Genomic DNA, 573,008 nt, shown 5'->3' on the forward strand with positions numbered 1-573,008 from the left:
TGACATCTGTTCAGGTGTCCTCTCCCTCTTCCTCGGAGCCATCAATCCTGATTCTGAGGCCTTGGCAGGATCACCCCCTGGGGTGGTGGGGTCAGGCCTTGGTCCCCAAAGGACAGCTGGAAAGAAGGGCTTTCAACCCTGGCAGCCAGAAGAGGTAGTGAATTCAAAGCTAAAAAGGAAGGCTTGTGGTCCTGCAGCTGAAGAGCAAGTGGTGGACAATCTCTGATAAGAATCGTCTCCACGCTGCTTCCAGGGCTACAAAGAACATTCTGTCCACGTGATGGTATCTTTCACTCAACATCGTTTCCTCTCCAACTAGAGCAAATTATTCACTTTGAAAATACAAAACAAAGTTTGAGGCAACAGGAGAGATGTTATACTCCTTCATCCCTAACTAAGGCAGGCATCTACTTGTGGTGGCCCCCATGTCCCCTGCCCCTTGGCCAATCCTGTATAAGCTGGCAATCGCACAACCCATTTCTGTTTTGTCTCCAGAGACACTAGACTCTGATTTTTCTCATGTGCCATGGCCACAGCTGCTGTGTTGCCATGCCGTCATCCGGTTGCTATGACTTGTGAGGTTGTAGTTGTGCCAGAACGTGAATCTATTAATTTAACAGGAACTAGGCTCAGCACATATATTCCTTGTTAGGTCATTTGCTTTGCTACCTAAACCACAACCAATGTATTCAGCAATGGGAACATTTCCTAGAGTCTGGCTTTGCAAAAACGCCAAATGCCCTGGTTTTGTGTCCGCACAGTCAATTTGACAGCATTCAACTACTGTGGAGGAGGACATAAAGGCATTCTGGCATGGGAATGCAAACAGGTCAGTATAGAAAAAAAAAAAAAAATCAAAGGAGGGAAAATAAAGTCTCTGGTCTTTATTCTTTGCACATTAAGGTCCATTCTGCAGGAGGCATATGAACTAACTTCCACAGGAATCCTGCCCTGATTCCTGGTCTCTCACTGACAAGGTCCAAGCTCTCCAAATGCAGAAGTAGGTGAGTGTGTTATGAAAAGAGAAACCACTGGCTTTTGTCATTCACCCCTTCGATTAATACTTACTAAATGTCTGCTGGTAGCTGTACTAGGGATACCAGGATGAAACAGACAAAGTCTCTCCCTAGTGGGTGTGAATTACAATGTGATATGAGAAATTCTACAATGGAGCTTCCCATAGGACACTGTGAAATCCCAGAGAAGGAAGCAAGTAAGTCTGCCTGGGAATAGGAGTGATGGGTCACTACCTGTGTTTTTTTTTTTTTCTTTTCTTTTCTTTTCTTTTCTTTTCTTTTCTTTTCTTTTCTTTTCTTTTCTTTTCTTTTCTTTTCTTCCTCTTCTTCTTCTTCTTCTTCTTCTTCTTCTTCTTCTCCTCCTCCTCCTCCTCCTCCTCCTTCTCCTTCTTCTTCTTCTTCTTCTTTTTAAGATTTTCTATATTTATTTGAGAGCGAGTGAGAGCATGAGAAAGAGAAAGCATGAGCAGAAGGGAGGGGTAGAGGGAGAGGGAAAAGCAGACTCCTCGCTGAGCAGGGAGCCCGATGTGGAACTCGATCCCAGGACTCTGGGATCATGACCTGAGCAGAAGGCAGATGCTTAACTGACTGAGCCACCTAGGAGTCCTGTTTTTCTTTTTCTTAAAAAAAAGAATACATTAAAATGATCAGATGCATTCCATTAAGTAATGTATTATTTGTGTAGCTTTTAGTTTAGTTGTTGATAATATATATGTGTATATTTGTATGAGTCACAGCATAAAACATATTTCCTACATGCAGGCAAAGAAGTGTGAAAGTTCTAGGTTTAGAGAGTAAATAAATACCCCCTCTACACTGGGGGCTTATAATGGGCTTGGCTCACAGTGTTGTTCCATTATGTGGTTGAAGAAACTAGCTGTAACTTAAGAGATTTTCCAAATCCTTCCAAATTCTCCTCCCTTAGTAAATCAAGGCCAAGCCTGAAGGATCAGCTACTTAGTCCTCTCTGAACAGAGCACAGGGCCTTTACCAGTTCTAAGGCAATGAAAGAGTAGCCAACCCTTTTCTGGCCAGCCAGATGATGAGAAGGAGAAAGAGGAGAGAGAGGAGGGTCAGAAGTGCATCATGCTTTTTCCTCCTCTCTAGATCTTAAATGATAGCAGGAAAGGTACATTACCTTATGAGTGTTGCTGAAAGCATGAGAGGGGTCTTCACCCAGCTTCCTACTGGGATTCTGAAAAGAATCTGCCCCCAAGGTGTATTTTTTAAAAAGATTTTCTTTATTTATTAAGAGAGAGAGAGAGAATAGGGAGGAGCAGAGAAAGAGAGAGAGAGAGAGAGAGAGAGAGAGAAGCAGACTTCCCACTGAGCAGGAAGCCTGAGAACCAGGATGCAGGGCTCATTCCCAGGACCCTCAGATCATGACCTGAGCTGAAGTCAGATACTTAACCAACTGAGCCACCCAGGTGCCCCTCGAAGGTGGTTTTATACCAAACTAGAGGCACCCATGTCAGAGTGACCCTGGTGATCAAGCCTAGATAAGCAGAGAGGCTTTGAGGTTCAGTTTCCGGAGTCCCCGTGGTTCCCACATGGCATGGATATCTGGTTGAGAGCAAGCAGCCTGCTATGTGACTGCCCTAGTGGGGCAAGGTGACCTGTGGCAAGCCCAGGGGAGGATCAGGGGTCTGACCACTGAGAACAGAGGGGTAAAAAGAGCACCCCGTTGCAAAGGGGAGAAGCCAGGCTGGAATGTGGGCGGGGTATTGCTTAGGAATGTACCACCAGTTCATCTACCACCACTGGTAGCGGTGGCCTCTGGCCTAGAGACAGGCAGAAACTAAGAGCACAAGGCAGCTCAGCATGGTGGTCGGGAACAAGGGTTCTGGACTGTCCACACACTGCCTGGCTTCAAGTCCCACCTCTGCCACATACTACCTGTCTGACCTTGCACAAGTTACTTAGCCTCAGTTTCCTTATCTGTAAAATGAGGATGATGATAACAATTTAATGTACTTGATAAGGTGATTCTAAGAATTAAATTAGTTTGTGAGATGCCTGGGTGGCTCAGCAATTGAGCATCTGCCTTTGGCTTGGGGTGTGACCCTGGGGTCTAGGTTCAAGTTCTGCACTGGGCTCCCTGTGAGAAGTCTGCTTCTCCCTCTGCCTGTGTCTCTGCCTCTCTCTCTCTCTCTGTGTCTCTCATGAATAAATAAATAAAATCTTTTAAAATATATATAATTTTTTGGGATCCCTGGGTGGCACAGCGGTTTAGCGCCTGCCTTTGGCCCAGGGCGCGATCCTGGAGACCCGGGATCGAGTCCCATGTCGGGCTCCTGGTGCATGGAGCCTGCTTCTCCCTCTGCCTATGTCTCTGCCTCTCTCTCTCTCTCTCTCTCTCTGTGACTATCATAAATAAATAAAAAAAATTAAAATATATATGTATATAATTTTTTAAAATAAAGTAGTTTGTAAAGCTCTGATATATGGGTTCTTTAAGTGTCAGTTAAATAAGTAAATCACTCACCAACAAAAAGGATTCTATATGGATATCACATGCCTCCAAGACCCCCAAACTGGACTTTCTATTAAAAATCGCCCCCTCCCGCCATCAGCTCATGGGGAGAATCAAATCAGCTATAGATCATACATTTAAGATATAGTACAAGTGAAAAGATTTGACCCCTCTATACAGGCCAGCTGGGAAGATAAGACTTGAGCGAGTCTTTACATTTACTCATCTCTGACTGTTCAATATAACTCAGGAAGGGGCTTGGTATGCAGAATAGCAATTGTCCTCAGAATGCCCATGTCCACATCCCCAGAATCTGCGGTTATATTAGGTTACATGACAAAGAGGAATTAAGGTTGAAATAGAAATAAGTTTCCTAATTAGCTGATCTGAATATAAGGAGATTATTCTGGATGGTAAGGATGGGCCAATGTGATCACAGAGATCCTTAGAAGTAGAAGACGAGGGAGGCAGAAGAGGAGTCAGTCACAGGAACATATGACTAGTGAAGAATGACCAGAGAGAGGCAATGGTGTTGGCTTTGAAGATGGAGAATGAAGAAAAGAGGTCATGAGCCAATAAATGTGGGTGGCTTCTGGAAGCTGGAGAAGGCAAGGAAACAGATTCTCTCCTAGAAGCTCAAGAGAGGAATGCAGCCCTATGGACACCTAGATTTCAAGGTGTAAGATAAAAGCCTGTATGGTTTTAGCTGCCAATTTTGTGGTAATTTGTTACAATAGCCATAGAAAACCACTGCAGTGGCATTTCCTAAATATGGTATTTTCTGGGAAGCTTTTGCTTCAGGTATTAGATGCATGTGCTACATGGTGCATGGGGAGCCCCAGTTTCCAGACTATGATTGAGAAGGAAGGCTGGCTGGCTGGGCCAGGTAAAGTCCTATGATAAGTAACGGCCACTAGAAACTCTAAGACAGGACCCTGAAAGTTCAATTTGTATGCAGTCCTCCAGCTTAGACATGAACGCTAATTCACAAACCATTTCTTGGAGCTTCTTCTCAGACTTGCTAACTGTTGGGGATAGCAGGCCATGATGAGGAGGCCATGTGTAGAAGTGGCTAATAAAAGTAAACCGGAGTTAATTGTTAAAAGCTGTTGTGGAAATTCTGTGCATTTGATGACCGCAGTTTCCCAGCAAGGCTATACCACCCCCCGGAGTTTGTAAATGAATTTTTCTTTTCACAACGAAGAGAAAAACACAAACCCAAGAGTCAAGGCAATGTGCAGAGCATTCCTGGGATCCAGGTTGGCTAGCAATGCCAGAGTTCAATCACCCTGCAGAGGTTGCTTTTTCCTGTTTGAGACAGGTGACTATATATTGGTGTGCACAGCTCAAAGGTTGAGCTTACTGCACCGTGGGGAGGAAGCCCTTACACAATCATCTGCCAGTAATATATATTGGCCCTGGGACATCAGTCCCAGCATTTACATGGGTGGTGTCTTTTGAGTTGTCAGGCCAAGAAGTTGCTAGACATTCATGAGATTACTTTGGGTCTCATGACTTCTTACGGTAAGAAGGAAGTCCTCCTTTCCTGGGTGGGGTAATATCTAGAGATTACAATAGGGACCATATATTGTGGCAGTATATAGAGTCCAAAAGGAGCTGCAGCTCTCTGGGGCTCTTCATGAACTAAAATTCTTCAGAGTAGCTCCAAGAAACTGTGTAAAAGCTGTAGTTTGTGGATTTCTTGAACAGTGCAAAAGATCCCGTGGACCCTCTAGTTTATCTCTTAGTTCTTAATTTTTTAAAAAGAGTTTATTTATTTATTTATTTTTTTGAGAGAGAGACTGAGAGAGTATGAGCAGGGGGTGGGGCAGAAGGAGAGGGAGAAGGATAAGCAGACTCCCCACTGAACGGGGAGCCTGACATGGAACTCCACATGGGGCTCCATTCTAGGACACCAGGATCATGACCTGGCATGAAGTCAGATGCTTAACTGATTAAGCCACCCAGATGACCTTAATTCCTAAATTCTAAATAGAGTTCTCTAAGATGGAAGGGCCACTCTGGATGGCCAGGTCTAAATTATATTTATATTACATTTATATTTAGAACAGCCCACCACCTTAGCTGAATCACCTGTGGTCCCTCTATCACCCTTTTAGAATCACTGTCTAAGCCTAACCCACTTTAATGGCCTTTGCCCTGTATTGGGCAGTGTTGGGCTTTGCTTAGTTTCTTGACATAATTTTTGCCCTTTGCCCCTAGATAGAGGGTGTGGTCAGTGACTCACCTGCTAGGTTCTCACTGCCTGATTCCAGTTGATTGGTTAACTCCCATCTGATGTGGTTGCAAAGAGCTTGAGGACCAGTGGAATGCCACAGAATCCCTCTGTGGACCATATCCCAGGTCCTGATGTGGTTCTGGCAATGTCTATGAGCTCCTGTTCTGAGCTACATTGTTCTTCCTTCAGCTGAGGAATTTATCCTTCTCTAGGGCAAAGGAACAAAACTAACAGCCTTGAGGCCTGTTAGCCAGAGGCCTGGATTCTGGGTCTTGGTTATAGATACAAAATAGCTGCCTCAGATATGGAGTACACATAACAAATAAAGCCTGACTCATGGCCCATCTAGCCCTGGTTTCAAAAGAGAGGCTAGACCAGGTCAGGTGTCTTGTGGACTGTATCATGGTGGTGAGCAAATCTTACCACATTTTTTATAAGTATCAATGGATATGATACAAAAGATAGGTCCAAATCCCCCCCTCAACTTCAGTGTGGCCACCACGGGTTCTCCCAGCATACACTATCTCCAGGAAACGGATAATGTTTGGAAGGCTGCATTCTTCTCTCCTCTGTGGAGTTTTGGAGCTTCTAGACTTTTCTAACAGCTATGCAAAGAATTATTTGAATGGTCTAAACCCTGTCAAGGCAGTGAATTGAGGGCTACATACATCAAAACAGGAGACATATGGCAAACTCTCCAAACGAGCCTCTACATGTTCTTGCCATAACTGACACCAGTAAGAATGGATACAGAAAGGACAGGATTGATTAGCCTACACTTCCACTTCCCCATCCTTTGTCCTCTGATGCAGCTGGAGGACTGTGAGCTCACTTTCCATATTTGTATTTAACACTTGTTGGGAGACAATTCTTGATGGGTCTATCACATTTCTGCATGCCTTATGAGCAGAGTCATTGAATGCCCTTTGTTTCAAACTAACTGTTTAAGATAGTATCTTTCTCAGAGCAAAGTATAGGTATGCTTACTGCCCATTGTTTAATATCTGGTTCCCTGAGCTTTTGGGTTTCTCCCTTGCAATGGACCTCACTGGGTATACGAGAATTCATTGGCCCTCTTTGCATTGCCTTTGGGAATTGGGAATCAGGAAACCAGCACAAGAAAATGCCAATACTCAAAAAAAAAAAAAAAAAAAAAAGAAAAAAGAAAAATGCCAATACTCTTGCGTCTGCCACTGCTGTGAGTTGAGAAGTCCTTTGTTTCTGACCCGGAAGTCTTAGGTGTTCTCCAGCTTCCACAAAACTGTGGCAGGCTCACTTGTTAGACGGCAAGTAGGGTTAAATTTCAGAACCTTCATAGTTCTTTTTTTTTTTTATTCATGAGAGACACACAGAGAAAGAGGCAGAGACACAGGCAGAGGGAGAAGCAGGCTCCATGCAGGGAGCCCGACAACGACGTGGGACCTGATTCCCCGTCTCCAGGATCATGCCCTGGGCTAAAGGTGGCGCTAAACCAACCACTGAGCCACCCAGGCTGCCCACCTTCATAGTTCTTGACCGCCTCTCATTTCTTTCTCATACCCCTCTTGACCCACCAACTAATTCCCCTCATGCCTATGATCCTTAAAGCCATCTGGTAGTTTGGGCCAAGTGGAAGCTACTCATACAGAGTTCAGGACAGACCAAAGGATCAAATTAAAGAGCAAGATTGAAGCTAGGGCAGGACTGAGATATCAGGAAGTTTGGTTTAAGCCTGAAACTAGAGAATTATTGCATTTGTGGACTATTTATAGCTACATTTTTGGTTATATGTTCTACTGACTGGCAGGCAATTCTAAACATGCTTAGGTGAACAATCTCATCGGCTTTCTCATATATGAAATGAGTTGGCTCACATTATCTCTGAGGTTCCTTCTTAGCTATAAAATATGTGCTTTATGAATTTGTAACATGTCTGTCTAGCACACAAATTAGGCACTTGATTTAATTTAAAATAATGATTTCAAAGAAGACTGTGATGTTAGTTGAAAAAAGATAGTATTACAAGTTAAGAAGCCTGGGAGGCAGAGAGTCTGCTTTACCCCCCCTCCAGCCCCTCTCCCTGCTTACACACACACACTCTCTCTGAAATTAACAAATAAATGTTAAAAAAAAAAAAAAAAAGGCTAAGAAGCCTGAATTCTAGACCAGTCCTCTACCACCTTGCTGTGTGACATTGGACAAGTCACTCTCCTTGCCTGGAAGAGGCAAGTGTGGGAAGCGCACGCAAGATGATTTTCAGCACCCCAGGGATGTGGCATGAAATTACACAGTGAGAAAGTAAGTTTCCTTTCAATTATCTTGTTATTTTCCTGATTATGCCAAAGAAAGGGTCTCAGCTTTTTGGCAAAAAGAAAGGAGTCTGAAGCTTAGACACTGCTTAGGCAGCATGGGCTAGAGAGCATTCAATAACGCTGCCCCTCTGCCTCCACTGCCCATTGTTGCTTTACTTATGTTTGTTTTGCCTTCCATTTATGGTAAATAATACAAGTTTTCCATTTATGGGAATGATACAGAGTGTCCTTTAAATTAATTATGAAAATGTTCTAAAATTGATGGTGGTATTGTTTGCACAACTTTGTGAATATACTAAAATACATTAAATTGTACACTTTAGATGGTTGAATTGAATGGCATATGAATTAATATCTCAGAGACCTTTTTAAATTACATTAACTAAAGTAAAAAAGGAGACTGATTTAAATAAATTAGTAAGCCAAAAATAGTATAGGTGGGGAGTTGATATAGAAAAAGTTGTGCAGAGGATGTCAGCTAAAGTTTGGGAAAACACTGGTGGGCTTTGGTGAAAAATATACTTGCTAGCAATGTGATCCTGGACAAGTTTCTTAATCTTTCTGAGCCTATTTCTCGGCCTATGAAATGGGAATAGGAATATCTCCTTTGATTTTTTTTTTAATTTATTCATGAGAGACACAGAGAGAATGAGAGGCAGAGACACAGGCAGGCTCCATGCAGGGAGCCCAATGAGGGATTCGATCCCGGGATCGGGATCATGCCCTGAACCAAAGGCAGATAGACGCTCAACCACTGAGCCACCCAGGCATCCTTGGATTTTCTTTTTTTAAAGATTATTATTTTTTAATCATTTTAAGTAATTTCTACACCCAACGTGGGGCTTGAACTCACAACCCTGAGATCAAGGGTCACATGTTCCACCGACTGAACCAGCCAGGTACCCCTCAACTTATTGTCTAGCATCCACTTGCCTGTTGGGACTTTGGGCAATTGCCTAACATTGGACCAATGTTAACCATTTACCCTCTGAGGCTCACCCTGCTGCCTTGGTCCCCTTCAATCTTCTGGTTTGACAGTGACCCCTCCTCCAGCAAAGTAATCGAGCCCAGGCTACTTCTCTCACATGCCACTGCCAATCCCCATATCAGGCCACACCATCTCTTGCCTGGACAACCAAAATGGCCTCCAGCCTTGCTTGACTCCATTCCTTCTCCAAAGTACAGTTAAAACTGAGCTAGTACAACCTGATTGTGAAACTCTCCTGCTTATCCTTTAGTATCTCTCTACTGTCATTTGGATAAAGTCATGACCCCTTAGCCTGGCTTTTAAAGACCTCTGTGAACTGGTGTCTACTGAACCCTTCAGCCTCTTTTTCCTCCAGTCTTCTCTCCACTTACAATGAAATGGTCACGTTGACACTAGTTACAGTCTCCGAATGTCTCTAGATATTCCTTACATACAGTCGGTGCTCACCAAACAGTAATTAGTGCACCATGGCCTCTTGCCTCCAGGCTTTGCTTGTGCTGTTCCCTCAGTCTGCAATGCACTCCCTACTCCCATTCTCCCAACTATTCTGACTGGTTCTTTTAGACTCTGCCTACCTGTCACCTCCTCAAAGAAGCCTTCCATGCCCTGTCAATGTTAGGTGCATCTTTATGTGTTCTGACAGTATCCTCTGCTTTCCTCTATCATGACGAGGCAAAACCATAGTAGAGGAACTATAGGAAGCATAGGCTGTGGAGTCAAACTACTTGGATTTAAGTCCTAGGTGTGCTACTCACTCCAGCTGTATGACCTTGCGCAAGTCACTTAACACCTCTGTGCTTCCATTTCCTCATTGATAAGACAGAAATAATAATGATACTTACTAACAGGATTCCAATGAGGAATGCCTGATTGCATAATTAATGGCGTAGTGCAGAGTCTGGCACATAGTGAGTACTCAATAAATATTAGCTATTATTATTTCAAGATGCATCATAATCTATTGTAAACACAAGTTCCCTGCTTTGTTTTTCTCACTGTAAGCATCTAGAGGGCATGGAATGTGTCTCATTCACCATTGAATCTCTGGGTACCTAGCTAGCATAGAACCTGACCCATATAGTACTCAATTCAGAGTGAATGAATGAATGAATACCTTGCTCCCTGGTTTGTCTCAGATGACTTTAACTGGTCCTAAAGCTCTCTGTGGATTCCTAAGACAGTTTTCTCTTCTCTGAATAGGCCAGAGCCCAAATCTTGTCTATGCTATTGCGATTCCAGATGGAAATAACTGGTGTCAGTACAAACCCAAACTACCCCCAGGTAGTATAGAAGGAAAATATCTCACACAGTTTGTTATCTTAGCACCTCCTCCTCCTTTTATTCTAGTTTTTCATGACTAGGTGTGGGCAGCACCCAAACAGAACAGGCCAGTCATCCCTTCAACAAAGGTTTGCTGGATCCTGCCCTGTTGGGTGTTGAGGAAGCCAGAAGTGTAGGGCATGAGCCTTGCTTCCAGGGAGCTTCCCCAGGGGTAGCCAGGTCAGGCCAGGAAACGAGCAGGTCCATTGCAAGGCACACTTAGCAGATGTCAGGATCTGACCTAGCCTCACCACTGGGAGCCAGGACATGAATGCAGGACCAGGGAATCTGGCTCCCAAGATCTGGAGCAAGTCCAAGGTTAGTGCAGAAGGTTAGCCACAGCCTCTAAGAGAAGGTAGACCTAAGACTGGCAAAGGTCGAGATCCAGCAGGTAAAGCCCAGCATCAGCGTGAGGGCTAGTGTCTGCTTGCTCTTTCTTCTTCTCTTGCCCCTCTATCTTCTTCCTCCTCTTCCTCCCCTTCTTCCTCCTCCTTCTTTTCCTTTTCCTTTTCCTTCTCCTTCTCCTTCTCTTTCTCTCCAGGGAGGAGAGAGAGAGGCACAGGCGATTTCCTGCTCCAGAAAGTAAGAGCAAGTAAAGGAGCAACAGCCACGAGCCAATATTTGAAAGCAGCTTTGGGTCTCCTGTCAAGACCTGCCTCAGAAAGGCAGTGGCTGTGGGGCTGGACAGCTGGGCCTGCTCCTGGGCCGGCTGTTGGCAGCATGACAGGGGGACACTGAGGATTGGCCCAAGAACAGAAGTCTACCACTAGACCAGCTCTGTGACGTTGCATAAGTCATTTCACCTCTTGGGCCTCCATTTAGAAAAGGAAGGTTGGGGGCAGGGGCACTTGGTTGACTCAGTCAGTGGAGTGTGTAATTCTTGATCTCAGAGTTGTAGGTGCAAGCCCCATGTTGGGTATAGAGATTGCCTAGAAATAAAATATTTAAGCGGACCCTGGCTGGGTCAGTCAGTTAAGTGTTGGACTCTTGATTTTGGCTCAGATCATGATCTCAGGGTTGTGAAATCCAGACCAGCATGAAGTCTGCTTGAGATTTTCTCTCTCCCTCTCTTCTGCCCCTCCTCACTCCTCAAATGCTCTTTCTGTCTCTCAAAATAAATAAAAAGAAAAAAAATAAAATCTTACAAAAGAAAAAAAAGAAAAGGAAAGTTGAGACAGTGCTAAGGGTTTCTCCAACCTTAAAATATGAAGACTTCTTTTTCAAAGCAAAAAATTTCAGACTCCACAGGATGGCAATGGTAATCTGGTACCCACTGATCAAAAAAATGCAAAATGATAAAAACAGCGATCATTTTTGAATTCTTTAAAGGAATCTGCATTTTGTTAATCACAGGAGCATCTACTGTCATTTATAAAAATTAGGGGTACAACATCCTTTGAGGCTCAGAATCACAACCTTTGTGAAAAGCTCCCACCCAAATCCAATCAGACCTTTTATCTTTCTTAGAACTTACCGAAATTGTCTCATATGCCTCCGGCTTGAAAAACACCAGAGCACTGGGCCAGTGTTTTTCAAACTTTTACCTATTATACAGTCCACCAATGATGCTAATATGATAAAACAAAATCTGAAAGCAGAAGTGATAGATGACATTTGTCATTTTTTGGCTGTCCAGCTTCAGAATCCCTTCCCAGGTGCATGGAAGACTCCACCTTATGAGTCTTAGTGGAAGGTGGCCTCTACTGCTCACTATCACGAGAGGCTTGCTTCCCAGTCTCCTTCATTGGCAGGACTCAGACATGTGAACCTGAACCTGGGCTTGGCCAATCAGGAGCACCACCTGGATTCTGAATCAGAGACCACAGAGAGAACCCGTTAGAGAACCTTCTCCTGTGGGGTGGCAGCAGCTGTGGCAGCCATGTCCAGATTTCAAGGTAGCAGCAGCCCAGTTATCATTAAGGCCCCAGCCCTGGTGGTGGCACAAGCTTCCCAGGATTCTGAGGCCAGGGCAGGGCTCTGGATAGCTTCTGTGCCACAGTTTTGGCTGTGCTCCTGGCTGCTTCCAAGCATTCTTTGTTCTCACTCGTGCCCTGTGCCTGGTTCTCCAGCCTTCCCAGAGATTCCACGGGCTATCCAACATCCTTTCCATAAATTCCTCTTCAGCTTTACTCATCCAGAGCCAGTTCCTGTTGTGCTTTTAAATCAAAGCCCTGGCTGATTCACAGTCGTAAGTCAGTGTCAGCAACCAACGTTTCTATTTTGCTTTGGTCACTCAGTTCTGAGAAAGTTCTGATCATATAAACAGGTGGTATTTCACTTTATTTGGGCTGTTATAACAAAATACTGAAGAGTGAGAGGCTTACAAACTACAGAAATTTGTTTCTCACAGTTCTGGAGACTGCAAGTCCTAGGTCACAGTACCAGCTTGGTCGGGTGGGGGCTTTCTTCTGAGGAGCAACTTCTCATCAGATCCTCACATGACAGAAAGGGCTAGAGAGATCTGTGGGGCCTCTTTCATGAGGGTGTTAATTCCTATCATTAGGGCTCTGTCCTCATGACCTAATCACCACCCAAAGGCCCCTACCTCCTAATACTATCACTTTGGGGATTAGGATTTCAACATATGGATTCTGGAGGAACACAAACATTCAAACCAGGGTGCCTCGGTGGCTCAGTCGGTTAAGCATCTGCCTTTCACTTAGGTCATAATCCCAGGGTCCTGGGATCAAGTCCTGTGTTGGGCTTCTGCTTAGTGGGGAGTCTGCTTCTCCTTCTCACTTTCTCTCTGTGCCCTTCCCCCACCCTTTCTCTCAAATAAATAAATAAGATCTTAAAAAAATCCAATCATAGCAGATGGTTATAAGTAATAATGATAGACACCATTACATGGCACCCCCTACATAGCAGGTCCTATTCCACACACTTTACATATATTAACTCACTTTTTAAAAAAATACATTTTTAATTTATTCGACAGAGAGAGAGTACAAGCAGGAGGAGCTGCAGGCAGAGGGAAAGGGAGAAGCAGGCTTTCCGATGAGCAGAGAGCCTGATGCAGGGCTCCTAACAACTGAGTCACTTAACAGACTTTTGAGGTAGATCTATCATTAACATTCCCCTGTTAAAGGTAGAAGACTGAGGTACAGAGGAATGGAATAATTTGCCCAAAGCCAAGAGTTTAAATCAAGACAGTCCTGTGCTAGGGTCTGGGCTCTTAACTCCTGCTAACAGTTTTTTTTTTTTTTTCTTTCCTATTTGGTCTTTGAGATTAGAATAGTCTTTAATTAAACCAATCTGGAAGCTAGAAAGAGTAGTATAGATTTTTGCTTCAAAGTTGAATGAGTAATTATCAAAATATGCAATAACTACTCTTTATTTTCATCATAAATGTAGAAGTCAGGCAATAAACAAGTAAAACTTACAACAAGTACTAAACAAACAAGACAGTTTTATCACTTCATATTCACTGGGATAAGCCCGGTGGTTTATGGAGCCCAGGGCACCTCATGCAGGAAGTACTCTGCTCTTCATAAGCAGACATGCCTAGGCTGGTGGGGCGCTGAACCTCACAAGGCACACCTACTATCTGTGCCAGCCTGGGCCAGAGATGTCAGAAGGAGCTTGTGCCAAAGTCAGCACAAAACTGAGTTTACAAAAAAAAAACCCAAAACCAAAACCAAAACAAAAAACACTATAATAATGAAGGCATGTCACAGGGGCATAGGAGTCAACTGAAAGACCTCTCAGTGGCCAAAGCTAGGACAATTTGAGGAGCAAAATAAAGTAGCATCAGATTATAGCCCAAAGTATAAATATCTGTGAGTCTGTACTCCTATACATTTTTAAAATTTATTTTTATTTTTTTTAAAGATTTTTATTTATTTATTCATTATATATATATATATATATATATATATATATATATATAGAGAGAGAGAGAGAGAGAGAGAGAGAGAGAGAGAGAGAGAAGCAGAGACACAGGCAGAGGGAGAAGCAGGCTCCATGCAGGGAGCCCGATGTGGGACTCGATACCAGGTCTGCAGGCTCACACCCCAGGCCAAAGGCAGGCACCAAACCGCTGAGCCACCCAGGGATCCCCTACATTTTTTAAAAAAGAAAACTTTACAGCAGCCCAGGTGGCTCAGTGATTTAGTGCCACCTTTAGCCTGGGGCCTGATCTGGGGACCTGGGATAGAGTCCCACGACGGGCTCCCTGCATGGAGCCTGCTTCTCCCTCTGCCTGTGTCTCTGCCTCTCTCTGTGTGTCTCTCGTGAATAAATAAGTAAAATAAAATAAAATAAAAAAGAAAACTTTAGGGGTGCCGGGGTAGCTCAGTCAGCTAAGTGTTTTGTTTGCCTTTGGCTTGGGTCATGATCCCAGGGTCCTGGGATCAAGCTTGGCATGGGGCTCTCTGATCAGTGGGGAGCCTGCTTCTCCCTCTCCCTCTGCCTGCCACTCTGCCTACTTGTGCTTTCTCTCTTTCTGTCAAATCAATAAATAAAATCTTAAAAAAAAAAAAAAACACCAAAAAAAAAAAAAAAGAAAACTTTACAGTGGGGAAATCTGACAACCACTACTTCAGCGAGGTGGTCATGATCTACATCAATATTCATAAATCATATTGATAATATGTATCTTTGTACACTTCGTATGATGTGATGAAAATGGTACTTTATATCTGTGATCTTCCTCCCTCAAACCAACAACCCCAGTCTACTTGTGAGAAAAGCATCAGACAACCCCAACAGAAAAGTATACTACAAAAATCCTACAAAACTCAACCAGTAGTCACAAGGTCATCAACAAGAAAAGTCTGAGAAATTGTCACAACCAAGAGGAGCCCAAGAAGGCATGGTGCTTTGTATAATGTGGTATACTACTTGGGAAACTGGAATAGAAAAAGGCCATTAGGTAAAAACTAAGGAAATTTGAATAAACTATGGACTTTAATTAATAATTATGTCTCAGTATTGATTCACCAATTGTGACTAATGTACCACACATTAATAATGTTAATGTTAATAATAGGAGAAAGTGAGTGCTGGGGAAGGAGAGGGTAATATGGGAATTCTGTACAAACTGCTTATAATTTCTTTCTAAATCTACATTTTTTTCTTAAAAAATAAATTCTATTAGAGTGCCTGGCTAGCTCAGTTAGTAGAGCATGGGACTCTTGATCTTGGGATCATGAGTTCAAGCCCCACCTTGGTCAGGGAGCCTACTTATAAAATGATAATAATAAACATAAAATTTATCGATAAAAGAAGAAGAATAAAATTGACTGCCCTCCCCTCAAAAAAAGTTAGTTTACCGGGCAGTGGGACTTAAACCAAAGAGGTCTTGGCAGACTAGAAGTGTATATTTAATGCATTTACATTGCTGCACACTAAGCACTCTTTAATAGCAGTTTTTTCTTTTCAGTTTTCATCTTTTATTTTTAAATATTTTATTTATTTATTCACGAGAGACACAGAGAAAGAGAGAGGCAGACGGAGAAGCAGGCTCCATGCAGGGAGCCTGACGTGGGACTCGATCCCAGGTCTCCAGGAACATACCCTGGGCTGAAGGTGGCGTTAAACCACTGAGCCACCCGGGCTGCCCAATAGCAGTTTTGAAAATACTGAAATATAGTTTCAAATGAAATTCTAAACTTCCCATTGCATCCCTGGATCACCTCTGAGTAGCTGAGCTCAGTTTGAGCTGCTCTGATGGAGAGAAAAATCACAGATAATATCCTTTGTCTCTGCCCCTAGAACTCTCTGGATCTCTAAAATGGGGGGCGGGGTGCACCTCAAGGCAAAGCAAAACAAAATCACTTCCCCTCCCCCACGGCACCCAAGCCACTGTGCAGCAACTGCTTGGAAGCCAGGCCACAGTTGTCCTCATGTTGCATTTGCCTGTCAGGCCCAGCTCCCTTCGGCAGCGGGAAGGGCAGGAGGCTGGTATGAAGTGGGGCGACAGATGGCTGGGACATGTCCTCTTGAAGCTCAGCTGCCCTGGCCAGCCTGCCAAGCTGTGTACATTTCTAAAGTTTGAGGTTCAACCAGAAGAGACGAGTAATGATTTTAAATCACTGGCTGAGACACATGGCTAATCCTTGGGTAGTCAGAGAAGAGCGCTTTAAAACTCACTTAAATCCTGTGCGGGGAAACGAGAAAACCCTGTGTGCTTTCTTGGCTTTGAACCCAGATCAAGCCGTCCTGGGGGGGCAGTTGGGCATTTGTCCAGGATCCCAGCGTGCATTCTGCTTTCTCTGCTTTTAGAAAGGGGGTGATGTTTCAGTTGGTGTGTTTATTTGGGGTGAGGAGGGGCAAGGCTGTTTAGCAGGCAGGTTTGGATCCTGACAAATTATGCACCCTGATATTTGCCTCTGGTCTGGAGTCGGGAGATCTCTAGTCAATCCACTTTGTAAGTTCAGTCTGTGCTGGTTCAGACTCTTATTTCTTGCCTGGATTATGCCAACAGTCTCCTACTATCCTGGCTTCTCAGTCCTATGTCATTAGAATATTCCATGATGTAAGGTCATCTCTGTTATTATACATTTCCCTTTTTTTTTTTAATTTATTTATTCATGAGAGACACAGAGAGAGGCAGAGACATAGGCAGAGGGAGAAGCAGACTCCTTGCTGGGAGCCCAATGCAGGACTCGCTCCCAGGATCACGGCCTGGGCCAAAGGCAGATGCTCAACCACTGAGCCATCCGGGTGTCCCATCTCCCATCTTGTATTATATCCTTTCCTTGCCCCTACATTTCTCTCCAGCTTCCATTTCTCCCCATTACCACAAAGCTTTTTGAACAATAGTCTGCCCTCCCTAGTTCTTTTTTTTTTTAAGATTTTATTTATTTTTATTTATTTATTTATTTATTTATTTATTTTATTATTTTTTTTTTAATTTTTATTTATTTATGATAGTCACACACAGAGAGAGAGAGAGAGAGGCAGAGACACAGGCAGAGGGAGAAGCAGGCTTGATGCACCGGGAGCCCGACGTGGGATTCGATCCCGGGTCTCCAGGATCGCGCCAAACCGCTGCGCCACCCAGGGATCCCCTATTTATTTATTTATTTATTTATTTATTTATTTATTTATTCTTTTTTAAAGATTTTATTTATTTATTCATGAGAGACATAGAGTGAGAGAGGCAGAGACACAGGCAGAGGGAGAAGCAGGCTCCATGCAGGGAGCCTGACATGGGACTTGATCCCAGGTCTCCAGGATCACGTCCTGGGCTGAAGGCAGGTGATAAACCGCTGAGCCACCCAGGCTGCCTTTAAGATTTTATTTTTAAGTAATCTCTACACCCAACGTGAGGCTTAAACTCAGGACCCCCAGATGGAGTGGCATGCACCCGAATGATACTTTTAAATGAAAGAACACAACTCATTGGTCACCTTTGGAGGATGCATTTTTGAAGCATCCTTTCTTGCCTGGATTACTCCCACAATCTCCTACAGCCCTGGCTTCTCTGCACTGTATCATTAGATTCTCCTGCTAAGAAGTCATTTCTGTTAGTACACACCATCTCCCATCTTGAACATACATTTCCTTGCCCCTACATCTCTCTCTAGCCATTGCTCTCATTTTTCCCCTGGAGGATGTTTTATTCTGAAAACTAGCAAATAAAAGTAAAGAATTAAGCATGTATCCTGCCTTTCCTATATGAAAATGACCAGGTAAACCAAATAGTTGATGAGGGAATATTTCCCTCTATAGACATATTCCAGCTAAGAAATGAAAGAAAAAAAAAAAAAAAGAGGCTGGGGGAGAGAATTAGAATAGCACAAGTTTACAACCTCTAGGGAAATAACCAATCTAGGCCATGATCACCAATAGCTGCTAACATCACAAAAATGAGAGAACGAGATATTATGTGCCTCCTGATGGATGGATACAATATCTCTTATGAAGTAGTTAGGATTGAATTCTAAATAAATAGCAAATAATGTTTAGGATAAGTATATATATCTCAAATATTCCATGAGACATACTAAAAACTATCTATTATTTATCTGAAATTCTAATATAACTGGGGATCTTATATTTTTATTTATCATACCTGGCAACCCTAGAAGTAGTCTAGCCAAAAAAAAAAAAAATCAGACTTAAATCTGATTCTTAAATATCTGATTCTTAAAAATCTGAGTCTTAAATATCTAACTACCAGGAAAATGGGAGACAGAAAAATATGTTAAAAACTATACCACCTCTGCAATGTCATCAGCAGTATGCAGAGAGTGAGGACAGACCACCCAATTTTTATAACAGACTGAGAGAGAGAGAGAGAGAGAGAGAGAAAGGGGGGAGGAGGGAGAGAAGCAGGGAGGTTTGTTTGGATTCTGGTTCAAAAGGTCAAGGGTAAGTGCGGCCACTACGAAAAATAGTCTGGCTTATGAGGGCCATGCGACTCTAGCTCCAGGCTTCCTCTCTGGTCTCCTGCCTCCTGCCTCTTACTTTACCAACCCGCAGACACATTGAATCAAGGCTCCCTAGAAGCAATATTGAGAGAGACGCTTGTGGTCAAGTCTTGTTTTACTAAGCCAATTTGCAAGCAGAGCAGTATTGTGGAGAGGAAAGAAAATGCTAAGATGCTGCTTTCAGAGTGGATGAGATAAGACTTGAGATGTGGCAAGTGCAAGGAGAGCAGCACTTTGGGAAAGGAACAAAAATGCTTTGAAAAGAGGGCGAGGGGCACCTGGCTGGCTCAGTAGATAGAGCATGAGACTCTTGATCCTCAAGGTTGTGAGTTCGAGCCCCACTTTGGGCATAGAGAATACTTAAAAGCAAACAGACAACAACAACCACAGAATAAATAAAAAGAGGGTGATTAGGAAGTGTTGTTGGTAATGAGTGGTGTGCGCTCCTCCTTTGCCTGCTCTGGGCATGCCTTTGGAGCAGGTGATTTGAATGCTGGGATAGGTCTCCAAGGCATAGCAGAGTGGCTCAAGATGCCCATCTCACACCTGAGTCTGTCTATATCTCTCTCCCCACCATGAGCCCCTCAAGGGTAGAGACTGCATTTCCAGCTTTAGATTTACTGTCACGTCATGCATATCTGGTGAATGAATGAGTGAATGAATCCTCCTCACCCTTTGCAGAGATGAGTCTTCTGATGTAACAAAATGTGATTATTAGATATATAATTGCTCCCTGAAACATTGACTTTAACCATTGGCATCTCAAGAAACCATAAAGGAATATTTCATTTTATTTTTAAAAAGATTTTATTTATTTACTTATTTAGTTAGTTACTAAATAATCTCTACACCCAATGTGAGGCTCAAACCCTCAACCCTGAGATCAAGTGTCTTATGCTCCATCCACTGAGCCAGCCAGGTGCCCCACTGTAAAGGAATATTTCAGACTTAGAAACAAAGGTCAGCTCACTGGGGCAGAAGATGGAGAATTATTTCCCCAGGCATGTGGAGACATTTCTGTCTGTGGTAGAAAGCCCGGTTTGCTTCTAGTTTTGATGTGCAGCTTCAGTTCTGAGTGTCTGCCATGTGCATGTCTTGTGACGTGTTATGGCAGCTGTGATGAGGCTTGCATCATAATTATATCACAACCTTGGAAGGAGATCCTTGGTCAAGTTGGGCAATCAAGAGTCTCACTCTGGGAAGCACTGGCTGTTTTTAAAGACCTGAGCCTGGCACCATGTATTTACTCAAGAGTAAGATCAAAAGAGAGAAAGAAGAGATAAAGATCCTGCTCCCTCAGCTGCCCTCCGATCTGGAGCAAAGGAAAAACAAAGAAAAAAAGATGAGGAAAGGCAACTGAGTAAGAACCGTGGTCTTGAGTTGAAGGGTCTCCTTACATGAATAAGACATTTATTTTTTTTAAAGATTTTATTTATTCATTCATGATAGACATAGAGAGAGAGAAAGAGAGAGAGAGAGAGAGGCAGAGACACAGGCAGAGGGAGAAGCAGGCTCCATGCCAGGAGCCCGATATGGAACTCTATCCCGGGACTCCAGGATGGCGCCCTGGGCCAAAGGCAGGCACCAAACCTCTGAGCCACCCAGGGATCCCCTGAATAAGACATTTAAAAAAATCTGAATAACATTATTCTTCTACATCATCATCTAATGAGTTATAAAAGTATCCCATTGATGGGGCACCTGGCTGGCTCAGTTGGTAGAACCTGTGACTCTTAATCTTTGGGGCTGTGGGTTCAAGCCCCACATTGGGTGTGGAACCTACTTTAAAAACAAAAAAGGATCCCATTGGTATTGCTATTAAAATATTTCAGGAATTTTTTTTTTTTTTTTTTTTTAGGTTTTTAGAGGAAAATCAAAGACCCAATTTTTTTTTTTTTTTCCAGCATAATCACACATCTTATTCCCCAGCATGGCTCTGAAGGATTCTGGGTAGTCCAAAAACTCATCTCTTCCTTCAATGATGGAGGTTTGTTACCACTGAGAATATGCCATAGTTAGGCCAGCATTACTCAGTGAAGAGGCCTGGGGAGGTGTAGAGGCAGGATCAACATGAGTGGAGTGGTGGAGTAGTGTGAGGCTGCCCCTTGGCTGAAGACCCAGTGAGGACAGGGGCCATGACTGTCCATCACTGACTGCCGTAGGTGTACAGTAGGGTTTGCTGAGTGAATGAGTGAATGACAAAGACTGTCAGTCTTGAAAGTTGCATATGAAAGTTAAGCCATGTGTGTTAAAAATTTATAAAAAAGGTAGGGGGCACCTGGGTGGCTCAGTGGTTGAGCGGACTCCAGTTGTGATCCCGGGGTCCTGGGATGGAGTCCCATATCAGGCTTCCCAAGGGGAGCCTGCTTCTCCCTCTGCCTATGTCTCTGCCTCTGTGTGTGTGTGTCTCATAAATAAATAAATAAAATCTTTAAAAAAATTTTTTTACAGTCCAATTTTCTCACAGAGAATCTGAAAATGTCATTTCCAGCTGCTTCTCTAGGGAGCTGAGCCCTCATCATTGGGGTAAGAGGGAAGAGAGATAACACGGGATTCCACCAGCACTCTTAAGAACAGCACCGGAGTCCCAGGAGATTTGAAAAATAATTTTTATGGAAACAAATGCCAAAATTCTGCCTTTCAGATAAATACTACAAGCTTTTTTGTGCACACCAACAAAACCTCAGCTTGGCAGGCTGTATGATTAGTTTCCTTGGACTGCTGGAACCAAGTATTGCAAATTTGGTGGCTTAGAACAACAGAAATTCATTGTCTCACAATTCTGAAAGCTGGAAATCCAAAATCATGGTGTGAGCAAAGCCATGCTCCCTCTAAAACCTGTAGGAGAGTCCTTCCTTGTCTTGCTTGTAGTGGTTTGTTGGCAATCAATCCCTAGCATTTCCTGGCCGACAGCTTCATCTCTCCTCCCATTTCTTGGCTTCCAGCCTTCACAGAGCCTTCGCCCCGTGTGTCTGTCTGCACTTGACCCTATTATTAAAACGACATTAGTCATATTGGGTTAGAGGGTCTTCTTACTCCCACTCCTGGATCACCTCATCTTAAATCATCACATCTGCAATGTCCTGTTTCTAAATAAAGTCAGATTTGGAGGGACTAGAGTTAAGATTCATGTAAATTTTGAGGGGACCATAATCTAATTCATATAACAGGGACATTTCGGGAACATGTTACAATTAGAACAGGATTCAGTGACTCAGTTGACTCAGAAAAGTAGATTGTTACCTGCATAGTTACTAACTTTGGAAAGTGGATAGGAAGTATCAGGCTCTAGTTGACCAAATTTCCCAACGTATTAGCCAAGACTGTATGGCCAAACCCTTCTGGCCTGCTGTTTTCTAGAACTCGAATCCAAGGGTCATGCTAACTGTGGGTAACTCGTTTTTGGGACACTTGTTTCCTGCCTTTTCTCCCAAAGCAGAAGCCCAACGATCATTAGATGCATCACCAGGACAGAAAAGTTGTTTACTCATCCGTGTCTGGCCCTTGATGAGCTCCATGGCTGGCAATGCCATTCCTGCTAAATCAATGCTCCTCACTCCTATTTCTTTTTTTTTTTCTCACTCCTATTTCTATCATGGTACACAGAGGGTGAAAAGAGAACATTTGGAAAGCACGAGGGAGAAGGCACAGGCCTCCTTTAGCTACTTTAGGCCCTTCCCAGCTTTTTTTTTTTTTTTTTAGGCCCTTCCCAGCTTTGTGAATGCTAAGAACATCACCATCTCAGAGGCCTCTAGACACCCACCTACTGGGCCCTGGGAGGGATGCCTAAGGCTAGACTTGTACCCAGGTGTCAATCTAGAGGTGGGACTCTGACTCTCCTACCTCAATTCCTCCCTTCAGTGGATCTCCACTTGGTGACTACAGACTTTTTCCTCATATACACCCAAGTCACCTATGTAAAAGGAAACAACCAGTCTAAATTGTATTATTTCCACAAATATAGCCACAGTTCTAATTCCATAGGAGAGGAAACTTTCCAGTTTAGATCTAGAATAGATCTTCGTGTCTCAGATCACGAAGCAGTCCAGCGCCTAGTCCAGGATCAGAGCGAGAACCCAGGATTACAGTCTTCTCTGGGTTGAAGTCCTTCCTCATGGAAGATGATGGTTTCCACATAAGGACAGATAGCTGGCTTGTGAGCAGGGAATGGGGTCTTGTCTGGCCTCTATCTTGGATTAACTGAGGAGATTTAGCCAGCTTCCCTAGGCCACAGTTTCCTGAAATGGTAGCATCTCCTCAAAGGCACAGATTCTTCTCAAGTACCTCTTCCTCCAGGCAGGCCCCCTTGATCATCTAGCCTGAATCTGGTGACCCATCTCTGTGCTCTAGGACCTACTTCCACCATTGTACCTATTGTACTGTAGGGTAATTTATTGTCTGTCTCATCAGGCTGCAAAGCTCCTGGCTGTTAAGTTTCCTTTTATTGCCCATGGCTAGCACCTGGTAGGCACACCAGCTTACTCACTTTGGGGACAATGGATGATTACTCCCATAAGTCACACACAGTTTCTGCTTGGTACCCTTACCATCTCCTTCTCTGTTCCAGGCAGCTATCAAATTGGCTGCATTCTTTAACTCAGAAAATATCCTGGCTGCTACTCCTCCCTTCCTGCCAATCCTTCTTGCTCAATTCTGGTTTCCTTAGTTTCCACGGGTTGCCTCCTACCGGGATTTTCTCACTGAGAAGAGACTAAAGAGGCACTGGTTACACTTCTGTCCGTGGGTGTCTCCTGATTGTTCTTCACTCCTTCCTTGGCAGCTCATGTGTGGGACAGGTCTGATCACCTGACTTAGGTTAATACCTAGAGCCCCAGGCTCCTGCTCATTATGGAGAAGGGATCTGGCTATCTGTGACCTTCTTTCATTCATTCATTCACTCATGCATGTCCCTCCTAATTTATTTATTTATTTATTTATTTATTTACCACAATGGCTTGATTGAGATACAATTCACACCATAACATCCACCCTTTTAAAGCATGCAATTCATTGGTTTTAGTATATTCACAGAATTGTGCAACCATCATCACTATCTGATTTCAGAACATTTCATTACCTCATTACCCCCCAAAACAAACCTCATACCCATCAGCTGTACCTTCTCAACCCCCTTCCCCCTAGGGTTTGTCAACCACAAATTTACTTTCTGTCTCCATGGATTTTCCTGTTCAAGACATGTCATATAAATGGAATCATACAATATGTGGCCTTTTGTATCTGGCCTCTTTCACTTAGTATAATGTTTTCAAGGTTCATCATATATCGGTTTACTCCTTTTTAGGGATGAATAATATTTCATCTTATAGGTATACCACATTCTACTTACCTATTCATCGTTGGTGGATATTTTGATTATTTCCACCTTTTGGCTATTTGAATAATGCTTCTATGAACATTTATGTACAAGTTTTTACGTAAAGATGTATTTTCAATTATCTTAGGTATATATATACCTTTATCTTTTAACTTTTTTGAAGACTGACTGGCCAACTGTTTTCAAAGAGGCTAGCACTGTATGAGGATCCAATTCCTCCATATCCTTGTCAATATTTGGGGTTATCCATCTTTTTTATTTTAACCATCCTAGTGAGTGTGATGTATCTCATTGTGGCTTTGATTTGCAATTCCCTGCTAGCCAATGATGTTGACTATCTTTTCAAGTGCTTATTGACCATCTGTATGTCTATTTAATTCCTTTGCCCAATTTAAAAATTAAATTATTTGTGTTTTTATTATTGAGTTGTAAGAATTTTTATATAATCTAGCTACAAGTCCTTTAACAGATACAGGATTTGCAAATATTTTCTTCCATTATGTGGGTGGTTTCTTCACTTTCTTTCTTTTTTTTAAGGATTTTATTTATTTATTCATGAGCGATGTAGAGAGAGAGGCAGAGACATAGGCAGAGGGAGAAGCAGGCTCCCTATGGGGAGCCTGATGCGGGACTTGATTCCAGGACCCCGGATCATGACCTGAGCCAAAGGTAGACTCTCAACCACTGAGCCATCCAGGTGTCCCTCTCTTCACTTTCTTAATGTTCTTAGAAGTGCAAAAGTCTAAATTTTGATGAAGTCCAATTTATCTATTTTTTTCTTTTATTTTTGGGCTTCTGATGTGATATCTAAGAAACTGTCATCTAATCCAAGGTCATGAAAATTTGCTCCTGTGTTTTCTTCTAAGAGATTTATAGTCTTTAGCTCTTACATTTAGATTGATGATCCTCTCTCTTATTTTTGGTTTATCATCTCCCAAGGTCAAATGCATTTCACAGCACTTTGTTTGGTACTATTCTCCGCATCATCTGTTTCCTTTACACTAGAAGGAGACACTTCCTTAGAGAGGTTGTTCATATTTAGTTGTTTTGTGAAACAGACATTTATACCTTCAGCAACCTTTGGCTTCCATCATGTCAAAAACAAAACACAAGTGTAATAAAATATGCTTTTTAGGCTTCAATCAGGCTGATATTCCAGGCATTGACAATTTTGGAAGTGGTTTGAAGTTTAGTAGATCCAATGATCTCCTGTGACCTCAATCCTTAGGAAGGAGGAATACAATTGCAGAACTTGTCAGTGGGGGACCTTGATGCTTGGCAAGCTGTCACCTCACCATGAGCTGGACCACCCAGGTCCTTTCTGCATCTGTGGCTTATTGTTCCTGTGGTTTCGATTATTCAATGCAGCCATTGTCTGAACCATTGTCTGCAGAGATGTTTGGGTTTGGAAATCCTTCATTATAACCTCAGAGCAAATGATACCACATTTTCTCTGAGTGCTGCATTCCTTGGTCTTTGAAAGTTGATGATAAAATTAATCTTAGTTTCCTTTTACATTGGTTTTGTATGGTTGTTGGTCCTCTCCAAATGATACTTTTTTTTCCTCCTATTTGTCAGCCAATCCTTCAACACTCTATTTATTTGAATCTCTTCCAAAACAAGAAATGAATTCATTTAAAAAATCAAACTCTATTTTTCATCTGGTTAAATTTCCTAGGGTTTAGATTTAGCACAACTGGAAGAAGAGTAACAGAAAGAAAGATAATTTAAATCTGATCTATCTTTACATATGAAGCTATTACTTTATCCTTTTTTGAACCAAACCTACCCAAGCAATATAATGAGCAAGGGCTACATTTATAACTTTCTACAATGAGGTAATCACCTTCCCTAGGGAGAAGGAGCTAGAATCTGGCCATCCAAAATTTTCACTTTCTAGTAAGCCAGCCCACACAATATGCAGATAGACAGCTCAGTCACTCTTCCAGCAGAGATTCTGAAGCTGATCTGTGATTATCTTTTGTTATCCAATAAATGGAAATCACATCCACGATCCAGGAATCCACTGTGTGGGGAAACCTACAAAAGACCACAGAGCATATAAGCTCTTGGCTGTCAAAACTCCATGCCATTTAGAGGTGTCAATCCAAGGATGGACTTGGCTTCCTCTGCTGCTGATTTGTCCTAGACATGCCAGGCTCTTGTGGTTAGGACAACATAACCAGATCCAAAGCCCAAATAATGGCATGGGATCTTGGCCCATCTCACTCACTGTCAGAATGCCTATTAATGGAAATAATTGGATTAGTAACATGTATGTAAAATCCATTTAAAATTGAGAGCTTAAAAGATGCCTATGAGACCTTGTTAATCTTGTTGAAAAGAAGCAACTATAAAGTGGTATGATGACCCTGTTGGTAAGCTGTTTATACATGTTTAAGTTTGGAAAAGAGATATGTTAAAGTGTTTCTCCAGAGAATAAAATTACAAGTCTTCCAGTTGATACTAAAAAAAATTAATAAATTAAATGAAGATAGATAAGTAAATAATTGTAATGAATATATTTTACTTCCATAATAAAAAAATAATTGGACAAATTCTATTTTGGGGAAAAAAAAGAATTATGTCTTACCCTGAATACAAATGCATGGTTTGAATTTTTGAAAAATGTAGCCAAGAGTACATATTTGAATCTGCTACTCCGCAGGGAAACTTAAAAATAATCAGCCTTTAATGGTGGAGAAGCAGGCCAAATGTCCGCTGCTGGAGAAGGCTGGCCCAGCCCTAAATGCCAGGTCTTAGGGCACCCGGCTCATGGTGCTTCTGCCCCCTGCTGGAAATCTCAGGAAAGTGCAGGCTCTGGCCTAGGTAGTTTTCTCCGGGGAAACCCTGAGAGATGAGGAACCCAGGGACATTTGGGAAAACTGGCCTTATTGCTCAAAACTATTTGGAAGGTCTCGCCATAGGGACACTACTCATGTAGTAATCCTTTTATGCTCCCTGCCCCCTCTTAAAACACATATATTTCGTTTTTAAATGTCCCAGACTTTGTTTCAGGCACATACATATGTATAGAATGTAGATAAAAACATAGATGTTTTTGTGCCACCCCTCCATTTTTTTTTTTTTTTTAATTTATTTATTTATTTATGATAGTCACAGAGAGAGAGAGAGGCAGAGATATAGGCAGAGGGAGAAGCAGGCTCCACGCACCGGGAGCCCGATGTGGGATTCGATCCCGGGTCTCCAGGATCGCGCCCTGGGCCAAAGGCAGGCGCCAAAGCGCTGCGCCACCCAGGGATCCCCACCCCTCCATTTTATACTATAAATTGTATCCTATTGCACTTTGTAAATTAATTCAATATTTGTATTCTCTGACTTTCTGTTTTCACCTATTGATATTTCCTGGCAAGGCCACTACCTGGGTGTGACAAGTGAGACCCACATGACATTAAGAATGGCTTCAAAAAAAAAAAAAAAAAAAAATGGCTTCCTACATTTTGTGGCCTTTGCCATTACATACAGGTCAGCCTCTTTCTTTTTGACCTCTGAACAGTGTTCTATGGTATGAACAGGTCACCATTTCCCCTCTCAATGAAACTATAAGTCATTTCCAGTTTTTCGCTGTTACTAAAATGCTTTGTCAAAATTCTTACAGTAAGATGCCTCTTTGTGCATATAGTCAAAGTTATAATTTCATACTTTTTAAAAAAGATTTTATTTATTTATTCATGAGAGACACAGAGAGAGAGAGGCAGAGACACAGGCAGAGGGAGAAGCAGGCTCCATGCAGGGAGCCTGATGTGGGACTCGATCCCAGGACTCTAGGATCACACGCTGGGCCAAAGGTAGGCACTCAACTGCTGAGCCACCTAGGCATTCCATTGACCATGTTTTTTGAACACTGAACTAGGCTTTGGGCAAGGCTTAGGTGTTTTGTTTTGTTTTGTTTGAATATCAGCTCCCAAATTTATGTTAAATGATAATAATATAACTTTGTTTGGGTTCCTCCTAAAGCAGAACTGAGGCAAGGACTTTGGTGACAATCATTTTTTTGAGAGTCCATCCCAAGAAGACAATGAAGAAGAACAGAGAGTGATACAGGGAAGAGGAGAAAGCCAACAAAAGATACACTACAGAGCTAGTTATCACTGTGGACAACTGACAATCTCCCTGGAGACCCTTTGAAAAAACATTTAAAAAACCTACCTAGAAATGCTCCTCTGGAAAAAAAAAGAAAAAAGAAAAAAAAAAGAAATGCTCCTCTGAAATACGGGAGTTTAGGACATTTATCCATCCATCTTCATCCTCCATTGGTCGAGAGTTGCCCCTGGGTGGCACCCCCACACCCACATGCACACATATTTTCCTTCTGTGGCTGCCTGCAAGTAGACTGAGAAGCTCCCAAGCCAGGAGAAACCCGGAGGCAAAGAAGCTGGGTGACTTGCTGGTGCTTGAGATGGAAGCCATCACAGGCACAGGAGCTATTGACTCTTGGTTGCCCTGTGAATACGCACATCTTCATCTTCCAGCTGCTGTCTGACCTCCCCACCCCCCTCACCCCCTGCCCCATACCTTCCTACTCATGGATTCACTCCAACTGACCTTTCTGTCCTGACCCATGGAGACCCGCTCAAACCTCTCCCCAGGTTGGCCGTGTTACAGCATTCCCTGTGCTGCTCTCACCCCAACCTCCACTCTACTCACCTCTCTGGCTGGCCCTTAGCAGCTCACCTCTGGGAACAGGGCCCTTTCCTCCTGCACAGCAGATGTACTCCTGTCACTTCTCTCTCTGGCCTCAGTGCTACTTTCTTTCCCTCTTTTCTCATATTTATGCTTTTATCAGATCCCCGACAGCATCAGTGAACCCTGCTCATATCATCTGTTTACCTGTTCTCACAGAAAGTGCCACACTCCACTTCAAATAATAAAAATAAGCAGAAAGATCCCAGGCACTGTGTGAGCACTTGCCAGGGGCAGGCACTATGTGAAATGTAGCTCAGTCATTTCCCTACTGTATCTTAACAACACTCTCATGAAATAAGTATTCTCATCATGTCAATTCACAGAGGAAACCAGATTTGAAAAGATGACTCTCTAGTTGATGGAACTGGGCCAAAAGCGTGGGTGTCTGGTCTTAAGGATTTCCTTTTGACCACTCCAGTTAGCTTAGCCATTAATTGCCAACTGACCCTTGGAGAAGGCATCACCTCCTGTGCCTGGTTTCTGACCTTCCAAATAGAACAGCCTTTATAGTTTTCCTTTTTTTTCCATAAAAGATTCTTGAGACTATGAAATAAGATTTTTTAAAAAAATACTAAATATAGTATCTTGGTTGTTTTTTTTTTTTTTTTTCTTGTTTGCTTTGTTGTGGTTTTGGTTTTCCGGGGTTTTGTTTTCCTGGTTCATGGTCTTACTGCTATGTGACACTTTTTACCCAGGGCCAACTCTGATGGATTTCTCCCTCTGCTTCCAGATACCTAAAATTCTACAATTAGAAATTAACTTATTTGGTGTCAGTTCACAATACGGGAGGGACTACATAGTACTTCTCAGTCATTCCTACCCTAAGATGAGGGAATTTATGATCTTCTCTGAGAACTAGTTTTGAAAGAGAAGCCAGGGGAAAAACATGAATGTACTAAGCCTAGATTAAAAGGAAGCCACGCTAGGTCATTGCTCTAGAAAAGCTCTTGCACATGTGCACCAGGATTTATGTACAAGAATGTTCTTGGCAGCATTGTTCATAATAGACTCAAACTGGAAACAACTCTATCAATCAAGAACAGAGTAGAAAAATGCATTGTGGTGTATTCATACAATGGAATACAATACAGCAATGAAAATGAGTGACTGACAGCTACAACCAGTGACTTGTCTGAATCTCACAAACATAGTGTTGAGGGAGATAATGTTGACACAGAAGAATGTATTCAATAGGAATCCATATACATGAAGTTTAGATAGATGGTAAAAGTACAAAGAATATAAAGAAAATTAGTATTCTGAATGACAGGATAATAGTATTTAATTCTAATGAGGAGGGAGAGGGTTGCAATTAGGGGACCCACCGGGGGCTTCTTGGATTCTGATATTACTTCTTGATCTGGGTATTGATTACACAGAGGGTGGCTTTGTAACTATGTGTTAAACTCTATAAACATATTTTATGTACTTTTACATATATATATTTTATCTTACTCCTTTGAAAAACTAAAAGGAAGGGGAGAAAGAAGGAAGAAAGGCCAGGGAAGCCAGTCCCTCAAACTAGACCTCATTTCTTTTTTTTTTTTTTTTTTTTTGACCTCATTTATTTTCATAGCTAATCCAGACCAGGTTCTAGGAGACCTGGAAGAGAAGGGGTCAAGTTTGGGACAGGTGGCAAAAGACCCAGTGTATAGCATCTGGGGATATTTAGAGCATCTCTACTAGATACTATCAAAGTTTTCCAAAGTGATTGAACCAATTTATTCTCCCACCAGAAGTATGTGATATAGAGTTCCCATTGTTTTACATGTTCACTATCATTTAATACTGTCGGATTTTTTTTTTTTTATGATAGTCACAGAGAGAGAGAGAGAGAGAGAGAGAGAGGCAGAGACACAGGCAGAGGGAGAAGCAGGCTCCATGCACCGGGAGCCCGACGTGGGATTCGATCCAGGGTCTCCAGGATCACGCCCTGGGCCAAAGACAGGCGCCAAACCGCTGCGCCACCCAGGGATCCCAATACTGTCGGATTTTTATTTTTTATTTTATTTTTTTAAAAGATTTTATTTGTTGATTCATGAGAGAGAGAGAGAGAGAGAGAAAGGCAGAGACACAGGCAGAGGGAGAAGCAGGCTTCATGCAGGAAGCCCCATGTGGGGCTCGATGCCGGGTCTCCAAGATAGGCCCTGGGCTGAAGGCGGCGCTAAACCGCTGAGCCCCCCGGGCTGCCCTATACTGTCGGATTTTTAAATTTTGCTGCTTTTGTAAGATGTGTAAAGTTACCTCATTATTATTTACATGATTCTAATAATTAATGAAATTGAGCATCTTTGTATGTTTTTTTTTTTTTTTTGTCTTGTGAAAGGTATATTTAAGTCTTTTGCCCATTTTTTCTACTGGGTTATTTGCCGTCTCCTTCTCCTTCTCCTTCTCCTTCTCCTTCTCCTTCTCCTTCTCCTTCTCTTCTCCTTCTCCTTCTCCTTCTCCTTCTCCTTCTCCTTTTCTTCTTCTTCTTCTTCCTTCTTCTTCTTCTCCTCCTCCTCCTCCTCCTCCTCCTCCTCCTCCTCCTCCTCCTCCTCCTCCTCCTCCTCCTCCTTCTTCTTCTTCTTCTTCTTCTTCTTCTTCTTCTTCTTCTTCTTCTTCTTCTTCTTCTTAGTAGGCTCCACTCCCAGCATGGAGCCCAACGTGAGGCTCAAACTCACAACTCTGAGATCAAGATCAAGACCTGAGCTGATGGGATCCCTGGGTGGCGCAGCGGTTTGGCGCCTGCCTTTGGCCCAGGGCGCGATCCTGGAGACCTGGGATCGAATCCCACATCGGGCTCCCGGTGCATGGAGCCTGCTTCTCCCTCTGCCTGTGTCTCTGCCTCTCTCTCTCTCTGTAACTATCATAAATAAATTAAAAAAAAAAATTAAGACCTGAGCTGAGATCAAGAGTTGGGCCAACTGAGCCACCCCGGTGCTCATCCTTGTCCTTTTCTTATTCATATACTGGAATATGTATACATTTGGGAAATTAGGGCTTTGCTAATTTGAATAAAGATATTTGAAAATATCTTTTCCTATCCTATGGCTTGTCACCTGTGTTTTTCCAGGTGAGAGGGACAGAGTTAGCAAGGGTTTGCCACCTCTGAATTTCTTTTCCTGCTGCTTGCTTGAGTGCCTCAGGGAGTTTACTTAGCCTTCATGGGTATTGGCTGCCCTCTCTGATCCAACTTGGAGCTCCTGGCCCCACCACCACCAGCCCTGCTCTCCTCTCCAGAGGCAAGCTGCCCAGGAAACAAATGAGCCTCCAGTAAGAATGATGATGTTAGCCCCATGAAAATGGAGGCTGTTTTGTGTTTTCTCTTCTGATCTCTTGCCATTAACAGAGAAAATGGAGCCTTGGCACTATCTCAACCACATAAACATCTACTTCATGCAACTGTGCCGAGAAGAATAAAATGGGAAAGGACGCAGAGGTGGGCCAATTTCTGAAACTCTTTGTACTGGGCTGGATTTTAATATCTGGACAAAAGTAGATGCTACCTGAGAACTGTGAGCATGTGGATGCCAGGGAACGATGTGTCACATTACCTGCATCCCCATTTGAAGCCAACATAAACCATGCAGCTAATGGGCTTGAAGGTCATTAGCAACCCTTCCTGCAATACTTATTTGAACTTGATACTAGCTTCCAGAGGAAGGGAGAAGAAATTGGGTTGTAGATATAGTGTTACTCTATGCTAATTCTCACCGGAGAGGAGGCCTCACTGGTGGGGTAACTCTTTTTTTGGGGGGGGGGTTGGATCTTGAATTATCGTCAATTTAAACTGTTCATTTTCACATGTGACCCAGACAAAAATTTTTGAAGTACAGTCTGTCTTCCCCACCCCCAACCCTACCTCTTCACTCACCCCAACCTCTTGAGGACAATCTTGCTCTATGTGACATGGCTGGTGGGCTGCTGCATACTGGGGTGAGGGCAGGGGAGTGGGGAACGGTGGGAGAGAGCCCACTGCAGCCTGAAGCCTTTGGAAAACTGAAGATGTAGGCAACTGCCTTGTGGGTGGAACTTTGTAAGCTGGAGAACTTGTTGGGTCTGTGAGATAATGTTACTCCTTCCTCACCTGACCTCTCCGGGAGATATTGTTTTGCTAAAGGCGTAGTGACTTTTGAGGCTGTCTGGAGTCAGACCTTGTGCTTCTTTTGACCAGGATGCAGTGCTAAGTCAGGCTTTAAGGAAGGAAATGGGAGCTCAAATGTGTCTGGGTTCCACTCATGTGTTTCCCTATCTGCACCAAAAGGATCCTATGCACAAACAACATGGATGCTACTGGTATAGCAGTATAAGATGCAAAAGTATTGAAAACCTGGGCCCCTGGGGACCCCCGGACTTTCCAGCAGGCAAGATTGACAGCTAGCTGCTCTGGTGGTGCCCATGCTGAAGCAGTAATTAGACACTGGGAGTATCTCCCACAAGCCATGTAGATGTGGTTTTTGAAAACTTAGGGACATCTTTACACTGAAACTTAATCGAGTTCAGTCTGTTTTTGCATCCAGTGAGGTCTGTTTTAGGTTGTGTTTTCTCAGAAGCCAATTGGGGGTGATTTGATTGCAAGTTACGTATTTAGGAAGCATCCCCGGAAGCTGAAGGGGAGGCTGGAGGAAATGTGGGACCAGCTACCGCCCCCTATCAACGGGGGACCCAGGAGGTGAGTGGTGGCAACCATGATGTGTGGAAGCCTGGTGGCACCCAGGGCCCTAAAGGACCTCCAGAGCCTCACAGCTGCCGCCTCACTTCTGCCTTCCAAATCTCTCGCGATCTTTCTCTTGTGGCCAAGCCCAACGTGTACAATACAGGGGAGGGAATTCTGGAAAATGTAGCTCCAGTGACACGGTAAAAATCCTCCACAATTCTCCCAATGAATGTGCAGAGAATACCATTCACCGACCGACTGGCAGCACAGCATTTTCTTTGTTTTCCACATCAATTGAGTGTCTGCCTCTGAGCCCCATTCTGACAGACAGTCATTTCTGGTGCTTCCCTTCAGGGATCTGGTGAAGATTTCACAGTCTTTCCCAATTCCCAGTTCCCTTCTGTCACTGGGTCATTCGTGACTCATTAAGTTTACAGTTTGGACAGACATTGTGTCTTCCCCAGGAGCACCTTCAAGTCCAGTGATACCTTTGTTTCCATGCCCCATTTGGGATGTGGGTTGTGTTTGCAAGGCCGAGGGCCCCAGGGCTTTTCTTCTCTAGAATTTTGTCACATCTCTGGGCTGATGCCAGAAAGCCAAGACTAAAGGGAATCTGTTTCCTTCAACTTTCTTAAAGACATTCCACTGTAAAACTCTTGAATCTTTTTCTTTTTCTCTTCATTCTACTTCTACCACAAACCAACATTCTTCAAACCGCTTGGTAAATGAGAAACCAAAATCTCTGCTTTCTGCCATTTCATATACTTTCTCTGTGGCAGTGAAGCATAAGAACTCCCCGCTTGGTGGGAAGAGACTATATAGGGAAAAGGGAAAAATAAAACATAAATTAATCTTTTAAAATACATACTGTCCATGCACCTGGAGGCTTGGTAGCTCTTACTCTGTGTTTAGGTGGACACTACGTGGTAACAGCAGCTAGAGTAAGAAGCCAGCATCCTTCTTGGCTGTCACCACACTCTCTGCCTTGCCCCCTGCCCAGGCTGCTTCTCCCAGTCGTGCTGAGGCAATGCAGGGAGGGAATGGCACCTGTGCGAGGCCTTCGGTCCACAAGAAACCTCTGGATACCCAGAGGGGTCCAGAGACATATGCTATTGAGGAAATGATGCATCTTGTTCCCAGCAGCGGTAGTCCAGACTTCTCCAGGCAAGGCTCCCTGCCTCAGTGACCATCACAACTGTGAGACCAGCTGATCACTTTATATTCCTCCCAGCAACGAAAATACAGCCACTCAGTCAGCCACAAACTCAAGGATTGACAGAGGCCAGACACACTAGATGAAACACATTTGCAGATTATATGTGACAGAAGCATAGAGCAAAAAGACGACTTAAAGGGAAAAACCCATCTCAGTGGATTTCATATCAGTGGATACCTGACCCACACAGGCCAACTCCTAGGAACCACCAAAGCAGCAATTCAAGACCAGTCTAGGCAGACCTTGCCTAAAGGTGAAGAATTAAACTCAGCACAGGGAGCCCTTCAGGAAAAAAAACAGCAAGCTTTCAGATGTTCCAATGATGCCCACATGCAATGAGCTGGATATTATGCTGTTTACAGTTAAGAGGTAATGCATTGTATTTCATACACATGTGATATGTGGAAACTGTATACATGGGTGTCTCAGAAATATCGCAACTATAGCATTGCATCCACCACAGAGCCTAGAAAGCAATATGGTATGGCTATATCACCTATTGACCCTTTTCAATTAGCAATAATCGCACCTTGGATAAACCTCATTGGCTACGATACTGCCACTGCGCAAAGCTCACCTATTGACCCTGAAAGAGATACTTAGTTTCTTCAAGGTGAGCCTTAAAATGGTATGTATGTATGTATTTATGCAATCTCTCAGGACCTGAGATCAAGAGTTGTGCACTCTTCCCATTAAGCCAGCCAGGCACTCCTAAAATATAAAATTCTTAATAGCTTACTCAGAATACTATAGCTCCAACAGACAAAAACGCTTACACCTTTATTTACATGTTCATCTATCTACTTTTACTACGTATCTGTCATCTAGCTGTTTCTCAGGATGATGTTCACTACTCTGCTATTTGGCAATCCTTTTCCAACTGGAGTCTGAAAATAGTGGCTTAATTGAATGTTCTCCCTGAGAGTAATTTCATCCCGTTGCCAAGGATCTGATTGCACATTGTGTTTTAGACTCATTGCACTTGACACTCCTTTCATGCTATTTTCACTCCTGATTTTATTATACATACTCCTTCCCCCTGCCCTTCCCTAGGTATGTCCTCCACCCCACATGCACCCCAGCGCATCTGGTCACTGGCATTGTGCTGTCAGAAGATAATCTTGAAGTGCTGGCTTACTGATATGATGCTCAGCTGATGAAATGCTGAAATCAACCACAGAAGGTAGGTTTATTAGTGATATCAGGAAAAATGGGGGACGGCTGTAGTTGTAAATTGATAACTCATGAAAAACTTGAGTTTGCTGCCCGTGTGATACATGTGCTGCCCACATGGGCACTAGTGAGCATCTCCTGGTTTCAGTTGCTTTTCCTTTGTGAATAATTATGAGCAGTTTGCTAAAGAGAAAGACGCTATGTGATAACTTGAATACAATCTTCAACTATATTTACTCTGTATAATCTCTACATCTTTTACAAAACCATCTCTTGCCATGAGAAACACCAAGGCAGGGTGTTCATGGCAGCATCATTGTGTCTGGTCCTGGTGCTGTAGAGAATGTGTGCTGACGTGTGGACTAGCAGCTGTTAACAGGAAAAGCCTTTACCTGCTATTTCTTCAGTAGCCAATGAGCTAGGAGGAATAGCCAGGGCCAGGTATTAGGAATTCTTTTCTGGGGTAGAAGTTCCCTAAGAAGAGCCTCATAGGATTTGTGGAGCAGGTGGGGGAGAAATGAGAGGCATTTAAAAGAAGTATCTGAGGGATGCCTGGGTTGCTCAGTTGGTTAAACAACTGCCTTCAGCTCAGGTCATAATCCTAGGGTCCTGGGATCCAGCCCCACATGGAGCTTCTTGCTTAGCAGAGAGCCTGCTTCTCTCTCTCCCCTGCCTGCCATTCTGCCTACTTGTGCTCTTTATCTCTCTCTGTCAAATAAAGAAATAAAATCTTTTTTTTTTTAAAGTAAAAAAAAAAAAATTGGGGCACCTGGATGGCTCAGTGGTTGAGTGTCTGCTTTTGGCTCAGGGCATGATCCTGGGCTCCTGGGATTGAGTCTCAAATCAAGCTCCCTGCAGGGAGCCTGTTTCTCCCTCTGCCTATGTCTCTGCCTCTTTCTGTGTGTCTCTCATGAATAAATAAAAAATAAATAAACAAAAATAAATTTAAAAAGAAAAGAAGTGTTTGAGGCTCTCTGACTCTGGGCCTCATCTTCTCCAGGCTTTTCACAATTGAATGTGGAAATAGAGAAGGGAAAAAGAATATGCAAGCTACAGCAGTTGAGGTTGTTCATAGAGCATATGCCTTTTCTCTGAAGGTCTTTCCTCTAAGCAATAATTCAGCTGAACTCCTGTTTTCAGATTCTTGTGAAAATGACAAGATCACAGTGAGGGTGTCATTACTGCAATAATGTATGCTTCATTTTTCCATTACTGAAGGAGAAAACTCTCTGGGGAGTGAAATTCAACACTCAATTTAACAGTAGCACTGCATACTAATTCATGTTGAAATGTAAAACCAATCCAGTTAAAAAAAAAATCCAGATAAAATGAAATGGGCCATGATAATGGTATGGGTTTTCAACTAGATGGGTCTCATGTAATAAAGATTACAAATTCTTTCCTAAATGTTAATTAAAGTTCTCAATGCCTCTGGTATTAAATATAAAGGTGGCCACTTCGTGGATGAGAAAATTAAGACGAGAGGCTCTATAACTGGCCCAGGGGTGAATGAGAATTTGCAGGGAGGATGCGGTTACTGGATCCCTGGTTTCAGTGCCTGTCCTCGAAAAGCGTTAGATTCTGACCACAGAGCTTGGAGGTTTGACTGAGAGACTGAAGACAACCTGAATTTGGGAGACAGCCTTTAGATCTTTTACTCAATCATAAATATAAATTGCACCCTTTATATATGTCAAAGACTGTTCTAGCTAGCCCCTGGGATTCTCAATCTGAATACGATACAATTCCTAGGTTTGAGAAGCTTAAGTCTAGTAGTAAGAAAGACATATAAATAATTGTTGAATGGGGCAACAATATGACTATATGGGATAGAGAGGCCACAAATACATTTTTCTGGTAATTACAAAACAAATGTAAAAAATAGTATCATAAATTTGCTCCATTACTGCAATAACCATTCACCAAGCCACTGAAATACTCTCACAAAGATCACTAGTGAGGTCCCTGTGGCTAAATGATCTATAAGGGAGGAGCATTAATTTTCCCTCTACTCTTCTGGCTCTCAGCTGAGAGGCCTATAAAAAGATTAACAAGAGAAAAACAAACAGAAGTATATTATCATGTATACCTCATGTACACACAAGAGATACCCAGGAAAAATGAGTAACTCTCCAAGATGGCATAGAATTTAGGATTATATATGTCTTTTTTTTTTTAATTTATTTATTCAGAGGCGGAGAGAGAGAGAGGCAGGCAGAGAGGCAGAGACATAGGCAGAGGGAGAAGCAGGCTCCATACAGGGATCCCTATGTGGGACTTGATCCCAGGTCTCCAGGATCACACCCCAGGCTGCAGGCGGCGCCCGCGGCGCCAAACCGCTGCGCCACCGGGGCTGCCCCTATATATGTCTTAATAGGGAAGGGAGAGGAGGGCTGTAGGTCTCTAAGGTTGGTGAAACTCCAGGGTAGGTCATCTATGACAAGTGAGTTCCTTTTAGAAGATCTGTTTTTAGGCCTATGGGGGAGTTCAGAGAAGGTCCCTCTCTGCATTTGCTGTTTTTCAAGTGCCTACAGTTCAGAATAACCCACAAACCAAAGGAGCATATTTTGCAGTGGCATGTCTTGAATTCCTACAGTCATATTTGGGGGTGACATATTCTGCTACCCTTCAGATCTGAAAGTCACAGCTTGGTTTTCATGTACTTGGCTTTTCTGCAGCCTTGGACACTGCTGATTTTGTCTTTGCTTTTGAAACTCTCTCTTCTCATGACCTTGGTGACATTCTGTTATCTTGCTTTTCATTTCACCTCTCTGCTTCTTTGCAGACTCTTTAAGTCCTCTTCAGGGCCTATAAGTAGGCTTTCTCCCTATATTGCTATTACTCCTTCTGAGCAATCTTATCTTGTCCTAGGAATCCTGACTGTCTACTACTCTAGTTCAGTTGTCTGTCTTAAACTCCAGGTGGACCTGTATATCTCTACATGTTGGCTATCTCCATTTCAATCTTCTGTCAAGTCCTGTTGATTCTAACTCCTAAAAGTCCCATAGTCTCCCATTTCCAGAACCATTACCTTTATTTAGGTCACCATTATCTTCTGCTTAGAATCCTGCCTCCAGTCCAGTGCCCCTACCTCCCACTCCCATTTAAAATCCATTCTCCTAATTCCAGCCTGGGCTGGCCCCTTTAAAATGGAAATACAATCAGGTCCAAATCTTTATTTTATTTATTTTTTTTTTAAGATTTTATTTATTTATTCATGATAGTCACAGAGAGAGAGAGAGAGAGAGAGAGAGAGAGGCAGAGACACAGGCAGAGGGAGAAGCAGGCTCCATGCACCGGGAGCCCGACGTGGGATCCGATCCCGGGTCTCCAGGATCGCGCCCTGGGCCAAAGGCAGGTGCCAAACCGCTGCGCCACCCAGGGATCCCAGGTCCAAATCTTTAGAGCAAAACAACAAATTTGTAATAGTTCCTCCATTGTTCTTAGTATAAAATAGAAATTCCTTAACAAAACTCACAAGGCTCCATGTAATCTGATGTTCCCTTTCCACTTCTCCTACCTCATTCCTTTCCATGCTCTCGCCTCAAACTCATTGTGTTAGTCATACTAAACTTCTTTAAGTTATCTGAAAATGCTTTGTTATCTCTTACCTCCACATTTTCTTAAAGACTTTATTTATTCATGAGAGACACAGAGAGAGAGGCAGAGACACAGGCAGAGGGAGAAGCAGGCTCTATGCACCGGGAGCCCAACGTGGGATTCGATCCCAGGTCACCAGGATCGCGCCCTGGGCCAAAGGCAGGCGCCAAACCGCTGCGCCACCCAGGGATCCCTACCTCCGCATTAAAAAAAAAAAGATTTTATTTGTTTATTTGGCAGAAGGAGAGAGAGAGAGACAGAGAGAGAGAGAGAGAGAGAGCGCCCGCGAGCGCGTGCCCTTGTGCACATGAGCACAAGCAGGGATCCCAGGACCCTGGAATCATGACCCAACCCGAAGGAAGATATTTAACAGGCTGAGCCACCCAGGCACCCCCTGACCTCCACATTTTAGTATGTAGTATTCCCACAGTTTGGATTTGATTCCCACCTACACCCTTTCTGCACCCCATACCCTTGTGGCCTAATTTGGCTTAAGATCTTTCCAATTTCAGTTTAGAGAGCTTTCCAGATCCCTCAAGTAAGGGATTAATTTTTCTTCTGTGTGCTGCACAACATCCTGCATTTCTCCACTGTAGCCCTGGCAATGCTGTATTGGAACTGCCCAATTTCTTGTCCTAGTCCCCTCTAGATGAGGCTTGGTGAAGGAAGGGTCTGTGCCAGTCTTTTTCACCATTGCATACCATAGCGCCTGCATGTAATGGGTAAGAAATAATTATTTACTCAATGGATGAAAGAATGAAGCATTTACTGCCAATTTCACTCCATCTGGTACTCAATCACATACTGCATATACCATTACTTCCCTGTCTTCCCAACTGGATTGTAAATTTCCGTGGGTCAGGGACTTGAACTTGCATATGATATGCCATTAGCACCTATGAAGTGTTAAGCACACAGTAGGCTTCCATTTCCTTGTTAATTAGTTTAACAAATATAAAGAGTGTGTTTACAATATTAAAGGCAAATGTGAAGTTTGGGAGGAGGGAGGTGGGTGAAAAGGAAGCTGGGAAATGAGTCTGATTTAAACCTGCTATCTATTGCAATTTTTTATATCATTTGGTAGTTGCAAATATGGTCTTAATCACAGAGAAAACCTTATATATTAGCAGCTTAGTAAAGGAAATTTATTTCCATTTGCCAAGGGAGCAAGGAATCAAGGTTTAAAAATAGATCTAAATTTTTTTTTCTTTAAGATTTATTTATTTATCTTAGCAAGAGAGAGGGAGCATGAGTGGGAGGGGCAGAGGGAGAAGGAGAGAGAATCCCAAGCAGACTCTACGCTGATCGCAGAGACCGATCTGGGGCTTGCTCCCATAAGACCAGTAGATCATGATCTGACCCCAAACCAAGTCCGACACTTAACAGACTGTGTCCCCCAGGCGCCCCAACAGATTTTTTTTAAAGTCCCTAACATGGAGGAGAAAAAAGAAGGGACCAAAAAAAAAAAATAATAGGACTCAGTAATAACCCAAAGGACCAGCATCTCCAGCCGGGAAGGAGCTGCCTTGGGTATTGTGCAATAGCTGTGGTTTGGCAGAAATTAGGTGACAAGATCCCTCTACCCTCCCGTTAAAGGATAATTATTTTTAAAACATCAAATCATGACTCATACAAATATAAAATTAACATATGTCTAAGATTTTATTTAACACATTAATTAATGAGGGGACCAGTGAGATATTACAACTGATTCAAAAGATAATCCAAAGAGCAGACACATATGTAGACAATCAGCAATGCTGAAATTAATGTGCTTGATAGACACAACACTGGTTTCTTGAGTGAAGGGGAGAGAGATCTGTTGTACTCTAGGAACACTTTGCATTTGCATTTTTATGGGCAAGAATCATCTGCACTGCTATCAGGTTTTTTTTGCAACTAAGAGTTGTATAATAGCTCAAAGATAATGAAAGGTGAAGACAATTTGCTAGACTGGGCACCTACTAATTTTTTTCACCCAGATCAAACTCTTTCATAATTTTTCCTGATACTAGAAGGACGGCTCTACTTGTCCTCCAACATAAAGCTTTGTTGTGTGAAGGCTTAGTGTTTTTCTAAAAAGAGTTAAGAAAAATAGTTTTTGAAAATCAACCACAGAAAAGTAAAGTCTCCAGTCTCCTCAGATAAGACATCGAGTGGAATATAAATCTCAGTTCTATTTAGATGCTTATATGCTCCAAAAGCCAAGTTGATCTTTTTCTCTGAAATGGAACTCTCATGTCCTTCTCAAAACAGTATGTCTGACATATTGTTTTTTAATTTAAAAAAAAATTAAAAAATTTTTTTAGTTTGTTTTCTTTTTTTTTTTTTTTAAGATTTTATTTATTTATTCATAGAGACACACACAGAGAGAGAAGCAGAGACACAGGCAGAGGGAGAAGCAGGCTCCATGCAGAGGGCCTGACGTGGGACTCGATCCATGGTCTCCAGGATCGCGCCCTGGGCTGCAGGAGGCGATAAACCGCTGCGCCACCGGGACTGCCCTGTTTTCTTTTTTTTTAAGATTTTATTTATTTATTCATGAGAGACACAGAGAGAGGCAGGAACATAGGCAGAGGGAGAAGCAGGCTCCTCAGAGGAAGCTTTATGTAGGACTTGATCCCTAACTGGGATCACGCCCTGAGCCAAAGGCAGACGCTCAACTGCTGAGCCACCCAGGTGTCCCAAAATTTTTTTGAATAAAACCAAATGGAAATTCTGAAACTCAAGAGAACAATAACTGAAAAATCACTAGAGGGCTCAACAGCAGATTTGAGGTGGTAGGAATGAACTGAAAGATCAATAGAAATCATCTTTTAAAGATGATTTAGGGGACGCCTGGGTGGCTCAGTGGTTGAGTGTCTATCTGCCTTTGGCTCAGGGTGTGATCCCGATCCCGGGACCGAGTCCCGCATCGGGCTCCCTGCATGGAGCCTGCTTCTTCCTCTGCCTGTGTCTCTGCCTCTCTCTCTCTCTCTCTGTCTCTCGTGAATAAATACATAAAATCTTAAAAAAAAAAAAAAGACGATTTAGGGCAGCCTGGCTGGCTCAGTTGGTGAGACATGCAGCTCTTGATCTTGGGGTTGCGGGTTCTGGCCCCATGTTGGGCATAGTGATTACTTAAAAAAAAAAAACACCCCAGACTCATGTCAATATCTAATACATATACTCTACATCTAATACAGTAATTTGTAGCATAGTTTGAAATATACTATAGTATACTTTAGTATATCTAGAGCCATTCAATATACATCTGTCCTTCACTAGTGATATGAATTTTGATTACCTGCTTATTTTTTGACTTTTCTACTTTATGATCACGCAAATATCTTGTCCCTCAACACAGTGTCCCTGTTATATTGTGATTTACAATAAGAAATATATATTTGGTCTTCCATTTCTGGCACAGAGTTCCTAAAACCCTTGGAACTTCCCAAGTGCTAAGAATGATCTAAGTGTCACCTGTCATGTTAATGAAGTAACTACTAGGGGCGCTTGGCTGGCTAAGTCAGTGGTGCTTAAAACTCTTGATCTCAGGGTGGTGACTTTGAGTACCACATTGGATGTAGAAATAACTAAAAATAAATAAACTTTAAAAAATGAGGTAACTTTTAGAAAGCCCGTAGGTAACCTAAAGATGGGGGCTGGTTGCCAGGGGAACCAATTAAGTGATTAGAGGGTTGGAACTGTTCAGTCCTCCCTCCACCCAACACATCCAGAGAGGGGAGAGTGGCTGGAGATTGAGTTCAATCAGCAATGGTCAATGATTTAATCAATCGTGACTTTTTTTTTTTTAAAGATTTTATTTATTTATTCATGAGAGAGAGATAGAGAGAGAGGCAGAGACACAGGCAGAGAGAGAGAAGCAGGCTCCATGCAGGGAGCCCGATGCAGAACTTGATCTCGGGTCTCCAGCATCACATCATACCCTGGGCCAAAGGCAGGCGCCAAACGGCCGAGCCACCCAGGTGTCCTCAATAGTGCCTTTGTAATGAAGCCTCCATAGATCCTGAAAAGGATGGGGGTTTGGAAAGCTTCTGGGTTGATAAAGATGTGGAGATACAGGGAGAGTGTGGAACTTGGAGAGGGCATGGACACTCCACATCCTTTTCCCATACTTTGCCCTATGTGCCTTTTTAATCTGACTGTTCCTGAGTTATATCATTTTATTTTATTAGTTTTTATTTTATTTTCAGTAGGTTCCACACACAGTATGGGGCTTAAACTCATGACCCTGAGATTAAGAGTTGCATGCTCCACTGGCTGAGCCAGGCAGGTGCCCCATGGGTTCTATCATTTTATAATAAACTGGTAATCTAGTAAGTAAAGTATCTTTCTGAGTTCTGTGAGCCAATCTAGCAAGTTAATTGAACCCAAAGTGGGGGGTATTAGAACCTCCAATCTATAGACATTTGGTTAGAAGCACAGGTAACAACTTGGACTTTCAATCGGTATCTGAAGTGTGTGTGTGTGTGTGTATGTACACGCGCGCATGGCGGGAAGGGGGGGCAGTCTTGTAGGATTGAGCCCTTAACCTGTGGTCTGATGCTATCTCCAGATAGATAGCATCAAAATGGAGTTGAACTCTAGGACAACCAGCTGGTGTTGGAAGATTGCTTGGTGGTGTGTGGGAAGTACCCAACCACCATTGGATTGAGTGCAGAATCTTAGTCCTCCTAGATTTACCATCCATTGATAATTCTCGTCTGATCCAATCTTTACTGTGAAAGCTATAAAATGATAATTTTCCAACTCTAGTATTCTCCTTTACATTTATTAGTTGGTCCTCAGCATTCTGCTGTAAGCAAGAACCCACCATTCTCTCTTTGTTATTGTTACAGCTTCACGAATTTCTATTTCTACAGTGTTCATAAATCATTAATGTACTTAATTATTTTGGTGCTCCAGTTTTCCCAGATTTGGCCAGTAGGATCCCCTTCAAGCTGGTTTCTGCATCTCTATGACATGCTTCACCATTTTTTTCAACACTTCCTTGATATCTAGCAAAAAAAGATGATGTAGGGTCATTTGGTACCTATCCTGCCCTAGCCCTAGAATCAGCCATTTCTCTAGGGGGCCCTAATTCTCTTTTAGCGGGCATATTAGTTATCGCGGCATGACCAGCTACTCCCAAACTTATAACACTAATTATTATCTCACACAATTTCTGAGGTTCAGAAACTTGGGAGAAGTTTAGCTAGGTAGATTCTAGATAAGTTTCTCTCCTTATGTGAGGTCATTATTTATTTATTTATTTATTTATTTATTTATTTTAAAAAAACATTTTATATTTGTTTATTTTAGAGAGAGAGAGTGAGGAGAAAAGCAGAGGGAGAGGGATAAGTAGACTCAGTGCTGAGCCTGGTGCCCACTGTGGGGCTAGATTCCACTACCCTAAGATCATGACCTGACCTGAAATCAAGAGTTGGACACTTAACCAACTGAGGCACCCAGGCATGCCTCATGAGGTCATAGTTAAGAATTTTGAGGGGTGCCTGGGTGGCTCAGTCAGTTAAGCATCTGTCTTTGGCTTGGTTGGTGATCCTAGGGTCCTGAGATCACAGGCTTCCTGGCTTCTTCCTTTGCCTGCCACTCCACCTGCTTGTGCTTTCTCTCTGTGTCAAATAAATGAAAAATCTTAAAAAAAAAAAAAAAAAAAGAATTTTGGGGAATGGGAACTCATTCTGGGGAAAGAAATCGCACTTATTACATGGAGTTCACAGGCCCTAGAATCAAGAGAGTAAAAACCAATTTGATATTGTAGGAGTTCTTTTCTACTTTGAAAGACTGTTTCCTGGGGCACCTGGGTGGCTCAGTCAGTTAACTGTCTACATTCAACTCAGGTCATGATTTCAGGGGTCCTGGGCCTCAGACTCCCTGCTCAGTGAGGAATCTGTCCTCCCTTGGCCCCTTCCCTTGCACCTGCTCCCCCCCTTAAATAAATAAATAGAATCTTAAAAAAAAAAAAAACTGTTTCTTTTAAGTTCAAGTTCTAGACTACATTTACTGTATGCTATTACTTTTGGTCTCTTAAAGCATTTTCTTTTTCAACAGTTGGTTCAAGTTAAAAAAAAAGTATGTTGTTGAAGGTTTACCTGTATAAGATGATAACAGATAAACTCCTGCCTGAAAGTTTGCAAAGTAGTATAAAGTTTCTAGTTCTTTCCTGAAGCTTTCTTAAAGAAGTAAGTAGCTTTCATCTTTCAGAGATGAAGCTACTAATCTGTTGAATGATTCTTACCCTCTTGCTCATTAACCCCAGTCATCATTCAGCTACTGAATACCATGATTCATTCTGAGCTATTAGCTCTGACATGAATACAATATAAATAGCAATTCCTTCACCTGCCTAATTCAGATGGTCTCTCTTAGGGTTTAACATCCCTGGGGTTCCAAGCTGTCTTAGTAATAAGCCTTGCTCAACCCAGTTCAACACAAAAGACAATTAATAATTAATGAAAAAAATTAATAATTAATGAAATTGAGAAATCAGTCCATAGTGTAGCCAGGGTGCAGGGGTGCAAGGGCATCTGACGGTGTGTGTGTGTGTGTCCAAAACAAACCAGATTTGGCCACTTGCCGCCAATAAAATCGAAAGGCAAAGAGACGAGGTGAAATGAGAAAAGCCTTTTATTTCAGTGAGGCCAATACTGGGAAGACAGTGGACTAGTGTCTCCAAGAGTGCCTCCAAAAACCTGAAAATACTTCCAGTTTTCTTTCTTTCTTTTTTTTTAATACTTCCAGGTTTCTACAATGAAAATGTGGGGCAAAGGTCATGGGTACACGCAGGTCAGGTCGAACATTGTCTTGGGGTCAGTCATTAGGGTTTTGATGGCTCAGGGCAGTCCTTATTGCTTGAGGGTACACTTCACCAGCAAGATCTTTTGCCTGAGTTAAGAGATAGGCTTGAAAGAATTTAATCAATTAGAACTCAGTGGTCAAGACCAACGATTTGCTTTTGGGTCAAGGCAGTACACCGGGGCCACAGGGTCAACTTATTAACACAGTCTGCCCAGGGGCGCCTCATAGGGCTCAGTTAAGGCACCCACTGCTTTTGGGCTCAGCTCATGATTCTCAGGATGCTGAGACCAAGTCCGGCCTAGGCGATGTGCCTGCTGAAGACAGGCTCTTTCCGCCTGCCCCTCCCCCACCAGCAACAACAAAAACCCACAACACGCTGCCCAGACAAGTGAGGATCCATTAAAACGCCGCGCCCTCCCCACCTCTCCCACGCGGGAACCCGTGCGTCCTGCCTGAACTGTAGAAGCCCGCCCCTAAGCGGAGAGGGCGGGGGCGAGGAGGCGAGGTCTAGCAGTGCGCCTGCGTACTGGGTTCGGAGGGCCGAGGTCGCGCGGCGGGCCCCCTCGCGAGCTCCACAAACCCCGCGAGATTTCCTCCGGAGCTGCGTGGCGGTGAGTGCCCGGAGCCGGGCGGCCCCGCGGTTGCTGGCGGGGGAGCCTTCCGCGTGTGGGAGGCTCTAGGAACCGGGGTGACCTCCGCTTTTTCTCCCTGAGCTGGGGTGACGCTGGCGTTATTGCCTAGGTCACTAGGTCAGGGAACGCTCGAGAAGAAATAGGGGCAGATTTTTTTTTTTTTTCTTTTGAAATTGTTGGGAGTAAGCAACCTCGAGTTTGGACGAGGTTGTGTGTAAGGTGCGTCGGGGACGTTCATTTAGCACATTTATTGAGCACCTTTCATAAGTGCCAGAGGGTGGACATAAATCATTGAACAAACGTCACAAATCCCGATCCCCTGGGGGCGCTGTCTGGGAAGCTAGTTTGAATTTGGGGGCTGTAGACGCAGATTTGGAGTAATTTCCATGTGAGTGGTGGGTTATGGGAGCCAGGGAGGAAGGGGAGGTCAGTGGGGGAGGGGAAGAGCCAGGCAGGAACCCCTAATATTAGACTGGGGCAGAAGGAGGAGGAAACTGAAGGCTCAAAGGAGAGGGAGCGACAAGCCAGCCAGAAAGTGTGGGAAATCCCAGAGATTTCCACCTTTTATAACAAGGTGGCGGTCAGCAGAGCCATTTATGTAGGATAATTGAACGAAATAAGGATAGGAAATGTTTCTTTAAAAAGATTTAGGAAGCTGGGCAGCCCGGGTGGCTCGGCGGTTTGGCACCTGCCAGGGCTGATCTTGGAGACCCGGGATCGAGTCCCGCGTCGGGATCCGGGATCCCTGCATGGAGCCTGCTTCTCTCTCTCTCTGCCCGCCCCCCCCCCCCGCCGTGTCTCTCATGAATAAATAAATAAAATCTAAAAAAAAAAAAAAAAAGATTTAGGAAGCTCATGTTGTGGAAATGGTATGTGTTGTGTTTGAGTGTGGGTTCCAGCGTCGTCATTACCAGTTGTGCAAGCATGGGCAAGTTCTTCAACCTACTCCCTTTTCTCATCTAGAAAATGAGGATAAATGATGGTACATCCTCAGAGAGTTGTTGGGTGGAGGGGTCAAGCGACACTGTGATTGTAAAAACGTTAGCCCAGCCCCTGGCATTTAGTAACATTCAGAAGACTGGCTGAGAGAAGAATCTCCTAAGGTCCCACGTGATTAGAACTGGGACAGGTACTCTGTATACCTAGTTCAGTGCCCTTTTCCTAATGATAGGTTACTAGTAGTTGCTCAAATAACCTGCTCTTTATGACTAGCACCGCAGGGAATTTTTCACTGGATCATTGACCTGGTGTTATTTGGGGGATATTACTTAGCATTAATTGGAAACCCACTTAATATACCGACCGAACATGGTATGCTTAATGCCAGTAAAGAGTTGACTGTCTTCTCCACTTCTCTGCTAGGGATGAATGTAACACCGCCTCCTTTCAGATCTATAACTAAGTGTGTCATATTTTGAGACTTTAGTTTTGTAACTAAGTCAAGTTCTTTATGTTTCATTTTTTAAAGATTTTACTTATTCGTGAGAGACACAGAGAGAGAGAGAGAGAGAGAGAGAGAGAGAGAGGCAGAGGGAGAAGCAGGCTCTCTGTGGGGAACCCCACGAGGGTCTTGATTCCAGGACCTTGGGATCGTGACCTGAGCCAAAGGCAGCCGCTCAACCACTAAGCCACCCAGGTGTCCCAATTTCTCTATGTTTTACTTATTTTATTTTATTTTTTTAAGATTTTATTTATTTATTCATGAGAGAGAGAGAGGCAGAGACACAGGCAGAGGGAGAAGCAGGCTCCATGCAGGGAGCCCGACGTGGGACTCGATCCTGGGACTCCAGGATCACGCCCTGGGCTGAAGGTGCACTAAACTGCTGAGCCACTCGGGCTGCCCATTCTTTATGTTTTAAATGTGTTGTTGTGCTATCAAGGGATATTGTGGAATTATCCTACCTTAGTTCTAGTATTTGACAGTTGAAAACTTTCTAATTTAATACAGAAGGAGAGGGGATCCCTGGGTGGCTCAGCGGTTTGGCGCCTGCCTTCAGCCCAGGGCATGATCCTGGGGTCCTAGGATGGAGTCCCTCCTTGAGCTCCCTGCATGGAGCCTGCTTCTCCCTCTGCCTGTGTCTCTCCCTATCTCTGTCTCTCATGAATAAATAAAATCTTTAAAAAAGGAGAATAATTTGATAGGGTGCTTTTCATGCTGATAAACCGTGATTGGACAAATCTACAGTGTGCATATTTTAAAGAAGACATACATTGAAAGTAATCAGAGAAGAGGACAAATAGGAAACTTCATTTGGGAAGACTTCTTTGATTGAAAATTATGGTGCTGTTAATAACCACTTCGGAGTAGTTATCTTTGGATCCAGCATCAGTTTGGAAAATTTTGCTTTTTAGTTCTTCTATAATTTACACATAGGGTAATTCAATAGAAAATTTCCTTTTGGGGATCCCTGGGTGGCTCAGCAGTTAAGCACCTGCCTTTGGCCCAGGGTGTGATTCTGGAGTTCCGGGATCAAGTCCCGCATTGGACTCCCTGCATGGAACCTGCTCCTCCCTCTGCCTGTATCTCTGCCTCTGTCTCTAATGAATAAATAAAATCTTAAAAAAAAAAAAAAAAAGAAAGACAAGTTCCTTTTAAAAATATGTTTAGCCCTACAAGACATTTTGGACTTTTTTATTTTTAAATATTTTATTTATTTATTCATGAGAGACACACATGGGGGCGGGGAGGGCAGAGACACAGGCAGAGGGAAAAGCAGGCTCCATGCAGGGAGCCCGACGTGGGACTTGATCTCAGGTCTCTAGGATCACGTGCTGGGGTGAGGGTGGCGCTAAACTGCTGAGCCACCCGGGCTGCCCATACATTAAATATTAATTGAATATTTAGCACTCAAAATAGTGCTTGGCACATAGTAACATTAAGGGCAGAGCTTTTTCCCCCAAATCAGATAATGCCAGCACTGGAACTTCATTTTGCTTCTTTTATTAGCTCAAGTTGAAAACCCAGAATAAACTGATCCTTTACTTACTTATTTGGCCATTCTGTACTATAGAATTTCCTATAAGGTGAAGATTTAAAAATGTTTTTATATTTTACTTTTCTTTAAGTTTATTTTAATTTTTTTTTTTAGTAATCTCTACACCCTGTGTGGGGCTCGGACTTATGAACCTGAGATCAAGAGTTATATGCTCTTCCAACTGACCCAACCAAGCGCCTCTGATGTTTTATTTATATTATAAACAAAATTGTTTATTTCCATTTTGATAGATGAATAAAATTTTTTTTGAAAATTTGGTTATATCTCAAGCAGCTAGTGTTTTTATTTTGCTATTAGATTAACTGTCTAACTCTGGATGAATAGATCATGTTTTCTTTTTAATCAAGCCACAGTGGGAGGCTTAATCATGATGGAATAAGGATGAATGTGCTTGAATTATGAGGCCAAAACCATTTTGTCTTACTCAGTCTTTTGAACTCGTTCTTATTACCCAAAAATTCTGATTAAATTTAGTCTTCACATATTTGCTTTAGGAGACAAACTCTGACACTCAACTGTATCTTTTATGGATCCTACAGATGTCTTTTCCTCTCCTTGTTCAGAAACGCAAACATGCTTTTTTAAAAAAATTGGTGAATATTTAAAAATTTTGTGATTTACAGACTTTTCTGTTTATAGGAGTTATTTTGTACAAGAATCTTGTGAGACCACTGTGGAGCGAGGTGATGATTGTGCAAAGAGTGGTTCTGAATTCCCGACCTGGTATGTATTTGTCTGTGATGAATGAACAGCTGTGGTCTTTGATAATTATTATTTTTTAAGATTTATTTATTAATGAGAGAGAGAGAGCAGGGGGAGGGGCAGATGGAGAGAGAGAGAGAAAGAGAGAGAGAGAGAGAATCTTAAGCAGACTCCCCACTGAGCACAGAGCCCTAGGTGGGGCTCCATCCCATGACCCTGAGATTATGACATGAGCTGAAATCAAGAGTCAGACACTCAACCAACTGAACCACCCAGATTCTCCAGTCTTTGATAATTATTAATGAAAATGAAGGAACAAAAGTAATAGTCAATGTGGTAAAATTAAGTGAGGAAGATATTAACCTTAGTAGAGATATTAGAAGAAACTCTTTAAGCAATGTAAGTGATTGCTTATCAAGGCTATTTGTTGAAGAAAAAAGGTATTTGAGAATTATTATATTTAAAAGGTTATATTACATATATATGGCTTTTGTTTTTTCTTTAAAATTTGTATTGTTGAATCTTAAAATTTGCCTTTCTGTTTTATGGAAAGCACTGACTTAAGTCTGTGCTGATGTCTAACTTGAATCATAAAAAATTAAGTATGGAAATAACCTGAGAAGTTTGGGCCCATGCTGCTTTGGTTTTACTGTTTACTGAAGTGTATGGCCTGGGGAAATCACTTTTCTTTCTCTCTCTCTTTTTTTTTTTTATCCCCCAGTTACTGATTTCAGGTTTAGTAAAGTGAGCTATTAGATTAAAATGTTTATATTCTATTCCCACTTTAGACATTCAATGACTCAATAGGAAATTTGCTTGTGTAAAACATAACTAAGAATACACTTTTAGTGATGGCATTTTCTGCTTATGAATTTTTCTTTCCATACTTCAAATTTTCTAAGTTTCAAGACTTTATTTATTTATTTAAAAGTAGGTTCCACACCCAATATGGACCTTGAACTCACAACCTTCAGATCAAGAGTTTCATGCTCCACCCACTGAGATAGCCAGGTGCCCCAAGACTTTACTTTTCTTTTTTTTTTTTTTTTTTAAAGATTTTATTTATTTATTCATGAGAGACACAGAGAGAGAGAGAGAGAGAGAGAGAGAGAGGCAGAGACATAGGCAGAGGGAGAAGCAGGCTCCATGCAGGGAGTCCGATGTGGGCCTCGATCCTTGGATCCCAGGATCACACTCTGAGCCAAATGAGGCACCCAAGCGTCCCAAGACTTTACTTTTTAAAAAAATTACATTAATTTCAGTTTCCATTTCTCTTAAAAGAAGGAAGGAAAGTTAACTATTTTTTTTGGCTGATACAATGTTTCTGCTACTTTGTAAATTTTGATTTTCACAAATTTTTTTGATTTTCATAATTTAAAACAATTGGCTATGAGTTTTCACTTTTGAAATCCTATAATTTTAAAACAGATTAGGTGATTTATCTGTAATTATCTTTAGTTATTTAAAAATATATATTTTTTTTAATTTGAGAAAGAGAGAGAGTGCATCCATGAGAAGGGTGAGGAGCCAGGGAGAAGCAAACTCCCTGCTGAGCAGGAAGCCTGATATGGGGCTCAGTCCCAGGACTCTGGAATCTGACCTGAGCCAAAAGCAGATGCTTAACAGACTGAGCTACCCCGGCGCCCCGTAATCATTTTTATTTTTTAATTTTTTTCCCGTAATCATCTTTAAAAAAAAAGAAATTTTGAGGTTGTTAGCAATATTCCATAGGGACTTCTTGGAGAAAATCAAGATCAATTAAAGCTTTTGAAGGATTTATATTGTGTTACAGAGAAATTACAAAACAATATAGATTTATTCATGTCTGTATTAAAAGGGACTTATCTGAATCCTAGAATCTAAAGAATAATAAAGAATTATATAGGAAAGTGACTTTTTGATTTTATATTTTCTTTAATATTATAGGAGTAAATGGTAATCCAGTGGCAGAAAATTTCCGAGTAGAAGAAGTAAATTTGCCAAATAATATCAATGAAGGACAAGTACAAGTGAGAACTCTTTATCTTTCTGTGGATCCTTACATGGTAAGAATCAGGATTTTGTGACTTGGTGAAAATTAATTTTATTTTAATATTTTTCATGTTGCACCTCAATTTTACTTTACAGTCTTTAAGATTTTTTTTAATTTTTTTTAATTTTTTTTATTATTTTTTTTTATGATAGTCACACACAGAGAGAGAGAGAGGCAGAGACATAGGCAGAGACATAGGCAGAGGGAGAAGCAGGCTCCATGCACCGGGAGCCCGACGTGGGATTCGATCCCGGGTCTCCAGGATCGCGCCCTGGGCCAAAGGCAGGCACTAAACCGCTGCGCCACCCAGGGATCCCTCTTTAAGATTAATAAATATTTGAGCAATTATACCTTTTTTTTGAGCGGTTATATATCGATACCTGGGAATTACAGATTGCATTTGTTTTTTTATTCACTAGTGTTATGAAAGGATACTGTAGAAGGAATGTTTTCATAAGGTTAATCAAGTTCTTTCAAATGTCCAGATCACTTCCCAGTAGTAAATGAAACTCGAAGATAGCAAATTAGGATTGGAAATTTTCTCAAATTGATCCAGTTTACAAGGTAGGCTCTATAAGACCTTTATTCTAGTTGGTCTCTCTTTTTTTAGAGACTTATGTATTTTAGAGAGAGAGAGGGAGAGAGAAACTCAAGTAGACTATCCACTGAGCCTGAGGTGGGGCTCAGTCTCAAGACCTGAGCCAAAACCAAGAGTTGGATGCTTAACCATTTGTACCACCCAGGTGCCCCTCTAGTTGGTCTCTTTTTGAAGGAACAGACTCACTTTTAGATAAAGGAGACTTATTGAAAGATACTGTTTAGGACTGACACCAAGAAGCCCTCAGATACATGGACTTAGACTCTATAAACAGAGATAGTTTTTGCTTCTCTTTTTTCTATACAAATACTTTTTATTTCATTTTCTTGCTGGATTAGAACCTCTAGTACAATCTTATATAGAAGTAGTGAGTGCGGACATCTTTATCTTGTTCCTAGATCTCAGGGGGAAAGCATTCAGCCTTTCACCATTAAGTATGATGTGAGATTTTTGAAGATGCCCTTTATCAAGTTGATGAGATTTCCTATTTCTGATTTGGTTCCTGCTTTGTTGAGTGTTTTTTATCTTAAAGGAGTGGTTTTTTTTTTTATTGTGATAAAATATATATAACAAAATATGCCATTTTAACCGTTTTTAAGTATATAATTCAGTGGCATTAAGAACATTCACACACACACACAAAAAGAACATTCACAATGTTGTATAGCCATTATCATTTTCCATTTCCAGAACTTTTTCATCATCCTAAACAAAAGTTCTGTGTCCATTAAATTATGAAGTATCCATTACTCCTCCCAGAGCAGTTTTAGATTTTGTCATTTGCATTTGCTGCTTCTCTTGAGATGACCATATGGTTTTTGTTTTGAATCTAATGATATGGTTTATTACATTAATTTTCAGATGTTAAACTAATCTTGCAGTCTTGGAATAAATGACACTTGTTCCTGGTATATAATTCCTTGATATGTTGTTGGATTTATTTTCTTTAAGCTTTTATCTACTTATTTGAGAGAGAGAGTACATGCACAAGTGGAAGGAGGAACAGAGGGAGAGGGACAAGCAGACTCCACTGTGAGTGCAGAGCCCAATGTGAGGCTTGATGTGGGTGACTGAGCCACCTAGGCACCCTAATATGTTGTTAGATTTAGTTTGATACTATTTTGGTAGAGTTTGTGAAAAATTGGTATTCTTGAAAAGACTGGTAGGTGAATTCTGGTGCTTCCCCATGTGGCCCTGTGTGGTACAGTGTGCTCCTCCTCTTAGCAATTGTTTAAGTAATAAACTCTTCCTTCAAGGCAGTTGTCTCTGTGTCTGTTATTTTACTATACCTGACTAAAAATCCTAAGTACAAATTAAAACAAGCCTTTGTACTTGCTGTCCCTCTGTCTTCCTCCCACCCCTTTCCCATTATCTGGCCAACTCCCGTTATTCCCTCAAAGCCTGCATTAAAAGGATTTGCTTTGGTAAATCACCTTGAGCCCTCAAACTAATCCTGTTACATTTTCTCAAAACAGGACCTTGATCTATAGCATTTATCCCACTTGTAACAAGGAATTATCTATGTAGTTATTAGATGTCAGTCTTTCCTTTTTTTTTAATGATTTTTTTTTTTTAATTTTTTTTTTATTTATTTACTTATGATAGTCACAGAGAGAGAGAGAGAGGCAGAGACACAGGCAGAGGGAGAAGCAGGCTCCATGCATCGGGAGCCTGATATGGGATTCGATCCCGGGTCTCCAGGATCGCGCCCTGGGCCAAAGGCAGGCGCCAAACCGCTGCGCCACCCAGGGATCCCGATGTCAGTCTTTCCTAATAAAGAGTAAACTTATGGAGGCAGAGGTCTTATTTATCACTATATTTCCAGGTACTAGTATGGTGCTTATTAAGTATTAATTAAAGGAAGGAGGGAAGAAAATTATTTTGGTTGCTTTTACTAGACATTGTTCTTAAGAATATATATCCAAATTTATAACTAATTTTAATCACCATGTATAGAGAATATTTTACATGGTTTTATTTAATGTATATATAATTTGATATTTAAGTGACTTTATGTATATATTTTCATTTGAAAAACTAGTCCAAATATAATTTTGGTGGTTATATAATCTATTGTGTTGACATCATTTGCTTACCTATGGAGAAGTACTTGTTCCTATTTTTCTCTGCTAGCCTTGTTTAGACTCAGGTCCTTGAGGGGCACCTGGCTGGCTCAGTCAGTAGGGCATTTCAGGGTTGTTAGTTTGGGCCCAATATTGGGTGTAGAGATTACTTTAAAAAATTACCTTAAAAGAAAAGAGAAAGAGAGGTCCTTGGTCTGGCAGTATTCAAAGGTTGTTATACATGCCTTGAAAAATACTTGGGAGGAGCACACTAGCAGAAGTGTAGTTAGTATATTGTCATAGAAGCTTCTGCCTCAATTCCCCATTTGGTCCTTTTCTGTGGTGAACTGAACTATACCACATGGGGCCCCCTAATCAAGTAGCAGCCTATTATTTCTATCTCCTGGACCAAGATGAAGGCCTCTACATCTTGGCCTTCATGAATGGGCAAGAGTGAGTCACATAAGAGAGCCTTGATTGCTTCCCAGAGAATTCTTTAGCCCTAGGCCTGTGGAAAGGTGTAGTACCATTGTGACATTTTGTCTTTGTAGAATAAAGAGAACATCCACCTGAGGTTGAGGGGTATAATGTTGGGCTAGGTCTAAAATGATGAACAAATGTATAAAAATTGTTTCATTTCTTTTTGGGTTATTTCCATTGAGGAAGCAGAATTGCTAAGCCAAAAGAAATAAGTAGCATTACAGTCTATATGTTGCCAGTTTGTTTTCTATGAAAAATGTACAGTTTTATAATAGCAACATTTAAGTGTAGATGATTTGCCACAATCCATTGAAACCATTGACATGGTATTTTGTATAATTTTGGTAGTGTAATGTAATAGTACTTAAATTTCTTTGTTTAAAAATTTTAACAGCTTTATTGAAATATAATTCACCTATCATACAATGTATACATTTGTAGTGTATAATTCAGGGGTGCCTGGCTGGCTCAGTCAGAAGAGCATGTGACTCTTGATTCTGGGGTCACGAGTTCAAGCCCCACGTTGGGTGGAGAGATTATTAAAAATAAGTAAATAGGGATCCCTGGGTGGCGCAGCGGTTTGGTGCCTGCCTTTGGCCCAGGGCGCGATCCTGGAGACCCGGGATCGAATCCCACGTCCGGCTCCCGGTGCATGGAGCCTGCTTCTCCCTCTGCCTGTGTCTCTGCCTCTCTCTCTCTCTCTGTGACTATCATAAATAAATAAAAAAAAATAAAAAAAATGAAAATAAAAATAATAAGTAAATAAATAAACTCAAAAAAATGTATAATTCAGTGGTTTTTAGTCTGTTCACAAAGTTGGGGACCTTTCTAATTGTCCTTTACTTCTTTATGTGTTAGAGAGGGGATATGTCTTTGTTTTGAGGATAAAAAATAACTAAAAGGAAATAGAATTTAAGATAAATATAATTTGTTTTACTAAGACTTTAATTAACATTACTGACTATATATCTTTCTTTTAGTCACGAGGTAAATCAGTAAACTGGCCAGTATTATCAGGGAGAATTATCCTAATCAACATTTTCCTTTTTTAGCGTTGCAGGATGAATGAAGACACTGGTACTGACTATATAACACCTTGGCAGCTGTCTCAAGTGGTTGATGGTGGAGGTATTGGAATTGTAGAAGAAAGCAAACACTTAAATTTTACCAAAGGCGATTTTGTGATTTCTTTCTATTGGCCCTGGCAAACCAAGGTGATTCTGGATGGAAATGGCCTTGAAAAGGTGATGTATAATATACAGTATTTGTTTTTTCTCCCCTCTGTAATTTTTACTTTGTGCATTTGGCGTTCAGTTTGTTATCAGGGAAAAAAATAAGAGTATATATTTTCTTTTAGATAGCTTCTAAAATGTGGAAAACTGTTGTTTCTTTTCCACTGTTGGCTGTAACTATAGATGGCAGTTATTAGGTTATTAGTGAATGGTGGTGTTTTCTGTATTTAATTTATTTCTCAAATTTTGCATATATAAAATAAAACCTGAATTGTAAGCATCAAAAAAAATATTTTATGCCAAGAACCAGAAGGCCTCTTAGAGTTGTATGCTTTAAAGTTTCCTGACAGGGTGCCTGGGTGGCTCAGTGGTTGAGCATCTGCCTTTGGCTCAGGTTGTGATCCTGGGGTCCTGGGATTGAGTCCTGCATAGGGCTTCCCGCAGGGAGCCTGCTTCTTCCTCTGCCTATCTCTCTGTGTCTCTCATGAATAAATAAAATCATTAAAAAAAACAAAGTTTCCTGAAAAATTGCCATTTGACTTAAGAAATTTGTTTGGTTTGTTCTTAAAATTCTATTTTGTATCAAAGTTCTGAGTTCAGTTTCTGCTGTTAGTTGAATTGTGTGAAATTACCACGATTTGTTTTGACCTATAAAACTGGGCGAAAAAAAAAAAAAAAACTGGGCGGCTTCATGTAATTCAACCTAATATATGTCATCACAGAAGTTACTTTATGACTCTGACCCTTAGTTTTCTCATGTGCAAGATGAAAATAGTAGCTGTCTCACAAATGAGTGTGGAAATCAGATGCTATGGGAAATATGACTAAGACTTTCTAAAAAGTTTTATAAAATTTTAGTATTTTTTTAAGATTAAGAACATCTGGGCAGCCCCGGTGGCCCAGTGGTTTAGTGCCGCCTTCTGCCCTGGGCCTGATCCTGGAGATCCGGGATCGAGTCCCACGTCGGGTTCCTTGCATGGAGCCTGCTCCTCCCTCTGCCTGTGTCTGTCTCTGTCTCTCTCTTTCTGTGTCTGTCATGAATAAATAAATAAAATATTTTTAAAAAGATTAAGAACATTTAAAAAAGTTTATTCGAGAGAGATAGCACAAGTCCGGGCAAAGGAAGGGCAGAGGGAGAGGAAAAAGCAGATTCCTTGCTGAGCAGAGAGCCCCATGCCGGGTTTGATCACAGGACCCTGGAACCAAGACCTGAGCTGAAGGCAGACACTTAACCCACTGAGCCACCCAGGTGCCCCTAGTACTTATTATTATTATTATTTTTTAAAGATTTTATTTATTTATTCATGAGAGATACAGAGAGAGAGAGAGAGAGGCAGAGATACAGGCAGAGGGAGAAGCAGGCTCTATGCAGGGAGCCCCATGTGGGACTTGATCCCTGGAACTCTGGGATCACACCCTGGGCGGAGGGCAGGCGCTGAACTGCTGAGCCACCCAGGGATCCCCAGTACTTCTTTTTATTAAAAATTCTTGTAATCAGTTAAAGGTGACTGTTAAGATACAAATGATATGTGGCAGACGTTATATAATAATTTTCAACCTAATGGTACTAGTAAAATATATTTAACTAGAAATTTCTTAGCAGGAAGTGAAAAAGAAATATTCAGCAGGTTCTGGTTTTCCTTGTCATTGTGCTCTGGTGGGAAATGGAACAGTTGGGGAAGCTTAAAACTTTAGGCATAGGTATTAAAAATGAAGAAGAGGAATTCAGAGGGTGTGGAGAAAGGATATATGCTAAACACAAACCTATCTTACAATGTTTTTATATTGATTTTACTAATAAATAACTATTAACCTACATGAAATATTTCTGTGTAGACCTTTCTAAGTATTGTTGACTTTAATATTTCCATTACCTTTATGTACACAGTAGGTTAACTAATAGCCATGTAAGGCTGCTGAATACAGGGGCACCTTGGTGGCTCAATGGTTGAGCGGCTGCCTTTGGCTCAGGTCATGATTCCAGGGTCCTGGGCTGGAGTCCCACATGAGGCTCCCCGCAGGGAGCCTGCTTCTCCCTCTGCCTAATGTCTCTGCCTCTCTTTGTGTCTTTCGTGAATAAATAAATAGAATCTTAAAAAAAAAAAAAGACTACTGAATACAAACTGCCATTTTATTTGTTTATAGTAGCTTAAGTACAAATCAAAGTAGTGAATCTTTATTGCATTTGGTGGTTTCTTAAATTTTTACCAAAATTATTCAATTCCTTACAAAATTATTATAAAATTTTTATAATAGGGAGTCTTTCCATATCATTTCTCTTTATCCAATTCCCCCTACTGTACAGATAAGAAAACAGACACAGGGAATGTAGAAGTACCTGGTAAACATATAAACATAAAATTCTAAAAAGTTAAGAGAGCCCTCATTTTATTCTGTAATTAAGTTGAAAGAAATTGTTTCACACTTTTCTTATATTTTTATGATACATTTTAAAGCATTATTAATGAGACAGAGTTTGAGCTGATTTTTTAAAAGATTTTAATTTGTATATTTGAGAGAACCAGAGTGAGAGAGAGAGAGAGAGAGAAAACACAAGCAGGGAGGGGCAGAGGGAGAGGGAGAAGCAGACTCCCCGCTGAGCAGGGAGTGCAACATGGGGCTTGATTCCGGGACTCCAGGATCATGACCTGAGCCAAAGGCAGATGCTCAACTGACTGAGCCACCTGGGTGCCCCTGAGTTGATTTTTATATAGATAAATGTTTACTTTAGAATTGCTCAGAGATTTTAAAACCTTCCAACCCTGCCTAGTGTTTTCCTCTTAAATATTTCTTCTCTTTTTGTATACTTGGGGCATTGGCAAGAAAGAATGGTTAGTGTCAGTGTCTTTCATGTGGGAATTCTTTCAAGTTTCTGTTTTTTTGCTATAAAGAAAAGCAATATTCATTTCCTTCTTAGTCTGTACAAATAAACTATAGAATTTTAGCAAGACTGAAGAATGGCTCACTGTTCTAGAAACCCTATTGGGTTATTTATTGGTCTGCTTGGCGTACCATTACAAAATACCAAAGACTGGGTGGCTTAAACGACAGAAACTTATTTTCTCGCAGTTCTGGAGGCTAAAAATCTGAGATCTAGGTGCTGGAAAATGTGGTTTGTAGTGAAACCTCTTTTCCTGGCTTATAGTTGGCTTCCTTTTTGCTGTGTTTTGATGGAGCATTCCACCTTTCATTTGTGCATGTACAGAGAAAAAGCTCTGGTGTCTCTTCCTCTTCTCATAAGGAAACAAGTCCTATTGGATTAGCGTCCCTTCCTTATGACTTTATTTAACCTCAATTATCTCCTTAAAGGCCCTGTCTCCAAATATAGTTACATTACGGGGTAGGTCATCAAAATAATAACTTGTGGGGGGAGCACAACTGTCCATAACAGGTTGTCTCTACCTTATGGACTTAAAACAGGACTTCCTAGTATTATTTTTAACGTTATATATTTTATTTTAGGTAGACCCACAGCTTGTGGATGGACACCTTTCATACTTTCTTGGAGCTATAGGTATGCCTGGTTTGACTTCCTTGATTGGGATACAGGAGAAAGGTCATATAACTGCTGGATCTAATCAGACAATGGTTGTCAGTGGGGCTGCTGGTGCTTGTGGATCTTTGGCCGGGCAGGTAAACTTTTTGAGAATTGTTTGATTTTCTTTTTTTTTTTTTTCTTTTTTTTTCTTTTTGGTTTTCTAAAAACATTGTCATAATCAAATTTCTGGATATATGTATGTCATTTAAAATATAAAATTGAACAAATTTATAATATTCTTTTACACATTTCTTGTAGAAAGATATTATTACATGCTTAGGCTCTCTTCATAACAGCATGAAAAACGTAGATGTATCTTGTTCATTATTAACCAAAACAGACATGATAAATGTTAGAACATTGTTCTAATCAGCGTAAGGAAGAAGCTCATAGATTTTCTTATCTGGAATTCATGAATTAATGAATTAAAGACAAACTCATATTTTTACAAAGAATCTTCAAATAAGAGAGTACTAACTGGGTTCTAGAAGTACAGTAAAGATTATAATAGAATTTTAAAGAAAACTTTTATGAATAACAGCCTTTATAGTGTGAAAACCATTGATACAAAACATTTTATCATAGTAGTGATTTTAGTTCCTCATAGGCCTGAAAAACACTAAATTGCAAGCTAGTGATTTTTTTTTTAAGATTTTATTTATTCATGAGAGACACAGAGAGAGAGAGGCAGAGACACAGGCAGAGGGAGAAGCAGGCTCCACACAGGGAGCGCAATGCGGGACTTGATCAAGGGCTGCAGGATCACAACCCTGGGCCAAAGGCAGATGCCCAACCGCTGAGCCACCCAGGTGTCCCACTAGTGATGTTTTGAGTCGAATTATTCCTTCAATGAAATCAGCTTTATTTTTTAAAATATTTTATTTATTTATTCATGAGAGACACACACACACACACACACACACACACACACACACAGAGGCAGAGACACAGGCAGAGGGAGAAGCAGGCTCCATGCAGGGAGACCGATGTGGGACTTGATCCCAGGTCTCCAGGATCAGGCCCTGGGCTGAAAGCGGCCCTAAACCACTGAGCCACCTGGGCTGCCCTGAAATTAGCTTTAAATTGTGTGATTTTAACATTAAAACTAAGTCCAATGTTTGTCAATACTCATTTTTTTTAGGAGTGACATTATATCTGGTCTCAATTCTTTTGGTTTCAAGTTACCAAGCCAAAAGCCCCCTAACCAAACTTGAATTGTGATGAACACTCTCCTATACTTGTAATAGTTTGTATACTTTGACGTTTTTATACTTAAATGTGGGAACAGAAAATTGTTTAATTTTTTAAAATTTCCCTCCTAGATTGGCCATTTGATGGGCTGTTCCAGAGTGGTGGGAATTTGTGGAACGCAAGAAAAGTGCCTCCTTCTGACCTCAGAACTGGGCTTTGATGCTGCAGTTAATTATAAAAAGGAGAAGGTGGCAGAAAAGCTCCGTGAATTATGCCCAGCTGGAGTGGATGTTTACTTTGACAATGTTGGTGGTGACATCAGTGACACAGTGATAAGTCAGGTTGTGTGCCGATTTATGTGTTAGAAATTTGAATACTACATTTTATTTAATGTGCTATCTTTTTACCTGATACTAAGGAAAAAACTATAAAATTCTATGGTTTATTGTGAGAAATAATGTAATGATCAGTACTGTAATTGAGTGATACCAAAAAGCTTGCTGATGACTACTTCCATTTGCTTGCAGATTTGCATATGATCATTAATTTCAGTTCTTTGGTAGCAATTATGTTTTCCACCTGCAATTTATTTTTGTTAAAAATTATAGTTGTGGGGATGCCTGGGTGGCTCAGTGGTTGAGCACCTGCCTTTGGCTCAGGGTGTGGTCTTGGAGTCCCAGGATTGAGTCCCACATCAGGCTCCCCATCAGGAACCTGCTTCTCCCTCTGCCTATGTCTCTGCCTCTCTCTGTGTGTGTCTCTCATAAATAAATAAATAAAATCTTAAAAAAAAATTATAGTTGTAGGGGTGCCTGGCTGGCTCGGTTAGTCAGGCATGCAATTCTTCATTTCAGGATTGTGAGTTCTAGCCCCACATTGGGTGTAGAGATAACTTAAAAATAAAACCTTAAAAAAAAATTACAGAGTTGCAAGCGAGTGAGCAGAAGGCAGTTCGGCCGCGAGAGTGGAGCAATGCCTAAATCAAAGGAACTTGTTTCTTCAAGCTCTTCTGGCAGCGATTCTGACAGTGAGGTTGACAAAAAGTTAAAGAGGAAAAAGCAAGTTACGCCGGAGAAACCTGTGAAGAAGCAAAAGACTGGCGAAACTTCAAGAGCCCTGTCATCCTCTAAGCAGAGCAGCAGCAGCAGAGATGATAACATGTTTCAGATTGGGAAAATGAGGTACATCAGTGTTCAGGACTTTAAAGGGAAAGTCCTAATTGATATTAGAGAATATTGGATGGATCCAGAAGGTGAAATGAAACCTGGAAGAAAAGGTATTTCTTTAAATCCTGAGCAATGGAGCCAGCTGAAGGAACAGATTTCTGACATTGATGATGCAGTAAGAAAACTGTAAAATCAGAGCCATATAAAACCTGTACTGTTCTAGTTGTTTTATTTATTTATTTATTTATTTATTTATTTATTTATTTATTTATTTAATTTTTATTTATTTATGATAGTCACAGAGAGAGAGAGAGAGGCAGAGACATAGGCAGAGGGAGAAGCAGGCTCCATGCACTGGGAGCCCGATGTGGGATTCGATTCCGGGTCTCCAGGATCGCGCCCTGGGCCAAAGGCAGGCGCCAAACCGCTGCGCCACCCAGGGATCCCTGTTCTAGTTGTTTTAATCTGTCTTTTTACATTGGCTTTTGTTTTCTAAACGTTGTTTTCCAAGCTATTGTATATTTGGGTTGCAGAACAATTTGTAAGATTGAATATTTTTTTTTTTATGTGCATTATTAAAAGTGTTCTGAGTGAAGGTAATTGTCAACTTGATTAAGGAGGATTGCTTTGTGCCCGCCACCTAGTGTAAAATAAAATCAAGTAATACAATCTTAACTGTTGTGGCCTTTCTTCAAAAGAATTGGTACTGTTTAAGGCCAAAAGTAACAGTTTATAGACCTGTTAGTTTCACCTTGGCTTTTACATTCAAAAGGATTTGTATTGCATTGAATTTATAAACTCTGACTTGTGAAAACCATAGTTGATCTATTTTCTTCCAGCCCAATGTCTAGACTTGTTGGTATTTCCAGTGATATTTCCCTTCCCCCCCTTTTTTCTTTACATTGTTTTCCTTTTTTTTTTTTTTTTTAATTTTTATTTATGATAGTCACAGAGAGAGAGAGAGAGGCAGAGACATAGGCAGAGGGAGAAGCAGGCTCCATGCACCGGGAGCCCGATGTGGGATTCGATCCCGGGTCTCCAGGATCGCGCCCTGGGCCAAAGGCAGGCGCCAAACCGCTGCGCCACTCAGGGATCCCTACATTGTTTTCCTTTTGTAACTTGTCATGTTCCGTTTTCATTTCACTTTTTGCTCTTTTTCTTGAATATATTATACTAATTTGGAAAGTCAGTGAAACTGTCAAAATGTTAGTTATCTCAATAAGGTACTTGTAATTAAAATATATGAGAACTACAATCACTAATTCTACTGTATTAACTATTAGGAGATATAGTTTGATAAACATGGCTTGTATGAAAACTGAGCAAGTAAGTGTATGTCGTTACCTGTAGTGTTCTGTGTAGTTACCTTATTGCTTAGTCTGCAGAGAATAATGACTTAGATGTCTGATTTGCTTTCACTTATTAAACTTGTTCACCATGGGAGATGTCTATAAAAAATCAGATACTGTTATATTAGATTAGGATTTAATAAAAATTGTGAAAGCTTAAAAAAAAAATTACAGCTGTATTGTTCCAATGGTGAAGTTTTGACCCTAACTCCCTATTAACTAAGAGCCATAGCCTCTGACTTTGGAAAGGAATTTCGTAGATCACAGGTATTTACATATTTTATTTTTAAGACTTTATTTATTCTTTTTTTTTCTTTTATGATAGTCACAGAGAGAGAGAGAGAGAGGCAGAGACATAGGCAGAGGGAGAAGCAGGCTCCATGCACCGGGAGCCCGACGTGGGATTCGATCCCAGGTTTCCAGGATCGCGCCCTGGGCCAAACGCAGGCGCTGAACCGCTGCGCCACCCAGGGATCCCAAGACTTTATTTATTCATTAAGAGAGAGAGAGAGTGGGATCCCTGGGTGGCGCAGCGGTTTAGCGCCGGCCTTTGGCCCAGGGCGCGATCCTGGAGACCCGGGATCGAATCCCACGTCGGGCTCCCGGTGCATGGAGCCTGCTTCTCCCTCTGCCTATGTCTCTGCCTCTCTCTCTCTCTGTGTGACTATCATAAATAAATAAAAATTAAAAAAAAAAAAAAGAGAGAGAGAGAGGCAGAGACACAGGCAGAGGGAGAAGCAGGCTCCATGCAGGGAGCCTGATGTGGGACTTGATCCTAGGATCCCAGGATCACGCCCTCAGTTGAAGGCAGATGCTCAACCACTGAGCTACCCAGGCATCCCTATTTACATGTTTTTATTGACAATGTTATAAAATGTCAACATTAGCTATTTACACTGCATTGTCCTTTACTGTATGTAAAATTATTTGCAGTTGAGGTTAAATTATTTAAATCTAAGAAAATACTGCTACTATTAACAGTAGCAACCGCAGTATCGATATCAGTATAATTCTTTTGCACATTACCAAACTCTCATTTACCTCTATGTTCCTTTGGAGGGAACTTATTTCCTAGCTAATTGAAACTCTTAAGTACATAGAAGGTGTAAATCTTCAAACAAAATCAATTAATTGGCATCAAATGATTAAATACAATAATCAAGGAGGCTTTCATTGAAGCAGCCATAAAATCAGTAAATATAGGAAAGGCATATATTTTAGGGTATAATCATCAATTTTCTCTGAACAGATGAATCGGAACAGCCGTGTCATCCTGTGTGGTCAAATTTCTCAGTACAACAAAGATGTGCCTTATCCTCCTCCACTACCCCCTGCTGTAGAAGCAATCCAAAAAGAAAGAAACATCACAAGGTATGGTCTGCCCTTTTCCCCTTGTTACCAGATTCATGGGTTTAAAGATCATAGATGTATATGTAATGTATCGTTCTTCATATATAATTTTTCCTTATTTTAAAAAAAGATTTATGTATTTCAGAGAGAGAAAGCATGCATGTGTGCATGTAGGGTTAGAGGCAGAGGGAGAGGGAGGAGAGAAGTAGACTTCCTGCTGAGCGTGGAGCATACTATGGGACTTGATCTCAGGGTTGTGAGATCACGACCTGAGCCAAAATCAGGAGTCAGAATCTCAACCGACTGAGCCACCTAGGCACCTCTATAATTTTTCCTTATTAAATAAAACTTGAAAATACACATTTTAAGTCACTTCAGTATTTTAGTTTATGTAGATTAGTGCCTTGGCAGAAAGCTTTTTAAAAAATGCATCTCTTCTATCAAACTTTTACAAGTCTTTTTTTCAACTCACATTGGCTTAAGTGCAAAGGAAATTTATTGGCTCATGTTTCTGAAAAGTCCAGTATTAATATTGACTTGGATTTGGCTAGACAAAAGGTTTGTGTAGTGGCATCACTACTCAGTTTCTCTTTTTCTGGGCTGTGCTTTGGGTTGTCTCTATTCTCATGCAGGCTCTCTTGCAGCATAGCAAGAGGATGACTCTTATCTCTAGTCTTATACCAGATTAACAACCCAAGCAAAAAGAGAACAGCTCTCTCCTCTCAATTTTATTAAATCCCAAAACTGATACTGGCTCAGACTGGACTGGCTTTGGTCATGGGAGGGTGGGGAAAGGATATTACCTACAAACTAAAATCATAGTGCTAATTACCAAACAGAGTTCTAGATGTTGGCCAGACAAAACAATAGAAGTCCACTATATTTAACACCTGTAACTACACCTAAAACTATATCTGACCAGACTCTGTGTGATTGAGTCCTAATGTTTGAAAGATTAACAGATATTAGAGTTCTGGAATGATTTAGTTTTGGACTATTTCACCTTCCATAGTCTCTGATCATTATCCTTTTCTTCCCCACTACAGAGAAAGATTTCTGGTGTTGAACTATAAGGACAAATTTGAGTCTGGCATTCTACAGCTGAGCCAATGGTTTAAAGAAGGAAAGCTAAAGGTAGAACTTGCTTCTGTTCTTTTATCAATATCATTTGTCCTGCTACTTAATATACTTTTAGGTTATTTGAATTTATGATAGCAAACATTAGCTTCATAATAAAAAATTCTTACAAAATTGTACTGAATATTGTAAATTAAGTTTACTCCCAGGTGTGTATAACCTCCTCATTGAGAAACCTTCACCTGTTAGTCCCTTTATCTAAGATGTGATTAACCTTTACTTTTCTTAAACTATATTACAAAAAAATAGGTGGTTTTTTTCCCCCCAAATTTAATATTCATTACTTTAACAAATATTTATGGAATGCTATTATATGCTAGAAACTCCACTTTCTCAAAAATCTTGTAGCCATACCCCTCCACCACCATACTTCTTTCCTTCCCTCCCTGATATTCTGCTATATCTTTTGGTTGTTGGCTGAAAATCAAGAGTTCTAAATTGGAGTCTAGAGCCCCTGACCTAGGATGTTTTTGAAACTTGCCAATGATAGGCAAAGTTATGTGTGTGTTTATGCTTATGTACTTTGTTTTTTGAAAAGAGGGTGTATAGTTTGTGATGTTACCAATTGAAGATCAGACAATGGGAAAAGATTTTTAAAAAAAAATATTTTTATTTTTTTTAAAGATTTATTTATTTATTTGTGATAGACATAGAGAGAGAAAGGCAGAGACACAGGAGAAGGGAGAAGCAGGACCCATGCTGGGAGCCCGACGCTGGTCCCAATCCCGGGTCCCCAGGATCAGGCCCTGGGCTGACGGGCAGTGCTAAACTGCTGAGCCACTCGGGCTGCCCTAAAAATATTTTTAAAAAGATTTATCTACCTATGAGAGAGAGAGAGAGAGAGAGAGCACACATATGACCCATGGGACGGGCAGAGGGAGAGAGAAGGAATCTCAAGTAAGACTCCCTCCAGAGTACAGAGCCTAGAGCCTAATGCTGGACTCAATCCCACAACCCTGAGATCATGACGTGAGCCAAAATCAAGAGTCAGACGCTTGACTGACTGAGTCCCAGGTGCCCCAAGAAGATTTTATTTTTAAAAATTATTTCATAAGAAACATACATTTCTATGCTACCTCCATGAAATGAAAGTTATCTATTTTAGACAGAAAGTGCTAAAGAGTATTGCTGCCCTTTGCAAAATTGAAGAATATTATAATTGACCCTGAGCACCACCGGGGTTAAAGGTGCTGACATCCCCCCCCCCCCATGCAGTTGAAAATCATGGTGTATCTTTTGACTCTCCCCAAACTAATAGCCCACTCCTGACTAGAAGCCTTACTGATGACATAAACTGTTGATTACCACATATTTTGTATCTTATGTGTAATTTATACTGTATTCTTTACAATAACCAAAAGAGTATGTTATTATTTAAAAAAGATTTTATTTATTTATTCATAAGAGACACATAGAGAGAGGCAGAGAAATAGGTAGAGGGAGAAGCAGATTTCCTTGTGGGGAGCCTGATGTGGGACTCGATCTTAGGACCCCAGGATCACAACCTGAGCTGAAGGCAGATACTCAACCACTGAGCTACCCAGGTGTTACCCAAGAAAAAAAATGTTATTAAGAAAATCACAAGGAAGAGAAAATACATATGTAGTACTATACTGTGTTTATCGAAAAAAATCTGTGTATGAATAGACCTGCACGATTCAAACCCATGTTGTTCAAGGTCAACTGCAAGTTGACACACTAAAGTCTAAAGAATACTTTATGTAGCTGTTTTGATTTACAGATCAAAGAGACTGTAATGAATGGACTGGAAAACATGGGAGGTAAGATGAATGTAGATTTATTTATTATATGTATGAGCTTAGCACAAAGATTCCCTTTTTTTTCCTTGAATTCTACTTCCCTGGTGTTTTTTTTTTTTTTTTTTTTTTAAATCACTTCTTTCTTTCCTTTAAAACCATCCTGCAGGTGTACTTACATATCTTCATCAAATTCTATTAAAGTTCAGCTTAGTGGTATTTAAGAAGTATTGTTTTCACATTTCAAATTATAAAATAAATTTTTTTTTTTTTTGGTTTTGCAACAAGTTGTGGAAAAAAGATAAAGAATCATGAGTCATTTAGCTTCCAGGTAACTTTTTCAGATTAAATGGTTTTATTTATTTGAGAGAGAGAGAGAGCGCACAAGCAAGCTTGAACAGGGGGGAAGAGCAGAGGGAGAGGGAGAAGCAGATTGCTCAGCAGGGCACTTCACATGGGCGATCCCAGGATCCTGAGATCATGACCTGAGCTGAAGGCAGACATTTAACCAACTGAGCCACCCAGGTGCCCCCAGGTTGAATGGTTCTAAGGCATCATAAAATTAAACTATTTTCAGTATTTAGGGTTTTTTTTTTAAAGATTTTATTTGGGGTGCCTGGGTGACTCAGCTAAATATTTAATACATTTGGTCAGTGTGTTTACTAAACAGAAATATAAATTTCACTCATTTTCCTGGCATAGCAGATGTGTATTTTACTTAATAAAACTTTATAATTAGATTTCTATTATTTTTTATTTTTTAGAGATAGCATGCAAGTGGGGACAGGATAGGTGGTGGTGGGGTGGTGGGCAGAGGGAGAGAATCCTAAGCAGGCTCCATGCCCAGCATAGAACCTGATGCAGGGCTTCACATCATGACCCAGAGGTTATGACCTGAGCTGAAATCAAGAGTTGGTTGCTGGCAGGTTCTCTTACATCGACTGCCTAAGAGTTGTGCTATAAGAAGCAACAACCTCTCCTCTTCTCCACCATCTGCCTGGCAGCCACAAAGCAGCAACCATGCATGAATGCATCTCCATCCATGTTGGCCAGGCTGGTGTCCGGATCGGCAGTGCCTGCTGGGAGCTCTATTGCCTAGAACACAGCATTCAGCCCAATGGCCAGATGCCAAGTGACAAGACCATTGGGGGAGGAGATGACTCCTTCAACACCTTCTTCAGTGAGACGGGCACTGGCAAACATGTGCCCAGGGTAGTGTTTGTAGACCTGGAACCCACAGTCATTGATGAAGTTCACACTAGCACCTACCGCCAGCTCTTCCACCCTGAGCAGCTCATCATAGGCAAGGAAGATGCTGCCAATAATTATGCCTGAGGGCACTACACCATTGGCAAGATCATTGACCTGGTCTTGGACTGAATTCGGAAACTGGCTGACCAGTGCATGGGTCTTCAGGGCTTAGTCTTCCATAGCTTTGGAGGGTGAACTGGTTCTGGGTTCACCTCCCTGCTGATGGAGTGTCTCTCTGTTGATTATGGCAAGAAGTCCAACCTAGACTTCTCCATCTACCCCACCCCCCAGGTGTCCACAGCTGTAGTAGAGCCCTACAATTCCATTCTCACCACCCACACCACCCTGGAGCACTCTGATTGTGCTTTCACGGTAGACAATGAAGTAATCTATGACATCTGTCGTAGTAACTTCGATATTGAATCCCCAACCTACACTAATCTAAATAGGTTGATAGGTCAAATTGTGTCCTCCCATCACTGCTTCCCTTAGATTTGATGGAGCCCTGAATGTGGAGCTGATGGAGTTCCAGACCAACCTGGTGTCCTATCCCTGCATCCACTTCCCTCTGGCCACATATGCCCCTGTCATCTCTGCTGAGAAAGCCTACCATGAACAGCTTTCTGTAGCAGAGATCACCAGTGCGTGCTTTGAGCCAGCCAACCAGATGGAGAAACGTGACCCTCGCCATGGTAAATACATGGCTTGCTGCCTGTTGTACCGTGGCGACGTGGTTCCCAAAGATGTCAATGCTGCCATTGCCACCATCAAGACCAAGCGTACCATCCAGTTTGTGGACTGGTGCCCCACTGGCTTTAAGGTGGGCATGTCACTGGTACCCAGTGGAGACCTGGCCAAAGTACAGCGATCTGTGTGCATGCTGAGCAACCCCATAGTCATTGCTGAGGCCTGGGCTTGCCTAGTCCACGAGTTTGACCTGATGTATGCCAAGCATGCCTTTGTTCACTGGTATGTGGGTGAGGGCATGGAGGACGGAGAGTTTTCTGAGACCCGCGAGGACATGGCTGCCCTGGAGAAGGATTATGAGGAGGTTGGTATGGATTCTGTTGAAGGAGAGGGTGAAGAAGGAGAGGAATACTAAAGTTAAAAATGTCACAAAGGTGCTGCTTTTACAGGGAAGCTTATTCTGTTTTGAACATTGAAAAGTTGTGCTGATCAGTTAATTTGTATGTAGCAGTGTATACTCTCATATACAGTTACTGACCTATGCTTTAAAACACAACGCTTTGTTACAGACCCAAGCTGTCCATTTCTCTGATGGGTTTGAATAAAGTATTCCCTGTCTTTAAAAAAAAAAAAAAAAAAAGAGTTGGTTGCTGAACCAGTTGAGCTACCCAGGTGCCCCAGATTTCTATTATTTTTTAATAGTCATTGAAAAAATTTTTTTTTTAAGATTTTATTTATTTATTCATGAGAGACACAGAGAAAGAGAGAGGCAGAGACACAGGCAAAGGGAGAAGCAGGCTCCTCACAGGGAGCCTGATGTGGGACTCAATCCTGGATCCTGGGATCCGGCCCTGAGCCGAAGGCAGAAGCTCAACTGCTGAGCCACTCAGGCGTCCTGAAAAATTGTTTTTTGCTGACATTTTATCCTCATACTTCTTTATTCTAGTCTTCAGACTCTGTAAACAGTGAATATTGAGGTGTAGATACAAACACTTCTAGTTTGGGTAAAAGCACAATTTTAAGATGTAAATTTAGTTAGTTTATCTTGTAACTTTGTCAGTGTTTCTCTTAAGGTTTCTTTTCATGACAGTTTCCTCCTAAACTTAAAATCATTGCAGAAATTATTCAAATTAATTGTATATGTTTCATGTACTGACAAACATACATGATAGTGATATTTATGTTTTCATATAAACTAGGTTTTTTTTTTTTTTTTTTTTTTTTTTTTTTTTTCCTTTCTAGCTGCATTCCAGTCCATGATGACAGGAGGTAACATTGGAAAGCAGATAGTTTGCATTTCAGAAGAAACCTCTGTGTAATGTGTATAAGCATCTTCATCAAGGAAATACACAGATTTTGCACAAAGATTTTAAAGATACATTAAAAAAATCTTGGAGTACAGATAGCTTTTTATTTAAGTGTGATCATTGGTAATATTTTCTAATTGCATAACATAATTTTTTCCTATATCTTCAATATCCTATATGTTCTCTATATCCAACATAAATATTTACAGTAATAGATTGAAGTTAACATGACCTATTTTTCTTTCTTTTACTAAAACTGGTATTATATATGATATTTGATCAGATATTTGGAAACCACTGGAGATTTGATATAACTGTTTAATGGATTATACAAAATAAATGGATTTTTACAGTTAATAACTTTTATTTAAAATAGAATGCTTGTGAAGACATGTAGTAAATGTATGTTGACCTGGAAATGCTTTATATAATTCTTGAACTGTAACTTGGTATAAGAATAGAATTGGGATGGCTTTTCTGTATTGTAGATAGAAAAGGGATTTAATAGCAGGGCACGTGTTAGAGTTTGGGGGGTGGAATTTAGAGCTTGTGGAGTTTTCAGGATAGGAGAGCAGAGACTTTGTGTTGAGAAGATAAATAACAGGTCAGTCAGGTTGATGAAGAAACTAGTTTACTACAGAGGATGATCTGTGTTTTGCTAACTAGTTTCCTCTATAGCATAAAAACTCAATATATATTGATAAAGCATGTTTGTTTTAAGTTAGCAGGCATATACTGTCAAATAGCATAAAGATTTTCCAGGGCAAATAGATATAAACATCACTTGAAGTTTCAGGTGATTAGAAATATTTAGGCAATCAAGACAGCTTTAGAAAATGACAGGACTAAGAAAATTAACAAATGTTTGAAACATGAACGTTCAAAATTAATGTGCCTTTAAATAAGAGGATCTGTTTCATTAATTATAATCAGCCCTTTACAACAATAAAATTGATTTTATTTTCCTAGGTGCTGTGTTGGTTTATGGTCACCTGTTTACACCCTGCTCTATACTTTTGCCTGCGACATTTGTGGAAAGTAGATTTACATTGTTAGTAAATCAGTCACTCTGGTTGACTTCAGTGTTCTCGTTTTATATACCTTTCCTGGACCATTTCATCTCCAGAGAGCACTTCATCTCTGGTTTATATGTTGATAACTCCCAAATCTTTTTTTTTTCCTTTCTTTCCTTTCTTTCTTTTCTTTTTTTTTATTTAAAGATTTTATTTATTCATGAGAAACAGAGAGGCAGAGTGAGAAGCAGGCTTCTCGCAGGACCCTCATGCGGGACTCCATCCCAGGACCCTGGATCATGGCCTGGGCCAAAGGCAGAGTACATTTCTATTTCTGACCTCTTACTCGAGCTTAAGACCTCCCAAGTAAAATATCCTGTTGACACCTGGGATAAACTGTTTATCCAAAAAGAAATTACCTTCCTCTTACGTGTTTCTACTTTGTTTTTAAATCACCATCCTTTGCACACCCAAACTACTACTCCCTCACTCATTCAGATGCCTATCATTAAGGCTTGTGTTTAACCTTGAAAATAAATACCTTTCTTAGAGAACGCCTTTAATTTCCATCACTGCCACTGCCTCAGTTGAGGTCCTCATCCTTTGGCACACAGCAGGTACTCACAAATGAGTAATTTCAAAAGTCTCAACCGCATAAAGCTCTAACAAGTTAGTTGTGGCATCCAGCCTGGAGCTCAAGTGTTTTAGTCCCCAGTGTGGATATCCGAGACCTCTTTGCATCCTAACACAGGGAACCCAGACTCTAGGGAGATCATGTTACAAGGAAAGTCGTACACTCGAGTCTCAACTCTTACCCTGTGCGAATGCAATGCTGAGCTAGATTCTGCAAGTTCCCTTCTCAAGCAGTGAAGCTTCGAAGTGTTCCTCTTCAGTGAGAACTCTGGTCGGTGTTTAAGGAGTGCTCTCCTTCTCGCTGGCCTCCATTGTAACTAGTTCCGATCTCAGCTGACAGGAAAAACTACCTCATCTGCCGCTGCGAGGAAGCGGCGACGTCACGGCTGGAATGCACTGACCCCGTTTTTCGGGTTTCGCAGACCTCGGGGCCCCGAGGCCTGGAATGACTAGGACGCCGGAGACCGCAGCCCTAGTCCCGGGGGCGGGGGTCCAGCCCTGCTCAGACAGCCGGGTCCCCGCGCGCCTCGCCCGCCTCAGGCTGCCCCCGGCGCGGGGCGGCCGCCGTCCGGCCCGGGGCGAGCGAGTGGGTGTGAGCGTTGGGGGCCGGCCAAACTTCCTGTCCCGCGCTCCTGCTGCTTCCGGCGGGAGCCGGAAGACGCTGTGTGTGGACGGAATTCGGGACCGCCTGACGGCCGGCCGGCTGCCCGGGACGGAAAGGTGAGCGCCGGGCCGGGCCACACCCGCGCGGCTAGGTGGTCCCCGGCAGGGAGGGAGCCGGTAGCGGCCTCTCGGGAGCTGGGGCCGAATTCGCTCCTCCTCCCCACCGCCCGGAGAGGACAGGGAAGCCGCCCCCCTTGGGCACCCCTCCCAGATCTGGCGGGCCCGGGAGCGGCCGGTCTAAAGCCCTGCGGCTTCGGCCCTGCCCCTCGCGGCGTAGTGGGGCGGAGGTTTCGGCTCCTTTGCTTGGTTTTGAGGGCGGGGGCTTGGGAACAAGACGGTCCCGAGAAAGCTGGAGTCAGCGAGTCCCCAGGGCGGGGGCTGCCGGACTGCACCCGCCGCCGGGCCTGCCCGCGGCCCTTGGGGCCTCACGCTAAGGCCGTTGCAGAGGGGGAACGAGGATGCCAAGGGACTCTGCCCTGGTTCTTTCGGCCCGGAGCTACCTTCTTCCTTCATACGTCCACTTACTTCCTGAGTCTAGGAGGAAGGCTGCCGGCTCTGAGGGGCTTGGCTGCTCGCTTCTCCTCCTGTCGTCTCCAGGCGAGGCTGTGGGCTGAATGCGTTCGCAGGTTAAATTTATCCTCTGAAGTTTCTTCAGAGACAAGAATGCAGTTAGTCGATTAAAGTTTATCCCACTTGCTCACGCATGTGGGATATGGGGCACCATTCGGAAGTTTAAATATTGCTAACTTGGGACTCAAGAATTTGTATTTCTTCACTTTGGCACGCGGGTCAATGCAACATACTTTCAATGAGAGTGAAAGAAACATTCTGAAATAAAGTCAGTGGCATTTTGTTGTTAGGGAGTGAGAAATTCCACTTTGGGTGATCTTAGCGTGGACAGAGTAAACTCAACTGAACAGAAGATTTAGGTTCTTCTTATTTTTTTTTTAAAAGATTTTATTTATTTATGAGAGACACACACAGAGAGAGAGGCAGAGACACAGGCAGAGGGAGAAGCAGGCTCCATGCAGGGAGCCCGACGTGGGACTCGATCCCAGGTCTCCAGGATCAGACCCTGGACTGAAGGCAGGTGCTAAACCGCTGGGCCACTGGGGCTGCCCTTAGGTTCTTATTTTTAAAAATTCTGCATCTAAGTAAATGTCTGAATTTTTGACAAGTTACTTAATCTCTAGCTCCCCCCTCCCCCCAGGGGAAGAGACTTACCTATTTATTCAACAGATACTTCCTGAATGCTTAATTTGTTCAAAGCATCATACTTGGTTAATGCAGAGTTAGAATGAATAAATTCAGCGGCCTTAACCAGTGAAAAAAATATGCATGTAGACAATTAACAACCAAGACAGAATGGAATAATTGCTAAAGAGAGGTGAAACAGTGTGTTGTGAGAACACCAAGGAAAAGAGAGATTTGTTCTTACTGGAGGGAAAGGATCAGAGTCTTACTGGAGGACGGCACTTGAGTTGGATTTTAAAGACTGGAAAGGATTTTAAAACATCGCAACTGGATTGGCAGTACTTATTACTGGTTGAAGAACTAGTCTAAGCAAAGACTTGAGCACTGATATAGGCTGGTGTGTTCATTCAAAAGCCAGTCCCTGTCGGCTGGAGTAAAGGGTTAATTGAGGAATATGGACAGTGCTGTAACTGGAACAGTAGTTGAGGATACATTGTAGAATATTTGAAATGCCATGCTGCCAGGCTTAGGAATTTTCTCAGGCCCTGAATTTTGAATGAGTAGAGTAACATAAGCATTTCTGTGTTTTAGAAAGATAACGCAAGTGGCTGCATAAAAAGGTGGACTGAGGGACGCCTGGGTGGTCAGCAGTTTAGCGCCTGCCTTCGGCCCAGGGCGTGATCCTGGAGTCCCGGGATTGAGTCCCACATGGGGCTCCCTGGATGGAGCCTGCTTCTCCCTCTGCCTGTATCTCTACCTCTCTCTCTCTGTGTCTCTCATGAATAAATTAAAAAAAAAAAAGGCAGATTGAAAAGGGAATTTTTAGGGCAGCTTGACCCCTTAGAAGCCTATTTTAATAGCGTAGTTGAAAGATAATGAGCCCTAAACAGAGTATTACAGGAGGAATAAATCTGAGGGAGTCAGAACTACTGGGGTTATTTATTTATTTTTTAAATAGTGGTTTTATTGGTTACATATATTTCAGCTATCTACTGGGGTTATTTAAATATGGAGGATGAGATATTGTTAAAGACCTAGAATTTGCAGCTGAGTGGGAAGAAGATTGGGCAATAATTTAAGTGGATAATATAGGAAGAAGAACAGGTTTGGTGGTGGAGATGATAATCTGGATTTTGGACATTGTTGGTTTGAGATGGATATCCAAGCAGTTAGAAATGAAATCTGGAGTTTATTTTTTTTATTTTTTATTTTTTAATTTTTATTTATTTATTTATGATAGTCACAGAGAGAGAGAGAGGCAGAGACACAGGCAGAGGGAGAAGCAGGCTCCATGCACCGGAAGCCCCATGCGGGATTCGATCCCGGGTCTCCAGGATCGCACCCTGGGTCAAAGGCAGGCGCCAAACCGCTGCGCCACCCAGGGATCCCGAAATCTGGAGTTTAGAAGAAAGGTCAGGAATAGAGACAAATTTTTGGTATTATTTGCATGTCATTCATTCATTGTACGGATACTTAGTGCCTACTAAGTGCTTGCAGGGAAGTTTATATGGAAGCCCTTTAATCTCATAGTAAATACAATCTTAGAGTGTCACAGTATCAGAAATGACTCTTGGAGATGTAACTTCCTTATGAATTACATATAGTACTTTGCCAGACACTGTGTTAGGTAGGGGAAAGTAAAGTTATGAACAAGACAGACTAGTTCCTGCCCTTATTTATGGAACTTAAAATTTAGGAGGTAGCCAGACAAAAAACAAATACTATATAAAACTAAAGGAATTAGAAATAGGAGAGTTAGAGACTAAAGATGGAAGTATTAGGAATATTCTTTGGGTAAGGTGGTCAGGCAGACAAAGCCTTTCTAAATGAGTTGATAGAGCCCAAAGGAGTGAAAAAGAGCTAACCAATGGAGAGAGGGGACAGTGTTCCAAGGTAGAGGAAATGACATGTGCACATCTCTAACATCAGAAAGAGCTTAATTTGTTCAAGGAACTAAGATGGCTAGAGCTTGGTGAGCAGAGAGTGACTCTGGAGTGTGGTTGGGGAACGAGGAGAGGATCACATAGGTTCTTATAGGCTAGGATAAAGAGTTTGGATTTTTTCTAGGTGCATTGGGATGCCAAGTAAAGAATTTCAAGCAGGTGAGTGAGATCACATTTTAAGATAATCCTTACTACTGTGAAGAGAATAGAGTGGAGGGAGACAAGAGCAGGGAGACCAGTTAGGTAGCACTAACAGTAGTTTTAGAGCAAGTGTTGATGCTGGCCTGAAAAAGGGAGGTGGCAGTAGAGATAGAAATAGGTGGATTTGCTGTCTCAATAGGACTTGCAGCTGGACTGGATATTGGGAGCAAAGGAAAGAAAGTAATAAAAATGACTCCTAAATGGGGTCAGTGGTGGTCCCAGCTTGAGTGGAGGGTTGTGGTGAATGAGACTGGCGTGGTGTGATGGCAGATAGGGTTGGGAGAGAATTCATTTTGGACATATTAAATTTGAGATATCGAGTTAAAACGTTAAGCAGAGACGTCAAGTAAGCAATTGTATATACAGGTCTGCAGCTCAGAGTATTAGAGCTATAGATAAAAATTTTGGTAGTGAGCACCAGGTGTTGTATGGAAGAAATGAATAACTGTTATATACCTGAAACTAATATTACACTGTATGTTAACTAATTGGAATTTAAATAAAAACTTAAAAAAATTGGCGACAGTATCATTTAAAGATACAAATTCACACTTGGAGGATATTGTAGCAAGAAGAGAGAGCCTGAATAGTATCCTGAGGAATATTAATATTTAGAGGCAGAGTGCAGGAAGAGTATAGGGATTACCAAAGGAAACTAGAAGAAGAAGAAAAAAAAAGGAAACTAGAAGAATGGCAATGATGAGAGAGTAAAATGAACATGTATCTTGGAAGCAGAGAGTGTAAGTAAAGTATTTGAGAAAGGAGGCAGTACTTCTAAGGGATAATACCAATTATGGCTCTGGTTACAAGTGACTAGTTTGCTTCAGAAGAGGAATTCATAACAAAGGTGTGGGCAGCTCTTGGGATTAAAGAGATGATGAAGGCCCTGGCTTTATGAAGGACAGGAATCCGAGCAGCCCCAGGGGAATCTGCTCGCATCATTACTGGCATGAATGGGCTGCTGCAGCAGTTTTCAACCCTTTGTTACTTCTTTTACAATTCACATTCTGAGGAAAAGTGTCTGTTTTGTTCAATGTGGGTCAAGTGTGCAACAGTTGGCCAATGAAGAAAAGAATACCTTAATCTATGATCTTACCAAGGGCATATCCAATGGGAGAGGCTTAGATCCCCAAACATAACACCGATTTATCACTCAAGCAGGGGAAATGAATGTGGGACAATTAAAAACAATAGTTGCTCATTGCAAAGGTCAAGTAAGATTAGGGCTCCAAAGTGTCTATCGAATTTGGTAACATGAAGATTTTTGGTAACCTTTACAAGAGAAGTTTTGGTGAAGTGATGGGATTGGATAGTGATTGGAGAGTTGAAAGTGGAGACCAGTCTCTTGATAAATTTGGCTCTAAAGAATTGGAGAGAAATGGGGAGGTGACTAGAATAAAAATGAGGGCTATGGGAATGGAACACCTCAGCAGATCCTGGAAAGGAAGACGGAAGGTCCAGGATGAACCTGATAGTTTCTAAAATTCATTCTGGCTTCACAGTTCTCCATTCCAAATTTCTTTCACTAGTACCTGTTATTTACTACTTTATTGTTAGAATTTAATCAACTTTCATAATATACTAGATATGACTATAAAAGGTTACTTGGTTTTTCTTTCCCCTAGGACTATTGTTTTATACCAAAATTTAAACTGCTTTTTAAATTTTACTTTAATTTTTGATCATGGTAATTCCCTACCATTAGTAGAATTTTTGTTTTAGTTTTTAATCTTTAGTGAAGCATTGTTTGGATCTATATTTGTGGTCAGCCGGAGGTAGATATGGAGGGAGAAGCAGATTGGTGACCAGCTGGGGGACCACGGTGTTTCTCAATTTCTTGCCTCTTTTTTCTCACTGCCCCACCCTTCTCCTTTCTGAAACTGGGTCAAGGCATTTTCTACCTCCCTCAAATAAGAGCAGTATTGATGTTCTAGACTTTGTTTTCCTAGGATGGAATTACATTGCTTATTAGAAGTCGACACAATGATACTGTTTGTTTCTTGAGATAGCAGTAAGAGCCCCTGGTCATCTTTCCCTTTGGAATACACTCCCTTCTGTATGGCAGTCAGGATTGAGACAAGATACCTGTATCAGCTCTGTTCCAATGCTGCGTGTTTAGTTTATTTTGGCTTGTTTTTTCCACCCAATATGTCTCCATGTAGCCTGTATTAGTTTTAGGCTATCTTTACCCTCCCAATATGGTGTTAACTACTAATTCCTGTCTTGTGTGAGGATTCAAGTAATTTCAGTTTCCCCAAGACTGATCAATAATTGCTGATTGTAATAAATATTTATAGCAGGTATATATTAATGGCTTTACATTTATGGCTGAATCTCTTTTTAATATATGTATTTTAGATTTTGAAGATACTTTATACTGTTTTTCAATCTTTGGGATGTAATCTATTAAGTAACTTGAGATAAATTTAGTGATTTTATTTTAAAAGTTTTTTTTTTTTTAATTTTTTTTTTTTTTAATTTATTTATGATAGGCACATAGTGAGAGAGAGAGAGAGGCAGAGACACAGGCAGAGGGAGAAGCAGGCTCCATGCATCGGGAGCCCGATGTGGGATTCGATCCCGGGTCTCCAGGATCGCGCCCTGGGCCAAAGGCAGGCGCTAAACCGCTGCGCCACCCAGGGATCCCTAGTGATTTTATTTTAAAAAATTCAGAGTGCATGAGATTAGCATAGGCTAGTACTGTTTCATGAAAATATATGGTTTGTATGTGTCTCAGTGTGTTTCATTCTCTGGGATTTGATGGAAAATGTATCTTATTGTGGGTTGCAGTTGAAATGTTTGAAAACAATTGTTTTATAGGAAATTTGGACTCCATAACAAAGACAGATTTCTTTTCTTTTCTTTTTTTTTTTTAAGATTTTATTTTAAGCTCTACATCCAGTATGAGGCTTGAACTCATGACTCGAGTCACTTGCTCTACCAACTGAGCCACTCAGGCACATTTCTTAACCTTTTATAGTGTACAAAGCATTTGATATATTTACCTGTTTCTTAAACACTTAGGCAGAACTTTGTTTCTGAAGAATTTTGTAATTATTTCTGTTGCCTGATACATAAATAATCCTAAGGTAGATTTGTTTCATCTATATTTCAGATGAGTTTCCCAGGGCCAAAAACATGAGTAGCTTGCCTAGGTCTCAACCAAAAAGTCAGAGGCAGATTAGATTTCTGTTTTAGAGACCTTGGATTTTTTTTGTTGTTGTTATTGTTGTTAATAAACGTATCTCAGCTTCTTTATTTAACTTGTTCAGCTCCTTAATGTTAATGCATAATTTGCTGAAGAAGAATACAGTTAATCAGACTTCAGTTCTCAGGATTTGTTTATTTGGCTAAAAACAGAAGAAGAATTGTTCTCAGGATGGTTTAGATCCTAGAGATTGCTATTGTCTTAAATCTGCTTTGCTTTTGTTATGAGTTTTCTCATTACCAATTTACAGAACTTTTCAGGGCTTCCTGTGTTCTTTGCTTTGGTTCATTGCAAAGGTTTGTATTTGTCTGCCTTCTTTTTAACCTTTAGGCTGATTGTAGGATAACATATTAACATATCTGCTATTATTAGCTATTAATATAATAGCATTGGCAGGGTCAGTGGATTTCTAAAAAATATAATTTATCCTGGACCAGGGTTGTTTTCTTCAAGCAGTCTAATGTGGCCATAGGGAACCATGCACACAGTAAAATTCATTTGTTGTCAAGGGTAGAGGGAGAAAGGGTTTGACTAGAACTACTTATTTTATATTTATTAGTAGTATTTATTAGACCAATCCCTGGGTATCTGAGATCACTTTATTTTGTGTGGACTCTTTATCAAGAGCCAAGGTGCCTTATTTACGATTTGTGGAAAATGTGATTTGATGGGCCTATTCTTGGTTGCTGATGGTTAAATGTCTATCTCTTTTGTTATTTATGGGGCTAATTTTTCTAATTTAAAAGGAAATAGGGCGGGATCCCTGGGTGGCGCAGTGGTTTAGCGCCTGCCTTTGGCCCAGGACGCCATCCTGGAGACCCGGGATTGAATCCCACGTAGGGCTCCCAGTGCATGGAGCCTGCTTCTCCCTCAGCCTATGTCTCTGCCTCTCTCTCTCTCTCTGTGACTATCATAAATAAATAAAATTAAAAAAAATAAAAGGAAATAGGTATGTAAATTTTGCCTGTCTACCAGGGAAAGATACCAACCCCCCCACCCCCATACACAAATATTTAGTGTTTACATTAATAAACTTGAGGTGACTACTCAGTATTGCATTCCTAGTCTCTTATCCTAATTAATAGCATAAGAAAGCCTGGGAAGAAATCTCCTTGAGACCCATAATTACCTTAAAAATAGCTTCCTGGGCGCCTGAGTGGCTCAATCAGTTGTGTCTGCCTTTGGCTCAAGTCATGAGTTTAAGGTCCTGGGATTGAGCCCTGCATCATCAGGTGCTCTGCACAGTGGGGGGTCTGCTTCTCCCTCTTCCTCCTCCCACTTTTGCTCTCTTTCTCTTTCAATAAATAAAATCTAAAAAAGAAAGAAAAGGGAGGAAAGAAAGCCTCAGTCTTAAAAAAAAAAAAAAAAGAAAAAGAAAAGAAAAATGGGCAGCCCCCGGTGGCGCAGCGGGTTTAGCAACCCTGCAGCCCGGGGTGTGATCCTGGAGACCAGGGATTGAGTCCCACATTGGGCTCCTTGCTTGGAGCCTGCTTCTCCCTCTGCCTGTGTTTCTGCCTCTCTCTCTTTGTCTCTCATGAATAAATAAATAAAATCTTAAAAAAAAAAAGAAAAGAAAAGAAAAGAAAATAGCTTCCTTTTGAGTAAGAGCAGTGCTTTCCACTCCAGTGTCATGCAAATTGCATTTAAAGGTAGAACTTTGCATTGGACACTATATTGGCCCCCATACTGGCAAATTATTTTTATTATGATTACTCTAAATATACTTTGACATAAAGCTAGGTAGTAATTCTTATCCTTCCTATGTTGAAGCCCCCAGTAGCTCTTAACTATAAAATTAAAACAAATTTACGAATAATTCAGTAACAGTGGTAGGGTCAGTGGATTTTTTAAAAAAATTAATATATGCTGAACCAAGATTGTTTTCTTTAAGCAATCTAATACATATTTATTTTTAAGTGATGAATAGTTGACATAAAATGTTAGTTTCAGGTATACAACATAGTGATTTGACAATTCAATACATTACCACAATTTGATATACTACTCAGTGCTCACCAAGATAAGGGTGGTTACCATATGTCATCAAACAAACTTGTTATAAAGATTTTATTTATTTATTCATGAGAGACAGAGAGAGAGAGGGGGGCAGAAACATTAGGAAGAGGGAGAAGCAGACTCCCTTTGGGGAGTCCGTTGAGGGACTCGATCCCAGGACTCTGGGACCACGACCCAAGCAGATGCTCAACCACTGAGCCACCCAGGTGCCCCAACAAACAAACTTATTACAATATCAGCAGTCTAATGTTTTGATGGCTCTAGGAACCATATAGGTAGTATAGTTTAGGTTATTAGGATTATATCAGTTGTTGCCATGATTTATATCTTTATGAATAAGTATATAATTGTAAACCACACCATAAAACAAAACTCAAAATAACATTCATATGATGTGGTAGAGATTTTTTTCTGAAATGCGGTACTTAATGTTGAACTTCATAGTGGAAAGGTTTAGCCTTGGATTCAATAACTTATTTTCTCTGTTTGTACATCTTAACTTTAGTAATACTAATGCAGAGAATATCAGACAAGGGAGTATTTACAATGTCAAGACATTGTTTTTTTTTTTATGTCAAGACATTGTTAAGCAGCTTGTGATAATGAGATCTCACATATAACGAAAACTAGAAGTCCTTGAATACCAGTTTTAATGAGGTATTGTTAAATAATCGCAGTTAGAGTTGCCTTGTTCAAGTGAAGATAAGATTTGTGTTGCAAATGAGAAGATAGCACACAGAATGGGAGAAAGTTTGTACAAATCATCTATCTGATAAGGGGCTTGTATCTAGAATATATAAAGAACTCTTACAACTCGATAATAAAAAGACAACTCAATTTTTAAAATGGGCCAGTAATCTGAATAAGTATTTTTTCTAGAAAGATGCACATGCAGAGATGTGCATATCTATAAGCACATGCAGGGATGCTCAACATCATTAGTCATCAGATAATACAACTCACAACCACAATGAGTTACCATTCATACCTAGAGGGCTATAATAATATGTTGGTGAGGATGTAGAGAAATCCACTGCTGATAAGATTATGAAATGGTATAGACACTTTGGGAAACAGCCTGGTAATTCCTCAAGAGGTTAAACATAGAGTTATCATATGACCTAGCAATTCCACTTCTAGGTATATATCCCAAAGAGTAAGAACGTATGTCCACTCAAAAACTTGTACATGATGTTCATAGCATTGTCCATAATAGCCAAATTGTAGAAATAATCCAATTCCTTTAACTGATACATGAATAAATAAAATATAATTCAATACAATAGAATAATAGAATATTACTTGGCAATAAAAAGAAATTAAGTACTGATACTACAACAGGGATGAACCTTGGGAGTGTTATGCTAAGTGATTGCAGCCAAGCATAAAAGATCACATGTATAATTCCATTTATATGAAATGTTTAGAAATTTTTATAAACAAATCTGTAGAGACAGGAATAGATTAATGGTTGTCTAGGTCTGGTCAGGGGGAGGGCTTGGGAGAAAATGGAGAGTGATTGCTGAGAGATACAGGGTTTCTTTTTGGGAATGATGAAATTGTAAAATTGATTGTGGTTGTGGTTGCAAAACTGTGAATATACTAAGAAACATTTAACTGTACTCTTTTTTTTTTTTTTAAGATTGTAATTATTTAAGAGAGAGCGTGAGAGAGAAAGAGCGCAAGCAGGGGAGAAGGGTAGAAGGAGAAGCAGACTCCCCACTGAGCAGGGAGCTGGTTGTGGTTGCGAGGATTGGCTCCCAGGACCCTGGGATTGTGACCTGAACTGAAGGCAGCCACTTAACTGACTGAGCCACCCAGGTGCCCTGACTGTACTCTTTAAATGAGTGAATTATATGGTATATGAATTATATCTCAGTAAAGATGTTATTTAAAAATTTGTGTTGCAGTTTTTGAAACCTGTTAATGAGAATTGAGGATAGAAACAAATTTAATTGCATATTTGCTATCACACTTCTGGCTAATATACATAGTAAGTTGCTGTGTTAAAGATGAGATTCACACAGTACACTTGATGAGGTACTGAGTGCTCCAGTACAGATTCTCTTGAGGTCATCCTGCCTTTTCTATGTATCCTACTGGTCTCTCTTTAGTTCATACTGTACACTACAAACCACACATGGGGGCACCATATTTGGGCAGAACTCAGTTATAGTATGGATATACACCCATTTGTTCCAGAAAATGCTTGCACTATTTATTTTTTAAAAGATTATCACTGAAGTGAAGACGCTAAAATAAAAAGATATCGTAGATAACCATGGACTCTTGAGAAATGGTGGTTTAGAGGTGGCTCTTTTTTTTTTTTTTTCAAAGGTTTTATTTATTTATTCATGAGAGACACAGACAGAGAAAGAGAGGCAGAGACACAGGCAGAGGGAGAAGCAGGCTCCATGCAGGGAGCCTGATGTGGGACTCGATCCCGGGACTCCAGGATAATGTCCTGGGCTGAAGGCAGGCACTAAACCACTGAGCCACCCAGGGATCCCCCAGAGGTGGCTCTTAAACTATGAGAGCTGGCAGCTTCCTTCTTTAAATTATTACAGCTTTGTAAAAATGTCTAAGAACTAGTATGTGATTTTTCCCTTGTCAGTGCACATTTTCATAAACTTTTTTTTCCATTTTTCATTAGGTAAGGATAATAGAAACACAGCCAGCATCATTGGTTTCTAAGAAAATTAATATAAAGGGCAGCAAATAGTTGTCTAGTTTCTTAGAGATTTTACTACAATCTCAGAAACTCAAAAGTTTGAAGAACCTTAAAAATAAATAAGTATTTTGTTATTTCTTGGCTTCTTGAGATGAACTGGAATTGGGGGAAAAGGAATTCTTAAACCCTGGTGTTTCAAGGTCTGACGTAGATAAGCATAAGTAGATATATGCCAGCCTGTTCTATGGGTGGGAGTCCTGGTTCTGCAGCTTAATAACTTGAGAAATGATGTACTGAGCCTTGGTTCCTTCCTCAGTGAAAAAGAAGGATGAATAAACTACTTTGTACTATTATGTATAGTGCTTGAATAAAAAAAAAAAACCTATGTGAAAGGAAAAGTCAGATTTATGATACTTGATTTTATGTAGGAAAGTTAAATAAAAGGACACTTCTACTTACATCTTGTGAATTGTTATTTTTTTATGATGAAAATGAAGATTTCTGGAAGCTAGCAAGGGGAAGAAGAAGGACTCAACAGGACAATAAACACTTATTCAGGTACTTCTAAATGCCCTTTTTGTAGAGTAAGTCTCTGCCTTATTCTAACTTTCTACTTAACCTTGGTATTAATTGAAAACTCCCATTCTGGGTATATTTTACCTTGTATAATTACTTTGTATATAGTAGTGCTCCCAATTTTAGCAAAAATTGCACAAACTAAAGTAGACTCTTTTGTCAAAAGTCTGAAAAAAAATTAAGCAATAAGAAAGAAATTATAAGAATAATCTCTTATTCAATAAGAAATTGAATAATTTTAATTATGAGGGAAAACAGCTGCACCAGGGTCCCAAGAGTACTACTTTTGGGAAACATGTTCAGATTTTGACTGTATAAGTACTTTTAGAAAGATGAGGAAATTGAGACAAGAAATCGTCATACCAGTTTGCGACCTAATCTAGCTACTATCATAGTTGTATTAATTTCCTTTTATTTTTTTCTTCTCATATCTTAACTAGTTTTATTAACTAGTTTTAATAGCAAGTATATAATTTTGCATTTTGTTTTAATTTAACGTGTCATTAGTACTTTTTGCTGTGGTTGCATTATTTTCAGAACTGTATTTTTAAGTGACAGTGCCATAATCTAATTAACCATTCCCTAAGTATTGGGTATATATGTGTATTTATATCTTGCTTGTAGTTGTTTATTATTACAGATGCTAACATGACATTTTTGAGGATATATTTTTTCTATTTTTAAGATCTTTTCTTAAAATAGATTCTTAGAAGTAGAGATTCTACAAAGTACAACTTTTAATGGATTTTGACACTTGTTGGGCTTATTCTATATTAAAACAAGTGTTTTGGGTGAATTCTTTATTTGCTTGCTTGTTGTGATTTTCGGATATGTAGAGAGGTGCCTTTGTTCATTTAGCTACATTTTTCCAATCCTCTAATTCTCATTCTCTTATCCTTTTTTAGGCTAAATTGATTACCCACCCAGCACAACATCTTACAGGAAAAACATAGCATTTCCTAGAGGAATATGAGCATTACTAGAAGGTGTTATTGACTCTGAATTAAATTTTTAACCGGTCCCTTGAACAGCTACAGGATTTGGAAGCTGAATCAATGTTATCAGATGAGTTAGAATCCAAACCAGAGGTGAGTTCAGGCAGTGCTTTTTATTTGTTTATTTATTTATATTTTTTTGTGGGCTATCTTCCAAGGTTTGTCCTTAGTGGAGTCAGTAAATTTCTGTAATGAACCAGATAGTAAAATTTTAGGTTTGTGGGCTGTATGGTTTTGGTCATAACTACTAGTTTATTATTTTTTCTATCATTAAGTACTTTCTCAAAGATTTAAAAACTCTATTTTTACCTATTTTTACATTTATTTAAGTAATTATAAGTTATTATACATCTAGGTAATTATACCATGACAAAATTTTTATATATATATGATATATATGTGAATGTGTATATGCATATATAAATATTTACTACCACAACCATTTTTTCAATTAATTTTGTATATATCTGAAAGTGTTCTCTTTCTAAGTATGATTAGAGGATTTAAACTTTATTTGTTTATTTATTTATTTATTATTTTTATTTATTTTTTAAGTAGGCTCCACGTCTAGTGTGGAGCCCAACACGGGGCTTGAACTCACGACCTTGAGATCAAGACCTGAGCTGAGATCAAGAGTTGGACGCTTAACTGACTGAGCCACCCAGGCGCCCCCCCCCCAAATTTTTTTTTTATTATTCATTTCTCTTGCTTTAATTTTAGTACATCTGTGTCGCATAGTGGAAAGGTCAATGAATTTGGAATCAGGTTACGTAAGTTTGAAGACTTACTTCTCCTAACTACTCATGTAACCTTAGATAAGTAAGTCATTTGATGTCTTCAACTTGATTCCTTATCTTTAAAATACATGTTCAGTCTTACTGCATTACGGTGAGGATTAAATGAACCAATACACAGAAAAGTGCTTTGTAAAATGTAATTAGTTAACTTTTTAATAGCCTTCGTTAAAACATATTATTTTTGTCTTTTCTGTTTGATAGAAGGTGATAGAGGTTTTCTTTAAAACAGAGGACTTGATAAAAATAACTTTGAATGTGTCTTGTAGTTAATCATTTTTCTGTGAATGTGGTTAAGACTAGTGAGCAATGAAGACTTAATTACACTATGAATTTTTGGTAAATTCAGAGGTTTAGATTCATTCCTAACAATTTGTATTTTTCAATATTGTCTCTTCCTCTTCCCCCTTCTTCCCCCCCGCCCCGCCCCCCAGCTCCTGGTACAGTTTGTTCAGAATACATCCATCCCATTGGGACAGGGGCTAGTAGAATCAGAAGCTAAAGACATAACTTGCTTGTCCCTCCTTCCAGTGACTGAGGCCTCAGAATGCAGTCGGCTGATGTTACCAGGTAAAAATTAAGATCACAAAAGATAAGACAAGCAAGTTTTAAGAGCTTAGCCTGCTTTATCAAACTGGTGGGATGGGATAAATGACTTTATAACTGACTGGTAGAAACTGTAAAAATTAGGAATCGTGGAGAATAAGCAACCATGGGAGTAACAAGCACATTGTTAATTTAAGTCATAGTAATTGATAGGATCCATCCATAGAATGTGAGAGTGAGAAGAAAAGACCAAGATGGAACTCCCTATTCAAGGTACAGGGTAAGCAAGAGAGCCTAGGAAAAAGGAAAGGCTAGAAGAGTAAAAGAAATACTGGTACAGAGTGCAGGCACAGAACTCAAGAGAGTAGTCAGTATGTCAGATGCTTCTTAGAGGCCCATGACATAAGGACTGTCCCAATGAGGTAGGGCCAAAAAAGCCATTGTTGACAGGATCTGTTCCATGGAAAGGGGTGGAAAGCCAGACTGTAGAGGGCTGAAGTAACAGTGCAAGATAAATATAGTTGAGGAAGTAACTCTACTTTCTGAAGGCTCTTCCTGCTATGGAAAGGAAAAAGTGGACATAAGGTAGATGGCAGAATTCTTTTTTTAAGATCTGAAATATTTGGCGACTTTAAAATCTTTTTCAATGTTTAAAGATTCAAGAAGGGCAAATATATTCAACCAACCAATGTTGACTAAAGGTTTCCTTGTCTAGTTCCTAGCTTTTCCACATCTTCTGTTGTTCAACTCCTGTTTTTCTACTGGTATGTTGGAGTTTTTCCAAATCCTGACAGATTTTCAATATATGTACATTTCTGTGTGCTAGTAAAATTTGATCTTCGTTAGGCTTAAACTTTTTTCCTCTCCCAATTTTAATTTGTTGAATAAATATTTTAACATTAATGAAGTGAGACAAAATCATCAATCTTAATCTTCTACATTAACTTGTTTTAGGGATCCCTGGGTGGCGCAGCGGTTTGGCGCCTGCCTTTGGCCCAGGGCGCGATCCTGGAGACCCAGGATCGAATCCCACATCGGGCTCCCGGTGCATGGAGCCTGCTTCTCCCCCTGCCTGTGTCTCTGCCTCTCTCTCTCTCTCTCTCTCTGTGACTATCATAAATAAATAAAAATTAAAAAAATTAAAAAAAAAATAACTTGTTTTAATTTTGATTAAAAATATTTTTTAAATATTTGTATTTATTTATTCATTTAAGTAATCTGTATACCCCAGTGTGGGGCTCAGACTCAACCCTGAGATCAAGAGTCTCATGCTCTTCTGATTGAGCCAGTCAGATGCCCTGATTAAAAATATTTTAGATAATCAATTGTCAATAATAGTAAATGAAAACCCAGGTACTCAGCTCCCAACTTATGAAACATAATATCTAACACAAATGTACCTGCACATACTTCCCTAACTTTATTCCCCTCCCTCTTAAATATGTATATATCATTCCATGCATGGCCTGTATATTTTCTATTTAGTTGGGATATGTGATAAATGCAGAAAAGTAGAAAACTATATGCTGATATGTTTTGAAGAATTATTATAGGGATCCCTGGGTGGCACAGCGGTTTAGCGCCTGCCTTTGGCCCAGGGTGCGATCCTGGAGACCCGGGATCGAATCCCACATCGGGCTCCCGGTGCATGGAGCCTGCTTCTCCCTCTGCCTATGTCTCTGCCTCTCTCTCTCTCTCTCTGTGACTATCATAAATAAATTTTAAAAAAATTATAAAAAAAATTATTATTATAAAGGAAATACCCACCACCCAATCAAGAAGCGGAACCTTGCCAGCTCCCAAGCCCCCATGGGTTCCTCCCTGATAAAGACAATCTCTGTTCTTCTGTAGGTCATCACTATCTTCAGTTATTTGACCAATATTTGTTTCCCAAGTTTAACCATCCAAATCTAAGCAATGCAGTTTAATGTTAGGTGTTTTTAGACCTTGGAATCATATTAATATATGTCCTTGTACCTTTCTTCTGTTACTCTGTAGTTGTGAGGTTCATCCTTGTATGTATAACTGTGGTTTGGTTAGTTTCATTGCTGTATAGTGTTTGATGAGTGTAACCATGGCTTCTTTCTCCATGATGCTGTTGAAGAATATTTATTTTCTAGCATTTTACTATGACAAACAGTGCTGCTATGAACTTTATTAAAATTTTTGTGTATGATAAAATATACATAACTAAAGAATTGCCATTTAAACCAGTTAACCATTTCAATCACATAAATTTACTATCTTATTGGTTCTGTGACGTTAAGTACATTCATATTGTGCTATTTCATTAGACTTTGAAACGGCAGTACTATCCCTAGGCTTCCATTTTCATTCCTGTAATCTTATTGGTTATCTTCCTTCAAGGAAAAAAAATTACCTGTCTTTTATAAAGATGACTGAAATCCCTGAAAACACTATATGCTTTAGCACTGTAGTGCAGTTTCTCATTTTATTGCAACCAAAACCTTTGGAAATTCATCCCATCCCTTAGAATAAAGTTCTAGAGAGCAAGTTTTCTGAGTTACTTCTTTACGTTTCAGTGTAAGCCCAGGAGTATAATGAAACATTTATGATTCTGTAAAATTTCAATGATATTTCAGGCTATGTTTTTTTCCCCCAATGACTCAACAGAACTGTCACATACATAGTATAAAAACTAAAGGGAGGAATCTCTTTCCAAGAAAAATAATTTAAAATTTAGATCCTATTCTTGCATAAGTTATTCATTGTATAACTAGATTTTTCAAAGGAAAAGTACTGATTCTGGCCTTGGAAAGACAAAGGTCTGTAATCCCCAAATGTGGATGGTTGGTTGGTCATTACTGCCAAGTGTCAGATGAGTCTGTTCCCCACATTTTGACTGATTCCCTTTACAACTTAGTTATCTCTCTGTCCTCTTCTGAGGGAAATTTTGTATTTGTAAAATAAAAATGCTGCTGCTCCTATAAGGGATGTTGTAGGGGTATTTGGTACTGTGTATCAGAATGGTGAGCTCTCTGTAGATAAGTGTTCCATAAATCTGTGATATTTTCCCTTTGCCAGATGATACTCCAAGTCATACAAACTCCTCCAAAGAGGTCCCTTCCTCAGCTGTTTTGAGAAGCCTTCAGGTGAATGTGGGCCCAGATGGAGAGGAGACGAGGGCTCAGACTGTACAGAAGTCCCCAGAGTTTTTGTCGACTCCAGAGTCTCCTAGCTTGTTGCAAGATCTACAGCCAAGTGATAGCACTTCTTTCATTCTTCTTAATCTAACAAGAGCAGGTATTCATTATCCTTTTCTGAACTCTGCTCCTGCTTAAAAAAAAAAACAAAAAACTGGGGGTGGGCCATATTTAACTCAGTCATATTTAAAATGGAAAGAAGCCTTATTATTTTATCATTTTATCATTTTAGAGAATTGGTATAGTCTGATGATCAGTTGAATAGATAGAGGGAGAAGGCAGATTCTAGGATGACTCAGAAGTTTCTTGCTTGGGAAATTAGGTTGTACCAGTCAGCAAGATAGTGAGCCCAAGAACAGGGTTCGGGGGAGGATGATAAGTTCCAGTTTATGCTTGTTGATGTTGAGATTTCAGAGGGACATTCATGAGGAGATGTCCTTTAGACAGAAACAGGAATCCAGGGTTCTAGAAATTTCTTGTGTAAAATAAGTTGTCTTGATGCTTACCAGCATTCAGGAAATGTAGAGAACAATGAACATGGATTCTTTGATTCAGAAAAGAAGGCAAATCTGGGACCCTGAAAAAAAAACACCCACATTTAAGAGGGTGACAGAAGAATGGGGAGGAGCTGCTAGAGAGGAATAAAGAAAACTTCAGAGGGAGATCATTGTAGGAGAAGCCCAGAGAGGGAAATTGTCTGAAAGAAGAAAAGGTAGTAAATCATGCCAGATACCACAGGATGGGCTAGTGAGATGAGGACTAGAAAGTCTATGGTGACCTGAGCAAGAGCAGTTGTTAACTGATGTAGTAGAGGTGAAAGCCAGGGTTCTAACCATGGTGGGGAGTGGATGGCAGGTGAGAAAGTGGATACAAAAGTTACAAGTTACATTTATAGGAAACTTACCCCTGAGACAGTGAGAAGTACTAGAGAAGTGCTTGGGATTTTCTCTTCTTTTTAAAAATAAAGATGGGTAAGACAGATTTAAAGGCTTTTTTTTTTTTTTTTTTAGATTTAAAGGCTTTAAAGAGAGGTTATAAGGTGGCCAGAAGAGAGGAATGGCTTGCAGATGGCAGAGAGATGACTGAAGGATAGGGTTAGGGTGCTAGTTTGCTTGCCCTTGGGCGGGGCCGGGGGGTGGGGATAACAGCTTTTGCCTTCTGAAAACTGGAGGAGGTAAGAAAGATAAGCCTGTCAGCTGGGAGTGGAAAGATGATAACCTATGTAGTAGGAGAACAGAAGCTTGAGGTGAGAGTTGAAAATCTGGAATAGCTGATTCAGGACATGAAGTATCTGAGCCAGGGCCGATAAAGGGATTACTTGATGGGTAACTTTCACATATCCTCTTGTTTCTTCCAGGTCTGGGCTCTTCAGCTGAGCACTTAGTATTTGTACAAGATGAGGCAGAGGATTCAGGGAATGATTTCCTCTCCAGTGAGAGCACGGACAGTAGCATTCCATGGTTCCTCCGGGTTCAGGAGTTGGCTCATGATAGTTTGATTGCTGCTACTCGTGCACAACTGGCAAAGAATGCAAAAACCAGCAGCAATGGTGAGACCTCTATGATGTTTTCGCTTCTAGTATTCTGTGTGGAGATTTTAGTAAAGCAATGGCTATCTTTTGAATTGACTATAATCCAAGTTATTTTATTGGTGAGAGCAAAAGGCTAGAAATGTGTCATTTGTCTTGTTTTCTTTCTTTCTTTTTTATTTTTTTAAAGATTTAATTTATTTTATTCATGAGAGACACAAAGAGAGAGAGGCAGAGACACAGGCAGAGGGAGAAGCAGGCTCCATGCAAGGAGCCCGATGTGGGACTCAATCCCAGGATCCCAGGATCACACCCTGAGCCAAAGGTAGATGCTCAACCACTGAGCCACCCAGGCGTCCCTTGTTTGTCATATTTTCTATAAAATAACCTAGCTATGCCAGATTCATGTGCAAAATCAATGACACGAGCATCCTCAATTGTCAGCCTTATGTACAGAGCTTTTTTAAAGGGAAAACATTTTCACAGATCTTGATGTTACCTTGAATTGTTTTTTTATTGTACTGTACCCTTTACTTAGAGCTTTTATAACATTATAAAATCAAAACAGTATTACCAATTAATAGAAATAAAACTATAAAACCAATGAAAATAAAGTTAATATTAAGTCAGTGTGGAAGATGATGGTGTTTTAGTGAAACTGAATTGCTACTCATAGCAATTTAGCAATTTTAGTAACCACCACTGACTTTTTCTTTTGGAAACCGTTCATATGACCTCTAAATATCCAAACAGGCTATATAGGGCTGTTTTTGTGTTTGGTTGGTTTTTTGTTTGTTTATTTATGAGTTCAGCATGCCTGTACTAACTCTGCCATTTTCCTCTATCCAGTGATTTTCAAATATAGTCCTTGAGTCATCAGCATCATCTGGGCTCTTAGAAGTAAATTCTCAGGCCTCATCCTACTGAATCAGAAACATGCAATCTTTTAGTAAGCCCTCTTGCGGGTTCCAGTGCATGTTAAAACTTGAGGACCATGACTCTATTTAAGCCACCCCTAAACCAGTGCACAACTTTTGCTTATGTAGCATGCCATAATACTTTTTGTTTTAGGCTGCTTCTGTATTTTCTCTTTAATCTGTGACAATTAAGGTACTACTAATTAAGTAGGTACCTATAATTAGGTACTACTAATTAAGGTAAGGTATAAGGTACACATTTACCATTATCACAAACCAGGCTGAAGCATGTTGGAGCTCATGTGGATGATCTAGAATATGCTTATGATTATTTTGTGATTACCATGCAAGTGAAAATTAAAAATTAAAAACTTTCTCAAGGATCCTTGAGAATATTTCAGAATATTCTGGCTTTAGAAACATTAACCTAAATCTTTTCTATAGAGAGAACTCCAAATGTCTTTTTTTATAAGTTTTTATTTAAATTCCAGTTAGTTAACATACAATGTAATATTAGTTTCAGGCGTATAATATACTGATGAATCACCTGGTGCTCATCACAACAAATGCACTCCTTAATCCTCAGCACCTATTTCTCTTTCCTCACCCATCTCCCCTCTGGCAACCATCAATTGTTTTCAGTCATTGAGAGTCTTTCTTGGTTTGCCTCTCTCTTTTTTTTTGCCCCTTTGCTCTTTTGTTTCTTAAATTCCACCTATGAGTAAAATCGTATGGTATTTGTCCTTCTTTGACTGACTTATTTCACTTAGCATAATAGTCTCTAGCTCCATCCATGTCACTGCAAAGAGAACTCCATACTTCTGTTGAGTTTCAGAATGATTAGTTCTGCTTGGATTACCATAATGCAGCTTAGAATGGCCCATTTAACCATTTTGGGAGACTCTACATACAGTTCAGATTCTTCTGAGATGGTTTTGCTAATCTCTGGATCCCGAAACCTCCACAATCTCCTCTTTGTATTAAGGAAATAGTGCTGTATGTGCCAGGAAGAAGCTGTGTATGGAGGGAACTTGGGGTTTGGCATCTGGAGACTTGGGATCCAGACCTGGTGCTGTCATTAACTTGTCTTCTGCCTGGGGGATTTAACTTCCTTAGCAACAGTTTTCTCATGTTCAGAACACAGATCAAGTAGCTTACCTGATAGGATTTTTTTTGAGATTTAAATAAGATTCTATCTGGGAAATGCTTTATAATCAGCAAAGCATTGTGTGGATGTTTTTATTACTCTCAAAATATGTGTCCTACCTAACGACTACCTTATATGCTTGAATATAAAGTGAGCCCAAATATATGACATTTTTCTATTTTATCAATGAGATGATTCCATAAAACCTTTTAAGGGGCTAACTTAGATATATAAACCTTTAGGCATATGGATAAACACTGTAAATGAAAATTTTAAATCATGAAATATATTAATTTATTTTATTAATTTATTTTTTAAAGATTTTCTTTATTAATGAGAAACAGAGAGAGAGACAGAGAGAGAGAGAGGCAGACACATAGGCAGAGGGAGAAATAGGCTCCATGCAGGAAGCCTGATGTGGGACTTGATCCCGGATCCCAGGATCATGCCCTGAGCCGAAGGCTGACAGTCAACTACTGAACCATCCAGGGATCCTGAAATATATTAATTTAATATTGCTTTTTACCCACTAACACATAATAAAATGATTTTATTCAATATTTAAATGCATCTTTAACATAAATATCTTTGTTGTTACTAAAGCCATTTTGTGCATCCTGTAGCAGTTTCTCAGAGCACATCTTCACTTCTATCTAAGTTGATCGAAATACAGAAATATTTAAATTTTGTATATGATGCTTTATATCAAGGGTTAGCAAAGGGCCAAATAACCACATTTTGTAAATAAAGTTTTATTGGTACACAGGCATGCCCATTCATTACAAATTGTCTGGCTGCTACAGTGGCAAAGTTGAATAGTTGTGACGGAGACCATATGGTCCTCCAGGCCAAAAATACTTAGTATCTGGCCCTTTATATAATAAATTTACTGATCCATGCTATATGTGATGCTCTCACTGGAAATTTTATCCCAAATGCAAAGACCTCACATAACTGTGGGATCTTTAAAGTGTTTATAGTGTTATCTAACATGTGCAATATAAGGTGTTGAATTTTTTTTCTTTTTTGGTGGGGGGAGCCAATTCATTAGATCTCTAAATATCCAAAACTATCATTGGTTGATGTCATTTTAATTTAATCCATCTTCTCCAAACAGTGCTGTGTGTGTGTGTGTGTTGTTGTTGTTGTTGTTGTTGTTTTTTAAAGATTTCGGGATCCCTGGGTGGCTCAGCGGTTTAGCGCCTGCCTTTGGCCCAGGGCGCGATCCTAGAGACCCAGGATTGAGTCCCACGTCCCTGCATGGAGCCTGCTTCTCCCTCTGCCTGTGTCTCTGCCTCTCTTCATTCATGAGAGACACAGAGAGAGAGAGAGAGAGAGAGAGAGAGAGGCAGAGACACAGGCAGAGGGAGAAGCAGGCTTCATGCAGGGAGCTCTACGTGGGACTTAGTCCTGGGTCCTCAGGATCAGGCCCTGGGCTGAAGGCGGCACTAAACCGCCGAGCCACCCAGGCTGCCGTAGTGCTTTGTGTTTTTAAGGGAATGGTTTCATAAGGACTCAAATACAAGGCAATTGACTATTTTCTGAGCAGTTTTTTAATTTCATGTTTCTGTCAGTGTTCTCATTGTATCTACAAATTGAATGCACAAAGCCTCAAATGTTACTAGTTTAAATTTCTGTATTATTAGTGTGGGATTTTTAGGTTTTTCATTAGAAATTAATTAGCTGCAGCTCTGGAGTGGGTGGGAAATTTCCTTTATATGTTTACAATTTTGTACTGTTTAAAATTTACCTAGGTGCAGCTATTTTCCTTTTTTCTTTTTTTTTTAAAGATTTTATTTATTTATTCATAGAGAAAGAGAGGCAGAGGGAGAAGCAGGCTCCATGCTGGGAGCCCGATGCAGGACTCGATCCCCGGTCTCCAGGATCACACCCCAGGCTGCAGGCAGCGCCAAACTGCTGGGGCTACCCTCTTTTTTTTTTTTTTTTTAAGATTTATTTATTTATGAGAGACACAGACTGAGAGACAGAGGCAGAGACACAGGCAGAGGGAGAAGTAGGCTCCTTGCAGGGAGCTCAGTGTGGGACTTGAACCTGGATCCTGGGATCACGACCTGAGCCAAAGACAGGCGCCCAACCCACTGAGCCACCCAGGCATCTCGCTATTTTTCAATTAAAATAAAAAACTAGGGATCCCTGGGTGGCGCAGCGGTTTAGCGCCTGCCTTTGGCCCAGGGCGCGATCCTGAAGACCCGGGATCGAATCCCACGTCAGGCTCCCGGTGCATGGAGCCTGCTTCTCCCTCTGCCTGTGTCTCTGCCTCTCTCTCTCTCTGTGACTATCATAAATAAATTAAAAAAAAAAATTTTATAAAAAAAAAAATAAATAAATAAAATAAAATAAAATAAAATAAAAAACTATGTGGGAGAAGAAAAAATATATATATTAGAAGTATATATGTATTAGAAGAAAAAAATATATATATTAGAAGAAAAATATATATATTAGAAGAAAAATATATATTAGAAATATATATTAGAAATATGTATATTAGAAATATATATATATATATATACACACACACACACACACACACACATATATGAATATATAGGGGATCCCTGGGTGGCTCAGCGGTTTGGCGCCAGCCTTTGGCCCAGGGCGCGATCCTGGAGTCCTGGGATCGAGTCCCGCGTCGGGATCCTGGCATGGAGCCTGCTTCTCCCTCTGCCTGTGTCTCTGCCTCTCTCTCTCTCTCTCTCTCTCTATCATAAATGAATAAATAAAAAATCTTTAAAAAAAAAAAGAAAAAAAAAGAATATATATATATATTAGACAGAGAGAGGCAGAGACACAGGCAGAGGGAGAAGCAAGCTCCATGCAGGGAGACCAATGTGGGACTTGATCCTGGGTCGCCAGGATCACTTCCTGGACCAAAGGCAGGCGCTCAACTGCTGAGTCACCCAGGCGTCCCAAGCAGGAGAATATTTAAAAAGAAAAAATTAATATTAACTAGCAATAGGCATCTTAGGTTCTCCTCGGACCTTGGAGCAATTAGTTTTATGATTAACATTTGGTTATGTGTATAGCAAGGAGAATGTAGGACAGGAAGAGAAGAAGTTTAATAGACGGGATGGAAACTATGATCTGTTGTCAGGTTCCAGGAAATGTGAGAGGTACAACATTTACTGTCCTTATTCTTGGCTCTCGAGAGGGAAATTTGGAAATACAAATTTTATTCCTGAGGTATATATAGTGGAAAGATAAACTAAATGCTTATAAGCATAATTGAGTAGTTATGCATATTTTTCACTGTTGATGTCCAACTATATCTTAAAAAAAAAAAGAAAAGGATTACTACCAGTGGATCTGGGATTTATATAAAGTTTTAATTAATTTCATTTAAATTTAAGAGAGGCAGTGCACTACATGCTCCTCTTCCTTTTATTCTATTGAACAAAAAACTTTAGTTGATGTTATCTTTAGCTTTTAAAAATGTGGTTAGAAATTATAAAATCAGATGAGTTTTTGCATCCTTAAAGATTTTATAACTAAAGAGAGGTAACACAGAAAATTGGAAGGTTATTCTCTAAAATGATGGAAATAGCCAAATTGACCTCAAAAGATAGAAATCTAAGAATGATCATTTACAAAAGAAATTACAACTGTAAACCCAAATTAAGCTGGGAGGGCAGCCCCTCTTAAAATAAATACGAGTTTTGTAATACCTAGAACAAGAAGTCATATTTAGCATCCTACTCCAGGTATTGACATACCTGCTTCCCTCCCAACTTTTGTGTAATGCGGAATAGGTTTAACTCTCCTTTTTTACATGAAACCATTGTGAACATTTCTTATATTTGCCAAATATAATATCTTTCTTGTGAAAGAAAGCATAATGGCTTTTGATAATTCTCTGGGGTAAGGGGATGGAAACAAATTGTGTGGTCACTTCTGTTGTTTAAATGGATATAAAGAGAGCAAGGGAAGGTGAAGGTAGATAACTGCTTATTGATCAGTAGGAGTAATAAAATATAGGAGCTTTATTGTTTGAACTAAATTACCTCATGAGGTTCCTTCCCCATATTACAAATATGTGACTCTATTACAGGAGAAAATGTCCACCTTGGTTCTGGTGATGGGCAGCCCAAAGATTCTGGGCCCCTTCCTCAAGTGGAAAAGAAGCTCAAATGTACAGTTGAAGGCTGTGACCGGACATTTGTGTGGCCAGCTCACTTCAAGTACCATCTCAAAACGCATCGGTGAGCCTATCTGAGGTTCCATACTTGGAGCTCAAGAACATTGGTGCTGCTGGAGGAGCTTGTCCCCCAATTGACAAATTAAAGGGAAGCAAGGGTTCCAGTTAGCTTTTGATTAAGATGACTTTTGTTCTTATTTTATTTTAGACAGTGAGCTGGAGCTGGGGGAGAGGCAGACTCCCTGCTAAGCAGGGAGCCCAATGTGGGGCTTGATCCCAGGACCCTGGGATCATGACCTGAGCCGAAGGCAGATGCTTAAATGACTGAGCTCCCCAGGCACCCTGTCTTTTGTTCTTTAATAGAAAGGTTTGCATTGTCTCATTTACCTCATTTTTCACAAATACTTAATAAGACATTTGGCACCTAAGCATCTTAGAGCAAGAGCTCTGGAATCTCATTATAAAATATAATTTCTTGGAAAACTTAATATATATATATAAGCATGGGTGTCACTCATAAACCTTTGAAATCAGTACTCAGGAAGTAAGGCGTGGGGCACCTGGCTGGCTTAGTTGGTAGAACAGGCAACTTTTGATCTTGGGGTTGTGAGTTTAAGCCCCATGCTGGGTATAGAGATTACTTAAAAAAAAAAAAGGAAGTAAGGCCTAGGGTTTTAATAAACAGATGTGGTTTTAACAAACTTCAGATGTGATTTTGGTATATTCATTCAGGTTTGGGATTTACTGTCTGCTTTGAGAGGCAATAGGAGCTTTGACTTATACTCTTTAGCAAAGAGCATTTTCAGGTATTGTTGCTTATGTGATTTTTTTTTTTTTTTTCCAGAAATGATCGCTCTTTCATCTGTCCTGCAGAAGGCTGTGGGAAAAGCTTCTATGTGCTGCAGAGGCTGAAGGTGCATATGAGGACCCATAATGGGGAGAAGCCCTTCATGTGCCCCGAGTCTAGCTGTGGTAAGCAGTTCACCACAGCTGGAAATCTGAAGAACCACTTGCGCATCCATACAGGTGTGTGCAACTCCAATATTCCTGTAGGCAATCTACTCCTTGTGTTCAGGGTTTGCTTGCCTATCCTTGGGAAAGGCTCTGAGGTGGGAAAAGAAATGAAGGTCTAGGATTGTTGCTAGGACTCTGAGGATGGAATTTCTTCTTTTCACATGCTTCATGGTACTTTTCAGTTAATGCAGTACCATTTATTGACCTTTCACCTGTGTGTGAGGAATGGACAGTGTTTATTTCTGACTGTAGGAGATTAGAGAATAGGAAAGGATATCAGGCTTTCTCTGATAACTAGGATATGATGAGATATGGACAAAATCAGTATTTCCAAATATCTTCGAACGTTACACAGTTGTAATTTTGGTCAGTAATATTTATTGAATGACACAGACCATACAGAGCCTCTTTTAGCCACTAACTGGGATAGAGTATGGGGGGAAATACAAAAGCTAAGATGAATCCCTGACTTTGAAGAGTTTGCTTTTTGGTAGAGAGAACCTCACAACGTGAGAAGCAGAATGAAAAGTGACTTGATCTGGAGCGAATAGCATGTTAATATCAAAGGAGCAAAATACAGATACCCTGACTCTCATTCTAAGAGTTTAAGAGTGACTTTCCAAGCCACTTGGCCTGAAATGTGCTAAGTCTCTTGTTAGAGCTTAATCACTGAACTGAGACCAGTCTCTTAGGATGTGTAACTGTTCTTCCTCACTTTCTTGCCACTTCTTTGTCTCTTCTTTCTTCTTACATTGCTAAAATGACAGTAGGTACAATTAAAGGGCATTGAAAAGTGAAATCCCAGCTGAAGCTCCAGGCATATCCCTGGGATTCCTGCTGGATTATGTTACGACTGGATATGTTTTAGGGCAGAATAGCTCTGTTCTCTGCTTTTTCTGTGAGAGTGAACTATGCTTGCTCCAAGAAGCACTTTGAACAAGGAACAAGAAAAACATCTAGCAAACTAGTTGGGGGAAGAAGTAGAATCCACCATGCCTTATTGTTGAATTCATTAACGCCTTCATCCTCGCGCTGCTCATTCTCTTTGTAGATTTGATAAAACTGAACATCTTAAAATGCTTTCTTTTACTGTGGATTATGACCTTATTTTCTCTCTTCATTCTAGTTCCTGCTAGCTTTCCCTTGTTAATCTCCCTAATTGCTCACCATTTCCAGAACTTCTCATCTCTCCCACCACAGTCTCATGGTGCATTGTCATTGTTTCTCCCTGGTTGCCTCACAGATCCCAGTTGCCAGAATTCATATAAAAATAAAAGTTAGGGGGCACCTGGGTGGCTCAGATGGTTAAGCGTCTGCCTTCATCTTAGGTCATGATCTCCAGGTCCTGGATTGAGCCCCATGAGGGACTCTTGGCTCAATAGGGAGTCTGCTTCTCTGTCTGCCTCTCCCTCTGCTCATGCTCTCTCTCTCTCTCTCTCTCTCTCTCTGTATCTCTCTGTCTCAAATAATAAACAAAATCTTTAAAAACAAAGAAGCATTTATTGAGGCAATTTAGTATGTGTCAAGTACATTGTCTCATTTAATTCTCACGGATACTTTACATAGTAGATACTGTATTCATTAATGAAGAAGTAGGAGATTAGAGAGTTAAACAACTTGCCCAATGTTACACAGCTAGGAAATGGCAGAGTTGGGATTTGAATTCCGATTAGACTCCAAAGCTTTTAAAAGGATTTTGTTTTCAAATGCTGACAACTCAGTTTATCTCAGATGTCAAAAGTGACGGCAGATCTTTATTTGTAGTAGCCATAGTAATTAAAGCTACCAATTTCGATGGTTTACCATGAGGGCTATATGCCAGACACTATGCTGAATATATTTAACTTGTAGTATCTCAGTTCTCAAAGTAATCTTTTGAGATTGTATTATGTTAACTTTATTTATTTATCTATCTATCTATTTATTTATTTATTTATTTATTTATTTATTTTTAACTTTATTTTTTAAGATTTATTTATTTCAAAGAGAGTTGGGGAGGGCAGAGGGAAAGAAGCAGACTTGCTGCTGAGCAGTGCATGGGCGGGACTGGGGGGGTGGGGGTGGGGGCTTGATCCCACCACCCTGAAATCATGATCTGAGCCAAAATCAAAAGTTGGACGCTCGGGATCCCTGGGTGGCGCAGCGGTTTGGCGCCTGCCTTTGGCCTAGGGCGCGATCCTGGAGACCCAGGATCGATTCCCACGTCGGGCTCCCGGTGCATGGAGCCTGCTTCTCTCTGCCTGTGTCTCTGCCTCTCTTTCTCTCTCTGTGACTATCATAAATAAATAAAAATTAAAAACAAAAAAAACAAAAAAAACAAAAGTTGGACGCTCAACCAAGCCACCCAGGTGCCCTAGAATTCTTCCCTTTCTCAAATACGTATAGCACTCTTTTGTACAGGAATTTATATTAAAATTATTTATAAATACATTTATCTCTGTCATACTAGTCTGTGACCTTCAGATAGGAACTGCATCTGATTTTTTTTTCACTTTTTATTTTGAAATAATTAACAGTTTCATGAGAAGTTGCAAAATTAGTACAGAGTTGTGTTGTGTGCCTTATGCAGCTTCCTCAAAAAGTGACATCTTCTGTAGCCACAGTACAATATCAAAACCAGAAAGTTAATAGTACTATCAGTCTGTGCACCTTATTTAGTTTTTACCATGCATCTTTGATTTTTAGAAGAACAATGTAATATTGTAGACAGCACAAATTACAGAGAAGCCCAAAGAAGAAAGGAAATCATCCATAATAGCACCATCCATCAGGATATAACTACCTTTAGCATATTGTCACAGATTTTACTTTGTACCTCTGACTGAATATCTGTTTTCATTTGTTTGCTTAATACAGTGGGACTATGTAAAATAGTAAAATATTTCATAACCTTTAAAAATCTGTACTTTTTAGTGGATTTAGAAACTGAATCATAAAGAGGATTGGTATAAGGTAAAAATCCTGACAGCATATTCGGTGTAATCTTGATACCATTAAAAGGGATAGGATCACTGAAGAAGGTAGATCATTGTAGCTGGTGCTCAGCCCTTGAGCCAGGAAGAAGGAAGTGTGATGCTCAGAGGTAGTCACTCTAAAGAAAAGGACAGGGCTGTCTGGTTGGCAGGCTTCTAGGAGACCACTGAGAGATGGCGCTTGCCGGATAGATAGCCCTGCTGAAGCTGCATTCATTGCCTGAATTCAAGAAAAGTCAAGCAAGTCACCGGAAACAGGATAAGGTTAATGCGAAAAGAGAGTAATGGATAGCCAGCTCATCAGAAGACTCTAACTCATTTTCTGTCTCTAGGAGAGAAGCCTTTCCTTTGTGAAGCCCAAGGATGTGGCCGTTCCTTTGCTGAGTATTCTAGCCTGCGGAAACATTTGGTGGTTCACTCAGGTACTAGACCTCTTTCAGTCATTGATTGCAGGGAAGGTAGAGAACCAAAAGGGTGAAAGGGTGGGAGGGGGGGTGGTATAAAGAAATCTAGAAAGAAACAAAGTGTCCAACATAAAGTTTGCTCCTCCTCATGACAGAATCAGAAGTCAAGGCTCTTAATAATTGTATTAAAAGGATTATATAATCAAGGGGGGGGAACCTAATGGCTTTATTTTCAGCAGAGCCATTGATTGAGTTGCTTTCTAATCCAGAGCTTTTCTGAAGAGATCAGCAAATTTATTTGGCATTATGTTGGGTGCTTTATAAGTTACATGGATATGGCCCATGGAGGTTACTCAAGAGCAGAGACTTGCCAAGACAGAATGAACTCAGAGTGGAGAGAGATTCTAGAATGGAATAAAGTAATTGTTCAAATAGTTAGCTATGGGAAGTATAGGGCAGCCAGAACAGGGGGAGTGAAGAGAAGGAACTGGAAATTATTTATGATGAGGACAGCAAAGCAATTCAGTGGGAGCAAGGGAGTTGGAGAGGTGTAATCAATCAGGGATGTGAATTTCAGAGTTGAGTTCTTACCTGATGACAATTTCTAAATAGAAAGTGGCAAACTGTTGTTAACCTGTGGGTTAGATGTAGACTTTCAGGTATGTTTTGCTTGGCTTGTAGAGTATTTTTATTTTATTTTAATTTTATTATATAAAATTATGTCAAACATATGTAAGAGTAGAGAAAATAAGGACATTTTCTTATATAACAACAGTGCTGTTACCATACCTTTCAGAATTAACAATTCCTTGGATTTATCTCATACCCAGTCCATGTTTCGTTTTTTTGCAGTTGTCTCAAAAATGTCTTTTAAAGTGGGTTTGTTTAGATCAGGATCCAATAAGGTTTAATGATTATTTTATTTTATTATTTTTTTAATTTTTATTTATTTATTTATGATAGTCACAGAGAGAGAGAGAGAGAGAGAGAGAGAGAGAGAGAGGGGCAGAGACATAGGCAGAGGGAGAAGCAGGCTCCATGCACCGGGAGCCTGACGTGGGATTCGATCCTGGGTCTCCAGGATCACGCCCTGGGCCAAAGGCAGGCGCTAAACCGCTGCGCCACCCAGGGATCCCTGATTATATTATTTTAATTATTATACTTAGTAAGTCATCTTTAAATCTGTCTATACTCACTTTTTTTTGTGCTGTAAACTTATTGCACAACATAGTTGGATTTTATAAAATGTCCCACATTCTAGATTTGCTGGTTTGCTTCCTTTTATATCATTTAACTTGTTCCCCTAGATTTCCTAAATGAAGGTAAGTCCTAAAAGCTTCAAATGTTCAAAGATTTTGCAAGGATGTTTTATAGATGGTCATATGTGTCTGATTTTGTATCATCAGGAGGGACACAGTGCTTGGCTATTGGAATTCATCAGTGGGTTCAGGTGGTTAACACTGTGATCTTCACATTGTAAAGATCCCTAGCACCTTTTGCTTTATGATTTCATTTCTGAGTGATGCTTGAATAGGTTATTTCATTAGGGTTGTAAAACAGTGGTTTTCTAATTCTTTAATTCTGTTCACATCAGCTGGAATTTTCTGTGTATAATAGGTCTCTTCTCTATCCCCTAGGGCTGTTTGGTAATTTGCACAGGAAAGGGAAGAAAAATGTGTGATCATTTTCTTTTCATTTCATTTAATTATTTTCAAAATAAGAAACCGGTGTTCTTGTTTCTTCTAGTGAATGCATGGGTTTCTATATAGTCACTGTATGTTAATCCATTATAGTTCTCTTTTAACAGCTTTTTTTTTTTAACAGCTTTTTTGATGTCTAATGCATATACCTTAAAAATTCATGCATTGTAAGCATACAAATTAGTGATAGAAAGTATATAGAATTGTACAGTCACTGCCACAATCAAGTTTTAAAACACCTCTCACACCAGAAAGTTCCTTTGTGCCCTCTGGTTGTCCGTTCCTACTCCTGACCCCAGATCCAGGTTACTACTGCTCAGCTCTCTCCAAATAGGGTTTGCCTATTCTGGACAGTTTCTGGCCATTTCACTTAACTTTGGCCACCTCCTAATCCCCTGTAGGCACCTGTTTCTGACCCCAGCTCTAAGTGTGGCTATCCGAGCAGGTGGAAGGCAGATTGAGTTTTGGACTTGAGGACACAGAGGCTTTATATCTCCTCTGTAAAACCTGGCTACAGGTTACTGTGTAGAAGAACTGCCGGATTAAAGGCTGACAACTGTGAGACTGGTGGCAGGATGTGTAATAAGCGGGTATTATGAACCCAGGATTGGAATCCTTGAGAATGGTACATGTTCTGGAGGTCCATGGAAAACTATATCTGGAAATGGAAGGAAATATTCTATGTGGCTGCTATGATCTGCTACCAAAGAGGTTGTGAAGACAGCAGCACAGTGGGTCTCGAAAGGATAGGGGTTGGGAGCAATGAGTGTGCTAAGCTATCCTTGTGAACTCTCCCTGCCTTCCCTGGTGGATGTAGGTTTTGAGGCTAGGGATCTCCAAGGCTGGGTAGAGAATAGGAGAAGGAAAAGCCTCTTCTCATTATCTGAGCTTCTCTGTCCAGGTCTTGAGTCCATTTTCTTGCTTTAGAATGTACCCTGTTTTTTTTGGCTATCCTCTCTTAACCTGCTCTCTGTTTCAGGAGAGAAGCCTCATCAGTGTCAGGTCTGTGGAAAGACCTTCTCTCAGAGTGGGAGTAGGAATGTGCACATGAGAAAGCATCACTTGCAGCTGGGAGCAGCTGGGAGTCAAGAGCAGGAGCAAACTGGTGAGGAGAGAGGGTGGAGTGGAGGGTTCTACCTTCTGGGCTCAAATAGCCAAATAACTGGCCTATCTGGTTATTTGGAAATTTTCAGATTCTGTGCTGGGGAGTGAGACCTGGTCTCATTTGATGGACTGGTGGTTTCCAAATGTAGCCATACAATAAAGTCTGTGAGCTTTTAAAAACATATATTTGTATTGTTTGTCCACCCCTTACCCCCAAATAAAACAAAACAGTAAGTCTGATAAATGAGATTATTTGGGAGTAAGATCCCAGAATCTGTAGTTTTGAAGCTTCCCTAGTGAGTTTGATGGTAACTAGTGCTGATCCATGAACCAGCATTTGAGTATTACTGTGATAAAGATTTCTATAAGACAAAAGTTTAAACATTTTTTTACCTATCAGTCATGATTCCCTTTTTACCTTCACTTAAATTTGGTAACTCATTTTTATTATTGTATTTCCATGTCTAACTTTAATCAGTTATTTCATTCCAAATACTCCTTTCCAAGGATGCATCTGTCCCATTGCCTATATTAATTCTCCACCTGTTGATCACAGGCAAGGATATTTATCTGTGAGGCTCCACTCTTCCCTTCTAGGTTTATTCTTGCTCCCTAAAAGTAGATAGCATCCAAGATACAAATTAACTTCCAGTTCTGAGAGGAAAGGCCAGCTTCCTGTGAAGGAAAACAGGAACCCGGCACAGCCTTGCCTGCTGCATGTCTCTCACATCCTGTTCTCTGTGCAGCTGAGCCACTCATGGGCACTAGTTTGCTTGAAGAGGCCTCAGTAACCAGTAAAAACCTGGTGCCTATGAATTCCCAGCCCAGCCTTGGTGGAGAGTCCTTGAATCTACCAAATACCAATTCTATCCTAGGAGTTGATGATGGTAAGACTTTCAACTCTCCTTTATTTGGGGAAAATGGGCTGCAACTAGGGACTAAGGAATGGGATTGTCTCCAAAATGGAGGTTTTCATTAATTTCATTTCTTGTGAGTAGCTGTGGTATGATTGAGTGGCATTTGTGTTCTTTGTCTCTGGGATGTATAAGTGAATCTGTTAAAAAAAAATATTTTTTATTTTGTTGAACAGATGATGTAACAAAAGAATAAAGAGAAAAAATTTTAAGAAAATTATCCATAATCCTAGCATCCTAGCCCAACTATTTCTATCTTTCCTGTTGCAGTTATGGAAGAACTTAACTTTTAAAACATTTAAACAGAACATAACCAGGTTTTACAGAGGAGATATAAAGCAATTTCTCCATACCTTCAAAAGCCATATCTTCTGGAGAAAAGAAAGGGCTCTCTAGGAAACAGTTGCTCCTCTCTGGTATAGAAATTTCACCCAAGTTACACAGGCCAGGCCCTCTTCTCTGAAAAACTTAACAGGTGAGGTCAGCATGCATTTATTCAGTGCCTACTGTGTGCCTGGCACCATGGGAAAGATAAAAGTAGAAAACAGGGACCTTAAAATGTAGTTGAGAAATCAAAACTTAAATATGGGAAATGACAGAGTGAATAGAAGATAGCATATAAGTAAATGTTAAATTGCACAGTATAGTCTGGAAGACCAGTATATGTTGAAAGCCCCATAAAAGAAACTTTGTAATTTATTAGAGGCCTAAGTAGTTTATGTATAAACTGTCCAGAAGATTTTGACGGTGATCCCACATGAAGTCCCAGATCTTGTGTTTGAGTTACTCGTATCCCACTCGGGCAGTTTTGTGTATCAGTGACCGTGTTTGTGTAACTTCTGTGTGGAGCCTACAAGGCCCCGAGTCTGCTTCCACAACAAGCCTCCTTGCTTTCGTCATGTGATACTAGCAGATAGTTGAAGCATGAGACACAGAAATTGCATGGAACTGCTTTGCCATTCTTAAGGAAGAAAGTCTCAAGGGAGGAAGGGACACCGGTTAGGAACTTTGAAGCCCGATTTAAATTCTTAACTTCTGTACAGTGTGCTGTTTATATCGTTGGTGGCCGCGTTAAGGGTTGGCTGTGCTCCCCTGATTTGCCTGCCCAAGCAGCTTTTGCCCTGTTCCATGCACGGCTAATCCAGCTAACAGTGCTAAAGCCACACTACTCCAAATTGGTATATTGAAAAACGGTCAACTCTTATATATCAAAATTTCTTGCCTTTTCTTCCTATTCCTCTTTTGTAGTACTTTCCAGATTCACTGGTAATGATTATCAGACAGGAATTAATTTGGAAGAAGTATAGGAATATGGGTTTTCCAGGGAACAGTTTTTAGTGTTCTTAATGAGAGACTTGATAATGCAGGTAGGAGTATCTGTGGATTCACTTTTAATTGAAGCATTTCTGCCATTTCAGAGGTGCTTGCTGAAGGATCCCCACGTCCTCTGTCTTCAGTGCCTGATGTGACACATCACTTGGTGGCCATGCAGTCAGGGAGGCAGTCATATGAAGTTTCTGTCTTAACTGCTGTAAATCCACAGGAGGTAAATCTATCTCTTGCCCTTACTTTGTTTCTGTGGAGACTAATGTGGACGGTGATTGGGAATCTAGTTTAGAAGATCTGAAAATTACTCCAATTTCCCTTTCCTGGAAACTTAGACTAGAATATCTTACTTTAAGCTAAGCATGGGTCCAGCTTAACTTAAGCTTGATTGTTAGGGTCTCCTGGATTGGGAGACTGGTCCCTCATCGGCTGGGTCTCAGCTTTAATTTCCTTTATATACATACCTTACTGAATGATATCTGCTCCTACTGTTCTCTGCCTATGACATGAGGATACTGCTTTTATTTTAGAAAGAACATAATATCCTGGACCAAGTGGTCCTTGAGCAAAAAAGATAGTGACAAAATCATTGAAAATAATCATTGTTCATTTTGTTAGGGTCGTATGTCTGGGAGATACCAGGCTGAACCAACTGGGTATATATAGGAATGTGTTCACTTGCTTATGGAATGAGAACCAGCATCTAAATCAGAGAAAGGTTTTAGGTTGACTCTAAGCATTCGCAACTCTACAGTCTTGGCTATAACCTAGAAAACAGAATGAAAGCCAGCTAGGCTTCTAGAATTTTAGGGTATTTTATTGACTTTTTGTCCTGGGAGTAGATAACTTCATGAGCTCTATGCATAAACTTTTGCCAAAACCCATTTATCCCAGATGCCTTTGTATTTTAGGATCTCTTACAGTGCTCTCCCGTCTTCTCCCGTCTTTTCATTATAACCTGAAACCACAAAATCAGCTCTTCCAGGATTCAGATGACTGCATCCTATGTTGAATATTCTGGATTATTCTGTAAGATCCCTGGGGATGCCCAGGATCTCAGGGCTCTGGACATGCATGTTAATGATTCTGCCAGAACCTTTCCTCATATTCATTGTTGTGACCCATTGTCTGAGTCTTGCTTATAGTATATTGAAGGTTTTGTTTTTGCTTTTGGTATCATTGGTTCTTTGCTAAGTCACCTTCTTCTGGCTACTGCTTTGGAACATACCTCACCAATGAAAGCTTCCTTTATTATTTCCTCTCTTTACTTACATATTTTAAAATATTTATTATGAAAGTTTTCCAGGCAGCCCAGGTGGCTCAACGGTTTAGTGCCTCCTTCCACCCAGGGCGTGATCCTGGAGACCCGGGATCGAGTCCCACATCGGGCTCCCGGCGTGGAGCCTGCTTCTCCCTCTGCCTGTGTCTCTGCCTCTCTCTCTCTCTGTCTCTCATGAATAAATGAATAAATCTTAAAAAAAAAAAAAAAAAAGTTTTCCAGCAGTGTAGTGAGAAAGAGTATAGTGTAATGAACTCCTGTACCTATCCCCCAACTTCAACAGTTAACTTTCTGCTCTTCTTAGTTTACCTCTTCCTGCCTTATTTTTTTTTTTTTTAAGATTTTATTTATTTATTCATGAGAGACAGAGAGAGGCAGAGACACAGGCAGAGGGAGAAGCAGGCTCCATGCAGGGAGCCTGACGTGGGACTCGATTCCAGGTCTCCAGGATCAGGCCCTGGACTGAAGGCGGTTCTAAACCCCTGAGCCACCTGGGCTGCCCTTTCCTGCTTACTTCTTGTTGCTGTTCTCTTTTTGCTGGAGTATTTAAAAGCAAATCACAGACATACCATTTCACTTGTAGATATTTCAGCATATACCTGTAACACATTTTTTCATAGCTATTGTATCTTTATCATACCCAACAAAATTAGCAATCATTTATTGATATCCTCGAATACTTATTAGCCTGTGTTCCTTTTTTTTCCTCAAAATGTCTTTTAATGGTTGATTGGTTTATTTGGGGGGGGGTTGATTGGTTTAAATTAGGATTCAAACAAGGCAGGTTCACTGTATTTGGTTAATAATTCTCTTAATTCTCTTTTATCTCTAATAGTCTTCCCCATCCCCTATTCCCCACTGCCGTTTTTTTCAGAATGACTATCTAAGGAACAAGAATTTCCCAGGTTCTAGTTTTGGCTGATTGATTCCTTTTTTTTTTTTTTTTTTTTAATCTATTTATTCATGAGAGAGACACACAGAGAAAGGCAGAGACACAGACAGAGGGAAAAGCAGGCTCCATGCAGGGAGCCTGATGTGGGACTCGATCTCGGGACCCCAGGATCACGCCCTGGGCTGAAGGTGGCGCTAAACCGCTGAGCCACCCAGGGATCCCTGATTCCTTTTTTTGTTTAATATATTTCTCTATCCACAGATTTCCTAAAAACTGGTAGTTAGGAGCTTAGAGTCATCTTTATGTTTTTTTGCCTTGGCAAGAATATTCTTTTTTTTTTTTTTTTTCTTAAGGATTTTATTTATTTATTCATGAGAGAGAGAGAGGCAGAGACACAGGCAGAGGGAGAAGCAGTCTCCATGCAGGGAGCCTGACTTGGGACTCGATCCTGGGTCTCCAGGATCACTTCCTGGACCGAAGGTGGCTCTAAACCCCTGAGCCACCTGGGCTGCCCTTGGCAAGAGTATTTTTTAGGTATACTCTTGCTTTCTGTTAACAGCTCACAGCAGACATGATGTTTAGTTATACCTCTCTTACTGAGCTTAATGATTGACCAGTGGGTTACATAAAATTTTGGCAAACATTACTGATCATGGTCTAGATCAAATTTTTTTTATTAAAGCTTGCAAAATGGTGATATCCTAATTCCTTTTCTTTCTGCTTTTATGAACTGTGATTCTTCTTTAAAACAAAACAAAACAACTTTCTTTCATCAACTATTGGATTACTCTGAAACAGTCCAGAAAAATCATCTCCTTTTTTACCTAGTGGAAATTATTATCCTGACATAACCAATCCACAACACTCAACCTTTTCCTTTTTATATTTGAAACCTTGGAGCTTTTTTTTTCCTGTGCTGCTAAATACCTTTCTTTATTGAGTGAAGCATTTCAGATTTCCTCAAATAAATGCCATGTAGTTAACAGATACTACATCCCTAATGTGTGCAAGGCCCTCTGTTGGGTACTAAACAGTAATAAACAAAGTACAGTCTTTGCTTCAAAGAGCCTACAGTCAGACTTTGGACCTCTGCCTTTTACAGCTGTGCAAAATGGTCCCCTGGAGTTGTGCCTTACAGAGAGAATGGAAAGGGTGACAGGTCAATAAACTGGCAATTTTTATACAGTGTAGTAAATGCTAGTCGTGGGGGAAGTCAGGGAATAAGTTTGAGAGTTTAAGTTGAGACCTGAGGGATGAGTGGCAATTATCTTGATGGATATGTGGGAGGGATTAGAAGAAAATAACAAGCATAAAAGTAGCAATGTATACAAGGGCAGAAGGTGAGGGAGCAGGGAACCACCATGGAACCACAGAATGTTGAGTAGAATAAGTTGGAATGTGAAATGGAAAGTGAGAGCAGGAAAGAAAAGCTGGTTTCTCTCTTGAAGGGCCTTCAAGGACATGATCGTATCCTGGGGGCAGGCAGTAGGGAGCCATGCATGGTTTAAGTTGCCTAACGACATGGTTAGATTTGTATGTGCGAAAAGTCCAGTAATGGCACATTTGTTCCCCTTGGACCTACGCATGTGGGTCTTGGAATTGGCTTCAGAGTGTCCTTGTTTGGGTGATGCTTACTCACAGGCTCAGACACACATGATACCGCTGACCACCTATAAAAAACAAAAGAAAACTCGACCTTCATCCCAGGAGGACACTAAGGGCATAAGCACCCAGTTTCATGATGGGAGCTCCAGACACTTAATAGAAAAATATTAACAACACAAAGGGGCAAGTGGTGTCAGTAGTGTAGCTGAAAATCTTAGACGATCACTTCTCCCTCATGGGTCGTCACATATTTACAAACACCTCTGAGCCTCACTTCTGTGTTTCCTTCACTATTAACTGTTATTTTCCTCTTATCACAGGCATTCCCACTACTCATCCCTCCTTTTCTTTATCACGGCAGGCCTACCACATCCTCTGATATCTTCATTTTTAAACCTACAAGCCCCTTAAGACTCCAGGTTTAGTCCTTTTCCTCATCTAAGCTCCTGGTTCTAACTGACCTTTCAATGACTGAGGAATGTTGATTCCTTAGGGATTCACAGATAGAAGGATGTTTGTAATCCTTAAACCAACACATATCCATTTCAAATTCTGTTTTTGGAGATAATCACACATTGTAGATCAAACCTGTAAGAATCTACTGGTGCACTTCTACTTGGGCTCCTGTAAATATGCTCTAAAATAAACTTACAAAGAATATCAGATAATAACCAAACACATATCAGAAATTATCATGGGAGGGGCTCCTGGCTGGCTTAGTCAGTAGAGTATGGGACTCTGATCTCGGGGTGGTAAGTTCAAGCCCCATGTTAGGCATGGATATTACTTAATAAATAAATGACTCACACTTAAAAAAAGACTATCCTCTTAAAAAATGAAAAGAAATTATCGTGGGAAATATATCAAAACTACATCTTATTCAGATGGTTCAGATTGGACAGTTTTTGTCTTCCCCTCAGTGTTACCCAGTCTCCTGCACAACAGACCAAGGACTCATCGTGTAGGGCCAGCTGGTAGCCCAGGGCTTTTGGACCTCTGCTGGCTAAAAGACATCCCAAGTGGGGGTCTGTAGTCACATTAAGCTCACATTGTTGAACTCAGGAACCAGTAGAAATGAGTGCCAGCTAGCCCTGAAGATACCAGAATTTGTCCTCAAAAAGAGGAAAGCAAATTGCAAAATTCTTGAAGATTTCTCATGAAATGCCATTGCTAAATTTGAATGCAAACATCTGAATCTTGATCTATATTAAAAAGACACCATTCTTGCATCCCCACCACAGCATCAGTTGAAATTTATGGTTTCTTTAAATTTCTTTATATTCCATATTATTAAGTTCCATATAAATTACCTTCATCCAAATTGAGATCACCACATAAATCTATTTTCAGCCTAAGACTTTATCTGGTTATATTTTACTAAGCCATTTTTTTTAATCCTGAACTTCACTGTTATTCCCATCTCATTCTCATAATAAAATGGAACCCGAGTTCATCAGTTATTATAGAACTGCCTTTCAACAGAAGTTGAGTGTGGAGTAGAAAGTCCACTTTTTCAGCTGCTACCCTCTCGGAGTCTCAAGCTTATCTCCCCTCATCATAGGAAAGGCATCCTTTTAAGCCCTGGGAATCCCTGGATTCCCTATAAGTGGCTTCTAGCCCTCATGCAGAACTCACTGGAAATAGCTGCCCACTCTTCTACTTGAGCATCCTACCTGTATTTGGACTAACACTGACTGACGTAAGGTTTTTGCTTCCACCATTTCTGATGTATCTGTAAGTTCTAGATGCCTCCGTCATTGGCTGGTGAGTACCTGACAAGACAATAATTTGGCTTATGGACTCAGGATATTTTATTGCCATAGTGAAAATGCCAGCATTATGAAGTGGCCAGAATGTTGTCCCAAGGCCAGGATATGAAAGAGATACATCTGTTTACGTGTCTTCTGCTTTGGAATTAGATCTACTTGACTCACCCCTGCTGTGCCTTCCCCATTCCCGCTCATAAACCTTTTCCTTTGTATGAATTATTTTTCCTGTTATTCAGTGGCAGCCTACTGCAGACTTGGTTTTAATCTTTTACAGTTACTAAACCAAGGAGAATTAACTGAAAGACGGACATGAGCATGGGTACCACCACCTGGAAGAGCAGCTCTATCTGATCCTGGAGTGCACATAGTGGGAACAAGACGCTTATGGCTCGTAATCTGCCAGAACCAAAATGAATCTGTGAAGGACAGGACCCCACTTTTGCCTCTGTTCATCTTCTCTGACACAGAAGATGAATGTAGGAGAGCTTCTCTTCAAACTACATCTGATCCAGACAAGGAAGAAAGCAGTGAATGTGGGCTGGGTAACTGTACCTACCTCTCTTCCCACTACAAAATTTTGGGATGGACTTCTCCCAAAAGGGAATTTGATTACGTGTTGGCTGAAATTTCTTCAGTGTGACTGTTGAGAAGGGATTTTCATTTGAAGAATTTGCATCCCAGACTCAGCTGGCTTTTCACCAGGATGAACTAAATCCTGCCACCAACCATAAAACTTCACCAAGAAGTTGAGCTTTCAAGATGCCTTGTTGCTTTGGAGAAGGGAGTGATGTCAATTCTATTGTGGCATTTTCCCTTTAGCAACCTGAGTAAGAGACTCTCTGCCACTGGGCTGCAAAAAAAATAAATTACTTGAATCCCTACTTGGCCCGGGCTGAGGTACTATCTTGTCATATCCACCTCTACTTGGTCATTTTGCTTTGTTTATGGAATATACAGTAGCATGTTAAAAGGATTTTGTTTTTTTGAAAGTTAAATATCACATGATTCAGACCTTCAGTTGTTTTCCCTTTAAATAAACAAGACAGCCCAGTCAGTTCTTTGACTCCTTGTTTTGGACAAAATTTGTTTTCTTAAAGAGGAGAGTAATAGTTAAGGCTTTCCCTTTAAGAGAGGGCACTGATTTACCCTTTGGATGCAGATAAAACTGAGGCTAGGAGTTTTGGGGAACAGGACAGGAGCATCTTTAACTAGCAAACCTAGAGTAGTTACTGTAGTACTGCTGTTATCACCAGAAAGGACCATGTCTGAGTCTGGAAAAATGGCAATAATAGATACTTTTGAATTTTTCCCAGAAAGTTAAAAAAAAAAAAAACCTATGAGAAATGTGCTTCTGTTAAGAGTAGGCACTCTTCCTATCATCCTGTCTCTACAGCTGATAAGGAGTATCTGATTATCATTGGTGAGAAGAAAAATGTTCCAAAGATCACTTACTAATAGAAAATCGTGTCTGTCAAGAGAATTTTCACTTTTATTTAAAATGAACCTCATGGGGATATATACATACCATGCACACAGTGGCATATTCTGAGCAGATAACAGGAAAGAATTAACTGCTGTTTTAAATAAATACAGTTCTTAATTTGTTAATGACATGTAATAATCATCCTCTGTTATGTAGATTGAGTTCATATCAATTTCTTGTATTCTTAAAATTGCCAGTTTTTATTTCCTATAGGCTTACTTTTATACTAGAGCAGTGGTTCTTTTTTTTTTTGAGAGCAGTGGTTCTTAATTGGGAACATTTTTGCCTGACCCATGCTCCACATGTAGCAATATCTAGAGACATTTTTTGTTTGTCACAACTGGAGAGAAGGAATTACTGGCATCTAGTGAGTAGAAGCCAGGGATGCTGCTAAACATCCTACATCCATGTACAGGATAGCTCCCTCTGCTAGCACCCACACAGACTAATCTGGCCCAAAATGTCAATAGTACTGAGGCTGAGAAACCATGTACTAGAAGCTGCAAGCTTGTCATCCTGCAGGTGTTTTGTTACTCCCACACAGTATTTCTAAGTAATTTTTAAATTAGTTGCCAGTATGCAAATTTCTGGCTTCTGTTGAAAACTTGGTTGATCTGGCAATTCTGGGCCTGTGTTGTAGCAGAGACTCCAGTCTCTACTGCCCAAGTGATCCATTTGTTTCCTCATTAGCCCCTTGTAGGTATTTGGGCTTGTGTCCTTTTTTTAAAAGTAGGCACAAAGCTAGAATGCTTAACTCAGCTCTGATCCCTCTGTCCTGAGGTTTTCTACTTTGATTTACTTAAACCATTCCTTGTTTGTTATCTGCTTTTAACCCCCCTAGAACTTCTCTTTTTCCCCCTTCTCCAAGAGTAGCCATTGACTCAGAAGCCAAGTTTTGCCTGCCCTGACTCAACCCCGAGTCAGCTGGTTAATATTGAAAACAGTAATTTTAAGTGTTAATGATTAAGCAAGTGATTTGAAATTATTTAGCAACTCATAAGACAGCTCTTCCAGTTCTTTCTTGGGGCTTGTAGGCTGTTGTAGAGATTCTTCTAAATCCTGCTGTAGATTTCTGGTGCTGAGTTTTGTAGTTTCATGGGTGCTACAGAATAAATTAAAGCATTATGAAATAAAATGTTTTTAATTAAAGCATTATGTAAGGCTTAAGGATGGTTTCAACATTTTCATTATTTTATATGTGTGTAAAGGGAAATTTCTAGGTGGAAAACTGGGATAGGAATTAAGAGAGGGACCATTAGGATTTAAGAAATAAAACAAAGTTGAGAATAATGGTGATAACTATGCTTTTCTCACCTTTACTTACATACCAGTGGAGGGGTGGTGCTATGAGTTAACTTTTTAAAAGAGTGCTAGATTTTAAAAACCATAGTGACCATGGCGGGGCGGGGGGGGGGGGGGGGGGAAGGCTTGGATTGTTTAGGAGTTTATAGCTTTTATTGTGGCTCTATAGAGATTTTTACCTTCAGTTTCCAAACAAAATAAAAAGTGCTAGAAAAATATTTTTATTTTATAGTAAATAAAAATACACATTGGGGCGCCTGGGTGGGTCAGTCAGTTAAGTATCTGACTATTAACCTTAGCTTGTGTCTCGGTCTCAGGGTCATGAGTTCAAGCCCCCCATTGGTTCCATGCTGGGTGTGGAGCCTACTTAAAAAAAATACATATGCATACACACATGCATGCGTGCACACACAAGTTTGTTTTTCAAAAGTGAAGTGGAAATATTCTTGACTGATGGCTCTAGAACTAGAATTAGAAAAATGATCAGTTTCAAATTGAAGGAATCTAAATATACAATGGTTAAATTTTATTCACAATTGCACTATTCTACCAATTTAAATGTGTTGGAAATCTCTGGATTAGTATTCTATAAATACAAAATTGTGATCTCAAAATATATGAGTGGCTGTCCTAAAGGTCCCTCCCAGTGGCATTACTAGGGATGGCAATTTGAGAGCTCCAGGATAACAAGGAGCATCTGAGATTACCTGGGACAGTCATGGACTTCTGATTGCTGCTTCCATTGTACATCCTGGGTGTCCTGACCCTTGTTCTTCACAAAGTCTTCATCCAGCCCAGCCTGCTTCAGGGTGTCTCGATACCGTTGTTCTGCTGCTTTCCTGGCAAGGTCCTGTGGAATGGAAATTAATCTGCTGTAGCTGTCTTGTGAATTACCAGGTAATTTTAAATCACTTGCTTAATCTGTAAATGTCTAAATTTGCCTCCTGCCCCAACCTCCCATTAGTGATGGGCACAGTTGTGCATGAAAATTTCTTAGAGCCTTTTTCAAAGCCTTAAAGTACATAGGTACTACCTGAAAATCTTGTTATTAATGTAATTCCCATTTGGTAGGTCTCAGATAAGGCTCACAAAGCTGTATATCAAACACTCCAGGAGATGCCAACTATTGATTTGGGAGCCACACCTTTGAGAAGGAAGGATTTAGATTTTTGGAAGACCAAGTAAGACTCAGATGAAAAAAAAATGGACTTAAAAACATTTTAAGATTTAAAAACAACCAGGAATGCCTGGGTGGTGCAGTTGGTTAAACATCCAACTCTGGGTTTTTGGCTCAGGTAGTGATCTAAGGGTCCTGGGACTGAGCCCTGAGTCTGGCACTGCATTTGGTGCATAGTCTGCTTGAGATTCTCTCCCTCCCACTGTCCCTCCTGCTTGTGCTCGCTCACTCTCTAAAATAAATACATCTTTAAAAAAAAAAAAAAAAAAGATTTAAACGGAACTATCATCAAGAACACTAAATTAGGGCAGCCCGGGTGGCTCAGCGGTTTAGCGCCACCTTCAGTCCAGGGCGTGATCCTGGAGACCCGGGATTGAGTCCCACGTCGGGCTCCCTGCATGGAGCCTACTTCTCCCTCTGCCTGTGTCTCTGCCTCTCTCTCTTTGTCTCTCATGAGTAAATAAATAAAATCTTAAAAAAAAAGAACACTAAAATATAACAGGAAATAAACTGCACTAGAACACTCTTAACAGAATAGATGGTCTGAATGTGGGCCAGAAAAAGTTATTTTTTTTTTGTTTGTTTTAAGCAAAATCACATAGAACACTGTATTTTTCCTAAAGTGGTCAAAGATCTGTTGAAATCTGAGAGTGAGCTTTGCTTGAAAAAACTAACATGAAGAAGAAAGGTCATTGTGAGATTTTGAATAATGCAAGTTGCTAACTAAATCCAAGACTGTGCAGTGCGTGCACATGTGTGTGAATGTGTGTGTGGTGTGGTATGTATGGGGGTGGGGAGGAGTGGACTCTTCCCAAATACCTAAATAACACACTGGCTGTAAAATGGAGATAATGTTTAGCAGTTGGAATCAGGTCACTAGGAAACGCCAACTTTTGTCTGAAACTGGAGAAAAGAGGGATCTACAGAGCCTGATACCACTCAGAAACTAGCGATGGTGGCCTTTCTAAGGCTGTTCAGATAGCTCCACAGCTTCTTTAGGGAAAGGATATCTCAACTGGGTCCAACTTCCCTAAATGCCTAGAGAACCTCTTAAAATGATTCTTCCATCCTGAAAGCCACTTAATCTGAAAAGGGCTTTCTGGGGTACTTGTGAGCATCCCAATGTCTGGAGGCCCATAAACTTGCCACAGTTCTAGCAATTGATCCCAACTCCCTACTTTCTAGCTGCTTTGACTTATTTCTGCAAAATCCCTCTAGAAAAGTTCCCTCTAGGAAGGCAAGGAATGTCCGGGGTACCAGCACGGCTGATGATGAGAAATGATGTTAATGAGTTCAAGATCTCACTACCACAGCCAAACTGTTGCTGTGCATGTGGGATCTCACCCTCCCGTGATTAACACTGAGCGCTAGACTGCAGTGGACACTCCAGGAGCTGAAATACTTACAGATGTGTCCAGTCTGGGACGAAATCAGTCCAAGCAATGTTCACCACTGCACTACTTAATTGGGGGAGAAATGGTGGTTAATAAAATAGGTGCAATTTAGAATCTTTCTGAGCCTCAAGGAAATGTTTACTACCCAGGTATTAAACCGTTGCATCGGGATCCCTGGGTGGCGCAGCGGTTTGGCGCCTGCCTTTGGCCCAGGGCGTGATCCTGGAGACCCGGGATCGAATCCCACGTCAGGCTCCCGGTGCATGGAGCCTGCTTCTCCCTCTGCCTGTGTCTCTGCACCTCTCTCTCTCTCTCTCTCTCTGTGACTATCATAAATAAATAAAAATTAAAAAAAAACAAAAAAAAACCGTTGCATCATTTCTAAGAGCCCTTTCATCCTGAAAGAAAATGAATGATGGTTTAGTTTTACCTTGGTAACTTGTTCAAAGAGATAGGGCCTTGTTTGTATTCTCTTCTTCATTTCTTCCAATTCTTTCTTATACTCTTTTGCTCTTTTACGGTCATTGTTCCTGGAATTAACAAGATTTTTAGAATGAATTCTGTCTTTTTCCAATCTGGAATACCCTTCACTCCCAATTAGGCATAGTAATTCCCAAGGACATTGTAAATTCCCAACTGTGCCTAGCAAAACCCTTGATTGTGTGCAATTACAGGAGTCTTACTCTAATAACTCCATTTTGCCATTTTTTAATGCCAGTGATCTGTTGGATCCCCAAATAGGCACCCTTTGACATATGGAGGACACTGACCGATTCTCTTTCAGCTTTGCTTTGAACACCTCCTCCAGGCTTTTATGGGGATCCATGGCTTTTGCACGCAAGGTCACAGATTTAGACATGGCTTGACACTTCTTTTTGTGCATCTCTAACCACTGAGTACTCTCATCTGCTTTGTCCTTTTTTTCAAGTGAACTTCTAAAGAGAGGAGGCAAAAAACATACAGATGACCGACTGACTTGACTATATTTAAAAGCAACCGTGGTAACCTCTCTGGAAAGTGAAATGGTGTTTTCTATGAAGGGGTGATTAACCATAGTGACATTTCGGAAAGAATAGGATTCAGAGATTGGCAGATGAAGCTTGGAAGATGTTCACCACTGCACTACTTAATTGGGGGAGATGGACACAGTGATTTTCTGCTCTAGGAAAAGTTCATTAATTGAACTGAAAAACCATAGAAATTAAAATATCCTTACACTCAGCTGTCTAGCCTGAGAACAAAATGATATTTAGAGCTACCATTTGCTCAGCTACTTACTCTGAACCAAGAGCAGAAAGGAATCAAGTGCTTTATATCCATTATCTTCATAACTGCTCTATGAGGTAAGAACTGTAAGCCGCTCTTTTTGTAGGCAATGAGATCGAGATTCAGAGAGGGTAAGCCACTTACTCAAAGCTACCCAGCATGCCAGTGGAAAAGCCAAGATTAGAACCGGATGTCCTGACTCCCAAGCATCTGCCCTTGACCACCATGCTGTGAACGGTGAGCTGGAAGGTACCTTTGGGAATGCAAATCTGCATTTTCACAGAGAACTGAAAATAGGCCTCTTTCCAGGCACAATTTGGGGCTAACTTACATTTAGTTTGGGTATCATTTGACAAAGTACTATGGAGAGGTCAAAAGAAAAAACAGTCAAGACTTTTGCATTTGGATATTTATATTAAAATGAACAGATCAGGAAGGAATGCATGAAGGTTGAGTCTATTATATCAAACTCCCCGTTGTTGAGAAGCAGATTTGGACATCCCCCGGAGGGGGGCCAGCTTCTGGCTCATCAGGCCCACCTTACTGGGACCTCAGGATACTGATGCATTCAGCCTTCATTTAGTAGCTCTAAGAAATTTGAGGAAGAAGGGAGTATCTCTTGGATTCTAAATACATTTCTGCATCTCTGCTGTAGGTCCTAAAGGGCCAAGGAGGTCTCCCGTGTACTCCTCTGTGGGCCCCACAGGAAAGCACTAAGATGCCAGGCCTCTCCCAGAGCTCAGCTGCCTGTTATTACCATGACCTTTCCTGCTGACTTCAGCTCAGAGGTCAAGTGGAGGAATCTTGCTGGGGTGCTGGCTTGACGAGAATACTGTGACAGAGTCAGTCAGTTAAAGAATTAAAAAGTAAGGAGCCTCCTGCTTCTCAGCTGACTTCTGATAGTTCCCCAAGGTGATCTCAGAGGATCTCAAATCTGTGCCGGGGACGAAGATGCCTTCTTTTTGTGACTGGGTCAGCTACCTGCCATCATGCGTCTCTGAATTCCTGTTCTTGATGGCTTCCTCTTTCATCTGTGGGTCCTCACCCATGTTGTCCTCTCTGGAACCTTCTTTCTTTCCAGCCTTTGGCTAATTCCTCATTCTCCAGAGACCTATTAAAGAGACCCCTGCCCCAGGCTGTCCAGTACCCCCAAGGTTCCCTGTGTTCCCCCACCACTGTACTACTTGCAAAATACGGTAACTTCTTTGCTTTTCTGCACTTCACACTTGATATTAAACCGTAGGTTCCATAAGGTATCTCCAGCCTTAACACTGTGACTGGCATAGAGTAAGTTCCCCATGAATTATTTGCTGAGTGATGGCCAAATGTTCCCCAGCACTACGTGTGGAGGGTTGTATGTATTCTGTCCCGATCAGAGAGTTCCCTTCCACCCCTATAGGTCTGTCTGATAACAGGAGAGGGGGCCCAGAAGGATGATGGGTTTTAGCATCGAGGTCAAGATCCAAGCACCGACCACTGATCGTGATCCTGGGGCAAGAACTCAAGCCTGACCACTCACCTGACTGCAGATTCCCTCTTCCTGGTGGCATCTGTGATGTGCACTGGGAGAGTGTTGGCAGAGAGGGAAGCAAGGCCACTCAGAGACCGACTCCTTGGCAGGGGTGTGGCTGGTGGCTGTGGAGAGTCCTGGAAGAAATGAAGGCTGGTATTGATGGGACAACAGAGTGTGATTAGTTTCTATTATAACTAGGATTCAATTTCAGTGAAAGACTAGTCAGACCAAGAATCTTTTTTTTCCCCCTCGGATTATGGAAAGATTAATGAGTTCTCAAGTTTATTAGCAGGCCAAGAGTTGGATATGAATCCTGAAGTTTTAAAATCAGAAGAGACAGGCTCTTTAGAATTGATAGAGGGACATGAGCAATTGATCCCAACTCCCTACTTTCTAGCTGCTTTGACTTATTTCTGCAAAATCCCTCTAGAAAAGTTCCCTCTAGGAAGGCAAGGCAGGCAAGATTCTTATGGTCCTAAGTTTATAGGAATTGTGGAGTTCACAACTGAGCCAGTGTTTAAAAAAAAAGAAAATTAGAAAAATGTCATGAGAAATGCCTTCGGTTGAGACCTGGCCTGTATTCTGGGTCCCAGGCCCTGAGCCTCCTGCAGCTGCCTGGGCTCTCACCCTCCTCCCTCCGGACGGAGCGGTGTCACAGGGCCGCTGAGCTCGACGCAGGCTGCCGGTTCTCAGCAAGAAGGGCTTGTTGCATGTCACCTCTCTGGTGTCCCTTCTCTTGGCAGCCCTTCTCTGGAAGGCCTTGTAAAGGGCTTCGTAGTCAGGGACAGCGGGATTCACACGAGGCTGGAATCCAAAGTCAGTCTGCAGAAACCCGAGCTTTTCCTTCTGGGTTCGGGCAGCTGTGCGAAGCTGTGGGTCAGCCCGGCTGCCTGAGGAGGCGACCGGGGAGGAGGCCGTCTGGAGCATGTCTAGGGCTCTCATCTGGATGCGAATTTTCCTGAGGAGTTCAGCTTCTGTGGAGAAAAAGTCAGGGTGGTGACAGGTGAGAGGGGACCCCGCCTCATACCTAAAGGTTTGGAGAATGTTCCCTTTCACACACTAGCACTAGTGTGCTGGGCTGACTGACAGCTTTACAGGAATTCTGTGAACCAGGTGGCATCACATGGGAAGCTCTACCCTGGCCGGGAGAGGTAGGCCACGGAAAGTGGCAAACACTACAGATCTGCTTGCTTTTCCTTTTCTGGAGAGCTCGTTCACAAACACTGGCCGGGACACCGCTGCCAGGTGCCCACAGGCCGCGCCTCCTGAGCCTTTCTGCACTTCTCCTTCAGAGGCCGAGCTGGAGGGGCCCGCCCTGGGCCCAGGGAAGTCCCCACCAGCCACCCAGAGGCCCACACTGTTGCCTCGGTCATTCTTGCCTGCCTTCTCTGGCCCATCCCAAGTCCTGCGTCTCCTGCTCTTTATCGGTGCTCCTGTCTGGCCTCCCCTCAGCGTCCCTGCAGCTCATCTCTCCCCTGAAGTGTTGTCATAGTGTCCTAGAGATCAACATCCCTTCAGGCCTGTGCCTCCCCCCAGAACCACCTCCACAGCATCCGAGTGACCTTCCTGAGCTGCACGGCTGATCCTGAGCCACCCTATATAAAGCCCTTCCATAGCTCCCCGGTGCCCTTGCCATGAAGTCCAAATTTCCTCCCAGGGCCCACAAGCCCCCAGGTCTGGCCCGTGCCTGCCTCTCCCTCCCCATTCTCCCTTCTCTCCCATCCCCTATCCCTTGCATGTGTTCAGCTTCCTCTGACCTCCTGGCTGGGTTCACTTTCCTTCCCTCTCCCCTGAATTCAGCACAGCCCGTCCTGCAGGGTCAGTTTGGTGCCCACTTTCCCCGGGGACTGCTCCCACTTTCCCCTGCTCCCATTGCCTCACCGAGTCCAAAGTTAGGTCCCTCTGTTCTGTGCTCTGGATGAGAGGTAAGACTTTTGTCCTTGCAGACCACTCACCGCATTTGTCATTTTATTCTCTATTATATGTCCTCCTCCCATGTCTACAAACGCCATGCCTGTCTATCCCACGCAGAGTAAGTAGCGCCTGGGGCTTGGCACCATACTGATGAGTAAAGCCTGAGTCCTCTCACTGAACCACAGTTCTTGAAATGTGCATCCCCCCGCCCCCCCACCCCAGGAGGGACGGGTAGGAGCCTCCCTCAGGGACAGCTGGTGGCGGCACTGGCCTCAGCCGGTTCTTGGGTGTTGCAGGACACACCTGGGGAACTCTGTGCCCCCCTCACGCCCTGCTCCTGCCTGGGCTCCCCCTTGATCCCCCAGGGCCTGCCCTGAGCATGGCCTGAAGGCCACTCCACCTGAGCAATGAATCTTTCTCCAAGCTAGGCCGGCTGGAGCCTAAGTGCCCCCGCCGGCACCTCTAGGAAGCCCTGGGCAGGAAGCAGCAAAGTAAGGAAGGATGTCTTTACCCTGGAGCTTGTCCCCGAGGGCTGGCTCCAGAATGGACCTGGGGATCCTTCTGGTGGCCTTCTGCTTGGGGACCTGGGCCTTAGCTGTGGTGGCCACGTCCCCGTGTTTGTCAGCTTCCTTTCTCTGCTCCTCCCTCACGAGGAAGCTGAAGGGCTTCATGGAGGACAGCAGCAGCTCCTTCCTCTTCTGGATCCCTGCCTGCCTGCGGGCCTCGCTGCGCTCCATAACCTCCTGGTACAGGGGCAGGTGGACGTGTGCGGGCACAGGCTGTGCTCGGAACTGACGGTAGCACTCGGCCTCCTCCTGACCCTGCCTCTGGGCCCGCTTCCTCTCCTGCTCAAAGGAAGCAGGAGAGGCCAGCCACTGAGCCTTCTTCTGGGCCTCACGCAGTGTCATGCGGAATGGCCGAGGGACAGTGATGGACGATGCCCAGGAGCTGATGCTTCTGTGCTGCGAAGGAGGCCTGGCGCCTGAGGGTGGCTGGAGCTGACCCTTGGGGACGTCGGAGGGAAGGCTGCTCAGGGAGCTGCAGCGCCTTGCGGAACCACACCTGTGGGGAGAGCAATGAGAGGAAGGCAGGGCAGGCTCTGGAGGCCGGGTCCTCCTCCCGCTCCTCCCCAGTCCTCCCTCCCAGGCGGTGGCAGCTTCTCAGCCTCACTTCACCTTCACCTCACAGGCCTCTGAACCAGTGCCTCTCAACTCGGCCTCCCTCCTTTCTGTCAGGCCATCTAGTGGGCCAGCCCGTGAGAAAGCCTATTCTCAGAATTGATTCAAGAATTGCCACTTTACTTGGGACACCTGGGTAGCTCAGCAGTTGAGCGCCTGATCCAGGAATGCAGGACTCCATCCTGGGACCCTGGGATTATGCCCTCAGCCAAAGGCAGATGCTCAACTGCTGTGCCACCCAGGCGTCCCTAAAGATTTTATTTTATTTTATTATTATTATTTTTTTAGATTTTATTTTTTTAAGTAATCTCCACACCCAGCGTGGGGCTTGAACTCACAGCCCCGAGATCAAGAGTCGCACGCTCTACCAGCTGACCCAGCCAGGTGCCCTGCATTCTAATATTTTCATATGGGAGAGAGAACAGTGCATGGGTGCAGAGCAGGGCTTTAGAATTGGACCCAGGTTCAAATCTTGCTCCGAACAATTACCAGCCGTGTGACCTTTAGCACAGTTTGCTTGGAACCTCGATTTCCTTATATGGAGAATGGCAAAAATAATCTACTTATTGGGAAGAGAAAATAATATTAAATATTTTATAAATACAGCCTATATGCATACAGCAGGGCTTGGCTAGGGTAAGAATGGCCTCCCCATTCTCGGAGAGGGAGTGAGGAGTGAGAAAGGCATCCCTTTAATCAATTCCAGGGCTTCCAGTCACCGAGGGTTACTCAAAGTGAATAGTACTGCTGGGTAGGAATCAGAACATGGTTGGCTCTGAAGGCTGATTCTGAGCTGTAACCTAGGTAAGGGACAACCAGCAGAAGTGATCTCTGCTTTACTGAGGACGATGAGGCCCAGAGTCACGACATGACCTGGCCAGAGTTCTGCACGAAGCAGCCGTTGACCCGCAGGACCTTACCTCGGAGATGGTGGGGAGTGAACCTGTGGCTTCCCCCTGCCTTTGTCTTGGAAGAAACCCTCCAGGTCCTCATCATCTTCGGAGAAGTTCTCACCACTGTCTGGGTCAGATGGATACAGAGATTCCAATAGGCACCACCTGCCCCTCTGCTTCAGTGCCTTCAGGGTCTCAGAAAAGCTCCCAGTTGAGTCAGAAGAATCAGAAACTGTCTCCTCCTCTGGGCTGAGGAAGTCATCAAGTTTGCCCGCCCTAGGCAAAACCAGCCCATCCCCAGACAGCTCCTCATCTGTCTCCGTGTCTGAGGAAGATTTGGGGGGAAATGCCTAAAATGAAATAGAATAGACTGTGGATCAGCTATAATTTCAAAATTACTCAAAATGTAACTGTTAATTTCACTTTGAATAAATCTCTGTATATTAGGGACCAGGAAGGAAGAAAAATAAGATGTGTTCCTTGCTTTAAAGAAATTTCACAAATTCGTATGTGAGGTGTGCTTGGTTGAAGGGCAGGAAAGGGAAACCGCTAATGTTGGTTCCCTACCTCATGTGCAGTGAGCGTTTACACAATACCCACTCTGCATCATTCATTCTGCCCCCTGCACTCCCAGAATCCCACCCATGACTTTGGTCACACTCTAGGCCTTGCCCTATTTGAGTTTTACCTACTTGTTGCCAGTCTTCTTTTTCGTTTTTCCTATCTACACCTGTGCTTTCCTCATAGTCTACCTACTATCCACCTTGTCACTAGGAGTGAATAACTAACTGGACAATGTGCTCTAGCTGAAAGGACAATGTCGTAGAAGGTGGGTCTAAATACTCCATTTGTTTAGGAAATATGTATTTGGTGCCCAATATGTACTGGACATTAGGCTGAGAACAAGTCAAACAAGGCCCCTAGTCATGAAGCTTACGTTTTAGGGAGAGGGAGACAGGCAATATAAAATGATAGTAAATTCAGGGATCCCTGGGTGGCGCAGCGGTTTGGCACCTGCCTTTGGCCCAGGGCGTGATCCTGGAGACCCGGGATCGAATCCCACATCGGGCTCCTGGTGCATGGAGCCTGCTTCTCCCTCTGCCTGTGTCTCTGCCTCTCTCTCTTTCTCTCTGTGTGACTATCATAAATAAATAAAAATTTAAAAAAAATTTTTTTTTAAATGATAGTAAATTCAGCGAAAGCTATATATAAATTGTGAGATTATACAGTGATGGAGTGGTTTGGGGAAGCTTTTTTGTAGATAAAACCCATCAGATAAAGGAATGGATCTATAATCAGAGTTGGGCTTATTAATTCGTTGGAGAACACCATGAAAAATTATAGGGAACTTGCGGGTTGGGGCCGTGAGGGTGGGGACTTTCAGTAGGGGGGTGATGGAGGGGCTTTTTCTAGGGTTGGCTTGTCCTGAATGATTCTGAGGAGGAGAGTGGATCCTCCTGGATGGATGCTGTCATGAAGAGGGCACATTCACAGTTTAGTAAGTGAGTGATTGAGCAGTTTTTATTCAAAAGGTAACCAGAACAAAGTGGGGCTGGGTAACTAACTGATAGATAAGCATCACCATTTAGAAGGGGGCTTAGTCTCTTGGCAGGTATGCCGTGGCCCTGTGCGAAACATTGTTTTCTGCTGATCTGGCTTTTGGCCTTATCTGTGTCTATTACAGTCTGAATTGTACTTTCTCAGTCTGGGCTGATTTTTACTTTCTCACTGTGGAGGAGTTTTGGACTGACACCTGATTAATGAGAGGGGGCCAGCCTCTCTAAGATCGGGGGTAAGAGGGTCCTGGGTTCAAGGAAAAGCTAATGCAAAGGCCTTGATGCAGGAACAAACTTGGCTCTTGGAGAGGTAGAAGGAGGGCCAGTGTGGCTGGGGACAGCGGTATGAGATATCCTTAGAGAAGCAGGTGTGGGGCCAGGATTGGCCTGGAGAAGATGACTGGTTGCATCTGGAAATCAGGGGTAGGCCGCTACAGGCCTCCAGGTGACACTGGGCGATGGTTCTACTGGGTTCTCTAAGGTCCAGCTCTAATACTGAAAAGAACACTGGATTCTGAATCAAAGATACAGCCCAGCCCCTGCTCTGCTAGTGAGGAGCCTGTGATCTTAGGAGATTTTTTAAAAAATGACTTTATTGAGAGATAATTTGGACACCATACAATTCATACAATTCACTTACTGAAAGAGTACAATTCAGTGGGTTTTAGTATATTCACAGAGCTATGCAATCATCACCGCCATCAATCTTAGAGCATTTTAATCGCCCCCAAAGAAAGCCTTCACCAGTTAGCAGCGCCTCCCCATTTTGCCCAGTCCTTCCAACCTTCCCTCCCCGCCAGCCCGAAGCAACCACCAGTCGACTTTCTGTTATGGATTCTGCGGCAGGTTTCTTAATCTCTCTGTGCCTCAGTTTTCCTTCTTACAAAATGGGGACACCAATCGTACTATCAGTCCTAGGGTGGTTGACAGCATAAGCGAACGCCGAGGCCCGCCGCTGCGGTTCTACGAAGGGCCCCACACGGACGCCGCCGATTTTGATCCCACGCCCCTCCGCGACACGCCCCTGCGTCAGTCTCCAAGGCAACGTCAAACAGTTTCCTCTCTTAAAGATTCCTTTCCGGGGCGCAGACCTAATTCCTCTCCTTCTCTTTTCTCTCCTCACCTGACGGCTCCACTGAGCGCCGCCGGAGGCTTCCACGGGCCTCCGGATGGTCATGTTCCTCGCGGGGCAGAGACGGAAACCGCGGGGACAGCGCCGTGCTACGCGCCGGCTACGGTGGCGGCACTAGCTACGCGTCGGGTTCCGCCCCTTCTTCCAGCCGTGGCCTCCGATTGGCTCCCAGGCGGACGCCTGAACCCGTCCCCCTTCTCAGGGCGCCTCCCTCTAATCCTTCCCGCCCAAGTTAGCAAGGTCGTTTTCTGATTGGCTTACTTCCTGCGCGTTCTATTTCCGGCTCGGAGGCCGGGGCCGAAGCAGCCAGGGATTGGAGAGCTCTGCTCCGGAAGTGCCGGAAGAGGCGGGCTTAAAGGTGCGCCGAGTAGGTTGCGGGTCCGCACCATGGCGGCCCGGCTGGCTGTGAGCCGGTGGAGGGCTCCGCTTGCAGCTGCTGGGCCAGGCCCACTGCTCTCCTGCCGGAGGTGGTCGGGCGCCAGAGCAGACGCCGTGTACGATGTGGTGGTGTCGGGCGGGGGCCTGGTGGGCGCCGCCATGGCCTGTGCCTTGGGTAAGAGCATCTCCCGGCAGGCAGTGGCGGGGAGCGGGGCCGTGGGGGACCTGTGAGGACGCCGGGAGCCCTGAGCCCCTCGGGTCTTTCCCCCGCCCAGAGGAGCCCCAGGCGAGCGTTCGGTCCTTCCGGGTTCCGAAGGGTCAAAAGTGGGAGGGTCCTTAGGAGTCATCCTAAATCCCGCCCATTGTTCTTTAGGAATGGGCACAGTTGGAAGGAATCAGGCATTGTATCGGGCTAGGCGTTTTCTTCTTAAAAATAGCTTTTGGGCATACCATAAGGTTCACCCATTTAAGGCGTACAGTTTAATGGTTTTTGGTATGTTTACAGGTTGTACATCCATACCACCACCATAAACTTTTAGAACATTTTTATCAGCTTCTAAAAGAAACAGGAACAAATTAGCAGTCGCTGCCCATTTCCCCCCAGAGCTCCTCAGCCCTAGGCAACCACTCGTGAACTTTTTGTCTCTTTAGATTTGTTTTTTCCCCATTTCCATATACTTGGACTCTGCTTAATGTTTTAAAGGTTCATCCAAGTTCTAGCATGTGCCAGTACTTTTTACAAACTAATTCTTTATTTAATCTTGAGGCCACAATGAGTCTTGCTTATTAAATATTCCATTTTTCTGCTGAACAGGATTTGTAATTTTTAGTGACTTAATAGTTTAAAGATTAGAAATATCTGGGGTCTAAATATTTGATTCTTCCTTTCCAAAGGGAATTCTACTGGCTCATTGTGAGTTTTGCCATTATTTGCTTCTTTGTACATAGCAGGTTTTGGACAGTTAAGAGATACCTTATGGTCATGGGCAGAGCGGTTCACATGGCTGAAATGGTGGGATATGTTACTGCTTAGGATTTTGTGTGCTCTGTGAGAAGTTTCTATCCTAATGGCTAAAGAATTAATCTGTCACTTTTCTTGGAAATGAGAAAGGGAAGAAATTCTGATTTTTCCCAATATGATATAAAATGTTGAATTTTTTTTAATTTTTATTTATTTATTTATTTATTTATTTATTTATTTATTTATTTATTTATTTATTTATTTTTAGGATACAATATTCACTTTCATGACAAGAAAATCCTGTTGCTAGAAGCAGGTCCAAAGAAAGTATGGGAGAAGTTGCCAGAAACTTACAGCAACAGAGTCAGTTCCATTTCCCCTGGCTCTGCAACCCTTCTCAGTAGTGAGTAGATCTTTCATAGAACCAGACTCTTGTCTCTCTTGGCTTTCAGTGTGTCCCATCGGGCAGTCCTAGAGCATCTGCTGAGGAGGGGCCTGAGGATGGGGAGGAGGGGTTGGTAATCTAGTGCATCCTTGAAGATGAGGACCCCTGACACGATTAAATTGTCATCTTCCAGTCTGAGGAAGACCTCCTTGGGACATGCGGGCTCATCATGCAGACTTCGTTTGTGATGTTGGGTCATTATGAATTGATGGAATTGAAACTATATGAACTAATTATGGCCATTCACTTCTAGTAGGAGCACCCTCTTTATTCCCAGAGTCAGCCCTCTTGGACCTAGGGAGTTCACATGCCAAATGCTTTTGGAGTGTAGATCAATGTGTGCATATGGAACCCATTAGAAAACTGTCTTTAGGTCTCTGCCAAATGTTATTCCCCCAGGCTATCCTTTTTTTTTCCCCCAGGCTATCCTATCCAGAACTACCCTGTCAAAAATTAGACTCTTCCATCATTCTTTAGCCCCTTATACTGCTCTTTCTTTCTTTCTTTCTTTCTTTCTTTCTTTCTTTCTTTCTTTCTCTCTCTCTCTCTCTCTCTCTCTCTCTCTCTCTTTCTCTCTTTCTTTCTTTCAAGATTTTATTTATTCATAAGAGACACACGCAGAGAGAGAGAGGCAGATACAAGCAGGCTCCTCACAGGGAGCCCGACATGGGACTCGATCCCAGGTGTCCAGGATCAGGCCCTGGGCCAAAGGTGTCGCTAAACTGCTGAGCCACCCAGACTGCCCTATTTTTCTTTATAACACTTACTACTACCTGACAATGTATTCTGTATTCATTTTTTTACTATCTCTCCCAGAATTTTAGGTGGAGATAGGCTGGAACTTTGTTTGGTTCCATACTTTATGCTCAGTACCTAGAACTGTCTGATACATAGTAGGTGTGCGATAAATATGACCGCACTGAATGAATCTGTTTAGTGCTATGGGGTTTTAAAAAGAGTTAAAAGACTACCTTTTTTTCTTTTTAAAGATTTTATTTTTAAGTACTCTCTACACCCCTTGTGGGGCTCAAACTCATGACCCCAAGACCACAGTTGCTATACCCTTCCAACTGAGCCAGTCAGGCACCCCCCCCTAAAAATAGTTTTTTTTTTTTTTTTTTTCCAAAAATAGTTTTTATCCAGAGCGTCTATAACTTCTATAGGATGATGAAAAATAATAACGGGTTTGGTTTCCTTTTTTATTTTCCCTAACTTTAATGTGATTTGGTTTAAATATTTGTGAGAAGGGGCAGAGAGAATCTCAAGCAGATTCCCCACTGAGCACAGAGCCCAACACCAGGCTTGATCTCACAACCCTGAGATCACAACCTGAGCTGAAACCCAAGAATTGGATGCTTAACTGTGTGACCCAGGCAACCCCAGATTTGGCTTTTTGATTATGAAAGCTGCGTCTTTTTTTCATGCTATATAACCTGAATCAGGGAACAGAGTAGCTTAACCCCTAGCATTAAACAGGATGAAATGGAGAGCATGTTTCTGTCATTGGAGAACACTGAAAACAATGTCTTACTTCAAAGATTGGGAGAGAAAAGGAAAGCCCAGGAGAGATGCGGTCCCGTGAGGCTGCTCTGGCCTATATGTAGATCCTTTCTTTTGTAGGTTTTGGTGCCTGGGACCACATCTGCAACATGAGATACAGAGCCTTTCGGCGAATGCAGGTGCCTCCTTTTCACTTTTGGCAAGATGTCTTGGTCATTCATATTGTCCATGTCTTGGAATCCATATTTTCTGTGGGAAAGTGGGAAGTTCCCAGTCTAAGGAAGTGGGGGGAAGCATTCTTTTTTTTTTTTTCAGATTTTGTTCATGAGAGACACAGAGAGAGAAGTAGAGACATAGGCAGAGGGAGAAACAGGCTCCCTGCAGGGAGCCTGATGCAGGACTCGATCCCAGGACCCGAGGTCACATCCTGGGCTGAAGGCAGACACTCAACTGCTGAGCCCGGTGGGGGGGGGGGGGGGGGCTCATTCTCAAGAGAATTTTCTCCACACCTTCTATCTCCTACCAAAGGAACTGACACTGTGAATTAGGTTTCTCTCACTTGGGGAGCAGTACTGTGTTTGATTGGAGCAATACATTTTCTCTTCCTTGGGTTGTGATACAGACTTGGCCCTTTTTGTTTCCAGGTGTGGGATGCCTGCTCAGAGGCTCTGATAATGTTCGATAAGGATAATCTGGATGACATGGGTTACATAGTGGAGAATGATGTCATAATGCGTGCTCTCACTAAGCAGCTGGAGGCGGCATCAGGTGAGGCACCCACTTCTTACACTTTCCTTTTACTCTGGAGGGTGAAGTGCTTTGGAATTTTTCTAGGACTTACTGAAAAACAGAATCCCTTTTACAGAGACTGAATATCCCCATAAAAAAACCCTCTGATGGATATCTTAGGTTTTTTTTTTTCTAAGTTTTATTCAGATATAATTTTTTAAAAGATTTTATTTATTCATGAGAGACACAGAAAGAGAGAAGCAGAGACATAGAGAAAGAAGCAGGCTCCACGCAGGGATCCCAATGTGAGACTCAATCCTCGGACTCCAGGATCACGACCTGAGCCAAAGGCAGACACTTAACTGCTGAGCCATCCAGGCGTCCCCAGATATAATTTATATTCCATAAAATTCAGCCATTTTAAGTGTACAATTCAGTGATTTTTTAACGTACTTAGCTCTGCCACTGTCACAATATCATTTTAGAACATTTCTGTCACCTCAAAAAGAAATCTCATGTCCACTTACAGCCATTCCCCATTCCTACCCCAACCCCTGGCACCACTGATCTATTTTGAGTCTCTTAGGATTTGCCTGTTCTGCACATTTCATACAGATCGAATCACATATAATCTTTTGTATCTACTTCTCTCACTGAATATATCTTTGAGATTCATTCATGTTGCAGCCTGTTATTAGTAATCCATTGTTGTTGTTGTTTTTTTTTTTAAAGATTTTATTTACTTATTCATGAGAGACAGAGAGAGAGGCAGAGACAAAGGCAGAGGGAGAAGCAGGCTAAACACAGGGAGCCCGATGTGGGACTCGATCCTGGGTCTGCAGGATCAGGCCCTGGACTGAAGGCGGCGCTAAACCGCTGAGCCACCTGGGCTGCCCTAATCCATTCTTTTTTTATTGCCAAATAGTATGGATTTGTGTGGATACCCTACATTTTGTTTACCCATTCATTCGTTGATGGACATTTGGATTGTCCCCCACTTTTTGGCGATTGTGAATAATGCTGTGAACACCTGTGTACATATTTTTGTGGGGAAATAAGGTTTCTTTTCTTCTGAGTGGATAGTTAAGGAGTAACTTGCTGGGTTCTATATTCTATGTTTAACATTTTTAGAAACTGAATTTTTTCAAAGAGGTTACACCATTTCACTTTCTCTCCAATAATATATAAGGGTTCCAATTTCTCCATATCTTTGCCAACATTTATTTTTCCTTTTCCTTTTTTTTTTAATATTTTATTTATTTATTCATGAGAGACAGAGAGAGGCAGAGGGAGAAGCCGGCTCCATGCCGGAAGCCTGATGTGGGACTCGATCCCAGGACTCCAAGATCACACCCTGAGCCAAAGGCAGATGTTCAACCACTGAGCCACCCGGGCGTCCCTCCTTTTCATTTTTTATTGAAGCCATCCTAGTGACTGAAATGGTATCTCATGGTATTTGATTGTATTTCCCTTCTTTTCCTGTGCTTATTGGCCATTTGGGGAAATGACTATTCAGAATCTTTTGCCCATTTAAAAACTAAATCATCTTTTTCTTTTTGAGTTCGAAGAGTTCTTTTTTCTGAATATTAATTCCTTTTCAGATATATGATTTGCAAATATCTGAGGGTTCTAGTGAGCGAAAAATTGGAAGGAACTTAAATGCCTTCTGATACGGGATAGTAATTTATCCATGTAATGAACTTATGTGCAACTTTTTTTTTCCTCAAAGATCTTATTTTTTTAAAGTAATCTCTATATCCAGTGTGGGGCCCAAACTTATAACCCTGAGATCAGGAGTCCCGTGCTCTACCGACTGGGCCAGCCAAACACCCCAATTATGTGCACCTTTTTTTTTTTTTTTTTTTTTTTTTTAAGATTTTATGTATATCATGAGAGACAGAGAGAGAGGGAGGCAGAGACACAGGCAGAGGGAGAAGCAGGCTCCATTGCAGGAAGCCTGACATGGGACTGGATCCCAGGTCTCCAGGATCACGCCCTGGGCTGAAGGCAGACGCTAAACTGCTGAGCCACCCAGGGATCCCTTATGTGCAACTTTTAAAGATAATGTAGCCACTTAGAAACATGTCCCATAACACATTGGGGAAAAAAACATGCGTCGTATCTTACGTGTGCACATACATCTATACGCATAGGAAATATCTGCAAAGCTGTATGGAAAAGCTTCAACAGTTGCCTCTGAAGGGTGATTGATATGATAAAGGGTGATTTTTCCATCCCTTTTAAATCTTTGTTGTTTAGACTTTATAGGCATATTGTTGTTGTATTTTTTTTGGCATATCATTTTAATGATCAGAAAAGTAAAATGATTTCCAGTGGCAATAAAAATCTTATGGGATTCCCACCCTATTGATTCTGAATGCACGTGGAGTCACCTAGGCACAGAGTGAAACTAGAAGAGCAGGAGTGTGGAGATGAGAAGAATCCCTGGTGCAGGCTGGTAATTCAGTGAGAGCTGAATTTTTTTTTTTTAATTTTTTAAAATTTATTTATGATAGTCACAGAGAGAGAGAGAGAGAGAGAGAGAGAGAGGCAGAGACACAGGCAGAGGGAGAAGCAGGCTCCATGCACCGGGAGCCTGACGTGGGATTCGATCCCGGGTCTCCAGGATCGCGCCCTGGGCCAAAGGCAGGCGCTAAACCGCTGCGCCACCCAGGGATCCCCTGAAATTTTTTTTTTTGACACTGACTCATCCCTGTAGCTCTGTCATGTATCAGCTCTCAGACTATAGCATTAATTATAGTAGTTATTTTTTAGATCTTACTTTCCTTGTTTAGGAGTAAATGATAAGAGACCGCTGTCCTGAGAGCTCACTTTAGATTTAGTTACGGCTTTTTCCTCAGCCTGTGTGGGCTGCCTTTCTAATGTTTTGTTTTCTCTCTTCTGACCTCCTAGACCGTGTGACGGTTCTCTACAGGAGCAAAGCAGTCGGCTATACCTGGCCTTATCCATTTACCATGGCAGACTCCAGCCCTTGGGTTCATATTACCCTAGGTGATGGCAGCACCCTCCAGACTAAATTGTTGGTAGTTGAAAATTCTTATTTTGCCAGGGGTCTTGCATATCCATAGCTTATCCTAGACTCTAGGGCCTTTTAGTTTTAGATCTAAGCTATAATTTTTGGCAAAGCTTTTGGTTATAAGGATGAGTACCCATTTAGGCCAACTCTGGTTATGGTGGTCTTGTAAATCCCATATAGGAAGCAACCTCCTGGACCACCTTAGGTGTTAAAATAAAAGAAACTTGGCCTGTTGGGGACAGGAACAGAAGTTGAGGTTTTTCTTTTCCTCATAGGAGTCCTGTAGTCACTTTGTCTCCTTGCATTTCTCACATCTCTTTCTCTGCTCACCACCTTCCCCTTTTACGTGGCAGCCATTCATAACTTTCCATCAGGACTCTTCAGCCCCAGTACCTGCCTTATTAATTTCTAGTTCAGATGTCAGTAGATTTGGCCAAGTTAACCTATGGCTGGCCCCTTTAGCTGACATTGGGGTCACCTATGTGAGGCTACCCCTTCCAAGAGCTGCGAGTGAAGTGGCTATGATATAAAGTTGCCTGCCACAGATGAGCTTGTGAACAATTGGAACTAGAGAAAACTAACGAAGGCAGAGAAAAACTGGAACAGTTCCATGTATTAAGTTATAAGACTTAACAGACTCTTGTTTCCATGCAGGTTGGTGCAGATGGTCACAACTCAGGAGTGCGGCAGGCTGCTGGGATTCAGAATGTCAGCTGGAACTATGATCAGTCTGCAGTTGTGGCCACTCTGCATTTATCGGAGGTAAGATCCTGAGCCCACCATCTGGGGACCATGCTCGTGTTCAGTGGGTACTGAGTTCTTTTCATGAGAACTCTTCCTTTCTCTATTGTAGGCCACAGAAAACAATGTAGCTTGGCAGAGATTTCTTCCCTCTGGGCCCATTGCTCTGCTCCCGGTAAGAAGTCCTTCTGGCTAAACATGTCCAGACTTCTTCTTTTTAGAGCTTCACTTCCTCTCAACGTTTTTCTGGTTTCTAGGGAATATGCCCAGGCTAATTTTGTTTTCCCTTAATTCTTTGTGCTTGAGAGCTCCCAAGAACAGAAGCCTTGCCCTTAGTACTGATATTTTGTTCTGGGGTTTTTTTGAGATTTATTTCAGAGAGAGTGTGCAAGTGGAGGGAGGGGCAGAGGGAGAGAATCTCAAGCAGACTTCCTGCTGAGCATGAAGCCCCATGTGGGGCTTGATCTCATGATCCTGAGATCATGACCCGAGCTGAAATCTTAACTGACTCTGCCACCTGGGTGCCCCAGTATTGATGTTCTTTTGACACAGCTCTCAGACACTTTGAGTTCCTTGGTTTGGTCCACATCCCATGAACATGCAGCAGAGCTCGTCAGCATGGATGAAGAAAAGTTTGTGGATGCCATTAACTCTGCCTTTGTGAGTATGAACTTGTCTAGCTGATTATGTGTTGTAGGGTAGATACAGATAGGTGGTTTTGATGAAGGAAAAAGGAATAACAGATCAGCTGCCCCTTTCTAACTATAGGACTTGGTCTGGGTTACATGGAGGGAAGGGCATTCAGGGAAATGCAGACAATGGAAATGAATAATTTCTGTGCTTGTTTGAGGGTTTGTGGGCTGCTGTTTTGCTGACTGAAACAGCTGCCTGGGCAGTAGTTAGCATTGACTTTTTTTTTGAAGCTATTAATACCTGGCTAATTTTGAATAGCTATACTAGGTTCGAAGTACCTGAACCTTTGAAGCCTGATTCATTAAAAATGTTCTGAGAGGAGCTGAGCACGTTTTAGCAGGGAGCTTAAGAGAAAGTTCTATAGATAGACATGAGTTCAGTACTGGTTCTTCCTGTTAATCTCCTAGAAAATGGAAGTCTATCACAAGCCTCTCCAGGTTTAATAATAATAAAAGTTTAAAGACTTTTAAAATGACAGAATTGGGCAGCCCCGTGGCGCAGCGGTTTAGCGCCGCCTGCAGCCCGGGGTGTGATCCTGGAGACCCAGGATCGAGTCCCACATCGGGCTTCCTGCATGGAGCCTGCTTCTCCCTCTGCCTGTGTCTCTGCCTCTATCACGCTCTCTCTGAATGAATAAATAAATAAATCTTTAAAAAAATAAAAAATAAAAAATAAAATAAAAGGACAGAATTGATATAAGACGTTTGGAGCATACCTAGTACATTATAGGTGGTCAAGAAATGGTAATGATTATTCTGGAATAGACACAGCCTTTAATAATATTGGCACCTGGGGATCCCTGGGTGGCTCAGCGGTTTAGTGCCTGCCTTCAGCCCAGAGCATGATCCCGGGGTCCTGGGATTGATCTTAAAATCTTAAAAAATATATATATATATTGGCACCAGTAATTTTGTTTTTTTGTTTTTTTTGTTTTTTTTTTTGGTTTTTTTGCACCAGTAATTTTGGAACTTAAACACTACATTTCTCTAAGTTCACTAGTAGTAAATCAGTAACATTTACTGAGTTTATGGTTTGCCATATACAGGTGAAAAGTTTTACCTGTTTGTATATAATGCAAACCATTGAGGAGGGTACTGTTATCATACTTGTTTAGAGTTCTGTTACTTGCTCAAGGTGATAGAGCTAGTGGTATAGCCAGGTTTGGAAGTGAGGCTGACCCTTGAGCCTGTGGTGGTTTTTGTTTTAAAGATTTTATTTATTTATTCATGAAAGAGAGAGAGAGAGGCAGAGACACAGGCAGAGGGAGAAGCAGGCTCCATGCAGGGAGCCCGATGCGGGACTCCATCCCAGGTTTCCAGGATCACACCCTGGGCCAAAGGCAGCGCTAAACCGCTGAGCCACCCGGGCTGCCCTGTTTTTGTTTTTTAAAAGAATAAATGAATTTATTTATTTATTTGATTTTGTTTTAATTTATGAGAGACACAGAGAGAGGGAGAGGCAGAGACACAGGCAGAGGGAGAAGTAGGCTCCATGCAAGGAGCCCGACGTGGGACTTGATCCCGGATCTCCAGGATCACGTCCTGGGATGAAGGCAGTGCTAAACTGCTGAGCCACCGGAGCTGCCCAGATTTTATTTATTTGAGAGAGAGCATATGAGCAGGAGAGGGAGAAGCAGACTCCTTTGCTGAGCAGGGAGCCCAACGTGTGGCTCCATTCCAGGATCCTTGGATCATGACCTGAGCCGAAGGCAGATGGTTACCTGACTGAACCGCTAGGTGCCCTGAGCCTGTGGTTTTAACCACCGAGCTCTACCACTTAATAGTGCCTACATGGTAGTTGAGGAACTTCGGCGTCACTGCTCTGGAGTAGCAGCAAGAGTAAAAGGAACCGTACACACTGAAGTGGCTTCCAGGGTAAATGGTGAATGCTGCACCTCTGGTCATTTAGCAGGTCTTCCTGCCACAGGCTTTTGCAGTACATTCATTTAGCAACGACTATATGTGCCTTCTGTGTAGAAGAGACTGGAGACCGACAAATGAGACCTAGACCTTGCTTTCAGGAAGCTCACAGTCAAGTGTGGGAGAAAGCTATTTAAACAATTGGTAAAAGTATTCATAGGATGTTCACGGAAGCACAGGGGAGGATTTGGAGGGAGGTTCATAGCTTCTGGATGCTCTGAGGGATTATCCTGGTGGATTAGAAGAACATTCTATGTAGAAGGGGGAGTGCCAGGGGTAAGAGGATGTGGTAGAATGAGCTACCCTGTGGCTGCCGTATGTTTTTTGAGGGGGTTAAGGTGAAATGAAAGGCTTCAGAGGTAGGCAGGGGCAGTTCATGAATGGTTTGGCTTGATCCTAAAAGCTGTGGAGAAGGATAAGAAGTTGTGTTTTGCATTTATTTAACCACAGGCTTGTCACCTGTGGTTAGATCATTTTAGGCAGGTTAGGTACTATTAACACTTGGTTTTAGATATAAAATGGGTTTTCTTGCTGATTTAATTCCCTGTTATTCACTGATGACTTTTCACCATTTGTGGCTGATGCTACTCAGTGGAGTGATGCTAACCACACAGACTTCATCGACTCGGCTGGTGCCATGCTGCAATATGCTGTTGCTTTTCTGAAGCCTACTAAGGTCTCAGCTCGCCAGCTGCCACCAAGTGTAGCCAGAGTGGACGCCAAAAGCCGAGTGCTATTTCCACTTGGGTTAGGACATGCTGCTGAGTACGTCCGGCCACGGCTGGCACTCATTGGGTAAGATGACAGCAAAGCAAGGCTGCTCTTCTCACTCTGCTGCAGGAGGCCACACCTGAACTCTGCTTTCTTTTTAGGGATGCGGCCCACAGAGTCCACCCACTTGCAGGACAAGGTGTCAACATGGGCTTTGGGGATGTCTCCAGCTTAGTCCATCACCTCAGTGCTGCAGCCTTCAATGGGAAGGACTTAGGTAAGGATTCAGGTACCTCAGAGAAGTATCAGAGGTCATGAAGTTAGGGAAGGTTGGGACCCCAAAATGCCCCCTCTATAGCCAGATGTGGTAGACATAAATGTGTCTGGTTTGCTAGGAAACACCTTCACTATAAGAAATACCTTTCCTCTTTCCTCCAGGCTCTATGAGCCACCTCACAGGTTATGAAACAGATAGACAGCGTCACAACACTGCTCTTCTGGCTGCTACTGACCTACTAAAAAGGCTCTATTCCACCAGTGCCACTCCACTTGTGCTGCTCAGGACATGGGGCTTGCAGGCCACAAACGCAGTATCTCCACTCAAAGTAAGGTGCTCATGGTTCTCCCAAAAGTCTTGCTCACTGAGGATTGATTTTGCCAATGACTCTTAATTTCTCTGAATTAATTTTCTTGGCTGTAAAATTATCTTTTTCTGAATACCTCCCCCACTGATTATGAGCAAAAAAGTCTTTGCTGGGCTTGTGGGTGCTAGAGTCCACATCTAAGGACTTAAAGTAGTGAGTAAGAACTTTTAAAGATAAAGATGCTTGGGAGGCTCAGTTGGTTAAGCGTCCAACTCTTGATTTTGGCTCAGGTCATGATCTTGGGGTCATGAGATCGAGCCTTGCATTGGGTGCTGCACTCAGTGCAGAGTCTGCTTGTCGTCCCCCTCCCACACACACCAAATAAATGAAATCCTGGAGGGAGGAAGGGGGATATGTTTTGGACTGCTTGGCCAGCTTCTTTCCTGAGAAACTTCCATTCAAAGACACTTTTTGAGGGACTCTTGAGCATCTATCTGGGACTTCTGCTAATAAGTTTTTGCTTTAATCACTTTGGATATTTTATTTTAAATAGGCTCCGCTCCCAGCATTGAGCCCAGTGTGGGGCTTGAACTCAGCCCTGAGATTAAGACCTAAGCTCAGATCAAGAGTTGGATGCTTAACCAATTGAGCCAGTCAGGCACCCCCGGATATTTTATTTTAAAATGTTTTCTTCATTTACCCTTACACTTTACAGTGCAGAGTATCACTCACTTTATTTCATTTTTCTCCAGGAACAGATTATGGCCTTTGCAAGCAAATGAATGCTCCTCTTCTGAACATGATGTTGAAGAAAAATAAACATCTTTTATTTTCAAGATTTAATAAATTTACTTTACATTAGAATTCTCTAGTATCTTTTTCTATTCTGCTTAATGGGCCTGTGGAGCCCAAATAATGAGTGATAGATAATTTACTGTGAGGAGGGCAAATCAATCAAGCTAACAGAAAATCCCAAAGGAAGATTATTATGATTTGGTTGAAAAGACTTTTTATTTCTAAAGAAAAATTACTAAGGTGCTGTCTTGTTCATTTTTGGGAGAGGATTTACAGAAGATTTATAAAAGAAGATTTCTGAAGTTGCTATCAATGTGAAACAGACTGATATTTACATAGCATATTTTATGTGAACCTCATGGTAACCACAAGAGAAAAATATAGTAAATACACAAAAGAAAATGAGAAATGAATTTAAACATAACAGTAAAGAAAGCCATCAAACCACAAGGATAGAGAAGAACAGAACTACATAAACAGGCAGAAAACAACAAAATGGCAGTAAGTATATGCTTACCAATAATTAAATGGAAATGGACCAAATTTGTCAACCAAAACAGAGTGGATAAAAAACAACACACATCTACCTACTACTGTCTACAAGAGACACTTCAGAAGGACATACCCAGACTGAAATTGGAAGGGATAGAAAAAGATATTCCATAGAAATGAAAAGAAAGCTGGATTAGCTATACTCCAGTCAGACCTTAAAGACTAATAATTAAAGAAAAGGGCATTACATAAAGGAGTCAATCCAGCAAGAAGGTATAACATATAAGCACTCAACATAGGAGCACCAAAGTATATAAAGCAAATACTAACAGACCTAAAAAGAGATACTGAAAGCAATACAGTAACAGGAAACTTTAATATTCCACTCATCAATGGATAGATCATTCAGACGAAAAAAAAAAAAAAACAGAAACACTGGACTTAAGACCACATAGACTTAACAGACATATTCAGAACATTCCATCTAAAAGCAGAATACTCTCAAGTGTACAAATAACATTCTCTAAAACAAATCATAGCCAAAAAAACAAGTTTCAATAAATTAAAGACAGTGGACACCCTATCAAGCATCTTTGGTATGCAATTAAATCACAATAACATGAAACTCAACCACAAATGTGAGATTAAATACCGTGCTACTGAAGAATGAATGTGTCATCAACTCAAAGAAATAAAGTACCTAGAGACAAATGAAAACTGAAATATGGCATACAAAAATATATGGGATGTAGCAAAAGCAGTTCTAAGAGGGAAGTTCACAGCAATACATGCCTACTTAAAGAAACAAAAATTTCAGACTGATCATGTAACTTTATACCTAAAGGAACTCTCTAGAAAAAGAACAAAGCCCCAAATTATAGAAGATAGATTAGAGCAGAAAGAGAGACAAAAGACAGTAAAAAAGATTAATGAAACTAAGCTGGTTCTTTAAAAAAGATAAAATCTATAAACCCTTAGCAGACTAACCAAGAAAAAATAAGAGCAGACTCAAAATCAGAAATAAAAAGTAGTTCCAACTGATACCACAGAAATACAAAGGATCCTAAGAGACTATTGTGAACAATTACATACCAACAAGTTGGAAAACCTAGAAGTCAATAAAATGCTAGAAATATAAAAATTTGAAAACAATCATGAAGAAACAAAATAGACTGATTACTAATGAGATTGAAACAGTAAACTAAAAACCTTGCAATAAGCCAAAGTCCAGAACTAGACAGCCTCACTAGCAAATTCTACCAAACTTTCAAGGAAGATTTAATACCTATCAAAACTTCCAAAAGAGGAGGAATAGCTTCCAATTGCATTTTATAAGGCCACTGTTACTATAATAACCTAAACCAGGCAAAGATACCACAAAAAAAGAATTACAGGCCAATATCCTTGATGAATATAGATGCAAAAGTCCTCAATAAAAGATAAGCAGATCTAATCTAATGATATGTTACAAAAGATCATATGCCACAATCAAGTTAACTCCAGGGACACAAAGGTAGTTCAACACATGGAAATCTATCAATGAGATATGTTAACAGAAAGATAAGTCATTTTATCATCTCAATAGATGTAGAAAAAGTGACGAAATTCAATATCCATTTATGTTGAAAATTCTCAACAAAGTGGGCACATCAGGGAATGGGGGCTGTACCTTAACACAATAAAGGCCATATAAAACATAGCTAACACCATACTCAACGGCACAAAGCTGAAAGCCTTTCATCTAAGAACAGGAACAAGAATGCCCATTCTTGCCTCTTTTATTCCTTTAATTTATTCAACATAGTATTAGAAGTCCTAGCCACAGAAATTAGGCAAGAAAGAGAAATAAAAGGCAGCCAAATCAGAGAGGAAGTAAAACTCATTATTTGCAGATGATATATATAGAAAACCCTAAAGATGCCATCAAAAAACTGCTAGAACTAAAAAAATTCAGTAAAGTTACAGGATATAAAATAAATACACAGAAATTGGTTATGTTTCTATACCCTAAGAATAAAACCTCAGAAAGAAGGAAATCTCATTTTTAAAAATACCATTTATAATTGCATCAAAAAGAAACACCAAGTAAATTTAATAAAGGAGGTGAAAGAGCTGGACACTTAAATAAAACACTGATGAAAGACACTGAAGAAGCAAATTGTTATTCTGTGCTTATGGATTGGAAGAATTACTGTAATTGAAATCTCCACACTACCGGAAGCAACCTTCAGATTTACTGAAGTAGTTCTTAAAATTCCAACAATACACCTCACAGAATTAGAACAAATCTAAAATTTGTGTGGAACCACAAAAGAGGACGCCTGGGTGGCTCATTGGTTGAGCGTCTGCCTTCGGCTTGGGTCATGATCCCAGGGTCTCTGGGACTGAGTCCCGTATCAGGCCCCCCACAGGGAGCTTCCTTCTCCCTCTGCCTGGGTCTCTGCCTCTCTCTCTGTGTGTCTCTCATGAATAAACAAATACAATCTTTAAAAAAACACACACACACACACAAAAGATCTCGAATAGCCAAAGTAATCTTGAGAAAGAAGAACAAAGCTGCAGTAAGAAAACAGTACAGTATGGGTATAAAACAGACACGGAGATCAAGAGGAAGAGACTGAGAGAGCCCAGATATAAATCAACATATATCTGGGCAATTGTTCTGCCACAAAGGAGCCAAGGACACATGTAATGGAGAAAAGTCAGTTTCACTTATATAGAGAAATCTCAACAAAAGGACAAACAAAATAAATAAACCTCACAGAAGACAGACTAGTGGTTACTAGAGGAGGAGATGGTTCATTGGTGACTACATTCATGGTGGTGATCGTTTTGTAGTGTATACAGATGTTGAATTATAAAGCTGTACACCAGAAACTTATATAATAAAAAAGATTTATGTAATTCTTTTTAATGCTGGTCATAAATTTACACAATTGCTTTCTAATGAAGATAAAAATTAAAAATACCCAATTCATGCATTTTTTGTTAGAATTGCTGTTTTAAAATTCCTAACACAATGCAAATGACACATAAATTACGTGAACCTTTGTTAAAGTGCACACTGGACTTTCTGGAAAAAAATCTTATTAATGTTAGTTATTTCCTTATCACAGCACCAGGTTTCAATTTTATTTATGGTTCCTCTCTGGGACACCATTGTCTGTTCAGTAATAAAACAATAAATAATTTAATTGCACAGGTTTGACAAAAGGAATCAGGTCAAAAAGGAAATTCGATTAGCAGCAGAATCTGTTCATGTTTGGTTGCAGACTGGTGGCTGACTTGCAGGAGAAGGGGTGTCTTGCTTTGGGTTTTTGAAAAACCTCACTTCATAGTACCAGAGAATTCTTTTAAGGAGATTAGTTCATCCACTGGATTTGTACATTGAAAAATATCTTGCCCAGAAGTCTGATTTGAAGGTGAAATGAGAATAAACAGTCTGCTTTTGAACCAAACTAAGCTACTGAAATAATTCCTGAAGGAATGAGAAATTTGTTACCACAGGGGAAGCTTTACAAGGCAAATGCAGAAAATTTTTAAGATGTTAAAAAAAGTGACAGTCACAAACCTTCCTGGAGTCTCAGGAAAAATGTGCCTAGATGGAATATGACAGTTACTGTGAAAAGCTGTGTGAGTACTGGCAGAGTCCAGAAAGGTCACTATAGGGAAAAAAGGTCATCTTTAACAAAAAATGGAAAGGTGGCTCACCCAGGTAAGGAGAACATGGACTTCAGAAGTATGCAAACCAAATCAGGCAACACAGGAAGAATGTTAAGGCAAGGACCTCTACAACCTACACAGGATGTTCATCATATGATGGTGAAGGTAAAAAAACACAGAACATCCACTATGTGACAGGCCATGTCCTTAGTATTTGAAATATTACAAACACATTTACAGAAAGGAAACAACCAGCAATATTAGATTCTGTAGGACCCCTTAATAAGAGACCCAAAAGGTACACTAAAGGGCAGAAAGGATATTGTAGAAAAATTGTTTTTTCTAAGAAATACAAATTCTCATTCCAAATTGCTCCCAAATTGGATACACTTATTCTCCAAATGTCCTTATCAAGATAACCAGAATATATGTAGATACACTTCAGGAATTATATGGCATCTACCCAATCTTTCTGAAGGTATCTGGGAGGACCAAAGGAATTGGCTGAAGACCACCTGGCCTGTTGATAAGCTTCAGAGACAAGCTGTGATGGTAAAGACCATGGAATTACCTCTCTGGGTCCATCAAGCTGGATGAGTCTAGTGAACACAGTTTACCTTTGGGAAAATAACTTTGCTTCTACTAGAGGAAATGGTCTCTCTTCCTAATCATATGGAAAACATTTAGTATATGATGACTGGTTCTAACACTCTCCTTTTTTGGACAAGATAGGTCCAGAAGCCATATGGTATGTTAAAGAAGAGACCATAAAGGACTTGGGAGTTTAATCAAAAGACTGAAAGGCTGTGGAAGGAGGGATTAGAGCAGAACTAAGACACTGGGAAAACAGGTTACTTCAGCTCAATATAAAGGGGATTTTTTTTTTTTAACATCAGTGCAGTCCAAAAATGGAATGAGCTCTCTGAATACATGCCTAAACAAAAGCTGAATGATAACCAGTTGGACGTGTTAAGGGAATTCTCTGATGGGCAGAAGGTTGACATGGGACTCAAACGCATAACAGCCAACATCTTTGGCTGTTTCCAATCTTAAAGATTCTTATTTCATTATGTAGCAGTTTTTGAGAAAGACAACAGATATAAAAGTGACCTAAGTATAATAAAAGTCAGAAGAATCTGAAGAAATTCCACATTGTAGTAAAAAACAACTAAAATTTGGGGGATGAGGATATGGAAATTTGCCTAGTTACTTGTACATACCACATGTCAAATATTATTGACTCAATGGAATGACTAAGAAATAAAGCTCCCCAAGAGCTGATGTAAGAGCCAGGGATATTAACATCTTTTTTGAAGGAGCTGAAAGAGTCTTCTGTGAAGGCTACAAGTTTGGGGAGATATAAACTCTGTTGGAAAGTAGCTGGAGGCAATGGGCCAAGGCAAAAGAGCCAGATTATAGAAAGATCTTTCAAGTCCAAGAGCACTTGAGTGGATAGACAAGCTGCGAATAATGTCACGAAAAAAAAAAAAATACAAGATAATGAATTTTAAGGGAAACAATTCACAAAATCAAGAGCTCTGTGCGCTCAAACTCAAAAAGAGAATCCATAGTACCTATGTGGGCCAAGATGGCCAACCAAATCGAATGTTAGGTACCACCCAAGAAGGATATCAGAAACTGTGGAACTAGGCAAATGATTTAGAGGAAATTAGTTAAAATGATCAGGGCCAGGACAGGAAGAGATACTGCTATAAATGGAGAAAATAAAAAACTGAAAGGAGCTCTGCCAAAATCTAGATGCCAGGGTAGATGTATTTCTTAGAAATACAAAGAAAACATGTTTAGGATAAGAAATTACTATAAACACATTAGCCTGGAGGAGGTACTAGCACTGAATACACACATTCCTGTAAAGTTGGATATGTTAATCTCAAGGTTGTCTGATTAAAAGTTGATTAAAAGAAGGTAGTTATTCAAGGGAGTCACACACACACCCCCAAATCCTGTTCCTAGAGACTGGATGTCTTCCTTATTTATGCTAGGGTCTGCACAGTTAGGAGCTGCTCTCCAACCTGCCAAGATTTAGGATGGCTCGCAGCTGGCTGACTAGAACTGGCACAAAGCAGGATCACATAATTTCAGATATGTTACCTTTTTCTCTCCCTTGAATTACACATGAAAAGTAAATCCAGATATTTCTTTCTTTCTTTTCTTTTTTTTTTTTTTTTAGGGTGGTGAGTGGAAATAAGGGTGGGACATGGCAATGTGTAGGGAGGAGAAAAATACTGGTGTTGACAGGTCATGGGATAGCAATCAGTGGGCTTAGTTTCACATGTAAGAGGAAAATTAGTATGTTCAAAGGAATGAGGCACTCAAAGGGCTGAAATGAGATTTTTCTTTGGTTCCCAGGGACTAGTCCTTGGATTCTCCAAGTTTCAAAGCTATTCATTTTGGCTCTGTGACACACAAAGAATCTCAAAGATTTAGACTCTGGTGCCAGCTGTGCAAGCAGAGTGGTTAGATCAACAGTTCACATTAGATGTATAAAATTAATTTGACCCAAATTTCTAGATGCAAGGACAAGACCTGTGTCCAAAAGCCCCTTCTACCTGATGAATCCAGCTGTTGGGCTTCAGTCCAGGCTATCCTCAGACTAGCTCAGAACATTTCTGAGTCCTTTCTTCTTTTACTTTTAAAAAGCTTGTTGGCAAATGAAGTCCTTAGAAGAAGGGGGGTTGGCCTCAGTGGGAGATGCCCAGAGACTGCAACAGGTGAAAGGTGGCCCCCAAGGCCCAGCCTGTCTCTATGTTGTTCACTTTCTTTGAGAGCTGTTGAGGAGGAAAAAAAAAAAAGGCTCACATTTTCATCAATTTTCAACTCTAGCAAACATGACACAAGGCAGAGAGTATTTACAAAGATCATCCACATGGCCAAACCAAGGTAAAATTTGGAGTGGCCAGTCTTTGGAGGCTTCCCACTACCCTCCTCTGTAACAGCTTCCCTTCTGCCTTGGCTTATTGCCCCTACACTTGCCAATCTGATCTCTGAATCTTCTGGCCCAGAAAGTGGTCTCATCCAGACCTTCTAGACAGGACCTTTTATTTTTTTTAATAATAAATTTATTTTTTATTGGTGTTCAATTTGCCAACATACAGAATAACACCCAGTGCTCATCCCGTCAAGTGCCCCCCTCAGTGCCCGCCACCCAGTCACCCCCACCCCCTGCCCTCCTCCCCTTCCACCACTCCTAGTTTGTTTCCCAGAGTTAGGAGTCTTTATGTTCTGTCTCCCTTTCTGATATTTCCTATCCATTTCTTCTCCCTCCCCTTCTATTCCCTTTCACTATTATTTATATTCCCCAAATGAATGAGAACATATAATGTTTGTCCTTCTCTGATTGACTCATTTCACTCAGCATAATACCCTCCAGTTCCATCCACGTTGAAGCAAATGGTGGGTATTTGTCATTTCTAATGGCTGAGTAATATTCCATTGTATACATAAACCACATCTTCTTTATCCATTCATCTTTCGTTGGACACCGAGGCTCCTTCCACAGTTTGGCTATTGTGGACATTGCTGCTAGAAACATCGGGGTGCAGGTGTCCCGGCGTTTCATTGCATCTGTATCTTTGGGGTAAATCCCCAACAGTGCAATTGCTGGGTCGTAGGGCAGGTCTATTTTTAACTCTTTGAGAAACCTCCACACAATTTTCCAGAGTGGCTGTACCAGTTCACATTCCCACCAACAGTGTAAGAGGGTTCCCTTTTCTCCGCATCCTCTCCAACATTTGTGGTTTCCTGCCTTGTTAATTTTCCCTATTCTCACTGGTGTGAGGTAGTATCTCATTGTGGTTTTGATTTGTATTTCCCTGATGGCAAGTGATGCAGAGCATTTTCTATGTGCGTGTTGGCCATGTCTATGTCTTCCTCTGTGAGATTTCTGTTCATGTCTTTTGCTAGACAGGACCTTTTAGACAGAGAGGCTTCTGAATTCTTTCCCTGATCCCGAAACTAAATACAAGAGGAGCTAGGAATAGATTTAGGAGTCGGAAAAAACATACTAAACTTCTCAATTCATACTTTGTAAACAACAGAAACTTCTTAAGCACTAATAACCCAATCAAGGCATTTAAGGCATTCTAGTCGGGTTGTGCTTCAATTAGTTCAGTGACTTTGGGCAAATGTTTAGACCTGATTTCCTCCATTACGTAACAAGAGGATTATATTAGTATTTGTCAAACTGTTTTCCTTAGAATTTTAGGACTTCACGGCACCTGGGTAGCTCAGTCAGTTGAGCGTCACCCTTTGGCTTGGGTCATGATCCCAGAGTCCTGGGATAGAGTCTAGCATCGGGATCTCTGCTCAGCAGGGAGCCTGCTTCTCTCTCTCCTTCTGCCCCTTCCTCCCCAACCCCAGCTTGTGCTCTATCTCAAATAAAGAAAATCTTAAAAAAAAAAAAAAAACTTTTAAAGAGTTCTTGGAAGTGCTTCAAAGGAGAAAGGGAGGCCAAATGCTGAAGGAGTTCCAAGCCCCGTTCCTCTGCTTCAACCTGATAGCTCCATTTTGATCAGTTTTACTGGCATTCTGTGTAAGCTTTTGTTGAACAATGATGCCCACCATTGATAACACCACACACAAAAATGTTTTGAAAGCAGTGGACTGGATTTAGTATCTTTCTAGGACTAATTTCTTTTCTTTCTTTTTTAAGATTTTATTTATTTATTTACGAGAGACACAGAGAGAGAGGCAGAGACATAGGCAGAGGGAGAAGTAGGCTCCCTGCAGGAGCCTGATGGAGAACTCCATCTCAGGGATTATGCCCTGAGCCAAAGGCTGATGCTCAACCACTGAGCCACCAAGGCGCCCCTCTAGGACCAATTTCTTATGATTCAATACTTCTGTTTGATCTGATGAAATATACACTAGTCACTGTGCCAAAAACTGGGAAGAACATGAATCGTCATCTTGAGATTTAGCCTGTGACACCTGAATCAAATTGTCTCCCCTACCCCAAATGCTCCTCTGCCCTCAGGAGGGGGCTGATAGCCCAAGGATATAGATGTTGAAGTGAAGTGACCTCTGAGACAGGGAATTTATTTCTGCTACCACTGAAATAATAAAGACTAAAAGGATGCCAGCACTAGAAATGGCAGAAAACTGTCCTTAAATGACTTGGTTATTGTTGATCCTTAAGTAGAGGAAGTTAACTTTATATGTATTAGACTTAGGATGACTTTTCTTATCCACAAATCTATCCCCAACTGGTGTGAAATGCCTACACTACTAATACCAATATTAATAACTTACTCTGTGCTAGGCATTGTGCTTTACGTACATTATCTCAATTTTCTAATAGCCCTATGAAATAGGTACTCTAAGGATCCTAAATTTGAATGAGAAACCTAAAAGTTAGAAGGTATGTAAATCATTTACGGTTACAGAGCTAGTAAGCTTGCAGAATCAGGATGTGAACCCAGATTTGATGGACAGTGAAGCCATGTTTTAGATACTACGTGATACTGACTCTATTGGCAAGTAATTCTTTGTTAAGCACTTTAAATGCTGATATTCTTGTCAGACAAAACACACTAAATCCAAATAACTTAGTACAAAGTTTAGGAGTTTATGAAATCTGTATAACACAAGAAATAGGGCAATGTAAACTCACCTGGAACTGAGGAAACAGGAGGGAGAAGTGGCACAAGCAAGGGCACTTCAAAAATAAAGAAGAGTCTACCTATGTGACCCCAAAGTTCAAAGTTGCCTGTGCCATCCTTATATTTTAGTCACATCTCCTCTAATAGACTATATGCTACATGAGGACAAGATTTTATCTTAATCATCTTTGTAACCATAATGTACAATTATTCAATTATGGTACAGAAGAAAATAAATGGGATGGATGAAACATATGTGTTTAGAGTAAGTAAGTTACTACAGATAAAGTGGAGCCTGCATGTGCTGAACAGATGGACAGAATAGGAGGACAAAGAGCGACCCAAGATTGAAGAGACATTAAATACATGAGGCACATGTGAAGGATGTTGAAGGAAGTATATAAGACATACTTCATATACACAAGGCATTCAATACTAATGAGAACTTGAATGAGCCACTCACTGGTGACATCCTTTTGTTCTCTGCCAAATAAAGCCATCCAATGGGCTAATGAGTGAATGGATGCTACAGGCCAGTGTACTTGCCCCTATGCCTCTCCAAATTGAGCAAATTTGGGTGATGGTCCCAGGTACCTTCTATCCCTGTGCTCCCTTCATCAGCTCCAGTCCTTATAACCACACTATCAGTAGCAGAGAGAGAGGCAGGATATATGAACCCAGGATTTAAGAAGTATGGCACTTCCAACCTACCTGCACCCTATCTCATTTCTTTCCCTTTGCTTCTTGCCTTGAGTTTTGAACTTGCTTTAATAAACCATGTGACTTGGCATCTTAATTTAGGATGCAAGCCTTTCTGCTCTGTGACCTCTGGGAAAGCTTGCCTGAGAATACACTTAGAAGCTACTACCATTGCATCAAGCTAATTTCCCACATTCATGGTGTCTTGTATCACTCCTTATCCATAGTCCTAATAAAAACCCCTCATAATTCCACCTGCAGCCACTCTGATTACTACACACACAAGTCCTTTTCCTAATTCCCAGATAAGTAGACTGTTTTGCAATTCTGTGGAGTCCTCTCTTACCTGTAAGACAGTACTGTCTGCAAAGCCAAAGCCGTCCTTCAACAGGGCTGTGATGTAACTGAGATCCATGCACAGGAAAGGACTGCCTGAGGTGAAGTTTTCCAAGTTATCACACACTGAAAGGGAGAGTGAAGAGTGGAATTCAAGTTTGCAGTCCCTGGCAGGGGTACGGTTTTCTCTAAATGCAGACTTAGGATAAGCAAACAGAATTCTCCATGTGGTCAATGCCTGAGAGTCTTGAAGACTAGAACTGTGTGCACTGACAGCCTCTGCAAGACTACAGCCTCATGTATATTTCTGATGTCCCATCTCACCTGCTAGAATTCCATGGACTCTCTCAAGCAAGCCTCTGTGGCTATTTCCCATATATTTTGGTGCTCAGTGTTTCATTGATACTAATAACACTATTTCAATTAAAAAAAAAGGACGAACATCACACATAAAAATAAACTCAAAATAGATTAAATATTTAAATATGAGACCTGACACTATAAAACTCCTAAAAGAAAACAGGCAGTAATCTCTTGGACATCAGCTTTAGCAACATATTTCTGGATATATCTCCTCAAGCAAGGAAAACAAAAACAAAAAAACTATTGGGACTACATCAAATTATAAAGCTTTTGCACAGGGGTGCCTGGGTGGCTCAGTCAGTTGGGTGTCTGCTTTTGGCTTGGGTCATGATCCCACACTCCTCGGCTTGAGCCGTGCGTTGGGCTCCCTGCTCACCTCTCCCTCTGCTACTCCCTCTCTTGTGCTCTCTCTCTTTCAAGTAGATAAATAAAATCTTTATTTATTTTTTTTAAAAAAAAAAGGGAAGTCCTGGTGGCTCAGCAGTTTAGCACCACCTTTAGCCCAGGGTGTGATCCTGGAGACCTGGGATCGAGTCCCACATCAGGCTCCCTGCATGGAGCCTGCTTCTCCCTCTGCCTGTGTCTCTGCCTCTCTCTCTCTCTCTTTGTGTCTCTCATGAATAAATAAATAAAATATTTAAAAATAAATAAATAAATAAAAATTTAAAATTTAAAAAATATAAAAAGAGAGCTTTTGCACAGGAAAGGAAATCATTAATACAACAAAAGGGCAACTTCCTGAATGGGAGATGTTTGCAAATGGTATGTCTGATTAAGGCTCAATATCCAAAATATATAAAGAACTTAGACAACTCGGGATGTCTGAGCGTCTGAGTTGAGCATCTGCCTTTGGCTCAGGGCAAGATCCTGTGGTCTCAGGATCAAGTTCCACATCAGGCTCCCTGCATGAAGCCTACTTCTCCCTTTGCCTATGTCTCTGCCTCTCCCTCTGTGTCTCTCATGAATAAATACATAAAATTAAAAAAAAAAAGAACTTAGACAACTCAACACCAAAGAAACAAACAAACTTATTAAAACAATGGGCAAAGGCACTACATTTATAGGAACTTATTAGTGGTAATAAAAGCAAAAGAAAACTGATACAACTTATTTTTCTTTAGTGATGACTTAATACTTAGACATTAAGTTTTATATATAAAATGTTAATAAAAAATAATAAAATAAAATGTTAATCATTTCCGGGACTATTTTTTTTTTTTTAAGATTTTATTTATTTATCCACGAGAGACAGGCGCTAAACCTGCCTAAAGGTGGCGCTAAACCGCTGAGCCACCCAGGCTGCCCTCTAGGACTATTTTATATGTGAGTGATATTAACCTCTATCGATTTTATATGCTGCAAATAATGTCTCCAACTTTATTATTCCACCCATTAACTTCATAGATAACACCTTTTCCCATATACATGTTTTATTTTTGTCAACCTTCAACCTCTACCATCATTTTTAATGCATTCTCAATCCTGAAACTTGTCTAAAGAATAACCTAATTTATTCATACTTTCATATAACTTTCAAATGCTTAAAATTTATATTTTAGGGGCACCTGGGTAGCTCATGTGGTTAAGCATCTGACTCTTGATTTTAGTTCAGGTCATGATCTCAGGGTTGGGAGATTGGGCCCTGTGTCAGGCTCTGCACTGGGCATGAAGCCTGGTTAAGATTCTCTCTTCCAGGCAGCCTGGGTGACTGACTCAACCGCCTTCAGCCCAGGGCATGATCCCAGAGACCCAGGATCAAGTCCCACGTTGAGCTCCCTGCATGGAGCCTGCTTCTCCCTCTGCCTGTGTCTCTGCCTCTCTCATGAATAAATAAAATCTTAAAAAAATAAAAATAAAAAAGATTCTCTCTCCCTCTTCCTCTGCCCCTCCCTCCTTTTCTCTAAAAAAAAAATGTTTTAATATTTCACACAATATGTGAATTGTACAAAAAAGTATAATTTGCTTATTTTATTCACTTTAGGAAATAAATCTTTACAGAAGTATTTGAAAAAAAATGGGCAAAGGACCTGAACAGACATTTTTCCAAGGAAAATATACAGTGGCCAACAGACACATGAAAAGATGCTCAACATCACTCATCATTAGGGGAATGCAAACCAAAACCAAAGTGAGATATCACCTCACACCAATCAGAATGTCTAGTATCAAAAAGAAAATAAATAACAGGTGTCGGTGAGGATGTGGAGAAAGGGAGACCTCACGCAAATTGTTCCACAGTCACTGTGGATAAAATTATGAAGGTTCCTCAAAAATTTAGAAATACTATATGATTTGGTAATTCTACTACTGCCTATTTACACCCCCCGAAAAAAGAAAATACCAATTCAAAAAGATATAAGCAGGGACGCATGGGTGGCTCAGTGGTTGAGTGTCTGCCTTTGGCTCAGGGCATGATCCCGGGGATTGAGTCCCACATCAGGCTCCCTGCAGGGAGCCTGCTTCTCCCTCTGCCTATGTCTCTGCCTCTCTCTCTGTGTCTCTCATGGATAAATAAATAAAACCTTTAAAAAAAGATTTAAGCACCCCTATATTTATTGCAACATTTTTAAAAAAGATTTTGAGACAAGGAGAGAGCATGAATGGGGGGCAGAGGGAGAGGGAGAAGCAGGCTCCCTGCTGAGCAAGGAGCTTGACATGAGGCTTGATCCATATATATATATATATATATATATATATATATATATATATATTCATATCTTCTTTATGTGTGTACAAACACACACACACATATACACACAGTGAAATATTACCCAGCCATAAAAAAAAAGAATATCTTGTCACTTATTATGATGAGGATGGACCTGGAGGGTATTATGCTAAGTGAAGTTAAGTCAAACAGAGGAAGACAACTACCATATGATTTCACTTATATGGTAGTGGAATCCAAACAAATCCAAACAAATGAACAAAGAGAAACACAGACTCTTAAATAGAACAACTGGTGGTCGCCAGAAGGGAGATGGGTAGGGGGATGGGAAAAATAGGTGAAGGAGATTAAGAGGTACAAACTTCCAGCTGTAAAATAAGGAAGTCACAGAGATAAAAAGTATACCATAGGAAATATAGTCAATAATATTGTAATAATGTTTCATGGAGACAGAGAGTGACTATATTTATCATGGTGAGCACAGGTAATGTATAGAATTTTCCAATCTATATGTTGTACACCTGAAATTTATACAACATTGTATGTCAATTATATTTCAATGATAGAAAAAAAAAAGGAAGGAAGAAATGTAGAAAGAAGAAAAGATTTTCACCATAATGCCCAAAGCCTCTTGTATTCCCATGGATTTCTATGCCACTTAATGCTTTTAATTCTTAGTCAAACTAGGAAACCAGCCTTCTGAGAGGCTTTCTGCTGACTGTGGTGCTCTGGGTCACTTTAAGGTCACTAGAGTTGGCAGGCACAGCTTCATGGACTTCTCTTCAAAGGCTTCCATTGGCACTTACCTTCCCTTGCTTTTCTTTTAAAATCTTCAACTTTTAAAACACCCCCTGTTTCATAATCTAAAATGAAACAGTAGTTAATGTCAAAAAGCTTTCAAGGAAACAAGGAAATGTATCCTAGTGGTACTTATAATAATGAAAAATTGGAAATAAAATTTCTAACATTACAGAATGGGATAAATATACATGACATATCCATACAATATAATCTGTGTAGTCTATTTTATTTATAATTATTCTATGTCTATTTAACCACAATAAAAAAAATTGACCTGTTAAAAAAATTGAAAATAGGAAATAGGAAATTAATTCATATCTCAGGCCATGACAGACCACGTACATATATTCACAGAACTAACAAAAAGCATTACTATTGTGATAAGGAAATAAAAATTATAAAGTAGGAGGGAGAAACTCTTTGGGGCAAGAGACATTATTTTGACTTTGGTGATAGCTTAATGGGTATACACATATGTCAAAGTTTAGTGAATTGTACACTTCATTTTTTTTTTGAATTGTACACTTCAAATATTCATTTTACTTTCTATCAATTATATCTCGATAAAAATGTAAAAAAAAAAAAAAGACTTTATGTGTATCTGTTTAGGCCATTTTCTAGCTCCAAAGGATACTTAATCCTATTCATTCTTCCTCTGCTGCAACTAGTGTCATTCAATTGTCAGCACTGGGGAAGAGTAGTGTGATTACGTATGACAAAGCATTTCAAATATTCCTTTTCTCCTTTCCCTTCCCAGGACAGCTTCCCTCCTAGTTTCCTCTATAGCTGATACCTGCAGTGAACTTACCAATCATGCCTGTGTCAACAGCACGATCATAATAGTAAGAGAAAGCATAGAAAGAGCTTCTCTGGACCTCCTCCGGCTGGTGAAGTTTTCCTTGGACCACCCTTAGCACTTCAGCATAGCAGGGCTCAAAGCCCATCTTCCCTGCCAGGGCAAAGGTGAGAAAAATGAGAGCTCTCTGAAGCAAGCTGCTGGAGCCAACAAAGAAACAGCAGGAGGATCAAGGAAAGAAGAAGCTGAGGTTCAGGACAAAGAGCTTACAAAGATGAGCAAAATTCCATAGAGGCAGCTTCCCTCCCTGTGTTCACCAAAAATAGCCATATTCAACCTCAATCTGCTGCCTAGCCTATGTCAATGATATTTATGTGAAGCAATCAGAAGTCTCATATCTGTTTCCTTCCCTGGAGAAATTAAGTTTTTTCCTTGATTTTACGGTCTTTGCTTTTTATAATATCTAAGATGAATTCTTCTATTGTCTTAGTTGTATTATTATAATTTAAAAAGCTAAACATTAACTGAATCTAGAGTTTCTAGATAGAATTTCTCCTTGCTAAGGGCAGAGACCCTTAAAGCATTAGACGCAGGTTAAGAACAGGTTTCTAATGGATCCCCACAGCACTTGGGCAGGGAAAGAGCAGGACAGAGGGACAGTTGCCTTGTTCACTGTCATTTCACATTATTCCTTTACAGCATACTAAGACCTATTTGGAATGAGTCCCAGAAAAAAGCTTCTCTTGAGTTCTGGAAAACACTTCTCATGGAACTTTTCCAGATTTCAACTGTAAAGGTAATTTCAATCAGTGAAAAAAACATCACTTGCCTTCTTTGTTGCCACCATACTGGTATTTCACACCCCCAAAGATCCACTCTGCTTCCAACCATCTCGGTAGACAGGCACTTCGAAAAGTGTGTCCATCAATCCCTGAAAGAAGTCAGACCACAAAGTAAGAGGCAAGGATGAGAGAGAGAGAGCGGGAGAGAGAATGAGAGCGTGCAAGCGCATGCACACGTGCACAAGAGTGAGAGACACATGCATACATGCAAGCAAGAAGCTAGTAAAGTTGAAAGGAATTACCAAAAAGTAGGTAGTTCCATGACTGCATCCTATGACAGGAATTTTTTTTTTTAAGATGTTATTTATTTATTCATGAGAGACACAGGCAGAGACATAGGCAGAGGGAGAAGCAGGCTCCATACAGGGAACCTGACATGGGATTCGATGCTGGGTCTCCAGGATCACGCCCTGGGCTGAAGGCGGCGCTAAACCGCTCAGCCAAATTCCCTATGACAGGAATTTTTATTTTTATTTATTATTATTTTTTAAAGATTTTATTTATTCATGTGAGATAGAGAGAGAGAGAAGAAGAGACACAGGCAGAGGGAGAAGCAGGCTCCATGCAGGGAGCCCAATGTGGGACTCGATCCCAGGACTCCAGGGTCAGGCCCTGGGCCGAAGGCAGGAGCTAAACCGCTGAGCAACCCAGGGATCCCCTTCATTCAGCTTCTTAAATATTCTTTGGTTGGGCTACTTTTCTAAATGCAAAGGGGTACAGAAAGGTTGCTAACTTGCCCCAAATCACAAAGAGGGACTGAACCCAGTTCTGCTTGACCCCAAAAGCTGAGTTCCTAACTGCTCTACTATCTTTGAAGATATGAATAAAGTTGCTCAGTAATTTCACCTTGCAGGTGTACTGATGTTGCTTCCTGAACCCCCCATGTAAAACTAAGGGCTTGAGCAAGCTTCTGCCAAATTCACTCTTTGAGCTTTGAATTTCTGCACACTGCAGCCTCCTTGTCACAGACTGTGTGACTATATATAGACTTCATTCTAGAAATGGCTAATAGTGTATACCAAAACAACGGAACATAACATAAAGTAGAAAAAGAATCTGCTATTATCATGTTCATTACATAACACATCCTTCCTAAATCAGCATAACCCTTTTCTCCACAGAATCACTGTCAAGGAAGGGGAAAAGTAAGCTGAGTATTGGTGTTACTCTCACCATACCCCAACCAGCACAGGTACCTAGACGAACCTTCTGTTTCCAGGGCTCCCAGGGTTGCTAGTCTTGCAGCTTTCAATCCAAATCCCAAGTAACTGTAAAATACAGGATTGACTTAATTTCATGCTGGTCCTGAAGTTCTCCAGCCTAAAGCTATCTCTTTCAAAAGTAGCATGGTTTCTCTGTCTCCCTCTGAAGGGAGGAAAACCTTGGTCTCTATGACCTTCTCATCTTGTGTGGACAAGTAGTCATTTCTACACAGTTCAGATCAAGGCCATCCAGAACTTTCCGTGCCTATGATTTAAAGGCCAGAGACAGTGATACTTCCTAGGGTCCCGCCCTGGGAATCATTCCCAGAAAAGCTCTCATTATCTTAGCTCCTAGCCCCACTGTGATCAAATCCTAGGTTGGATTTTGAACATCTGAAAGCAACCTCAAAGGAGTTGGCACAGAGCTTTGGCTGAAGATTCTCCAAGTGTCCTCTCTCTAGAGAAAACTTTTTTTAAAGTTTATTTATTTATTTGGGGTGGGGGTAGAGAGAGAGAGAGAGAGAAAGCAAGCGCATGAGTGGGGTGAGGGACAAGGGAGAGGGAGAAGTAGACTCCCCATTGTGCAAGAAGCCCAATTGGGGCTCCATCCCAAGACTCTGGGATCATGACCTCACCCAAACGCAAATGCCTAACCAACTGAGCCACCCAGGCGCCCTTCTTTAGAGAAAACTTCTGATTCTTTAAGTTATATACTTTTGAGGCCAAGAATGGAGAAACCTCTTGAGTCCTTGGGCTTTGGTAAGTGGCTCTGGTTTCAGTTACCAGACCTTTGCGGGTTGGCAGGGACTTTGTGAGGCTTGTCAGATACAATAACAGATGTGAAAATGCTTTGAAAAGTTAGGAGAATCATACAACATGAAATATTCCTCCCTGTCCCCTCTCCTCACCTATGTGTATAGAGCTTATAAGTGCTGTTAAACATCTCAAATGAAGTGAGGTAGCCCCTAGGGGTTTGTTCCAGGGTTTTCTGCAAATCAGAAAAAGCAAAAAGACTATTTAGGATCTGCAATGTTTGAAGGTCTTACTACCACCATCCCCGTTCCTCCCCCAAAAAATCAGCAATGAAAGAGACAGACTAAGCAGCTAATCTCCCAAGGCTAGAGGAATCAAAGGGACTCTGAACAGTAAGGGGGCAAAGGAAGTTTATTCAGTCATTGACTCCACTCAACCTATTTGTGGTGGAGCTGCTGTCTGAAAATGCAGCACTACCTTCTTGGCACCATGATATGCCTGCAAAGTGGGTTGCTAACCAGGCCTTCATGTAAATGACTCACCTCAAACTGGGGTAGGAATGTGATTTGGGTGGAGGCTCCCCCCAGGTCGAGGGTCCCCACAGTCTCCTGGCTGTGGCCATGCAGCTGACCTGTGAATGAGAGCCAGCTCTGAATATCTTCTGCTTCCAGGACAGCCCAACACTCCTCTGTCTGCAATCTCTCTCTTGCTCTTGGTTGTACTTTGCAGGTGTTCCATAAATATTCCACTGGCTCCTGGCCCCAAATACTGCAAGTGAATGCTAACCTATAAGGACTCTTACTGTAGCTGAGGCCCTGAAGACAGTTATAAATGTTAACTTCCTAGCTTTTCCTTTCTTTCTTTCTTTTCTTTAAAAGCACAATACAAGCAAAACGAAATTTTTACTCTTTGATCCTGCATGAAACCCAGTTACTGTCTTAGAATAAACTTGAGAATGTATTACCTGTCAGGAAATTCACAGTAACCCAAGCTAATATGCCTGAAAGAGAGAGAAAAATGGATTACATCTCAGAGCATTTTCCCTTGACCCTATTTTTGTTTTCTCTAAATTCTGTGTCTAAAATACACATTTTCCTTCTCCCTGTCATTCCGTTTTCTCTTATCCCATTCCTCCTCGCTTATTTGTTTCTCCTTGTTTAGTTCTTTTTACTTTAGCACCCCCATCCCTGTTCCTAGTTCCTTTAATCAAATCTTTTGTTAACCTTGGTCCTCTCCCCCCAGAACATGTATCAACACTTCTCCTACCTTCATAGGATCCGTCCATGATGCTAACACTGTCATTTGGTACCAGGAAAGGTGACTTCTTAAAGATTTCTCTTACCTATAGAAAAAGGGGAAAAAATCTGGATTCTCTAAGGCAATAAGCATTTCCATATTTTGGCTATATCCTATTAAGGCTTATTAGAAAACTATACTCTTCATTTCCCTAGATAAAATTTTAGCAGAACATTTCTTTGCCCTAAAAAACTAGAGAAGGAACTATATAAGTAATTACTGGTTTCTTGTAAAAACAAAAACACAGGGATTCCTCTGACTTAAAATCAATCTCAAAAAAAAAAATCAATCTCAAACAAACTACAGAAATTAACAGGTGAACTGCATCTAGGAAAGGGCATATATTTGACCCCTTCCAGCTCAAATCAGGATCCTGTAATTTTTTTTTTAAACACCTTATAATCCTGCCTGGGTACACTGGAAGCTAGGAGGACCCTTTCCCACTTCATTTCTTTTTTTTTTTTTTTTTATAATTTTTAAAAAATTTTTATTTATTTATAATAGTCACAGAGAGAGAGAGAGAGAGAGAGAGAGAGGCAGAGACATAGGCAGAGGGAGAAGCAGGCTCCATGCACCGGGAGCCCGACGTGGGATTCGATCCCAGGTCTCCAGGATCGCGCCCTGGGCCAAAGGCAGGCGCCAAACCGCTGTGCCACCCAGGGATCCCCCCACTTCATTTCTTAGATGATAAGATAAAGAGATGATAGAGAAGAGTTAAGCCTGGGCAGCTCCTGAGGCTACAGAAATATTTCTTTTGCTCTCCCATCAAATTCTGCAGGTCTTTGTCCTTGCTGGTAAAGGGGGCTCATGTCCATAGGCTGGCCTACTCTGCTGTTAGCCCTTGTTAGATTCTGGCACATGGCTGAGGCCTCAAGAGTTCACAGAGACCCCAGATCTAGATTTATTTATACTATTTTAGGAGAAAGGAATGAACATCTCACACATTAATGACTCTCCATAAATATGGGTCAGTGACATGGGTGTTATGTCTTATTTTTTTATATGATTATCATGAGGCGGGGGGACACTTTCCAAACAGCAATAGAAGGAACTCTGGTCTGCTGGCTGTTCTCATTCCTGATAGGATGAAATGCTTCATGTGATGACCTCTGGACCCTATTTCATCCGGGAAAAGCCAGTTAAGTGATCTATAAATAAACTATTTTTTTTTAAGATTTTATTTATTTATTCATGAGACACATGGAGAGAAAGAGAGACAGAGACATAGGCAGAGAGAGAAGCAGACTCCATGTAGGGAGCCCGATGTGGGACTTGATCCTGGGACTCCAGGATCACACCCTGGGCCAAAGGCAGGCGCTCAATCGCTGAGCCACCCAGGTGTCCCTATAAACTTTTAAACGGAAGATAGGTAAGCAAACAGGAATAAACACAGACAGTTTCTGCTATTTCTCTCTCCACTCTTCTCCCCTGCTCACAGTTTATTCTTAATACAGCACCCAGAGTGCTTGCTTTTCTTTCTTTCTTTCTCTTTCTTTCTTTTTCTTTCTTTCTTTCTTTCTTTCTTTCTTTCTTTCTTTCTTTCTTTCTTTTTCTTTCTTTCTTTCTTTCTTTCTTTTTCTTTCTTTCTTTCTTTTCTTTCTTTCTTTCTTTCTTTCTTTCTTTCTTTCTTTCTTTCTCTTCTTTCTTTCTTTCTTTCTTTCTTTCTTTTCTTTCTTTCTTTTCTTCTCTTTTTCTTTCTTTCTTTCTTTCTTTCTTTCTTTCTTTCTTTCTTTCTTTCTCTTTCTTTCTTTCTTTCTTTCTTTCTTTCTTTCTTTCTTTCTTTCTCTTTCTCTCTCTCTCTCTCTCTCTTCTTTCTCTCTCTCTCTTTCTTTGATTGACTGTTATTTATTTTAGAGAGAGAATGTGCCCATGCACTGGGGCAGGATGGGCAAAGAGAGAATCTCAAGCTGACTCCCCAGTGAGCACAGAACCCAAAGCTGGCTCAAATCCCATGATCTTGAGATTATGACCTGAGCCATGAGGTCGGATGTCCGGTCCACTGAGCCATCCAGGCACCCTGTCCCCCCCAATTTTTTATTAATTAAGTAGGCTCCACACCCAGAATGGTTTGAACTCATGACCCTGAGATCAAGACCTGAACTGAGATCAAGAGTTGGACACCTGGGCAGCCTGGGTGGCTCAGCGGTTTAGTGCCGCCTTCAGCCCAGGGTGTGATCCTGGAGACCCGGGGTCAAGTCCTACGTCAGGCTCCCTGCATGGAGCCTGCTTCTCCCTCTGCCTGTGTCTCTGCCTCTCTCTCTCTGTCTCTCATGAATAAATAAATAAAAATAAAATCTTAAAAAAAAAAGAGTTGGACACCTAACCAACTGAGCCATCCAGACACCTCTAGAGCGGTGCTTTTATTTTTTTATTTTTTTTTATAGTTTTTTTTTTTTTTTAAATGATAGTCACACACACACACACAGAGAGAGAGAGAGAGAGAGAGGCAGAGACATAGGCAGAGGGAGAAGCAGGCTCCATGCACCGGGAGCCCTACGTGGGATTTGATCCCGGGTCTCCAGGATGGTGCCCTGGGCCAAAGGTAGGCGCTAAACCGTTGCGCCACCCAGGGATCCCTAGAGTGGTGCTTTTAAAACAGATACCAGATCCTGCCTCTTAGCTCAAGACCCTCCAGTGACTTCCTTCTTAGAGAAAAAGCCAAAGTCCTTACATGTGCCTTAAAGGGCCATCATGATAAACCCCGCACATCTCTCTGACCTCATCTCCTACTTCCCTTCCATCACTCACTCCCCTCCAGCCACTCTGACCTCCTGGGATGCTGTTCTTGAACATACCAAGCACATTTCCTGCTTTAGGCCTTTGCACTTGTTATTTCTTTAGCCTGAAATAGTCTTCCTACAAATGTCTTGTATAGCTTGCTTCTTTATTCCTCTCAAGTCTCTGATCAAATGCATCTTACCAATGAGGTCTTTCCTGACCATTCTATTTAAAGTCATATCCTTCTACACCACCACCAGCATTCCCTAGCTGACTTCCCCTTCTTTTCTTTCTCTGTATTATCTACAGTACCTGACATACTTCGTAGTGAGTTGTTTAGTTTCTGTCTGCTTGCAACTAGAATGCAAGCTCTGCCAGGACATGGACTAATTGCCATTTTTTGCTCCCTACAGAATATCCCTGGGAACTCCACCAATGCCCAGTACATGGTAAGCTCATATGCTCAATAAAAGAAAAAATGAATGAGGAGTCCGAATTCAGATTCTCATGCAGACGACACTCTAGGCAGTTTGTCCTTGGACAAGGACTTAAGCCCTCTGCGCTGATAGTCAAAGGAAAATGGATTTTGAGCTCGGAATTAGCACACCTATAACACAGAATAGTTTTTTGCTGTGATTTTTAAAAATTTTTTTTATTTATTTGAGAGAGAGAGCACACACACACATGGGAAGGGGCAGAGGGGGAGGGAAAAGGAAAGGAAAAAATACTCAAGCAGACTCCCAGCCAAGCACAGAGGCTCAAGCCAAGCACTTGGGGCTCAATTCCATGACCCAGAGATCATGGCCTGAGCCAAAACTAAGAGTTGGACTTTCAACCAACTGAGCCACCCAGGCACCCCAACTGTGATTTTTGTTAAAATGGGATCCCACCTATAAACATTTTTCACAATATGTAATTTAAATCTTACTAGTTTACATGTTATTTTTACAAAATAAATGTTCAGTAATGTTAAAAATATTGAGTTTAAAAAAAACTCTCTAAATTTTTTATCTAAGAAGTTGAAATGGACATAAAAATGGCCAATAGATGCATGAAAAGATGCTCAGTATCACTCATCATCAGGGAAATGCAAATCAAAATTACAATGAGATATCACCTCATACCTGACAGAATGGCTAAAACCAAAAACACAAGAAACAAGTGTTGGTGAGGATGTTAAAAAAAAAAAGGAACCTTCATGCAGAATGCAAAATGGTACAGCCACTGTGGAAAATGGTATGGGGGTTCCTCAAAAAGTTAAAAATAGAAATTCTCTACAATCCAGTAATTGCACTATAGGGTATTGACCGAAAAAAATACAAAAAATACTGATTCAAAAGGATGCATACCTATGTTTACACATACACACCTATGTTTATTGCAGCACTGTCTACAGTGGTCAAACTATGGAAGTAGCCTGTGTCCTTTGACAGATGAATGGATAAAGAAGATATGGTATATATAAACAATGGAATGTTACTCAGCCATAAAGAATGAAATCTTGCATTTGCAACATGGATGAAGTTAGAGAATATAATGCTAAGCATAGTAAGTCAGAAAGAGACAAGTACCATGTCTCATTCATATGCAGAATTTAAAAAATAAAACAAACAAATAAAGAGACAAACAAAAAACAAGACTCTTAACTATAGAGAACTGATGGTTACCAGAAGGAAGGTGAGGGGACATGGGTGAAATAGGTAATGGGGATTAAGAGTACACTTATCATGATGAGCACTGAGCAATGTACAGAATTGCTGGATTGCTATATTGTACACCTGAAACTGGTTAACACTGTATGCTAACTATACTGGAATTAAAATTTAAAAAATTATTTAAAAAAATTTTTTTTTTTTTTATTTGACAGAGAGAGAGAGAACACAAGCAGGGGGAGCAGCAACCAGAGTTAGGAGAGAAATAAGCTCTCTGCTTAGCAAGGGGCCTGATAAGGGGCTCACTCTCAATGACCTGAGCCAAAGGCAGATACATAACTGACTGAGCTACCCAGGCACCCCTAAAATTAAAAATTTAATTAAAAAAAAACCTTTATGCTGAGAGAAAAAGAGATATAAAAAAAAAGAACATAAACTGTATAATTACACATTTATATAAAATATAAGAATAAGCAAAACTAATCTATAATGGCAGAAAGCAGATCAGTGGTGGCCTGACTTCAGGGAAGGGGTAAACGGACTGCAAAAGGGTACAGGTAAACTTCTATATTTGTCAAAATTCATTTAGCTGCACACTTAAAAGGTACATATTTTAAGTTATACCTCAATAAAGTGGGCTAAACATCATTTCTATGATTCTGCTTTAACAAGGGAATTAAGAGTATCACGAACAGAACGTACTTTAAACTTCTTTAGGAAAAGCTATATAAATTCAAGAGTAACATTTACAAACGTAAATAAGTAGCTAGAATAAGAGCCCAGTTACCCCAATGCTATAGCAATGGTGGAATACTAAAGGTAGCAGTCACACTCCAGAGAGCTAAAAACCCTTAGAGAAAATATTCACATAGGGGAAAAGGAATTATTCAAGATGCAAAGGACTTCAAACATTACCTCAAAGAGCAGAGCCTGGGCTTTCTGTTCTGGCAGTAAGCGCAGTCCTGCTGTTGCCTTCAGGACCACCGGGGTTCTTTTCCAGTGACTTTGCGGGATTGAGTCTTTGGCCACTTCTAAGAGTCCTTGAACAGTCTCAGCACCCTTCAAAAGAGATGACCTACTCATCCAGTAAACAGTCCATCCAGTGAATATCCAGTGAACAGTTCCCACAGAGGGAAGCATGTCTCTTCCCTCAACATGCTCTGGGGGACACTAAGAGTGAGGCAGCAGAGGGCTCCTGGCACTCTCTGCTCTGTAGGAGAAACCTAGAGAAGTAGGCTTCTTTGAAGGAGAATCCATTTAATTATAGTTGGGTAATAACAAAAATGATTTTGTTATACCATGGTCATTTTATTCGATTGTTATTTTGTGTTCCATACATTAGCTTTAGGCCAGGAAGTTGAGTCTAGTGAAAAAAACTGCGGATTTGGAGTTAGAACACTTGCTTGCTAGCCCCATGGCTTAATATAGGGGTTTGGTTTCCTTCTCATATATACGAAGGAGATAGGCCTCATACCACTACAAAACTGCTGAGTGCATTAGATGAGGCAGACTGTGTGTACATGCCACACAACTGTTGGTGTAGCTATTATGCTACAGTTTTTATGATCTCTGTAAGGACAGAACATGTTAGGTTTATATTTACATCACCAGCACCTACATGCACAGTACACATGAGATACTCAACTTATGAAATTTAAAAATCATTATTTTAAGTCCACTGTTTCCATGAACGAACATCTGACAACACGCTGCCTCTAAATCATTATAATTGGCAACCACAACACAATCTTCTCTAAATGTCAAATCAGTTTCTGATAATGTAGTTGCTTTCAACAGCTCCTAAATTTCTGAAGCATTTATCATTTCATAACCATGAGCTGAGAAAATAAACATCTTCTCAGTTCAAGTTCAAGCCGCTTTTTTCTTAGATTATATTTTTAAGTAATCTTTACACTCAACATGAGGCTCAAACCTATAACCCTGAAATCAAGAGTTGCACGTTCTACTGACTGAGCCAGCCAAGTGCCCCATGACATTTTATTCCCCAGGCCATTTTTATTATAAGGTTTTCCTTTGGTTAATGATTATGCTTGTAACATGGAATAATACCTTCGTATTTGCTACCAAAGTTCAATATCCTGTCTTATTCTACTGCAGTGTGGCCTCTAACAACTGGGTATAGTACATATGGCTGCTCAAATGTGAAATACGGTCATGCCAAACTCTCCATTCATCCTCTAATACCAAAGATTTTTGTTTTCATGAGTTCTTGCCCAAATTCTAGAGTATAGGCATGCATGGTCTGTCCTATATCAGGGTACTTTGAAATGAAGTTCATTGGGTCTACATTGTCTCAGCTGCCATGTTTATACCTCACACTCTATATAGAACTCCATGTCTAACTTCTGTATTTATATTAATCAATGCAGTTGACAGCCTCAACTCAAAATCAACTTAAATACAAAGGGAACAATCTCTTAAAAGATGTTGTATTCCTGCATGTCTATCATCTATTCTAGCCCCCTTCTGCCCAAGCCCTAGAGAGCTTGGGGAGTACAATTTCTGTTATCCAGTATGGCTGAGGACAGAAAACTGATCTTGCACATGGCCTCAGTATGAGTAGTGAACAGCATGAGATATTTAAAGCAGTGGTGTGGTGAAGTTATCAAAGCATTAAGAATCTAAACATCTAATTGTCAAAAACTCACCTGCTTAGGTTGATCTACAAAAGCAGAAAGTCCTGGCTTCACAGAATCAAAAATTTCCCCTTCCAGAATTGGAAGCTGTCCTATTTTGTCCATGAACAAAACAGAGGAGAGATGGCTGATTACTAAAAGTTAGGCTGCTTTTAATAGTGGGCTCTGTATCATATGACCTACTAGATTAGTAGGTTATTCCTCCAAGCCATGCCAAGTAATCCCACCTGTGAGGAGTGGCTTGCAGGAGTATTGGGTAGGGGGACAGAAGATGACAGGCAATTCTTAAGAGTCCCTATGGCATTTCTTAGAATGGATACCTAGCTGCTACTGCTGCCCAGGCTCTATTTTTTTTTAAGATTTTATTTCTTCATTCATGAGAGACACAGAGAGAGAGAGAGAAGCAGAGACACAGGCAAGGGGAGAAGCAGGCTCCATGCAGGGAGCCCGACGTGGGACTCCACCCCAGGTCTCCAGGATCACACCCTGGGCCGAAGCGGTGCTAAACCGCTGAGCCACCTGGGCTGCCCATCCCCTAGGCTCTATGTGCAACCTGAGAGCACTGGAAATTCAGAAAAAGTTAATTTTCAGGGTCTCCCTCATCTCCTTCTCCAAGGATGGCACTGATCCTCTCTCAAGACCACTTCCAAATTCTCAATATTCTGGACCCTGGAGTATCAACCACCTTTAGAGAAAAGGAGAGACAAATTATAGCTATACTTCTTGGACATATGGGTTTCAGATTACAGGCAACCCAGATCTAATTTCACAGTGAATTAAACTATATGTTAATTATGGCCCAAAATCTTCTCTGAAGAAAGATAATCAGTAGCTCTAAGTTTCTGTAATTCATATTGCGTACTCATAGCACATTTGTTTCTGGAAGGAGATGCTCAAGTATGGATTAGTAGGCACTGGTGAGGGTACCAGTTACACTTACCTGGTATTTTCTGCACAAAGGTGTAAACGTGAATTCGTGTTCCAGTGCTCCCTGCGTCAAACATAATTCCATACAATGTGCTGGCACTGACATTGATGGGGCACATGGAAGACAGGAAGACACCCTCAAACCAAGTCTGCTGGTCTCTGTGGAAGACAGTGCTGCAAACACAGGATGCCACCAGCATGAAAAAGGCTGCCCCCCAGGTAGTGGCCATTCTCTTCCCAAGATGTGGTGAGTCTAGGCTTTTGTGCAGAAGTAATGCTGCTCATACACCTGCAGTGGCTTACAGGACAAATAAACACAAGGTTAGACCAACTGGTCTTTTGTTTATACCTGTAAAGGAAGAAGTACCTATTATAGAAATCCCATCCCTTCCCCCAAGGTGCTCCTTCTCTATTTTTTTGTAACCAGCACAATAAGCTAGACCAGGGTAACATAGGCTTTTAGCACCTATTTCTAAAGAGTATCTTGCTGCAGAAGGAAATTAGGATTTAAAATATATTTCCTCATTCTCTACTTTCAATTGTAGAGTGGATTTCTCATACTCAAGGCTTTCTCTGATACCTGCTCTTTTTATTGTGTCTGTCTTCTTTCCATTTTGACAATTTTGTCTTTAGAACATACACTAACCTTCTCTCTCTCTTTCCCTCTCTTTTGTCTTTTTTAATTGATATAAGATGTTTTAATTTCTGAATTAAAGCCATAAAGTTACAGGGATCCCTGGGTGGCGCAGTGGTTTGGCGCCTGCCTTTGGCCCAGGGCATGATCCTGGAGACCCGGGATCGAATCCCACGTCGGGCTCCCGGTGCATGGAGCCTGCTTCTCCCTCTGCCTGTGTCTCTGCCTCTCTCTCTCTGTGACTATCATAAATAAATAAAAATTAAAAAATAAATAAATAAAGCCATAAAGTTACAAAGAAGTTATAAAGTCAGTAGCATTGGGGTGTCTACAGCTTTCAAAAATCAGGCTACTGGACTGCTACCCATGACCAATAATATTGCCAGTGGCTTGCACATACAATCACATTTTAGGGAAATCAACTTATTTTAAAAACACTTAAATAGACCATTGTGGGTTTTTCAGAGTTTTAAAAATTTATTTAAGTAATCTCTACACCCAACTTGAAGCCTGAACTCACAGCCCACAGATGAAGAGTTGCATGTTCCTCTAACTGAGCCAGCCAGACACCTGGACATCATGGTTTTGGAAAACATCCTTCACAGGCTTTAGGCCATGTTATCCCAGTAAGAACTTAAGGCAGATGCAGGCACCTGGCTGGTTCTATAAGTTAAGCATCTGACTCTTGAATTTTGGCTCAGGTTATAATCTCAGGGTCGTGAGACTGGGCCCAACATCAGGCTCCATGTCTGGCGTGGAGCTTGCTTGGGATTCTCTCTCTCCCTCCCACCACAAACCCCCTCTAAAAAACAAACAAACAGAAAACAACCACTTAAGGCAGATGGGCAAATTAAGCCAGAGAGGTTCAATGACTTGCTGAAAGTCATAAAGGTCAATGGTAAAATCTTGGCCAGAAATCAGTCTTCACTCTTACCAACCTTTCTTTTTCTGATTTCAAAAGCCTTCCTTATGGCAAGTTACTGCTTATATTTCTTAATATGTTCTTAGCAAAGACAAAAATCTTAGCATTAGTGCTCAGCTTTATTTGTTTTAGCTCTGTGTATTATAGTAGGTCGGATACAAATGCTGCTGAAAACCTAGAGTAGGGTTACATGACAAAATGTCTCCTGGAAAAGCTATATTGTCTTTGTTCTAGGCTTAATTTTCTCCTGATATTCATGAAGAATACCACATATCTATCCTCTCACATTTAAGGCTTCCTTAATTGCCCTTTATGTACTTTGTTCAAAACAGTTTTGATGTCCTGTTCCAGCTTTCTTCTCTGGACTTTTCCTTATGCAAGTCACAGTAGCTGGTTAAATAAAATCTAATTCCAAAGTTCCCAGTGTCCAGTCCCCTTATCTCTAACAGAGTATGAGTAATCTGGAAAATATATTGAGGATTTTCAGTCATTCTCAAGTACGTTGACCTCTTAGGGTTCATTTTATCAAAATGTCTCTCTTCCCAAAGGCGACATATTCAAAATAATGTAAATTGAAGTCAATTGCATTTAGAGTTTTAATTTTTTAACTTTAAAATAACTACAGTAGTTGTGAGGTACTAAAAAGCAGAGTTAGAATTATTAGTTTGAACACAATTCAAGGCTGGACTTCTACTTTACAATTAAGAATAAAGGGTTTGGCTAGGAAAAAAACAAAAACCTTTTAGAGTTTCAAAGGAAACTATCCCAGGAAAACACCACCAAAATAGAGTAACTGCTTGGCCAGATTCATACTCACATCTTATATCACTCCTTTTGGCTGATTCGTCTTTTACAACAAACAGGCTGGTCATATAGATCAATCTAAATAACTGAAAACAAAAACGACACTTTCAGATTCTCTGAGTATTAATGGATCCTCACTTTGTCCAGAGCTCAAACCATATCCAGTCCTTGGTCCCTTTTCTCCCTCAGGAAAAGCATTAAGGAGCTTTCCAGTAGCCAGCTTTCCTTAACCTCTGCAACTTATCCCACGCACCTTCTCAGGGCTCACTCATGTTTTCTCTATTATTGTGGTTTCTGTAAAACCTCTCCAGCTTCTATTTCTATTAAGTAAACATTGTCTTTCTTCCAAGAGATTTCAAGGGGAAAAAAATGCATGCTAGGTATCTGTTTTCATGGAGTGAAAAAGTGCAGAGTCATACCAGGTGCTCAGTATAAAACTAAACAATAGAGTTTAGACAAAGCAGAGGATGAAAACATAAAATACCCCTTGTGCTCTCAATCCCTACCTTCTAACACCATTTCCAATCTCATTTTTAAGATTAGCTAAGAATGGTATTATAAAGGCTTATAATTTATAAAATGGCATCCTTTTTCATATGGCCCCAGCCTGCAAAGCTTACTCATTCGTTAGTCTTTGCTCAAATGTCATCTTCTTGGGACCTTCCCTGTGTACCGTATTTAAAATTGCAACCCACCTGGCCACATATGTATCTTCTACCTTCCTTCTCTATTTTTTTCCATAGCACTTTCCATATTCAGTATAATTTACTACTTTAGTGTGCGGGTTTTTTTTTTCTTTTTTTTCCCAGATTCCCTGCTCCCTGCTATCCTCATGTCAGCTATATATGAGCGGGAATTTTTGTCTATTGTATACAATGATATGTTCCTGGTACTGGAACATGGCTAGCACACAGGTGTTGAATAAATACCATGAAAGGATGAACTGGATCCTACCCATTTAACAAATATATAATAGCTGACTTCTTTCCAACAGGAAATTAATTATCTGCCCAGTGGAAGATCACAATTCAAAACTTCCAAGGCAGGATTGTTTCTCCAAATGTGTCAATTATATGTTTTATATGCTACTCAAAATAATGCAGATGGTCAAGTTTACTTTTCTATACACTGGGGAGGATACACATCAGTATATTGAAATTCACTCCTTCAGAACTGGTCTTCTCAACATCTCTTGCTCACTTTTTACCTATTCACCCCAACAAAGCCCCCTCTTCAATTCTTTTGAGACCTTGGTGCCAGCTAGCGTTTGTCACTGTTCTCATTTCCTTCCAAAGGTCTTTTCAATATATCTTTGTCTCTATAGTAAACATTAATACTCCCTAGGCAGCCTCCCTAGAGCTTCATGCTTCAGATTCCCTTCTTCCATGTCACCAGAGACAGATTAAAATATCATAGAACCTGGGCCCCATTTGGGTGCTCACCTGCTCATGTCTGCCTGTTCCCCATGAATCCTTGCTTTCACTGTTGGTTGCCTTTTGCTCTTTGCTCCTAGTTCAGCCCTTCTGAAGCAAGTTAGCTTCATGAACCACATTCACCTTTGTGTTAGTTTGCAACTAACTACGTGGCTTTTTGTTAGCTCACTCCCTTCTTGATCCTTCACTCCTCCCTTATCCACTTTTTTTCTGGGTACACATGATTGTCTGGTTCATCTACTTTTATGATAGTTAAGTGCCAAATAGAATTATTACTTGTAGGGCAGAAGTTGCTCAGAACTGAATTCTGTGTTTGTATACAGGATATTAATTACCTACATGTAATAATGTTTTTACATTATTAAATGTTATATTTATAATTATATAATACATAACTATGTAATAATGTTAATAATTCCCTACTTGATGTTTTTATAACCTTAGCCCAAGAGTGCGAAAGTTAATTGTACTTCTTGATAGCTTTTATCCTTGTGATGAATTTAGAAAGCTGGGTATTGAATTGTCTAATTAACAAGCATTTACTGAATGTCTAACGTATTCCTGACACTATGATAGCTTCTAGACACAAAAGAGGAATCAAATATAGTCCCAGGTCTTGGGGCTTCAACTTACTAGAAGACACAGACAAGTAAACAAATAGCTAAAATGTACAAATTGTAGTAAGTTCTCTTATGGGAATATGCACAGAATATTTTAAGAATGGGAGGTGCCTGGCTCAGTCAGTTAAACAGCTGCCTTCGGCTCAGGTCAAGATCTGAGTCCTGGGATTGAGCTCAGTTGGGCTCCCTGCTCAGTGGGGAGTCTGCTTCTCCTTCTGCCTCTCCCCTACTCATGCTGTCTCTCTCGTGTTCTCTCTCTCAAAGAAACAGAATCTTAAAAAAAAAAAAAAAAGTATATTATAGGAATGGACCTAAGAGGCAAGTAACTCATCTCAGAAGGGGAAGGATGGAGATGGGAAGGGTAAGGGAGGGTCCTTAAGGGATGAGGCCTAAGCTGGATCCTAAATCAGAGGTAGGAATTAACTGGTGAAGTGACACAAGGAAAACCCTGAGAACTTTAAGTATTAAACAGATGGAGTATAGAGGACCAGAATAGAGCACAGGTGTGAGGAAGGATGATTCTGTAGGCACTGAATCAGATTCCAAAAGGAGTGGATTTGTTTTCCTTAAACAAACAGTTCCATGGTGACACCTGACCGTTATTTAAATCTTTCTATTCCCTACCTAAACAAATATCCATATTGGCTCAACTGAATAAAATGACACAGTATTTCTCAACAGTTTAAAATAATGGAACGGGACAGGTGACTAGAAAGTTCCACCACAAAGTCTTAGTGATGCTCCCACTGCCAATTCTCCTGAGCTCCACAGAGAAGCTAGCTCTAATAAAATTAAAAATTAAACATAATGCAAGTTTAAAATTTAACCAGAATGGAAATTTTAAAAAATAAGCTGAACTACTGAAATGGATTAGCTAAACCACCCAGAGCACAAGTTAGCCAAGCAAAGCAAAAACAAAACTAGTCTAATTAGCTAAGTCTGAAATAGATTCAGAGTGAGCGATACCTCATTTGGGAATGTATGTTGGGACCTACATACCCAAAACCAAGGTCCAGAGTCCTGGAACACTTTGCTATCTGAAGGTTCAGGGTACATGATATCTTTCGTATTCCCAGACCCAAGTACTAAGCCTGGAACATGTCAGACATCAGTAAATTTCTCATGAATAGGCTTGGTACAATTGAGCTAATACTATCTGCAGACAAAAGCATCAGGGAAGGGAGTACCACCTTTCCTAGTGTCTTACTATGGTGATGTATCACATACCCAACTCCCCATTCCCCTCCAAACCAGCTCATAGATAGGAGTGCTACTCTAGGAATCCTATTTATTCATATAGTCATTCATTTAGCCATTCCAGAAATTATCAGTTGCCCAGTGCTACTTACAAGTACGGCATGCAAAGATGAATCATTTTAGACTTACCCTTTAAGAAATTACAGGAAACAGGAAAGAAAATGCATGTTCATTAACTACCTCTGTAAAGTTAAAATGTGACAAGTAGCTCTCAGTTAGTGTGCTCTGAGACTTCAAAGCATGGAGACATTATTCCCAGCTGGAATAACTGAGAAGGCTTTGTGAAAGAAGTGGCATTTAAGGAGGGTCCTGAGAAAGGGCATTAAGACAGGAAAGGAGTGCTTTCAGGAAACATTGATTCAAGACATGGATATAGAAAAGGGATGGAGGCCCCTGGGGAACAGTGAACACATCAGTTTGACTGTGAGAGGAAATACAGTTGGAAAGGCAAATTCAGGTCAGACAGTACAGCATACCAAATAGCTGAGTTTATTATTATTATTATTATTATTATTATTATTATTTTAGTTTTTTAAAAAAGATTTTATTTATTCATGAGAGACCCAGGCAGAGGGAGAAGCAGGCCCCATGCAGGGAGCCTGACGTGGGACTTGATCCCATGTTTTCAGGATCAGGCCCTGGGTCGAAGGCAGGCACTAAACCACTGAGCCACCCAGGGATCCCCTCAGCTGAGTTTAGACTAAACTCTGCAGGGAATGGGAAGCCACTGAAGATTTTGAGGAAGAGAGTGTCATAAATATGAATCTGGCTGTTACATGTAATAAAGACTGAAGTGGAGCCTTTGTAGGCTCTGTTTCAGCATCTAATTCTATAAATGTTCACTGATGCCCATTAAGTGCTAGGTGATCAAGAATTAAACCTGAATAAACAGATGTTTTTATTCAAGAAGCTCAGAGTCTGGTAGAGGTGACAGACATAGACACAAAGAACCACACCTTCTTAAGTTAATCATAAAACACTAAAGGATCCCAAAGCCTTAAAGGACTAACTCTACCTACAGGATTGGGAAATGCATCATGAGATGACATCTGAACAGAATTACACAAATAATATAGATATGTGGATCAAGACCAGAGGGACTATAAAATGATGAAAAGAGATAGGTAAATTATGGATGATTTGATCTTATTTTTTTATTTCCTCAAATATTTTTGTAATATGGATTACAGAAACAAAACAAAAAGTAGACTATAGTGGAAGAGGGTATAGAAGAGAGGGTTAGTACTTAATGCAGAGGAAAGACTGTGGCCAAAGGAACATAATCTGAGTTAATAATGATAACAGCTAAGACTTGCCAAGCACTACGTTAAATAGTTTATATGCATTATCTCATTTAATCTTACCATACCACTCTGTGAGTTGGGCTCCATTATTAACATCCCAATTCTAGAAATGAGAAAGCTGAAGCATAAGCAGCTAGGTAAGACCACATAGTTGTAAGGAGAAAGAGCCAGAAATCACACCCAGATGGTTTAATGTCAGAGTCCACAATTTTAACCACTAGATCACTCAGGGAGGGTCATCTAGAATGACTCTAGGGAAAAATGGATATGGGGGTGGGAGGAGAAGTAGACCGCAGAGGAGAATGATCAGAGATGAAGCTGGAAAGTTAGATTGGCGTTGACATACAAAAGTCTTACAGCAGTTTCATCTCTTTCCTATACACAACCAAGAGCTTTAATCTGTTTTCTGCTGGTTCTACTTTCATTACATTTCCAGAATCTGACCATTTCTGTTTACTCATTGCTACCACCCTGGCCTGAGTCACCATCATCTCTCATGTGATTTACTCTAATAATGTCTTAACACATCTCTGCTTTTATTCTTTTTTTTCCTCTGCTTTTATTCTCACTCCCCTAGAGTCTTTTTAACAAGCAACCAAGGTCATCCTTTTAAAATATGTTACAGCATGTCTCTCCTCTGCAAAATCCAGCAATGGCTTCCCATTTCCCCCAGAGTAGCAAGATTCCAATACAGTCTTCACGGATCCATTTCCTCTGCCTCTCTCCCCATTACCTCTCTGACCTTATCTAAGCTTTCATCTTACTCACTCCCCCAACACTGACATCTGTGTGTGTATCAAACATGCTCCTGATGTAGGGCCTTGCTATAGCTGTCCCCACTGTCAGAAATATACCTCTACTTGATAAATTCCTGCAACTTCTTCAAATCATTGTTCAAATGCCACTTTCTTATTGAGACCTATCTTTAATACTAAACTCCCTCCCTCATGTGCCCTTACTGCTGCCTGCTCTGTCAATCCCCCTAACAATCTTTTTCATTTTTTATAGCACCTTATCACATTCTAACATATGAGATAGTTTATGTATTATGCTTATTATCTATGTTCTTCTGATAGAATATAAGCTCCTAGAGAGCAGGGATCAGGAATTGTTTACTGACGTAGCCCAAGTACCTACAGGAGTGTCCAAGAAAGTTCTCAATGGAAACTGATGATAAGAATAAATTACAAAGTGACATAAGAAGGGAAAAATAGGGGTGCCTGGGTACCTCAGTCAGTTAAGCCTCTGCCTTCAGCTCAGGTCATGATCCCAGGATCCTGGAATCAAGCCCCAAATTGGGCTCCCCGCTCAGAGGGGAGTCTGCTTCTTTCCCTCTGCTCCCTCTCCCCAACTCATACTCTCTCGCGCACTCTCTCAAATAAATTAAAATCTTTAGGGGCACCTGGGTGGCTCAGTCAGTTAAGCATATGACTCTTGATTTCAGCCCAGGTCTGATCTCAGGGTCCTGAGATCGAGCCCCATGTCAAGCTCTGTGCTCACTGGGAAGTCTGCTTGAGATTCTCCTCTCCCTCTGCCCCTCTTCCCCTCTCTAGAATGAGTAGATAAATCTTTTTTTATAAAAAAGGAAAAATAATATATACTTTTATAAATAGATTTTAAGAGAATGTAATTGATTAATGAATACCTAATCTAAACATATTTAGGAGAAACTATAATTTTATTTTTCTGAATCTACTAGTTCTATAGCTATATTGAATTTCTTTAATCAAACACACTGTTAAAATTGTGATAAACTGAAGTAACTCCTCCCCTCAAAGCTAAATAAAGGATACTAAACATTATTTACATTGTCCAAGTTCTCTTCTATTAGTCAAACCAATAAATACTTGCAATGCTATACAGTAGTTACCTATCGCTGCAAACAAATAATCTCAAAACTTAGTTGCTTAAAACAATAATATACATTTATTATCTCACAGTTTCTGTAGTTCAGGAATTTGAGAATGGCTTCACTGGATAGTTCTGGCTCAGGGTCTCTCATGATACTGGAGTCAAGATGCAGGCTGGGGCTACAGTCAACTGAAGGCTTGACTGAAGGTGAAAACCCACCTCCTAGAATGGATCACTCAATGGCTGGCGAGCTGATGCTGGCTGTTGGAAGGAAGCCGCAGCTGCTTCCCACGTTGACTCTCCAAAGAGCCTTGAATATCTTAGAACATGGTGGATGTCTCATCCAGAGTGGGAAATCCAAGAGACAGCAAGGTAGAAGCAGTGATGTTTTTTTATGACTTATTCCTGTAAGTCATATACTATTATTTCCCCCATATTTCATTGGCCATACAGACCAATCCTGATGAGAGGATGGGCATGAATACCAGGAGGTGAGAATCACTGGAGGCCATCTTACAGGCTACTGCAAGTTATAACCAGTATTTACATAATATTTTGTCTTTGGGTTTTTTTCAATTTATATATGTTTCTATTAACAGAGCTTACACACTTCTTGTTTTAGGAACTACATGTTATTCCACTGATACTAACTCTTAAAAATTAAAAACAGTATGGACTTTTATTTTTCTGAAAATCAGGATGCGGGATCCCTGGGTGGCGCAGCGGTTTGGCGCCTGCCTTTGGCCCAGGGCGCAATCCTGGAGGCCCGGGATCGAATCCCACATCAGGCTCCCGGTGCATGGAGCCTGCTTCTCCCTCTGCCTGTGTCTCTGCCTCCCTCTCTCACTCTCTCTCTCTCTGTGTGTGACTATCATAAATAAATAAAAAAATTAAAAAAAAAAAAAAGAAAATCGGGATGCCTGGGTGGCTTACCAGTTGAGCATCTGCCTTTGGCTCAGGGTGTGACCCTAGAGTCCTGGGATCAAGTCCCACATCAGGCTCCCTGCATGGAACCTGCTTCTCCCTCTGCCTGTGTCTCTGGCTCTCTCTCTCTCTCTGTGTCTCTCATGAATGAATAAATAATATCTTAAAAAAATTTTCTGAAAATGTCATATTCTACTACTTGATGCTTTCCATTTTTTGCTATAGTTCTGATATCTTTTAAAAAGGTTTTATTTATTTGAGAGAGAGAAATAAAGTGAGCACAAGCTAGGGGAGAGGGAGAGGGAAAGAATCTCAAGCAGACTCTGCTCTGAGTGTGAAGCCTGGCACAGGGCTTGATCTCACCACCCTGAGATCATGACCTGAGCCAAAACCAAGAGTCAGATGCTTTAACCAACTGAGCCACCCAGGTGACCCTAGTCCCAATATTTTCCTTAAGGAAAAGCATTAAAGTCATAAAAACTATAACTCATACAACTTTCTGCTTGTTCCTAAGGGCGGCAGGAATTTAAATACTTCGAAAAAGTCAGACATATTTAAAAAAGAGTAGGGAGAAAACAAATGAGTCCTTATATTCGTTAAGATTATAAGCATCTATTAATAACTGAATAATAAACCTAACAGTGAAATAAAATGCTTAATCAAGGAAGGCATAGAGTGAAAATATTTATTTTAAACAGAACAGCAACTTTTTTCATGCTATATATAGAAAGAAAATTTCTAATCAGACAATAGTAGCATTTATACTTAGGTAATAAAGAGATATTTGGTAGAAGGGTAAAACTGATAACTGGTACAGACATGAAAACCACTCAATAACTTTATACCCAGCATTTTTCAAGTATCAACAAAATAAAAAAGGGTTATTAAATAACTTGCTTTAGATATCTGCCAAAGAACTGTAATAAGATCTGTAAGCATGGAAACCACAAGGGGAGAGATTAAACAGGAAGAACCTTCCAGCAGTAGGATTTGCTGTGCTGGCAGGGAGGAGAGGATTCTTGCCCCAAGGGCTCAGCTCAAATCTGACCACATTGTCCCAGGTGGATTCACAGACCAGAAGGCTGATTGAATGAGATTTCTTTTAAGGTCTTTCCAACCATAAGATCAAACCCTCCCTATAAAGGAATTAGAATTGATACACTGGTAGTTAACCAACAAATATAAAATTCTTTCCTATTAATAGATCACTTCTTTCTGTACTTTATTCCATTTTAATCAAAACATCATTAGATAAGTGTCAAAAAGGCCAATTCTATACAATGAAACCATTTGGGTATTATACCAAAATGAGATCAGACAGTGCCTGACTTCATTCTTCATGGTTTTGGGCTTGACTTGGTTACAATCGTCACTGCATAGGGAAAGCAGCTGCTCTTGCTGCTTCTCTCTCTCTTCACAAGTCATAAGGTCTTTTCTTACCCATTCATGAAGAGTGAGAAACCTTTATACAGGAAGATACTACCAGTCAGGAGAGGGTTCATATTCCCCCAATGAGCAAATATAATAAAAATATAAGGTGATCAACCATTTCTGCCTTCAAACTCATATCCATTGTAGGAGGTATTTATGTGCAGAAGAGTAATTACAAGGATCAGTGTGCTCTGTCACTGTTTACACTGGAATTTGTGGGAAGAGAAATGAAAACCCATTTTCCCTTTCTTGTTATCAAATGAAAAGTATCTTCTGCTTCAAATATGTTACATCAAAATAAAAAAACGAGAAAGACTGAAATATTATGTGATATCTGATATATAAAGCAAGGAATAGGGCTACCATATAAGTACATTTCTGCAAATGTGTCTAAGATGCTTCCCCTTTAAATAACATAACATCTTTATTTTAACAATGCTAGCTACAAATATTTCTAAGGTGACTTATGATTCAGGGTGATGATTATGATCATTAGTTATGTTTTTCTGCAAAACTGGAATGCCTCTGGGGCTACAGTTCTATAGAACTGTTTGCCTGCCACTAAACGGTCCCAGATTGATTTACTTTTTTGAGCTTGTTTTCCCTGACATATTATGTTATCACTGATTAGTGTGCCATGGGTGTGATTCCTTCAATAAGCTGCCATCATGTAATTTTTAAAAATCTTTAAAATCAATGGGATGCAGATCAGAAAGACATAATTATTAGACTTTTATGTAAACTTATGCAAATTAGAGTCTCTCTAAAAGAATAAGGGTTGCAGATTTTGTGACAGCTTTTTTAGTGGCTCAAAGATCCCTTTCCATTTATCATGAGCTTTCAGGAATAAGAAAGCAGAATGTGGAGAAATCTACCTATGGAAAAGTAGAGTACTACTTTATATTGGCTACTTACCAATATTTTCTTTTTCTTCTGGGCATTCCCCTTTGTTTCTTTCAACTAATGTGACATTTTTTCAACCTGTAGAAGATAGACATGGATAATCATAAGAGCAAAGTTCTCTCTTTTCCCTCTTGTCAGGATGCTTATTTTTGAGGTAGTAATCTCTTTTCACATTTATTTCTAATCTGTTCAGTCTTTGGAAACCAGATCACCACATTCATCCCCTGACTTGCAGTCTAGTACTCTTAAGCTCTTTGTCTTCTTCCATACTTTCTTCTCATTTAAACTACAACCACAGCCACTCTTATAAAATCACTTGTTTATAAAATCAGCAACAACAAAGGGAGGCAAATCACACTCCCTCTAAAAGCTAGTATATATCTCTGTATAAATGTATGTGTGTAAATGTATAGGGGTCAGTGACTAAGGAGCTAATCCACAAAGTGGATAAAATCTAGTTTATGCACTTAGTGGGTTTTTTTTTCTCCATAAAGAAGTCAAATAATGAGTTGTGTGTTCCACAGTGTGATCAAGAGTGGCCATTTAGTATTACACGTATGAGTACATGGTTAAAAGGCACCAAGCCAATTCTAGTCCTAAGTATACATTCACAATTTGAAGACAGGGACTCAAACAAATGTATTTCTACACTGATGTTCATTATAGCACTGTTCAACCAGAGGTGGAAACAACCAAAGTGTCCATTAATAAATATGTAAACAAAAATATGATACATATATTTAGTAAAATATTATTTAGCTATAAAAAGGAATGATGTTCTGGGGCACCCGGCTGGCTCAGTTGGAAGGGCATGTCACTCTTGATCTCAAGGTTGTGAGTTTGAGCCCCACATAGGGTGTGTGGAGGTTACTTAAATAAATAAAACTTGAAAAAAAAAAAGGGATGAAGTTCTAACACATGCTACAATATGGATGAACCTTGAAAACATTATGCTAAATGAAAGAAGCCAGATACAAAAAGATATATATGACTCCACTTATATGAAATGTCTAGAATAAGTAAATTCACAGAGACAGAAAGTAGATCAGAGGTTACCAGGAGTTGAGCGGAGGGTACAATGGAGGTTACTGCTTAATAGGCTTAGAGTTTGTTTGGGGTGATGACAGAGTTTTGGAAACAGTAGTAATGGTTATAAAAGACTGTGAATAGGGATCCCTGGGTGGTGCAGTGGTTTAGCGCCTGCCTTTGACCCAGGGCGCGATCCTGGAGACCCGGGATTGAATCCCACGTCGGGCTCCCAGTGCATGGAGCCTGCTTCTCCCTCTGCCTGTGTCTCTGACTCTCTGTGTGTGTGTGTGAGTGACTATCATAAATAAATTTTAAAACATTTTTAAAAAAAAGACTGTGAATATAATTAATACTACTGAACTGTACACTTAGAATGGTTAAGATGGCAATTTTTGTGTTCTATATTTTACCATCACAGTAAAAAAAAATTTTCAAAAACATTATGTGGTGAGGAGCCTGAGTGGCTCAGTTGGTTGAGTGTCAGACTCATGATTTCAGCTCAGATTATGATCTCAGGGTTGTGAGTGGAGCCTGCATCAGGCTCTGAGCTCAGGGTGGAGTCTGCTTGACATTCTCTCTCTCTCTACCCTTTCCCCTGTTCATGCTCGCTCTTTCAAATAAATGAATCTTAAAAAAAAATAAAAAGCAGATGGGGGCGCCTGGCTGGCTTAGACCATAGGGCATGTGCCTCTTGATTTCATGGTTGTGAGTTCAAACACCACACTAGACAGAGTTTACTTCAAAAAGAAAAAAGAGGAAAGTGCAGATGGAACTAAACATAAGATCAAATGAGGAAAAACTTTGGCTACTATTTCAATGAAACAACAGCTATGACAACACTTCTTCCTTTGGATATCTCATAGGTACACAGCCAATTATGATTTAAATTTTGAAGGGTAGTACTGATACTTAGAAAATGTCTTTAAGCATTTGAATTTATACAGTACCTTCTATTCTCCCATAAAGTTTAACTTAACCTATGCAGCATAAATATGAAAATAATACAACCAAGAGAGGATTCAAACAAGATTATAAATTCTAACTATATGGGCCCCAAAGCAAATGTTTTCAAGAAAGGTCTTCATACATTTTGTTGACAACTTAAATACTTCTCCTAGTATGCCCTTGGAATCCAAGGATGGAATGAGTGATATCTACCTCTAAGCCTGCAATCTTGACATTTCTATTAAGTTTTCCTTTTAAAAACACTTAATGTTGTATGCATGTCAATACACTGAACTCAAAACAAGAGACACTTCAAGCTGACATCTCCAAATGCTCCATCTCCTTGGCACCCTTGCCCCCCACCCTGCAGAGAGGGCTAAATGGATTTTGCTTATTTCCTGTTTCTATTAGTGGCATCTATTAGATTTCCTAACTCACAACCCAAAATCCTCATCATCTTTGAATTCTCTACTCTCATACCTTCTATATTCCAATCTGTTATCAAGAACTGATTATTTTTCCTTTGCAATATCTCTCTCATCTCTTTCTCCTTTTTTTCCTCCTAGTATCCCTAGTAATAACTAAATTCTGGCCTTTATTATTTCAGACTTAGATTGTTACAGCTTAATTGGTCTTCAAATTACCAACATTTCTTTTTTTTTAAAAGATTTTATTAATTTATTCATGATAGAGAAAGAGAGAGAGAGAGAGAGAGAGAGAGAAAGAGAGAGGCAGAGACACAGGCAGAGGGAGAAGCAGGCTCCATGTCGGGAGCCTGACGTGGGACTCGATCCCAGGACTCCAGGATCATGCCCTGGGCCAAAGGCAGGCGCTGAACCACTGAGCCACCCAGCAAATTACCAACATTTCTATTCTCAAATCCATACACTACTGTCTTCATCATTTTCCCACTAGATTTTATTTTATTTTATTTTATTTTTTAAAAGATTTTATTTATTTATTCATGAGAGACACACACACACACAGAGACGCAGAGACACAGGCAAAGGAAGAAGCAGGTCCATGCAGGGAGCCTGATATGGGACTCGATCCTGGGTCTCCAGGATCACACCCTGGGCCAAAGGTGGCGCTAAAACGCTGAGCCACCCAGGGATCCCCCTCCCACTACATTTTAATCCAGAGCATATTAGGAATTCACTTATCTTTGAACACTGTACAACTGGCATATATGTTTAATTAACCAATGTTTGTTGAATGAATTAATGAATACATAAATCAATTCACTCTCTAAAACTTTCACAATTTTGGGTGCCTAGGTGCCTCATTTGGTTAAGCATCTGACTCTTGATTTCAGTTCAGGTCATGATCTCAGGGTTGTAAGATTGAACCCCATGTCCAGCTGCACACAGAGGGGAGTCTGCTTGAGATCCTCTCCCTCTCCTTATGCCCCTCCCTGCTGCTCATTCTCTGTAAATTAATCTTTAAAAAACCAAAACTTTCATCAACTTCCCACTGTTTGTAACAGAAGGTACAAACTCAAATACCTAAATACTTACGGGGGCCAAGGAGGAAATACAACTGAGTAAAGGTGTAAACCAATAGGAATTGGTAGGGACTATGGCAAGCTAGAGAGTACACATCTCATCTAAATGGGCGCTGCTGCCGCAAATTGCTGCCATGATGAATCACCAGCCCAATATTGCCAGGTCTTCTGATTTTTCAAGACAAGCTGAAAGTACAGATTTCTGTGTGGAATCCAGTTTTTAAATAGTGACAACTAATTCCATTAAAAAAATAAAAAACCCAGGGATGCCAGGGTGGCTCAGTGGTTGGGCATCTACCTTTGGCTCAGAGCATGATCCCAGAGTTCCAAGATCAAGTCCCACATCAGGCTTACCGCATGGAGTCTGCTTCTCTCTCTGCCTATGTCTCTGCCTCTCTCTATCTCATGAATAAATTAAAAATCAAATAAATAAATATTTAAAAAAACAAACAAACCCCAGGGACACCTGGGTGGCTCAGTGGTTGAGCATCTGCCTTCAGCTCAGGGCGTGATCCTAGAGTCCCAGGATCGAGTCCTGCATTGGGCTCCCAGTAGGGAGCCTGCTTCGCCCTCTGCCTCTGCCTCTGTCTCTGTGTCTCTCATGAATACATAAATATTAAAAAAAGAAAGAAAGAAAGAAAGAAAGAAAGAAAGAAAGAAAGAAAGAAAGAAAGAAAGAAAAGAAAGAAAGAAGAAAAGAAAGAAGAAAAGGAACCAAGGAAAAAGAAAGGAAACCAGGAGATTATGACATCATGGAGTAACTAACTGCTAGTCATTGGATGTAGGGCTTTCTCATACAGTAAATGCAAGAATAGGTGTTTATGGTGGTATGTGTGGAACGCCCAAAAAGATTGTTGAGCCTCAACCCTCAGACTCTAGAGTCTAGAGGCAAGTCTGTAGACATCACTATCACTGTCTCCTGGCCTATGTCTCTGCCTCTCTCTGTGTGTCTCTTATGAATAAATAAATAAAAATCTTTAAAAATTAAAAAAAAAAGGCACTTTTCAGGCCTGGCAAAACACACCTATGGGTCAAATCCAGCCTTCAAGTTACAAGTTGGTGATGCTGCACTGTAGGACAAAAGTTTAACTCCCTGCCCAATATCTGAAGTCCTCCACTGTGAATGTCCAGGCTACCTTACTGAAGTTTTTTTGCCCACTACTTTCATACAAGAACCTTGCTCTAGTCTCTCAAGTCTCAATCTTTAGGATGTATCAGAACCACCTGGAGGACTTGTTAAAACACAGGTGGGTGGGCCGCACTGCCAGCAATTTAGCAGTTCTCAAGTGGAGCCTGAGAACTTACATTTCTAATTTGTAACAAGTTCCCAGGTGATGCTGATGCTACAGGTCCATGGACCACAATTTGGAAACTACTGTTTTAAACAGCCCCTTGTCTCAAACATACTGAATTTTGCTCACATCATTCTGCCTTTCCACAAAGTCTTCCCCCTTCCTTTCAGTCCACCATCTGTAAACTTTCTCTATGAAGTCTTTCATGTCACCAAATTCTTGCAGCACTTATGCTATCTCCCCTTTATTCATCACAGCTTGGTGTTTTTTATTAACTGTTTGTATATAGGTGCCAGTGAAGTTGTGTACTCTCACAGGTCAATGCTCAGGTCAGTACCTTATACACCTGACTATAAGCCACTTGAAGGTGTTGTACTCCTCAAGCTATCAGGTAGCATGATATACAGCTGGTACTTACTAAATTTTTTTTAAGAATTATTTATTTATTTTAGAGAGAGCACAAATGAGCAAGAGAAGGGGTAGAGGGAGAGGGAGAGAAGCAGACAGCAGGAAGCCAGATGTGGGGCTCAATCTTATGACCCTGAGATGATGGCCGAACCAAAATCAAGAGTCAGATGCTTAACTGACTGAGCCACTCAGACACCCCCTCACTAAACATTTCTTTTTTTAAAGGATCTATCTATCATCTATCTATCTATCTATCTATCTATCTATCTATCTATCTATCTATCATCTATCTATTTATTTATGAGAGACAGAGAGAGAGAGAAGCAGAGACACAGGCAGAAGGAGAAGCAGGCTCCATGCAGGGAGCCTGATGTGGGACTTGGTCCCGGATCCGGGGATCACACTCTGAGGCAAAGGCAGAGGCTCAATCGTTGAGCAACCCGGGTGTCCCTCACTAAACATTTCTTTTTTTTTTTTTTTTTTAACATTTCTTAAGTAAATATCTGACAGATCCATGAAATCAAAGTGAAAATAAGAGGGACTGAAATTTATGTGTATAATTTTTCTTAGAGAACTTTTAGTTCTCTTTCATGGCTTTGTCAGAATGGACAATAAAAATTGAATACTTCGCAAATCAATTGCCAGTGGTAATAATTATTGTATAAAAATAGAACAATGTTTAAAAAAAAACCCAGCTTTTAATGTTGATAACAGTAAATCCTTGATCTCCAGGATTCCTTATCCTTTGCAGGGATGTGAACTAGCCAATGTTACAACATAATACATATTTAATAGAATTCTCTATTTGTACCATGTGCAATAAAAAAGTAAGATGGGGGACACCTGGGTGGTTCAGTGGTTGAGTGTCTGCCTTTAGCTCAGGGTGTGATCCCCAGTCCCAGGATCGAGTCCCACATCGGGCTTCCTGCATAGAGCCTGCTTCTCCCTCTTCCTTTGCCTGCTGCTCCCCCTGCTTGTGCTCACTCACTCTGTCAAACAAACAAATAAATAAATATCTAAAAAAAAAAAAAAGTAACTCACTCCCCTTGATATTCAGAAACATTGATAAGTTCCTTCAGATATAGTTTGGATAATATATTTATCTACGATTCCAAACATTGTATGAAAACAAAATCAAAAGCTATACACCTACTCTCTTCCACCTATAGAGTCACATCTGCTATCAGATGATTTCAAGGATGATTTATGAGTAGAAATCTGAGTCTCCACTCTAAACCAGAATAAAGCCATGACAACTTTACAGAGTAAACCCAATTTGGGAACAACTAGAAAATTACAAATACTATATATTTTGAAAATAAAAGAAAACCAGGAAATACAATATACTTTGTTTTTTTAAATTTTTTTTATTATTATTATTCTTTTTATTTATGATAGTCACACACAGAGAGAGGCAGAGACACAGGCAGAGGGAGAAGCAGGCTCCATGCACCGGGAGCCCAACGTGGGATTCGATCCCGGGTCTCCAGGATCACGCCCTGGGCCAAAGGCAGGCGCCAAACCGCTGCACCACCCAGGGATCCCCAATATACTTTGTTATGTAGTCCTAAGTTATTTGCTTTTTGAACTGTACACTTGATATTACAATCAATAGGACAAGAGAAAAGTCATCATTTGGTAAGGACAATCCAATTTGGAAAGAAAACACCAACAAAAATGACCCAGAAGCATATGAAGTACATTTAGAGCTTTAGGTTAGCACAGATATTACCTTATATCAGGTTACTTATCCTACCTACCAGGACCATAATGATCTTGTCTGCATGAGGATTCAGTCAAGACACTCCACATTTCTATATTGACCAGGAACTATGCAAACTGGGGGAAAAAATAATTGTAAAGTCAAGTCAACAAAACACTAAGTGGCTTAGTCCAAGTTTTAAAAGCATTAACATTCTAAAAAATAAAACAAAGCATATTTATTCAGCAAGATAATCCTGAAACTTCATAGTAAACCTACCTCCCAGAAATTACAGAAATTATAAAAGGAAATGTTACCAGATAAATTGCTAGACAGCAACTTCCTACTGCACTATCTGTATTATCAGATGTTTCTCACTAACAGATGACCGAATAATATTCAGTTCTTTGGCAGAGAATGTGAAAATTCAGAATATGGCATTCTAGAACCATATAAATATGATCATTTATCTTAACAACAGTCATATCACAACAGTTTAACTACAAATCAAACTTATGGTCAATAAAAATGTAGGATTGGGATCCCTGAGTGGCTCAGCAGTTTGGCGCCTGCTTTTGGCCCAGGGCATGATCCTGGGGTCCCGAGATCGAGTCCCACATCAGGCTCCCTGCATGGAGCCTGCTTCTCCCTCTGCCTGTGTCTCTGCCTCTCTCTCTCTCTGTGTGTCTCTCATGAATAAATAAATAAAATCTTAAAAAAAAAGTTGTAGGATTAAAAAACTATAAAGTACATGCAATTAAAGTATGTGCATATTAAGAAATAATCTTGTTATAATAAAACTTTCATGTTTATAGATCAGTCTATAGGCTTGTGTTCAAACAAGGAAAGTCTTGGACTGACTTTCATATTATACAATAACTATACAATAACCAATTTTTAGAATTCCGAATATATAGCCTCTAAAGAAGATGCTCTCTCTTTTCTGCAAGTTTTCAATTGGGTGCACTTTCAGAAACTCAAAAACGAATCCTTTTATGGATTCCAAATCAGAGGAAATTCCTTCAGAGGTGATTCTACCGTGGACCCACCAGAGTGTGAGAGACAAATAGAGGGAAAATGCACCAAAAATACATGAAGCCAGCAGAGGGGTGGGGGTAGCATCTCTCCCCCAGGACTTTACAGCAGGGCAGTGATCACAGTGATTTTGTTCAAGGGATGCCTCAGACAGCTTTGACACCAGGACCTCTGACATATTCTGCATGGGATGCCACCCAGGAAATGGTGGTGGTGGGGGTTTCTTGGTAATGGCTCTTCTCTCTTCAGTTCCCAAGGACTCTCCCTTAGGATGCCTTTTAGCCCAATGGAAAACAATTCAGATTGCAAAATTTAGGAAGAGACTGATCTCCTGTAATACTGCATGGCCTCAGGAGGATCTCAGTTAGATCTGTTCTGCAAGAAGCAGGGCAAAAGGGAGGAAGTACCCCAGGTCCAGACCATCAGGGCTCTAAGTCTGGACCCAGACCTAAGGGCCTCTAGCAGAACATGTCTGGTCAGTAACCAGGCCAGTAAACTCCCTCCTGATATACTGAATGATAATTATCTAAATAGGCCTCCTCCTGATAGAACCCCGATTGTTAGAGGAAACACAGGCCATCCCTAATGAGGGGGGACTCTGACTCTTTCACTGTTCCTTCTCCTCATAAATGTGGGGGCTTCTCCCTCATTTCCCAGGTTAATGGCTATAATTAGAGCCGTATGGTTAGTCTACTCAGGAAAGGGACTTTAAGGAATATTCCCAAGCAGCTACTGAATCTCCCTTTGTTTTGGGGAAAATTCTTGTCTTCTCTGGCCAGACATGAACTGCATATTTCCACTTTGGTGGAAAAAAGCCATGGTGCCTGCTCATTGGTCCGAGCTGACAAAGTTTAGAACCATCTTCCCCTCCTCCTCTTTCTATACCATCTTGGGTGCCACCTGCATAACTGGTTCCTATACCATCCTCAGTACCAACAGACACCATTGGCTCCTTTCCATCTCCTCCCTGCCAAGGAGAGAAAAGCACTCCCCTGGAATTAACACTGCTCACTGCATATTTCCCCAGTGCCCCAGGCAAAAATTGACAGTGGAAAACAAACGGACTTTTACAGTGGGCCCAGGTGGAACATACCTTGGTATTTAAACTAATTTAAGTTTGTTGGTTTAATTAAAATAGGCATATCCTTAAGAGTCATCAGCATTAAATACGAAATTTTTATTCTACCAGGGATTACTGAAGGTCAAATAAGCTCATGTTATCTCTGTTGCGGTTTGTTAGCAAATAGATGACTTAAAATGATGGTTAATTTTGCCTGTCTCAAAGTTTTCATGGGTAATTGTTAAGATAGTTTTCAAAATCTTTTGGTAACCTGAAACTTTAAAGTTTTGCTTGGATGATAAATTGGGACTGAATTCATTGGCCATCTAGGTCTTTTCCAAATAGGATAAAGTGCTAAAGCACTGATTACTGAATGTAGGTTTGTGCTTTTGATTACTTATTGCAAAGAAACAAAGGATATTTGGGTCTGTTGGGAAACATGCTGTATGCCTAACAATTCATAAGTTTGCTATCTAAAGAATTCTGCTCACAATTGGTTATTATTTAGTTTTCACTGGAGATTAAGTTTCTAAGAGTCACAATTCTACTCAATGTAATTAACACTTAAGGAAATGAAGCAACTCTGTATGTGTAAGAAAAACATAATAGAAATACATTTTTGTTGAAGGTAAAAAAAAGTAATTTTGAGGGCACCTGGGTGGCTCAGGTTGGTTAAGTGGCTGCCTTCGGCTCAGGTCATGCTAAAGGTCCTGGAATTGAGCCCCACGTCAGGCTCCCCACTCAGCAGGGTGTCTGCTTCTCTCTCTTTCTGCCTCCTGACCCCTGCTCATGCTGTCTCTCCCTCTCTCAAATAAATAAAATTAGAAAAAAAAAATTACAAAAATTAAAATTTTGTCCTAAAATGACACTGGTTGTTTGGAGAGACATGGCTTTGGCCAAAATCTGAATGCAAAGGAAAGTTGTAGAAAGTTTTGAAGGGAAATCTTTGGAAAGGAATTTTATGCCTGGTCAGGACAGACTAAGGTTGAAATGAATGGATTTTATTATTTATTTAAAAGATTTATTTATTTATTCATGAAAGACACAGAGAGAGAGAGAGAGGCAGAGACCTAGGCAGAGACCTAGGCAGAGGGAGAAGCAGGCTCCATGCAGGGAGCCCAATGTGGGACTCAATCCCAGGATCACGCCCTGGGCGCAAAGCAGACGCTCAACCACTGAGCCACCCAGGTGTCCTGGAATGAATGGATTTTAAAAATACACTGGTGTAAGTTTGAAATCCTTCTTTCTCTGTTTAAAAAAAAAAAAGAAAAAAGAAAAAAAAAGTTTTCTTGGATTGTTGGTCTGCTCTTGATAAAATATAAACAATGTTTTTCTCTTTTCTATGTCCAGGCAAACCAGTTTCTATGTTTTTGTTTTTATCAGGTCTTTAGTGATCTGTAATCCTATTTAGCATGCATTTTAAAATTTTCTAAGGTTTAACATACTTCTTCAAGATTTAAATCATGAGGGTGGCTCAGCGGTTTAGCGCCACCTTCGGCCCAGGGCATGATCCTGGAGACTGGGGATCGAGTCCCACATTTGGCGTCCTGCCTGGAGCCTGCTTCTCCCTCTGCCTGTGTCTCTGCCTCTCTCTCTCTCTCTCTGTGTCTCTCATGAATTAAAAAAAAAAAAAAAAAGATTTAAATCATGAATGAAATCTTTTTGACTAATTAGGCTTCTTCATATGGTATGCTGGTTTTGGTACAAGGTCATCACTCAATATTCTGATTATTAAAGTGTTCTGTGTCAGAGAAATAACTGAATTTCCTTGTCAACTGCATCGTAACTCACATCATTAACAATGTCCATTTCTGAGTTTTTGTCATTTGTAATTGATCTTATTCTCTTGCAAAATGAATTCCGTCTTCAAGGAGATTCATATAAAGGTCTTTTTTTGACAAATACAAGTATTTGATATCTTTAAGATCATAAAACTGAAATGCATTAAGAATTTCCAGAACTAAAGACTGCAAACAAGAATTAGTAACATGTGACTAAATGAACTGAAAAAGATAATTATAGCTTTTTTTTTTTTTAAGATTTTATTTATTTATTCATGAGAGACACACACACACACACAGGCAGAGGGAGAAGCAGGCCCCATGCAGGGAGCCTGATGTGGGACTCCATCCTGGGTCTCCAGGATCATGCCCTGGGCTGAAGGTGGCACTAAACCACTGAGCCACCAGAGCTGCCCTGACTATAGCTTTTGACTCTTCTTTGAAACACTGCTGATTCTCTAAATGTTTACTTTCCAGATTAAGGAAACTTTCCCTTAAGATATCTATGACTTAAAGAAATATGATAAAGTATTCATTTGTGAACAAATTGAAGCATTTAACTTTTCTCTCCACCTGAACCCTCTGATACTCAAAAGGTCTAAGTATTTTTTCTTCCATGGCAATCATGGTCATTTGCATAAGTTCAAAAGAATCTATTTTCCTGGGCACCTGGGTGGCTCAGTGATTGAGCATCTGCCTTTGGCTCAAGTCATGATCCCTGTGATCCCCAGGTCCTGGGATGGAGTCCCATATCAGGCTCCCCACAGGGAGCCTACTTCTGCCCCTGCCTATGTCTCTGCCTCTCTCTCTGTATCTCTCATGAGTAAATTAAAAAAAAAAAAAAATCTATTCTCCTTGTAACAGAATACCATTGGAAACACTGGTTAGTTTACTAAGGCTTTGACTGGAATGTCATATTTGAGAGAGACATGCATAGACTCAGAACCAAATAGTTTTCAGGAATTGAGGTTGACTTATGAAACATGGAGCCTTTTATAAAGCCCATTGAGAATGCTGCCTCATACCTTTGCTTACAGAGTTCCCAGTACTCTTACCAGGTTAGTAAAAAATGTCAATTCCTGGCAGGTGCAAGAACCTCAGGATACTTTGGGGATCTCATGAAGAGAAATTCACCCAAGTTTACAGGTATTGCAGGCATAACTGATGGCAAGAACGTGGCTTGGCTTCTGGCCAAGAGGCTACTAAAAGTTCAATCTAGATTCCTTATGAAAATTCCAGCAGCAGATTTTAAAAGATCTATACACCAATCCCTATCCTTGCTGAGCTTATGTAAATAATAAGGCCAAGTTTGTTCAAACTGAACTTGTTTTACAAATTAGTCTTAATTTGGCCACCTCTGGAAATAATGATGATTTTTAAAGAGAAAAATTATGTTTCAATAACCCACCTTTGAGGATGTTAAACTGTCTTTGAATGTTCGTTGTTTGCCTAAACTAGACAACTTGTAAATTTCAGAGAAACTGCCACAATAGCTCATTTATAGACAATCTTCGTGCTGGTTATTCTGTGGAAATAATAGGACCTCCGTGGTATATGCTTATTTGAACAGGTGCCAAATAGGATTGATTTCCCAACAACTGTGTAGCTCAACTATCACCTTGACCAATTCTGTGTGACTGTGATGACAAAACTGCTCCTTAAAAAATGGAGCATACCCCACTTCATGGGTTTAACTACGGACTTGGGGGGAAATGGATGACCTTCCCTTCCCTATGATTGCATTAGATGATACACTTACCTCCTGAGACATGTTTTCTCCCCCTTGCCAGTGATTCCTAATAATTAGGATACTGTTAAGGCTAGACCTCAAACAAAGAGGGCTTCTTGATGGTTTTATTCCTTATATTTATCCCAGGAACTCTCTCTATTGATATAAAATTGCAAACAGAGGCTTTAGCTGAGCATACAACAGCTATCTTTAACCAGACTCAACCGGCAGATTGAGTTTCACCCACAAAATCAAAAGGTGGCCCTCCAAAACTGAATGGCCTTTGATATTCTGACTGCAGTTCAAGGAGGCCCAGAATTAGATGGCTAGCTCCTAACAGGGTCCAATGGCTATTCGGCTCTAACTTGTGTCCATAGCTTTCTCCAGGCTGGATAGGCTGCTGTACTATGGATTTTGCCTGGATGCATGGACACATTATTAAAACGACTACCAACCCAGCTAACCTTCCAAATTTAAAACAATGTGGATATGTTCTGTGTTTCATTGGTATGACCACCTAGTATCTATCATTGTTCCCTTCTTGGGATTGGATGATGTTGTTTGGCACACTGAAGCTCTTAATAAGTAAACAGTCTAAGTCCTAAATGACACTCAAAATAGCATTTCTCTAATAAATACTTGAGTAATACAAATGCATAAAACAGTTTTACAAAATAGAATGGCATTAGATGTTTTAACTGCTGCACAAGCTGGAACATGTGCTATGGTAAAAACAGAGCAGTGTGTATACATTCCAGATTACCACAAAAATATTTCTGAGTTTCTAACTGATATGAATATTCAAATTGGTCCTTTAAATCAGCCCTCTCTTTCCTTTAATGACTGGTTAAACTCCTGGACTGGAGAAGTTTGTCAACTATCAAAGGACTCTTATTTGGGCTTCTCTTTTTGTTAATTTTTTTTTTAAAGATTTTATTAATTCATGAGAGACACAGAGCGAGGCAGAAACTAAGGCAGAGGGAGAAGCAGGTTCCCCACAGGGAGCCCAATGCAAGACAGATCCCAGGACCCAGGATCACGCCTGAAGGTAGACACTCAACCACTGAGCTACCCAGGCGTCCATCTTTTTGTTATTCTAATCATGTTTTGCTCTTTTGTCTTTCCACCAGATGCCAAGACTCCATTACTGCCATAACTTCAAGCCTATAAATGATCCTGTCATCAGAAAGAGATCCAAACATATGGTCTCCCTTGGTATTACCTGCCTCTACCTTTTTGGGGTGTGTGTGTGTGTGTTTAAGATTTTATTTATTTATTTGACAGAGAGAAAGAACACAAGCAGGGGGAGAGGCAAGGAGAGGGAGAAGCAGAGGGAGATCCCAGCCTGGGATCAAGCCCTGAGCAGAAGGCAGATGCTTAACTGACTGAGCCACCCAGGTGCCCCTGCCTGTATCTTTTGTAACTTCTATATATTTAAGCCCCCAACTGACCAATGTTGATTCTTAGATAGGGACATCTTTGCTCCCCTATTCATCTGGAAGAAGTTACAGAAGATGAGACCTTCCACCTTCAGCAATCTTAAAGATTTAAGAGTCAAAATTTTTCAAAATTTTTTGTTTTCATGTGGAAAACAAAAGCAAAAGAAAAAAAATTAAATTTCCTTACTAAGAGCCCTTTGATAAGTCCTTGAAACAGGCAGAGTGACATTCCTCTAGGAACTCAGCTGCCTCCATGTTAGTACTTTGCTAAGGGCAAAGGGCAACCTTAGTCCGACCCCCACCCACGTCCTGTGAGTCTACTTTAACATATAAAATTTCCTTTGGAAACTTTTTACACAGAATGAATAAATCACAGGAATAAAAGGGACTTTGGGAATAAGTTAATGCAGAGAAAATACAGTTAATGATACTGTAATAGCATTATACAAGGATATACAGTAGCTACACTTGTGAACGTAGCAGATACTGTAGAGAAGGTGAACTGCTACCTTGTACACCTGAAACTAATTTAACACTGTGGTGTCTCTCATGAATAAATAAATAAAAATCTTAAAAATAATAATTTAACACTGTGACTCAACTATACTTAAAAAGGGGAGGGGGATAAACTAAGATCATGCTAACACACGCCATGTCTAAAAAGATTTTCAGCGTTCATGAACAAATTGGCCTGTTCCCCTTATCCACAAAACTCAAAAACAGAAGCTACACAATTGAAAGAAAAAAAAAAAAAAAAGGCAGCCTGGGTGGCTCAGCAGTTTAGGGTCGCCTTCCGCCCGGGGTGTGACCCTGGAGACCAGGGATCGAGTCCCACGTCAGGCTCTCTGCATGGAGCCTGCTTCTCCCTCTGCCGGTGTCTCTGCCTCTCTCTCTGTCTCACATGAATAACTAAATAAAACTAAAACTAAAAAAAAAAATTAAAAAAAGAATCAGAAAGGAAGGGGACATCAGGACAAAGACCTCGAGAAATGGAGAGGGAAGGTGCACAAAGAAGTTTTTAAAGAAACTTTAAATTCAACTGGAAGGGGCACCTGGGTGGCTCAGTGGTTGAGCATCTATCTACCTTTGGCTTAGGTCGTGATGCTGGGGGGGTCCTGGGATCTAGTCCCGCACTGGGCCCCCTGCAGGGAGCCTGCCTTTCTCTGGTGTCTCTCACGAATAAAATCTTTAAAAGATAAAAAATAAAAAAATTAATAAATTCAACTGTAAATGCAGGATAACAGAGCAGAGAGCTTCAGTCACAAGTTTCCTAAGCATCGTCTTAGCACCCCAGAATTCCCATCCTCAAGGACTCTCACAGAAGGAAGATATAATCTCAGAGCTCCTCCTCCGAAAAAGGATAATACTTTTCAGTACTCCTTTTCACAGGTGTGCTCAAGGAAAAAAAAAAAAAAAAAAAAAAAGCCCGAAGTGCCAACTTTTATGCAACTTGCAGAAAAGGGGGCTGCGGATGAGTCAGGTTATCAGCAAACGGGAATCCGGGATCCTTCTGGGAGTGCAGCTCTTCGGGCCCCGCCGCCTTTCGCACCCCAGCTGACAGCACTCTTCCCGGACGCCCGCGCGCCCCTGCCCAGAGGCCGCCAGCCTCCCTCCCAACCTTCGCCCCCCGAAAAGTCCTTCACGGCCTCCTCAAAGAGTTTGGCCTGGCAAGTCCGCTGAGTGCGCCATCCCTTACAGAATTAGCCAGGGTTGGAAGCTAGGCGCGGGAGAGAGAGAAACCAAGAGTGCGGGCGGCTTGGGGAGAGGACGAGGCGGAGCAGGGAGGCCTCGGCCACGCTGGCTGCGGCGGGAGGCAAGGGGCGGACGCGTCAGCCGGGGCGGCGCTCCCACGCCCGCGGCGGGGCGGACAGAGCCCCTCAGAAACAGACCCTCCTGAGGCGAGCGTGCCGCGAGCGTCGCGCCGCCGGAGACGCGCGGCCTCCGGACGCCGCGCCGCCATCCCGTACGGGAGCGTTTCGAATCCCCGCCCGCCAGCCCGCCCAGCCGCCTCTCGGGGCCGACTCTCCCGCCCCCAAAGCCCGCACACTCACCGCGCGCGCGCGCCACCCCGGCGCGGCCGCCCGCCGCCCTCCGCCCTGGGCGCGACCTCCGCCCCGCCCCCCTCCCCCGCCCGCGCCCGGCCCGCGGACCGGGCCCCCTTGCGGCGGCGCCGGGGCTACGTCACGGGCGCGTGCGCTCTCGGCGCGCACGGGCAACGGCCGCCGCAGAACGTTACCCGCGGAGCGTGCTGGTTTCCTTAGAAACGGAGCCAGGCCCGGGGCGGCGGCGGAGAAACGTCGGCTACAGGGGCGCCCCTAGTGAAGCCAAGATGCCGCCTAAGGGAAAGGACAAAAAGAAAGGCAGGAGTAAAGGCAAAGACAAGAAGTAAGGAGAGGCCACGCTGGGGTCCCCTCTCCCTGGGCCTACCCTCCGGGGATTCGGGACTGGACACCCGCGGCACGCTGGGGCTGGCCAGCTGGCCAACTGCCCTCCTCTTGTTCTCTAGGCTTCTGAAAAGGGCAGCCTTCGTTGTTCAGGAATTCCCCAAATGCACGCCAAACCGTACTGCTCCAACCTAGACACTGGAGTGTGAGATTTGGAACCCTGAATAGTTTAGACGCAGCCCCTGCCTGTGTGTAATGCGTTAACGATGGAGGCAGATAAGTTCCCACCGAAGAATAGAATACAGGACCAAATGAAATAGGTGCTAGTGAAGAAACCAAAGAACTGAGAATGTGGAGGAAGGGTCGTGACACTAGAAGTGAAGATCAGAAGGTCGGGACGACATGTCTTGGATTGAAGGTCCTCTAGACCAGCGCTGTCCGACAGGGTAATGACCATGTGTGGCTATTAAGTTAAAATGAAATTTAAAAATCAGATCTAATGTACTAGCCACATTCCGTATGCTCAATAGGCACATGTAGCTGCTGGTGACCATTGGACAGCCTAGGTATAGTACATTTCCATCACCACTGAAAGTTCTCTTGGGCAGTATTGCTCTAGATCAGTGGTTCTCAAGTGGGAGCGATTTTGGCTTCTGGGGACATTTGACACTATCTAGAGACATTTTTGGTTCTCATCCAGGGATGTGTGCAACTGGCATCTAGTGGGTAGAGACCAAGGATACTGTTAAACATCCTGCAATGCACGGGACAACCCCCATCTACCTTCCAAACAAAAATATCATTTGGCCCAGGATGTCAGTAAGTGCTAGACTTGGGAACCACTGCTCAGGACTATTATCTTCTCTAGGATAGCACTAAGCATTAGTCACCGTATCTTCAGCACCTAGCAGAGACTTTGGAACGTAGCGGGTGCTTATTATTTGTTAAATAAACAAATCAAGGTGTCTGCTTGTGTATGCTTCAACTTGAATCTTTTTTTCCCCCCCAGGGGAACTATGCTCTAGGTTCTTCCCCCCCCCCCCCCAGCTTGAGAGATGTTTGTGATATAGTTGAGAATATCTTGAACATCTAGAAAATTTCTGCATGACTGGAGTAGTTCCTTGGGCCTTTTGATGTATTCTTTTTGGTTCAAAGGAAAACCTAAAAGATTTGAGCAAATTAGGTAATTGTTCAGATTTCCCCAAACTAGTCAGAACCCCTGAAGTAGGTATTGCTCTAGCAACTAACCCTTTGTAGGCTTGGGGTTGCTGCTAAATTGCCCTTAAATCTATTGGGTGACTCTAGTGGTTCATTAAAATCATACACTGTGGGCACCTGGTTGGCTCAGTGGTTGAGTGTCTGCCTTTGGCTCAGGTCATGATCCTGGGGTTCTAGGATTGCATCAGGCTTCCCACAGGGAGCCTGCTTCTCTCTGCCTATGTCTCTTCCTCTCTCTCTTAAAATATTTTAAATATTTAATAAAATTAATATTTATTTATTCATGAGAGACACACACACAGAGAGGCAGAGACACAGGCTTTTTAAAATATTTTATTTATTCATGAGAGACACAGAGAGAGGCAGAGACATAGACAGAGGGAGAAGCAGGCTCCATGCAGGGAGCCTGACATGGGATTCCATCCTGGGTCTCCAGGATCAGGCCCTGGACTGACGGCAGCGCTAAACCGCTGAGCCACCTGGGCTGCCCAATAAATAAAATCTTTAGAAAAAAGAATCCAGCATCTATCACTATATATGGGACCATAAGGTAATCCCAAACTTGTAAAGTTTATAAAGTAATTTAAGAGGGTAATACATGCTCAGAAGTACAGAATGTTTAGGAAACATGGAAAGTCAAAGTAGAAGACAAAAATCACCTGTAATCCCATCATACAAAGATAACCACTATAATCATTTTGAGATATTCTTTTTCTCCTTCATAAAATGGTAGCCCATTATACACATTTATTTGTACCTCCTCCCCTGATGTATTAAGTATTCTTCCAGAGTGTAATTTTTTCTTTTTTTTTTTTTTTTACATAATTGCATAGTTTAGCACTTTAAAAAAAAAGATTTTATTTATTTGAGAAGGAGAGAGAGCATGAGCAGGGGAAGGGGCAGAGGGAAAGGAAGAAAGAATCCTTAAGCAGACTCCCTGCTGAGTGCAGAGCCCCATGTGGGTCTGGAACCCAGGACCCTGAAATCATGATGTGAGCTGAAGTTAGATGCTTAATCAACTGAGCCACCCAGGTGCCCCAGTCTTGCACTTTTTAAAAGTGCCAAGGGCTTATCATATTCTTGGAACTCACTAGAATATGTTTTCTATTTTTGACTGTGTATCTATGGTACACTGATCAACAATGAGGAACATTGAGAGTAACAGACTTCTTAGTCCTTGGATTTTTTTAGTCCTTCTAAGTCCTTGATTGTCTTATGAAAAATTCTAGCTGCATCAACTGTTCTGATCAGCTTAGACCTTATACCTTCAGGGAGCAATTGGAGGATTATAGCAAGGCAGCCTATCACTAAGTGCCTAAATCATGCTGGAAAGGGAGGTCAAAGCTACAATAGACAAGAGGGTTGGAGGTGGGGTTGCCCTTAATTTGAAGAGAACAGATGGTGACAGTGGGAATGGAGACAGATGGAGGGTGATAATACAGAAAGATCCACACATAAGTATGTGTGAGAATATTTAGGGTTCAAATACAAGTAAAGTCTTACTTATTATCTAAATATTTATGGGCATCCCTGGTGGCTCAGTGGTTTAGCACCGCCTTCAATCCAGGGTGTGATCCTGGAGACCCGGGATCAAATCCTACGTCAGGCTCCCTGCATGGAGCCTGCTTCCCCTCTGCTTGTGTCTCTGCCTCTCTCTCTGCATCTCTCTGTGTCTCTCATGGATAAATAAATCTTAAAAAATTTAAAAAAATTTTTATGTATCCATTGCCTACTGTATATATGGGACATTGTTTTGTTAATCCTCGTATAATCTTTATTTTGAAAACCTTTATCCTTTTATCACTTTAACCTTTGAAGCCATACTTTATTTTTATTTTTAAATTTTCTTTTTACCTCTGTATACCTGATTTTGGTTTGTTTCTCAGGCATCCTTGAAGCCTGGTACATTGTGGCACCAGCTGATAGAGTATTTAACATACTTGTCCTAGTTACTTAATCTTTTGTCCAAGGTCTAGCCAGAAAATCCCTCCCCCAAAAAATCTAAAACAAAACCAAAAGTGGGATTGGGGTAGGTGGAAGATCACAGAACAATGGATTTACAGTTACACTATGAATGTATCATCATGCAGAAGGGGGACTAAGGTAATAGATTTGTAGGAGTGAGAACCAAGATCTAAAACTGAGTGAGTAGGAATAGAAATGACAAATGTGAGAAAAAGAAGTAAATGAAAAAATGTATGAAATGAATTTTACTTGTGCCTTTCCTCTTTGTTTTTCCAGTCCTTTAGAGTTATGCTCCAAAGCTCCCCTCTGCAGAGTCACCCAGTTAACCTCCTGTATCATAAATATGTATTTCTTATTAACTCATCCATCCAACAATATTTGTTCATATATGCCAGGCAATGCCAACCAAAACAAATAGTAGTAAAGGGAAAAGTAAAATTCTAATAAAGAAATAGTTATATGCTGTCAATGTCCTTCTCTTGTAGGAAGATAATAAAAGCTGATGAGTCTGCAGTGGACAGAGCCAAGGCCAATGCCTCCCTTTGGGAGGCCAGGCTGGAAGTCACAGAACTCTCTAGGATTGAGTATCGTGATACTTCCCGGAGACTGGCAAAAAATAATGAGGACTTAAAGAAACAGCAGTATAAAATGGAGAAAGACACAATGTCTGTATTAAGTTACCTGAAGAAGCAGGATCAGGAAAAAGATAATATGGTAGGTAAGTAGAAACCCTCCAAGCCTCGATAACTACCTCTGTCATACTTGAAGCAGGATGTTATTTCTGAATGGCTTTACTGTTAGAATAGGCTCTTTTACTTTCAGCCCTTGTCTCATTGTTTTCTTGTTTGAAACAAAGATTGAGGGTCATACGGGAACATTATGATCCATTTTATTTTAAGAAGCACATAGGTATATGACCTATATGGTTGGTTTTTTTTTTTTTTTAAGGTTTTATTTATTCATGAGAGACAGAGAGAGGCAGAGTTAGGCAGAGGGAGAAGCAGGCTCCCTGCGGGGAGCCTGATGGAGGACTCAATCCCAGGATCCCAGGATTATGACCGGAGCCAAAGCCTGATGCTCAACCACTAGCCACCCAGGTGCCCCTATATGTTTTTTTCTTAAGATTGATTTATTTATTGAGAGAGAGAAAGAGGTGTGTGTTCACACAAGCAGTGAAAGAAGGACAGAGGGAGAGGGAGAGAGACTCTCAAACAGACTTCCCTCTAAGTGCAGAGCCCAGATCCAGGGCTCAGTCTCACAACCCTGAGATCAAGACCTGAGTCAAAATCAGGAGTCTGATCCTCAACTGACTGAGCCACCCAGATTCCCCTGACCTATATGTTTTTTGATATTGATAAATACTTTTAATGATTTATAAAGCAATTCATTGATAATCTATGATCACATGATTATGAACCCAGCAAGTGTTGAGAGTAAAGCTATTATATTAGATCTGGAAGAAAAAGGGAAGGGAACTACTATTTTGGAGACCCTATTTTGTGCCAAGCACAATGCTAGGTACTTTATACCTTTCTTATCTCATTAAAGACCTTTAAATAACCCCATGTAGCTATAATATTGTCATTCCCATTTTATAGATAATCGACTCTCAAAAAGGACAGATACCCATTTACACTATACCTGTGTGACCCAAAATCACACAACTAGTGGATGTTAAAGTGGAATTTAGGTGTAACTTCAAATTCTTCTCTTTCCCATATGCCTCTATAAGTCCCATGATTATTACTTATATATATGCTTATTGTCTCTTTTCCTGATTGGAATGAAACTTCAATGAAGTAAAGAATTTGAGGGCTTTTTTTTTTTTATTGTTGGTCAGTGCTACAATTCCAGCACCTAGTACAGGCATGGCACATAGTAGGCACTCATTAAAATATTTTTTTGCATGCATGAATGAATGTCTTATGAGTGTGCTGATACCTTGAAAAAGTTAATACCAATCAAAACTAAGTTCAAGATGATAGTGAAAGCTTATTACAGAAATCAAGCAACTGAGCATTTATCTTGATTTTGTGAATTTTATCATAAAGTAATTTTTATGCATTACTGTTATTTTTTTTACCTTCTTTCCTAAGCAACTTCCATTTTAAAAATACTCTTTCAATAATAAGCATTATCAAAATTGTCTTCTATAAAGTATTATTCTAAAGTAAGCTTTTAGGTAAAATAATTTTCCAAATTCATTACATAGAAGCTTCATGGCCTGTGTTAGCTGATTGCTGATCAATGTCACTTCTATTTCCTGATTCTCATCTGCCTTTGTGTATCAGAGGTCAGCATCTGGCTATAGCAAATAACATAATTTTCTCATAATCATAGATGCCCATTAAAACCAGAGACTGTCTTGGGAGGAAGAAGTAGATTCATTATATCCTATTTAACTAGCTCTCCTATAGTTTTGTTACTCATTCTCCTGTATTCTAGAACTGTATCATTAAACTCTACTTAAACTTAATAGTCTAATTTAATTTTAGTTATAGAAATATTAGAAACATAATGTGTTTTGGAAACATATCTTGAACAAAATTAGGAGATTTTCCTTAAGAGTGTATTTTTGTACTTAAGCCTTTGTTCAGTTACAAAATAAATCTAATTACATTTCACATCTGTCCTATATATTTCATACTTGTCCAATGTGACTTAGAACTGTCTCAATTTATATCTTAGAATTTTTAGGTTTTCCTTAAACTAGTCTCATTACAACAGTATTTCACTTATGTATCCTCTGATTCTATAACCATGACAAGGAGTTAGTTTAAAAAGCTACGCCTGGGTGGCTCAGCAGTTAAGCGTCTGCCTTCCAGCTCAGGCGTGATCCTGGAGTCCTGGGATTGAGTCCCCACATCGGGCTCCCTGCATGGAGCCTGCTTCTCCCTCTGCCTATGTCTCTGCTTCCTCTCTCTCTGTGTCTCTCATGAATAAATAAATAAAATCTTTAAAAAAAATTAAAAGCTACTCAGGTTTCCTACTAAACCATACTAGCATTTTTGTACAAATGATTGATTCCAAGACTGGAGCAGGGAAAGTAAAGGATGAGCCTGGAATATCTGTGCAAGAAAGTAAGTAAAAAAAAATTAAAAGGCAGGATAACTAGCTGGGCTCAGTTGGTGGCTCATGCAACTCTTGATCCCGGGGTTGTGAGTTCAAGCCCCATGTTGGATGTAGAGATTGCTTAAAAATAAAATCTTAAAAAAACAATTTTAAAGGGCACAGGCACTAGCTTGAAGGGGCTCCCACTGGCCAAACCTGAAACAATCAAAATAAATGATAACAATAAAAGATTATAATCCATTGAATAAAATAAGTCCATGAGTGCATATTGCTAACAAAATATTATATTAATAAATAGGGGAGAAGGGAAAGCTTTTCCTTACAGTTGAATGTAGTAAATTATTAAATTTCCAAAGACTGATGGAGCTAAAAAAAAGTCACCAGGGATCCCTGGGTGGCGCAGCGGTTTGGCGCCTGCCTTTGGCCCAGGGCGCAATCCTGGAGACCCGGGATCGAATCCCACGTCGGGCTCCCGGTGCATGGAGCCTGCTTCTCGCTCTGCCTGTGTCTCTGCCTCATTCTCTCTCTCTCTCTGTGACTATCACAAATAAATAAAAATTAAAAAAAAAAGTCACCATTCAGCATTATGGTAATAACTGATTTCATTAAGAATCATCAGTGGATGCTAAAACGAGTGGTAAAAGTCTGATGAACAGAAGGATATTTGCATAGCCTCAAAATATCTTTCCATAAATCACTTAGTAATTACAAAAGGAAAAATTGTAACTTTTAAAAAGAATTTTATTTATTCATGAGAGACACAGAGAGAGAGAGGCAGAGACACAGGCAGAGGGAGAAGCAGGCTCCATGCAGGGAGCCCAATGTGGGACTCGATTCCAGGATTCTGGGATCACACCTTGAGCCAAAGGCAGACGCTCAACCACTGAGCCACCCAGGTGTCCCTAAAAAATTGTAACTTTTAAGTAGAGAAACCAGGCAGACATAGTCTTAACCAACTGATGAAAATTAACATCAAATACCTCATGATGTAATTTACTAAAAGGTATACATCATCACTTAGATAATATATGCCTGCCAAAAATGCATAACCTGCAACTGCTCATGCAGAAATATCAGACAACCCCAACTCTGGCTGGTATTCTTCAAAACTTTTGAGACACTAAAAGACAAAGACTGAAAAACTGATTATGGAGACTAGGATACATGACAACTAAATGTAATGCATAATCTAGGATTATATCCTGGACCAGAAAAAGAAAAGTTGCAGTAAAGGACACTACTGGGACAATTGGTCGTAAAATTTTAATATGGACTATAAATGAAATAATAGTTTTATTTCAATGTTAAATTTTCTGATTTTGGGATCCCTGGGTGGCGCAGTGGTTTGGCGCCTGCCTTTGGCCCAGGGTGCAATCCTGAAGACCCGGGATCAAATCCCACGTCGGGCTCCCGGTGCATGGAGCCTGCTTCTCCCTCTGCCTGTGTCTCTGCCTCTCTCTCTCTCTCTGTGTGACTATCATAAACAAATAAAAATCTAAATAAATAAATAAATAAATAAATAAATAAATAAATAAATAAAATTTAAAATTTTTTTTCTGATTTTGATAACGATTCTGTGCTGCTAAAAGAATATCCTTTTTCTTAGGAAATACATTCTGAAGCATTTACAGGTAAAGGGCCATGATGTCTTAAACTTATTCTCATATTTCTACATTGAAAAACTGAAAGAAAATATATATCATGTATATATTCATATTTTAGATAGATCTATCAATGCATACATAGAAAGGGAAAGCAAATGGGGCAAAATTGGGTGAAATATATAAGAATTCTTCATACTTTTCTTGAAACTTTTTTTCAAAAAAGTTACCCAGAGGGGCGCCTGGGTGGCTCAGTGGTTGTGTGTCTGCCTTTGGCTCAGGTCATGATCCTGGGGTTCTGGGTTCGAGTCCCGCGTTGGGCTCCCTATGGGGAGCCTGCTTCCCCTCTGCCTATGTCCCTGCTTCTTTCTGTATGTCTCTCATGAATAAATAAATAAAATCTTTAAAACAAAAAGTTACCCAGATAAGAGATACGCAAAACTACAGTGAAATATTACTTCACGCCTATTAAGATGGCTACTACTATCAGAAAAATTGAAAATAACAAGCATTGGAGAGGATGAAGAGAAATTGTAGCCTTTGTGCACTGTTGGTGAGAATGTAAAATGGTACAGCCATTATGGAAAACAGTATGTAGGTTCCTCAAAAAATTAAAAATAGAATTACCACATGATCCAGCAATCTGCTTGTGGGTAAATTTCCAAAAGAATTTAAAGCAAGATCTTGAAGAGATATTTGCACACCCATGTACATTGAAATATTCACAGTCAAGAGGTGGAAGCAACCCAGATGTCTATTGATAGATGAACGGATAAAGAAAATGTGGTATATACATATAATAGAATATTATGTGGACTTTAAAAAGAAGGAAATTTTGTCATGTGCTAGAGCATGGATAAACTTCAAGGGCATTATGCTAAATGAAATAAGCCAGTCACAAAAGGACAAATACTGTGTGTTTCCACTGATATGAAGCATCTGAGGCAGTCCAGATCATAGAAATAAAAAGCAGAAATGTGGTTGCTAAGGGCTGGGAAGTAGGTAGGAGAAGAAATTAGTGTTTCTTGAGTATAGAGCTTCAGTTTTGCAAGATGAAAAAGTTCTAGAAATCTGTTGTGCAACAATGTGAACATATGTAACACTGCTGTGCTGTGTTAAAAATGGTTCAGATGGTAAATATAGTGTTTTTTACCACATACAAAAAATAGTTACACAGGCAACTCTGATGATAGCCAGGTTTCAGAACTGGCAATAGCAAGTTAAGGACATGGAATATGTCCCCTTTTCTCTTCTTTCCAGCTTACTCTACATTTCCAACTCTATTGGTTTCAGTATTATGTGAAAACTAGGCTACTTAATAAAGGTAGGATACAGAACAATTTCTTCACCTTCTTGATTCTGTATTTCCAACTTCTATAGATTGAAAAACTGAAACAGCAATTGAATGAAACAAAGGAAAAAGCCCAAGAGGAGAAGGAAAAATTGGTGAGTTATCAGGGTACACTAATACTTTTACTTACTGGGTGGTCAGGTTTTTGACATACTCAGATATTTAAGACACAATAAGAGTAACTGAATAGGTCCTTGGAGTAGTTTGGTGACCTTAAAGCTCACATAGTTGATTGTACAGAAGCTCAAAAATAACATAGAATTATGTTTTTGTAGAAAATGATCTGGTAGTAGTGGTACTACTGAGTTTGTCATTCTTTCCAGGCTTTTCAGTGGACAGAGGTAGGAAATATATATTTTTAAAGACTATATAATGAGCCCATATCAATATTTTCAATACAGATGCAGGAGTACAGAGTTTATTACTTGATCTGTCTCCTTTCTCCTTCACCAAAGGTTCTGTTTTGTTGTTGTTGTCATTGTTGTTTTTACAATATAGTGATAGCAAATTAATATATGTAGTACTTTTTCCATTCTGTCTGTATCATCAGAATTTTTTTTTTAAAGATTTTACTTATTCATGAGAGACACACAGAGAGAGGCAGAGACATAGGCAGAGGGAGAAGCAGGCTCCATTCATGGAGCCCGATGTGGGACTTGATCCTGGGACTCCAGGATCATGCCCTGGGCCTAAGGCAGACGCTTAACTGCTGAACCACCCAGGCGTCCCTCATCAGGAAAGTTGATTTCAGCTTTCCTTTTATCTACATCAGACCAGTTGGTATTCAAAACTGTACCACCAGACTCTGTAAATTATTTGATCATGTCATATTTTGCATCATCAGACCCATCTAAATATGCTGAAATAATTTGTTTAAAGCTGCATCTCCATCCAACTTTTCATTTTTTTCTTCCTCTTTGATCTCACTGACCAATTTATCCCAATTTCTTGTATAATAAGATGATGATGCATATGAGTTCTTTATGTCTGCTATGAACTGTTTTGGTTTAGGCACATCTTGCCCCTCTAGCTTTTCCTATCTCACAGCCTCTGTCTTTTTCATTTTAATTTCGTTTTTTTTTTTTTTTTAAGATTTTATTTATTCATGAAAGACACAGAGAGAGAGGCAGAGACACAGACAGAGGGAGAAGCAGGCTCCATGCTGGGAGCCGGATGTGGGACTTGATCCTGGGACTCCAGGACCACGCTCTGAGCCAAAGGCAGACGCTCAACCACTGAGCCACCCAGGTGTCCCTCTTGACACCTTTCAATTCAGACAGTAAAATCAGGATCTGCACTATCTAATTCCTGTCCCCCTAGAAAAGTTTCTAGAACCACAGGATAGGGTTTTCTTTTTTCATGGTATTCACATATCTGTTTTCCCAGCATAGCAATGGAATTATTTGGATTAAGTTCAAGGGATTTCTTTAATCAACAACAGCATCACAATAATTCCCAAGAAGAGCATGACAATAAGCTCTTTGACAATAATATTGTGCATCATCTGGTTTCTGTTCCAAAGCCTTAGTCAGCTCTCTAATGCTGTCTGGGGGTTCTCATTAATCAGAGTAGCTGAGAAGCTCTGGAGAAACTTCTGGACTCTTGCAGGTCATGCTGCAGCTGCTGCCGCCATCCCTAATAATCACTATTGCTGTTAGAGCTGCTACCGTGCTGCCCAAGGGGGATACTTACCCCAAAATCCTGTTCTTAATGATATCAGTATAGTTGAGTAGTTACTTCAAACCTCAATACATCAACGGTCACAAAGTACTATTACCAATAATTATAGCCAACATAGATTAGCAGAAACAGTTTAAGATTTTATTTTTTTTAAGATTTTATTTATCCATTTATGAGAAACACAGAGAGGAGACAGAGAGAGAGAGAGGGAGACAGAGAGGCAGAGACACAGGCAGAGGGATAAGCAGGCTCCATGCAGGGAGCCTGACGTGGGACTTGATCCTGGGGCCTCAGGATCACGCCCTGAGCCAAAGGCAGCACTAAACCGCTGAGCCACCCGGGGTGCACTAGTTTAAGATTTTAGGGGGGCACTCCCCCCTTGGGATATATACCAGTAGGAATCAGTGATCAAATTACATTACCATTTGAAATAATTCCTCTGAGTTTATGCCACCAACTCAAGAACACATTTTGTTTTGAGTTTTAGAAGTTGCTTTTAAAAAATTAGATTGTGCATCTACAATTTTGTAATTATATAATTACATAAAATATGTGGCTCCTAAATCAAATTGATCAAACATGTTGTATTCTGAGAAATCTAACTACCGTCCATTCACAATATACCAGAGTATATGGTCAAAAGAGATTTTTTTGTGAACATGTTAGGTGAGAAAGGGTATTTCAGTGTATTTCGATTTGCATTTTCCTATTATGAGCATTTTTTCATGTTTGGAGGTCATTTGCATTTCTTTTTGATATCTCATTCATTTTATTTTTTTATTTTTTTTTCTCATTCATTTTAAAAATTGTGTTATTCACCCTTTCTTCCTGCCTCCTTTTTTTCCCTCTTCTCTCCTTTTTTTTTTTCCTTTTCTACTCATCCTCCTCCTTCTTAGCCTTCTCTTTGTCCCTCTGCTCTTCCTTCTGCTTTTCCCCAACTTCTTGACTTATTAGAGATATTGGCCCTCTCTTTATCTCTTCAAAAATTTTAATTTAGGGTTAGGGATGTTATTTGTCTTTCTTACAAATTAAAGATTTGTTTAGTCTTTTCACACCTCTTTTTAATAACTATCTGCATTTTCTATATCAGATAATCTCATTTGAGAATTTTTTTTTATTCAAGGCACTTGGTATCTTCTAACAAAAAGTAAAACTTTATGGAAAAATAAAAAGGGGAATATTTCTTCAAAGAAGAGAGACAAATGACCTAAGGCTTCAAAGGGAACATGACTGTGTAGGGCTTCTGTTCTTTTTTTTTTTTTTAAAGGTTTATTTATTTATTTATGAAAGAGAGAGAGAGAGAGGCAGAGACACAGGAGGAGGGAGAAGCAGGCTCCATGCCGGGAGCCCAACGTGGGACTTGATCCCAGGACTTCAGGATCGCACCCTGGGCCAAAGGCAGGCGGTAAACCGCTGAGCTACCCAGGGATCCCCTTCTGTTCTTTTTCCTAACTCACTTACCTGTTTTTTTGCATATAGGAACAAAAGTATACTGTGCAAATAAATGAGCTGGAGGGACGGTTCCATCAAAAAGCCAGAGAAATTGGCATGATTCAGACAGAGCTGAAAACAATAAAACAATTCCAGAAGAGAAAAATCCAAGTGGAGAAAGAATTAGATGATGTAAGTTTCTTTATTTCTTTAAATAAAGGAAATTAGAATTAACTACAGGTATACTTTGGAAGTATTGCAGGTTCAGTTCCAGAGAGCCACAATAAAGTGACTATTACAGTACTATACTTATGTGTGCAAGAGCTTTCATAGACATTTACTCCTGTGAGAAGGTAAAAGACTCCCTTTGACATTCTAGAGATTATTATTATTATTATTTGTGAGAAAGTGGAAGACATAATGAGTGTTGCACTGGGTGCAAGTCTTATTTCTAAGACTTTTCTAAGCATTGATTGATTTTTTTTGTGACCAATTCTTAGCCAACACATCCTTTCACATCAGCAATAATTTTTTTATTCTTTTTTTTTAAGATTTTATTTATTTGTAAGAGAGAGAATGAGCAGAGGGGAGGGACAGAGGGAGAGGGAGAAGCAGACTCCGCACTTAGCAGGGAGCCTGATATGGGCTCAGTCCCAGGACTCTGAGATCATGACCTGAGCTGGAAGGCAGAAGCTCAACCAACTGAGCCATCTAGGCACCACCACATTTATCAGCAATTAAATCTTTGGAGTGACTTCAATAAGAAACAAATTACAGGGCAGTCCCTGTAGCCCAGCAGTTTAGCGCCACCTTCGGCCCAGGGCAAAGTCCCACGTCGGGCTCCCTGCGTGGAGCCTGCTTCTCCCTCTACCTGTGTCTCTGCCTCTCTGTGTGTCTCTCATGAATAAATAAATAAAATCTTAAAAAAAAAAAAAAAGAAATTACAGTTCTTGGGAATTATAAGGGGCAAAATAGCAAAGTCCTAAAGGAAAATAGGTTTAGACTAATGAAAGATGATTTTAGAACATTTTAGAAGGCTCTCTGTTAAGGGTAGGCAGGATGAGAAAAACTAAGTACTTTTAGAAAGTTTCTCTGACCTTGCTATGCTTTTTCTTTTACTTCCCATCCCCTCAGCTCAGATATAGTTTTTTGCATTAATAATAATAAATGACATAGGTGAGTGCTGGGCATAGTAGATTAAATCAGCTTTGTGACTTTGGGCAAGTTGCATAAACCTCTCTATACTTTGGTTGCCTAATCTGTAAATTGAGGATAATAAAGGTTACTCACAGGCTCATACAGTTGTTGTGAGGATGAAATGAGTTCATATATTTAAAGTGCTTAAAATACTGTATGGCACATAAGTGAAAATTATATTGATAGTGGCATATAGCTCTCTGCAGATAAAAGTCCTGATTTATAGCATTTGCTGATTTCCTTAGTATGAATACTTTTATTATGGCCAATTTCAAGTACCAATTTTAAGTTTCAACATGCTAGCAAAATTCCTGGTATGAGCCCACTGCAATGTGCAGCTGAATATTGTTGCTATTACTAGTAATAGCAGTATATTACCAAACCTAATATAATCTATTTCAGGTAGTGGAGGGGCTAAAAGTTTGTGCTCTGAAGCCAGACTGCTAAAGTATACTGTTTTTACTACTTGGGTATCTTGTTAAATTTCTTCTTATGAAACATGGAGGAGAGAGTAATGGTATCAACTTTAAAGGGTTATTGTGAAGACTAAATGAAATAATGTTTTAAATGCATAGCACTGGGCACCTGGGTGACTCAAAGGTTAAACATCTACCTTTGGCTCAGGTCATGATCTCAGGGTCCTGGGATCAAGTCCTTCATTGGGCTCCCTCTGCTCAGTGAGGAGTCTGCTTCTCCCTCTGACCCTCCCCTCTGCTTGTGCTCTCTCTTTCTCTCTCTCATGCATGTGCTCTCTCTCTCTTTTTAAAAAAGAGATTATTTAAAAAATAATAGAGATTATTAAAAAATAGTTTTTAAAAAAAGGTAAATGCATAGCACTGTATGGTAAATATTACCTGCTGTTGCTGATCCTGCTGCTATTATCACTGCTGCTAAAATTATGATTATAGCTATTAGTATTATTAAGGCCCTTCCACCATCCCTTTTAGTGCCTCTCACTCTTGAGCATGGTGTTCTCTGAGCATGCAGTGCCCCTCAAGCTCTCCTTGGGCTACTCAGAACCCTATTTAACAAGAACAAGCTTTGATGGGAAACCAGAGTTCCTGCATCTTATTTCTTTTTTTTTTTTTTAATTTTGTTGAATTTTATTTTTTATAATAATTTTTACTTATTTATGATAGTCACAGAGAGAGAGAGACAGGCAGAGAGAGAAGCAGGCTCCACGCACCGGGAGCCCGATGTAGGATTCGATCCTGGGTCCCCAGGATCATGCCCTGGGCCAAAGGCAGGCTCCAAGCCGCTGCGCCACCCAGGGATCCCCCTGCATCTTATTTCTGTTTACCTTTTAGCTAATTGCCAAATTGAAACAATATATGAGAAATGAATTAAGTTGGATAAGATAATGTAGTGTTCAAAATCATAGCCTTCAGATCCTAGTTCCACAGCGAATAACTATCAGATAGTTATTTGGATAGTTTGTTAACTTGAGTCTCAGACTCTTCACTTGTAAAATGTGGCTGCAATATCACCTGCCTCCTTTTAGAGATGTTATATGGATTAAATAATGTAATGTGTGTAAAATACTTAGGACAGTCATTCCTTTAATCCCCAGTAAGAGTAGTAGCATAGTTGTTATTGTTTACTTGTTGTTATGATTATATAGCTTTAAAAATCTTAGTAGAGTATTCCTAAAAGCTCTAATTAAAGGAATGAGATGGCACATTTCAGGCAAGTTAGGAAAGGGGAAGATACTTTCTTAGACTGGAGGAATGTGGAGGAGTATGTTTTAACTCTTTTTATCACAATTGCAAAGTTATCCCCAGAACTTCCCATTAGGCTGACTTTGTTCATGAACTTGATAAGTTGTTGCTTTACAACTGTTCTAATAACTGTTGCTTTAAAATTGTTCTTAATTTCTGTAGCTCACCATTATACAAGCTCCTTTGAAGTATTTTCAGAGGAACTCTCTCCTCCTATGGGTTTCCAAACCTTTGAAGTCCTTAAAATAGCAGCTCTATAACTGTCTTCTCTAGTTATTTTATATTTGTGTTCTTTAATTTTGTAAACTGAGAATAAAAGGAGCCAAATCATCTATTTGTGTATGTCCTTGTCACTCCTCACTAGTTCCTGGATTAGTACTTAATAATAAAACTTGCAGGGTTCCTGGGTGGCTCAGTCGGTTAAGCCTCCACCTCTTGATCTCAGCTCGAGTCTTGATCTCAGGGTCATGAGTTCAAGCCCTGCATTGGGCTCCAGGCTGGGCATGTGGCTTCTAAAAATAATAACAATAATAATAAAACTTGCTAAATGAGTGATACAAGGCAACCATCTAAAACAAAACCCTTTTATGGAACTCATACAATCTTAGAGCTGGAAGAAACTTTAGGGCCTACCTAAGTCATTCTACTGACAAGAATACTGAGACAGAAAGATGTTAAGTGACTTTCATGGTAAGTTGTAGAGCTGGCAGCAGAACCCCAGTGACCTGCATCCCTGTACAGTGCCTCTAGTCCTGCTCCCTCTATTTTTTCACCTTCATTAGTTACTGCAGGAAAAATTACCCCCAAATTTAGAGCTTGCAGCTATAATAAACATTTGTTAAAAGCACAATTTCCATGGGTCAGGAATTTGGAAGCAGTTTAATTGGGCAGTTCTGGTTCAGGGCATTTTATGAAGTTGCAATCAAGATAACTAGCCAGGGCTTCAGTCATCTGGAGGCTTGATTAGAGCTTGAAGATCTGTTCTCAGGTGCCAACTCACATGCTGTCAGGTGGGAGCCAGTAAATACTGGGTGGCCTCAACATCTTCCCATAGGGGCCTTACAAAGGGGCCCTGAGTGCCCTCATAGTTTGGTCAACGACTTTACCCAAAGTGAGTGATCCCAAAGAAAGCCAGACAGAAGCCATCCCTTTATTTCTTTCTTTTTTTTTTTTAAGATTTTTATTCATTTATTCATGAGAGACACAGAGAAAGAGGCAGAGACATAGGCAAAGGAAGAAGCAGGCTTCCCACAAGGAACCTGATGTGGGACCTGATCCCAGGATCCTGGGATCATGATGTGAGCTGAAAGCAGACATTCAACCGCTGAGCCACCCAGGTATCCCTAGAAGCTATCCCTTTCTTGACCTAGCCTTGGAAATCATAGAGGTTGTGTATGTATTTTAAAACCATCACACTACCACAGTCCAAAGTATGTATTGATGCAGGAATGTTCTGATCACCTCCCTGAAGAATGTTTAGTATTTCTCTGTTGTAAACCCAGTATTGCCCAAATGCCCTAGTGTGAAAGTCAAGACCCTACACCTACTTTGTAACATTATTTTCTCCTTTTACTATACTTCCCCATGCACACCCCCTTTTATTCACCCAAAGTGGATATTTACTTATCCCTGAAGTCTTTTCTGCTGTTTTTACATAGTTTCCACTGTTTCTTCTATCTGGAATATACTTTCAACAGGTCTTTATACATTATAATTTTACCTGTCCTTCAAAGGCTCAGCTCAAATGCATGTTCTCCATAAGGCAGTCCCCCAGAGTCATGTTTAAAAATATTAACTTAAAAAAAGTAATCATTTTCTTCTTTCCATTTGTGACAGCTTGGATGAAACTTCAGGATGTCATGTTAAGTGAAATAAATCAAAAAGCTAAATAGTGTATAATATCACTTATAAGTGGAATCTAAAAAGAGCTGAACTCAGAGAAACAGAGAGTAGATTAGAGGCTACCCAAACTGGCAGGGAAGGGGTTATGAGGAAATATTGGTCAAAGGGTACAAACTTCCAGTACTGAGATGGACAAATTCTGGGGAATCTAATGTATAGCATGGTGATTATAGCTAATAATTCTATATTATATGCTTGAAAGTTGCTAAGAGAGTAGATCTTAAATGTTCTTACCACAAAAAAGGAATGGCAATTAAGTGACAGTATGGAAGTGCTAGCTAATGCTATGGTGGTAATCATTTTACAATATATAAGTGTAACAGATCAACACGTTATATACCTAAGATTTATACAATGTTGTATGTCAATTTACCTCATAAAGCTGAAAAAAAGAAAAGATTATTAGCAAAAAAATAACAATTTTCTTTGTGTTTTCATACCACTTTGTATCTCTTTTATACCCTTTAGCCTATTCTACCTTGACATACTTATTATTTGTCTTATCTCCCCTACTAGATTACAAATCTTTGGGCCATAAACAGCATTGTTCCTTTGTATTCCTTGAAATACAAGGTACACAGTAATGCTCAATAGATCTTTGTTGAATGCTGAGTAGTTCTTTAAATTAAAAATGTAATTGATGGAATATCAAGTTTTCTGTTAACTAGAGGAATCCTTTCATAATGTATATGTATGTCGAATCATCATACACTTGAAATACTTTACTGTTAATAATTCCTCAACAAAGCGTGAAAATTTTCTAAAAGGAATATAAAAAAATTTTATATGAAAATCCTGGGGATCCCTGGGTGGCTCAGCCGTTTGGCACCTGCTTTCCGCCCAGGGTGTGATCCTGGAGTCCTGGGGTCGAGTCCCTCATTGGGCTGCCTACATGGAGCCTGCTTCCCTCTGCCTGTGTCTCTGCCTCTCTCTCTCTCTGTATCTCATGAATAAATAAATAAAATCTTTAAAAAAAGAAAAAATCCTGAAGACTGAATCAAGTTAAGATCCATAACTTTTTAGAAACTCCCAAAATAGCTATCAGAAGTATAGGTATACATTCTGAATCAAAGTGAATTAACTAGTGGATACTCTAATGGGCCACGGTATGATTTCTTTTTTTAAGAACAATATTGCCACCTAATGGAGAAATAGGTTTCAGACTTTTCAGAAAGAGCCATGGGCCATGGGATGCCTGGGTGGCTCAGCGGTGGAGCGTCTGTGTTTGGCCCAGGGCATGATCCCAGAGTCCCAGAATGGAGTCCCACATCGGGCTCCCTGCATGGAGCCTGCTTCTCCCTCTGCCTATGTCTCTGCTTCCTCTCCCTCTCTCTGTGTCTCTCATGAATAAATAAATAAAATCTTAAAAAAAAAAAAAAAAAAAAAAGAGCCATGGGCCAGGAAGACTTAAAATTCAAAGGCAAAGGATTATGGGAAAAAACAACGTGATTCTCTGGAATACCAAATACGGAAGAATTAAAGCAGGTGTAGGAAAAAAAAATAATAAAGCAGGTGTAGGGGCCCATGAACTTAAAATGGGAAGGGAATGTATACACAGAGGAAGAAAATTAATTATAGTGTATATATAGAATTCACTATGCAAATTAAAAGAAGCTAATTTAGGGGATCCCTGGGTGGCTCGGTGGTTTGGCACCTGCCTTCGGCCCAGGGCGTGATCCTGGAGTCCGGGGGCCGAGTCCCGCATCCGGCTCCCTGCTTCTCCCTCTGCCTGTGTCTCTGCCTCTCTCTCTCTGTGTCGCTCATAAATAAATACATAAAATCTTAAAATAAATAAAAGAGGCTAATTTAGATTATCACAAGACATTCAAAGCATAAATTTTAAAGAAAAAATGATTTCTATCTACGTGATTAACAGAAGGAGCATACATTGGTAGGTTGCAGTTATTATTTTTAATAATTTGTTTTAGTTTTTCTTCTTTTGACAAACTGATAATACCCATTTCAGCAAATTTAGGTGATAAAAAAGAAGAAAATTAAAAGTCCTCCCCTGACAATTATACTACCTAGAGATAACTGGTAAATATTTTGGTGTATTTTCTTTCCATTTTTCTTCCTCTGTATTAGAAACATTTAAAAATATATGCTTTTAAAAATGAGGTTATTTTTTTTAATGAGGTTATTATTTAAAAACTGTTAACCTGACTTTTTTGCTTTTATTGTGAATATTTTTCAATGCCATTATATATTATTCTATAAAATCTTCTGACTAGATGTATGGAATTCCACTGGGTAGATGTATCATGATTTATTTTTCTAAAAGATTTTATTTATTGAGAGAGTGAGAGAAAGAGAGAGGAGGGGGAGGGGCTGAGGTGGAGGAGAGAATTTCAAGCAAACTCCATGTGCAGCTCAGAGCCAGACATGGGGCTCAGTCCCATGACCCTGAGATCATGACCTGAGCCAAAATCAAGAGTCCATTGCTCAACCAACTGAGCCACCCAGGCACCCCAATTATTATAATTTGTTAATTGATCCCTTGTTTTTGGACATCTGGACTTTTTATAGAATGTGTAGCAAATTTTTTTTTTTTTAGATTTTATTTATTTATTTGAGAAAGAGAGCATGAGCAGTAGGGAGGGACAGAGGGTGAAGAAGAAGCAGACTCCCAACTCCCTCTGACATGAGGCTTGATCCCTGGACCTTGAGATCATGACCTGAGCTGAAGGCAGACACTTAACCAACTGAGCTGCCCAGGTGTCCTTGGGCCCTTGGACTATTTTCTAATTTTCCACTATTATACACCATGATGCATATCTAAGTAATAATATTTTTCTACATCTGTAATTAGTGTTTAGGATAACTTCTTAGAAGTGGAATTTATAAGTTAAAGAACATAAACTTTTAAAGGTTTTTATAGATGTCAATTATTTTTTGAAAGGTTTGTTAATTTATGGATTTCTGAAGGGCACCTGGGTGACTCAGTTGGTTAAGCATCTGCCTTTAGCTCAGGTCATGATCCTGGGGTCTTGAGATTGAGCCCTTTGTTGGATTCCCTGCTCAGTGGGGAGTCTGCCTCTCCCTCTGCACCCCCCCCCCAGCTTGTGCTCTCTCTCAAATAAATAAATAAAATCTTTTAAAAATTATGGATTTTTGAGGGAGTCCAATGGCATATGAAATCCCTGCACACACTAAGGTGATAGACATTTCCATAAATTTATATGTTGACATTAATTTTTAGTCTAACGATGTAAGAGGTCATTTAAAAAATTGTATGAAAAATACAGGGAGAAAGAACATCTGAAAGAGACATAAAATGGAGATTTGAGGCACCTGAGTGGCTCAGTGATTGAGCGTCTGCCTTTGGCTCAGGGTGTGATCCTAGGGTCTTGGGATTGAGTCCCATACCAGACTCCCTACTGGGAGCCTGTGTCTCTCTCCCTCTGCCTATGTCTCTGCCTCTCTCTCTCTCTGTCTCTCATGAGTAAATAAATAAAATATTTTTTTAAATTGAGATTTAATACAGTTAGGACAGAGATCACAGGAAAATTATTAAGTATAAGGGAGGACAATAGTAGATATAATAATAACTAGCCTTTATATTAAATAGTTACTATTCTAGGTACTTTACATGTATTGTTTGTTATTTAATCCTTGCCACACACTATGAGCTAGTTACTATTATTATTCTCTTTTTATTCCTGGAAACCTGAGACTTAGAGAAGTGATTTGCCCAGAGTAAAACAGATGGCAAGTGAGAAAGATCTATCTCTTGGGGGAAACCCTTCTCTACTGCTTTTTTAATGACATGAAGATTAGATAGAGTATGTCTATTTCAGCCTGATGGATTGGCAGGAAATGTAGACTATAGGATCATAGCTTTAAAGTAGTTTACCCTTTGCCTAGAAGAGTTTTTATGTCCTTTTTATTCCATGTACACATGTTTTGAGGATAGAAGGATTCATCTGTGGTAATCATAAGGAAATGTGTTTCAGATTAATACTAGGAGGGGTGCCTGGGTGGCTCAGCTGGTTAAACATCTGCCTTCAGCTCAGGTCATGATCCCAGGGTTCCGGGATTGAGACCCACATTGAGCTCCCTGCTCAGCAGGAAGCCTGCTTCTCCCACTCACTCTGCTTGTGCTGTCTCTCTCTTTCTCTCTTGCTCTTGCTCTCTAAAATAAATAAATAAAATATTTTATTTCCCCCCCAAAATAAATAAATGAAATATTTAAAAAATAGATTAATACTAGAAAGAATTTTCTAAAAATGGGAACTATGAAATGCTAGTCTAATGAATTCTGTGTCTCAATGTTTTTCTCATAGAAGGAATCTTATATTAAATGAGAAATTGTGGGATCCCTGGGTGGCGCAGCGGTTTGGCGCCTGCCTTTGGCCCGGGGCGTGATCCTGGAGACCCGGGATCGAATCCCACATCGGGCTCCTGGTGCATGGAGCCTGCTTCTCCCTCTGCCTGTGTCTCTGCCTCTCTCTCTCTCTGTGACTATCATAAATAAATAAATAAATAAAAATTAAAAAAAATAAATGAGAAATTGTATAGGACTATTAAGGTCCCTTTCTATTCCAAAATATTATTTTTAAAAATTGTATTTATTTAAGTAATCCCTGCACCCAACATGGAGCTCAAACCCATGACCCCAAGATCAAGAGTTGCATGCTCCTCCAACTGAGCTAGCCAGGTGCCCCAATTCTAAAATATTATGATTCTATGAGTCCACATGATATTTCGAAAATATGATTATGAGAACAACTTGTCCTGAGAACTATTGTTCATGAACAGCTTTTTAGAAACTGAATACTTATCTTGTGTCTGTAGAAGATTATTGGGAAAGATGGTACTCACAGGCAGGGATGTGGAATTGTTCTGTTCAGGATTAATGATGTATAATAATGTATAACGGAAATAATAATATATGTATATTGTATAATATGTATATTGTATAATGTATATAATGTATAACAGAAATAATGTATAATGTATAACAGAAAATGTTTTATTGAGAATATTCCAGGAATGTGCCTCAATCACCTTGAATTCCTATTGATATTTTTTTGTTGTTTTAATTACAGCTGAAGGAGAATTTAAGGAACACAGAGCAGAAACATCAGGAGACTCTTAGAAGATTGGAGGGCAGGTTTTTTGAAGAAAAGGTATGACATTTTAGAGTTAAATACTTTGTTTAAAAAAAGAAATATTTTATTGATTTACTAAAACAATATAAGTATCTATATGCATTCTGAGACATGTCAACCTTTCATTTGACTCTTACTAGAGAATATTTATCATATCATAGCAGAATTAAAAAAAAAACCAAAACAGGGAAATCGAAACCAATGTCTAGTCTTCTTCCCTCTCCTAGTTAGAGAGTCCCGAAATCCTCAAGAGGGATTATCAATTTACCGAGGCTTTAGGACACACCACCGTCAGCTTGGTGTTCCCCTGGTGGAAGGAGAGCTGCACATAACCACATTGTATAGGGGGATTGGATGGGAGAGGTCACTCTGTTACACATGAAGGTGTTTCCTCAGTCAAGCCAAGCCAGGCTAAGGATCTTAATAAAAGGGGCCCCAAAAATGTTCCTTAACATATCACAAACTTCCATGTTTCCCTGTGCCTCTGACATTAATTCTCCAAATTGTGGGAAGTGCATTGGAACACTTCTCTTCTACACAATATTTTCAGAGGACCCATGGTATTTCATTAATTCTTCTAATTTTTCATTCTCAGGGAAGAATTGAACAGATTTTTTTTTTCAGAAATTGGTAGGGATGTAGGAAGTTGAGGGTGGGGCAAATAAGTACTCATGTCAGGTTTAGATTTAGATTTGCTTCAAAAAGTAGCTCTAGATTCCCAATTTTTATAGTGAAAAATGTCATTTTTCTCCACTCCACCTAGGAGTGGAGCAGAAGCAGCATTTTGGTGTTCTCACTCTGGAGCACTTCCTGGTACTGTTAGGAATGGAAGCCCTCAGGAAGTCCTCAGCTGCTCTCAATTGCTTTTTTCCTCTATCCCATCCTATGGAATCTTGATCTCTTCTCTACTAAGTTTGTAGCATTTTACAAACAAAGCTTAGGAGTGCTTGATCATTTTATAGAATACCTGACCAACAGTGCTTATGTAAATTAGATTTTCTGAGGCCCCTGGGTGGCTCAGCAGTTGAATGCCTGCCTTTGGCTCAGGTTGTAATCCTGGGGTCCTGGGACCAAGTCCTGCATCAGGCTCCCCAAAGGAAGCCTGCTTCTCCCTCTGCCTATGTCTCTGCCTCTCTCTGTGTCTCTCATGAATAAATAAATAAAATCTTGATAGATAGATAGATAGATAGATAGATAGATAGATAGATAGATAAACAAATAGGATTTTTACATCTGGAAGCAGGTGGCTGCTGGCCTTTCCCTCATAGTCGCAAGATGGTTAATGCAGCTCTAAGATTTGTCTGTGTTTAAGGCAGGAAGAAGGGGGCCTCCCGTTGTGTCTGTCCTTTTATCTGCAGACCATAAAAGCTTTCCCAGAAGCTCTTAGCAGATTTCTTCTTACATCTATCTCATTGGCCAGAACCATGTTATATTGGATGCTGGGAAAGTGAGTGTGTTGTTTTGCTAGATACTAGTGGCAGCTGGGAAGGAAAAGGATAGGATGGGAATAAGTGATGGGATGGCCAGCTGCAGCAGTAGCCATCTCACCATGTTAAGTGTAAACCTCCTGGTTAGGTTCGAACCCCAGTGCTGCACTGGTGTGAACCCCAGTGCTGCAAGTTTATGGCAGTGGGCTTTCCAGTAAGCCTGCTTATTCATCTCCTACCATAGCATGCTGCACCTGGTCATATAAAGGACTTCCCTCAGGTTACTGGTGTTTTGTTTTGTTTCCCCATTTAATCCCTTCTGTTCCTTAAATCACCAAGCCCTTTCCCAGTGTCATGTTTTTGTACTTTGCTATTCCTGTCTGGAATGTTCTTCCTCTGGCTCTGGCCCTTCTCATTCTCATTCTTCAGAGCTCAAATGTCATTTCCTCAGAGATAGACTCCCTAAACCCCAATCTAAAGTAACCTCTCTAGTGACTCAGTGGTTGAGCATCTGTCTTTGGCTCAGGTTGTGATCCCAGGATCCTGGGATTGAGTCCCCCATCAGACTCCTTGCAGGCAGCCTGCTTCTCCCTCTACCTATGACTCTGCCTTTCTCTCTGTGTCTCTAATGAATAATAAAAAATAAAATAAAATAAGATAAAATAAAATAACCTCCTTCAGTTACTGTCTATGTCATTACCTTGTTTGCTACATTGATAGTATCACAGGAGAGGTGGTATAGCAAACATCACATTGCCTACTGTGAATCTCTGCTCTGCCACTTACTAGCTATCTGATTCTGGGCAAGTTAGTAATCTCCCCTTCCCTCCATTTCCTCAGTCCTTGTTCTTGAGGATAATACTATCTAATTTTTAGGGTTATTGTGAAAAGTAAATAATACATGTAAAGCTCTGAGAATCATGCCTGGCATATAGTAAATGCTCAATGCATTTTAATTATTATCGTTGCCTGGATCTCACCTAGAATATAAATTGAGATTTTATCTGGGACTTTATCTGTTTTTTCACCACACAGAATCTCCAGCATCTAAAAAATCTGGTACAGTATTAGTGCTCAATAGGAGTTTGTTGCATAAGTAAATAAATAACTCTCACCAAATTGTATTTATTTATTATTATTTTTAAAACATTTTATTTATTTATTCATAGACACAGAGAGAGAGAGGCAGAGACACAGGCAGAGGGAGAAGCAGGCTCCACACAGGGAGCCCGATGTGGGACTCGATCCCAGGTCTCCAGGATCACACCCCAGGCTGCAGGCGGCGCCAAACCGCTGTGCCACCGGGGCTGCCCACCCCATTGTATTTAGTAGAAATTTCTCTCAACTCTGTTTTCCAATACTGATGTGGAATTTTATTTTTTTGGTACTTATATATCATGCTGCTGCTTTAGTGAGGAAATTTGGAGGTACCCTGAGGTTCCTGTATTCACACACTCCTCTTTGCTAGTTCCTCTACCAGCACTTGGAGTTCTTCATACCAGGTCATGTGGACAGGAATATTTTTTTTTAAAGGTATTATTTATTTATTTATGATAGTCACAGAGAGAGAGAGAGAGAGGCAGAGACACAGGCAGAGGTAGAAGCAGGCTCCATGCACCGGGAGCCCGACGTGGGATTTGATCCCGGGTCTCCAGGATCGCGCCCTGGGCCAAAGGCAGGCGCTAAACCGCTGCGCCACCCAGGGATCCCTGGACAGGAATATTTTATTTGACATTGTGAAATCAATACTTCACTTTTTGATGTGTAAATTTGTTAGAAATATAACTCTGTATTAAAATAGCCTATTTTCTTTTTTTAGCACCGACTAGAACAAGAGGCTGAAAAGAAGATAATAATGCTGGCAGAGAAAGCTCACCATGAAGCTGTTGTGTAAGAGACTGCTGTCTCCTTTACCTTTCTTATAGCCTCTCTGACCTATTTGCTGGTCTGTTTTATTATTATCATGTTGTCTTCCCCCTCCTTTCCTGGTTTGCTTTCTTGGCATTTTCTTGTTTACTTTCCTTCACTGTTTCTTTCTCTTTGTATCCTGGCCCCTTTCCCCCCAACCCTTTCTGTACCAAGGTGGTGTGGAGGAAAGAACCCAGGCTGTGAAGTTAGACTTTGGTTCCCAACCTGAATGCTGAGTCAGTGTCAAAAGATTTCCTAACTTTTTTGAAATTAAATTTCTTCATCTAAGTATTGGGTTAATCATAGCAACTGTACAGGGTTATCATTAAGTATGTTAGTGAAAGTAACACTTAGTTGTGTTATGCCAATAAACTACCAAGTCTCAATGGTTTAGTTCTTGCTCACTTAACAATCCAATTTGAGTCTGAAAGCTCTACTTGAGTGGTGATTCAGGAACTGGGGCTGCTTCCATCTTAGACTTCTTCACATCCAGTCATATGGATAAGGAGAGAGCATGGGAAACCCCTGTCTGCCCTTAACTACCTTGAGCTGGAAGTAACATACATTTTCACTCTCCTATTGGTGAGAACTTAAGTCACAAGATCCCCACCTAACTGTTGAGTACCCACCATGAACTAAATAAGTGGTGGTCATTATTTTTAACATTGGGGAATAAGGCAATCGTTGTTCTAGTTTGGTAATATCTAAAACGTAGGCCGGTGTTTTGGGATCTTATATCTATCTATTTCAGGCAATTGAACAATGCTGGAAGAGCTGTTTTTAAAGAGAATGTTTATCTCCAGAAAGCTCTCGCATACCATCTGAAGGAAGCTGATACTCTACAAAAAAATTCCCAGAAGTTGCAAGAGACTCAGACTTTCCTTTTACATCAAAAGGTTCCCACTCCATTTAGACTTCATTTACTATTTTTCTGGCTTTTGTTTGTTTGTTTAAGAATTGGGTTGGTAAATATGAAAAATTGAGTATAATAATGCACATAAGGGCAATGGGACCATTTTTCTTTTGTCTGGATGATGTACCTTTCTTATTTGAAAGGATTAATTTCGAGAATGACATAGAAGCATGCAACTTGGCTTTATTTTATTTTTTTAAAGATTTTTAAAATTTATTCATGAGAGCTACAGAAAGAGAGGCAGAGACACAGACAGAGGGAAAAGCAGGCTCTCTGCAAGGAGCCCAATGCAGGACTCGATCCCCAGACCCTGAGATCATGCCCTGAGCCTAAGGCAATCACTCAACCACTAAGCCACCCAGGCATCCCCCAACTTGGCTTCATAAAGAATATATCAGAAACATAACTATAACTCTTATGCCCTATTACCTTAAAATATTCATTTTACTTTGCTTGGAGTTGGTCTCTGAATCACTTAGGAAGAGGTTCAGCTGTGACAGCCCTGGCAACAATGACTTTACCATGAAAGGGTTTATTCTCTCCCCTAAAGAAAGTCTGGAGATTAGCAATCCAGAGGTGGAATGGTAGTGCCACAAAGTCAACAAAGCTGTTGTGCAATGCGTGGCTTACATCCCCAAAGTCACCTTGTGGCCCAAAGTGGCTGCTAGAACTCTATTACTTAAATGGCAGGAAGGAAAAAGGACAAGGAGGAAAAAGTATGCCCCCCCCCCCTTTAAAGGTCTTCCTGGAAGTCCTGCACACACTTCTACTTATATTTCATTGACCAGAACATAGTTACTTGGCATTACTGAACTGCAAGGGAGGCTGGGAATTTTCAGTTGGGTTTACTGCCTTCCTTTTTTTTTTTTCTTAAAGATTTTATTTATTTCTTTATTTATGAGAGACACAGAGAGAAAGAGAGAGGCAGAGACATAGGCAGAGGGAGAAGCAGGCTCCCTGCAGGAGCCCAATGTGGGACTCAATCCCAGGACTCTGGGATCAAAGTCCTGAGCCAAAGGCAGATGCTAAACCTCTGAGCCACCCAGGCATCCTTGGGCTTCCTGCCTTCCTGAATGAAGTTAGAGTTTTATTACTAAGGAAGAAAGGGAAGATGAAAAAGAAATAGGCAACTAGCCTATGGCCTAGGATAGGTAACAATTTCCACTGTATAGTTGTTAAGTTAATGTATTACTGTATAGTCTTAACTGATTTTGAAATTATTTGAGAATAAAAAATATTTAAACTTTCAGAATTTTAGAGGAAGGACAGTTTCTTACTTAGCAAAATTAGTGGCCTTCCCAAGTCTAGAGAAGAACCCTAGGATATTTTTACTCTCCATACACAGATATCACCATCTCAACCTGACATCAAATTTAAATTTCATGAAGTAATGAAAATTAGTGAAGAACTCTTAAGTTCTGAAATCAATTAAAGAAAATCTCTCACCTGTCTTATCTTTGTTTTTAGGAGATCAATGATCTTTTAGTTAAGGAAAAGATCATGCAACTTACCCAGCAAAGACTGCAAATCCAGACTCTTCAGAAGAAGGTGGTAAGCTTGGAGACTGCACTGAGTTGTATGACCAGAGAGTTTGAGATTGAAGTTTGTAAAGTGCAGCAACAGGCAATGATAGAGAACCAAGCAGGGCAGGTTGAAATTGACAAGCTGCAGCAACTTCTCCAGATGAAGGACAGAGAAATGAATCGAATCAAAAAGCTGGCCAAGAACATACTGGATGAGAGAACAGAAGTGGAAAGGTTCTTCTTAGATGCTCTACACCAAGTGAAGCAACAGATCCTACTTAGCAGGAAGCATTATAAACAGGTTGCACAAGCTGCTTTCAATTTTAAAATGAGAGAGGCATATGCAGGAAGAACAGATTATCCTAAAATCCGAACGTTCGATGGCAAAGAGCACAGCACCAATAGTGTGAATCAAGATCTTATGGAGGCTGAGAAATGGTACTAATCATACCTTTAATATTTTATCTTTTGTGCTGCAACTTTTGTACCTTTTAGAGGAATAAGAACCCTGAGTTCAGTTTGCTAGTATCTAAATATTGAAAAGATTGCTCACGAAGTTATTTGAGGACAGGAACTATCTTACTCATCTTTGTAACCCCTATGCTTAGCACGGTGTAGGGCTTAGTAGGTATTCTTAATAGATTCCCTTTTTTTTTAAATTTTTTAAAAATTTATTTATGATAGTCACACACAGAGAGAGAAAGGCAGAGACATAGGCAGAGGGAGAAGCAGGCTCCATGCACCGGGAGCCGGACGTGGGATTCGATCCCGGGTCTCCAGGATCGTGCCCTGGGCCAAAGGCAGGCGCCAAACCGCTGCGCCACCCAGGGATCCCAATAGATTCCCTTTTTTAAAAAATTATTTTTTTATTTTTGAAGACTTTTTTTTTAATCAGAGAGAGAAAGCAAGTGTGATAGAGAGCATGAGAGAGAGAAAAAGCATGAGCAGGCGGGAGGGGTAGAGGGAGAAGCAGAGTCCCTGCTGAGCAGAGAGCCTGATGTGGGGCTTGATCCCAGGGTCCTGGGATCATGACCTGAGCCAAAGGCAGATAGATGCCTAACAGACTGAACCACCCAGGCATCCCCAGATTCCCTTTTGTTATGACAGAGACTTGATAAAGAGACTAGATCATTTGTTCCATAAAATGTCATTGTAATATCTTTTAACGTTTTATTTTCTGTAAACTCATTATGAAGGTTTGATCAGATTCAGTTTAAACATTTTTGATAAACATACTTTCACAAATATTTTGTAATGTTCCCTTTACTATTATGAGATGAAATTCATAGGTAATAATATCTAACTAAACATATAATTTAAAAAACCAATATAACAGTTCTTTGTAATAATTCTTTATTGTACAGAACTGTCCTATGGATTAGCTGACATCCAGTAGTGGGCCCCCATCACTGTATTATCCAAAAGTCCCCACAAGTTTCCAAAATACACTCCAGATATCCACTGCTATTATGATAAAGGTAGCAGAAGGCTTGAGACAGTTGTAAATTGTATATAATGATTGTTTCCTGTTAACATTTTTGTCTTATCATTCTTTTTCTTTTAAAGGAAACCACCCCCCCCCCCCATTTTTAAAGATTTTATTTATTTATGAGAGACACAGAGAGAGACACAGGCAGAGGGAGAAGCAGGCTCCATGAAGGGAGCCTGACATGGGATTCGATCCCAAGTCTCCAGGATCAGGCCCTGGGCTGAAGGCGGCGCTAAACCACTGCGCCACCCGGGCTGCCCCTTATCAGTGTATTCTTAAGCCATAAATTATACAGCATTTTAAGGATTATTCTGAAAAAACAAAACAATTACGTTTTATATCCCAGTGTAGTTAGGTTCTTCAAAGGCCTTAACTCAAGAAACTTAAAAGGACTCTCTACTACTATGTACTAAATATCTTATTAACAGTGCTTCCAAATGAGTTCTCTGCTTTGTTTTATAATGGACTAATAATTTGTAGGTTCTTTTAAATTACATAGCTGTTGGGAAGGTTGGACATGATGTGGCTTCTGAAGGATAAGATTCTTTTACAAAAATGTCCGTAGTAGGATTTTTAAAACTTTTTGCCATATTCAGAAATCTGTTACTTCTATTACCAAGAGGTCCACTATAATTTCCTTCTTTTCAATTAGCAATAATCGCACCTTGGATAAACCTCATTGGCTATGATACTGCCACTGTGCAAAGCTTAATTTCTTTTTTTTTTTTTTACTGTGTCAAGCAAATTGAGTCTGTACCATACATAAGGAAGTTTCTTTTATGTTTTTTGTCTCCAAAGTGGTAAGTAGGTTTTCAGACGGAAGTATATAAAATGATTCTCCACATTGTTATTCTAGAAACTGGACTCTTCCTCTCCTGCCCTTGTGTGACATTTTTGCTACTGAACAACTTCTCATCTTAACCTCAGTGTTCTGTTGCCTGTACCAGCAGGGCAGAAGTGATTAAAATATTACATCATCTGCTTAGGAGGCAGATTGAGGAAGGAAAGTTGAAGTATACAGTGATCATAAGGCAAAACCTAAACTTTTAAAGAAAACTAACCCAATGGGCCTATGTGTAAAAACATTTCTTACATTGTACAACCAATACTGTCTACAATGTCAGCCAGCTTTCGTAAACAGCAAATAGACTACGAATCCTCCAGGAAAGTGATAATATAAATAAAGACCTGCCTGGGGAGCTTAGCTGCGGGTTTATTTGGAAGTAAGAAAATAAGCTAGATAACTTAGGTGTTATTTTCTAAATGTACTTTGTTATTCTGTTTTCATAGCAAAATATCTGATATAAAAAGAAATGTTAAAAGGATTCAGCAATAATCTCACCTTGTAAATAACTTTTTTGTTGTTTTTGTGTTTGTCTTTGGATGCATAATGTTATATAACAACTTCCTATTTTACTTATTTGCTTAATGTTTGGGCACAAACTTTTTTCTTATTATAGCTTTTCTTATTTTTATCTTAATGACTTTATATAACATTTCAGAATGGCTAGCCTATTGATATCCTTTTCAACTTATGATTTTGTAATGCAGTTTTCTTTGTAGTCATTACATTTGGAAACCTCTTAATATTCAGTTACAGTTTGGAAACTTTCTCATGCTTACATATTTCATATTTTTTAAAAAGATAAAATGCTTATTACTTTGGCCATATTTTTCTGTCTCATTTTTTTTCTTTGAAATTCTTCAGGACAGATATTCAAGGAAATGTGGATATTGGAGATTTGACCTGGGAGCAGAAGGAGAAAGTCTTGAGATTGCTCTTTGCAAAAATGAATGGTTTTGTTCCTAGGTAACTCCCTATTTTTGTAACGAAATACCAAGTTGTTATCAAACCTAGAAACCATATAATAACAATAACCTAATGGAGGTCAGAAAAGTTTCTAAGGAAGTAAAAATTTGAGCTGACCTCTAAAAGGTAAACAGAAGCAGAGTGTGTAGGAAAAAACATTCTGGACAGAAAAAATAGGAGTATTTTCAGTGTTGAATTGGAGATGATGGCAATATATTGAAGTGAAAAATACTCAAGGCATTTGTAAATAGGGATTGGAGTACAGGTGAGTTTAGGGAGGGAGACTTGAACATATTTAGTGAAAACTAATAGGTGAGTGTAGGAGAGAGGATGAAGGTAGAAGAGTAAAGAGCTGAGGCTAGGAATAACCAGTATAATAAATAAGAACAAATAATAGGACAACGAAAAGAAAAGAGCTTAAAGACTTATGGAAAAAAAAAAAAAAGACTTATAGGTTAAATGGAAAAAAGGAGAACTTTGAAATGGCCTTTGTGTCTCTGGTAGCCTTCCAAAGTTTTGTTTGCTTTTTGTTTTTTATTAAGAGGTGGAAAAGAATACAGGCTGAAGGTACAGAATGTCTGTCTCATTTTGAGTTGACTTTTCTGTACCCCAAGAAACAACCAGAGTTCTAGGCCTCAACTTCCATACTGTGTTGTTTTCAACACTAGAGAAACAAAGGAAATTGAGTAGAAATATTTCATACCAAAGCAATGAACTTAAATCTGGCCACTATGGAACAAGTCTAAGCTTGTTGGAATCCCATGCCGGAGTTGGATGAAGGAAAAAGATGGGAATAGAACAGTGAAATGTGAGGTAAAGAGGAGATGAAAATGAGAAAACTCGGGCAGCCCCGGTGGTGCAGCGGTTTAGCGCTGCCTTCAGCCCAGGGCATGATCCTGGAGACCCTGGATTGAGTCCCACGTCGGGCTCTCTGCATGGAGCCTGCTTCTCCCTCTGCCTGTGTCTCTGCCTCTCTCTCTCTCTCTCTCTGTCTCCATGAATAAATAAATAAAATCTTAAAAAAAAAAAAAAAAAGAAAGAAAATGAGAAAACTCAAGCCCAAGTGGAGAGGAATTAGATGATAAATGGTCTATCAAAGCAAGGACAGCAACTAGAAAGTTTATGAATTCAGTTGATTGTATGATTGTGGTTTTAACAGTATGATATTTTCCTTTGTGCTTAAACAAGTCAAGGAATATAACCAATAAATTGTACTCTTTAGTGCATCAGCAATCACTGTGCCTATCTCCGGTACTATAGTATCCAAAGTACATGTTTTTTGTGCATCATTATTAGACTATTTAATACAGCCATATTTTGAATGTGTTTTTTTCTCACTTTCATATGTACCTAATTGAGGACCAGTTTTAGGAGTAGAGTATGTGTCTTTATCTGCTGGCAGGTCAACCTATTATATTTTTTATAATCCTGTTAAGCTCACTTTACTTTTTTTTTAAAGATTTTTAAATTTATTTATTCATGAGACAGAGAGAGGCAGGCTCCATGCAGGAAGCCTGATATGGGACTCAATCCCAAGACCTCAGGGTCACATCCTGAGTTGAAGACAGGCACCTAACCACTGAACCACCCAGGCGTCCCTAAGCTCACTTTCCATTAGAATATTGAATTAGTGATATAATTATTTCTTTTTCTTTTTTTATTTAAAGATTTATTTATTTATTTATAAATAGAAACACAGAGAGAGAGAGAGGCAGAGACAATAGGCAGAGGGAGAAGCAGGCTCCATGCAAGGAGCCTGATGTGGGACTCGATCCCGGGTCTCCAGGATCACACCCTGGGCTGCAGGCGGCGCTAAACCGCTGCGCCACCAGGGCTGTCCTATTTCTCGTTCTTAAAACAGATTTTCCAAAGTAGAAGAAGAAATCTTCATACTGGGTCTATCTCCATTAGGTAATTTTTCTGTTTGAGGTTCTTTTTGTGGGAATGGAATTTTTCTGGCCATCTTTTTGGTCAGTAGTCTGGTTTAGTCTTAACTATCACCATTAATAGCTGTTGTATCTGTATCATCATTATGACCATCTCCATAAATACTACCATTTAAGTTCAACACATCTCAACTTTAAGAGAAAATAAGTTTATATTAACTTGCTTAACATTATATTGTCTCTCTATATATAAAGCTCAGTTTTGAAAATAAGAAGCTCATCCAACTAAAGCATTTCCTTTAGCACTATTAAAGTGTAGTTGAAATGTGGAGCATGAGGAGACATTAACTCATTGTTAACTTTTACCTACCACAGGAAATACAGCCAGCATTCTAGGCCTCCAGTTCCAGACTATGTTGTTCCTGATGATGGAAATACAGAGGAATTAGAGTAAGAGCTTTCTTGACAAAGCAATGACTGTGAACCTGATCACAGTGTGGGGACATTTTATATGTGCTCGAACTAAGTGGGAGTTATATGACAAGTCTGTTGTTCTGAATCAAGTTCCATGTGTATGTGGTTGTTGACAGGTCTGTTATTTTATCATTATTGCAGGAATGACAGTAAGCTTCAAGATCAAACCTTCATCACCCAGCAAGTACCAATCTCAGACTCTTCTAGTGAACTGATGATACCCAACATTCAGAAAGGATCACAAGAGTCTGACATAGTAAGGAGTCTAAAAATCTAACCAAATAATACACATAGTAACTGCTACTTTTTCCCATGCAACTTCTTGCTAAGTCACTAGCCAAGAGCTCTCAGGGTTCAGCGAAATGAGTAATAACACTAGTGTAAGATTGTGGACATTTTTATAACATATCTACACTTTGGCAGGCATATCTACTTAATGCAAATGCACATTTGTGCCACTTTTAGTAAATGTGGAAAAGCCTATAAATTGCCTTTTGAAATATAGCCTAGCCAAAATATGTACTAGCTTTTTTTTTAAAAGATTGTATTTATTTATTCATGAGAGATACAGAGAGAGCGAGGCAGAGACACAGGCAGAGGGAGAAACAGGCTCCATGCAGGAAGCCTGACGCGGGACTCAATCCCAGGTCTCTAGGATTATACCCTGGGCTGAAGACTGTGCTAAACCGCTGAGCCACCGGGCTGCCCTGTACTATCTTTTATGTAAAAATAAATATAAGGGCCACATAACTCTTGGCTTTGAATAGAGTTGGGAAGTCTGAGTCCCTAGAAGCAAGGGACAAAGGCATTATGAAAAAACAAAAAAGCCAGGTTTTCTTTTTAGGAGCTTTTTATTGATAATCAGTACAACATAGGATCTGAGAAATTTCAAATAAGGCAGCATCAGAGCAAAAAGAAAATAAAATACTAAATTTTTAAGCTGAATATAACTGCAATTTTTTTCCATCTAAGAAACAAACTCTTTCTTCTAAGTGGCAAATAGCTAGCCAAATGAGTTGATTCCAATTAGAGCAACATAATTCTGATGAGCCAGTATTTAAAAAAAAAAAAGTGATTTCCCTTAAATATAAGGAAAATTTAGGAATCTCTGGGATTATATTTAATTCCACTTGGAATTTAGACAATATGACCTTTCATTCAACCCAGCCTGTAGTCGTTGGATTGGATTAAATATCACTATCAGTTGCCAGCTGTGATAAGTAGAGATATAACAAAGGGTATTCTATTACCAAATAAAAATTTTTATTACCTCATGTTTAGGAAGGCAAATCAAAAAAAAAAAAAAAAAAGACCCACTAGGGTCATAAATATATTTTATTAAAGTTCCAATCACCTTAAATGATTGAAGATTCTGACATTTCTATATAGTAGTGGTAGTAATAAGTTTAAAATCTACACAGTGCACAAATTTTTTCCAAGTTTTCACTATCCTTAATCACTGAATCACTGCCATGGGGCAGATTAGCATAATCTAAGTGAGTAATGAGGAAACAGAAAAATAAATGACCTATGTCTTCTGGCTGAGGACCAGAGATTATTCTCTCAGAGCCAGGAGCTTTCTCCTACTTCTCCTAGTACACTAGGTAAAAACTGTATCAGAAAAGACTGATTCAATTGAAAATCTATTTTTTTTTTAGCTCATCAATTTCTGACTTAAAGTTCAGCTATATCAAAAGGAACAAAAGGCATAAAGACATTTGAATTAATGGTAGCCAAAGAATTTGCCAAAGCATTTCTTTTTTACTATTTCATACCCTGAAGAGCCTTGAAATTTCTTAGGCCCCAATCACTCTACATTCAGGGTTCTTTCATTAAAACTTATCACTAATGAGAAATGCAGGCAAGGTAAAAGAACCTAAAAAAATTCGGCAAGTAATATCTGGTTATACTTACTTAAGGCAAGAGTCTTGCACACTTTCATAGCTGGAATACTCCTTGGTTTCTGGGCCTAAAAAACTTTTGAAATAGTTTTCTAAAAAAAAAAACAATAACTCCATTTGCACCCGAATTAATGACTGAAACATTATTGATTGTTGAAGCCAAATCTGAAATTTAACACTTGGTACACACCACAAAAAGTTGATTTATCCAGTGAGTACTGAGGTATCCTTGAGAAGTGATTTTAGAAGCAGGAACAGTGACGATGATGGATTAGTGGTCATAAATCACTAGGACAAAGTGGCATTCATCGAAAAAGAAAGCAGTTGTCACAACTGTGGGATAAGTAGAAATGGATTATGTCCTGTGTAGTGTGGGTTAAATGAGAGGCTCAGGAAAGCTTGGCAGAGGGGTCTCCCCCCACTGCCATTTATGGAGGGCTGTGTTTGAGGAACAACCAAAGGGTGAATTATTTCTGTCCTATTTCCCCATCCAAGAGGTCCTCTTCTAGTTACTGGAAGATCTTCTTTCCATACACTAATCTTCCCTTCCTTCAAGTCATCAGAAAAGGGGAGAACTTCTAGAAAATAGGTCTCAGTTCTCATACCATGTAAGCATTTCACAGTTACAAAAGCTATCTCAGAAGCTGAAGTAAGAAGAGCAAGTGAAAATCTGGTTTCAGAGTTACAGTAGGAGTCTCCTAGAGCTACGTTGCATGGGTTTGATGGTCTTGAGAAAAATTTTAGTTACCAGGTATTCCAGTCCTAGGAATCTGACTTGAGCAAAGTCGGCGAATAAAGTTGGTCAAGAATATAGAGAGATTACTCAGGGTGGACTGAGTCTAGAACAAACTTGTTTCTAACGGCCCATGGTAGGCATGACTACGGCAGGTGAGGAAAGAGTGGCATCTTCTTCTTTCCACTGAGAAGTGATGGTCTTAATCTGTGTGTAGAATTGGATGCCCTAAAGAGAACAAAGGGGGAAAAAATAGAGGTAGCATATATTCCTGGGGGTTTCATGATTTTTCTTTGAATCAACTTTTGAAGGAGGTGCTGAAAAGTGCTACTCACATTCCCACTTGAGGAATTGGTGCACCCAAAATCCAACATATTGTTCATTAGATCATCTATCTAAAACATTTAGCATAATACCTCCCACAGAGTAAATAGTCAAACCCTAGCTATTATTGTGTTGAAACTAGTCAAGAGGATCTAAGTGGAAAAATTGAACAATGTAATTTATTAAACTCACAGTTCATTCTGTTCCTAGGGCTTAAAGTCTTGTGCTCTCAGGTCTTGGAACATGGCTCAAATCCTGCCTCTCTTCCTTATCAACTGCCATGTAACTTTGGGCCTTAACTGTTATCTATGGCCCAGCATAGCGTTGCTGTGAGGAGAAAATGAAATAACCTACAAACATCCTAGCAAAGTAACTGCTATTCAATAATTGTTAGTTTTTCTCTCAGGAAGGAGAGAAAAACTAACAATTAGGGATGAAATACATGCTATTTCTGACAACTGTCAGTGATAAATAGCTCTATATCTGATGTAATAAAATCCATAACATCTTATAAATCTAAAGTAAAATGTCTGATATTACTCAAAATCACTTCCAAATCATGTATAATGTGAACCAAAAAAATTCAGCATATTTAAGACTATATATATATATATATATGTATATAAACTATATATATATAGTTTATTTTGTAAGATTAGGTTTGAGTGAAAGAGAATAGACTGATAAGAGCTAAGACAAAAAATACTAGCAAGCTAGGGGCCCCTGGGTGGCTCAGTCAGTTGTGTCTGACTCTTAATTTCAGCTCAGGTCATGATCTCAGGGAGGTGGGATGGAGCCCTGCACTCTGCAGAGTCTGCTTGTCCCTCTCCCTACCCTTTGCTGCTTCCCTACTCCTCTTAATTACATATATACATACATACATACATAAATATATATATTTTTATATATATATTTATATTATATATAAATATATATATACATACATATATACATACATACCTAAATAAAATCTTTAAAAATACTAGCAAGCCAAAAAATACTAGCAATACTACTGCTAGAAAAACATTACACTAGCTTGATCAAAGTACTCTTCTAAAATTATTTGACAAAATCTGGACCATGGTACTTTATTGAAAAAAACTGACAGATTATTACCTACTTTCAAGTTTTTTTTCCAGGATGCAAAATAGCAATTTGATCACCTAAGAATTTAAGACTTCAAGCTGTATATGGGGTCAGTCTTTTCCTTCAACCAGAATGACTTACAGTAATTAAACCAAAACAGGGGAGAAAAAAAGCAATAGTTTTACTCTGCTTCCCTGGAAAGAAATTTTTTTTTTTAAGATTTTATTTATTCATGAGAGACACAGAGAGGCAGAAATACAGGCAGAGGGAGAAGCAGGCTCCCTGTGGAGAGCCTGATGCGGGACTTGATCCCAGGACCCTGGGATCACGACTTGAGCCAAAGGCAGATGCTCAACCACTGAGCCACCCAGGTGCCCCTGGAAAGAAATTTTTCTTAATAGTATCAAACTAGTCAATTACACAAAAGCTGTGACTAATGCACAAAGTGAATAAGCTGCCTCCAAAAAACCAAAATGTTTTCTTAACCAGTTAGTCATACTATTACATTCTGCTATGCAATATGCACTGTTAATTTTTAATTGAACTATAAAAGAGATCTGTATAGAAAACATGTCATTTAATTACTGAAGGTTCCAAAATGGCTGTATTACTATGGAGCTACAAAGAAGTTCCACTCACCAATTTGTTCAACACATATTTGAGCACTTGGCTCTGTGCCAGATACTACAGTTAAGAAGTAAATAATAATTATGGTGTGATGAGGACTTCTTATCATGGCTTACACAGCCCGACAGGACTTCCCTCGCCTATCTCTGTATCTTCATCTCACTCTCTGTGCCCCTGCTTATTTCTGCTCTTTGAAATTGCTGTGCTTCTTCCTGCTTTAGGACATATGTACCTGTTAAAGGATGTGGGGATAGTGATTTAATCTTACTAATCTTATGAAATATATAGGTACTAATGTTATTCTCATTTTATAGATAAGAAACTCGAGAGACGGTGCATTCTCCCAAAGTCACACAGTTAATAACTGGCGGAGCTGGAATGTGAAACCAGACCATTCAGTTCCAGATCTCCTTAATTTTTCTTGTTCAGTGATGTATTTATAGTGCCTAGAATAGGGTTTGGTACAAAGAAGGTGCTCAGGAAAATTCTTGTAAATGAATAACTTACAAGAGAAAAATGTGCAATGGGAGCACACGATGGCATATCTAACCTAGCTTCAAGGAAGGAGGGTGGTAGTGGTCAGAGGTGATTTTCTGGAGGAGTCCATGCTTTAAACTTAGACAAGACAGATGATTGTTAGATGAAAAAAGGGAGGTAGGAGGAGAGGATCTCAGACAGAGGAAAGGATATACATAAAGGCTTGGACTTCCTCATGTTCTTTCCCCAAAATCTTGCTGCCCTGAGGTATTCAGGAAGCAGCAGCTTTGGCAAAATTTTGTTACTTTTTAAATTTCTTCTAGGGGACCTCCTGACAAGCACTATTGAACAGTGTATGACCCCACAGAAGCTACTCACAGATCCTTCCTTGCAGAATCCTTGTTCCTGAATATGTTCAAGAAACTTTCTTAGAAGAAAAAACGTTTTCTTACAATTACCTGTTTGCCATAGAAATTGGTGTCTCCCCTGAAGGAAGATCGAGAGCCGGTGAATGAGAACATTGGCAAAGGCACTGGAATAGGGACATTCACCCCCACCTAAAGCAGAACAAATCCACAACAAATAAAAGGACTCAAACAAAGGAACTCTCCATCTAGAAGCACAAATGCCTGACATCAGAGAGACCAATTTTAAATACCCTAACTTCTACCCCATCTTGCATCCCATGAACTTTGATTCCTAAGGAAAAAATGGGGCATTACAGGAAATCAGAGGGGCGGTGACTAATCACTTTACCACCTCCCTTAGGTAGGAAACAGTACATGGCTACAAGAATCTCCTAAAAATCCTGTTCACAAACCTGTCCAACATCCACCAGGTGGGAATATTTTCGAGCAGTGGCTCCATTGGTGGTGAAGATGGCAGTTCCATTTCCATATGGATTGCTATTTACTATCTTGATGGCTTCATCCAAAGTGTCTGTCTCCAGAACCACAAGAACTGGACCAAAAATCTCCTCTTTGTAACAGGTCATAGTTGGCTGTCAGGAGAGATGCATCCAGAAAAGTTAGTATTTGATGCTTATCTGGTACTTTATTACCCACTGTTTATATGGACAGCTTTCATGTTAGGAATCTCTCCATTTTTAAACCACCTTTTTAAAAAAAGTCCTTTCTTGCTGTGTTCCATCTTCAAGCTGTAAACCAATAAACAACTTGAAATTCCTATTAACTATAAATACACTCCTGTCCTTTAAGCACTGTAGTTTTAGGTCCCATGACCCATCACCGTTTTCCTCTTTATACCTGTAAAACCTGTTTACACAATTGTTATCTTACTGATAGGTTACATGAAATTCATTTTTCATAAATCAAATATATATCGAAAACACCACAGGAGAGTGTTTCTGTGCTAAACTTAGCTGTGGTAAGTTTCCTTTGCTTCTCAAATGAGTCTGTATAATTATATTTTGATATAGGTCACATTAAACATTCAAAACATCCTTCACCACTGCAACTAGTCAGTGTGTTTGTTGCTAATAAGTGGGTTTTTCTCCTATGGTTCTATGACAAGAGGCTTCTTAATCTCTACTATACTTACATTCAACTCTTAATTATTCAGGATTATAGTAGGATTAGTGGGGACATATGAATTTCAAAAAAAGCCTCCTAACCTCAATTTATTTAGTCATTAATTTTAGCTGAGAGACTTGCAGAGTTTCGATAAATAAAAATTGAGATCAATTCTTTTTCATATCTTTCTGGCGAAGATGCAACTAAATTTGGGGTGCAGAGTAGATGCTCAATAAATATTGGGTGATTGATTATTGATGGAGACACTGCAATAACTATAAGCTAGATAGCAAGGAGCAGGAAGAGAAAAACATTAAGTAAGTAACAAAAGATAGGGTTGGCAAAATACAGCCTATGGGCTAAATGTGGCTTGCTGCTTGTTTTTGTATAGCTGACAAGCTAAGAATGGTTTCAGTATTTTCTAAATGGCTGCAAAAGAAATCAATCATGACATGAAAAGTTATTTGAAATTAAAATTCCATTGTCTATAAATAAAGGTTAATTTAACAGCCAGACAACATTAATATGCTTTCACACTAAAACGTCCATAGTGAGTAGTTGTGACAGAGACTGTATATCCTTGCAAAGCCAAAAATATTTACTATCTAGCCCTTTATGGAAAGTTTGCCAGCCATTGGTATAGTGGAAGGAGGTTGGGAATCAGGATAGGAGGCTCATTCAGACTCAAGGTAAAATAACTGAGGAATACCAGCAAGAGACAAAGACTCAGTCATTAAATGGCTTCGTTTATAAATTGGAAGGATGAGATTCCATAGCTCCTAAAATGCTTTTAGTGCTCATATTTGTGAAATAAATAACCCAGAGTTGTTCACCTTGACATTTGAGATGATGGTTGGTCCAACAAAGTTGCCGTTTTCATAGCCTTTCACTTTAATTTTTCGACCATCAAGAAGAATAGATGCTCCTTCCTTTGTTCCACTATCAATCAGATTACAGACTCGCTCTTTGGCCTGGGGGGTTATCAGAGGGCCAAGATCAGCTCCAGGTTGGTCTCCTGTAAAACAACATAAAAGTAAGATCTTCATTATAATAAATTATGACTGTCAACTAAAGATGATTCCAAATGGCAAGTACAGTGGAAAGAGAGGCAATGGTTAAAGAGTCAACATGATTACTCCCATTGATCAGGCCAATGCTCAAACCAAGAGCTTAATGTCACAGATGCAAAGTCTAAAGGAGCCAGGCAGATAACTGATTACCTGCATTGACCCTCAGGTTTTTGGCACGCTCCACCAACTCTGGCAGCCATTTCTTAGCTTCTCCTACAAGGATTGCTGTGGAAAGAGCCATGCAGCGCTGCCCCGCAGCTCCAAATGCTGCCCCAACCAGCTGGTTCAGGGTATTTTCCTTATTGGCATCTGGCATGACTACTCCATGGTTCTTGGCTCCCTAAGGAAATACAGAAAGTACATGAATCCCCCTTGGCAAAATTCAGTTAGGCTAAGAAAATAAGCAAAGAATCTGAGATTTCAAATGGGAATTTAAGGAAAGAGAGAATATACCCTTTGTTGCTTTGAGGCTAGATTTATTATCATTTTGATACTGCTAAAGTCTTGGTAGCACAGAGCGAATCTCCAGGTTACTTTTTTTCTACTTCCTTAGCTGATAAGCTGATATGTGTTTATTTAGATCAAAACCATTACCAAAAAGCATAACAAAACCTCCAGTCACAAACTGACAAGCTAAGTACTGCATCCAGAAACCAAGAATAACTCCCTTCTCTTTCCTAAATTAGACAAGAAATAGTCTATTGACTGCTGGGATTTCCAATTATATGAATAGTGATGTAAACAAAGAGCTTGCCAGTAATAATGCCAGTGGCCAGCTGAAAGGTGAACTAGATGGACCTTTTGAATACACCACTTCAAGAACCAAGAACCAAGAGGTTCCCCAAATTGACTTGCTTCCAGATGCATAGCCTCATGAAACATAGCTATGTAAGATAACATACATGGTCATGTCCATGCATGTTTCTAGATACAGTAGTCCCCCCCCCTTTTCCGTGGTTACACTTTTGACAGTTTCAGTCACACAAAATCAACTGAGGCCTGGAAGCAGATGATCCTCCTGATGCTGTGGCACATCACCACCTCACCTTGTTTCATAATGTAGGCATTTTATCATCTCACATCATCATCATCATAAGGGTGAATAAAGTATAATAAGACATTTTGAAAGAGAAGCCATATTGTTACAGTGTATTGTTAAGATTGTTCTATTTTATTATTATTAATCTCTTACTGTGCCTAGTTTATAAATTAAAATTTGTCATAGATACATATGTATAGGAAAAAATATAGTATACATGGAATTTAGTACTATCCAGTTTCAGGATCCACTGGGGGTCCTGGAAGACATCTCCCAGAGATGAACAGGGACTACTGTACAACTGTAGTGGAGTCCATGAATAGATACCATGTCTGCTACTTAATTTTATCCCATTACACATAGTATATTATTAGACACAGAATATACTCAGTAAATATGTCGTGAACGGGTAGGGACTTAAGTCAAAATGGCCAAGACATTTAGCCATGAAAAGAAATAAGTAGGCATATCAGAAGCAGGTTCCAAGCCTGTGCATAGGTGGCTATCCTTTCTGCAACATTAACCAAAGGGTGAGAAAGCGGTAATTGAACTTTATATTTAGTATCAAAGAATTAATATGTATTAGGCAAGGAGCTAGTAAGAGAAGAGCAAACTGCAACCAAGGAAACCACACTCACATACAGGGATATTTGGCTCTTTCTAGTACCTTAGATAGCTTGGACTCTCAGGCAAAGCGTATCTTTGACATTATAGTAGTTAGGATATGCCTTGACAGGAAGGAAAGATAAAGCACTAGAAAGCATGGTATGAAGGAAGATACAGGGCCAGAACCAGAATCCAGCTGTTACCTCTAAAGCCCAAAGCATTTGAATAACATTCTTAGGGAGAAAGGTGCCCTTTGTGATCAAGATTAGGTGTATAGGATAAAAAGGTAATGAAAGGGACTTAGGATAAAACTCATCACAAGGTTCATGGCTAAAGGTTCATTCAGGATGAACTGGAAATAAAAATACACTGGCATTAGAGTGGGAAATAGCCCCTCTGTTGAAGAGCTGTCTGTGGGTAATTTCAATACATATAACAGATTTAGGGGAAAAAGGAACAGGAAGTCACCATATTGGCTTGAACTCTCTTGCCATGTCGCGACCCTCTCTCGAAGATATACTCTCCTGCCTGGTTGGATCCCACGAAACTGATTGCTTTGATATCCGGATGATCACAAATAAAGTTTACAGCTTTAGGAAGAAAATAAATGATTACTACAAAGGAACAAATAGCTGTGGGCTTCTCAACATGGCAAATTTCCCCTTTCCCATTGCTGTGAATGAGAAGCTTCCATACTTTTATTTTTCTATTCTAGATTCCAATTTTGAAGTTCTTTCTATCTCTTAAATTCTTTAAAAAAATGTTTTTATTTATTTTATTTGCGAAAGAGAGAAAGCATCCATGCATGTGTGTGCATGCACATGAGGGGGGCGGGCAGGGAGAAGAGGAAAGGGATGAGGTTGGGGAGGAACCCCAAGCAAACTCCCTGCTGAGCACAGAGCCCAATTCAGGGCTCCATCTCACCACCCTGAGATCATGACCTAAGCCAAAAGCAAGAGTGAAGGGGTGGGGATGGCCTGGGTGATGCAGTGGTTTCAGCTCAGTTCATAATCTCAGGGTTGTGATATTGAGCCCCACATCAGGGTCTGCACCAGCACTTTCTCCTTCTGCCCTTCCTGCTTGTGTTCACTCTCTATCTCAAATGAATAAAAAAATCCTATTCATTTCTGAGGTGGGGTGGGGGGGAGAGAGCAGAGGGAAGGGGCAGAGGGAGAGGGAGAAGTAGACTCCCTGCTGGGCAGAGAGCCTGATGTGGGACTCGATCCCAGGACCTGGAGATCCTGACCTGAGCTGAAGGCAGATGCTTAACCATCTGAGCCACCCAGGTGCCCCTAAAAAAGTCTTTAAAAACAAAAACAAAAATTCCTGTTTTCCTCCAAAATAGCAGCTTTTTTTTTTTTTTTTTTAAAGATTTTTATTTATTTATTCATGAGAAACACAGAGAGGCAGAGACAGAGGCAGAGGGAGAAGCAGGCTCCATGCAGGGAGCCCGATGTGGGACTTGATCCCAGGACCGCAGGATCACGCCCTGAGCCAAAGGCAGATGCTGAGCCACCCAGGTGTCCCAAAATAGCAGCCTTGGGCAGCCTCGGTGACTCAGCAGTGTAGCTTTGTGGCGCCTTCAGCCCAGGGCCTTTTAATACTCAAGTTGTCCTTTAAGAATGTGGTATGTCCTTAATTGTCACTATATAACCAGGACTCTGGTTGCCACTCTCATACTACTGTGCCCTCATGGGAGCAGCAATATAGCTTAGTATTTAAAAGTAAAAGCCAGGGAACTCTGGGTGGCTCAGCGGTTTAGCGCCTGCCTTCAGCCCAGGGCATGATCCTGGAGTCCTGGGATCAAGGTCCGCATCGGGCTCCCTGCATGGAGCCTGCTTCTCCCTCTGCCTGTGTCTCTGCCTCTCTCTCTCTCTCTCTCTCTGTCTCTCATGAATAAATAAAAATAAATAAATAATAAAAATAAAAGTAAAAACTAGAGTCAGCTTTCCTGGGTACTTGGCTTTGATAGTTTCTAGCACTGTGACTTTGGGCAAATTACTTAATTTCATTATGCCTCAGTTTTCTTACCTGTAAAATGGAAAAACATTACCTACTTGAGGGATTGTTATAAAGAATAAATGAGATAATATATGAAAGGCACTAGAAACAGTACCTAAAACACAGAAATGCTTTTTAAGTGTTAGCTATTACTACATGAATTAGAATGTCTTTAAGATCTAGAAATTTTCTCAATATTGAAGAGAAAACTTTATCTTTTATTTGGGTCTTGCCCTAATCCAGACTTCTTTGTCCCAAGGTGTTCTGTAGGGCAAGAAGCATTGCTACTCCTCAATTAGTTACTTTAGCATAGAGATGGCAAACAGTCAACACACATTATCTTCAAACACGGAGATTACTGTTAGTAAATCCCTTCTTCCCTAGGTTCCTCATCCTAAAATATTCCTTTGCCACTCAACACCTTGATTTTTTTGGTAGCCAGATTAAATGCCATGTACAGAAGGGCAGTTACCTTCATGTTGTCCATGGATGATATTCAGTGTCCCATCCGGGGCACCAGAGTCCTGGAGCAGCTTAGCAAGAAGCATGCTTGCTCCAGGAACTCGCTCTGATGGTTTCATCAGGAAGGTATTTCCACACACCATGGCCATGGGAAACATCCAAAGAGGGATCATGGCAGGAAAATTGAATGGAGCAATGCCTGCACATACTCCCAGAGGCAGACGGTAGGAATAAAGGTCCATATCTTTGGTGATGGATGGCATGGTCTCTCCCAGCATGAGAGATGTCACACTGCAGGCATGCTCGACCACCTCTGGAACAGAGAAGTAGTCAGACCACCAGCTCTCCACTGTGTACTACTTAGCTTCGTCATATTCTAGTCATTCCTGAGGATAAAGAATGGCTCAGGCCAATGACACAGGGAAGAAACCTTGATTTGCCCTTCCATGTGAAGGGGATGTACAAAATGAGATTCTCCAAATGGGGGGGAAAAGAGAGTGAAATGCATGTACCTACTGGAAGATCAAGTAAAATAAATGAAGCAAACTATTTTCTATGTACCTGAGAAGTATTGTTATTTCCCACAAGTATTAAAAAAGATGTTATGGGATAGCAAAATCTACCTGGAAGAAGCAACCTCCCATTCTGAGATCATTGCCTCCTATCTTCCCTTTGCTCTTTCCCAAAAGGTTCCTGAACTCCCAAAGAGGGACTCCCAGCTTACGAAGGCCTCGGAATACATCTCCTTCTGCATCAGCGAGGGTCTTCCCTTGTTCCAGTGTGATTAACTTGGCAATTTCTTTCTAGAGAAAAAGCACACAAATAGAAACCAATGCAAGGATGTGCATTGGTTTTAGTTCTTAGGTAGCCAAGGAAGAACAAAAAAGTACAAGAAGTAGTACAAGGGAGAAGTAGTACAAGGGAGAAAGCCATGATCTATGACTTTCTGGATTATAGAGTTAACGGAGAGCAGCTGAAAGGGCTTCTGTGTGGGTGTGACAAGTATCCTAGGCAACAGTTTAGAAAATGACACCATTCTAATTTCTTACCAAGTTTTCTTTAATGAGTTGTTGATAGCGGAGCAGGACCTGCTGGCGGCTTAACACAGAAGTGTCTGCCCATGCAGGAAAAGCACGTTTGCAAGAAGTAACGGCTGCATCCATTTCAGCCTTGGTGGCCTGAGGAACCCGACCAATGACCTCATTGGTGGCCTGATGGGAAAAAGCAGCACATCATCTTTTGCATCATCATCACCTTCTCCATTTTTCATCTAGTCACAGGGGCAGCATTATGTACTTCACATGACACACACCCAGGTTCCTAACTTCCCACCACATTCCCAGAATTCTGGACTAGTCAGTTTAAATCCCAAAGCAGCTTTGCTTACTGGGTTGTGGATGTCAATCCATTTGTCACTTTTGGATTCAACAAATTTCCCATCAATGAAGAGCTTTACAGTTGGCTGGAAAATAAAAACCCCACAAAACTTTATATTAGTTCATTGCTTCTCTCTCCTTCACAAAGAGGAAGGAATTCAGGGTTGATAAATGAATCATCTCTTCTCTAGAAATGTTACCACAAGGAAAGAGATACATGGTGTACTTGTCTATAGCCTTAAGATGTGGCTGAGCCTCTATTATGATCTCTCTTGAGAAAGGAAACTTCCTTGATAATCAGTGTGGAACTTTACGTCACTATGAGGCTTACACTAAAAAAGTAGTAGCTTCTGTGTTAACAAAGACTAGCTCGTAAGGCTTGTTGGCCAGCTGACTTTCTAACCTCTCACCATGGGCATGTATTACCTTTGTGATAAAAAGTTGTTTTGTTTTTTTAATATTTTTGTGTGTAGTTTTTCTAAGAAGTAGCTTGCTTACATTAAATTTTCAGAGGGGGCTGTGGACTAAAAAATGTGAAGGACTACTGTGTTACAGTGTGTGCTTATAGATAAAAAGGATTTTGAGCACCTATCCTTATTGGATTCTAGATACTGCAAATGGCTGACAGTTTTATAAAAACAACTTATAAAGATTGTGAAGAGGACAACTATCTGGCAGAATCAATAAAACCTCTAGAAGCCATGAAAATGTATTTTTTGACATAGTAATCTTACCTCAGAATGGAAATTATCTAAAAGAAGGGAAAAAACTATATAAATGTTTGCATTATAATATTGAAAAATTGAATCAATCTAAGTATTATATGGGAAAATTTTTAGTTAATTCTGGCTATATATATTTGGCAGAATATTATGCAGCCATTAAAAATAGTAAGTATAAAGAGCATTTTGCAATACTGAAAATGTTTATGACATAATTAAAATAATACTAGATAAGAAAACCAAGAGAGAAAATTTCACATATATTCTTGTCACAAATTTGTAAAGAAAGTAAATGGGAAAAATCCCAAAATTATACTGTATTCCTTCTTGGAAATCCAACTTCAGTGCCAAATAAACTTACCACTGAAGAAGAGAAGGAGTATGCTGGATACCAAGTGGAATTCACCTTGGAAGAGACCTGTGAGGTAAAAGAATGATTATTTTGATGAGAGCAGAAAATTATTAAAGACTTAGCAAATAGCTACTATATACTTAACATTACACTAGTTACTGTAGGTATATGGAAGAGGACTTGGTATTTGCTCTTAATGGTCATACAGTCTTTAAAGAGAAAAGATAACAGTCTATGAGGTACAGCAAACTATGAGAAAATAATAATCCATAATGATCACGTCCTCAATTTCCAGAAGAGTCCTGATTTAAAAATGTTTTTTATTAGATCATATTTTCCTAATATTTGGCCTGAAAAATGTCATCACCACAGATCCTAATATGAAAATTCTTAGATGGTATTTAACACAACAGGTGTCATATGTCTGATAGTACATAACCAAGTGTCAAAGGTAGTATAATATGCCCATATAAATATTTATTTTTTAAAAGATTTTATTTAATTATTCATGACAGACAGAGAGAGAGAGAGAGAGAGAGGGGCAGAGACACAGGCAGAGGGAGAAGCAGGCTCCATGCAGGGAGCCTGACATGGGACTCGATCCTGGGTCTCCAGGATCAGGCCCTGGGCTGAAGGCGGCGCTAAACCACTAAAACGCTGAGCCACCCGGGCTGCCCCCATATAAATATTTAAACACAAATGCTCATAGCAGTTGTAATAGCCCAAAACTTAGCAACAACCTAAATGTCCACTATTGAATGGGTGAATAGGGAATAGTGTATGGAATGAGGTATATCCATACACTAAAATAATACTCAGCAATGGAAAGGAACTATTATACATGCAATAACATCGATAACTACAACAATTATACTGGGTGAAAGAAATCAGACAAAACAGTACACACTGTACAATTCCATTTATATAAAACTAGAAAATGCAAATGAACCAATAGGGTGAGAAAGCAGATCAGTGGCTGCCTGGGGATGATGGAGGAAGTACAGAAGACAGAGTAAAAAGAAAACATTTTCTGATGGATATGTCCACTATCTTGATTGTGATGATGTTTTCACAGGCATATGCAAATATAAAACTTATCAAATGAAATACCCTAAATATGTACAGTTTATGTCAATTTTACTTCAAGAAAGCTGTTTTAAAAAATGCCACATGTAGGGATCCCTGGGTGGCGCAGCGGTTTGGCGCCTGCCTTTGGCCCAGGGCGCGATCCTGGAGACCCGGGATTGAATCCCACGTCGGGCTCCCGGTACATGGAGCCTGGTTCTCCCTCTGCCTGTGTCTCTGCCTCTCTCTCTCTCTCTCTCTCTCTGTGTGACTATCATAAATAAAAAAAAAAAAAAAAATGCCACATGTACCTTATAGGAAAAGAATGTACTATATAGTTAAGATTTAATAGGCTATAATCAGCATGTTGGAGGGAGAGGGGTCAGTTACAATAAAATAATCCCTCATTTGTATATATGCTATGGAAGTTGTTTTAAGAAATATTCAAAGACAAATATATCAAATTCAGAAAACAAACATTTAGAATGGGATATAAAGGAAAACTGCAATCTAATAATCTTTTATCTTGTCTGAAGACAGACACATTAACCAAAGTGCTTAGGGCTAAACGAGGTACAAGAATTTGTGTTCTTGCAGCACCAACCAGGGGAAAGGATGCAGGTCCTTTGGGCCAGCAGACAATTCTTCCAAATGCCTCATCTACTTCCTCTCCCATTCCCCACAAAAACTTTCAAACCATCAACACTCTTCTGGAGCCCACCATGTCTTATTTATAGCAATGTTCCCAACACCAACATGTTACCTGCTACATAGTAGGTGTTTAATAAACATCTACAGTACAAATGAAAGGTCCACTGGATAGCTAACTGCCCCCACCCCAGACTAGGTTAGCAGCCAGTACTAACCCTATCAGGTTTTTCTGTCTTAGTTGTAATTGCCTGGGTATTTGTTGCCTAAAAGGCTGAAGTTTGGGCAGCCTGGTGGCTCAGCAGTTTAGTGACGCCTTCAGCCCAGGGCCTGATCCTGAAGACCCGGGATTGAGTCCCACATCAGGATCTCTACATAGACCCTGCTTCTGTCTCTGCCTCTCTCACTCTGTGTGTGTGTGTCTCTCTCATGAATAAATAAAATCTAAAAACAAACAAACAAAAAGGCTGAAGTTCCATTAAGGTAGGCACTACATCTGACTTGCTCACCTACTTTACAATTGTTATGGTCAAGATTGTCCCAATATGGAAAATAGCAAGTTGTTGGTGCTCATTCGATGTTACTCCTATATTATTATACTTTTTTTTTAAATTTTTATTTATTTATGATAGTCACACAGAGAGAGAGAGAGAGAGAGAGAGAGGCAGAGACATAGGCAGAGGGAGAAGCAGGCTCCATGCACCGGGAGCCCGACGTGGGATTCGATCCCAGGTCTCCAGGATCGCACCCTGGGCCAAAGGCAGGCGCTAAACCACTGCACCACCCAGGGATCCCCTATTATTATACTTTTTGCTCTCACTCCTTGCTATTTCAAAACTTTTCGTATCTCCTTACTATTATCTCTTATCTCCTTGCTATCTCTATCTCCCTGCTACTTATTTGCTCTTATTCCTTGCTATTTTTTTTTTAAGATTTTTATTTATTCATGAGAGACACACACAGAGAGGCATAGACATAGGCAGAGGGAGAAGCAGGTTCCACGCAGGGAGCCGGACATGGGACTCGATCCTGGGTTTCCAGGATCACACCCTGGGCCAAAGGCAGGCACTAAACCGCTGAGCCATCCAAGCATCCCAATTCCTTGCTATTTCAAAGCTTATCTCACTCCTTGCTATTTCAGAACTTACTCTCTTAAAATTTCCAACCCTGGGGACACCTGGGTGGCTCAGTGGTTGAGCGTCAGCCTTTGGCTCAGGGTACAATCCCGCAGTTAAAAAAAAAAAAAATTCTAACCCTACTGCTACCCCTCTCTTAAGAGCTGACCTTTGTTTTTTCTACTTCAGAGGGATTGGAAACCATCAGATGAGAACTTTAACTTCCTACTAGCAAATCTACAAAACTGACCTATACCCATCCTTTCTTCCTCCCTTTCTCTCACTCTCCCTCTCTCTCTTTTAAAGATTTACTTGTGTGTGTGAGAGAGTGCATGGTGGGGCAAGGAGGGGGAGAGAGAGAGGGAGAAGCAAACTCTCTGCTTAGAACAGAGTCTGGTGTGGGCCTTGATCCCAGGACCCTGAGACCATGACCTGAGTCACAGGCAGACATTTAACTGACTGAGCCACCCAGGCACCCCTTTTCCTCCTTTCTTCTTACAAGGGAGCAGGTAGCTAGCAAGCTCAGTGGGGAAAAAGTGACTGAAAGACTGAAGTGCACAACTAGTATCTGTGGACTAACTGATGAGGTTCCTCTGCACCTGTGCTCTAAAACCCACCTTTCCTGCCCCTCCCACCCAGACACATCAATTATCCTTTCTTTCCTGAAACTTAAACATCTCTCCATCCAATAGCAAGGATTCTCTTTGCTAATTACCTTTTATTTCCTCATTTCCCACGAACCCTTCAGTCTACTCCAACCTTCATGACCAAACACCAGTGACTTCCTACATCCCTTGGGTTCTTCCCAGTCTTCCTATACTTGATTTTTCATGCCCTTTTCACTTGTCTTCAGGGATGTCCTGTGTCTCTTCTGACACATCTCTGCCTTCTGTGCTGATTAGTCCTCTGCTACCTGGCCACTATCTATTTAAATTCAAGGTTTTGTCCTAGGCTGCCTTTTCCTATTCTGCACATTCTCCCTGGATGATTTCATCAACTCCTGTGGCTTGATGATCTAGATTCTGATGATGCCCAAATCTGTAGTTCTTAGCCAGCTCTTCCTCTTCAGATAACACCCACCCAACTGTCTTCACTATGCCTCTACCTTGGTGTTATTCAGGTACATATTGAAAAAGTGGAAGTCCTCACCTTTCTCTCATCAAGCTGCCTGGCTTTCTCTATCCCACCTTTCAGTGAAGGGGGCCACTATTCACCTAAGTTGCCCAAGAAGAAACCTGAATGTCACCACAATTCCTCCCTCTCTCTCCACAGTGAATCAAACAATTCCTGGCAATCTGTCCTCCTAGAAGTCCTTGGAACACAGACCTTTTTCTCTACCCCTCCTGCCATCCCCATAGTCTCTATCATCATTGTCTCTCACCTAGACTTAACTGTTTCCTAACAGATCTCTCAACCTCCAATCTTAAGCTTGCTGAATCTAGTTTCCTACCCTAAGCCAGTGAGGTTTTCTAAAACACAAATCTGGGCAGATTACTCTTTTTTTTTTTTTTTTAAGATTTTATTTATTTATTCATGAGAGAGAGACAGAGACAGAAACACAGACAGAGGGAGAAGCAGGCTCCATGCAGGGAGCCTGACTGACTGGATCCCGAGTCTCCAGGATCACATCCTGGGCTGAAGGTGGTGCTAAATCATTGAGCCACATGGGCTGCCCAGGGCAGATTACTCTCTTGTTTAAAAAGCTCTAATGGCTTTCCTCTGTTTTTAGATAAAGACTAATCTTGATGTTGCTTAGAAGACTTCATCTCAAGTTTCATAGCTTGAAAGGCCTTTCCTCCTTGCTGTATATGCTCTAGGCATTTTGGAACATGTGTTTTGTGTTCTGTGTACATGCTGTCCCTTCTTGCCTGGAATTGTTTCATCCCATTTGCTTGGGTCTCTCCTACTCCTTAGCCTCTTACTTAGCCATCACTTTGGGTATCAGTGCAGGTCAGTTTTGTATGTCTGGTAGTAGGTAGCTGAGGGAGTTCTCAACTGATGGTTTCTGTAATCTCCAAAGTAGGAAAAGACAAAGTTAACTTCTGAGAGTGAAAGCAGAAGTAGCAGAGTCAGAAGCTTTTAAGTCAAAATATCAAGTCTAGACCAAGCACCTAATTATTAGGTCTCTCTCTCCTTAAAGATCACTAGATGGCTATGTCCTCAGCCCCTGACACCATTCCTGAAATAGAGTAAGCATTCAATAACATTTTTTGCAGAATGAAAGAATGAGTACTCACCAAGCAATCAGTTAGTATTATGTTTCATGCATACTCTCTTACAAGGCAGAAAATGTATAGATCAGCCAATGAGCATTCTAAGCCACTTAATTTTACTTTTTTACTTATACACAACTTCCCTGACATCAAGAGGGTATGAAAGGAACTGCATGTGGCATAACAAAACATTAGTATAGAGTTTTTGACAGGTTGGGTCTCCTATCTTCATTTCTCAAGAAACACTCATTAGCACTGTTGCTGAAGAAAGTATCCTCTATCCAGTCACACCAAAATTCTTCCTCTCTTGGTGTTTATGTCATACTTGCTATTTCCTTTATCAGGCACTCCCTTGCACTCCCTTTTCCCTTTGGCTGAAGGTCTGTTAGTCTTGCAAAAGTCAAGCCTGGAGCGAATTCTTTTGGAATCTTTTCCTGAATGGACAGGTTGAGTTTGGGATAGTTTCCCTACACCCCTGCAGTTGTCTGTGCACTATCATTGCGTTATAACAGAGGAGTTTTCTTTTCTTTATTTATTCATGAGAGACACAGAGAGAGAGAGAGAGAGAGGCAGAGGGAGAAGCAGGCTTCATGCAGGGAGCCTGATGTGGGACTCGATTCCAGGTCTCCAGGATCAGGCCCTGGGCTGAAGGCGGCACTAAACCGCTGAGCCACTAACAGAGGAGTTTTCAGTGAGTGTTTTACTTACCTCTCCTTTCCCAAAGCCTGGGGACAGTGCCTGACACAAAAAGAGATACCAAAACTTAAGTCCTGAATTCTTAGCCCCATCAGTCACTAGCTGAAAGACCCTGGAGTGTCAGGTAATTTACTTAAGTGTCAGGTAATTTACTTCATTATAATCATGAATTCCAATCTTCACAAATATTCTTAAAAACCAGAAAGTGGTGGAGCTTGGCAGGTGGGGGTGGGTGGGCTGGGTGGCAGTCAGTAGAGCACCTACTCTTGGTTTTGGCTCAAGTCATGATCGCACAGGCATGAGATCAAGCCCCGCATTGGGCTCCATGCTCAGTGTGGAGTCTGCTTGAGAGTCTCCCTGTTCTTCTGCCCCTCACCCTACTTGTTCTCTCTCTCTTTCTCTGAAATAAATAAATCTTAAAAACAAACAAACAAACAAACAAACAAAAAAAACAAGAAGGTGGTGAAGGTGGGAAAGAATGCAAGTGTGATTGTAAACCCTGTACTCTTTAAAGCACATCTCAGAGGCAAATCACAGAGTTTCTTTAAGACTGGTTTTCTTGGGACGCCTGGGTGGCTTAGTGGTTGAGCCTCTGCCTTCAGCCCAGGCCATGATCCTGGAGTCCTGGGATCGAGTCCCACATCAGGCTCCCTGCATGGAGCCTGCTTCTCCCTCTGTCTGTGTTGTGTCTCTGCCTCTTTCTGTGTGTCTCTCATGAATAAGTAAATAAAATCTAAAAAAAAAAAAAAGACTGGTTTTCTTATCTCTGAATATGAGTGATAAACCCATTGTAAGTTGAAAATGCATTTAATATACCCAACCTACCAAATGAACATCACAACTTAGCCTAGCCTAGCTTAAACATGTTCATGTTACATTAGCCTATAGTTGGGCAAAATCATCTAACACAATTACTATTTTATAATGAAGTGTTGAATATCTAATGCAATGAACTGAATACTGTTTCTGAAAGTGAAAAAAAGAATGATTGTATGGGTACAGAATGGTTATAAGTGTATCAATTGTTTAACCTGGTGATCATGTGGCTGATGGAGAGCTGCCCAGCATCCCCTCAAGACTATCATACTGCATTTCACTGGGATGCAAAGGGCATAAAAACTCAAAATTCCAAATACAGTTTCTACTGAAGGCATACTGCTTTCACACCACTGTAAAATCAAAAAGTTTTAAGTTGAGCTATCGAACATCAAGCACCATATGTACTTAAAATTACTGAAAACACAAGCTCTTTCCTTTATAGACCCTTTTGATGATGCTCTGAAATTCATGACTGTCAGAATCTAGACTACTTTATTTTTAAAGATTTTATTATTTGAGAGAGAGCAAGAATTAGATAGCAGGAGCAGAGGGAGGGGCAGAGGGAGCTGGAGAAGTAGGCTCCTGATGTGGGACTTGATCTCAGGACCCTGGGTTCATGATCTGAGTCAAAGGCAGATGCTTAACCATCTGAGCCACCCAGGCACCCCCTAGACTACTCTTTATCAGAGTTTCATGTTACAGTTGTTCCTATTTGGCTAAAGATTACCATTTCTGTTCTTTTTCAGGTCAACTCAGAAGTTTCTTCAAATGAATCAGAAAATAGTGTCTGTGTCCAAAATAAAGTGCATAGGAAGGATGATTCTTCTCCTTGATTTAAAGGACAAAATACGGGGATCCCTGGGTGGCGCAGCGGTTTGGCGCCTGCCTTTGGCCCAGGGCGTGATCCTGGAGACCCGGGATCGAATCCCACATCAGGCTCCTGGTGCATGGAGCCTGCTTCTCCCTCTGCCTGTGTCTCTGCCTCTCTCTCTCTCTCTCTCTCTCTCTGTGACTATCATAAAAATAAATAAATAAATAAAAATAAAATAAATAAAATAAAAAATAAATAAAGGACAAAATACTTTTTTTTTTTTTTTTTTTTTTTTAAGTAGGAAGAGGGTTGTGGAGGGGAGAGAGAGAATCTTAAGCAGACTCCAATCCCAGCATGGAAACTTGATCCCACAACCCTGAGCCAAAATGATTTGGATGCTTAACCAACTGAGACACCCAGGTATCCCAGGACAAAATATCTTCTTAAGGCTATTAATGACTCACTGTGATGGTGAGGAGGCAAAGGAAAAAAGTCAATTTTGGTAAAAGATTTCAAGGATAAGTTGGTAATGGAAATTATAGGGTAGAAACTTTGTATCTGTACTACTAAAAAAAAGATACTAGAAAAATAGAACTTGGATCACAGCAAGAAATAGATGAATAAAGCCAGACTAACAAACTCTTCCAGCCCCTTCTCTACGCTGTCCCTTTAAATAGCATTTTTTAAAAAAAATATTTTATTTATTCATGAGGGACACATAGAGAGAGACAGAGAGAGAAGCAGGCTCCTTTCAGAGAGCTGGATGCGGGACTCAATCCTGGACCTCGGGAATCATGCCCTGAGCCAAAGGCAGACATTCAACCGCGGAGCCACCTAGGCAACCCTTTATTTATTTTTTTTAATTTTTTAAAAATTTGTTTATGATAGTCACACAGAGAGAGAGAGAGAGAGAGAGAGAGGGAGGCAGAGACATAGGCAGAGGGAGAACCAGGCTCCATGCACCGGGAGCCCGACGTGGGATTCGATCCCGGGTCTCCAGGATCGCGCCCTGGGCCAAAGGCAGGTGCCAAACCGCTGCGCCACCCAGGGATCCCTAGGCATCCCTTTAAATAGCATTTAAACATGAACCTTTGCTGACTTTGCTAAGAATCTTAAAAATGTGTTAGTTTCTGCAGTAGAACTCACTGCAACCTGGTAAGTATTAATATTATCTAAAAGTCCAGCAATATGGAGGAAGAAGTTCCCAGGTTGGACGTAACAAGTAAGAAGGGCAATGTTGTTTCTTGTAGGGTGGAGAATGTTTCTGGCAGTAAATCTTGCCTCCTAAGTCCTTGCTAGGCTGTGAAAACTGGGGAAGGACTATGAAGAGAGTTAGAAACCACAGGCCTCAGGCATGCAACTCCTGGTAGAACCTCTCCCCTTAGGCTAGCTTCAGAAAGGGCCTAATCCCCACCATGGGCAAGCGTTGAGGGTGTGTTGGCACACTAAGAGCTAACTTTGGGCTAGGAACTTAGAATTAACACTTCCTGTTTCTTTTTTTTTCTTTTAGATTTTATTTATTTATTCATGAGAGACACACAGTGAGAGGCAGAGACATAGGCAGAAGGAGAAGCAGGCTCCCTGCCAGGAGGCCTGATGTGGGACTTGATCCCAGGACCCCAGGATCATGCCCTGAGCCAAAGGCAGATGCTCCACCACTGAGCCACCCAGGCACCCCCCTTTTTATTTTCAATCACCTGTTTTAGAGATGCTTATCACTTCATTCTTCAATCATTTTTTTTTTTAAAGAGATGTTTAGTCCCTGGCATGTGCTTGGGACATCATGGTAGCATAACTATGCGTTATTTACCACCAACATGAATAATGTAACTTTGCTAAAGGTCTAACCAAGTCTTAGCAGGAAAAGGCCAGTCTACAGACCGTGGAAAATACAAAGAGGGAAAACAGCTCAGCGAATAGCTGCTTTGGGGGGGGGGGGGGACCTGGTGTACGCTTTCTAGAAGGAGATTCAAAGTTCATGTACTGACCCTCCCCCTCATGTGCTTCCTTCCCTTACCATGGATTACAGACAGTGAGGTAGGGTGGGGGGAAGGGAACAATCTGGTCGCTCTGGGCAGGAGAAGGTGACCAGAAGAGGGAATTTCTGGTGAGAGAGAGGTGACTGGCACGGAGGTGAAAGGGAGTCACGGTCAGGGAACGACAAGAGGTGCGGGTAAGAGTGATTGACTGCAGAGGCAGGCAGGGCCGAAGGAGCAGAGTGGGCCCAAGCCAGATAAGGAGAGCCTTCAGAGTAAAAGGGCAGCGGGCCAGGGGTGACAGTCCAGGATCCAACGAGGGCGGGTAAGAAGTGAGGGGCTGGGACAGGGGGGCCGCGCGCGTCCGGTGGGAACAGAAAGGTCGGCTAAGAAGTGGGGTTCTTTTGGCTTAGATTGTGGACGGAAAGGACGCAATTCCTAGCTTCGCGATCCCTCGGTCCCACGCTCACTCGCCTGCAGGATCCGTGCGCGCATTGCCGCCGCCGCCACGACCGCCGCCATGGTCCTCAGCCGCCTCTCACCCTCCTCTACGCGCCCCTACTGCGGGTGACTCCCCAGAAGCTCCAGGCCGCGCAGGCCTAGCCCCTCCATCCTGCCGCACCGCTTCATTGGTGGACGAGGCTATCTTTAGCCAATCACGCGCCCTAACACTTGACCCCACCCCTCGGTCCCAGCCTTGGAGACATGCGATTGGTCAGAAGGGGAAGAGCCCTCCCACCTCAGCAAATTCTGTTGGCGGAGGTAGGGCAGTGCCCCGACTTGGGTACTCAGTAATGGGCGCTCGGAGGAGACGCCCCCTAAACGGGAACCGCGATTGGCCACAGGGACGACCGCCACCCCACCCCCTCACCGAGGAGAGTAAATAAGACCCTGCAAGAGCTTCGCAGTCGCGCCACCTCATCCGCTGCGCGAGGGGGTGTGGCCAGCGCTGGGGGCGGGGCTAGGCAAAGATGGCCCTATGGGGCGGGGAAATGAAAAGAGGCTGCGAGCTGGCGATTGGGTCTCTGGGGGAGGGGCGTGGCTTATGGATCTCCGCTTTCCCGCCGACGGTTGGCGGTGTCACGTGACATGGGTTGGAAGATGGCGTCTCCCACAGACGGTAAGAACTGGCTTAGAGATCTTTAGGCTGCAACCTCCCTTGCTCCGCTGGGGACTTCCACTCTCTTGTCTGTCCCTCAAACTTGCACTTTTTTTTCCTTGGGCTCCCACTCTTTACAGTTTTCCTTAGGATGCGAGTGCGTCCTCAAGCTCGCGGGTTCTTCACAGCACCTCCGGAGGTACCCGGTTTCCCCTCTGTGCACCAGGAGGGTGGAGGAGGGTGCGCACCCTAGTGTGGCCCATTCCAGGCAAAAGGACGAGGGTCGCTCTAGCCCTCTCTTAGCCCCATTTGGGTGAGGCAGAGCCGAGGAGGAGATGCTTCTAGGGTAAATGTGGTGCCTTAGTGAAAGCTTAGCTTTCCTCTTCCTAGGGCGCCCCATTGAAGGGTCGAATTTCTCCGTTGTGAGCATCTGAAACGATTCTCTCAAACCCTAGCTAGGGTTGGTGGCTGACCTCATCCCGGGATTAAGCCGCAGAGGAAAACCTGATACTCCTGTCTGTCTCACTAGATTGGGATGGTTGCCCTTTATTGGCCGCTCCCAGTGAGAGTCCGGAAGGAAGATGACAGACAATTGAGCTTTTCAGTGAGGTCATAACACTTATCTCATACTCTCTTGCTTCTGCTGCATGTGTTATTTCCTCAGTCTGAATGAGTGAACGATTTCTGTTTATATGTTGTCTAAGATGCAAGTCATTTCAGATAGCAGTTGATTTTGATATAATCACGTGCTTTTGCGCGCGGTTCTGTTAATTATGGTTTTGCAGTCATTTCTGAACTACTTAATTTTTGCTTCCACCGTCGCCATCCCCACGTCCATTTCATTGATATGTAGTTTTTCCTCCTCAAACACATTTCATGTTTGGAAGGAATCTTGGAAATTTCAGGAATAAAGCAATTGAAGCCAGGGGAGCTGTTACTGAGTTCCCACTCTGTGAAAGATGTAATACGAGGTGCTTTGGAAGAGGAAAAGATTAATCAATCACGTAAATGCTTTTGCACTTTCAGGTTTCATTTTATATATAATTTTTTTTTTTTTAAGAGAGAGCGTATGTGAGAGAGCAGGGGAAGGAGCAGAGGGGGACAGGGAGGGAGGAGGAAAGACTCTCAAGCCGACTCCACTCTGAGCTTGGAGCCCTACACAGGGCTCCGATTGACAACCCTGAGATCATGTCAGGTCTCATTTTAGATGTCACCTCTCAGAGAAGTTTCCCAGAACACAGTATCTAGAGTTGCCTCTCTTCACTGTTATTCACTATCTCGTTACCTTCATTGTCAGCGTAGTTATTCTGTTAACTTTGTCCCTTTCATACTGGTTTATAAATTCAAGTCTGTCTTGTTCATAGTTGGATCCCAGAGTTTAGCACAGGGTCTGGCAAACAGCAGACCATTTAGAATATATACCTAAATAATATATTAGTCTTAGGTTTTGAGTTTAACTTAATCTTAAGTTGTTTTTTTTTTTTTTTTTTAGCACAGGTGCATACTGTATAAGAAATTATGGGTGTTCAGAGTCAAAAAAGAAATTCCTTGGGGCATCTGGGTGGCTCAGTTAGGCAGCCAACTCTTGATTTCCGTTCAGGTCATGATCTCAGAGTCCTGGGATTGAGTCACAATTGGGGCTCTATGCTCAGCGGAGAGTCGGCTTGAGGATTCTTTCTTGGCCCCTACACACACACACTCTCTCTCTTGCTCTCTAAGTAAATAAATCTTAAAAAGGAGAGAGAGATTCCTTCTCCTGACTGGATGCTCTCTCTCTCTCTCTCTCTCTCTCTCTTTTTAAGATTTTATTTATTTATTCATGAAAGAGAGAGAGAGACAGGCAGAGGGAGAAGCAGGCTCCATGCAGGGAGCCCGATGTGGGACTCGATCCCGGGTCTTCAGGATCACACCCCGGGCTGAAGGTGGCGCTAAACCGCTGGGCCACCGGGGCTGCCCTAGATGCTCTCTGAAAATGTATTTTTCTTGCCAGAGGAAAAAGAAAAAATCCGTTCTACCTACTTTGTGAGAATAGGTTTGGGTAGAGAGGGGAAGGGGTAATAAAAGCAGGGAGAACTGTTGAAAAGCTTCTGAAGTAGTCTGGGAGAGATGTGATGTTTCCTTAGTTAACTAATTTGGTTTCATTGTGTTTTTGGAGGTAGAAACTACTGGATTTACTAATGGATTGTAATGGAAGGTTGAAGGAAAGGGAGGCATAGAAGGATGGATGATATCTGGGTTTTGATTTGAAAAATTGGGGTTCATGGCAGTGATACTTCTTAAGCTGGAAATGGTTTTGAACGTAATTAGAAAAGTTTCCACACATGTAAATGGAGAGAGATGTCAAGAGTTAACAGAGCTCTGGCAGAGAAGTTTGCTAAGTAGCCTCTTAGCTATACCTCTGAAGTTCTGGGAAGGACTGGGACTGGAAATATAAATATGGAGTTATTGACATATAAATGATGGTACATGCTATGGGGCTAGATGAGATCTCCTTAGGAGACTTTAGGTAGAGAGTGAAGCCATCCTAGGGTGGGACCTGAGTGGAGGAAAGTAAAGAAGGAATTCATGAGGTAGGAAAAAAACCAGCATAGTGGTTTTACAGAAGCTGGAAGTGGAATTTTTCTTTTTCTTTTTCTTTTTTTTTTTTTTTTAAAGATTTATTTATTATGAATACAGAGCCTGACACAGAACTTGATCTCATAACCCTAACATCATGACCTGAGCTAAAACCAAGAGTCAGACGATTAACTGACTGAACCACACAGGTGCCCTGGAAATGGAGTTTTTCAAGGAGAGTGGTCAGTGTGTAAGTGCTGCAAAGAAGCCATGTATTAGACAACAGAGAAGTGACCACTGGATTTAGCAACATAGGTTATAGATGACCTTGACCACAGCAGTTTCTATGTATGCAGGAGCAGAAGCCTGATTGTCTTGGGTTAAGGAGAGAATGTGAGGTGAGGACGTGGAGACATCAAGATACACATACTCAAGAACTTTTGTAATGAAGGAGGAGTTAAGGAGGTAATGGGTCACCAAAGAGTTTTTTTCAAAGAAGGGGAATTCTACAGCAGGCTTGCTTGTTGTTGAATTTGAGCCAGTAGAGAAGGTAGAAATTGATTGTGCAAGAGAGATTATTCAAGATGATATCTTTGACAAAGCAAGAGAAAGTGACCTCCACAGGTCTGCAGAGGAGTTTGTCTTTCTTTCTTTCTTTTTTTTTTTTTTCAATTTTTATTTATTTATGATAGTCACAGAGAGAGAGAGAGAGAGAGAGGCAGAGACCCAGTCAGAGGGAGAAACAGGCTCCATGCACCGGGAGCCCGACGTGGGATTCGATCCCGGGTCTCCAGGATCGCGCCCTGGGCCAAAGGCAGGCGCCAAACCGCTGCGCCACCCAGGGATCCCTGAGTTTGTCTTTCTTGAGAGCAAGGACACTTGGGGGAAATTCTAAGAGTATGAGTGAAGATGCAGGTGGGTTTGTTGATAATTGTTTTTCCTAACACCTGACTAAAATGTTGCTCCCATTTTAGAGATCAGAAAAGTGAAGTTTGTTAAAGGAGAATAATTTATTTGTATAACATCATGACCTAGTAGTATCAGTAGCTATAGAAATCAAATTTCTAGACTTCCAGGTGAGTGTTCAGTTTGTTGTGTTCTTTGAGATTGAAATATTGTAAATTAAAGTGTTTTGTGTCTTTTTGGCTCATCTGGGTGTTTTGTTCTAGGGACAGATCTGGAAGCATCTTTGCTAAGTTTTGAAAAACTTGACCGTGCCTCACCAGACCTTTGGCCTGAACAATGTAAGTTTTTGGTTTCTTGATATTAGAATCAATGTAGGACAATCCAGTGCTACTTTGACAGAGATTTTTTGAAGTTATTATTAAACTATAATGGTTAAAATTTTGATTTCACTTCACAGGGAAGAGACTGAATTCTGTGGTCTAATTTTAAGGCTAGCTGTTTGGTAGTTTAACTTTTTCAGAACACAGTGTTGACTCAAGAAATTATGATAGAGACCCTTAAAAAATGCATCTGTAATAAGTTCAGACAATACAGAGGTACATAAAGTAGTATTTCCTCACCTCCTTCAGTCTTGTAAACTCACAATTAATAGTTTGGTACAAATTCTTTTGGTCTTTTTTATGATTGTATGGTAAATAAATACATACATATTAATAAAGTATACAGCAGGGTTTTTTGGGTTTGTTTGGGTTTTTGTTTTTGCTTTTTTGATGTAATGATGGGGTCATATATACATGGTTAAGTTAATGCAGCTTAACTTATTCCCTCTTTTAATGGATCTTTCTACATTAGTAGGTGTAAATCTATTTCATTCCTAAAGTATTTCATTATATAGATATACTATGGTTTATGTATTTCTACCCTATTTGGAAACCTTAGATCCACTGTTTGACATTACAAACAACATGTGTCTTTGTGTGCAAGGAAGAGAGTGGTTGTGTATGAGAGTACCCATTTGCTCAAATACTAGGCAATATTGGATGTTACTGATTTTTTAAAAAAGATTCATTTATTTAGAGGGTGGGGAGGGACAGCAGGAGAGAGAGAGAGAGAATCCCAAGCAGACTCCCCACTGAGCACAGAGCCTGACAAGACTGATCCCACAACTCTGAGATCATGACTTGAGCCAAAATCAAGAGTCAGACGCTCAACTAGCAACCAGGTGCTCCTGGATATTACTGATTTTTATTATTTTTAGTTCATATTTCTTTATTGGTTGAACAATATTTTATTTTTAAATATCTATTTTTTATCTTTTTATTTTCTAACGTGATTCTTCCCATGGGGCATTTAAATAAACAATTATCCAATTGTCAATCCATGACGGGACAGCATACCTAAAAAAATTTAAACTTTCTGATAAGAGATAGTGTATCTCCCATTCTCTGATACAGCTAATTCCTGATCCTTGCAAGTTTGGTTGAAGAATTATTTTCTCTAAGAAGCTTTTCCTGCCCCCTCAGTCTGATACAGATTTCCTCCCCCCTCCCCCCCCCGCCATCTTCCCATTGTGCCTAGTATCTTTTTTGGAGCACTTAACCAATATTATGGTTACTGAGTACTCTTTCTCCTCTTCCAGACTTTAAGCTCCTTGAAGGCAAGGCTATTTTCTTATTATTTGGATCCTCTATATCTGGGGCACTGAAATGTTTATTGAATAAATAATGTGTCTTTTTCTTTTCAGTACCAGGTGTCGCTGAATTTGCAGCTTCCTTTAAAAGTGTAAGTCATATTTCACTTCTCTAATATTGTTTATCCAGTGTTTTGCTCTTTAGTGAAAGTTCAAATATCTCCTATTTATTTTCAAGAAAAATGTCAGAGGTTTCAAATCAGTTTGTAACTGCAGCCCTGGAAATCCGTGTATATTATTATCATGTTTATGATAATGTCTTCCTCTGTTCAGATGCTCTGTTTTAGTTGAAATAGTTAATATAACATCAGTATTATTTTTTGCCCATGCCATGATTTTAAAGCTTTTTTCCTTTTGTTTATGGGATGCATTGTGACCTTAACTTATACCTCCTTACAGGATTTTGAAATTTCTCAGTGATTCATCATAAAACAAAGGAAGACATCCATTAGAGCCATACCTTTTGTACTTTCACTGTGCTAGATACTCTCCATATATTCTCTTATATTCCCACAACCAGGAGAATATGGTTATAGTATCAGGTAGCAGCACTTACATAGCACCATATGCCCAGCACTGTTCTGAGCACTATACATATATTATTTAATCTTCACAAAACCGTGTGGGGTATAAGTACTATTATTATCCCAATTTTATAGTCAAGGAAATGGACTGAGAGAGAGAGAGGTTAAGTAGGTTACCCAAGGATATAGGCAATATGTGGCAGAACCAGGTTTTGAATCCATTGATCTGATTACTAGCATCCATACTCTTACCATCATATACAGAAGCATTTGAGTCCAGTGTTAAAACTTTTCAGTTAACACTGAAAGGGAACCTTGGAAATTACTTGCCCAAGACCTAGTGAGTGACAGACCAGCATTTGAATGCAGGTTATATCTATTCTAGAGTTCATGCTCTATCTAGTAAAATATGCCACTGGGGACTTGTAATAAAACCCTCACTTTTTTAATGTAGTGTGGTAGTTTTAAATGTTTTTAAAGGTAGTTTTAAACTTTGTTTTTAAACAAACTGTAAAACTCTTTTTTGTTGTCTGTAAAGGGAAGAGCCACTGCAACAATGATAGTTCAAGAACCTTGTGTACCTTGCTATATGCTTAGCATTCTCTACTTATTGTTAGAGTTATAGATGTTGAGTTAGAAAATAAGGCCCCCTAGGGGCACCGGAGTGGCTTAATCCCTTGAGCGGCTGACCCTTGATTTTTTTTTTTTTAAGATTTTATTTATTTATTTGTGAGAGACACAGAGAGAGAGAGAGAGAGGCAGAAACACAGGCAAAGGGAGAAGCAGTCTCCCTGCAGGGAGCCCGATATGGGACCCGATCCTGGGACTCCAGGACCACGCCCTGGGCCGAAGGCAGGCACTAAACCACTGAGCCACCCAGGGATCCTCATGACCCTTAATTTTGACTCAGGTATGATCTCGGGATCATGGAATCGAGCCCTGAGTTGGGCTACTCACTCTGCTTGTACCTCTCCCTCTGCTTCTCCCCCACCTCAAATAAATAAATAAGATATTTTTGGGGCAGCCCCGGTGGCGCAGCAGTTTAGCGCCGCCTGCAGCCTGGGATGTGATCTTGGAGACCTGGGATCGAGTCCCACCTCTCTTTCGCTCTTTCTGAATAAATAAATAAATAAATCTTATAAATAAATAAATAAATAAATAAATAAATAAATAAATAAATAAATAAATAAATATATTTTTTAAGAAGAGTATTTATTTATTTGAGAGATAGTGAGAGAGAACCCAAGCAGGGGCGTGGGGCAGGTAGAGGGAGAAGCAGACTCCCCACTGAGCAGAGATCCCAAAGCAGGGCTTGATCCCAGGACCCAGGGATCATGACCTGAGCCTAAGGCAGACGCTTAACCAACTAAGCCACCCAGGATCCCCTAAATAAATAAAACCTTAAAAATAAATAAATAAATAAATAAAGTTAAATATATATATATATTTAAAGCCCCTCTGGGCCAGTGGCTTTTAGGTTCCTTGAGAGTATCTGTTCAGTGGTTAGTCAGACTTTGTGGCCTCTCATTTATTCAAAAGCTGGGGTTATAGGAAAGTCAGTCCGTACTCTTAGCATTCAGTAAGGCCTAAGCATGAAGAGTTCGGAATAATATAGGGCTCTGGAGTCAGATACACTTGGATTTGAGACCTGAATCTGCTTTTAGCTGCCTGCGACCTAAACAAGTTTCCTAACATTTCTGAGCCTTAGTGTTGAAACTACCTCATAGGATTCTTAGTGTAAAATGCCATAATGCATGTAAAATACATTGCATTGTACCTAGGATGTAATAAAGAGTACATAGTAATTATTAGTATTAGATTGGCTTTTGTCTAGTAGATTGAATAGAAAGTGACTAAATTAATTTTCTTACGTTCTCATTCATACTGACTTTTCAGTTTAGTTAATTATATTTGTAACAACTAAGTATTTTGAGTTAGAAATAAAAGGTTTTTAAAAAATCTTTAAAAACCTTTTATTAAAGTATGCTGTTTTTTGAAAATCTGATTATGTATCGACCCCTTTTCCCTAGAAGTATGCACATTCATACTGTTTTGTTTCTAGGAGTTCAGGATCATCCCAGGACCCTAGGTTAAAATCTCCTGATATAGTCTGTTTTCCTACTGGTGGGTAAAAATGGCAAATTTGACCAATGGCCTTCTAGGAAAGGTGTGTAGAGTAATGGTTTCTGAACCCAGACTTCCTGGGTTTAAATCTTGGCTCCAGTAGCTGTGTATCTAGAGGCAAGTGATTTATAATTTTCCTATACGTCAGTTTTTTTCCCTTGTAAAATGAGGATGATAATACCTGCTTCATCCTGTTGATTTGGAAATTAAGTAACACGATGCATTGGTCACTCATGTTAATTAAAAAAAAAAAAAAAAAAGACTCAGCTGACATAATGTTTCTCAGCCATACCCCTGCCTGCACAACAGAATCATCTGTGTGCAGTCCTGCAGCTTTTAAAAAATACGTATGTAATGGTTATAACGGGAAGTGTGCTGTGTGGCTTGACCTGTGGACCCTGTGGTGGGTGTTCATTTAGCTTTATGTCTTATTTTTGTGTATAGTAACATAGCATTCTGTTGCCATTCTTAGCTGTGGAAAAGGAGGGGGGTCCACTGGCATGAGAAGTGTTTGGATCTTTTTTAATGTGTGGTAGTTTTGTGGGTTTTTTTTTTTAAGATTTTATTATTTATTTGACAGAACATGAAAGAGCACAAGCAGGGAGAGCAGCAGAGGGAGAGGGAAAAGTGGGCTCCCTACTCAGGGGAGCCTGACATGGGGCTTGATCCCAGGATCTCAGGATCATGAACTAAGCTGAGCAGATGCTTAACCCATTGAGCCACCCAGGTGTTCCTAGTGTGGTAGTTTTTTTTTTTTTTTTTTTTTTTTAAGATTTTATTTATTTATTCATGAGAGATACACAGAGAGAGGCAGAGACATAGGCAGAGGAAGAAGCAGGCTCCTTGCAGGAAGCGTGATCCAGGACTCAATCCCAGGACCTGGGATCACACCCTGAGCTAAAGGCAGGCACTCAACCGGCGAGCTACGCAGACATCCCTAGTGTGGTAGTTTTAAACAAATTGTAGATCTCTTCATTGTCTTCATTGTAAAGCAAAGAGCCAGTGCAACAATGAAAGTTCAAGAACCTTCTGTACTAAATACAATTTGCAATGTTGTTACCTTTTTTGTATGCTTAGGATGCTAAAATGTTTTTGAATCTAAATAGGTGGTATTACATTTTAAAAAATACATATGTAATTGGCCATTGGCTCTGTTCTCTCCACTGGATCCTCCTTCCACCTCTGATATTTTAAATCTATGCATGTAGAGTGTGGCCAGGTCATCTGTATTTTTTTGTTACATAGATGATTCTCGTGTGTAACTAGGATTGAAAACTGTTGTCCAAAGTTATTCCAAGAATGGGCTCTTTTTCACATTTTTTTTTTAAGATTTTATTTATTCATGAGAGATACACAGAGAAACAGAGACACAGGCAGAGGGAGAAGCAGGCTCCACGCAGGGAGCCCGATGTGGGACTCGATCCCAGGACCCCAGGATCACGCCCTGGGCCAAAGGCAGGCACTAAACCACTGAGCCACCCAGGGATCCCTCTTTTTCACATTTTTAAGTTCACTTTTCAGAAATGAGAATATAGGAGGATCCCTGGGTGGCTCAGCGGTTTGGCACCTGCCTTTGGCCCAGGGCACGATCCTGGAGTCTTGGGATCGAGTCCTGCGCCGGGCCCCCGGCATGGAGCTTGCTTCTCCCTCTGCCTGTGTCTCTGCCGCTCTCTCTCTCTCTCTCTCTATGTCTATCATAAATAAATAAATAAATCTTAAAAAAATGAAATGAGAATATAACTTAAAATTCTACAGTTTTCTAAAATGTCTACAATATAATAAAATTTGAAGTGATGACCCTTATAGTCTTCTCACAAATTGAGGATTTCCTCTTTTTTAAAATTTTTAATTGAAGTATAGTTGACATATATTAGCTTCAGGTGTAGAACATAATGAATCAACAATTATATATATTACATTATTATCAACTATATTCCCTATGCTGTACTTTTCATTTCTGTGACTTATTTACTGTATAACTGCAAGTTTGTACCTCTTAATCCCTCTTACCTATTTTGCTAATTCCAATACAACCACCAGTTTTCTGTATTCATGAGTCTGGTTTTTTGTTATATTTTCAGATTCCACATATAAGAGAAATCATGCTATTTGTCTTTCTTTGTCTGACTTAGCATAATATCCTCTAGATCTATTCATGTTGTCATAAATGGCAAGATTGCATTCCTTTTTTTTTTTTTTAAGGTTTTATTTATTTATCTTAGAGTGAATGTGAGTGGGGGATGAGCAGAGGGAGAGAATCTTAAAGCAGACTTCCTGCCAGAGGGCTCACTCCCACAACCCATAAGATTATGACCTGAGGGGAAACAAAGAGCTGGATGCTCGACCAACTGCGCCATGCAGACACCCCAAGATTTCATTCTTTTTAATGGCTGAGTAATAGTCCTCTGCATTTGTGTGGAGAGAAAAGAGAGAGACATCTTTCTATGAATCTTCCCCTCTGCCAGAGAATGTTACTCCTGACTGTCTCAAACAGTTCAGTTGGAGGCTTTTACCAGAACTGAATTTCAAGTAATTTCTTGCATTGCCTTTTTTTTTTTTTTTTTTTTGTGGTCAGACCTCTCTTCTAAGATCATTTCTCTGAGATCAGCTTTTTGTAAAGATGAGCAGAATTATTTTGCAAGGTGACTGGTTTTAGCTCATAGCTGAAGCTTGAGAAATCTGGGTTTTTGAAATTATCATTTGCCAGTATTTTCAAACAACCTGAAAGTTGTGTGACAGCTACTTTTCATATAAGAAGGAAGATTATGGTCTCTACATTTTGTATGTATCTGAGTGGATATATTCTTATTTTCTGACAGCCTATTACTAGCTCTCCACCCAAATGGATGGCTGAAATAGAACGTGATGACATTGACATGTTGAAAGGTAAGCAATGCTGGTGACCTCTGACTTGTCACCTGACATTTATGTTCCTTTACAAAACACCTTTCCAATTTTCTCTCACTGTTCCCTTACAAGTATTTGCTGCAGTCAAACCGCCAACTTAACCAAGCTTATTCATGGTTCTTCATGTCTGAATGCTTGTCTCTACTTTTCCATGTGAATAAATCCTTTCAGTTCAGGACCCACTCATGATTTCTTCTGCTACTAAATTCCTTTAATATTAATTTTATTTTGTATAATGTTATAGTCGAAAAAATCTCATAAATTTTTCCCATTTAATTCTCATAAAGGTCATGTGAGTTAGGTATGATGATATCTAAGGTTCAGAGGTTAACTTAACCAAGATTTATTAGAAAGAGTTAAAATTTAAAATGATCTTTTAAGTCTAGTCTCTTAGTCTAACACAAGTGCCTTACTTAGGATTTAATGCTATGTATTGTTGTCAGTACTATTAATTGATAACCCCATAGTGGGTTAAAACCTGTCTTTTAGTTCTTTCCATCTCATCAATTTCTCCCATAAACAATAGTGTAAGTAGTGAATATTGTTGTTTGATAAATGACTTGGAACTCAACCACAGAGTAGAAATTTAAATTAAAAAACATTAATTTTCCTTGATTTTGCTCTACTTATTTAATTTTTATCATCTTTCTGGTGATAAGATTCATGATGGTTGTAAAGTAATAGACTGAAATTAAGGTAAAAATCTGGCATTCTTGAGGTATTTAAGTAGCTGAATAGATCGTGAAAGTCTACTTATGCCAGATATCGATAATGAGGGTGGCATGATAAGTGGGAGAAAATAACATCTTTATTTGATTTCGGAAGTAATTCATTGTACTGCATGAAATGCTTAAATGAGGATCCCCTCCTCCAACCATGGAAAAATTAAGTCTCAAGGGCATCTCAGGTTCATTGTTGTAAATGTTCCAAATGGACATTTATATAACATCTCATGCATGTGTATTTTCTAAGGAAACTTTAAATTTTTTAAAAGGGATCATATCGTTATGTTCCATGCAAATTGACCTGTGCCTTAAACATAAAAGGAATTGGGTGCTATTTAAATGAAAATCTGGGAACTAAGTTTTTATTTAAAGTATACTATCTTTTTATCTGGTAAACTTAAATTTTATAGAACTTTGGTTTGAAGGGAAAGTTTGGATTAATATTTAGTCTTTTCTAAACTTAGGGAAATGGGGAAGAGTAAGTGTTTTATTGCTATTTTATTGTTATTTGGAATAAGAAGACTTACAAACGATATTGGAGACAGTATCCATTTTGAAAGTCTGTGAGACTTTCTCAGACTAAGATCTGCTGTGTCAGATCACAAAGTTTCATATTTTAACAGTGTGTTCATCTTCTGTGATGGGCAGAATGAAATTTATAAAAGGATCGTTGGGATAAAATATAATTTGCTGTATATTTATACTAACTCTTCTCATTAAGTAAGTTCATCTGAAGCATTTTGCAACAGTAGGAAAAATTCACTGTGTGTGTAAGGGGAATAATTGGATGAGAAGAGATATGGATCCTTTTTCTACTTCTTAGATAAGAATTAAGCTTGAAAACTTTTATAGCAAGGATTTGCAACCTGAATAGGTTGTTACTAGAGGAGAGTAGAAAGAAATGATATTGAAACAAATGATTGTGTTTCAGAACTGGGGAGCCTCACCACAGCTAATCTGATGGAGAAGGTACGAGGCCTACAGAACTTGGCCTATCAGCTGGGGCTGGATGAGTGTGAGTACCCAGATCACATTTTTCAGGGTTGCATGTTGTGTATTTCCTAATGAGTGCTAGCTATAATTTAAAAAGATCTTTACTAGGCATTGTGAAGGTAAGAAGTCACTGTAATCTAGAGTGCCTTTTTATGGTATAGTATACTGGAATAATTACTAAGTTTACTCAGTAACAAGTTATTTTTCTCTGTACAATAAAAGTATATTGGAAGCCTTATTAGTTTAAAGCAATAGAATGTCAAATCAAAGTAGCTTAAGCTAAAGAGGGACCTCATTAGTTCACATAAATCAAAATTTCAGGTGTAGAAGTAGCTTTAAGGGTATCTAGATGTTTGACCTTTAATAATATCATTGGGATGTGCTCTTGTTTTTGCTTTTGTTTTGCATCTCGAGGTGGGGAAGGTGGCCAAAAGTAGCTCCAGTTTATATGTATTTAAATTTCATAATCCCAAAATAAAGAACCATCTTTTCTGAACATTCCAAAAGAAAGATCCTGGGGAGGACTCATTCTATACCATCTTGACTCACGTACCTATCTTAGAACCAATCCTTTAGCCAGTTAGCCTAGAGTACTTTAATGGGTCAAGCCTGGGTTCAGGATGCAGACACAGATTAGAGGGGTTAGTCTAATCCAAATCATGTGGAATGGGAGGAAGGATTGGTTCCCCAAATAAAGGGCCATATAGCAGGCCAAGAACATAGTCTATTGTCATGAGTAATCATTTTAAAACTTCTCATTTATTCCTGTCTACTCTCCATTCTTTTAGTGTAACTTACTTTATAGATTATATTTCTTCCCATACTGTGTTCATTGTAAAACTGGAAAAGAAATTGTAGAAATTCTCACTTTGTAAATGAAAGAGAAACTCAAAATATAGTGGTTAGAACTTTGTTCTCAATGGGTACTTCCTGACACCTTCATGAATCCACAATTGTGAGAGGCTGTACTAGCTTATAATTTTCTTTAAACATGCAAGTTTTGCCCTGATTAGAACAATCCCAAAAACAATTTCATAAATTGTTGATTTATAGAGCATATAGAGGATTTGTTCACATTGTTGATTTAAATTACTGCCAAATTCAATATTTCACTTTAAAATATCATTTAAAACTTCTAATTTTTGATTAAAAGTCATCACTTCCTTAGGCCTCTTTATCTTTTCTATATTTCCATCACTGTCATTAATAGTTGGCCTTCTTTTACCAAGAAAATGTTTTTTAATCACTTCATGAATCAAGGAGCAGGAAACAACAAACTGCTTTGAGATATGGTTGCTAGTGGTCTACTAGGTTCACTCATTGTTACCTAACTCTCTTCCGTGTTACTGGCCATTTATTTTTCATGATTAAAATTTATGCGTCGGCAAAGTTAACATTTACCATGTATGTCATGGACTTCCAGGGTTTATAATGAAAAGTCAAGTCTGTGATTATTAAATTCATGAATGCTAGGTTGGTATAATATAGAAGTTGATTCTGTTACTAGCTCTAGGTAGTAAATGCTGTAATAATAATAATCCTTTATTTCTCTGTGTCAGTTTTTCTTTATAAATTTTATGCTCATTATATCAAGAAGATTTTTTTATTGTTGTTTTGTTTTGTTTTTTATTTATTAATGAGAGACACACACACAGAGAGAGAGAGAGAGGCAGAGACACAGGGAGAGGGAGAAGCAGGCTCCATGCAGGGAGCCTGATGTGGAACTCGATCCTGGGTCTTCAGGATCAGACTCTGAGCTGAAGGCGGCACTAAACCACTGAGCCACCTGAGCTGCCCAAGAAGATGTTATATTGCCAAATGTATTTATCAATAGTATTATCTCTAGTTAGTTGTAGTTGAAATTGCTATATTTCCTCTGATTAGTTTTTTTTTCTGCCTTCCTTTTGGGAAAAGTAAGATTTTTCCCATTTTTTATTATGGAGAGTTTTAAACATATATCAAAGTAGAGAGACTAGAAGAATGACCTCATGTTGCCATGACCCAGCTTCCATAGTCAACCATCGGCCAATCTGTTTACTTATACAACCTCCCATAATTATTTTAAAGCAAATCTTAGGTATTATATTACCTCGTTGGCCAGTAATTACATATATATTACCAAAACACAAGTTCTGTTTCCTTCCCTCGCCTTTTTAGATATAACCACAATTCCACTAGTATGCCTAAACATTTTTAACAAACTTACTTAATATCATCAAATAGCTAATCAGGATTTGGATTTCCCAGTTTGAGTTATAATTGTTTTTATACAGTAGGTTTGTTAGAATCAGGTTCTAAATAAGGTTCATACACTGTATTTGGTTGATACATCTCTTAAGTCTCTCTAATCTGTCATAGTTCCACCTGCCTTTTATCTTCCCTTACCATTTATTAAACCTAGTTATTCTGTAGAATTTTCCACTTTCTGAATTTTGTTATATTTCTGTGGTAGTGTTGAATATGTTCATTTATCCCTTTTTATTTCCTGGTAGTTAGATCTAGAAGCTTGCACAGATACGGCTTGACTTTTTTTTTTTATTTTGGCCATTTCATAAGTGGTATTGTGTACATCCATCAGAAGATACATCATGTCTATCTATTTCTCTTTGTGATGTTAAAATTAATTAGTTGACAAAGGCATCATTAGCCTGATTTTTTTTTAAAGATTTTATTTATTTATTCATGACAGAGAGAGAGAGAAAGAGAGACAGAGGGAGAGAGGCAGAAGGAGAAGCAGGCTCCGTGCAAGGAGCCTGACGTGGGACTTGATCCTGAGTCTCTAGGATCGCACCCTGGGCTGAAGGTGGCCCTAAACCGCTGGGCCACCAGGGCTGCCCTAGCCTGATTATTCATTGTAAAATTCTCCATCAGCCTTACACAAGAGTTTTAGCAACGTTTGATAACTGCTGAGATCCCCTGTTTTATTTTAGGTTGCCAGATGGTAATCCTCTCATTCTGTCATTTTTTTGTTATTAGCTAAAATTTTTCTATATTTTTCTATAAAGGACTTTATCTTATCAACTATTTATTATTACCTTGAAAGCTTTTTCTACAGGATAAATTATTCTTTCTCTTTATCAGCTTTTAGAAAAAAGAGTTCCCCCTTAAACATTAGTAAAGTTCATTTTATTTATTTTTTATTATTTTTTATTTTTATTTTTTTAGTAAAGTTCATTTTAATGGCTTTCCACAGAATCAGAAACTTGATGTGGTTTGTTTTAGTTTTTAATCCACACAGTTAAAAACGTTATTACTATTCAGTGTTTTGTATTTTTAAAACTTTTTTTAAAAGGTTTTATTTATTTATTCATGAGAGACACAGAAGCAGGCTCCATGCAGGGAGCCCCATGCGGGACTCTATCCTGGGACCGTGGGATCATGCCCTGAGCCAAAGGCAGATGTTCAACTGCTGAGCCACCCAGGCATCCCAAGTATCTTTAAAACTTAAAACATTGGAGGTGAGTACTTGGAGTCACCAAACTCAACTACCTTAAGCACTGAACCAAAGTTCTGCAACAGAAATGCTCATTTCTGCCACATGAGTCCCATGAGAACAGCTGAGACTTTTCAGAATTATTTTCTGGTTCAAAATTCAGCCTTATTTCAATTTCTGTAGCAGTGCTTTGCAACTTACTGTCATTTTCCCTGATTACAACAAATTAACTGACATATAGAAAATAGTTTTAGGGGACACCTGGGTGGCTCAATGGATGAAACTCTGCCTTCGGCTTAGGGCCTGATCCCAGGATCGAGTCCCGCATTGGGCTCCCTGCATGGAGCCTGCTTCTACCTCTGCCTGTGTCTCTGCCTCTCTCTCTCTCTGTGTCTCATGAATAAATAAATAAATAAATAAATAAATAAATAAATAAATAATCTTAAAAAAATAGTTTTAGCTAATAGAATTGGAAAGATTCATGTTGTTATGTATTGGACTTCTTGGCTACAGTCTCTCTTTGTTTTATTGTATATAGTGTATTTGCATAAAAGGAAGATCTTTTTTTGTCCTTACAGATTATTCATCTACTCTAGGGGTTGACATTTACTTGACACCCTAATCTGGTGTTTCAATGTCTCAATCCTCTTTGCTGCATTAATTGAGAGGATGACATGGATGAAAAATAAGCAATAGGAACTGATGAATCCCCAAGGACCAGTGATCCTGTTTTCATGCAAATTATCTGCACTGATAAAGATGATGGAAAGAAAAAAAATGCAAAGAATATTTGTCCTCAAAACATGATTGTTTGTCACTTCCCTGGAGCATTGTTATATGTTAGTATTGAAATAATGTGTACCTTCTAGAGCTGATAGTAACTAGATTGTGTCTTTTGGAAGATGAACCAGGCCCTTTGATTTGATACATGATTATGTCTCAACCCTGTTGGTGTGGATATTTTGGAGTGCAGTGATTTTTTTTTTTGGTATAGGCATTTATATATAGCTTGTCATGATTGGGGTCCCTTGGCTTGATTTGAGCAGTTAGTTAATGTGAAGTTCCCATGAAATATGAAAAATTGTAAACTGCCTTATCATATAAAGAATTTCATTTCTGTAATTTCTGAGTTTAGTGTCCTTCCTGTTTTGCCAGAACTATTGCAGTCTCTAACCGGTCTCCCTGCTTCTCAACAACCCCATTCCAGGCCATCTTGTTTATCCTCAGATTAATCTTTCTAAAGTATCATTTGCTTTTTTTGTCCTTTGCTCATAAGTCATTAGTAGTACTTTACAGACCATGCAATCAAATTCATATTCTAGCATGGCATTCAAAATCCTCTTCCCTCTAGACCTAGCTTAGTGACTAGTTTTATTACTTCTCTCCTTAAAAAACACCATGTACCATTCCCATTTGAGATATTCACTTCCGGGACCCCTGAGTGGCTCAGCAGTTGGGCGCCTGCCTTGGGCTCAGGTCATGATCCCAGGGTCCGGGATTGGGTCCCACATAGGGCTTCCTGTGGGGAGCCTGCTTCTCCTTCTGCTTATGTCTCTGCCTCTCTCTCTCTCTGTCTCTCTCTCTTTCTCTCTCTCATGAATAAATAAATAAATCTTAAAATAAAGAGAAATATTTACTTTTCCTGTAACACTTGCCCATCTTAATTCCATACATGCTATTCTTTTTTCAGAAAGCTCTCCCTGACCTATTTCTAATATTAGAACTTCTATTCTTCCTTCGCTCTTTAGTCTCAGATTTACCTCTTTTACCAGTCTTTCCTTTTCATTCCTTATCTGGAAAGTGAGCTCTCTTTTCTGGCCTCCCACATTGCTCCTAGAGCAGTGTATTTATTTGTATGGCATTGTTACCATTCTGGGAGATTTTTTGGTACATGTCTTATTCATTGATTGATTGTAACTCTTTCAGGTAAGAATCATACTTTGGACTGTCTAATCCATAGAGTACCTGGCATGTCGTAAATGTACAAGTGTGTATTTGCTGATTGAATTAATGATCAACTGCTGATGACTTTGGGTGAAATGATAGACTTTTTCTAATGAAATCCATGGACAAAACTGAAAAGGTGAAAGTTTCTGGAAATCGTTCTTTTTTCTAGATAGTTTTAGTGATGAGAAGTAACATTTGTAATGTCTGGAATTTTTCCTCTAATGGCTAGAATGATCAACCACACATAGTAAAGATAAGAATGAAGCTTATTGGGCAGCCCCGGTGGCGTAGCGGTTTAGCGCCGCCTGCAGCCCGGGGTATGATCCTGGAGACCTGGGATCGAGTCCCACATCGGGCTTCCTGCATGGAGCCTGCTTCTCTCTCTGCCTGTGTCTCTGCCTCTGTCTCGCTCTCTCTGAATGAATAAATAAATAAATAAATCTAAAAAAAAAAAAAAGAATGAAGCTTATTGATGATGGTTTGATTTTATCTTCTACTTGAACATTATTCCATCATTGTTATGACCTGGACATGATCTTGATTTATTTAGTCTTTTCAACAGTCCATTGGTTGCTTTATTCCTAAGACCAGTAGAACTAGAGGTGCCTGGCTAGCTCAGTCAATAAAGGATGTGACTGTTGATCTCAGGGTTGTAAATTTGAGCCCCATATTAGGTGTAGAGATTACTTAAAAATAAAATCTAAGGGATCCCTGGGTGGCGCAGCGGTTTGGCGCCTGCCTTTGGCCCAGGGCACGATCTTGGAGACCCGGTATCGAATCCCACGTCGGGCTCCCGGTGCATGGAGCCTGCTTCTCCCTCTGCCTGTGTCTCTGCCTCTCTCTCTCTCTGTGACTATCATAAATAAATAAATAAATAAATAAATAAATAATAAAATAAAATCTAAAAAAAACCCCAATGGAACTATCATGAATCCATTGAACACTGATTCTCAACACCTTTTGCCCTTTAAAAAGATGTTCCCTCTTGTCTCTGAAAGCTAGAAACCATTTAGTAGCCCATGCAGATAAGCTAAATAATGACTATGTTCAAGATTTTTTTTAAGATTTTTTTTTAAATTTATTTATTCATGAGAGACACAGAGAGGCAGAGACATAGGCAGAGGGAGAAGCAGAAACAGGCTCCCTGTGGGGAGCCTGATGCAAGACTCAATCCCAAGACCCCGGGACCACAACTCGAGCCAAAGGCAGATAGATGCTCAGCCACTGAGCCACCCAGACGTCCCTATATTCAAGATATTTTTAAATAGAATGTGAAAATTGGGAAAGCAGAGGATCGTGCCATTTGAAACTAGGGCTAAAGCTTGGAACTCTGATGATGTTCTGTTTCTTTTTTTAATAGCAGCTTAGTTGAAATATAATTCACCCACCCTACAATTTACCTATTTATAGTGTGATGCAATTAAGTAGCTTTTAATATATTTAGAGTTGTGTACAGCTATCACCACAATTGTAGAACAATTTTTATCTCCCAAAAAAGAAACACTAGACCCATTAACAGTCATTCCTTATTTGCCCCCTAAGCCATGGGTCTAGACCGCCACTAATCTGTCTTTATGAATTTATCTATTTTTGACGTTTTGTATTGGTGGGATCATACAGTATGTGGTCTTTGTGACTTGTTTCCTTCACTTAACATAATGTTTTCAATGTTTATATTAGAATGTACTGGTATTTAACTTCTTTTTATGGCCAAATAATATTCTATTGTGTATTTATCCACCAATTATCCACATTATACTTATCCCCCAGTTGATGGACTTTTGGATTTTTTCTAGTTTGGCTAGTATGAATAAGGCTGCTATAAACATTAACTTAAAAGTTTTTGTATGGATTTACCTTTCCATTCTCTTGGGCTTATAACCAGAAGTGGAATTCCTGGATCATATGATAACTCTGTATCTGACTTTTTGAGGTACTGTCAGACTATCTTCCATACTGGCTGCACCATTTTACATTCTCACCAATAGTATATGAGGATTCCAATTTCTCCATATCCTTGCCAATACTCGTTTTTTGTTTTCAAAAAGTTATCATTCATCCTAGTGGATATGAAGTGGTATCTTATTGTTTAGATTTACATTTGACTAATAACTAGTGATACCGAGCATGCTTTCCTGTATTTATTGGCCAGTTGTATATTTTCTTTGGAGAACTGTTTAGACCCTTTACCAATTTTTAAGTTGGAGTATTTGGGCATTTATTATTGAGTTATAAGAGTTCTTTATATACTCTATAAACAGGTCACTTATATATATGATTTGCAGAAGTTTTCTCCCATTTTGTAGGTTGTCTTATTACTTTCTTGGTGATGTCCTTTGAAGCAGAAACTTTAAAAATTTTAATTCTGATTTCTCTACTTTTGTTGTTGCTTCTATTTTGGTTTCATGCCTAAGAAACCTTTGCCTAATCCAGTGTCCCAAAGATTTATGCCTGTGTTTTCTCTTAAGAGTTTTATAGTTTTTAACTCTTACACTTAGGTCTTCGATCATTTTAAGTGAATTTTTGTGTGTTTTTGAGGCAAGAATCCAAATCCATTGTTTTGCATGTGGATAGCCAGTTGTTTCAAACATTGTTTAAAAAGACTGTTCTTTTCCTGTTAATTGTCTTGGCATTTTTGTTAAAAATCAATTGACCATTAATGTGAGGGTTTATTTCTAGATTCTCAAATCTGCTTCATTGATCTATATGTCTATCCTTATGCCTCTAGCTCACTGTTTTGATTACTGCAGGTTTGTAGTAAGTTTTGAAATTGGGCTGTATGAGTTTTCCAATTTTGTTCTTTTTCAAGATTGTTTTGGCTACTCTGGGGCTCTTGAATTTCCATAGGAATTTTAACTTGTCAGTTGTTGCAAAGAAGTCAGTTGAGATTTTGATAGAGATTGCATTGAATCTTTAGATCATTTGGGGGAATATTCCCATCTTAATATTAAAATGATTGCATTGAATCTTTAGATCATTTTGGGGAATATTCCCATCTTAATATTAAAATGATTCATGAATGTAGTATGTCTTTCTATTTAATTTCTTTCAGTATTTCGTAGTTTTCAAAGTATAAGTTTTACATTTTGTTAAATTCCCAAGTATTTTATTTTTTGATGTTGTAAATGTTATTGTCTTTTTAATTTCATTTTCAATTTGTTTACTGATGCTTTATTTTTTCCCCCAAGTTTTTATTTAAATTCCAGTTGGTTAACATACAGTGCAATATTAGTTTCAGGTGTAGAATTTAGTGGTTCATCACTTACATAGAATACCTGGTGTTCATCACAACTGCCCTCCTTAATCCCCATTAGCTCTTTAACATCTCCCCTGCCATGCTCCTCAAGTAACCATCAGTTGGTTCTCTATAGTTAAGAGTCTGTTACTTGGTTTGCCTCTCTTTCCCCGTCTCCCCCACACCATGTTCATTTGTTTCTGAAGTTCATTGGTACTTTAGAGAAATGCAGTTGACCTTTGAATAATGGGGCTTGAGGTGCCAAACCTCTGTCCAGTTGAAAATCTGTGTAAACCATGTTCAAGGATCAATGTACAATTAACTTCTGTATGTTGATCTTATATCCTACAACTTCACTAAACCATTTATTAGTTCTAATAGAGTTTTAGTAGACTACTTAAGACTTTCTATATTCAGGGGCACTTGAGTGGCTCAATCAGTTAAGCATCTGACTCTTGATATCAGCTCAGGTATTGATCTCAGGGTTGTGGGTTCAAGCCCCATGTTGGGTTCCATGCTGGACATGGAGCTTACTTAAAAATATAGGGGACGCCTGGGTGGCTCAGCAGTTGAGTGCCTGCCTTCAGCTCAGGGCATGATCCTGGAGTCCCGGGATTGAGTCCCACATGGGGCTCCCTGCATGGAGCCTGCTTCTCCCTCTGCTTATGTCTCTGCCTCTCTCTGTGTCTTTCATGAATGAATAAATAAAATCTTGAAATATATATATATTTTTTTTTTCCTTTATACAGAATCATATCATTTGCAGATATAGTTTTACTTTTTTATTTCTTTTTTTTAAGATTGATTGATTGATTGATTGATTGATTTATATATTTAAGACACAGAGAAACAGACATGGGCAGAGGAAGAAGCAAGCTCCATGCAGGGAGCCCGACACGGGACTCGATCCCGGGACCCTAGGATCACACCCTGGGCTGAAGGCAGCGTTAAAACCGCTGAGCCACCCAGAGATCCCCTACTTTTTTATTTCTGATCTGGATGTCTTTTATTTCATTGTCTTACTTAATTGGCCTGGCTAGAAATTCTAGTACAGGATTGAATAGAAGTGGCAGAAGTGGACGTCCTTGTCTTCTTCCTGACTTTTGGGATAAAAGCAGTAAGTATGATATTAGTTGTGGGCTTTTTATAGATGTCCTTTGTCAGGTTGAGGAAATTACCCCTTTTTTTGTGGAGTGTTTTTATCATGAAAAGGTGTTGAATTTGATGAAGTTCTTGATTACACTTTACCTTATATTACAAAATAAATGAAAATCTCAATTTATACTCATTTAGTTGGTCTGAGTAGAAACTTAATGTTATAAAGAAAAGATAGGCTAAACAGTTATTAATGTAAATAATTTCACAATGAGCATATCACCCTCTAAGACTAGCTTTACGAAATTTAGCTTTTGTTTTGTTTTTTTGGTTTTTAAAAAGATTATTTATTCATGGGAGACACAGAGAGAGAGGCAGAGACACCGGCCGAGGGAGAAGGATCCAACTCCAGGACCCTGGGATCACGACCTGAGCCAAAGGCAGACGCCCAACCACTGAGCCACCCAGGCATCCCAAATTCAGCTTACTTTGTTATAAGTTGTTGTTTCTGCTAATTTATAACCTAATCCTGTATGTTCATTTAGAAGTCTCAATGGGATTGTTATTTGGCTAAATATAATCACTTACCATAGTTTTTAAAAGCAACATTTTATCGTAAAAAAAACAGACTTCCCCATTCCTGGTATTTCATCCCATCAATCTACATTGATGAAGTTGTCTAATACCAGAAACTATTTGGTACAACTTTCTTAAGAGGTGGTACCAAAGAAAAACTTCCAAGGTAGCCTGTGGTATAGTAGTATACTATGTGGTATAGTATTCTCTACCCTCTAGGCATATAATTTTTTGAAAAAAATGACCATTTATATCTAGAAATTGTTTCCCATCTAGATAAAATTCTGAAGAACAGTTAGCTCTAGTCTTTAGATTTTTTATTTTAATCTGCGAAGGAAGAGAAGGAGAGAAAAACTGGGACTCTTGCAGCCTGGATATTCTTCTCTGTGGCCTGACAGCAGATTTGTCTGACTTAACTTTATAAGGCCTGTAGGGTCTCCCTCTATAATAGAAGTTAAATTAACTGCAGTTGATTGATTGAGGAGGAAAATCATCTAGCCTTTAACCTCTAGATGGCAGCATGAGTCTTACTGTGCTACCAGCTTTTCCTTGACCATTTCTCTTGAACTGGGTTTCTGATTTAGGTAAGACATTCTTGTGACTTTACCAGACTATTTGCCTAACTTTGTTGATGCCTTTCTTGATTCTTTAGATTTTTGTTTTTCCTTTTCATCCAGTTTTTAAATCCCTTTTCAAAGCAATATATATTTCTGATGCTCAGAGTCCTTTAGTTTCTCTATTGTCAGAAATAATATTTTGCTTTTTTTTTTTTTTTTAAGATTTTATTTATTCATGAGAGAGGCAGAGACGTAGGCAGAGGGAGAAGCAGGCTCCATGCAGGGAGCCCCATGTGGGACTCAATCCCGGGACTGCGGGATCACACCCTGAGCCAAAGGCAGGTGCCTAACCGCCGAGCCACCCAGGCATCCCAACATTTTGCTTTTGATTAAAGAGATTGGTAGAAAAAATTCTAAAAATGTGGTAGTTTAATTCAATAGCTTCTGTACCTGGATATAAGCCCTCTCAGAATGGGCTCAGTTCTCATCTTGGCTTATCTTGTTCTATCCTTTGACTCTGCAGGTTACCGTGTGAGATTAGACACTGCCTTATTAAGCTAAGGCAAGAATGTTGGCTAAAATTGATGAAATAAACTTGGATTCATTAGTCGTTCTTCAAGAAGAATTTAACTGTTTTAAAATAAAACTTGCAAATAGCCATTTTGAATCATGAGGTAATAGGAAAAGAATGAAGTATTCAGTTCAGCAACTGAGTGCCGACCTCGTGCAAGGCTCTGCAGGGGAATATGAAGATGAATAAGACATAATTACTGTCCTTGTGCAGATTAAAATCCAGTAGGAAAGGGAAATAAGACAATTAAGTAAATGATTCTCAATAGAAAGTAGAGGAGGTGAGCTCCATAAGTGTTTGAAGACCTGTGGGGTGGGGGAGAAGAGAGTAATTACATTAGATTGCTATAGGAATGGCAGGTATGTTTGATTTTGAATGTCAATATGGATTGATTAGTAAGGATTGTATAGGGCCATTGAATTGAGGATTTGAGAAGGAGCCTGGATTCAGAGAAGTCAGTCAGTGTTGTCTGCTGTGGACAAGAGGAAGGGATGTGGTAGTATTTGCTGTATCTGGATCAGTGAAAATAGACGTTGAAGAACACATAGGAGCTTGTTAGGTGGGAGTGGGAAGGGACCATATTCCAGGTGGAGTGAATATTCAGAGCAAAACAGAGTTTGAAGGAATACCTGTGCTCAAGGAATGGGTGAGGGTGATCTGATTCTTCAGGAGCCCAGGTTACATCAAGGTCCATAAGGACTAAGACAAGGAAGGAGACAGGGCCTGGATTAAGGAGAGCCTTCAATACTAGGGGATGAGGAATTAAACTTAAAGGTAGCAGAAGCATGTGAAATTTTTAAGGTATTTTAACAGCTATAACATGAACTGTGCATTCATTATAGATGATTTATAGTGACACTCACTAAAAGAGACCTTATCATAAGGTAACGATAAGAAAGTAAAAACTATATAGCCTTAACACTAAGAAATAACCATTGTTAATATTAGATGTGTTTTTTGCCCCACTGTTTTCCCTTTCTGCTTGTGTTCATACACAGGCATGCTTTTTAAATAACCGAGACTAGTTATATGTATATAGTTTTAGCCTGTGCATTTTTTTCATTCCGTCTTAAGTATTTTTCTGTGTCAAAAATTCTACCATTGAAGATTTCTGAGTAGGGAAGTCACGTGGTTAGGAGATGTTGGTGCATAGGATGGAATGGAATGGTAGAGCCAGGAGGCTGGAAGGTATTATGGGAGTCCAGCAAGAAGAGTTGAGGGCTTGAATGAATGGTGCAGTGAGAATGGAAAGAAATGCACTGACAGAAGATGTTTCAGCTCTGTCATTTCCAGAACTAAGTAACTGTCTGGATGGATGGATCGAAGGGATAAAGCTGAAATTAGAGTCTACCATGATGCTTTGAACCTAACTAATTACAGGGACTTCAGAAGAAGGAGGGAGATCCAGTTAAAGAAAAACATCACATAACTCTTTTATACATTTCTTAGGAGTCAGGCACCTTGATTTTTTAAGAAATAAGTAAAAGCCATTTGTTCTTAGGTGGATGTTATTAATAGAGTGACAGCAATACTCTAGTTTGGGCAACAGGTAATGTTTTGAATAGATATTTTTCTGTCAGGGAGATAAACATGTGTAACAGGATATCCATAACTTCAGAAATGGATTTGTGGAGTCCCTCTACAGTACTCTTTGGCAGATCAGTAGGCCTTTCAGTTGAATAAATTACTTTGTATAGTTTTCTTCCATGGTAGTGATATTTTATTCACTTAGCTTACCTATATTCAGGAAATTGGTATGGTCTTTATATATAGTTGATATCCAAATCTTTATTAACTGGAAAAAAATTTCAGAAGTATAAATTTGAAATAATGTGGTAACTACACTTACATGGTGAGCATTGTATAATGTATAGAATTGTCAAGTCACTGTGTACACCTGCAACTAATATAACATTGTATGTCAACTATACTTCAAAAATAAATAAAGAATATGTTTAAAATAATGCAATTGGCCCCAAATACTTGATGTTGATACATCTATTAATTAACGGCTATATTTGGAGTATATCAGCAACAGGGTCAGTTCCTCCCAGGAGTGAAGACAACATTTTACGTATAGCTAGAGATTTGTGAGATCTCTGACAGAGAGGAAATCTACTGCCAAATTGTCTTCTAGAAAGGCATTTCCTACTGCTACATTCTTATGAACACCAAGCATTATAATTTTAAAGTCATTGCGAACTTGGTAGGCAAAACATTAATATCTTGTTTTAATATTTATTTTTTCAGTTGTGAGGATGAACTTTTTTTTTTAATGTTTCTTAATTATATCTGTTGACAGGGAAATTCAAGAAGGTATGTATTTAAATTATTTTAACCTGAAAAATAAAGCCAGGGAACTTGATGCAAAAGCACCTTAAGGACAGTGTTTAATCTGCACTACTCAAATACCAAATGAAATTTATCTTTTGTTTTCTTTGTTTCGGACATTGCCATACCATTTCACCATAGTCATTAGCATGGGATCCTATTTAGGTAGTAATACAGTATAAAATCTAGAAATCCCACTTTGGAAGGATCAAGGTTATTCCTCATAATTAGAAATTGTCAGTTTAGCCTTAAGTATTTTGTTTTAAAAATGTATTATGATAATGGGAAATAAAACATGCCATTATTTCTCATTTTTCTCTTGGTTAACAAATTAGGATACACAAAGCCTCAAATTACCTTTAAGGCTTATAAGCATTCATATATTTTATCCATTAGTCAAGTTGTTTCATAAACCCAACATTGGCTCTGAAATGGCTTTATGCACAAAGAGGATTTTACCATAAAATGCTTGTGATGTTCTATTCTCTTCTGATTTGGGGTGGGGGGTTGGGGAACGCAAAGATAGAGGAAAGCAAGTGGGGCATACATTAATTTGGATGGGGTTGGTTTCAAAGTAGCATTCTGTTTAATTGTAGAAAATACATGGGGAGGATGTACATACTGAAACAATTTAAAGTTCAACACTAGGGGAATATCCAAGTAAATTATAGTACCATCCACACAGGAGAAGACAATGCAGCCATAAAAATGTTAAAGCATTAAGGAGAACTTAATGACAGAAAACTGCTGATTGTATGTAAGGATAATTGCAAGTGAAAAAATTATAATGCACAACACAAAATCAAGTTGTTTTTTTTTTTTTTCTTTTTGGTTTTGTTTTTTGGTAGTGTGGACATAGACAAATGATGGGAAGGAAATACAGTAATATGTTTTTGGTTTGTTTTTCTGCCCTAGAGGAAGAAACATTTATTCTGCCCTATAAGCACCCGAAATGCACAAATGTTTTAATGCCTATCTAGTGATTTTTTTGTTCTTTAAAATTTTCTGAATTTTCCTTACTGCCCACAATGAGCACATTCTATTTTTGGATAGAGAAACTAAAGAAATAGAGAAAAATTGTATCCCATTCTAGAAACAAAATTATAGTTACATGAAAGATCTATCTCCTGATATCCTGTGCAGTTAAAATTTTAAACTCTTTTACTGACTGTTTCTAATAAATAAAAATGACTAGATCCATTAACAATAATTGATCACTTTAAGCAAGTGATGAATAGCTAGGGGAGAGTTGTGATACTTCATTTCCCATCCTTAGCATGTTCTTCCAGAAGTAGAAATTTGGGAATAAAAGGAGTGGTAGCCTCTTGGGTCAAGGGCAAAAGATGGCTTAGTTGGTGAAAGAGGATCTTTTCATAAGCAAACATTGGCCAAGATTTTGTCCAGCTTTGTTCTTTCAGCTTTTCTCACCTGTAGTTGGAGAACAATACTTTTAGTTTAAACTGTTTAGTAGGAGCAAAGAACTGTTTGAATGTATGAAATTGCAGCTCTTTGGATGGGAAGTAAAATGAGACCTCAGATTCGGGATACAAAAATATTCCACTGTGACATCATTTTTTTGGTTATCTAATAAACTTTCTAAAATGGAAGTATAATATATATAATGAAAAGTAAATTATAATTTACGGCTTAATGAATTTTCAGAAAATTAGTACTTCCCTGTGACCATGACCCAGACCAGATGAAGATAACCTTTCGAATATAAACCTTTCGAATATAAAGCCACCTTCAGGGATCCCTGGGTGGCGCAGCGGTTTGGCGCCTGCCTTTGGCCCAGGGCGCGATCCTGGAGACCCGGGATCGAATCCCACATCGGGCTCCCGGTGCATGGAGCCTGCTTCTCCCTCTGCCTGTGTCTCTGCCTCTCTCTCTCTCTCACTGTGTGCCTATCATAAATAAATAAATAAATAAATAAAATAAAAAAAAATAAAGCCACCTTCATGCTTTTCTCAGTAACTATCTGCCCCTTCCCCTAAAGCAAGCACTACTGTGACATATCATGAAAGAATTTTGTTTGTTTTTGAACTTTATGTAAATGGAATCACAAGTTACATACTCTTTTGTGTCTGGCCTCTTTTGTTCAACATTTTGATTATGATATCCATTGTCTTTAGTGGTCATTTGTTTCTTTCCATCACTGTGTGTGGTATGCTGTTGCAAGAACACAATACAATTTTTTTCATTCTGCCAATCATGAACATTTGAAGTGTTTCCAGCTTTTGGTAATTATAAATAAATACTCTGAGCATTAGTAGTATATGTCTTTTTTTGGTATATGCATTTTTGTTGTATATATAACTAGGAGTAGAATTGCTGGGTTATGTTTATATAATAGATGCTGCTTCCAAAGAGTTTTCCAAAGTGGTTATACCAATTTATAAGCCCTTTGGCAATTTCAGTTCCTCCAAATCCTTACTGGGAGACTTTTAAATTCTAATCATTCTGATAATTATAATGGTACCTCAATGTAGTTTCAATTTCCATTTCTTAATTATTAATGAGGTTGAGCACTTTTTCGTATGTTCATTGGCCATTTGGATAACATCTTTTGTGAAGTGTTTATCATACCTCTTGCCCATCTTTAAAATTGGATTGTCAATCTTTTAAAAATTGATTTGCAAGTATTATTGACATATTCCAGATAATGCATTCTTTGTCTGTTACATAAATTGCAAATATCTTATCCCTCTCTATGGCTTGCCTTTTGATTTTCTTAATGGCATATTCTAATGAGCCAAAGTTTGGGGTTTTTTTCTCCCAGCTTTATGTTTTGTCAGGTTTCAAATCTCTTTTAAATGTTTTAAGAACAGTACAATACTTATATACCCTTCACCTGTTCACCAGTTGTTAACATTTGTCACAGTTGCTTTATCTTTCCACATATAATTTTAAGTTTATTGTTTTATTCTTGAACTATTTGAGAGCTAGCTGCAGAAACCATGACACTTCATAAATACTTAAGCATAATTTTTATTTTTTTATTTTTATTATTTTTTAAGCATAATTTTTAAAGAGTGAGGACATTCTCCTACATATCTACAGTATAATTTTAACACACTCAAATTTACCATGATACAATATAATTGACATACAATCCTTATTCAGATTTCTCCGATTTATTTATTTATTTATTTATTTACTTAAAGATTTTATTTATTTATTTATGAAAGACACACAGAAAGAGAGAGAGGCAGAGACAGAAGCAGGCGCCATGCCGGGAACCTGATGTGGGACTCGATCCCGTGACTCCAGGATCACGCCCTGAGCCAAAGGCAGGCGCTAAACCGCTGAGCCACCCAGGGATCCCCAGATTTCTCCAATTTAAACACAAATTTTGAATTTTAGTATAGTTCGTTTTGGGAGTATTTTCACTTTTTGTTAATGCCACCCCTGTCATTTTAGCTTAGGTTATGATGTCAAAGCTCTAGTATCTTAGAAATGAATATTAAATTACTAGATATGTGACTTGGGCTGGCTGAATTCTTTTCTTCCCCTACTTCTTCTCCCTCATGGGGATATCAGAATATCATTATTGGTTACATAATAGAAAAAATTCAAGTGGACAAAGTGAAAGTGTGTTTTCTTACTGGTTTCCTGATTTGATATGTAAGTTTTCTGACAGCCTTACTGAACAATGCATTTTTAAATGTGTTATCATTTGTCATGTGGAAATCCTTGGAAAACCACTTTCTAAAAAAAAAAAGAGGAAAACCACTTTCTTTGAAAAACCAAAACATCTTTAACTGTTGACTAACTTGGGCACCGTATGACAAAAAAACTTGTATAATGAAGTAATAACTGAGTTGGTGTATATAATTATTTTAGAATTGGAAAGGAAAGAATAAGGAAGATTTTAGTCTCACATTAGTAATTAAAACTTCCATCACTTAATTATAAAAGACATCTTTTCAAATGTGTATGGAAACTATTATGGCTAGTAAGAAATAGTAAATTTGTAATATAAAATGGAAACAGCAGATCTAAGCAATGGAGGATTATTAGAAAAGTTGTTTGGGTGGGATGTGGGATGTGGAAACCACAGGGAATTACACTGGAGCCATTGACTTCAGTTGGATTATTAATGATTTATCTAAGCGCGGTGCTTATAGACCTTACAGTTTGACCCAGAGCGGAAAATCTACCCTGTGCAGTGGATTATTTTTAGAAATAGTGGAGCATACTAGATAGGTTTCTTTTGAGAAAAAAAAAATAATAACTTCATGAGGATTGGAACTACGTCTTGTGCAAATGAATCTGTGTCAAATTCCCCAGTCAACTATAAAGAAAAGCCAGTGTGAAGAAGGAAACGCATTGCTGTGAAGATGCCTGAGGAAAAAGAGCTTGTTTGGGCATCTTTGTTGTGAAGGTTTAGGAAATCACTGAAGCACTGTACACAATCTTCAGTGGCTTACTGTCCAGTATAGTTTTTCTTTTTCAGTTCATAAATCTTTTGTAGAAATGAATACATTGTAACTAACATAAAACATGTAAACAATGACTTTAAGTCCCTGTTTCTTGGTTCCAAACATATCCCCTGGGAGATTAGTATAATCATTGGCATTTCTGTGGACATTTTGTGAGGTTTGGGTTTTTTTTTTTTTTTTTTTTCCAAAGGATTTATTTGAGAAAGAGCACATGTAGGATGGGTATAGAGAAAAGCTGACTCCGTGCTAAGCAGGGAGCCCAACCCGGGCTCCATCCCAGGATCCTGGGATCATGACCTGAGCTGAAGGCAGATGCTTACCCGACTGAGCCACCCAGGTGCTCTGTGAGGTTTATTTTTAAGAAGAAATTCTTTTTTTTTTTTTTTAAGATTTTATATATTTATTCATGAAAGACACACAGAGAGAGGCAGAGACACAGGCAGAGAGAGAAGCAGGCTCCATGCAGGGAGCCCAATGCAGGACTCGATCCCGGGTCTCCAGGATCACGCCCTGGGCTGAAGGCAGACGCTCAACTGCTGAGCCACCAGGCATCCCTTAAGAAGAAATCCTTAAGGGGTCAGATCCAAGGAATTATATCTGTATTTGATAGGTTGATAAACTTAAGTTTGTCTGGTTTAAAGAAAGCTTTGTTGGGATCCCTGGGTGGCGCAGCGGTTTGGCGCCTGCCTTTGGCCCAGGGTGCGATCCTGGAGACCTGGGATCGAATCCCACGTCGGGCTCCCGGTGCATGGAGCCTGCTTCTCCCTCTGCCTGTGTCTCTGCCTCTCTCTCTCTGTGTGTGTGACTATCATAAATAAAAAAAGAAAAAGTAAAGAAAGCTTTGTACTAACTTATTGTAGTGAATAGCTCATAGGAATTGCTTTTTCAAAATATAGCTTTATTTGGAGCTCTATTGGAGCCTCTATTTGGAGTGCCTCGATGGCTCGGTCGATTAAGCACCTGACTCTTGGTTTCATCTCAGGTCATGATCTTAGGGTCCTGGGATTAACCCCCACATTGGGCTCAGTGCTCAGAACGGAGTCTGCTTGTCTCTCTTCCTCTGCTCCTCCCACTGCCTCTGCCCCTGTCTCTCTCTCTCTCATAAATAATTAAAATCTTTAAAAAAAATAAAAAGTACCTCCATTTGAGGAAACTATGGCTAGTGGAAAAACGTGATGGCCTGAGTACGATATAAGAGAAAGAACATTAGCTTAGAAATAATTAGGTAGGAACCAGATGATAAATAATGAGGGACGCCTGGGTGACTCAGTGGTTGAGCATCTGCCTTTGGCTCAGGGCCTGATCCCGTGCCTGGATTGAGTCCCACATCGGGCTCCCTGCATGGAGTCTGCTTCTCCCTCTGCCTGTGTCTCTGCCTCTCTCTCTGTCTCTCATGAATAAATAGATAAATAAATCTTTTTAGGAAGGAAGGAAGAAAAAGAAAAGAAAAGAACGAACAAGTGAGGGCAATATAGTGATGAACAGTTTGGGTTCTGGAGTCATGCAGCTTTATTATGCACCTCAGTCTACCACTTAGGCAAGTTTCTTAACTCTCTAAGTGCTCGTTTCTTTGTGGAATGGAGATAATAACCTTAGAACAGTGGTTCTCAGATTTTTTGGTGTCACTCTTAAAGATTCATGATGACCTGAAAGGGCGCTTGTTTGTATGGGTTATATCTGTCTATATTTACTGTTTCAGAAATTAAAAAGGAGAAAATTTAGAAATATTTATTAATGGATTTTAAAATGGGAACACATCCATTACATAGTAACATAAGTAACATTTTTATGAAGACTAACTTTTCTGAACAAAAAAATATTGACAAGAGTGGCATTTTTTTCAAATTTCTTTACTGTCTGGCCTGATAAAAGACAGCCTGAAAAAGATTTTCATATCTTCTTTTGCTTTCAGTGTTATATCTTCTGTTAGGTAGGCTCTAGAAAACTTCACTGGTCACTTATTAGAGAATGAATGACAAGGGTATCTTAGTATTATACATATAGTTTTGGATTCATGGACCCCCTGAAAGATGCTTAGTGATTCTTAGGGGTTTTCTGACCATACTTTGAGAGCTTTTACCTGAGAGTGTTCTTTTTATGATTTGATACAATATAATTTATAAAATTTTAGCATAGTGTTGGCACTTCAGTGCTTAAAAACTATCAACTTTTGTAATCATTATGGGAGCATATGAGAAATTTAAAGCATAGTAGGCATGTAATCATACTTTCTTAAAAATATCACTTTGCTAACATGATAGAAGATGGATTAATAATAAAAAGAATAAGGTGGAGACAGAGAAAGAAAGACAAGTTAGTAAGTTCTTCAGTAAGCCAGACCAAAATGATAAGCCCTTGAACTAAGATAGTAGAAGTGGAAATGAAAAATGAAGGATGGATTCTAGAAATCTGGGTAGTAGAATGGAAAGTCTTAGTGACTGGTTGGTTGTATTGGGGCCAGGGAGTTCTGGGCAGTTAGAATGAGGAATCAGGAATGACTCTTAGGGGCACCTATTTGGCTTAGTTGGAAAAGCATGTAACTCTTGATTTCAGTGTTGTGAGTTCAAGCCCCATTTTGGGTGCAGAGATTACTAAAAAAATAAACTTAAAAAAATTTTTCCTACTTAGAAATCTGGTAACGGAACATTTTAAAAATAAAAAAGAATGACTCTTAATGTGTATACCTTAAATTTGTACAGAGTTATATGTCACATATATTTAAATTAAAAAAGTCTCTTAGGTTTCTGGCTTGAATTAATATAGGAAGATCACTTTTGAGAAGAGAGATTAAGAATTCAGTTGTAGGTCTATGTGTAAGCAATGTATGTGGTTCTACCCAGGAGATAGTTAAATGTATGGATCTAGTGTACAGGAAATAGTTTTGAACATCATCAGCTTATAGGTTCTAGTTAAAGCCATCAGTGAGAAAGAGATCACCCAGGAAGGATGTGTGACATTAAAACAGAACTCTGATATGGTAGGCAGATTCTGACATGACCTCTCTGATCCCTGCTACTGGAATTAGGCCCTTGCATGATCTTATTCTCTTGAGTGTGGGCTGGGTCTAGTAACTGCAGAAGTGACAAAAAGACCATGACTTCTGTCTTGTTCTCCCTCATCACCTTTTCAGAAAAACAAGCTCCCATGTTGTAAGGATAGAGAGAAAAACTGACTTGGGGATTATGAGCCTGGTCATTGGGAACAGACTAGTTCTAATACTTACTAAACTTGACAACTTGTCTCTCTCTGACCTCATTTTCCTTGTGTATAAAATGGAGGTAGTAATAATAATACCTATCTTATTGGGTTGTGGAGAGGATTAAATTAATTGGATGACGATTATAAAATGCCTAGTATGAATCTTCATAACCTTGGATCTGGCCACAGATTCTTAATATGACACCAAAAAATACAAGCAACAAAATCAAAAATAGATAAATTGGACTCCATTAAAGTTAAAAACATTTGTGCATAAAAGGACATTATCAAGAAAGTGAAGTGACAACCCATAAAACGGGAGAAAACTTGGATTTCATTTATCTGATAAGACCCAGTATCTATAATATATAAAAAACTCTAACAACGCAACAATCAAAGGACAACCTAGTTAAAAAATGGGCAAAGGACTTGAATTGTGTATCCACAAATGACCAATAAGCACATAATAAGATGCTGAACATCATTAGTTATCAGGGAAATGCAAAATAGACACAGTGAGATGTCATTTCACACCCACTAAGATGACTATAATAATAATAGTTTTTTAAAACAGGAAGTAACAAGTGTTGACAAGGATATGGTGAAATTAGAGCTCTCATACATTGCTGGTATAAATGTAAAATGATGTGGCCACTGGGGGAAAGTGGTGGTTCCCTAAAGGTTAAACATAGAGTTACCACCAGACCCAACGATTCCACTGTTAGATATACACCCAGAATCGAAAACAGAAACTTAAACAAATATTTGCACATGTATGTTCATATCAGTACTATTCCTGTTAGCTAAACAATGGGGAAAACCTAGTATGCATTAACGGATATATGAATAACCAAACTATGGCAAATACATACAATGGAATATTATTCAGCCATAAAAATGGATGAAGTACTGATACAACATGGATGAATCTCAAAAACATAATACTAATAAAGAAGCCAGACACAAAAATGTCACATATTATACAATTTCACTTATATGAAATATCCTGGGTAATAAACCCATAGAGACAGAGAGCAGATTGGTGGTTGCCAATCAGGAGAAAGGATAGGAGATAGGGTAGAGGGGGAGTGACTGCTTCTAATGAGTAGAGGAATTTCTTTGGGGGTCATGAAGATGTTTTAGAATTTGGTATAAGTGGTGGTTACACAATATTATGAATATACTAAATGCCATTGAAATGTACACTTAAAAAATTCACTTCTGTGAGAAAAATGCATAGGATGATGTTTGACACCTAGTTAGCTATCAATAAATATTAGATTTTATTACTGCCTGATACAATTTATCATTTATTACTGCCTGATACCTTTATCATTAATTTAGTGGTGTGACCTTGGGCATCAGTTTCCTTAGTTGAAAAATGAAGTTGTTGTACTAGAAGACTCCTCAGATGCTTACAACATTAAAACTCTATTATTTTAAGACATTGTATTTAATTCATTTTGTGGGGAAAGCTGATTCTTACTCCTCCTAGGTTTCTCCTTTACTCTCATGCTACTGTCACACTCTACTGTCAAAACACTTCTGACACCACACATGGGTTTCTTTTCCCCAGTACCAAGCAATTCTGCGACACCAATCTGGATGTCCTGCTATTTAACTCAATTCTGACTTGCTGGAGATACTGTTAGATCCCACAGGTTAAGGGCTTAGTGCCACAGGACTCCCCTCCCTCCCACTTCAGATACCTGTTGAAAGTCCAGTTGTTGTCACTTGTGCCTGTGACCTGATCGACTGTAAATTGGATGTTCCCACAAACTCTTCTTGGGTTTGATAAGTTTGCTAGAGCACCTCACAGAACTCAGGAAAAGTTTACTTACTGTTTGCCAGTCTGTCGTAAAAGAATATGATAAAGAATACAGATGTACATCCAACTGGAAGAGATGTGTAGGGCAAAGTGTGTAGAAAAGGCACAGGGAACACCTGGGTGGCTCAGTGGTTGAGCATCTGCCTTTGGCTCAGGTCATGATCCTGGAGTCCCAGGGTCAAGTCCCGCATTGGGCAGAGGGTGCCTGCTTCTCCCTCTGCCTGTGTCTCTCTGCCTCTCTCTCTGTGTTGTCTCTTATGAATAAATAAATAAAATCTTAAAAAAAAAAATAGTTATAGAGCTTCTGTGCCTTCTCCAGATGAGCCACTCTACCAGTATCTCCACTTGTTTACCAGCCCAGAAGCCCCCAAACCCTGTACTTGGTTAATTTTTATGGAGGTTTTAATCACATAGCCATGATCAGTCAGTAACTGCATTTCCAGCCACTCTCCCCTCCCTGGAGCAAGGAGTGATATGAATGAAAATCCCAAGCTTCCAATCATGGCTTGGTCTTTCTGGTGAGCAGCCCCCATCCAGGAACCCACCACAAGTCACCTCATTAGAACAAAAGACACTACTGTCACCCAGGAGATAGATGCCAAGGGATTTAGCAACTCTGTGTCAGGAACTGGGGTCAAAGATAAATATTAGAACAAAAAATTCTCCTAGGGTTCTTACCAGTTAGGAAATTATGAGAGTTTTTAGGAGCTCTGTGCCAGGAACCAGGGGCAGGGACCAATATATATACTTTTTATTATCTCACATTCATACAGCAAATATTTATTGTGTACTTTCAGGGTACTGTGCTAGGTACCAAGGACTTAGCAGTAAATAAGAGAGATGGTTTCTGCAGTCACAGAGCTAACATTCTTGTAGTAAAGGCATTACACAAATAATTGTTTGCTGATAAATTGTTTTAAGTAGAATGTGGGGCAGAGGTCAAATGGGCAGTGATCGTTCCCCTGAGAAAAAGATACTTAAGTATGAAGAATGAATTGGAGTTAATTGAGTGAAAGAAAGGGAAATGAGCTGCCTAGAAGGAGTAGCAATTCTGGTTGTGGGAAGGAATACTAGAATGTCCTTGCCAAACTGAAAGAAGAATAATATGCCTGAAACAGTCAGTGACTGCTAAAGTAGACAAAGGCTGGATCATGTAAGACTTCTTATTAAGGGATCCCAGGGTGGCTCAGCGGTTTAGCGCCTGCCTTTGGCCCATGGCACGATCCTGGAGTCCCGGGATCGAGTCCCACTTCGGGCTCCCGGCATGGAGCCTGCTTTTCCCTCCTCCTGTTTCTCTGCCACTCTCTCTATGTCTATCATAAATAAATAAATCTTTTTTTTAAAAAAAAGACTTCTTATTAAGAAGAAAAATTAAGGATTTTTAAAATCTTATCCTTTAAAATCTTATCCTAAGAACACCAGGAAGTCATTGAAGGACTAAAGGAAGCAATATTCAGCATCTGGCCATGAAGAGAATGGTTTGGAGGGCGGCAAGAGAGGAAGTAGGGACACCAAGTAGGAGGTCATTGCAGTAGCCGAGACTGTGATGCCTAGGTAGTGGCCAGGGAGGAAGGTCACTGAATTTGAGGATTTAGGACAAAGTCTTGATTGATTTGCTGTGGGACATGAGAAAGGAGAGGGAGTTATCAACAATGAATCCAGATTTCTCCCCTGATCAAATAAATCAGTGGCATGTAAAGAACATTGGAAGGCCATCTGCTTTTGGCTGAGGTGGAATACAGGGACTAGATTCACTTTTCCACCTGGAACAATTTTTTTAAATGACAAAATCTATGAAACAGTGGTTTCCGAGAGACAAGTAGTGAATGAGATGAGCCCTGTGATCATCCCAGCTTACTGCTTTGAGAGTTTTCAAGCTGTGGTACAGGGAGGGGGACCCCAGGCAGAGATTGACAGACTCCCTGAGGTGAAGAAACAGAGCTAAGAGTTTGGAGAGACCAAGGCAGCTGGTGTTCACAGGACAGAATTCCAAAAAGGAGAAGGCTACACAGAACCCAGGAGATCTGTAGAGGATTCTCCTGGAGTCTCCAACTGAGTACCAGTCCACCCATTCATGTGAGTAAACTACTGGAGGCTGAAGAGAGTACCATCTGAAGGGATTGGGCGAACAGTGACTGACACCACAGGCCAGTGCTAGTATCTAGCCCCACCAGCCAGACCGGAAAAATCTCGTGATTCATAGGACTCAGAAGGGTTTTGCCTCAATAGTGGTAAATATGTTTGTCAAAACTTCCACACTGTACACTCCAAGTATGTGCAGTTCATATGTGAATTATATCTCACTACACTTTTTAGAAAGAACAATGGAGGAGGAACCGATTTGTGAGGAAAAATTATGAGTTTGGTTTTTGACAGGGGTTTGGCTTTGGATATTAATTGGAGACATTGTGTAGGCAGTTGAATGTATGGATGAGTGAGGTAGTTTGAAACGGAGTGAGGAGTGAGTGGAAGATAAGAAATGTAGATAATGCTTACCGAGTTCAGCTGTTAAGAGGGAGAGAGGTGGTTGCTAGAGGGAGAAGTAGAGTCAAAGTGTATTGTTTGCTTTTAGACAATAAATTTGTGTGTGTTTAGGGGGCACCTGGGTGGCTCAGTCGTTTGAGCATCTGCCTTTGGCTCAGGTCATGATCCTGGGATTGAGCCCCGAGTCGGGCTCCCTGCTCAATGGGGAGTCTGCTTCTCCCTCTCCCTCTGCCTTGCTTGTGCTTGTGCTATCTCTCAAAATACTTTTTTTTAAAGACTTGTGGGGATCCCTGGGTGGCGCAGCGGTTTAGCGCCTGCCTTTGGCCCAGGGCGCGATCCTGGAGACCCGGGATCGAATCCCACATCGGACTCCCGGTGCATGGAGCCTGCTTCTCCTTCTGCCTATGTCTCTGCCTCTCTCTCTCTATCTCTCTCTGTGTGTGTGACTATCATAAATAAATAAAAATTAAAGAATAAAAAATAAAAAGACTTGTGTATGTTTAAATTCCGGTGGCAAAGATGGGAGACACAGGTGAAGAGGGGTAAAGTATAAGTAAGCTTCCTGAGAAGGGCCAGGGTTTAGAGCACAGGTGTGCTGGCCTCAGGTTGGAAGATAGGGCTACTGTGTCATAATCAGAGGATGGGGAGAATAGATGATTATGCAGGTCTGTGCATTGATGGAAAGGTGAGAGAGTGCCTGTGTATTACATTACAGTGTTCCCTTTTCTGTGCCTCTGCAATTTAAATTGAATAAACATATCAGCAAATGAAGAGGTAATTAAATATGCTTTTAATGTGGAATGGTAACCAAAATTTCAGCATGATTTAGGAATTAAGTTGTTTAGTGGGTGGCTTAGTCGGCTAAGTGTCAGACTCTTGATTTCTGCTCAGGTCATGATGTCAGAGTTGTGAAATCAAGCCCCATGTTGGGTTCTGCCTCTACACTGAAGGTGGAACCTGCTTAAGATTCTCTCTCTCCCTCATTCCTCTGCCCCTCCCCTCTCTCCTCCTCCTCTCTCTCTCTCTTTAAAAAAAAAAAAAGGTTGTTTATTCTTAAGTACACTGGTATCTTCTTTTCCTATCCAGGCCATCCTTCAACGAATAATCAGCCCAGATCCTGTCCCACATTCCAGTGTGCTTTGTTAAGTACCACGCTTGTGCTCTTCCTGGGTTCTGGCAATCCTGAATATATTCCTAGTGTCAGTTTAGAATTCCTAAATGCAAGAGTGTTTCTAATTGAGATTTGGAGGATAACCAAGAAAAAAAGATTTGTTTGTATTTACAAAGTGACTTAAAAAAAATAAAGATAGTTTTATGGTCTTAAAGATCTCAGTTTGCAGTTTATTACACTTCTCAAAATAAAATCTATGTGGGGAAAACAGGTTCTAAAATGTAAAAGCCCTGCTGGGTTTTCTTTAGGATAAAAACGGTCCTATAGCATTGTAGAGAGATTAGAAATGGCATGTGTAAAGTGCTTAGCAAAGGTGTAAGTAAACCAAGTACATTGTGATGCTAATCATGTAACTGTATACATGTTAGAAATGAGAGACTGTAAGAACAAGAGATACTACTTATCTAACTGAAAATAATTGTTAAAGCCACAGAGAGTTTTTTTTGTAGTGTGTATTTTTTTTAAGATTTTATTTTATTTGCAAGAGAGAGCACTGAAGGGAGGGGCAGAGGGAGAAGGAGAAGCAGACTCCCCTCTGGGCAGGGAGCCCAACCCCAGGACCTTAGGGGAAGGCAGACGCTAAACTGAGCCACCCAGACACCCCTGTAATGTATATTTTTAAAAGTTAAATATGAGCTTTATTTTTTTGCCATTATAAAACAATACATATTCATTATAGAAAACATAAAGAAAGCAAAAATCAAACAAAATCACAGCATCCTAAAATGGTAGTCACTTTTAACATTTTAAGTGACCATTCTTCCAAGTCATCCAGACATCTCTAATCAATATTATACACACGTGCATGTACACACACACATATGCATATAAATATAAATTTTACGTGCATGGCATCATGCTATTCTTGTTCTACAATCTGCTTTTTCAACTTAGTTCATCATGGACATCTTTCAGTGTCTGTAAAAACATAGTAAAATCACTAGTTTTATGATTGTGCAGAATACCATTATATGGTTATTTGTCATGTATTTTTTTAATTCTCTCTTAGTGGACATTCAGGTTGTTTCCAGTATTTCACTAAACTAATTCATGCTGCAATGAGAATCCTTTGCGAGATCAAAGTGAATGGCACATTTAATGTTTTTATACATCTTGTCAAAGTGACCTCCACACTTGTCCAAATTATATTTCTGAGATTGGTAAATAAAAGCACTGTATTCCTCCAACTTAGCCAACCCTGGATATTGTTAAACTTTTAATACTTGCCCATTTTTTAAAAAATATTTATTTATTTGAGAGAGAGAGCACACAGAGGAAGAGGGAGAAGCAGACTCCCTGCTTGGCAGGGAGCCCAATGCAGGGCTTGATCCCAGGACCCTAGGATCATGACCTGAGCTGAAGTCTTAACCCACTGAGCTGCCCAGGTGCCCCCAATCCTTGGCCTATTTTATAGAAACACTATGTTTCAGTACTTTTTACATGCATTTCTTTGATTGCTAATGAAGTTGTTTATTGGCCACATGTTTTCCTCCTTTTATGAATTTCCTATTATCATTCTTGTCTCCTTTTCTGTTGGTTCAGCTTCCCATATTTAAAGGTGAGGAAATTGAGGTCTAAAGAAATGAAGTGACTTTCCCATGGTCAGCCAGTAATTTAGGGACAGAATTGGTAATCATAGCATGCTGGAGCTGGAGGGGGATCTTAGACATCATCGAGTCCCAATCCTCTAATGTTACAGATGCAGAAACAGAGGCCTAAAGATATTAGGTGACTTGACTAAGGACAGCTACACAGCTCATTAATGACAGAACCAGGAATCTGAATCGTGTCTCATGAAGTGGGAAAGGCAAGTAACATTTTTGAGCCTGCTGTGTTTCTTATATGTGTTTTCTCATTTAATTCTCACTATTGTTTTACTATTGTTGATCCTTGAATAATGCAGACATTGCGGCCCTGACCCACCGAGCAGGCAAAAATCCTCAAAGAACTTTTGACTTCCCCAAAACTTAATTACTAATAGCCAATTTTTGACCTGAAACCTTACCAATAATATAAACATTTGATTAGCACATATTTTGTATGTTGCATGTATTAAATACTGTAGTCTTGCAATAAATTAAGCAGAGAAAGGAAAATGTTTTTAATACTGTATTTGTCAAAAAATATCCACAGGTAAGTGGTCCCATGCAGTTCAAAGGGTCAGCTGTACTCCCATTTGAACAGATGATGTGAAAGAGGTTCATCTGTTGTTCAGAGAGCTTCAGTGATTTGCTCAGTCACACACCTAGTTATTTGTAAATCTGGGCTAGAATTCAAGTCTTGTGATGCTTGATCCAGAAGTATCATTGCCTCTTAGAGTAGTAACAGTAGATGTTTTTCTTGACTTCACTTAAATGTTCATTTGATAACATATGATTTGCCTCTTGAAAACTTGTAAATAAAATTCTGCCCCTGCTTGACAGTTCTTGTTTGATACTGGACACCAACCAAACATTTAGGAGCATAAGGAACTTTCATTTTAAGCAAAACCAGGTCAGGGGCCCCTGGGTGGTACAGTCCATTAAGCATCGGACTCTTGGTTTTGGCTCAGGTCATGATCTCAGTCTTGAGATCAAGCTCCGCCTTGGCTTTGAGCTCAGCAAGGAATCAGCTAAAGTTTCTCTCTCTCTCACCCTGTGCTCCTCCCTACACTCGCTTTCTCTTTCAAATAAATGAATCTTTAAGAAAAATAAGTAAAAACAGATCAAAGACCATGTCTTTGGCTTATGGGTGAATAGATTTGAGATCCATGAGCTAGATATAACTTAAGTTTTTGTGGTACAGATGTCTAGGTTGAAACTCTCAGTATTTCCTTAGAACCATTTTTATTCCATAGAGAGTAAAATCTTAACATATAAAATGAAAATGACATTTGGATTCTCTGAAGTGTAAAATGGACCTGAAATCATCAAGGGGTCAATAGGAACAAAATCGAAACCATGTCAATTACATCCTCTAGATATCAAAAAAAAAAAAAAAAAAAAAGTGCCCGTTAACTTTCATTTCTTGACAGGTCTCAGATTTTCAGAATCATATTAGAGCTAATTTGAAGCCTCATCCTACAGAGATGTACAATTTTGCTGGCACTGTTGGTTTGCCTCAGTTACATAGAAGTTAGTTGGTAAAAATAATGTGTTATGCGTTTCTGCTTTCCAAAGAGATCTTGTAAATGTTTGGGTTGATGGTTTTTTTAAACCTGCTAGTTTCATCTAACTAAGTTGGGGAAAATGATAGAGTGTGGCATGTGATAGAATCTTCCTTTTTTTTCCCCTTTACAGAGGATTTTATAGAACAGAGGGGCCAATAATTAACTTACATGATTCTAGTCTTTAATCATGGGGCTCTGTTAAGTGTCATTATTTAAGAAATAGACATAATTTCTTTGGTATGTTCTGATTTTATTGGAATAAGAATTACACATTAATTAGCACATAGATTCTGGTAAAATCAAAGGTTTTAGTTTCATTTTGCCTTTTTTTTTCCTTTATGTTTTTTTCCTCCCCTCCTGTAGCCTTTGCAACTGGAACAATGTAAAAAATAAAAGTTGAATGGTTTAGGGCCATACCACATTTCAGCTCAGGCTGAGACAGTTACCTAAGAGTAGAGGCTATTAGCTCAGTCCACTCCTGAAAAACAAGTATCACCAGAAGTAATTCTTATTCTAGTATCAGACATAACAGTCCTTTAAAATCTCCTTTGGAATGTTGAAAAGAGATCAAATGAAACCTTCAGAATGGTTATTTATTGGGGAAGAAGAAACCTCCAATTTCATTCACTCATTGTAGCTCCACTTTCTCATTTTAATGCTCAATCCACAGTGGCAATGGTAAAAGATGTCTTGCAGCTACAGAGATGGCAGTGGAGAAGGGACATCACCTTTCCATTTATGGCTTGTTGCAGTTTGGCCTGTTTACAGACAGAACTGCTCTGAGTTCTTCTAGTAGAGAGTGAAGAAAATCAAGGTAGCAGCAAGAAATCAGCATTTATACATGACCTATGAATTGGCTAATTTTTAACATGCAGTTAGTTAAGAAATGATTACAGCTTGAGGAGTCGTGACCTCAACTTTTCATCAGCTCCATTGGATTGTGCCTCAGTTTGGAAATGAAGGAGGTATGCGGGAAGTTTTAATTGTACCTGTGTGATTTATCCCTAGTCAGCTCTTTAATTTCTTCTGGCTGTCTGAGGTTTCCGACATGCTGTAAATTTCCCCAACTTTTTCATTATCTGCAATTTCTTTATGACTCGTGAATCGGAGTGGAGAGAGAGTATGGATTTACAGCGGAGATAAACATGTCCATAAAGTCTGTATCTGTGTCAGTAATTGTACTGCTGTCAGTGACTGTCCTGTTTTACAGGCCTCTCTTGGGAAAGGAACAGGCTTCACTACCAGCAGCACTTGAAGTGCTTGCTTTGATTTGCATTAACTTGCTGGGAGATTAGGTAGGGATGGTGGGATAGGAATTGATACTGGACCTTGGCCTTTCTTGTTCATTTATTTGTTTAAAGTCAGGGGACATTGTGTTGGATAACTGTGTACTGAAAACAGAACATGGACAACGTTTGCTTCCTAAGTGAAATGCAAACTTTATTGATATGGTAGATGTGAAAAAAAAATCTCTTCTAACTTCATGTTATATATTGCCTTTAAGATGACTTCCCATTTTCTGTCACTGTTGATAATTCAGCTTTCATCTTTCCATTTTTCTTTCCTTAGAATTAAAATACAGGATTTCTCTTTCAGAACATTCATTCCTCAAGTGGGGCCAGCTAGAGTTTTATAATGATTCCATCTCCCATATCTTAATTCTGAGCTATTAATGCTAATTGCTTGAAGTGGGGTGCCTTCAACCATTTGCCATGAGAAAGGAAGTCTTAAGTCATAGAGAAATTCTTAATATTCTGCGTTTAAAGACCCTTCAGGATTTTTCTAGCATTTTCTTAGAGCAGTTTGAAAGAAACCAAAGAGAAATCCTTTAAAAATAGATGGAGAAGCAACATACTTTTCTTCTAGTACATTTGGTATTGGAGACATCCCTCAAGAATCAGAACTGTCCTTGTATACTCTGAATCTTCTGCGGGGCAGCTTAAGAGTAGTAGGTGGCAGTACAGTTTAACAAAGAGAGGATAAGATGCAGGATAAATCTCAACCCTCAGTCAGCCCACACATCTGAGTAATATGGAGAGTTATCTAGTTGATTTTTCCGTACCTTTAACTTCTCTTCCTTCTTCTGCTTGCATTCTTTTTGCCATCTTTCTACCAGTAGATAGGAGAGGGAAGATTAAAGGAGATGATATGATATGAAATTGGTTGGCTTCTTTCCAGAAGCTTTGGTGAAAAGTATAGCTAGAGAAAATAGTAGCTAAAATGAAATGTGAAATTATCTGTGGTTTTAACTCTCTCCTGCTGCCATAATATTTTTTTCTTATTCAACAAGGGATAAACTACTTTTTTTTTGGATGAGAATAAGCTGCTCAGGCCCTTTATTTGTCAGTCTTTGCCTTTTAAATAGGAGCCTGCTCTCATTTCCCATACACCAAGCAGTGTTCCTAATGGAGTAAGTGACATTGTTAACCTAACTTTAGTTTGGGAAACTTCTAGTATATGCCTTCTAGGTCTGATGTAACAAACATACACGATAACCTAAAAATGACCAGCCAAACAAAACTGCAAGTTGTCCTCTTACCTTGGTGCTGTAACTTCTGGTTTTGTTCTATGAACTTAGCTAAGTTTCTTTAATGAATGCCATTTTGGAAGTGCTCAGGATCCATTTTGATGTCGACCTTCATTTTTTCTTTTGTCTTTTATCCATTTTATACAATCTGGTTGTTAGCACAAGTTTGGACTAGGTTAAGGAGTTTCACCTATGTGCCTGCTGAGTCAAAAGAATGAGATGTCTTGGTCTGACAGTAGAAATAAGCTTTCTGATTGCTCAGGTTGAAAGGCTTGTTATTACTAAGACTATCCCCTCCTAGAAAATAGTTATGTAAGTGGGGAGAGTATAATATTCTAGCTTTGCAAGGGAAGCACTTTTCTTCTGGTTGGAGGGGAAATAGTTTATGGTTGTCTGCTTCTGTTTCTGCTGCCATCAGCTGTCAAATCAGTAAAAACAAGGGTCTAATTAGCCAACAGTCTTAGTGTTGGAGGATAATAGCATTAATAAAGAAAAGAGCAACACAGGGATCCCTGGGTGGCACAGCGATTTAGCACCTGCCTTTGGCCCAGGGCGCGATCCTGGAGACCTGGGATCAAATCCCACGTCAGGCTCCTGGTGCATGGAGCCTGCTTCTCCCTCTGCCTATGTCTCTGCCTCTCTCTCTCTGTGTGACTATCATAAATAAAAAGAAAAGAAAAGAAAAGAAAAGAGCAACACAATAAAACATTATTTGAATATGAATTTGTGTACCTGCTATTCGCTGAAATGGCTCCACAGCAGGAATTGATAGCTTTGTATTAAAGGGTTAATAAACAGTGCTTGCTTCAGCAGCACATATATTAAAGGGTTAATAAACATAGGCACTGGAGAATGATTCCAGAACATGTCTCCAGATTGAAAAATGACAGGCAGTTCTTCCCTACTCTACTCAATCAGGCTGAGAATGGAATCCAAGAGTAGCCAGGCTTGAAAACTAAAGGGTGGGCTAGAGTATTGATCTGTTAACTGCTTGTAGAAGGGATAATTCTTGGGTGAAAAATCCTCAAATGCTGTTTTACTTTTTAAGATCCCAGACTTCCTTGGCTTGGTAAAGATTAAAAATCGTTTATTTCACATTTTCACATAAAAGAATATTAATGCCACAAATCGGTCAAGAAAGAAGTTTCTCTTCACTAACTCAAGAAAATAATGCAATTAAATCCGTTTTTCCTCCTACAGCTCTTTTTATGAAAACACGTTTTAAATACCCAGTGGGTCTCCAACCACCACTGATGTGTATACATGTACATACATACACCTACAAATACCTGTGTGTGTTTTTTAAATTTTTATTTATTTATTTATTTATTTCTCCTTGGACTCTTTGGAAGTAAGTTGCATGCATCAGACACTTTATCCCTAAATACTTCAGAACACATCTAAAAATAAGGACAGATGGAACACCTGGGTGGCTCAGCAGTTAAGCATCTGCCTTCCAGCTCAGGGCATGATCCTGGGGTCCCGGGATTGAACCCCACATCAGGCTCCCTGCATGGAGTCTGCTTCTCCCTCTGTCTATGTCTCTGTCTCTCATGAATAAATAAAAAATCTTTAAAAATAATAATAATAAGGACAGTTTCCTGCATAATAACTTAAAAAAAAGATTATTTATTTGAGAGGGTGAGAAAGGAGGAGCTAGGGATAGACGGGGGAGAAGCAAAAGGAAGAGAGAGAAACAGACTCCCTGCTAACCAGGGAGCCTGACCTGGGGCTCGATCCCAGGACCCTGAAATCATGACCTGAGCTGAAGGCAGACGCTTAACCAACTGAGCAAGCCAGGTACCCCAATAATACTGCAACTGTTATGTCCAAGAAACATTTACAATAATTGTAAAATATCTAATATCCTTTCACATTCAAAATTCCTCAGTTGTCCCTATAATCTTGTGTAGCTTTTTTTTTTTTTTTTTTTAAGATTTTGTTTATTTAAGGGAGAGAATGAGTGAGCAGAGGAGGAGCAAAGGAAGAGGGACAAGCAAACTCCATGTTCAGTGTGGAGCCTGATGTGGGGCTTGATCCCACGACCCTGAGATCATGACCTGAGCTGAAATCAAGTTGATCATTTAACTGACTGAAGCAAGTCCCCACACACACACCCCTTTTAAACCAAGATCCAGTTGAGATTCAAGCATCGCAAATGTCAGTACATTCTTTTTTTTTTTTTTAAGATTATTTATTTATTTGAGAAGGAGAGAGAGGGAGAGCGACAGCATGAGCAGGGGAGTGGGGGGTCAGAGGAAGAGAGAAGCAGACTCCTAGCTGAGCAGGGGGCCTGATGGGGGTCTTGACCCCAAGACCCCAGGATCATGACCTGAGCTGAAGGCAGACACTTAACTGTGTCAGTACATTCTTGATAGAACATTTATTTTTTTTATTTTTTTATTTTTTTATTTTTTCTTGATAGAACATTTAGTACTAAATTCTGTACATTAGCTCTTTTGCTAAATATTATCAGTTTTTTCCTGTGGGAAACATATATTTACTGAAATGACTATCATTTTCCATTTAGAATATTGAGTTTCAAGTTCTCCCTCTACAACAAGCCTGCTTTATCAAGCTTCTTTAATATGTTTCTGGTATTTTTTCCTTCTCCTAACCAAATTAGCTGTAGAATTGATCTCTCTCCAATAATTACTCCACTCTGCAATCAGAGTAATATTTCTGAAACATATTTGACATGTGACTTCATTCCCTTCTTAAAACCCATCAATGGCTTCTCATTGCTCTTGGGAAAAAAAAAGTAAAAAGTAAAATTATTCTCGTGTGATCTGGCCTGTCTCACACCATGCTTCCTTCTCTGACCATGGATATTACAAATTCCTCAAGAGGAAAAAAGGAGGTAAAGAATCTGGGGAACACCTTTTGGAAGAAATGAAACTTAAGGTAGGAATTGACGGCTAGTATTTGCATCTGGGCAGAAAGAAGACTTCAGACTGGAAGCAGTTTTTGAGTATGGATTGGTTAGAGTACTAGAACATAACATATGGTTTTAGAAGTGAGGAGGACCTAATTATGGAAGACCTGAAGGACCAGGCTGACCCATCATTTTCAGAAGTCTGATGGCTACCTCCCGGGAAAATTGAAGGTTGTGATGATGGGTCCGAGAGACTAGCCGGGAAGCTGTTGCAGTCTACAAATGCAATGCTGCTTATACTGGATAGGACAGTATGAATGCAAAGGAGAGGACAGTTGACAGATATTTGGGGGGGGGGGGGAATAGATACGAAATTGTAACAGAAGGATACAAGAATCAAAATGATTTTAAGATTTTAAGCCCCTGTGACCAGAAGAATACAATTTAGGGTGGAAATGGGGTACAAAGTGTTACAGCACCATTGAAATGGATTACTTAAACATCTATCAGTATCATAGGCTAAAAGATTGTGGATATCAAATCTGTTAGGGTAAGATTCAACTACATGTAACAAGAAATCCAAAATAATTGTGGCTTACATAGAGTAGAACTCCTTTTTTTCCACAAAAAGGAAGGGTGGAGATAGACAGGCCCAGGCTGGTAGTGCACATCACAGTGTCATTAAGGACTAAGGCTTCTCTCTTTCTACTCCACTTGCTTAGTGGCTTCCATCCATAAAGGATACCCCGTATTACAAGATGACTACTAGAGCTCTAGTTGTCAGGCCTGAGGTATAGGTCAGGAGAAAGTGGGAAGGAAAAGAGGGGCAAAGGAGGTTGGAGGTTCCCACACAGCTGACTTACTTTCCTTTAAGCAGCTTCCTAGAAGTGCCATAGAACTTCATCATCTGGACCAACCTAGCTGCAAAAGAATGTCATCTTTTATTCTAGGTGGCAATTTTGCTGGCTAAAAATTAGGGGTTTATAGATAGATAGATAGATAGATAGATAGATAGATAGATAGATAGATAGATAGATAGATAGATAGATAAGATAGATAAGATAGATAAAAATTAGGAGTTTTGTTAACAAGGAAAAGGATAATAATATTAGGATGAGCAATCAATATCTTCTGCCTCAGGTAACGAGATCTGTGTAAGAGCAATGATTGGTCAGTAGAAGAATGTGAGGTGATAGTTATGTTGAGAAAGCTCAGAATTAGTGATTTTAGAGGTGCATGAATGGTTGTTAGATCTGTGAATTAGACTTCATTCTTATACTTTATTATGTTGATTTTCTTTACCATATGGTATGTTTGGTATTCCAAAAGTCAGTAAATGGATACCCAGTTGAGTCCTTTTAAGAGTTCTTGTCTTGCAGACATTTAGGGTGGGGAGCTATTTTTCCAAGGAAATTAAACAGGAACATGCCAGCTTCTTAAAAAATTTTCGGAAGAGGGATCCCTGGTTGGCGCAGTGGTTTGGTGCCTGCCTTTGGCCCAGGGCGCGATCCTGGAGACCCAGGATCGAATCCCACGTCGGGCTCCCGGTGCATGGAGCCTGCTTCTCCCTCTGCCTGTGTCTCTGCCTCTCTCTCTCTCTCTCTCTCTCTCTCTGTGTGTGACTATCATCAATCAATCAATCAATCTTCGGAAGATAAGTCACTCAAGAAATGGTCGGCTTTTAATATTGAACCTTATTTTATGGTCAGTTTGTTAATATGTATATCTATTCAGCAGGCTCTGAGTAGGTATTTCTAGTTATGAAGTAAAACACTTGATTCTCTGATTTCTTTATATTTATCAAAGCAGATTCAAAGAGATTAAAAAAAATGTTTTAGTAACATTTTCTTTTATGCAGTAAGCCTGGACTAATGACAGTGACTCCAAGGGCTGATTTTTATTTTCACTGTATCTCACATAGCCTTCATTATAATAAGGTATCAGTATTATTGAGTCAATGATTGAATTATTTCTGAATATTTCCAATATGATGTAGGCTCTGGTCATATTTAAAAGTTAAAGGCAGTCTTTATGTTTAGCAGAATCAAATTTGTTTTATAGCCAGTAAAAAACTGTAATGTCTTTTATTATATAACATGTATTAATTATGTATTATTAATATAATAAGCTATTTTTACAATGGCCTTATTGGTAGTTTTTTTTTTTTTTTTTTTTTTTATTTATTCATGAGAGACACAGAAAGAGAGAGGGAGAGACAAGCAGAGGGAGAAGCAGGCTCCATGCAGGGAGCCTGACATGGGACTCGATTCCAGGTCTCCAGGATCACACCCTGGGCTGAGGGCGGCGCTAAACTGCTGAGTCACCTGGGCTGCCCGCCTTATTGCTAACAAAAACTAGTCCCTGAGAATACTTTTCAGCAAAATACATGAAAACAGATTCATTTAGAAGCATTTTTTGAAAACAACCCAAAATGACAAATCTTTTAGGTTTATGCTGCTTAAAATGTTAAAAAAAAAAAAAAAGCCAAAACCAGCATTTTACTTAATATTTAAATATGACTTCTTACTTATAGTGCTTTGTCTATTGCAGAATGTATGATTTTGCCCTACTTCTGGTGACTGGATTCTCATCCTTTCAATAGGATCAATATTAAGCCAGCCTTCTTTACCTCTTCGATCCATATTAAACCTGTCTTGGAAAGAGTCCGTTTATTGGATAATATAGCTACACCGGGGCTCTATGACAATATCTTTTGCTGCCTCATTAACTCAGGAGCATTAGAACAAGATAAAAATGCCCTAAAGCCTCTTATCTGATGTCTGGTGTAACCTGCTGAAAGCAGGAGCCATTAGTTTATGTTAGAAATCAAATGGCTCTCTCCAGTGCAGGAAGTACTGATTAAACCTGAAGTGTCCCTGGAGGACTCTACAGCTGTCACAGGGGTGGTGGCTGTCCCTTACCAAAAGAGAAATCTGGGCCAGAGGTCCCAGTGGGGTGGTGCTTTAAGAACTAGCACGTGGCTGCCCCAGCTGTTCTGCTTTGCCTAATGAATTGTTTTACAAGAAGAGGCTGGGTATTGTCATCACAAGCTGCCTTCCTTAGAGACTGGAGCGGGCCAAATAATAAGTAATGTTAGTGATGGTAATTGAAATGTGATGGCTCTCCTGGGATCTTCACAGCCCTGAAGCTGGTTGGCACTTGTGGATTGTCTCGTCCTACCAAGGCCCTATTTGAAGTATGCTTTTTTTTTTTTTTTCCAGTTACATAATTGTGATTTTTTTTTCTCTCTTCCCCACTATAGAAGTTCATTGACAGAAGCAGTCTTAGGAACATTATAGTGATTTTAAGTACAAAAAAAAAACCAGCTTTGACTTTTTTTCATTTTTGGTGCAAAATGGTGGTTTTATTAAAGCATGGGGACAAAACCCGTGGACAGGAAGAGCTGCTGCCCAGGGATTGTGAGGAGCACCTTGATTATATACTTTGGGGTTGGAGGATAAAGGGAAGTTCCAAAAAGATTTTCATACACAGTTTTGACTTTTTCACTTAAATTATCAACACTGCAATAGTAAAGAAGGGCTACCACATATTCTTAGTCTCTTGAGAACCACTGCAGAGGTCTGTCTAGGCTTTAAAGGAATGTGTTTTATTATTATTATTATTTCTTTAAAGATTTATGTATTATTTTAGAGAGAGTACAAGGGGATGGAGGGAGAGGGAGAGAGAGAATCTTAAGCAGACTCCCCACTGAGCGTGCATGGCTCAATCTCATGACCTTGAGGGATCCCTGGGTGGCGCAGCGGTTTAGCGCCTGCCTTTGGCCCAGGGCGCGATCCTGGAGACCCGGGATCGAATCCCACGTCGGGCTCCCGGTGCATGGAGCCTGCTTCTCCCTCTGCCTGTGTCTCTGCCTCTCTCTCTCTCTCTCTGTGACTATCATAAATAAATAAAAAAAAATTAAAAAAAAAAAAATCTCATGACTTTGAGATTATAACCTGAGCTAAAACCAAGAGTTGGACACCTTACTGAGTAATCCACCCTAGCGCCCCTAAAGAAATTTTTAAAACTTATACAAGTAATTAACACTCTAAATTTAAATTGTTTTTAATAGCACAGTAGGATATAAAACGAAAGGTTAAAACCTTGCTTGCTGAATTTACTGGAGGTAACCACCATTTTCTGTGCATAATCAGGTTTATGTATTACCACCTACAGATGAGATCATGATATATGTACTGTTTTGTGACTTGTTTTTTTATCCCACAGTATATCTTGGATATCTTTCCACAGTGATATAAGTAGACCTATCTCATTGTCTCCCAATTGCTGCATAGAATTTTATTGTATTGATGTACCAATTCTAGACTCTTACTAGATAGCTTGGCCTGGACCTGTGAGTGAATACTTAATTGTACCAACTGGTTGCACTCACTGATTTGTATTCTGTGATTCACCCTTTTACATCAGTGATTTTCCCTTTCTTCAGGAATGTTCCAAGACTTTTAAAATAGGAAATAGTGGAAGTAAAACTTTTGGGGAGGTATGGTGTGAGTGTTGTCATGGACCACCACCTGGACATGTATGTATTGATATGTGCCCTACTGCATATTTTCAATTCTTTGCTTGGTCCAGATAGGTGAGGAAAACAAATAATGCTTAATGGATGTTGTCTAAGGCATTTACTAAAGGCTTCTTCTCAAGTTGAATGAATGTTCTTTCCCCTAATTTTCTACTTCAGAAGTTCCAAGTATCAAGTTTGAATGCATTAATGGACTTGGGAAATGATTTGTCAGCACATGAAAATGAGTACTTAGGTTTCTTATGTTAACAGCTTGGTTAACAAAGCAAGTTTGTACCTTGTGAACTTGAGGGGCCTTGCTGGGAGTGGCAGTGTGCTGAATGAAGCAAAGCAATTTTCTAGGAGCATTTCAGGTCAGTGATGAGAGAAATCACTTGTCTTCTCAGGCAAACAAAAACCTAATTTTAGTTGCATCTGTCTTGAATAGGATCTATGCAGATTGAGTGATAAAAATGTTACTTCTATCAAAAATATGAACATTATATGTTTTTAACTCAAAGCCCTATAGACTCATTCTCTCAACACTTCAGAGTTCTGATTTGCCCATCTTTATTGAAGAGATGTCATACTAGTAAGTTCTGAGATACCAACTAGTTTTGTTTCCAGTTTCTTCTATGGTGTTTTCCTCACCTTGATGCATTTGAATTGATGTGCAATGCTTAACTTAATAATTGAAGGATGTTATTAGTAAAAATTACTGTTTATGCCTGATTTACCTCTTGTCCAAGCATTCAGTAGATTCTTGGAACACATGGGTGTATCAGAGATTTCAGGGGCTCTTGTGGGCTATTGGGGATTCTCTAGACCTAAGCTATTCAAAATTGTAAATGCTAGCTGCATATAGTATTTAAAGTTAAATTAATTAAAATAAAACAAATGAATTGAATTCCCCAGTCACACTTGTAAATGCTTAGTAGCCATGTGTAGCTAGTGGCTACCATATTGGACAGCCCTGACTGAGAAAATTTCCACTAGATAGCACTATTCTAAAGGTTGGCAAACCTGGCCCACCACCTGTTTTTGTATTCCCTGTGAACTAAAAATAGTTTTTTATGTTTTTAAAGGGTCATAAAAATAAAATAAAAAAATAGAAAAATATGAGACAGACTGATTGTGGCCCTACTTGTCTTAATAACATTTCAGCTTTCTGATCAAGTTAAGATTAGGGGTTTCCCTAAGCCATCAGAAGATTGTAATCTGTTAAGCAAATCAGGCAAATTTAGGAACAAGTTGTTTGTTTTATTTTGTTTTGTTTTTACTATAGATAGACCATGGAATTAAAATTCTTTGTATTATAAATGATCAAGTTGTAACAACTTTGTGAATAATACCTACAGTATAACAGAACATCTTTCTGATTTTATATATTATTTTGTATTCTATCTTCCCATCTTACTCTGAAAGAAATAGAATGAGTACATTTCAGGAGATGTACTTGACCTTTCAACAAAGAATTTACCATCAGGATTTTTAACTGTTCAAATTATTTTTAACTGTCAAATCATTTCAGCCAATCTCTCCTAGGAAGAATGAAGCAAAAAGATTCTTCTGCTGATATTCTCAACATCTGAGAGATAATCTTCCCTTGCCAAATGTATCTAACAATTTCTCATTAAATGTAAAGCTTATGAAATTTGCCTATAAAGTGAGCATCTGGCACTTCTGTGGTAAATTAGAGTCAACTTGTTGCCATCAAGATAGGACCTTGATATTCATGAGGGAACTTTGTGATTTCCCAAGTTTATGCTAACCCATAGCATATTATTTTTCCTCTAAAATGCAGTAAGGTACATTTGAAGAAAACCAAGTTATCCCTTTGGATTTTTTATGTAAATTATTTCATAATTAGAAGTAACTAAAGTAATTCCCCCACTAAAATAAATGTTATACTATAATACATTGGATTATTAGTAGAAGCATTGATTTGAACTTGCCTGAATCTTCAGATTAAAGATAGTGATGTCACATTATTATGGACTATGTGGTGGGATCACGAAACGCACTGAATTCAAGAAAAAGTCACATTTCTACATTAGCCTCAGAGAAAGAAAGAGGCAAGTGGTAGAGGAGATAAGGGAGAGAATTGTGAGACAGTATTTTGAGAGGAAACGTTCATGAAGTGATACCTTCTTTCTTTTTTTTTTTTTTTAAGATTTTATTTATTTATTTGACAGAGAGATAGAACAAGCAGGAGGAGCAGCAGGCAGAGGGAAGGGGAGAAGCAGGGAGCCCAGTGTAAGACTTGATCCCAGGACCTAGGAATCATGACCTGAACTAAAGGCAGACGTTTAACCAACTGAGCCACCCAGATGCCCCTGATAGCTTCTTTCTAAAGAACAGTAAGAATGGTAGCTGTGTTTTGCTTTTACTCCCTGGTACAAAATCAGTGAAAATTTTATTGCTCAAAGTTTTATTCATCAATCATAACTGGTTATGATTTCAAATAGCAATTTTCCATGGTAGAACTTTGACTAAATTTATGAAAACCCCCCAAATTGTTCTAATCTTTCAATGCCATCCTTTTTTTTAAGCTTATTTATTAATAATGTGGGGATTGAATTCATGACTCCAAGATCAAGAGTCCATACTCTTCTGACTGAGCCAGCCAGGTGCCCCCTCTTTGCCATTCTTTTCCAAATTGTTTCTAAGTCTTCATGCTTTTTCAGTTCTTCCGTGTCACTTCTATGTGTGCCCACCACACCTTTGCCACCCTCTTGTCTCACCGGTATTAATGATATACTCCTTTTCATTGCCTGTGAAAATAATCTTGAAGTCGTACACTGCCCTCTTCTATAAGGTATGCCAGTAAGCATCCAAAGATCGCCCAGCCTCCACTAAGATTCCGTAATATTTCTTATGTAATCAAGGATGTACCTCTACTAAAGCTGGCTATAATCAAGTTTGAGATCTTTGTCCGTGGCATTTTATGATGCCAAAGTATGGTTAAGTCATATATACCTTGGGCTCATATTTTATACCCCAGTTGAAAGAAAAGTCAGAAACATTAAGAGGAGAAAAAACATCAACTTGATGTTGCAAAATATAAAGTTGCAAACCATAGCCATTTAGGATGGACCATGATGAGGAGAACCTGAAATCAAGCTTCTGAGAAATTAGATATTTCTCCATTTCTGGCATACAGTATTTATAAGACCTGTCCAAAAAAAGTTGCTTTTTTATTGACCTATCCATGTTTGAAAAAAAATTCTTTTTATGTCCTGAGATTCTCAGATTAGTAGGGCAAACTTAATTTTTGCATAAAGTCTGCATATTACAACAAAGTGGTTAAGGTAGTCTGACCTTAAACTCCAGAAACCCAAAAGGATATCTAGGCATTTGGGGTTTTAGTCATTGAATATTCCCAACACTTCTTAAAATTGGTACATGATAAATACCTATTGTCTAATAAATATTCTCAATTTATGTTTACAAAAGCATTTTCTTTTCATATCCATGTTAAACAGCCTGATTTTTTTTAAAGATTGTATTTATTTATTTTAGAGAAAGAGAAAGAGCACAAATGAGAGAGAGATAGAGGGAAAGGAAGAGGAAGAGAGAGAATCTCAAGCAGACTCCCTGCTGAGCATGGAGTCTGATGTAGAGCTCGATCTCATGACCCTGAGATCATGACCTGAGCCAAAATCAAGAGTGGGATGCTTAACTGACTGAGCTACCCAGGTGCCCCAAACAATTTCTTGTTATGACTGATAACTCTTAGTTTTTATGAACCCTTTAACTTCACATTTTCTCCCAAATCACATTGTGGTCATCATGAGTCCCGTGTTACCTGTACCATCCTTACTGCTTTCTCAGCTTTCATTTTTCTTTTCTGATGGATGCTTTTGGTAAAGCTGGTGCACTTGTTAAAGCATTCTCATACACTGCTGAATGTGTGATGGAACTATTTGTGTCATGGATCTGAGCCAGCCTCAAGAAATGTATCCATATTTTATTCCAACTTTGTAGAAATGTCTACTCTCCAGTTTCCATAGTGTTATCTTTACTATTTCTAAGAGTACCACCTGGGAACATCACAGCCATAGTGGGATGGTGGTGGTGAGTGGACTGCTAGGCTCACTAACTAGCAGAATGACTGGTTCTTAGTTTGTGTTGTTTGTGTTGTGTTGTTCCTCAGCAAAATTGCAAGTTAACTCTTCTGTTATATTGACTTTCATGCTTTTATAATTGAAATCCCACAGATATTAAAAACTTGGATTTATATACTGGTAACAGTTATGAGTGTTTAGAATAACTTGTTTTCCTCCTTAAGTAGAAAGTGTAGTAAAATTCAGTTCTTATGTAACAGAACTATTCAGTAGTGTATATAGTGCTGCAGTCTGATTTTCTTTCTTTTTTTTTAATATTTTTTTAATTTATTCATTTGAGAAACAGAGAGCACAAGCAAGGGGAGAGAAAGAGGCAGAGGGAGAAGCAGGCTCCCAACTGAACCAAGAGCCCAACGTGGGGCTCGATCCCAGGACCCAGGGATCATGACCTGAGCCTAAGGCAGATGCTTAACCTTCTAAGCCACCCGGGCACCCTCCCCCCTTTTTTTTAAATATTTTTTATTTATGCGGTCTGATTTTCTTTGGAATATTTTATAACACTGTTAGAAGAAGAAGTGATTTTTGCCATAAATGAGGTCTAATAATTATTTAAATTAATAATTCTGTCCTTAGAGATTATATTTGATTCTGTTTTTATTGTTCATCACCAGTGTGTCAAATTAATATATGCAAAAATGGTCTGTTATCACCTACATTTGCTTTGGTGTTTGGAGGGTGTAACCAGTGAGAAGATCCCAGTTTACATGATTAACCTGGCAAGGACTATGGACCCTTCCATATATGAGAACTATTCCTGAACTTTAGGTCAAGAATGAAACTGATTTTGCAAAAATTAACAAGGATATCCTAAAATTCACATGGAAATACAAGAGAACCAAGATAGCTAAAAAATCTTGATAAAGAACAAAGTTGAAGGACTCATAGTCTCAAAATTTTCATACAAAACTACAATAATCAAGACAGTATGGTAATTTATAGTCAATTACTTTTTAATAGGGGTGCCAGATCATTCACTTGGGGGACAGGGGGAGAAAGATAGTCTCTTTAACAAATGGTACTCGGAAAATACAGTATCCACAGACAAGAACCCCAAATTGAACCCCTTACATTACACTGAATGCATTATAGACCTAAATGTAAGAGCTGAAACTATAAAAATCTTAGAATACATAAGCATAAATCTTTAGGACCTTAGATTAGGCAGTGGTTTCTTTACATATGATTCCAAAAACACACAAGCAGAAAAAGAAAATTAAAAATTGGACTTCAAGATGTAAAACTTTTGTGCTTCAAACATACCATTAAGAAAGTGAAAAAGTGGGATGCCTGAGTGGCTCAGCGGTTGAGCATCGGTCTTAGGCTCAGGGTGTGATCCTGGGGTTCCGGGATCGAGTTCCGCATCAGGCTCCCTGTGAGGAGCCTGCTTCTCCCTCTGCCTATGTCTCTGCCTCTCTGTCTCTCATGAGTAAATAAATAAAATCTAAAAAAAAAAGAAAGAAAGAAAGGAAAGAAAGAGAGAGAGAGAGAGAAAGAAAGAAAGAAAGAGAAAGAAAGAAAAAGAAGAAAGAAAAGAAAAGAAAGAAAAGAAAAGAAAAGGAAAGAGAAAAGGTACAGGGCACCTGGCTGGCTCAGTTGGTAGAGCATATGACTCTTGACCTTGGGGTTGTGAATTCAAGCCCCACATTCGGTATAGAATTACTTGAAAAGAAGAAAAAAAAAAAAGAGAGAGAGAGAAGGAGGGGGGAGAGGAAGAGAAGAGAAGAGAAATTGAAAAGACAGCCCACAGAATAGGAGAGAACTTTTGTGTATCATTTCTGTATATCTTCTATCATTTCTGTGTATCTTATAAAAGGGGCTTGTATCCAGAATATATAAAGAATTCATATAATTCAACAATAAAAAGACAATAGCCCCATTTTTAAAGTGGGCAAAGGATTTAAATAGACATTTCTCCAAAGATTATACAGATAGCCATTAGGCACATGCAAAGATGCTCAACAACATTGGTCACTAGGGAAGTGCAAATCAAAATCACTCCACACCCACTGGGATGACTATAATGAAAAAGATGGACGATAACAAGTATTGGCAAGGATGTGGAGAAAGTGGAACACTTGTGCACTACTGTTGGGAATGTAAAAATGCTGCAGCCATTATGGAAAACAGTATGGTGCTTCCTCAAAATAAAATAAAATTGGATTAACATATGATCCAACAATTCCACTTCTGGGTGTATACCCAAAGGAATTGAAAGCAGAGACTTGAAAAGATACTTGTACACCCATGTTATAGCAACATTAAAAATTACTAAGAGATGGAAACAACCCAAAGTGTCCAGTGATGGATGAATGGACAAACAAAACATGGTATATACATACAATGGAATAGTATTCAACCTTAAAGGAAAATCTGACACATGCTGCAACGCGGAGGAACTTGAAGGTATGCTAAGTAAGATAAGGCAGTTACAAAAAGACAAATAATGTATGTTTCTACTTATATGAGTACCAAGAGCAGTTGAGCAAAAAGGTGGTTGCCAAGGACTGGGGAAGGGAGAAAAGGAGAATGGGGAGTTGTTATTTCGTGGATACAGAGTTTCAGTTTTGCAAGAGGAAGAAGTTTTAAGATATGTTGCATAGCAATATCAATATATTTAATGCCCCCAAAATGTATACTTAAAAATGGTTAAGGTGATAAAATGTGTATCTTATATGTATCTTACCATGGTTTAAGGGGGGAGCAAATTTATGACATATGAATTCTATTTCTATTTTAAAACAAATTATATGAGAAAAAGAAGAAAACAAAGATATGATAGTCCAGGAAACACAAAAGGATTTGAAGAAGTCCATTACAGCCCTGCTCCTAACTGAAGGCCTTTTTTTTTTTAATACATGACTTCCTTCAGTTCCTGAATGAGTCTTTTCTACCCATCCTCTTCTTTAATTCTTACCCAAAGTAGATTTAAAATAATCTCTTCATCATCCTTGATGCTTATTATAACATCTGACTGTATTAAGGGTTCACATCTATTTCTTAGGATTTAGATGTTTTCATGATAAATAAACATTTATTAATGGCCTGCTATGAAAAGCAATGGTTCTATACCCTGGATGTCAAAAACATGTACTCTTCTACTTATAATCTGATTAGGGTGACAAGGCAGATATGTAAAAAGATCACAGTACAAGAGAGCATGTACTGAATGCCACTTGAGTACCATAGGAGTTGAGAAATGAGAGATGATTGTGGGCTGAAGGTGGTTGGTAGAGTCTTAAAAAAAAAAAAAAAGAATTTAAACTGCAATGAAAGAAATAAATTTTCTATATTATCATTGGCAAATTGGTTTCCTCCACATTGTAAGATTCCATGTAAAATGTAACATTCCATGTAGCAGTTCTTTTTTGGTTAACCTCCACAAATACTTTTTTCTCATATTCATTTCCCTTGCTGGCAGCCCAAATTTGCTAGTACAGTAGTAAAAGGCATTGCCTGTTTGCCTGTTCGTTCACATACAGCTGAGTAATTACATAGGGAGGCAAAGTGACCTTACATGTTATTTGGCCACTGCACCATGCTGTACCCTCTCTGGGTTTACCCTGGTAAGCCTGTAAGTGGTAACAACGAGATAAGAAAGTGGCCACTGTCAGGCATCTCTGGCCTAGAGTGAGTTTGACCTGCACTTTCACAATGATTTGATTATTTCTGCTTTCTATGTTGAATGAATTTACTACCCATCAGAGTCTCAAAGATTCTTAATTTTAAAAGTATTTTGATTTTTTTTTTAGTCTTCTACATGCTGACTGTTAACTCCTTATGAATGCAGTGATGATTTTTGAATTTTCATTAGGCACAACTCATTGTTGAAGCACTGAAGCAGTTGGTTACTATTGCAGCTAATTCTTGGTTTAATAAACAAAAGTCCTTTAAAAAGATTAGCCAGAACAGTATTTAAAATCCACAGCAGCACTGGTGTTTATCGGTTCTGGGTTGGCATACTCTGACCTGTGGCTGTGCACTGTTTTATTACCCTCACATAAGGACACATACTTATAGCATACTTTTGTAGCAGATATTTTTATAACTCTACAAAATGATTAGACTGACATAGAGCAATTCTCTGAATTCATAGGTATTAAAATATTCTGGCAGCTGTCTCCTTTTTGCCTTTAAGTTGAGACATCATGATGAGAGAAGACTGTACAAATCCTGATCAGTACAAGACTGAAGTTAGGCATGGTATTCTCACATTATTGACAAGAGTCTTTGTCATTGTAAATAGGAGAAATCTTGGAGGAAGGGTTCCCATTGTAGTAATCCCAATTTAATTCCATTAATATTCTTTTTGAGAAACTTCTTTACATTAAAACACATTCCAGGGGATCCCTGGGTGGCTCAGCGGTTTATTTATTTATTTTTTTTTTTTTTTAAGTTTCAGGTTTGTTTTTTTTTATGATAGTCACAGAGAGAGAGAGAGAGACAGAGACATAGGCAGAGGGAGAAGCAGGCTCCATGCAGAGGGAGAAGCAGGCTCCATGCACTGGGAGCCCGATGTGGGATTCAATCCCAGGTCTCCAGGATCGTGCCGTGGGCCAAAGGCAGGGGCCAAACCGCTGCGCCACCCAGGGATCCCTGGCTCAGCGGTTTAGCACCTGCCTTTGGCCCAGGGCACGATCCTAGAGTCCCGGGATCGAGTCCCGCATCAGGCTCCCGGCATGGAGCCTGCTTCTCCCTCCTCCTGTGTCTCTGCCTCTCTCTCTCTCTCTCTCTCTGTCTATCATAAATAAATCTTTAAAAAAATAAAATAAAACACATTCCATGTAGTCAGATGGGAAGGAAGTTATGGTATTAAAATACCTCTAAATTCCAACTAAACAACTTAGCTTGTGCTCAAAAACATATAATATCTTTATCTAGGAATTTGAGGTATTGATTAGGTTTTAGAGAATGTTTCGAAGAACCTGACCAGGAGAAACCTTCTGGTAAACTGTAGTGACTTGGGATACAGACTCAAAATAGGCTTCTAGCATCCTGTGGACTATAGGTCATAGTCCTCAAGGAGGAACCGAGTCTGGAAAGGTCTCAAGTAAAGATCTAAGCAACTCTCTGTACTCTCTTCCCCTGAGTACTCCCAACCTGCTTCCAACTATCTCAAATTTTTCTGAGAACAATTTCCAGCTGAAAGATTGGCCCTTTGCTGAGAAATATGAGACTTTAAATGGTAAATGATTATGGGTACAGCCATTTTGGAAAACAGGCAGTATCTTCTAAGGGTGATCATACATATACCCTATGATCTGGTAATTCCAGTGCTGGATATATACTCCAGAAATATAAATGAAAACATTTGTATACCAAAATATGCATACAGAAATATTCAGAATGGTGCTATTCATAATAGACCCAGACTAGAAACAATCCAAAAGTTCATTGACAGTAAAATGAACAAATAAACTCAGGTATAGTCACATGCTAGAATACTATATAATCCTGAAAATGAACAAACTTGCTATTTGCAACAACATGAGTCTCAGGAACAGAACATTAAGTAAATGAAGATAGACACAAAAGATTACGTATTATACGATATCATTTATATAAAGTTCAAAAAGCTAATCTATGATGATATAAATCAAAATAATGGTTGCATTGTAAGTATGGTGGTAGCTGGGAGGGAGCATAAGAAGGGAGACTCCTGGGGCGGGGGGGCTGGTAATGGTGGTTGTGTGTTCGTTTTGTGAAATTCCTCTCACATATACTTATGACTCATACATTTTTCTATGTATATGCTGCACTTTAAAAGTTAACTAAAAAATCTTTTTTAAGATAAATAGTGGCTAAGATAAAAGTTAAGTAATTCACTCAGAAGTCTTAATAGCTAGGCTGTTGTTAAATTGAGATGCTAGCCTTTCTGGCTTGCTATGGGAAGCTTGCACAAAGAAAGTTATCAAGCATTAGTAGTATTCCAACCGCATTTCAAAATATTGGTGTGGGGCCCCTGGATGGCTCAGTCGGATAAGCATCTGCCTTCGGCTCAGGTCATGATCCTGGGGTCCTGGGATGTGCCCTGTGTCTGGCTCCCTGCTCAGTGGGGAGCCTGCTTCTCCCTCTTCCTCTGCCACTCCGCCTGCTTGTACTTGGCTCTCTCTATGTCAAATAAATAAATAAAATCTTTTTTAAAATTAAAAAAATATATTCCTTTGAGCAGGGCTTATTATATCATTGGATAAGAATAAGAGGAATTGCTTTTTAGGATTTTTTGTTGTGGGTAGTTATGAATATATACAACTTTTGTGCCTTAAATGTTTGCTTTTAACAATAAATATGTTTAGTATTAAAAATTTTGTTTTCAGGGAGTCATTAAGTTGAGGTATCACTGTCATAGCAACGGAATGGTGATAAATGTGATTCAGTAGATGGCAGTATTCCCTTTGAAGTTTTTAGTTAAAATGTAGCTATGTGGGGGTAACTCTTAGCAACTTTCTTTGGTAGGAGTGATAAAGGGTCACCTGCTGGGACAAGTAGACCAGAAAGAACATTTTAATATTTTTGTTCATTTGTTATTTCATGTATTACCAGAACTATTTTAAGTGAGTCCATAAGATTTAGAGTCTACAAGTGTAGAGGACAGATTTTTCCACATAAAATCCTAGAATGATAACCTGCAATAGGAAGTTTGTTTAATGTAGTCTTACTTTAAGTGGGTGTTAATGCATACAATATTCAAGAAGAATTTAAGCAGCATCTTTTTATCTTTTTTTTCTGTCTTGATTGTAGGAATATGTAAATATCAAAGACTGAGACTAACTGCCTTGGACAAGGATGTCAATGAAATTTATTGATGAGGAGATTAGGGTGTACTTGAGCATAAATTAGAAGAAAAATTAAAGTGATTGACCAGTCTGTTTTTGTTGGTTATTTTAATACGAATCAAATGCTTTTTGAATAGTCTCTTTTTCATATTGAAATTTCTTAAAATGGTAGCTCTTGATGAAAGCAGTGGAGTTTAAGAAATCCTGTAGCATTATAGGGGTTTTAGTTGTAAGGAATTTGACATGGATCAGAGTAATGTGCCAGAGAAGTCAAAGAGTTATCAGCCAAAGGACAGAACGTGCATAAGATGCAGAATGGGAGGCCAAAGAACTAGCCAGTTAGAGTGAGGAAAATTACATTCAAGTCCTGACTTTGCTCGTTATTAGCTATTGACCTTGCCTAATTTTTCGTATCTATGAATTATAAGTGATAAATAACTGCTTTGCCTTCCATATAGGTTGTTAAGTGCATCAAGTAGGTGCATTGAATGTATGGGTGCTGTGTTAATGTTAATGAACTCTACAGATGGACTTTGCATTGTTTTTATACTGTTCAATTAACTTTTTGTTTCCTCAGGTTTTTCTGCCTGTAGTCATCAAATGCCAGCTGAGAAACATTGATAAGCATAGCCTCAACAGCCATCATTATATGAGTACCTACTAATAGGTACTGTGCTAAGTGCTTTAAATGCATAGTTTCCAAAGCCTCACAACTACACTGAGTAAGTTGGACTATTGACCCCATTTTATAGTTCACAAAGGTTTGGGCTGACCCAAGAGCTGTAAATCAAGTCCATGTCATCTGACTCCACAGCCCTTATTTGTAGCATGCTATACCTGCCAGGATGCGCTTCAGTTTTTACTTTTCCTTAGCTAGTACTTTAGAAGCCAGGGCCATATGTAGCATTTTTATATATTGGGCAGTTCAGATAAAGACATTGGGCCTTAAAATAAAATTTTATTATATTTCATTATGGAGTTATTAACAGAATCCGAATGTATACATTTGTTAATTTGGGAATGGGGAAGATTGGTGCTCCTGACTTGAGCCTGTTTCATCTTTAGCCAAAGCATATACAAATAATTTCTTGATGACTCAAACTCAGAGGAACAGTAATATTAACATATCCTAAAGTAACAGTAATACAACATGAAGAATGTTAATATTTGGTTTGAGGCTATATTGATTTTCTTTGCAAACATCCCTCCCCGCCCAAAAAATAAAAAATAAAAAACATCCCTCCCAGTTACTTATTTTTTCCTATCATAACTGCTTTGCTTTTTATCTTTTGTGTGTGTGTATGTGTGTGTTTTAGGGGGTTTCTCATTTATTGCAGTTATAATACTAATTGACATTTTGCATAGAGATAACATTTTCAGGAGAATACATTTAAAACTGATAACTAAATATACTAATAACTATAAATATGTTTTTGCTATTCCTATTAGGTAAAAACAAATAAATATATATGAAAATTTTCATTTATAAATATGTTGTTTTTCACTAATCCAAAAATATTGTTTTCATTGAAAAATGACTTTTCAAAAGTACTTTCTTCAACCTTCTGTTGTAAAATTATAATCATTTATTCATGTTTTGGCCACCTTGTAATTTAGTTTATATGTTGTCACTTTCTGTTTTTTAGATAGATTTTTAATTTTTAGAATAGTTTCAGGTATTTATGGGAAAATTATAAAGGAACAATTTCCATTTAACCTACACCCAGTTTCCCCCTATTATTATTATGGTATATTTATTATACATTTGTTACAATTAACGAACTTTTTTTGTTTAACATTTTCCCTATACTTTATTCAGATTTCCTTAATTTTTTCCTATTTCCGGAGTCCCATCAAGGATATCATTACATTTAGGAATCATAACTCACCATAGGCTCCATTTGGCTGTGACGGTTTCACGGGCTTTCCTTGTATTTGATGACCTTGACAGTTTTAAGGAGGACTTACTAGTTAGATACATTGTAGAATGTTCTCCAATTGGGATTTTTTTAAACTTTTTTTTTTAAGATTTTATCTATTTATTCATGAGAGACACAGAGAAAGGCAGAGACACAGGCAGAGGGAGAAACAGGCTCCATGCAGGGAGCCTGATGGTGGGACTCGATCCCAGGACTCCAGGATCATGCCCTGGGCCAAAGGCAGGTGCTAAACCGCTGAGCCACCCAGGCATCATCCTCATTGGGATTTGATGTTTTTCTTAGGATTATGGCTTGCCTTTCACTGCATACACTAGGTTATAGGGGGAGGTTGCTCTTAATCATAGTAAACTCTGAGGAAGGCAGATTGGGACTTGGAAATATTGGCTGTGGATAACCCACACAAAGATAAGCATTAACATTCTTTGTTGGCATTGAAACATAGGCTACATTTTTTAATGTTTTTTGTGTTTTATCATTTTTTCAGAAGAAACCAGTTCTAATTCTAGCTGAAAATAAGAGTCTTGTTGTATGATCTGCTCATGTCCCCAAAACAGTTTCTTTTCTAATTGCACCTATTGGGGCAGTTAGCATGGGTCTTAATGTTACTCATAAGAGCTTTATTTAATTTGAATTGGCCTTTTAATTAGTAATGGGCAATTTTGGGTGAATTGTTAATTGATTAGAATTGTGGAAATCATCTGAAAAGCTGTTTTGTCACTACAGCCTAGAATAGTAGAAGATTAAAACAAAATCTGGTTTAGTTACTATTCTAAGACAAATGCTTGCAAAGTACTATTTTCATGGTTTGGATTTGCTGTTCCAGCTTGGTGTCTTAACTCTACTGAGAATGATTGTCTTTTAACTCACCGAGGTCCTCAGTTCTACTCCATTAAGGGCCACTTTTCTGCCAATCAAAAGGCAGCATCCATGAGATTGATTTTTGTTACAGTGGATAGTAATGGCTGCTGAGTGACAACATTTCAAACTCTTTTATGTAAACAAAAAGCAATCAAATAAGTACTAATCCAAGGATTATGTCGACTCAAATCTCGTGGCCAGGAGAAGAATCTCTACAGTGTATGTCCCTGGCTCTTTGCCTTCTGGTCGCCCCTCTTCTTCCTGGAAAGCTCTCTTGCTGCTGGTGCTGCCTGTTAGATTGCAGGATGCGGTGACCAAAACACTCCTGCAGCTCCTGAATGGAATTCAGAAAGACACTTACATTTCCATAAATAAATTAGGAATTCAGTGGTTTCTTCGGGCTAATCAGGGCAGGCTGATAAACCTTGCTAGCTGTTTAATAAATGAATTGTGACTGATTACCTATTAATATGGACGCCTCAGGAATTCACCCAGGGGGAAGCAGAGCAGTGAAATAGAGAGGGGCATGGCCCCTTGGGAAATCAGGGCTTCATGTTTGCAGCTTAAATATCTCTGTGAAGTATCAATAAGGAGGTAATTGAATTTTGAACACAAACATGAGCGCCGGATGGATGAAAGGGGGAGGGGGGATCTGATCATCTCTTCTCTGCCCCTTCATTCTCCCCTCCCCTTTTCCTTAGAGACCACTCTAGTAAAGATAGATGCTAAATCCATTAAATAAAGATTAGACTCTGTCGTAGTAGAAAATGGCAGCTTAGCTAGATCCCTGGGCAAATTGGGGCCTTTTGCAATACAGAAAATTAAAATATACATTTTTAACAAGTGTGCTATCTTCCTACCAATAATGCCAGGCTAGCTTGTGGGGTTTGCTCCTCCTTCAGATTGGCTTTTGTTTGGATAGATCACTTTCTCTTGTACTAATGCCAATCTTTTCTGTATTCCTGGAGCAGAAGGGGCTGGGTTTATTTATTTATTTTTAAAGCTTCTTTTGAGGCCTTCCCTCTAGCATCCTGCTTGCTTGTAATCAGAGAAGTGGGAAGGAGATTAGTGTCCCATGAATTGACGGTAGATAAATGTTCCCTCCCCTTAACTGGTGGGTCTAGAAGAGCCCAATCACTTGTATTTCAGGGATGATTGGAGACTGTACAGCCAAGCAAGAAAAGGGCTTACAGACTGAAAGAAAAATTGATGTTTTAGATGCTATTTTATTTGGCATTATTTCCCCTAGATAAGGTTATTGATTTGCTTTGTTTAATTTTAAGCCAGATACAGTCTTATTACTGTAGAGAAAGAATTGGCATCATTTGATTACAGATCATAATACCTCTTTCTGAGCAGTATCAAAACACAAGCATCAAGCCCTAGATACTTTCTGTTACTATAGATGAATACCCAGTAGTGGCTCTTTGGACTAGCCTTTGTTTATGTGTCAATCTACATGTTCTGATAATTCTTTCATAAAGCTTCATTCAGTAAGTCTATCAACAAGTATTAATTTGAGCATCTGTTAGGTGTATGGCATTTTTAGTTGCCATAGTCAACAGTAAAAAAGTCTGTCTTCTGCTACCACAAATATATCTTTTAAGTATGTCATACTCCTGCTTATAAAAGTTCTTTGGCTCCTTGGGTCTTATTTACAAGATAAAATTCAGATTCCTCAGGCTTTCACAAAGGACTTTCTTAACATCAACTTAGCCTTTCTCGGGAAACCTGGGTGGCGCAGTGGTTTGGCGCCTGCCTTTGGCCCAGGGCGCGATCCTGGAGATCCGGGATCGAATCCCACGTCGGGCTCCCTGCATGGAGCCTGCTTCTCTCTCTGCCTATGTCTCTGCCTCTCTCTCTCTCACTGTGTGCCTATCATAAATAAATAAAAATTAAAAAAAAAAATTCAACTTAGCCTTTCTCTCCAGTTTTATCTGGAAAATTTGCACTTATCCTCCAAGGCTATTTGAAATCCCAGTCTCTCCATGTAGTGTCTCCTTATTCTCCCAGGCAGAGTTACATTTTTGTTATCATTTAGTATAGGTTCTACATGTGGTGGCTATGAGGATGTTCCATGGAAGAAAAAAAATGTACTTCTCAGTAATTAAGGATTTTGTGCATTATTTGCCAGATTGCAAACATTTCCAGTTTTTGTTCCAACCTCAAAGGTAGCTTTTAGTGATCAGATTTTTAATGATTGGTCCTTATGCATTTCACTTTATAATTTAACTTTGATTTGTAGTAATCTTTAACAGTAAGAAGGAAAGTGTCTGTTTGCTGTCCCTATCATTACTGTTACCTTATTTATCTCTAGAGAGCAAAAATCAAACTTATTTGATCTGATTACCACAGTTCACAAATGACCCTTAATGATTTTGAATGCTAGTTCTCAGAGTTAAATAAATAGTGCAAAATTTCAGAATTCTAGACCCTTACATGTTGCAAGTTATATTGATGTTGTACTTAGATGGTTCTAGTTTTCCTTCCAGTTGCTCTAACTTTTGTTTCCTGCCATTTTTCTGGGCTCCAGAGCTCCTTCCAACCTTCCTGACTATGCAGGTTTTCTGGGGCCATGGAAACCAGCATTTTAAAAGCTCTGTATTCTCAGTGGTTAGATCTCAATTATTTTAAGTTTCAAGCCATATAACATTAACAGATTTAGGCAAATAAAATGTGTCTCCTCTTTGTACTAATAATTTTCACTGTAGATTGTGTATTTTCATTTAATTATAAGAAAAACTTAATACTGGAAATTCTGAGGTTAAACTTACCCAAATAATCCCTAAAATTTTTAAGTAAAATGAAGGGTATTAACTTTATCCCTTTAAGGAAGACTCTTGGTAACTTCCTTTCCTTAAAGCTTTCTTGTAATCTTAACATAACCTTCATTCAATAAAATACCTCTTTCCTACCTTTGCATATACATAACATAGTACCCTTAGAATTGCCTGCAATATAGTGTTGCTACCTAGACAATACTAATTTTAGTGTCTGTAAGTGTGTAGTTAATGCTCAGGTGTGTGTCATATTCAGGAAGGTAGTGTAGCTATGGTTCTTAACCTAAGAGTCCATAAAATCTGAAATTATAAACAAAATTATATGTGTGTGCTTATACATAAATATTTCTCTGCAGAGAGTATTGATGGCTTTCATTAGGTTTTTTTAAAGGGTCTCTGTTAGGATTGAACTGTGTGCCCCCCAAAAAGGTATGTCAGAATCCTAACTTCTGGTACCTCAGAATGTGATCTTTTTGGAGGTAGGGTCTTTATACAGGTAATCATTAAAATGAGGTCAGTAGGGTGGGTCCTAATCTAGTATGACTGGTATCTTTATACAAGAGGGAAATTTAGACATGGAGACAGACACATAGAGGGAAGATGATTGTGAAGAAATGCAGGGAGAAGACAGCCATCTTAAAAGCCAAGGAGACAGATCTGGAACAGATCCTTTCCTCATGGGCCTCGAAGGAAACAACCCTTTGATACCTTGATCTTAGACATGTAGCCTCACAACTGTAAGACAGTGAATTTCTGATGTTTAAGCCACTCATTTCATTACAACAGTCCCAGAAAACTAATATACTCTCTATTGGTAGGATCCTTTTGTCTGCAAGTTACAGAAGAATCAACTACAAAGGTTTAAAGGATAAAGATGTAATATAGAGGCACTTCATTTTTAGGGTTGGGTAATTTATTACTTGACATTATCATTGGAGACCCCTGTTAGCTCCATCTTTCTGCTGTGTCATTTCAGTGTATTGGATCCCTCACACACACACTTAGGTTGGTTTCCATCATGTTTGCAAGATGGCTGCTAAAGTTTTTAATATCATAGGCTGACAAAAGTACCCTAAGATAGAAAAGGGAATTGTGTTTTCCCCTATGCATCTTCTTATTAGTGAGAAAAATCCCAGAAGCTCTGAAGCAGATTTCCCTTGCATGCCATTGAATAGTGTTGGTCACATTCCTATGCTTAAACTAATCATGGTCAAGAGAAATGAGACTACCATCATTGGTTGAGATGGACTAATCCTGGTTTATCCTTGGAACTGGGAAGGAACCCAGTCTCCCCTGAGTACATGCTCACCCTTTACTTGAATAAAACCAGGGTTTTGTTAACAAAGATTAAGTGAGGAAATGCCTATGTGTAGACAATTACCTATGTCTACCAGCGTGTGAGCCCTAAAAGGTTAAACTTAATCATTCAAAAATAAGTGAATGCCTCCTATGTGGACATACTCTGCTGAGCATGAGGTTATAGAGAAAAAGAGAATGTTCTTGTCCTTGAAATTACGATTTATTGGAGAGCACTAGGGAAGGGTACTTATCTCAGACAGAGGAAGTAACCCTAAACAGTCTCTAAAGCTGGGCAGTAAGCAGTAGGGTCAAGAGGACATGGGGGTGGTGATTGCTGCACAGAGTGTGGGTAAGGAAGTCTGGGCATAAGCAATGGTAAAAGCACGGGCCCAAGGCATGCTATGTTTGGGGAACTGCTGAGTAAGCAGTCAGGAGACCAGGATGGAAAACCAGGAAGGAGCCTGATTGTGCATATGATATAAGCCAAGGTGTAGACACATTAAAAGTCCATAAAATCTCCTGAAATTATAAACAAAATTGTATGTGTGTGCTTATACATAAATATTTCTCTACACATTATCCCAAAGGCTCTGGGTGGCCACTGTAGAATGATGAGCAAGGAAGTCAGCTGGCCTCTTGTTAGGAAGAACACTCATAGTTGAGGACTGAGGCTGTTGACTTGTTCTTCACTATCTTTCCCTCTCTTTTTCATATCTGGTGCATATAAGAATATCAGTTTTAAAAGATGCAGTGATACAGGAGTCTTAGATAACTCTGTTTCTAACTCGAGTAGTTTGTAATTGGTTTTATTAACCAGAATAGAGAATGTAAGTAAAAGTACTGTTTGGGGCTGAGAGATACTTGCTTTCAACCTGTTGTGTCTTGTTTGCCTGTGGGACATTCTAAGATAACTAAATATTGGTTTAATAAACAATCTAGGCATATACAAATAAACCTATATCTAGTTCTTCTGCTACTTATAGATATAGTCCTTCACATATAGGTATATTCTTGTTTATTATTAGCATCAACAGCCTGCATTTCCTGATGTGTGACTGGCACTCTGCCCAGCTCCTTTTCCCTACTTTGATACCACTTTTGTTGGGGGTAGCTACTATTACTATCCTCACTGTACAGAAGAAAGAGGGGGTCACTTGCCCAAGATTTTTTTTTTTTTCCCAAGATATTTAATGACAGCGCCAAGACTAGAACTCAGGCCTATGATTGATTCTAAAGCCTCTGCTCCTTAACTTGATTGCTGAACAAGCCTAAGTCCTCTGGCCATGGTAACTAGGGAAGGCTTTGGGTCCTGGCCCTGGATGCTCTTCTGAGGACTGCTTAGCACTGCCATGAATATCACTTCTTAAGGTCAGTACTTGTCTCCCCGCTACCCAGCTAACTGCTAGAAAGAAACATGAAGCATACTGTATCGGTATGGGTATGGGTTCAGGAGGAGCTTAACCCAGCCCTTTCCTAGCTTAATTGTGACTTGCTAGCATTTTTAGGGCCCTGAATTTCTCCAAAAAAACAAACAAACAAAAAAACAGACACTGGGGCCCCTTTTGACTGGATGAAGGCAATTTGAGAAAAGCCCCAGACCATTTTCTCTCCCATAGCAAGATATTAGCATTGACAAATCATTCCCTTGAGAAGGAATCCACATAGTGACTAGAGCAAACTCCAGGCTTAGCTTAAATGACAACTCTTTTGGAAGGCTATACCTGATTGCTAGACTAGGTTTTTCCTACTTTCACTCCCATGTTCATGATATATGTTCTATCAGCACTGTCTACATCCCCCTATTAGTGTCTGCTTTGTTCTCCACTGAGGCCCCACATAAGTTCTGTGTTCTCCATATAGGATGCCAGGAAGGTACAGGAAAGGAGGGGAAAGACCAGACAACTTCTGAGTTTAGGCAATCTCTTTATTAAAGCATTAGTAATATCTTTATCTATAAAAAAATTCAGTTTGGCTGCTAGTGTTTTGCTGCTTTTACTTCTTCCATTTTGTCTCTACTTTTGTATATTTGTAAATCTACAAATCCACACAGAAAGGAAATTCTGGCATTAACTCAAGCTGCTGTATGATGTAGCCATGCAAAGGATTATTCATAGACCTAAACACTCTTCTCTCCATGAATTTATAATCTCTATAGAATGAAAGGAATTAGATCCCCCAAGGTAGATGCTGTTCTTAGCCCAGATAAAAACCTCTGATTCTTTGCTGTCAACTATACATAGTCCCACCTGCATGTGGAGGTTTTGAGATCACTGGGTAAAAATTACTTTTTATCTGAATTGTTCATAATAAAGGGAAAGAGTTTATTTTTTGTACATCTTTCTCACTTTTCTAAATTTTTTATACTTTAGACCATACTGGTTTTTACAGATCCCTTCTAGTTCATGTCTACTAAACATTAATTAACTTACTCTTAAAAAAAAATTAACTTACTCTTTACTTTCCCAAGCATTAATGGAAATACTGGATTATAACCAATCTAATACTCTCTGGACATTCTACCAGACACTTTCCTCAATGTGATTTAAGGCAGTTTATAATCACTCCTTGCGGTCTTGAGGCCAGTTTTCAATTCATGAGACTCATATATCCTGGCTAGTTTTAATTAATTTTGCAAGGAAGATGCCAGGAGAAGCACTATTAAATGCTTTCTTATAATCAGGTTCTTTCATCTATTGGGTTCTTGTCAGCCACTAATCTTGTAATTTTATCACAACAGAATCTAAAAGTTTCTCTGACATAGTTGTTCTTTACTCTTGTTCTTCAGTGCTTAGTACTACTCATGGTTTGGGAAACCTTATATTTATAGTTGTCTTATTCAGAATTGGTGTTGGGATTTCTCTTGGGGGGATTTCTCTAGACTTCTAACAGTAGTTGCTAGAATTTATTTTTTAACATTAGCATTTGGGGACCGTCTTTACTTGGTATCATTTGTATTCCATTTGTTTGGTCTTTTTGGGTGACTGTAACAGCCAGAATCCAATGAGGAATAATCTGAACAGGGAAGATTTTAAGTAAAGAAGTGTTAAATTGTTAACTAGGTGAAAGGGGTAGAAGACTCTAAAGAGTACAGGAGTAGAAGCTACAGAAAGCCACTTCTCCTGGGGCTGAAGGAAAGCGAACCACAGAGGAAGTTAGAAACTTAGATGAGGTTCCCACAAGGCTGAGATTCAGACCTCTGAAGAGAGGTCAGAGCTGCCAGCAGAACATGCTGCCCACTGCCAAAGGGTACTCTGTTGGTGAATTATAGGAAGAGCTGCCCTGTGGTGGTAAATAATGTTAGCCAGAAGGAGCCCTGCCACTGAAATGAGAACCACTGTTGGCAAGGTGAACAATGTGGGGACCCCCAATACCAACCTGCTTCTCACTGTGGAGAAAAACCATACAGTGTAAAAAGGAAGAAAAGTTCTTTCTTTCTTCTTCAGCCTGCAGTCTCCCACCAGCACCCTCTCTATTGGCAAGCTTAACATCAAGCCAGCTGACAGAAGAAAAATGTAGCCTGTTGCAGGGTCCAGCTCTAGTATCACAAAGGAGGGTAGAGAGGCAATACATGAATAATTGGCACAGTGAGTAAAAGCTTTGTGTAAAGTTCAGTCTTGCAAATTAAATAATTTCATTTTGCATCATGAATAGTTTTGTTTGGTTTTGTTTTTTAATAGATGTTTATTTTTCTCAAAGCAGGTTACACCTACAACTTTTGCAGTTGGGTGGGTAGCATTCACCGCCTTGACAGTGCCGTCTGAGTCAGTGATTGACTTAGCTATAAATGTCCCTCAAACTTCTGTTGGTTACTTTATAAAAAGGTGTTTAATAAATGTCAATAAGTTTTAACAAATATTTAAAATTAAGGAAAAATCAGATTGTAGTTAGAAGACAGAACATGAATGTGGATAGAAGATGGCTCCCCTAACCTCAGAATCCCATTGAATTCTCCTGATTTCCATCATGACTAATTCTCTCTTCTAACCATTTTCTTTTTCTTGAACTGTTATTATTCTCTTTCTTTTTTAGCCACAGTGAGCCCTCATGATCCTGACTTCATTAGTATTCACTTGTTATTTATGCTTGTCTTCCCAACTAAATTGCAAGACCCTGGCTGTTAGAAGCCATGTGGTTTATTATTTTTGAATATTACAAACTTGTGCAGGAGTACCTGGTTGCCTCAGTCGATAGAGCATGTGACTCTTGATCTCCCAGTCGTGCGTTCGAGCCCCACATTGGTATTAGAGATTTCTTTAGAAAGAAAGAGAGGAAGGGAGGGAGGGAGGGATGAAGGAGGGAGAGACAGGAAAAACCAAGACCCACCTATATGCTGTCAAAAATAAATCCATTTAAAAAAAAAAACAAACTGTGTTGTGCAAATGCTGGTTGAATAGATAGAATTTTTTTGTATTTACAGAAGAAGAAATGGAAGTATAGTCTTCAAGGCACTCAGAGAATAGATGAGTACTTACCCATTCTTTTCTCCGTTGCTGCTTTTTCAGAAGGTATACACTGTCTCTTGCCCCTTAGAAAGACTAATATTACCAATGTAAAGACAAAACCAAAACCAAGATGGGAGTGGGGATGATGACAAAACAGTTAAAATCACAGAAAAAACTGGAAGGTACCTATGTATCATGAACTATAAGTTTGGGGAAGAGAGTGCTTTCAGGTTAATGATGGTTTTATTTTTATTTTTTTTTTTTTAGGATTTATTTATTTTTGAGAGAGAACATGCGTGCATACATGGGGGGTGGGGCAGAGGGAGAGGGAGAGAAGCAGACTCTTCTCTGACTCTGGAGCTGGATGGAAGGCTCAATTCCACAACTCTGAGATCATGACCTGAGCCAAAATCAAGAATCCGATACTCAACCAACTGAGCCACCCAGGCACCATAGCTAATGATGGTTTTAATGCATACATTTGCTTTCCTTCTTTCCCAAACCCTACTAAAACAATTTTTTAAAAAAGATATAAGACCTCAAGGAGAATAAGGATAGAGGACAACAGTTACAAATTGTGGCAGCTGGCAGGTATATGAATGTAGCAGACCTAAGAAAAACAATCCTTAAAAGAGGAAGGCCAAGAACCAAGCCACTTCACATCTCACACAGTACTCCAGAAGGCTGAAGATTGGGATCAGGTGGATGGGGGAGATGGCTTAAATAAGGAAGATTCATTAAAGTCTGTTTAAGGAGGAGTCAGATATCCAGATCACCTGCTTTATTCTATCCCACAAAAGACTGGAGCTGTATTTTCTAGAGAATGTAAAACAAAATGGTTCCTCAACTGGTAGATACAGACCACCCAAGGATGAACGGTTTCTGTACTGAAAATATAGGGTATTATGTACACCCTGTGCTGACACCACCCCACCCTCCACAAATAGGCCTTTACCCTCCGATCAGGAAGTCGGAAGAGAGGAATCTGACCAGCCCAAGAAGAATAAAGGCATTGACATTGGAAGTTCTACAACTAACCAGCTTGGTCATACTGCAGTGAAGCTCATAATCACCAAGGTCAACTCCTATAACTCTCAGACTTTTCAAGCAAATTTTTTGTCCCTGTTCTTACAAATGAAAAAACAGTGAAAGATCATCAACATTTGAGAAAAGCCCTTGACAAAAAATTTTAAAAACAAAGGCAACAAATGGAAAAAATCCGGTCAGAGAAAACAGACTCTGCGAAACTACTCTATTAATAATCTCAGAAAGAGATGCCTGGGTGGCTCAGTGGTTGAGCGTCTGCCTTCTGTTCAGGTCCTGATTCTGGGTTTGGGGATCGAGTCCCACATCCAGCTCACTGTGAGGAACCCACTTCTCCCTCTGCCTATGTCTCTGCTTCTCTCTCTGTGTCTCTCATGAATAAATAAAGTCTTTAAAAAAAAAACTCAAAAAGAAGATATTGCAAATGTAATAAAAACAGGATGTAATTATAAAAAGGACTTTACAGAGAACATGAAAGAGTTCTCCATGGAAGTTAAAAATGTGACAGGAATGAAGAATACAATAAAAATAGAGTTGAAGTTAAGGAAATAGAGTAGACCAGAAAGACATGAACTAAGGGAAAAGCAAAGAAAAGAGAACCAATTTGTGAGAGCCAAAAATCTGAATAATAGGAGTTCTAGAAAGAGAAAGAGGGAAGCAGAAAGGAAATCATTAATGAAATACTTAAAGAAAACTTCCACAAATTGAAAGACTTATATTTCCAGTCTGAAAGGTCTTGATAGGTGCAACTAAAATAGATGAAAATAAAACTGCTCTAACGCACATCATTATGAATTTTCAGAGCTCTGGGGAAGAAGATAAGATCTTAGAAGCTTCCAGAGAAGAAAGACCGAAAACAAGTTTCAGACAAAAGGATAGGAATCAGAGTGTCTTCAACATTGGAGACCGGAGCAATACCTTCAGAATTTGGAGGGAAAATTATTTTCAACCTAGAATGCCAACTCAAGTGAAAAGATGAAATAAAACATTTTTGGACATGGAAGATCCAAAAATTTTGACCTCTCATGAACTCTTATGAGCTGTTGGAAGTCCTGAGGTAATAAGCCAAGAAAGAAGATGATGTAAGCTATAGAAAACAGGGGCTCCCCAAGGTGTGAGAGGGTACAAGTCCCAAGGTGATTGCTGCATACCAGGCACAGAGGACAATTAGACCATATTGGAGACTTCTTCAGGAAGATAAAATTGGTAAATTATGGGATACATCTCAGTATCTTAAGGTTTAGACAACAGGTAGTCATAGTCTGTAGTTGAATTAGAGGTAAGTACATTGAAAACCAAACAAATTAAAAACCCAAAGAAGGGGTGCCTGGCAGACTCAGTTGGTAGAGCATGCAACTCTTGATCATGGGGTTGTAAGTTTGAGCCCCACGTTAGCTGTAGAGACTATTTAAAAATGAAATCTTAAAAAAAAATGAAATCTTAAAAATATAAAATTAAAAACCCAAAGAAAACAAAAAGTATTCAAGAAAGGAAAGGTAATCATAGTTTATCACAATGGCTTAGCTATAAATAGTGTTTATATAATAATGTAGAACATGAATATCGATCTAAGTAAAATCACAATATATGAGAGAATAGGAGATGGGATACGTGCATATGTATTGTGAAGAATTTAAGTGAGGATGGAGAAAGGAGCTAAATCATCACCTTCTATATTTGGGGAAGTCCATACATAATGCCTCAAATTGAAAAATCAAGCAATAGTAATATAAGTGTGTTATTTAATCATGTAGAGACATATAGGTAATATAAAATAATCAACTAAACAAGGTCAAATGGTTACCACTGAGGAGTTAAAGGCAAACTATTGTTTTTCTTAATAAACCTCATAGAATTGATTTTTGAAAACATGTACTGATATAACTTTAAAGAAATAGCTTCATTGTTAAAAATAGGTGAAATAGGTAATTGGGGGGACAGAGAATACATCTTGTAACATATAGAATGACAAAGCTAAATAATGTTTGTAGAAAAGTAAATGGAAGCCAAAACAGAAAATGCATATACATAGGCCAAAAATAAAAAATGTCTACCTCTCTTTATGAAAAGGAAACTAAATTAAATGAATTAAAATGTGACTGCTGGGACACCTGGGTGGCTCAGTGGTTGAGCACCTGCCTTCTGCTCAGGGTGTGATCCTGGAGTCCTGGGATCAAGTTCCGCATCGGGCTCCCCACAGGGAACCTGCTTCTCCCTCTGCCTATGTCTCTGCCTCTCTCTGTGTCTCTCGTGAATAAATAAAATATTTTTTAAAAAATAAATAAAATTTAAAAAAGAATGTGATTGCTTATAGATTTTCTGCTTTTGTGTTACCAAAAAATCTGCTTGCCCAAACTTACTATAATACAAAATAAGTAATTCACAGTTTCTGGGTAGGAAGCAACTGTATTCCCACCCTGTGATGAGAACCTCAGAGCAAGACCTTAGCAATATATTGACCAGATGTGGGATCCCTGGGTGGCGCAGCGGGTTGGCGCCTGCCTTTGGCCCAGGGCGCGATCCTGGAGACCCGGGATCGAATCCCACATCGGGCCCCCGGTGCATGGAGCCTGCTTCTCCCTCTGCCTGTGTCTCTGCCTCTCTCTCTCTCTGTGACTATCATGAATAAATAAATAAATAATTAAAAAAAAATATTGACCAGATGTAATTAAGGAATTTCACTATAACCCACCTTTCCTCCTTCAGTGTAAGTGATACTTTTCTTAGTATTTAGTTCAATTGCAGTTCAGTTGGAAAAAAATTAAATTCTATGTTAAGTTGACGTCTAGTAGGTTTTGGCGGATAGAATTTTACTTTTTAACTTGGCACTCAACTGTACATTTACCACTAGGTCTGGGTGATCTCTCTGGAGAGAGTGGAATTGATGGATCCTTTTGCTGCTAGTCCCGGGTGGCCTGTCAGGAGAGCAGGTGTTACTGGGATGGTTCATGCATTCAGGAGTCATAGTGCAAATCTGATCAAGGCACGTATTCCCAAAACCACTCAGGCTAGTGTCTCTCATGGGGAAGAAGCCAACATTGGCCTCCTATGATTTTTTTTTTAAAAAAAGAAAAAGAAAGAAAGAAAAACTAATTATCAACCTACAGCAAATGTCATTCAACTGAAATCCCTGAAGGATAAAGGCGTAGGTGACAAATGTTCCTGGAGAGAGGGTTGAGCTGTCACTTGTCTTTTTAATGGATCGCCCATGTTTGGCTATAGAATCACATGCTATTTCTCCTTATTGTGTGTTTCATCTAAAGAAATACTGAATACAAAAGAATTGTACAATATCTATAAACCCCCTGGGTTTGAACAGAATCCTCGTGTCAAGGAAGATACTAGGGCATTCGTTTTATTGCTCTTAAAGTATTCAGGGGACTGCTGTCTATTGACTTAGTTGTCCCTGATACTTAACCTGTTTTTCCTTACTTTTGATTAGAGCTTTTATATTCCATTTTGTCTGCTTCAACTAACCGTAGGCATTTATCTGTGTTCTGTTCCTACAGAATTAGGAACAATGGGGAGAAGTTAGAAAGAGGTTTGTTTTGGGTTTTATTTGGAGGTTTTTTTGTTGTTGCTGCTGGTTTGGTTTGATTTGTTTGGTTTTGTTGCTACAGTATTAAGGAAGAACTTCCCAAATGTCCAGAAATTAAATGGACTCTCAAAAAGTACTAAATTCCCTCTCACTAGGAATGCTTAGGCAGAACTCTTCAACCGGCTCTGGAATGTTACTAGGTGCTGCTTAGAATTAGATGGGAGCTTAGGTTAGGTGATTTCAAATATTCTTTTCACCAAGAGAGTTAAGAGTCTATCCTTTTGGCTTTCAACAACAAAATAAACCGCTAGTCTCCATGTACAGTAGCCATAGGTGTTGAGAATGGTTCTGTGAGAGAGTAAAGCTGAGACTGGGAGATCAGTTAGGTTATCAGTAAGAATCCAGGGGCAAGATGGAGAAGACCTCAGATAAGGCGATGGAGAGGCAGAAAATGCTGTTGACATGAGTTATTTGGGCTAGAGAATCAACAAGATTTAGTCACCAGTTGAAGATGAGGGTGAAGTAAAGGACCCAGTATGATCTTCCAAGGTTTCCAAGTGAGATGATTCAGTAGGTGTGCTCCCATTGCTTAGAATGGGGATACAGACAGGCTTGAAAGGGAAAGATAAAAGTAAATAAAACCAGCATTGTCTTTAACTTCCTGTTGTGGCAATAACCATTCTGGTTGCCTTTCTTTGGATATAGATACTATTTATCAACATTTTTCTTAAAATATGACAATGAACTCTAGACTAATCCCTAAGCATTGCACTATTGTTTCCTTTGATCTGGAAACTGCTTCTACAAATGGAAACTAAAGTTTGTGTTTGTTGATGAGTACTTACCTCTCCCAGAGTTGGCTTATACCAAACACAAAAATTAACTAAAAATTCTAGGTTTTTCTGTTATCAAATCATGTGGCTCCTCCCAACTTAAAACACAGGGTTTTTTAAATTAAATATTATATTTTACATTTATCCAATAGCCCTTTCTAGCTTCATTAGTCTTCACATATTTCTGGGATCCTGTACTTCCAAGCTGTATACTTTCCTCTAATACTTGTCTATGAGGATTTCTAAAGGTTGTACCTCATTTCTCTCTCCCACAGCACCCCATGTCTTATCCTTTTCTGTGACTGCCATCTAGAGAATGCTTTGGCCCTCCCTTTCTACTTGTCCATATCTTATTCACACTTGAGGCCCGATTCAGGCTTAATGCTATGAATTTTCTCGTCCTTAGTAGTGTTCTTTCTCTTATAGTACTTGTTCTTTACCTGTATTATGGTCCTTAACATACTTTGTCTTAATGGTTGTTAATTTGTTATTTTGGTCTATTCGTTCTTAGAATATCTACTATATTATTGAAATACAGTCTTTGAAGGAGGGATCAAGTATTTATGTTATATGTTACTTGCCTTGATAACCTAATAAGCTCTTATAAAGGTAAAGGAACAAGTTATAGAACTTCCTGAAATCTTTACCAGCTTTGTGTTCATAAGGTTTTTACAGATTGCCCCAATAATTATATAATAGCTTGAAATTCCATTATATCTTTCAAATAGGACTTTCATTACACTGAAAAGCTTCTTGCTGCCCTCTTGTGAAAAGCTAGGTAATACTGCCAATTAGCCATGCTCAGAAAAGTTAAGTATAGTTGACTCTTGAACAGCACATGTTTGAACTGCCCAAGTCCACTTTTATGTGGATTTTTTACAGTATAATACTGTAAATGTGTTTTTTCTTCCTTATGATTTTGTTAATAACATTTTTTCTCTAGCTTACTTTATTGTACAAGTACTTTAATATATATAACCTACAAATTGTATATTAGTTGACACTTGTTTATGTTATCTGTTATCTGTTAAGGTTTCTGGTCAACAGTAGGCAATTAGTAAGTAAGTTTTGGGGGAATCAAAAATTACACATGGATTTTTGACTGCATGAGGGGTGACTGCAACCCCTACATTGTTCAAGGGTCAACCGTAATTTTCATCTAAATTTTACTAAGACTAGCCTTTCTCACATTATTAGGATTCTTATAACTTCTTCAGAGTCTCAAGCCAATTCATAGTTACTAATGAGCATTTCGTCCCTTTTTGTGTGTATCTAAGGTGAATATGAAATATTTATTTGATTACCTGCCAGAATTTATAGTGCTACATTTCGCCAAATTACATTTGGCCAAAGAAAAAGAAAATTAATTCTTGGTGAGGTGCACTCCATAGTATCTTATTTAACATTTTAGAAGTGGTATTGGAGTTTAAATGTTCAATTTCCTTTCTGACTAAAAACAGAAGGGATTAAATAGATACAGAGAAAGTGGGCTTTTTTAGTTTGATAAGACTTGATAATAAAAATAAAATGATGAGTGTAGTCCATACTGTAAGCTCTACTTCTCTTCTTCCTCTCCTAAAATTGAGTAATCTTCAGTCTCTTTCCTTTTCTGAAAACCCATTCTTTCTGCTACAAATCATAGGGAAGATAGTAGCATTCTGGACCTAGGCCTATTGTTAAAATCTGTATAATACACAAAAAACATCCATCATACCTAGTCATGAAAGACTGAATGCTTTCTCCCTGAGACTGGGAACAAGTCAAGGATGTCTGCTTTTAGCATTTTTATTTGATGTTTTACTAGAGATCGTAACTAGTGAAATGAGGAAAGACAAAGAAATTAAAGATCTGCAGATTGGAAAAGAAGTAAAACTGGCTTTATTCAAGATGATATGATTGTTTACATAGAAATCTAAGAAATCTACTGCCAAAAAAACTACTAAACTAGTAAGTTAAATAAAGCAAGGTTCCAGGATACAAAATCAAGATACAAAAATCTATTTTACTTCTCTATATTAGCAGTGACCAAATAGGTAAATTCATTTTTTTAAAAAATACAAATTATAACCTTAGAAACCATGTAATTCCTAGGGATAAATTTAGGAAAATTATGTATTTAGGAAAGACCTGTATACTAAAATCCACAGAGCATTGCTGAGAGAAATTAAAGATCTAAGTAAATAGAGATATATACCCTGTTTATGGATCAGGAAGCTATTTTCATGTAGACTGACCTATTTATTTAATGCAATTCCAATTGAAATCCTACCAGGCTTGGGGCACCTGGGTGGCTCAGTCAGTTGACTGTCCGACTCTTGATTTAACTCAGATCATGATCTCAGAGTCCTGGAATCAAGCCCCACATTGGGGGAGCTTTCCTGAGAAATTAAAAGTGCCAAAATAATTCAGGTATAGTCTTGTCTTTTCTTTTCTTTTCTTTTCTTTTCTCTTTTCTTTTCTTTTCTTTTCTTTTCTTTTCTTTTCTTTTCTTTTCTTTTCTTTCTGACAGAGAGAGAGAGGCAGGGACATAGGCAGAGGCAGGAGGCTCCATGCAGGATCACACCCTGAGCTGAAGGCAGATGCTCAACCTCTGAGCCTCCCAGGCATCCCAGGTATCGTCTTTTCAACAAATAATGCTAAAATACCTGGATACCATTGTATGAAGAAATTAACTTTGACCTTTACCCTCATGACATAAAAAAATAAAACACAAGACAGGTGACAGATGTAAATGTAAAACTCAAACTGTAAAACTTCTCGTAGAAAGCATACGAGAAAATCTTCACATCCTTGGGATAGCCAAAGACTTCTTAAATAACACAAGCAGTGTGAACCATAAAGCAAAACTTCATAAAATGTACTTCTTCAAAATTAAAAACTTCTATTCTTCAGAAGATACTGTTAAGTAAATGAAAAGACAAATCACAAAAAGACTGACAAATTCAAGACATCCTGGGATAATATACTTGCAATACGTGTGCACTTGGTCCTCACTCATGGATTCTGTGTTTGCAGATTCATCTCTTTGCGAAAATTAAAACCTCAAAGTCAATATTTGTGGTGCTTCAATGATCATTTGTGGACATGGACAGGGTGGCAAAAATTTTGAGTTGCCCTACCTACATGCTCCCAGCTGCTGTCAAAGTGGTACTCTGCCTTCTTGTTTTAGTTTTCATACTGTAAACAAGTATCATTTTTGTGGCCTATTTATTTAGTGCCACATATTTTGCATTTTTGTTCTTTTTGTTTGGTTTTGCAATTTAGAGTGGCCTCCAGAGCACAATGCTGAAATACCATCTAGTGTTCCTAAGTACAGGGTTGGTGTAATGGTGCCTAATAGAGAAAATAAATACATATGTGAGATAAGCTTCATCCAAGCATGAATTAGAGTGTTATTGTCTGGGAGTTTAGTGTTAATGAATCAGCAATATGTATTAAATACATTGTCTTTAAACAGAAACAAATGAGGTTTTGTGTTGACTGGTTGACTAAAAAGTTGTGACAGAGGCTCTCAGGAACCCAGCCCGGTATTTCCCAAAGGAGCAGTGGTTCAGTACTTGCTAATTCATTGTTCATGATGACATTAGAGAACATAACTACCTAGAATAATGAGAATTGACAGTACTTGATGAGAAACTTTACCCAAAATATATTTTTGAAAATGTATTTGATAATAGAAAGATGAATAATCTAAAAATGGAAGATTAATAATGGTCAAGAAGCATGTGAAAGTGTGCTCATTAGTCATCAAGGAAATTGTGCAAATTAAAAACCACAATGAGATACCACTGCATGGGGTGCCTGGGTGGCTCATTTGGTTGAGCATCTGCCTTCAGCTTGGGTCATGATCCCAGGCCCTTAGGATCAAGCCCCGCTTCTCCCTTTCCCTCTGCTTGTGCTCTCTCTCTCTCTCTGTGTCAAATAAATAAATAAAATATTTTTAAAAAAAGAGATACCACTACATGCCCATTAGGATAGCTAAAATTAAAGATGGATGATAGCAAGTACTGATGAGGATATGGAACAACTGGAACCTTATGCATTGCTAATTAAAATGGTATAGCTACTTTGGAGAAGTTTGGCAGTTTATTATATTAAACATACATTTACCATCTAGCCTTGCAACTCCACTCCTAATTTTGTACTTGAGATAAATGAAAACATGTCTGCACAAACTGTACAAAATATTCACAGGTTTTTTTATTCATAACCATAAGTCGGAAACATCCCAAAGGCCTATCAACAGGTGGACGAGTAAACATTTTATGATATATCTGTACAGTTGAACACTACTCAGCACTAAAACCCAACAAACTAGTGATACATATAATAATATGGATGAATATTAAAAATATTATGGTAAAGAGTACCTACTGTATAATTTTATTCATATGAGATTCGAGAAAAGGCAAATCCAATGTGTGGTGACAGAGGTAGATCAGTAGTTGCCTAGGACTGTGGTGATATTAGGGTTGATTCCAAAAGATATAAGGGAATGGTTTGGATTGATGTAAATATTCTATATCTTGATGAGATGGCATGTAGGCAATTTTAAACATCTCTGTAAACTCATCAAATTAAATGTATGATTAAAAATGGGTATAATTTAGGACGCTTGGGTGGCTCAGTTAAGCATTTGCCTTTGGCTCAAGTCATGATCCAGGGTTCTGAGATCAAACCCCACATCAGGCTCCCTGCTCAGCGGGGTCTGCTTCTCCCTCTACCCTGCCCTCCCATGGTCGTGCTCTGTCTCTCGTGCTTTTTCTCAAATAAATAAATATATATATATATATTTTTTTAATGGGTACAATGCAAGTTATAGCTCAAGAAAGTTAATTTTCAAAGAATGAGTTAGTTGAAATTTATTTTGGATTTTGAGGGGGGGATTTGGGGTTTTGAAGGGAAGAACTACACATTTCCTAATGGGACACATTTCATAGAACCAGTACTTGAATAAATGTACCTATTTCCTTGTTATTTTAAATGTGCTTCTTAAAAATTATAAAAATATTTTTATTAATTTTAGTAGGAAAAACTGTGGTGCATTCCATCCCAACCTGAGATATCCAAACAAATTTTATGGATAGAAAAATACATAAACTGAATGATGACAGTAAGTTAAGTAATAAGAATTTGAGGGGCACCTGGGTGGCTCAGTAGGTTACACATCTGCCTTTGACTCAGGTCTTGATTTCAGGGTTCTGTGATTGAGCCCTGCATTGGGCTCCCTGCTCAGCAAGGCATCTGCTTCCCCCCCCCCCTCTCTCTCTGCCCCTCCCCTCCACTTGTGCACTCTAGCTCTCTCTTTCTCTCTCTCAAATAAATGAATACTATCTTTAAAAAAGAAGAGAGGGGCACCTGGGTGGTTCAGTGGTTGAGCATCTACCTTTGGCTTAGGTCTTGATCCCAGGGTCCTGGGGTCAAAGCCCACATCAGGCTCCTTGCAGGGAGCCAGTTTCTCCCTCTGTTTATGTCTCTGCCTCTCTCTGTGTGCCTCTTGTGAATAAATAAGTAAAATCTTTTTTAAAAAATAGAAAAAAGAAAGTATTTGAAAGTACATAAATACAGATTGTATAACATAATGTAATGAAACGATTGTGTTTACCAAGGAAAGAAGAGAAGATTTGATAAAGGGTGGTAATGGAGATGGAGTGTGAGAGCATCATCTTTTGGAAGATGCATTTTTCTTGCACTATTTTCTTCACTAATTTTTCAGTCTTTTGGGGACTCAAATTCTCTTGCACTCAGACTGAACTTAAAGCCCTAGCAGAAACAGGAGAATAGTTTAAATCACATGGAAATAGTATAAGTGCAAAGTAATGTTATCCCATCATCCCTCTTGCTTGGCATACATACATAAAGCAGATGTTGAGTTCATTCAAATATGGGCACACAACACAAATGTGGTGGTCCATGTGATGTCTCTGTCTAGAGAACTGGTAGTATTGAATAGAATGCTCTGATTTGAAATAGCACTTTTTGGATAAATAAAATCTAAAAATAAAGAAGTAAAGGAAGGGGGATCCCTGGGTGGCGCAGCGGTTTAGCGCCTGCCTTTGGCCCAGGGCGCGATCCTGGAGACCCGGGATCGAATCCCACATCGGGCTTCCGGTGCATGGAGTCTGCTTCTCCCTCTGCCTGTATCTCTGCCTCTCTCTTTCTCTGTGTCTCTCATGAATAAATAAATAAAATCTTAAAAAAAAAAAAAAAAGAAGAAGTAAAGGAAGGAAGGAAGGACCCCTGGGTGGCTCAGCAGTTGAGCATCTGCCTTTGACTCGGGGCGTGATCCCAGTTTTAAACATGAGAAACAAGTAGAATATAACATAGTTTTTTGTTTTTTGGGGGTTTTGATTGATTGATTGATGATAGAGAGAGAGGCAGAGAGACACAGGAGGAAGGAGAAACAGGCTCCATGCCGGGAACCCAACTCGGGACTCGATCCCGGGACTCCAGGATCACGCCCTGGGCCAAAGGCAGGCACTAAACCACTGAGCCACCCAGGGATCCCAGAATATAACATAGTTTTAAAAGATAATGTCCAGGGATGCCTGGGTGGCTCAAGGTTGAGCACCTGCCTTCAGCCCAGGATGTGATCCTGGAGTCCCAGGATCAAGTCCCACATTGGGCTCCCTGCATGGAGCCTCCTTCTCCCTCTGCCTATATCTCTGCCTCTCTCTGTGTCTCTCATGAATAAATAAATAAAATTATTTTAAACATAAAAGATAACATCCCAGTTTAAGAATAATTTAAGATACTTCAGAGTTTGATCTACCAAAAATTTTGTAAAACCTTTATGGAGAAAATTGTACACTTCATTGAGGACCATTAAAGAAAACCCAAATAAATGTCACGAACTAGAAGGAAAACAAAAGCTGCTATACTGAAAAAAATTTTTTTAAGATTTTATTTATTTATTCATGAGAGACACACAGAGAGAGAGAGAGAGAGAGAGAGGCAGAGAGAGGCAGAGACACAGGCAGAGGGAGAAGCAGGCTCCATGCAGGGAGCCTGATGTGGGACTCAATCCTGGGGCCCCAGGATCACGGCCTTGAGCCAATGGCAGGCGCTAAAACTCTGAGCCACCCAGGGATCCCCATATACTAAAAACTTTTTAAGTTTATCTAAAAAGTAGTAAACAGGCATTATGTGAGTAAAGAGTGCATTTATATAGACCTGGAAATTGGAAAATGAATGTAGATCAAATATTTTCATATCTTTTTTTTCTTAAACCTTTTTTTTTTTTTTTAAGATTTTATTTATTTATTCATGAGAGACACAGAGAGGCAGACTCCTTGCAGGGAGCCTGATGCAGGATTCGATTACAGGACCCCAGGATCATGCCTGAGCCAAAGGCAGATGCTCAACCACTGAGCCACTCAGGTGCCCCAATTTTCCTAAAATTTTAATTTAAATTCCAGTTAGTTAACATACAGTGTAATGTTAATTTGTGGTATACGGTATTAGTGATTCAATACTTCTGTGACACCTCATGCTCATCACAGCACTCCTTAATCACTATCACCTATTTAGCTCATCCCCCTGGCCACTTGCCCTCTAGTAACCATCAGTTTGTTCTCTATAGTTAAGAGTCTGTTTCTTGGGTTATCTCTCTCTTTTCTCCCCCCTTGCATTGTTTTGTTTCTTAAATTCTACCCATGAGTGAAGTCATACAGTAATTATCTTTCTCTGACTTACTTCGCTTAGTGTAATACTCTTTAGCTAATACTCCACAGCCTTAAAAAATAGCAAGATTTTGGGCAGCCCGGGTGGCTCAGTGGTTTAATGCCACCTTCAGCCCAGGGCCTGATCCTGGAGACCCGGGATTGGGTCCCGCATCGGGCTCCCTGCATGGAGCCTGCTTCTCCCTCTTCCTGTGTCTCTGCCTCTCTCTCTCTCTCTGTCTCTCATGAATAAATAAAATCTTTAAAAAAAAAATAGCAAGATTTTGTTCTTTTTATGGCTGAGTAATATTCCATTGTGTAATATATACACCACATCTTCTTTATCCATTCATCAGTCAGTGCTTCCATAATTTGACTATTGTAGATAATGCTGCTATAAACATTGGTGTGCATGTATCCCTTTGAAGTAGTACGTTTGTATTCTTTAGGTAAATCTGAGTAGTGCAACTGCTGGATCGTAAGGTAGTTCTATTTTTAACTTTTTGAAGAAACTCCATACTGTTTTCCAGAGTGCCCACACCAGTTTGTATTCCCACTAACAGTGCAAGAGGGTTCTGCTTTCTCTGCATCCTCTCATATTTTAGTCATTCTGACCATTGTGAGGTGATACCAGATTGTACTTTATATTTGTATTTCCCTGATGATGGGTGATATTGAGCATCTTTTCATATGTCTGTTGGCCATCTCTGTGTCATTTTTGGAAAAACGTCTATTCATGCCCATTTTTTAATTGCATTATTTATTTTTTGGGTGTTGAGTTTTATATCACTGTAATTCTTTTTTTTCCCCCCAAAGATTTATTTATTTGTTTGAAGTGGCAGAGGGAAAGAGAAACCCAAGCCAACTCCATACTGAGTGCAGATCCCAGCATGGGACTTGATCTAACAATCCTGAGATCACCACCCAAGCCAAAACCAAGGGTTGGTGCTTAGCCAACTGTGCCACTCAGGTGCCCCTACATCACTGTAATTCTGTAATTCATCTGTTGGGAAATTTATACCTGGAGTGTTTGAAATACTGACCGGTCTGTTATCTGTGGAAAGCTTTGTCCATTTTCCTAGCCCATTTTCTATGCTTTTGTACATTGCTCTGTTACAACCAATATCAAACTATATTATAAATGACGTCTATATCTCTAGCCTGTGAACTCCATTAGATCAGGAACATGGGGAGATCATCGTAGCAGTGGCTAAGAGTACAGGCTCTGGAGTTAAGGCACCTGGGTTCTAATCCTGCCTCTATCACTTATTAGCCGTATAAACTTGAGCAAGTTATGTACCCTTCTGTGCCTCATTTATAAAACAGGAATCACAAATGATACCTATTTGTGAGGTACCTATTTGTTACGAGGATTTTAAATGATGATAACCATGTTAAGTGCTTTGAATAGTATCCAGCATATAATCACCACTCAAAAATGTTAGCAGTTATAGGTCTTAGTCATTTAATAGCACAAACTGTTCACTGGGTGTACTATAAATTTTGAACAATGTGTAATAAACACATTAACATTACAGTGATGCCAGTCAGATGAAAGTTAGGCCTGAGCAGGTTATGTGATGTGTGAAGCAGGATACAACTTGTTCTAAGTTAGAGATCAGAAGCATAATGTCAAGTTAACACCAAGGGGGACGCCTGGGTGGCTGGCTCAGCAGTTGAGCATCTACCTTTGACTCAGGGCATGATCCCAGGGCATGATCCCAGGGTCCGGGATCGAGTCCCACATCGGGCTCCTGCAGAGAGCCTGCTTTTCCCTCTGCCTATGTTTCTGCCTCTCTCTCTCTCTCTCTGTCTGTCTGTCTCTTTCTCTCTCATGAATAAATAAATAAAATCCTTTAAAAAAAAAAAGTTAACACCAAGGAAAGATGGCACTTATTAAAACAAATGAGAACTTTGCCTCACAGATATATTAAGTATGTAAGAATGTGTCGGACCAGAAAATCATTCTACTCAAATAGCCACATGGGACCAAAGGACAACCAAATGACTAGTGTGACAATTTTGAGGTTCATAGGAACCCAGTGAGAAATTATATTTTAGGAATGATTATGTTAACTTTTATAATGATTACCTGAATCTTTTAATCTCTTCAAAATGTGAATGTAAACAGGTGAATGTTACTAATCCTATATGAAGTTATGTTCAGTAAACACATATTTAATGAACCAATTTTTAAAAAGAAACTATCATGGGCACCTTGCTGGCTCAGTCAGTTAAGTGTCTGCCTTCTGCTCAGGTCATGATCCCAGAGTCCCAGGATCTAGCCCCACATCAAGCTCCCCACTCAGCTGGAGTCTGTTTCTGCCTCTGACTCTTGCCCTTCTCATGCTCGCTCGCTCGCTCTCTCTTAAATAACTAAATCTTTAAAAATTGAAATTAAAAATAATAAGAAACTATCAGCATTATTATTCTTAGTATCTTCAGAGCATAACACTACAATGACCCAGAATGTCTACAATTAAATGCTTTTGTGCAAATGAAGTTACCTACATTGCCCATGATCTGAATGAGGATTGCTAATTCGGTTATTACATTTAACCAATTATTTACATGTACTGAGGATTTCTTAGTTTTCATAGCAACCTTAATCTTTCATTTCATGGATTTTGATATGTTTAAATATATAGCTTTGTTAAATGTTTTTGCATTTAATGTATTTGCATTAATCTAATCTACTTATATTAAATCTAATTGCATTCTGACTTCCTGGGATGAATATTTAGTCATTAAACAAAAGGAACATTTTTCAAATAATTATTCATAGTGTCTAAGTAATCTAAGTACTGTAGTTATTTTAATTCAAAGTATAGTTTCTTTGCTTTCTAAAAATACATCATAAATACAAATTCTGATGTTATCTCAATTTATACAATTGAATTTGTGAAGTATATTTTCTCTTGAAGTATATGACAATAATGTTCCAATGTCCAGATCTTTTATCAAAAGATTAATTGGTTAGATTTTCAGTCACTTCTTTAGTAAGAACAAAGCGAGAAGGAAAGGGCTATTTTCCTTTGTGCTGTAGAATGGAGGTAAGAACTGGATGCTTGTGTCTTTAGTAGAGAAACTCAGGTTCTCTTGCCTTGGATATTCTCTGTATGGGGTCTTTTTATGAAGGATTTTACTTGAGCCCAAGGAGCTTTTTTATACTTGTACATTTAATTCTGGCACAGCTTTACACAACACCATTTTTATGGAAGTGGATTTATTGAGATATGTTCCATATATCATCAAATTTACCTGTTTAAAGTATACAAGTCAATGAGTTTTTAGTATATTCACAGGAATGTGCAACCATCATGCCAATCTTATTTTGGAATATGTTCGTCACCCGGAAAAGAAACCCTATACCCATTAGCAGTCTCTCCCATCCCATTGGCTCCATTCCTCGCCAGCTGGCCTGAAGTAATCACTAACCTAAGGGTTTCATTCCTTTTTATTCCCAAATGATATTCCATTATATGGATATACTACATTATTCACCAGTTGATAAACATTTGGTTATTTTCAAATCTTGGCTATTATGATAATGCTATGAATACTCGTGTTCAAGTTTTTGTGTCATCACCATTTTAACCTTTATTTGGATGTGGGAATGTGTTTGTATATTATATCTTAAGATTTGCATTAGAATTCCCTGGATATAATTTTAACTTAGTGTAACATATATCACCCAATGATCTAAATATATTTTGCTAAATTAGTAGGTGACTCAACCATTTAGTAGTCTCTCCTTTGTTTTTTGGAGTCACTTAAAAACTGACTGAGCAAAAAAAAAATTAAAAAAAAAAACTGAGCAAAATGCCGTTTGCTTTCTTCACTCTCTGTGTTGGATCCCATTTCAAAGGACTCTGGAGATTGGATTGATTCATATCCTGAGCTAGGTTGGAGAAGAATGGCTTGTGGTGAATTCATTTACAGTTGGTTGGCTATTTAGGGGCATGAAAAGCTGAATGACAACATTAGGTCATATCTTCTGTCTTGTTGTTTTTAATCTTATATATTCTTGTTTCGTTTTTGCTTAGAGTGAATCTCTGAAAGAATCTATAGACTTGGAATGCTGAAAAGCTTCTGGCATATAGAATTTAATTTCTGGGTTGATATTAACCTCAAAGACACATCATTGATTGTACAAATGAAGTGAATATACCCAGTAACTCAAGCTGAACTTGGCAGTCATTAAGAAAGTAGTTCAGAGAATGTGATTAATAGTAAGAATATTGAAGTGTGGGCTCAACAGTTTAGCACCGCCTTCAGCCCAGGGTGGGATCCTGGAGACCTGGGATTGAGTCCCATGTCAGGCTCCCTGCATGGAGCCTGCTTCTCCCTCTGCCTGTGTCTCTGCCTCTCTCTCTCTCTCTCTCTCTCTCTGTGTGTGTGTGTGTGTGTGTCTCTCATGCATAAATAAATAAAATCTTTAAAAAAAGAGAGAGAATATTGAAGTGTATTATTCACATTGTCTTCTGGCCTTTGACTCAATTCTGGATCTGGGGGGCTTATTTATTAGAAATAGGACCCCATAATCAAATCAGAGCTAGATTACTGGCATCTTAATAAGTAGTCTTTATTAAAATAAACTTTTAGCAAGTTAGGAGAACTAGCTTTTAAGTCTCTCTACCTTCTGAAAACGTGAGGTTCAGTCAGATATGTTTGGTTACAAAGTGCTAGTTTATTGAAATCAACATAAGTATAGAGGAAAAAACTGATTTAAGATTTGGCTGTTTCATGGAATTAGATCAGGTTGATCTTACAGGCCCAAGGATTTTTAGTTCATTAAGATAGCATTATCCAGTCTGGACTTTATAAAGCATCTATTTTTTTAAAGATTTTATTTATTTATTTATTTATTTATTTATTTATTTATTTGAGAGAGAGAGAGCACAAGCAGGGGGAGAGGCAGAGGGAGAGACAAAGGGAGAAGCAGACTGCTGAGCAGGGAGCCTGATGGGGGCTCAGTCCCCAGCCCCTGGGATCGTGACCTGAGAGCTAAAGGCAGACTTAACCAACTGAGCCACCCAGGTGCCCCATCATCTATTTCTTTCAAATAAAAAAGAAAAATAGTTAAGTGAAGCTTTTTATATAAAAGCTGGTGGATGGTAGATGGAAGATGGTAGATGTCTTCATTTTCTGCAAATCTTGTGAAAACTTCAATCTTGGGAGGAAACTGGACTTAGGAGCAGATCACTTGATTTAATTGAGTTTTGGTTGTTGACTGTCACAGTTTCTTGCTTAACAGGATATGGTGAAGAATAGTTACAATTGCCTTAGTTTCTGCCAAATTTTGGATAGGCCAAATTCACTATTTGGTTTAATTTCGTAGAGCCATGTCTTATACGACTTTGGTAGCTACAAGAAATGCCAAACAGTGCTGGGAATTAAGCAGATATTTAGGGTTTGTTTTAAAGATCTATTTCATAACATTCAGTTGCATTTTACACCAGTGGCCTAGTGGAAAGCTTTTAAAAAGGATCTGTCCTTAGCTTGTCTAGGTGTTCCGAGATAGTACATTCCTAAAGGCTCAGTTCAAACATCACTCCTTTTTCTAAAGCTTTTTCTTGCCCATCCAAACGAAACCTTGTGCAGAATTAAGTATGCCCATGTCTGTCCTCTTTCATGACATTGTTTGATAGTCCTTTATTTAACAGTCTTCAGTCAAGATTCTCAAGGTTAAAGATTGTATAGGAACCTTAACACTAAGCACAATCATGACAACAGAGATGGAACTAAAGTTTTAGTAAAAAATTCTAATCCCATAGAGGTGCATGGCTGGCTCAGTAGAGCATGCAACTGTTGATCTTGGGGCCATGAGTTCGAGCCCCATGTTGGATGTGGAGTCTACTTAAAAACAAAATTCTAATCCTTTGGCTGAATGTTTTAATTTCTCCCTTTGTTGCTTATATTTTCTAAAAGATAATACTTTCTAACTTCTAACTTTTTTTAACTTTTAACTTCAGATCATAATTTTGATATAATAAAACCTTTCTTTTATAGTAATGAATTAGAATTGCAGAAAACTGGAGACAAAATCAGAAAGCCTAGGTAATGTAGATTCATGGTTCTCATACTTTAGCATCCATCAGAATCACCTGTGACAGGCTTGTTAAAACATGGATTCTTGGGCCCAACCTCTAGAATTTCTGATTCAGTAGATCTGAATTAAAAATCAAACTATTGGGTAGAACAAGTAATATGTTTTACATTGTATAAATCATCTATGAAGTAAAAGGATGTTCAAAGTGAAGTAGGATTGGTGAGGTCATCATTTATATACACAGTTGTTGATGGTATGAGGGCAAACTAGTTAAAATTTTGCTGAACTCGTAAAAGTTTAGATTAAGCTATTCCTTTTTGTAACTTGTTACCTGTTGGACTGACCTACAGCTTTAAGTTAGTCTTGCTCCTGACTTCTGAAGGTTGTTCTGAGAAGATTCAATAAATGAGTAACCAAAGACTCATTCTCTCCACCTCCCAGAGAATTTCATAGAAGCAGAATGTTGAGCAAGAGAGTTTCTCTCATAGCTATTTACGAATAAATTGAAAACTGTGCTCTTAAATTAGTTGGTATGATTTCTTAAATAATTAAGAGAGAGAAAGGTTGGAGGGCAGCTGCTCCTTATTATTAGGCTTAGCCTGAGTTAGATTTGGTAGACTTTAAAAAATAAATAATCTGCTTTTGTTTGGTCATGTGTAATTTGTTCCTCATCCAAAAAGTTTAATGATGGAGATAAACATTCATTACACTGAACAAAATAAAAATAACTCCTTAATAACATCTAATAGTCCATGGCAAATTTGGCTCAAACTTTTGTCTTTTAAAGATTTTATTTATTTATTTATGAGAGAGCAAAGGGGCGGAGCAGAGAATCTACCTGTGCCCCTCTCCCAACGCATATGCAAGTGTGCACTCTCTCTCTCTCTCTCAATAAAATAAATAAATAAATCTTTAAAAGCAAATAGAATTAGTTTGTACGAATCAGGGTCTCAACTGGATCTCACACATTGTATTTGGTTGATATGAATCCTCAGTTTCTTAATCTTCTATAACCACACTCCCTACTTCCTCCAAGGTTTTTCCCTCGTGCTTTGTAATTGTTGAAGAACTGGGTTGTTTGTCTTGTAGGATTTCACACATTTTATTTCCCTCTATTTTCTGGGGTTTTCTTCTTTCTTTTTTCAATCTTTACCCCACATTTTAAATTTTGATGATTTTACCCTGGTAATAGTGTTCCACATATTCTTCTTTTCCCCCATATTTCCTGGAATCTGTTAAAGTTAAACAATCAATTGAGTTTGGATTCAGTCTTTTTCAGTCTCCTAAGTGGTACTATGTGCTTGCTACTATAGCTTTATATCAGGAAACACATGACCTCCCATTTGTTCTAGTTTCAGTGAAGATCAGTGGATTTAGGTGGTATCAATCTGATCCTTTTTACAATAATGATGATGATGATGATTCTGATACATCACCAACTATTTGGTTTCCCTAAAATACAGTCCAAATAGGAATGGCAGGGAAAGGGTGCCCGGGTAGCTCAGTCGGTTAAGCATCTGTAAGCATCTGCCTTGGGCTCAGGTTATGATCTCCAGGTCCTGGTATTGAGCCCTGTGTCTTTAAAAAAAAAAAAAAGAAAGAAAGAAATGGCAAGGAAAATGCTAGATTATCTTTCCCCTCTTAACTTACAATTTTCAGAACATGAAATAAATTGAAGTATCTGAAGGCTTTTAAAAATTATTGTGGGTGTTTATATTTGATGTGTTTCAATCTACTACGTTATTCTTTTTGACACTCAAAACTGTCACACCTTTGGTGAGTGGATGCCCCTTCAAGCTGCCTTCTGTGTCATTTGACATGCCCCTTGTGATTTTTGGTAATATTCTTGCTTTTAGCATGTTAACTTAGGCTCTGGCTCATGTACTTCCTCAGACTTGGAATCTCATTCATTTGTCTAAAGAATCCTTGTCCCTTTTAGTAGAAATCTAAATACTACTAGTATTCATTGTTACTGGGCTGTCATTCTTATTCTAGGCCTTTCCTATAGATACAGTTGGTAAAAATGTTTTTGGTTTGGTTTGGTTTTTGAAAAGAGAAAAGGAAATGGTTTTTGAAAAGAAAAAGGGAAATTATGTTCCTAGCAATATGCCCAGTTCAAATTAAAGATGTTAAAGGTTTTTATTTAATGTGTTTGATTTTTAATGATATCTTTCTCTTAATGCTGAAAAGCTTGTTTCCTAAAAATTAACATAATTATTTTCTTTAGCCCACAGTAAAACTAGCATCAAAATAATTAACTACTTGTAACAAGACTGCTGGGTGCAGGTTAAGATTTCTCTGCTTCTTTTATATCCTTATGGTATATCCTTGGGATGTATATCAGAATGCCTTTTAAAATTAGTTAATTATGCTGGAATTAAAATAAAATTTAAAAAATAATAGAATAATTTAAACTTCTGTATTGTGTGGTTATGCAAACTTTATAGATTCAGATTATTTTTAGTTTATTTCAGTTTTTAGATTGCTTTTTTCTAATTAATGAATTTTGTTTCCAATATATAGAATATTTATATGATGTCCTGAAGAAAAATCTATGAGGGGAACCTGGGGTCTAGCTTATGATTTTGGTCTAGGTCATGACCTTAAGACCATGAAATTGAGCCCCATGTTGTGCTCCATGCTAGATGTGGAGCCTGTTTAAGATTATCTCTCTGCCCCTCCCCCCTCTGAAAAAGAAAAGAAAAAATATAAAATAAGGTACAAAGTATCTACCTTCCATCTCTATCTCTTCCCCCTCTCATTTCTAGCCCCAAGGTAACTATCTTTATTAATAGAAACTAATAACAAAAGTAGTAGAAACTAATAGCAAACCTGATCCTTTCATAGTTTGTTTCGAAAATAGAAATAAATACGCATGTGTATTTTCCCATTTTCTAATTTCCTGCATAAGGTGATACGCTATATACAGTCTCTGTACCTTACTTTTTTTCCACTTAACAATACATCCTGAATATCTCTCCATTACAATATATAGGTATCTTTATTCCTTTTTATAGCTAAACAGTACTCTGTCAAAAGGAGTCCCCTTCATAAGATACACATTTGGGTTATTTCCAGTCTTCAGGTATTACAAATAGTACTGAAATGAATGGACATGTGAATACTCTAATATTTCTGCTGGTATATCTTTAGCATTGCTTCCTGGAAGTGAAATTGCTGAGTCAAGGGTAAAATGCTTATGTAGTTTTACTAGAACAAAAATTTCTTTTTTTTTTTTTAAAGATTTTATTTATTTATTCATGCGAGGCACAGAGAGAAAGAGAGGCACAGAGACACAGGCAGAGGGAGAAGCAGGCTCCCTTCAGGAAGCCCGATGTGGGACTCCATCCCAACACCAGGATCAAGCCCTGAGGCAAAAACAGATGTTCGACTGCCGAGCCACCCAGGTGTCCCTAGAACAAAAATTTCTTGTACAGTGTTTAAGAATTGAAAAGGAAACAGAGTTCTTTTTCCCGCATGTATGAATAATTTTTTTAAAGATTTTATTTATTTATTTATTCATGAGAGACACAGAGAGAGAGAGAGGCAGAGACACAGGCAAAGGGAGAAGCAGGCCCCATGCAGGGAGCCCAGTGTGGGACTCAATCCGGGGACTCCGGGATCATGCCTTGAGCCGAAGGCAGATGTTCAACCACTTAGCCACCCAGGCATCCGTGAATAAATTATTTCAATAGATATGTAGTTGGCCACCTATTGTGTGCCTGGCATTGTTCTTTTTTTTTTCTTTAAAGATTTTATTTATTTGTTTGTTTGTTTGTTTGTTTATTTCAGGGTGGGGGGAGCACGAGCAGGAAAGAGGGACAGATTGTGCTGAGCAGGGAACCCAACTCGGGCCTCGATCCTGAGCTGAAGGCAGATGCTTAACCTTCTGAGTCACCCAGGTGCCTGCCTGAGCTGAAGGCAGATGCTTAACCTTCTGAGTCACCCAGGTGCCTGCCTGGCATTGTTCTAATTGATGGCGGTTCAGCAGAAAGTTCTGCAGAACTTCAGGGAGCATAAAGTTAAAGTTAATTGCAGATTTTGGTGAGTACTATGGAGGACATAAATGGGTTGATATGAAAGAATAAACTAAAAAAAAAAGAAGAAGAAGAAACTAAAAGGACTCACTTTAGGGACACCTGGGTGGCTCAGCAGTTTAGTGCCACCTTCAGCCCAGGGCCTGATCCTGGAGACCCAGGATCGAGTCCCATGTCGGGCTTTCCGCAGGAAGCCTGCTTCTTCCTCTCTCTGTGTCTCTCATGAATAAATAAATAAATCGGACTCACTTTGGATAGGGTAGTCAGGGAAGGCCTCTCTGAAAAGGTGACATTTGAGCTGAGACATGAAGGATAAAAATGATTAATGCCGCCATTTATTGACTTCCCTACTATATGCCAGGCAGTATAAAGGATTTTCATACATTATTTTATTCCATAGACTCTGCAAAGTCTACTTTATAATTCCTCTTTTACAGATAAGAAAACTGATGCTCAGAAAAGTAAATTACTTGTTCAAGATCTTGAAACATAGAAATAGGAGGTGGGATTTGGATCAAATCTAGGCCTAATTCCAAAGCTAGAGAAAACAAACCCTTTTCCTGCATTGCATTACCTCTTAGCCAGAAAGTGGTGAATACTAGTTAATGTAGTAAATGGTTTAATTGATTTATTACTGAATTATTATAATTTCAGAATACATATGCTCATTTCATTTGGGAATATTTGTTATATAAGAAAATAGACCTTCTTGTCCAAGCTAAATAAAATTATTTCAACATCTGTTTTTATTGTTTTTGATTTATTGATGCTCCTATGTTTAAAATACTGTAGCAAAAATGTCTCCCAGATATTTTTAACCTGTTAAAATGATGCACCTTCTGAGTATCCTTTTTATTTATGTCACAAATATTTGTTAAAAATTATTTAAAAGGTACTTCAAAGTATCTGTTTAAATTAATGTTAGTAAGTGAAATAACCAAATTGTTCAAGGTTCAATAAATAATCATAAAATTAATCTTAGGGGGGAGTTTTTTTCTTGTATCAGCACTTACTGAGCACTTAAATGTGTTATCTTAAGTATTACAACAACCCAGGTTAGTAGTGATCCCCATGCTATAGATGGAAGGAACTGAGGCACAGAGAGGCTACATAATTTACTTGGGATCACCTTCCAATAAGTGACAGGATTTATACCTAAAGACCAAATCCCACACTGTCATTGGTTGTATATTGTAAGTATTAAAAAGGCCATCTCAGGGATATCTGGGTGGCTAAGCGGTTGAGTGTCTGCCTTTGGCTCAGGGCACCATCCTGGGTCCAGGGATCAACTACCGCATTGGGCTCCCTGCAAGGAGCCTGCTTCTCCCTCTATGTCTCTGCCTCTCTCTTGTGTGTCTCTCATGAATAAATAAATAAAATCTTTAAAAAAAAAAAAGCCACCTCAATAAAGTAGGAAACTATTATTATATTCTTATTTGCCAGTGAGTTAAGTCCATACTATTGTCCACTGAACCATGCATTTTCTTTGGTGTCTTAAACTAGAACTAGTTTAGCAATTAAAACCTAAGACTCTAATTTTATAACAAAGCCACCTCTAACAATAATAAAATAAAATGGTATTATTTCCTGGCTTAAAGAAAAATTCTCCAATAACTATAGGAATGCTGGGGCATGAAGACAGCATCTTAAATCTCTATGCAAGTCATACACAAAGTGTTATTGCAATGAAAAAATAGTGGCGTGAATAATACCTGCTCACAGCCCGAGACACTTGATGTATCTTGGGCCTCAGTGTTTGTTGGATTTTGTAATTTCATGAGCAAGATTTGTATTTTTTTAAAGTTCTATATTTCTATGTGTTCCACTCGATGTCAAATCTGTATTCTTAGGTTGTAGGGTTCCATTAAAAAAAATAAATAATCTCAACCCCTCCTCCCTCCACTCCCCCTCCCCACCACACACTCATTTTGTATAATATGGTAATGATATCACCGTTGCAGTAATTACGGGTCATCTTCATTTCTTTCATCTCTGCCTGTTCTGATGGCTTCATTCCTTTGACGGAAAAGATTTGGCTCTGGGTGCTATGATTATTTTGTTAAGCGTTATTCGAATAGACAGGAGTGAGAGAAATTAATCAATCCAAATGCAATTAGCATCATGTTTAACCCAGTGATGGACGTCTCAAGGTGAAACAGCTAGGGGAGTTTCAGACATTATTATTCAATCCAATGGTTCTTATCTAAATTATAATCAAGAGAGGTTTTTATTGGCTTCTCAGTGTGAAGATGTAACTCTTTCCCTGCCCTGGGGGTCAAGAAGACTGGGCCTTCCTCCTTTGTAGACTTCAGTTACTGCCAGCACCTTGTAGTGGGGATGTTCCAAGCAGGAAAGTTGTCTTAATGGTCAAGTCATTTGAAATTTATCTATACGGTGATCTTGGTCTGATTTTCCTGAGAATGGAAGATAGTCTATGGATAAATTACTCTAACTTGAGGCAAAATATTTTGTGTACTGATCAAGTCAGTTTGACTAGTTTTCTTTTATCTTAACCTTACACAATAAATTTATTTCTCTACTTACTTTATGGATGGGGAAATTCAGACTGTATGAAGCTACTGGCCTTTGGTTATAAGTGTTTCATCATCACAATGCACTACTACTAACACCCTGAAGCATGAATGTTGTAGAAATTTCTAAGTGTTTAAAGTTCTCACCCCAAGAGTATTTAATCCATTGCTTTGATCTCATTGCCTTTCATTCAGTTGAGTTTACCCGTGAAAGGGAACCAAGCAAAACTATGAAGTAGGCCTCTGAAGCCCTCTGAAAAGGAAACAAAATACAAATAAGAACTTGTTAACTCTTATTCCTGAACACAAATCTTTGAGGGTTGTTTTTTTTTTTTTTTTTTTAGTAGAGAGAAGGATGATAAAGACTGAACATTTGAAATCTAGTCGTGTTTTGCTCTTAAAAGAAGGCAGGGCAAGGAGAGTTGATGGAGAAACACAAGCTTTCACTTGAATACAACATTTTTCAAATGCCTGACAATTAAGATTCTTCTGCTTTTGCCTTCAATCTTCAGGCATCATGGCTGACACTTCCCATATTTTATGTTCTTGCTTGATGTTTTATATTCTGAGAATAAATCTGTTGGCTGGATATTTCTGTCCTTTTTTTTCTTTTTTGTCATGAAAAGCCATTAAAATTATTTTCCATATTGGAACTGTCCAAGTTTGTTTACCTGTACATTGAGTCTTGGCTTTTCTTTTTTATATTAAGTCTCAGATAAAACATTCTCTAGAAATAGGCCTTACTGCGAGTTGCGGGGTAAACTGTTTTATATAAAATTATCTTTCTCTGAATTCACTGGAGGGAACACTGTTCTTAGCCACCCCCACCCTTGTTGAAGAAAAAGTCCTGTTAGAAAGACAAGACATCCAATAAAGAATCTGGAAAGCATGTGCCAAAAAAGGCTTTTCTGAGAGTTCTCAAGATGAAGATTTTCATAGTCAGTGATGGTTTGGTCACAGATGTAGCATCCAAACTGTTCTTTTCTCAAATATATATTTCAGTCACCTTTTTGAAATGCTTATGCCCAAAAAACTTTAGGCAAAAGCCTCAAAGCTGTACTGCTTACTTTCAAATGCTACCTCTATAAATTTTAGAGAAAAGTGAAATTTGTACTAAAGACTCTTACTTGTGAACTCTCTCATGAGTTGACTAAGAATGGTCAGGAGACCTTATTACAATTATATCACTTTCTGAGGGCCACCAAGTGTCTCAGTGGGGCCCCGAGAGACCCCCTTCTCATCCATGACACCGTACTCAGGTCATAGCACCTTCTGTTCTTGACAGTGGCACCAGCGCCAGCTGCTCTTGTGTTAGAGGCATTAAAAAGTGCTTTCTTAGTTTTTGAATTATCGATCACTTACTGGTACGTTTTGTGGGGAGATCTGAACTGGAGCGTGGGGAAGAATCGGTCTGGCAGGCTGCCTGGAACTGCTCTGCTGTACACCAACTCTATGCCAGAGCAACAACAACAAAAAAAATTTTCCGCGTTCCTGTGAGAGAAATCAGAATTATAAATCATGTTGGCTGGGATGCCTGGGTGGCTCAGCGGTCGAGCATCTGCCTTCAGCCCAGGGCATGATCCTGGAGACCCGGGATCAAGTCCCACATTGGGTTCCCTGTGTGGAGCCTGCTTCTCCCTCTGCCTGTGTCTCTGCCTCTCTATGTGTATGTGTCTCTAATGAATTAATAAATAAAATATTTTTTTAATTAATTAAAAAAATAAATCACATTGGCTTCCTTTTGTTCTCCTCTAATCCACCAAAATAACCTGTGAACCACTAGCTCCATTTCAAAGGCCACTTCTAATTTATTTGAATCTTCCCTAATATCTTTTTTTTTTTTTTAATTTTTTATTTATTTATGATAGTCACAGAGAGAGAGAGAGAGAGGCAGAGACACAGGCAGAGGGAGAAGCAGGCTCCATGCACCGGGAGCCTGATGTGGGATTCGGTCCCGGGTCTCCAGGATCGCGCCCTGGGCCAAAGGCAGGCGCCAAACCGCTGCGCCACCCAGGGATCCCTGAATCTTCCCTAATATCTAATACATAGTAGTTACTTCATGTGACTAACTTAACTATCCATCCTCCCTCCCCCTTCAGGCTTTTCTCTTGCTCAGCACACAGTGATGACTAGGAGATCCCTCTTGTCATAGTTATCAGAATGCATTTAAGGTTTCAAGGACCAGAAAAGTAATTTTTAAAAGAGTCAAAACTATAATTATAACAAATGGCATCATTTCTACGAAACTATCTTTCTATGAAGCTAACTAAATAAATAGTTTCTTAGCATACTGAACCCCATTAAACTAAACTAAGATTTTATGTGTTCCTCTTTGCTAGAAGCTTCTGGTATCGTTGAGGAAGGTAGCTGGCTGTCTCTAACTAATACCCAACATTATTCTAGCAAGTTTGATCCTCCAGATTATACACGTTACACAGATGCAAGCCATTCGTGTTTCCTTTTGTTTTGCATTTGAGATCTTTTTTTTTTTTTTTTGAGATCTTTTTAAAAATAAATAGTTTGATCTCCTTTGGCCACTCCCCAGACTTCTGTATGCTGTTCCAGTGCAGACCTGGTACCTCTTTTGTGAAGTGGCAGCTGAGGAGCTCCAGTTCTCACCTTGGTCAGCGAAAAACCCGAGGAAGGAAGAAGTCAAGACTAAGAGCAATAGTCATATTAACTTGAAGGTGGCAGGGCAGGATAGGTCTGTGGTGCAACTTAAGAGGCATACACTACTCAGTCAACCACTGAAGGCCTATTGTGCACAACAGTGTTTATCAGTGAGGCAGTTCAGATACCAATTCACAAAAGAGATACACCTGCACAAATGGAAATAGAGTTTGAAGATACAGTTTACGTGTTCCAGCAGCAGACAGGAAATGTCTAATACAAAGAGAACCTGCTGTCTACTCCAAAACTCAGTTCCTACAGAGCACAGACACATTCTCCAAAAACTGCCATTTCGTTCCACCACACCCTGACCACTGCAGTATGGATTTCTCTCTTCTTTGATTTTCACCTTCCTCATTCCTTCATTATACATAAAGTAACTGGTGTATGTACACAAGCATATGGCCTTTTTAAAAAACTAAATGACCAGTGGTATGTTCTGGTATCTGGTATCAAATGGATATGGCATGGTATAAAATATTGGTTCAGGGAAAATATCCCTTTCCTCCATTAGTGGCATGCTCATTCAGCTTTTGTCTTGTATTCCAGTAAATTATTTTGTTCTCACAGTTTAATATAAAAAAAACAAGAAAAAAAATTCTTGCATACCTTGTTCATTTGGAAAATTTTAATGTTTTTCATTTATCATTGTAAAACCAAGGACAATTGTATAACTTCTTTGTACATAGCTGTTACACATAGGGCATTTTGTCTTTAAGTAGAGAGAAATTGCTCTAAAGAAATGAATCCAAGGTAGTTTTCCCATCAAGTGTCTCTTTGCTTAAATAAACTTCTTGTTTGAGATGAAGGAAAGAGAATGATGGTAATATAGTAGCTAATGTTTGCTAAATGCGTATGTGACCTTTATATTAATTACACCTTGAGCAAATGAGGAAACCAAGGGAAGCCTGGCAGGCTCATTCGGTTAGAGCATGCAACTCCTGATCTCAGGGTCATGAGCTTGAGCCCCATGTTGGACATAGACCTTATTTAAAAAAATAATAATAATAATAAAATAAAAGTGAATTTTATTTATTTATTTTTATTTATTTATTTATTTTTTTTAAGAAACCAGAGCTCAGAAAGATGTCTTGGGTGGCTCGCCTGTAGTGGTCCAGGGTCAGTGTAGGAGCTGGGGTCCAGCTCTAAGCCTGTCTGATGTTAAGAGCCCCACTCTTTTCAAAGGGTTATGCTGTTTCCTTTGTTTCCTGCCAGTCATATTAGAGTCTCCTAAAGACAGCCTGTTGTAACTTTTCCCCATCTTGCTAATGTTTTTAATTATGTTGAGGCACAGAAATATTTAAAGTAGTTTGCACTGGAATTGAAAACCAAACATTATGAGTTTCTCCCGTTTCATTAAAAAGTTACTTAATCTTTACATTGTTCTCTACATTAAAGCCGAGCAGAATTTTATCAGGCAATTGCCTCAAAGTTATAATCTGGAAAATCTTTCTGTAATGAAACCCATATGTCACGGGCGAAAGGTGCAAAGCCCTGGCAGAGAGGGTTGGTCTCGTGAGAGATTCTGCACCCAATCTCGTTAACCAGGGTGCCTCTGGTAATCCCTCATCCCCTCACTGGTGAGAAATCAATCTGTACCACTGAATCTTTTTCAACCAGCCACCAAGAAAATTTACTGCAGAGGAGGCAGTTTGGGGATAGTCATTGTGGAAAGGGAACCAGAGGCAAGGCTAACTGTAGATGGAGGAATTGGAGAATCTAAAGAAAGGATTGTATTAAGCCACAGCCCCACCTTCAGAGCAAGCAGGATGGAGTCCTCCCTTCAGCCCTGACCTCTCTAAGTCTACCCAGGTATTTACAGCTGCAATGAACCTGACAGCCCTAGGGAAACTGTGAAGGGGATAAAAGAAACTGCATAAACCTGCAAGTTGATTGTAGTTTATCCATTTGCTGTCTTTAATGTATACCAGTGGTCTCCTGTCCCACGGTCTCTGTAGCACTTCACACGTTCACCCTATGACAGTTTGTATTGTGACTTCTCCGTTCATGGTCAATGCACTGCATGGAAGGGCCTGTAAATCATGACTTGAGGGATCCCTGGGTGGCACAGCGGTTTGGCGCCTGCCTTTGGCCCAGGGCGCGATCCTGGAGACCCGGGATCGAATCCCACATCGGACTCCCGGTGCATGGAGCCTGCTTCTCCCTCTGCCTGTGTCTCTGCCTCTCTCTCTCTCTCACTGTGTGCCTATCATAAATAAATTTTTTAAAAAATTATTTAAAAAATAAATAAATAAATAAATAAATAAATAAATAAATAAATAAATAAATAAATAAAATAAATCATGACTTGACATGGAGGTCCCACTTCTCTTCTGCACAGCATATACTGTGGTGGCTGATCACCAGTGGATCCGTCTGGGCATAATTATTAGAACGTGGTAGCAGTGTTGCCTTCCTGTTGAACCTCATAATCCTAGAGAATTAACTCAGAATTAGAAAAGAGTTAAGAAATTTTATTGACTCTGAGTAAAACCCTAGCAATCTTATTGTCTCTAGGATTATCTTATAGCACACAGTGGAAAAAAAGAACAGGAGGAAAAAGAGGAACTGGAAGTGTCAAGCTGGGGAGCATGTAATCTTACCATGGCCATTAATGCAAAAATTGTACCAACCTGTAAATAGGAGAAAGAAGGGATGAAGCAAGGCAGGGAGTAGAAATGTCTTCCTCTCCTCTATAAGCAAGCCAGAGATATCTCTAAAGGCCTTTCCCTGAAGAGATTTGAAACCCTTGGTGGGAGTTTTTTGAAAAACACATTTACATATAAAACCCTGCTGGAAGGGGTGTGTATGTACGTGCATGTGAGCGCATGTATGTGTGTGTGTGTGTGCATGCATGCGTGTGTATGTGTGTAAGAGGAATACAGAATAGTAGCAGAAGGCTGTCTCCCTACTCCTAATGGGATTTTGTAGCAGCATGTGCGAGTTTGTTTCAGAAGTCAAAAATGAACAGATGTTGGTATAAATTACCTCTGTGTCTGATGTCTTGCAAATTAAAAGCGCGGTTGGCATCACTAAACAATTTCACTAGGTTTAGGGGGGTGCGGCTAGCAGGCGGTGATTACTGTAGCAGGTCGGTAAGAATCTTCACACTGCAGCAAAAAGCAAGAAGGCAATGATAAAGAAATGAGGAATAAAATAAGGGGTATGTGAATTAATCAGAGATGTTAACATCTCTGATAACAAGTGAACAGGAGGGGCTTGAGCTTTGAAGCTGCCCCTGACCCACAGCAATTTCCCTGTGCACAATGAGGGGTTGGTGCTTTGGATATGATTTATAGGGCACAGCCCTCTTTTAGGGAGCAGCTATGTCACAAATTCGTATATCTCCTATATGGGACTGGCGAGTAGGAAAACTTTCTCCCCTCCCATGTAGAAGATGAGGTCTTTGAATTACTTCTACTTTTACAGTGGTTTCTTGCAGCTCTGTGTACTTAGATTAGGTTGAAGGGGGAGGAATGATTGAGTGGGGAAAGGGTTGTTAAAAAGGATTGGTTAAATTCAAGGAGAGCTTGCCACCAAGAGACTTTGGAAGATCTGTTTATTTTGCCTTTTAAATCCTTTTGATCCGTCAAACAGATTGGGTCTTTTTAAATTTTACATCTTAGAATATTGGTCAGTCTCCCATTTGGGGAAAAAACAGTAAAGAATCAGGGATGTGAAGAGCACCAGGACAGAAATAATTAGTAAGATCAGTATAGTGCTCCCAGCCCAGGATTTTGGGAGCAAGGCTCTGTTCTGCCAGTAGAGTTTTGTATTACCCATGTCTGGTTTCCAGAGTACCGGCTTCTAGCCATGTTGCAGGATCATTTGATACCGTGTAAAACTCCTTAATAAGCTCCAGAGAGGAGGCAGGAAACCCATCCAGTAGAAATAAATGATGAGACCCACTCTGGCCAAAAGTATATGTCAATTCCCATAGGATCAGGCTGAGGGAAAAGATTCCAAGGAATGGGATTTTTTAGTTTGCTAGCCTCCTTTCCTATCACACTTGGTTCATTCATTCACTCAGGAAACACTGAGTGCAGAAGAAGCAACAGACCACTTGCCCTCCTTTGAAAGGTGGTGTGTTAATGGTACCTCTATACCCAGCATGTTCATTGCTGAACATCCAAGAGAAGAGCAGGGCAGGTGGCATTAACATGCTACTCATTTTGCAGGTAGAGAAACAGGCTCAGAGATCTTGCCCCACTCGAGGTGTCACCCAGCTGTTCAGTGCTGGAGCCCAAACCTAAACTGAGTTCACACCCTATGTTACCTGAAAGAAGTCCCTGCTGCCTCCCATGGATGAGAAAATACTTGTTTGGATTTCCTCTAGGGTAGTTAATCCTACCTCCATCTCTCCATTAATCTGGCTTTACTTCCATCAAAGGAAATTATTTTTCTTGCCAAATAAGCAAGGTAAATTTAGGGCGGAAAAAACCCACAATGCAGAGAATGAAGCATTTAAGGGCCATTAATATTGTTTGTCTCTGGGAAGGAAGGCAACAAACATGATTGCATTCCTGCTTGGAATACTTCTTTTGTCTATTATCATTCACTCAGCCAACATTTATTTAGCAGATACAAGGTCTAATGCTGTACTAGTTGCTGGAGATATAAAGAATAATGAAACCATCTCTACCTTCAGTTCTTACCCTTTAATGCAGGGAGACAAGTATATAAACAAATAATTACAAGTCTTACTGGAACTTTGTATAGGGTTTGGTGCAAATGCACCAAGGAAGGAATGGTCAGTTTAATTTGAGCCAGGATGGGGTTGGGGGCACATGAGGCAACACTTAGCACTGGGGCTTCCATTCCTAGTTAACGGGATTTCCTTTCCCTTTGTTGGAGCTCCAGAATTTGTGAGAGATTGAGGAATATATGGACTGCAGGCATCAGAAGCTTTCCCGTGGCTACAGAGTTTGTGTTGTTTTATTTCTCTGTTGTACAAATAAACCAGGAACTGTAAATGTTGGTAGGGAAAGGGTGTGGAGCCCATTCATCTAGCACTGTCTCTAGACAAGGAGGCTAGGGCAAAGATCCTTTTCATTCTTTGGGTCTCCAGCCATCTTACTCTTTGACCAGGATGGGGACATATTCTTAGGAGGCCACAGACGCAGCCTGCTGTGTGCCCACTGCACGGTTCCAGGAGACCTCTGGCCTCCAGGACTAGCCATTAGAAACTTCCAGCACTGTTAAATATATTTAAGAGATCTGAAAAGATGATTTTGTAGGGATGAGGAGGAAGGGGGTATTATAATATATACACTTTTTGAGGATTTGCTTAACAGAGCTAAAACAGCGGTCTTATGGAGTGGCCCTTGTAATTGAGAAATGTTTTACTTTCATTTTGGAGCCTCATATGTAGGAAAGTAGCTGTATAAAACCCTCTTGTAACTACAGCATTCAAAGATTGATGGTGCTGAAAGTCAGAGAAAGACACATAAACCTTGCCTGGCTATATTAAATATCTAAGGACTGACAATGCCAAGAGAGAGAAGACCAAAGCTCTATAAACCCTACTTTATTACACCATCCACAGATGAACTGCACTGAGGGAATATAAACCCTGTTATATTACAGCATCTAGAGACTACCACTGCTGAGAGATGGGGTAAATGATCTCTAATTTTGATTTGAGATTATAAATGTCCAGAGACCAACAACCCAGAGAAGACTCTAATCTTGGCTGGATTATAGTCTCCAAGAGCAAATCCCCTGACATAGTGAACATGAGTATTAGGTTACCTTCTCAAGAGAGAGAAATAGGTTTGGGGGAATTCCCTGGGGATTTTTTTTAAAGGATGGATGATAATCTTTCCCAGTTGGCCTCTGCCTTATAGCAATTGCCAACTTCAGAACAGCTTGGTCCAGTGTCAATGGTGGTTTGTTTTTCCCTCTTTTAGGAGGTTAGTGATGATTCAATCTGTTATGGTAGCAACTTGTTTTTACAATTTAAATCAATTTGCATGTTTAAATTCTGTTTTCCTGAGATCTCTTTTTTCAGATTTGGGGTTTTCACTGATCTTCCATTTTCTGTGATTCCAGCTAGAGAGATGACACGGGGGAAGTTTCTCAACATTCTGGAGAAACCCAAGAAGTAGCAGCTGCTTGTGGACAGGATGTCCTGGAGACTGGAACCATGCTCCCCTCCCAGTGCAGCTCTGACGTCGTGCAACTCTCTGCTTCCTGGTGAGAGGCCGGAGGATGCACCTCCAGGACTGACCCTCTCCCCTGCTCATGGCACTCTGCACGTCTGCAGACACTCGGTGGCAAGAGAGGAATCTGCTCCATAGATTCTCTACAGAAGGATCAGTGTAGTTATTCAGTCAGCTTTCAGACTTTGACCATCTCAGCCTTGGATGTGGGTAACAGCTGAGGGCACATCTTTCTTAAAGGTCAAAGTCCTGCTCTCTCGTTTCAGAAGGGATTCAGGAGTCCCAGGATCTTAGGGTTGATTTGATTCAGTGAAGGCAAAGTCAGTTGTGACACGTTGATTGGATGGGTTCTTTTGACTTGTACTTGATATCATAGGAAGTGTTTATGGTGCGAGGAGACCAGAAACCAATTAGATTCTGAAACAGACCAGGCAGCCTGACCTGTGAACTCTCCAATATATATATATTGGGTTCCAAGAATCCCCAGCTGGAGAAGCTAGAATCTTCTTGAAATGTACACCTCCTTTAAAAATTCTGTACCTCTCACAATAGTCCCATTCCCCAGTGCCTTTTGTTCCCCACCATCAGTTTTAATTCCAGGATAGGGGATCCCTATGTAGCAGGTCCCTCCTGGGATAAGCTAATGAGAGGCCCTTGCAAGGTTGCATTGGGTTCTAGACCTCAAGACCAAGTTAAAGATGAAAGGACTTTTGAGTTCCAGCTAATCTGTTACAGACTCACACAAGAAAGTCAGTATGGCCTTAAAGGTAGGAGAAAGGGATTGTTTGCAGGAGTTCCCATTTGATTAAAAAACTGGAAACTCTAATTGACCTGAAAAGAATGTGCTGTATTTTACCCCTCCCCGCCCATGTCCCCTCTCATAGCACACAGCAGATAATTCACCAATGTCACAGAAGTACACACACACATGAAAGGAAAGAATTTTCTGACTTAAATACAGTTCTTATGGAGCTCTTTGCCAGTTATCTGTGTTAAAACCTGAAAACCTAACCCATGCATAAAATTGATTATACATGTTCTCCGTATTTTGTCTCATAAGCCAGCCCCCAGCCTCTGATGTTTTGAGAAATACATGAGGCTTCCTAGCCTTCATGCAACGAACCTCCATGTGGCAGTTGTCTGTGTTTAGACACAAGGAAAGTTGTCCTGAGTGTCTGTGCTAGGGTGCAGCATTATTCAGTCTAATAGCTGGTCTATTAACCATTTCTGACATTTGTGCCTTGTTTCCCATGCTAGAATTAACATTGGGTTTTTCTCATTTTTGCTATCCATGCGATTCTATGTATTGATAAGGGGAAAAGTTGAAAGTGAGTCACGAAGAATGGGTATGAGAAAGAAACCATTCTACCTGGATGTGTTATAGAAATTTAGGCTGGAGAGGCATAGATTTTAAGTTAAGCTTATTATTGACATTCCTTTTTCTCTAAATACGGTTGAAGTGGGAGAGAGAGAGAGTAGGAAGGGAGGAAAGGGCAATAAATAGTGCCATAACGTCGGATTCTTCCTTTTGCTCTGTTTTTGAGAGTTGATGACTTCAGGCACTTTTAGGTGTGTGGGGAAATTGAGAAATACATGGAGAATATGAGGATACCTCCCCAAAACCAACTCAGGTGTGTAACCCAAGGCTATGTAGTTGGTTTTCTGGTCTGCTTTGGCCTTTCTTTTATTGTCATCTTACTCACCAGCACTTAATATAAGTAGATGTTTTAGAATTGTGATATTTATTGGTTTTGTATTTGTCATCCTTAGAAATGTTAATGATGTATTTTTATATTGATAATATAAATGGATGTATAATGTGTGTGTGGACTTCAGGGTATTAGAGTACTGTGCTTTGTATATGATGGTTTCTGTGTTGTCATAATAAATATGTCCCTTTTATAGAAGAGTGAGTTTTTCTTTTTCTCAAAGGGCCAAGTTGCGTATTTAAAGCATTCATCAGAAAGTGCAACTATAATGATGAATGACCTGCTATTTTCCCTCTTAATATCATAGTGGGTGGTGTGATGCTTCATGACCATCTACTACTTGGTCTCCCAGCTTCCAGTCTATTCTCCCAGCCATCCTAGCCCATTACTGCTCAACTCCCTAAAGTATTACTTAAAAACCTTTAATACCTTCTTGTGTCCAAAAATAAAGTCTGGGTCTCTTATCCTGGCATTTAAAACTCTCTGCTTGTAATCCTAATCAACCCTCTTCTCCAATAGATGAGGTCTCTGTTCCTGTTAATCTGAACAATTCCCATTTCCTCACTTGAGTGCCTTTGCTCATGCCATTGAGTTCCTAGAAAGTGTCAGATCCCTTTTACACCTATCAAACCTACCCTTCCTACAAACCCCTGATAAATCAGCTGGAAACAATCTTTCCCCCCATATTCCTACAACATTTGTGTATACCATCCTATGACTCGTACCAACTCTGCTTTATAAAGCGATCTGAGTGCAGATCTTCTTGTCCCAATTAATTGTAAGCTCCTTGAAGTTACAGCTGTCTCCTGTACATCCAGTTAGTCGTTGGTGTCTTCTTTGAGCTGGAAGGGTCAAAACACCTGCTTGCAGACTTCCAATTAAACACTATGGATTGAAAACAGATGTTTCTCCATCACCTACTAAAATCCTTAGTGTGACTTCCTTTTCAACTCTGCTCAAGAACTAGAGGCGAGGACAGCCCGGGTTGCTCAGCGATTTAGCACCGCTTTCAGCCCAGGGCCTGATCCTGGAGACCCAAGATCGAGTCCCACATCAGGCTCCCTGCCTGGAGCCTGCTTCTCCCTTTGCCTGTGTCTCTGTGTCTCTCATGAATAAATAAAATCTTAAAAAAAAAAAAAAAAAAACTAGAGAGGAAGTATTAGTACTATCACTGTCCCCCGTTGATAGTTAACCTGCCCCAGAGCAGAGCATCATGCCCTTTTAGAGAAACGTTCCATGTGAAGAAAGCAGATTGCTTGGCATCATTGGCTTATCATTGATTTACAAGAAAACAACTGGGTGGGCAGTGGATCTCTGTGATCTGGAAAAGCACAGCTGGGCAGCTGACTCGACAGGAACAGCGTTATGACTGTGCTGCTCTAAATCTTGAGAGATTATTTTTCCAATCAATAATTACATATTAATGCCCACAGGCTCATTTTGCCTTTCCCTTTGCCGTTCCAAATGCCATCCTTATAGAAGCATCTTTTGACTGTGAGCACCACTGTTTTGAGAGGAATAGCACCGGGGCTTGGAGAGCTGTTCTCAAATTCTTATTCAAGTCTTTCCTCACCAATAGCCTTGTTGCTTCTTGCTCACTCAGTCTCTCAGATTCTTGCTTGGCCTCTGCTGATTTGCTTGGCCTTCCTTCCATTGTTAGAGCGCTGAAAGTTCACAGGCTATTAACTGTATTAATAGCAAGATGCCATTATTAATTTTGCTTTATATTTTTGTTACCCACGTATCATATTTTTTAAATGGACACTTGAGAACTGCTGCTTGTTTGTGGTTCTCTAGCTGCAGCTTTATTGTAGCTCCTCTGTCTTCTGGGCAGGGAAAATGGAGCTGGTCAGTCTGTCCATTGCCTCTTTGGTTCCTGAAGGGTGTTTGGACTTATGCAGGAGCTTTGTGATGAAACCAAGAAATTTCCTTTCCAGTGGGATGCTCTGGTCCCTTCTGTTTCCTGCAGGATTAAGGCCTCACAGAAAAGAGAAACAGGCAGAACAGGAAGGGAAGAAACAGGCTAGTGGGCCAAGGTAGACGGTCCCAGGGGTCAGGCCACATGATTTCTTACCAGCTATCAACTTCTACACAAAATCCATCTCCAACCATTTGGTTATGCTCTCCAGTGTCGATTTTCTTCATCCATTGCCAGCTCTACAGACCTGCGTGGGCTTCTCTTTCACCAGAGAGCCTTATAGCCTCCACCCCAAACAGTGGCCTCCCCAAGTTTGTAACTTCCGACTGTCCTGTAACTGGCTTCTCCTATCTGGTTAGGCTCCTTGGCACTTTGGGGATGTGTCCCTGACTATGCCTAAAGTCCACCAGCCTTCCCACTCTTTGCTCAACACTTTTTCTTCATGAGCAGGGGCATTTGGGGGCTCAGGTGGCACCAGGTGCAACCATGAGGCTCACACTTGGTGCAAGTGCTGGCAGAGCTTGTTAATTAGCACATGAACACCCCAATGCTCCATTAGCCAGGCCAGGCATTCGGAACCTTCCCCTCCTGTGGGCCCCTTCCTCCTAATGAGAGCTGGAAGAAGGGCCCTCACAAAACACTGCCTCAGAATAATATTCCGCTTTGTCCCCACCAGTAACCAGGACTGACAGGATCACTCTGTCCATTTCTCTTCTAATTAGCACAATTCCAGCATGGCCTGAGCCAGCAAATGGAGAAAAGCGATCAAAAGCGATCGGACAACCGTACCGAATCACAAACACAAAGAGGGCCATTCCCCATAATTAGGTGAGACAATCCCTCAGTCTTTTCTCGGCTGGAGTTTGCCGCTAAGACTCTTGCTGTTTGGGTCCCAGCAACACAACTTACGTGTCTCCCTGGGACACTAATAAGCCCCACATTGTCTTCCGCTTCACACAACTCCAACCAGAGGACAGATGCCTGGGGAGGAGGGGGGACACAGTGAGGGGACAGGGTGTCTAAACAGCCGGGCAGCTGCTGCTGTGTCTCCCCAACTCCAAAAGGCAGACACGGAGGCCGTGGGCAGGGAAGGAAGAGGCTGTGGGTTTGAGAGACCAGGTGCAACCTGATCCTGTGGCCTGGGGTGCTGTCTGAAGCACAGAATGCCAGGACCTTGGGAGAGACACACTCTCTGCTATTTGCCTTGCCCTGTTCATTTATCACCTCTTGCCAGTTGCCCCTTTTGGTCTCCTCCCTTCTCCCACGTGTTCACGCTGGTGGCATCATGGGCAGCTACAACTGTGGCAGCATCCTTGGACCTGCACTGAAGCCCTGTACAACTGTAGTCTCAGCAATCTTGAGGCTAGCTAATGTGCACACACATGTGAACGCTGCTCTCAAAGATCTCAGGACCTGGAAGGGGCCCTCACTTTCAGCACCCATCACCTCTGGGTCTCCTACAGCCCTTGCCTTCTATCTCTGTTCTCTCTCCTGGAAGATCCCTGTGGTTTTGTGGGGGTTTTTTGTTGTTTTTTTTTTAAACAGAAAAGTGGCCCATCAACAGCCAGGGCAAGAAGCCACAACTGGCCACACTCCATGTGGTGCAGAGGCTGGCCACTTAATAAACAGAAACCGCTCCCCCAGGATTGCAGCCCATTACAGGGATTACTAGGGGTAATATGGCCATGAACTTGGTCATAGCCAGGGACAAAGGAATGCAGAGGAGAGTGGCATTTGGAATCTCAATTAAACTCTAGCTCTGAGCTGAGTTGGACTTACACATATTTTCATCTTACCCTGCTCTCTGCTTTTTGTTTTGATCTATACTTGATGCTTCTGAAAGTGACCTCCAATACCAGAAAACAATTATCTGGAATCCAAGGAGCCAGAAAGCTCAAGTAATAAGACTTGTTTTGTTGTTTTTCCATCTTCCCTGAGACACAGAGATAACAATAGGATTTGACTTTTTAAATAACTTTTGGAAGATGTCAAAGAATCTGATCCAAATTTGTTCAGTCTCTTACAGTTTCTTGGTTATAAACAGGGCTTAGAATAGTACCAGGTACATAATAAATGCCTAATAATTCGTTGGAAGGAAGAACTGCACCGTGATAGTGTTCATTGCTTTCTTGCTAGTCTAAGGTAGGAGCATGGATCTTGAGAGAGAGGCAGGGTATAGTCATGCAAGTCACTTCTCTCTGAACCACAGTGTCCTTGGGACCTTTTCTAGGAAGGGAGGCAAGGCGTGCCTGAGCGACTCAGTCAGTTAAGCATCTGACTCTTGATTTCAACTCAGGTCATGATCTCAGAGTTGTGAGATCAAACCCCACTTTGGGCTCTGCACTGGGCATGGAGCCTGCTTGCTTAAGAGTCTTTCTCTCTCTCGGGGATCCCTGGGTGGCTCAGCGGTTTAGCGCCTGCCTTCGGCCCAAGGAGTGATCCTGGAGTCCTGGGATCGAGTCCCGCATCAGGCTCTCCTGCATGGAGCCTGCTTCTCCCTCTGCCTGTGCCTCTCTCTCTCTCTCTCTCTCTCATGAATAAAAAAATAAAATCTTAAAAAAAAAAGTCTCTTTGTCTCCTCCTACCACTCTTCAAAAAAAAAACAAAAAAAAAAAAAAACGCCAAATAAGGGCATAGACCCTGATGTAGGACTGCCTGGATCCAAATCCTTTTTTTGCCATCTACTAGCCATGTGACCATAAATAAATTGCTTAATCTCTCTGTGCCTTAGTTTACTCATTTATGGAGTGGGTCCAATAGTAGCATCTAAATCCCAGGATCATCATAGAGATTAAATTAGTACTTGCAAGTATTTAGAACAGCACATGGCCTATCTTACCCATTATATAAGTGCTTAATGGATATATCTTACAAAAATGCATTCGATGCATTTGTTTCTTTTATTATACTCCCATTTGTTAAAAATTGGTAATTCTTACAGGGAAAATATAGTAACATTTGGTTACCTTGAAGAATTGAAATGAGTTAGGCAGAGAACCCGCTCCTCTCACCCTCCCGGGATGCTGAGAGTTTACAGAGTCCTCCTGCCCCCATCCTTCCACCCTCTGGGTTAGCCTGCACTGGCACTGACATTTCAACAAATACTGCTGAGTCTGCAGCCAGTGGCATTAAAGACTGTTACTCATGAATAAGGGAAGAAAAGGTGTCCTCTGTGACAGTGGCAGATTTCTGAGCTAACACTGAGCTTGGCCTAAGCCTCAGCTCATTCTTCACTAACTAGTCTGGATGGTCCTCACATTAGCTGAGCATCCCATACTATTCCAATCACTGCACAGGAATGCTCTTCCCTGTTGTGCTGTGTCCTCTGCCTCTCCCCACCCCACCCCTACTCCAGTCCCTCCATCCTTCTTCCAGATGCTCCCTTTCCAGGGCTGAGCAGGATTCTCTTGGGCCTGGGCTCCCCTCCCTAGCTTTGCCCTATCTAGGAGCACACAGAGAACAGCCTGGCCTGACTCTGCAGCCCGGGGCCTCAGGGTCAGGCAGGGCTGAAGGTCACGTCCCAGGGCTTTCCCGGATGCAGCTGAGCCCCAGGAGCCAAGCAGGCCTGAGCCAGCGGCTTCACACAAAGGAGCAGCTGAGAAGAGTCAGGTTGGAAAAGTCAGTGACTTTCGGCTGAGTGGAAGTGAGAAGCATTGGCTTCAGCCCCCAGCAAAGGCCTGGGTAGGGACACGGGGAATGGGCAGGGGTCAGAACTATAAATGGTCTCTGAGGAATGGGGAAAGCAAGCTCCTGAGAACTGCTTCCTTGGCCTCCTCTTCCCCTCCATTTGTCTCTGCTCTCACTGCCTCCACCTTTTTTTTTTTTTTTTTTTTTTTTTTTTTTTTTTTTTTTGAGAGAAAGAGCAGGGAGAGGCAAGGCAGAGGGATAGAGAATCCCAAGCAGGCTCCACACTCAGTGTCGAGCCCCATGCAGGGCTTGATCTCATGACCGTGAGATCATGAACTGAGCCAAGATCAAGAGTCAGATGCTTAACCAAGTGAGCCACCCAGGCACCCCTGCTTCCACCTGCTTCCTGGCTGACCCTCATCCCTTGCTTTTTTCACAGAGCTACTTACCTCAAGCCAACTGGCCTGAAGGTCCTTCATACCTGGAACTATTGATTAAATTATGGTATGTTCACATAGTGAACTATTATGTAGCCAGTTAGTATGTTTGCAAAAGGTTATAGCATCATGGAAGAAATGGTTTGTCATAAGGATAAGTGAAAATAAAATAGCAAGATGTAAAACTATAAATGCAACTTCATGTCCAATATGGGGGGTGGGAAAGTACTTGCCGCCTGGTTGGAGGATTGTGGGTAATTTTTGGGTTGTTTTTTTTTCTACATTTTCCAAACTCTCTACAGAAGTATATGTTGTGTTCATAATATGGGGAGAAGCCTCTCGAGCTGGGTATACAGGTATATGGGGCTTAAAATACCCTACCCATCAGCCCAGCCTATTAACATGCACGTGTGCATGCGCACACACAGAGTTCACTGGTGACATTTGTTTATAGTAATGAGATTTGTTCTTGTGTATGAAAATGTCTATCTGTAAACCTCTAAGTATTTACTGAGCACCTGGTGAGCATCCAGCCCTGCCCTAGACCCTACTCCATTGCACGTAATGTGCATGAAATGACTTGTGCCCTAAGCACACTTAGTCCCAGGGCCCAGCCCTCCTCACATGACACAGGGCCTTTGCTCAGGAGCAGAAAAATATTCTTAGTACATGTTCAGTCAGTGTCACAAAATAGCTCATTTTTCCTCAGTCCATCCCCACACAGAAAAATATATCTCGGGGATCCCTGGGTGGCGCAGCAGTTTGGCACCTGTCTTTGGCCTAGGGCGCGATCCTGGAGACCCGGGATCGAATTCCACATCGGGCTCCCAGTGCATGGAGCCTGCTTCTCCCTCTGCCTGTGTCTCTGCCTCTCTCTCTCTCTCTCTGTGACTATCATAAAAAAAAGAAAAGAAAATATATATATATATATCTCACCTCATTTTGCTGTGGATTCTTTAATGCTGAATTTCCCCAGCTCTGGGGCATTCCAAACATTACTTCAGACATTGTGCTTGTGAGAGTTTCCTTCAGTCCTTTCTTCCTGCTCATTTTCCCTTCCCAACTGGGAGAGAAGGGGGTGGGGGAGAAAGGAACTCAGGGTCAGGAGTAGGCAGGGGTCAGGACAGCCTGGAATGATACTCCTCTATTTTCATCCCACACAGCCAGACAGAGGCGCTGCACCCTCAGGAAAGAGCATAAAGTGCCTTCTTTGCAAGTTGGGATCTGAGGGACACAAGGGGTGTGTAGGAGGCGGTTCTTACCTTTATTGGGAGCAAGTGTGTATATAGTCAGTTTCCCCACGCGATGGAAGCAGAGCCATGGAAGTGATAAACTAGGGATGAGAGCATCAGGGCTGGGTGACCGGAAAGTCACGCACAAGCATGAACTTTGTCCTCAAGAGATGATTCCTCATCCACCCCAAGCCCAGGCAACTGGAACATACAGGTCCAAAGAGGCCCGGGCATCTGACTAGGACTTGGAGGTTATTTAAGGAGCCTTCCTCCTTATTTTCCTGCAACAGAAATAAATGTCATTACGAGCAAGAAAAATTCTGGGGATGCCTGGGTGGCTCAGTGGTTGAGCGTCTGCCTTCAGCTCAGGGCATAATCCCAGGTTCCGGGGTCCAGGGATCAAGTCCCTCATCAGGCTTCCCGCGGGGAGCCTGCTTCTCCCTCTGCCTATGTCTCTCTCTCTCTCTGTGTGTCTCTCATGAATAAATAAATAACATCTTTTCAAAAGAGAGAGAAAGAAAAGAAAAATTCTGTGCCTGAGACACCTGCTCCTTCCTCCAGGTCACCAGGATGTGTCCTTGTCCATCCTGTTTCCCAGAGAGGAAAACAGCTCAGGATAGCAAAACAAAGGGAAGAACCTAGCCACGCACAGCCCTGAGCCCTGCTTGACCAGAGCGACTTTCAGCCTGAAGATCTAGGCGGGCCAGGTCCCTTCCGCCGTCCTGGAGCAGAGAGGAGCGGGCCCAGGACAGAGAGCCCAGCGGTTGTTACAACACGAGGATGGCAGGGCAGGCGACACCTCACAACATCACCAAAGATTGATGCAAATTGGTTTGGTTCTGACCCTGTCACGCCAGGAAGGATAATGACTCCAGCAGCACGGGGCACGGGAGGGGGCACGTGGTGGAGGCCCCGAGGACGGTGTCTGACGACGCATCTTCATTAATGATCGGCAAGACAGGGGTAAACAGCATGCTAATGAAACCTGCAGATGATTGGTGTTCCAAACCCGGGAGAGGACAGAGAAATAGCACAGTGAGACCCAGAGAGCTTAGAAATATGGGCAGGAGATTGTCAAATGAGGTTCGTCTTAGGAAAATGAAAGTCGACGTGTCAGGCAGGAATGATGAAGGGGCCGCTGGGTGGAGGCCTGCGGACCTGGAAAGCAGAGATGGGTGGCGGGCAGGCTGCTGAGTGAAGGGATGGGGCCCGGGGTGTGCTGGGGAAGACGTCGGAGCTGGCTGTGATGACCCAGGGGACAGATAGCCTTGGACATTGCTGGCAGGACTGCCTGCAGCAAGAAGACGGGAGCAGGGCTGTGGGGCCGGGCGGGTGGCTGTGGCCCCAGTGGCCTGTGTCGGCCCTGGGTTCCATGGCAAGGCTGGACTCTGACTTCACAGCCACAGGCTGGGCCTATTTGCATTCAAGATATCCAGGCTCAAAATGGCATTTTGACCTGAATTATTAAAATGAAACAAGCCAAAACATTTTTTAAAACGTGGCCCCAAATTATTGGGAATAGGCTATTTAAGAGTAAGGGAGGGGAGCCTGGCTGGCTCAGTGGGTAAGAACATGTGACTCTTAAAAAAAAAAAAAAAAAAAAGAACATGTGACTCTTGATCTTGGGGTTATGAGTCTGAGCCCCACGGTGAGTGTAGAGATGACAAATAAATAAACTTAAAAAAAAAAGAAGAAGCAACTTCAGCTGCTTCCCATTCAGTAAACATTGCTTGGAGGTTATAACTCATTGCATTAAGTGTACAAATATTAAGTGAATAGCTCAATGAATTTTTTAAGCAAATCACTTAACCTCATGAAGCCCTGATTTCCTTGTCTAAAATGGGTATAACAGCAGTACATATTTCATAGCTGTATTGTGAGGATTAAATGAGATAGAATATGTAAGGCCCCTACAACATAATGTGCACTCAGATATGGGTGATTATAATTCCTAGTTATTACCCTCTAATTTTATTCCCTAAGCTTTACTCTTAATTCTCCAAGTAAATGATAAACTTCTTAAAGTTAGGGATTATCTTAAAATTCTTTTTCAGTGCATAGATGCTGAATAAATCCTTGTTTGACATGTTGATATTGCTAGAATTCCCTTTTCATGTGAATAATATTGTTTTTACTCTATACAGAGATCTGTATAAGATTTCAGCGAAATCTTTCTTTAAAATGAGACAAAGCAGGGATCCCTGGGTGGCTCAGCGGTTTAGCGCCTGCCTTTGGCCCAGGGCGTGATCCTGGAGACCTGGGATCGAGTCCCGTGTCGGGCTCCCTGCATGGAGCCTGCTTCTCCCTCTGCCTGTGTCTCTGCCTCTCTCTCTCTCTCTCTCTCTCATGAACAAAAAATAAGATCTTTTAAGAAAAAAATGAGACAAACCTGGGGCGCCTGGGTGGCTCAGTCAGTTAGATGTCTGCCTTTGGCTCAGGTCATGGTCCCAGGATCAAGCACCCTGTCGGGCTCCTTGCTCCACAGGGAGCCTGCTTCTCCCTCTCCCTCTGCCTGCCGCTCCTCCCTGCTTGTGCTCTGTCAAGTAAATAAAATATTTTTAAAATAAAATGAAACAAAGCCAAGAAAAAAAGAAACAAGGGGCACTGGGTGGCTCAGTCACTAAAGCGTCCAATTCTTGATTTCAGCCCAGATCTTGATCTCAGAGTTGTGGGTTCAAGCCCTGTGCTGGGTTCCATGCTGGGCAGGGAGCCTACTTAAAACAAACAAACAAACCTAAGTAAAATGCTGGTATCACAGAGGTTTTTTTCAAACAAAATATTCCCCATGAGATTGTGCTAACACAGGCACTACTGGGTGAAATCTTAAGCCAAAGGAAAGGAACCCAGCTTTTGAGTCCAATCCAGGTCTGAATTAAGAGGACTAAGCATCCATTTTGCTTGGCACCCAGGGTTACCCAGGGCAAGGGACAGTCCTGCTAATGGGACGGTTAGTCACTCTAGTTTGGATCCAAGTTCGGCTACTTCATAGTTTTCTGGCCTCAGATAATATTCTTGGCTTTGTTGAAACTGGTTTTCTCTTCGGGCAATGGGATTATTGGAAGGATCAAATGACATGCTGTTCGATAGTTGAGCAATGTGTTTGACACATAATGAATCCTAGGTAAATATTGACATAAACTGTCAGATTCCATGTTAAGAAAAGTTTGAAAACAGTACTAATTAGTTTATGATGACAGAGGTTAGAATAGTGGTTACCAAGGAAGGAACTTTAGGGGACTTCTGCAGGGCTAGAAATGTTCAAGGTGCAAATATTGAGCTTTATCATCTTTGTGAAGCCAGCATGAGATTTGGGTTACCAAAAACATTTTTCTTTACTCTGTTGGTTGCATAAATTAAGGCAAAAAGAGACAGGAACTGGAAAGAAATTTATTTTCCATGGGGTGAATTAAAATAAATACAAGAATCCACGGGAGGACTTTAGTTGTTCTTGCTTCTTCCTTACACATGCTCCACTCTACAAAACAAAAGCCTGTCTTTTCCTGTGCTCATCTCTCCTCCCAGCCTCCATTCACGTAGCACACAACATGGTTATATGGCCTTGATTTTGAGAACCATGTTGTACTTCTTTGCTTGACTCTCTCCCTGACCCTTTCTTTTCTAATAGGAGCTACTCTCCCCTCCACAGCCAGTAGGGGCATATAGTTCCCCAAGAGGACTCTCAAAGCTGACTCCCCACTCTTACCTTAAAGCCTGTTCAGAATGTGGAGTCACCAAGTCTATGTGACGTTGAGGAATACACAGTCTTTGTTCGTTCCACTTCTAGGTAGATACCCAACAGAAATGAGTGCTGGCGAAAGGACATGTGCGAGAATGTTGATAGCAACTTTTTTCAGGGGAGTCAAAGATTGGCAAAACCCCAAATGTCCATCAAGAAAATGAATAAATTGTTGTATATTTATATAATGGGATGCCAGTCAGCAATAAAAAACACACTACTGTGCTTCACCCAGTAACACAGTTGAATCCCACAAACAAGAACAAGGAGAGAATTCAGGCCAGATCAGAAGGGCATTCCTGTATGATTCTAGAATGGGCAAAATTAATCTAGGGTGGTAGAGTTAAGAATAGTGGTTGCCAAAAAAAAAAAAAAAAAAGAATAGTGGTTACCTTGGGGTAGTGACTGGGAAGGGGCACAAGGAGCCTTCTTGGAGTATAGGAAATGTTCTCTATCTTAATCAGAGCAGTGGTTACACAAGACTATATATGCACGTGAGTGTGTGTATAAACTTCCATCGAGGAGCACCTGGCTGGCTCACTTGGTAGAGCATTGTGACTCTTGATCTCAAGGTCCTGAGTTCAAGCCCCACATGGGGTGTAAAGATTACTTAAAAATAAAATCTGGGACACCTGACTGACTCTGTTGGTTGAACGTCTGACTCTTGGTTTCAGCTCAGGTCATGATCTCAGGGTCGTGAGGTGGAACCCTGAGTCAGGCTCCCCACTCAGCACAGCCTGCTTTATGATTCTCTCCCTCTCCCTCTGCCCCTCCACCCTGTGTGAAATTGTGTTCTCTATCTCTCTCAAATAAATAAATCTATTAAAAAGTAAAATAAAATCTTTAAAAAATAAAAAATAACAAAAACATCCGCCAACCTGTGCATTGAGCAGTTGTACACTTTACTGTGTGTAAACTATGCCTCCATTAAAACAAGTGAATTTAAGGTCCTCTGAGCTTCTAAAGGGAAAGCTACCACAACCCCATGGAGCTGACTGGGGCCATAATACAGGAGAATCTAGATGATCTCAAACTCATCCTGGCTTCTAAGCTATGGAGTCAGACGGAAGGATAGAAAATGTCCATCATGTTCCTTTGGCAGCTGCTTTTCATGCTCCGCCAGCATCTGAGCATTAGGGCTGAGGGGCCCTGTTCTGTGCTTTCCCTCTGTGACCTATGGGGAGGGCTGTGAGCCAAACTCCAGGGGTGCTAGAAACCCTGATGCTTGGACTCTTATTGAGGAAGTGTCGTTGTCTATCTACCCGTCTCCTGTGAACTGAGTCTCAACACTGTGAGCTGCTCCAAAGCCAGGACCTGGTTTGTGCTTCCCTGTTGCTCCAGAGCCTGACACCTCATAGGTGCTCAGTGCGCAGTTGCCAAATGGATGCCTGAATCCATGGCCTCCAGTCACTGGGCATTATTAAAGTCTTCCCATCTGGCACTTACTGACCTCAAAGCTACATAAGTGCTTTCTGACTCATGGGTCGTTTAGGTGATCCTTCCTAAAAGAATTGGCATTCTAGGTGAGCTACTGGCATCTCTGACTTGCTTCTATCCAATGCAGTTCTGGATCTGCTAGAAAAGACCTCCAGTTATCTCTACAACCAAATTTCCAAGGACCATTCTAAGGTTCCATCACCAACCACTCCCAGCAAAGAGTGGTGTGTATGGAGGCTAGAACAGCTGGGTTGTTGTCCCTTGGAGAGAGTTCTGTGCTATCCAAAGAGGGGGCCATTAGCCACATGAAGCTATTACATTTAAATTAAAAGTAAATAAAATGTAAAATGTAGTTCATTACACTAGCCACTTTTCTAGGTCTCGGTAGCCACCTAGAGCTACTGACTACCATATTGGACACTGCGGAACTACATACATTTTCATCATCATAGAAAGTCTGTTGGACAATATTGAATCCTAGATGGTCTTCAAACTCTCTTAAAACCTTTGGAGGAGAGGTGAAAGGAACTGAATAGGACTGGACCCTTATCTCAAGTTCCACCAGAACTTGCCTATGAATTTAGATTTCAAGTTAGATTTCATTTAGGAAAAAAAAAAAAGCTCTATTGCTTTTTAATTTTATAGTGCTTCTTGAGAAGACAATAAATACAAACTGTATTTAAAATAAACACATTGTGGGATCCCTGGGTGGCGCAGCGGTTTGGCACCTGCCTTTGGCCCAGGGCGCGATCCTGGAGACCCAGGATCGAATCCCACATCGGGCTCCCGGTGCATGGAGCCTACTTCTCCCTCTGCCTCTCTCTCTCTCTCTCTCTCTCTGTGACTATCATAAATAAATAAAAATTTAAAAAAATTAAAAAAATTAAAAATAAAAAATAAAAAATAAAATAAACACATTGTAAAAAATCTCCCCATCTCCTGACCCTCAGGCCACTAGTTACTAGCTTCTTGGGAGCTACACCCTGTCCTACATCTTGCTTTTTCTCCCACTTAATTTATCCAGTATCTTGTTCCTATTGGTGCATACAGATCTCACAGCTGTGTACTACCCCACTGTATAGATATGCTTAGTTTATTTAGCCAGTCCCTTTGATCGACATTCAGGTTGTTTCTGGTCTTCGGCTATTACCAACTACATTGTGATGAACAAACATCCTTGTATGCAACTCATTGAACCTGTACAAATACATCTGTAGGACAGATTACTAAGGAGGGAATTGCTGGGTCAAAGGTCACATGCATTTTTATTTTAATATATAATGTTTAATATATATTGCTGAACTGTCCTTCTGAAGTGGTAGCAACAACGAGATCTTGTCCCCATGCCCTCAGCAGCATCGTTAGCTGCGCACAGGCCTCCTGCAGAGTAACAGGGGGTCCTCCTGGGAGGGGGCTTCTATTGCCTCCCTATAACCCATCCTTCCCACCTACCTTCTCTTCTTGTCACTCCCTCCTGCTGCCAAGAGCAATTAACTTACTTGAGCATTCACCCAACTGCCAGGTACTGGTCTAAATCCCATTTTACAGAGGAGAAGCCTGAGGCTTAGATTCACTAATTCATAGTCACCTAGCTGGTTAATGGTGAAGCTGGTATTCAACCCCAGGTCTGTCTAACTTCCAAGCCTATGCTTATTACCAGTAGGCTTCCCCCCGCCCCCGCACACTTCCCTGCCCTTGCCCCTTCTCCCTGCATGGACACCAGCCATTCCCCCATTAAGAGCCACCTACTTCTCTTCAGTGTCTTTGCCCCCCTGCCATGAGCCCTCCATTCCTTCCCACGCCCTCCTTCCTAGGGTTAGGGCATATATCTCCTCCTTGGCTGCCTTGGTTTCCTCTATTCTTGGCCTGGGGACTGCCCCACCTGAACGCCAGCTCTGCCCAGCCCTCCCCCAGGTGATCACCTTTGCCCACAGGGCCAGGGAGGGAGAAGGCAACGGCTTCCGTCACCTGACCCTACTCAGCCAATTCAGGAAGACAAGATGTCAAGTTAATGAGCCTGTGGGCCTCTAATTAGCTGTCAATTACCTCAAATTAATCAACTCCTCGCCTAATTAAGCATTATCGGCAGGTGGGCACAAAGCAGACCATTGTGTGGGAGCCATGAGAAAAGCCGGGCTGGCAAACTTGGTTAGGATCAGCGCTGTGCACCGCGCCCGCCTCCCCACGGCTCTCAGCTCCCCGCCCGGCCCAGAGGCACCAGGGCCCTCTGCCCATCATGGTCCCCACCCCCCGGGGACCCCTTGGACCTCCTGGGCAGCTGGGTGGACTGCGCCTCCTGAGAGTGAGATGCAGAGCCTGGAGGCATGTGGGACTGCTGTTGGTGAAGTGGGCCGGTGGGAACTGTGTGGCCAGAGGAAGGCCATGGTGAGGGCTTCCAGTTGGAGGCACCAGCTCCTGGCACTTGTTAGGGCAGAGGGGCAGGAGCTGGGCTCAGAGCTGGACAGAGGGGATGCTGGGTCCTGCCTGGAAGTTCAGGCCTGTGCTGGCAGGCAGACCGGCTTCCCATCTGGCTCTGCCACTTGTGACCCCAGGGAGTGACTTCACTTCTTTGATGCAGTTTCCATCTCTGAAAAAAATGAGAATAATTTTTTAAGAGACCTTGGATCTTTGTGAGGATTAAATGAGATGATGTTCGTGAAACATCGGCCACGTGGTACGTGTTCAATGGATTTTAGCAGTGACTAAAGGAGATAGGATGTATCATAAGAGAAGCATTCGAACTGTGTGATATGTCCCCAGAGTCTGCAGGGTACCCATGAAAAATGTCAATGGGCTGCCTATGATATTTTGGGTGCTGGAAGCTGGGATGTTCTGGCTTTAACCTGCTCCCTACCCCTTTTCACGTCCCAGCACCTTTGAGGGTACATACGAGGAGCCCTGGGGGCCATATGGAACTCACCAGATGAGGTAACCACAGGTGCCTAACTGGTGACCGTGAAGAAGAGAGCAAATGAGGGTACCTCCCTACTTGGGTCTTGGGGCTGCAGAACGCAGAGAAGAGGGCATCTCCAGGCACCCAGTTCATGCCCCCGACCATAGTCCTAAGGCTGAACAGGGTGCCCACTCTGCTTAACACAGGGTGGGACAAGGCTAGGGGTCAGCTGGATAGATATGTGCCCCCACTGATGGTCAAATGCCACCACACTCATCCAATTCTGTCCCCTCATTCCATTCTAATCATCCCCTGAAATCAACCCACCAAATTTCTCATTTGTACTTCCTATCTTGACCCTGGCATGGGACTCCCTCTCCCTGCTTCCTGGGGCAGCAGAGGTGTTCAGCCTTGCTTCTGAGCTTGGCAACATCTTCTCCTCCCTGGTTAAGTCACTCAGTCATTTAGCAAACATTTATTACACCTACTAATTAAAGTTTGCTGTGTAAAGGGAAGACAATTGGGTAAACACAAATTATTAATGCACACTCTGTAGATGTGAGGAACAGAAGAGAGCTAGGATTTATTAGGTACCTATTGTATGCTGGCAAGAGTGGCAAAGCCAGACGTGGGTGTCAATCCTTCTGAATCCTGTCCACCTTGAAAAATCAGGTCTGTGCCCAGGAGTGGGGATGGGAATGGAGGGGGAGTGACCAGGTGGATGCTACCTCCACCTGGGCCTGGCAGGTGAGGCCTCCCCTGGAAAAAGAAGCTTGAGTTGAGCCTTGAAAGAGGCAATGCATTCTAGATAGAGGAACCAGCAAATGGGAAGGCCCATAGGCATGCAAAGAACACAAAGAGTTCAGAAAATAGAGAATATTTCCTGAGGACGCTAATGGAACCTCAGTAAGTCCTCCCTGCCCAGGGAGCAAGAGCAGGATCTCAGAGGACTTCCAAAAGGGTCTTTCTAGTAGGGATTTGGGGAACCTTTGGAAGACGTGCCTAAACTCTGACTTCTTCTAGGGGAGCTGAATTCCACAGGGATCGGGTCCATAATTTAAGTAAATGAAACCTTTGAGTGGATCTCCAGAAGGAGAGGGAGGGATCTGGAAAAGTGGGACCTTCCTAAAATCCTTGAAATCCTCCCAGGAGAGGGATGCCTTGGTGGCTCAGTGGTTGAGCAACTGCCTTCAACTCAGGGCATGATCCTGGGGTCCATGGATCAAGTCCCGCATTGGGCTCCCCGTGTGGAGCCTGCTTCTCCCTCTGCCTATGTCTCTGCCTCTCTCTCTATCTCTCATGAATAAATAAAAATAAAATCTTAAAAAAGAAGAAGAAGAAGAAGAAGAAGAAGAAGAAGAAGAAGAAGAAGAAGAAGAAGAAATCCTCTCAGAAGAAAGGCCTGCATCCTCTTTTGTACCCCATAGCACCTACACTAGTGGGGTTTTTTTTTTAAGATTTTATTTATTTATTTGTTTGTTTGTTTGTTTATTCATGAGAGACACAGAGAGGCAGAGACATAGATGGAGAAGCAGGCTCCTCACACGAAGCCTGATAAGGAACTCCATTCCCGAACCGGGATCACACCCTGAGCCGAAGGCAGACACTCAACCTCTGAGCCACCCAGGCATCCCTAAATTAATGTTGAGTACACAGTAAGGCCATGAGCCCTCCATGTGAAATATTTAAGGGATGTCATTTGTTTCTCTGTCACATACTGACAAGTACAGGGATGCAGGAGCTTCTGTTAAGCCCAGACATATTTATTTTGGAGTTGAGACCGAGTTCCATCTGGGCTTGAATGGAGGAGAGACAGGGCCATGGGAAGGAGGCGATTAGGCACCCTGGCTGTGGGACCAGGAGGCAGCAACACCTGAGAGAAGAAGCTGCAGCCCTATCTTTCTAGGGCCATCCTATCCCAGAGCCCACAAGGCCCCCACATCCTTATGGTCCTTTCTTACTTAAGTAAGTCTAGGTATCTGTACCTGGACCTCACCCAGACTCCTCTACCCCAAAGTACCCGGGCACACACAGGCCTGGAACAGCCAAAGGAGTCCCAGTCCATGGGTGGAAAGACATTTTACAGACCAGCCAGGCCAGTGGTTCTGCTAGAGCCATATGAGCACCCAACGCCAGGAACACCCTCACAGAGTTGGGGGCTGGATTTTATGATACAAACGGTACAGAGCCCAGTGAGAGATTCAATGAATATACTATACCTATATATACTGTTATGTTTAATATGTATGTTTATCAAGATAGATAATGCATACAGTTTTTTAAAATATTTTAAATATTTTACTTTTAAGTAATCTCCACACCCAACATGGGGTTTGAACTCAAAACCTCAAGACCAAGAGTCATAAGCTCCACCAACTGAGCCAGCCAGGTGCCTTACATGCATAGTTTTTTGGTTTTTTTTTTTAAGATTTTATTTATTTATTCATTCATGAGAAACAGAGAGAGAGAGAGGCAGAGACAGGCAGCGGGAGAAGCAGGCTCTATGCAGGGAGCCCAACTTGGCACTTGATCCTGGGTCTCCAGGATCATGCCCTGGGCTGAAGGCATCGCTAAACCACTGAGCCACCCAGGCTGCCCCACATGCATAGTTTTTAAGAATGAACTAATACGAAGAGTGTAAAATAAAATGTCAGCTTCCTTTACACTCTCATTCTCTCCAGTCATCTGATTCCCTTTTCCACAGTCAACCAGTAACCAGTTTTTCAGATACCTTTCCAGAGGCTTAAAAATAGTTATATGTATACATGGAGTGCCTAGGTGGCTCAATCAACTGGGTGCGGAACTCTGGATTTCAGCTCAGGTCATGATCTCAGGGTCATGAGATCAAGCCCTGTGTTGGGCTCCACGCTGAGTGTGGAGCCTGCCTAAAATTCTCTCTCCCTCTCCCTCTGCCCCTTCCATCCCCCCCACTCTCTCTCTCTCTAAAAAATAAGTAGAAGTAAAATACACCATCCTGTATGTTCCTTATCATACTACTATTGTCTTGGAGATCATTCCAGATCAGAATGTGATAACAGCCCCACAATACTCTATTATAGGAATATACCTTTTTTCCCCCCTTTTAAAGTTACATTAACTCATCACAGCCAACAGGAGCCAAAGGAGTCATGACTACTACATGTGGTATCCCATGTAAAATCCTGGACCAGAAGAAAGGACTTTTTAAAAAGATTTTATTTATTTATTCATGAGAGACACACACAGAGAGAGGTAGAGACACAGGCAGAGGGAGAAGCAGGCTCCCTGCAGGGAGCCCAGTGTGGGAGTCGATCCCGGGTCTTCAGGATCATGCCCTGGGCTGAAGTTGGTGCTAAACCGCTGAGCCACCTGGGCTGCCCCAGAAGAAAGGACTTTAAGTAAATACTAAGAAAAAATGAATAAAACAAAAACTTTAGTTAGCAATGTATTAATCTTAGTTCATTAACTAAAATATTAATGTCAGATGCTGGTAACAGGGGCATTTGGGTGTGGGGTATATTGAGAACTCTACAGTCTCACAATTTTCCTGCATGGTTACAAGCTGCTCCTAAAAAAAATAGTGCTTATTTAAAAATACTTTTAAAACCTATAGAGCTGGGGCGCCTGGGTGGTTCAGTTGGTTAAGCGTCTATGCCTTCAGCTTGGGTCAAGATCCCAGGTCCTGGGATAGAGCCCGGCATCAGGCTCCCTACTCAGCAGGGAGTCTGCTTCTCCCTCTCCCTTTGCCACTCCCCCTGCTCATTCTCTCTCTCTCTCTCTCTCTCTCTCTAGCTCCACTCTTTCTCTCAAATAAATAAAATTTAAAAATCTTATCAATAAGTAAAGACAATAAAATCCATAGAGTTGTTGAGATTAATAAAGTATCGTTTCATGTACAAGCATTACGGAATGCCTAAGAGTGTCGGGTCACTGGGTAGGTTCCCTAGTCTGACAGTAAGTACTGTTCTACCCTGAGGGACTCTGAATTGTTTTACGTTTTTTTTTTGTTTTTGTTTTTGTTTTACGTTTTAAAAGGTGGTTTGAAGGACGCCTTGGGTGGCTCAGCGGTTTAGCGCTGCCTTTGGCCCAGGGCGTCAGCCTGGAGACCCTGGATCGAGTCCCGCGTCGGGCTCCCTGCGAGGAGCCTGCTTCTCCCTCTCCCTCTGTCTCTGCCTCTCTGTGTGTCTCTCATGAATAAATAAATTTTTTTTTTAAAGGTGATTCGAGTCGGAAAGGTGGAACCACCTGGTCTCACCACCGTCCGTTTACCGCGAGGCAAGCGAGGCTGCACAAGGGACTGAGTCGTGCCTGGTCACGGCGGGTCCCCGGGGCTCCTGGGCAGCCCGACGCCCCGCGCCGCCAGCCTGGGCAGATGCTCCCGCGCCCCGGGCTTGGGGCTGGGTGAGCCGCGGTAAGACATCGTCCGAGCAGAGCGGCAGGCAAGCTAAGGGCAGGCCGCTCTCACGACGGGAGCCGGCGCGGCTTAGGACCCTCGGCGCCGCCTCGGAGGCCTGGAGGAACGCGACCCCGGGAACCCCCGCGGCCCTGCGTCGCCGCCCGCCCGGCCCGGAGGGGCTTCCGCGCCTTCGCCGCTAGAGGGAGCCGGGGGCCCGGGGCCGGAGGCCGGGGGCCGGAGCCTGGGGTCGGGGGCCGGAGCCGGGGGCCGGGGGCCGGAGCCGGGGGTCGGGGGCCGGAGCCGGGGGTCGGGGGCCGGGGTTCGGGGGCCGGAGCCGGGGGTCGGAGGTCGGAGCCGGGGGTTGGGGGCCGGAGCCGGGGGCCGGGGATCGGGGGCCGGAGCCGGGGGTCGGGGGCCGGAGCCGGGGGTCGGGGGCCGGGGTTCGGGGGCCGGAGCCGGGGGTCGGAGGTCGGAGCCGGGGGCCGGGGATCGGGGGCCGGAGCCGGGGGTCGGGGGCCGGAGCCGGGGGCCGGGGTTCGGGGGCCGGAGCCGGGAGCCGGGGGCCGGGGGCCGGGGGCTGGGAGCCGGGAGCCGGGGATCGGGGGCCGGGGGCCGGGGGCCGGGGGCTGGGAGCCGGGAGCCGGGGATCGGGGGCCGGGAGCCGGGGGCCGGGGGCCGGGGGCTGGGAGCCGGGAGCCGGGGATCGGGGGCCGGGGGCCGGGGGCCGGGGGCTGGGAGCCGGGAGCCGGGGATCGGGGGCCGGGAGCCGGGGGCCGGAGCCAGGAGCCGGGGGCCGGAGCCGGGAGCTGGGGGCCGGGAGCCGGGAGCCGGGGCCGGAGCCGGGGGCCGGGGCCGGAGCCGGGGGCCGGGGGCCGGGGGTCGAGAGCCAGGGGCCGGAGCCGGGAGCCGGAGCCGGGAGCCGCCGGCCCTCCCCCGCCTCGGGCTCCGCCACCCTGGGCCCCCTCCTGTCGTCAGGCCTCAGGCCCCTGCACTCCGAGGGGCCCGCGCTGCGCCCCTGGCCCAACCCTCCCCTGTGAAAACCCTGCCGCGCGGCTGCCCCCGTGTTCTACATTAGGACACAGAGAGGCCATCTGACGCGTCGGGGGTGGCACAGCTAAGGCAGGGCAGGACCAGAAACCCAGGGCGCCCGGTGGGGACCTCCACGCATCCCGGGGTCTCTCTCGGGATCTCCAGCATCCTCACTGTAGCCTCCTCTCCAAATAGGGAAACCGAGGCACAGGGCAGTGCTAGGGTATACTGCGTGTGGGTGGCCGGGTCTGTCAGGGGTAGGCAGGAGGCTAAGGCTGGGAGGCCAGCCCTTTGACAGATGATCACAGCGGGAAAGCCTTGGGGGGGGGGCAGAGGTGCCAGCCTGCCTCGAGGTGGGGGTGGGGGCACTGCTAGTGACTCTCTCCTGGGGATGGGTGACAGCTGCAGAGGCCCCACACGCTAATAACTTTCACTCATTGCCTGAAGTCTAATCCCATTACTCTGCCGGACCCTCTGGGACCACCCTCCCTAGCCCTCCTTAATCCCCTGCCTCCCTCTGGGAATGGTCCAAGGCCCTACCCACTGGCCCCAGCCAGCCCCAGATACATGCAGACCTCACCCCCTCAGGTCCCATCAGACCCCCTGCATCCACCCACACCTGATTCATGGGGCCCCAGAGGGACAGCCAGGAGGGCTGGAGGCCCAGCCTTCTGGACCTGCCTCTCCTTTTGCCACCAGCCCTGTGGGCCAATCCCCAAGGCACCTTCCCAAAATAGCCTCCAGCTGGACTCCAGGTTTTATGAGCCTCCTGTCCCTTTCTAAGCAGGCTTCTGTTTTAGTTTCTGTTGCAGGAATTGTCAGAAGAGGGATTATGTCCTCAGTATTTACATCTGTAAAGTGGAGACAATGGCACCCACTTCGTGTGTGGTTGTTCTGCTGCTACAATGAGATGCTATCTAGCAAGTGTCGAGAGCAGCACCTGGCACCAGGGGAACACATGGAGGTTGCCAGTGGCCAATGTAATTATTATTGGACGGACAGGTCAGATATGCAAAGGAAGTAGATTTACTCTGTGTTTCCAGAAGGAAGCCTCATGGCCCCAGGGCAAATGTTAGTGGGAGGCGCATTGGACTCACAGTGTCCTCACACTGGTGATAGGAGCCACTAGGTCTGCCAGGTACCCGGCTTTTCCTCTGCTACTTTCCATGTTCCATGGGGAACCAACCATAAGAACTCAGAGGTTCTGAAGCCTCAATATCCCCTTGAAACAGACTGGAAACTAGGATGAAGAAGATGGCTACACAGGGTACCTGGGTGGCACAGTTGGTCAAGCAGTGGACTCTTCATTTTGGCTCAGGTCATGGTTTCGTGGTTGTGAGATAAAGCCCCAGGCTCTACACTTTGCTCAATGAGTCGGCTTCAGATTCTCTCCCTCTCTGTCATAAATAAATAAATAAATAGATAGATTAAATAAATAAATAAAATATTTTTTTAAAAAAAGAGAGATACAGCTACACAGTGGTGGAGCTGTTATCAAACAAAGCTCTGACTCTGGAATTCTCCAGGATGTTTTACTGCTTCTCAGGATCCACTTCTAATGAGGAGGGCTGGTGGATCTGAGAATTGCCCCCCAAAAAGTAGTGGGCTCCCTACTTGTCAGAAGCATTCAAAGTGATGCTGATGGGCAGTCTAACCAGTTACGACAATCTAACCTGTCATGAGGTCCCATGACAAGCCCCAATTTCCTTGACACCCCACTCACCCATTTCCAGGCAGGGCCAGCTCACTGTCCCCTCCCCAGCTTTGGTTCAGGAGGGGCCCCCTTTGGCCCTCAGCCTCCCTCTCCCCTACCTTCTGCTGTTCCTCATTTACATAAATTATCTCTCCCCAATTATCCATCCAGCTGTCCCAACGGTGATCTGTGAATGAATTAAAAACGGAATATAATTTAATAATGGCTGATTAGAAGGAGATTAGTTGTTATATAAAAAGGAAAAGCCAAGAGCCAGCTAGTTGCCCTTAATCTGAGCCAATACCATCGTTATTCAGGGAAGACAACTCTGGCCACCATCAGGCTAGGCAGGCATGAGGAGGAGCACGGGTTAGAAGAGAGCCCAGGGGGCCAGACCACCCCAGAGAGGAGGTCAGGGTGCTGGGAACCTGAGTTTGAGGACCATCTCAGCTGTGGGGCCTAGGCAGCTCCTGTTACTTCCCCAGGCCTCACTCCTTCCTTCTAAGTGGGCTTGGATGGTTTATGGGCTCCCTTCTTGCTCTAAATCCTAGGTGCTGGGCAGCCCGGGTGGCTCAGCAGTTTAGCGCTGACCTCAGCCCAGGGCCTGATCCTGGAGACCCGGGATTGAGTCCCACATCGGGCTCCCTGCGTGGAGCCTACTTCTCCCACTGCCTGTGTCTCTGCTGCTCTCTCTCTCTCTCTCTCTCTCTCTCTCTGTGTCTCTCATTAATAAATAAATATTTTAATAAATAAATCCTAGGTGCCCTCAAATCAAACCACTGGGCTTTCCCAAAGCCACAGTGACAGCTCCTGCCTGACCCCTGCTAGGCATAATACCTGGGCATTCAGGAGTCTGATGTTCAGGCCTCACCTCCCAGGAACACACAAGAGTCAAGGATGTAGACCTCCCCAGGAGGGGGGTCTGCCTGCCTGGGGTAGGCAGTCAGAGGAGAGACCGGGGTTGGCTGTACCAGGAAGGCTCCGTGGAGGAGAATCTGGCCAGGAGAAAGAGGGGTGAGTGCCCAGCAGAGACTCTGGCCCCCTTAACTTCAGCTGAAAGACTAGATCTACTGGTGGGGACATTTCTCTGAGATTCCCATTCATCCTTTCATTCTCAGCTCACATTCATCTCCTCCAGGAAGCCTTCCCTGATCTCCCCAGCTTTGGGGTCTCCCCAGTGCTTCCATAATGCCCTGTGCTTTCTCAGTACAGTTAGCACATCCACTTACAGGCATTTGTCTCCCAGCTTGTGAGCTCCTGGAGAACAGAGACCATGACTTTTTCATCTCTTCATCATCAGTGCCAGGTACACAATAGTTGCTCGACTACACATTGAATAAGATGCCTCCTCCAAGAAGCCTTCTGTGGTTGCCCTCGTGTAGGTTTAGTGCTCCTTTCTATGCTCCCAAAGCACTCTATGATTATGCCTTTAAAAAGAAGGCATGAATAAATAAATAAAATCTTTTTTAAAAAATGAATAATAAAACGAAGGCAAGTCACTTATGGAGAAGTTCCATACATAGACAAGTAGTTACAGATAAAGATGAGTGGACGTAGAGCAGAGTGGTTTAGAGGACAGGCTCAGGGACGCCTGCGTGGCTCAGTGGTTGAGCGGCTGCCTTTGGCTCAGGGCCGGATCCCAGATTCCCAGGATCGAGTTCCACATCAAGCTCCTTGCATGGAGCCTGCTTCTCCTCCCTCTGCCTGTGTCTCTGCCTCTCTCTCATGAATAACTAAATAAAATATTTACAAATTAATTAATTAAAAAAAAAAAAGAAGACAGGCTCAGAGTCAGACTGGCTGGGTATGAATCCCAGGTCCACCACTTAACAACTGTGTGACCTTGAGCATGTGACTACTCTCTCTGTGCCTCAGTTCCCTCCTCTGTAAAGTGGATGCATTTATTTTTTAAAAAATATTTTTTATTTATTTATACACAGAGAGAGGCAGAGACACAGGCAGAGGGAGAAGCAGGCTCCCTGCAGAGAGCCCGATGTGGAACTCAAACCCAGGACTCCAGGATCAGGCCCTGAGCCAAAGGCAGACGCTCAACCACTGAGCAACCCAGGCGTCCCAGTGGATGCATTTAATGATATTTCCTACTTTATAGGGTTTTTATGAGGATAAAATGTGCGGAGAGAGGAAGAGCCATTAGAACTGTGCTTAGCACATAGTGAGTGCCTTAGAAGCACCTGTGGGTATTAATAGAGCATGTCACACCTGTTGTTTTCTCCCCAGCTGTGGGTTCTGTGAGGACAAGGACAGGACTTTTCAGCTCTGTGTCGCCAGTCGTGGATGGACAGACGGGCCCACGTGTCGCCAGTCGTGGATGGATAGACGGGCCCACGGGCACACTGCTGCTATCTCACACCAGAGGTGCCAAAGGGGCACACGGTGTGTAGGAAGGACCCATATGTCTCACCCAACATTGACGGAGGCTTGGGGCCAGACCCTGGGTCCCCACTCTTCCTGAAGAAGCTCACAGCTTCCGGGGGGGTGACATGCCCGTAAGGGGGGTCTGACCTCCACGGCTTGCATCCGGGCACTGTGTCCATGTGGCCAACATCAGAGGCCGTCTGCTAGGAAGGAAGGAACCGGCCCGCTGCCCGGGAGGGAGGGCTGAGGAGCCCTCGGGCAGCAGCTGACTCAGGCCTCAGGGGCCATCGCGGAGCCTCGGGCCAAGGGAACGAGGTCTGCCCTGCCCCGGGCTGGGATGGATGGAGTGGATCCCAGAGGAGGCTGAGGAAACTCAAAACATGAGGAGGTACCAAGTGTGTGTGCACTAAAGAAGTATTAGCTGGGGATCCCTGGGTGGCTCAGCAGTTTAGCGCCTGCCTTCATTCGGCCCGGGGTGTGATCCTGGAGACTCAGGATGGAGTCCCACATCAGGTTGCCTGCATGGAGCCTGCTTCTCCCTCTGTCTGTCTGTCTGTCTGTCTCTCTATCTCTCATTCTGTGCCTCTCATGAATAAATAAATCTTTGAAAAAAAAAATAAAGAGGTATTTGCTGATTGGCTACCTGAGCAGCTCCAGAATTTTTCAAGCATTCCTACTAAAAAACCTTGACTCCTTATGTTTGGGGAGGGGCTTGGGAATCTGTATATTTGACAAGACCTACTGCCACCCCTGCCAGCCCAGGTAACTCTCATGAATAGGGGGTTTCTCACCCCCCTCCCATCCCCCAGGCCTGAGAGCTGCAGTGCTCTTGTCTTCTTCAGCACCCCCGGAGGTCCCCTGGTGCCCCCACTCCATGCACACATAGCCCGGTCCAGCCTCACTCACAGAACAATCACCAGAGGAGCCCAGAGCATGCGGCAGGAGGCCTTCCAGGCCAGCCTGGGCTGTGGGATAATTTGATATTCAAATCCTGGCAAAGACCTGCTTCAAGTTGCTGCAAATTAAGCTGATTTTGTCCCTCCGAATGAGGGATTTGCTTCTGTGGATCAACCCTTCCCAGGACTTGATGAGGTCAGGATTAGAGCTGGAGGGACAGGGAGAAAAGCCTGAGGCGGGAGGTCTGAGGTCTGGAGAGGTGGTGGGAGGGGGACCCCAGGTCCCTCAAGCTGCTCACTGACCCTGGAGTTAAGGAAGCTTCCCAGGGTCTCAAAAATCAGCTCTTCCCAGGGATGGCAGGGCCTCTGGGCAACCAGATGGGCCAGCCTCACCCCCAAAGCCCCCATGTCCCCAGGAGAGCCCAGCCCCATACCACTTGGACCTCATCTAATCCTTCCAAGCACCTGTGAGCCAGGACTACAGGAGATAAGAGACCCCACCAGCCAACAATAACCTGGCCTCAACCACTGCCACCGACATGCTGTGTGACCTTGAGCACGAGGCCTCTGTGAGCCTCCTCATAAAAATTATTGACAATGGACACATAGTGCCAGGCACATGGTGAGCACTCCACCAAACATCCACCAAGGCTACTACCCAACATAGTAAGCACTCCAGAGACATGGGCCATGGTGACGGCTCAGAACAGGGATTGGAACCAGGTCTTCTCTGGACCTCGCAGGGAGTCATTGCCTGCCTTTTCCTGGAGCTCTGGGCCTGCCCCTGCCCCTACCCCTCCCGACAGGACCCCCTCCCTGACAGAACCTCATTTCCATCTGTTTTATCAAGGCCTGTACTGTATATTGCAGCCATTTCAAATTGCACCATTAAGGATTTTATGCTGGAGACATTAAAATTAAAAAGATCTATGTGCAAAGAGTCACAACGAATTTAATCAACTTGATTTAATAGAAAACAGCAAATGGAATTTATGATGCTCCAAAAGACAAGGGAATTTTTTTTTCAACGCAAAATAATAAAAAGCACTTTGTGGAAAACAGAAAGTAGAGTGGGTGGGGGGGCTCCCCATCTGAGAGTTTATCAGAACCTAATCCTCAGTGAACAACCCCAGTTGGGGCTGTTTGCCCACTAATCCCAGCTGCCATTAAAATATTAAAGATAAATCTAATCGTCTCTTTATCCAAAATAAGCGACTTTTGTGTGGGGAGAAAACATCTAACCCTTTGGGAGGAGAATTAGTCCTAATGCATCAAATGGAATTCGGTCTAGGCTGGGGTGAAATAGGGTTTAGAGGCAAATGAGATGGTAATAGAAATAAAACCCAGAATAACAAATTAAAAACCCTCATTTACACGAATTAAAAGGGCTCACAAAAGCGCTGGAAGCCCAGCCCTACTCTTCTCAGCCCCCACCTCCTGGTCTTACGGGCCTAGCTTGTCACCCGCCTGCAGGCCCAAGAAGAGGAACCATGGTCTGACCTCATCCCCTCAACTTGTGCCTCACACCTTCCTGCAGCCTCCCCAGTTTCTCCCTCCAAACCCAAGCTGAGTTCCTGAAGCCCGTGACTGAGCCCATCATACCTCCTGTGTGGGCTCCTGTCCCAGGGCTCTCTCACTACAGGACATCTTGGTTTCATTTCTTTTTTTTTTTTTTAAGATTTTATTTATTTATTCATGAGAGATACAGAAAAAGAGGCCGAGACAGAGGCAGAAGGAGAAGCAGGCTCCCCATGGGGAGGCCCATGCAGGACTCAGTCCTGGGACCCCAGGATCATGCCCTGAGCCAAAGGCAGAGGCTCAATCACTGAGCCACCCAGTTGCCTCTTGGTTTCGATTCTTAAACTCTCTGGGCCTCTGTTTACTTCCTAATACTAGCCTCCTACCCTCCCACAGTCCCTCTCCCCAGCCTTAACTCTTTGCTGCTGCCTGGATTCCACAAGATGACATCAGGACAGTCCCCAGATCTGTGCCAGATCCACAGTATCACTCAATAGTCAGCTGTGATCAAGCTCCCTGTCAAGGCTCCCTAGGCAGCCACTTCAGGACCCTGAGGAAATCAGGCCCTTGCCCCCAATCCCTCTGCCAAAAAGGAAAACTTAGCAGTGGATGAGCCAGGGAGGCAGAGATGGGCAGACAATAGCCATTCTGAGTAACTAGGTGAGGTCAGCCCCAAGTTCTCATTCAAGAGGGCTGAGGCCACCCCACAAGGCTTCTCATTAATCAACCCTGTGTCCCCTAAGATTGCCCTAATGTTGACCTTGTGGCTCCCCCTTCATAGTGGGATTTCAGGGGCTCTGATACATACCCTCCTCCACCTCCGCACACTACCCCTATACTCTGGCCCAGATTTGAATCCCCTACATTAAAATCGCACTTTGCCTCAGTGGCTGGATGCTTATCAAAGGAGACAGAGCCTCCTTCCAGGGGGGTGAAGGGCCCCTCTGTGAGTCACCATGGGTTGACGGAGACAGACAAATGTGACAAACTCCTTCCTGAGAGCCTGTTTGGACTGCGACAGGCACAGGTGAGAAGGGGGCCCTCATGCCTGAGGCACCCCCACCCCCACCCCACTGGTCTCTCCTCCAACCCCAGGAGAGCCAGAATACACCTCTGACCTCCCCCAGCCTTCTTAACAAATCCACTTGAACAGGAAACTCATGTTGACAGCATTTTATTATGGGATATTAAGTGGAATTGGATTGCAGGCTAAACCTTCCCTGGCTGGCTTTCCATGCTCAGTTGGCCTCCTCCCCACTGTGCCCACCACAGTCTCTCCTCCCTCCTGGGAGTGCTGTTAAGGGGTCTCTCTTCCCACTTCCTTCAACATCTCCCCCCACCTTGACCCTTGGCTGGGCCAAGTGGTGATTCTAAGCAAGAGGAAACGGGATGGGCTGGAGGGTATTCCTGGCCGTGCAGAGAAGAACATCCCTCCCCACAAGATGACTAAAGAGAAATATAAGGAGGTGTTGGATGGGATGGGCTTTTCCCAGAGAGGTGTCCTAAATCTGAGTTTTGTTGGGAAAGCATTGAGAGGAGATGTCGCAGGTGAAGGAGCCAGGAAGTCCATTGCTGCAAGCTGTCTCAGGACACGGGGAAGGAGGTGTGTTCCTAGACCAACATGCAGTTCTGGGTTAGAGAACAGTAAGGCACCATTATACAGGGCTGTTGTTAGAAATAAATATAACACTTGTGGGAGCCTACCATTGTACCAGGCATCACAGCAAGTGGTTTACATACATTGTTTTATTTAAACCTCAACACCCCACCCCCCCGCAAATCCAAACACGAATTCTTTAATTTCCCTATTTACAAAAGAGGGAATCAAGGCTTCCAGAGGTCAAGTAAACCTGAGATGGCATGGCTTATAGTGTTGGAGGCAGAGTAGAGTCTGACCCTGGCCATCTGACTCTGGAACTGTGCTTTTAGCCACTCCACCATGATAGTTTGTATCAGGTGCTATACTAGTCACTTATGACAAATGGCCAAGGTGTAGTCTGTGCCAGATGGCTAGCCATATAGTGTATGCGTTTGTTCATAATTCTCCCCTTCCTCTCCACTCTTGGCATAACTTCCCTTGTGGGGGAGTTTATTGCCCAGTCCATTGCCTTTGGTCTTGGTCATGTGGCTAGCTTTGGCCAATGGGATATAAGCAGATATGACCCAAACAAAGACTTGAAATGAGCTTGTGTGGTCTGGCTGTCTCTACTCATCCTGACCTCAGCAAGGAAAAGAGCATGCCTTGGTAGCCACCAGTCTAGAATGAGATCTATGAAGCAGACCTGACACCAACCTGCAGTTCAGAACTAAGCCTAGCTGGGCTCTGGACCCCAGGACCCTGAGCAAGAAAAAGACTCCCTGAGATGCAGATGTTGTCTGTTACACCATATTTGCAGAAACTATGGAGTTGCACTGCTTAGATATCCCTTCCAGAAAGGCTAGCTATTCAGGTGCAAGAGTGAGGTTAGTGAACAGCCTCCAGCTGCAGCCTCTTAGAGATCCACACAGTTTCTCTCCTTCCCCCACCCCTCTACACAGTTTCTCTCCTTCCCCCACCCCCTCTGCTTTACTGACACATACGTGACACATAACATTTTGTAAGTTTAATGTATACAACATATTGATTTGATACACTTATAAATTGCAAAATGATTATCACCATAGCATTAGCTACCACCTCCATCCCATCACATAGCTCCCATTTCTTTCTTGTGGTGAGTACCCTTAAAATCTCTCTTAGTGACATTCAAGTACACAGTACTTTATTGTTAGCTATAATCACCTGCTACAGTGTTTGCGTGAGTCTCACGGGAGGGTGAGAAGACTAGGGCCTGGCTATTTCTGCCCAACTCAAGGATCATTTATTGGGCAATGTGCTCCAGAGCTCCCTCCTAGATTGGCTGAGACTGTGAGATCTGCATTGTGGTCTGAGGCTCTTCTGGTCTCATCCTGCTTCCTCTCCCTTTACCTTTCACGGGTGTTACCCACCACCCCAATAGATCACTTGCATTCCTAACTCTGCCTTGGCATCTACTTCCTTTGAGTAGTTGAAGTGACACAATCTTGTTGCCACAAAGCCTAATTTGGATTCAAATACTGACTACACAATTCACTAGCTGCTTGACCATAACCATACTGTGACTCCATTTCCTCATCTATAGAAAGAAGATAACAGAACACTCAGGTTTTTTGAGAGTATTGAATAAGATAATTCATGCACAGGGCTGAGCAAAATGCCTGGCACATAGTAAGCACTCAATAAATGTTAATGGGGATTGCCAGAGGTAGTTATAAATCTCAATAAATAAATGCTATCTATATATGAATTATATATAGTCAAATACCAAGCCAACAGATATAAATCTAGGGTGGGTCTTAAAAGACTGAAGAGTGAGACAGGTGGGCAGATGAGTTGCAATTGCAGACAAGTATAAAGTAGAAAAAAATGAAAGCTTGAAACGAGATGGTTGATATATTCTGAGCCATCATTTGTTACCAGAAAAAAAGATGACCAGATTTCATTATGATCCTTCACCATCTTCTAAACATTTTCATGTGAATTTTTCTTCAAGGGCTCTCTAAGAAAGCCAGGATAGGCAACACCATTCCCATTTTACAGGTAAAGGAACCGAGGCACAGAGAAGCAAAAAAACTCATTCCAGGGATACCTGGGTAGCTCAGTCAGTTAGGCATCTCTGCCTTCAGTTTAGGACATAATCCCAGGGGCCTGGAATAGAGCCCAGAGACTGTTCCCTTCTCCTTCTGCCTGCTGCTCTTCCTGCTTGTTCTCTCTCTCTCTCTCAAATAAATAAATAAAATCTTAAAAAAAAAAAAGACTCCAGGAATCCCTGGGTGGCTCAGAAGTTTAGTGCCTGCCTTTGGTCTAGGGCATGATCCTGGAAACCCAGGATCAAGTCCCACATCAGGCTCCCTTCATGGAGCCTGCTTCTCCCTCTGCTTGTCTCTGCCTCTCTCTCTGTATCTTTCATGAATAAATAAATAAAAATTAAAATACAAAAAAGACTCCACAGCACATGAGTAAGTACCAGAGGCAGGATTAGAACCATGTCCATAATTCTCACTGGGCAGGGGATGTGGGCACCAAGGAAAAGCACCAAAATAAAAAGTAAGGGACTTCCCTGTGACAAAATCAGTGTTAACTACTGCAAAATCTATTCTACAGATCACCACTCAAAATACTAGATGGCATCTAGATGGCAGGGGAAAGAATAGGATCAGTGAGCATCAAGATCTATAAGGTTGGAGACAAGAGACAGATCCAAGAGATTCCCAGCTGCTGAAACTTGGGGGGAAATAGATCTCTGCTGTGACGGCAAGCTTTTCAACATTTTCCCAGGTGAAAACATTTGATTTCAAATATTCATGCTTTGTATCAGTGAGGAATTTCTTAGGTCCTCTAGTGACAGTCCAGAAACCAGTGTTTTAAACACTGATGGAAGATGGAAATTTATTTCTCCTTGTGTGAAAACAAAAACAAAAAAGCACACAGCTCACTGGAGTAGTCCAGGGCTGGGGGCTGATATGGTGGTTCTGGGTCTCCAGGCACCCAGACTCCGGTTCTTCACTCCACTCTCCTAATCTTGGCTTCCATCCTCAAGGTCACCAAATAGTCTGTTGAGGCACTAGCCATCAGTGCCATTAGACAGGAAGCTAAAGGAAAAGTGGAAAGAGCAAAAGGGTGTGTGAACTGGCTTAAGATTTTTGCTCACATCTCATTGGCTAGAACTTTATCAAAGGGACCCTCCTAGCTGCAAAGGAGGTTGGGAAATGTAGTCTTTTATCTACAGACATCACCACTCTGAATAAAATTAGGGCTCTGATACTAAGAAAAAGGAGAGAATAGAAACTTAGTGGGCAACCATCAGCCTCATTCATACCATAGACTCAGAATTTATGAACAGATCCCTCTCCAAAGCCTTTCTTATTGTAACCCCCTACTAATCACAGTTCAAATTTGGCCCAAATAAGACTATTAAGGGAAACTAGTTCCCAGGTTGAATGGCACTGGGGAGTAGAGTTAGGTACTATATACTCATATCCTTTTTTTTAAAGAATTTTATTTCTGAAAACAACAACAACAACAACAAAGAATTTTATTTCTGGGACGCCTGGGTGGCTCAGCGGTTGAGCATCTGCCTTTGGCTCAGGGCCTGATCCCAGATTCCCAGGGTCGAGTCCCATATTGGGCTCCCTGCATGGAGCCTGCTTCTTCCCCTGCCTGTGTCTCTGCCTCTCTTTCTGTATCTCTCATGAATAAATAAATAAAATCTTTCTAAAAAAAATAATTTCATTTCTTTGAGGAGAGAGCTTAAGGGTTGGGGAAAGGCAGAGGGAGAGGAAGAAACCGACTTCTCACTGAGCAGGGAGCCCAACTCGGCCTCAATCCCAGGACCCTGAGATCATGACCTGAACCAAAGGCAGATGCTTATCTGAGCCACCCAGGTACCCCTATACTCACATCTTATAATACCTCAGGATCTAGGTTAAAAACAACTCTGTCTGATTTGACTCAAAGGGGAATTTACCCCCCTATTGTCCCCCACTGTGGTGTGTGCAGTTGACTGCTCCTCACCATGGCTTCTCACAAGATTCGCAGGTTCAAGTGATTCCTGGCTAAGAAACACAAGCAGAATTGTCCCATTCCCCAGTGGATTCAGATGAAGATTGGTAATAAAGTCAGGTACAATTCCAAGAAGAGATATTAAAGAGAATCAAGCTGGGTATATAAAGAATCACCCATAAGATGGTACACATATTTATTTATGCTGTATGGAGGTCACCTGTTCATCCATATCACTCTGTAAACATCATCACTACCTGAACAACTGGATTTGTTTTATTGGGAACATGATTTTTTTTTTCTGTTTCTAGGCTTCTATACTAGTAGGTTGGTTCAGTAATAAATGTGTATTATATATTTTTTAAGATTTTATTTTTATTTTTATTTTTATTTTATTTTTGGGGGGGATAGATTTTATTTTTAATTAAAAAAATATTTTGGGCAGCCCTGGTGGCTCAGCGGTTTAGCACCACCTTTGGCCCGCGGGGAGCCTGATGTAGGACTCTATCCCAGGACCCCAGGATCATGACCTGAGCTGAAGGCAGATGCTCAACCACTGAGCCACCCGGGCATCCCAGGTGCTTTGCTTTCCTTGACCCCACAGTGTCCCCACCTGCAGTATCTGGCACAGAGTGGGGACACAGTAACTACTTGTTGAAGATGCCAATGAAGTTGCCATGCAAAGGTCCTGTGGCATAAGACAGAACATCCTCTCAGGGCCTCAGGGGTGTGGTCATTCCTACCATCTGAGACTGAAAGGAAAGACACACAGCCCAGGGACATACGGCAGGCTGATCACAGAGCAAGTCCTCTGGAGCTTGCTTTTCTCCATTGTTTCCCCACTGCCCATAGGGGAACACTGGGGAAAAGAAGGGGGTGACAGGAGTGGAATGTTTTTCTTTTCACCTGGGGGCTAAGGAAGGAGGGGTTCATGCAGAAGGAGGGAGGGCACAGCAAGTGTGGGCAGCGGAAGCCTGGTGGGTGGTGTTCTGCTGGGATAAGATCCACAGTGGAGCTCCATGGGGTCTGGGGGAGAGGGCTGACAGAGACAAGGCATTCCACAAGGTTTTCCGGAAAGCACTGCCAAAAGTGCATTCCTTCCTTCACACTCCCGAGGCCCTCCAAGAAGAGTCCGAAGAGGACTGTTCCTTGGAGAACTAGGGGAAGGATATGGGCCCTGGTGTGCGAGGCAAGATGCTCTTAGCAGCCTTGGGCTCTGGGGATTAGCCAGCCTTCCCTTCAGTGGCCCTCCTCAACCCCTTCTTTTCTTCTCCTCCATTCTCAGTGAGGTGGGATAGTGGCTCAAGAATTCCTGGCGTGTCATTTGCCTCCCTATATTCAAGGTCCCTTCCTCTGCTTGAAGCTCTGATTCTATATTTGAGAAAACAAGAGGGGTTCTTGGTTGGCTCAGAGGGTAGAGCATGCAACTATTGATCTCAGGGACATGAGTTCGATCCCCATGTTGGGCCTAGAGCTTACTTCATGAAAGAAAGAGAGAAAGAAAACAAGAAAGCAGTGAATCTAGATTCTGCTTGGCCCTTGGTGGCTGCAAGCTCCTGGAAAGGTCACCTAACCTCACTGGGGTTCCTTCCTCACTCAGAATGCACAATGACACACATTTTTCAGGGTAGTTGGGAAGGTAGTTTCAGGTAGATGCATTGAGACAATGTCAAAAAAGCAAGAACTTAGTACATGTTATGATACATAAGTTAAATATGAATCGGTGTCTCTTGTTTTTTTTTCTCCTGGCATCAGCCCCTTGACTAAACGAAGAAAGTGGAATGCCTGGTCCAACTGTCTGATGACAGGAGGGTGATAGAGGAGGGCCTCTGGGGCTCTCTGAGGACCCCCTCAGGAGAACAGGGCCAGCACCACAAAGTAGAAGGCTTACTCTCAAGGGGTAAGCCCCAAATACACAAGAGCCTTTAAAAAAGTGAAACATGTTCATGGGTGACAGATTCATAATGGGATTATTGATTCAAACACACATCCTTTCCCTTCCTTGCATTCCTCCCCCCTCCGCCCTCCAAAAATTGTTGCTGATGGCTGGGGTAGTGACTTGGAGAGGCGACTAGCAGGGAAGCATGACTTGGCTGCAGCTGGTGCTAAAAATGACCAGCATTGCGGCAAAGGAGGAAGGTGGCTTCCTCCCTCACCCAGATCTCTCTCTTTAAGCCTCAGTGTCTTATTTGTCATGAAAGGTACAGAACACCTGGCCTGTCAGAGAAGTTGAGTGGACGTAGAGTGGTAAGGTGTCTGGCACCCATTAGTAATAATAGTAAGAGCCGTGAAGTACTGAGTGTCCAGGGTCAGGTACATGCTAAGTGCTTTAAAAATATCACCTCCTGCAGTCATTGGCCCAAAATCCATGAAAGCTGGAACCAGATCAGTCCCTATATATTGCCAGTCCCTAGTACAATATTCTCCTGCATGATGATAATAGTAGCCAACACTCACAAGAACCTTATTCGTACACTCATGGTATAGCTTTATGCACATTTCTAATCTTCCTGACAATTCTAAGGGGTAGGTACCACCATTATCCCCATTTTATGGATGAGGAAACTGAGGCACAGAAGGCAGCAAGAGGTTGGGTAACTTTCCCGCTTTCCCAAGATCACTAAGTAGGTGATAGAGCAGTCTGGCTCTAGAGTCCATGTCCTTGACCATAGTTCTAACTCAGGGGGTCAGGCAGTGCTCCCAAATCCAGTACCAGGCTGTTTTATAGAAAAAGCAACCAAAGCTAAGACAGAATTTAATGGTTGGCTCAAAGCCACAGAGCTGTTAGGTGGCAGACCCAGGATTTGGATCCAGTGTGACCTAGCTAAATGTCTCCCAAAGGGTACATTTCACTCCCCCCACCTCCAACCCCCAAATTCAGAGACAGCCCATACCCCCACCAGGAGTCTGTCCGCAGTTCCAGTCTGAGGCTGAGATTGGCTTCAGGCTGATGCTGGGTCCTCCCTCTACCAGCAGTCTCTGGAAAGGAGTCTCTCAGAGGGCCTGAGGGCTGCCCCCATCTCCAACCTCCTTGGTCAAGATGGTAACTACCTCCCTGGAGTAGTTACTTGGGGCAGGGAATTGGCAACTTCAGATATGGGGTTTGGTCAAGAGATTTTTCATCCTCATCTCCTGGCAAGAGCCGAGTTTCCATCACGTCGCTCTTGTTTTTCATCACTTACAACCTTGCCCATTGGCTGGCATCTGGCTCATCCTGGATGTCCCGTGATAAGAAAGCAACATGAAAGATACCATTAATAACATCCCCATTCATCCCTCCAGGATAGGCTGGCATGGAGAGAAGGCCAAGAAAAGGATGAAGTCAAAATAGAACAGCTTTGGACACCAGACTCATTTGAGGTTGAATCTGGCCTCTGCCCCTTACTAGCTAGGTCACTTGCCTAACCTCTGGGCATCTAAGTTTCCATATTCATAAAATGGGGATAGAAATTCTTACCTGAAAGGCAAAGTCATTGCTCTGCACAACTCCAGGGGACCACATGGAACCCAACTCCATAGAATACAAGGTGAAGGATGCCTCAAGATTATATATCCTTGGGACACCTGGGTGGCTCAGCGGTTTGGCACCTGCCTTCAGCCCAGGGCGTGATCCTGGAAAGCCAGGATCGAGTCCCACATCAAGTTCCCTGCATGGAGCCTGCTTCTTTCTCTCTGCCTGTGTCTCTGCCTCTCTCTCTGCATCTCTCATGAATAAATAAATAAAATCTCTTTAAAAAAAGATTGTACATCCTTGAGTATGCACCTTGCAAGGAAGAATGGCTATGCCATGTGTGTCAACTATACTCAAGAAAGAAAGAAAAAAAGGAAGGAAGGAAGGAAGGAAGGAAGGAAGGAAGGAAGGAAGGAAGGGAGGGAAGGAGGGAGGGAGGGAGGAAGGAAGGAAGGAAGGAAGGAAGGAAGGAAGGAAGGAAGGAAGGAAGGAAGGAAGGAAGGAAGAAGGAAGGTACAGGATGCCTGGGTGACTCAGTCGGTTAGGCATCTACCTTCAGCTCAGGTAATGATCCCAGTGTCCTGGGATCCAGCCCCTCATGGGGCTCCCCGTTCAGCAGGGCGTCTGCTTCTCCCTCTGCCTCTGCCCCTCCTCCTGCTTGTACTCTTGCTCTCTCTCCCTGTCAAATAAATAAATAAAATCTTAAAAAAAAAAAAAAAAACAAGAAAAGCTATGTCAACTTCCATATGCAGAACAAAGATGCCAACAGCAATTCTTGTGAGAACAGAGATTCTTGCCACATAAAGGGGCTGAGCGACATCGGAGCACAGGGGGAATGGTATTTTTATGGGACAAGGAGGCAGCCCTTGGAGTGAACAGCACTCCTCTCCCAGACACCTCCTGCGCTAAGAAATCCCCTGGCTAGTTCCAGCTCTTATGTGGATCAGATCGGAGTGGAGGCCTACCTCATAACAGCCCTGACAGCAAGGCATTGGGCTTCCATACCCTAGGGGGTCTCCTCTCACCTCTCGGTTTGGCCTCATGGCAACCACAAGAGGTACTAGACACCTTGGCGGCAGGCTGGGTGAGGAGGTTTCGATTTATTTGGGGGGTTGCAGCTGACTAACCAGGAAATCTTGAATGGACTCTCTCCCCCAGCCTGGTGTTCCAGTCTTGGCTTAAAGCAACCGACTCTGTCTTCATCTTGCCTCATAAGGTGACTTTAATTCAAGGAATATTTAAAGCAAGCAATTTGACCAACTTTATTTGTGAACCAAGGGAATAAAGTCTACTCCTTTTAAGAAAGCAAGCAAGCAAGCAAAATTGATTTAAAACCTATTGTATATTAGGGACAGTAGAGAGGGGAATGCCAAGGTAAATGAAACAGTCCCTAGCCCCAAGAATGTCACAGAAGAATTAGCTGAACTGGTGGAATGCTGGGACTCAGAGGTTCATAGCAGGTGTGCGTCTGTGTGTGTGTGTGTGTGTGTGTGTGTAGAATCACCTTCACTTGACGTTTGGGCCCAAGGGGATCATGCTCCCCGCAGAGCTCTCATGCAGGAAACCAGTGGCTCTAATGCCCACTTTGGGAATTCAGACGTTTCTCTCGCCACTTTTCAACTGGCCCAGTTGGCTGTAATTCTGCAACTTCTAAGGCAGGAGTTAGTCAAGGGACAGGAGCTCACCTTTTAATTGCCTCTGATGCCCTCTTTCCAGCCCGCTCTTCACATCAGCAATCCCATCCTCTTCATTCCATCTGCTCAGTGAACTCTGAGGCAGAGCAGACCCCTTGCGTGTCCATCTGATTCACAGCCAGACCTCGAGCTCCCAGCTCAGAGCTGGGAAGGTAGGTGCTCAATGTGCATTAGTTGAACGATGGATGGAAGGATACATGAAGTCCTTCCATGGAAGTGGGCACACTCATACTCATGCTCACTCTAGGAAGATGTTCAAATGCCCATGGTTTTTCTCCAAAAGAAATCACCAGTGTTCTTCTCTCCTGCCAGGGACCCCTACTCCTGACCCCTTTATCATGTGTGTCTTCGTTGGGCCAATATTTACTGAGTAGTTCTTCTGAACTAGGCACTTCATCCTGGGCTGCAAGGCAAGCGTGGACCTCTTCCCACCCGCACATCTCCCTCTTCACACTGTGACCCCCTCTTTTCTCCCACTGCCACCACACACCCTGTCCAGGGCACTTGCCCCCTTCCTTGTTCTGCCTTTTACATGAGGATCCCATATTTGGGCTTCTTTGACCCTGTCAATCTGCACTGGACATAAGGGAGGGAGGAGGACTCTCACTCTCTAGAATCTGCCCTCAGCCCATCCTCCCAGCCCACCCCAGGGACATGCCCCGGCCAGGCTCTGCCCAGAATCCCAAGCCACCCAGCCTCCTGGAACAGCCCTGAACCTTGCTGTCTCATTTCAGGGACCCTGGGGTCCCTGCCCATGGGCGTCGTGCCGAGTCCACCGGGTGCCGGCCCCCCGCGCCCTGGCCCCTCGGCGCTGCCTGCGGCGGGAGCTGCCAGCTTTTTGGAATTCCTAATGCTCCTGGCCCCGGTGATTGGCTGCTCAGCTCTGACCCCACTTGGGCTGCCGCCTGGTTGGATAAAAAGGGAATCTCCTTGGGGCTCCAGAGCATTAGACACCGGAGGGGGCACCTGGGACCAACTTCGGGAAGCGGGGAGCCCGGCGGGGGGGTGGGGGGAGCAAAAGACCTGCGGCCTCAGCCCCTCCAAAGAGCCGGGAGATGACGGGGAAAGCGGGGGAAGCGCTGAGCAAGCCCAAATCCGAGACAGTGGCCAAGAGTACCTCGGGGGGCGCCCCGGCCAGGTGCACAGGGTTCGGCATCCAGGAGATCCTGGGTTTGAACAAGGAGCCCCCCAGCTCCCACCCGCGGGCTGCCCTCGACGGCCTGGCCCCCGGGCACCTGCTGGCGGCGCGCTCGGTGCTCAGCCCCGCGGGAGTGGGCGGCATGGGGCTGCTGGGGCCCGGGGGGCTCCCCGGCTTCTACGCGCAGCCCACCTTCCTGGAAGTGCTGTCCGACCCGCAGAGCGTCCACTTGCAGCCGCTGGGCAGAGCGTCGGGGCCGCTGGACACCAGCCAGACGGCCAGCTCGGGTAGGTGAGGGCGAGGCTGCCAGGCTGCCGGCCGCGGGCGAGAGCCGGAAGCCCCACGCCGTCGGCTTTCGCGGCACCCCGAGGCCTCCTCCCCGCGCAAAAGTTCGCTCCAGGCCCGGGGGGCGCAGCTCCGGGCCCGGGGCCCGCGCCGGGGGCGGGGGCGGGGGCGGGCAGGTCTCGGCCCCGGCGTTTCCGGCCTCCGCGCTGGTCTCGGGTCCCCGCGTGGGGCCCGGCTCTGCGGCGGCGCCGGGTTGGGCCCCCCGGAACGCCGGCTGGGGTGTCGGAGCCCGCGGCGCGGACGGGGGCCCCCAGCTCGCTGCTCCGCTGCGGCCCCGGCCTCCCGAGGACCCGCGCGCTCCGGGAGCCGATTCTGTTCCGGGGGCGGGCGGCCCAGGAGCCGGGTGCCCGCCTCGGCCCCAGCCCTGGTACCCCGAGTCGTCGTTTCTGCCCCTTTTCCTCCGTTCCACAACGCCCACGTTGGCCAGCTGGGCTTTCTTTCACCCCCACGAGCTTGGACACCCTGGCCTCGGCGGCGGCGGGAGCGGCCACCCTCCGGTTCCACCTGAACGCCACCATCCATCGGAAGCCGGCGCCGGCGGGCTCGGGGTGGGGGCTCCCCGCCCCCCACGACCCCGCCGCGCCCTCCCTGGACCGCTCTCCCGGCCGCCCGTGCGTCCCCGCCGGCTCGGCCTCCGGCTCCTGCTCGCGCTCGGCGGCTCCCCCGATTTTTCGTTATCTTTGTAGTTATTTATTTTCCTTTGGAGGGGCAACGAAAAGTGGCGCGTCGCAGGCTCTCCAGCCTCGAGCGGGGGCTCATTCTTCAGGCAACGAAAAACGGGCTGTGCCCGGGGAGACCCCAGAGCCTCCCGGCGCCTCCCAGCGCCTCCCAGCGCCCAGCTCCCCGCGCCCCAGCTCCGCTCCTCGGGGCCGGCTTGCGGGCGCGGGGCTCCGGGGCTGCGGGCACAGGGCAGGGCGCAGCGCCCACATCACCGCCCTGGGGCCCTGGGAGCCCGAGGCTGCCGCGCTCCGCCGCCGCCCCTGCCCCGAGCACACTGGGGCCTTTGCCTCTCTTACAACGAAATCTGTACCAAATCTCCGGATTCGGGCGGCGGCGTGGGTAGAGCCAGCCGGCGCTAAGGGATGGGGCCGACCTCCCGGAGGGCAGCCCCGGCCGGCAGAGCAGGTCCCCGCGGCTCCCGGGGGCGGCCCGGGTGGGGCCCTCGCGGGCTTCGGGCGCTGCCGAGCGCGCCCCGCTTTCTGCCGCATGTGCCTCCGCTCGCTTTTCAGATTCTGAAGATGTTTCCTCCAGCGACCGAAAAATGTCCAAATCGGCTTTAAACCAGACCAAGAAACGGAAGAAGCGGCGACACAGGTAAGGCCCCCGCGGCGCTTTTCCTTGTTCCCTCTCCTGCTCGGCGGCTCCCTGCCAGATCCCGTCTGGGGGTCGGGGGGCTCGAACCGCATCCCGCCGGCTCCTAGGTTGCAAGTCCCGGGCTGCGCTGCGCCAGGGCGCGGAGGCCGAACGCTATCTGGGACGTCCGCCCGGGCCCCCGGCGTCCAGCCACACCCCGGCCCGGGCTTCTTCCTTCTGCGGGAGAACCGAGAGGCCGAACCAGGGCCGACCCCGCGCCAGGGAGGGGCCGCGGCCCCAGGTTGGAGCCTGGCTTCAGCCTTCGGAGAGCCGCCGCGCGGAGTGGCCCCCACCTCCCGCGCCGGCGGGCCCCTCTGCCTCCTGTCCCGGGCGGGTCCGCGCCCCCGGCCCTGTCCGCCCCGCCACGCACCCCCATCCTTCTGCTCCCACCGTTCCAAACACCTTGAGGGTGCTCTATCTCCGCTGATGGGAATCTTTCGTTAGGCTTCTGCTCTTTTGTGATCCTGAGAGGGTCTGCTCCCTTCCGTGAGCCTCAGTTTCCTTGTCTGTAAAATGGGGAGGGAACCTGTGTGGTGGATTGGATGACCCCACCGGCCCCAGGGAGTCGAGTCGAGCTGACTGCGTCGGGGTACCGGCTACAGAGAGAATTTTTTTTAAAAATATATATGTCCTCAAATAGACATTCCTGGCTCAACTTTAAAATCCGATAGGTGCTGAAAGATACATCCTGAAAAGTAACCCCACGTCGACCCCTCATTCCCTTCCCATTGACACCATCGCTACTAGTTCCTTATAGACATTTAGGGTGGTGGTGGGGGGGGGTATTGTTAAAGGAAAGAAGCAAGAACCGAAAATCTGCCTGTTTTTCTGCGAGTGCTGCTTCCAGGCTCCATCCCTGTGCTCATCCTCCAGTCTGTTTCCCCAAATCTCTCTCTGCACCCCAGTCCTGGTGGGGTGTCCACGAGGTTCCTGCTGGTGCCTGGGACATTTCTCCCCTGGGGAGCGGTCCCGGCTACCCCATCCTCTTCTCCCCAATTTGTTCTCAGCCTCTTCGCACCAGTTTCTCCAGGTACTTTTCTGCATTTGCCTCTTAGCTAGCCCCTGCAAACTCCACTATTGGCTCCCACCTTTTAAAATGGCTCTTCCTGTCCTCTCAGGCCCCAATAGGTTCAGGCTGGAATAAGGGTGAACTTTGACTTGGTTTCTCAGTGACCTCCTTTACTCGTTCCCTTTAGGCAGCGTTTTTTTGTTGTTGTTGTGTTTAGCTCTGTTTTATTTTAAACGGAAACATGGATCCTGGGTCATTTTTCACATTCATTCATCCAACAAATATTCATTACAACATCTTTTGTGTACCCATTTCATGCTGGTCCCAGCATGGGTAATCCTGTCAGCTTCCCCCCACACCACACCCCCAGCAGCGGCAGGGATGGGGACCATGGGGGGGAGGACAGCTCAGAGTCGGGGCTGAACAGCTTCTGTGTTGGTGCAGAAATGGGAAAAGAGGTTCACAGAGAAAGGAGAGTCCTGGAGAAAACATCCCCTGGGCGCCCGACCAGTGTTTCTGCTCCAGGATATCTCCTTGTGTGGCACCTGGAGCTGGCTGACCCATAGCCCATTCTCTCTGCGCAAGGCTCCTGACCCTGTCCTCCTCTGACGCCCTCCCCATCGAGGAGATGTTTGGGAGCTTTGGAGCTTCTCAGTGAGACAGTGCAACTTGCCACCTGCCCTAGGTTTCAGGCAATTTCTGGTGCCTGAAGGGAGCAGATTATTAGAGACAGAAGGGCTACTGATGGCCGGTACGGCTTTTAATTAGTTAAAGGAAAAAATTGTTTTTTTCCTGAGCTTTTCTTATTTGGAGATTTCAGGTAAGAGCCCCTGGAGTCTGGTAATGACGGATGGGCATCTCTTCATCTCCCAGAAAGACGCTGGGTTTAGGGTTGGAGAGGGGAGTTGGGATAGAGCAGCAGCCTTGGCAGTCTCTCGGATTCTGCTCTTCTCTGTGCCGGGAAAGCTCAGCTCCTCTGCAGACAGGATGCAGTGGGCACCTGAAGAGTCTGGGGTTCCGCATTAAGCCAGAATCAGGGTTTGGATCACATTTTGGGGATGCAGGAGCCTCCTTGGAGAGCACATCAGTATCAACACGCAGATTAGCTCTGAGGATGGAATGAGGGGAAGTTTGGGGGATTTGAGATTTTTGTTTTGTTTTGTTTCAATGAGAGCACTCCGGAGCAGAGGCTGGCACTTGAATGGTTCTAAATGACCTATCATCATCTCCCTTCTTTGGCTTTGGCCAAGCCGCAACACCCGTGTGCCTTAGTTTCCCTAGTTTTGAGACGACTTACATACTTTGATTGTTTATTTTGACAATCTGTTCAGGGGCCCTTCAGTAAGTGGCAAGAGCAAAATAGAATGCAGCATATCTTCAAAATTCTGAAGAATCCACTTTCTGTGTACATAAACATTCCATTCCCCCCTCCCAAGAGAATAGGAGAAACAATTTAGAATCAAACCAGTCATTTTCTATAAAGGGCAGAATCTTTCTTCCTCACTCATCCCGTGTGTCTTCCCTCAAGATCTTAAAGCCGACACCAGCACAGGGACCCAATGGGGCTTATTTACGCTTGTGCTCTTTCCTTGTGTTGGGCGAGGGTGAGAACAAGGGCATCAATGAAGGATTCTGACCTCCTGCGCTGGTCCCAGGGTCAGGCAAAGAATGTACCATTCTCAAAGGTACCAGCGGCTCAGGCAAAGAATGTGCCATTTTTACAAGCTGGGTTTGTGGATGGGGATTACATTGCCCATTGACTTGATAAGGGTACAGGATAAAGGTCACCTGGAAGGAAATTAAGGTCTGAAGAGAGAAGAATCTGAGCCTGTCTGCAGATATTTATGGTTTACGGGGGGGGGGGTGGGGGGGGCTGTGAAGCCCCTGATATGGGAGGTGAAATTCTGTGTTGGAGCACACTCGTTTGCACATTGTCCTAGGGCGAAAGGATGTAGCTTTTACCAGATTCTTAAAACAGATTAGGACCCAAATAGGTCAATGTAAACTGCTCTTTGGGGAGTGGGGGCTGTGTAGGTAGGCTCTCTCACACCTGAATGGAACTCCCCCCTGAATGGAATGCCCCTGGATGAGTGGCTGAGCCTCGGTGTGAGATTGTTGAAAGGTGTTCCTTATCTTCTGAACACAGGACGTGGAGAGGGGACCTGAGGGCAGCTCTAAGGAGCTGGTAGGTCTGGGTGGTGGCAGGGGAAAGGCCCATGAGGAGGGCAAGGTGTTGGGGGCTGTGAGGAGGTGGGAGATTCCATTCTCAGTTGTATAAACACCGAGGTTGTGGTTGCAATGGACCTTCTGGTGGGTCTTTGAACGTGGGTGTCATTGAAAAGATCAGCCACTCTCTGTGAAAGGAAACTAGGAAGGTCCCAGTGGACCCGAGGTATTTATTTATCTGGTGAGTCCCTCACTCCATGCTTGGGAGGAGGAAGAAGGGCTTTCTATACTTTTCTAAAATTTCTGTCTCAACACCCTTTCCCCTGAATCACTTCTAGAAAGAGTCTCAGTACGAAATGTCCCCGAGGGCTAAAATAATGTCCTCCCAAGAAGGGCAGTGTGGATCCTCAGTCTTGAATGAAGAAGAGTCTAGAAGGGTGAAGCTTTGAGTGTATGTAAACATATGTGAGCATGAGTGTGAGTGGTGTGTGTGTGTGTGTGCGCGTGTGTGAGGGAGTTTGTGTCTGATTGTACTGAGCTAGCCTGTATTTGGGGTCTGTCCAGGAGGCGTAGAGGAGGGCCATTCTATCCTCTCTGGAACAGTCTCTTTCAGTTTCTGTGTCCTGAGTGTCTGGTTTTGCTCCCCCTAGGACAATCTTTACTTCCTACCAGCTAGAGGAGCTGGAGAAGGCATTCAATGAGGCCCACTACCCAGATGTCTATGCCCGGGAGATGCTGGCCATGAAAACGGAGCTGCCTGAAGACAGGATACAGGTAACAGAGCCCCCAGTCCCTCTCTCTCTTTCCACACTCTCTGAGGCGGTGACCGCCCTGGCTCCCAGACACCCATGATACCATCTCCCACCCCCTGCCATGGATTCTTCTGAAGAGCAATTCGTTTAAGCTGATAGGTATTTTTAAGCTGATAGATATTTGCTGAACACCTACCATGTGAGGTGGGCACCGTGGCTGGGGTGGGGGGCAAGGGTGGACAAGAGACTTAGATGACATGACCTGGCCTGCTGTCCCAGACAGTAGGCTTCCCAAGGAGTACGTCAGACAGACTGTGAAGGGGCCTGTGGTAGGACAGAGAGTCTGAGTGAGGCATGGGCTTTCAAGGAGGCCTCTGTTGTGGCAGGTATCTCTTAGGGACAGCTAAACATCTGCTCCAAGGCCAGACATGAGGAGAAGAGGAGAGTGGCTTCTAACCCTGCCCCTATTCTGTTTCCCTTCCTTTCACTCCCCTGACCCATGAAGAAACGGCTGTCCCCTCCCCTTCTGTCTACTTCCCATCTCCATCCACCTGAAACTCCTTCCTCTCACAATCAAACAGCTGGCCAGGTCCTGAGCTCCTACTTGGGCTGGCCTGAGATGTGACTGAGGACACCTGAGATGTGACTGGGGACACGTGCTCATTAAGCCCTCCTCCTCTCCTACGGAGTTGATTTTTAGGTTTTCTTGGGTTTTGACTTAAGATTTTATTTTTAAGTAATCTCTACACCCAACATGGGGCTTGAACTTACAACCCCCAGATCAAGAGTCACATGTTCCATGGACTGAGCTAGCCAGGCTCCCGTCTCCTAGAGACTTCTGAGGCATAACCGACCACTGCTCTGGACTGGGATGTTCTCAGTGATGCTGGGCACAGGGCTCCCTTTCATCAGCAGCAAGACATTTCCAAGGCCAGAACCCCTCTTACTAGGCAGGAATGGATCTGCTTAATGGTTTCTCTGGGAGAAGATGAAGTCTAATGATTTTCTAGGCAGGGCCTCCACGAGGCAGAAGAAGCGAGTGGGGTAGGAGGATCATTTCCAGAAGATTTTGGTTTGCCTTAACTGGATAACACTCTTAAGCAAAAACTGCTCCCATCAGTGGAAGGGTCCAGAGCAGTTCACAGCTAAGGCTGGGAGAAATGAAGGGGAAGGGAGCTCCCCTCACTTCCTGAAACCCCTCCCAGTCAAGAACCCTTGGAGGTGGGGTGTGTGTTGCAGGGAGAAGGAGCCAAATAAGTTGTAGGTTGCTTTGTGTTCCCTCACTGGACACCAGAGAGTTGAATATGAGACATGAGCTACTTTTCCAGAAAAGTCTTCCTCTCCCCTGGAAATCTATTTGGAATTTCAGCCAATGGCTTTAGACATTGACACTAACAATAAGCTCAATTATTCATAAGTAGATTATCTGTTTGGTGCATTATCCATGGTGGCCTGGTTCCCCCATCCCCCCACCCAATTGGGTTCCAGTGGGGTAAGCCTGGGTGTTGATTCTGAATCTGTGTGTGTGTGTGTGTGTGTGTGTGTGTGTAAGACAAAACCCAATCCAGTCAATGTGTAGTGGTAACCCTCATCTGGCCTTTGCTAGCACAAAGTTGGTTATTTCAAGTGGCGGTGTGGGGTGGAGGCCTTAAAAAACTCTCCTGCTGGTAGGCCTCACCCTTGCACTACTGAATAGTAGGAACAGCTGCCTCTTGCAGTGAGCTGTCCTAAAATCTGTTTGGCCCTGGTGGTGGTGGGTAGGAGTGCCCAAAGGATTCCTGAGAAGGCTCTTGCTCAGTTGTTCCTGCATTGCCAGTAGGCAGATGCTAGGCTTCTTCAAGTTGCTTAGGGAGGGGGGGTGGGCACCTGTTGGGTGGTGTCTGAAGCCACGGGAACCAGGGAGGAGGGGCAAAGGTGTAGAGGAAGTTTGACTGCTCTGGGGCGGCTGTGAGGATGGTAGGTCTGGGAGAACAGATACGAGAATCTCTGAGTCTTTTTTTTTTTTTTTTTTTTTGAGAATCTCTGAGTCTTTGAGCACCACATGGTTCTTTGGCTAAATGCTGCCTCCATAAGGTGTATGTGAGCTGTCAAATAGCCTTGCCCCAGGCAGTCCGGGGAAAAGTCTTAGTATACATCAGTGATGACCACAGCTGTCATTTACAGAGCAGTTTCCACGTGCCAGGGGTGTTCTGAATACATGACATGCACAGGAGAGGCAAGGAGGTATAGTGGTTAGGGGCACTGTTTCAGAGCCAGACACACCCTGGCTGCACCATGCCCAGCTGAGTGACTGAACAAGTGACTTCCCCTTGCAGAGCCCCCGATTCCTCATCTGTAAGATGGGGATGGTGGTGACACCCGCCTCTGGTGCAGATGCCACGAGCCATGTGTAAGGTGTTCTGAGTGATGCCTAGCAAGTGCCCCGCGCTCACTCTATTAGCACTGATCTCATTTTTTTTTTAGATTTTATTTATTTATTCCGAGAGATACAGAGAGAGAGGCAGAGACACAGGCAGAGGGAGAAGCAGGCCCCATGCAGGGAGCCCGACGTGGGACTCGATCCTGGGACTCCAGGATCATGCCCTGGGCCAAAGGCGGGCACTAAACCACTGAGCCACCCAGGGATCCCAAGCACTGATCTCATTAAGTCCTGGTGACAACGGTGGAGGAAGCGGAAGCACAGCAACTGGCCGAAGGCCACACAGCTAGAAAGTGGGGTCACGGGGCTCTAACCCAGGTCTGCGTCCAAAGCCCACACGTTCACCAACTGCCTCTTGAGTCTGAAGCCTGTGTTCTGACTTGAAGCTGGGAGCGGGGGGCAGAGATGGTTGGAGGTCAGGTGGGGGGACCTGTATCAAACCTTCTTTATAAAAATAACTGATATTTATTGATTACCAGGCATTGTTCTAAAAAAAAAAAAAAGGCCTCAAAAACTCATAAAAAGTTGTCTTTTGAATGGGCAAATTCTTGTACATAAGTTCATGGTTTGTATACTCAGACTTGTGCTGTTTGAGTCTGCCTCTTTTAAAGGGACTCCTGCCCAAGGATAGGGAATGATATTTGAAGGGATTCTATTCCAGAAGTTAGAAGATATGCCTTGACAGGAGAAAGTTACAGTGCATCTCAGCCCGGGACATTCATGAGCATCACAGGGCAGCTTTTGAAAACACCCAAGTGGAGGGGCGGGGCACGCCCAGCCACTCTGACTTAATTGCTTTGATGTGGAGCCTTTGGCATCTGTATGTTTTTAAAGTTCTCCAGTGACTATGTGCAGCCAGTGTAAAAACGCTGGGCCAGAAGCTCTGGAAAGGAATTTCTGCATTTGACAGGGGTTAATATGAGTGGAAGGAAGTGGAGTTTGGGGTGACTGGTCGAGATGACCTGTCTGGTGTGCAGGGAAGGATGCTTCCTGGGCTGCTGGGAAATGTGGGCAAAGCTGCCCCCTACTGGACGACAGAGGCTACAGCAAGGCCCAGCTTCCCTGAGCCTGAAGCTGGGACAGGAAAGGAGATGCTGAAATATGGTGTCAGGAATGCTGAGCGCATGTGGAGTGTTAAGTCATTAAATCACCGCCGCGATGAGCTCAGATTAATCAGCTTCCAGCCCGAGGAGAGAAAGGAAGCTGGGTGAATGTGATGGGACAAGCCACATGGCTGACAGAGCCAGGCCTGATGGTAGGAGGCAAGATCTGAAGGCAGGGCCTGGAGAGGCAAGGGACCAGAATGTGCAAAGAGCATCCATCCTACAAGATGTTGCCTTTAGAGTGGCAATCCTGGGAAGACCAGAGAGGGTATCCTGGGAGACTTCTGAGGGAAGAAGCCCTGGGTCTGGTGTCCTCTGGAGATGCAAAGATGGGAGCCTGCAGGGCAGGAGCTATGTGATGACAAGAGAGGCTGTGGGCACAACCACAGCTGCTCATGCTGGCCACCCACACCGTGAAAGAAATTGCTGATAGGGTTTGCTCCAAGTGTGCCCTGTAGCAGAAGAGCACCTGTAGCAAGTACCCCTCTCCAGGCCTAGTCTATCCTTGGAGGCACAATATTTCGGGACCCTCTCTGCCAGCTGTGGAGGCTCCTGCCAGACCAGCTGTTGATGGCCAGAGGCATCCTACTGGGCTTTCTGAGAGCTGCTAGGGCACCACCTCTGAAGGGAAATGCAGAAACCCAGACTCTTTCCCACATTGGAAGATCTTGCCTGGAGTGCCAAACCTGGTGACTTTTGGGGTATCACTCAGAGCCCTGAAGTGGAAGGCAGGGCTCTGGTCCTCACTGTGGCCTTCACACAGGTTCTGCAGAAGAGTTCAAGACCTAACTGTCACCTGAGAGGAGCAGTCTCTTCTAGAAAGTGGGCAGCCAGGAAAGTGAAGGAGCAAGGGACTGAAGGGATATTTGGGGCTTGCTGGAACCAAGAGGCCAGGTAGGGTGAAGGGCCTAAGCTTAGAAGGAATCTCAAAGGTGGGAGATGGGAGGACCTGGTTTTATGCATTGAGCATTTGCTAGAAAGCAAAGCCTCACCTTATTGCACGTTTATCCACAGAATTCATCCAGCAGCAGGCCAATGTTTTTTAGTTCTTATTACATGCCAGGCACTACTGTATTGAATTTTTGTAACAAACCTTCAAGGAGGTGGTATTACAGGACAGATGAGGAACCCAAAGGTCGAAAGGTTAAGAGATGCACCCCAGATCACCAAGACAGTTGGAGGCAGAGCAAGGATCTCCAACCTATAGGCCTTCCAGCTCCTGATCACCGCCAGCTTGCAGAGAGCATTGGGCACTGCCTGGGTGTTCTCTTGGATTTAAATCTCAAGGGTCTGGAATGCATTAGAAATGTGCTGAGAGGGTGCCTCTGTTTGGCCTTGTGGATGTCTAGAGGGGAAACAGGCTATCATACAGTCTCGCTGCAGGGCCTGTGGAGGAGGCCAGAGCGGCAAGTAATGCTGTTGATTAACCAGCCCTCTGGGCAGACTCCCACTGGTTTTCTGTACCTCCCCTGAAATAATAACACATAGCATTTTTTGAACACCTTTTATGTGATAAGCATGGGTTTTAGGAACTTTCACTTATTTCATTAACCCTCAAAACAACTGTAAAAAATAGGTATTAATAGGTAATATTTTGTGTTTGAAGAGACTGAGACTGAGAGAAGACAAGTAACTTGCCCAAGATCACGCAGCAATTTATCAGAGCTGGGAATTCTAGTTCAGGACCATCTGACTTCAATGCTTCTTGTAAACTGTCAAGTTCTATACACATGCTGGTTGTTCCTAGGGAGGGAAGAGAAAGGCAGATATGAAGAGTTGTTAGGGTTAATGCTAATTCCTTGTCCACCTCCCTCCAAGGCACCAAGCCATAGTTTCCCTGCCAACCGTCCTAAAAAGAAATTGTTTTGGCTGTCCAGGTCTCCTCCATAAATTGGAGTAGCATCTGGTCTTCGCAGAGAGCCAGGCATTCCAGGAGCCCATAACCGAGGGTCCGGATGACTCCAGGTTTGAGCAACCAGCTGGCACCAACTCCCCTGGGAATGTCTGTGGGCAAAGTCTGTTCTGCAGACCAGTTATTCATTTGCCAAAATTAGGAGACCCAGGAAAATGGTTCTGTTCATAGCTCCAGAGATCATCTGAATCCCAAATCTGCACCCCCTTCTTTAGTGTTCCAGTAAAATATGTGGTTTTCATGTGAGAGCCCTACCCCCCACCCAAGGAAGCCAGGGCAGTGCATCTTCCCAGGCATCCACACTGGGGTGGATGGTGCATCTCCGCCCTCCTAGCACACAATCCCTTCTCCAGAATCCATAAATCCAAATCATGCTGAAAACACAGTTCTCTCCTAAGTGAGTCATTAGAACTCGCTAATGGCAAAAACCAGGCCTGACTTTATGCTCTTTATTTATCCCTTTCAGTGTGACTATGCATATGTTTTGCTGCAGAAATCAAAACGGATGAGTTTGATGATGGGTGTGCTGCTGCTGCAGTGTCATGTAATGCGGTATATGCATCACATCTTCTTTCTAAAATCCTAAACATTGTGAAGTCAGGTCCCATGGGTTCACGTTAAGGGGCTGTCGTTTTATAATGCGCTGTATTCAAGCAGGAAGGTCATCTCCTGACCAGGGAGCAGATGTCTTACTTAGATTCATAATGAAGGCCTTCCCAACCCTCTGTGGTCACACTTGGTGCCTGGTGTTCCACCACCAAGGGCTTCATTCTTCTGTATTCTCTGAAAGGCGCATGAAACCGGAAGTCCCTTATACTTTTATGTGGATCAGTCCTTTTAGATTTCTCCTCTGTGGGAGAAGGCAGCTTGAGACAAGTGGGTATTTATGGAGGGCCACCAAGTGCTACTGGAAGGAAGATGGGACAGGACAGAGGTCACAGACACACCTCAGGCACTGGGTTGGGCAGACAGTCGGGCAGAGAGCCTGCGGGACTGACAGGTGGCGCTGGGGAGGATCTAAACAGCGTAGAGCCAGGCCGGGATGATGGGCGAGTTAACCCCAGGCTCACGTTGCGCATCGCCTCCGCTCTGAAGCCCACGAAGCTCAGCCATCTAGTGGCTTTCAAATTGCATAGACCCTTTCCATGGCAGGGGTCACCCCTGGCGGTCTGGGTCCGGACCTCGGGGAAAGGCCCTGCGCCGTGGCTCCGCAGCAATCCAGGAGGGCCCGAGCAGGAACGGCAGGTGCCAAGCCCGGCGGGGGGGAGAGGGGGGAGGTCAAGGCGCAGCTCGCTGCAGGGGGCGCCACCCAGGGTGGACCACTCCATCGTTTTCTAATGGGGGGGGGTGGCGAGGCCCGGGGCTTCTGGAGCCGCATGTCTCCCATTTTTGTGGGTTCCTAGTGATTTACAAACGGAGGAATTTCACAACAGGGCTGCACACATTTAGGTCCCTTTAAAGGTGTGCGTGCACCGCGCGCTCTTTCCGCAGCCGCGCAGCGCGTGTCTGGGACCGCGCCCCCCGCCCCGGCCCTTGGAGGGTCGCGGGGAGGCGAGGCGGGGCTGCCGGGGCGCCCTCTGCTGGAAGCGTCCGGCCGCGCTCAGCCGCAGACTCGGGGCCGCCTGGGGCCGTCTGGGGCGCTCACGGCGCCACGTAGCGGCGGCGGCGAGAACGGCGGGGGCGCGCGGATCCGAACCCCCGCCCGGGCCTCCCGACGGCCGAGGCAGCAAAGGGTTAAACTGTCAGCGGCGCGATGTTAAACAGGTGTCAAAGGCGCCCCATATATCTGCAGATTGAAATCAAATTCTTTGCCGTATAAAAAGATAAATTACCCAGGCGCTGCCGCGCGTCCCACTCATCACGCCAGCGCCAGACGGCAAGCAATTTTTTTTTTTAATGTGCTAACGACCTAATCAAGCAATCAAGTCGGAGAAGATTGCAGAGTGACCCGGGCAGCCATCTGCCGGCGAGCCCCGCATTCATTTCCCGCGCCCCCGCGCAGGGTGGGGGCCGGGGAGGGAGCTGCCGGGGGGAAGAGGGGAAAAAATCCTAAACAAATTAACACCCAATTTTCCCCGTCTAATTAGTTAAATGAGAAGTGTTTGGGGTCCCCCGGGGCGGGGGAGCGGCTCGCGGGGCGGCTCGCGCTGCCTCCCCAGCATTAATTAGTGCGGGTCAATGCCGCGGCTCCCGAGAGAGCAGCCGCTTTAATTTCCCGTGATATTTCAGTGCCTGAGGCCCATCGATTCAAACAGAAATTAACTTATTTTTCAATCAGCCCAGGGCTGCCCCTGGGGGTGACTCTTCTTTTGCCGCCTCCTGAATAGAGCTGGAGCAATTTTTCATCAAAAGCTGAAACCTCCGCCTCGGGGGGCGGGGGAGGGGCCCAGAGGGAAGGGGGCGGGGGACCCGGCCGAGGCGAGGGAATGGAAATCGCAGAGGAAACTAATAGATTTTCCCCGAACCCGCCTCTGTCCTCCCCCTCCTCCCCCCACTCCGCGGGGCGCCTTGGGCGGCTTGCCATTCCGGGGTCGGGCCCCGAGGGGCTGTGCGGGGCAGGAGGGGGCCGCTGGTCGGGCCTGGGGTCCTTCCAGCGCCCACTGGTTTCTCGGGGGCCTTTCACCTGCTCGAGGGCCGGCGCAGCTGTGCCCGGCGCTGGCTCCTGTCAGCTGCCGAAGTCTCAGGAAAGCTGCTTTGGGAGACCAAGACATCTCCCTTCCCCCAAGCATGGCAGGGACCGCTCCAAGCGCGGGGCTGCATCGCTGCTGACACCCCCAGGGTGCCCCATGCCCTGCACCGGTCAGCTCTGGGGCCAGAGAACCATTCTCTAGGGTATCCCCCACTGCGCCCTCCTAGGTCCCCATCCCCCTTTCTCCGCACACCAGGAGAATTTGGTCTTCCTTGTCTGACTGATGCCCAGCTCCTCCAAATGTCATTCTGGGTTAAGGCCAAAAGTGTGGAGAGCTGGTGAATGCAGCGCACTGTGGCATAGCAGGGCTCAGCCAGGACAGAGCGGGAAAGGAGAGTGACTCAGGCCTCCTGGGAGTCTCCCCAGCGGGCTTCCTGATAACCTGGATAAAATGCCCTTGTGCTGCCTGAGTCCAAACTCACCTGGCCTCCAGACCGCTCCCGCCTCTGGAGTTCTGGTGGAGAGGAAGCCCTGAACAAGATGCATGGCTAGTCTAGCCCCTGGAAGGAACTCGTCCCTCTGGGAGTCAGAAAAGAGATTCTGTTTATACGCTGGAGGTGTGACCACTTGCAAGAGAGCTACCAGGGTGGGGCTTCTCAGCTGCAAACTGAGGACCATGCTGGGCACTGCCTTCTGAAAGACCCTGTCCCATCACCCTAGAACTGTTATGATTTCAAAAAGAAAAAGAAAAAAAGGACCAATTTCACCCATTTTTTAAATTTATTTATTTATTTATTTATTTATTTATTTATTTATTTGACACAGAGAGAGGCAGAGAAGCAGGCTCCACTCAGGGTGCCTGATGTGGGACTTGATCCCAGGACCCCAGGATCATGCCCTGAGCCAAAGGCAGACACACTCAACCACTGAGCCACCCAGGCACCCCTCATTCATCATATCCTTACAGGACTGGGTGTCCTCAGTCTGGACACGCCGAGCCTGGAGGAACCCCAGGGGTACCATGGGGTGGGTGAGCTTTGGCCAGGGCGCCCCGCTGGAGAAGCTAGCAGTCACAAGGGGACGCAGCTGCCAGCTATTCAATGGGTGGGGAGGGCAGCCCTGGTGGCTTAGCGGCTTGGCAGTTTAGCGCCGCCTTCAGCCCGGGGCTGATCCTGGAGACCTGGGATCGCGCCCCACGTCGGGCTCCCTGTATGGAGCCTGCTTCTCCCATTGCCTGTGTCTCTGCCTCTCTGTGTGTCTCTCATGAATAAATAAAGAAAATCTTAAAAAAAAAAAAAAGGGGGGGGGTGGGGACCTTCACAGGGGACCCGCTGGGGTAAGGGCCTGGCCTCAGAGCCTCTCAGAACACCCCTGCCCTGTTCCTCCTCATTTGCAGGTCTGGTTCCAGAACCGTAGAGCCAAGTGGAGGAAACGGGAGAAGTGCTGGGGCCGGAGCAGCGTCATGGCGGAGTACGGGCTCTACGGGGCCATGGTGCGGCACTCTATCCCCCTGCCAGAGTCCATCCTCAAGTCCGCCAAGGATGGCATCATGGACTCCTGTGCCCCGTGGCTGCTGGGTAAGAGCCCGCGCCCTCCTTGGGGCCCTGTCCCCGTGGTGAGGAGAGCGGGCTCCCTGGAGGAGGAGCAGGGAGTCCTGGCCGCAACAGCCTAGCAGGACAGAGGCGCTCCAGAGCGGGCCTCCCCGTCTCCCTTGGGAGGCTGAGGGCAGGCGGGGCCCAGGGCTGCCCCCACCACTGGGTGACTAGGACTCTCCTCCCTGCCAGGTCCCTGACTGTGGCTTCTTTTGTCCTGTGAGAAGGGTGTGGCTGTTGCTCCAGGGTCTGAGGTGGGCTTGTGGTGAATGAAACAGCTCCTCCTTGGGGTTGAGGGGACCCTAGGTCCCTCTGGTCACCATTCTGGCTTTGCCCAAAGTGACTTCTTCCCCCTGAAATCTCTCCACCTGCCATCTTCCCCCCACCTGCCCTCAAGGCCTCTGTGTGGCAGCAGCACCACCGGCTTATCTTGGGGTTCCCAGATGCAGAATCCCAGGAGGGAGGGATGGGGGAGCAAGTGGTACGCTTGGGAAGGGACAGAGGGACAGGACGGGCTGCCCGGCGGCCAGGTGCGGGGGGCGGGGGGGGACCTGACTTGAAGAGCCCCTGCAGGCCTGGCGCCCAGCTGCTGGTCTGCGGCCCACCCCCGGCCACCCTCCCGCTGCCCCGGCCCCGGCCCCTGGGACTCGCGTGACTGCGGTGTGTGAAGTAAGGCTTTCTGCTCGTCCTTAATTCTGGCCTCTCTCTATCTTTGCCGTTTTCAGTTCAAGATGGCTTTCCCAGGCGCTTTTCTAAACCCGAATACCAACAATTCTTTTTAGGGATGCACAAAAAGTCGCTGGAGGCAGCAGCGGAGTCGGGGAGGAAGGCCGAGGTGGAGCGCCAGGCCCTGCCCAAACTCGACAAGATGGAGCCGGAGGAGCGGGGCCCCGACCCTCCAGCGGCCATGTCCCAGGAGGAACTGAGAGAGAACAGCATTGCGGCGCTCCGAGCCAGAGCTCAGGAGCACAGCACCAAAGTGCTGGGGACTGTGTCCGGGCCCGACAGCCTGGCCCGGAATGCCGAGGAGCCGGAGGAGGAGGAGGCCATGGACGAAGACAGGCCAGCGGAAAAGCTGAGTCCACCGCAGCTTGAGGACATGGCTTAGGTCAGGGGCACGCAGACACCGAGCTCCCAGGACTCGCCTCGGGCCTGTGGTGTTGGGAGGTGTTCTCTGAGGCAGGGCTGGGGCCGGGCCTGGCCTCTGCCTCGCTCCCCCGCGCCCCGGGCCCTCCACGCCCCCCGGGGCTGACTTCAGCACAACTCAGCTCTGGCAGAGGTTTGGGGCCGCGCTGAGACACCCCATCTAGTCTTGACCTCTCCAGCATCCTCCTCATCCCAAGGCCCTGCCTCAGCAGCTTTCTTGTCGTCCTAAACCACCCCTCATGCCACTTTCACTCAAGCCCTTGGCGCCTCTCACTGTCCACATCTGCCCCTTGCTCTCTGTTCTCTTGCTTGAAAGAGCCTCCCCTCCCCAGCTCTACGCACACACCCCCCCCCCCGCCCCCATGGCTTCTGCTCTGCCCAGACCCAAAGCCCACAGCTGCAAACTGGCAGGGACTGCGGATTTGCACTCTAGTACCAGTGTCCTGAGTACCCCCCCCCAGTCTTCAGCAAAACTGTGCGCCCCCCACCCAGCCTGTTCCTTCCCGAGGGCCTGGGTCTGGGTCTCCACAGGGTGGATAAACTGCCCTGCAGGCCCAGGCACAACCTCTGCTCCACCCCATCGACAGGGCTCAGATTCCAGGTAAACTTGGAAGGTGTCATCCTGAGCCCCTCGGCCTCCCTCCATTTCATGCCTTCCATGGTCACCCTCAGGAACCTGCCTACCCTACCTTCCCCCCCAGTATGGGTGCCAGCACCGCCATGTACAGTACCTGTAGAGTCCAGGGCCTGTGCCCTGCAGCCAGAGGGCACCTGTCACAAATGCTGTGGTCATGGCATTGCTGGGGAGGCCAAACTCTTACCCAGAGCCCTTGGGCCTGCATTCTGAAGCATCCTGCCCGCCCCCTACCCCTGGATATGCTACCTGTGACCCTGATCTGCTATGCAAGACACCCTTCTAGAGCTTCTTGCAGTTTATCGATGTGCATGTGTCCTGCCTTGGAGCAACCCAATCCAGCTGTAAAATGAATGAATAGGAAGCCACAGATCTTGACTCAACTTGATCCAGGCCATCCCTGGGAGGCCAAGCCTGGAGTGGGCCTGGGGCTATTATAGGCATCAAGGAGTGGTCACAAGAAGGGCACAAGAAAGGACTCAAAGGAGAGCAAGGCAGAAGCCAGAGTTAGACCCAAACTAAGCAACTGGCACACACACCTGGCAGGTGTATGCTGTGGCATCTGCCCACTAGAATAGGATGGACACAGTGACCGTGTAGGCATAGGGGACTGGGGGCTTCTTCCTGTCTGCTGATGGGAGGCACTGTCCACCGGGTGGCCTCTCTGCAGCTGCCCCTGCCACCCCCAGGCCAGGCATATGTCTCCCTCACCCCCTTGACGTTTCCCTCTACCATCCCTCCCACCTTTGCAGGGAATACCTCGCAAGAGAAAGGCCTGAGACAGTGAGTTTGGATTTTAATTCTGTATCAAAAGTTGATTTCTTCCTCATTCTGTTCACGGAATTCCCCGCCCCCTTCTTGTCTCTGTCTCCTTTGGTTTGAAGTGTTAGGCTGTAGCCCCCAGTGTGTAAATATGTACATAGAGTGGGAAGAAAGAGACTTGATATTGAGGTGTTTGAAATATGGAACTGTAATAACTTCTAGGTATTCTAAACCTGTGATTTCTGTGCCATTTTCTGTAAAGATACAAGTGAGAATAAAATTGATGTACAAACATCAGGGGAGGGATCCAAGAATCCTCCGTGGGTGAGGATGGTGTATGTATGGGTAGCATAAAAAGTAAACCCATGGAGATGTTTTTAAGTCAAAATGACCAGATTTGGCTTTTGAAATTACTCCAACTGTAAAGACATTGTGGCCTTTCTCCCCTGAGCTGACCAATGACATTTGTCACTTGGATATGGGACCCTCCTCCATTGTAGACACAACTGAATTATCCCAGCCATTGAGCCCCTAAGTTATTACCAACAACTCCCTCCTGTTCCCCGACACGACACAAGGGATCAGTTAACCTTTCCCTCTGGTACTTAACTTACGCATTCACAACCCTATTCCCATCACACCTCGTCCCATTTTGGCCCCCTCAAGTCCTGACTCCCTCTTTTTGTGTATACATGCATGCTCTAGAATCTTGCCTACAACTCAAACACAACAACAACATATGGGGAAGGCAGTGGTATCTGGAACTGAAAGTCAAACAAATCTATGCTGAAGCCTGTTAAAGCGTGGGGAAGGACTGCAAGAAATTGCCTGCAGATAGCTGCCAACTGTCACCCATCAGCTCCATGATGTGTTGGACGGAATTACAAGAAGAGAGAGGGGGAAAAGAACAGATAGGTTATATTTGAACTTTGGACTCCAGAAATCTCATAAGATTGTTTCAAATTGCCTCAGATGTGGAACTCCTTCTCAGAAGAGATTTTTCTAGCAGGCCATCATCAAAGGAGAGTGACAGGTGGTCAGCAGTCCCTGCATCCTGTCTTGGGAGCCAGTATAACCCTTCCAGACTCAGAGCCTGGAGGGCATATGTGGGAAATCTCCAATTTCAATGCAGTAAAAGGACAGATCCAAGAGCCTGGCTTCAAATCCTGCCTGCACACACTCCCCTAGGCCTTCCCTGAGCATGTTAGGTGCCCGCAGGACTCGCTGTGGCCTGTTGGCTTAGGAATGCCCTTCCTCCACCCTGGCCATGGACACCACTCCAGGAGACACACTGCCACTTATCCTTTCAAGTCCCCTCCTTCCTGGAGCCTTACCGATCCTCCTGGGAGAGTTTATCACTTCTGTTCTCCCCCAGCCCTTGGTACATTCCTCCATCATGGCATTGTGTGTACTGTACTATACGTTTTTTTTATATGTAATTTATTTATTTATGATAGACATAGAGAGAGAGAGAGAGGCAGAGACACAGGAGGAGGGAGAAGCAGGTCCGTGCCGGGAGCCTGACGTGTGGGATTCGATCCCAGGACTCCAGGATCGCGCCCCGGGCCAAAGGCAGTCCGCTAAACCACTGAGCCACCCAGGGATTCCCTGTACTATACGTTTTTAATTTACACATCTATCTTCCTTTCAAGATTGATCTCTTCAAGGGTGGGGATTGTATCTTATTCATCTTTTATCCCCAGGAACCATCAAAGGGCCTGACAATCTACTGATTGAATGAATGAATGAATGAATGTTCTTCCTCTAACTCATCCATTCAATAATTTAAAGACATTTATTGAGCATCTATTGTGTACTAGGCAAGGAGGCAAGGCACTGGGGATCTTGTGGTGGCCAGAGCAGTTTTATTTGGAGGGAAAGATAGAATTCAAGTAACCACACAAGTAAAATACAGAATTGCACCTGTCCTAAGACCTTGGAGGCATTAATTAAGGGGCCACGGAGGCATGTCGGTGGGACTGGAGTCAGGGTGTTGACCTCTGTGCCTCTCTCCTGGGAATGGTAACGTCTGCCCCCCAGGATCATTCCTCCAGTGAGGAAGCAGCAGAGACACTGGCACAGGGGAAGAGTGGCTACACCAACATAGACTTCTCAAGCCTAGCAGCCAATCTTGGCAGCTGTCCCCCTTGGTTCCATTGAGGGGACAACGGACACTGAGAGATTTGGGAGATGACAACCACCCTGGGGTGGGGGGTACCATGGGAAGAGGCATGCTGCTTTCTGCAAGAGGGACAGGCAAACAAGCCCACAGGTAATCAGTGAAGGCAGAGGTAGGGACATAGCAAAGGGAAAACACGGGCCAGGAAGGAGAAGACTTGGACTTTTGGGGCCTGGCAAAAGGAATCTGCTCTGGTGCTGCCTGCACCCCCGGGGAGGGACTTCTCCACAACCATCCCACAACCCAGCACCTGGAAGGGAGACTTTTTTTCCAAGCTTCCCAGGCCCAATGGGCTACCCATAGAGGGCTGCCTGCACCAGGAAGACCAAGAGAGTGATGTAAGGGCAGGGGGGCTGATTTGTGCAGGAGGCTTGGAGCTGCTGAGAGGGGCAGGCAGGGGTACTTGTGTGGTCAAAGTGAGGGCAGGGGATCGGAGGGACCTCTGAGGACTAGCCCATCCAGCCTCCTCTGTCCCCTGCACCCCAGCTCACCTGGGCCTTGGAGTCCTCCTCCTGCTCCCACCAGAGCTGCAGGGCCCTCTCCTCCCAGACCCCTTGGAGGCTGGGGGTATGGCACCTGGGCTCTGCTTACTGAGCATCCCTGTCCCAGATCTCCCCAAGATCACCCAGGCTCCCAAGACCTAGTGTCTGGGAAGCTGAAACTGGGTCAAGGGCCACTGGCCTCAACTGGTTCTGTCTCCTGTTGTTTCCTCAACTCAGGCAGCAATGAAGTCTCTGTGTAGTCACGGCTGAGCGGGCCCAGCAGTGATCTGCTCCATTAACTTCTCACTCAGATCAATCCCTTCCAGGGCTAACTCTTCTCAGCAGGCCTCAGCCTCCTCCCCTCTGAGCTGCTCCCCCACCCCCCCACAGCTTTACTTGCAAGGCTCTGCTCCCAATTTGGACCTCAGGGAGTCTGACACAGGAAGGAGCCAGGGAGTGACAGGTGGCCTCCTGCAGAGCTGCGGAATGGCATTAACTGTGCGGAGTGCCTACCCTGTTGACAGTCCCTTCTCAGCGTCCCTTGGTGCTCAGGGGGCCAGAGAAAAAATGTGGGTTGACCAGGGTGACCATGATGAAGTCATATGGGAGAGGGAGGAAGAGGAAAAGTTCCTCTATTTCCTCGCCACGCACCCCCTGCCCCATCAGGGTGACCAGAGCTAGTCTCACCTGCCCTGCCCAGAAGTAGAAACAAAGGGGCACCTGTGTGGCTCGCTGGTAGAGCGTCTACCTTTGGCTCAGGTCCTGATCCCGGGGTCCTGGGATGGAGTCCCACATCAGGCTCCCCACAGGGAGCCGGCTTCTCCCTCTGCCTACGTCTCTGCCTCTCTCTGTGTGTCTCTCATGAATAAATAAAATCTTAAAAAAAAAAAAAAAGTAGAAACGAAGGATTAACAACCAAATCAACCAGCAGACCTTTGCATTTGAGTTGACAACCCAGGAATTTGATTGATGGGTGCTCTTATGACCAAGAAAGCTATTAAGACAAGTGCTGAGCTGAACTGTGATAGATACAGGAGAATGTTCGAGGACCAGCGTGCCCTGGAACAGAGTGCCACCTTCCCCTCCTCACACACTTCTGTCTTCCATGATGTTCTGTGAGCCGTCCACCCAAGGGTTCCCTGCAGGAGGAGCAGGAGCCGACAGTCCTCTTCCAGGTGGGGACCACTCTGTCGGTCTGCCAGGCCCACCACCCAGGGAGAAAACCCCTGGAGCAGAGCATCACCTAAGAACGGAAGAACACTGAGGTGGATCCAGGACTCCTGAGTTGAAGAGCGACCTCTGCTATCCTCTTGACTTCCTGGGTGCTCACTCATCCTCACAGCTGCTGCCAGAACCGGACCTCACGGGGATGGAGCCCAGAGCCAATGAGCATATGAGAGCATAACCCAACCCAGGTTCCTCTGTCCCCACGCAGCAGGGACCATCACTAGCTGTCTACAGCAAGGCAACTGTTTATTCCTCTGGGCAGCCTGCCTCCTGCCTCCTCCCAAGCCAAGCAGGAGAGTCAGGGAAATTTAAAGGCAAACAGAAAGTCTGGGTAAAATGTTGGAGCTGAGTTAATCCCATTAACCCTTTGGTTATCAGTTTCGAGATGGGGTGCGTTGAAATCTTATTTATTTTTTTTAAGATTTTATTGGGACACGTGGGTGACTTAGTGGTTTAGCGCCTTCCTTTGGCTCAGGGCGTGATCTTGGAGACCCGGGATCAAGTCCCACATTGGGCTCCCTGCATGGAGCCTGCTTCTCCCTCTGCCTGTGTCTCTGCCTCTCTCTCTCTCTCTCTCTCTCTCTCTCTCTCTCTCTCTCTCGGTGTCTCTCATGAATAAATAAATAAAATCTTAAAAAAAAAAAAAAAAACTTCCACTCAGAGCGGGAGGGGAAGAGAAATAATAAGTAAAAATTTTAAAAAATAAGAACATTCCACTCTGTGGCTTCACCAATTTCTCCTTGTAATTCTACGTGTTTGTTGCATTGGCTGCCTCATGGTATATTGCTTATATTGTTTTGTAAGATGCGACAAGATTTTCTCTCTTTTTCTGTGAGAATACTTGGATTGCTTATGCATTCCGTCCAGTCTTCACCTTGGGTCTGGTCTCCTGTCCCCTGCTGACCCCACAGCCCCATCTCAGTTCTGGCTCTCACACCTGGGATTTCCCTTTCTGGCTTCCTAGTTCAGTCATGCATCAGACTTGTTTTTGGTGTAGCTTATCCATCTCTCGGTGTTCTTGATCAGATTTTTTTCCTACCAATCTAGTCCACCATTTTCCTTTGTACGTCAAGGGACAACTTGGACATTTTCCCCCTGTCAAGGGATGTACAATGTGAATGACGTGATTACCTCTCAAGCCTGTGGTTTTGTGTCTCTTACCCCAGTGCCAGTGGTCACTGCCCCACCACTTCTCTGTTGGGATACCTAAACCTGACATCGAGCTACCTGTGTGGGTTTGTTTCACTTGGTTCTTGTCAACCTCCTCCTATCCCAGCACCTTTCTCACCATCTCTGGCCTCTTTTTTCAGAAATACCAAGTAAGCACTGGAGGAGCAAGTTACATGTGGTATGTGTTTGCTTAGGCAGAGAAACCATGAAAATATGAAATGTATTTTCTTCCAGTCTTTAGTTCTGGCTGGCTGCAATTATGGTAGAAGCATGGATGTTCTCCCAAGGGCACACAGGTCATATATCCAGTACAATATATTGTCAGGTAGTTGGGCAGCAGTGGGGAAGGACTTACTCTTTTAGCAGTTATTTGTTTTTAACTGAGTTTTAAAATGCTCATTGGGGCAGCCCAGATGGCTCAGTGGTTTAGCGCCATCTTCGGCCCAGGGTGTGATCCTGGAGACCTGGGGGAGTCCCACATCGGGCTCCCTGCACGCAGCCTGCTTCTCCTTCTGCCTGTGTCTCTACCTCTCTCTCTCTCAAGAATAAATAAATAAAATCTTTTTTAAAAAATTAAAAAAATGAAATGCTCATTGCGATTTTTAAATTCTAAAATGGACAGTTTATGGGGCACGTGGCTGGCCCAGCCTGAGAGCGTGGGACTCTTGATCTCAGGGTTGAACTGGGGCCCCACAGTAGGTGTGGAGATTAAAGTGAATAAAATTTTTAAAATAATAATAAAATAGACAGTTTACTTCATTGCCTTATTCTCTTTATATACATATTTTTGCATATTTTCTAAACCATTTGAGAGCAAGCTGAGGATGTGATGTGCCATTACGCCGTAATGCTTCAGTGTTTATTTCCTTGGAATGAAGATACCCGCCCGCATAACCACTATACAACCAATAAAATCAAAGAAACCGAGCTTGATTCAGTACTTCACCTAATCCCCAGAATGCTGATTTTCCAATGACGCCCTTTCTAAGAGGTGGATCCAGGCTGGGACCACACACTGGGTTTCGTTGCCAAGTGTCTGCAATTCCCTTCAGTCGGAACAGTCCTGTCTTTCCTTGCTTTCCATGACTTTGACAGTTTTGAAGATTTCAGGCCAGTTTCTTGAGGGCATAGCCTCAATTTGATTGTGTCTGGCATTTCCTCACGATGAGGTTGTAAAACCCGAATCTAATCGTGAGGAAATGTCAGATACAGGCTCACCACAGCCCCTTCCCAGCTCTGCTGCTCCCCTCTCCCCGCCGATCTCCGCGTGCGGGCCCCGAACTCGCGACCTGGTCAGCAACCTGCGTGCGCGTCCACCGGGCGCCTCACCGCTGCGGGCTCGGCTGCGCATGCGCCGGGCAGGCGGCGGCCCCGCCCCTCAGAACCTCGGGGTCCGGGGGAGGGCGGGACCCGGGCCGCGCGGTGCAGGGCGCAGGTTGAGGTGCCCCGAGGGCCCAGGGAAGGCTGGGCAGGCCAGACTCCGTTTGTTCGCTTGTCCCTTAAACATTTATGGAGCACCTACTGTGTGCCAGTGCTGTGTAAGGAGCAGAGCAGACGCAACCCCTCCCTGCCGTCGCGGTTTATAGTGGAAGACAGACCGAGGAATGTGCCAGGGGTCCCCCAAGAAAGCAGGTGGTTGGTCAGACGCTTACCAAGAGCACCCTATGACTGAGCCCCCTGCTTAATGACCAGCCTGCTTTTGCCAGGACAGCCAGAGTGGGAGTGGGGTTGGGATGGCGCTGGTCTCTGGATGGGCAAGGCCGCGTACAGGAGCCAAGCCCCCGCCGAGTGCCCTAGGAGGCGGTGTGGAAGGCAAGGCCAGCTTCACGCTGCCTGCCCTCCATCTCCATCCTGCAGCCCTGGCTGCTGGCCTGGTGCTTGGAGGATTCCTGTCGGCCTCCAGACTTCCTGTGACAGAAGCAGCAGGTGGCCTTAGTACAGCTCAACCTGCCTGGCTTGGACCTGGAAGGTTATGTCCGGCTCTTCCAGAACCAGCTCCAGTGCCAGCTGTAACACGAGATCCAGAGCTAGAGATGGCTTTGGCACCATGTCTAGCTGTAGACCTACAGGCAGAGCCAACTCTAGAGCTAGAACAAGCCCCTGCCCAGATCCAGTGCTAGCTCTACCACCAGCTCCAGAGCTAGAGCCAGCTCTGGTGCCAGCTGCAGAGCGACATTCAACTTCAGTGCCAGCTCTAGAGTTGATCAGCTCCAGATCCAGTGCCTTCTCCAAAGCTAGAGTGAGCTCAGATTTCCACTCCGAAGCTAGACCCTATGCCAGCTTCATTACCACCATCTGACCAAGCACCAGTGCTAGTTCCAGTTTCAGAGCTAGAAATAGCTCTGGCACCTACTCCAGCACCAGATCTAGAACCTGCTCCCAAGCTACAGCCATACTGAGTGTTAGCTTTAGAGCTAGAATAAACTTCAGCACCAGCACTAGAACCTGTTCCCAAGCTACAGCCAAATTGAGTGTCAGAACCAGAGCCAGAGCCAGCTGCAGAGCAGGAGCCAGTTAGAGAGCCATTAACTGGACAGAGCTAGCACCAGCTCCAACCCCAGCTCTACCACCAGAGCCAGAGTCAGCTATAGGGCTAGAACAAGCTTCAGAGGTACAGCCAGTTCCTGGACCAGTTCTAGCATCAGGTGCAGGGCCACATCAGCTGTAGCTCCAGCTCCAGCACCAGTTACAAACCTAGAGCCAGTGCCAGCTCCAGAGCTAGAAGCAGCTGCAGCACCAAGTCCAACACTGAAGTCAGGTAGGTCCAGAGCTAGCTGTCAGCTCCAGAACCAGAGCCAGAGCCAGAACAAGCTCTTGGGTTTCCTCCATCTGAGCAACTTAAGACAGTTGGTTTACTTTTGTTTGTTTGTTTTTAAGACAGTTGGTTTAAAGCTTTGTCTAGTAAGACCAATATCTGGACTGGGCTTCCTCATAGATGGTTTCTGTCATTCCCCCCCCACCCCCAAATGGACCACAATCCTATTTCTTTGTATAATTTGTTCTTGTTGAAAACTGGGTATCTGAATATAGTAACTGGAACCCAGTTCCTTCCTTAAAAAAAAAAAAAAAGAAAGAAAGAAAAAAGAAAAAAAAAAAAAAAAAAGGGCAGCCCCGGTGGCTCAGCGGTTTAGCACCGCCTTCAGTCCAGGATGTGATCCTTGGAGACCTGGAATCTAGTCCCATGTCAGGCTCCCTGCATGGAGCCTGCTTCTCCCTCTGCCTGTGTTTCTGCCTCTCTCTCTCTCTGTGTCTCTCATGAATAAATAAATAAAATATTTTTTTAAATAAATAAATCTTTTTTTTTTAGATTTTATTTATTCATGAGACACACACACACATACACACACACACACACACACACAGAGGCAGAAACACAGGCAGATGGGATGCCTGGGTGGCTCAGTGGTTGAGCGTCTGCCTTTGGCCCAGGTCATGATCCTGGAGTCCTGGGATCGAGTCCCACGTCGGGCTCCCTGCATGGAGCCTGCTTCTCCTCTCTCTGCCTGTGTCTCTGCCTTTCTCTCTGTGTCTCTCATGAATAAATAAATAAAATCTTAAAAAAAAAAAAAAACACAGAGGGAGAAGCAGGCTCCATGCAGGGACCCCAATGTGGGACTCTATCCCGTGAACCCCAGGATCATGACCTGAGCCAAAGGCAGATGCTCAACCACTGAGCCACCCAGGCGTCCCACCCTGTTCCTTCCATTCCCTTCCTGAGTTTGCTGTTTTTGATTACTGAAGGCTGCAGACATCTATTTTGGAGACTTTCTCAAACTAGTTTTGCAAAGACTGTCATCCTTGTCATGTGTGGTTACTTAAAGTCTCTGTTCAGCCAGTATTTCTTTTTTAAATATTTTATTTATTTGAGAGAGAGAGAGAGGGGACACGTGAGAGAGCAGGAGCGGTGGGTGAGGGAAAGGGAGAGGCAGAGGCAGACTCCGCACTGAGCGGGGAGCGCGATGCGATGCGGCTGGATCCCGGGTCTCCAGGATCAGACCCTGGGCTGCAGGCGGCGCTAAACCGCTGAGCCACCCGGGGCTGCCACCTCAGCCAGTATTTTGACAGAGATTTCCCTTAATGCCAGGAGCCCAAAAAACGTACCTCTCTCCCAGTCTCTGCAGACTGGCTCTGTGCTAGGGTACCCCTAACACAGAGCCAGTTTAACTCCTTTAACTCTACCTCAACTTCCTACTTGGAATGAGCCCAAAGACCAGCCAGAGGGGAAAGCTCAGGGTCTTCTCAGGTCTCTCCTGAGCATGCATCCTGTCCTGGCCATGCATATGGCTTTCTAAATCCCCTAGGACAGACACATGGTCACATTTGGAACACCCTAATATCCCAAAGAAACTCTCTCCCCAGCAATTCTTCATAGACTTTGGGTGGTCTGTTGTATGTCTCAATCATAATCTTTTGCTTCAGGTGGCTGCAAGTTTTGTGCACCTTTCAAAGCTTTTGAGCAATGCCCACTACTTTTCTGCCCAGTGAGTTCTGAATCGGGCAAAACAGAGACGAGCACCTCATGTCCGTCTTCCTAGCACCAGACAGGTTAGAACAAACACAATCATTTGGGAATAAGGTCTGCTCTGCTTTCTCTGGAACCAGGGTCTAGGGTCCCACGTGGGTAACATGAGCTGCCCTCTTCAAAACTGCCACGGAACCCAGGAGATGAGGCGAGGGCAAGGAAAAACACCATGAAGCTTTCCTACCACTTTGGTCTTTTTCTTGGTTGTTTGCTTGTTTCCTACAAATCTTGGACTATTCTCCGGTTCTGACAAAGTTGGTTCTGATGGTTTCTGCTCATCTTTCGATGTTTCTTTGGAGGGATGGATGTTTGGAGCCACCTAGTCCACTATCTCGCTGTCTCCTGATAGTGTCCTTTGATACACAAAAGCTTTAATTTTGATGAAGTCCAATACGTTTTTCTTTTGTTGCTTGTGTTTTGGGCATCATATTTAAGAAACCATTGCCAGGGGATGCCTGGGTGGCTCAGTGGTTGAGCATCTGCCTTTGGCTCAGGTCATGATCCTGGGGTCCTGGGACCGAGTTCCTCATTGGGCTCCCCACAGGGCTCCTGCTTCTCCCTCTGCCTATGTCTCTGCCCCTCTCTGTCTCTCATGAAAAAAGAAAATCTTAAAAAAAAAAAAACATTGCCAGATCCAAAGTCATGATTTTTAAGATTTTATTTCTTTATTCATGGGAGACACAGAGAGAGGGGCGGAGACACAGGCAGAGGGAGAAGCGGGCTCCATGCAGGGAACCGGACGTGGGACTCGATCCTGAGGTTCCGGGATCACCCCCTGGGCTGAAGGTGGTGCTAAACCATTGAGCCACCCAGGTGTCCCAATGAAAATTAAATTTAAGAGCCAAGACAAAACAACTCTTAAAACATCGGGCAGCCTGCGTGGTTCAGAGATTGAGCATCTGCCTTTGGCTCAGGTCATGATCCCGGGGTCCTGGGATTGAGTCTAGCATCGGGCTCCCCACATGGAGCCTGCTTCTCCCTCTGCCTATGTTTTCTGCCTCTCTGTGTCTCCCATGAATAAAGAAATAAAATCTTTAAAAATTTTTAATTTTCATTCGAGTTTTTGCATCTGGTATAAGGGTTCACTTTCATTCGTTTTCATGTGGATACCCAGTTTTCCAGCCCCATTTGTCAGAGACTGTTTTTTCCCCCATTGAAAGGTCTTGGTACTCTTGATAAAAACCATTTGATCACAGATGTATGGGCTTATTTCTGGACTCTTAATTCTTTTTTTTTTTAATTTTTATTTATTTATGATAGTCACAGAGAGAGAGAGAGGGGCAGAGACACAGGCAGAGGGAGAAGCAGGCTCCATGCACCAGGAGCCCGACGTGGGATTCGATCCCCGGTCTCCAGGATCGCGCCCTGGGCCAAAGGCAGGCGCCAAACTGCTGCGCCACCCAGGGATCCCTGGACTCTTAATTCTATCCCATTGCATGGCATGTCTCTCTTTATGCAAATACTACAATGTGTTTTTTGTTTTGTTTAAAAGATTTTATTTATTCATTCATGAGAGACACAGAGAGAGAGGCAGAGAGGGAAACAGGCCCCATGCAGGGAGCCCGACATGGGACTCGATCCAGATCTCCAGGATCAGGCCCCAGGCTGAAGGTGACGCTAAACTGCTGAGCCACCTGGCTCCCTGCAAATACTACAATGTTTTAGTTACCATAGCTTTGAAGTAATTTTTGACATCTCAAAGTGGGAGTTCTCCAACTCTGTTCTTTTTCAAAGATTGTTTTGCCTATTGGCGATCACTTGCAATTCTGTGTGAATTTTAGGATCCGCTTTTCCATTTCTGCAAAAACAGGCCATTGGGATTTTGGTAGGGATTGCATTTAAGCTGTAGATGGCATTAGGGAGTATCACTATGATAAACAGGCATGTGATGGGGATGACAAAAGATTACTTTCCTGCCGCATCCCACAGCCCTAGGACTCCTCAGAAGAGGGACAAAGGGACAGAATAACGTTTCTTTTTTTTTTTTTTTTAATTTTTATTTTTATTTTTTTTTCAGAATAACGTTTCTTTTTTTTTTTTTTTAATTTTTATTTATTTATGATAGTCACAGAGAGGCGCAGAGACACAGGCAGAGGGAGAAGCAGGCTCCATGCACCGGGAGCCCGATGTGGGATTCGATCCCGGGTCTCCAGGATCACGCCCTGGGCCAAAGGCAGGCGCCAAACCTCTGCGCCACCCAGGGATCCCCAGAATAACGTTTCTATGTACCATCTACTGGATCTGTGTAGTTCCCTGAGGTAGAATGAAACTTTAAGTTTGGGAGATTATTTGATTATTTGCCTGGTTGATTTGAAAATATTTTTTATTATTATTATTTTTAAAGATTTTATTTATTTATTCATGAGACACAGAGAGAGAGGCAGAGACATAGGCAGAGGGAGAAGCAGGCTCCATGCAGAGAGCCAGATGTGGGACTCAATCCCGGGTCTCCAGGATCACGCCCTGGGCTGAAGGTGGCGCTAAACCGCTGAGCCACCTGGGCTGCCCTATTTTTATTATTTTTTAAAGATTTTCTTTATTTATTCATGAGAGACACAAAGAGGCAGAGACATAGGCAGAGGGATAAGCAGGCTCCATGCAGGAAGCCAGATGTGGGACTTGATCCTGGGACCACAGGATCACGACCTGAGCCAAAAGCAGACACTCAACCGCTGAGCCACCCAGGCGTCCTGAAAACATTTAAAATAAACATTTTGTCCTTGTTCTATCCCAAGGACACATAACTTGACTTCTTCATGCAGGTGTGTATGGATTCATCCGAAACTCTCAGTAGCCTCCTTCTGAGACGAATGATAGGTAAAGGTGGGGTCTGCCCCTAAGAACAGCTTTCTCCTGGCAGAGCTTCTGCAAGAGTGAACACTGAGCATTCACAACAGAAACAGTGCTAGAACAAGTCTGAGGTGGAGGACACAGAAAATACTAAGACCCCAAGTTAGGTACCAACTTAGTCTCTCAAGTCATCTGCTAGCAGCAGCAACTGCAGGAAGGCTCTGGAGCTAAACCATCTAGTGAGGAGAAACCAGGTCAGTAAGGCAATGCTATCAGCAAAAAGGCTAGAGGGGAGCTTCAGCTACATTGAAAAATATACAGAAATTAAATTATTGAGGAGATCCTTCCACACCCGGCCCTCACAATTTAACACACACCCAAGGGGAGACAGGTTTCCCATTAACCTAAGCAAGAATTGTCTTCATTAGAGGGGTCCAAGGATGGGTGGTCCCGTGTTAGATGTGTTTGACCAGGGGCCAGAAGATTGCCTGGTGGGATGCCATTGGGAGATTCAAGGATGGGAAGGCTCCCGGAGCAGATGCCAACCTTGAGGTCCCTCTCAGCCCTGTGAAAGGGCTAGACACTGGCTGCAGGGCTTCCGTGGGCCTTTGTAGAGCTGATAATCCTGTAGATCCCTGAGAAGGCTTCACTGGGGATCTGACCTGCTATCAGATCTGGTCAGGGGGCCACCTTAGCTCTCTCAGCAAGGTACCTTGATGCACTGCTCTAGCGCCCCAACAGGCCTATGGGCCAGAGCTGAGGAGGAACAGGCTCCTGGCCTACAACACCAGCGGCCTACTTGCCAGCTGAGCCAGGCTGGAGAGGCTTCAGCAATCCAGACAGCACTTCCCCAATTTCCATTTATAATTTCCCTCCCACCCCACATCTGGCATAATTTTCAGCAAAACCAACAAGGCAGTAAATAACCTCAAGACTTAGAGTGAGTGGGGAACCTGGGCGGCTCAGTGGTTGAGTGTCTGCCTTTGGCTCAGGTCCTGATCCTGCATCAGGGTCCCCACAGGAATCCTTCTTCTCCCTCTGCCCATTTCTCTGCTCCTCTGTCTCTCATGAATAAATAAATAAAATCTTAAAAAGAAAAAAAGAGAGTAAGAAAGTTGTTTCCTTACAGTTCCCACTCTGGGTTTCTAACTTTTTTTTTTTTTTTTTTGGTTTCTAACTTTAAGAAAATTCTCAGGCAGCCCCAGTGGCGCAGCGGTTTGGCGCCGCCTGCAGCCTGGGGTGTGATCCTGGAGGCCTGGGATCGAGTCCCGCGTCGGGCTCCCTGCATGGAGCCTGCTTCTCCCTCTCCCTCTGTCTCTGCCTCTCTCTCTCTCTCTCTGTCTATGAATAAATAAAATCTTAAAAAAAAAAAAAAAAAAGGCAAGAAAATTCTCACTTGGGTGCCAATGTCTGACTCCCCTATGACATCTCTTACCCTCCCTCTATGCAAACAGAACAAGACTCAGGCTCAGAGTCTTTGCAGGCACAGTATCAAACTGCAATTTCATGACATTATTTACATTCATTTTTTTACAGTTACATTCTATTTATATCAAGTATAAATTTTTCCTTTAAAATCAGTTAGGTTATGGGGTAGCCCCGGTGGCGCAGCGGTTTAGCACCGCCTGCAGCCCAGGGCGTGATCCTGGAGACCCTGGATCGAGTCCTATGTCGGGCTCTCTGCATGGAGCCTGCTTCTCCCTCTGCCTGTGTCTCTGCCTCTCTCTCTGTCTCTATGAGTAAATAAATAAAATCTTAAAAAAAAAAAAAAAAGGAATTTCCTATTAAAAAAAAATCAGGTTAAAAAAAATAAAAATAAATAAAAATAAAATCAGTTAGGTTTGAAGACTGAACTGAGTTAATTTTAAAAATATTAAGTGGGCAGACCGGGTGGCTCAGCGGTTTAGTGCTGCCTTCAGCCCAGGGCCTGATCCTTGAGACCCAGGATCAAGTCTCACGTCAGGTTCCCTGCATGGAGCCTGCTTCTCCCCCTGCCTGTGTCTCTCTCTCTGTCTCTCATGAATAAATAAATAAAATCTTAAAAAAATAATAATAATAAATATTAAGTAATTCACAGTATAAGAAGTACAGAGATCTGACAAAAATCATGAATGTACTACTCTGACAACTCAACTCTGGGGAACACTATTCTAGAATAAGGGCTTTGGGTTCAATCTTTTTCCATCTCAAGTTTTCATGCTTCCTGGATTTTGTCTGTTCCCTTTGGTTGTTGCTATTCCCTAACAAAGATTATTTTTGAAAAATCTCTAACCTTATTTTAGCTGGCTGAAGGGAAAAATTTATTTTTACCTTGGTTAGGACAAGAAAAACAGAAGGGCCTGGAGGTTAGTGAGAGAGTGCTACTCCCTTCCCCCTAGGCTCCTAAACAAATGTCTGGGGATTCATTGTAAAAGGTCACCTTAAAGTGGAGAAGAAAAGGAAAGGGAGAAAACTGCAATCTTTAATAAATGTTTATCTTTTCTTTTTTAAAAAAAAATTATAAAATTTAAATAGTTGATTAAAGGTAAAAATATATTGTTACAAAATTTAACAGATTTAAATGATTTCTGGATCTCTTGACTTTAAGCCCAATATCCTCTCTCCATTTGATCCTACATTTGTCATAGATCCCACTTTCAGGTTTTTCTTTAGCAAGTGCAGGGAGCTCTGGCGGAGGTAGCAGGAGGTGCCCTGGCAGGACCAGGTGGCCATCCCCCCAACTGTGCCCCCCCTATTGCCAGCACTCTCCAAACAGGGCATGTGAGGCGGGTCAGGGGTCTCCCGTGCCCTGCAGGCCCCTTTTCTCGCCCCTTGTCTCTCTGGGGGAGTGCCAATCTGCCCTGAGCTTGGCACCTTCCCAGCAGCCAGCCCCACACATGGCTTCACTCCACTTTGATTCTGCTCAGTTCCCATCTTCCTTCTCCGTAGAGTTTCAGAACCAAGGAGTGAAACTGCAAGAGACCAGCATGACACAGAGATCAGGCTGCCTTGGCCACAACAACAGGAGGCCATCCATCCCCTGCGCTCTCTGCCACCCATATCCCCTATCTGGAAGGGCCCTTGGCCCTGGTCAGGCCCCACCGTTGGGCTCTTCCTCCTCCTGAGACCACCTGTATGAGCTTGGGTACCTTCTCAAGGCTATGTCGATGTCCCACACTGATGAAAGTCATGCCCAGCTGCTGCCCAATGCGGTAGAGCTCACTCTCTACCTCCTCGGTCAGGGCACTGGTGGCTTCATCAAGCACTGAGGGAAGAATCCAGGGGGAAGAGATGGAGTTCTGCCTCTGACCCACCTCTATTCCTCCTCCAAATCACACTCACCTCTGGCTGGTACCCAGCTGGTACTCAAGCTGCTCTTAGGAGACCCCTGCCGTCGAAAGAGCATGGGCCAAATGAGCAGGGGGCTAGGCTTCACCCAGGAAGCCTTCTACAAGCAGTAGGACAAAATCCCCCAGCTGCCTACAGTAAGCGCAGTACTGCCTAGAACCGCTCACAGCAGGGATTCTCACCTCCCCCAAGGATGTCAGCCCCTGAAGAAGTTCACACCTGCCATTTCTCTGCCAGGCAGACTGGGGGTGTTGCCCACTTATGAATGGCAGAGCCTGAGGCACATAAAATCACAAGGTTTCAAGGCTGGCTCCGGCTGCTGCAATGGTGATGCTTATGGACTGGTGTGTAACACATCCAGAGCTGCTCTGAGGATGCCAACCTTGCTGCCGCGTGGGCAGAGCCCTGCCATCCTCTCCTGCAGGGACAGAGATGTCCAGCCATGCACAGCGGTGCTCTCCTACCCATCTGAACACCTCCCCAGTTATACATGAACACACACACGCGCCCTTGTGAGCACACAGTACCTGGCATGCACACTCACCTGCATACTTTGGCTGTAGGTAGAAAAGCCGGGCAAAGGAGAGCCTCTGCATCTCTCCTGGGGACAGAACATCATACCTGAGGAACGGGAGTAAGAGGACTGCTAGACGAGGCTATAGCTTGGCTTTTGTATAGAATGTGTCTAAGCAAGAAGAGGTTCTTGTGGCAGGGAGGCTGGCCCCAGGACAGATGGACATCACCCTCCTCTTTCAACCACTGTCTAGACCTGCTGCCCACATGAGATGAGGCCAAAACATTGCTCCTGAGGGCATGAACATGTCCCTGATGAGCAGCAAATACCTGGAACCCACTGTCTTTCGGGAGAACTGGCTCTGGAGCACCCCGACTCCCTTCTTACCAGTTCCAATCGACTTGCTGGTCCAGACCCTCTGTCCTTGTCACCAAACTGGACTGTAACACACCCAAAAGGAATGCTGTCCGTGAGAGGGCCCATCCCTGCTTCCTGGCATCCCATCACACACATCTCTGAGACAGAGCTACACCCCTGTGGTGCACTAGCAATCCTCCTCAGGCAGAGAGGAACAGCCCATCAACTACATTGTTTACATTTGCTGGGGCATGATGACAAGGAAAAGCAGACTGACTTAGTTTTATTGTCATTTTAAAATTAGATTCGGGGGGATCCCTGGGTGGCTCAGTGGTTTGGCGCCTGCCTTTGGCCCAGGGCGCAATCCTGGAGTCCCGGGATCAGGTCCCACATCAGGCTCCTGGCATGGAGCCTGCTTCTCCCTCTGTCTGTGTCTCTGCCTCTCTCTCTCTCTCTCTGTCTCTATCATGAATAAATAAATTTAAAAAAAAAACTTAAAAATAATAATAAAATAAAATTCAATTCAGGGCAGCCCAGGTGGCTCAGCGGTTTAGCGCCACCTTCAGCCCAGGGTGTGATCCTGGAGACCCAGGATCAAGTCCCACATGGGATTTCCTGCATGGAGCCTGCTTCTCCCTCTGCCTGTGTCTCTGCCTCTCTCTCTCTCTCTCTGGGTGTGTCTCTCATTAATACATAAATAAAGTCTTTTAAAATAAAATAAAATTCGATTCAGAGAATGTACCCCCTTGTTGCCTGTAGCTGGCCAACTGCTGCCATCACTTTATACCCCCACTCCCACCGTCCAGGCTCATACTTCTAGTCTGGGGCCCAGGGCAGTATGCCAGCTCTGCTGGACCAGCACTCGCGGTCAGGGCTACCAGGTGAGCTCGGACCTCAGGGACCCTGCCTGTACTCACCAGGCCTGCCAACTCCAAAAACCTCAGGATCCTCTCATCATCAGTAGAACCTGCAAAACAGAGAAGCCTTCCTCAAGAAGTCATCTCCTTCTGGGTACCCAGAATAGATGGGGTACATAATGCAAGGGGGCAGGGGTGGGGGCGCCAGAATCAGGGCTAAGGCTCTGCAGTGACAGGGTCATAGCACTTAATACATAAGGGCCAGGCAAAGGAAGTAACCCTTCCCTTCCTCCAATGGGTGTCTCTCCTCAAGGAGGGGAAGACAGAACAAGATGAGGTCAGGGTACAGACCCCAAAATCATAAGCACTTGAAGGAGGAGAAAAAAACGGACCTCAAACTAGCGGCCTTGCTGGAGCCTCTGCCAAAAGGCAGAGCAGGGGCAATTTAGTTGGGAGGACATGCCCCAAGGAGGCCCAGCTCACCTGAGTCCGGGTAGATCTCCTTCAGGGGATATATCACCTGATAAAACAAAACCACATAGGCCTAAGGTGAGGGCAGAGAACTGGTGCTGTACACAGCCTAACCTTCCTCAGAAACAGCCCCAGGAACTGCCAGAGGCCAGGGTCCTCTCCCCCTGATGACGGTAAGGAACACCCTAGCCAAGGGTCCAGTGGGAGAGGCTGGGCCAGCAGACAGTGAGACAGGGTCACTGCAACCTTTGGATGTGTGGCTGCAGAGAAAGGGTCTGGGAGACTCCTAAGGACCTGGCCGCCAGAATCCAACCTTGGTGTTGAACAAACGTATGTGGTATTTGGTTTTGGCCTCCACAGGTTAACCCTGCCCCCAGGAGCTGCTCTAACTACATGGCCCAATCCATGGATGTGAATAAAATGTTCTTAGAGCCAGGGAGTTCCTGAGCAGGGAGAGCTTTATTACCTCACCTTCGGCCTCGTAACTCTCTAGAGCTGAGACCTGTCATATTGCCAGAGGTCTCAGTTACGGTAGAGGCAGGAGGGGGCCCCAGGCTGACCTGCTCCCGCAGGGTCCCATCAGTGAAGAATGGTTTTTGTGGCAGGAACAGCACCCCATGGGGTCCAAAGTCCGTCAGCATCTGCACTGAGCCTGTAAAGCCCACAGAAACCTCTATTTTGAGATCTCCCAGAGAAAGGAAATGCCTTTCATTTCCTTTCCCTGACAAAAATGCCTGGATTTTTACAGATGCACATACACACACACGTACAATCACACACATGCACACCACCGGGCCACACCGGCTCAGAGGCAGGGAGGGCCGATTCTCACCCTGTGTGCTTGCCCAGAGGCCACCTAGAACCCTGAGCAAGGAGCTCTTGCCGGTGCCTGTGTTGCCCGTGATGAGCAGGCTCTGCCCCTCAGAGATCTTCAGGCTCAGATCCTTGATTAAGGGCTTGTGAGAGGAGGGGGCACAGACGGAGACCCGCTCGAGGAGAAAAGCTGTGTCTGCTGGCTCTGCGGCTGGCCACCCTGGGGCCCTGTGTTCAGAAGATGAGGGGAGTGTGGGGAAGATAAGTGGTGTCAGTGCTGCCAAGGGGCAGGGTCTTCTCCTTGGGGGCCTCACCTCTGGACAAGGGGTTGTTATGGGCTTAACTGTGTCTTCAAAACAGCAGGCAAGTCTCAACCCCTAGTGCCTCAGAATGTAACTGCATGTGAAGAGGAGGTATTTAAAGAAATGATTACATTCAAATGAGGCCATTAGGGTAGAGCTCTAATCCAATACAGCTGATGGCCTTTTAAGAGGAGGGAGACACACCAGGGACGCTCGCGCACAGAGAAAAGGCCAGGAAAGGACATAGCGAGAAGATGGCCATCTGCAAGCCAAGGAGAGAGGCCTCAGGAGAAACCAACCCAGCCAACACCCTGATCTTGGACTTCCAACCTCCAGAACTGTGACAAAATAAATATCTGTTGTATAAGCCACCCGGTCTGTGGTATTTTGCTGTGGCAGCCCAGGCACACTAACACAGAGGTAGGGCTGTGCGGTAGGTAGGGCTGTGCGAAGCCCCATCGTAACTGATCTTAATCACCTAGAGATCACAAATATTCTCCCTACTTCGCAGATGAGGAAACCAAGTCTGGCAGCTAAGTAACTCACTCGGTGTCACGGAGCTGAAGCTGTCTAACTTAAAAACTAGTGGGTTTGCACAGCGCGTTGACCAGCAGGTATAGCAGGATGGGCGTGGTGGTTGTAAAAGGACCTGGAGTTCCTGGCTCTGCACAGATGCCCCTCTCCCCCAGAGAACAGAGCCTCTGGTCTCCTGTGGTCTCCTTACCATCTCCCCAGGCCCAGGCCCAGAGTGGCATAAAGCCTGAATTCTAAACAGGGACAACAGTTAAGGCTTTAGTCCTTAAGGAGAGAGCTGTGTGTAGCCCTGGACCTCAGGCTGTTTCCATTTTCAAAAGCTTACTCTGTGGCCACTGTCCAAGCACTTTCCATGGACTATGGTATCTAATCCTCACAACCACCCTGAGAGGAAGGTTCCATTACTGTTCCTCTCACAGAGATGAAGAAAGTGAGACACAGAACAGTTGGGTAATTAGCCCAAGAAAGCGAGGACACGGGCAGCCCAGGTGGCTCAGTAGTTTAGCGCTGCCTTCAGCCCAGGGCGTAATCCTGAAGTCCCAGGATCGAGTCCCACGTCGGGCTCCCTGCATGGAGGCTGCTTCTCCCTCTGCCTGTGTCTCTGCCTCTCTCTGTGTGTGTCTCTCATGAATAAATAAATAAAATCTTAAAAAAAAAAAAAAGAAAAGAAAAGCGAGGACATGAAACAAATCCTCAGTGCACAGAAAGGTCAGAAACATCAGAGTGCATGCAATGAGACATGGGTAAAGACACATGTGGGTGTGAGCCAGGCCGGGGAAGGAGAGAGCTGGCATACCCCAAGGCGAGGGGCAGGTGGCAGGGCTCAGTGGGAGATACCACTCAGATTTGTTTTCTCATCTCGGGTCCAGGCAGGTGTGTGCACTGTGCTTCCAGCAGCTGGGGGAAGGTGTAAATGACCACAACAGGTGCCAGATGCTGGAACAGATGCTGGAACAGTACCGCTGCCTATGAATACCTGTAACGTGCCTGGCACTAGGCAGGCAGCTCTGGCATCTGCTCCACAAAACTCTGCTGCCCAGCTGGAAAGGGCACGGCTCCAAGGCAAACCCAAGCTGAGGGCACCCAGAGTTGCCTCCACCACCACCGCACTGCCCTGCCAGCCTGGCACCCACCTGTCCATGTTCCACTCACTCTCATCCAGGATCTCGCCACCCCGTAACTTCAGGGACATGTCCAGCAGGGTCTCCTGGAGTTCCCCAATCCTAGGCAAAAAGTGAAAACCTGAGTTTTCGGGGCGGGGCGGGACAGGCAAACATGTTACTCCTTCTCACACCCACTAGCATATGGTTTCCCTCTTTCTTTTTTCATTCAGTTACTTCTCACGGCACATGCTTTCCTCAGGACCTGGAGAGGGGCCGGACACAGCCTTACCTGTGTGTGTAACCAGCCACATCTGAGAGTGTGCTGGAGAGATCGATGAGCCGGGTGAAGCAGCTGATGAGGTAAATGCACACAAAGGCATTCTGCACAGGACAGTGAACAGTGAGCGTAGGCCCTGGCTCCAAGGCCCTGGGCGCCAGGCCAAACGGCAGAGGGGAGGGCCTGAAGGGTCACCAGAAGGGATCCTCACCTTGCTGACCAGAGTGCTAAGCTCTGTGGGGCTCAGGTCTCCATAGACACCACTGAAAATAGGGATGGCGATCACAACGTAACTCAGGATGCTGCCCAGATAGTCAAACGTGTTGACCCCAACTGCAGAGGACAAAAACACCCAGGGTAAGAGACCCAGGGACCATCCTCATGCTCTGAGGGAAGAGGAAGCCAAGGAGGACCAAGCTATTCCCTGGATCCTCGTTCTCCCAAAGATGCTCATGGCAAAGGCAGTGGCTCCCTCTGCTTAATTCCTTCACCACAGCTAACAGTAGTGCAGAGAGACAGCAGGGAGGTGTGCGAAGGGAAGTGGACTACCCCGCTCCTGTGGCTTCTGCCTCCCAGGGCTCCCTCTACCTACTGTACAGCCAGAGCTCCTTGGACATCAGCTCCCTCTGGGTCTGAAGGAGTCTCTGCAGCCTGCGATCTGTCCTTGTGTGCTCCACGTGCCCAGCTCTGAAGAGAAAGGCTGGGATGTGGACAGGGCCTAGAAAGCCTCAGCCGGACTGGGGGACACTCCATCCCTCATTACACTCTCCTTTAGGGACCAAGCTCATGCAAATGGTCTTCATCTCAGACCCTTTCTGAAACTAGCATCCATTCACTGCTTCATTTACTCAGCAGTATTGTCTGGGGAAAGAACATGAACTCTAGATTGGGTAGACCTGGTTCAAATCCTGGCTCTGGCCAATTACTAGCTGGGTGATACTGAGATGTTACTTAAGCCTCAGGGTCTCAGTGTCTTCTGTAAAATGGGGCTAGTAATACCCACAAAATAAGTTAGAGTGAAAATTTCTAGATAGAAAGCATCAGGCTGAAGACGGGCCCTCAATAAATAGCACGTGTTATTAACAACTATACACGGAGCAGCTGCTATGTGGTAGGCTCTATGCCAGTCAGCCAGTGAGATAAACAGGTGGATAAAATAGTCCCTGCCCTTGATCTCCCAGTTTAGGTGGGCAGGCAGACGCACTGCATTTTTCACCTGCCATAGAAAGTGTTAGAGGGACAGAGAAGCCACGGAAGAAGCCATCCAGAGCTGCAAGAACCAACCTGCTTTCCCCAGAGCCCAGAACTTCGCCAGAGGCTGCAGAACCCCAAAGCCACTTAGCGCAGCCCCGGCTCTGTCATCACACAACCAAACCCCACCTCATAGATTCCTGGTATCCTTGGCGCCCCCAAGTGGCAGCAGCTGCAAAATGCAGCAGACATACAAGCGCAAAGGTCCCAGGGCTATTAGACCCAGGTGATCTAAGAACAGCTTCCAACTAACTTCAACACACGCTTGTGGGGCCTGAGCTATTTTTCTGGGGCCAATGATTCCAGAGGTCTCAAAGAAGGAAGGGTGCAGGGACCTGCCCTGACCTTGAGGGAAGGAATGAGATTTCACAATGCTGCTGTCAAGAGATCAGATATTTGTTCTACTTGGACAGTGTTTGTGGGGAGCAGGTCTCCCGATCTCCTGAGACTTCCTTTCCCTCCTATCCTACAGAGACAAAAGATCAGTTTTTGAGACTCTGATCAGCCAACAGGCACTGGCAGAAAGCCATTTTACAGATGGAAAAACAGGCAGAGGCAATGCCTTATAGTCATCACCAAGACAGGAAGCATTCACTTGTTTCATTCTTGGAACAAATTTAGGCCCCATGCTGAGCCACTGGAACAACCAGCTTCAGAAGCAAATACCTGGACCTAAGGATGAGGCAGAGACAGTGAGAGACATGGGGAGAGGGTCATAGCCAAGTGTAAGGACGCTCAGCTCCTGGGTTCGGCGGTGGTGGGAGAGCCACACGATTCACCTTTCCTTTTCTGCCATCTCCACCATCACCTCTGATGAGACCAAAGGAAACTCTCCCCACCTGACTCACCTGAAAAAAGCAGCAGATTCAGCATTCACCCGGATTTGCATGTGCTTGAACCTGGGCAGACCAAAGGGAAATGTGTCCTGACAACGGGCAGTATTGGTCCCCAAGGAAGCAGACCTCCAAAGAGGAACCTGGTTCCACCTTGAAACTGGCTGCCTCAGCCCAGCCCCTCCTTAAGCTGTCACAGGCTGGGAATCCCAGGGCCTGGGTGGGGTGGGAGGAACTCTGCAGACAGGGCAACCCCTCACCTCCCTAGAGGACAGGTGCATCCCTGCCCGTGCCACCTCCTCCCGGGGCCCAACCTGAAGGAGGTCAAGAAGCACAGCACAGGGGCTTGATCTATTGGCTGAGCCAAAATGGGGAGGTTGGAACAGAAACACACAGAAGGCCAAGGGATGATGCTGGCCAACCAGACACAGGTCTCGGTGCTGCTCAGCTATAATCTCAGTAATGCCCCTCACAGTCCCCTCTGAGGGCAGTACAACCATCCCCATTTCAGAGATGGAAAAACTGAAGTTAGGGAGGTTCAAGACTCACCCAAGAGCACAAGGCTAGTAACTAGCACAGGCTGCGATTCAAAGAGGCTGTCTTACTCCCGATCCCATTCCTTAACCATTACGCTCAGCCCAGAAACCTCAAGCAAGAGAGACACACCTGAAATCCCCCTCCAGCTTCTCCTGCTGCACCAGCTTTGCCACGATGGGCCCCATCAACGTTTTGTTCACCAGGGTTCCCAGGATGAAATACCCAAAGATGCTCATAGGCCCGAGCCAGCCTGTGCTGGAAGGCAGAGAGAGGGAGGGTCGGGGGTGTCACATATTCCCGCAGGCCTCAGACCGGCTTCTTGCTCACTTTCAAGTAGCCCTCATCCAATTTCAGCCAGCAGTCCTGTGGGACCTCTACTCCTGTGTGGGGGCATCTGATACCCAGTCTAGGTTGTCAGAGTACCAGGACCCCTGACACTGAAATGCTACATGTCCAAAGGGAGGGTAGGGGCCTGAGCACAGGACACAGGAAGCCTTCCTAGGCTGCAGGTGGGAGGGAGGGAAGACCAGCCTCTTCTGGACCCTGACCTGGGGAGCGCGTTTGAGTGAGGGACCTCGGGGGAAACAGCTGGCCAGGGAGGAGAAGCTTCACCTTTGGAAGCACTGGTAGGTGTAGTAGATGAGGGTGAAGGGGGAGATGATCAGCTTGCTGGCCATGCTGCTGAGCTGCCGGCAGAACCGTTCCACATCCTGGCTGATGCGCTGGTCCCTGGAGCCAAGAACACAGAGTCTTCCAGCACTGTTAGCCACAATCCAGGGGGAAGATGGACCCAGACAAGCACTGGTTTTGCTAGAGGAACTAAGATCCTTTAAGGGCCTTTAAATAGGGTTCTGAAGGGCAGCCCGGGTGGCTCAGCAGTTTAGCACCGCCTTCAGCCCAGGGTGTGATCCTGGAGACCCGGGATCGAGTCTTGTGTCGGGCTCCCTGCATGAACCCTGCTTCTCCCTCTGCCTGTGTCTCTGCCTCTCTCTGTGTCTCTCATGAATAAATAAATAAAATCTTAAAGAAAAAAATAAATAGGGTTCTGAAGAATTGCTTCACAGGGTACCTCAGTTTACCCCTCAGGAATAGTAGCAAACAAAGGGCCAGTACTCAGGAGTCCTGAGCCGGTTCTGAGTAGCACCAGAGAAAGACCTGAGGGTAAATGAGCTGAGTTTCTGGATGAGCAGGAAAGTTAGCCCCTCTATCTGGCTCCTCCAATCTCTTCTGTGAGCCTGAGCCTGCCCCTATTTTAGCTATCTGGCTGCAGAAGCTTCATATGGGTTGAGTTATGGAGAAGCCTAGAAGAGAAAGATAAGAGGCAACAGGAATCACAAGAATCTCTGCTGCAAAGCTCAGCTTTGGCTGATGAAAGGTCACCCCAGGCAACAAAGTGCCTGGGGTTGGTGACTGGAGAGGGAATGAGCATGAGGAGAGAACTCCTATGGCCCACTGCACCACCAGGGCCACACTGACTCCCATTTCCACTGAGACATGACCTTGGACAAGTCACTTGCATTCTCTGGGCCTTTTTCCTCGCCTGGAAAGTAATAAGTGCTCACATTGGAACACTTGCTACATGCCAGGCGCTGCATATTATGTATTGCATGAATCTCCTTTGAGATATTCTTGAAATAGGAACTCTCCTCCCAAAAAAAAAAAAAAAAAAGAAAAAAAGGAACTCTCCTCCCCATTTTCCAGAAAGGGAACCTGAGGCTCAGGGACAGAATGAAGCAGAATGAAGATCTGAATTTTTTTTTTTTTTTTAAATATTTTCTAGTTTTCACTGATTTCTTTTTTTTTGATCAAGGCATTATTTAGAAGCTTATTTTTTTAATCTCCATACACATGGGGTTTTTCTTTTTTTTTTAATTTTTTTTTATTTATTTATGATAGTCACACAGAGAGAGAGAGAGAGAGGCAGAGACATAGGCAGAGGGAGAAGCAGGCTCCATGCACCAGGAGCCTGACGTGGGATTTGATCCCGGGTCTCCAGGATCCCGCCCTGGGCCAAAGGCAGGCGCTAAACCGCTGTGCCACCCAGGGATCCCCGACAAAATGGACAAAAGGGAACCGCTCCTAGTACTCAGTTCCCTATTCTCAGCCCTACAGCTGTTCCAGGGCTCCTCCACAGGCTCCCCTTGCCATAGGGTGCTGATTAATGTTTGCAGGTAACTGCAGAGGGACTCCAGGGGCCTGCCTCAGGGACTCTCCGGGGTTAAGCCGGACCAAGAGGACCCCGCAGAGGGCAGGGGGACTGAAAGGGGGCGCCTACGGGTTATCGACGTCATCCCGCAGCACGTTGAGGGTGTAGTACACGCGGCCCTGGAAGTAGAGGTGGTGAAGGTGCTCGGTGAGGTCCTTTCTCCAGCTCACATACAGCAGGTTGCAGGTGAACTGGTCAAAGCTCTTCAGCTGTGCAATGGGGGAAGCAAGAGGCAGTGAGGGAGAGCGAGAGATGGCTTACTGCAGGTCTCAGCGAGGAGCTCAGCGCTGGCAGAAAGCCTCTGCTGACCGGTCCCAGCCCACTCTGATTATTCTCCATCCACTCAGCACTTCCACTGGCTTAAAGTGTCAAGTCAGGGGATTCTTTCCTCTTATGCTCATTCCTCCACCATGGGCTGAGGGGCTTGCCAAAGCTAAGGCCCTCTGGCCTCTTTATATTGTACTGTCTTATTCTGAGAGCAGGTGACCTTCTGGAGACTGGGGATGGCATCTTCTATGCCATTTATGTTCTTACTTTTGTTTCCCCAAACTTGGAACAGGGTTCTGTATGCGTGCTTAATGCCAGAAGACCCATCAAAAGCGCCCAAGGGTGATGAGGAGGGGCTTCCTGAAGGAAACAGGTAGTACAGGCAGACAGAACATTAGGCGTGAGTCCTAGCAGAGGCCTGACTCTCATGGTTCACCACTGATGGAGCACCTGAATGCTAAGCCCAAGGCAAGGCAAGGACAATAAGCTCAGTGTGGCAAGGAAACAATTACCTGGGTGTGAGGAGTGCTACAGCAGAGGTTAACTCAGTATTAGTTCCACAGAGAAGAGGGCAGAGTTTGGTGGAGGAAACATGGAGAAAGTTGAGGACTTGAAGGAGGTGACAATAGCAGAACCTTGAACAGTGAGCAGGCATTGCCCAAGTGAAGAGGGGTGGGGAAGGAGGAGGCTGTGAGGGAAAGCAGCAGGTGCAGAGGCTGGGAGGGGTGCCATGGCACCAGGCTGAACCACGGCCTCAGCCCCACAGAGAAGCAATAGCCCCCTGGCTCACCCCAGTTTTCAAGTGCTTGGAGTTCCCTGAAGCAAGACTTCTGGAAATGGAAGGGACGAGATCATTTCTGCTGTATTCTGAATTAAACCACAACCTCATGGCCTAGCCCTGGGAGCTTGAAACATCCAAGGAATTGGGACCAAAAGAAAAATCAATGCCCTGTGCACAGTTCTGACCTCCAGTTCCCAGAAAAGGGAGGGAACATACTCCCATAGCTTGATTCCTGCTTCCTAGCATTCTGCTGACCCTAGGCTGGAGAGGAAGAGAAACACAGGGAGAAAACCTTACCATGGAGTTGAGAACGATGAGCATGACAGCCAGGAATGTCAGGGTTTTAAACCCATCCAAGTCTTTGTTTCCCAGGACCCCATAGTACTGACTGGGGATCAAGCCAACCTGGTATATCACCAGTTGTTCTGGGGTGGAGAGAGGGGCCAGAACTCAGTGATGAAGGGTCAGAAAGGCTTCCCCTTGAGTCCTTGCCTTATCAACTCCCCAGAGAGAAGGGACCCCCAAACCAAGGCTGCCCTCCCTCTGGAGCTTGGGATCACTCACTCACCCAGTAGGGCCACAAACAACAGGGTCAGGAACATCAAGGCATTCTGTGATGACCAAGAGGGAAACAAAACCTTCTGTATCTGCAGGAACCGCTGGAGAAATTGCAGATCTAACTTGGGCCTGAAGAAGAGATGTAAGAGAAGTCGAGAGAAACCTAAGAGGGCAGTTAAGCCTTAAGGAGCAGTTACCAAGTTTATCAACATTGTTCTGGGGAGGGGTCCATGCCATGGAGGAAGAATGGCTTATATGAATGCTGAAGGTAGTAGGCTGGAAACAGACCAGGGAGAGAAAAGAACTTCTTTAAGCTGGTAAATGCTATAAAAGGTTATTTACCAAAAATTTACAGCAAAAAACAAAAAAACCAAAACAAACATAGTTAATGAAGAAACTTTAGCCACATCCTCTTTATGGTCACAAACACAACAAGAAAGCCCATCAAGGATTTTAAGGTCCTGGCTAAATCAATAAAGGAAGAAAAATAAATGAAGCAAAAGAATTAAAAGGGAAGAGATTAAATTGTCTTTATTTGCAGATAATGTGATCATTTGTACAGCAAGCAGCAAATCAATAGACAAATGCTGGATATAAAACAAGCTCAGCTAGGAGCTGGGTGGCTCAGTCTGTTAAGCATCTGCCTCTGGCTCAGGTCATGATCCCAGGGTCCTGGGATTGAGCCCCACGTCAGGCTCCCCGCTGAGTAGGGAGCCTGCTTCTCCCTCTCCTTATGCCCCTCCTCCCTGCTCGTACCTGTCTCTAATAAATACATAAAATCTTAAAAAAAAAAAAAAAAGTTCAACTAGATACATGGTTAACATACAAATATCAATAGTGTTCTATACCAACAATAACCAACTGGAAAATACAAAGAAAATAAGATGTCACTTACAAAAGAAATGCTTTAAAACAACTATGAAACATGCAGGAATTAACTTTTAAAAATAACCTATAAGGGATCCCTGGGTGGTGCAGCGGTTTGGCGCCTGCCTTTGGCCTTTGGACCCGGGATCGGGTCCCACGTCGGGCTCCCTGCATGGAGCCTGCTTCTCCCTCTGCCTGTGTCTCTGCCTCTCTGTGTGACTATAATGAATAAATAAATAAAATATTTAAAAAATAAAAAATTTTAGGGATCCCTGGGTGGCGCAGGGGTTTGGCGCCTGCCTTTGGCCTGGGGCGCGTGGCCTGGGGCGCGATCCTGGAGACCCGGGATCGAGTCCCACGTCGGGCTCCCGGTGCATGGAGCCTGCTTCTCCCTCTGCCTGTGTCTCTGCCTCTCTCTCTCTCTCTCTCTCTGTGTGACTATCATAAATAAATAAAAAAAAAAAAAAAAAAAAACTTAAAAAAAAATAAAAATAAAAAATTTTAAAAAAGTATATCTTTTTTTTTCTTTTTTTAAATTGTTTTATTTTATTTATTTATGATAGTCACAGAGAGAGAGAGAGAGAGAGAGAGAGAGAGGCAGAGACATAGGCAGAGAGAGAAGCAGGCTCCATGCACCGGGAGCCTGACATGGGATTCAATCCTGTGTCTTCAGGATCGCGCCCTGGGCCAAAGGCAGGCGCTAAACCGCTGCGCCACCCAGGGATCCCTCTTTTTTTTTTTTTTTTTTAAAGTAGGCCCCATGTCCAGCATGGAGCCCAACATGGGGCTTGAACTCACAACCCTGAGATCAAGACCTGAGCTGAGAGCAATAGTCAGATGCTTAACCGACTGAGGCACCCATGTGCCCCACATATTTTTTTAGATTTTATTTTTAAGTAATCTCTATACCCAATGTGGGGTTCAAACTCACAATCCAAAGATCAAGAATTGCAGGCTCTACTGAGCCAGCCAAGTGCCCTAGTATAAAGACATCTTAGAAAAAAAATGAAAGCTCTATTATAGGATGTGAAAGAAGACTTAAATAGAGTTGGCATGACTTAACATTATAAAGACTTCATTTCAAACAAAAGTAGTCTATATAAATTTAATATAATACCAATCACAGAGCAGCCCAGGTGGCTCAACGGTTTAGCGCCACCTTCAGCCCAGGGTGTGATCCTGGAGACCCGGGATCAAGTCCTGCTCAGGCTCCCTGCATGGAGCCTGCTTCTCCCTCTGCCTGTTGTGTCTCTGCCTCTCTCTCTCTCTCTCTCTCTCTCTCTCTCTGTGTCTCTCATGAATAAATAAATAAAATCTTAAAAAAACAACAACCCAATCACAGCGGAACTTCTCTGAGGAACTTTATATGGAAATATATAAAGGCCCATAATAGCTAAGGGCAACTGTGAAGAATAGGAAAGGAAAAGGGAAAAAAAAAAAAAAAAAAAGGAAAGGAAAAGGAGACCCAAACCATCAGTTGTAAGATAATCAGGGGTGCCTGGGTGGCTCAGGTAGTTGGGCATCTGACTCTTGATTTCGGCTTAGGTCGTGATCTCAGGGTCGTGAGATCAAGCCTCATGTCAGCCTCTGCACTGAGTGTGAAGCCTGCTTAAGAGTTTCTCTCCCCAGGACACCTGGATGGCTCACCAGTTGAGCGTCTGCCCTTGGCTCAGAGTGTGATCCTGGGGTCCTGGGATTGAGTCCTGCATGGGCTCCTTGCATGGAGTCTGCTTCTCCCTCTGCCTGTGTCTCTGCCTCTCTCTCTTTCTGTGTCTCTCATGAATAAATAAAAAGAATCTTAAAGAAAAAATAAAAGATTCAAGGAAGGTATGTGCAGAGTGTAAAACCAACAAGAAATTAAAACCTAGAGGGATCCCTGGGTGGCGCAGCGGTTTAGCGCCTGCCTTTGGCCCAGGGCACGATCCTGGAGACCCGGGATCGAATCCCACGTCGGGCTCCCGGTGCATGGAGCCTGCTTCTCCCTCTGCCTGTGTCTCTGACTCTCTCTCTCTCTGTGTGACTATCATAAATAAATAAAAAATAAAAAATAAAAAAAAAAAAAAAAATAAAACCTAGAGCATGGGGGATCCCTGGGTGGCTCAGCAGTTTGGTTGGTGCCTGCCTTCGGCCCACGGGGTGAACCTGGAGACCTGGGATCGAGTCCCACGTCGGGCTCCCTGCGTGGAGCCTGCTTCTCCCTCTGCCTGTGTCTCTGCCTCTCTCTCTCTCTCTGTGTCTCATGAATAAATAAATAAAATTTTTAAAAATAAATAAATAAATAAATAAAGTACATAAGATATATGCAGCCCTCAGAAATAGAAACGAGGTTACTATTGAACGTATGATCTCAAAAACACAACGTTGAGCAAAAAGATTTTTTAAAAAGTCACAGCAGGGAAAAAAAAAAAAAAAAACAAGTCACAGCAGGGGATCCCTGGGTGGCTCAGCAGGTTTAGCACCGGCCTTTGGCCCAGGGCGTGATCCTAGAGTCACGGGATCGAGTCCCACATCAGGCTCCCTGCATGGAGCCTGCTTCTCCCTCTGCCTGTGTCTCTGCCTCTCTCTGTGTGTCTCTAATGAATAAATAAATAAAATATTTTTAAAAAAATAAAAAATTAAAAGTCACAGCAAAAACAAAACAAAACAAAACAAAACAAAAAACATAAAAATAAAAATCACAGCCTATGATCCTTCACAGGAATTCAAAACCTCTGTACCTTTCAAGGTAAGAGTTTTTCAATACACCAGCGGGTGTCTGAGTAAAGGGGGCGAAACGGGATTGAGAAAAAGGAACGAAGGGAGGAAGGTAATAAATTAAAACACAAAGAGGGGCCGTGCAGCGGACCGCAGTGTGTCAGGAGCTGAGGAGGACCAACCCAATCCCGAGCACCGAGGCTCTGAGCGACAGGATCCCGCACCCCGAGCGGGATCCTCCTTCGCGGGGGCCGGGGCTCTTCAAGCCACCCAGCCCAGCTCGCCTCCCCAGCCGCCCTGCTCACCTGGCGCCAGCCCTGGCCGCGGGCCCCCGGGCCGCCATGAGCCGGGTTCCACCCTCGGCGCGGGCCCCGCTAGCCCGGAGTCGGCCCCGGCAAAAAAGTCCAAAGACCACGCCTCCCGCCCAAGAGGGGCGGGGCCACGGCGACCACAGAGACGGGCGGATAGAGAGGACGGCGCCGGGAGACGCGGCCGCTCCCGGAAGCGACCCACGGAGGTCGAAAAGAACCAAAGAGGGCGGAGCGCCACATTCTGTCGACGCGGCGCCTGCAGCGCCCCCTGCTGGATCGGGGAGGTTTCCTTTTTGACCAGAATAGCTGCGGAACGGGACTGTTTAAAGTATTTTAGACTCGGATTTGTGTGTGTGTGTGTGTGTGTGTGTGTGTGTGTGGTTCACTGATTCCTTTATTTATTTAGGAGGTAGGGGGAGGGACACGGGACAGAGGAAATTACCTACAGAGAAAGAGTTGGGGAGGGTCTGCAGGGGCTGGGCTAGAAAGCAGTAACACTGATTCTACAGTTGAAAAGGAGTAGTGCACATTTGTTAAGTACCTCGTGGGAAAAAAAAAAGAAGTACCTGGTGGGAGTCTTGTAATAAAACCTACCTTATGAATAAGTACAGTGGAATACTACTTAGTACATTCATACGTGTTTCTACCATCTTAACATTTTTATATATACAGTATATGATCGGTTTTTATAAACGTACAGCTTGAAAGAGAGATCCTTCTTGTAATAGGTACAGCATGAAACATAAATCCAGCATGGGCCAGCCACATTCCAACTGAAGACCCAGAGTAAGCAAGGCCAACAGCCCAGCCCCCCGCCCCTGCTCAGCCCGGCAACCCGAACCCCCGAACCCGACCGTCCTGGCGAAGTGGAAGCCAGCGCCCCTCTGCACCTGTGGGGAATATAGATGTTTCGTATATTCTCCCAAAGAAGCCACAGTGATCTTCTTTCTTTCTTTTTTTTTTTTTAAGATTTTATTTATTTATTCATGAGAGACACACACACACAGAGAGAGAGACAGGCAGAGACACAGGCAGAGGGAGATGCCGGAGCCCCATGTGGGACCTGATCCCCAGACCTGGGATCAGGCCCTGGGGCCAAAGGCAGGCACTAAACCGCTGGGCCACCCAGGCTGCCCACCAACTGGATTTAAGTATGATCTCAACTATGAAAATATACATGTAAATACCTGCAAAGGAAAAAGGAATAACAAAATGCCATATATATCATATCATTCATTAATATATTAGCTCATATTTGTAAATTATCTACTAGATAATTTCCAACTGTTTAATCCAGGAGTGGGGATAGTGGGAAACCCGACAGAACACTAAAAATTTTTTAATTAATTCCTTAATAGCAAATATACTGTCAAATTTCTAATTGTCCCCAGCTGTGATTTTTTTTTTTTTTTAACAGTTAAAAAAATCAGGATCCAAGGGTGCCTGAATGGTAGTCGGTTAAGCCTTGGACTCTTGGTTTCAGCTCAAGTCATGATCTCAGGGTAGTGGGGCTCCGTGCTCAGCAGAGTCAGGTTAAGATTCTTTTCCTCTGCCTCTCCCTCTCCCTTTGTCCTTCAGCACTGTGCTCCGGCACTCTCTCAAGTAAGTAAAAGCTTAAAAAAAAAAAAAAAAATCAGGATCCAAATGAGGTCTACACATGGCAGTTGATTGAAGCATTTTTGGAGACTCTTTTACACTATAGGTTCCTCCTCCACCACCTAAGGCCAACCTCCTAACTGGTTTCCCCACTTAAATTCTTGTTCCTTCTCTAAACCAGTTCCTTCATAGCAGGAAGGAAATCTGCAAAAACAAAGGAGATCAACACCTCACTTAAACCTTTCAGTGCTTCAAAAGGCTCTAGGGCAAAAGAAAAAAAAAGTCTCTAGGGCCTTGGCCCCACCTACCACTCCAACTTCTTTAGGGGCCAGGAAACAATCCTGTTCCCCTCAACATTTCTGTTAATTTTTACTCTTCCTCCGGTCCCCAGCTTAATGTCTCTTCCCCAGAAGGTCCTCTCCTGACCACCCTCTCTAAAGACTCCATTATTCCCTCCCATAGCACTCCATTTTCTCACCTGATAGCACTTATTGAACATTGTTGTTATACTTTCATTCTGTGTTAACTTCATTAACGCCTCTCTCCACAGACTGTCCGCTCCATGAAGGCACCCACCATGTCTGTGTGTTCACCATGACTCTGTCTCCATTGTCCAAACACACTCAGGAAGGGCACAATAAATATTTGTTGAGCAAAGATGAGCTAGGCAACTTCACCAAACACAGGTCAGTGTCTCTGTTCATCCTCTTTTCAGCTAGGACAGAGCTTCCCCCTTTGTACCTACTGGACTCCTGGGCTACTTCCTCATTCTCCTACATAGACAAGGGGAGGACAAACTGGTTAAATAAAACAAAGGGAAGTAACTTGGCAATAACTACCAAATTTTAGATGATGCAGTGGTTTCACTTCCAGGCTTCTCTTAGAAAACTATTTACTCAAGAGCACAAAGGTTAATCACAGGAGTGTTTCTGCAGCATGGTACTTAATTGCGAAATCCCAGAAGCAACCAGAATGCATATCAAAGGAGGACTGGTTAGATAAAGTGTGACACAATCACTTTGTAGAATACACTTTGCAGCCCTTAACAGGAGAGCCCTGTCATCACCAAGATGGTTTAAGAGCATGGACTTCAGAGCCAGGTTACATGGGTTCAAATTCCTACTCCACCACCAAATATCTGTGTGACCTTGGTCAAGGTGCCTCAGTTTCCTTATCTGTGAAATGTAATAATGATTGTTGTGGGAAATAGTACATGTGAAATATGTAAATATGTAACTATGTAAGGTACTCCGTTCCCGGAGGCCAGGATCACACCCTGAGCCCAAGGCAGACACTCAACTGCTGAGCTACCCAGGCGTCCCTTAACTAGCTTTTTAATTGAAAATTTAAACTGAACACGTTCTATGTGCCAGGCACTAGTTAATTGGGGTGCCTGCCTGGCTCAGTAGAAGAGGATGTGATTCTTGATCTCAGGTGTTAGGAGTTTGAGCCCCACACTAGATATAGAGATTACAAAAAAGGGATCCCTGGGTGGTGCAGCGGTTTGGCGCCTGCCTTTGGCCCAGGATGCGATCCTGGAGACCCGAGATCGAATCCCACGTCGGGCTCCCGGTGCGTGGAGTCTGCTTCCCCCCCTGCCTATGTCTGCCTCTCTCTCTGTGTGTGACTATCATAAATAAATAAAAATTAAAAAAAAAAAATCTGGATTTTTTTTTTTTTTTTTTTTTTGAGGGAGGGAAAAGAGGTGCCTCCGGTAGCTCACTTGGTTAAGTGTCTGCCTTTGGCTCAAGTCATGATCTTAAGGTCCTGGAACTGAGCCTAGCATCCTGACTCCCTGCTCAGCAGGGACCCTGCTTCTCCCTCTCTTCTGTTCCTCCCCCTGCGTGTGCATTCTCTCTTCCTTTCTCTCTCAAATAACTAAATAAAAATCTTAAAAAAAAAAAAAAAAGGAAGAAAGAAAAATGTTAAAATGCATAGCGAAAGAGTTCACTCAGGATGATGGGGTATATAATGAAAAATAAGTCTCTTCCATCCCAGAGACAACTACGGTTTATGGTTTCTTAGGAATTTTTCCAAAAATGTTTTATCTATATACAAACTTATGTGTGATTATTATTCTCTCTCTCTCTCACACACACACCCATCTTTTCCTTTTAAATACTCTGTCTTGGGCAGCCCCGGTGGCGCAGCGGTTTAGCGCCGTCTGCAGCCCGGGTTGTGATCCTGGATATCCAGGATCTAGTCCCACGTCGGGCTTCCTGCATGGAGCCTGCTTCTCCCTCTGCCTGTGTCTCTGCCTCTCTCTGAATGAATGAATAACTAAATCTTTAAAATAAATACTCTGTCTTGCAGTTTGCAGCTTATTACACTTTTAAAAAAAGATTGATTGAGAGAGAACACACACATGCACATTGAGTGGGTGTAGGGGCAGAGGGATGGAGGAGAGAGAGAATCTCAAGCAGACTTACTGCCAAGCGTGTTAACTTTTACTTGGGACTCAATCTCCCGACCCTAAGATCATGACCTAAGCCAAAATCAAAAGTCCCACAGTTAACTGACTGAGCCACCCAGGCACCCCAGCTTTTTGTGCTTTATAGTTTACCTTGGAGATTGTTCCATACTGTTGTGCCCAAGATTGTGAATCTGAGAAACCACCAAGAAGCCGACACTGATGAGGGTTTATTTACAAGCTCGAGCTTGGGTCCAAGTATACCGGACACAGTGGAGCAGGGACTTGACCTGGACGTGGGTTTCAGCTTAGTTTTATGGGCTGGTCTAGGGGACCTCCAGAAGGGGTGCAGGAGCTTCTCAAGTTCTGCTTACATTCTGATATGGGGCTTTCAAGGGCATTGAGCTCTGTTCTCATTCTAATATGGGGCTTCCTGCCACTGGCTTGGGCTCTGTTCTCATTCTAATATAGGGCTTTCTAGGGCCTTAAGCTGTAAGCTGTTTTCTTCCTGTAACTGAAGTAATGTAAATTTCAGCTCTTATTCACAGGGGCCTGGGATGGCTGTACTTGTGCTAACACAGTGGAATGGCCTAATTTTCTCGGCCTCCACACATACCATACATACCTATCTCATTTTTTTCCACTGTAAAATACACAACCTAAAGAGGAATTATTTATGCAGCTTCCCACTGATGGACATTTTATTTTATTTATTTATTTAAGATTTTATTTATTTATCCATGAGAGACACAGAGAGAGAGAGAGACAGAGACACAGGCAGAGGGAGAAGCAGGCTCCATGCAGGGAGCCTGACGTGGGACTTGATTCTGGGTCTCCAGGATCATGCCCTGGGCTGAAGGCAGGTGCTAAACCTCTGAGCCACCAGGGCTGCCCACTGATGGACATTTTAGTAGGCTATATTCTCTTACTAAAAAATAGACTGCAGCAATGACTATCCTTGGATATAGCCAAAAAATGGTTAGGTTTAAAAGAAGCCATAGTCCATAATTTTTTTTTTTTTAGATACACGTTTCTGTGTGTTTGAGTATGTACCCATTGAAAATAATTGGAATCTGGGGCACCTGGGGGCTCAGTAGCTGAGCATCTGCCTTTGGCTCAGGGTGTGATCCCGGGGTCCTGGGATAGAGTCTTGCATTGGGTTCCCTACAGGGAGCTTGCTTCTCCCTCTGCCTATGTCTCTACCTCTCTCTGTGTGTCTCTCATGAATGAATGGATAAAATCTTAAAAAAAAAAAAAAAAAAAAAAGCAAGAAATAGAAAGAGGACAGTTTGGGGCAGTCCCGGTGGTGCAGCGGCTTAACGCCGCCTGCAGCCCGGGGTGTGATCCTGGAGACCCGGGATCTAGTCCCACATCAAGCTCCCTGCATGGAACCTGTTTCTCCCTCTGCCTGTGTCTCTGCCTCTCTCTCTCTGTATCTCTCAAGAATAAATAAATAAAATCTTAAAAAAAAAAAAAAAGAAAGAAAGAAAGAAAGAAAGAGAACAGTTTGAACAAAAGAGCCTGTATGTTTAAAGTGGGTTTTTAGGGCAGCCCAGGTGGCTAGGCGGTTTAGTGCCGCCTTCAGCCCAGGGCCTGATCCTGGAGACCCGGGATGGAGTCCCATGTTGGGCTCCCTGCGTGGAGCCTGCTTCTCCCTCTGCCTGTGTCTCTGCCTTTTTCTCTCTCTGTGTCCCTCATGAATAAATAAATAAGATCTTTAAAATAAATAAACAAAAATAAAGTGGTTTTAAAAAAAAAAATGTTACCCACACAATAAAACCTTCCTAAAAGTTGTCTCCCAATATAGAAACAACCACATCACCTTCTGGTTCTCCCAGCTCTCGGTTCACACCTCTGTTATAGACAGTGTTCCTTGCCTATCGCCCCTGCATGCCTGCCTCGTGATCCTCATTTCCTGCATCACCGAGCCCAGTGCCTGGCACATAGAAGGTGTTCAGTAAATAGTAATAAATAAAGTTAATCATCTAACCCCTGATTTCCCTGTATATAAAATTAGGCTAGTAAAGTGGACCTGCGGTTCATAGACATGAAATCACTGAGCCATGTGAATGTTCTTGAAAAAGATGAGACAGTGTGTAAAAATACTCAAGAATAATCACTTAATCTGAAATGTATCCTCTGGGCTGACAAGGTTGAAACACCTGCAGTGCAGCTAGTTCAAAGGCTGGAAGGCAGCTTTCCTGTATGACACCAGCATGTTAAATTTGTTTCCAGACAAAAAGAGGACAGGGCAAGAGGAATAACATTGTTAGTTGAGCAGAGCCCTGCTGTCAAGTCTTCTTGATTTGAAGCCATCTGGGCCTGTTCCCACTCCAGAAGTCAATCATATTAGGAAGATCATGCCCCTGAATGGCATGTCTGTTAAAAAGTTGGAGCCTTCCTATTCAAAGTCACTCAAGGATTCCCTGACCCCAGAGTAATCTGAGTAGTGAGGAGCTAAGATTGGGGATGAGAATAATTCCTTCAGGGGTGCCTGGCTGGCTTAGCAGGGAGAGCATGCGCCTCTTCTCTCTGAGACAGGAATTCACTGGGTGTAGAGCTTACTTAAAAAAAAAGTTAGGGATCCCTGGGTGGCTCAGTGGTTGGTTCGGCTCAGGTCATGATCCTGCGGTCCCGAGATTGAGTCTCATATAAGGCTCCCTGTATGGAGCCTGCTTCTCCCTCTGCCTGTGTCTCTTCCTCTCTCTGTGTGTCTCTCATGAATAAATAAACACAATTTTAAAAAATGTTAAAGAATAATCCATTCAACATTCAATTAAGTGTTCACTGGGAGTTTCTACTCTGTATATGTGCCTGGCATTGTCTAGGTGCCAGAGATACAGCAATTTCAAAATGAAGTTCCTGCCTTCACAGAGTTTCAGCAAATCATACAACAAACAAATAAAGTGAATTAAATATAAGTCTAAGAAAACTGTGTGGGCGGGGAGCACTTGGGTGGCTAAGTGGTTGAGCATCTGCCTTTGGCTCAGGTCATGATCCCAGAATCCTGAGATCAAGTCCTGAATCGGACTTCCTGAGGGGAGCCTGTTTCTCCCTCTGCCTGTGTCTCTGCCTCTCTCTGTGTGTCTCTCATGAATAATAAAATAAAAATGAAATCTTAAAAGAAAAATAGGGATCCCTGGGTGGCACAGCGGTTGGCGCCTGCCTTTGGCCCAGGGCGTGATCCTGGAGACCCGGGATCGAATCCCACATCAGGCTCCCGGTGCATGGAGCCTGCTTCTCCCTCTGCCTATGTCTCTGCCTCTCTCTCTCTGTGACTATCATAAATAAATAATTAATTAAAAAAAAAAAAAGAGGGATCCCTGGGTGGCGCAGCGGTTTAGCGCCTGCCTTTGGCCCAGGGCGCGATCCTGGAGACCCCAGGATCGAATCCCACATCGGGCTCCCGGTGCATGGAGCCTGCTTCTCCCTCTGCCTGTGTCTCTGCCTCTCTCTCTCTGTGTGTGTGACTATCATAAGTAAATAAAAAAAATTAAAAAAAAAAAAAAAGAAAAATAAAGAAAGAAAACTGCACAGGGTATCATCGGTGGAGACCTCTGAGACACAACCCCTGAGATGTTTGGCACCCTGAATACTCTTGTATCACATCTATGCAAGGGAAGGAAGCAGGATGGGGCAGAGGGAGAAATCAACCAGAGAGGCAAATCTAATGACAGCCTCAGCCAACTCCATGGGGAACTCCAGAGCTAAAATGACCCATCTGAGTTGCCTCCTTTCTACTTAACCCCAGTCAGTTCTTGGATGTGGGCTACCCAGGGAAGGTCATGAGCTTGGGCAACTCTCCTCTGGGGGCTATGAGCTGAAAGCTGTCTGCTGACTGTACTCCCAGCAGCTGGGCAACAAGTCCCTCCTCAAGGAAGGGGAGCTGGGCTGCACATCTCCACATTCATCACACAGAGTGTGGGGATGGCAGTGCCAGTGGTCCTGGAGATAAGGTGGTCAGGGAAGTCCTCTCTCTGGAGGTTTAAATGGCAACCCTCAATGAAGTGACGGAAGTGGCAGATTCTGAGGGATAGCACCCTAAACAAAGGGAACAGCAAATGCAAATGCTCCAAGGGAAGGATATTTTTGACATGTTCAAGGTGGAGCAAAGAAGTCAGCATGACTGGAGTATAATGAACAAAGGGGTGGCGTGGGGGAATCAGCAAGGGCCACACCATGTAGAGTGTTACACACTATCATAAAGATGTTGGGTTTTATGGGTAAGGTTATAGGAAACCAATAGAAGGTTGAAAAGAGAGTGAAAAGAGTTGCCTTATGATTTAAAAAGACTACTCAGGGCAGGGGTCCCTGTCTGGCTCTGACAGTAAAGCATGCAACTTTTTTTTTTTTAAGATTTTAATTTATTCATAGACACACACACACACACACACACACACAGGCAGAGGGAGAAGCAGGATCCACGCAGGGAGTCCACAGGGAGCCCGACGTGGGACTTGATTCAGGGTCTCCAGGATCACACTCCGGGCTGCAGGCGATGCCAAACCGCTGCGCCACTGGGGCTGCCCAGCAACTTTTTTTTTTTTTTTTAAGATTTTATTTATTTATTCGTGAGAGATACAGAGAGAGAGAGAAACAGAGACACAGGTAGAGGAAGAAGCAGGCTCCACGCAGGGAGCCCGATGTGGGACTCAATGTGGGACTCATCCCTGAGACCCCAGGATCACACCCTGGGCAGAAGGCAGGCCTTAAACCACTGAGACACCCAGGGATCCCCAAAGCATGCAACTTTTGATGTCGGGGTCATGAGTTCATGATGAGCCCCACATTGGGTGTGGAACCTACTTTAAATAAATTAATTAGAAAAAGATAACTCTGGTTGCTACTGTATGGAGAAGAGGGAGCCAGAATGCAGGATGGAAAACCAGTTAGACTATTTGGTAAGAGATAATAATGGTCGAGACTATGGAATGATATAACTCTAGAGATGTGGTTCTTAACCAAGGTGATTTTACCCCACCCTGTCCATCCCTTACTACACGGGACATTTGGCAATATCTGGAGAGATTTTTGGTTGTCACAAATAGGAAGATGCTAGCAGCATCTAGTGGGTAGAGACCAGGGATGCTGCTAAGCATCCAACAATAATGCATAGGACAGTCCTCACAACAAAGAGTTACCTAGTCCAGAATGTCCAATGTATCAAAGCTAAGAACCTTGCTTCATGGGACGGCTGGATGGCTCAGCGGTTGAGCCTCTGCCTTTGGCTCAGGGTGTGATCCTGAGGTCCTGGCATCGAGTCCCACATTGGGCTCCCCGCATGGAGCCTGCTTCTCTCTCTCTGTCTCTGCCTCTCTCTGTCTCTCATGAATAAATAAATAAAATTTAAAAAAGAAAAGAATCTTGCTTCAGAGAAAGTGAGAAGTACTAGATTTGGGATATTTTTTGAAACTAGAGTGAACAGAATCTGAGTTTGGATGTGGGGAATGAAAAAGGAATCAAGAGTGATTTTAAGGCTTTTGGTCTGAACTACTGAGTGAATGATGACATGGGAAACTCTGAAGGAAGAACAGATTCTGGGTAGGGACAGGTGGTAAGTCATGAGTCTGTTTATGGACAGGCTGAATCTAAGATGCCTACTGGACACCCAATGGTGATGTTACATAGGCAATTGACTGCTTAGTCTTGAGTTCAGGAGAGATATGAGCTGGTGCTATCAACGTGGGAATCATCAGAAGAAAGGTGGGATTTTAAATCAGTAGATTACAAAAGATCACCAAAGGAGTGGATATAGACAAGGAGGAGAAGAGGTCAGAAATTGAGCCCTGCAGGACTTCCACATCTAGCAGTAGGACCAGGAGAGGAGGAAAAGCCATCAAAGGAGATGGAGAAGAAACAGCAGGGAAGGAGGAGGAGAGAACCAGGTGACTGTGGTGTCCTGGGAGCCCAGGGAAGCAAGCACTTCTTAAGGTATGGCCAGATCAACTGTGTTGAATACTGCTATAGAGTTTTAGAGATAGAAACAGAATTGCCCACTGGGAATGCATTGTGAAGCTTATCTGCAATTTTGCCAAGAACAGGTTCAATGGAGCAGGTTCAGGAGAGAGGAGGCGAGGAAGTGGAAACTGGCAATGAGGAATACGCTATTCTTTCTGAGTTGTGCCATAAAAAAGGAACAAACAATGTACCAGTAGTTTGAGGAGGATATGAGGTCAAGGATGGGAAGATATTACAATACATTCACACACACACACACACACACACAAAGATATTACAATACATTTGTAGGCTGAAGGAAAGATCTAGTAGAGAAATGGAAATTGTTGATGGGAACCTCCATTGCATACTTACTACTTTTCAGGAGCTGTGTTAGGAAATTTACATAGATTGCATAATTATACACCAAACCAATGAGGAGGATAATGTTGTTATCTCCATTTCACAGAAGACAAATTGAGGCATGGAGAGGACAGGTTAGTCATATGGCCACAGTCTTATGGCCAGTAAGTCAGTGGAACTTGTATGTTAACCAAGATGTCTGACTCTGGACCCCTTGTGCTCACTTTCTTCTTCATCTGAATTTATTTCTTATTGCGAAGCATATCCATTATCCTGTGTTACATCCCTTCAGAGGAAAACAAAACTATGGATGCTTCAAGACTTGGCTAAAGGGATGCCTGCGTGGCTCAGTCAATTAAGCATCTGCCTTTGGCTCAGGTCATGGTCCCAGGGTGCTGAAATTGAGCCGTGTCAGGGCTCCTCACTTGGAAAGAAACCTGCTTCTCCCTCTCTCTCTGCCTGCTGCTCCCCCTGCTTGTTCTCTCTCTCTTTTTTTTCTCTAATAGATAAATAATGTGTTAAAAAAAAGAAAAAAAAAAAAGACTTGGCTGACGCAAATCTCCTAGAATTTGTATCTAACTGCTCCCACCCCCACATCCTCTGTTTTGGACCAAACCTCTGTCATGGTCTCCACTATGCTGCTGCCCAACCCAGCCCCCAGCTCCTGCCTCCAGCCCCCACCGTAATGTATCTGTTTAGTTATCAGTCCCTGCAGTGGAGCAGGGCCTCTTCAAGGACAGGAGCTGCATCTAATTCATCTTTCTATCTCTGGCTGGCAGGACAGGCCCTCCAACAGTAAATATTTGTCAAGGAGTTGAATGGATGGATGATTGAATGAATGTAAAGAGTCACTAGCAAAGTTGGTAACCACAAGACAGTAGAATAGGGGCATCTAAATTTGCAAGCTGGATACTACTAGAGTGCTCTCAAAATTCAGAGTGCAAGGGACTTCCTGAGGAGTAGGGGATTGTAGTTGAGGGTGCTTGTTATGGATATTCCACCCCCAAGACATTTTATTCAGCATATCTGAGGCGGGGCCCAAAAGATAATACAAGAGGGGAATTCTTCCCTTTTCAAAGAATTCCATGGTAGTACTCCATGGTCTTAACCACTGGAACACCAGGGAATCAGGAGACTTGGATTCCAGTCCACATTCCCCACTTACCATGTGGATAGGGTTGCCAGATAAAATGTTGCAAGTAGGGTGCCTGGGTGGCTCAGTCAGTTGAGCATCTGCCTTCAGCTCAGGTCATGATCCCAGAGTCCTGGGATCCAGCATTATGTTGGGCTCCCTCCTCAGAGTCTGCTTTTTCCTCTCCATCTGTGATCTCTCTTGCTCTTGCTCAAACAAACAAATGAAATCATAAATACACACACACACACACACACACACACACACATATATATATATATATTGCATGCAATATTTGTGGTAGGCTATACTAAAAAAATCATCATTGATATGAAATTCAAATTTAGCTGGACCCCTACCTGTTTTTTTCCCCCCTACCTGTTTATTTGCACAATCTGGCAACATTCTAGCTTGGTGACCTTGGCCACACTACATAATAACCCCTTTGATCTTCAGGCTCCTTATCAATAAAATGGAGATATTTGAGCTTTCCTCATTATCATGAGGATTAAAAAAGGTATTTATGTAAAGTGCTTCATCAGCGGATGACACATGATAAATGCCCAACAAATGAGCTAGTAGAATTTATAACATTTATTTTAGCTTCCTTTTCTCTTAGAGTATTAAAATACAATCCACCAAATTAGATTTATACACAGCTTCTCAAAAATGCATCAGGTAAATGGTCAGTTAATGTGAATGCCTGCAACTGGCTGGGATGGTGAGGTACGGAGAGACCCAGTCAGCCATGGGGCCCAAAGAAAGGGTTAATGGAGGACATCTAAATTTTCATTCAGCTGCTAATTTCTCAGTCAGATCTTGGAATTTTCCCAAATAGGTCAACCAGTAAAAGAAAGATGTGATCCGGGATCCCTGGGTGGCGCAGTGGTTTGGCGCCTGCCTTTGGCCCAGGGCGCGATCCTGGAGACCCGGGATCGAATCCCACGTCGGGCTCCCGGTGCATGGAACCTGCTTCTCCCTCTGCCTCTCTCTCTCTCTCTCTCTCTCTCTCACTGCGTGCCTATCATAAAAAAAAAAAAAAAAAAGATGTGATTCCTCCAGATACCAGTAGGTGGGAGTGTGTGCATTTGGGCACAGAAGTCAGATGTGGCAGGTTTTCACATTTATTTAGAGAACAATGGAGGATCTGCGAAAGCCCTGGGTAGAACACTGGTCAAGGGGAGAGTTCCTGAGGTCCCCAAACTGCCAACTCAATCAACCTATAGGGGACTCACCCTTATGGGCAGTTTTGGACATACACCATGTAGAAAGAAAAACAGACTCTGTATGTTGAAAGACAACAAAAAGCCCAAAGCAGGGCTCCTGTCTGGCTCGGTTGGTAGAACACTGGCCTCTTAGTCACAGGGTTGTGAGTTCAAGCCCCACGCTGGGTGTGGAAATTACTTTAAAACTTAGGGGAAAAAAAAAAAAGCCAAAGCAAGTGACAGACCAAAAGAAAAAATCTGCAAACTGTATTAACAAAGAATTTCAGAATGTATAAAGATGTCCCACCGATCATTAAACCAAAGACCAAATAAAACCTCCCAAAAACCTAAAAGAAAAATGGGGGCACCTGGGTGGCTCAGTAGGTTAAGTGTCCGCTTTTGGCTCCAGTCATGATCCCAGTGTCCTGGGACTGAGCCCTGCCTCCGGCTTCCTGCTCAGCGGGGAGTCCGCTTCTCCCTCTGGTGGCCAGGCCCCTTGCTTGTTCTCTCTCAATCTGACTAAATAAATAAAATCTTAAAATGAAATCTTAAAATAGGGATCCCAGGGTGGCTCCGCAGTTTAGCGCCTGCCTTCGGCCAGGGCGTGATCCTGGAGACCCCGGAGTCCCACGTCAGGCTCCCTGCATGGAGCCTGCTTCTCCCTCTGCCTGTGTCTCTGCCTCTCCCTCTCTCTGTGTCTCTCATGAATAAATAAATAAAATCTTAAAAAAAAAAAAAAGAAATCTTAAAATAAAGAAAGAAAAGAAAAATAGGTGGCAGACATGAACAGACAATTCACATAAGAAATACAAATGGAGGGCAGCCCGGGTAGCTCAGCGGTTTAGTGCCACCTTCTCCCAGGGTGTGATCCTGGAGACCCGGGATGGGGTCCCACATCGGGCTCCCTGCATGGAGCATGCTTCTCCCTCTGCTGTGTCTCTGCCTCTCTCTCTCTCTCTCTCTCTCTGTCATGAATAAATAAATAAAATCTTAAAAAAAAAAAAAAAAAGAAAGAAATACAAATGGCCTGGGATGCCCAGGTGGCTCAGCGGTTGAGCATCTGCCTTTGTACCAGGGCATGATCCCGCAGATGCAGACCCAGGATCGAGTCCCACATCAGGTTCCCTGCATGGAGCCTGCTTCTCCCTCTGCCTATGTCTCTGCCTCTCTCTCTCTCTGTGTGTCTCTCATGAATAAATAAATAAAATCTTTAGAAAAAAAGAAAGAAATACAAATGGCCAACATACATACGAAAAAGACTGATCTCTCTAGCAACAGGAAAACACAAATGGAAACCAGACTGTATGATTATTAAGGGGAATAACTTAATATTCACTGAGCACCCATTCTGTGCCAGGTATTGTGCTAAGAGCTTTCGAAACATTAACTCAGCATTTAATTTGTACAAAAACTTTGAGAAGGAGGAACAAAGGGAATTCCCATTTACCTACAGAGAACAGGAGCTTGGAAAGGTTAGTGACTTGCCTTTTCTGAAAGCCCTCAGCTGGGAAGGGCAGAGCAGGATTCGGACTCAGGTTTGCGTGGGTCCAAGTCCTTTCTCTCCCCACACTGCTTTTTCTGAGACTTCAGAAACATCGAATGCTTGAATGCTTGAATGTGGTGCTTTGGAGAAGGCCCTGGAAGCCAAAGAGGAGCGGAAAAAGAAAAACAAACAAAAACCTTAGAAAATCAAACAGGCTTGGGAATGGGCCTGGCGAAGAAGCAGCGTTCTTTGGCAGAGCGTGCAAAGCTGGGATTTGGGAACTGGGGAGAGGGGAGCTGGGAAGGCCAATTGGGGGGCGGGGAACCAGTTCACGGCCGCATTCAAAGCAGGATGGAGTCTGGCTGGCCTGAAGGTTCACAGCCTTAGAGGCTGGAAGCTGAGGAATCTGTTTGTCAGTCCACTGCATGCTGAGTTGCAATTCTTATTTCTAAACCTTCCAGGCCAGAGTCTGCATCTCCCTCCCCCATTCTCGCACCTGCTGGCAGCAGGGGGCTCCAATGAATGGACAAGTTCCACAAATCCTTGCCCCTTCCCCCACCTTTTACATAGCCAAGAACTAGGACAAAAGGCGCCCGGGGTCTGGGGCTCCCTCCTTGGGCTCTTGCCAGCTCCGGTGAGTGCCAGACAGCTGGAGCCATGCCCCACACCGCACCATTTACATTTTTTACAGCTTCTCCACCGGCATTAGCACTCTCCTCTTTTCCCTCTTGGCCACGGCCAGGGCCACGGGTCCACCAGACCTCAAGACCCTCATCACAGTTCTCTGGAGGTTGAGGGTACTTGCCTGAGAAACATAGCCAGGGCAGCAGGAATACTGGCAGGGACTCCATGCTCAGGTCCCCGTGCTAGAATCCTGGGCTGAGAGAGCAGACCCTTTGTCCAGGATAAGACATCCCACCAGCAGCAGCACATGTCAGTTGCCTTCCTATTCCTGGAGGATATTGGTCCCTATCTTTTTGTATGGCTTCCTAACCCACTAATAAATGCAGCTGCTATTTATTAAGCACCTCCTGTGTACTAGGACAGTGCTGAATGACTTTATATCTCTTCCCTCCTGTATATCTCAAAACAATCCCAGGTGAAATGAGTAGGGGCCACATTTTCCAGATGAGGCCAGAGGCTCAGAGAGGAAAAGCTTGCCCCAAGCCTCCACACAGTCAGCTGGCAATCAGTTGGCAGCAGCAGCCCAAGATATGAGCCCAGGTTGTCCCCATCTTCTACCTTGAATGTACATCTGAGGACCATTGGGTAACCCCTACCTCAAGTTTTCTCGCACAAGCCCTTAGTTTCTGTTTATGTGCTTACCAGCTGGCTCCAAAATCAGGCCATCATCCTGACCCTGCCTGGGCCTCAGGGCTGGCACCACCTGAGCTCCCCTTGCCCTCCTAAGATGTCCTCCTTAAGAGACCACATTTTGTTTCAAATACTCGTTCAGCCAGACAGGCCAGGAAAAGTGACAGTTATTCCTTGCCACCTGGGAGAAGCCCTGTCAAGATTCAAGCATGGCTCAGATTTGCTGCTCCCTGGCCCTCTACATTTCTTTTAGACCTTGTCCCTGTGGACAGGGCCTACCTTCAGTCCAAATAAGTGCTGGTTGATAATTACTGGCATATCCCACCTCTTATGGTAATTCCCAAAGTGCCTCCGACTTCCTAGGTCATGGGCTAACACATCAAAAGGCACCCTGTGGGGAGAGGAAGGAAAACTGCACCCTGGACACTTCCTGCCTCTGATAGAAGAGCTGAAGCATAGCCCCGGATGTGGTCAGTGGTCAGTAGACTGGCAGCTTTCAACCTCAAAGGGCCAAGGACCCCATCTTCAAAAGCCACTTTAGGAGGGGATCTCTGGGTGGGTCAGCGGTTTAGCACCTGCCTTGGGCCCAGGGCATGATCCTGGAGTCCTAGGATAGAGGCTGCGGGCTCCCTGCATGGAGCCTGCATCTCCCTCTGCCAGTGTCTCTGCCTCTCTCTCTCTGAGTGTGTCTCTCATGAATAAGTAAATAAAATCTTTAAAACAAAACAAAACAAAAAAAAGAAACACAGAAATAGATGCATAAGTATGTAAATACTCATCTACATATTCTTTGACTAAGTAATTCCACTTCATGAATCTTATAAAAATATTTGTATAATATGTGCAAATATGTCTCCTGAATATTGTTTATAATACAGAATGACTGGAAACAACCTAAATGTCCAATTGCAAGGGATTGCTTAAATACATTATTGTTTTTTTGTTTTGTTTTTATTTATTTATGATAGTCACAGAGAGAAAGAGAGAGAGAGGCAGAGACATAGGCAGAGGGAGAAGCAGGCTCCATGCACTGGGAGCCCGATGTGGGATTCGATCCCGGGTCTCCAGGATCGCGCCCTGGGCCAAAGGCAGGCGCCAAACCGCTGCGCCACCCAGGGATCCCTTAAATACATTATTGTAATCCCTACAATAAAGTATCTGGTAGCTGGGGTGTCTGGGTGGCACAATCAGTTAAGCATCTGACTCGCAGTTTCAGCTCAGATCATGATCTTAGGGTCCTGGGACACAGCCCTGCCTCCAGCTCTGGCTCAGCACAAGTCTACTTGGGATTCTTTCCTTCTTCCTCTCCTTCCCCTGTCCTTCCCCTATATATATATTCTGTAGCTGTTAAAAGTGTGAGATAATTGGGGCATCTGGATGGCTCAGTAGGTAGAGTATGTGACTCTTATTTTTTTTATTCATGAGAGACACAGAGAGAGAGGCAGAGACACAGGCAGAGGGAGAAGCAGGCTCCATGTAGGAAGCCTGATGCGGGACTCGATCCCAGGATCACACCCTGAGCCAAAGATACTCAACCACTGAGCCACTCAGGTGTCTCAGCTCACGTGTTCTATTATCTCTAAGCAGAATGACCCCAGATGACTTTGGTCACATCCTCCCTTTCTCTGGAGGCATATGGAGAGTGCATCTGAAAATGAGAGGGCTAATCAGTTATTTCCCAGCCCCAAATATACCTAACAAGTGACAGTGTAGGGGTGCCCAGCTGGATCAGTTGGTAGAGCATGCAACTCTATCTTAGGGTCTTGAGTTTGAGCCCCATGTTGGGCGGAGATATTACTTAAAAAAAAAAAAAGGAGATGTCAATGTTTGCCTCCAAGGTTTGTTTGGGAGGATTATGGGATAGAATGTACAAGTCCCTGGTACTCAGAGATCATCTCTGAGCTCCCTCCATTCCTGAAAAGTCATCTGGGGTGCCTGGGTGACTTAGTCAGTTGAGCATCTGCCTTCAGCTCAGGTCATGATCCCGGGGTTCTGGGATGGAGCATTGCATCCGCTCTCCGCTCAGTGGGGATCCTAGTTTTCCCTCTCCTCTCTTCCCCCTGCTTGTGCTTTGTCTCTCTCTTTCTCTCTCTCTCAAATAAATACAATCTTTATATATATATAAAGCATGTATGATTTATTTTAAAAAGGAGAGAGAGGGCAGCCCAGGTGGCTCAGCAGTTTAGTGCCACCTTCAGCCCGGGGCCTGATCCTGGAGACCTGGGATGGAGTCCCAGGTTGGGTTCCCTGCATGGAGCCTGCTTCTCCCTTTGCCTGTGTTTCTACCTCTATCTCTGTGTCTCTCATGAATAAATAAATAAAATCTTTAAAAAAAATAAAAAATAAAATAAAATAAAATAAAATAAAAATAAAAGAGAGAGAGAGAGATTGTGCCAAAATGTGATTCTGGAAGACCTGAAGTAGAAGCCTCACCATGAAAGAAAAGGAGACTTCTATCTCTGAGCCCAAGGGGAAGTATTTTTTTTTAAGATTTTATTTATTTATTTATTCATGAGAGACACAGAGACATAGGCAGAGGAAGAAGCAGGGTCCACGTAGGGAACCTGACGTGGTACTCGATCCTGGGACTCCAGGATCACATCCTGGGCCGAAGGCAGGCGCTAAACTGCTGAGCCACCCAGCGATTCCCCCAAGGAGAAGTATTAGGGGCTTTGGGCATTTGTTCTACACTGCAGATGGATCTGGACAGAGGAATCCTCGCATTTTCCAACCCCAAACCTTCCATTCCCTCCTCCCTCAAAACATCTGCTGCTTAACCTGGCTTTCACAGCTGTTTCCTGGCCCGGCAGGCAAGGTGATCTTGCCACCTCAGAGGATTTGGTTCTGCTGATACTCTTTCACTTTTCTTGAAAAAGGAAGGTGCCCTTGGGCATTGTCCTATTGTCTCTTCCTACCCCTTTCCACACAACTAGAATGGAATAGTAAAAAAACTGGGCTTTATTGAGCACCCTCACCAGACCCCAGCAGTGTGGGTAGGATGTCAGTTCTGGAGAGTCTGTCTTGGATCATCCACGGTTCCCTCCACCTCCAACCCTGCTCCGTCATCCATGTCTTCTGGGCAGTGTGGCTCCCATGCCACCTTCTCTGGGAACCCTCCTTATATCTCAGTAGCTCTGTGTCCTCATGGCACTTGGACATCTTTCAAGCATGGCTTACCATATTCTGTACTTGGGTTATAGCTATGTGCATGCGTGTCTCCCCCACTAGACAGAACATTTCCTTGAAGACAGAAATTACCTTTTGTTTATCCTTGTATTCTTTAAGCACTGAACACAGTGACTGGTATATTAAAAAAATATATCTATATTTTTAAAATATTTTAAAATATATATATATTTATGTAGTTGTTTGTTTATATTCTTTCCAAAAAAAGATTTGAAATATCTTACTAAAATACATATAGAGTTGCAGAAATGGGGCTGAAGAAATGTGAGGGTAGGGAAATCTGAGAATGAGAGCCAATAAGAACAATAACAATAATAATAATAACAATATTGGGCCCCTGGGTGGCTCAGTTTGTTGACAATCTGACCTATGAGGATCCCTGGGTGGCTCAGCTGTTTAGTGCCTGCCTTCGGCCCGAGGCGTGATCCTGGAGTCACAGGATCGGGTCCTGCATCAGGCTCCCTGCATGGAGCCTGTTTCTTTCTCCCTCTGCCTGTGTCTCTGCCTCCCTCTCTCTCTCTGTTTTTCTGATGAATAAATAAATAACATCTTAAAAAAAAAATCTGACTTTTGACTTTGACTCAGGTCATGACCTCAGGGTCTTGGATTCCAGCCCCACATTGGGCTCTGTGCTCAGCGGGGAGTCTGCTTCTCTCTCTCTCTCTCTCTCTCTGCTCTCCCACTGCTCCTCCTCTGGCTTGTGCTCTCTCTCTTTCTAAAATAAATAAATAGGGGATCCTTGGGTGGCGCAGCCGTTTGGCACCCTCCTTTGGCCCAGGGTGTGATCCTGGAGACCCCGGTTCGAATCCCATGTCGGGCTCCTGGTGCATGGAGCCTGCTTCTCTCTCTGCCTGTGTGTGTCTCTGCCTCTCTCTCTCTCTGTGACTATCATAAATAAATAAAAATAAATAAATAAATAAATACATCTTAAAAAATATAAATAATATTTGGGTACTTAGTATATGCTGAGTACTGTTCTAATTGCTTTGTTTTTTTAATATTTAGAAAAGTTTCTTTTTTTTTAGAAAAGGTTTTTTTTTTAAGATTTTATTTATTCATGAGAGACACACAGAGAGAGAGAGGGTGGGGGGTAGAGACACAGGCAGAGGGAGAAGCAGGCTCCATGCAGGGAGCCTGACATGGGACTGGATCCCAGGTCTCCAGGATCAGGCCCTGGGCTGAAGGCGGTGCTAAACCGCTGAGCCACCGGGGCTGCCCAAAAAGTTTTCTTAAGTAAATTTTAACTTGTGACCCCTGAGATTGAGAGTTGCATGGTCTATGGACTGAGCCAGCCAGGTATCCCTGTTCAATTTTTTTTAACTTTTTTATTTTTTTTTAAGATTTTATTTATTTATTCATGAAAGACACACAGAGAGAGACACACAGGCAGAGACACAGGCAGAGGGAGAAGCAGGCTCCATGCAAGGAGCCCAATGTGGGACTCGATCCCAGGTCTCCAGGATCACACCTCAGGCTGCAGGCGGCGCTAAACCGCTGTGCCACCGGGGCTGCCCCAATTTTTTTTTTTTTTTTAAAGATTTTGTGTATTTTTTTTTAAACTGTTGCATCAGGTACAGGAAAAAAAAATGCGTTCATCAACTTTGGCGTGATTTGTGTAAATGGCTCACATTTACACAAATGTAAATGAGAGACCCACAGAGAGGCAGAGACACAGGCAGAGGGAGAAGCAGGCTCCTCACAAGAAGCCCAATGCAGGATGTGATCCCGGCACTGGGATCATGCCCCAAGCCAAAGGCAGACGTTCAACCACTGAGCCACTCAGGCATCCCCAGGCACCCCTGTTCTAATTGCTTTATTTTTTATTTATTTTTTTCTTTTTTTTTCTCTTTTTTTTTCTAATTGCTTTAGATGCTGGGGCATCTGGCTGGCTCAGTTGGTGGAGCATATGACTCTTGATCTTGGGATTGTGAGTTTGAGCCCCATGTTGAGTGTAGAGATTATTTCAAAATAAAAATTTAAAAATAAGAATTGCTTTGGGGGGCACTTGGGTGACTTAGTTGGTTGAGCTTCCAATTTTTTTTTTAAAGATTTTATTTGTTTATTCATGAAGACACACACAGAGAGAGAGAGAGAAAGAGGCAGAGACACAGGCAGAGGGAGAAGCAGGCTCCATGCAGGGAGCCTGACGTGGGACTCGAGATCCCAGGTCTCCAGGATCACGCCCTGGGCCAAAGGCAGGCACCAAACTGCTGAGCCACTCAGGGATCCCCTCATTTTATCTTTTGATCTAATAACTATTTCTTTAAGATTCCATTTTTAACCAACCTCTATACCCAACATGAGGCTCAAACTCATAACCCTCATATCAAGTGTCCCATGCTCTGACTGAGCCAGTCAGACATCCCCTAGTAGTAACCATTTTAAAGGTCACCAATATTAACTGAGCTTTTTGTCACAGTCACTGTACTAAATGCTGTTATTTGCATTTCCTCATTTAATCCTTATCACAATCTATGAGGTAATTATCATTATAATCACCATTTTACAGATGAGGAAACTGAGCTTTAGAGAGGTTAATTTGTTCCTGGGGCTAGAGCTGGGTTTAAACTCTGGTTTATTAGGCTCTGAAGCCAGTGCTTTTTTTTTTTTTTTTTTTTAAAGATTAATTTATTTATTTTCAGAGAGAGGGAGAGAAAGAGCGTGGGTGAGCTTGAGGGGAGGGGGCAGGGAAAAGGGAGATAGGCTGACTCCCCGCTGGGCGGGGAACTGGCCAGGGCTGATCCCACCCAGGACCCTGAGATCAGGACCTGAGCGGAAATCAAGAGTCAGAGACTCAACCAACTGGGACATCCAGGTGCCCCTAAAGCCAAGTGCTTTTAATCTTAATCTCTCAGCCTCAGAAATTCTGAATACAAGGGCACCTGGTTGAGTTGGTAGAGCATGAGATGCTTGATCTATGGTCAGGAGTTCGAGCCCCACAGTGGGCACAGAATTTACTTAAATGAAGTGTTAAAAAAAAGAGAGAGAAATACTGAATATAGATGGCTCTAACCAGTAGTTTCTCTTTTTTTTTTTTTAAGGTTTTATTTATTTATTCATGAGAGAGAGAGCGAGAGCCGAGAGGCAGAGACTTCCATGCAGGGAGCCTGGAGCCTGACGTGGGACTTGATCCCGGGACTCCAGGATCACACCCCGGGCTGAAGGCGGCGCTAAACCGCTGAGCCACCAGGGCTGCCCAGTTTCTCATCTTTTACAAATCTTTTATTTATAAAGAGAATGTGTACTTTTTTTTTTTAATTTTTATTTATTTATGATAGTCACAGAGAGAGAGAGAGAGAGAGGCAGAGACACAGGCAGAGGGAGAGGGAGAAGCAGGCTCCATGCACCGGGAGCCCGACGTGGGATTCGATCCCGGGTCTCCAGGATCGCGCCCTGGGCCAAAGGCAGGCGCTAAACCGCTGCGCCACCCAGGGATCCCAAGAATGTGTACTTATGGTAAAAAATGCTAACCAAACTGAAGTGTGCGAGGTAAAAAAGCCACCTCTTCCCACAAATATGCTCACCACGTTATTCCCCTATTAGTTTGGTCTCTTTAATGTTTCTTCTCACTGAACAAGTGTAGGTACATATCAATTAGATACGCTTTGCAAAAACGGGACCAGAAAATACATTTTACTCTGAACTCCCTCTTTAACATGGCTATTTTTCCGAATAGGTTTACATAGACCTATTTACACATTAGAATCAAGTATCATGGGACGCCCGGGTGGCTCAGCGGTTGAGCGTCTGCCTTCTGCCCAGGGCATGATCCCGGAGTGCTGGGATCGAGTCCCGCGTTGGGCTCCGGGCGTGGGGTCCGCTTCTCTCTCTACCTGTGTCTCTCTTTGTGTCTTTCATGAATAGGTAAATAAAATCTTAAAAAAAAAAAAAAAAAAAAAAGAAGCAAGTATCACAATTAACGACTTACTCCTTTCTTCTTAAAATAGTTCTCTCAAGGGCAGCCCGGGTGGCTCAGGGGTTTAGCGCTGCCTTCAGCCCAGGGTGTCGATCCTGGAGTGCCGGGATCAAGTCCCACGTCAGGCTCCAAGCTCCCTGCATGGAAGTCTCTGCCTCTCGCTCTCTCTCTCATGAATAAATAAATAAAATCTAAAAAAAAAAAAAGTTCTCTCAAAAAAGAAATAGTTCTCTCTTGATTTTTCCTTCACTTTGTTTTTTCTTCTCCAGCCGACTCTATGGGGTGGTCCCTTTCCTTCCTCTTGTTCCTCCTATCTTCTTCCATTACCTGTTATCACTTCCACTCCCTTGGCTTTAGATCTTATCTGCATGCTAACAACTCCCAGACTTGGCTCTTTACCTGGAACACTTAGCAATTTTCCTTAATTTTCAATTTACTTTGTTAGTTTTAAGCCTATTCGAAACATACTTGGAGGGTGTTTGTGTTTGCTTGTAATTACAAAAAGAAACTCTGGAAGGAAACTCATAAAAGTGTTTACCTGAGTGTGATGGCGGCAGTGGAAGGCATTGAGAACTGACCCAAATCAAGGGCATCTGGCCTGAGATTAAGACTAAAACAATTGAGTGACCTTGGGTTCGCCCTCTTTCCAGATGAAACAGAGGTGATAGAAGAAATGCAATGAACTTGTGGGGAGAGGACCATGAGCCCTTGAAACCTTGCTTGAGGCCTGGCTGTTCTCCTAGTTGGGTGCTTGAGCTTGTTCCCTTGGGGCCAGGGGAGGGGCTAATTATCCACAAGCCTTCTTCCGACTCCAGGTAAATTCCCTAAGGACAAAAAAAAAAAAAACATTCCCTAAGGACAGCTGCTGTGTGAAGCCCATCACTCTAAGGGCACCTAGCAAAGGCCCTACAAAGTAAATGTCAATCCCTAAAAAAAAAAGTCAATCCCTGCAGCCAATGACCAGTGATTTCCTTTTTTTTTTTTTAATTAAACTGTTCAATTAAAACAAAATAAAATAAAATAAACTGTTCAATTTTGATTTTTAAAAATAGATTTTTATTTATTTTTTCATGAGAGACACAAAGAGAGAGAGAGGCAGAGACACAGGCAGAGGGAGAAGCAGGCTTCATGCAGGGAGCCCAATGTGGGACTTGATCCTGGGACTCCAGGATCACGCCCTGGGCTGAAGGCAGGTGCTAAACTGCTGGGCCACCCAGGGATCCGCATATTTCACCTTTCTATTATAAAATCTATGAAATACACTAAAGAATAGCATAATGAATCACTCTGAATGAATGGTAAAAACAAAGCTCTGATAAATTTTTTAAAGATTTTATTTATTCATGAGAGACACAGAGAGAGGCAGAGACATAGGCAGAGGGAGAAGCAGGCTCCCCTAGAGGAGCCCAATGTGGGACTCAATCCCAAGGCCCCAAGATCATGACTCAGCTGAAGGCAGATGCTCAACCACTGAGCCACCCAGGTGCACCAAAGCACCTGATTCAATAATAACTATCAGCCCTTTGACATATGTCGCTTACCCTTTTCCCTTCTTTTCCTATGGGCTTAAAAAGCAAATACTTGAGGTTCTATCATTCCATCCCTAATTTCTTGTATGTATATCTGAAAATTTGTGACATATTTTACTATGATCGCTTTGAACAAATTAACATTTTTTTTTAATTTTATTTATTTATTCATGGAAGACACACAGAGAGAGGCAGAGACACAGGCAGAGAGAGAAGCAGGCTCCCCACAAGGAGCTGGATGCGGATGCGGGGCTTGATCCTGGGCCAAAGGCGGAGCTAAACTGCTGAGCCACCCAGGCTGCCCGAACAAATTAACATTAATTCTTTAGTATATGCTAAGATACAGCCCATATCCAAAACCTACCACAAAACTGAATGACTTTAAAGCTATAGATAATTCCAGATTGGAGTTGCAAATGAAACCAGAGAAGCCAGCAACAGCCTGACAGCCTACTCAGCACAAGTCTCTGAGCAAGTCCAGTGTCCAGGAGTGAGCAGCTCAAAAAACACTTGTTCCTTTCTTTGGTAATAACAAGTAATGGCAGCTCTTCTGGGGTACTCACTATGTCCCCACCTGGGCTGTGGCTTCTGCCTGGAAGAAACTACATTAGCCCCTTATGTGTCTTTCATAGCACCGAGCACATCTGCATAGAGTAGTTGCTCAACCCATTGTGATTTGAATTGATAATCCTATCTCCCTGGTACTAAACATTTTTTGACTGCCAAGGAGTGACATCATGGTTTAATTCAATCATTAGAATAAAGTAGATACCATCTTCATTTCACAGATGAGGAAACTAGGGGTCAGATTTGTTTAAGTCTTCTTAACTAGGGGATCCCTGGGTGGCGCAGCGGTTTGGCGCCTGCCTTTGGCCCAGGGCATGATCCTGGAGTCCCGGGATCGAGTCCCATGTCTGGCTCCCGGTGCGTGGAGCCTGCTTCTCCCTCTGCCTGTGTCTCTGCCTCTCTGTCTCTGTGTGACTATCATAAATAAATAAAAATTAAAAAAAAAAAAAAAAAAGTCTTCTTAACTAGGAAGTAGAGGAGCTGAGAGTCAACTCTGATTGGTGGAATCCAGAGTCTGAGCTGTTATCTGTCTTTTGGTAATCACCAGGGGACTCTGGTAAGGGTAGAAAAGGCCTGGGCAGAGGCAGAGGAAGAGTAGAAGGGAAGAGTGATGGGGCGGAGGTGGAAGGGGGAGAAGAAAAGGAACCAAGGGTGATGCCTGAGTGGCTCAGTGGTTGAGCATCTGCCTTTGGCTCAGGTCATGATCCTGGGGCCCAGGATCGAGTCCTGAGTTAGGCTCTTCACCAGGAGCCTGCTTCTCCCTCTGCCTATGTCTCTGCCTCTCTTATGAATATATAAATAAAATCTTTAAAAAAGAGAAAAGAAAAGAACCAAGGAAAAAGAAAGGAAACTGGGAGATTATGACATCATGGAGTAACTGCTAGCCATTGGATGTAGGGCTTTCTCATACAGTAAATGCAAGAATAGGTGTTTATGGTGGTATGTGTGGAACACTCGAAAAGATTGTTGAGCCTCAACCCTCGGACTCTAGAGTCTAGAGGCAAGTCTGTAGACATCACTATCCCTGTATCCTGGCATATAGTAGGAGCTCAGATATCTGCCAGTATATGAGCAAACATATGAGTAAGTGAACAACAGAATAAAAAATGATTGAATGCATGATGAACTAGTATATAAATTATTTAATAAGGTACTGAGTGGTTAAATTAATCGAATGGAGAGGGATGAATCCTTTAAATCTCTGTAGAGAATGAATAGTATAGCTAGATGGAATAGCAGTGTCGTTTGCCGAGTCTTTATCATTAGACGTGTGCTAAGAATTTCATAAGCCATTTTTCATTTAATCCTCATAGCAACCTCTCCAGTACTATTCTCATCATTTTTTTAAGTGAGGAATTAGATCTGGATACATGAGAAAACTTGTTCAGCAGCACACAAGGGTGGAGCTGGAATTTCAACCCTTCGGTGACATCCCACGGCTCTATTCGGTTATGCACTGCCCAGCCAGTGCTAAATAGATGCTCAGTTCAGAACTTATTTTTTTGTAGGTGAGGCAAATGCAGGTGACTCCCCGCTTATACAAGTCCTGGACACCTCTATGTTTAAACCCAGTTAATTGCTTATCTCAATTCATTTTCATTATTTAAAGGAAGTTTTCTATTGTTTATTTATTTATTTATTTAAAGATTTTACTTATTTATTCATGAGAGAGAGAGAGGCAGAGACACAGGCAGAGGGAGAAGCAGGCTCCATGCAGGGAGCCTGATGTGGGACTCAATCCCTGGTCTCCAGGATCATGCCCTGGGCCAAGGCGGTGCTAAACCACTGACCCACCCGGCTTCCCTGTATGTCCTTTTATAAGTGAAGGATTACTCCCGACTCATCTGCTTCTTAAATCTGAATTTTGTTCCAGGCAAGGTACATATTAACTAAAGATGGCTACTTGTAAGGATTTGGTTTAATTATTGCTGGGAATCTGGGATTTTTGGTGTTTGGACACCTGATGACCAAGGCTTTAATTTTGTAATACCTAATTTTGACAGCTTAAATAAAGGTAAATTAAAATTTCACCAAATCCAGAATCTATTAAAGAAAAGCAGGTATAGGGACGCCTGGGTGGCTCAGCAGTTGAGCACCTGCCCCTGGCTCAGGGCATGATCCGCGGTCTCAGGATGAGTCTCTGCCTTTCTCTCTCTGTGTCTTTCATGAGCAAATAAATAAAATCTTAAAAAAAAAAAAAAGAAAAGAAAGAAAAGAAAAGCAGGTATGGTCAATATATGTAAACATAAAAAGATTTCTTCAGGATAAAAACTACCATAAGCAAAGTCCAATTATAAACCACAAAATCAGAAAAAAAACCACATTATTTATTCATTTATTTATTTAAAAAATTTTTTAATATTTTATTTTATTAAAAAATATTTTATTTATTTATTTATTTATTTATTTATTTATTTATTTATTTATTTATTTTAAGATTTTATTTTTAAGTAATCTCCAGATCCAATTTAGGTCTTGAACTCACAATCCTGAGATCAAGAGTTGCATGCTTTACCGACTGAACCAGCCAGGTACCCCCAGAAAAAAATATTTGTTGGGATGCTTAGGTAGCTCAGTGCTTGAGTGTCTGTCTTTGGCTGAGGGCATGATCCTGGGGTCCTGGGATGGATTCTCACATTGGGCTCCCTGCATGGAGCCTGCTTCTCCCTCTGCCTATGTCTCTGCCTCTCTCTGTGTCTCTCACGAATACATAAATAAAATCTTAAAAAAAAGAAAAAAGAAAAAATATTTGTAATTCCTACCACGGACCAAAGGTGATCTTTATACAACACTCTCATTAAACGTAAGAAAAAGGTTTATAATCAATAGCAAAATGGGCAAATGAGATTCATAAGGAGCAAAATCTAATTGGTTCAAAAATATATGAAAAACGTTCTCTTGGGCAGCACTGGTGGCCCAGTGGTTTAGCTCCTGCCTTCAGCTCAGGGCACGATCCTGGAGTCCTGGGATCGAGTTCTACATCAGGCTTCCTGCATGGAGCCTGCTTCTCCTTCTGCCCGTGTCTCTACCTCTTTCTCTGTGTGTGTCTTTCATGAATAAATAAATAAAATCTTTTAAGAAAAAAAAAAAGAAAAATGTTCTTTCTTATGATGAAGAAATGGACATTAAAACCACACCGAGGGGATCCCTGGGTGGCTCAGCAGTTTGGCGCCTGTCTTCAGCCCAGGGTGTGATCATGGAGACCCGGGATCGAGTCCCACATCGGGCTCCCTGCATGGAGCCTGCTTCTTCCTCTGCCTGTGTCTCTGCCTCTCTCTCTCTCTCCCCCTTTCTGTGTCTCTCATGAATAAATAAATAAAATCTTAAAAAAAAAAAAAAAGAAAAAAAAATTAAACCACATCGAGAAACTAATTTTTCACCTATTAAACTAGCAAAGATAAGACAGTGATAACATTTTGTGCTGGCCAAGGGGTAGGGAGATTGCACTTCCATACTTTGTTTTTAGGGAAATATATTGGTGCAACTTCCAGGGAGAGAAATTTGGTGAAAAATCTATACAAATTACTACAGTGTACTTTGAAAGTATAGCTATACCTACATATGTGCAAGATTACCCATTGTAGCTTGTTTTAAGAGCAAAAGATGGAAATGATCTTAATGTTCTCCAATAGAAGTCTGGATAGTACATTATGCTAATTCATAAAATGGAATTCCTGCTACATCTAGATATGTACTAGTACATTTGCTGCCAGCTACATATGGCTATAGAACATTTGAAATGTAGCTAATTCTACATGAGATTTGCTTCAAATGGAAAATACATTGAATTTTGAAGACTTGGTACAAAAAAGAATGTGAAGGATCTCATCAATAATTTTATGTTAAAATAATTTTATATTGATTTCTGTCAAAATGATAATATTTCAGATACATTGGTTTAAATAAAATATATTGTTAAAATTAATTTCACCTTTTCAATTCAATGATCCCTCCGTCCATTCAGTTTAAGTCTTCTAACTCTCTTTAGTGTGGCTACTAGAAAATGTAAAAGTACACATGTGGCTCTATATCATTTTGTTGGACAAGGGTGACTTGATAAAAAAATAAAGTGAGGGACAGGACACCTGGGTGGCTCAGTGGTTGAGCATCTGCCTTTGGCTCAGGGTGTGGTCCTGGAGTCCTGGAATCCTAGAGTCCTGGAGTCCTAGAGTCCTGGGATCAAATTCCTCATTGGGCTCCCTTCAGGAAGCCTACTCTCTGCCTAGGTCTCTCTGCCTCTCTCTGTGTGTCTCTCAGGAACAAATAAATAAAATCTTAAAAAAATATAGGGCAGCCCCGGTGGCCGAGCAGTTTAGAGCCGCCTTCAGCCCAGGCCCTGATCCTGGAGTACCAGGATCGAGTCTCCCTGCATAGAGCCTGCTTCTCCTTCTGCCTGCATCTCTGCCTCTGTGTGTCTCATGAATAAATAAATAAAATCTTAATAAAAAAATAAAATGAGAAAAGCAGATGAGTAAAAGGATTTAGTGTACTACCCTTTGTGCTTCAAAGAGAGGAAAAAAGCACTCTCTCAGAGATTTGCTTGTTTATGCATATTTCTGGATGGTACCCTAGAAACAACATTGGCTGCTTTTGGAGAGGGAAACTAGAGACAGGGCTGAAATTTGAATCCTGAATCCTTTTGTAAATTCTTGAACCAAAATTTACATGCATTTTGAAAAATGTTATTTTTTAGGTATATAAAATATAATGTATATTAGTCAAAAGCAGTTTTTAAAAAATGTGTAATATAGAACAAAAATATGCATAGAAAGATCAGAAACTTATACGCGTTGTAAATGCACAGAAAAAGAACTGGCAGATAAGCATAGTGAAGAGAATGTGTTAGGAACCGAAAGGGAAGACTTGCTCAATTTACTCTATTTTTTACTCTGTACCATTTGGATTTTTTGGAAAGAGAATATTTAATTTGTTTAAGTCTAAGAAAAAAAAAACTAGATTAGAAAGAAATATACCAAGATGTTCACAATAGCTGTCTTTGGACAATGAGATTATAGGTAACTTTTTGTTCTTTCTACTTTAAAAAGTTTCCCAATTATTCTAAATTTTCCCAATTAGTCTACAAAAAAGACTTGTACCTTGGTGATGGAAGCACCACACAAACCTTTAGTTCCTTTTTAAAATATTCTTTTAAAGATTCCATTAGCCTTTTAAAGAGTTTAAAAATGATCTTCATTGCTTTTTAAAATGCTAGCAAGGAGCGTAGATGCCTTATAAAATGTCAACACAAGAAAGATAATTTGGAAAGCTAAAGTATCCAATTCCTTCAACAAGATAACCACTATTCTCTGAAACTTTTAAAATTCCACATTTATATTAAGGACCTAAAAAATAATTAAAAATTAACTGGAGGGGCTGAGGAGTGCAACAGACTCTCTCCGAATGCCAAGCACGGACCTGAATGCTTTACATCCATCATCTCGTTGCATCTATGCCTGCAATTCTCTGCGGGAAAGGTGGTGCCCCGGTAACCTTTAAATCTGGGCTCCAAGGGTTGAAACGATTCGCCTAAGGCCATACTCCAGTAAGGGGCAGGGTTGGCATTCAAATCCAAGTCCAGGACAGGTCTAAGCCACTGCCTGGGGCGGCTGCCATCATGACGGGTGGGGCTGGTGTGATTTTGATCCAGGGATTGGATTTGAGCTCACATCTGATGGGCCCCTTCCTTCTTCCCGTGCTCTTGGGAACCAGCGATTGATAGGATTTTTGATCTAGGTGGTAAGTGTAGGGTTCAGGATTGGCAGAGGAGGAAATGATAATTGTGGAGCTCGGGCATAACTCACACTGGGTGTTGTGTGTGGGGTGCATTTTACAGTGGTAGCCAGGGATCAGGCTGTAGAGGGGAGGTGGGTGGAATGAAAGCCCAGGAGGGCAGCAGCTAGCCCCAGCACTCCAAAGGGTTAAAGCCGGGCAGGAAAGCCCCTGGGGGGAGCTACCACCAAAGCCTGCAATCCGGCGGCCTTCACCTCCCCCACCAGCAGGGACTAGACGGGCGGATAGGACTGGTTCCTCTGGGATTATCTGAGGCCCCTAGGCTGAGATGAGCTGCAGGAGGGGACGGAAGCCCAGATACTACTCGCCCCCGCCTTCCTATGGGGCTCTGAAAACTAGGTGTCCTGGGATAGGCACCTTGACCCCCTGAGAGAAGCAGTTCTGGCCCAGTCAGGCTTTGGGAGTAAGAGGTGTTGAGCCCCACGCCTGGGGGATGCTCAGAGAAAGGTGGGAATGGAGCCCTTGGAGAAAGTCCTTTCTGGAAGGAAAAGGGGCCTGCACTGAGGTGGGGGCAGTGAGCTCTCCAAAACCTCCCCATTCAGCACCACCAGGGATGGGGAGCTGCCTCAGGAAGAGATGCATCCTGGGGGTTCAGAAAGCCCCAAAGTCTACCCAGTCATCTAAGGCTAGTTTCTGGGCTCCAGCTATGCTCCCCCACCCCTACCTTCAAGGCTAGCCTATAGACTTTCTTTCCCTGGGTCTTTCTAGCTGAACCTCCCCAACCCCTCCCCCCCAAACTCTTTGGAAATCTTTCAACTTTCTTTCAAGTTTTCCCAGGGCAGTTTGGGGTCTGTTTCAGAGCTAGGTCTGGGCGCTTTAACGCCCCCAGCTGGGTAGAGTGGACCAGACAATAGCTGCTATCACTTTACCATTGGAAGTGACCCCCGAATTTGCACTTCTTTCATCTTGGGACCAGAGCACTTGAGGGTGGGCGATTTCCTGGGGGGAGTGGCTTAAACTGCTTCTCCACCGGCCAGTTGGCTGTAGACGGTCCATGCTCAATGGTCCACTACAGATACGAAGCCAGTTCTGGAGTGAGAGTGGCGCTTGGCTGGGGACGCTGCCGCAGGGTGACTTAAATGTCCCAAGCTGGAAGCTGGAGAAAGAAGTGGACGCCCCCGGGGCTCTGGGCCACCCTCGAGGTCAGTAAACTAGCTTCCTCAAAATTCGGAACAGTGGGTGCCCTGCACGGTTTGGAGGCCCCAGGGGAGTGAGGGCTGGCCTTGGGACGGCCAAGGGCCCAAGAGTCAAGGAGTGACTCCGTGGACATGCTGCAAGCATGTGTGTATGCGTGCATAGGTGTGTGGGTGTGTGTGTGGAAGGGGGAAGTGAGGCATTGTTTCAAGTTCTTTCTCCCCACCCCCACCTCCAATCGCATCCCCACCCCCACCCGCCGGCCTAGCTCCCCTCCCAACCCTCACACAATTGTCCGTCCCCGGCCCCACCCCAGGCTCTCAGCTTCCCTGGTTGGGTCGCTTGACTCAAGCCCCGGGCCAGCCAGCTCTCTCCCTAGCTGCCCTTTGCCTTCCTGGCATCCTGAGGGGCGACTTTTGGCCTGCGCTGCTTCCCCTCGTGGGCCACACTCCCCCTTCTACTCCTCCGGACACGTGGTCCGCAAGAACAGCTAAACTTGGAAACTCCCGAACTCCCTGAGGCCTGGTTGACCTGATGGCCTCAGGCCCGCTCTGGAGCCCCCAGGCACTCCTGTTACCCTTCCTTGGGAAGTCACAGCTGATGAATTCTCCTGCCACCAGCCAGCCCCCATGGCCGCCCCTGCCCTGCTGGGCCTCCTGGAAGCCAGGGAGAGAGCCAAGATGGCTGGCGCTCCCTCGAGCCAGGGACCTAACCTGGGCAGCTGAGAGGGCAGACCAGAGAGGCGCAGAGTCAGGCCAGGTGAGATGCCAGCCAGTTTACCATGGTCTTATCCGGTCTTGCCGAGGATTGAGGCCTGTGTGGCACTGCCTCCTACTTGTTGAGCCTGGTTGACTGTGGAGACTGCAGAGCCAGCCTACTTTATGAGGGATGAGGAGAAGGCGGGATGGGGAGAACATGGGGTACTTGGTGAGCAAACACAGAGCCCAGGGTGACGCTGGCAGAGAAGCAGGTTGTTCTAGAGGCCAGAGGAGACTTAAAGCAGGATTGTGTTATCAGAGTCATTGGCCCTTCCCTTGCCCTGCCTAGAGAACCCTGGTTGACCCCTTCCAAAATGGAAGGGGCAGAGTCCAGACCTGGGTTCTGAGACCCCATCTGCTTGAAATAAGGAGATGGAGGGAAGAGGAAGCTGGCTTTGGTGAAGGTAAGGCTTTGAGTCTCTTTGCAGAATTGCCGGTGCCCCTTCAATTATTCCTTGGCTCCAGAGCCCTTTCTAAGTGCTAAGATGCTGGCGGGGTGCTTTTTGGATACCCCGTTTTTCCTCCTTCCAACCTCCAACGGGGAGATCCTGTAATCAGGGGGACTTGCCTCCTTGGTTTCATGGCTTTTCTGATTCCTTCCAAGAGCTGTGGGGGCCAGGGAGGCCAGTTGAACAAAGCCCATAGATTACCTTTCACCTTTTGCACCTCATTCCATGAATGCACCTGGCAATTGCCAGATCTGCTTTGCATTGCACTTCCAGGGAGCCATTGTTGAAAAGACTGTTGCACCTGAACCCCATCAACCAATTGTCTACTTAAGGATGATTAGATTCCCTGCACGGCCTCTGGCCTTTCCCTTACTGTCCTCCGGTCGTCCAGACCTTCTTGGATGGATGTGGGGTGCAGAGCTTCTCCAGGGAGCTGCTTTTTCTCAGTAAGCTTTTGAGGAGAATCAAAGTGGGGTATTACCTACTCACACCTCCTCTTACCTCTTTGGGGAAGAGGAAGGAATGAGCTTGGGTGAAGTGGAGCTGGGTGGGACTGAGACTGGGACGGTACTGGGGAGAGTAGGTAGGGTGGGATAGGTTAAGGAGGGGGATGGGGGGTTTGTGCAGAAGGAAGTGTGGTATATCTGGACATTTTGTTAGAAGATATCCAAATACTGCTGCTTGAATTCGGGCAAACCATCTGTACCTTTCTGGACCTCAATTTCCTCAAAGTTCCCAAGAATTCATGTGTTTCTGGATCCTTCAGCTAATAAACATTTTGGGTGATGCATTCCCCTGGGTGGTGGAATTACAGTGGTTAGGAGGGGCATTCTGGAATCCCTTCGCTTAATTTTATAGCTTTAATAGCTGCGTGGTCTTGGTAAAGTTGTTTAATTTTACCCCAAGCCTCCATTTTTCCAGGTGTGAGCTCAGATTAGCCATTTTAGCAATGGTGCAGGTGTGATGGAATTGTGGTTCACGTGGAGGGAAGGTGAGAACCACATATAAACAAAATCACCTCTAAAAAAGCATGAAATCCAAACACTCACTCCTTGTAAAGCCCAAAGGAACTTGCCATCATTGGAGGGAATATGGTGCTTTGCTCGGGAAAGAGACTGGGTGGCAGGGCAGGAAGAATCACTGAACAGTTTTTTTTTATTTTTAAAATGTTTTATTTATTCACGAGAGACACACAGAGGCAGAGACACAGGCAGAGGAAAAAGCAGGCTCCATGCAGGAGCCCGTTGCGGGACTCGATCCTGGAACTCCAGGGTCAATTTCTGAGCCGAAGGCAGACGGTCAACCGCTGAGCCACTCAGGCATCCCTAATTTTTAACTTAAAAAGAAAAAAAATTTTTTAGAGTAATCTCTGTCCAGCATGGGGCTCAAACTCACAACTTTGAGATAAGAGTCACATGCTCGGGATCCCTGGGTGGCGCAGCGGTTTGGCGCCTGCCTTTGGCCCAGGGCGCGATCCTGGAGACCCAGGATCGAATCCCACATCGGGCTCCCGGTGCATGGAGCCTGCTTCTCCCTCTGCCTCTCTCTCTCTCTCTATGACTATCATAAATAAAAAAAAAAAAAAAAAAAAAAAGTCACATGCTCTACTGACTGAGCCAGCCAGGTGCTCTGATTACTAATTTTTGAAAAGCTTTTTTATGATTATCAGGTAAAATTCTAGTGGTACTCCTTTGGTGCTAAAAGCTTTTTTTCAAAACTTTACCGAACCATCATTTATACTCATGCATTCCCTTTTAAGTGTGCAGATTGATGAGCTGACAAATGTATACAACCAAACCCAGTTTTTTTAATTTTAAAAATTATTTAATTTTTAAAAAAGACTTTATTTATTTATGAGAGACACACAGAGAGAGAGAGAGAGAGAGAGAGAGAGGCAGAGACACAGGCAGAGGGAGAAGCAGGCTCCATGCAGGGAGCCTGATGTGGGACCCGCTGGACTCTGGGATCACGCCCTGAGCCAAAGGCAGATGCTCAACCACTGAGCCACCTAGGAGTCCCAACCAAATCCAGTTTTTTTTTTTAAATTTTTATTTATTTACTTATGATAGTCACAGAGAGAGAGAGAGAGAGGCAGAGACACAGGCAGAGGGAGAAGCAGGCTCCATGCATCGGGAGCCTGATATGGGATTCGATCCCGGGTCTCCAGGATCACGCCCTGGGCCAAAGGCAGGCGCCAAACCGCTGCGCCACCCAGGGATCCCCCAAATCCAGTTTTTAAACCTCAGGCTAATCTAAAACAATATATTGAATTCTGAGAACAAAGAACAGAGAGGACAATGGTCTCCTTTTTAATTTAAAACCAGTGTCAAAAAAAAAAAAAAAAAGTGTCCGAGAACCATTACTTTGCTTTGCAATGCAACAATGAAAATGTACCAGTAATTAGGATCATTAGTTTGTGTTGAAAAGGTGGCTGGCAGTTTAAACTGGAGATGAATCACAGACCTTAAAGTGTCTGAGTCCATGCAAAGGTACTGGCTGCATCACTCGTATGACCCAGGGCAAATTAGCCTAGGTTGGATTTTCTGTTTTCTCATCTCTAACCTGGGGATGATCATGTGCCTATACTTTAAAGTATGGCTGTCAGGCTTAGGACATTGCCTGGCGAATACTGAATGCTCAGTACATCCTAGTTATTAGATGCATGTTAGCACAGTGACTAGGCTGCTGCCACCCCTTTGAAAAGGCTTTTTGTTTCAGGGCAATAGTTCTCAAACTTTTTGGTGTCAGAAGCCCTTTAAAACTTGAGGACCACCCTGGTGGCCCAGCAGTTTAGCTCTGCCTTCAGCCCAGGGTGTGATCCTGGAGACCTGGGATCAAGTCCCACATCGGGCTCCCTGCATGGAGCCTGCTTCTCCCTCTGCCTATGTCTCTGCCTCTCTCTTTCTCTCTCTCTCTCTCGCTGTGTGTGTGTGTCTCTGTCTCTCGCAAATAAATAAATAAAATCTTAAATAAAATGTATATTGTATTAAAAACTGAGAAATTTAGAAAATATGAAAAAATAAGCCTGTTACACAATAAAAAAATAACACAATTTTGTGAAAAACAATTTTTCCACAACAACAACAAAAATGTAGTGAGAAGAGTGCATTCTTTTACATGTCTTCAAGCCTGTAATATCTGGCTTAAAAGGTATTCTGTCTCTGTGTTCAGTTTGTTGTGATACATTTTTTAATATATTTTTTAAATATTTTATTTATTTATTCATGAAAGACACAGAGGGGGGGCAGAGACACAGGCTGAGGGAGAAGCAGGCTCCATGCAGGCGTCGGGGTCCCGTTGGACCCAATCCTGGGTCTCCAGGATCACGCCCTGGGCTGAAGGCGGCACCAAACCACTGAGCCACCCGGGCTGCTCGTGATACATTGTTTTGATAGAAGTGTAGGAAGAAAATTCAACTTTGTCCAGATATGTAGATTGAAAAAGGAAGATTCATTCTTTCTTTCTTTCTTTCTTTCTTTCTTTCTTTCTTTCTTTCTTTCTTTCTTTCTTTCTTTCTTTCTTTCTTTCTTTCTCTTTCTTTCTTTCTTTCTTTCTTTCTTTCTTTCTTTCTTTCTTTTTCTTTCTTTTCTTTCTTTCTCTCTTCCTTTTCCTTTCCTTCCTTTCCTTCCTTTCCTTCCTTTCCTTCCTTTCCTTCCTTTCCTTCCTTTCCTTCCTTTCCTTCCTTTCCTTCCTTTCCTTCCTTTCCTTCCTTTCCTTCCTTTCCTTCCTTTCCTTCCTTTCCTTCCTTTCCTTCCTTTCCTTTCCTCCTTTCCTTCCTCCCTCCCTCCCTTCTCGATTTTATTTATTTACTCATGAGAGACACACAAGGAGAGAGAGGCAGAGACACAGAGGGAGAAGCAGGCTCCCTGCAGAGCCCAATATGGGAACCCATCCTGGGACTCCAGGATCAGGCCCCTGGACCAAAGGCAGACACTCAACTGCTTAGCTACCTAGGTGTCCCAGGAAGAGTATTTCAATAGCTTGTTCAGTGAATATTCTTTGAGAATTATACCAACACTTGATAAATAGTAGTTTTTTTAACTAAGTTTTTTTTTTTTTTTTTTTAAGATTTTATTTATTCACAAGAGACACAAAGGCAGAGACTTAGGCAGAGGGAGAAGCAGGTTCCTCGCGAAGAGCCCGATGTGGAACTCCATCCTGGGACTCCAGGATCACTCCCTGGGCCGAAGGCAGGCGCTAAACCGCTGAGCCACCCAGGGATCCCCTAAGTAGTAGTTTCTTAAAGCTTAGTTGTAATGTAGAAGCTGAAACAACACTCATTTTTTTGTTCCTCGTTATAGTAAAATCCATTGTTTCCTTTTATACTTTGAGTGAATCTTTTTTTTTTAATTTTAATTTTTTTTAAAGATTTTGTTTATTTATTCATAGAGACAGAGAGAGAAGCAGAGACACAGGCAGAAGGAGAAGCAGGCTCCACACAGGGACCCCGATGTGGGACTCGATCCTGGGTCTCCAGGATCACACCCCAGGCTGCAGGCGGCGCCAAACCACTGTGCCACCAGGGCTGCCCTTGAGTGAATCTTTTACCTGTGTGTGACTTTGTAACATCACCCATTGGTTTTGGAAAATCTAGTTCATTGATTGATGTAGATCTTCAAATGTTGACAAGTCCATTACACAGTATAAAAAGTTACATTTGTTAGTGTCACTACTGATCCCATCAGAAAAGTCTTTAGGTATTGGGAAGCTGTCAAGCTCACTGTAGTGGATACAGGTTTTCCAAAATTACGGTTTTCAAATGAAAGTTCAAAATTTCACTGGCAGCAAATAGTCAACAGTTTTCTTTGAATTGACAGGCTTGTCTAACTCATTTTTGAGAAAATGTCTGCCAAACATACCCAAGTCTAAAGAGTAATGTCTCAGTTTTTCTTTCAAGTTAAAGTGATATTCCATGATAAAAGTGGCTAGTTCATCATATAAACCAAACAATTGTCATGTGAGATTTTTGTATGCAGCAGAAATGAGCATATCCCACTTTGCCACTTGTAAAATTGAAAAGTCCTATATTTAAGGGCTGTGATTAAATCAAAATAAAAATCTTTACTGCATCATTAAGGACATTTTTGAGTGCAACTAGTGGGTTTTTTTTTTCCCTGTGAGTACATGGTGGTACATAGCCACCCAGGTACCCCGAGATTGTAACTCTTAACAGTTATAGAGGTACAGGTACTATGGAATATGTAATGTGTAATAAGTAACTAATGCTTCTACAGTACTTTCCTGTGTGCCAGGCACTGTTCTAAGGAGTATATGTGTGTATGTGTGTAGATCTATATAGCTCCATGTGTTCATTGTCCCATTTATGCCCACAATAGTTGTATAAGGTGGATACTTTTATCGTCCCACTTTACAGAAAAGGAACTAAGTTTTTTAGAAGCATGGAGAGCTGAAGTAACTTGCTCAAGCTAATATTAGAACCAGGACTCAGAGCACCTAGGTGGACTCAGTCGGTTAAGCATCTGCCTTTGGCTAGGTCGTGGTCCCAGGGTCCTGGGATTGAGTTCCACATGGGGCTTGCTCTCTGCTCAGCTGGGAGTCTGCTTTTCTCTCTGCCCCTCCCTCCACTCATTCTCTCTGTCTCTCTTTGTCCCTCTCTCTCTCAGATAAATAAAATAAAAAAGAACCAGGACTCAAAGCCAGGTTGCAGAGACCCAGCTCTTCCTCACTACCACTGAGTGATTAAAGCCTGGGAGGCACTTAGACCCTATGGAGGAATGAGAGTAGGTGGGCACTATCTTTAGGTGAAAGGTGCAAGTCTCCATTGCTGGGTGTCTGGGCACCCTGTCCTGACTCTGCCCTCTGTCCTCTGTCCTGGCAGGATGACCTCTCGGGAGCAGCTGATACAGCAGGTGCTACAGGAGCTGCAGGAGGCGGTGGAATCGGAAGGCCTGGAGGGTCTGGTCAGTGCTGCTCTGGAGGCCAAGCAGGTCCTGTCATCCTTCACCCTCCCCTCCAGCCGGGAGGGGGGCTCCAGCCCCCAGGTGCTGGAGGTGGACTCCGTGGCCCTGAGCCTGTACCCGGAGGATGCTCCCCGGAACATGCTGCCGCTGGTGTGCAAAGGCGAGGGCAGCCTGCTCTTCGAGGCGGCCAGCGTGCTGCTGTGGGGTGACGTGGGGTTCAGCCTGGAGCTGCGGGCCCGCACCGTGGTGGAGATGCTGCTGCATAGACACTACTACCTCCAGGGCATGATCGACTCCAAGGTGATGCTGCAGGCCGTGCGCTATTCCCTGTGCTCTGAGGAGTCCCCTGAGATGACCAGCCTGCCGTCCGCCACCCTGGAGGCCATCTTCGACGCGGACGTCAAGGCCACTTGCTTCCCTAGTAGCTTCTCCAACGTGTGGCACTTGTACGCCCTGGCCTCTGTCCTTCAACGCAACATCTACTCCATCTACCCCATGCGAAACCTCAAGATCCGGCCCTACTTTAACCGGGTCATCCGGCCTCGCCGCTGCGACCACGTGCCCGCCACGCTGCACATCATGTGGGCCGGCCAGCCCCTCACCAGCCACCTCTTCCGCCACCAGTACTTTGCCCCCGTGGTGGGGCTGGAGGAGGTGGAGGCCGAAGGTGCCACTGGCCCTGCCCCGGGCCCTCCGGCCCCGCTGCCGGCCTCAGCCAACACCCTGGAGCTGCTCAACCGCGAGCCTGGCCTCCGCTACTCCCACCTCTGCCGGCGCTATCGCGTCACCAAGACCACCTTCTACCGCTGGCGGCGGCAGTCGCAGGAGCAGCGGCAGAAGGTGGCCGCCCGCTTCTCGGCCAAGCACTTCCTGCAGGACAGCTTCCACCGTGGCGGTGTCGTGTCGCTGCAGCAGTTCCTCCAGAGGTTCCCCGAGATCTCCCGCTCCTCCTACTACGCCTGGAAGCAAGAGCTCCTGGGCTCTGGCACCTGCCCGGCCCTGGCCCCCCAGGAGGAGCAGGGGGCCAAGGGGCTGGGAGGCTCCTCGCGGCCGTCCAGCCCTGGAGTGATCTTAATGCAGCGGGCCAAGTTGTACCTGGAGCACTGCATCTCCCTGAACACGCTGGTCCCCTACCGTTGCTTCAAACGCAGGTTCCCCGGCATCTCCCGCTCCACGTACTACAACTGGCGCCGGAAGGCCCTTCACAGGAACCCCAGCTTCAAGCCGGCACCGGCCCTGTCCACCCCGGGGGCTCCCCAGCCAGCCTCTGTTCCGGAAGAGGCTCTGCTCCCTTGGAAGAGTAAGGTGGGAGAGGGGGCAGGCAAAGCAACAGCAGGGGGACCACCCGCCCCCCACGAGTTTCTGCCCCCAAAAGTGCCCCTGTCCCGTTGGCAGAGGCGCCTGCGCAGGGCTGCCCGCAAGCAGGTGCTCAGTGGGCACCTCCCCTTCTGTCGCTTCCGCCTCCGCTACCCCAGCCTCTCGCCCTCCACCTTCTGGGCTTGGAAGAGTCTTGCCCGGAGCTGGCCCAGAAACCTGTCCAAATTCCAGATGCAGGCCCCCACCCTGGGCAAAGTGGGGATGCAGGCAGCTGAGGAGAAGCAGGAGAAAGAAGCTGGTGGAGATGTGATTGCTGTGAATGTCCCCCCTGCTGGGACCCCCCTGCAGGTGGGGGCTTCTCCAGGAGAGGATCCAGGGAAAGCCCAGGAAGGGCCTTCCAGAGAGGGGGCCATCACCCAGGGCCAGCCCCACAGCAGGTTCCTGTCCAGCCACCCTGTGGCAGAGGCAGCAGCGGGTGGCAGGGACGGCCAGGTGCTGGTGATGGACATGCTCGCCACCACAAAGTTCAAGGCCCAGGCCAAGCTGTTCTTGCAGAAGCGCTTCCAGTCTAAGAGCTTCCCCTCCTTCAAGGAGTTCAGCGCCCTCTTTCCACTCACGGCCCGCTCTACCTACTACATGTGGAAGCGGGCACTGTATGATGGCCTCACCCTGGTGGATGGCTGACGAGGAGGTGTGAAGGGGGCTGGGAGGAGAGGGGGCCCATTTGGACAGGGTCAGGGACCTAAGTTCGCCTCTGGCTTGGCTAAGATGCCCTTTGCTCTGGTTCCCACAGTGTCTACCTCAAATCCAAGGGCAGCTTTGTGCTATCTCCTGGCTCTAAGGCAGACGGAGCCAGAAATGAGCCATCTGGTCTCTTGCAGAGAGCTACAGGACCAGAATTGTTCTCTTCGGTTGTTTGCCATTCTTGCTTTTTATTGTCTTGGTTTTAGTTTTTTGTTTTGATTTAAGTGGGTGGGCTGCCCGCCCCACCCCCCAGCTGGTATTGGAAACTGTGTTTGGGGGTTCTGAGGGGGTTTGTTAGCTAAAGCTGCTTTCAACTTCTCCTGGGGATGAAGGAAGTACTGTAATCTAACATGGCTATCTGTCCCCTTAGGCAGAATATGTGTCTTTGGTTTCTTTTGGGGGTTGACACCCTCATTACTGAAAGATGTTTTCCAAAGAAACAATGGGAGTCAAAGGTAGAGCAGGTCAGTGGCTTCTTTCTGGTACCCCCAAGGAAGAAGGTGCCAGGCTCAGCATGAGAAGTAAGGGTATAGAGGAAGAACCTCTAAGGGAAGGCCTTGAGCTAGATCACTGAGGTGCTGGCCTGTCCCTTGCAAGGAGCTGGTAAGGGGCTGGGGGAGAGTGTAGAGTCTCTGCTGGTGCTTGGCCCATCTGCTGTGGAGCCTCTAGTCCTCTGCCAGTCTGGATGGCTCTTGGGGACACTCGTCCTTCTGTTGAGCCTCTCCCCTGAGCCTGGGCCCCATCAGTGAGGGATCATACAGTGACCGGGCAGGCAAGTAACTGAATTTGCATTGTCCAAGAGTCAAGTTGGAAAACCAAAGAAATAAAGAGATGTGGTACCCATAGCGCTTGGTCTCTGGTGTTTGATTAGTCAGGATGTGCCTGCTCATTTCCACATTCCTTTTGGTTTAAGGGCACCAACAATGACCATTTCTCTTTGGAGGGGACATTCCTGGGTTTAGGGCTTGGGGGATGGGGAGGGATTGCTCTGGGGATTCCGTTTAGAATCTGATCTAGAGGTGACCTGGGGGTGGATCTCCAGCTGGGGATGGGGCTATGGCCGCCTGGAAAAATACTGCGACGAGGTGTTCTCGCAGGCTAGGCCAGCACAAGGGTCAGGTCAGGTCCTTGTCAGGCATTCTCTTTAGTGCTCATCATGTGCCCAAGCAGGCTAGGCCCAGGCCTAGGTCCAGGTCAGGACAGGACACTTGTGAGCCTCAGAGTGGCTAAACTGCAAACCCCCTCTGGTGGGCTGGATTTTAAGGCTTGTTGAGGTGTGGCATCATTGGGGAAGACATTTCTGCAATGGCTGTCATCCTCACCATCTTGGGGAGTCATTCTTGGTTCTATTTTTTTTCACCCCCACATCCAGTCTACCAGCAAGTCCTGTTGACGGACTCCAAAGTGGCCCAGAACCCTCCCTCTGCTGTCGCCATCCCCACCGACCCACGTCTCCACCTCCTATCCGTCTCCCTTCTGCTCTTTCCCAGTATAATCCATGGTCCATAGAGCAGCTGGAGAGTGCTTTAAGTGAAATTGCATTCTTTCACATTCCTGTCTAATATGTGTCCGAGGCTTCCCCTTCACCCAGAATTCCCTGCACTGCCTGACAAAAAAAGTCTTTGTAGTCTGGCCCCTGACTGGCTCTCCCTGCCTCTTGTCCCACCGTGGCCCTTCTCCAGCCACACTGGGTACCTTGGGTCTTGAACATGCTGCACTTATGTTAAGGGCCTTCTCATCTGTTCCTTTGGAACACCTTTACGTGGCAGGCTCCTTACCATTCAGATCTGAGTCTCTATTGCATTACCCTTTTAAATTCTCCATCTGGTGTTTATTCCCATCTGATAATTTTCTTGTTTATTTGCTTATTTGATTACTTCTTACCCCCACTCACCCCATTAGAGCATAAGCTCAATGTAAACCAGGGCTTTTTATTTATTCACGAAAACACACACCAAGAGAGACAGAGACATAGGCAGAGGGAGAGCAGGCTCCATGCAGGAAGCTGGATGGTGGCACTCAATCCTGGGACTCCAGGATCACGCCCTGGGCCAAAGGCAGATGCTCAACCGCTGAGCCACCCAGGTGTCCCCTAGCAGGAAGATTAGTTGCTGGCACATTGTAGGTGTTGCAGCGTGTTGAAAGAAGGGATGAATGTAATGGGGCCACTATGCTTTTCCTGCTGTTGGCCTTTGGGGTTAGTGTTATTAAATCTAATCAATTGTACTTCCTAAATATCTCTCATTGGCCATTTTTCTTCATCCCACAGCAACCGCCTAATCTAGGTCAGTGGCTGCTCTCCTCTCCATAACTGATTCTCTCCTTTCAAACTATCTCATACTTTCCGTCCATCCTGACAAATGCCAGAATGATCTAGCTAAATCTGTCCTGCGGTGGCCACCTATAGCCGGCAGGTGGCGATCTGGTGCAGCAAGAAACAAGTGAGTTGCTGGTAGACCCAGCCTGGTCTGGCTGATTGGAACCCCCAGCCTACAAGCCCTTACTGCCTTAGCTCTCAGGGTGGTACCAACCTCCCTCCTGAGAATTCCCCCAGCTGGGGCTCTGGGTTCTGTTTGTCTTTCCCATGTGATCTCAGAACCAGAGCAGATCTGATGCCTGAGCAATATCTCAATGGGATCTAAAATGCACCCGGATCTCAGTCCCTGGGGAAGTGGTTAGGAACCCCGATTCCAGGGCCCCACCCAGACCTACTGATGATAGTCTTAGACATTGGAGAGGCAGCATGTGCACATGGGTGAGCTATACCATGCTGTATTTCACTTTTCCATCTGTAAAATGGGGATTACAGAGGAAGTCCTAGATGAGCATTTGCTATGGGTAACAATCATGTAGAGTTTGAGACTCTAATTCCTGTTTTCTTGGAGTAAGGTAATGTCCAGGGAGATTCTTGTTCCAGATTGCCCTGTAAAGATACTCCTGCCCCAAGACTGAAAGGTCCTTTTGTCCAAGGCCAGCCCTGAGTCTCCAGGCCAGAGTGAGATACTTTAGCTTCTATTGGAAAAAAATAAGATAAACATGATATGTCAATATTTATTGATTTGGAGACTTTTATTAGTACAGTTAAATTATTTTTGTGTAGAAAAATCGTTTTCTCCATAATTGCTTAGAAAGGCAGATTATACCTAAACAGTGACTATATTTGCTAAGAATACTCCATGGTGGTTTTGAAGTTGACATTTGTTAAAGTTAGTTGTATGTTTTGCACCACTTTCTCAAAGGCAGATATAGAAATTCCAGTGAAATGAACAATGTGAATAAAGGAAGAAAACAATATGTGAGAGGTTGGCTCTACGTCTTCTAACATTCTGTGCCATTGTAGAGTAATAGCTGGTTCTACAAATTTTGAATGTAAAAACTTCATCCTAAAAAGTGATTAGGGGATCCCTGGGTGGCGCAGCGGTTTGGCGCCTGCCTTTGGCCCAGGGCGCGATCCTGGAGACCCAGATCGAATCCCACATCGGGCTTCCGGTGCATGGAGCCTGCTTCTCCCTCTGCCTGTTGTGTCTCTGCCTCTCTCTCTCTCTCTGTATGACTATCATAAATAAATAAAAAAAATATCTAAAAAGTGATTAGGTGAAAGGTGAATAAATTTTTAATTTTTTTAATGAAAATTTTTATTTAAAAAATTGTAATATATTTATCCCCTGGGGGAAGGAGTCCTGTATTTTGGTAGCGATTATCTTTCTACCTTGCTGCATGAGGTTGCTCTTCAAATATTTCTCTGGAGGCCAGCACTTGGACCCTTGGGTGGCTCTTGAGCCCTGAGAAACCCTCACCTGCCCCTCCTGGATGTTTCACCAGCACCTCAGCCTCACTAACTGCCAATCTGGGCTCATTCCCCACCAACCTGCTCTTCTCTTGAGTATTTTTTAGCCTGGTTGCTGCTGGCATCAGGTTAGCAGTTGAACTGGACAGAAAGCTGGGGGTCATCCTAGAATATTCTCTCACATCTCCATCTTGCATGACCCGAGGAACACTGCAGACTTCATGTGGTTCCACACTGCTAGATTATCACGAGGAAGGGACTTGGACTGTCCAGGCCATCCTCATCCTCTCCTCTGAGCACATCTCTCCTGCCAGATCATATCTGAGGCTACTCCTTGCCCAAGTCTGGTCCAATTTTCTGGCTGTGCTGCTAGGTCATACTTGCTCACATAGGGTCTGGCAGATGTAACGGGCTCCTGTCCAGCAACCCAGGACAGGCTGAGCCCTATGCTGTGAGCTGAGGGTACAAGTCATTTGGCCTCAACTCTTGTCCTCACAAAGGCTTCCGTTTGCTGGCAGCAATATGATAGAAGCTTCTCTACAGGATGCACAACAAAGTGCAGTGGGTTCACAAGGAGGCATATGCCGGCTTTGGCATCTCCTAGCTCCTCCTGACCCCTCCAACTCGTAGCTCCCAGGGTCAGCTTTTCTCAGAAATGTTGACTCCTTGGAGGGGTCTCTGGGAAATGCCTCAATTGCTCCTCAGATGACCTCGGTTGCTGGTTGTAAACACTTGTCCCAGTGTAGTGGCTGTCATGGGAGGATGAAGGACAGGTAACCTGACAAGGCAGTTATTAGGGTGGGGCTGGAAGGTGGAGAGGCAAAACTCCGGAGTGTGTGCAAGTGCAAGGAGAGCCCGCTCCTGCCCCAGGGGCTGTCTGCCCATCTTACTGGCCTGACTTCTAACGGGCATTTTAGTGTGATTTCTCCTCCACAACCTTGGCTCATGACACCCCAGGACACCCTTAGAGTATCACTAGCAGGTTCCTAAATGTTCCCATTACTGGTTTATCTCATGGAAGAGAAGGAGGAAGCTTTCAGGGAGATGAGAAGAGCAGCAGAAAGTAGGTTTAATGGTATAAAAAAATTTCCATGGAAAATGACTTTGAAAATAGCATGAAATCCGCTTAACTCTAGCGGCTCCTCCCTGCCAGGCAGAGCTGAAGGGGGGTGCAGGGGGACCTAGATCTGTGGGGAGACCGGAGGAGGCTGGGCAGGCATCTGCTCACGTTATTACCTGCCTGAGGAACGGGATGGTGGAGGGCAGGAGGGCTGCAGGGGATTCTCCCCCATGCCTCACCTATTCCATGCTGCAGCCCCCACCGTGCAGGCTGGTGGGAGGCCAGAGTCTGGGAGGAGGAAAGTACAGGCTGGTGGGAGGTATTCAGAGAGCATCTGAGTAGCTTTGCCTTCCCCTTGCCCCAGCGCAGCCCTGCTTAGAACAGTGTAGTCCTGTGGCTTGTGCATGTTGCTGGTTAAGCTCAGCTCCTGGGTTCTCTGGCTTTGGGTAGAATTATCTGTTGTCACCTAAATGTGGCTGAACATAATCATCTGGGTCTATCTATCTAATTTTTTTTTTAAGATTTTATTTATTTATTCATGAGAGAGCGAGAGGCAGAGACACAGAGGGAGAAGCAGGCTCTATGCAGGGAGCCTGATGTGGGACTCAATCCCAGGACCCCAGGATCACGCCCTGGGCCAAAGGCAGGCACTAAACCGCTGAGCCACCCAGGGAACCCCTCTATCTAATCTTTTAAGTAACCTCTATCTGCAATGTGAAGCTCAAACTCCTAGCCCAGAGATCAAAAGTCTCATGCTCTACCAACTGAGCCAGCCAGGTGCCCCATCTAGGTGCTTGTAAAATGGTGTTGGTCCAAATCCAAATGCAGACCAATTAAATCAGAGAGACTGCATGATCTCATTGACCTGCCCTATGATTATACCTTCTAAATATCTCTAAAATCTATCCACTTCTCACGTCCATCATCACCTGTTGGACTGCAGTATATGCTGAAATGGTCTTCCCCACATTCATACTGCATCCAGAAGGGCATTTTTGTATATTGATTTTATTTTTTTAAAGTTTTTTTTTTTTTCCTTATTCATAAGAGATGCAGAGAGAGGCAGAGACAGGCAGAGAGAGGGAGAAGCAGGCTCCCTGCATGGAGCCTGATTCCAGACTCTATCCTAGGACTCCAGGACCATGACCCTAGCCAAAGGCAGATGCTCAACCACTGAGCCACCCAGGTTCCCCTGGGGAGGGTATAGTTGAAATGCACCTCTAAATGAGTCACTTGGGATGCCTGAGTGGCTCAGTGGTTGAGTATCTGCCTTTGGCACGGGGCATGATCCTGGAGTTCTGGGTTTGAGTCCCACATCGGGCTCCCTGCATGGAGCTTGCTTCTCCCTCTGCTTGTGTGTCTCTCATGAATAAATAAAATCTTAAAAATGAGTCACTTGCTTAAAACCCTTCAATGCCATCCCTTCTCTTAAGAAAAGGATCAAAATAGTAACTTTTTACAATGGAGAAACCTGACAGACACCAGTGAAATCAAGAGATCGAGCTTAACAATACTGGTAAGAAGGCATATAACTTCTGTGCAATTCTTGCCAGAAATTTACAACTTCAATCCTGAGGAAACGTCTGACAAGCTAAAATCAAGAGGCATTCTACATATGCTTTGTATAATAAATGAGCAGTACTTCCCAAAAGTCTGAAGGTCATGAAGAATAAAACTGAGGAACTGTTACACGTTGGAGGAGACTAAGGAGAAACAGCAAATAATGCAATGTGGCCCTTGGATTGGATCCTGGAACAGAAAAAGGCTAGTAGGGGATAGGGCAGCCCCGGTGGCTCAGCGGTTTAGTGCCTGCCTTCGGCCCAGTGTGTGATCCTGGAGACCCGGGATCGAGTCCCACGTCGGGCTCCCTGCATGGAGTCTGCTTCTCCCTCTGCCTGTGTCTTTGCCTCTCTCTCTCTGTGTGTGCCTGTCATGAATAAATAAATAAAACCTTAAAAAAAATAAATAAAAAGGATAGTAGGTGATAGAACCTTGAGTTAGTCTCCCCACTTAGCAAGGAGTCTGCTCCTTCTCCCTCTGCCCTTCGCCCTCCACTTGTGTTCTCTCTCAAATAAAATCTTTAAAAAATAAGACAACCTAAAACAGTGGGAGAATTATTTTCAAATCATATATCTGATAAGAGTTTAAATATGTGGGGCACCTGGGTGGCTTAGTCGGTTAAGGGACCAACTCTTTATTTTGGCTCAGGTCATGATCTCAGGGTTGTGAGATCCAGCCCTATGTCAGGCTCCCTGCCCAGTGTGGAGTCTGTTTGAGATTCTCTCCTCCTCTGCCCTTCCCCTATCCCATGCACATGCATGCTCTTCTCAAATAAATTATAAATTTTTTAAAAAAGATTTTATTTATTCATGAGAGACAGAGAGAGAGAGAGAGAGAGGCAGAGACACAGGCAGAGGGAGAAGCAGGCTCCATGCAGGGAGCCCGACGTGGGACTCCCCGGGTCTCCAGGATCACACCCTGGGCTGAAGATGGCGCTAAACTGCTGAGCCACCCGGGCTGCCCTCAAATAAATAAATCTTTAAAAAAATTAATGTCCAGTCTCTATAAAAAAAACTCTTACAAATCAAAAGCAAAGAGACAACTTAATGTTTAATTTTTTAAAAAGATTTATTTATTCCGGAGACAGCATGTACACACATGTACATATGAGTGTGGGGTTGGGGGGCAGAGGGAAGGAAGAGAGAATCTCAGGCAGACTCCACACCAAGGTTAGAGTCCCATGTGGGGCTCAACCCCACGACCCCGAGATCACAATCCAAGTGGAAGCCAGATTCGGACACTCAACTAACTGCACCACCCAAGAACCCCAAGACAAGGTAATTTTTAAAAATGAGCATTTGAATAGGCATTTTTCCAAAGAGTTAAAGATGGCCAATATGCATATGAAGACCTCTTCACCCTCATTGGTCATTAAGGAAATACAGGTCAGAATCACAATGAAAAATTGCTTCACATTCACTAGGATGGTTATATTAAAAAGGAAATGAATAGAAAATATCATGTTTTTGAGGGTGTAAAGAAATCAGAACCCTTGTACGTTGCTGGTGGGAATGTAAAGTGGTGCAATCACTGTGGAAAACAATTTGGTGCTTCATCAAAAGGTTAGAATTTCCACATCTTATTAGTTCAGGCTGCTATAACAATTTGCTATAGACTAGGGGACTTAGATAACAAACATTTATTTCTCACAGTTCTAGAGGCTAGGAAAGTCTCACGGTTGGGTTCTGGTGAGAGCACTTTTTCTGGCTTGTAGATAGCTCCCTTCATGTTGTTTGTTCATATGGCAGAGAGAGGGGAGTGCTGTCTTGTGTTCCCCTTCTTGTGTTCACTAATCCCATCATGAGGGCTCCACTCCCAGGACCTACTATTTTACAAATGTCCCACATCCAAATGTCATCACAATGGGGGTAAGGGCTTCAAAATGATTTTTGAGAGGTGCCATTCAGTCCATAGCACTGTATGACACATAAAACTCATTCCTAGGTATATATATCCAAAAAATTTGAAAACATACTCAAACAGATACTTGTATTCGAGCATTTATAGCGGTATTATTCACAATAGCCAAAAGGTGGAAAAGTCCCAAATGTGTACCAATAACATGAACAGATAAACAAAATGTATATTCCATAAGATGGAATATTATGTGTCCATAAAAAGGAATGAAGTTCTGATACTTGCTACAAAATGGATGAACCTTTATAACATGGCCCAATAGCCAACCACAGGCCCTGAAAACCCTTCTCGGTCCTCAGGGCCCCCTAGGATCTCTTCCTTAATTCAGTCATACTTGAATTCATTCCTTTATCAAGTTACCTGCTATGGATCAGATTAGATCCTGGCCCGTAGGTTGCACAAAACTTGCGTGGGCAAGAAGATGGGAACAGATCAAATACACAAACTGTAATGACATGCAACACTTACCCTGGATGTCAGTAGGAATTGGAAGATGTGATTAAATGTGCCTGGGGGGGTAAGGGAAGAGGCAGCTTCTGAATGATGAGGAGGAGGATGCAGAACTCCTGAGAGGAAGAGGGTATCCCAGGGTCAAGAACAAAGGGCTGAGGCACATGGCTCTGGGAAAGGGGGGTGATGTGGGCAGAGGTTGAGGCTGGAGCAGGTGGTGGAGCCAGATTGTGCATGGCAGGTGAGGAATCGGAGCCACATTGTGGAGGTCACAGTGGACTGTTACAGCAGGTTTTGTGACCTGGGGTGGCCCTCAGGGGCTCTGGACCTGACTTGAAGCTGTGTACAATAATATCGTGTGTTGTTACTGCAATGCATCGTGTGTGCATTTTTCTGGGGAAGGCCCTTAGCCATCATCACATTCTCAAAGGGGTCTGTCTCCAAAGAGGTTAAGAAGTTGATTGTTAGCCAAGCTGGTTATCATTGCTCTTCCCCAATACCCTTGGTCCCAGCCAGGCTGGGCTCCTCTCCACTCTGAGGCATGGTGCTGGTGGCAGGCCCAAGTTTACTGTCTGAACCACCTGTTCTCCACTGGTCTCCTGTCACACCCCACCCAATCCTGGAGCCATCCCCAGCAGCCTTTAGTCCCTAAGCCACCTCTGAGTCACTGCTGTTTGGCTCCCATATTTATCTGTCTCCTCTGCACAGGAGAGCCACACCTACTAGCTTCCCCATCTGAACCTGCTACGGTCTTGTTCCACCTCTGTCCTTTCCTGACAGCTCTCAAATGCCACCTATGAGTGATGAGCGGTGTCCCAGCTGCCAAATCTGAAGTCATCTCGGGATACTGCCTCTTCCACTTCCTCCTCCTCATCTTCTGAAAAGCTCCCCTCTTTTGACCTCCCTGACACTGCACCTGCATGTTTGGAATCTCTTCCTGCTTCTTAGATCACTGCTTTTCTGTTTTGTTTTTGTTTTTGTTTTCTGACTTTTCTGTGTTTTTCTTTACCTGTCAGATTGTGAGTTTAAAAAGATAAGTAACTGGGGCAGCCCAGGTGGCTCAGCGGTTTAGTGCTGCCTTCAGCCCAGGATGTGATCCTGGAGACCTGGGATCGAGTCCCACATCGGGCTCCCTGCATGGAGACTGTTCCTCCCTCTGCCTGTGTCTCTGCCTCTCTCTCTCTCTCTCTGTGTCTCTCATGAATAAATAAACAAAATCTTAAAAAAAAAAAAGGTAACTCATGCACATGAGAAAGAGTCAAACAGAGCAAAAGAACGTATAGTGAAAGTTACTTCTTCCTTCCATGATTTTTTTTTTTTTTTTTTTATTTATTTATTTATTTATTTATTTATTTATTTATTTATGATAGAGAGAGAGAGAGAGAGAGAGAGAGAGAGGGAGGCAGAGACACAGGCAGAGGGAGAAGCAGGCTCCATGCAGGGAGCCCGATGTGGGATTCGATCCCGGGTCTCCAGGATCGCGCCCTGGGCCAAAGGCAGACGCTAAACCGCTGCGCCACCCAGGGATCCCCTTTCCATGATTTTAAATTCTGCAAAATCTCTTCTCAGGGGCAACTATTATTACCATCCTTTGAAGTCCCATATGATAGCCGATAGCTATACTGACTATTGAGCACGTAAAATGTGGCTAATTTGAATTGAAATTTATATATATATATATATAAAAGATTTATTTATTTTACAGAGAGAGAATGAGCATGGGGGGAGGGGCAGAGAGAATCTTTTGAGAGTCTTTTTTAATTTATTTTAAATTTTTTTTAAAGATTTTATTTATTTATTCATGAGAGAGAGAGAGAGGCAGAGACACAGGAAGAGAGAGGAGGCTCCCTGTGAAGAGCCTAATGTTGGACTCGATCCCAGGACTCCAGGATCACCCTGAGCCGAAGGCAGATGCTTTAACCGCTGAGCCATCCAAGTGTCCCTGGAGAGTCTTAAGCAGACTTTTAGCTGAGTGTGGAGTTGGAAGCAGGGCTCCAGCTCATGACCCTGAGATCACAACCTAAGATCATAATGTGAGCCTGACCCAAAGTCAAGAATCAGTTGCTTAACTGACTGCACCATCCAGGTACCCCCGAAATACGTTTTAAGTGTAAATATATGCAAGATTTCGGGCACCTGGGTGGCTCAGTGGTTGAGCATCTGCCTTTGGCTCGGGTTGTGATCCTGGGGTCCTGGGATCAAGTCTCGCATCAGGCTCCTCAAAGGGAGCCTGTTTCTCCTTCTGCCTATGTCTCTGTCTCTCTCTGTGTGTCTCTCATGAAAAAATAAATAAAATCTTTAAAAAAAAGATACGTGCAAGATTTCAAAGACTTAGTATTAAAAATATAAAATATCTCAATGATTTTATTTTTTTAAAAAAGATTTTATTTATTCATGAGAGACACGGAGAGAGAGAGACAGAGAGAGACATAGGCAGAGGGAGAAGCAGGCTCCTTGCAGGGAGCCTGATATGGGACTCGATTCTGGGACTCTGGGATCACAACCTGAGCCGAAGGCAGGCACCCAACCACTGAGCCACCCAGGCGTCCATCTCATTAATGATTTAAAAATACACAATTATAACTCAATAAAGCTGAAAAATAATTTTAAAATATTGATTAAATGTTAAAATGATATTGTTTTAGATATATTGGGTTGAATAAAATATATTAAAATTCATTTCACTTGTTTCTTTTCTTTTAACGGGGATGCCGAGAAAATTTAAATTACATATATTGCTTATGTTTGTGGGTAACATAATTTATCAGCCTTCACTGTTCCAGAGCTAGACTCTGCATTTATAAGCATATATGTATTTCTTTAACAACACAATACACAAATAGCATAATAAGTAGACTTCTGTAGATTTCTTTTTGTACTCAAACATCTTTCCTGGAGATTACATATTGGTTTATCTCAGCCTGCCTCATTTTTGTAATGTCTGCATAGGATTCCATTAGATGACTGCACCAGCATTTATGTAGTCAGCTCTCTACTGATGGGCATCGAGGCTGTTTCTAATCTTTGCTACCACAGCACAGTGAGTCAATGAGAATCTTTGAACCTACATCTTTGGGCACATGAGCAAGGATATCTGTAGTGTGAATTCCTAAAAGCTGATTTCCTAGAAGTGGGTATTCTTGAACTACTGTAGATGGCGTATCTCTGTGTCCTGAGGGCCCAGGCCAGTCCATTGAGGATTGTTTGCTTTTTTAAAAGACTTTATTTATTTATTCATGAGAGACACAGAGAGAGGCAGAGACACGGCAGAGGGAGAAGCAGGTTCTCCAAAGGGAGCCTGATGTGGGACTCGATCCCAGGACCCCGGGATCATGACCTGAGCCGAAGGCAGACGTTCAACCACTGAGCCACCCAGGTGCCTCAAGGATTATTTGTTGAACAGAAATCTCAGATGTAGAGAAATTCTGAGCTGGAAGAGGCCTCAGAGTTCACTATTTATTTATTTTATGAACATTTCTGAGCTCCCTTGGGACTATGGTAGGTTCACAGATGAGCAGATGGAGTCTCTGCCATGAGGAGCTCACAGTAGAATAAGAAGACATGCATGCAAACAAATGATTAAAGTCAGGTGCTATTTATTTATTTATTTGGTCAGGTGCTTTAATGAGGCTACGTGTAAGATGCAGAGGGAGCATTTTATAGAGGATAAAACTGAAACCACACCAGAGTGACTTTCCTGGGGTCACTGGAGTGGACCGTTTTTCCCCTGCAGAATAGAAGCTTTTTGAGAATCAGGATCGAAGGTGTTTTCCATCTGTTGTGAGCTTGAGCTCTCTTTCCTCTGAGTCAATATATTATTAGTTATTATGAATGCAATCAGTGCAGAGATTTGCATTTTCATACCCAGTCTCATGTAAATTTTCCAACAATCCTTGAGGTAGATTGTTGTCTCCTGACATTAGTGTCCCCTCCACCCCTCCACTCAGAGCCCATGTCTGTTCCACTCATCTAGCCCCTCACTGGCAGTAGTGCTTGGTGAGGTGTGACCAAGAGGCCAGTTGAGTGCCCCAGGCAGCACCCTGGTGGTTAAGGGTTCATCCTGCTGATCCAGATGCCATCTCCAGGACTATGATTGCCTACATGACCTTGAGCAGTACATTGTGTCTAAGTTTCCTCACCTGAATGAGTTGTAATCATAGTCCCTACCTCAGCAAGTTTGAGGGTGAGGGGTGAAAAGATAAAGCATGTACAATGCTTTGACTGGGTCCTGGCCTGCTGTAAGTGTCCAGAGATGGAGGTCGTGTCTGTGGGGCCAGCTACAAAATTGTGCAATCAGGCCCTGGAAACTGCGAGCGTCTTTTTTGTTATATTGTCCCTGTTTTACTTTATTTAGTTATTAAGATTTTATTTATGTATTTGAGATACAGGAGAGTAGGGGGAGGAGCAGAGGAAGAGGGAGATGCAGAGAATCTAGAGCTGACTCTATACTGAGCCTGGAGCCTGACTTGGGATTTGACCTCATGACCCCCGAGATCATGACCTGAGCTGAAACTAAGAGTTGGACGCTTAGCCAACTGAACCACCCAGGTGTCCTGCCCTGTTTTATAGGCTTTATCTATCAAAGATATATTTTTTTAAAGATTTTATTTATTTATTCATGATAGTCACAGAGAGAGAGAGAGAGAGAGAGAGAGAGGCAGAGACACAGGCAGAGGGAGAAGCAGGCTCCATGCACCGGGAGCCCGACGTGGGGGTCTCCAGGATCGCGCCCTGGGCCAAAGGCAGGCGCCAAACCGCTGCGCCACCCAGGGATCCCTATCAAAGATATTTTAGTCAGAGGGTATGGTCTTACCACAGGTGTGGAAAAGCTTTTCTTTTTTTTTTTTTTTTTTTTTTTTTTTTTTTTGGAAAAGCTTTTCAAAGTAGCTCATGGTATCAGTGAATGAGAGGATAAACAGATTATGGTGTATCCATACAAAGGAATAGTATTCAGCCATAAAAAAATAAGTACTGAAATAGGCTACAATGTGGATGATTCTTGGAAACATTATGTTAAGTGAAATAAGCCGGCAGATACAAAAGGTCACATACAGTACTATTCCATATGTGAAATATTCCTAATAGGGAGATCCATAGAGACAGAACTCAGATTGGTGGGTGCCAGAGGCTGGAGGGAGAGGGCAAGGGGAGCAGCTACTTAATGGGTATGGGATTTCATTTTGGGGTGATGACAATGTTTTGAAACTAGAGAGAGGTGGTGGTTGCACAACAGTGTAAATGCACTAAATGCCACCAAACTGTTCACTTTAAAATGGTTAATTTCATGTTATGAGAATTTTACTTCAATTAAAAAAATAGCTCATTGGCCCTCCTTCCCATCTTCCTCTGATGACTCTTAGGGATTACAATTAAGACTTTTTTTTTTTTTTAATCTTTTTTTTTTTTAATTTTTTATTTATTTATTATAGTCACAGAGAGAGAGAGAGAGAGAGAGAGAGAGAGGCAGAAGCAGGCTCCATGCACCGGGAGCCTGACATGGGATTCGAACTCGGGTCTCCAGGATCGCGCCCTGGGCCAAAGGCAGGCGCTAAACCGCTGCGCCACCCAGGGATCCCTACAATTAAGACTTTATTAGAAAGTCTTAACCACGAATCCTTTCACATTAAAAAGGGAGATGAAGGGGAGAGGCTCTTCTGGGGACACAGAATAGAGCCCAGCTAGAATAGAGCCAGAACCCAGATCCCATTCATAGAACAGATCTTTACTGAGAGCTAGTCCCTGTCCTAAGCACTGAGGATTCAGCCAGCCATGAGTAAGACCCAGGAGTCCTTTTTGCAGTTTGAGCGCCAATGGAGGAAAGCTGACAAAAGCAGGTAATAAAATATCAGGCAGGGAGAGAGCTATGAAAAAAAAGGCAGGTAAATGGCTAGGGGTGAGGTGGCTAGGGAGGGCCTCTAAGAGGAGGTGACTTTTCAGTGAGCAATGCAGAGTAGATATCAGGAGAAGGGTGTTTCTGGTGGAAGGACCCGGGCCAGTAGGTCACACTAGGCAGGAGCCCACTTGGTGTGTTAAAGGACTGTCTCTAGGCGTGTCATTTCCGAAGAAAAGAGACTCATTTTACTCTGGAGAACATAGTAGACTGTTCTGTGCTTAATAGATGCTGAGTCAATATTTAACTGATGGAAGGATGTGGGGAGGCTGAGCAGAGTCTGGGGAGGAAGTTGGAGCTACACAGGCTTCCTGGCTGGTGGGGACGTCAGTGCAGCTCCCAGCTCGCCAGCCTGGCTGCTGGCCCCTGACCCCTGAGTGGGGAGCTCTTGGCAGGCAGCTCCCTGAGGCTTCCTGGGCAGACTGCTAGGGTGGGAGGGGGGGCATGCTTTCGGCAGCACTGAGTCCAGCAGCTCCACCAGGATGCTTGTCTTTAATTGGCTTCTCTGAGTGTGGCATCCTCCATATGCCACCCCAGGGGGAAGTACAGCTGGAGAAAGCTGCTCATTGCTCCTCCACCTGCAGGCTTGGGGGGGCAGGGAAAGAGGGGGTCTGGAGCTGGTGGGGGTGCTGGGCAGAGAGCTGGTGAGCTCTGAGATGTTTCTCTGCTCAAATAATGAGATGCAGCTCCTGCCCAGATTTGGGTAAAGAAGAAACCAGAGAATTGTTGCAGCCAGGAATGCAGGCTGATCTCTGCTCCTGTGCATTTGTTTTACTTTCCTACTCATCCTTGCTGAGTTGAAGGGATTTGAGGTGCAGAGGGTTAAAGACTGAGGACTTGACAATTAATTTTAAGACTTCCCAACTTCCCAGCTGGTAGGGTGATTTGCCTTCTCTCTCTGAGCCTCACTTTTCCTGTCTATAAAATATGGGCTAATATGAAAAAGAATAAGTCCAGTAATTGGCATGGTGGCACTCAGCAATCCAAGTCTAAAACCTGAGGTTGCCTTTCATTTCTTGTCCATGGTTGAGAAGGTCCCTACTTCATCCCACCTAAGCAGGCAGCTCTCCATGGGGACATCTGCTCCAGCACCATCTCTCTTCCAACTTCTTTTGGTGACACACAGGTCCTCTGCATGGGCAGGGTGGCAGTTGGCCTGTCCCTGGGCATGGGGCAGCATTTTGGGGAATAGGATGGAAACAGGGATCTGTCCTCATGCTCCTGTGTCTCTGGCTGCCACCATCAATCCTATCCATGACCACTTACCCCACGCCTCAGGTCCCAGTGTTTTTTTTTTTTTTTTCCCAGTGGTTTTGTTTCCTAAGATTCCTGCTCCCTTTCTAGGGATCTGTTCTGGATCCCACCAAAGTGGGCCGTAGGCTCCTATGGCTCAGTCCTCCTTGCTTCTCACTGGCCGTTCAGAAGGGGCCAGAGGCTGTTCTTGTTCTTCACCATCTACCAGGTGGCTTTACAGGTTCTGGGTAGATTTACTGGGTTTCTTGAGTTACAGGAAGTAAATATTCCTTAAAATACATGTGGGTTGCACGCCAATGTTTCTAGCAGCAATGTCCACAATAGCCAAACTGTGGAAGGAGCCTTGGTGTCTGTCGAAAGATGAATGGATAAAGAAGATGTGGTTTATGTATACAATGGAATATTACTCAGCCATTAGAAATGACAAATACCCACCATTTGCTTCAACGTGGATGGAACTGGAGGGTATTATGCTGAGTGAAGTAAGTCAATCGGAGAAGGACAAACATTATATGGTCTCATTCATTTGGGGAATATAAAAAATAGTGAAAGGGAATAAAGGGGAAAGGAGAGAAAATGAGTGGGAAGTATCAGTGAGGGTGACCGAACACGAGAGACTCCTAATTCTGGGAAGTGAACAAGGGGTGGTGGAAAGGGAGGTGGGCGGGGGGTTGGGGTGACTGGGTGACGGCCACTGAGGGGGGCACTTGACGGGATGAGCACTAGGTGTTATGCTATATGTTGGCAAATTGAACTCCAATAAAAAAATAATTAATATAAAAATACATGTGGGTAAAACAGGTGGTTCTCTTTCCATGACCCTAATCCCTGACCAGTGTCATTTAGGGAAGGGAGGAGGAAAGAAGCAATGGGAGAAGAGAAGGAGGGCAGAGATATATACCTGTGACTCTGGTGGCATCAGACTTGGGCAGGTTAGGATAATGTCCAAGGCATGTGGACGGTGGAGCCAGACAGCCTGAATTTAGATTCTAGCTTTCCATCTACAAGCTTGTGACCAAGGACAGTTTCTTAATTTTTTTGGACCTCAGTTTCTTTTTTTTTTTTTAAGATTTTATTTATTTATTAATGAGAGACACAGAGAGAGAGAGAGAGGCAGAGACACAGGCAGAGGGAGAAACAGGTTCCTGATGTGGGAGTCGATCCCGGGTCTCCAGGATCATGCCCTGGGCTGAAGGCAGGTGCCAAACTGCTGAGCCACCCAGGCATCCCAGGACCTCAGTTTCTTTTTTTATTTTTTTAATTTTTTTTATTTATGATAGTCGCACAAAGAGAAAGAGAGGCAGAGACACAGGCAGAGGGAGAAGCAGGCTCCATGCACCGGGAGCCCGATGTGGGATTCGATCCCGGGTCTCCAGGATCGCGCCCTGGGCCAAAGGCAGGTGCTAAACCGCTGTGCCACCCAGGGATCCCCCCTCAGTTTCTTTTATTTATTTTTATTTTTATTTATTTATTTTTTTAAGAGAGAGAGAGGGCAGCCCGGGTGGCTCAGTGGTTTAGCACCGCCTTCAGCCCAGGGCACGATCCTGGAGACCCGGGATCGAATCCCACGTCTGGCTCCCGGTGCATGGAGCCTGCTTCTCCCTCTGCCTGTATCTGCCTCTCTTTCTCCCTCTGTGTCTCATGAAGAAATAGATAAAATCTTTAGAAAAAAAAAAAAAAATAAAGAGAGAGAGAGTATGTGAGCTGGGGATGGGGGCCGGGGGGAGGAGCAGAGGGAGAGGGAGAGAGAATCTTAAGCAGGTTCCATTTATGAAGAGTTTGATGGGGAGCTCCATCTCATGATCTTGAGATCATGACCTGAACCGAAATCAACAGTCAGAGGCTTAACTGACTGAGCCATCCAGGTGCCCCAATATCTTTTTATTATTATGTTTCAATTTATGTAGTTGCCTTTATATATCTTTGACCATGAATGTGTTTTAGTTTGCTTAAATTGTCGTCTATCTGGTCACTAGAATTACAATGCGGGGAGACAAACATTAATACTCAGAGGAATAGGGGCAGCCCTGGTGGCTCAGTGGTTTAGCACTGCCTACAGCTCAGGGTGTGATCCTGGAGACTCGGGATCGAGTCCCACGTCAGGCTCCCTGCATGGAGCCTGTTTCTCCCTATGCCTGTGTCTCTGCCTCTCTCTCTCTCCTGGGTATTCTCATGAATAAATAAATAAAATCTTAAAAAAAAAAATACTCAGAGGAATAAATGGAAAATTGCAGTTGGGATCTAGGCTTTGAAAAGGGGAACACAGGACTCTGAGAATGCACAATGATGAGAATGGATCCAGCCAGGCTGGTGATGGAGGGTTTCCTGGAGTAAGTGACTTTAGGACAAAGATATGAAAGGTGACTAGGGACTAATTAGTCCAAGAAGGGAAGGAAAAGTATTTAAGGCAGAAGGAATAACATATGCAAAGAACTTGCAGGTGTGAAGATGGGGTGCAGAGAGTTTGGGGGAGTGTGTCAGGAGATGGAGCTGGAGGCAGGCAGGGCTTGTCAGCAGGTTAAGGAGTTTGGTTATCTAACAGATCCTTTGAAGGCTTTATTTAAACAAATATTTTATTTATTTATTTGACAGAGAAAGAGAGAACAAGTGGGGAAACAGTAGAGGGAGAAGAAGCAGCTTAGCAAGGAACCTGATGTGGGGTTTGATCCTGGGATCATGACTTGAGGCACTCAGGCACCGCCCCCCCTTTTTAAAAAAATATTTTACTTATTTATTTATTCACGAAAGACACAGAGAAAAAGAGGCAGAAACATAGGCAGAGGGAGAAGCAGGCTCCATGCAGGAAGCCCGATGCAGGGCTCGATGCCAGGACTCCGGGATCACACCCTGAGTTAAAGGCAGATGCTCAACCGCTGAGCCACCCAGGCATCCCATCGCTCCTCCCTTTGAAGGCTTTCATCAGGCAGGTTGACTTGACCAGATTTGCCTTTAGAAAAGTTCACTTTGGGCAACCCGGGTGGCTCAGTGGTTTAGCGCCGCCTCCAGCCCTGCAGCCCTTGGCAAACAAATTCTACTTCCTGTTTTTGTGAATTTGACTACTCTAGGTACCTATAAAGGTGGCATCCTGCAGTGTTTGTCTTTTTGTAACTGACTTATTTCACTTAGCGTGATGTCCTCAAGTTTTATTCACGTTGTAGCGTATGTCAAAACATCCAGGAGGCTTTTGCAGAAGCTTCAGTGAGAGCTGATGGGACTTGGATTGGGGCTTGGCAACAGAGAGGGGCAAAGTAGACAAATCAGAGAGATTGTGGGGAGGTAGAGTTGCAGAATTTGGTGAAAGATGGGGATGTGGTGACGCCAGGTGAAGCCGTGCTTCTGCCTCCAGCCGTGGCCTTCGAAGGTGGCAGTGGACAGGTCAGTGACACTCTGACTTGTGTGCTCCTTTGGAGGATGGGGGTGGAAATGACCCAGGGCCTGATTTGGGAGCAAAAGAAATGGAGAAGAAACCTCTTCTTCTTCTTCTTTTTTTTTTTTTTAAAGATTTTATTTATTTATTCATGAGAGACACACAGAGAGAGGCAGAGAAACAGGCAGACGGAGAAGCAGGCTCCCTGCAGGGAGCCCAATGTGGGACTCAATCCCCAGACCCTGGGATCATGACCTGAGCCAAAGGCAGATGCTCAACCACTGAGCCACCCAGGTGTCCCAGGAAACCTCTTCTTTGTTCTCCGCTCAGAGCCTTGAGGAGACCAGAAGGGATGAAAGCAAGCAGCCACTCTGGCTTCTTTTTCCCCTTGGTCATATCTTCCCTACAGAGTACAGACTTCACCACTGTCTTCAGGACATTCCAGATGAAAGATGGAAAGTGTGTACAAGTCCTATGCTCTGGCACTATCCACCAGACTGGCCACTCTGGGGGTCTACTCTGCTGTCTCTGGTCTGTTTTATCCTCTACCTTCCCACCTAGAGATCCCCTACCCATCCCGCTCTTATCTCCTCCAGAAGTGGTCGGTTTTCCCCCTGAGAGAGAAATTGCAGCAGAAAGAATCCTGACCTGGACCCTCTGGCTGTGTGGCATCTACGGAAAGCAGGTCCCGCAGCACAGTGAGAATTACCTTTGGAGGAGCAAACAGGTGACTGATGTGCTGGTTTGAATAGGTGCCCTGGTGGTTCAGGAAAGGGGCAGTTGGTTCTATTTGGTTTGGGGGTAGATGTGTGTGTGTGTGTGGGGGGGGGGTGGTGTCAGAAAGGGCTACAGAGGAGATGGGATTTTCTAGAACTGCGTCTTGGAAGAAAAGGTCAGGGAGTCAAGGCAGATAAGGGGATTACAGGCAGAGGGAACACATGAAACAGGCCCGGATCTTCAGCTTGCTACCAGCTGGGGTCTGCTGAGAGGTCCACAAGGTTGAGGTATACCAGGACTTTGGTTTTAAACTGTCTGGTTGTATAGGGGTGGGGGTAGGGGGGCAGTGAGGGACTTCTGGCAGGGAAGCCATTTAGGGTGGTGGTCAACTGGAGATAACTGAAAACATTTCCCACAGAGCACTTACTAGAGATCCAGGGTAGCTATAGGAGCCATTCTAGTGCTCATTCGTGTAGCAAGCACAGACACCCTATGAGGTGCTCACCATCCGGATCCCAGTCTTCCCGATGGGAGAATGAACACCCACAGTTGCACAGAGGCAAGGATTTGAACTGGGCAGTCTGGCTCCGGATCAACCACTGTCATTGGCTGTGTGTCCCAGGCAGCTGGGACAGGGCTGGAGGGGATGAAGGGGGGGAGGTGTCCAGGAGTCAGCTTCAGGCGTTGGGAAGAAGCGGTGGAAGCAAAGGGGGGGTGGGGGTGGGGTTGGGGATAGGGGGAGGCTGGGGATTGATGAAGATGTGGGAGAGTAGGGGATGGGCAGGTAACACCCTGGTATGGTTCATTGAGCTGTGGAACCAGGAGGAAAGAGGGCCTTGCCAGCCTCAGTCTCTCCATCTGTAAAATGGGGACAGAAACAAGCCTGCCCCTGCTGCTTCACTCTGGACTCTGCCCACCGTTGTACACGTTTGCCACCTCCTCTGCTCCCTTCCTGGCTGCATCTCAGGTGCCCTGTGCTCTGGCAATTTCTTTCTTTGTTATTTCCTCATGGAGCTAGAAGTGGCTTTGAAGCCTGCCTGGCTCTTTAGAGGGAGAGAGGTAAAGGCAGTTTAAGGGATGTAGGCTGGAAATGCAGATGGGCGGCAGGAGCTCGGGTATTTTTTGTTCAGAACATCTGAGTGTCTCTGTGGGGCACTCCCACCCCTGAGAGTCTTGTCTCCCCTTGTTGCAGAAAGGATGTGAGAGCACCAGGGGAGGGGGTGTCTGCTGAGTGCTTGGGGCGGGCAGGCGAGGCGAGACTGTCATCTTCCCGCCCCACCCCTGCCATTCCACCAAAATAGAAGGACCCAAGTGTCAGTCCCAGGGAGGGAAGCCTTTGAAGCAGGAAACAGCCTGGGAGGGAAGGCTGAGGGAAGCAAGTGTGTTAATATTCACGGGGCAGCAGCGGTCATCCCTCGGTTTTCTGTGTTTTCATGGCAGGCAGACAATCACTAGCCTTGCTTAGCAATTGCATGGCCTGGGAGGCAAGGCCCGGGCTCGGCTTCCAAACTGCTGGGTGTTGGGCAACTCACCTCCCTCTCTGGGCTCGGTTGTCTCATTTGTAACATGAGGGACTGTGACTTTCAGGATTAGCATCCTTGACAACTTGGCCATGGACCTCGTTCCTTGGCACACCCCCTCCCATCATCTGGGTGGCCTAGGAGATGTGTTGAGACTCCAGCAGGGACAGATGGATGCGCATCACTGAGGGGTGGTGGGTTTGCCTAAAGCCCCCTTTCTGGGAGGTGGGCAGGGCCACATTCAGTCAGGGCAGCCCAGGCATGGCCCAATGCATTTAGGGTAGGGGGCTGCTGCATCAGCTGTTAACTCTTCTAGCTGGGGGTTTCAGGGGAGGACTTAGGGGGTCAGGAAAGGAAAACATTTGGGGGCTTGGGCCTATTTATCAACTGGCACAGAAATGTGTCAACATTTTGACAACCCTTGTGGATGTATGGGAGACCTGCTGTCTGCCCCGTGTGTGGAGAGAGGGACAGGAGAGACTGCTCAGGCCCTAGGACCAGTTTTCTTGCTATTTCCACCATCAGAAAAATCCCTTTCCCTCAGAGTGGGTGGCTGGTCACTGTTTCCACTTGGCCCGGCCTCCCCAGGCCTGTGGCCACAACGAGGTAGGCTTCCTCCCTGCTGCTCCCATCCACACAGTCCCGTAGCTCCAAGGCCTGGCCAGGGCACTGCACACCAGCTGGGCGGCCTCGGTGCTGGGTCCTCCGTGGCTGCCTCCCTCTGGCCCCCCTCCCCGTGGGCGCCTGTTTGGCACCTCAGCCTCACTCCTATCCCCCCCACCACCCGAACAAGGACCTTTCCCCTGGATCTGCCTGCGTCTAGCAGAGGAGAAAGCTGAGGGGGAGTTGCAGGGTGGGGACAGCAGGAGCAGGGCCAGTACAAGGGCAGCTGGTGGCTGGGGGACCCCGGGTTCTTGGAGCAGGGTCCCCTTTCCGCCTGCTGCCCTGACTTCCCTGTGCAGTGATCTCGCTTTCTATTTTAAACAGTTCGGGTTGGTTGCTTCCCTGCCTTCCTGCTGGGTGTTTATAGTGAGGAAAATAATTGGTAATATTTGCACAGATGTGCTGGCACTGCAGCTCATCACGGGCACCTTTACCCAGGGGACCCTCCCTGCCCCCAGCCTCTCCCTGCCAGCCTGAGGAGCCAGCCTGAAGCGGGGTAACAGCAAGCTCCCCCTCCTCCCAGGAGCCTCGGGGAGGTGAGGCTCAGGCAGATCTGGGAAGCAGGAGGCCCGATGTGCCCCCCAGGCGCCCCGAGGCAGGCCTCCGCACAGGCACGGCAGCACGGGGTGGGGGGGGTGGGGGGGGTGGGGGGTTGGCCCTGCCCCTGCCCCTGCTGCCCCTGCTGCCCCTGCAGCAGGGACTGATCTAGAGAAGCCCGGGGCCACAGGCTGGGCCCCTCCTGGGGAACCGTGTGGGAGGGAAACCCCTGGGGCTCTGTTTCTGATTTCATCTTCTGCAGAGCCGGGCTTTGCTTCTGGGGTAAAGGAGGGGGTAAAAAAGCCGGAGAGCAGGATGAGGATGAACATAGGACATCATGTGGTTCTTCTCCCCTGTGTCTCAAGGCCTGGAAGCAGCATTCTGGAGGGCTGGGAAGGAGGTAGGTGTCATCCAGGCTGGGAGGCGGCCTGCCCGCCCCAGTGGGGCCCGGACAGCAGCGTGGGCCTCCCTCGCCCATTCTGGGGCCCAACCAGGCTGGTGACAGTGAGACTGCACAGCAGGCAGGGCCGCGTGACCCCCTCGGGCACCATGTCTCTGTCACCCCTCACACGTGCGGGTGCACCTGTGAGTGAGTGTGGGTCTGAAGTGTTTGTGCGCGTGGGGGCTGTACCTTCATGTGTGCACGCGCATGGCTGCATGCCTGGGCCCGCGGGTATGTGTACGCACATGTAGGTGCATGTGTGTGCACGGGTATGCTACACACATGTTCCTGTGCATGTGCATGCATGTGCCTCGGTTTGGGTTCCCCCAGAAGCCGACAAAGATTCAACTGCAGGTAGATGACCCCAGATAGCACGGTAGGTAAATGACGTAGAAGGAGAGGGAAAGCAGCCAGGGAGGGCCATGGTCTCCAGTATACTGCTGCCAGGGCCACCTGAAAGTCAATCCCGCTGGGGAGTCATGGGAGCCAGAGGGCAGAAAGCCTACCAACTCCCATCGGTCACTGGTTGAAGCCTCCTGACACGGCTGTTGGCTCTCTGGCACTCTGGCTTGGCCTTGGCCTAGTGTCGCAGAGTTCCCAGGGAGCAGCCTTTGGTGTGTGGAGGTAGATGCTGAGGGGATCTAGGTGGCACCAGAGGGTCTGGTGCTGTGTGGTGGGTGTGGCAGGAGTGGTGACAGGCCACTTGGGGGCCCTGCAGGAATGATGTTTTCTTTTTGCCTCAGGGCAAGCCTGCTCGCTTGGGCCACTCTCCTTTTCTGGGTGGCCCATATCCAGTGACTATTTGCTGAGGGGTTACAAAAGTCTGGGCTTTGTCCCAACTTGCATCAACCCTTGAGGGTATCCTGCTGGCTCCATCCCCACTGCATTTGGGCCTGCCCCAGAGCCCGACCTCCCCTTGCCCAGATCTGTCTCCTCCCTTCCTCAAATAATAGCCTGAGAGCAGCCCCTAATAGCCACCTGACAGTAATCTCTGCCTCAGGGGCATCCAGCCCACGCAGCATGCATGTGTGCAAGCGAGCAAAGCTGTGTCTTGCCGGGAGGCGCATATAGGTGTGAGGTGTGCATATCCTACCTCCCCCAGGGTCTTCTGTGCACAGTAATCTAGAAACCAAGCCTGTCCCTTTGCTGGCCCAGGCAGGCTCATGGGGGCCAGGAAGCGAGAGGATATTGGAGATTTGGTGCCACGCCTGGGGGCTGAGGCAGAGATGGCTTCCTCCCCACAGGTTTGAGGGACTCAAGAATGAGCACCAGGGGAGTGGGGCTCCTTGGTGCCCCCCTGGCCCTGCATCCACTCTTGATAGCTGCAGGCAACTCAGTGGAGCCACACCCACTCTTCCTCTTGACCCACAAGCGCTTGAGCCTAGAAGGGATTTTTCTTCACACACGGGCATTGTCTCCTCTGACATGGAGTCAAGTGCACCCTAGCACTCTACACCCAGGCTACTCTGAGCAGAGAAGTCCTGGGGAGGGTGGGTGTTCTGACTACCCCTCTCCTGAGGCCTTCCTGGGAATACTACTGGGGACCCAGAGCAGCAGACATGGGGCTGGAGCCTAGTCTTGGAGGACAGCAGGCTGCAGGCAAAGGTGGAGGCAGGCAGGGACACTAAGAGGCCCAGAGGGCACCTAGTGTTACAGAAATGTTTATTACAAGGATAAATATATACAATAATGGGATATTAAAACTGCTGATCCTAGGCCTGTGGGGTTTCAGGAGATGCAGGGAGCAGTGGGTGGGCCAAGGTGGGTCAGTGGTACATCCACAGCCCTGGGCTCTGGATGTGGCTTAGGAATGACCAAGTCCCAAGATCCCCAGCACAGTTGGGTCTTTTGCTTGAGCCCAGACAGGCCTGCCCTCCCAATGTATTGCCCTTCTGGTTGCCTCTAAAATTCTGGATGTTCCCTAGTGGCTGGGGGTGTTGAGAGCAGTTCTGGGCAGGGACGGACCAGGGTGCCACCACTGACCCCCAGTATTTAGAAGTAGGAAAATATCACTGGTCTTTGAGAGATGTGCTGCCCAACCATCTTCTCTGAGTTGGTGGAGCCCTCAGAAATGGCTACAGTTTGCCTCCAGCCCAGATGCTTGAGGCATAATCCAAATAGCTTGGGAGACTCCTGCCATGTCCCTGGTCATGAATACTAAGGGTTATGGGAAAACGAATCCCCTAGATAAATTCTCCTCATCCTTTTAGGCCTTACTCAAGGAACACCTCTTCCAGGAAGCCTTCTGGGCACTGCTAGCTGCTTAGCAGCCATGCCAGTCCTGGATCCCTCCCCTCATTTATGCTATGTCCCAGAGTCTTGCCTCACTGGTTTCCCACAGGGATGGGTCTGGGGCCCTATGCTTCGTGGCTGTGGGCTGATGACACTCTCTCTTGGGATGGCATTAGCTCAGGGCCACCTAGGAGGAGCCCAGAAAAGGATGGTGGGGCAGGGACCAGGAAGGGACTGGGGAGGCCCATGGGGTCTGGCAATATTTCAGGACTCTGTCATCACATCTGCCTTTAGTTCCTGCACGAGGAAGCTCTGAGAACCTGCCCTGGCTGCACTTTACATGCCTGAGATGCTCCTTCACTATCTAGAATCTACAGTGTCTTACAAACCTACAGGAGAGAACCAGAAAGAGCTCGGGGCCCCTGTGTCTTTGTATTTTCCTCCTGGTTGGCTGGAGTCTTGGCCTCATGGGGCCAGAGAGTGGAGTTGGGGAAGCTCAGATTGTCCTTAGATGGAGACTTCTAATAGCCAAAAGAACTGGGTCACATTCTTGCCCCTAGTTGTCCTTTTCTCTCCCAGTAAACTCTTGCTTTTTCTCTGTGGTGAGGCTGACAGAGTTGGGGAGTGGGTTGCTGGCAGGGCAGGTGACCCTCTAGGGGTGGGCAGGATAGGCTGAACTCCTAGCCAGCCTCAAGCCAGAGGTAGGTCCTGCCTGGATGGCTTGGTGGGCAGCCTTACCCTCTCCTGCTTCCTGACATAGCCTGGGCTAGAGAGTGGTGCCCCTGGCTCTGTTCTGGGGCTGGGGGCTGTGGACAAGAAGAAGTGATGGTGGAGCCCTGCAGGCTGCAGCCTGGGAGGCCTCCCCTCAACAAGCTGGGGTTGCAGGTTGTCTTGAGGGGCCAGGGCTCTCCAGAGGGTCTGCAACCCTAAGCCCCACGGCCTCCTCAGTTGGAGCAGGGGAGTCAGGATGCCAGGCCCTGCTGGCCACTAGCCATGGCCATTCTGGGACATGTAAGCTGCCAGAGCCACTACCACAGCCACATAGAGACCGGCGCCCACAGCGATGGAGAGTGTGGCCAGGAAGAGGGCCCTGCGGGAGGTGGTGCTGGCCAGGCGGAAGTCTCCCTTGGAGATGGCCTTGCTGGTCTAAGGAGAGAGAGGTGCTAGTGAAATGGATATCCCCACTGCAGGCAACACAGCCCCAGCCCACTGGGTTCCAACCCCACACCCATTGTTAAACTCTCCAGTGGAGGGAGTGGGCTGGAACCGATGCCCTGTGCCCCTTGTGCTCTTACCCCCTGGGAAAAGTAGAAGGCAGCAATGCCCAGGGGCCAGAAGCAGCAGAGCATGGAGAAGATAGTAAGGCCCAGGTGGTCCCTGGGGGGCAGCGCCACGAAGTTGTCTTCACTTTCACTGTCTGTCGAGGTCATATCACTCTGTAAAACACAAGTGGGCTTTTGTGACCAGGCCCAAGATCACCAGTGGCAATGATGTGGGGCCACAGGTAGTGTTGTAGGTTGGGCTCCGCACTCTCTACCCAGAGCCTTAACTGTGACCCCCTGATTCCCTCCGTAGCCCACTCGTACAAAGAAAGATTGCAAGTACTCATGTACAGGCATGTGCATCATTGGATGGTAATTGTGAAAGAAGAGAAAGAGTCCTGATGCTCAATGACCAGGGGATTGAGTAAACAAATGGTGGGAGAATGTGCAACAGGACACCAGGGAACCCTTAAAGATTGTGTCGTAGACAAATATTAAATGATTTGGAGTAATACTGAAATACGTTGCTTAGAGAGAAAAATCTGGTGGTAAAACTGTACAGCAAGATCTTTTTGGAGGAGTAGGGTGGGAGAAAAACACTGAATGAGAAAAGACTAGAACGTCATCTACTAAAATAATAATGTTTTCTTCCAGTGGTTTTCTGTATTTTTAAATTACTTATATAATGAAGAAAACGAGAACAATAAATGCTATTAAAAAATTAAGTCGCGGGACGCCTGGGTGGCTCAGTGGTGGGGTATCTGCCTTGGTTCAGGGACTGATCCTGGGATCCCGGATCGGGTCCGCATGGAGCTCCCTGCATGGAGCCTGCTTCTCCCTCTGCCTGTGTCTCTGCCTCTTTCATGAATAAATAAATATATTTTTTTTAATTTTCATTTATTTATGATAGTCACAGAGAGAGAGAGAGAGAGAGAGAGAGAGGCAGAGACACAGGCAGAGGGAGAAGCAGGCTCCATGCACCGGGAGCCCGACGTGGGATTCGATCCCGGGTCTCCAGGATTGCGCCCTGAGCCAAAGGCAGGCCCTAAACCGCTGCGCCACCCAGGGATCCCTGAATAAATAAATCTTAAAAAAAAAAAAAAAAAAAAAAAAAAGATTAAGTTTCCAGCCCAAACTTGTGTTTCTCAAAGTATGGACAGCACCTGTGCCAGAAGTACCTTTTCTTTGGTAACGATACAGATTCCGGGGCCCCACACCAGGCCTACCGAATCTCAACACTTAGAGGCTGGCCTGGAGTCTGCATTTCAAACACATGCACTCACCTCGTCCTCCTCCTCCTGGTCATTCTCCTGGCCCTGCAGTTCCTCTTGAACCCCGTAGGACACAGTCTGGATTGTGATATCCTCTTCTACTTGGCCAGGTTCTGTGGAGCGCTCTGTGGGCCCCACCTGGAGCTCCCTGTTCTCTGTGAAGCTGGTCTCACAGCTGCTGGCTCTGGGTTCCTTGACCTTGTCCCTCCCCAGGAGGCAGCTGGGCCTGTACCAGGCCTCCACGGCCAGCTGTAGGGATCCCGGATCCAGGAGCTGGTGGGTGCGAGCAGAGCCAGCACCACCCAGGAGGTAGGAGTAGAGCTTCTCCTGGCATGACCAGCTGGGTGAAGCCTCGGGGTAGGGGTAGGGGCCATGGAGGGGGGTGGGGGTCCGAGGCAGCAGAGGGTTCTGCAGTTCACTCAGACTCTCCATGGTTCCGGGGGCAGCTCTGGGGAGGGGAGACTGGGCCAGCTGAGCCGTCCTCAGAGAGCCTGCTGGGCGAGCAAGACAGACAGCTGCTGAGTCCAGGGTGCTGGATGCAGGACTGGAAGTATTTAAGAACGTAGGCCCTCGGACTCTGCCTTTGCCACTGGCCAGTTGCAGGGCCTTGAGCTGGCTACTTCTCTTCTCAGAATGTCCTTTTCTTTGTCTACAAAGTGGGCACAGCAGCAGTACTTACCTCATAGAGTTGGCTCAGTCATCTATCCTGTCAACATAATGGTCAAGCATCAGCTCCTTGCCAGGCACCGTACAGGTGCTGCAGACACGAAGGCAAGAAAGGCAGGGAACAGGAAGAGGACAGAGGATGCACGCTGTCTTCACAGAGCTCACAGTGGTGAAGATACCTGTCCAGAAAAGGAAGGATGGCAAGTGGAGTGAGAACGTGCAAGGGACAGAAGTGACACAAAGGTATAGGGAAAGCTTTGGCATCGAAGGTCCGAAGGAAAAGGACCAGTTGGCAAGGCAAGGGGAGGGGGATCACATTTCATGCAGAGGCCAGATGGAGGAAGGTGGTTCTGAGAGCCTGGGAGAAGGCTGCTATCTCTCAGGGTACAGAGGAAGAGGTGAGATAGGGTGTGGGGCCAGAGGGAGCAGCCCCGTTTAGGTTTAAGAGGGCTTCAGGGATCTTGGCAGGAGCGATAGGATGGGATTTGGGTCTAGAAGTCTTCCTGTGGCTGTGTATGGGGATTGGCTTGGAGAGAGGGCTGGTTTACTACACCCGGAGGGGACTTTGCTACAGCCTTAGGTCAGCTGAGGACAACTGGAACTCAATAGTGGGGAGATAGTGACAGGACTTGGTAGTAGGTGGGATATTGGGTTGAGGGAGGGTTTGTTTGAAGGTTGGATGGGACTGCGCTTAGCTCAGAGCTCAGTGCTCAGTATGGGCCATGTGCTCACAGCTGTTGGTTCTTCCTGGGGGGGGGGTGCTTTTCCCCAGTTATGGTCTTTTTTTTTTTTTAAGATTTTATTTATTTATTCATGACAGATACAGAGAGAGAGAGAGAGAGAGAGGGAAGCAGAGAGAGAAGCAGGCTCCATGCAGGGAGCCTGACGTGGGACTTGATCCAGGGTCTCTCCAGGATCATGCCCGGGGCAGAAGGCAGGTGCTTAACTGCTGAGCCATCCAGGGATTCCCCCAGTTATGGTCTTAAGAGGGTGCTCCTTAAAAAAAAAAAAAAAAAAAAAAAAAAAGGGGGGGTGCTCCTTAGACTAATTTCCCCTCTGAGGCAAACTGTGGTTTTGGATGTCCTGTGGGATCTAAGGCAGGGCGTCCTGGGCACTAAAGTCTCGACTTGTACATCCCAGCTGGAAGCGTAGATACACTCATAGGCTAGCGTGTAGATACCCTGTAGGGCTACCTCTTCCTCCTTCAGCCAGCCCTGAGAACCTGGGAAGGGCGCATAGTAAGTGCTCAGGACCAGCCGAAGGAGGGAAAGGCGGCCTGTGAATGTGTCTACAACAAATTTACACACACTCTGGGGTGTGGCAGGTAGAGACGGGATATGGAGAGAGAGGAAGGGCAGGCCAGGTGACCCCAGGGACCCTACACTCTCCCTCCCAGGCCCATCATGAGGCTAAAGGGTGAGAGGAGCATGTCTTGTCCTGGATTTTTAATCTGAAGATTGAAGAGTTGGTCCTGCCCTTGATACTTTGGACCAATAATCATGCTCTTCTGGGTTTCCTCATCTGTAAAGTGCAGATGATAATCCCAGCCCAACCCACAAGGTTCTTCTGAGGATCCAGACAGATGGCTGAGATGCCGTTGCAGATTACAAGTAGGAGGGGCTGCTGTGCTGACTTCCAGGCTTCAGTCTTTACCCACCTAGGGTCATTTCTGCCTGATGGTAAAGGGAAAATGTGGGAAGGGATTTCCCCTTCAGGGATGAATTTGTCTAGGCCCCTTCCCCAGTCCCACTCCCCATCAAGAATCCACAGCCAGAGCCTGACCATTTCTCTTTCTACCCCAAGAGAAGTGGCTGGATTCTAGAAAGCCAGTTTTTGGGAAACCTGAAGACAGAGCAGGGCCCCAGGAATAATGGAGAGTGGAACAGAGGGAAGGAAGGGCCAGGCAAGACTGAAGGAGGGCCTTAACAGTGAGTCCATGGGGGGCCAGGCTCCCCTGGCTGGCCTGCTATGAGGGAAGAGGAAGGCAAAGGAGCAAGAGGAAGCTCCCTGTGCCTCAGAGGCTCTGAGCCCTGACAAATGTGGCCTCTGGGGCTGAGGCTTCAAGGATGTGAAGAATCATGGAGGGACCCAGAGAAGAGCATGTATGGGATTCTAGACATGGCTCCCGAAGGTCCCCTAGCCTTTCCTCCAGCTAGTCTTTTTTTTTTTTCTTTGTTTTTCTTTTTTTTTTCAAAGAGAGAGAGAGAGACAGAGAGACAGAGAGAGGCAGACGGAGAAGCAGGCTCCATGCAGGAAGCCCGATGTGGGACTCGATCCCAGGTCTCCAGGATCACACCCTGGGCCAAAGGCAGGCGCTAAACTGTTGAGCCACCCAGGGATCCCCTCCTCCAGCTAGTCTTAATCAGAGTCCCCTCTGCATATAGCCTCAAGGGCCTCTGTTGTCATCCATGTGGGCAGAGGTATGTAGGGGCCTTCTGGCAGGTTGGGGGGGAAGGACCAGCCCCATGCTCCTCCAAGCAGACTCATGTATCAAAGTCACCCTTGCCCTATGCCCTGAAGGAGGGATAGGAGGCCTTGGCAAGGCACCTGTCTGATTTCTCAGAAAGAAAGGAAGGATAACTTGCGGTCAGGCATCAGGCCCTGGAGCTCTAGAGACTTGTAGGGGCATTTGCAGGGTCCTTGTCCGAGGCAGGCGGGGGCAACTGTGTCCTACCTCATCCCTCTGCTCTTGCTAGCCATCCTCTCTTGGTCAAAGCATACCCAGCTGAGCTACTGAAGCCAGCCACACAGTCTTTTCCTAGATTACAGTCCTCTCCACTGAACTCTGATTGTGCCTTTGGGCAGGGCTTCTCAGCTTTGTGTACAAAGATGCATGATTCTGGGTTTCGACAATAGGGACAAACTGAAAGCCACCTGAATGTCCAACAATCGGGGACAAGTTAAATAAATGATGGTACAACAAGCTGGTGGTACAAGGCCTTCAAACTGGTTTACAAAGAGAAATGACATGAGAAAAATGTTCATTGCAGCTTCAGTGAGAAGAAAGAAAAGAAAGTGGTATGCACATGCAATCTAACTCCACCAAAACGTCCATAGTGATTATCTCCAGCAGTGAGTGCACAGGTGCTTTTCATTTTCCTTTTCACACCATATTTTCTGTTTCCCATGTTTATTTTTTACATTGAGCATGTATTTCTTTTAAACCAGGAAAAAATTAAGTGCATAAATTTCTTCTGAGCCAAATTACCTAAATTGGTTTTAAGCCTTTGCAGACTTGAGGGTTCCTTCTGGGTTTAAAGGCTGAGCACAGCATCAAAGCCTACCCAGAGACAGATAGACAGACAGACAGGTAGACACATGTACACACACCCCTCCACTTCCATGAATCAACCAAGTTATGGGCTACAGAACCCCCTCACAGTCCAGCCAGGAGTCACAGTTCTTGAGCAAGGTCACATTCACCTCATAACCTGCTAAGGCCACATGAGAGTCCATCAAGCTGATCCTGGGAACCCAGCGCTGAGTCCTGGCCAGAAGGATGGGGTGGCAGGTCTCCCAGCCCAGGCTTCTCTGCCCTTAGCCTGGCCTGACATTTTGGCCTGTTGCTCAGAGTTGCCTCTCCCTGTTCCCTCTGCAGTAAGAGACCAGTGTTCAAAGCCGAGTAATTTTCATCTCCACTTTTGCCTGGTCTCACCTGGGCTGTGTGTGACTGCTGTCCCTGTCTGCTGTCCATGCCATACTGTATGCCTGCATTCTTGCTGGTGAGCATGCAACTGTGCGTATGTGTGTGTGTGTGTGTGTGTGTGTGTGTGTGTGTGGTTTCCTTCTGAAGGGAAGACATGCGATGTCAGGGATTCTGAAGCCAAGGAGCTTGCTCCAGATTGTGCAGTTGGAATCAGGGGTCCAGGCCCCATGAGAGGGAGGAAGAGGTTGATGTGGGAGGCTACAGCCCCTGGCTTGTAACCTTGGAGGTGAGAACTAAGCTAGACCCTAAGGTTTTCCACTCCCTGATTTAAAGACGGAGAGTACACATACTGGCCACCTCCAGACCAGGGACAGGAAGCCCTCCAGGAATCCATCCACTGAGGTCCAATTATAGCCTCAGTTTGCTTATCTATAAAATGAATGGGAGGGTAGAAGGGGTTGATTTTTAACAGCTAAGATCAGTATGACCCTGGGATTGTACTGGGAGAAGAAGAATAGTAACTTGACATTTATTGAGCTTTTCACCATGTGCCTAGAGCTGAACTGCTCTAAATGCTCCTCTGACCTGTAATTTCTAGTGGGAGAGTCACAGTGGGCTAGGGGCTTCCTCTCCTAGTTGTGGCAAGCTAACCTGTGTCACACCAAACTGCCAAGAATTGCTAGAAAAAACAGGGAAGAATATGAAGACATCAAGGAATCACCACGGGAGCAAGATCTCAGGGGAAAGAGAAACACTGAGCGGTGAGTTCCCACCCTGGGCACCACTCTGGCCTTCCAGCAGTATCAGGCTGGGGAGATAAATGGGAGTTCAGGGCCTCTTAAGGAGGAGCCCCAGCAAACACCCCTGGTTTTATTGGGACCTCTTTAGGGTATCCCAGAGGAGCAGGAGCAAACCAGACACAGACCAGCCCTCACAGGCACAGAAACCAGGCTTTGAACCAGCTCCAGTCTAATCGGATTAAGGTGATCTGCACACAGCCTCACTGCCGGCCAGAAGCAGAAGTTGTCCGGGGCGGGTGGTTCCCCATCATTTGTGTGCGCTAACATCACCTGCAGGACTTAACCCAGACTGCAAGGCTCCAACCTCACAGCTGATGATTCTGAAATGACCCTGAGAATTTACGTCTCTAACAACTTCCTGGGTGGTGTTGATGCTGCTGGTCCAGGGACCACACTTTAAGAACCCTGCTCTAATATAATCACTGAAAGAATAGTTAAAAAAAAAAAAAAAAAGTGGGACTCCTGGGTGGCTCAGCAGTTGAGCGTCGGCCTTCAGCTTAGGGCGTGATCCCAGAATGCCTGGATGGGGTCCCACATCGGGCTCCCCCCAGGGAGCCTACTTCTCTCTCTGCCTATGTCTCTGCTTCTCTGTGTCTCTCATGAATAAATAAATAAAAGATCTAAAAAAAAAAAAAAAGCTTTAAAATAAATAAATAAAATCTTTAAAATAAAAGATAACCAGTAAGCTAATAGATGCAGAATATGAAATAATAGGAACATTTGATTTATTCAAAATGGGGCAAGATTAAAACAGGAATATGGAACAGGCAGTGAGACAAATAAAAAACAAATAGTAGGATGTTAGACTTCTACCCAACTGTATCAGTAATCACATTGAATGTAAATGGAATAAAATTGCTGTAAAGAACAAAGATAATCCACTGTGTATGAATCTATTTGTATGAAATTCTAGAAGACTGGCTGCTAATGGGGGAGAAGTAGGGGGAAGGGAGTGACTGCTAAGGGCCTTGAGGACTTTCTGGAGAGACAGTGGTTCTGATCTTGATTGTGGTAGTGGTTACATGACTGCATGCATTTCACAAAACTCACTGAATTGTGTACTTAAAATTAATGACTTTCATTATATGTCAAAGCTGATTTTTTAAAAAACAAAGACTGGATCTTTAAAAGAACAAAAGTCAGCTACAAGCTGCTTATAAGCAATGCATGTGAATTATAAAAATACACAAAAGTTCAAAGTAAAAGAATGAGGGGCACCTGGCTGGCTCAGTTAGTAGAGCCTTTGACTCTTGATCTCAGGTTGTGAGTTTGAGCCTCACATTGGGTGTAGAGATTACTTAAAAATAAAATCTAAAAAGAATTTTAAAAACCCCAAAGTAAAAGAATGAAATAATAATAGCACCTCACACGTATTAAGTTTTTACTGTGCTCCAGGCAAGATTCTACATGCTACAAATGATCTTATTTGATTCTTACAGTACCCTCCAGTAACCCTCTAAAGTCTATGCCATCATTATGCCCATTTTACAGATGAAGACACTGGGACATGAGAGACATAAGTCCTCAAAGGTGCACAACTGGTGAGGGGTTAGCTGGAAACACACCCTGGAAGCCTAACTTCAGAGTCACTGTGCGCTAGTGCCTGTTACCATTTGTTTTGTGCCCGCTTTGTCCTGAATGCCATGTCAAGTGCTTCAAATGCAGTATCTCACTTAGACCATCTTCTCTCACATGTGGAAGGACTGCAGCACAGAGAGCTTAAATAGGTTTCTTGAGATCACACAGCTGGAGAGTAGCAGAGCCCCGTTTGCCACAAGTTTGTCTGACGGGAGCTTATCCTGGCCTGAATGGCACCAGGTTCTCAGGTTGTTGTGTGTGCTACCACTGGGCTCTGAAGTTCTTGGGAAGATACCTTGTAAATCCTTTAAAGGAGGCCACAGGGACAGTGTGATACGTGTCCCAAAGTTTGAACATATCCTTGGGATGGGACCCTGTGGAATAATAACAGCTATGATTTACTGCAGCCCTATGTGAACGAGCCAGGTGTTTCACATGCTTCATTTCAAAACTGTATGATGGCCAGTGGGGCTGGCTATTATTATTTTCCATTTTTCAGATGAAGAAACTGAGGCTCAGAAAGGTCAAGCTACTTGCCCAAGATTAAACAGTGATAAGGACTGGAACTGAACTCAAGTTTAATTGAATCAAAAGCCTGGGCTCTCACTACACATTTCAGAGCCTACCTTAGGCATGCAGGGATGTGATAAGTGGTGTGGGTGTAATAGTGCTGAGGACCTGGTCTTGAATAGGTTAAAACAGAAGCATCAGTGAAGGGGATGGGAAATAGAAGCTTTATGAAAAGATCAGGAGATTTGGGGTGATCTAGCAGCCCAGGGGTGGCTGCCTAGATAACCTCAAGGTCTGGATTCATATAAATACAGAGCCATTGCAAGGATGCTTAGATCCTGACCGACCACTACCTCTCAGTGAACAAGACTGATTGCTTCTAAACCGAAAAGATAAAAGCAAGTTCTTCCTGGTAAGGCAGAGGATTAAATAAAAATGATTAAAAGCCAGGGGAAAGGTGAAATCTTTAAGACTAGGTGCTAGGCCATCCTCTCATCAGATCATACTGTAAACCATTCTGCAAACTGTGAAGCTCTGTGACTATGGTGGTTGTTTATAGATGGCTTGAGGCTGGATTTGATGACCTCTGGTCTAGTGTCATGGCTGCAGCTTGCTGCGCCTCACAGTAAAGAGAGAAAGCCAGGGGTCAGGGGTTGGGAGTGGGGAGAGGCCAGAAGAGTCGGAGTCCTTAAAAATGAGAACTTAGCTTTCTTTGCTTCAGTTTGCCTCTTCAGGAAGCCAACACAATTGATTATCCTTTCTCCTCTGCCTTCAACAGCTCCTAACTCCTGATCCTTCCTAATGACACTTAAACATATTGTAGTCTTTCTCGCTTAAAAAAGAAATCAATTGTGATGATTGTAAAACCCAGCTGTAAATACTTTGATACTCCTCTGTTTGAGAGGTGGGGGGGTCTAAATCCTTCCTCTCTAATCGGAGGGGGTTTGTGACAGTTGCTTCAACCACAGGGCACAGCAGAAGTGATGCTGTGTGACTTCAGAGGCCCGGTTATAAAAGGCCATGCATCTTTCACCTTGCTCGCCGAAACAGTCACTCTCAGAACCCTAAGCCACGCTGTATGTAGCTGGACTACTCTGAGGTTGCCATGCTGGAGAGGCCATGTGCATAGAAGCTCTAGGCAATGGAACCTGCTGAGCCCAGCTTTCCAGTCATGCCAAGATGTCAGACATGTGAATGAAGCCTTCTTGGACTCCTCATATCAGCCCATCTGTCAGCTGAATACCACTCAGAGACCTCTGTCCATGCCACAACGAGTGAAATAATCACACAGCTCAACCCTGCATTAATTTCTGACCCTCAAGGTCATGAGGTATAAGAAAATGTCTTTAAATTTTAAAAAAAGTGTCCTTAGTTTTAGCCACTAAGTTTTGGGGGTATTTAGGCAGCAACAGATATCTGGAACATCTTTCCTCAGCACCATTTCCCTCCTACAGCTCCTGTCCTCTCTCTCCTTCACCTCACAGCCGTGTTTCTCAGAAGCATAGTCTCCATTCACATCAGAATCCTTTGGCTCTCAGCTCAAAAGTCACTTCCTCAGGGAGGTGGCCTAATGTCCTCAGGCCAGATTTAGGCTCCTTGGTTATCTACTCTCCAGCCTCCAACTCCTTCTCTCAAAGAGCTTCTCCCAGTCTCTATTTCTATATGTGTGATTTGTTGATTAGTGTCTTTCTCCCTCACCAGGTTGGGAGCTTAAGCAGGTGCAGATTGTGTCTTCCTCATCCCTGCAGCCCCTTATCTGGCATATAGTAGGCATTCAGGAAACAGTTGATCTCATAATTGAGTGAATGAATTAGTGAATGAGTGGGTTATGTGTGCTAAGGTTCCCTCAGACTTTCCAGGATCTGGGATGGATGGAGCACATCTGCACAATTTCTTGAGCAGTTACTTCAGACCAATTCTTGGGACGCAAGCATAAGCAAGAAATGGTACCCACTTTGAGAAGGAATACAGACTAGCAAATAGGAAATTTCAGTTCAATGGAGTAAGGTGTGCTAGCCACAAGCAGAATGCTAGGGTCACACTGATAAGGGACTCCTATCCTGGGACTGGAGTGGAGGCAATGGTGGAAACTAAGAAGAGGCTTTCAAAGCAGATGACATCTGAATTGAGTCTTGAAGGAAGAATTTGAGCCTTCCAGGTGAGACAAGGAGGTGTTTTCCAGGTGAGGAAATAGCACAGAAGCGTGGGGTGGGGGAAGTGGAGGGGAAGCCAGGGTGGTTTGGTATAGATGGAATGAGGTAGGAAACATGGGATGGCCTTCTAGTCCATGCAGAGAAGCTTTCTTCTGTGGGAAGTGAGGAGCCAATGAGAGTGGTGGCAAGGATGTGATATGGTCATATGTGGGTTTTAGAGCTCTCTGGCTGGCAGCAATGGATGGAAAGGATTTGAGGGGAGTAAGAATGGAGGCTAGAAGTCCTGTGAAGAGACTATTACAAAAATGCAGTCAGGAGAGGATAAGGACTTGATCATCATCTGTGGCTACATGGAGAGGAAAATACATGGAGAGGAAGAGTCATATCCAAAGAGGAGTCAGGAGTCCGAATGAACAGGACTTTGTGGCTAACTCAGAGTGAGGAAGAGAGAGGAGCCAAGAATGACTCCTGGGCTTCTGGCTTTGTCAACTATGTGGAAGGTGATGCCACCAGCTGAGACAGAGAATCCTAGGCAGAGGCTGCTGGTTCAAGAAGGCAGCCTGAGCACAAATGACCACCTCTTCTCCTTTTTAAGGTTGTATTCAAATGATGGACTTTTTTTTTTTTTAAAGAACAAAATCATAACAAAATTGGGAAACAAGAATGTTATCAGTGGACCAGAAACACTGCGAAATTTCTGGGAGATAAAGAGCAAATGAAATTCCTTGGGGAAGAAGTCAGTGCAAAGGCACCTGTGGCCCCAAAGAGAATAAGGAGAATAAGTTTCATGCAAGGGAGAGGTCTGCTAGGGAAACAAACTTACCCAGCTTGGGAGGAAGTCCACACCAGCTGCCTACGCTAGTCAGTACCTTCCTTTATTTGTAAGTCGGACAGGACGCCAAAGGATATGGAAGAACAAGTATATGAAAATAAAAGAGAAGGATTAAATACACAAGTAGAGCAATTGATTCAGTAAGATCTACATCGTTCAAGTTATACAAAAGATCTTTCAATTTTTTTCAATTTATATCCTCTGAGAGACAAAAAAAGAGGACTTTGCATCCATAAAATGAGAGCAGACTGTATGAAAAAGGAGCAGAGAACATGACTGTGTTTTGGAAAGTGAAAATAACTGTTTCAATTTTTAAAAATTAAATGAAGTGGGGCATCTGGTTGCTCAGTTGGAAGAGCATGTGACTCTTGATCTTGGGACCGGGAGTTCGACCAGGAGTTCACTACCCAGGCTGAATGTAGTGATTACTTATTATTTATACAATTTAAAATTATTTTTTAATGGAGAGACCAGATAACAGGATGGACACAGAGACTAACTTTTTCATGTGAAAGAAAAAGTTAATGGAATTTCCCAAGACATAGAGCAAAAGACAAAAAGTTGAAGCCTATGAAAGAAAGGTAAGAGACAGGGAGGAGCATCTCAGAGGTCCAACAGCCGTCTAATAGGAATTTCAGAAAGACACAACAGAGAGACAGGGCAGGAATAACAATTAAAAGAATAGAAACAGGAAGTGTCTCCTGAACTGGAAAAAAAAAAGAATATTTAAATTAAAAAGGTCCACCAAGTACCAACCTAGTAAAATGAAACTCTCTCTCTCTCTCTCTCTCTCTTTCACACACACACACACACACACACACACACACACACACACACACACTCCACAAGGAAGAGCAGGATGAGAAGAAGTGGATGAGTTGATCTTAAAGTGCCTTTGGGTGTTAGGGCAGAAAATCCACCTGGCAATTAGATGTATGCAGTTAAAGCCTTGGGTCATGGTCAGGGCTGGAGGGAGACTTAAGAATTGTCAAAAGACTTATGAAGAAAAACAGAGGAGAGGAAAGGAGAGCAGAGGAGAGGAGAGAGTGAAGGAGGGAACCCAGGAAAGAGAGATAAAACAGCTCCTGGGGAGGCTTCCTAGGCACTTCCAGGGAACATCAGTCTGCCTTTTTTTCTATCTGCTAACACCCTGGGCTCCCATGGGCTGGACTGGTCTCTCTCTCAGAACGTAGAGCATTGGCCTGGGGATGGGTTTGTAGCTGACAAAGGTGAAAATTGCTGGGAAGATTGGGACAGTGGCACCACTCCTTAAATCAGTCCATTTTCAGGCAGAAATAAAATCTTTATTCTTGCTGAAACAACCTGTCTCTTCACTGAAGCAGCTCGTTTCCAACCACTTAGAAGCAAACAGTGCATCTAATGGTGGAAGATAACACACCTAATGGAGAGGTAGAGCATTGGATCCTCACTCCCTGCTGCTTTGCTTGGGGGAGGGGGTGGTGGGTGCTGGTGCCAGCTGCAGGCAGAAGGGAAAGGAAAGAATAAGGGAGGAGTAAAGAGAAGAGAGACCTGAGATCAGGCTTTATTGTCCCCCACGTGGCAGCAGAGGGGACCTTGCTCCAGGCAGGATGCCCACCTATCCCCTAAGAAGAAAAGATGGTTAGAATATGCCAAGGGTTTAGAGAACTGGGATATTTCTTCTACTTTCTCGCTGAAATGGTGTACTTTGGGACTATAAGTCCCTCTAGGATACAAAGATGAACTGGCCTTTGAACTTGAAGGTAATTAATATTGTGCAGATGTCTCTAGATATTATCTTATTCTCTGCCTCTGTCATTTTGTGTGTGAAGGGGAAGGGACTTTCATGTACGTATTTCAGTGTTTCAGTCTCGCGCGTGCACACACACGTCATTTCTTAATGACCATGTTATATTTATCTCTTCATCTTCCTTAGATCCCCCCTTTCCTCAGCCCCAGATAACCAAGATCACCAAATCACGTGCCAGAGTTGACTCTGTTCTTCCCTTTGAGGCATTGCAGAGGGGGTCAGAGTCAGATCCTCAGCAGAGAGCTGGCAGGAGGGGAACACAAAGAGTTGCCAGTGGGTAGTCTTCCCTGGTTGAGAGAGGAGCCAGATGCGTCTGCCTAGGTTACCAGAGATGTCCTGCACTCTGGGGGCAGGGTGTCTACCCAAACAGCTGCAGAAAGTGGCTGTGCATTATTCTAGACCCAGACAGGAGGCCAGCACCCCTACAGACCAGTCTTGCAGAAATAAAGCCCTGCTGCTCTGTGGCTGCCATCACTTTGTTATGAGGGTTAGTGATTGTCCATTAACTCTGGAGAGCTGATTTTTGCCAGTGCTGCACCAATAGCTAGAAGCCAGAAAGTGCTGACGGGGGTGGGGGGGGAGTGGGGGGGTTCACGTGACAGTTGATCCCCCATTCTGGGCTGGGTGCTTGCAGGGTAAGTCAGGGAGGTCACTGGCATGGCTTACTCAGCTTTAACCAAGTGCCAATTAGCTAAGGTTTTTCTGAACATTGGCTGGGTCTGCCACAGTTGAGGAAAATTATTGTCAGAGAAGCTCATTTTGTTTTTATATAAAAAAAGCTCTCCCCAGAGATGGATCTTTCCTGACTGTCCCCTCCTCCAGTCTTCCTAAGAGAGGCGATCTAGCCAGGCAGAGTCCCTGGGAGGAACTGGCCAAGAATTGGGTCTCTGGCCCCTGGCTACTCACAAGGGATGTTGGGGGGAGGGCTTTCTGGCCTCTTGGCCTGGAGGCAGGGACCTTCGGGCTCAGCAACTCTATAAACACACATGACTTTCCCAGGAAAATAAGGGATAGAGGGAGATCTTAAGGAAATATCAGAAATAGAAATGGTTTTTTCAGGTTCCTATTGCTCCCTTCCACTCCATTCATAAAATCCCGTTCTTTGCTGAAAGGACATTAACCTACTCTTAAAACCAGGTTAATGAAGCTGGTATGCTGTGTTCAAGAACTGAGGGATTTGTGGTCTCAGGATGGCCCTCAGAGAGGTTCACAGAACATCGGGAATGTTAGAACTCATCTAGTTCAACGCTCTTTTACAGATGAGAAAACTGAAACCTATAGAGGGGAAGAGACCTGCCTGAGTCAGTGGAGGATCTGGGGTCAGAATGCGGGCTCCAGACTTTCAGCCAAATGCTTTTATTTGGAGATATTTTAACACTCCATTCTCTTGTTTTACACCCAATTACTGAGTCCTTACTATCTTCCAGGTGATATGGGGGAGGGGAGATGTGCAGGGCGGCAAAGAGATGAAAACAACACAATCCTTGCCTTCAAGGAGCTATTTCCCTAGATCTGTGATTCTTGGGGAAAAAAACAACAACAACATCAAAACTGTGAATCAGACTCTCACTCTATATTATTTTCTATAGGTGATGATGAAAGAGAAACAGAGAGGGAACCCTTTTGCTCATAGAGATTTATAAGTTGGGTTTCACGGACTGTGCCCCAGGAAGGCCAAGGACAAAGAAGCCAGCCTGGGAGAAAATGGGGGTAGAGGTAACAATGATCAGGTCACTGCCAGCAGGCCTGGCTGGTGATGGGAACAGTGACAGGAGCTCACACTAGTATGGTGACCTACAGATGACAAGCCTTCAATCAGGTACATAGTTTCATTGAGTCCCAAGGCAGTTCCCTGAGGTAAGCAAAGCAACTGCCTTATCCTCACTTTAGGGATGAGGAAACTGAGGCTTAGAGAGTTTAGGTAACTGGCTTCAAGCTGATACATGTCAGTGCCCAGCCAAGAACTCCTAGTTCAGTGCTTTTTCTATCACCAGGGAGGAGGGGAAGTTGCTGGGTCGAAAAGATGGGGAGAAAGCAGTGGTCAGCCACAGCAATAGGCCGATCTTCCTCTACGCAGTTTTATTTTGATCACTACATCCTGCCACTCAGAGAACTCTGCTCAGAAGAATTGGAAGCACTTTGCAGGCCTGAATGAGCTCATTCACCACACTCTTGCCAGAAAAAGGGAGGACTCCAAATGGAGGCTCTGTCTAGGGTGACCAGCATTTAGGCACATAATAGAAAAGGCGGCTCAGGTTCCCCCACTCTTTGCCCTCATGCACCAAGCAGTATGATGCAAAACCAGCCTCCTTCTGTTAGAGTCAAGAGGGCCATGGGGAAAAAAATGAAGGTATTTTCTGATACCTCCTTCCTTCCCTGGAGAAACGGTCCAGGGGCCTGTCCCTAAGGGTCCTAAGGGGCCTGGCCCATCCTTGGGCCAAGGGCCATTTCAGGGCAAAGAAATCTTGAGGGTGGAGTGGGGGTGGGAGGACGACCACAGCCACTCCAGTCACCCTGATGAGCAAGCTTGGGGAAGAGAGGGATGCTTAATGAATGAAGCTGGCTCAGATTTCCCTAGTGAGCAAAATCATGGTAGGGACTAGGGTACAGGAGTCTGGGATACTCTCCTTATCATTCTTTGTGGGCAGGGTATCTAAGAGCTGCCTCAGGTTGGGGTCAAGGCCTGGTGGTATGGGGTCAGGGTGCCCAGGTGCCTACCTGGGCCCCAGTTCCTCAGATCCCCGCCCCCCAGCATCCCCAGCATGTAGGGTGAGGGTAGGGATAGACTTGGCGCGATCTCCGGCGGAGCGCAAGGTGCAGTCAGTAGGGAGGCTGAACCCTCATCCCAGAGAGGGGTCTCACTACCCTCCCCAGCTCGATCCAGCCTCTGCGCCTAGCTCTGGGCTACCGCTGCGCCCCCAGACGGCCCCTTACCTGTCCCGCCGAGAACGGTCCCGCCTCCTCCGCGGGGCTCGGGGGCCCAGCATGGGCCGGTGAACGACGGCGCCCCCGCCTTGCGGCCGCGGTGGAGCTCCCAGGAGGGCGCCTCTGCTCCGGGCCCCGGGTCCCTGCCACCGCCGCCGCCGCCGCCGCTTCAGCACCGCGGACAGCTCTCGCCCGCCGCCCGCCGCCGCCGCCCGCCCCGCCCGGCGCGGTCCCGGGAGCCCCGCATCCTGGCCCGGCCCCGCCGCCGCCACGCAGCCCTCAGTCCGGCCCGAGGCGGCTCCGCGCAGACTTGGGAGAGCAGCAAGGAGGATCCCCCTCCTCCCTGCCTCCCGCCGCCGCCGCCGCCTCTTTCTCCCCTTCGTGCTCCTTTCCACGCTCGGGAATCAGCCCACCAGGCACTCCGGACCCAGCTCCGGGGCGGGGCGGGGCGGGGCGGGGCGGGAAGTCAGGGGAGCCCGGAGGAGGCGGCGGAGCGAGGGGCGCGCAGCTGGAAAGGGCTCTCCGGGTCCCGGAGCCGGGCTCCCTCACCCAGTCCTTCTCCTTACCCTATTTCCCCATTCCCCCAGAGGCGATGGGCGGCCCTTGGGCTTCTTGAAGTATTTTGGAGCCCCTAGGTCCCCAAGCCCTGAGTTCTTAATCTTAATCTAAAAAAGGAAAAAAAAAAAAAAAAAGAAAACCCACAAGCAAACAAAAAGCATTTATTGAGCGCCTACTATATACCAGACCCCATGCCAGGTTTTTATGTTTTCAACCAATATACTCTCATTTGATTTTCTTAACAGTTCTATGAGGCAATACGATCCGCCCCCTCACTGCCACCTCCCACCTCCGTTTTCCACACGAAAACGCTAGGCTCGCAGAGATTAAATCTCTTGATTTGGAGACAACAGGCTCTGCTGGCAAATGCACGGGCTTTGAAGACCATAGGCCTAAGATTTGGTGCTAGTGTCCCACTGACTGTCTAACCCTGAACAAATGGACCTCTGAAAGTCTTGGGGTTTTCTCATCTGCAAAATGGGGGAGCTGTATCTGCTTCATAGGGGTCATACGAGGACAAAGTGAGATGACATATGTGACACATTGGTCCCAAATAGGCCCTCAGTTGGCATGTATTTTCCTCTGTTCTCTCAGAGGGTGATCTGAGATCTGAGCCCGGAGCTTCTGTCTGCTTTATCTCCCCAATTGTGCTGCTTTTTATTTGCCCCCCCCATCCTGCTTTCCTTTCCTATCCTTTCCTTTCCTCTTTCTTAGTTTCTTTCTTTCTTCTTTCTTTCTTTCTTTCTTTCTTTCTTTCTTTCTTTCTTTCTTTCTTTCTTTCTTTCTTTCTTTCTTTCTTTCTTCTTTCTTCTTTCTTTCTTCTTTCTTTCTTTCTTTCTTTCTTTCTTTCTTTCTTTCTTCTTTCTTTCTTTCTTCTTGAAAGCTGGCTCACTGAGGCTTAGAGAGTTTAGGTAACTGGCTTCAAGCTGATACATGTCAGTGCCCAGCCAAGAACTCCTAGTTCAGTGCTTTTTCTATCACCAGGGAGGTGGGGAAGTTGCTGGGTCGAAAAGATGGGGAGAAAGCAGTGGTCAGCCACAGCAATAGGCCGATCTTCCTCTACGCAGTTTTATTTTGATCACTACATCCTGCCACTCAGAGAACCCTTTCCTTTCCTCTTTCTTAGTTTCTTTCTTTCTTTCTTTCTTTCTTTCTTTCTTTCTTTCTTTCTTTCTTCTTTCTTTCTTTCTTTCTTTCTTTCTTCTTTCTTTCTTTCTTTCTTTCTTTCTTTTCTTTCTTTCTTTCTTTTTCTTTCTTCTTTCTTCTCTTTCTCATGAGGATACCATCATCTTGAGTGTTATGAGTAGATGAGGCTATTTTCCAAGCCACATACCCTGTCTCAAGTCTCACCACAGTACCAGGAGGTTGGGAGGGGAGAGTATTCTCATTTTCTGAAAGCACATAGAGGCAAAGTAAACCCCAGGGTGGACTGTAGCTAGGCTAGGGGGTGGAAGGAGGCACTGGGGTCCAGGCTCTGGCAGTGGGAGTCATCTCCCCCCTCATCCAAGGATGTCATAGCACAGTGAACCCCTCACTCCTCTGGACCAGTTCCTTTTAGTTCCCAGCATGCACCATAGGAGCCAGGAGCCACCAGCATGGGCTTGGGTTCTCTTCCTTTCCTCTGGTCAGAGAACTCCCTGAGCCTTGTGCTGGGTCTCAGGGCTGGGCTGATATTGGTTTTGAACCTGTTGGATACTAAAGGTATACTTGCTCTTCTTGCTTTTGCTGCATCACAGAGTGGAGGCCTTGACGCTGGGAAGGCTCTTGGACCACGTAAGCTTTTGGGCCCTTAAAGCATCTACAAATATTCCCTCCTCCCCCCTCACACAAGACACTGTCCCTTGGGTCTATGCACCCTCTTGCACCTTTGTTCCCTCCTGGCCTTCCCCTCACAGGGTCTCATGTCCCCCTACTTGGCCTTGGCTTCCCTCTGCTCCTTCTCTCCCTACCCTGGCTTTGCTCCATGCCTGGGCTGCATACCGAATTACTAATCAAAAGGATAATAAAAAAAGCCAGTGAAGCAAAAGCTGCATATAAATTCCAAATACTAATGTTGATAATTATATGCTGTTGCCTGGAGGGAAAACTTGCAGAGCGGCCATTGGTGTCATGTCAAGGACCCTGGCCTGGGCACCAAAAGACCTAGGCTGTGATCTGGTTTTTGTTGTGAATTGGCACAGCCTAATCTCCATGGCCTTTTGCTCCCTCAGGATTCTGAGCTTCCTCAGCAGCTTTGAAGACACTGTAGGGGCAATCAGCACCACGTGAATTTGTGACAGAGAACACGGGCTAATGCAGCCATGAGTGCTTCTTTTAGGGAGATTATCCTCACAAGATATCGGGGGTGGTTCAGGAACAGAAGAATCTACAACTATGCAAACTTTCCATTCTACGTCCCACTCCCTTCTATTCTCCCTCCCTTTTTTTCCCTATCAGGCATGTCCTGCTATGTAATGAAGGTCTGCTCCCTTGCTAAACCCTAAGAATACAAAGTCTAAGCCATAGTCTGGGTCCTTGATGGAGATGACAAAAAGGGTGGTGAGGTAGATAAACATGTTAACCAGCAATGCCACCGTAGTGAAATAAATGCTATCATAGGATGAATGAAAGGTACATGGAGAAGGAAACGATTAACTTTGCCTGGGGAAGTCGCAGCAGGCTTCCCGGAGGAGGTGACATTTGAGTTGAGTTTTATTAGACAATGAGACATTCACCAGGAAGGCCAGGAGAGGAGGAGATTCTGGTTAGGAAGGCTGGAGAGAAGAGATCACGCTGGAGGACTGGCAAGGAAGCTGCAGCAGAGTCCAGGAAAGAGATGATGAGAACTTGAACAAGGCAGAGTCAGTGGGATGGAGAACAGGGGATGGGTTTGAGATTTCTGGGGGAGAACAGTAAAGAGAGATTGATTGTGGGGAGGGGGCAAGGCATTGAGAGTAATATTGGGGCCTTCTGCTTCTGGGTATCTGATGCTACTATCTACAATGGCATTGGGAGGGGAGCAAATTCTGCTCACCCTGAGTAATGCTGCTATGAACCATAGACTCCTCAGTTTCTAGGCTTTTACACTCTCAATTTTATTCTCTCTTTAGTTCCGAGGAACTTTCTCAAGCCAAAACCAAACCAAGCCAAAACAAAAACAAGCCTTCCATCTTATCTTGATTGTCTTAGTGGGAAAGAGAATGCCTCAGGCTTAAGCCAGGAGAGCTCAGTGGGACAGAACAACCCTGGAAGTCTTCTCGGAGGAGGCAGCAGGTGTCTTAGCTGGAACTAAAGCAAGGTTCATAGAGAAGGGAAGGAGTAGGCATTGGGTGAAAGTTTGGGATGAAATGCCTTCATGTCCTGTTCTGCTCCTACTTTCCTGACATTCCCCAAGCAGAATCCAACACAGTGGACTCTTGTTTATGTTGGCATCAACTCTGTTGCTAATTTCTTTCTACCTGGGGATTTCTCTCCATAAACTCTTTTATGATCAAACTCTTAGTTCTTTATATAAAGAGTTGATTTGCTCACAGCATTCCCTAGGGGATGTCCATCAGCACCAAGTGTGAGATCTCCTTCACGCACTACATCAATAGGCCACACAGTGGAAGAGACTCTCCCCATAAAGGGGAAGGCAGGTCTCACTCCCAGCATAGTGGGCTCAGTACCTCTGAGTCAAACTCATGGTCACATAGCTGGGACCCACAAAACCCTGGGTAATGGGGCAGGAATGAGACAGGCTCATTCCTGAGTGCAGGGACAAGTGGGCCTTTGGGCTCCCCATCAGCCAAATCCTGTCTCCAAGGACGTGGCTCCAGGAATGAACATGACTCCAAGAAGGAGTCTGCATATAAGCAGGTAGTGGGAATGAATTCTTGACTCTGCACTCAAGAGAGAACCCTGGAGATCCTCACTGCTTCTGTCAGGCCCTTTGGTTAGAGGCAGACCACCACCCCTCCAACAATGAGGTCTGTAGTCTCTCTCTTTTTCTTTTCTTTTTTTTTTTTTTAGATTTTATTTATTTATTTATGAGAGAGACACACAGAGAGAGGCAGAGACACAGGCAGAGGGAGAAGCAGGCTCCACGCAGGGATCCCGACGTGGGACTCGATCCCAGGACCCTGGGATCATGACCTGGGCTGAAGGCGGCGCCAAACTGCTGAGCCACCCAGGGGCCCCTGTAGTCTCTCTCTTAAACTTCTTTGGTGGGGGAGCTTTAGAAGTTCCACAACTACCCATTTCTGTACATAGGAGATTGGCAAAGCTTAGGATGAGACCATTGCTTTAGCAGCATACCAATTCACTGCAGGGAAAGAAGATAGAGTTCTCAGCACCAGTCCTGCTCAACTTCTTGCTCTCCTACTGAGCACAGGCTCATTCAAGCCTGAGAAGGAGAATGGGTGTTACTGCAGCTTTGAGAGGCAAAGCCAGAGCATAAGGTGGAGGAATGCAGCAACCACAGACCGCACAGCTTAGAGCTCCAACAGCATCCACTCTGGCATCCACAGGCTGCCTGAGGGGCATGTGAACATTTGCTCACTGGCAGAGGAACCTGCACTGTTGGCACTTTCCCACTGTGCCCGAGCAGGATGTATGACTGTATATGTGTAAGGGGGCGGGGAGGGGCGTGTGGGGGTGGGGGTGTGGGGCGGGATGGAGGAGGTTTATCAGACCATCCAGGTCTTTCCTCTGACGCAATAGTGAAAATGAAAACGAATGGAGGAATAAAAATGCTTTATATCTGCCCTTCCTTTACAGTTTTTGAAGCATCTGCTCAGCCATTATCTCATTTGACTCTCATAAACGTGTGTCATTCCTAGGCGACAGTGAGGAAAATGAGTCCCAGAGAAGTTAAGTAACTGCCAACTTGGAAGAAAAAGTCAGAGATCAGGCACTGAGCTGAAGTAAAAAGAAATGAAAATGATACATGATGTTGCCTTTTTCCTGCCCTCGAAGCTACAGCTAGCCAGGGGAGGTCTGTATGGGGAGACCTTCTTTGCCTTCACCCCACACTGAGACAGTGCAGACTGGATCCCAGACTCTTCCAAGGCCCTGCCCTGGAGCCCTCCAAAGAGTAATATGGTCTGAGAGCAAGGACAGCTCCCATCTGGGAGCAAGAGTGGTGTGTGTGTGTGTGTGTGTGTGTGTGTGTGTGTGTGTAGGTTGGTGTGTGCTTGCCCTAGGTAACTGTCTTTTCTTTTTCAAGGTTATTTATGTATTTAAGTAATCTCTACATCCAATGTGGGGCTCAGAATCATGATCCCAAGATCAAGAGTCACATGCTCCTTCAACTGAATGAGGCAGGCACCCTGACTACAAGGATAACTTTCTTTTTCTTTCTTTCTTTCTTTCTTTCTTTCTTTCTTTCTTTCTTTCTTTCTTTCTTTCTTTCTTTCTTTTCTTTCTTTCTTTCTTTCTTTCTTTCTTTCTTTCTTTCCTTTCTTTCCTTTCTTTCTTCTTTCTTTCTTTTCTTTTTCTTCTTCTTCTTCTTTCTTTCTTTCTTTCTTCTTTCTTTCTTTCTTTCTTTCTTTCTTTCTTTCTTCTTTCTTTCTTTCTTTCTTTCTTTCTTTCTTTCTTTCTTTCTCTTTCCTTCCTTCCTTCCTTTTTTTTTTTTTAAGATTTTATTTATTTACTCATGGGAGATACAGAGAGGGGCAGAGACATAGGCAGAGGGAGAGCAGGCTCCTCGTGGGGATCCCAATGCGGGTCTCAATCCCAGGACTCTGGGATCATGACCTGAGCTGAAGGCAGATGCTCAACCACTGAACCACCTAGTTGCCCCTACCCACAAAGGACAACTTTCTGGCCTAGGAAAGGAAAGAATTTTCTGCCTCTATGTGTAGCAAGACACTTCATGGCTCCCTCCTGCCTATGTCTCCGTGTCCAATGTATGGATGAGAGAAATGATCCTTCACTCTTCTCCAGATCAGGGTCTAGAGAGGCAGGGAACTGGAAGGCAAAAGGGCTATTGATGCTAAGAAAATGTTCCTAGAGAAGCTGGAGTACTTTTTATATTCTTCAACTCAGGATAAGCAGGAGAGACCCATTCTGGGTGCCTACTCTGTGTCAAATAGCTACCTTTTAATCTTCAGAACAATTAAATTAGATTGTTTTTACTCAAGGCTCATGAAGGTTAAGTTAATGTGCCAGATGCATACGTCCAGCAAATACAGATTTGAAGCCAGTTCTCTCTGATGCCAAAGCTGAGTCTTCTCCACTCTCTTCCCCAGCAACCCTGCTCATCTCCATCATTGTCCAAGGAATTGGGTTACTTCATGAGGGAGCAGAAAAAGAAACCAAAGGAAACAACCTCGAAGTGTAGAAAGGGCCTTTCCAGATATCCATTTCTTCTCAGATGGAACTGGAATGGCATGAGGCCCCAAATTCTCTGCTGGGTCAGGAACCTATACTTGCCAAGCTGTAAGGCTGAGGATTTTCATATGCTTTCTTTGTTTATTTCCCTTCTGTTCTTCCTTAATCTTTCTGATGTTCCCTTTGAAGGTCCTGGACTAACTCAGCTGGGCTAAGGGGACCTAAGAGTGAGTGGGTTGAGGAGGAAGGACAAGTGGTAATGCAGCTTTGAGGGCTAACAGGGCATGCCAGCAGAGAAGAAAAAGACAAATTCCAGGGGGAGGTGAAATACTCAGTCTGCTGTTTTTCTCTTACAGAACACCTCTCCCAAGAGCCCTTCTCTTCTCCTACCTTGGAAGGTATGTGTGTGTGTGCGCGTGTGTGTGCGTGTGTGTATGTGTGTGTGTGTGTGAAAGGGACAAGAAATAAGTCCTCAGAGGCCAGGTTACTTGCAGTTATCAGCTTCTTGATCCCTGGTCCCCCCGTGGTCCCAGTAGTACTTGGGGGCACCCACATAAGGCCCTGCCTCACAGTAAGCACACATTTTGTTCCACTGCAGTCCATGTCCCATTTGTCATTCACATCTTGATATTCAGTCCTCCCTCTTCAGCTCTTAGGCTTGTTGTTCCAGCATAAACTTTGGGTCCTGACTCCAACAAAATGGCAGGGCTCTGCTGTGTCAATGAGACTGTCAATAATGAAGGTGGTGAAGGCATATTGTGCCAGCTTGGGCACTGGAGAGCTAGCAGGAGAGAAATCCAGTAGATGACAGAAAGACAGCTGGACAGATGGATGGATGGGTACACAGATAATAGGCTGAGCACTACCATGTGCCAGGAACTGGGCTAGGAGTTTTGTATGCATTATCTCAATGATCATCTATTAAATATACAAAAGAAGCATTCACTCTACAATACAATTTGTATTTATTCTCAAATAACTTAATAGGTGCCAGACATTGTGCTAGATGCTTTCTATAGTCTTAATGATAACCCATTTCTTTTGCATTAAGAGAATAATTACTGCAGGGATTCCTAGCACATGCCTGAAGAGGTATTATAGAAGGGGTAGTAGAAAGAGCATGAGCCTTGGCATAGGTCAGGCCAGAGTTTAATTTAAATCATGGTAGAGGGATCCCTGGGTGGCGCAGTGGTTTGGCGCCTGCCTTTGGCCCAGGGCGCGATCCTGGAGACCCGGGATCGAATCCCACATCGGGCTCCTGGTTCATGGAGCCTGCCTCTCCCTCTGCCTATGTCTCTGCCTCTCTCCCTTTCTCTCTCTGTGACTATCATAAATAAATAAAAAATTTTTTTAAAAATTTAAAAAATAAAAATAAAAAAATAAAAATAATAAATCATGGTAGATTTGTCAGTACAGATTCATTCTTTTTTTTTTTTTTTTTTTTTTTTTTTAAGCAATTTGGCACTATATATCAAGGGCCAGAGTAAATCCACTACTGGTAATCTACCTTAAGGCAATACTAATAGCTAATATTTATTGAATAACTACTACATGCCAAGAACTGTTCTAACTGTTTTTTTTTTTTTAATTTATTTATGATAGTCACAGAGAGAGAGAGAGAGAGAGAGAGACACAGGCAGAGGGAGAAGCAGGCTCCATGCACCGGGAGCCTGATGTGGGATTCGATCCCGGGTCTCCAGGATCGCGCCCTGGGCCAAAGGCAGGCGCCAAACCGCTGCGCCACCCAGGGATCCCTGTTCTAACTGTTTTAAATGAATCATCTTATTTCATTCTAACAGCAATCCCAGGAGGGGGCTACTATTGTCATCCCTATTGTACAGATGTGAAAACCAAGATACTAACCTACCCATCCCTTGTAAGGGTGGAGCTCAGATTCCAATCAAAGCAGCTGGGCTCCAAAGTCCCACTCATCAACCCTACACCATATTGACTGTATAAACTTTGCACATAAAACTGCCCAACAGTAAATAAAAAAAAACAAAAAATAAAACAAACAAACAAAAAAACCCTGCCCATCAGCACCTGGGTGGCTCAGTCGGCTAAGCATCTGCCTTAGCTCAGGTCATGATCCCAGGGTCCTGGGATGGAGCCCCACATCAGGCTCCCTGCTCAGCGGGGAATCTGCTTTCCCTTCTCTCTCTGCCCCTCTCCATGCTCTCTCTCTCTCTCTCTCTCTCTCTCTCTCTCATAAATAAATAATAAATAAAATCTTGGGGCACCTGAGTGGCCCAGTTGGTTGAGTGTCTCCCTTTGGTTGGGGTCGTGATCCCGGAGTCCTGGGATCAAGCACCATGGTGGGCTCCCCTCTCAGTAGAGAGCCTGCTCCTCCCTCTCCCTCTGCCCCTTCCCTGCTTGTGGTCCTTCTCTCTCCTTCTTTCTCTCTCAAATAAATAAAATCTTAAAAAAACCCCAAAACACTGCCCATCATAGTATAATTATCATTATAGGAAATTTGGAACACCTATAAATGTCCAAAAAAGAGGGCAAAGAGTAAACAAATTTAAATAATGTTTTTAAAGGGTTTACAATACCATAAGGGAAATGTTTATGCTATAATACGAAGTAGAAGAAAGTAGGTTACAAAATTGTATATACAGTAAAACCGTAAGTATGCAGAAAAGCCCAGTAAAATAGCCTAGGATGAATTAAAGTAAAATGCTGTTAAAGGTGATTTCTGGGTAGAGGCAACTATGATTCACTTAAATATTTCTTTTTTTCCCCTTTACTTTCTAAGTTCTCTGCAGTGTCCATACATTACCTTAAAATTATTTAAAAACTTACATGAAAACAAGTGTTTACTGAATAAATGATTGGTCTGTTGGGTGCCTTTCGAAGACTCATTGGGACTCTTTTAATCCCACCACTGACAGCAGGAATAACAGTGGGATTGAGGGGGTGACCTCTACCCCTGGCCTGCACTGTGGGAGAATTATAGTAAATGAGGTCACATTTCTAAAGAGTTATGTTCCCCTTGCAGCTGGGTGGACTGAAGCCTTAGTGATCCTCATAGAAAAAAGGAAGGCAAAGAAGAGAACAGCAGGGAGGATGTAGAGAGCGGGAGACACAATGACAGGAGAGAAGGAGGAGGTGAGGGAGATGGCTTGGGGGCCAAAGGGGAAGAGATAAAAGAAAGCTGGAGCCCAGAGAAGGGTCAGGTTGCTGGGAGGGGTGAAAAGGCCTGGTGTGGGGGGGTTGGTGGGCAGATAGAGACACACATGCATGCACACACACACACACACACACACACACACACCACAGTAACCTGGTAAAAGACTTAAATTATTTTCACCAGTGTTCCTGCTACACTGCAGACAACTTCCCCAGTGTTACAGAAACCATTTTCTGTAGTTAAATGATGCTTCCATCTAGGGGAAGCCTTTCTCTGGGCTTGCAGCTTGAATTCCTTCCAGCTGTCAACTACTCTCCACTCCTCAAGGCTCTAGCCAAGAAGGACCTCTCTGCACCATAGCCACTGCAATTTGCCAGGGATAACTAGACTCACCCCTGCTGCAACCCTGCAATCAATGCTGGGAGGGAGCCTTGGTACCAATGGACACGAATCATGATGTAAACATGGGATTATGGACGCCTGGGTGGCTCAGTGGTTGAGCATCTGCCTTTGGCGTGATCCTGGGGTCCCAGGATTGAGCCTCACATTAGGATCCCCCCAGGGAGCCTGCTTCTCCCTCTGTCTGTATCTCTGCCTCTCTCTCTATGTCTCTCATGAGTAAATAAATAAATAAAAAATACCCAGAGGGCTGCCTAAGGCTTCTATTCTAGTTTATAAACTGAGGTATTAAAAAAAATCTAAAACCCAAACCTATGGAATAATGTGAGATCTGTGATAGTCATCTGTAGAAACTGCCACAGGGAAAGAAATGAAGCCCAGAGCTGGCCAAGGCCAACAGCTGGTTGGCAGGGGAGTTTTGGCTTTCTGACTCTTTACCCAGTAGACCAAACACTTGTGAATGGTATTTTTTGTGTTTTCAAAGGGCTTGCTATGATCCTACCCTTCTTTTACCCTTGTAATATGCCCTTGAGGTAGGTAATCCAGGAATCAGCTCTTGTCTAGTGGGTAGAAAATCTGCAGCTCAGAGAAGCCATGGAATTCTCCAGGATTAGTGGGCTGATTGATGATGTGCTGGAGCTCAAACTGAATCTTCTCAAGAGCATAAATGCTAGGCCACACACTTCCTGAGGAACTCTCCACCATGGGAAGTCAGGAGCAACTTCAATTTCTCCAGTTTGCTGGAGTCCTTGGGCCAAAGTTCCTCCTTGGAGCAGCCCAGAAAGTGTTAGAGGTGGAGTGAGTGTGTCCCAGTTTCTGCTGTGGCATTCTGATTTCTACCATGAAATCATCTGCATGGCTACAGTTCTGATGTGAGGCCTTAAACTCATTATCACTGATAAAACATTGATCAAGCACTAATTGTATACAGGGAACAGAGTAGGTTCTGGGGATACACAGAAATATAAGACATGGCCCTGGTCATCAGAGACAAGATTATCTTAGCTTTGGAATAAGGCTAAATACATACAAATACAACAAGATGACAAGTCTGAGGTCTCTCACAGTGGTCTGCCTTCGCATATACCATTCTTCTTTGACATTCCCTACTGCACCCACCTGCACAGCTCGGGTGTTTCCCTAGACTCCTCATCCTGGAATGGATTCCTCTCTGCTGGCTTCCTATAATATCCTGCATTTCTCTCTACCACAGGACTCAGCACACTGACTATACTTATCTCTCTCTCTGACCTGACTCTCAGCTTTGGGGGAAGAGGATGGGACTTCATTTTCCATCCTTGTACCTAGTTTGTGCCTGACACAAGCAGACACTTAATAGTTATTTGTTGAATAAAGAAAAATGGCCATTCTATTTTGTTGCTTCCAGCATATAAGCTCTAAGGTCCCTTATGCTTGCCCCTTGAAGCATTGTATTCAGTGACAGTGGTCTCAATTTCATTGAGACTGGATATGACTTCACTTAGTAGTGAAGGAAGTCACCTCACTGTTTCCCTCTTCTCCTAAAGGACCTAATGATAATATGAGCATGAACAACAGTGGGAACCTGTGGCTTATTTACTTCCTTTTATTAGAATGATGGGGCCTGGCAAAGTCCACTGGGAACTTTCTGTCCACTCCTGGCAAAGTCTCTGCCTAGTTACCTGGTTGCTGGGCAGGTGAGGCTGGGAAAATCCAGTGGCTAGGCAACACTGAACACTCAGGAAAGGAAACCAGCCAGAAATATTTGTAGATTAGAAAGGCAAGGAAAACTTGATGGAAACAAACATTCAAAGTACCTGCCAGGCTTTCAATAATGTCAAAGGAGAAGAGCCTGGAACCAGCTGGAGGAAAAAGATAAGAAACAAATTTATTTTCTGTGCCCAGACCACAACTGCCACCCCCACACCCTCATACCTTGTGTTTTACTGTTAGAAAACAATGGTCGCATTTCTCAGGCAAGCTGCATTATTGCCAATTTCTTTCTATACTTGGGAAAACCGAGTCTAATATGTTAGCAAATTGATTTGGTAGCAAACTTGGGATGTGCTGCTGTCCATGGTTCTGAGTTCCCACTGGGGCCCTGTGGCATCTGAGTCTGAGGTTCTTCTGCCCCCAGAGATGACCCAGCTGATGAATGACAGGAAGAGATTGGGCTGTGGACAAAAAGACTTCAGAGCTTGTCTGGATATTCAGGTCCACAGTGTATTATCTGAGATCCTTGGGGTCAGATGTTTTTCAGAATTCTAAATTTTCAGATTTTTAACAAGGTAATATGATGTGTCCACTGTATATTATGTAAAATCCTTAGTGAGGTCCAGGGCAGCACCACATAATCAAGCACACTGATATTTCCTCAGAAAAATGTGTGACTAGTCATCCCAAATGTGATCGATAAAGACATTAAATAGCTTCACAGCAACTCAAGATCTTCCTCCAAATGATTTTATTTGCATTAGACTTGTGAAAAAGCTTCTGGTCTTAGTGTGTTTTGGATTCAGAATTTTGGTTAGGGATTGTAGTCCCACAGTGGCATCAGCCTTTGGATTCCACCTTGGGTCAAATTGACCTGAAAAATTCCTATGGTTCATCAAACTTTCTAAGCTTGTAAATTTCCTGACTGGGGGGTCAGGCAGAGGATAGATGAAGAGTGAAATGAAACCAAGGAGAAGCAGCTTGAACCATCTAGTCCTTAAACCTCACCAAAGAATCACAGGCATAATTTTCTCTTTAGGAGAAATAGCTAATAACTCTTAAAGTATGTAGCTGGAAATCTTGGGAGCCACAGAGATAGCACACAGAATGGGAGGAGGGGGCCATTAAGTCTTTTTTTTCTACCCACCAGCCTGATTATCCCTTGATTCTGGGCAAGCTCACATCTCCTACCACATAAGCACAAACATAGTTGGCATGTCTGTGATGGGGAAAGAAAGTTTTGTTATCAAGACATAATAATGGTTAATAGACCTATGGACTGCCAACTACCTGCTAGGCTCTGTACCAACTATTTGACATGCATTAGCTCTCTTATCCTTAACACTATCCTGTGACGCAGGATTATCCCCATTTCACAGATGAGGAAAGATTAAATAGCCCAGCCAAAATCATAAGCTAGTAAATGGTGGAATCAAGGATTTGAACCCTGACCGGATTCTCATATACCTGCACTGCTTTACCTCTCTTCCTTTGCCTTCATTGCCATGGGCATTGGCTTGAGTGTGAATAAGGGGCTTAAATTGCTGCTAGTATTGAATCAGGTTAGATTGTGGTGGGGTTTTAGTTAACTATGACATGAAATGACATATGTTTACAGTATATGTTTCAAATTTTAGTTTATTTTTTAAAAGATTTTATTTATTTATTCATGAGACACACACACACACACACACACACACACACACACACACACATAGAGACAGAGGCAGAGACACAGGCAGAGGGAGAAGCAGGCTCCATGCAGGGAGCCCGACGTGGGACTCGATCCTAGGTCTCCAGGATCACACCCTGGGCTGAAGGCGGCGCTAAACCACTGAACTACCAGGGCTGCCCTATGTTTCAAATTTTTAAAAATTGTAGGAATGATAATTGCTTGAGATGCTTGGGTGGCTTGGTCGGTTGAGCATCCCACTCTTGATTTCAGCTTGAGTCATGATCTAGGGATTCTGGGATGGAGCCCCAAGTCACACTCACGTGCTGAGTTTGGAGCCTGCTTAAAATTCTCTCCCTCCCTCTCCCCCTACCCCTAACCCCCTCGCCCTCTCAAAAAAAAAAAAAAAAGTAATAATTGCTCATGTGGTGAAGGAGTAAAGTGTAGAAGACTTCTTTTTGCTTATGGTCTCCCCAGGGCCACTCCCAACAAATTATGGTTTACTCTGTATTCTTCTGGCAGTATTTATGTACTTTTCAGTACATATAGGACATCATACATAGTCTACCATGACATTTTTTTTTGCCTTAGTAATACAACTTTCCATATCTGAACATACTGAATACCTGATGTTTATTATTATTATTATTATTATTATTTATTTAAGATTTTATTCATTTATTCATGAGAGACACAGAGAGAGAGAGGGAGAGGCAGAGACACAGGCAGAGGGAGAAGCAGGCTCCATGCAGGGAGCCCGACCTGGGACTTGATCCTGGGTCTCCAGGATCACATCCTGGGCTGAAGGCGGCGCTAAACCACTGAGCCACCCAGGCTGTTCCTAAAGTAGTTTTTAAAATGAAATGATAGGGGATCCCTGGGTGGCTCAGTGGTTTAAGGCCTGCCTTTGGCCCAGGGTGTGATCCTGGGGTCTCGGGATCGAGTCCCCCGTTGGGCTCCCTGCATGGGGCCTGCTTCTCCCTCTGCCTGTGTCTCTGCCTCTGTGTGTGTGTGTGTGTCTCATGAATAAATAAATAAAATATTTTTAAAAAATGAATGAAATGATAGGGGCACTCGAGTGGCTCAGTCAGTTAAGAGTCTGCCTTCCACTCAGATCATGATCTCAGGGTCCTGGAATCGAGCCCCAGGTCAGGCTCCCTGCTCAGTGGGGACTCTGTTTCTTCCTCTCCCTCTGTAATCTCTCTCACTCTCTCTCAAATAAATAAATAAAAGAAAAGAAAATGAAATGATAAATGTGCTAGGCAAACAGCAGTGGGAAGAATGAGTTTCTGATTACTAAACTTTAAGACGTACCCAGGGCTGTTTGTTTGGGTTTTTGATGTTGTTGTTGTTGTTGTTTCTTTTTTAAAGATTTTATGTATTCATTTGAGAGAAAGGGTGAGAACAAACAGGGAGAGGGGCAGAAGGAGAGGGAGAAGCAGGCTCTCTGCTGAGCAGGGAGCCTGATGTGGGACTTGATCTCAGGACCCTAATATCATGACCTGAGCTGAAGACAAACCAACTGAGCCACCCGGATGCCCCCATGGCTGTTTGGTTTTGTTTTTTTTTTTTTTTTTAAATAAACTTTTTTAGGTTTAATAGTTAGAGAAATCCTTCAGGAAGACAAAGAGAAATGCATTCAGAAGAAGTCATCTTTCTTTTTTTTTTTTTTTTTTAAGATTATTTTTTTTTATTATTCATGAAAGATAGAGAGAGGCAGAGACACAGGCAGAAGGAGAAGCAGGCTCCATGCAGGGAGCCCGATATGGGACATGATCCCAGGTCTCCAGGATCATGCTCCGGGCTGAAGGCAGGAGCTAAACCACTGAGCCACCTGGGCTGCCCGGCTGTTTGGTTTTGAAGGAGCTTAGTATAGTGGTTAAGAGCCTAGACCTAGAGCATTTTGGATTCAAGTGTCTACTCTGTTCCGCATAAACTTTGGATATGTTAATCTTTCTAAGCCTCAATTTCTTTATCTGTAGAGTGGGCTTAATCATGATACCTCTTTCGTGGAATTGTATATGCTAGGCAAGAAATACACGTAGTAGGTTTTTTTTTTAAGATTTTGTTTATTTATTCATAGACACACACACACACACACACAAAGGCAGAGACACAGGCAGAGGGAGAAGCAGGCTCCATGCAGAGAGCTGGACGTGGGACTCGATCCAGGGACTCCAGGATCACGCCCTGGGCTGCAGGCGGCGCTAAACCGCTGGGCGGCTGGGGCTGCCCACCTAATAGGTTTAGTATTTTAGTACAGTCCCTGGGACAGAACAAGGTATGTATATAGTTCAAATCTGAAGCAGCTACATTCCTACTGCTAGAGTAGATGTATAGGGATCTTCCTATATTTGCTTGTAGGATGGCCTCTAATTGATAGCAATGAATTCTTTTATCCCGGAAAGTGAGAATAAGTAGGTCCAGGGATCTCTTGCTCTCCTCTCCTCTTTCTCTTATCACAAAATGACCATAGTAAGAAAACTTTGAAGATCACCGCTCTTGTCAGATTGAACCCTGGACCTTGGACACTTAAGCTCTTGCCCTGGGGAAAGGAGGCGGGATGGATATGTGCAATTCAGCATATAAAGCACTGAGTTTGGAGTTCAAACTTCTACCCTTAAATCTGCCACCACCTTGCTATGTGACTTTGGACAGATGGCTTCTCCTCACCAGAGAGCTTTTTTTCTTTTTTTCTTTCTTTCAAGGTTTTTAAAAAATTTACTTATTTATTTGAAAGAGAGAAAGCATGTGTGTGTGTGGGGGGGGGCACGGGAAGGGCAGACGGAGAGGCCAAGGATCTAAAGCAGACTCCCAACAGAGTCCCACTTGGGGCATGGGGCTCCACATGGGGCAAGGGGCTCCATCTCACGACCCTGAGATCACGAGCTGAGCCAAAACCAAGAGTCGGACACTCAACCAACTGAGCCACCCAGGTGCCCCTCCCCAGAGGATTTCTAAATCCCATCCAGCTTTAGGATTCTAGGATCCTGTTCAGATTTCCAGGATTCTGGTTTTTGATTTCCAGGATTAAACAGATATGGCTACAGGGAACTGATGTTCTTAGAAAGCTGCTGGCTAGTCTGGCTTTGGTGGTTGGTCTGCTTGGAAAGCAGAGTGCTGTTTAATTATTAAAGGTTCTAGAATCAGAAAAGCAGGTTCAAATTTTGACTCAGCCACTTCTTAACTGAGCATATTATTTAACCTATCTGAGCCTCAACTTCCTTATTATGTAAATATGGGGTTAATAATAGTACCTATTTTAAAATAATACTTATGCTTTTTGATCCTTTATTCTGCAAATATTTGTTGAGTGTTCACTGTGAGCCAGACGCTGTGCTAGGCACGAGAATACAATCATGAGAAATAACAGATGGAACTTATAGTCTAGCATGGAACACAATGACACAGTAACTACGCTAAGAAATATAAAATCGCAGCTGTGACAAGTGTGGCTAGGATTTGCAAAATGGTGTTATAAGAACCTATAACAGAGGGACCTGTTGTGATAATGAATTTCAGGTAAGGTTTTCCTGGGAAGATGATATTTGCACTGAGCATTTAAGAGTGAAGATAGATAACTAGATAAGAGGGGAAACAGGGTGTGCAAATGTCCTTTAGTGGCAGATAATAAAGGAGAAGGCCAGTGAGGCTGGAGGGAAGAGAATAAAAGGCAACCAGGGACCAAGTGAGGATGGAAAGATAAGCATCTCACTAAGTTTTATTTTAATCCTAAAATTAGTAGGAGACCATTCAGGGTTTAAGTAGGGTACTACTATTCATGTTTGCTTTTAGAAGAAATCTCTGAGAACAGATTTAAGGGAAGGTGGTAAAATGAGTTTAGGTGCATCAGATATGAGGCCACTACTGTGATCTAGGTGAAATAATGTGGTAGCTTAAAATGGGTGGGAGTAGAGGAAGTTAGAGAGAAGTGAACTGATTAGAGAGCTATTTAGGAGAGAAAATAAAACAGGATTTGGTAATAGATTAGATGGGGTGGAGTAGGGGCTAGTGAGGGAGAGGACTTAGTCATCAGTGATGCCCAGGTTTCTAGTTTGAGCAATTGGACAGCTAATGGTGCTATTCTCCAGGAGAATGAAACAGGTGTAGGGGAATGAGCCTGAGTGAGTTTGCACCTGTTGGTTCGTGGTGCCCTTGAGACATTCAAGTTGAGTTGTCCTGCAGACAACTGGATATGTGGGTCTGAATGGGAAACAAAAATTTGGGGAAAATAAGCAGAAACTACAGTTGAAGCTGTGCACATGAATGAGATGTCCCAGGAATCAAGTATAGTATAAGGAGAGAGCCTCGCAAACTCAAGGAAACCCAACATTTAATTGCTGGTTAAGAAGAATGAACCTGAAAAGGTGAAAAGGGGGCAGGGGAAGTGAAACCAATGCTAGAAATTGAAGGTCACAGTGAAGTGAATGATTCATGAAAGAGGAGTGCTCAGCTATATGGAAAGACGATGAAAGGTTAAGTAAAATGAGGACTGAAGACATTCATTGCATTTAACAACACAGAAATCACTGGTGACCTTAGCCAGAGCTGTAGATATAGAGTAATAAGGTGAAAGCCAATGTTGAGAAGAGAGTAGGAAGTGAGGAAATGATAATAGGGAATATAGAATAGTGTTTCATAACTGTGGAAGGGAATAAAAAGATTGAGTAGTAAGTACCCTGATTCTTGGAAGTTGTGAATTATATGATGTGTATAAAATGCTTAGGGCAGTGCTTCAGCCAGAGGAAACTGGGACTGAGAGTGTTTGCCTTGGAGAAAAAGATGTGACTTCTTTGAAAGACCTGGGTATTTCGCTTTAGTGCTTCTACATAAAATCAGTGAAACTTATGTTCTAGAACTACATTATGGACTCAATTTTTTTGAAGGGGAGACCTGGAAGACAGCTGGGAAGGGAAGAGATTAAAACTACTTCCTTCCTTTTTTTTTTTTTTTAAAGATTTTATTTGTTTATTTTAGAGAGAGAAAGAGAGAATGAGCAGGGGAAGGGGCAGAGGGAGAAGGAGAAGCAGACTCCCCTCTAAGCATGGAGCCCAAAATGCGGTCAATCCCAGGACACTGAGATCATTACCTGAGCTGAATTCAGATGCCTAACCAAATGACCCACCCTAAAGCTACTTTCTTTAGGAATCATATGGTCCCAGGGTCAGGGGCAGGCAGAGTCAGTAACTGTGGTTAGGGGTGAGGAAGGATGATTTCCCTATAAAGGTCCAAACCTTCAGGCATCTCTCCTTTAGCACATCTCAGTCAAAATCCATGAAGCTTTCATCAGCTACTTCAATTCATTGACTTCTTTGAACTCCTATAGCACTTATGGCCCTATATAATTTATCAGTTGCTTATTGAGGCTCTAATAAATCAGGTAATATAAAATTTATTAGAAGGAATTTATTTTATATATTCATTTTTTACTTCTTTTAAAATCAGCAAATGAGAAAAATGTGGCTATTCTAATAACGGAAAGAGAAGAAGGAAAGAAAGAAGAAAAGAAAGAAAGAGAAAGAAAGAAAGAAAGAGAAAGAAAGAAAGAGAAAGAAAGAAAGAAAAGAAAGAAAGAAAGGAGGGAGGGAGGGAGGGAAGAAAGAAAGAAAAGAAAGAAGAAAGAAAGAAAGAAGAAAGAAAGAAAGAAGAAAGAAAGAAAGAAAGAAAGAAAGAAAGAAAGAAAGAAAGAAAGAGGGATCCCTGGGTGGCGCAGTGGTTTGGCGCCTGCCTTTGGCCCGGGGCGCGATCTTGGAGACCGGGGATCGAATCCCACGTCGGGCTCCCGGTGCATGGAGCCTGCTTCTCCCTCTGCCTGTGTCTCTGCCTCTCTCTCTCTCTGTGACTATAATAAATAAATAAATAAATAAATAAATAAATAAATAAATAAATAAATAAAAGAAAGGAGGGAGGGAAGGGAGACAAGGAGGGTATGAGGAAGGAAAGAAACCAGGAGTTCTATTGGCCTCAGAAACCAACCTCTTGAGATGCCTGGGTGGCTCAGCAGTTGAGCACCTGCCTTCAGCTCAGGGCGTGATCCTGGAGTCCCTGGATTGAGTCCCGCATCAGGCTCCCTGCATGGAGCCTGCTTCTCCCTCTGCCTGTGTCTCTGCCTCTTTCTCTGTGTCTCTCATGAATAAATAAATAAAAATTTAAAAAGCCAACCTCTTTCTTTATTTTATTTTGACTAGAAAAGAACTCTCAAATCCTAATTCATCTGGTAGTTGCAGGTTATAACAGTTTTACCTTTCAATATCAGGATATTCTTTAATTAATCAAAGAGGAAAGAAGGAGTGTTTGGGTGGCTCAGTTGGTTAGGCATCTGACTCTTGATCTCAGCTCAGGCCTTGACCTTAAGGTTGTGAGTTTGGACCCTGTGTTGGGCTCCACATTGGATATGGAGCCTGCTTAAAAAGTGGGGAGGGGGAAGGGGAAAGAAGAACATTTATTCTAAGGTCTGCATAAGCTAGTTCTGAGAACGAGTTGACTTGTAGGGTACCCGTGTGTGTGTGTCTGTATGTCTGTGTGCAAATACATATATTGACTTAAACTATTTTATGAACACTGTATTATCTGCTTTAATATATTTCTTTATTTATACCTTAAAACAATCCTATAAAGTAATTATTATCAACTCCATTTAATGTACAAGAAATTAAGGCACGGAGAAATTTCATTTCTGGAAACATGGAAAGTCTAGATACACTAAAAAAACCCTTTCACTGAAAACAACTAAAATAATTTAAGGCATCAGTGATTTGGCAAGAAAGTAAGGAATCTACAGAGTAAAAGAAGGAACTCAAATAATTAAGCAGACTACTAAAGCTGGCTATCATTCTGAGGATGTCTCCTTATCTTAGTAAACTTAAATTTGAGATTTTACAGACTTCCAGGGCTCAGGAGACAGAGCCTAAGTGTCCCAAGTTTCTTGTATGGTTTGAGAAGAGGGTGAAAATATTAATTTAATTTATATTTCATTCATTTAAGCATGTAGAATTTTTCTAAGATATCAGAAGAATAATGATAGAGAACATATCCTCCAAACTAGTACCAGAAACAAATGGAGTGAAGAAAATTCAAATAATGCAAAAGAAGTCAAGAAAATGGGGAGCAGATAGAAAGGATAAGACAAATGGAGTGTACAAAATACAGTGCAGAAATTGATTCAAATATTGTTTATTGCAATTACAATAAATATAAATAGATTAAATGCTGCAATAAATGATTCTCAAACAAGATTAAAAAAACAAACCCCACTATATGCTATTTATAAAGATTTTTTTATTTTATTTATTTTATTTTATTTACTGGCAGAGGCACAGGCAGTGGGAGAAGATCCACCCAGGGATCCCAGAATTTATTTTATTTCTTAAAAGATTTTATTTATTCATTTGAGAGAGAGAGAGAGAGAGAGAGAGAGAGACGGAGAACAAGCAGGATTGGAGAGAGGGAAAAGGAGAAACAGGCTCCCCACTGAGCAGAGAGCCAACTCAGGCCTATCCTAGGACCCTGGGATCATGACCTGAGCTGAAGGCAGATGCTTAACTGACTGAGCCACCCAAGCACCTTTATAAAGATTTTATTTTTAAGTAATCAGTACACCCAACGTGTAGCTCAAACCCACAACCCTGAGATCAAGAGTTGCATGCTCCACTGACTGAGCCAACCAGGCACCCCACAGCTATACGCTATTTAAAAGAGACACAGGGCAGCCCGGGTTGCTCAGCGGTTTAGCACCATCTTCAGCCCAGGGCCTGATCCTGGAGACCTGGAATTGAGTCCCAAGTCAGGTTCCCTGCATGGTGCCTGCTTCTCCCTCTGCTTGTGTCTCTGCCTCTCTCTCTCTGTGAGATGAGAATAAATGAATAAATAAAAATCTTTAAAAAATTATTTGAGAAAGAGTGGTGGGAGGAGCAGAGAGAAAGGGAAAGGATCTCAAGTAGACTCCTCACTGAGTGTGGAGCCTGACTTGGGGCTCAATCTCAGAACCCTGAGATCATGACATGAGTTAAAATCAAAAGTCAGGGCAGCCCCAGTGGCTTAGTGGTTTAGCGCCGCCTTTAACCCTGGGTGTGATCCTGGAGACAGGATCAAGTCCCACATCGGGCTCCCTGCATGGAGCCCGCTTCTCCCTCTGCCTGTGTCTCTGCCTCTCTCTCTCTCATTCTCTGTGTCTCTCATGAACAAATAAATAAATAAAATCTTTAAAAAAAAATAAAATAAAAAGTCAGGGGATGCCTGGGTGGCTCAGTGGTTGAGTATTTGGCTCAGGGCGTGATCCTGGAGTCCTGGGATCAAGTCCCACATCAGGCTCCCTGTAGGGAGCCTGCTTCTCCCTCTGTGTCTCTGCCTCTCTCTGTCTCTCATGAATAAATAAATAAAATCTTAAAAATAAATAAATAAATAAATAAATAAATAAATAAATAAATAAATAAATTTTAACAAGTCAAATCCAACAATACATACACAGGATGATACATGATGACCAAGTAGAGTTTATCCTAGGAATGCAAAGTTGATTTAACTTTCAAAAATCAGTCATTGCAATTCATCATATTAATCATATTAATAAGCTAATAAAGAAAACCCATAAGATTTTTTTTAAAGATTTTATTTATTTATTCATGAGAGACACACAGAGAGAGAGAGAGAGGCAGAGACACAGGCAGAGGGAAGCAGGCTCTATGCAGGGAGCCCGACGTGGGACCCGACCTGGGGTTTCCAGGATCACACCCTGGGCTGAAGGCGGCGCCAAACCTCTGAGCCACGCGGGCTGCCCCCCATAAGATTTTCTTAATCATTGCAGAAAAATCATTGAACAAAATCTAGTACTCATTCCCAAGGAAAACTCTCAACAAAGTGGGAATAGAAGGGAACTCCCCAATCTGGGAAGAAAAAGCATCTAAGAAAAATCTATAGAAACATCAGACTTAATAGTAAAAAGACTGAATGTGTTTCCCCAAAGATCAGGAATATGAAAAAGTTTCTCTTGTTATCACTCCTATTCAACATTGTATTAAGGTTCTAGTCAGTGCAATAAGGCAAGAAAAAGAAATAAAAAGATGTAAAGATGTAAAAATGTCTTAATTTACAGGCAACATGACTGAAAAAAATGGGATGGAAACTACAAAAAGGTACATTCAAATCATCTTACCAAGCTCATATTTATAATACATATACAAATACTCATATATATAGATACATATACATATATAAGATCAGTATACAAAGATCAGTTATATTTCTATATCCCACCAATTAATAAGCAGAAACTGAAATAAAAAAGCCTTTTACAATAGAATCATAAATATGAAGTTCTGATGGGTAAATCTGACAGAAAATGTTAAAGACTTGTACACTGTAAAATACAGTATGTTACCAAGGAGAAGACCTAAATAAATGAAAAGTTATGTTTTCTTTTTTTTTTAAGATTTTATTTATTAAAAAAAAAAAGATTTTATTTATTTATTCATGAGAGACAGAGACAGAGAGAGACAGAGACAGAGGCACAGGCAGTGGGAGAAGCAGGCTCCATGGTGGGAGCCTGATGTGGAGCTCAATCCCAGGTCTCCAGGATCACGCCCTGGGCTGAAGGCGGTGCTAAACCACTGAGCCACCTGGGCTGCCCTGTTATGCTTTCTTCATGGGCCAGAAGACTCATTGTTTTGATGTTAATTCTCCCCTAAATAGATCTATGGATTTACTGGGATTCTAATGAAAATCCAGTCTGGTCTTTTGGTGAAAACTGGCAAGCTGATTCTAAAATTCATATAGAAAAAAATAAATAAATAAATAAATAAATAAATAAATAAATAAATAAATAAATAAAATTCATATAGAAATACAAAAGATCTGGGGTGCCTGGGTAGCTCCGTGGGTTAAGCTTTTGCCTTTGGCTGGATCATGATCCCAAGGTCCTGGAATTGAGCCCCTATGGGGTTCCCTGCTTGGTGAGGAGCCTGCTTCTTCCTCTCCTTCCCCTTCTCTCTCTCCCTCTGCTTGCAGTTCCCCCTGCTTGTGCTCTATCAAATAAATAAATAAAATCTTAAAAAAAGAACTATACTCAATAATAAGAAAACAAAGCACTCAAAAAAATGGGCAAAAGATTTTAATAGAAACTTTACCAAAGAAGGTATGAGATGGCAAGTAAGTACATAAAAAGATACTCAACATCATTAGACATTAGGGAAGTACAAATTAATACCACAGTGAGTTACCACTATACTCCCATTTGAATGGCTGAGAATGACTATAGCAAATGTTGATGATGTGGGTGAACTGGAACTTCATACTCTGTTGGTGGTTTATAAAATGGTACAACCACTTTGGAAAACAGTTCAGCCATTGCTTGAAAGTTAAAACATATACACCTACCATATAGTACTAGCTATTTCACTCCTAGATATTTGCCCATGAGAAAAGAAAGCATAAGTCCACACAAAGATTTGTACATTAATGTTCAAATAAGCTTTATTTGTAATAGCTTTGAATCAGAAACAACCCCAAATCTATCAACTGATGAATGGATGAATAAAATGGGCCATATCCATACCATGGAATACTAGCCAGCAATAACATGTGGAATGAAGTATTGATACACATAACACGGATGGATTTCAAAATAATTATGGTTAGTGAAAGAGCCAGCTCCCTTCTCCCCTACCCGTAAAAAGTGTATACTGTATTACTCCCTTTATATAAAACTCTAGAGAATGCAAACTAACATTTTGACAGAAAGCAGATCAGTTGTTGCCTGAGTGGGGAGAAATGGAAAGGGGGAAGAACAAAAAGGAGGGTTTACAAAGAGATAGGAGGAAACTTTTAGGAGTAGGGGGTGTATGGGACGCCTGGGTGGCTCAACAGTTGAGGGTCTCCTGGAATCTGGAGCTCCTTGCATGGAGCCTGCTTCTCCCTCCGCCTATGTCTCTGCCTCTCTGTCTGTGTGTGTCTCTCATGAATAAATAAGTCTCATGAATAAATAAATAAAATCTTTAAAAAAAAAGGAGTAGTGGGTGTGTTCATTATTTGAATATGGTGATAGTTTCAAGGGTATATATCAAATATATTTATAATACATATAAAATCAAACTGTACATTTAAATATAAGCAGTTTAGGGATGCCTGGGTGGCTCAGTCAGTTAAGCATCTGCCTTCAGCTCAGGTCATGATCCCAGGGTCCTGGGATAGAGCTTACATCAGGTCCCCTGCTCAGCAGGGAGCCTGCTTCTCCCTCTATCTCTGCCTGCCACTCCCCCTGCTTGTGCTCTCTCTCCCTCTCTCCATGTTAAAGAAATAAATAAACTCTTAAAAAAATATATATGCAGTTTATTGTATGTCAATTATATTTCTTTTTTTAAATTTTTTTTATTTATTTATGATAGTGAGAGAGAGAGAGAGAGAGAAAGAGGCAGAGACATAAGCAGACTCCATGCACCGGGAGCCCAACATGGGATTCGATCCCGGGTATCCAGGATTGCACCCTGGGCCAAAGGCAGGTGCTAAACCACTGTGCCACCCAGGGATCCCTGTCAATTATATTTCAATAAAGCTGTTTAAAAAAAAGAAATGCCTGGGACCATGACTTGTGAGATGGAGCCCCAGGTGGGGTTGCGCTGGGTGTGGAACCTGTTTAAGATTCTCTCTCTCTCCCTCTTAAAAAAAAAAGTTGGAATAATTGAATAAAAACACAAAGAAAGAAGGAAATAGCAAATAAGTTAATGAAATAAAATAAGTAACTTATCCAAGGTCACACAGATAATGGCAGAACTGGTTCAAATTCAGACATCTGACTCCAAAACCTGTGGTCCAAACATGAGTAAAACATCGTCATTGTTTTCCAAATTTCAATCATGAGGTACCACTTACCGTTGTTTACTTAGTATTTTTCTTTATATTGACTCACTTTTTTGTGAGTGCAATGAATGTTCCCAGAAGCTTTATTCATAACAGCCAGAAAAAAAATAGAACCCTCCCCCCAAAACCCAAATGTCCCTTCCTTAGTGATTGAGTAAGCTAATTGTGGCACATCCATCCCATCAGTAACAAATCAGAATGAACTACTGATATACACAACTTCATGGATGAATTTTAATAGCACTATCCTGTGAAAAAGGCTATATACTGTATGATTCCATATGATGATGTGGAAAAGTTAAAACTTTAGTGATGGGAAGCAGAGCAGTGGTGGCCAGGGGCAGGCAGGAGGGGAAGGAGTGGCCTCCAAAGGAGCACAGGGGAACTTTGTGGGGGTGATAGAGGTGTACCATGACTTGATTGTGGTGGTGGTTACATGACTGAACATATTAACCAAAATCTGCCAAATTGCTTACCTAGAAAGGGTGGATTTTCCTGAACACAAATCGCGCAGTCCTGAGACTAACAGCTTGAAAATGCAGACTCCTCTTCCTCCCACGAGCCTCCCCTCTGGTACAATCAGTCACCAAGCCCTTCTGGGGGCTGTTTCTGGTTTCCAGTGCACCTGTGCACCACACATGTCACATCCCCCACTTCTGCGCCTTCTCATGGTCACTCTCCTGCCTATTCATCGCCTGGATAGCTTATTTACCCTTCAGGCTCCCAGCTAACTCCTCACTTCCCAAAGGGACCTTTTTCCCCCTTCTCTAATTAAAATTTGTTATCCTGGGGATGCCTGTGTGGCTCAGCGGTTGACTTTGGCTCAGGGCGTGATCCTGGGGTCCTGGATCGAGTCCCACACTGGGGTCCCTATGGGGAGCCTGCTTCTCCCTCTGCCTGTGTCTCTGTCTCTCATGAATAAATAAATAAATCTTAAAAAAAAATTGTTACCCTGTTTTACATGCTCTTCCTTGTTTGGTGGAAAATAAGCTACATGAAGACATAATCAGCACTTGGTTTGTTTCATGAATTGATAAACATGGGGAGGATGCCCACATTTCCTCTATAGGTCTGTACTACACAAATTTGTTTTTTCACAAGCATGACTACTTTTCTCATTTTCATGCATTTTTAAACTACTTGTTAAGAATTGAAATGATTTAGGGTGCCTGGGTGGCTCAGTCGGTTAAATGTCTGCCTTCAACTTGGATCATGATCTCAGGGTTCTGGGAATGAGCCCCACATTCAGGCTCTCTGCTCAGCGGGGAGCTTCTCCCTCTCCCTTTGCTATTCTGTCAAATAAATAAACAAAATCTTAAAAAAAAAAAAAAAAGGAATTGAGGGGCACCTGAGTGGCTCTGTGATTGAGCGTCTGCCTTGGGCTCAGGCCATGATCCCAGGGTCCCAAGGAGTCCCACATGAGGCTCCCCACAGGGAGCCTGCTTCTCTCTATGTCTCTGCTTCTCTCTGTGTGTCTCTCATGAATAAATAAATAAAATCTTAAAAAAAAAAAAGAATTGAAATGATTTGAAGGTATATAGAGTACAAGGTAAAAGTCATACACGCACAGATTTTTATTTTTATTTTTTTTAAAGATTTATTTATTTATTCATTCATGATAGAGAGATAGAGAGAGGCAGAGACACAAGCAGAGGGAGAAATAGGCTCCATGCAGGGAGCCCGATGCGGGACTTGATCCAGGACTCCAGGATTTAGCCCCTGGCCAAAGGCAGGCGCCAAACCGCTGAGCCACCCTGGGATCCCCACGCACAGATTTTTAAAAGTAAAAATAAGGTACTGCCTTTCCCTACCGGTACATAGAAATTTTATTCTGTTAAATAGGTATGTAATATTCCAGAGCATAGTTATATCACTTTTTTATTATTTTCTGTTAGTTAACATCCAGGGTAATACTAGTTTCAGGTGTGCAATATAGTGATTCAACACTTCCATACATCACCCGGTGCTCATCACCTATTTAACCCATCCCACCTGCCCCTCCCTTCTGGTAACCATCAGTTTGGTCTCTATCGTTTAGAGTCTGTTTCTTGGTTTACCTCTCTCTCTTTCCCTCTGCTCATTTGTTTTGTTTCTTAAATTCCACATATGAGTGAAATCATATAGTATTTGCTTTTCTCTGGCTTATTTCACTTGGCATAATACTCTCTGGCTCCATCTGTGTTGTTGCAAATGGCAAGATTCTATTCCTTTTTATGGCTGAGTAATATTCCATCATATATATACACCATATCTTCTTTATCAATTCATTAGTCAATGTACACTTGGGCTGTTTCCATAATTTGGCTATTGTTGATAATGCTGCCATAAACATCAGGGTGCATGTATCCCTCTGAATTAATATTTTTATATTCTTTGGATAAATACCTAGCACTGCAATTTCTGGATAGTAGAGTTCTATTTTAAACTTTCTGAGGAAACTCCATGCTGCTTTCCAGAGTGGATGCACCAGTTTACATTCCCACCAAGAGTGCAAGAGGGTTCTCCTTTCTCCACATCCTCACCAACACCTGTTGTTTCTTGTGTTGATTTTAGTCATTTCAACAGATGTGAGGTGCTATCTCATTGTAGTTTTATAAATTGGCTCACTTTTTATTTTTTAGATTTTATTTATTTGCGACAGAGAGAGCACACAAGAGTGAGCAGGGGAGGGTCAGAGGGAGAGGGAGAAGTAGGCTCCCCACTGAACAGGGAGCCTAATGTGGGGCTTGATCCCAGGACCCTGAGATCATGACCTGAACTGAAGGCAGACACTTAACTGACTGAACCACCCAGGTGCTCCCATATTGACTCACTTCTAGAACTTAGACATACCCTAGGCAATAATAGCTGGGAAATTAAGATTTTGATAAGCATTTAGAATTTTCCAAATATACATTAAAATAAACACATAGCAACCTAAAGGGGAAAAAAAATCACCTACTGTGATAGTTTTATGTGTCAATATGGCTAGGCTCTAGTACTTCATTACTTATTCAAATATCAACTTCGGCATTGCTGTGAAGCTATTTTGTAAATGTGGTTAACATCTAGAGTCACCTGACTTTAAATAAAGGAGATTATCCTTCATAATGTGGGTGGGCTTCATTCAATCAGTAGGAAGGCCTTAAAGGCAAAACTGAGGTTTCCCTGAGGAAGAAGAAATTTTATCTCAAGACTACAGCATCAGCTCCTGCCTGAGACTTTCCAGCTTGTGAATCTTTCTTACAGATTTCGGACTTGCCAGCTCCCACAACTGCATGAGCCAATTTTTAAAAATAAGTGTTAGTCTATATGTATCCTCCTGTTCTATTTCCCTAGAGGACCCTGACTGCTACACTCATATATTAGCCATTTCTTCCTCTCCTGTTCTTAAAGTAGAGTGAGAAGGAAACAAGTGTTTGGGGAGGATGGGAATGAGAGGTGGTGGGTCAAGTGGGGCCAAATGAAGAATGATCCCTTGGTGATAAGAGGAATGCAAATGCAGGAAGCAGAGTGGGCAAGCCTCTCTATCTCTTTGAGACTCATCTATCAACGTGGAGGGGTGGGTACAAGAAAGGAAAGCAAAGCAGTCCCCACAAGGTAGATCATTTCTAGAATCAGAGCCTAAGAGTGATCCAGGGCCATTGGAGGGCATCTCCCCCTAGTTCACTCCCTCTTTAATTGGTTGAAACCTAACAGACTGGTGGTTGCCAGAGGGGAGAGAGGTGGAGGGATGGATCTAGTAGGTTTAGTAGGTGAAGGGGATTAAGAGGTACAATCTTGCAGTCATTTTTTTTTTTAAGATTTTATTTATTTATTCATGAGAGACACAGAGAGAGGCAGAGACATAAGCAGAGGGAGAAGCAGGTTCCTTACAAGGAGCCTAATGTGGGACTCGATTCCAGGACCCCAGGATCAGGATCTGAGCCAAAGGCAGATGCTCAACCACTGAGCCACCCAGGTGCCCCCCAATCTTCCAGTTATAAATAAATAAGACATAGGGATGTAATGTACAGAAGGGAAAACAGTCAATAATATTGTCACAACAACTGGGACGCCTGGGTGGCTCAGTGGTTGAGTGTCTGCCTTTGGCTACGGTGTGATCCTGGAGTCCCAGGATCGAGTCCCACATCGGGCTCCCTGCAAGGAGCCTGTCTCTCCCTCTGCCCGTGTCTCTGCCTCCCTCTCTCTCTCTCTCTGTGTGTCTCTCATGAATAAATAAATAAAATCTTTTAAAAAAATACTGTAAAAACTAACAGTTACAGATAGTAACTAGACTTGTCTTGGGGATAGTTTTGTAATGTACAGAGATGTCAAATCACTATGTTGTATATCTGAAACTAATACAATATTGTATGCCAATTATTCTTCAGTAAAAATAAATAGATGAAGCCTGAGTGACAAATTACCTGCCCAAGGACCCACAGCAAGTGAGGGGCAGAGCTACCTGAGTCCCAGTATAGCTGTGAATCAATCTCCCCTGCTCTCCAGTTAGGAATATTAGAGCTGTCTGTGGGGCACACTCTCATCCAGTCTTGTGGTCCCTAGGGATGGCCATACCGGGGAATGAGAGATACAAAGGATCCATCTGTCCCCTACATCCTCTCTTAGTCCTGGCTGCACATCAGAATTTGCTGGGGAGCTTTTTCAAAATTCCACTATCTGAGGCCTACCCTAGACCAATCCTGTCAGGATCTCTGGGGGACAGGGCCTGAGCATCAGTATTGGCTGAAATATCCCCTAGATGATTCTAATGTGCAGCTGGGCTCAGAACTACTGGCTAGACAGAGCACAGGGATTGACCAACTGCTGTTTCACGTCACATTGTCCCTTCACACCGGACTCCCCCCATCCCTACTCAGGGGCCTTCTGTTCTTGTTATTCTTCATGCTTTGCCTAGGATGAAAGAACCAGGGAGGAGGCTAGCCTGGCCAAGAACACCTGCACTGTGTCTGCACTAGCCCTGGAGTCTGGCACACCTGCCCCAGCTCAATGCCTTCCCATCTGGAGCTGCTGCCTCACTGAGGCAGAACATGCTAGTGCCCTCTCTTGCCTCCAGTCGGACCTGGCCTCTAAGACTTCCTGCCTCTTCAGCCTCACATTCCCCCTCTACACCTCCAGCCTCCAACCCCCTTTCTTTCTCAGTCTTTCTTTACCAGAAATTCTGTGCTTTTTTCCTGGTTCCTTCCCTTCGTGTAGTTTTCTCTTCTGCATCAGTGGCTGACCTGAGTCTCTCTAGGGTGCTTTCTCTTGGGAGGGGGATGCCACTCCTTCCAGCCTCCCCAACCCCAGCAGGGAGTAGCTGCCCACGTGGCCATCACATTGACTTTAGATGGCAAGCGGGGAGGCGTGACCATCGTTCACCTGACCCTACAGCCCGTGTCCCCTCTCTTCTTCCTTCTCTGTTCTGCCTGAGAAAATTTCTGAAAACTGCAGGAAGAGCCACACGAAAGCCTGCTGCAGTGTTTTCGCAATATTTCAGAATCATTTCTTAAGGGCCCACCACGTGCCAGGCACTCAGTTTGCGAAGATCAATAAAGCAGGCCTCTCCCTCAAGGAATTTATAGTCAAGGAAAAGGTAAAATGTTTTATGGAATAGTGAGAGTGTGGTGTGGGAAAAGAAAATTTTGGTACATCTTATGTGCCAGGCAAATGCTGTCTTTTTTTTTTTAAGTAGGCTCTGTGCCCATCGTGAGGCTTGAACTCACAACCCTGAGATCAAGAGTTGCACGCTCTACTGATTGAGCCAGGAAGTGCCCTGCGAATGCTGTCTTCTTAATGATCACAAAATTCCATTGCAGAAGATATCATTTCCCCCGTTATATAGATGAGGAAATTGCAGTAAACAAGGTTCAATAATAACTTGCCAAGATTATACAGCTGTTAAAGGACAAGATCAGGATTTGGGACAAGATCATCAGACTTTAGTTCCAATGCTTTCTAGAAGTCTGATGGTTATGCCCTATCTGACCCAGGACTCTTCACCAGACTGAGCCATGAGAACAACAGAAACCCCAGAATTGGAGGCCTGGCTTCTCATCCTGGCTCTGCAGCTAACCTGTTGTGTGACACTGGACAATCACATCCTGTCTTTGAGGCTTGGGTTTCTTACATATAAAGCAAGGGAGGAAGACTAGGTAATTTAGAAGATCCTTTTCAACTCGTTGCTTTTCTTGATTCTGTTTCCTTTCCCTAGTCAGTTATATATTCATTTTGCTTTCATCTTATAAGAAGGGTCACTGGAGCTCGGGGGCTGGGGGCTGGGGGTCATGCCATCAATTTCCTGGCAAGTTGGAGCTGGAACTCACAGTCCAGCAGCCTGGTACACTGCAGTGTTCATCAGTCAGGGCTGGGTGAGTGCAATTAGACTTCTCCAGGAGGCACTGAGAGTCCTGGCCACAGGATTCCAGGAGCCAAGTCTATGCTATGCCCCTGTGTGAGCTGCCAACAGCGACCACTCAGTCCATGAAATCAGGCTAAGGGGAGGAGAGGACGGCTCAGGACTAGTCACAGCCCCAGGCGTTTCACGCTTTTGAAAATGGCCCGGAGAGAGATGCTATCGAGAAGCGTATTTAATGGGTTTTGGAAATTGGCTAATTTTGCTGCAATCATCTGGATGTTGCCCGATGCATGCTAAGTATCTAGGGCCAGCGTGGGCTCGTGAGTAGGGCCGAGGTGTCCAAGGCCTTCAGAGACATGTGGCACAGGGAATGCTGTGCAGAGTGGCTGGTTGTTCCTTTTGAGATCGCCCTAAAGATTCCAAGTGACCTCAGGTCACCAAGTTGGGTGTTGGGTCAGTGCCTTCTGCTGCTCCACAAGGAGTCATCCGGCCTTCTTCCTTTATCCCTCCCCCTTTCCCATCAGTTCACCCTCACCTCTCTCCCCAGGGCCTCCTTTCCTATCCTTGAGCACAGCCCCTGCCTTGCCCACTGCCCCCAGTAGCCTGGAGCAGGGCAGAGTGCTCCCTAGCCACCTCTCCCATGCCTTGGGTCAATAAACCATCAATACCCTGCATGGAGAAGGAACACACAGCTCTTTGCACGCTTGATTCACCAAGAACTGCTCTCCAGCCCCTCCCTGGGCCTCTGGCACACTCTCTCCATCCTCTGGGCCCTGCTTTTCCTCCTCCAGAGACATTGCCATCCATCAGCTCTCTGCCTCACTGGTCACAGTTCCTTCTCTGACTGTCTTCAGCTGGCTTGTTTATTTTCTTCCTTTCCCATATTCCTATTTTCTCTTCCTCCCCTCATTCCAGGGTTTGGGTTTTCTGCAGGCTCCTCGTCAGGGTAGAAGGGGGCAGAAAAAAGGCCCAAAGCAATATGCTCATTTCCCTCCCTGATAGCCTCCTACAGAGATGCTATTTAAAGGGTCCAAGATTTGGAACCAGAAGACTCAATGTCAGGACCAGTTCCAGGAGAGTTTTGGACAGGTTTGTTATCCTCTCTAGGCCTTGGTCCTCCCATTGGTAACATGGAGCTGTGATGGCCAAGCAAGAAAGTAACAGCCATCATTTACTGACTATGTTCTGTATGTTGGGCTCCATGCTGGGCACTTTTGAATATGCTTGCATTTCAACATGTTTGTGAAAGCGCTTTGCACATTAGAAAGGGCTGTGTGGATGCCAGTTATTACAGGGAAACCAGAAAGCCACAATGGTGGCTCTCCATTGTTCCCAGAAAATGCCTAACTGGGCACTTTTGAACAGCTCTGTTAACAGAAAAATGGATCCACACATCATCTCATTGATCTTCACATGATTGCTCTGAAGTAGGTAAGCAGATATGATTAGCCCCATTCTATGGATAAGGAGACCAAGACTCAGAAATCAGAGCTTGGAGAACTCGGCCTATTTTCTCCACTTGCCTCTGCCATGGGAAGTGTACACATTCCATCTTGGGCAATGTGGGAAGTGCATGTGGCACAGGCAGCCTCTTGAAAGCCAGAATGGAATGCCGAGTGAAGTTCCCTGGAACAATCAGAATGGAGCTTGGAGAGCAGCAGTTTTCCCTGATGGCCAAGGTGACTCCACAGAGAAGTAGGCTTGGTGGGGACAGCTCTTGGGGTCAGAGTGTTGGCAAGTAGGCTGATGGCCAAAAGTTGGAAGGAAATGGGGCCACCTAAGAAAAGGCATGGTGTATCATGTGGTGTGATGTGTGACCGAGATTCCGCACAAGGGCTCTCAGCCTGAGAGCCTTGCAAGGACTTTTCTCACTCTCAGCTAACCTTAAGCCGAACAGATCACCTCCCAAACCAAACCAAACCAAACCAAACCAAACCAAACCAAACCATGCCTGGTATCCTCAGGCCACAGGGCCAGACTCTGTCCAGGAGCCTGTGCGTGACCCTGCAACCCCTTCCAGGCAGCTGGCATAATTATCCAGGCCCTGGCTAACTCTATCTCCAGCCACCAAAGGCCACCACTCATTCCCACATGGGCTGAGTCATGGTGCCAGCCGGTGCACAGGAACCAGGGCTCCCTAAGAAGTATGAACAATTATCAGGGCTGTTGCTGACCCTTTCAGAGAGGCTCCCGTTCCCCCAGCCCCATAACTCATTGCATGAGCAGATTCCTTTAAAAACTATAGGCAGGAAAACCCATCAGGCCCCAGAATCTAGCCCCTTCGGCCAGCTAGACTCTTCCTTACACTTACTCCATTGCATGCTGAGCTTCTCCTCTGACCTCCCATGGCCCTCCTCCCTCCAATATTCCCCGGGGCCACTGGGCACCCCCTCATTTCCATGGCCCAATGCCCGAAGGGGCACAGCTTCTCTTTGGGCCGTCTTAGGTGGAAACTGCCCTTCTCTCTCAGCCATCGGGTTCAAGAGATGGGATGGCAGCCTGAGCTCCAACAAACCATTAAGCCCCACCCTCTCTCATGCAACACCCCGCCCCAGTGAGCTCCTGCCACCTGCTTTCCTTTTCTTTGATGCTGGCATGCATCCGCATCATTCATGGGAGACATTGCTCTTCTTCTGGGGACAAGTCTGATTGTCATCATCATCTCAGATGACATCACATTTACATCACCTCCTCAACAGCTTGGTCTCTCCACTGGTGCACTCACGACTCTAGAGCGCACCCCCCCTCCCCAACCAGTCATCTTGGAGCTGCCCCTACCTCTGTAATGTTAAATCCCAATGTCCTGAGGGCTGGCCATAATCCACCATCTCTCCTGCGACTGTCATGTGATATCATTGCTCCTCTGATTTCTTGGCTTTTTACTTTCTCCCTGTATCAGCCCCTTCTGTTTATCCCTCCAGCCTAGAGTCCCCATTCTATTTCTTCTAACAGCCTCGCCTCCATTGCTACCTTATCTTTTCCTGACACCGTTTTGGCAAAGCCCCAGCCCAAAGTTAATTCAATTA

At 42.9% G+C, this 573,008-nt stretch overlaps 12 protein-coding genes, 1 long non-coding RNA gene and 4 pseudogenes across 51 annotated transcripts; 9 read left to right on the forward strand and 8 right to left on the reverse strand.

Annotated features, from left to right (window-relative positions):
• Window positions 1–35,107: 35,107 nt before the first annotated feature.
• LOC140640802 (U4 spliceosomal RNA) lies at window positions 35,108–35,176 on the reverse strand (annotated as a pseudogene).
• A 589-nt stretch (window positions 35,177–35,765) lies between these two features.
• Window positions 35,766–72,612, forward strand: PTGR2 (prostaglandin reductase 2). Of its 3 annotated transcripts, none has more exons than XM_072839307.1 (10): window positions 35,766–35,785; window positions 50,444–50,527; window positions 52,433–52,551; window positions 56,732–56,923; window positions 60,374–60,544; window positions 61,772–61,981; window positions 65,405–65,526; window positions 66,552–66,639; window positions 68,384–68,423; window positions 71,580–72,612. In XM_072839307.1, the coding sequence occupies exons 2-10, from the start codon at window positions 50,491–50,493 to the stop codon at window positions 71,654–71,656; spliced, it is 1,056 nt and encodes a 351-aa protein (XP_072695408.1). In that variant the 5' UTR covers window positions 35,766–35,785; window positions 50,444–50,490; the 3' UTR covers window positions 71,657–72,612. The 3 variants fall into 3 exon arrangements, with proteins under 3 accessions (XP_072695408.1, XP_072695409.1, XP_072695410.1); XM_072839308.1 differs by lacking the exon at window positions 35,766–35,785 and adding an exon at window positions 46,632–46,787; XM_072839309.1 differs by lacking the exon at window positions 35,766–35,785 and adding an exon at window positions 46,767–47,027.
• Window positions 62,544–63,481, forward strand: LOC140640238 (activated RNA polymerase II transcriptional coactivator p15 pseudogene; annotated as a pseudogene).
• Window positions 68,509–71,008, forward strand: LOC140640234 (tubulin alpha-1A chain-like; annotated as a pseudogene).
• A 1,256-nt stretch (window positions 72,613–73,868) lies between the features above and the next one.
• On the forward strand, window positions 73,869–115,042 carry ZNF410 (zinc finger protein 410). Of its 6 annotated transcripts, XM_072839293.1 has the most exons (14): window positions 73,922–74,010; window positions 84,158–84,336; window positions 85,684–85,744; window positions 86,668–86,850; window positions 87,986–88,121; window positions 91,143–91,361; window positions 92,619–92,810; window positions 98,923–99,073; window positions 99,854–100,035; window positions 103,328–103,417; window positions 106,079–106,204; window positions 106,950–107,090; window positions 108,536–108,663; window positions 114,263–115,042. In XM_072839293.1, exons 4-14 carry the CDS (start codon window positions 86,818–86,820, stop codon window positions 114,299–114,301), a joined length of 1,437 nt encoding a protein of 478 aa, XP_072695394.1. In that variant the 5' UTR covers window positions 73,922–74,010; window positions 84,158–84,336; window positions 85,684–85,744; window positions 86,668–86,817; the 3' UTR covers window positions 114,302–115,042. The 6 variants fall into 6 exon arrangements, 5 of the variants coding, with proteins under 5 accessions (XP_072695396.1, XP_072695397.1, XP_072695393.1 ...); XR_012036896.1 differs by lacking the exons at window positions 84,158–84,336; window positions 114,263–115,042 and adding an exon at window positions 107,388–107,592 and having other exon boundaries at window positions 73,869–74,010; XM_072839296.1 differs by lacking the exon at window positions 84,158–84,336 and having other exon boundaries at window positions 73,871–74,010; window positions 88,083–88,121.
• A 667-nt stretch (window positions 115,043–115,709) lies between these two features.
• On the reverse strand, window positions 115,710–129,422 carry FAM161B (FAM161 centrosomal protein B). 3 transcript variants are annotated; one of them, XM_072839279.1, is made up of 9 exons: window positions 128,788–129,422; window positions 126,136–126,458; window positions 124,549–125,099; window positions 122,694–123,097; window positions 122,130–122,257; window positions 120,115–120,279; window positions 119,775–119,874; window positions 117,481–117,623; window positions 115,710–116,573 (listed from the first exon to the last, which is right to left on the reverse strand). In XM_072839279.1, exons 1-9 carry the CDS (start codon window positions 128,839–128,841, stop codon window positions 116,435–116,437), a joined length of 2,007 nt encoding a protein of 668 aa, XP_072695380.1. In that variant the 5' UTR covers window positions 128,842–129,422; the 3' UTR covers window positions 115,710–116,434. The 3 variants fall into 3 exon arrangements, with proteins under 3 accessions (XP_072695380.1, XP_072695382.1, XP_072695381.1); XM_072839281.1 differs by having other exon boundaries at window positions 122,751–123,097; window positions 128,788–129,415; XM_072839280.1 differs by lacking the exon at window positions 128,788–129,422 and adding an exon at window positions 128,571–128,773.
• COQ6 (coenzyme Q6, monooxygenase) lies at window positions 129,123–141,358 on the forward strand. 4 transcript variants are annotated; one of them, XM_072839297.1, is made up of 12 exons: window positions 129,124–129,349; window positions 130,404–130,538; window positions 132,201–132,259; window positions 132,725–132,848; window positions 135,723–135,853; window positions 136,501–136,608; window positions 136,700–136,762; window positions 137,140–137,247; window positions 139,792–139,994; window positions 140,072–140,187; window positions 140,349–140,515; window positions 141,247–141,358. In XM_072839297.1, the coding sequence occupies exons 1-12, from the start codon at window positions 129,184–129,186 to the stop codon at window positions 141,274–141,276; spliced, it is 1,410 nt and encodes a 469-aa protein (XP_072695398.1). In that variant the 5' UTR covers window positions 129,124–129,183; the 3' UTR covers window positions 141,277–141,358. The 4 variants fall into 4 exon arrangements, with proteins under 4 accessions (XP_072695399.1, XP_072695398.1, XP_072695402.1 ...); XM_072839301.1 differs by having other exon boundaries at window positions 129,136–129,154; XM_072839298.1 differs by lacking the exon at window positions 130,404–130,538 and having other exon boundaries at window positions 129,123–129,349.
• Window positions 141,359–144,659: 3,301 nt separating this feature from the next.
• Window positions 144,660–196,908, reverse strand: ENTPD5 (ectonucleoside triphosphate diphosphohydrolase 5 (inactive)). Of its 4 annotated transcripts, XM_072839303.1 has the most exons (20): window positions 196,479–196,618; window positions 195,867–195,968; window positions 193,374–193,499; window positions 187,797–187,875; window positions 180,871–180,936; window positions 177,820–178,060; window positions 171,149–171,221; window positions 168,789–169,073; window positions 167,861–167,940; window positions 166,107–166,250; window positions 160,792–160,867; window positions 160,490–160,525; window positions 160,068–160,156; window positions 159,681–159,760; window positions 158,777–158,838; window positions 157,558–157,659; window positions 156,741–156,881; window positions 155,938–155,994; window positions 152,111–152,226; window positions 144,660–148,233 (listed from the first exon to the last, which is right to left on the reverse strand). In XM_072839303.1, exons 8-20 carry the CDS (start codon window positions 169,003–169,005, stop codon window positions 148,147–148,149), a joined length of 1,287 nt encoding a protein of 428 aa, XP_072695404.1. In that variant the 5' UTR covers window positions 169,006–169,073; window positions 171,149–171,221; window positions 177,820–178,060; window positions 180,871–180,936; window positions 187,797–187,875; window positions 193,374–193,499; window positions 195,867–195,968; window positions 196,479–196,618; the 3' UTR covers window positions 144,660–148,146. The 4 variants fall into 4 exon arrangements, with proteins under 4 accessions (XP_072695404.1, XP_072695406.1, XP_072695403.1 ...); XM_072839305.1 differs by lacking the exons at window positions 177,820–178,060; window positions 193,374–193,499; window positions 195,867–195,968; window positions 196,479–196,618 and adding an exon at window positions 196,834–196,908 and having other exon boundaries at window positions 168,789–169,064; XM_072839302.1 differs by lacking the exons at window positions 177,820–178,060; window positions 193,374–193,499; window positions 195,867–195,968; window positions 196,479–196,618 and adding an exon at window positions 196,834–196,908.
• Window positions 196,909–196,970: 62 nt separating this feature from the next.
• On the forward strand, window positions 196,971–252,577 carry BBOF1 (basal body orientation factor 1). Of its 7 annotated transcripts, none has more exons than XM_072839283.1 (12): window positions 196,971–197,612; window positions 200,835–201,063; window positions 206,403–206,468; window positions 209,533–209,676; window positions 219,350–219,430; window positions 222,659–222,729; window positions 223,499–223,643; window positions 225,128–225,621; window positions 228,381–228,482; window positions 230,744–230,818; window positions 230,984–231,098; window positions 252,453–252,565. In XM_072839283.1, the coding sequence occupies exons 1-12, from the start codon at window positions 197,569–197,571 to the stop codon at window positions 252,537–252,539; spliced, it is 1,653 nt and encodes a 550-aa protein (XP_072695384.1). In that variant the 5' UTR covers window positions 196,971–197,568; the 3' UTR covers window positions 252,540–252,565. The 7 variants fall into 7 exon arrangements, with proteins under 7 accessions (XP_072695384.1, XP_072695389.1, XP_072695387.1 ...); XM_072839282.1 differs by having other exon boundaries at window positions 196,989–197,167; window positions 252,453–252,564; XM_072839285.1 differs by lacking the exon at window positions 252,453–252,565 and adding an exon at window positions 236,314–237,457 and having other exon boundaries at window positions 196,991–197,167.
• LOC140640808 (U4 spliceosomal RNA) lies at window positions 227,207–227,381 on the reverse strand (annotated as a pseudogene).
• Window positions 231,675–255,341, reverse strand: ALDH6A1 (aldehyde dehydrogenase 6 family member A1). Of its 2 annotated transcripts, none has more exons than XM_072839290.1 (12): window positions 254,968–255,330; window positions 245,160–245,216; window positions 244,088–244,162; window positions 243,750–243,911; window positions 243,425–243,503; window positions 242,711–243,013; window positions 240,706–240,827; window positions 238,743–238,932; window positions 238,356–238,537; window positions 236,811–236,990; window positions 236,449–236,547; window positions 231,675–233,704 (listed from the first exon to the last, which is right to left on the reverse strand). In XM_072839290.1, exons 1-12 carry the CDS (start codon window positions 255,013–255,015, stop codon window positions 233,600–233,602), a joined length of 1,602 nt encoding a protein of 533 aa, XP_072695391.1. In that variant the 5' UTR covers window positions 255,016–255,330; the 3' UTR covers window positions 231,675–233,599. The 2 variants fall into 2 exon arrangements, with proteins under 2 accessions (XP_072695391.1, XP_072695390.1); XM_072839289.1 differs by lacking the exon at window positions 231,675–233,704 and adding an exon at window positions 235,077–235,263 and having other exon boundaries at window positions 254,968–255,341.
• LIN52 (lin-52 DREAM MuvB core complex component) lies at window positions 255,242–366,607 on the forward strand. Of its 8 annotated transcripts, none has more exons than XR_012036897.1 (7): window positions 255,457–255,613; window positions 259,318–259,392; window positions 260,799–260,836; window positions 266,212–266,278; window positions 267,956–268,039; window positions 319,432–319,576; window positions 364,591–366,607. XR_012036897.1 is itself a non-coding variant. In XM_072839312.1 (6 exons), exons 1-6 carry the CDS (start codon window positions 255,583–255,585, stop codon window positions 295,007–295,009), a joined length of 504 nt encoding a protein of 167 aa, XP_072695413.1. In that variant the 5' UTR covers window positions 255,242–255,582; the 3' UTR covers window positions 295,010–295,024. The 8 variants fall into 8 exon arrangements, 5 of the variants coding, with proteins under 5 accessions (XP_072695413.1, XP_072695414.1, XP_072695415.1 ...); XR_012036898.1 differs by lacking the exon at window positions 364,591–366,607 and adding an exon at window positions 296,585–296,692 and having other exon boundaries at window positions 319,432–319,565; XR_012036899.1 differs by lacking the exon at window positions 319,432–319,576 and adding an exon at window positions 332,020–332,274 and having other exon boundaries at window positions 255,458–255,613.
• A 38,750-nt stretch (window positions 366,608–405,357) lies between these two features.
• On the forward strand, window positions 405,358–423,559 carry VSX2 (visual system homeobox 2). 3 transcript variants are annotated; one of them, XM_072839316.1, is made up of 5 exons: window positions 405,358–405,727; window positions 407,015–407,099; window positions 410,964–411,087; window positions 420,525–420,705; window positions 421,446–423,559. In XM_072839316.1, exons 1-5 carry the CDS (start codon window positions 405,358–405,360, stop codon window positions 421,826–421,828), a joined length of 1,143 nt encoding a protein of 380 aa, XP_072695417.1. In that variant the 3' UTR covers window positions 421,829–423,559. The 3 variants fall into 3 exon arrangements, with proteins under 3 accessions (XP_072695417.1, XP_072695419.1, XP_072695420.1); XM_072839318.1 differs by having other exon boundaries at window positions 421,503–423,559; XM_072839319.1 differs by lacking the exons at window positions 405,358–405,727; window positions 407,015–407,099; window positions 410,964–411,087 and adding an exon at window positions 417,344–417,744.
• Window positions 423,560–438,085: 14,526 nt separating this feature from the next.
• Window positions 438,086–456,897, reverse strand: ABCD4 (ATP binding cassette subfamily D member 4). 6 transcript variants are annotated; one of them, XM_072839321.1, is made up of 19 exons: window positions 456,567–456,897; window positions 450,631–450,749; window positions 450,360–450,487; window positions 449,084–449,223; window positions 447,421–447,537; window positions 446,938–447,063; window positions 446,287–446,337; window positions 444,780–444,874; window positions 444,399–444,520; window positions 444,200–444,291; window positions 443,941–444,030; window positions 441,991–442,199; window positions 441,719–441,810; window positions 441,171–441,207; window positions 440,748–440,797; window positions 439,861–439,913; window positions 439,504–439,580; window positions 438,761–438,876; window positions 438,086–438,583 (listed from the first exon to the last, which is right to left on the reverse strand). In XM_072839321.1, exons 2-19 carry the CDS (start codon window positions 450,662–450,664, stop codon window positions 438,515–438,517), a joined length of 1,698 nt encoding a protein of 565 aa, XP_072695422.1. In that variant the 5' UTR covers window positions 450,665–450,749; window positions 456,567–456,897; the 3' UTR covers window positions 438,086–438,514. The 6 variants fall into 6 exon arrangements, 5 of the variants coding, with proteins under 5 accessions (XP_072695422.1, XP_072695421.1, XP_072695423.1 ...); XM_072839320.1 differs by lacking the exon at window positions 456,567–456,897 and adding an exon at window positions 454,487–454,645; XR_012036900.1 differs by lacking the exon at window positions 456,567–456,897 and adding an exon at window positions 454,487–454,645 and having other exon boundaries at window positions 438,550–438,583; window positions 439,504–439,560.
• Window positions 452,777–454,475, reverse strand: LOC140640241 (uncharacterized). Its single transcript, XR_012036901.1, has 2 exons — window positions 453,560–454,475; window positions 452,777–453,351 (listed from the first exon to the last, which is right to left on the reverse strand). It is a non-coding gene; the product is annotated as an uncharacterized lncRNA (long non-coding RNA).
• A 29,009-nt stretch (window positions 456,898–485,906) lies between the features above and the next one.
• Window positions 485,907–496,088, forward strand: VRTN (vertebrae development associated). 2 transcript variants are annotated; one of them, XM_072837733.1, is made up of 2 exons: window positions 485,907–486,062; window positions 493,101–496,088. In XM_072837733.1, exon 2 carries the CDS (start codon window positions 493,102–493,104, stop codon window positions 495,181–495,183), a length of 2,082 nt encoding a protein of 693 aa, XP_072693834.1. In that variant the 5' UTR covers window positions 485,907–486,062; window position 493,101; the 3' UTR covers window positions 495,184–496,088. The 2 variants fall into 2 exon arrangements, with proteins under 2 accessions (XP_072693834.1, XP_072693835.1); XM_072837734.1 differs by lacking the exon at window positions 485,907–486,062 and adding an exon at window positions 486,403–486,813.
• A 23,964-nt stretch (window positions 496,089–520,052) lies between these two features.
• SYNDIG1L (synapse differentiation inducing 1 like) lies at window positions 520,053–538,215 on the reverse strand. Of its 2 annotated transcripts, none has more exons than XM_072837735.1 (5): window positions 538,081–538,215; window positions 523,852–524,017; window positions 523,185–523,663; window positions 521,935–522,075; window positions 520,053–521,785 (listed from the first exon to the last, which is right to left on the reverse strand). In XM_072837735.1, the coding sequence occupies exons 3-5, from the start codon at window positions 523,602–523,604 to the stop codon at window positions 521,627–521,629; spliced, it is 720 nt and encodes a 239-aa protein (XP_072693836.1). In that variant the 5' UTR covers window positions 523,605–523,663; window positions 523,852–524,017; window positions 538,081–538,215; the 3' UTR covers window positions 520,053–521,626. The 2 variants fall into 2 exon arrangements, with proteins under 2 accessions (XP_072693836.1, XP_072693837.1); XM_072837736.1 differs by having other exon boundaries at window positions 523,185–523,666.
• Window positions 538,216–573,008: the final 34,793 nt, after the last annotated feature.

This window comes from Canis lupus, chromosome 9 (assembly GCF_048164855.1).
Source record: "Canis lupus baileyi chromosome 9, mCanLup2.hap1, whole genome shotgun sequence".
NCBI lineage: Eukaryota > Metazoa > Chordata > Mammalia > Carnivora > Canidae > Canis > Canis lupus.

Coding starts and splice junctions, on each gene's coding strand:
- BBOF1 (XM_072839282.1), top strand. CDS start 197,112: ATGCCGCCTAAGGGAAAGGACAAAAAGAAAGGCAGGAGTAAAGGCAAA. Junction 206,469..209,532: donor AAGAGGAGAAGGAAAAATTG/GTGAGTTATCAG, acceptor TTTTGCATATAG/GAACAAAAGTATACTGTGCA. Junction 228,483..230,743: donor ATGAATGGTTTTGTTCCTAG/GTAACTCCCTAT, acceptor TACCTACCACAG/GAAATACAGCCAGCATTCTA.
- ZNF410 (XM_072839292.1), top strand. CDS start 86,818: ATGTTATCAGATGAGTTAGAATCCAAACCAGAG. Junction 88,122..91,142: donor CAGTCGGCTGATGTTACCAG/GTAAAAATTAAG, acceptor TCCCTTTGCCAG/ATGATACTCCAAGTCATACA. Junction 99,074..99,853: donor TACCATCTCAAAACGCATCG/GTGAGCCTATCT, acceptor TTTTTTTTCCAG/AAATGATCGCTCTTTCATCT.
- VSX2 (XM_072839316.1), top strand. CDS start 405,358: ATGACGGGGAAAGCGGGGGAAGCGCTGAGCAAGCCCAAATCCGAGACA. Junction 405,728..407,014: donor CAGCCAGACGGCCAGCTCGG/GTAGGTGAGGGC, acceptor CTCGCTTTTCAG/ATTCTGAAGATGTTTCCTCC. Junction 411,088..420,524: donor TGCCTGAAGACAGGATACAG/GTAACAGAGCCC, acceptor CCTCATTTGCAG/GTCTGGTTCCAGAACCGTAG.
- PTGR2 (XM_072839307.1), top strand. CDS start 50,491: ATGATTGTGCAAAGAGTGGTTCTGAATTCCCGACCTG. Junction 60,545..61,771: donor GTGGATCTTTGGCCGGGCAG/GTAAACTTTTTG, acceptor TTTCCCTCCTAG/ATTGGCCATTTGATGGGCTG. Junction 61,982..65,404: donor GTGACACAGTGATAAGTCAG/GTTGTGTGCCGA, acceptor TTCTCTGAACAG/ATGAATCGGAACAGCCGTGT.
- COQ6 (XM_072839297.1), top strand. CDS start 129,184: ATGGCGGCCCGGCTGGCTGTGAGCCGGTGGAGGGCTCCGCTTGCAGCT. Junction 130,539..132,200: donor CTCTGCAACCCTTCTCAGTA/GTGAGTAGATCT, acceptor TTTCTTTTGTAG/GTTTTGGTGCCTGGGACCAC. Junction 132,849..135,722: donor GCAGCTGGAGGCGGCATCAG/GTGAGGCACCCA, acceptor CTGACCTCCTAG/ACCGTGTGACGGTTCTCTAC.
- ALDH6A1 (XM_072839289.1), bottom strand. CDS start 255,015: ATGGCGGCGGTCGTGGCGGCGGCGGCAATGCGCGCACGGATCCTGCAG. Junction 245,217..254,967: donor TGCGCGCACGGATCCTGCAG/GCGAGTGAGCGT, acceptor TTTACCTCACAG/GTCTCTTCCAAGGTGAATTC. Junction 243,912..244,087: donor GGATTGACATCCACAACCCA/GTAAGCAAAGCT, acceptor TTTTCCCATCAG/GCCACCAATGAGGTCATTGG.
- ABCD4 (XM_072839320.1), bottom strand. CDS start 454,524: ATGGCGGCCCGGGGGCCCGCGGCCAGGGCTGGCGCCAG. Junction 449,224..450,359: donor TCATCGTTCTCAACTCCATG/GTAAGGTTTTCT, acceptor CCCATTGCACAG/CTGAAGAGCTTTGACCAGTT. Junction 442,200..443,940: donor AGTGAGTGGAACATGGACAG/GTGGGTGCCAGG, acceptor TTCTGAACACAG/GGCCCCAGGGTGGCCAGCCG.
- FAM161B (XM_072839279.1), bottom strand. CDS start 128,841: ATGACCATCCGGAGGCCCGTGGAAGCCTCCGGCGGCGCTCAGTGGAGC. Junction 125,100..126,135: donor CACTCCCCACCATCTCCGAG/GTAAGGTCCTGC, acceptor CTCTCCCCACAG/GTGTGGTTCCGCAAGGCGCT. Junction 122,258..122,693: donor GGACCCAGAATACAGGCCAG/GTCTCAACCGAA, acceptor CATTTCTTCCAG/GACTCTCCACAGCCACCAGC.
- ENTPD5 (XM_072839305.1), bottom strand. CDS start 169,005: ATGGCCACTACCTGGGGGGCAGCCTTTTTCATGCTGGTGGCATCCTGT. Junction 160,868..166,106: donor CCCAGGCTCTGCTCTTTGAG/GTAATGTTTGAA, acceptor CTTTTTCTATAG/GTAAGAGAAATCTTTAAGAA. Junction 158,839..159,680: donor TATAAGCTCTATACACATAG/GTGAGGAGAGGG, acceptor TGTATTTTACAG/TTACTTGGGATTTGGATTGA.
- LIN52 (XM_072839312.1), top strand. CDS start 255,583: ATGGGTTGGAAGATGGCGTCTCCCACAGACG. Junction 259,393..260,798: donor AGACCTTTGGCCTGAACAAT/GTAAGTTTTTGG, acceptor TTTTCTTTTCAG/TACCAGGTGTCGCTGAATTT. Junction 260,837..266,211: donor TTGCAGCTTCCTTTAAAAGT/GTAAGTCATATT, acceptor ATTTTCTGACAG/CCTATTACTAGCTCTCCACC.
- SYNDIG1L (XM_072837735.1), bottom strand. CDS start 523,604: ATGGAGAGTCTGAGTGAACTGCAGAACCCTCTGCTGCCTCGGACCCCC. Junction 522,076..523,184: donor ACCAGGAGGAGGAGGACGAG/GTGAGTGCATGT, acceptor TGTGTTTTACAG/AGTGATATGACCTCGACAGA. Junction 521,786..521,934: donor CCTTCTACTTTTCCCAGGGG/GTAAGAGCACAA, acceptor CTCTCTCCTTAG/ACCAGCAAGGCCATCTCCAA.
- VRTN (XM_072837733.1), top strand. CDS start 493,102: ATGACCTCTCGGGAGCAGCTGATACAGCAGGTGCTACAGGAGCTGCAG.